A 516,391-nucleotide genomic window follows, 5' to 3' on the forward strand; every position below is an offset into this window, starting at 1 on the left:
AAGAATTAGTATTCTGCCAAACACGCTTTCAGAAATGCTAATCTGAACAAACCCCTCATTTTGCAGATGATAAAACTGAGTTCCTGGAGACAAAACTGCATGCATAAGATCCCACAGCTAATTAGTAGCTTATTGGGCTTAAAAATCTAGGGGTCATGATGTTCTCAGTTTTGGTACAAGATTCCCTGCTTGTTCTACTTGTCTATAGCAGATAACGTGGCAACACTTACTTTTTTAAAAAGCTTTCAAAAAATGGAGGTGTAATTTACAAAAATTTGACCCTTCTTAGTGTACAGTTTTACTAGTTTTGAAACCACCATCACAATCAACAGTTAATTTTTTTCTTAAAAAGTTAAACGTTTTAAGAAATGTGTGCTAGAGTGCATGAAGATAACTTTAAAAGAAACATTTTTGAGTTCAAAATCTGTTTAAATGGAGAATCCTAGGCAATCCTGACTAAAGCAGCTTATTATATAGCATTCAGATATGACCATAGGCAGAAGAATTATACTGGGAAAAAGAAATTACAAGCCAAACAGCCAAAGGTTAAGCTGTACCATGAGAGGAACATATAGCCTAAGAAGTTGCCAGGCGTGGCAGTTTCTAACCGACTGCCTGTCCATACACATCTGAAGAGAAGAAAAGGAGCGCGCAAGAGATCACCTTGAGACTTCAGTCCTGGGGAAGAAGCTCCCAAAGAACTCCGAATCCAAGGAACGGCCATTTCTTACTTGAGATATGTCTGTTTCAACTCACTCCGTGATTTTTCCTTTAGATTTCCCTTTCTCCATTCTCCCCTTCTTCTTTCCAAGTTCCATTCCTAAACGGAATCAGAGGTCCCCTCTCCCCTTTTCCCTTCTACTTCTCTGTGATACATGTTATTCAGTGGCGAGCTAAAATCATCATGTTTTAGTTAACTACCAGTCATCAGAAGTCCTTTGGGATCACTCAGTTTTGAGAATGGAACTTCTAATTTCAGTTTCATATCATAAGTACATTTATGCTACTTGATTATAGTGTCCAAGTGAATTTTATCTTTAAAATACCATGCCCAGTTTTGTTTCTGAGGCAAAATGGTCTCTGATCAAAACCAGAAAAATCTCACTTTATTTCTTTTGTTCAGATTTTCTTTGCTCTTCTTGACCATTTCCAGTGGAGGAATTGGGTGAGAGCGCACCTCACGTGGGACTGGCTGTTCCTTTTCTTTCACCCCTGAGGGCTAACGCATCCTGTTAGCCCTAACTTGGGCCTGGCCTGTTTGTTTCACAAAACAACCATCTTTTACCATGCTGGGTAGAAACAAGAGATGGATACGTCTCAGGAAGCGTGAGCATGCCTGCTGTGTAGGTAGGTCTTGCCCAACTTTAACATGAAAAGGACCTGGTAAGAACGAAAACACAAAGCCTTTGAAAAGGACAACAATCACCATGTGGAGGCCAAATGAAAGTGGGTTGTGTATACAGACTCTCCATAGGGATTACGCTGAAGAGACAGGAGGCTGCTGGGCCTCTTCCGGCAGGTCAGATGGCTGAGCACAGAAAGTGCAGCTCTAGTGCGAACTGGCAGCTCATGTGCTGCTGAGCCCTGACTCCTGTCCTCACCCTCCCCCGCTCCAGCTGTGGGCCACATGGAAACCAAAGGCTAAGTGATGTCTGAGAATGCAGTCACCAACTCTCTGTCTGCAGGAAAACATGGCTCTAGAATGGCAAGTATAACAGAGCTGTTTAAATCAGTAGGATATCAGATTGTCCAAGAAGGCACTCCACTATAAGGAGCCCTTCCTACTTGTCAGATGCTGTTAGATGGTTTACCTCCTTTAATATTTATAACAAGCCTGTGGATAAAGACCAGAGGAAATTCTCCATTTTGTGATATTGAAAACTGATGTTCAACGAGGTTAAGAAAGTTTTTTAAGCTACAAATTGATTAAGTAGCAAAGATAGGACTTGAACCCTAGTCTGGTGGACTCTAAACATGTGCTCCCAACCTTTTCATGGTCTTGTAGGCCAATGTGATAAGGAAAAAAACAACTTTTGCTCACTATTTTTTTTCTTATATCATGTGACCTCAAAAGGAAGCAGATCTTTTGCCTACCTAAGACACAGAACAACTTGTTTTTATCTTTAAGATGGTCAATGCTTTAGTTTTACTATTTAACACAGACAGTTTTCATTGTTTCCACAGACAACTCTGATGGTATATTTTACTCGTTGGATAGTAAAGATTAATCAACACACAGGTAAGAGTAAACTTGCAAAGTTTCTGTAAAAAATTCATTCCTCACCCTTTTCCTGATGGTCTGGGAGGCGTGCTCTGAATCACCATGCTGTTTTCTTCTATTATTAATAAATTCCCTTATACTGACATAACTCTAATAAAAAGTTATGGAGAAAGTATCTAATGTTGCATTAAATATACCATGTCAGATGAGGAATTATCTGTTCGTCCAATGCCATGGAGGAAACCACCAGAGAATTGGGCATTTTTTCAGTTTAGTCAACCAAGCTTTCTGGGTTCTTAATCTCACAGGTGTTATGGCCCACTGACCTATTTGTTTTGCATATTTCATGTGGGAAGCAGAATTCTAATTTTTCTGCTGTCGCTCTTTTGTAAAGGAGATATTAGCACATCCCTGAGTAATAAGTAACATAAAACTCAAGCCAACCACAGGAATATCAGGTCTCTTGCTGCCTCACATGCTTGCCAGGCAGCTGAAAGAATGTCTAAAAAAGATACTTTGCAAGGTAATAAAAGACAGAATCTCCTTCAGATATATACTTTTGGTGAGAATTTACATATGCTATTGTTTATCATATCCTATCAGCTATGGTGAAATAGACATGACAGTCACATTTGGAATGAACATAAAGCTTTGTGTATGTGCCATACATATGGAAATAAAATGAGTTTCCAGGAAGTCCTAAGTGCTTTGACTCATTTTTATTTTTTTTTCTCTCTGAGAGAACACCCATACCACATGGAAAATAAAATCACAGTTAAAAGCATTCAAACAGACTTTCTGATAAGCAAAGTTCATAATATCCGTGTTTGTGGCAAGATCTGGAGCCCATAATGACATGCAGGCCTTGAAGCATATGGGGGCCCCAGCTAAACACCCAGATTTGTTAGTGGCTACTAGGATAGTTTTTGGTACTATTGCAATTAAAAAAAATAGGAAAAGTTAGAGCAATCTACTTATTTCCAGTAGATTTTATGTGAATAAAATGAGATCATTTATATAGAAGTGTTTTTAAAACTATGACATTTTATAAAAGAGTTTATTCTATTCAACATAGATGAATCTTGGAAAGATAACTTTAAGTGAAAAAGGCAAAAGAGAAATTTAAATAGTATCATATCGTTTTTATAAAGCTCAAAAATAAGAAAAACTTGTTTAGGCTACTTATAGATGTGATAAAATTATATTAAAATTGGAAAGGAGCAACATGCACAAAATTCAGTGTAGCTCTTACTTCTGGGGAAGACCAAAAGATGAGATAGAGAGAAAACACACAGGGTCATGTTCTAGTTTGGGGGTAGGTGGTGGGTTCACGGGTATTTATTATATTATTATGGTCTAAAAGTTAAGTTATCTATATTTTACACTTACTGAAATTGTATTAAAATAAAATGAGAGCATTTATTCCAGATGGTCCTATCTAATAGGAAGAAAACTCACATCCCAGTTTTGTCTAGGAATTACTAATGATATTTTTAGCTTCAACTGTTCTTCAGATTGCTTTCTTTTCACTTTCCCTTCTTTTTCTCTTTTTCACTTGCTCTTACATCCACAAACTTGTGCTGAATACATAGACGCTCCCAAAGCAGTGTAGCATTGAGGCAAAAACTAGCAGAGCAGTAGTGGAGTCTTTGGAACCAGACTCTGCCACTTGATATATCGGCCTTGAGCAAGGCCACACAGTAGCTTATTGCTTCAGTTTCCTAATTCTTACAATGAAGAAAAAAATCAAACATTTCACAGGGCTGTCATGGCTATTCAATGAGTTAATGTTTGTCAAGTTCTACATACTATGTTGTTAAATTAGATAAACACTATGCTGGCAGTGGAGGTGTCTGAAGCTCACTCTCAAAGTTCTTCAGAAACTAAAAATTGGCCACTAAATACCATAACATTGCTTGAACAAACAAATGTTATTTTGCAAACACATTTTGAGAAAGAGTAAATGACGTGGGCTTGTTATCATCACTGGATTAGACTCACGAAAATGGAAGTATGCTGTTCTTCCATTTAGCCCCTACAACAATCCTGTGGATTCACTATTCCCCAGAGATACAACTTGAAGACCACACAGATGGAAATGGTGGCCCCATGAGATAACACTGTCAGGCTGCTCCTTAATTACCTTGATGAACTGTTGACAAAATATTAGACCAATGAAAGTTCATAGACAGAGACAAAGAGGAGCTGACACATGCAGTGATTTTCTTGTTATTCTAAGAACTGTTAGAAACTGTGACCCCTAGGACTAGATTGTAGACTCTGTAGACCCAAGAAAAACTCAGGAATACATCTAGGGTTTCAGTCAAATTAATTCCAACCAGGGGATGAGAATTACATTTGCAGGAATTAATTATTCACACATTTTTCAGAGTCTCTGGGGGGAAAATATGCATTCTCTGTTCAATTTGGTGGTAAAAATACTTTTGTGTGTGTGTGTGTTTGCTTTTTTGAGAAAACCATGCAAATATTTACTGAACCATTAACTCTCAGGATTTAATGAAAAATGTGATTTTTTGGATTAATTTGAGATATTGCAATTTAGTATGAGAGATGGTTTATGTTGTTTTATTTTCTTAAAGATATCCAAGTTATGATAAAGTTGTTAAAGCCATCTAGCTAAAAATTATGTCAACTGCAGTAACCAGAACTTACAAGAACAAATGCGCAAACATGTGGTTTGGGGTAGGAACCAGATGAAAATGTTATTGTGAATACAAAAGAAAGAAAATTAAGAAAGGGATGAAAAGAGAACCAGAAAGAAAATGGAAGGCAAATACACAGATAAATATGCTGATCTTAGCCAAAAGACTGAGAAGCAATATAGATGGTAGAGAGATAGATAAAAATATATTAAAGAGTTGATTCCATTCCAATACCTCTTTAGAAAGGAAGGCTGCTGGCCGGGCGCGGTGGCTCAAGCCTGTAATCCTAGCACTTTGGGAGGCCGAGGTGGGTGGATCACGAGGTCAAGAGATCGAGACCATTCTGGTCAACATGGTGAAATCCCGTCTCTACTAAAAATACAAAAAATTAGCTGGGCATGGTGGCGCGTGCCTGTAATCCCAGCTACTCAGGAGGCTGAGGCAGGAGAATTGCCTGAACCCAGGAGGCGGAGGTTGCGGTGAGCCGAGATTGCGCCATTGCACTCCAGCCTGGGTAACAAGAGCGAAACTCCCTCTCAAAAAAAAAAAAAAAAAAAAAAAAAAGGAAAGAAAGAAAGAAAGGCTGCTGAAGCAGAGGAGGGTGAGAAAAGATTGTCTCTTCTTTGGCTTAAGCACAGCTCTAGTCTTTCATTTACTTATCTTTCTTTTCCAGTGCTTTTCAGTTTAGGAAAAACTTAGGAAAACAAAGGAGGCTAGAATGTGACATTTCTTCGCAAACCTGAAGGGGATTTATCTGTTTTGTTTCTGTTCTGTATCACTGTTTGAAAAGGAGGGCACTAGGCTAATGTCCCCTGAATATCACACACGCATAGTTACATAGGGTCTTGCTTCTGAAGACCATGTACATCATCCAACACCATAAAAGCAATGTTGTCTTCAAATAGGCCAGTGGGTAGTTGTGGCGTTTCATCACTCACCTGAATAAAGAAGTAGAGCTTTCTTGTTTAAGCAGCCTGAAATTTCTAAAAATGTTTGACTGAGCTTTCTTTCACTTCTACCAAGCATATTTGGAGTCTTACTATTGCTTCCTTAGCAAGATACAGAGAATAACCCTCACAGAGGCTGAGCATTTGCAGTGTCCTCAGCGGCTGGCCTTCTGTCTCCATTTATCACTGTGTGTTATTGCTGTACCCCAAAGATACTGCTGACAGGCTTTGATTGCAACAGAAGGCATCTTTGTGGAGTCATGAATATGGGGGCAGTCATACAGCACATTTCACACATTGCACTCTGTGAGAATGAACATGTGAGGTGCCAACTGCTGACGTTAAAATATGGCTACAGTATGAAAAGAAACTTGCTCAGAATGTAAGAGATGTCATAGGTCACCCTGTATAGGACAACACTAATAACAAAAATGAAAGACAGAAAATAAGTTTAAGAAGGAGGAAGGGAAAATAAAATCCCCGAGTATTTGAAATACCGTTTTCATTTAGGAAAGAAACTATTTGCAATCAACAAAGAAAAGACTGTTCTGCAGCTCCTTATTTGACTTCGTATTTGGGTACAGTCATCACTAAAGTGTCTGTTATTCTAAAGCCTAGTTTTGAATGTAATGTAAAAAAAGAAGCAAATGTTTCATTTGAAACATTTTACAATTGAGCATTTATATGTATTTAATCATGCAGTTACCCTACAAAGCCAAGCCAAGACTAAAAAAAGTTTTATATTACAAGTAGAAACAATGATTTTCAAAAGTCAGGGGAAGAAATAAACAGCTAGTCTCCATCGTGTGCACGACAAATAGAATCTAGTATAATGACACAGTTTTTTTCTTCCTTCTAACAGGAGTTAAAGCTAAACGTTCGCTAAGAGGACGGTTGGGTGTCACAATGCCCATTTGACCACACAGAGATTCAGACTCTCAATTTCCTCAAATGATTATGTTTGCCTTGGCTGAAATTATTTCATTATTTTTAGACACTTTTGAGACAGCTGCAACATTCCATTATTGCATTATTGACACAGAACGCAGCACCATTTTTATTTTAGAATGATAAAATATTATTTTAAACATGGTGATAACTATGGCAAATAGTTTAGCAAAACACAAAGTAGCCATCATCCACTTAGTGGATCTTAATACTTTGCTGTATTTGCTTCAGTTTTGTTTTTCTTTTAGAAAGGAAGTATTTGAAACAGAAGTACTGCCTACACATTTATCCCCTGGAGATTTTTGAGATCCCGTACCGTTCTGCCTTCTTTCTCAGAGAAAATCACCGTCCTGAATTTGGTGTTTATTATAGTTGCATATATTTTAAATATTTATTGTATAATTACACATTCATAAGTGCTCTAGAGTATAAGTTTGCTTGTTTTAAAGGTTTATATAAACTTATATGTAAATGATATTACAACAATTATCCTGCAACTTGCATTCTTTCTACTCAAAATTATGGCTTTGGTATTCAGTCATGACGATGCATGCAGCTCTTATTCATTTCTTTTAACATTTGCAGAATATCTTTTGTTTGTATAGGTGCATTTATCCTCTTTTCTGCTAATAGACATTTAGATTATTTTCTCTTTTTTTTTGGCAAGGAAAAACAGTCATTTTGTATGTGTATTCTCAGGTACAGGTGAAAACGTTTCTCTGAGGTGTATACCTAGATACATACTGGAACTGCTCATTATGGAGTATACCTGTCTTCAGAACCACCAGATATTGCCAGATTGTTCCATATCGTGGGTATACTCCCAGTGCTGTACAGTCTTGCAAAACTAGGTCTTCTCAGACTCTAATCTGAATTTTTTTTTGAGTTTTCTCTTTAAAAAAAAAAAGTTTCATTATGTAAAATTTTAAGCGTAGTGAAGTATGATGTAATGAACCTTGATGTACCACCTCTTCTACAATTTCAGTAACTACCAACTTAAAGTCAGTCTTGATTTAGGCACACAGCCAGTCTCTATATACCTACTCCGTTATCACTTTTTGATATTTTAAAGCAAATCACTAACAGCACATTATTGCCTCTGAAGCTAACTCATTTGATGTCTCTAAGATATGAGAATTATTACAAAAAATTGTAGTCATTATCATACCTAAAAAATTTTAATATTTTCACATCATTAAATACCCAGTGAGTGTTCAAATTTTCCCAATTGTACTATATATCTTTATAGTTTGTTTATCTGTGTAAGGATCCAAATTTTGATATCTTGTCTCTTTTAATCTCTATGCCCCCCTTTTTCTATTTATTTATTACTTTTACAATTCATTATTTGAAGAAACAGGTATATTTGACTTATAAAGTTTCTCATAATCTGAATTTTGCAGATTTTTTCCATCTTAATCCCCTAGTGCTGCTATTACAAAATACCCGAGACTACTACTACTGTTTATAAATTATGTGGTCTCGGGTATTTTGTAATAGCATCGCTCACAGTTCCGAAGGCTAAGAAGTCCAAGACCAAGATGCCAGCAGATTCTGTGTCTGGAAAGAGCTGTTCTTTGCTTCCAAAATGGTGCCATGAACACTATGTCCTCTGGAGGGAAAAGGGAGCCGAACAAGCTCCCTCCAAGGGTTTTTGTAAAAGCACTAATCTTATCGCAATGACAGAGCCTTCATGACTTAATCACGTCACAAAAGGTCCTACTTCTTAATACTGTTGCATTGGGATTAAGTTTCAGCATGAATTTTGGAGGCACATGCATTAAAGCCACAGTACTATTCTAGGGTTTTATTTAATAATTTACAGTAATATTTCATACATGGCAGTATGTATTATATTAACTATGTTTTCTTATTTTTGTATTTCTAATGCTCTAGCGTTAGTGGCCTCTCTGAATGAGAAGAGACTGCCCCTCCCAGGCCCAGCAGGACATAGTAAAGGACTAGCCCAGAAGCATGCCTTTCACATGTAGACTAACCAATCAGAGCTTATACTCTGAAGCACCTCTTATCATCAGGCTCTTAGGCAGGAGGCAGTATTCCTCTGCCCTAAGTACCGAGAACCAAGTCAGACAACCAAACGCCACCACTATGGTCCAGCATTTGCCAACATTCTTCAAACAACTCAACCTCAACTCGTCTGCTTTGCCTTCCCCTTGCAAAACACAATAAAGGCTCTGGACCGTGCTGTCCCCACACCCCTTCTGCTTCCTGACCAAACCTGGCGTTTCTCCATGTGGTCCTGAATGCTGTGGTACACCTTCTCCTCTTGTGCAATGTAAATATAAAAGTCTCTCAATGGCATTAGCTTCTCTACGTTGTCACTCAGTCACCTCTACAAATTAAAATCCCACGGGTACACGACACATGTACTTCTATTAGAAAGCATGTAATGTCTTTTCTTACTTTTGGTGACGTTAGCAATCCTTGCTTCCAATTATTTATTTTGCTAAGGGTTGTAAAATGGTGATATTCTAATTCTGTCATTTTTCTTCATTTATTAGCTAGAAATAATTTATAAAGGGAAATTTTCATTACTTATTTGGTTCCTTTGGGTTATAGTTTTTATTGGAAAGTCAGAAAGAATACTTGATTTTTTATCTTTACTTTAAGCCCCTAAAGTGAGTTGGCTTTCTGGTGTCCTTTCAAAGTGATGAATAAGGTTTGCTGTGGTGGTGATGGTTGTGTAGGTGCATTGTGATCTCAAGAGTCTACACATATACGCCTCAGTACCTTAATACATTTCTTTGTTGTTATTCTCACTGATGCTTAGATTAGTTTTGGTCAGTGGAGCCTCTTTAAGTTGGCTCCCAAGTCCTCTTGTCATGACCCTAGTAGTTGGGAGAGTTTCCTTGCTCTAGAAGATGACAAAATATTTCTGACAATCCTGTAAATTAGGATTCCAGATCTGGAATCAGCTCTTTCTCCAAGGAGCCTTTGTTCATTTCAGTAGGAAATGGTACTTAGAGAGTAAATTTAGTTACATTGTGGAACTAGGGATCCATACGTGTAGGTTTATGTCTGGTCTCTTTATTCTTGTCTCAGTACCTTACCATCTTAGCTTCCACAGCTTAAAGTCCACGAATTTTTAGAGTAAGTCTTTTTACCTTTTCTTCTTAAAAATTCTCTTGAATAAATTTGACCCTTTGGGAATGACATGTAAATTTAGAATTAGCTTATTAAATTTCATGGAAAAAAATTCAAAAATGTTTAAGCATGTCACTGATGTTATAAGTGAATGGTAGGATAAATGATATCTTTGTATTATCCCATCTTCCTGTTAATGAGTATGCCATATTGTTCCTTATACTTGGATAATTTTTATATCTTTTAGAAATGTTTTATAATTGATAGGAAGTTTTGGCTCATACTTTTTATGTTTAACTTAGAGTATGTGTGTCTGTTGTGGATCTTTTTAAAATATTTTATACATATATCATGTATACTTTTCCATATTCATATTATAGAAAATATGTTATATAAATATTATATATACTATATTTATAATATATAAATAATATATACTTACATTTTATATTTAATATATATATTATATAGTACATATATTTTCTGGGAATGTAAATTAAAAGTATATTATACTTTATAAAAATAAATGAGCTTCTGAGAAAAGGAAAATCTGGCAATCATCCTGAGAGTATATAAATACAAAGAATAAGAGTAAAAACTGGTCAAATCATTATTTCTCAAAGTAACAAAGCAAAAAATAAACTCCTTGATATCTGACTGTCCAGTCTGTGGGAAAACAGCAGTGGTGAGTCAACTATGTCACACTGATGATGAATAAATGAGACTGGACGGTATATGAAATGTGATTTACCTATAGTTTTCCTACCTAGAGTAGGATCTGGAAAAATGTTTCTCTACTAGAAGAAAAAGAAAGCAACATATAGTGACAAATGCTAGAGAGGCCACTGAGAGTGGTAGGTCTGCGGACAACCGGAAGGCAGGGTGTCACAACTGCTACTCAGTGACAACCACTATCATGCTGCAAGAATGTGCGCCCACTATAGTCTGGTCCTCTGAATTTTCAAAGCAAACCAGGAATTCAGCTTTTGTGAATTCTCTTGAGTTGTAAGTTTTGGTGACAAATTCGAATATTTTAAGAACATCTTTTGACTGTATAAAACATATATATAGGCTGTTAACGGTTTGAGGGCCACTTTTCTGTGATCCCTGGATTAGAGATCAGGGCTCAGAAATCAATAACTCCAAATGTGGCCTTTTAACATGCTGACCTCCTCCACCCACTGTCTCTCCTGAAACCTTTATCGGTCTAAGATTCATAATTGTTTTTTCCTCTCCCTGTAAAACCAAGAACGATGCCTGAACAGAACCTTTCACAAGGCAATGGACAAACTAATTTCTGTTTCCTGAGCCATTCACTCTCCCTAGTAATCCCCTTAACAGAATTTCTCTTCTTCCCTCAGGTAATCTGTTTTGCCAGGAAAGTATCTAAGCTTCTGAACTGCTTGGGATGATGGGCATCCCTCTGTGATTCTCCCCATGTGCACATTATATAAATATGTGTGCTTTTTCTCCTGTTAATCTCCTTTTTGTGAGCTGATTTTTCAGCAACTCCTCAGAGGGCAAAGGGAAAGTCTCTCTTGGCCCCCAGAGGGTTTTCTAAATAAGATGATAATTTTTAAATTTTAGTATTTGGATGGTTGGAGTACTTTAGTCAATAGAGACGAAAGAAGTAAAGCCTCACTTAACTTTCCCTTTGCATTTTTTTTTCTTTTTTCAATCTACAAATTCCTCTTTTCCACCACACTAGCAATTCTGAGACACTCCAGTAGGGGGCACCCATCACTCCATTTGAGGATCTCTGCCACCGCTAAAGATGGAAATGTGCTGCTTTCCTTAAGTTGTGTTGAGATAAGAAAAAGGTAGACTAGATAATCATATAAGCACAGACTCTGGAGTATGGAAAAAGTCTTGGAAAGAATTAATTCCACCCCAGGCTATGTAGGTGAGGAAGCTAAGTCCCACAGACGTTGAGTGATTTGTTCCAGGGCACATCTTAAATTAGCGGTATGGGTTGCTTTTTAGGTTTCTAATAATTTTCAAGTTTGGTGTGGCAGTGTACAGTTAGCCGAGCTAGTCACGAGATTGCATGAACATCCCAGGGAAATGCTAGTTTTTTTTTTCCCACTATGCATAGTTAGGGTTTAATTAAATTTAATTATTTATAATTATCCAAGTAGAGATTGAATATGCCATATTGTCTTTACTGTGCTTGAATAAAAATATGAAAGGCCTGTGAAGGCAGTAATTGAATAAGAACACAGAGCCTTGTATGTGTAGTAATTACACTATAGTTTCCTGCTAGTTTTTTTTTTTTAATTGCATTTTAGGTTTTGGGGTACATGTGAAGAACATGCAAGATTGTTGCATAGGTACACACATGGTTTCTAACACTACTGTTGGAGGTTTCCCTAAAGGACCATTCCCTCCTTATCATAACTCTAGGTAGAATTATCCTTTTTTAATACTATAGGCTTATTATAAAAATTGTTTATACATAGGTGGTTGTGTATGTGTACAAAACAAATATTGAAGCTTTTAAACAATCAGTATGAAAAATAGTAGAAAGTAAGCTTCTTTATTACCAAAAGTAATTAAATGCCATCTAATTTACTGGTGATTCCAGGTAAATAATAATAGTACACGTTATGATTTCTTGAGTATTAGTCCATTTTCATACTGCTATACAGAACAGCGGAGACTGGGTAATACATAAAGAAAAGAGGTTTAATTGACTCACAGTTCAGCATGACTGGAGAGTCCTCAGGAAACTTAGTATTATGGCAGAAGAAAATGAGGAAGCAAGGCAGCTTCCTCACAATGCCACAGGAAAGAGAAGTGCTGAGCAAAGCAGGAAGAGCTCCTTGTAAAACCATCAGATCTCGTGGGAACTCACTCACTATTATGAGGACAGCATGGTGGAAACTGCCCCCGTGATTCAATTACCTCCACCTGGTCTCTCTCTTGACACATGGGGATTACAGGGATTTGGGGAATTACAATTCAAGATGAGATGTGAACGGGGACGCAAAGCCTAACCATATCACCTGCTATGTGTCAAGTGATGCTAAACACTGTAAATTATATTACTTGCTCTTTTTAACATGCCTAACAGGTAGCTAGTATTCTTACTGCAGTTTTGGTGATCAATTCAAATTTATAGATGGGGAACTGAGGCTCAAGTGATTAAGTGACCTTGGGTTTGACCCGAGGCCTCTGACTTCAGAGTCTTTAACATTAATATCTATACGGTGCTGCCTACCTAAGTAGATGTTTCAGATGATATTAGCTATCTAAAATTCTGATGAAAATCACTCATCATAGTCTTTTAGAGGATTAAAGAGAGTTTACAAAACTGACTGTTCTTCATTCCACATTTCCCTTGGAAGTTCTGATGCTTGATTTCCTCAGTGCAACATCTAACTAGTGACATTGCTCAAACTTTTGGCTTCTGTTTCTATCTTAGCACGTACTTCATAAAATGTAGTTTGAAGTGAGACCCCTTACAACGAGAGTGAAAAGATCCAAGAAAGCAATGCTGTCAAAATGAATAAGTATCGTAAGGGACTTTTTGTGAGCATTAATGAGGAAATCATCTGACACTATGTCATACATTTAGATCCCAGTTAAACACATGATATGCAACAGTTGCCTATAAAATTTGAACATGCTATAGATATTGTAAAATCCCAAGTTTAATGCTTAATGAGAAGGAGCTGTTGTCTGATGTCAAACAGAGTAATATTGCATTTTTGAGAAATCATATCTTTGTCTTTCTCTATGAAAGTAAAATTAAACTGTAATTGGGTATTGGGATGAAAATTGTTTCCTGTTGTCTCAGCTAATACTTAGAAATTTAAGTAAAGGCAATTAGTTGCGGTTCACTCTCACAGGCAATAGAGCAGATTGCTAGACTGGGATTGAGCTGGGAAACTCTGACATACAGCCTTCTTTAAACCTTTGCTGGTCACTAGTATTTGTCGCCTTCCATCTTCAAGAGTATTCACCAACTTAAGTGGCTTACATATAGAAAAGATTGTGTCATAAGTTTTTTGCTCCCAGGTTTTTTCGGTTTTTATTTGTTCTAAAATAAATTGATTTGCATGCTCTAGGTAGTAGTATGTACTTTCTACTTTGCTACACACTCACTATTCCATATTATATTAATTCTAGCTGTTTTACTCACTTATTCTTCTCTTGGTCATTAAGGTATTTGATTTGCAACCCTCTTTTATGGTCTAACATGTATAAAGAAATGCAATATTGGATTTTGTTTGAGCAGAGTGATTATGATACACTGAGAGCACAAAGGAGGAGATAATTCTTCACAGATTGGGAAAAACTTCAGGAAAGGTTTCAGTAAAGAAGTAGCCCTTGAATTGTCATTGTAATCACCTGATGAATTCGTCCTGCCAGACAAAACCAGTTCACTGAGACTGTGGTATTGCAAAAAAGAAAGAGTTTAATGGACATGAAGCCAACCATGTGGAAGATAGAGTTATTACTCAAATCAGTCTCCTCAAAGGCCCAGAAGTTGAAAAATTAGTCAGAAGTTTTTCAAGAATAGTTGGATGGGCAGGTGGCTAGGGAGTGGGGAATGCTGATTGGTTGGGGGTGAAATAATAGGGGTGTGGAAAAATGATTCTCGGGCACTGAGTCAACCTCTGGTTGGGGGTCACAGGACTAGCTGATCATCAGAAATGCAAAAGTCTGAAGCAAAGTCTCAAAAGGACAATCTTAGCTTCTACAATAGTGACATTATCTACAGGAGTAATTGAGGAAGTTACAAATTTTGTGACCTCCAGAGAAACGGCTGGTTATTGTTAAACTATATCTTAGCAGCACTCAAGCTCCCTTCTAACTCTCACCTTCTGGCCTTTCGCTAGTTTTACAAAGATGGTTTAATTTTGGGAAGAGCTATTATCATCCTTGCTTTAAGGTTAAACTGTAAGTAAAATTCCTCCTAAAGAGGAATGACCAAGAACAGCTTGGAGGTTAGAAACAAGATAGAGTCAACTATGTTAGAGTTCTCTTACTGTCATAATTTTGCAAAGGCAGTTTCAATATTAAAAGAGGAATAGGTATTTCCTAGGTTTATGGGGGAGGGGAGGAGGTTCTGCTGGGTATAGAGAGCATATAACTGAAGATGAAAACTCAAAGGAGAGAAGGGGACCATCATTATGGAGGCAGGTAGGGGCTGAATTATGGAGACCATGAAATGTCAATTGAAAGGTGAGTAAGTATTTTCATTGTGCACTGTGAATAATATAACCCTAATTTCTATTCCAAATATGTGCATGATCAGACATGGACATAGCAGAATTATGGCTTGGGGGTAAGAAATGGGTTGCTTACAGTCTGATCATAGTTTCCTGAAGATCAGAACTGGAAAGGGGCATGAGAAGGAAATGATAACTTTCCTTGTTATCTTTTGGTGAGGAAAATATTCTATCTAGACTAGGATATTGGTTACATAAGTCAAAACTCATCAGATTGTAAATTTAGGATCTGTTACTATATGCAGTAATACCTCAGTGAAAAAATTAGAAAACAGAAAACATTGTTATGTAATAATGATAATAATAACGGTGCTTTAAAGTTATAAGTGAAAGTCTCTCAGGGTGATGACAGTTTGACTTTTTGTAGTATTGGGTTATGTTTGCAATTCTTCTTTGTCAGATATTTTCTCCTCTCTTCAATTCAAGCAATTATTACCAGAAAAAAAATATTCCAATGAGAAAGTAATCTATTTTCAGTTACAATTTTTTATAGATGATATTTGGCAGAAATATTAATTTTTGTATTCCAGTCTTCTATCCAGTGGGTGCTACTTAAACAACATCAACCTCAAATAATTGAAAAGTAAATGTTAAACATTCTGAGAACTCTTAAGCAGAGAAATGTACATATGAATAAGAGGAAGGCAGATATCACCGTACGATTGGTGTGAAGACATTCTTACTTTGTTGTGCCAAGCAGTTCATTTGACTGACTCTGTCATAGGCTCACTGAGAACTCAGTTTCTGTAGTTGTATAGATCTGAACTGGCAACTTAAGTGTAAAATTTAGTAATTGTGCAATATTGAACATGTTATAGAACTTCCTGAATTAGTTTCCTGTTGCTGCTGTAAAATGACAACAAACTTAGTGACTTAAAACAACACAGATTTATCATCTCTCAGTTCTGGAGATTATAAGTCTTAAAATAAGTAAGTAGGGCTGTGTCTTCTCTGGGGAAACCAGGGGAGAATTCATTACCTTGCCTTTTCTGGTTTCTAAGATTACATGCGTTCCTTGGTTTGCAGCCTCTTTTGCCATCTTGAAAGCCAGCAGTGGTTAGTTAAGTCTTTATCATGCTGCATGACTCTCATTCTCCTCTCTCACAGTCAAGTCCTCCCTATTTTCCTCTTATATGGATACGTCTGATTACATTGGGCCCACTCAGAAAATCCAGTTTAGTCTCCCCATCTCAAGGTCTTCAACTAATCACATCTGCAAAGTATGCATATTCACAGGTTCTGAGGATTTGAACACTGACATCTCGATGTGTCATTATTCAGCCTATTACAACTGTCATCAGTACAATAGGAATAATAAGACCTACCTTATGGGGTTACTACTATAAGGATTAAATGAACAGTGTCACTGCTTGGCACATGTAATACATTCTGAGTAAAGTTAGTTTTCTTTTTAATTTTCAATTGTGCCAAAATCTACACAAAACTTACCTTCTTAACCTTTATCAAGTGTACAGTTTTGTACTGTTAAGTACATTCACATTGTCGTGCATATAATCTGCAGAACTCTTTCTTTTTGTAAAACTCTATACCCATTCAACAGCTTCCCATTCCTTCTCTTCCCCCCAGCCCTGGCAACCACCATTTTACTCTATGTCTATAAATTTGACTATTCTAAGTATCTCAGCAAAGTGGAATCATACAGTATTTGTCTTTTTGTGACTGGCTTATTTCATTTAGCCTAATGACCGTAAGGTCCATACGTGTTGTAGCATGCGTCAGAATTTTCTTCCTTTTTAAGGCTAAATTATATTTTATTGTTTGTATATATCACAGTTTGCTTATCCATTAATCCATCAGTGAACAGTTGCTGCTTCTACCTTTTGGCTACCATGATAGTGCTATCATGAACACGACTGTACAAATAGCTCTTGGAGCCTCTGCTTCTAATTCTTTTGTGTGTATACCCAAAAGTGAAATCGTTGGATCATGTGGTAATATTTCTAAGTTTTTTAGAAACTGCCATTTTATCTTCCATAGTGGCTGCACCATTTTAAGTTTCTATCAACAGTGTACAAGGTTTCCAGCTTCTCCATATTGCCACCAATACTCCTTTTCTTCTTCTTTTTTAAATAGCAGGTGCCCTGATGAGTATGAGGTGATATCTCATTGTGCAAATTTAGGTTTGGATATTAATAATGATAAACGCTGCCATCCTGAAGAATGGTGGTGTAACCTCAGGCAAGTTACTTTGCTTCTCAGAACCTCGGGTTCTTACACTGAAAAAGGGGATAGTAATAATTTGCAGTACTGTAGTCAGGATTAGAAATAAGAAGCAATGTATATAAAGTACCTACACTTACTAGAAATGATAAAAATCTGTAAGAACAATGGCAAAGTTTTTAGGGTTCTCCAAAGAAACAAACCAATAGGAGAAATATGTATCTATTCCACACATATATATATAAAGAGAGAGGCAGAGAGAGAGATTATGAAGAATTGGCTCATGTGACCATGGAGGCCGAGAAGTTCCGTAATTTTGTATCTGCAAGTTGAGACCTAGGAAAGCTGGTGGTATCGTTCAAAGTCCTGAGAGCCAGAAAGCTGATAGTATGGATTCCAGTTAGAGTCTGAAAGTCTGAGAACCAGGAATGCTGAAGGCCAAAGACTCATGTTCCAGCTCCAACAGCCAAGCAGAGAGAGAGCAAGTCCAGTCTTCCTCCACGTTTTTATTCTGTTAAGCTCCTCAGCTGGTTGGGAGGGTCATCTGTTTTGCTCAGTCTTTCAATACAAATGTCAATCTCTTCCAGAAACACCTGTGCAGACATACCCAGAAATAATGTTGAATCAGATATCGGGGCATCTCATGGCCCAGTCAATTTGACACATAAAATTAACCATAACAACAACCATCAATATGATGATATTTAAGGGAAAATAAAGGAGAAACTCATCCTTGGTAGAGGGCAAAATAATTTGAGCTGACTTTATTTTGAAGATTGAATAAAAGAGATTCTACTAGCTTAATTTCACTTCTTAATTATTCTTTCCTTAAAATTTTATGAAGAAGTTCAGGATTTGCTTTCTTTCTCCTCATTCCTTTGAATCATGATACTAATTTAAATCTTCTTACTTTGTGCCAAATAGTGTATTTCTTATGTTAAACTCATTCAGTGAATCCTAGAGCAGACTAAACCTATATAATTAGTCTTACTAAAAGCCAGAAAGTTAGCTGTCAATGCCTCTATTTAACATGGCATGTGATGAGCATGTTGTAAATCCAAACCAAGTCCCCAGTGTGACATGCTGGTAATAAGTTCAGATCCACTGTGTAATTCTTCAGCATGACATTCATGATCCAACAAAAGAAAACTCACCTATGAAAGCAGATTGTTTTTGGTGTAGAGGTGTGAATGAGTAAAATATGAATATTTGTGTGTTTAAATTACAGTGTAAAAAACCTGTTTTTTACTGGGGGTCTATTTCTCTTCTGGTACAAACATATGTTTATACATGGAGACAAATTGTTTGGATTCAAATACTGGGCCTTTCACATACTGGCTGTGTCTTCTTAACCAGGTTACTTAGCACCTTTTTCTTCAATTTCCATATATGTAAAACAGGATATAAATAGCACGCCCCTAAGGATTGTCAAATATCAGGTTGAAGAATGAACTAAGTAAATTAATACATGTAAAATCCTTGAAACAATGCTTGGCACATATAAAGGCTGTATTAATACCTGTTACTATAGCTGTAGGCATTTAAAAATATAACATTATAACTTGTCACTTCACCTAGAAGGTTGTCCAGGTGTTAAATGATGGATTTAGACAAGCCAGACACCAAGTTTGTGTTCTATCATTCTGCAGCTGATTTAGGATTGAGGATGAACTGCTGTATTATCCGGATACAAGAGTTATGAGTTGTCTGACTGCATACTCAGTCTAATACCAGAGAGAAGCCAAAAGAATGAATCATTTTACTAATGAAATATTAAACTTCTGTATGTTTTACTAATATCTTGGGCAAAAGACAGTTGAGCACTAGCTGCTGAACAATGTCTGCAGCTCTATAGGGTGCACATGCAGGATTCTGGTTAAAAAACTAAAAATTCTTGCTGCAAAGCAATCTAAAACTCATGAATTTTATGTTCTAATCATATGGGCAGTGCATTGTGCTGTATAATCTATCTCTCTCAGCATAATACAGTAAGCTGGTACTTGTAGGGTTACCTGTGGCCCTTGGCATTTAGTTTATAATGGATTAGTACCACATCTAATGTTTTATGGATAAAAAGGTATCTTTCTTAAATGGTTAAAGTGGTGTACATGACATAAAACAATGCCAGATAGTAATAGAAATTGATTTTATAAATATTATTTCTTTAGTTTCTGCCTGAACACAGCTTATAAAATGTAAAACGTGTGTAGTGGTTTCAAAATCTTATCTGTGGAAAATGTACTTACCGAATAGGTGATGGATTTGGGGGAATTTAGCAGAATGTTTGCCCAAGTAGTTTGAATCCAGAATTCTAAGTGATGATGACTGGCAAGCCTTTGGAGGGTCTCTCTTCCAGCTCTGTTGTTTTAAGGACGTGAGAATGGGGTTCTGGAGAGGTTAAATTATGTAGCCAGTGTTGCATGACTTCATAGAGACAGAGCTAAATGAGAACACTGGTGTCCAGTTCTTTCCACAACATTACATTTTATTTTATTCCTTTCTAACTTTCATGGACTTGAGGAAGTCAAAGGAATCACTGCATCCACATCCCTTTTTAATTCCACATCCAGGCGATAATCCACAAATACACTTACCTGAATACGATTACAGTTTCCTACTAAACTCCAGGCCTCTCTTCCGGGCTGTTGTTCTTGCCGGCAACTCTGTCATAAGACATGATTTTTCTTAAGGGCTGAAACAGGTAACATTGAGAGTCAACTGACAGCGGTCCAAAGCCCTGAAGTCACCAGTTAACATCCATGTATATTTACATATATATTTATTTTAAAATTAGTGTTTCAGGCGCAGTGCAAGTCTGAACTTTTCCCACTGACCTCATTTCGAAGGGAGAGAAAAAGAATTGTTGCAAAAATTCAGCACAGTGGAAAAGGACTCATAACTGGCTTAAACTGCACTGGCCAGTCCGTATTACAACAGTCTATACCCACAGCCCCCTGTGGCATGGGAGAAGGTCACCATAGGACATTTATTCTGCAAAAGTTGTCACGTGTCATGTCCTGTAGTCCTGTTATTGTGACCACAGTTGATTGGTGCATGGATCTATACCTCAGGAAACCCCATTTAAGCAGACACATAAGAAATTCTTGGTTTGTCTTGAGAAGCATATCCCCTAGAGATGTTTCAGATCAAGGATAACTGATCAGACCTAATCAGCTGTGAGCTGTGGCTAAATTATGAGAATGGTTGAATTACCAGCACTGGGAACAAAGGGCTCATGCTTCAAGGACAACAGGTTATCTGAGTCACTTAAACTGTAAGATGACTAAAGCAGTAAATATTTTTTGAGCACCTACTGTGTGCTGGACACTATTCCAGATGCTTGAAACACATAATAAATGAAGCCCTCACTTCATGTAGTTTCTTCTTAATGGGGACAGAAACAGACAATAAGATACTGATACGATACATAAATAGTGCTATCACTTAGAAGGTAGTAAGTGTTCTACAAATAAAAAAAGGTAGCGTTTGGTAAGGGAGGATCAAGAGAATTCATAATGCTGATAGGCAGAGTTTGTAATTTTAAACAGAGTATGCAGAGCAGGTAATACTAAGATGTTTGAGCAAATAGTTGAAAGAAGTGATGAAGTCAGCTATACGGATAGCCAGTAGATGATGTCCCACTGTTCTAATTCACTTTTAGACTTGCTATATTGAGTTGTATGAAAGGGGGCCCATTGGGAAGTTGCCTGTGGCACCAATCTGCAAGGGGTGTTAGAACAGCACTAAAACTATAATAAGGTGTGCTCACCAGAACTTCTGTCAGAAAGAGTAACATATGTGGTTGAAAGGAATTCTTGAAAAAGGTGTTTAAGGTACAGGTGAGATCCATCTCAAGGGATATCAATGTCTCTTGGACATTGTATTCAAATAATTCCTAAACTCACTTTTAAGAAGGAAAAGTTTCTTTATCTATAGGCTTTTATTTGGGGGATGTTTCCCTTTCCTGGGTGGATTTTGCATTTTGGAGTCAGATCTGAATGTCTTTGGAAAATTGTACAGAGATTAAGCCCTGCCACTGAAGTCTGTCCTTTCTTCTTCTTCTTCTTCTTCTTTTTTTTTTTTTTTTTCTAAGTAACTCTTAGCATCTTGCCTAGTATTGGAGAACACTGGGTTGAAGGGGTGATATTGTTAGACTGCATGAGTGCAGTGGGCCTGTTGCTATCCCACCCGATTACTAGCTCTGTGAATGCATCCCTCAAACTGCTGGGCTTTGCCCTTAACAACTGTCACAACTGCCCTTGGACACTGGAGCTACTGGAGCTGCCATTCTTTTGAAATTTCCATTCTTTTCTTCTCAAGGCTACCTTTACCTTTGTCCTTCCAGGGTGGCTTGTAGCCTACATGCCCTGGGGTGGGATATAAGTCCAGTTCCTTCATCTCAAGCCTGTGATGCCCTTGAGATTAGGCCAAAATCACACTCTTACTTAGCTTCTTCCCCTTTTCCTATCCTGCTTCCCCACTCCCTTACTGGTTTTTTCTAAATCATTGCCCCTGAATTTCCACTCAGGCTTTGTGTTTGGGGTAAATCCAAACTACGACAACAGGGTGCCCACAATTCTCGGTCAAATCATGGCTACATATTTCAGCCTCAGAAGTGCTTAAAAGCATGTGACTCCTGAGATGCTGCCCATAATTATTTTCTTGTTTACCGAAACCTTTTCTGTTCCTTGAAATTGAGATTAGCCTAACTATGTAAATGACACGTCCTTCCCTAGGATAATGCTGCAAATCCCAGATTTTTTGATGGTTCACAGGGAGCCATGTGTATAGTACAGTTGACCCTTGACAATTCAGGGCTTAGGGGCACTGCCTCCCACTATGCAGCCAAAAATTCATGTATAACTTTCAACTTCCCCAAAACTTAACTATTAATATCCTACTGTTGACTGGAAGCCTTACTGATAATATAAACCATTAATGAACATATATTTTGTGTGTTATGTGTATTATACACTATATTCTTACAATAAGGTAAGCTAGAGAAAACAAAGTGTTACTAAGAAAACAATAAGGAAGAGAAAATATGTTTACTACGCATTACATGGAAATGGATCATCATAAAGGTCTTCATGTTGAGCAGGCTGGGGAGGAAGAAGATGGGGGTGGCAGAGACAAAAGAAAAGTGTCATATAAGTATACCTGCATACTTCAACACTATTCGAGAGTCAACTGTAGTTCTTTATTTGTGGCAAGATGGTTTTGTGCACCTTTTATAAACATGTAAATACATTTAACCACATAACACTGAGTGGAAGAATTATTAAATTCTTACAACAGATAAAAGCTTTAGAAACTTTTTTCCTGGAGCATTTGGTCACTAATGACAAATTTAATCAATTAAATTTCCTGAAACAGTTGAAACAACGAATATATTGGTATTGCTGAATAGATGGCATAAATTATTTTAAAAATCAGACAAATATACACAAATTAATACGGTTATATATAAATTTATTCTTGGGTTTAAAGTTACTTCTTTTTTTCTATGTTAGTTTCTATATGAGCCTGGAGTTTTAGGTATGTTAATTTTGATATTTTCCAAAGGTTTTAAGAATATAATTTTAACATATTACTAAAGTTATGGAAATATTACCAGATCAAAAAGAAAAAAAACACCTCCTTAGCCAAAAGAAGCCACAAGATCTGGATAATCGGTGGGTCTATTTCTTGTTGAGACAATGAAACTTGGATGCTCCTTCCAAGTTGATGCACACCCAGGTCATTTGGCTGACCTTCCTTTGTAGAGTTAAATTTACAAGTTTGGTCAAAAGACTTTAAGTCATAACTTTAAGATGGGTTTTCTTTATCCATGTATTCAATACATAGATCTATAGAACCACCTTAACCAGCAAAATATAGAATCTTCTTATCAATCCCAAAATTTTCTGTGTACCTTACCAGTCAACCACACTACACACACACACACAGACACACACACACACACACACACACACACACACACACACATGCACATGCACACACAACCAGAGAACCCCAGGTAACTATTGATTTGCTTTTTCTCACTGTAGATTAGTTTTGTTCTTTCTATAATTTCATATAAATGGAATATTATGTTTCTGGCATCTTTTAATTGTGTAAGGTTTTTTAGCTTCATTCACATTGTTGCATGCATTTGTAAGCTGTCCCTTTAGATGGTTGCGCAATATTTCAGTGTATAGACATGCTGCAGTTTATCTGTATATTTGGGTTATTTCTAATTATTGGCTTTATTGAAATAAAGATTCTAGAAACATTTACATACAAGTCTTTATAAAAAACATGTTTTTATTTCTTTTGAGTATCTCTTGAGTGGAACTGCTGGATTGTGTGGTAAGAGTACATTTCATTTCACGGGGAACTGCTGGTTTTGCTATTTCACTTTTACATTCCCACCAGCAATTTATAAGAATTCTAGTCCCTCCACATCATTGCCAAGCTTTTCAGTCTTTTTAATATTAGCCATCTGAGTGGGCATGAAGTGGTATCTCATGGTTTCAACTTATATTTCCCTGATAACTCATGATTTTAAACATATTTTATGTGTTTATTGACCATTCATATTTGTTTTTTGTTTGTGAAATGTCAGTTTAAATCTTCTCCCTGTTTATTTTATTTGAACTGTTTGTCTTTTTATTCCTGAATTTTAAGAGCTCTTAGTACATCCTGAATACAAGATTTTTATCAGATTATGTATTGTGAATATATCCTCTCAATTTGTGACTTGGCTATTTCATATTTTAATGGTGTCTCAGAACAGAAATATTTGTCTTGATAAAATTCAATTAACAATGTTGACTTTTATGGTTTTTGAATTTTGAATTTCAAGAAATCTTTTTCATGCCCGTGTCATAAAGATTTTTTTTTTTTAATTGCATTTTAGGTTTTGGGGTACATGTGATGAACATGCAAGATTGTTGTATAGGTACACACATGGCAGTGTGCTTTGCTGCCTTCCGTCCCCTCACCTGTATCTGTCATTTCTCCCCATGCTATCTCTTCCCACCTCCCCTTTTTCTATGCTTTTTATTTTAAAGAAATTGTATGGCTTTAATTATTTACATCTAGTTATATAATCCATTCAAGTTAATTTTTATGTCTGGTATGAGGTAAGAGTTGACGTTAATTTTTCCCCATGGAGATATTGAATTGTTCCTGTAGCATTCATTGAAAATGCTTTATCAAAAATCAATCGACCAAATATTTATGGGTTTATTTCTGAATTATCTATAGTATTTTGTTGAGCTTTACACTGCCACTATATTGTCTTGATTACAATAGAATAGTAATTTTCAAAATCAGGTATTGCTAAGTCCTCCTCCTTTGTTCTGTTTTTCAAGATTGTTTTGGTTATTCTATGTCCTTTACATTTACATGTATATATTACATAGTTGTGGTTAGCACTACCATGAATTCATCTCTCTTCCTTTGACTCAGCATCTTACTAACTTTTGTTAACTATGTGGTTTTGTTGACGACAAAAGCTTTTCCCTATTTGACAAACATTTATTGGTTGCATTTTCCAGTTAATTTTTCTAACTGCTTTGTTTTGTATTGTGGAAGCTGCTTTCTTTCCTAAATATGTATAGAAAGTATCTCATGCGCTGCAATTAACTCATCACTATCAAACTACATACAAATTTTATTTTTACCATTAAGGCCCTTTGTAAACACTGATATAATGATTAATTTTTTTATTTTATTTCAAGAAAATAACACAAACTGTACAGATATATCCATGTAATTAAAATACTTTCACTTATTTTATATAAAGAGGAAGAACACAATTTAGTTTTCTAAAAGACAGATCGTCCTCATATTTCTGGGCTATAGGTATAACCCTCTTTGAGTTTAAAAATAACATTAGAACCAAAGAATTATTTCACTCAGGAAGTTTTTATTGGTTCAGATTTACTGCAAAATAGACATTATAGTGACATGTTCAAAAAGATGAAAGAACACGTTTCATGATCTAAAGTATGTCATAGAGGGATGAAACAGAAGTTTAAGACAATAACCTCACAGACGCATGGCAGGAGTTCCAGGTCTATATTTTGGAAAGGAAATAGTGTAGAAGAGATTTTAAATACATAGTATTATGTTCACAGTAACAGTCATAGGGACTTTGGTTTTTTACCCAACTCTTCTTACTTTAGACTTGCCAGTAAGATAGGTTTCAACCGTAAGTTGCTATATATTATACAGAGTCTGTCCAAAGTTGTACCTAGCATGATGGGATAACAAATTCAATTTTTACATATAAATGGATAGCTGCATTTGCTACAAGTATAGATTTAAAAATGCCAATCATTATAAAGATGACAATGGCTAGCTAATAAGTGTGAGTCCAACTTCCAATTGACTTGCACTGAAATGCCTCTTTTAGATTTTCATGGACTCGGCTATATTCTTCAGGACATATGTAATAAAGCAGTCTTCCTGTCAGGGCCCTTTTGTGGCAAGGAACAGAAACCCACCTAAGCTAGCTTAAGAACTTAAATTTTTACAAATATATTGTGACGGTGATAGAAATCAAATATTACATTCATTATTTAACGAGGTCCAGGACCTGAAATTGTATAGCCATTAGGAATTGAGGTTTCTCTTTGTCCCTGGGGGCTTCAGGGTTGTTATCTCTGCCTGTCTCTTAATTCAGCTTGTACATAGCTCAGAGGGGCCGATCCAACCCTTGTTGCATCTTGAAAGCTTTGAGAGTTATGTTTCTGACCCTTATCTGTTGACTAGTCAGGGACTTCAGGCTCTACTTAGAGTTTTCAGCCAAGCCTCACAAGCCATAAGTTTTGGAAGCAAATGGAGCCACCGTCTTTGGGTCAGTTTTCGCATCAGGTCCAATGAGCTGTGATTAAGGAAAAGGCCTGGGGTTATCTAGTAAAGAATGTGGTCATTCAGGCCAGTAGGGCCTGTCACACAGTGTGTGTTGAATGTTGAATGAGTGAACAAATAATGAATCAATATCTTATCTGAAGAAAAAAATAAAGCAGAGGACCTTGAAGATAAAACTTGGTGATGCTATAGGATTACAGGCAACAAAAAAACAGAAGAGAGTGCATTAAATTTATCTTCAGACATTTTATACTGAATAGACACAGGCTACATTTAAAGTTGTTATGTCATTTGTTCACCACAAAATTACATGGTTTAGGAGCCCTGCTGCTTGGAGGAATGAGACTAGATCGGAAGAGCAGCAGTATGATTTCATAGGCCTAATTCTTGATATTTCCTTCTGCTTTTAGGTTTTTGCTGATCATTTTTTAAGTTTGAAAATATTTCCTGTCATATTTCATAGTAGTCATTTCTGCATGTATTGCACTGTGTTCTCAAGAAGCAGAATGTAATTGGCATGTTAGTGCAATGTTTATTTCTTGATCAATATATTTATTACCTTAATCTGAAAAATCTTTGTAAAAAAAATAGAGATTATAATCATTTGGTTTAGCTGTTTGTTGTACACTTCTTTTATTTACTTATTTTTTTATGGAGTTTTCACTCTTGTCACCCAGGCTGGAGTACAACGGCATGATATTGGCTCACTGCAACCTCTGCCTCACGGTTTTGAGAAATTCTCTGGCCTCAGTCTTTCAAGTGGCTGGAATTATAAGCGTACACCACCACGCCCGCAACATTTTTGTATTTTTAGTAGAGATTGGGTTTCACCACGTTGGCCAGGCTATTCTTGAACTCCTGACCTTGGGTGACCTGCCTGCCTCGGCCTCCCAAAGAGCTGGGATTACAGGCACGAGCCACCATGCCCAGCTGCTATACACTTCTAATCTCTGAAGATGCTTTTCTTCTGAGTTACCGCATTTGTCTTCTGGACAAGAGACATTTTGGAACCATTCTGCTTTTAAAAAAATGAACCGATTTCTTAGAATTTTTTCCCCTTTTACTGGATTTCATGTAGCTTCATAAACTTTCCTGTACATTTTCCTTATCGTGTGGAGTTATGTTTAACTGAATAGAGAAAGTGGGTCCTCATAGGCCCCTGTATCTTCTTCCCTTGGTGTGCTTCTATATTGAATTCTTTGCTTTCTGAGCAATAAACTGAACTCGTTTGGTGCTATAATGACTGAATATCATCCATCCAGAGTTTCCTTCAGAGGCTCAAAAAGTTTGTTTCCAGGGATGGTTCTGCTGAGGCCTGTATTTGAACAGCCTGCAAATGTACCAGGTTGGCTTTTACTACCTTCTACCTTGCCTTCACCTCTGCTTGCCTCCGCTTGATCTTTAGAAATGTTTTCAGAGATTTCATCCATGCTAAACCCATTAAGAAGTAGCACGGGCACACAATAGGCACACAGGGTCCACAAAGATGGATCTTCACACTTTGAGAATTCATGAGCCTAAGAACTTTTCAAAGGACTCCTCTGTTGGTAACACTATCATCCTTCATTTGAGTATGTTTGACTTAGTCTTAACCCAGATTACCAAGCATTTCTGAGATTAGCCATCAGTTCTACCCTCTCATCTTCTATCTTCTCTTCTATTGCACTTGAACTCTCTGGAGACAGGCTTGATTCTTAACAACTCAAACAAATATCATCTGACTAAACAGAGATCTGAGTTAACAACTTGGCACAGCAGTAGGTCTAGCGACACTCACAGGGAAAATGTGTCAGTGAGGCATTATTTTGTTTTTGTTTTTTGAGTAACAATGTTTTAAGATATCAGGGAAATTCTATCAAAATCTTCCTGCAGCAGCTTACAGGTCCCATTGCACGTACTCCAGTGTCTTTGTGACATTCAGAGACTCTTCTCTTTAATTACAAGCAGATGTGAAGATTGAAATATCATGCTTGATAATGTAAGTAATGTGGCAAATAATTCAGAGAATTGTAGCTCATCTTCTAAGACAGGACAAAGAGAAAATCACCCTGAGAGGAAGCCCTCTGGAAATGTTCACTGTGGACAGATTTCTTACTTAGCGTATTGTGGTGACCTTGCTCTTATGCTTTTTATTTCTCATCATTCCTTAGCAAAAAACCAGAAATAGGAAACCACTGTCAGGTTCCAGCGGGAGTGGGATGTTAAATCCACAAAGCTTAACTTAAGAGTGTTCTAACAGGTTAAAAAATAAAAGACCACAGAAACCACATGGCCCACAGAAGGGGCAGAAGCTTGTTTACAAGGTCAAGTCAAAGTGTAGTCAAGTGAATGACCTGTATCTGGGGTAGAACTGTGCCAGAAACAGCCTTGGATACTCCTGATGGTAAGACTGAGGCAGGTTGAATATTTCAGATAAAGATGTAATTAAAAAGGTCTCACTCTATGGCTTTCCAAACCATGCCTTCTGTGTACATATACATGTATATGTCAGTGAGCGTATGTGGATGATGTGGTGTGTGTGAGGATATGTGTGGATATGTATGTATATGTGAGTGGGGTCTATCCCACTGCTGGTTATAGGTGTGATTTGGGCTCTTCTATTGTTTATCACCATAATCTTTAAAAATCAATGTTTTTTTCTCATTGTTTTTTCTTCGAAGTTTGCTTCAGACTTGCAGATTCCTAACAGACCAATTTCTTCCTCTTTTATCAACTCTGTCCCTTGCTCCTCCCAAAGAGCATTCACTCATCATTCCCACTGTCACTGTTATTATGGACGGCTTACCACAAGTGAGGTGTTCTGCTGAAAGCTAGACGCCATTCCTCCATGCAATACTTAAAACATTGCTGTGTTGTGGGTTACCTCAATTCTTAAATATGAGAAACCTGAGCCTTAGAGAGGTGAAGTGGCTGGTTAAGGTCACGAGGCAAAAGCTCGAACCCAAGCAAATCTTAGTATTGAATAAAGTTGTCAATTGTTAGCCAAAAAACATTTTTAACAATTATTTAACAATTATTCTGACTAAAGATGATGAAATGAAGAACCATCAAAAGTCTATCTTCCCGTGGAGTCACAGCTACTTGGGAAGCTAAGGCCGAGGATCCCTTGAGCCAGGATTTCCAGGCCAGCCTTGTCAATATGGTAAGACTCTATCTATTGAAAACAAACAAATAAATAAATATTATCTGCCCTACTATGAAATAAAATGGATGAAATTAATTAGCTAGTTATGTACAAATTTTTAACAAAATTTAAAAGAGGTGTAAAACGGAGCTTAAAAAAATTTGTAAGACCCAGCAATCCCATTACTGGGTATATATCCAGAGGATTATAAATCATTCTACTACAAGGACACGTACACACGAATGTTCATTGCAGCACTGTTTACAATAGCACAGACCTGGAACCAACCCAAATGCCCAATGATGATAGACTGGATAGGGAAAATGTGGTACATATACACCATGGAATATTACGCAGCCATCAAAAACGATGAGTTCACGTCCTTCGCAGGGACATGGATGAACCTGGAAACCATCATTCTCAGCAAACTGACACAAGAGCAGAAAATCAAACACCGTATATTCTCACTCACAGGCGGGTATTGAACAATGAGAACACATGGACACAGGGAGGGGAGCACTACACACTGGGGTCCGTTGGGGGGAAATGGGGGAGGGAGGGGGAGTGGGGAGGTGGGAAGAGATAGCATGGGGAGAAATGACAGATACAGGTGAGGGGACGGAAGGCAGCAAACCACGCTGCCATGTGTGTACCTATGCAACAATCTTGCATGTTCTTCACATGTACCCCAAAACCTAAAATGCAATAAAAAAATAAAAATAAAAAAAATTGTGAGAAACAACTAAACAAAGGGTCATCACCAATGATGTTAACTTCAAAAAGTGACAGCTGGGAAAAGAAGCAAAAGATTCTGTCCTGGTGTGACCTTGTGCTACCGTGCCAGCCACAGCACTAAAGAGCAACGTCAGCAAAGGACAGAAAATACTAATATCCCAAATACAGAGAGAAGCAGGCAGGGCTATCATTTCCTTTTCCTGACTGGCAGGTGGTGCGGGTAGCAGCTGAGGAGAGAGAGGGGAACCAGGAACTGTAAACACCAGGGGCTGACTCTGGGGTGATGACTGGGTCCAATGCCTAAGGATGGAATAGGGAAGTCACCAGACAGACACAGGAACAGGACACACCTCCTACTGCATCCTCCTAAAAGGAGTAAATCTCAACATAGGACATTCAGCAAAGAATGACCAAGCCTGGGAAACACTGCATCTTGACCCATGTGCTTGGCTGGGGACAGGCAGGGCATTGAATGTCTGGTGGGTGCAGGGAGAGTGCTAGAAAAACCTTACCTAAGCTAGTCTGACCTTAAAAAAAAAAGAAATCAGGAATGACAGTACTGCACAGCCTTCTTCCATTTTAGTTTAAAAACTGTTTCTGATCTCCATAATGCTTTTAAGGAATTACCATGTAAATTTCCCAAAGACCTGTGTGGAAAGGTCACTCAGAGTGCTTAGCAGAAGGCTCCAAATCAGAGCTACTTGACACCTGCAGAGAAGCAATCACTTCAAAGCACACACACGAGAGTGTCTCTCCCAGAGGATCAGAATGTAATCCCCTTCTTGGGCAGAACACTCCTGCTTTTTGTGGGCAGTTTCCCAAATTTTCCAAGAGGATGGATCTCACTAAGTCCAATGGCTCTACTGTTAATCACTATAAGAGCCTTCCAAGTGTCTAATGAAAAGATGGGGTTACTGAAGACTGAATGCTTCGCACCTCATCTCCAGTAACACAACTCCTCAGTGGGGCAGGATGTGTCCAGCTTTGTATGTGGTTTCCCTAAGCACAGTCCTAATCAGCACAGCAAGTATTGAATAATGAATAGAATTGATACAATTCTATAGCCACTCTACTAATACTGATGAAAATCCTAAGCGTTCTAGAACCTCATCTAAAAGGTCTGATGTAGGAGGAACAAGGAAAAGGCACATGTCCTCACCTTCCTCAAATTAACATGCCGTGGCCTCCATTGACTAACACAAATACCTAATATTTACCAGAGAAAACAGGAAAATCTTCAGGTCCAAAATGCTCAATTAACTATGCCCCTGCAATTTCTTCTTCATAAATTTAAAGCATTCCTTTCTCGGGGTTCTGTAAGCTGCTGGTTTGCAGCACAGTGGTTAAAGCAAACTTCTTCTGTTTAAATTAACCTAGGGCATGCCAATCATGCTTATGTCAATATGTTGGGGATGGGGGAAAACTTACACATTCTCTCTTCCCCAAAAATGGAGCTTACCTTCACTTGTTTTGAATTTAGCTAGCATTTTTTTGACTTTTTGTCAACAAATGTCTTCTTTTGCCTTCTAGGGGAAGCTCATTTCCTCATTCTTCTTCCCAGGAAATCTCAACTCATAAAACCAAAAATCAAACAAACAAAAAATCAGCCACTTTTCAGAAGTTGAGGTTCTCAGAAGTGAAGAAAACCTGTCCCAGGTCATACAGGTGATTAAGCATTGAAGCAAGAACTCTCAGACACCTCTCTAGTTCTACATTGTAGCCCATTCACTCAGCATTCAAATTGTTTTCTAGAACTTGGGTGGATACGGCCAGTCTAGACAGATAATTTCTCAAAATCTGAGACTCTTTCCTTTCTTCCTTCCTTTCTTGTCTTTCTTTTCTTTTTTTCTTTCCTCCTTCCTTCCTTTCATCTTGTTTTCTAATTAGTAAAATTTTCTTGACATATTTTAACCATAATTCTTATTAATGGTGTGTTTCTTTTTCTTTGTTTTAAAAAAACTGCATATATATATATATATATATATATATACACACACACACACACACACACATATATATGTATGTATAAGAGGACATATGTAGATGTCCTCTTAGACTAGAAAGCTAAATTCAACTGTGTCTTTGCTCAGCACACCCAGTAAAGTCTGTCATGGGCGCTGACATTGTTTGGCTGCCTCCATGGAATCAGGAGTGATTAGATTACATTCTCCTCTTTACCCCAAGAAAAGTCTCTATTGTGATAGTACAGGATTTATTGCAAGGCTGGTAAACAGAACATTCAGATCTTACAGTCCAAAGTTTTAATGTAGAGACTTAAAGGGCTCTCCTAAATGTCAGAGTCAAAGAAAATTCGTGTCTTATTCTTAACAGAAAAAAAAAAAAATCTTTCCAGAAATAATCTCTGATTTCAGAGTTTCCTGATATTCGCATCTCATGTCAAGTCACGTAACATCCCACCCTTCTGCTGGCTGTGGAGAGGGAGATTATTGTGTTGCTTCAGGATTCTTGTGTTTTAGAAGTGCTAAAGAAATGTGTCATTCTCACAACGGACCAGCTTCTTTCTTGCTAAGTTTTATAAGATTTGGGCCAAAAGAAAAAGCAGTAATGTTGATAGTTTTTATGACATTAAATATAAAACAACTTTCCAAATTCAGAAAAATAGGTCATTCCCAAAGATTTGCTGACATTTGTTTCTGGTCAACAATATTCCTCAAAATTTAGCCTTGTGGGATTTACCAAGCAGATAAAACAAAATGAAACCTAACACCTCTGAGAAGATCCCACCTATTCTTTGTGGGACAGGTGTGGGTGAACTTGCTGAAGTGCTAGACTTGCCCCCAAAACAGGCTGCTGAGGGTGGCTGAGGAGTGGCAGCTTCCAACCTGTCTCTACAGGAAAATCTCCAGGCCTGGGGCGCGGGTTCAGAAGTACTTTTGCCGGGCCATATCCTGACCTTTTTATTCCCTCTGGGGCGGGGCCTGGCAATTAGTAATTTTTTAAAAGAAAGCTCTGGAGGTGATTCCATGTGTAGTCAGAATTGAAACCCATGAAGAGACTGGCCCAAGTGAATTCAGTTCTCTGTAGGAACAATTAATTAATCAAGTGCTATGAACCAGGAAACTACCTAATTCACTCAAATATCCATCTGATGTGCATAACTTTCTCACGAATTTACAGAAAGAGATATGATCAAGGTTTTCTGAACATATGTCTGAGTAAATGCATAGATTTGTCAGTACATAAAACATTAATACCAATGCTCAGTCTCACTGACTTTCAGTAGAAACTGCTGTATTGATTTGTGGTCTTTAAAGAGGCAGAAATAGATTGTAATTGGAATCAAATTGCTCTGAAAATTCCCCTGGCAAGTCCATCTCCTAAGGAACACACTTTAAGAATAAGGAACATGTTATTCTATCTTGTAGGCTTCATTCTGCCTGGTTAGGCCCACAGAGGCAAATCAGCAGCTCTGCAGACACACCCTTCTCCCATAGAGAAACTCCTTTACAGGCAAGGAAGCACGACCGTTCCCTCGGAAACCCTGGCCCATTCAGCCCTGTGGAGCCAGGGAAGAGGGGTGAGCAGAGAAAGAAAAATGAACTGTCAGGTCTGCTAGGGGTCTAGACACCAGGGCAGGGATGGGAGAGGAGTCTCTGGAAGAACACTGGGGCTTTTGCACCTACATATAATGGTTTTCAATTCTGGGTCCCTGTTAGAATTACTGGCAAAACTTTACTATAGCAATACCCATATTGCATTTGGACCAATGAAGTCAGAATCTTTATGGGCAGGGCCTGTGCCATCATATATGTCTTTAAAACTCTCAGAGATTCTAAAGGGCTGCCAGAGTTGAAAATCACTACTGACTTATCAGCCTCTTAAAGAGCAGGTAAGATAAAGTAGCTATTTATACAGCATAATTTCTTAGGTGCTGGGAAAATCCACTTTCCCTTCAGTTCCTTCCTTACCCATACCTTAATGTGTAAAAATTCTACAATTAGAGATGTATTCCTTTGGCTTAATCAAACATGGACCTTGTTCTATGTTATCAAGCACACATTTCAGAAAGAAGGATTATGTAGAGCTGATTTGAATCACTTTAATCACTTCGGGTATTTTTAAAAAGGAATAAAAGACCACAAAGTCAGAAGGAATGTTGGGGTACCAGAAAGGACAACACCAGGATAGAGGCAGGAAAGGGGAACTAGAGAGTAAATTAGCCTTCTTCTCCATTTTGTCTAGATCTTATTCCTGAAGATGACCTCTGCAGACTTCTGGATGTGGGAGACTTGTAGGCACAGACTCCTGCTTCTGAAACTGGGAAGACAAAATTCAGTGGTTACATGGGAATAGCGATAGCGCCCCATCCAGCCATTCTTTTGGTCCTTAAGCCTTTGAAGATTAGAGAGCAGTTCTAGGCTGGTACCATGGGCTGATAGATAGCTGAGCAGCAGCCATCGCAGCTAACTGAGGCTAGCAGCAAAAGAGCTAGGACAAGGAGTCAGGTCCCTGACCCAATCTACCATTCTCCACTCGAACACAATTCAGACCACCCCTCCTTTCATTGGATTTACTTTGTTCTATGGAAGCAGATGCTGTTTCATCTTTCTAGGGGCACTTATCGGATATTATGTCATTTTGTTCCCTCAATATAGATGGCTTCCAGCTTATAAAGAAATTGTGTTCCAAAAGTTCAGATGTAATGTAATTATTTGCACAAATATTATGTCTCTCCTACAGAAACATATAATACGTGATGGTTAGGTTCCTAGGTCAATTCATGAAAAACTTCCATGATAAACATTCCTAAAGGAATGGAATCACATGCAACCAAGGAAATAGGAGTTTTCAAGTCAGGAAATCTTGATTTATAAATCCAGTGCCTCTTTCTCTGCCCAGAGGATTAATCAGGCATTGTCTCCTCAAATATCTCTTCCACCCAGCAGTCCTGCTATAGCAACATTTTTGGGAAATCATATTAGGTTAAGTATTCCCCGATCAGTGCATATCTTATAAGTCATTCAACTTAAGTTTATTCTGTAGGATTTGGGGTGAAGAACGAGAGAAACTTCCCTCCAGGTTTATATTTTATAAAGGCACATATTTATAAATGAGACATATGGATAAAAGCCACATATTCACTTCATAGCAGAATTGCTTCCATCAAGGAAAAGATAAATTTTTATACTTAAAATTTGATTAAGAGTATTCAATGCATCAATCTAATCAATCCAATAGCAATTTGGCAATTTTTTATCTTGAAACTATGGTATAGAGTGCAGAGCATGCCATCTTTGAGGATGTTTGGTATTTCAGTAATAAACTCAAGTGACAGAATGGTTTCAGCCAAATTTTAGGGCCATGTGACAGATGTATTAGTGGAGAAAAAATGTTTTCCTAAAGCTGACTTTGAAAGATGGCATAGATGTTTCACTCTGCAGACTTATTTTTATGCCTTATAGTCACAAAGTTGTGATAGGCTCTACAAAAGTAATGGAGCATTGAGCCAAATAGGCAAAAGTAAGCATCCCTGTAGGACTCAAGACAGAAGAACCATGAATGCAGCCATCCATGGAGGTAGAGAACCTGCCTTTTGAGCCACATAGAGATCTTTATCAGATGAAAGGAAAGAAAAACAACAGCTGAAGCAACAAGAAAAGAAATGAAAATAAGTGGTTGAAGGTCCTCAGAGAAAATCTTCAACACTCCCAGCCTCTTGAGTGCTGGACTGTGGATTTCCTTTGAATTCAGAGAAGGCAAGAAGACAGTAATTTTTAAACTACCATTTCTTACAAAAACAGATTTCTTTCTCTAGCCACCTGCTATTGGCTGATGACACAAGAACTGTCTGAGATGTGAATCAGTACCTAAATTCCTGTGTAGGGTCCTCTATTGCCCTTTAATTCTGAGGTTCTATTCATCCATCCAGCTGTCCATTCAATGAATATGTAATGAGCATCTACTAAGTGCCAAGCAATGTTGTAGATCTAAGGATAGAGTAGTGAATAAAACAAAGTCATTTCCCTTATTTTATAGGGGAAACAGAAAATAAGCAAGAAAGTTAATTATATAAAATAATGTCAGGAATAGGGGCTCATTAGAAAAGCTCAGCAGTTAGGGAAATACCGTGTGAAGGGATGACACACAGCTATTTTAGATAAATGGCCCTGCTGAAGAGGTGATATTTGAGTGGACTCCTGAGTATAGATGGAGTCAACTTTTGAAAAATGTGCAGAAAAGATGGACCAGGTAGAGAGGTTTGCTACAACATGGGTCCCCGAGACCCAGGTCATGGTACTGATGGCCTATTAGGAACTGGGCTGCACAGCAGGAGGTGAGCAGCAGGAAGCGAAGATTCATCTCTATTTCCAGCTGTTCTCCACTGCATTATTGCCTGAGCTCTACCTCTGGTCACATCAGCTGGGCATTAGATTGTCTTAGGAGCGGGAAACCTACTGTCAACTGCACATGTGAGGGATGTAGATTGCATGCTCCTTATGAGAATCTAATGCCTGATGATCTGTCACTGTTTCCCGTCACCCCCAGATGGGACCATCTAGTTGCAGGAAAACAAGCTCAGGGCTCCAACTGAGTCTACATTTTGGTGAGCTGCATAATTATTTCATTATATATTATAAGGTAATAATAATAGAAATAAAGAGCACAATGAATATAATGTGCTAGGTTCATTCTGAAACCATTCTCTGTCCCTGGTCTGCGGAAAAATTGTCTTCCATGGTTCCTGGGGCCAGAAGTTTGGGAACTGCTGTGCTATAGCAAAGGCCTTGAGGCAGGAACAAACTTGGCACATTGGTAAAAAACAAGACACCTTTTGAGAGCAAAATGGGGTGAGATTGGTAGATAAACTCTGACAGGTAAGCACCGGGTAGAATACGTAGAGTCTGTGGATGCTGATAAGTTGGTAAGGAGTGTTAGAAAAGAAGCTATTAGAAGGTTTACAGCAAAGGATTGATGTAAAATTATTTATGTTTCATAAACAACCCTGGAAAACCCATTTCTGCTGGAAGAATAAGTATTGGATTTACCTTATGCCCGAAACAACTAACAGACCAGATAACATATATAAAACAACGACTCTCAAGACAATGGACATCACAGAGAGGATGTCTGAGATACGAAAAACAAATAAGTGAGCCAAATAATGGCCCTGCTTACCACCTGGAGAAAGTTTCCAGGTCACAGTGCAAGGACAAGGAACCCAGGCAGAGTCCAGAGATGTCATGAGCTGAAGAGACAGCTGTGAGTCTGGGGACACCAAAGTAGCAAGAGATCACAGAGCAGAGTACCAGAGAAGAGAAAGCTGCACAGAGGACTACAGATATGCGTAAAGGAATCCTCTTGAGAGTATTCATTCAGCTGAGTCCAGATTAGAACATGGCTGTATCAGTTCATTCTCACACTGTTCGAAAAAATTGCCTGAGACTAGGTAATTTATAAAGGAAATGGGTTTAATTGACTCACAGCATAGCATAGCTTTGGGGTGGGGGATCGGGCACTCAGGAAACACAATCATGGCAGGAAGTGGATGCTTTCTTCCAAAAGTGGCAGGAGACAGTGTATGAGAGTGCAGGAAAAACTACCATTTATAAAACCATCAGACCTTATGAGAATTCAGCCACTATCATGAGAACAGCATTAAGCAAACTGCCCCCATAATCTAATCACTTCCCTCCCTTGACACATGAGGATTACATGTTCCTCCCTCAACACATGGAAATTACAATTCATGATGAGATTTGGGTGGGGACACAGAGCCAAACCATATCATTCCACCCCAGTCCCTCCTAAATCTCATGTCTTGTCACCTTTCAAAACCAATTATGCCTTCTCAACAGTCCTCCGAAGTCTTAACTCATTTTAGTATCAACTCAAAAGTTCACAGTCCAAAGTCTCATCTGAAAAAGGCAAGCATCTTCCACCAATGAGCCTGTAAAATCAAAAGCAAGTTAGTTACTTCCTGGATACAATGGGAGTATAGGTATTGGGTAAATACTCCCATTCTCCATGGAAAAAACTGGCCAAGACAAAAGGGTTACTAGCCCCTTACAAGTCCAAATTCAGCAGGGCAGTAATTAAATCTTAAAGCTCCAAATGAATCTCCTTTGATTCCATGTCTCACATCCAAGTCACATTGAAGCAGGAGGTGGGCTCTCATGGTCTCTGGCAGCTCTTCCCCTGTAGATTTGCAGAGTACAGCCCCCTCCCAGCTCCTTTCATGGCTTTTCCAGGCACATGGTGCAAGCTGTTGGTGGATCTTACCATTCTGGGCTCTGGAGGTCAGTGGCCCTCTTCTCACAGCTCCACTAGGCAGTGTTCCAGTGGGTTTTCTGCATGGGGGCTTCAACCCCACATTTCCCTTCCATACTACCCTAGCAGAAGTTCTCCATGAGGGCTTTGCCTTGCAGCAGACTTCTGCCTGGACAGCCAGGTGTTTCCATACATCCTCTGAAATCTAGATGGAGGTTCTCAAACCTCAATTGCTTACCTCTGTGTACCTGAAGGCTCAACAGCAGATGGAAGCCACCAAGACTAGAGGCTTGCTCTCTCTGAAGCCACTGCCAGAGCTGTACCTTGGTCTCTTTAGCCCCAGCTGCTGGGAGGCAGGGCACCAAGTCCCAAGGCTGCACAGAGCAGGGGTGGCCCTGGGTCTGGCACAAAAAAATCACTTTTTCCTCCTAGACTTATCATAGGAAGGGCTGCCACAAAGGTCTTTGCATGCCCTGGAGGCATTTTCTCCATTGTCTCAGGCAGTTCTCTGTATTAATTAAGAAGAGACTAATACAGTAAATTGGTACTGCAGAGAGTGGGGGAACTGCTATAAAGATACTTGAAAAAGTGGAAATGACTTTGGAACAGGGTAATGGGCAGAAGTTGGAATAGTTTATAGGGCTTAGAAGAAGACAGAAAGATGTGGGAAATTTTGGAGCTTCCTAGAGCCTAGAGACTGGTTTGACTAAAGTGCAGATAGTGATGTGGCCAATGAAGTCCAGGCTGAAGTGGTCTCAGATGGAAATGTGGAACTTCTTGGGAACTGGAGCAAAGGTCACTCTTGCTATGCTTTAGCAAAGAGACTGGTGGCAATTTGTCTCTGCCCTAGAGATCTATGGAACTTTGAACTTGAGAGAGATGGCTTGGGGCATCTAGTGGAAGAATCTTTGAAGCAGCAAAGCATTCGAGAAGTGACACAGCATAAAGGATTAAAACATTTGCAGCCTGACCATGCCACAGAAAAGAAAAACCCATTTTCTGGGGAGAAATTCAAGGCTTCGGCAGAAATTTGCATATGAAACGAGGAACCAAAGAAGCTAGAGGAAAGATTGAAAAAGTTAAGTATCTATGTTCATCATGGATATTGGCCTGAAGTTTTCTTTTCTTGTTCAGTCTCTGCCGGGTTTTGGTATCAGGATGATGTTTGTCTCATAAAATGATTTGGGAAGGATTCCTTCTTTTTGGATTGTCTGAAATAGTTTCAGAAGGAATGGTACCAGCTCCTCTTTGTGTGTCTGGTAGAATTTGGCTGTGAACCCATCTGGACCTGGGCTTTTTTTGGGTGGTAGGCTCTTAATTGCTGCCTCAACTTCAGACCTTGTTATTGGTCTATTCATGGTTTCAGCTTCTTCCGGGTTTATGCTTGGGAGGATGCAGGTGTCCAGGAATTTATCCATTTCTTCCAGATTTACTAGTTTATGTGCATAGAGTTGTTTGTAATAATCTCCGATGATGGTTTGGATTTCTGTGGAATCTGTGGTGATATCCCCTTTATTGTTTTTTATTGCATCAATTTGGTTATTCTCTCTTTTCTTTTTTATTAATCTGGCTAGTGGTCTGTTTATTTTGTTGATCTTTTCAAAAAACCAGCTCCTGGATTTATTGATTTTTTGAAGAGTTTTTTGTGTCTCTATTTCCTTCAGTTCTGCTCTGATCTTAGTTATTTCCTGTCTTCTGCTAGGTTTTGACTTTTTTTTTTTTATCTTGCTCCTCTAGCTCTTTCAATTTTATGATAGGGTGTCAATTTTAGATCTCTCCTTTCTTCTCATGTGGGCATTCATTGCTATATATTTTCCTCTAGGGACTGCTTTAAATGTGTCCCAGAGATTCTGGTATGTTGCGTCTTCATTCTCGTTGGTTTCAAAGAACATCTTTATTTCTGCCTTCATTTCATTGTTTATCCAGTCAACATTCAGGAGCAAATTGTCAGGCCAATATCCATGATGAACGTAGATGCAAAAATCTTCAATAAAATACCAGCAAGCTGATTGCAACAGCGTATCAAAAAGCTCATCCACCATGATCAAGTAGGATTCATCCCAGGGATGCAAGGCTGGTTCAACATATGCAAGTCCATAAATGTAATTCACCACATAAACAGAACCAAAGACAAAAACCACATGATTAACTCAATTGATGCAGAGAAGGCCTTTGACAAAATTCAACAGCCCTTTATGCTAAAAACCCTCAATAAACTAGGTACTGACGGAACATATCTCAAAATAATAAAAGCTATTTACGACAAACCATCAGCCAATATCATACTGAATGGGCAAAAATTGGAAGCATTCCCTTTGAGAACTGGCACTAGACAAGGATGCCCTCTCTCACCACTCCTATTCAATATAGTACTGGAAGTTCTAGCCAGAGCAATCAGGCAAGAAAAAGAAATAAAGGGTATTCAAATTGGAAAGGAGGAAATCAAATTGTCTCTATTTGCAGATGACGTGATTGTATATCTGGAAGACCCCATCGTCTCAGCCCAAAATCTCCTGAAACTGATAAACAACTTCAGCAAAGTCTCAGGATACAAAATCAACGTACGAATATCACAAGCATTCCTATACACCAGCAACAGACTTAAAGAGAGCCAAATCAAGAACGAACTGCCATTCACGATTGCTACAAAGACAATAAAATACCAAGGAATACAACTAACAAGGAATGTAAAGGACCTCTTCAAGGAGAACTACAAGCCAATGCTTGATGAAATAAGAGAGGACACAAACAGATGGAGAAACATTCCATGTTCATGGTTAGGAAGGATCAACATCGTGAAAATGGCCATACTGCCCAAAGTAATTTACAAATTCAACACTATTCCCATCAAGCCACCAATGACCTTCTTCACAGAACTGGAAAAAGCAAACTTAAACTTCATATGGAACCAAAAGAGAGCCTGCATAGCCAAGTCAATTCTAAGCAAAAAGAACAAAGCAGGAGGCATCACACTACCAGACTTCAAACTATACTACAAGTCTACAGTAATCAAAACAGCATGGTACTGGTACCAAAACAGAGATATAGACCAATGGAACAGAACAGAGGCCTCAGAGGAAATACAACATATCTACAACCATCCGATCTTTGACAAACCTGACAGAAACAAGCAATGGGGAAAGGACTCCCTGTTTAATAAATGGTGTTGGGAAAACTGGCTAGCCATGTGCAGAAAGCAGAAACAGGACCCCTTCCTGACACCTTACACCAAAATTAACTGCAGATGGATTAAAGACTTAAACATCAAACCTAATACCATAAAAACCCTAGAAGAAAATCTAGGCAAAACCATTCAGGACATAGGCATAGGCAAGGACTTCATGACCAAAATGCCAAAAGCAATGGCAACAAAAGCCAAAATAGACAAATGGGACCTAATCAAACTCCACAGCTTCTGCACGGCAAAAGAAACAGTCAGTAAAGTGAATTGGCTACCAACAGAATGGGAAAAAATTTTTGCAGTCTACCCATCTGACAAAGGGCTGATATCCAGAATTTACAAAGAACTAAAACAGATCTACAAGAAAAAAACAAACAAGCCCATTCAAAAATGGGTGAAGGATATGAACAGACACTTTACAAAAGAAGATATACAGGAGGCCAACAAACATATGAAAAAATGCTCATCATCACTCGTCATTAGAGAAATACAAATCAAAACCACATTGAGATATCATCTCACACCAGTTAGAATGGCGATCATTAAAAAATCTGGAAACAACAGATGCTGGAGAGGATGTGGAGAAATAGGAACACTTTTACACTGTTGGTCGGAGTGTAAATTAATTCGACCATTGTGGAAGACAGTGTGGCTATTCCTCAATGACTGAAAAATAGAAATCCCATTTGACCCAGCAATCCCATTACTGGGTATATATCCAAAGGATTATAAATCATTCTACTATAAGGACACATGCACACGAATGTTCATTGCAGCACTGTTTACAATAGCAAAGACCTGGAACCAACCCAAATGCCCAACGATGATAGACGGGATAGGGAAAATGTGGTACATATACACCATGGAATATTACGCAGCCATCAAAAACGATGAGTTCACATCCTTTTTAGGGACATGGATGAACCTGGAAACCATCATTCTCAGCAAACTGACACAAGAGCAGAAAATCAAACACCGCATGTTCTCACTCATAGGCGGGTGTTGAACAATGAGAACACATGGACACAGGCAGGGGAGCACTACACACTGGGGTCCATTGGGGAGAAATGGGGGAGGAACAGGGGGGCGGGGAGGTTGGAAGAGATAGCATGGGAGAAATGACAGATACAGGTGAGGGGAAGGAAGGCAGCAAACCACACTGCCATGTGTGTACCTATGCAACAATCTTGCATGTTCTTCACATGTACCCCAAAACCTAAAATGCAATTTTAAAAAAATTCCTCATATATTAGGTCAAAAAAAAAAGAAAAAAGAAAAAAGAAAAAGGTAAGTAAATATGTGGAAAATATAAAAACAACCAAATTTAACTTGTACCAATGAAAACCATACTGTGTGACTAAAACATTCACTGGATGGGATTAATAGTAGAATATACATTTTAGTAGAAAAGATTAAGAAGCTTAAAAATATAGCAATAGAAACAGCCTCCCTCCCTCCCCAACCCCCAAAGAAAAAACAGAGAAAAAATGCTAAACAACAAAAACCAGAGTATAGTGATCTGTGGGATGGCATCAAACAACCAAATAATTAGAGTGACCAAAGGAGAGTTGAGAGAGTGAGACACATTTGAAGAATCGATGGAGAAAAATTGTCTAAACTGATGAAATGATTAGCCCACAGATCCAAGAAGCACCATAAACCTCAAGCACAAGAAATATAGTGTAAACTACATCAAGACACATTATGATCTAATTAATAGAGATAAAAGCAGCCAGAAGAAAATAGAGACATTACATACAGAGGAACAGACATAAAGAAGACAGCAGATTTTACATCAGAAACAATTGACACCAGAGGAAAGTGGATAGCATCTTTAAGACACTGAGTGAAAGAAAAAAAAAAACCTTAGCAACCTAGAATTCCTTAAGCAGTGAAAATATCTTTGTAAGAAAAAAAGCAGAATAAAGAATCTTTTCTAAATATAAAAGCTAAAAATAACTTGTTTTTTAATCAGCAAAGCTGCATCATAAGAAATGTTAAAGGAACTCCTTCAAGGAAACTGATACCAGATGGAAATATGAATCTTTACAAAGGAATGAAAGCAACAGAAATAACAACTATATGAGTGTATGTATAGATTTTTTTTCTGAATATTTAAATACTTTTAGAAAATAATCACCCATTTTGGTGGTGCTGAAGCCACACTGGGCTAACTTTACAATGCTGACAGTGCTTCTCCCCGAAATCTCTGTTGTCTGTGTGCTTTTCATCTCTCTTGTGTTTATCTGTTATTTAGTAGAAGTAACATAATGGAATACTGTGCTTCCCACAGTCCCATAAATTTATAGTGAAAATTGGCCTAGACTCTAACACTTTATTTCACTTGGTGAATCGAAATTATTACCATGTGGAGCTGTCAAGAACCTTAAAATCACTGTAGATGACAATAAATTTTCAGGTATGCTGCTGCATCTTTGGGACAAAGTTTATTGTTCTCATGTACAGTATTTAGCTCTCACCCAGGAGCAGGAGGTTAGACAATAGGCTTTGAGTTTACACACCAGTGTGTAAACAAATCTAAGCATTTGTGTCCCCATCTGTCCCATTGGAAGCAGTTTAGGATCAGACAGTGGTTAGAAACCTAAGGAGAGGAGACCCTCACCAGGATGACTGGAGAGCTGAGGGCTACCTTGTCTTGTGCAATGTAGTGCATTTAGATAATAGCTCATTACTGGCTATCATCCTCGGCTTTCCTTACTTTGCTTATGTTACAAGGTCTCAGCAATTTATAGAACTATCATTCCTGTTCTTCCTTCCACCTGTGATGTCTGCTTTGGAGATAAGAACCATTTGTGTAATATTATACTAATACTTAAGAATAACATGCACTATGTAGTTATAATGAAACCTAATGTTTTCAGATGACCTAATTACATCTTCAGTATGGAAAAAGTAAAAAACAAAAAGAATTCACCTAAACTTCTGGGCAATCCAGTTTCCTTTCAAATGTAAGAATGGAATTCCAAATACTTTATCTATATAACTGAAAGTCAATCTATGGTTACAGTATTTGTGAATGACCTTTTAAATATTAGAAAACTTTATGTAAAAAATTACTCATTTAAAACAAAAATAACAAGTACACTCTGTAGTGCAAAGACAATCTCTAACTTGAGACGGTTTGACTTACAACTTTTCTACTTTGCAATGGTACAAAAGTGACACACATTCAGTAGAAATCTTACTTGAGAGCCCACATAATCATTGTTTTTCACTTTCAGTATTTACTAAATTACATGAGATATTCAACACTTAGTTATGAAATAGGCTTTGTGACAGTTGATTTTGTTCAACTGCAGGCTACTGGAAGTGATCTGAGCATGTTTCAGGGAGGCTAGGCTAAACTATGATGTTTGGTAGGCTAGGAGTATTAAGCGCATTTTCAACTTCTGACATTTTTAACTATGAAGGATTTATTGGATAGCATGTAACCCCATTGTTAAGTTGGCAAGCATCTATATATAGACCTAATATATATGACTTCACTAGCCTAAAAATAGGAAGGGAAAAATGAAGAAATACTGCTGAAAGTTCCTATGCTAAATGGGAAATAGAATAGTATTAATTGAAGGTAGACTGTGATAAGTGAAATTTGTGTACTATAAATGCTAGAGTTGCCACTAAAGAATAATACACCAGGCCGGGTGAGGTCACTCATGTTTGTAATCCCAGCACTTTGGGAGGATGAGGCAGGTGGATCATCCTCCTGAGATCAGGAGTTCAAGACCAGCCTGGCCAACATGGTGAAAAACATCTGTACTAAAAATACAAAATTAGTCCGGCATGGTGGCATTCACCTGCAGTCCCTGCTACCTGGGAGGCTGAGGCAGGAGAATCATTGGAACCCAGGAGGCAGACGTTGTAGATTGCGCCACTACACTCCAGCCTGGGCAACAGAGCAAGACTCCTTCTCAAAAAAAAAAAAAAAAAAAAAAAAAGAAAAAAGAAAAAAAATCAAGTTATACTGAATAAACCAGCAATGAAGATAAACTATGATCATATAATTAATTAATTCAGAAGCATAAAGAAAAAATAGGAAAAATGTTAACAAAGAACAAGTGAGATAAATAAAAATCAAAAGTAAGATGGTAGATTCAACCCAATCATATCAATAGGTATATTTAATGAAAATTGTCTAAACACATAAGTTTGGCAGAGATTGTACAAATAAATTAAAAAGGAGATAATTATATTTTAAATATAAAGACAAAAATGGTCTATAAATTAGAAGACTGGACAAACATATTATGTAACTAATAAAAATTCAATTTGAATAGCCTTATTTATATAAGAAATAGATTTCAGAGCAAAGAATATTGTCAGAGATAAAGAGTGTCATTTCATAATGATAAAATAACTCATTCTTTAGGAGGACATAATCATTATTATGTATCAGATAACACAACCTCAAAATATATGGAGTAAAAACCAATAGAATTGCAAGATATATCCACAAATACAGTCAGAGATTTCAATACCTAGTCTGAACAATCAATAAATACAGTCAGAAATCAGTAAGAATAATACAAAAACCATTTCAGTAAGAGTAAGACAGAAATCAGTTCAGACTTGAACATTATCAACCAACCTGACCTAATTGACATTTATTGAACACTCCACTTAACAGCAGAATACACATTATTGTCAAGTGCACACTGAACATTGACTAAGACACGGTTTATTCTGGACCATAAAACATCTTTCAATAAAATCAAAGGTAAAACATTTTTAAATAATTTAAGTCATATGAAGTATATTTTTTGCCCACAGTGGAATTAAATAAAAAGTCAATAACAAAAAATATCTGGAAAATTCTCAGATATGCAAACCGTATCACACACTTCTAAATAACCTATGGCTCAAAGAAAAAAAATTAAATAGGACATTTTTTGAACTGAACAAAAATGGAAACACTACATATCAAACTTTCTGGTGCAGTCAAAGTCATATATAGAAGAAAATTTACAGCTTTCAATGTCTAAAAAAGGAAAGTTATTTAATCAATAACTTCAGCTTCCACCTTAAGAAGTTAGAAGACAAGTGTATTAGGTTCAGAGTCAGCAGAATAAAAGAAAAAAAAGTCTGAGTGGAAATCAATAAATTAGAAAAGGGAAAATTAATAGAGAAGTTAATAAAACAAAAACTGGCTCTTTGAGAGTATTGATATAATTGCTAAAACCTCTAATCAGACAGATCAGTAAAAATGAAAGGAAACACAGCCAATAATAAAATAAGAGATATTTCTTCTCTATAATCAAAAAGACAAATTCCATGAAATGAACCAATTCCTTGAAAGATGCAGACTAGCAAAGCTCAAAAAGAAATAGATAACCTGAAAATAAAATTGCAATTAAAAAAAAAAACTTCCTGCAAAGAAAAGTCCAGACCTAGATGGCTTCATTAGTAAATTACATTAAATATTAAAAAAAATTCTATACAAATTCTTCCAGAAAATTGAAGAGGAGTGAATACTTCCCAATTGATTCAATGAAGCCAGCATTATTCTGATATCAAATCAGGTAAAAAGGTTTCAAGAAAGAAAAACAGTCCAATATCCTTCATTAACATAGTTGTAAAAAATAAAAAAGTAACACATCGAATTCAGCATGTATAAAAAGTATGATACATCATGCCCAAATGTAATTTTTCTCAAGAATGCATTTTTTAACAATGGAAAAATCAATAAACATGATTTATCATTTCAACAGATAATATAAGAAACAGATAATATATGATCATATCAATAGATACAAAAAAAAAGCACTTGACAAAGTCCAACATGCATTTCTGATAAAAATTGTAGCAAACTAAGACTAGAAGGAAACTTTCTCAATCTGATAATTACTCTAAGTGTGGCCCACATATAAGCAACACTGGCATAACCCAGAAGCCTGCTAGAGATGCAGAATCTCAAACCCACCTTAAACATACTAAATTGGAATCAGAGTTTTAGCAGGATCCTCTGAGGATTTAAAGATATGTATGTATTAATCATGTTTCTCTAGAGGGACAAAGCTAATAGGAGATATATATATGAAAGGGAGTTTATTAAAGAGAATTGACTCACATGATCACAAAGTAAAGTCCCACGATAGACCGTCGGCAGGTTGAGGAGCAAGGAAGCCAGTGGTGGATCAGTCCGGGTCCCCAAACTTCAAAAGTGAGGAAGGCGACGGTGAAGACTTCAGTCTGTAGCCAAAGGCCTGACAGTCCCTGGCAAACCACTGGTGTAAGTACAAGAGTTTAAAAGCTGAAGAACTTGGAGTCTGATGTTCAAGGGAAGGAATCATCCAGCACGGGAGAAAGGTAGGACTGGAAGACTCAGCAAGTCTGCTCCACCACTTTTCCTGCCTGTTTGCCTCCAGCCATGCTGGAAGCTGATTAGATGTTTCCACCCATATTGAGGGTGGTTCTACCCCTCCCAGTCCACTAACTCAAATGTTAATCTCCTTTGGCAGCACCCTCACAGACACACCCAGGAACAATACTTTGCATCCTCAATTCAATCAAGTTGACACTCAATATTCATCATCATGAAATGCAAGACTGAGAAGCACTGCACTAAGTCTAATTTATAATCATTGCTGATTCACAATCACTTCCCTAAAGAACCCTACATAGAGAGGATATTCTGAACATTTTACTATATTCTAACTTGAACCTCCATTTTCCTAGATGTATAATGGACATATATATATATATTCTACAGGATTTTTAAAGAAGTAAATTAAACAAGACAATAAAATCTTTGGCATGGTGTCTCTTGCTATTGTTATTTTCCAGTGAATGTATGAAATAAATTGCCCTTAGTAAAATGTATTTATACTTAATAAAATGGATTATTAGACACTTATATCTATAAAGAAATCTAGTCTATCTATCTCCTCATTTCACTGATGATAAAACTAATTCCAGAAAAGTCAAGTGACCTCTCCAAGGTCACATGCCAGAAAGGTTTTCTGATTTCAAGTACAATGTGCTTTCTGCTACTGTACATGCTCTGACCTATTTAATTCAATACTAACACAAGGTAATCTGTAAAAATTAAAAGCAGGAGGTTGCAGGGGAGAGATGGATGGTGATAATTTACTTAATGGGTACAATGTATGTTATTTGGTAACAGATACCCCTAAAAAGCCTTGACTTTACTACTGTGAAATCTATGCATGTAATAAAATTGCATATGTATCACGTAAATTTATACAAATAAAAAATAAGCTTTTGCTTTAGATGTAGAAGGTAGATTCCTTTTTTCTATCATTACCAAACATAGAAACAACAAAAATTTACAATCTCTAAAAAAAAAAACTCTCCAGTACTATTTAATAACTTCCATTTTCTGCTAGAAGTTACATATCAATTAAGAATATCTTTAAACACAGCAAATGAGTACAAAACTGATTTGGAGAAAGTGGTGGGTATTGTGTATTTAATGTACAAAATGTTTGACTAGCCAAACCAGGCGATAACCATTTATTTGGTTGATAAAAACTCTACATGAATATTAAAATGTTAATGAAACAGGAAATTACCCTAACCCATATGTGGAACTCATGAAGAGAGTGGCTCATTTACTCAGCCCTTACTCAGCACTCAACCCCTTGTGGAAGGGAGAGCATGCAGATGAGCTGATGCATAGGCTGAGATGAATGCTTCTGGGCGCCAGCAGAAGCAGAACTCCATGTGGTCCCAGGGTTGTGTCTGGGGGGTGTCTGTGATCCCTGGAACCTCAGAGGGCATGTGTTACAGTGCTCTTTTAGCTTTGCTGTCTGTGGACAGCTTAAGTATTTAACAGCTCTGCATGACAGCCTCTGTATTAGAGCTCCTGTTTGGCGTCCAGGAAAAATCAGATCATGTGAACAAATTAAAGATGGTAAATGCAAAGGATTTTATTGCTGATGAAAGTGGCTCTCAGCAGGATGGGGAGCTGGAAAGGGGATGGAACGGGAGGGTGGTCTTCCTCTGGAGTTTGGCTATCCCCACTCAACTTTTCTCCAAGATCCCACCATCAAGCCATCACTCTGAAGTCAAACTGCTTCTTCTCTTTTCTCCTTTTCTTCCACTTGGTTGGTCTGCTACTCTGCCAGTGGAGCCTGGGGTTTTTATCGGTACAGGATGGGGACAGGGGTGGGGACAAGCCAAAAACAACAGTCAAGCAGGAAAACAGCTGCATGTTCTCACTTTGGGCTGTGGTTCCAGACTTCAGGGAACAGACCTCACTGGGGACCACCCTCTTCTACCTACTATTTCCCTGCCTCCTGTTCATATTATTAGATTGTCCCATTTTTATCAGTATTTGTAAATAGCATCTCACTGTTATATATTATGATTGCTTCATGAGGCTGTGTAATAGTTGCAAAATAGTTAACAAATTATTTAGAAAACTACTAAGTAAAAAAGAATAAGGAATGAGAGAGAATTGAGTGGTTGTAATTCTGAAAAGAAATTAAGTTCTGATTTTAATGTGGTATTCCTGGAGGCTGAACTCTTTTCTTTAAAATGAAAAGAAAAAAAATCTAAACCCATTCAGACTAATTTCCTGTCAATTAAACAATTGTGTCTGATTTACTGTGTGGTAGAATCAACTGATGGTTTTACAGAAATCCATGTTTGGATGGAAATCCAGATGAAAAAATTTATTTGTTAAAAACAAAAGTTATTTCTGCTTTGGTATATAGGCACACCACCTTTCCTGCTGGCATATTGAAAGGATTTGCCATTTTCTCAAAGGAATATAATCCAAATAAATGAAATGCAAATATCAATGAACTCTAGCCCTCCAAGACTGTATTTTTAAAAAGACAATAATCAGATCATTGCTCTGAAGTAAGAAAGCAAATGTCTTAACATATGAAGAAAGCTTATGTGTGAAAAAGTTGGACATTATTTATATTTTACTTCAAGTAAGTTTAAACCCAGAACAGAGATGAAAAGTAAGACTGCTACTTTGATCTAAAAGACAAAGAAATCTAGCATCTAGCAGATAGTAGAGCTGGGAAGGATTTTCATAGCATTATGACATTTTAGTAAAAATAAGATATCACATATTTCTAGTTCTTATAAGCAAATAGACAATAATTTAGCAGGTTCATATTTAATTTTTGAAAAAACAGTTATAAATTTTAATAAGTAAAGTATATCATGAAGAATGGCTCGAGATTCTTCAATTTATATTCTCAGGGGAGATCTTTCCTAAAACAATTGAACCATTAAAAGATAAGGGAAAACAGTCATGGAAAGGAGTAGTTAGAACCACAGGGATGCATGCTGTAAGAGAGGTAGGGTATACTTCAGGGACCATGGGAGTGTAGAGGACATGAAACAAGGTGAGGCTATAATGTATTCCTCAAAGACTCTCCCCTGACCCCACCCCAGTTACCTTTCCCTCTTCTGGTTCTCTCCCATTTTTAGATTTTCTTAACAAGCCAGGGACTTAAAAAAAAATGCGGACAGAGGCAAACAGGATCCACAGTGTTATTTAAGAGCCTCTTACTTGGAATATTTTCTTATGGAACCAAATCAAAGTTTTTAAAAACAAAAACAGAAAATTTTAAAAAACAAAAATGTCAAAGATTGAAATCTTCTATGAAAAAGCTCCCAAGGACTGCCTGAACCTATTTATTCTCCTTAACTTATGGGACAGTTATGCTTAATCAATATTCTTAAATAAATGGCATAATGGATACAAATATGGGTAAGATTTAATATTGGGGAAAAACAAATCTAAGGGTAAGAGATAAATATTTCTACGAAAAAAAGAAAGAACGTTCCATGGAGGCCTATGCAAATTCAATGCAAATATAAAGTTATACACAAATACTTAAGGTGTCCTATTTTATTGTCTTCATTGCATATCTCAGGAAATTTCTCTAGAAACCATCGGACAAATAACCATAAGTTGAAAAGAAATGGGTTTAGTTCAACTCAGATCCTTTTGTGAGTTTTAAGGGTATTTACAAGTTGGCTGAAATACCTTTGAGACATAGGAAGAAAAGCTTTACTCAAAAGTCATCAAATTACCATTATAAAAAGTCATGGCTTCAGGGATTATGGGTGATGACAAATTATTATGAAGAAAGAAAAGAAGAAATTTTAGATAGGATGAACAAGCCAGACGTGAGAGTGGTGGTGGTGGTATTTCCAGAAAACAAACTGTAAGTTTACTAAAATATTTTCATAATAGCTTTTTCTCTTCTAGGTAAATATTCATATCAATAATAATAGCACGAATATTTGTTATCTTATGAAGAGGTGGATTATTTATTTAACTCTGATTTTGTTATTTTGACATGTCTTGATATAAATAGTGCTTCAATTAAAAAATACTCATAAGTATGAGATGGTTACTTTAAATTTCCATTTAGTATTTTCTGAAGATAAAAAAAATATAAATATATATATTTATAATAAATATATATAAAGTAAAAGAAAAGAAAGCAAAATATTTTTTTCTGTTCATGTAGTCACAAATCACATGCATCTTATCCTTCTTGCTGTTCTTCCCAGCTATATTTAATATGGATGATTATTATTTAATGCAAGAATACCTGTTTATTTAGAGAAATCCCATTTGTTACAAAGTAAAAATGAACTGGCCCAGTCAATCATTTCCTTTTAAAAAACTAAAACTAAAACCCACTGTTAGAAAATACACACACACACACACACACACACACACACACACACACACAAAAGAGAGAGCCACAGAGTAAACATGCCTCCTATGTTATGGTACGTTCCTTTCTGAGGATGTGTCTGGGCTCACAGTGAACAACAGAGGTCACATTTATGCACACGTGTTTCTTTGTGATTATCCGACTTTTCTGATGAGTGGTGATGTTACGTGTCTTGCCCAGTCAACCATCACTCTCCCCAAACACATGATCCATAAAAAAAAATCTGAAAATTTATTTTGGCTCATGTTTATAAAAACACAGTGGATTGACAGTCCACTTCCCTTGTCCACAAACAAGCTTTTAAATTTCTTGTATACCAGTATAAAACTGTCCCTCTAGTTATTGTTGGCATATGGTGCCTGTTCACAGTTGCCACACTATACCCTCCCCTATCTCTTATCTTTGAGGAGTCCTTGCTGGGAGAAAACTTTCCCAGCAAAAGAATAAGGGCTAGGTTGTTCTTCAGCTGTGGAAGGCCAATATGACTCAACACAGAAGGTTTCTCCTCCCAGTGCCATGACACATGGCCAAGAATATGCTGCCATTGGGAACCAGCTCTCGTGTGAGCTTAGATAGGACTGGGATCAGCCCTACCTGTGATCAAATAGCTTTCTCATGTTTTGGCTGATAGGCAACTGAGGTGGGATAATAAAGCTTGTTGGTAAAAGAACTGCTTCACTGGGAATTTTAGCTGAAGGGAACTTTGGAAGAACTTCATCTAGCTTAGCCCAACAACTTGTAAGGGAAGAAACTACACTGGCTTTTCTAAGTTCTCCCTGATAAGTTAACGGTAGAACTGAAATTACAACTAATGACCAAGTCAGTGTTATAAATTGCTAATAGAGGATAAGCAAAATTTTGAGACTGAAACAACTCAAAATTTAATGAAGACCATTCCCCATATGTTATACATTCTAAATCATGTCATTGCACTCTGTATAGACAGTGCCCTTGAAGCTGAACAACCCTATCTATAGGCATATAGGGGCCAATGTTCCTGAACATTGCAATCGAGGTGAAGTTCTTGAAAGGGATTCTTAAAGAGACCTGTCCCCATCATCCTGGGGTGGGGAAGACTTCCTTTCAGCAATGTTGCTTATTTGAACAATGACCATATTACTTAATGTCTCAACTGGAGCCTTTTTACAGTGAAAGGAGGTAATATTAACCATTTGGGATAACAGGAATAATCAGGGCTGTCTCAGGCAAACCAGATGCATGTTTACCATACTTGTTAAAAGTATGTCAGCTCTTATGGCAGTCCCTCCATCCATCTGCAGCTCATTTTCCACTGTTTACAAAAGCCTTACATCTGTTTTTATTCTTTTGTTCTTCAATAAACCAAATCTATTTTTGAGGTTCTTTCCACAGAGCAATGGAGTTGACTTCATGCTGTACAAATTTAAGATTTGCTTTTGATATTTTCAGGGCTGAAGAAGACCTGTTCTCTCTAGGACTGTGTATAGAGCATAGCCCAGTAACTGAGATATATGTGGTTCTTCTAATGCCCTTTGCTTTGTTCTGTTGAGAATTTAAAAAGAAAAAGAAAAAAGAAAACCTTGCCCTTTTGAACCATTTAGCAACTTTGCTTGGCCTGATCAGGAGTACTTTCTTGAGTGGTATAGATGCAGAAAAGAAGAGAAGCTCTGCTTGCTTCAAAGTGAGTAAAGCAGCAAAGCTCTTCCAAACCTTGGCTGGCCAACCAAGGTGATCGAGTATGGATGTGCAGACTACATGCCAATGAAGTCGACTGGGCAAATATTGCTCTGGGAAAAGTGTTTCAAGATCGGGTATATGGGGAATTATATGTGAACTTGAATGAGGCTAATTTTAGAGATTTATTTTCAGACCTGGAAAAGACTTTAGAAAACATTTGTTTAACCCTTATATTTTATAAATGAGGAAACTGAAGCCCAGACAGGTGAAGAGATTTGCCAATTTTAACAGGGCCTATGCCCAAGTTTTCTGATTTCTTTTTCAGGGCCACTGAAGCACTCTGATCATGTCATACAACTCTTGGGGCACTATTCTCACAGGTAGCAATGACATGATTTAGAATGTATAACATATGGAAAGTGGTCTTCATTAAATTTTGAGTTTTTTCCATCTTAGAATTTTGATTACCCTCCACTTATCAATGTGTAACACTGACTTGGTCATAATTTCTAATTTTGGTTCTATTATTAACAATGAGGGAGAATTTGGGAAAATGATGTCACAGTTTGTTTTTTTCTCTTGCAAATTGTGGGGCTAAGCTAGATGAAGTTCTTTCAAAGGTTCCTTCAGCTAAAATTCCTAATCTGTTCTGAATTCAATGTCCTACCACATAAAGTTATTTGAATAAAAGACACAATATAAATCTGGCCAGGTGCAGTGGCTCACTCATGTAATCCCAGCACTTTAGGAGGCCAAGGCCGGCGGATCACTGAAGGTCAGGAGTTGGAGACTAGCCTGGTTGACATGGCGAAACCTGGTCTCTCCTAAAAATACAAAAATTAGCCAGGCATGGTGGCGTGCACCTGTAGTCCCAGTGACTCGGGAGGCTGAGACAGAGGAATTGCTTGAACCCTGGAGGTGGAGGTTGCAGTGAGTCGAGATTGCGCACTGCACTTCATTCTGGGTGACAGAGTCTCAAAAAAATAAACAAAAACCAAAACCATCACCACCACAACAAAAAACAGTGTAAATCCCCATGCTGTAAGAAACTAATAGAGGGAAAAATCAAAACATTCTGTTTTTTGTTTGTTTTTATGAATTCCCTACTCCCCTCCTCTAGCAATCCTCCCTCCCTTCTTTTTACTCTCCATTATCTGTTAATTACATTTCTCTTAACTCTCCATTTAAATTCTAAATTTGCTCACCATAACATTTATTCTCCTTCTAATACAAAAGCACAGCAAATAAAAGCAATTTTAATATCTAAGTAACAAAAAATAAAGAATTTAGAAAAAAACACAAAAAGAAAATATTATTTTAATCTAATCAGCCTGATTTGTCTTTCCATAGAGAGTCAAATATTTATTTTAAGAGCTATTTATGCATCATCTGACCAGGTACTTATCTCTAGGAGGTGACATATGGTCGTCAAGACATAACTTTGGCCCTTATAAAGCTCACAAACATAGGAACAAAAAGTTATTCATGACCAGTAAGAATACATTTTCTCCCAGCAAATTGAAAATCAAGTGACAAAGTCAGCAAAGTCTGAAATAGCCTTGAGACCTTGAATGTTCTGCAGAGACCAAATTCAATTGACCTGTAAGAACCAATCTACAATGAAAGACAGTGGACCCTAAACTTTATTCACACCAATAACTATCAGATTATCATTGAAAAAAGAAAACTAAAATACTTCTTATTGCTTAAATATAGTATTGAGCCAAAACCAGTAAACAATACACCACATTGTAGATCTATTCTTTGAACATGTGCCACAAGAAATAGAGGGAAATAAGCAAAAGATTTTAATGGTAGCAATTAAAAAAGAATAACAAATGTTTGTGCTTTCTTGTTATTCTTTTCTTCCTTTTCCTATAAACACACATATGCCTTATTGACAGTTCACAACAATATTTCTCACCAGGAAACTACAATCCTCCAGTAGTAGTTTCACCAAAGTGGGGTACTAAGTCTTACATGATTGTTGAGGAACAACTCCCTTAACACAGAAAGAACTTCTTTAATATTTCATCCCACATAGTTAGCTTCTCAGCACTCAGGGCTTCTAAGAGTATACAAAGAAACTCCTGTTTAGTCCCAATATAGATCAAAAGATTTGGTTTTTGGAGAATGGCAGATGGTGTTAATTGTACTTATAGAAGGTAATAATATCTCCTGCTATGATTGGTTGGCTGGTTTCAAATGCATAGATTTCTGATTTATATATTAAAAGCATAATTTTCTCCCTTTTTATTTTGCTTAGGAAAGCTAAAATATATGGTAACTTTTAAATCCTTTCACTTTTAACTGGAAAAAAAAGTGGTAGCATAAATTTGGCTGGGCAAAAAATTCTTTTCTCTAAATATACCCTAATCTCTGTGTTTTCATCAACTTAATTATTCCTTTAAAATGATGACTTCATTATCTTGTCCATCAAGCAAAACCATTGAAAAACTACTGGAAATTATTGCTAAATGGAATGAAATTCAATGATGGATTTAGAATTCTAATTAATTTCTGTGCAATGTACAAAGCTCAAGTGAACTGTGGTTGCAGGCAACAAAAGTAAAAATAAATGAACTATACTACATCAGAATCGAAAACTTATTAAAAAAAAACCACAACTATTTGTTTACATCAAATAACACAATCAACAGAGTGAAAGGTAACCTATAGAAAATGGGAGAAAATATTTGCAAATCATATATCTGATAAGGGCTTAATATCCAGAATATGCAAAGTACTTGTAACAACTCAACAACAAACAAAAAAATCAAAAAACTTGACTAAAATATAGGCAGAGGACTCGAATAGACATTTCCCCAAAGAAGATATACAAATGATCAATAAGCATATAAAGAGATGTTTCAATATCACAAATAATTAGAGAAATGAAAATCAAAACCACAGTGAAACATCTCCTCACATCCATCAGGTTGGCTACTGTAAAAACAAAGCAAAACAAAACACAAAAAATAACAACTGTTGGTAAGAATGCAGAGAAGTTGGAATCCTTGTGAACTGTTGGTGGGAATGTAAAACGGCATAGCTGCTTTGGAAAACAGTATGGTACTTTCTGATAAAAATTAAAAATAGAATTACCATATGACTCAGCAATTCCACATTTTGGTACATATCTGAAAGAATTAAAATCAGGATCTTGAAGAATTATTTTCATACATATATTTATAGCAGCATTATTCACAATAGCCCAAAGATAAAAGCAACTCTAACGCCCATTGGTGGATGAACGGAAAAACAAAATGTAGTATATACACATGGGAGAATAGTATTCAGTCTTAAAAGCAGAAATTCTGACACATGCTACAACACGGATGAACCTTGAGGATATTAGGCTAAGTGGAATAAGCCAGTCACAAAAAGATAAATACTGCATGATTCCACTTATGTGAAGTATCTAGAGTAGTCAAAATCCTAGGGAAAAAAGGCAGAATGGTGACTGCCGTGGGCTGGGTGGAGAGGGGAATTGGAAGTTGTTTAATGGGTACAGAGTTTCAGTTTTATAAAATCAAGACAGCTCAAGATTGGTTGCACAGCAACGTGAAAGTACTTACTACTATTGAACTGTACACTTAAAAATGGTAAATTTTATATTACACGTTTTATCTTAATAAAAAAAATTGAGAAGATGATGATAATAATTGAGTGGCCACTCTCAGTTACATGGTTCAGTTTCAGAATTGCCCTTAAATTTGAACAACTCCTGGGCCATTATTGCAGCTTCAGTGTGATAATGGTCTGAGAATACGTAAGCACTGGTACATATGCCACACTTAAGGAAACCAGCTAATGGCCTTCTAGAAGGTTCTCATTATAAATCCTAGAGTCTGCTCCATTTGGCTTGAACTTGGTTTATGCTCCAAGTCCTGAATTAGCAAATATTTTTCCCCTCCATAGGCATCTTGAGTATTTATTTAAACATATGGTTTTCAAAAGCAAATTAAATGTGAGATAAGTGTTTTAATTAATATACCCTAATATGCTCAACCAATGAGATGGAGTCTGACTCTTCTGCTAATTTGGGGAATCTAGGATGTGAACATTAATTACCATATAGTGAACAGATCACAGTTCACTAAAACTGATTTGTCAAATCAGTCTTTAAAACGTTTTCTGTTTGAATGGGAGAAAAATTTTGCGATCTATGAATTTGACAAAGGGCTAATATCCAGAATCTACAAAGAACTTAAACAAATTTACAAGAAAAAAACAACTCCATCAAAAAGTGAGCAAAGGCTATGAACAGACACTTCTCAAAAGAAGACATTTATGCGATCAACAAACATATGAAAAAAAAGCTCATCATCACTGTTATTAGAGAAATGCAAATCAAAACCACAATGAGATATCTTCTCATGCCAGTTAGAATAGCAATCATTAAAAAGTCTGGAAACAACAGATCTGGTGAGGATATGGAGAAATAGGAACACTTTTACACTGTTGGTGGGAGTATAAATTAGTTAAACCATTGTATAAGACAGTGTGGTGATTCCTCAAGGATCTAGAACCAGAAATACCATCTGACCTAGCAATCCCCTTACTGAGTATATACATACCCAAAGGATTATAAATCACTCTACCATAGAGACACATACACATATATGTTTATTGCAGCACTATTCACAATAGTAAAGACTTGGAACCAATCCAAATGCCCATCAATGATAGACTGGATAAAAAAAATGTGGCACATATACACCATGGACTACTATGCAGCCATAAAAAAGGATGAGTTTATGTCCTTTGCAGGTACATGGATGAAGCTGGAAGCCATCATTCTCAGCAAACTAACACAGGAGCAGAAAACCAGACACTGCACGTTCTCACTCATAAGTGGGAGTTGAACAATGAGAACACATAGACACAGAGAGGGGAACATCATAAAACAGGGCCTGTCAGGGGGTGGGGGGCAAGGGGAGGAACAGCATTAGGACAAATACCTACTGCATGTGGGGCCTAAAACCTAGGTCCTAGATGACGGGTTGACAGGTGCAACAAACCACCACGGCACATGTATACCTATTAACAAACCTGCACATTCTGCACATGTATCCCAGAATTTAAAGTAAAATTTTAAAAAAAAAAGTTTTCTGTTTGTTTGTTTAAATCTGGGGTTAAAATAGATATGACTCTCCCAGTGTGTCCCCATTTGACCCTGGTAGAGAGAGTTGACCCTGCCGCATTGGTTAGTGCTATTCTCAGGGTTGACGAGCAAACAGACCTGCTGGGAACACCTTGCACAGTGGGGACAGAGCCTCGGGTTCTGATGATAGATGCTTAAACATAATTTTGGTTCTATTTTCATTTTTCTTCCCTCATTTTTACTTTTCTGTTAAAATTATTTCTGTTTTAGAATCCCATTGAAAGTTCCAACTACGTCATGTGCTATGTGTTTGTTCATGCTCTTGTTAAAAATGTTATTTGCATCTCAACAAAGGAAAAATACAATGGGGTTTTATTGTATTTAGTTAGAATTTCCTGAGTCCCCAAGCGAATTAGAATTAGGGTTGGCAGTTCAAACAATACGTCCTGTATAAAAGTTATAGCACAATGAAGGCATCTATAGAGACTGAGCCCACATGCCACAAAGGCTACAAATCTCTGCCAGGAAGGTCAGCATGTCTGTGGGCAAAGCATCTTCAATGACCTTCCTGAAATTTCTGGTTCTTTTCCATTGAAGAAAATACTTCGCAAGGTATCGATGTGCCAGTGTCTAAAGCAATGTGTGGGTCGCTGCTGTAAGTGATTCCGTTCTGCCCTTATGGAACAAGTAATGCATTGTAACCCCTAACAGAAAACTCCAGCTGTCCCTTTACACGCCAGTCTTTTTGGCAAGTGTTCAGATTTTTTCCCCCATGAATAGTCATAATTCATACAGAAAGTCAGACACAGATTTTTTTTTTTCAACTGACTTTGTTTCTTTGGCTATCTTATCCCTAATTGCTCCATGCAAACCTACCCCTCCACTCTGGTAAAGTAGATGGAATCAGTTCCATGAACCAGTAAATACAATATTTAAAAATTCATTCTTTGAGACACGCACAACATTTATTGCCATTTTTGATTCAAGTAGAGAGGAAAATTGCATCAATCGGTCATTAGGAGCTGCAGGTGTGCTTGGAGAGGGAGAAGGCTCTTATTCAGAAACCATAGATAATCCCTCTTATAAAATTTCCCTAGTTGTAAGTTTTTTTTTCATTCTTTGGGGAAATGCTGTAAGCAGGAAATCACATATGTGTATTAAAAGTGAGGTGATAAGCCAATTTTACCAGACGGTACTTTCAAGAAATGACTGTGAATTTTAAAATTGTGTGGCTCTTTACAATTTTCTGATTTACTTGAACTCAATTTTAACCAATTCATGTGATATATGATGAACTCATTTTGTGTGCACCTCTTTATACATGCCTGTGCATACGCTTTTACAAAAATAATGTCGTTCGAATTGGCAGGAAGTCTCTGTTTCCTGTCCTGAAGTATGCTGTGAGTGAGGAGAACATCTGAGCAGGGGCTTTTTCCTTTATTTTTTCCCCTTTTTCTTTGTCTCATGAGCTGTGCTTTTTGAGTTCTTACTTAAGCATAGGAATCCACGTGAGAAGAGAGCTAAGTGAGGCTCATTCGTGAGCATTTTTTCTTCTACACAGCTGACCTGAGATGGGTCTGGTTTTGAGGAGTAAATATATTTTGGATGACTCTTGCGCACAAGGCTCTCTGCCAAGTGTTAGAAGCACAGTTCTCACCCTCAAGGAGCTTACTATCACACAGGCAGAGCAGGTTACACACGTCTCGGAGGTACACAGCCACACACAGTAGGAATTTTCAGGGACCCGCATGAATGGAGCAGGTAGAACAATCTACATGTGTCCAGGCGGGAGCTGGCAAAAGCTGGGGCGAGGGCTCAGTGGAGAAGGAGATGGAAGAAATAAGTTGGCTTCCATGGTGGACAGGGCTTGGATTGTCAAAGGATGAATGTGGAGAAAAAACCATGAGCGAAAGAGGAATTTGTGGATTTGTCCCTTGCAGGGGTTGGATGCCAGGCAGGAGAGTGTGTGTACTTTATGACATGGGCAAGAAAGAACCTGCTGAAGAATCAAAGCATGTTGTTGCCACAGATATGGACCTTATCTGATACTCTAGACTAGATATTTCTAGCTCCAGGATTCTTAAGCTTTTGCAGAAGTCTGTTTCGGATGCTGTGCTGTGTCTTGCAGATCCTCAAAGGGCAAACTCCCCCAGCTATGGGGAACGATACCAGCAGATATGATCCTCCCCAAAAGAATTAACAGTTGTTCGCTAAACGCAGTGTTTGAGGCACAGTACTAGACAGCATGGAGTAATCTGGTGTAGACTCTGTCTACCTCCTCTGGGACTTGCCTCAATTGAAGAGAGCTGCCCCTTCCCAGAGCAGTCCACGTCTAAAAACTGGTCAGTGGGGTGGTAATGGGTATAAAGGCCTCATACCCTTTTTCCCATTTAAGTCTCTGAAAGGCAGTGCTCGCTTCAGGGTCACCTGTGGCGTCTGCAGAGGTCTTGTTGTAATTGCCCTGCAGCCCAGTTTCTCTCTCTGCCCAGTCCTGCTTCCTTCCTTCCCCTTCTGCGGTGATTGACCCTGAGAGTTTTGCCGGATAAAGCTCCTGCCTACTAACCTGCATCCCAGAATCGGCTTCCCAGACAGTCCAACCTGAAACAGTATGATCTTCCTTTGCCCCATGGGTCATGGATAAAGCTTCCTTTTGGTGGTTTTTCAGCCACCATATTGCTGAGTCCGTGGCAAATTGATAGAAATACGATCCTCCCCAAAAGAATTAACAGTTGTTCATTAAACGTAGTGTTTGAGGCACAGTACCAGACAGCATGGAGCAATCTGGTGTAGACCCTGAAGCATAGAAATAACCCCACAGATGACATACAAAGGTGGAAATGAGCTGCACACACAGGGAGACTCGAGGAAGGCAAGGCTAATCTGTGGTGGAATGAATGAGTAGGGAAAAGTTCACGGAAGACCTTGTAGGAGGGGAGGGTTTGGGAAAGGCCAAGCAGAGGGACAAATGCAGAAAATTCCAGTTAGAGATATAAAATAATTGAATTTGGAAACCTGTATTTTAGGGAAATACTTGAAATCAATAACTCTGTCAGGACTAGAGCGATTATCTTGGAAAAAGGGGGCTAAGGCTGGAAGAGGTGGAGCTGTGGTATGCAGGAATATGGGAGGTTTTGAATAGTCAGTGTCCTCTAAAGTGACATCTTGCTCCAAAGCCCCCCAGCAGAGTGCGGCATCTCAGCTAGAGGCTAGTTTCCAATGGGTAGGTGCTTTAAAAAACCTACTTAGGGGTTAGGAAGGTTTTACTGGGACACTGAAGTCTCCAGAAAATGTCAGTGACTTAGAAACAAAAGGAGGTAAGCATCCCCCAAATCTCACCTCATAATAAGAAAATGATTTTTAAAAGAGCTCCTTTCAGCTTTATCCTTTCCAGATTCTGAGGAAGGAGGAACCTGCTGCATAGAGAGTTTTCTAATTTGCATAATTATGAACCTTCAGCTATTAATTAGACAAGCTGCGATTTAAACCCAGGTTGCCTGACTCCACAACAGACCTACTGAAGCAGTCCACAATGTTATCCTTTATGAGAGCTGTTACGATAATTCTGGTGAAAAGGGAGAAGGGGGAATTCAAAAATAGTTTTTGTTTCTATTCTCACCCCAAATGATTTTTTTCTTCTACTCTATGTGCTCAAATGTTTAGATTCTGTATGCTCATAGATATTCTTCTTATTCAGAATTTTAGTTTAACACAATGCCTATAGCTAAGTCTATCTTCAGGCCCCAACTGCCTCATGGCCCATGTCTCCATGCAGTTTATTAACTTCAGCTTCCACTGCATATTTCCTAGATTAGATTCTCAAGAGGAAATACATTTAGTCTAGCTTATCTTTTAGTACAAGACAATGTCACAAGTCACTGCCAGAGAATTAGATGTCCTTGGGTCTCTGCATTCATCTCAATCCAATCAGCCGCCATTACTGGGGTAGGGGAGGGTTCCAGAGAGAGAAAATGTGACTAACGAGGCATAAGAGACTGTGGGTGTGGATATTTTTTCTCATGAGCTAGGCAGGCACTGCTGTCAGGCTGAATGCAAGGGAATAAAGCCATAAGGAAATACTCTTCGATCCTAGTGACAGGACTTTTCTCCTTAAATCCTTCAAAAGAGTCTGGTGGAAAGGAGCACGAAGCCTTGCTAAGGCTCCCAGCCACCTTCCCCTTCCTTATGCCCCACCACTAGCCCTTGAAAGAAGAAATCCTGTTTAGCTAGTGCTTTGATAATTACATATTTGTTTAAATCCAAAGGCAAAAAAATTAAGTAGAAAAAAAATTTTTCAACCTTTTTTCTTGGTGACTTTTTAGTCTTGTCAGAAATGAACAAGCATCTGAACAGGATTAGACAAATTCTGGACTCGAGGTATTAGTATTGAATTAAAGCTCAACTGATACGTAGTCAACTTTGATCAAAAACATGGGTTGCTGACTCTTTACAACCTTAAGATCCTGCATAATTTACATTCATCATAAATGTCTTATGTTTTGCCACCACTGAGTCATTTTCAAATTGCTTTTTACTTAACCTAATAATTCAAACCTTGGTGTCAAGCATGATTCATAAACCATGGCTGAAAACATTTGAAGCAGTACAATCCAATCTAAAGTAAAGAAAGAGACTACTGATGCTAACAGAAACCACTTTCAGAATGCAGGTGGTGGTGTATTAAAATCATTTAAATATTAGAGAGTTAACCATGCATCTATAAGAAGAGGCCAATTGAAAGCATGTTTTATCAAAATCATAGTTTTGATTTACAGTTAAACCACTGGTTCCCAGCCAGTGTTCTGGTGACAGTTTTGCTTCTGAGGGACACCTAGCCATGTCTGGAGACATTTTTGGTTGTCACAGTGGAAGGTGAGGATGGAAAGGTGCTCCTAGCATCTAGCAGGTATAAACCAGGGATGCAGCTAAACACCCTTTAATACACAAGACAACACCCACAACAAATCATTATCCAGCCCCAAAGGTCAGCAGTGCCAGAAACCCTGTGTAAACAACAGTAGGAATTTGATGGTGCACCATAAACCGAGAATCATCAGCATTTTGGGTGACATTGGACCTAATGGGTTGGTATTTTTATAGCATACAGCTATTTTTCTTCATCAAGCTTCCACATGTGCTTCAAGTCCTGTATTAGTCTGTTCTCACACTGCTATAAAGAACTACCTGAGACTGGGTAATTTATGAAGAAAAGAGGTTTAATTGACTCACAGTTCCGCAGGCTTCACAGGAAGCATGACTGGGAGGCCTCAGGAAACTTACAATCATGGTGAAAGGCAAAGGGGAAGCAAGCACGTCTTATCATGGCAGGGCAGGAGAGGGTGTGGGGGGGAAGCACCATACTTTTAAACCATCAGGTCTTGTGAGAACTCTATCATGAGAACAGTAAGGGGGAATGCTGCCCCCATGATCCAATCACTTCCCACCAAGCCCCTCCTACAACATTCTGGATTACAATTCAATACATCTGAGTGGGGACACAGAGCTAAACCATATCAAGTCTTCACTCTTGATTCTCTATTGATGTTGTTACTTGTGGTTATATGTCTATGTTCTTGCATTGAAGGTTAATTATTTATTCCAGTTTTCTCTGTATAGCTTGTTTCAGTATTTATCAGACATGTTTGTTTAGCAACTCTTTACTGTTAGGTTGCTGGCCCTGTTTCAGCTCCAGGTGGTACTTTAAGCCCAGGTTGGCCTCACCTGTAGCAAATGTTCAGAGTGCTGCCTATCCTGAACTGGGGAGGTCCCAAAGGGATTATCCTGGCAGTGTGGGAAGGCTGGTTGGGGCTTTGTATCTGGGGACCTGTGGAACATACCTCATACAGCATGGCACTGCTGAACAGCCACTGTAATTTGGTGTTTCCTTTGGCCCATTTACAGAGCAGAGTTTCCAGGGCTGGGGATGGTAATTCTGCCTCCCCAGTTTGTCTCTGACTGACCTCAGTGATATGTCTCCCTTTAGGCACTCAAAATACTTCCATGAGTTAAAACAGAGACAGGTCTTCTGCCAGGGAACTCAAGATGGTGGGGACGCTGGTTGTCCACCTAAATCTCACTTTTCCAGTGTAGAAACTATGAGTTGGGAGGATATTTTCCAGCAGCTTGGTGCCAGACAGAATGGGAGAGGGACATCTCTTATGTGGAATCTGGTTCTCTTACTGTTCCGTTTTTTATAACTTCTCTGTGGCCCTAGGAATTGTCTCATCCTTGTATATGAGTTCTGTCATGTTTCTGGTGAAAATCTCAGCACTGTATATTTGGTTGTGTGTGTGTGTGTGTGTGTGTGTGTGTGTGTGTGTGAGAGAGAGAGAGAGAGAGAGAGAGATAAAGAGTGAAACCATCTTGCCTCTCTGCTGCCATTTTGGAACTGGAGTCTCATTCTTGAAAGGACATCCTATAATAAATCAAAAAATCATTTTAAAAATGTTGAACACCATGTGCATTTTGTCTCTGCTTTAGATATACTAACGGTATTGTGGAGATCGCTAGTAAATCATAAGATCTCATTCTCCCCTTCTTATATAGGGTTAGAGTTAGTCGTTGCTGGGCACATGGCTGTGCAGTCAGATTTGGTATGTCCTAAGCTCCTTTACATGTGACTTTCCCCAGTGGCTGTTCATCAGCTCTATTATATTGACACTATATGGAAATACAGACTCTGTTGGCAGTATTTAAGAATGGCCAGGAACATGGGCTTTCATGTGAACATTCCCAGCTTTAAAATGTTGGCAAGACATGCAAAATATTTACTGAATTTCTTGGACTGGTAATCAACAAGTTAATCAACACATTGATTGATTCAGTTCCAGGATATCTGATCATGTTAGTGGATTGGAGGCAGAGGTCGACAGTGATGGGAATGGTCGAATCTGGAGATGGTTACAGATGAAGAGAAAAAAGTAAGAAAAGTATTTAGGGGACAGGGTAGGAAGAGATTAGGTTGAACATGATTTTCTAAAATCTTTAAAAATTTGTTTCCAAGATTTTATTTTAGAGTAAAATACAGCCATGCCACTTCCTGAAATCCTTCTAGAAAACAGTTGTATCTCAAAGTATCCAATTTATGCCCCTGTCAATAATATGTAAGCATGTCTGTTTTCCTATAGAGTATTCAAAATTGTTTTTAGGAATATTTTTAATCTTTGCCTCTATAATACTCAACAGTAGTGTCCTGGTGTAGTTTTAATTTCCACTTCACTTTATTTTGAGAGAAGTTAAGCGTATTTTTATGTTTTATCAACCATTTATCATCTCCTGTTATATGTTTTAATTCTGGGTTCCATTTAGAATCCAAATTTAGAATTGGAATTTGAGCTATTAAGGGCATCCTTTTCCTGTGAGTTTGGCAAGGGCATACTGACAGATTTAGGACAGTTGGGTTTTAGCATGACCAAAGCCTCAAGCTAGCTTGGTGGTATGCAGAAAACCCAAAAACCTCTAGTTCACTTATAATAATAATTTGGCCCAGAGACTATGTCCCTTAAGGTCACTGTGTAAAGGATAACTGCGTAAATCATTCCTGTTCAGAAACTAATAATGTAATTTTAGGTATCTAAAGAGGGCTACAGACAGCGTACTGAAAATACTTTAACTTTTTGTCGAATTTCAAGTTTCTTTCTAAACAACTTTCTATGTCTTCAGATTTTTATATTGTATCTCTTACCATATCTTACCTATCAAGTATCTACAGACATAAGAAAAACTTCTATGAAAAGAAATGATAGGCCAGGTGCAGTGGCTCATGCTATAATCCCAGCACTTTGGGAGGATGAGGTAGAAGGATCTCTTGAGCCCAGGAATTTATTACTAGCCAGGGCAAGATGGTGATAACCCCTCTCTTTTAAAAAAGAAAAAAAGCAATGATAGCTCATATTAACTGCTAAAAGTCAACTTTTGTAAAACATTTTGTGGTTAAAAGGATTTTAAAATTATAAATTGTAAACTAGGGTTTAGATGAAATTTATAGATAAATATCCCTCAATAATAAAGTTTGGGAAAGTAAGCGTTTTATTTTCAACATGCTCTGCATTAAAAAGGTAATGGTGGTCCTCAAATTCCCCCTCTTCACTCTTTACTAACGAGAGAGCTAAGTATATAATTTGAAAAGTTTCCTAGATTACGTTATTGATTATCTCCTCTTCCCACTGACTTCCCTCACCAACCCTAGCCTTAAATTACTGACCTAAACTCACGTTCTTAATTATGCAAACAGGAAACTATCTGCTCCTGATTCTCCCTCCTCTACCCATCAACAAATATTAATAAATAAAAATAAGAGAGAAGTGCCAAAGGAGCAGGTACCAAGAAAAAGTTTATCTGACAAAAACACAAAACTCTAAGACAGAAATACAGGACCACGCAGGAAAAGACTTAGGATATTTGTACTAATTAACTCCAAGTCGTAATCCTACCTTGAAGACAACAGGTATTGTGTGCTCAGAAGGGGAGCCCTCACTTTACTGTAGAGGTGCTTTCCTATAAAGTGTTGGAAGATTACTTAAGTCACTGCCTTTGAAACAAGAAAGAACTTGATTACCAAGCAATAGTGTAGACAAATGATGAGCTCAGTTTTGGAGAGTGTTGTAGTCTAACACACTGGTGCCTCCCAGTGAATTGCACTCCCAGTATTCATGCCCTTTTGTTGCCCCTGAAGGGATTGACACATTCAAGCCAGGTCCCCAGGAGGAAGGACCCTGCAGCATCATGGTATGTATATAGAGTAATAATTCCCACAGACTTCCCCAACGGGGCCTATGACAATTTACTCATGTAACTGTATTCCAGGGAAAGGAGAGTACTGGAATATTTTGAGGAGTTCAGGACACAACGTCCTAATTAATACTGACACCTGGGGGCCTGAAGCATCAAGATGGTGAGCTTTTACATTAAGCCTCTTTATGCTGGAAAGGTCCATGGATACCTGTTGACTATGGACTATCCCTGTGACCTGCTTTAACCGATGAAATGTAGCAGAAACAACACTAGACCAGCTCTGTACCTACATCTTAAGAAGACTTTGCAGCTACTGCATGCTTATAAACCCTAGCCATGTAGGAAGCAGATTACTGGGCACAATAATAAGCAGGGCCACTCCTGCTTCTGCTCTTGATTTCTTGATTTCTGATTTCAGTGAGGCCAAAACATCAAATGACAATCATTGATTTGTGGTTGACTGTGCTGAAGGGATGCACCTGACCTTCATGAGTATAATCTCCAAACTAGTACTTCAGCTGCACCAATACAAGGACATTTCATGGTTTTTCACCCTGACAACTTTTAGGTGCTGTAGTATCAGTGATTCTCATGGGGATGTGCACACTGCATCCTCACTTCTATTTTAAAGGTGTGTTCTTTTGTTTGATTGAGTGATAGGTCGGATGACATGTTAGTGCATCAAACACTCTGTAAGCCCTTAAATAGTGGTGCTGGTTGAGACCTTGTCTCAGAATTCATGCCAATTCCAGCCAAGACAAATCACTGCCTTTTCCAGGGTAGGAAGAGCTCAATGCAAACAATTTGCCATCTTGATGCTTTCGGTCCCTGGGTACCAATGTCAGCTTCAACCCTGTGTACTGTAGACTGCAACATATCTCAGTCTACAGTTATCCTTTTTCAGGAATACAGTTAAATGAGCAATTGGCCTCCTTTGGAGAAGGTTAGGAGAATTACTACTTTACATAATTATTGTGATGTTGCAGATTCCTTTTTCTTAGGAGCCTGGCCTCTCCCACAGTCAGAAAGCTCTGAGCCTAAAAATGGGCTCAGTTCCCCAAACCAGGAAAGGGATCCTGACTTTATGCTGGATAGCTTCCTTCAGGCTATTTAATTGTCTCTATGCTCCTTCATTTATTTTTATCACATAGTTTCACGTCCTTGTTGTCTGTCCATTCATCTTGCTGCTAAGGAGGCTATGTCCTATTAACTTTCAGAAACCAAACCCTGGGAACTCCAAACCATGTTCACCTCCCCCACTACACCTGTCATTATGTTTTTTTTTTTTTTTTTTTTTTTTTAACCTGAGTTCCAGTTTGCTCAGCTTTCTAAAGTGGTTTCAGTGAACTGTGCTCTCTTCTGCTTCATCTCTCACACGTGTTCTTTCTGCCTGTGACCTCACCCCTTCCCTTTGTCACTATCTTCCCCTGGCTTTCTCTTGTTCATCATGTAGGTTGTGACATATCCCTGCAGAGTATTCAGTAGCATCCTGCACTATCTCTTATCACATATTTGGGGATGTATGTTAATGTGTTTAATTGACTGTTTGAACCACTATGCTGAATGCTCCAGAAACTTGTGGTTTTTGCTTACCATTTTATCCATATCATCTGGTCCCAGGTAGGCATTCATGAATATGTATTGAGTAAATAAATGAATATAGAACTGAGCACACATATTTTTTCTGATAAAAAACAGTGCTATAAATTGTGTTTATAGATAGGCTCAATGGTATCTCAGTGCCACAGCTCAGAGAGATCATTTATTAACTACATTTTTTTGGGGCTCATTTGTATATATAACCATTTTGGAAATTCACTTTAATCCTAAATACGTGATTTACATGTTGTCCTTAAGAAGATTCCCAACTGGTGAATTTAGTCCTGCCATTAATAAGGGGGAGCAATAAGGAAAGTGGTTCCTAAGAAAAAGACCTGTGGGAAGATTTGGCAAACCACAGGCATAAGGTTTTGGAGAAAAGTGTTAGAAGATCACTTAGAGGGCTAAAAAGCAGACTGGGTAGCGCCAACAGGCTAATTGTAGAGACATGTAGAAACATACAACTTGGGAGAGTTATTCTGTGACTCTGATCTATGAAAAGAGAGGAAGTTATTATGCCTTGAAGTCCCTAAACTGCTAGTTGATCATATGACCCGTGGGCCCACATTGCCTTAGAAGTATTTGCAAATGAATGTTCATACATGTTATTGCTTAACCTTCCCTTTCATGTTTCTACTCCAATAAAAGGACCTGAGGTACTGTCTCTTTTATATCTCACTTTCCCAGGCACACCGTGAAATGAAAGCTGCAAGGTTCTACACGTTGGAATGATTTCGTTGATCAGTTAATTCTTCAATGCAAATGCTTTTCACAGTCATTGTCAAATGCTTAGGATCACCAGGGATTCTGTGGTTATTTGAGATGCCAGGAAGAAATAAAGTAAACGTGGAACACACAGGGACATTTTCCCCTGCCTTTCCTTGGTTTTAGGATTTTGGCTTACGATTCTTCATTTGGGTGATAGCAATTCAACTTGGATAAGAAAGAAACAGCTTGGAGTTTTGAAAAGAGCCTGGATTTTGCAGCCAAGTAAATACCAAATTTCAGCTCTGCTGACTACTAGCTACGTGACGTCAAGCTAGTTATTAATTTCTTTGAGTCTTCATGTCCTCTTCCTAAGTAAGAAAGGGATAAGAACAGAACTTATTATGAAGTGGAAGGAAGATACTGTATGTAAAATATATAACTCATAGTAGACTATTTTAAAAATCTGCTTCTTCCACTCCACCTCATCCTTTAAGTAAAAATAAAAAACATTTATTATCTGTTAAATTGACTAATATAGCATTAGGTTTAGCACCTGAATTATCAGGTTTCAGTGTTTTATTATTATTAAAAACCCTGGCTAATTAACAATGTTTCAACCTAAATGAACTTAAGAGTCAATCCCACATATTGTAGAAATCTTTCTGGGTAGAAGGGCCCAGCTTGGAAGCAGCATATGGGAGCACAAATTGTATGCCTTAAGAGAATCAGATTTTGGAAAGCTTTCCCCGAAAAGGGATTATAAGCTTTTGAGAGATGAGAAAATAGAGTTGAATTTTGTGATTGCACTAGTTTCTTTTGAATTGTTGGTCCTGCACGGAACTTAAGCACATCTTACTCATTCCCAGTTGTGTAGTGCAGCGTTGTTGAAAAGCACATACTCCCTTTGGTCCCCAGTTATTCCACGTAGGGACTGTAGCTTGGTTCAAATTCATTGCAGTGAACAATGTTTCGAGATCTAGTCAAGCATCTTACAAATACATTTATTATTTTCCTGTGATTAAGTTGGATTGATTATCACTAGGAAACTGCAAAAAAGTGTATGTCCTACTGATGGTGGGTTAGGACCGTTGTTGTAAAATACTCAGTGATGGCATTCTCTAAACCAGAAACTAGAGCCTATCAGGGCTCAGAAAACACTTTCCCAAAGTGCTTTGACCTGAAGGAGATTGGATGGGCTTCAGAAGCAAGGTCACGCTGACTTTCCCCTGCCTCTCTGTGTGAAGTATGGTCATAAAAGAATGATCTGACCTACCTTGCCTCAAAATAGGTCATAAGACCCTCATTCCAGAGGGCTTTTGTCCTATACGTGGTGGGAAGGAATGCTAGACAGAAAAGCCAGAAGATTCTGAACAGACGAGCCTTGCTGGGACACCACCCTCTTCCCCACACTCTCCCCATCACTCCACCCTCAATTTATTGCCATTAGATTACACCCTTTTGGTTCAATCACATTTCCACATGGCTGCCCATGCCTCAACACACTTATCATAAAAATACAGTTTTTCCTGGGTCTTTGGGTCTCCATTTCTAAAGGCTCTTATATCTTAGAAAACTTTGTTAAATAATTATGTTACACTTTTCTCTTGCTAACCTGCCTTTTGTTAAGGAGTGTTGGCCATGATGCTCATAATATATGAAGAAAAGATACTATTACCTTTTCACTCCTACAAGCCTATGGTCTAGAAATGGGAAAAAATAATCTTTGTGTTTTGCATAATTTGGTAAGTGTTTAACCTTTAGGAAAATGCATTTCACATTCTAATGAGCAACAGGGAGCTAACCTCATGTAACGTAAGAACTGTGCGTGATGAGCACACACATGGGCTTATGTGCAGACGTGTTTTAGTGGTCTCCCGGAAGGCAGGTAGGTGGGCTAGCATAGACAGTTCTAAAAGCACTGGCCTAAACAATATCCAGGGTGGTCCTCATCAAGTGCGGAGATGTGTTTCAGGACTGAATTGGATCCACTCTGAACATATTTTACCAAATCAGAGTTTGACTCAGCAAATACTACTACATAAAATGGAGTTTCCTGCTGCTCAGGAGAGAGGTTGATGGGTTAATTTAGAAACCCCTATTCCCATGCATGGTGTCTGGAATTGTCAATAGACCACATCTACATGATAAATAATGTGGCAGACAGAAGGCCAGGACCTGCCCAATTTTCCAAGGTGTTGAGGATAGGTGTCTTAAGATACAGTGAGAGAAGACAGGATGTGAAAGGCTATCCTCGCTCTGAGCCTGGAGGACACCCTTCAACACCCAATCAAGCTTAATGACATTTCACAGGCGGGAGAATATTTAAGGCAATATGTACTATACTTAGAAGTGCATTTAGAAAGTACAATTTTACAAACATCATAGCTATGGAAAACATAAGACTATCTTTAACAATAGAAGTCTCTACACACCTTTTAGGCTGTTAAGATTGTTGAATATTTTTTCCTCTGGAAATGAAGTTGGCTCTCAATCAAAAGATTCTCAAAAACAACCAGAGTTTTAAAAAATCACGCCTGATTAGTTTTTCCCCATTGATCCAGAAGCTTCAAATATTAAATAAAACAAAAACCTGTTGGAATGCAAATTCTCTCTTTTCTCATACTTTGAAGCTCTCCTGTGACTTTAAGCATATACTGAGTATGCCAGCTGTTTGGGGTTTCTCTTTTTCTCCTATGAATTATAAGTTCCTAAAACCCAGAAACTTTTAAAAAAATCATTTAAAAAATAATTTCTTACAGAGACTAGCTTGTTATGACTACAGTAGAAAAGTGAAAAATAGTAAATAATATTAATTGAGGCTTGGCTCAGTGGCTCGCACCTGTAATCCCAGCACTTTGGGAGGCCGAGGCAGGGGGATCACTTGAGGCCAGGAGTTTGAGACCAGCCTGGCCAACATGATGAAACCCTGCCTCTACTAAAAATACAAAAATTAGCTGGGCGTGATGGTGCATGTCTGGAATTCCAGCTAATCAGGAAGCTGAGGCACCAGAATCTCTTGAACCTCGGAGGTGGAGGTTCCAGTGAGTGAAGATTGTACTACTATACCCCAGCCTAGGTGACAGAGTGAGACTTGGTCTCAAAAAAAAAAAAAAAAAAAATTGAGTATATTGCAGTAAAGTAAAATCACTTTTGGATGTGAAGCAGAGATTTTATCTACAGAAATCCTGTTTTAATTGAGTTCCATCAAGGTCTTAGAGTTTGGTCTCTGAATCGACCAGATAACAAAGGATTATTATGTTCGTGCATTGCAAGTTATGGGAAAGATCATAAATTATTTTGATGACTCATTTCCTCTGTCACTCCAGGACTTCTAATATGGGGAGATCTTTTCTGTTGCTTTTCTTTAAACTTGTGAGATAAATGGGGAGAAAAGTCCTGAAATTAAGCTTGTTCAGTAAGTGTTATTTAATGTTTATATAAAAAGTAAACTGTGTTACAATGATGTTAATAACCAATTGATTCCAAAGGCCATGCTTAAAGGCTTCTGCCTTTAAGCTTAGTTTTCTTAGTGCCATTTTGTAGAGTGGCTTGTGACCACAGGAGGTTATTTATTTCATCCTAAGCCACACAGGATATTTCCCATACGTATGCTCAGTATACCGTGGAGTGTAACAAAGGTCCCCTGTTCTTGAGGCAGCAATTGAAAAGAAAGTAGAAGAGAATCGTCTCTTTAATTTCTGAATGATGTCTACTATCAGATTCTCTGAAATGCAATTCAAAAACCTTAAAAGGTTGTGGCATTTCTAGATTCCTCTATGGTATTATCTAGTCACCCACAAAAAATTTTTATATGCTTGTACATTGATATAAATATAAATATAAATATAAATTGATATAGATATAAATAGCTTCATTTTGCTCTTTGCCTCTTTGACAAGGCATTTATTATATATGCCTTGTGTTTTAAGATTTTTTTCTAAGTACTTAAGACGGTCCTAAACAAAATAAGTTCTAAATCAATATATCAGAATCTTCACCTGTAAACTTCTGGAAATCTGCCTATGGAATATTGCCATGTGACTGCTAATTGTTTTGTTTTGTTGTCATTCCAGAATCATTTTGTTCTCATTCCAGAATCCTTCAGCATCTGCTTCATTTCATTGTTCTCTCATTTTTCAGTTTTACATAGAGGCCAGACAATTAACTGCAGCACTGTAATAGCAAGGATGTTAATTCTACGCAATGCTTTGAAATCTACTTCATTTGATATTGTTTATTTATGGATAAATTTTTAATTTTCTCCTGATTCTTCCCTTTGAGGAAGGGAAAGAGAGAGTGAACTAAGGACATCAAACTATGACCAACTGACCTCGTTATTCAGTGTTCCCATGAAATTTACATCTGTCATTGCTGAAATTTTGGATGTTATGTTTTTCATTCGAAAGCCTGCTTTTTATTGTTGGTGTATATTTCCTGCTTTCTTTTTTCTCAGTCCCCACACCTTGCGTCAGGACTCACCCCTAATGATGGATTTACAAAGGGTCCTGTTCACAGGGTAATAACCACGGCCTCCCACTCCCTGGCTACCGCCTGTCAGTGCTCCCACTCAAGATCTCCGGTCTCCACATGGTTCTTTTTCTCTTTCCTTTCTTGTCACTCCGTCACCCAGAGCCCTTTTCATGTATGGCAATATCTCACACAGGGACATCCTCAATTCCCAAATGACCTCAGGGAATCCTGACATTTGCCCCCGACGCTAAGACGTACTAAAAAAAAAAAAAAAAAAAAATAGAATTTCTATGCACAAGTCTCCTTGAATTTGGAAGCCAAGGAAATATTTTCTGCTATTGCTAGAAATAAACCGAAGAAAGTCCTACTTGGAAAAACTAGAGCTGTTTGAAACCTGTAGGGGAGTGCTGGATAACAAATTTCCTTTTGGGATGTAAGTCCAAGGACCAGGAACTGCCTTTGGCGTCATTGCCTGTCAGAGGCAGGTGGAACACGTAACAGATGAGGGCTGAGGTGTGAGATTTTGTAAACATGCTTGGCATATTGATACTTAGGGGTATTAGTGAGCTGGCTCTAACTTGGAATTCTTTAACTCCTGTTTCTTGCCTGTTCCTTCCTCCTCTTTCTCTCAATAGGCCTTAAATCATTAACTAAGAACATGACATGACATGAAAACCCACGATCTTTCATAGTGCTGGGCTCGGACAGTGATACCCCAAAGTGAGGACCTCAGAAGTAGCAGAGTTTTTTTTCTGGCCTTCTGCTCATCCTTTGTTTTACCCTGAGGCAAGTCATAGAAACTAGAAGCTCTCTTCCTTAAGGGAGTCACAGAAACTAGAATCTCTTTTCTGCAAAGCCAGCCATAATACCTAAAACGATGACTCTAAAAATACTACTCTAACCGGACTTGCTGCATTTCCTTCTTGGTCTATTACTATTAAATCATAGCCTTTTGCCTAATCATTTTACTACACAGCTGTCCACGCTTAATAAAACCTAAGCGTAAAAACAGATAGTTCACCCTGAGCCTTTGGGTCATCAGTGCAAAAGCTCTCAGGTCTTATAAAACTATGATCGAATAACTTTGTTAGGGCGTTTCTTCTGTTAACGTGTATCGTCAATTCATTTCAGCAGATTTACACTTTAGGGGGAAAGTTTGAACTTCCATGGGATAGTTTCTTTTAACCTGTGTGTGGTAAGTCTTCAGTGAAGTAAACAGTAATTAGGACCTTTAATTACTCTAATAATTTAATTTAAACAGTAAATTATTACTTTCATCAGTCAGAACATCACTTATTTGTTAAATTTCCCTAAAGGCAAAAATAAACTCATTCCCACACCACCAGCTACAGCTTGCTTTAGTCATGGAATTGAATAGATAGGAAATGAATGCTGAGGAGAATCCTGTACTAACTCAAAGTGGCTTCTTGAGGTACATTTGCTGAGCATGTTTAGAGATCAGCCAAGGTTCTCAAATGACAAGATGTAAAACTTGGTGAAGAAGTTTTTTTTTAATTTTGATTATCGGTAATTAAACAATAGCCTCCTGGAATTATAAACTATATTTATCATGGAGTCTTAAATACTTGATGGACATCTGTGTTTATTATTGTACTGATAAGGTTTCCTATCAATATAAGCTTTTCTTTATATGGTTCGGCTGTGTCCTCACCCAAATCTCATCTTGAATTGTAGCTCCCATAATTCCCAAGTGTTGTGGGAGGAACACAGTGGGAGATCATTGAATCATGGGGGCAGTTCCACCCATGTCCTTGTAGTAGTGATAAGTCTCAAGAGATCTGATGTTTTTATAAGGGGAAACGCCTTTCACTTTGTTCTCATTCTCTATTTGCTGGCCACCACGTAAGACATCCGTTTGCTCTTCCTGCATCTTCTGCCATAATCGTGAAGCTTTCCCAGCTACGTGGAACTGTGAGTCAATCAAACTAGTCTTTTGAGTCTATAATGGTTTGTCAAGAGAAAGTACAAGGAAAAATGGGTTACTAATAATCTAGGATTAGAGAGTGGCAATAACACGGGGAAGAGTTTTGAAAGGACTTTCAAGTGAGACCTGCCTACAATGCAGAGTAATGACCTCCATATAACCAAACATATTCTAGGCAAGATAAGTGACCATCAGGCATGGATGCTCAACAGTATTTTTCCATGCTGGCCAGGAGGCAATATTAAAAGAAATCTATTCAGTTTGTTTAACACTCTCTGATGGAATTTTAAAATTCCTTCATATTTGAACCATCTGGACAAGCCCAGTCACTCTTAAAATGCAATGTTCAGAGTTTACTGTTATATTGCAGATATGGTCTAACTAGGGCAAATAGAAAATGATTAATATATACTGTAAATATAAATGACCTTTTATTAATATACTCCAAAATTATGTTAGATTTTTTTAGTAGCCAAACCATATGGCTAATTGCTAGTACATTTATGATAAAGTAAACACTGAGGCATTTTTCTCATATGAATTCAAAGGAACCCGGCCTCCTTTATTTTGTTCTTGCATAATTGATTATTAAATGGTAAATGTAAATTTTCGTATTTATTGCTGACAAATTGTGTATTATTGATTCTAATGTCAAGATAATTTTTCATCTTGAAGTAGCTTATTGCATTAAATATCCTTCTAAGCTTTGTGTAATTTCAAACAGTGAAAGGTCATCCTCTACATCTTCCAAATTGCTGATAGAGGTTGAATAGAATTGAATTTAGTGACACTCTAATACAGTATTCCCAGAAAAAGACTTTTTATCATGCCTCTCCATGGAGCAAATTCTCTGAAAATAACCTACAATTTTTTTTTAAAGAAAACGTTTTTTCCTTTAATTTGTGAATCTCTATTCACACTTCAAAAAGAGCATAGAAAGTAGTAAAATATCATTGATGTGAGCATTCCTGTTGAGTGGTTTTTAAGTCATTTTAGGCTGAAAAATATAACAAATCAAATAGTGACCTCCTACTTGCTCGGGGTTAATCAATAACTTTTGGTTTTGCAAAAAAAAAAAATCTGCTACTATTACAGTGAATTGAAATACATTAGAAACGGCATTATCAGATGATGGTAAGGCTGCAAACCAGAGGTTACCATTTCCTGCTACCCTGGGCAATAGGAGCGCCTTTTGGTCCCTTTCAAAGCTTTTCACATCTGGCTGGTGCTGAATGAATCTACTGTCAAACCACTGCTGCTGTGGTACCTGGTTTCTTACGAATTAATTGCAAGTTCAGAACGGAGGACTTAGGGGTGTCTGGGGACGCATGGCAGAGTTCACACAGCCTCTTTTTAAACAAAGGAGGCTCTGTTTTACCTTAGGCTTGTGCTCTTAACGAGGAAGTGAGTTTGATCATGGGCCACATTAGGGACCCCTTATTTAATAGAGCTGGGGTGATTGCATCCATGTTTTTCTAAATGGCATCTTGTGCATTTGCAGTGAGGGAGGTTAGCTTTGTTCTATTTTGGCTTTTAAATATAGTTCTTATCACAGACTAGCCTGACAGAGAAGAAAATGGTAATACTGTGTTTCCAGGGAGAGGGGGGTGTGTGCGTGTTATGTGAGTGTGGTATTAATCACAAGAAGTGGGAGGAAGGCAGATGCGAATCAGAGGTAAACGACCCAGTTTCAGAGTAAGGGTGGTATCTGCATACCGTTTTTACCTTCGGGCCAGAAATTTATATTTGAAATATTTGGAGGGATAAGTCTAGCTGACCGCAGCATGCTCTGTAATCACAGCACATTGCCTAGGTCCTACCTCAGAACCTGGGTCCCAGAAATTCTAGAATTTTTAACATGATTCACATTATGTGTAAGAACCATTGTTCTTGAGTAACAATGGCTCTTTGGTCAAGTTCCTTTCTAAAATCAATTTAAAGTATCAAACTCAGAAAAGAAAGTCAATATTACTGGGTTTTGGAGCATGATTTGAGACATAGAATCATGCTCCAAAAATAAAGCGTACCATAGATGGTACTGCTTTTAAATACTATCAGCATGAATTTTGTCTGTCTGATCTATATTCATGCTTATACTGTGTATAATGTTAAAAACCGCTAAGGAAAAGGGAAGCCAAAAAATACAACCAAGTAAACACAGTTGACTCTTGGAACAATTTGGGGGCTGATGCCCAGTGCAGTTGAAAATCCCAGTATAACCTGTTACCCACCTCAGATTTAACTACTAATAGCCTTTTGTGACCAGAAGCCTTCCTTATAAAGAGCTGATTAACATATATTTCAAGTGTTATATACTATATATACTATATACCGTATTCTTACAATAAATCAGTCTAGAAAAAAGAAAATCATAAGGAAGATAAAATATAATTGCTATTCATTAAGTAGAAGTGGATCATCATAAAGGTCTTCATCCTTCTCTGTGTTGAGGAGGCTGAGGAGGAGAAGGAAGAGGAGGGATGGGTTTTGCTGTCTCAGGGGTGGCAGAGGTGGAGGAGGTAGAAGGGGAGGCAGGAGAGGCAAGTATTGAGGTAATGGTGCAACTTCTACAATGAAATACCATCTTCATTTCTCCTTATTAAGACTAATTGGTCATTTCTATACTGAAGCAGATATTTAGAATAAAACAAGAGGAAAAAATGTTTCTGGATTTTTTTTAGATTGGTCTAATTATTCAGAAAAATGAAGACATATGCATGAGCAAAGCAGAAAGGTAGCAGCAAAGCTTTTGTCACTGGGCTGCTCCATGATTCCACACAAGGCTGGAGGTGTGCCTTGGATTTTAGCCTGAATTACTCTCTTTCTTTGGCTCTACAGGCAGAAAAAGTGATTTGGCGTGTGTTCCAATTCCGTATGGGAAACCACACATTTTAATGCTGTTTGTATGTAGTCATTCCCTTGCTACTATGAAAAACAACTTTAGAAGACATAGTCCTGCATTTTATGTTTTATGAGTTTTGCTGTGGTTTGCTGTAATAATAATAATGGTGGGTCAATACCTAGCGCCCTTTTCCTGACTACTTGAGTTTTGAACCAGTTGAGAAATAGAACCGAGTCAGACAGATGGAAGCCAAAGTATTACTTTTGATACTGATAAACTGGACAATGTCACTTTAGATCTGCAGCCAAAGGGGTTCGTAATTTTATACCCTGGAATTAAATGTACACACAGTTTCTGACAGCTGGGCCTCTGCAGCTCTGCTATGGAGTGATGGGCTCCAGAGAGCCTGGCAGAGAACAAACTGGGTGGTCTGATGAGAAAACTCAGAAACTCCAAGACCCCCTTGTCCTGCCTTTCTCCTTCCCCCGAGTAGGTGAGCAGTGTTAATCCTAAATTTCTTCACATAGAATTATGATGCCTGGAGGAAAGGAGGTCCCTCAACAGCAGCAATAATCCTATTTCCATAGTGATTTCCCATTCCTATTTATTATCACAGTTTACAGAAGGAAAAGGGTATCAGCAGCTGAAAAATACTGACTTGTGAGAGGAAAACAGAAATGGTACGTTGTGGATATAAAACAGATTTACCTCTTTTCATGGCCTAAATATATCTCATTTCCATTTCACTAATTTTTTTTCCTTAAAAAATGGCAGCTTTTGTATTTTTATCTGAGGTCCTGACTATATTCCCTTTGTCGCTACAATTACTAAAAATCAATAAAGCAGATTTAAAATTTTATTTACAAAGGTTGATGTTGCAATTTTCAGTGATAATGTATCTGGAAACATTTGCTGTCTTCTTACCTAGATTGTGAAAGAGATAGATTGACTTTTTTCTAATGCATAAGAAAGGCAGCGTGCCATATTCAAGATGTTCTTTCTTCTTACATTCAGAAGCTCTATTTTCCTTTTCTTATTTGTCCCATTTGAAACATAAAGAACTTAGAACATGGAAGAATTTTTTTTTCCTTAACTGGAACTTGAAAGCTTGGTTGTCAAGAGGTCAGGTGGAACAAAGACTGGTGGGAGACTGGAATCGAGGTGGCCAGTGAGAGTCCTCTGCCACCCTAGGAAAGGTTACCGCAGGAGAGGAACAACACAGCCATTGTGGGAGAGAGACACAGAACCAAGGGGTGGATAGAAAGAGGGCCCCAGCAACCCATCGGCATTTCTAGACCTAGTACGGAATTAAGCAAGCTGCCTCCGTGACTTTCTAGTTTTGTAAACCAATAAAGGGACTTTATTACTTTAGCTGAATACAAGATATTTTCTGTCACTTGCAACCCAGAGAGTCCTAGGGAATACAAGTTTTGTCTCCTTGCATATTACGGGGGTTCAGAACATACCATCTCAAAGTATGGCACCGTGGCATGGGGAATATTTGGACTGAAGATAGGAAAGGCCTCAGATGCAAGGTCTTTCTGATCTCCTCCTGTCCTCCTGCCTTCCACCCCTCTTTCTTCTGTAAAGTGAGTCATAGAAACCAGAGTTATTCTTCTTTTAGGCACGTCGTAGAAACTAGAACTACTTTTCCCCCAAGCAAGCCATAAAATCTAGAAAGGCTACTCTCTCCCTTCTTCCTTCAAAACTTTCATTTCAGAAGAATCCTGGCTCCTACCTGGGAGGAACTAATGCACCACAGAGAGGCCAAGAGGACTCCGAACAGACAGGCCTTGCTGGATCCTCCCCTTCGTCTGTTACTGTTAGATTATACCCTTTTGTTCAATCACATTTCTACATGGTTGTACATTCTTCATTAAACCTAAGCATAAAAACAGATGTTATGCAATTAAAAAAAAAAAAAACAAAAAACATGTTTTCTCTGGGTCTCTGGGTCTCCATTTTTGAAGGCTTGTGTGTCACATAAAACTTTGATTAAATAAGTTTGTTATGCTTTTGTCTTGTTAGCCTGTGTTTTGTTATAGGCGTGTGACCCTTATAATAAGTGAGGAAAGGTGGCATTCCTTTCTACTATAATATCGAAGATGGGTCTAGAAAGTTTAACAAGACTTTGGTAAAGGTTCCAAGTTAATGAAAGCGAATTATAACACAGAGACACCAACTGGTTCTCCACCTACAGGATTGATCCTGCAGCACAGACTTTGGCCGATTTTAAGTAAGGGAAACCATTTGTGGTGTCTCTATGCCATGCCACCGGCTCTTTCCTGTCAATTAAAAACTTTGCTCCCTGCCCAGCTCTTAGTGAGGTTCTCTTTCCCTCACCATCTGGGAACTCCTCTGAACATCTCCTGTTCAAGTCTGAGAAGATTCAAAGGAAATTCTCATCCTATGTGTTCCTTCAGAGTAACAGCAAACTTCCATTTTTCATTTCCTGTCCCAAGGTGCACTTCTTCTCAGTGTAACTGAGAGATGTGAATGTCTATTCCCTCAAAGGATATCCATCTTGATACCCATAAGAAATAAGGTTTGCAATCTCCATAACCACATCGGGATAGAAGAGTCCACATCACTAGGAGAGTTACCCATCTGGTAGCAGCGTTCATTCCTTCCCCACACTTCCTATCCAATTATGAAGGGAAGAGTTAGCTCCTTTCTTGTTACAATATAATCTTGGTTGAATGTTGACAAATTTCACCTAGGAAGGTGTGAGATAAAGTAGAATAATAGGTAATATTGGTAGTAAAGGGACAGAAATAGGTGTTGAAGAATCAGAACATTGATCTTTTTTCATCATCTTGAGTCCACTTTTGAAGTCAGTGGCTTCGGGAAGATTCTTATAGATTCTCTCAATTTAAGAACATTAGAAAACATCTATTTCCAATAGTTAGGAGAAAGTGGTACATATTTCTTAAGTTGGGAAACAAATACAATACTGATTGAATGGCGACACATTTCATCCAGGAATGCTCCCTCTAGCATGAACTAAAGATCGTGACTATGTCCTAGTCTACCTTCTGGGATTTTAAACTTAGTTTTTTCTGTAACCAATTGTCCAAATCATAATAGCCACCTCCATAGGAGAAAGCAATAGTGTGTTCGTCCAGCATGTGACAAATCTCTCTGTGGAAATTCAGTCTCTAAATAAAACATGGGCTATTAAAATGCAACTTTGTCAACAGAACATGTCAGTTATTTGTATACCCAACTATGCATTCAGATCATCTGAGAAATTTTTCTAGCAATTTCTGGAGCCTTATCCCAGACCTCCTGTTTGAATTTTTGGAATGGGGCTCAGAGACTTGAATATTTAAAAAGTGTCTTGAATGATTCAGATACTACATTTTGGAACCTTTTTCTGTTACCAGCTATCTTGGTAAGAAAGAGTCTTCTCCCACACGTGGCCTGGGAGTAGAAGCTTGGAAAGCAGAAGGCCTATTTTTTCCTTTAACATCTTGTTCTACCTTTTCCTTATATGTTTGGTCTCTGAGATATTTGCCAAATCCTTCCCAATTAGGCTCTGCAGAAATAAGCTGTTATTCTTCTTTTAAGGTTTTTGTTTTTTTTTTTGAGATGGAGTCTCACTCTGTCACCCAGGCTGGAGTGCAGTTTCACAATCTCAGCTTACTGCAACTTCTGCTTCCCGAGGTCAAGTGATTCTCCTGCCTCAGCCTCTCAAGTAGCAAGGACTACAGACGCATGACACCAAGCCAAGCTAATTTTTGTATTTTTACAAATAGCAATGGGGTTTTTGTATTTTTTTTGTATTTTGTATTTTTACAAATAGCAATTTTACAAGTAGCAATGGGGTTTTACCATGTTGGCCAGGCTGATCTCAAACTCCTGATCTCAGAAAATCCACCCACCTTGGCCTCCCTAAGTGCTGAAATTATGGCGTGAGCCACCATGCCTGGCAGTCTTAAGATTTTTAATAATAGCAATACATTATTTAACAACAACAACAGCAATAAACCAGAGCATGGGGTCAGAACAAGACTGAGTAACGTTGACTGGAAGGAAGGCACTTCAACTAAGCTAGTCTAGTGAGACTAAGAAAAGTATCAGTCTCAGAGCCTGAGGTGGAAAAGAGCTTGTATATGTTTGTAAGTGACCTCAGCTGAAATATGTGATATGGACAATGAAGGATGAGAGGATATGAAGCCAGAAAGACCATTAAATTTAATAAAAAATAAAAGGTCTTAGAGATTCATGAGACAACCACACTTGGTATGAATTCAATAATACTTCTACTAACACCCGAATGGAACACCTCAGCATTTTCTAAGATTTTGGCTTCCTGCATCTTCAAAACTACACGTACATTTCCTATGATAGTGACCCAAGAACAAGGATATGCCTTTAGCTAAATGTAATATTAGTCATAAAAGACAAATATCCTTTGAATCAAAACTCACTCACGTGGAACAACATTGCTGTCAACAAGACATTGTTGAACAGAAGAGTGGTTGTCTTCTATCCAAGGTGCTAATGGATAGGAGATGCACAGTTTGTTTAATTGGGGTATTAACATACAACAACAAAATACAAACGGCACAAAGTTACTTTGAGAACTTTTGACAAGAGCCAAAAATTGCTGTGAGAAACATTCTACCACATTTTAAAAATAAAAGATGACCTTATTTTAACTTTCAAATTATATATAAGTTATATTTTTTAGGCTTTCTTAGTCCGTGGAATAATAAAAATTGGGTTATAGGGTTAAGGTAGAAACTCAGATGAATTAGTAGTTAAAAATAGGAAACTCTGTAGCATACCCATTATCAGCAAATGTGTTTGGATGTGTGTGAATGTCTGTGTGTACCCAAGCGTGTAAGTGTAAGTTTATGTCATACAGACAATCTTATCTTTCTGGGAATGTTGTTTTTCTTTCTTTTTTTTTTTTTTTTAGACGGAGTCTCACTCTGTCACCCAAGCTGGAATGCAGTGGCACGATCTTGGCTCACTGCAACCTCTGCCTCTTGGGTTCAAGCGATTCTTGTGTCTCAGCCTCCTGAGTAGCTGGGACTACAGGCGCCTGCCACCATGCCAGGCTAATTTTTGTATTTTTAATAGAGACAGGGTTTCACCATGTTGGCCAGGCTGGTCTTGAACTCCTGACCCCAGGTGATCAGCCCACCTTGACCTCCCAAAGTGCTAGGATTGCAGGTTTGAGCCACCACACCTGGCCTGGGAATGCTGTTTTTCTAATTTAGATCACTACATAATTTCTTGGGGGCTAGCTAGGTAACCAAATAATATTGCAGAAATACTGAGGGTAGGTTGGTGGTTGCTATTATGGTCTTTTGATCATAATGTGGTTGCTTTGTAAGGTATAAGGTATTAGCCTGGCTATGATGAACTATATTTCCTAGAATTTATTTTTCTGTACATTTCCTGTCAGGGAAGACCACATGAGAAATTTAATGAGATTTGGAGACCAAAAGTGAATCAGCGGCCATTTCAGAGCTCACACACCTGAGACTGCAATTGCTCCTTCTTTCCCAGATCCTCCCTCAGAGAATCAGCTTCTCTTATTCCTGGGCCAGTGTCTCCGTTTGGCTCCATGACAAATGCTCCCCAGCACATGTAGGACACCCACACCATAAAGTTCAGAGACAATGAGAAGTGACACGGGCTCCGGTGTGCTTTCATGTACTCTAGCACGTGCTTACACTTCCATCTTGTTCTTGTTCACCCCCATTTTACAACCACCTTCCCTTCCTTACTACCTGCCCCGTGGATTTCAGGCTCCAGCCTTAGATAAAAAGACAAATTTTACTGACTCTGACTAGGCAGCTCCCACCACTGTGTAAGGTTAGATCACTCTAAAAGTATAAATATATATCTATAATTGTAGATAACCTAGCTATGTGTGTCTGTATCTATCTACTATCTACCTCTATCATGGTGGTTCTGCCTCTCTGATTTAACCCTGACTGATATCATAACTACAGGGGTTCCATAACTTCCCAGGTCAAGCTCTATGAAGCCAGACTTGTCTTAACACACAGAGACACACATAAAAGATACACACACACACACACACACACACACACACACACAAACACATCAATTTTTTTGACAAGGCCTTTAGTTGAGATAAAGAGCCTGAGAACAGAACCTGTTTCATGCATTCCTTTACTGTATTGAACAGGAAATGGAAAAGCTGTACTTCACTGTGCTAATTTTCATGTACCTAACTCATATCAAAAATCATATGTCGAGAAGTATCTATTAAACTTAACAATTCTTTGACCCAATCAGATAACTTCTGTGAATCTCTCCTACAAGAAAAGAAAAATGGCACTCCTCCACACACATATGTACTCTCAAGTTAGTAAAAAGGGACTGACTGCTTGAGTCAGCTGTGGTACATTCATGCTAGAGCTTATTATGAAATTGCTATAAAGAATGATGGAAAAGCAATGCATATGTTATGTTCCTATCCCTGTGAAGAACAATAGGGGGAATCCTACATTTTTATATGTATTTATAAATAGCATAGGAAAACGTTAAGCGAGGCATCACACTAAACCAAAAATATTGTCTAATGGAATGGAGTGGATTTGGCAGGAAAGGAAGATATTACCATTTTTTAATACAACACCTATGCATTGTTTGAATCATTACAAAAAGCCTGCAATATTTTTGTGGTTTTCTCCATTCTCCCCAAAATCTAACAAACTAATTTCAGATAACAATAATTTTTGCTATGGTTAAAAAAAAAGAAAAAGAATGAAAGAAAAGAAAAGAAAGAAATTATATGTGACTATCCCCCTGCTCCTTGCACCTGGTGAGTTGGCTGGGTGTGCTGTGTCTGTTAGGAAGACGACCCTAGACTCCCACCTGGACTCCTGACAAGGACCCCTGACTAGATCACCCACTATCTTCTCTAGCTATCAGGCTTGAATTTCCCCAGTTCCCAGTTCAAAGCCAGCCTCTCAGTATCAACCAAACCAAAGTCCAGAAACGGGTTATAGTTCTAGGAACTCAGCCCATGTGTAAAAATATTATTCTAGGTCATTCCTCATTCCTTTTGTACATACACTTTTCAGACAGCCTCGGAACTATCTCTTTTATTATTCAAGACAATTATCTTTATCTCATTTTAACAGTAACCTATTATCAATCAATCAACAAATTTCTTTTGGAAGTCTAGTCAAATACCTATAGGAAAAACTAGTATGATTTAGATAGCTATATAACACATTACATGTACACATGCATATATTTTTCTATATTTATTTGCAATCAGGTTTGCCTTAAAATTCGTCAGGCTTTATCGACTTGAGTAAGTAACTAATTTGGAATTGTACAGTCTTATGTGGTTTTAGAGGGTTTCTTTGGACCAAAGAAAAAAGTACCAGAAGTCACAACTAGGGAGTTATGAGGGAAGTTTCAGGCTCTCAGGGAATGTAACTTCCAAGATATACAGGAAGACATTCTTCTTTATGATCCCATAATACAAGTCACAGAATTTTCTTTATTGCTACTTCAGAAGGGAAATATGTAAAGAAAACACTGGGTTTTTAGGGATTCTATTAATTAAACATAAAATGATTATTACATAAATAATTTCAAGAATTGTATTTAGCTACCAACAGAAACCCACAAAACAAGGGTAACAATGAGTTTGAAGGAAGAGTCTAGATTTCGCAGGACGGTTTCCCGATGTCAGTGGGAACCCAGGCTCCGTCTCTGTTTACTCAGCCATCCTTTTCTGTTTCCCTTTCCTCATGATTACAAGATGGTTCCATTCCCAACCATTCCATTCAATCCCCTCAGGGCTCCCAATCCAACCCCCACTAGACACCAAGACTCTGTTCCAGGCAGGAAACAGGGAGAAGAACAGAGACAGACTTGCTGAGTCAGCCACAGAGAAAGAGCTCGAATCTCATCGGCTAGTGTGTCATACGCTCGTTTCTAGCAACAAAGGAGCCGGAAAAAGTAATTGTGCCACGTACAGCATCCCACTCCACCCCGGAAAATGCAAAGTTCTAACAGTTAAAAACTAAGGAGAAAATAAACATTAGGTTTGCGATTCATAGTCTCTCTTACAGTAAGCAATCCCTGATGAAGCTCTGGTTTGTTTCTTAAAAGTCAGACTGCTCTCTTGTCAGAATTTACTCAAGAAAATAAATAAGCAAACGAAGATATAATTTCACTCATTTTAATATTATTTCTTACGGTAAAATCTGGTTGGGTGGTAAAATGATCTGGCTCCCTACTGGATCTGTGACCTTATCTCCCACCCACGTTCCTCATTCTGTACCTCTCTGCTGCTCTTCAACAATGCAAAGCATGTTACCCTGTTCATTGTTCTCCCTCCGCCTGGGGAGCCCTACCCAGATATTCCCACAGCTCGCTTCCTCTCTTTACATCTCTGCTAAAATATTCCTCCTTTCAGAAGCCTACATCACCTTACATAAAACAGTAGCTTCCCTTATATTCCTCATTTTCACTTTTATTACTCACTACCACTTAATATAATTTTTTTTTATCTTTTAGTTTCGATCTCACTCCTTCTGTCTTGCTACTTAAGAATTGAAGCCTACAACGATGACTGGCACAAAATAGGGATGAAATATTTGTTTTATGAGTGAATGAAACTTTCCCTGTTTACAGTGATTTTTTATGTCTCTCAAGAATATTTTGTAGCTTTTCCATAAAGTTCTTGCAGTTTGTTAGGTCTGTTCCTAGTTTTTACTGCTAGTTGCAAATGTTATATATTTTTTTACCTCTCACATTTTCTAATCGGTTTTTGCTGGTCTGTAAGAATCCTATTAATTTTAAAATATATTTAACAACTGGGCTGACCTTTTAAATTAGTTTTAATATATTTTAATTAGTTTAATACAGTGACTTTTTAAATTAATATTAACACAATGTATTAAACTAATTAAAAAGGTCAGCCCAATTGTTAAATATATCCTTAAAATTCTCTTGTATTTTAAAAAAAAATCCTTTAAATTCTCTTGTATTATAACAATAAGTAAGTAGTCTGGAAAAATGGTAATTTTTATTTTAATCCTTAAACTTCTTTCTTTTCTGATCTTTTTTTGTTGTTATTATTTTATGCAGTGAGGCCGTTACTACAAGGTGAATAGGTCAGCGATGGCTGGCATTGCTGCCTAATTCCCTATTCTTCATTCTATAAATGAGGAGGAGGAAGCTCAGAAGTTTAGATGATGTAATGACACAGCGCAGCTGACTGGTGGCTGACTCTGCATCAGACTCCATGAAGTTTTGCTGCTTCACACAATCTACAGCACAGCACTTTATATAATAAAAAAGATTTGGGACCTGGAACTAGCAGACTTGTGCACCATCATTTTGCAATGACCTTGTGCACATTTATTTAGCATTTGAGACTGTTTCCTCCCATGTAAAATGAGAATATTGATAGATACTACATAGAGCTTAACAGATGAGTTGGCTTCATATAAAATACTAAGAAGAGGTCTCAGCAAAGTAGTTACTGAATAAATATTAGTTAAATTAACATAAGATAACATTAACTTAAACCTACCTACATTTTATAATTTGTGAATTTGTGGTTTTCTAGTCATGTCATGTATTTTGTTATCCTCAGGAGTCCTACAACCAATTCCCTGTAGATGCTGATGGACAACTGTATAAGGTTTAGTGACCTAAATACCACTTCACTCCTGGTTAGAAGTAGAATCAGAACTATAATCCGGTTCTCCTGAAATTGGTCTAATTCTTTCTCCTTCTTCCATAATATCTCAGTTCTGCAAAAGTTAAGGTAAAAGCTAATGAGGCCAATGATATGAAACTAATCCCAGAATTTATACTTACTCTGCGATACTAGGCTAGTCGAGTATCTTATAAACTATAAAGTTTATAACTTTGTACATGTACCACAGATTAAAAGGAGAATCAGGCACTCAGCTATAAATGGATCAGTTCCATTACTCTTAAAATCTTAAAAGACTGGTTATTGTTGTTACCTCTGTATAAGAAAAATATGCAATATTCAACCATTCTCCTACCTAGCAAGAGTGTTAAAGAAGTGATTGATAACTAATATTTATGGTAGATTCCACCATATTTCAGCAGAAGAAAGATGACTAGGAGGGAGAAAATTCTATCAGTGAATTGGGGAAATGTAAAAGAGTCCCAGAAAACAAAGCAAAATAATACTTAGTTTGGTGCTGTTAGGGATTGTTCTGTTTATCCTATAATTAACCAATTGTTGTCATTCATTTGAGATCCCAGATCCTGAAATATTTAACCAGAATCTTGGCTCCTCCTCACGGGTGCTTTCTTTTCCCAGAAACCACGTAAGGAAATATTTTAGATCAAACCTAAAAGCAACCTTCAACAAAACACATGACACTTGAATAATTTTAGAATTTCATTAGATTTCAGAAAATGTAGGGCCTCATGTTAACAGTGTCTGTTCTCTTAATGAATATGTATCAAATGGCAATTTTTTTTGTTATAAAACAAGTTAATTTGCCAATTAGGGCATTTTGTGGTGACCCATTAAAAGGAAACTGATCAATAAAGGGTAAATGATGAAGAACCTGAAGAGAAGAATATCTGAAAGATTAAAAAAAAAAAAAAGAAAGAGAAGAAAACAAAAACAAAATATAGGGGGTGGGAGCAAAACAAATTGAACACTAAAAGGTTGTTTGTTTTTTTAATTAACTAAACATAAGGAAAACAGGGCCAGGCATTGTTGTTCATGCTTGTAATCTCAGCACTTTGGGAGGGTGAAGCAGAAGGATGGCTTGAGCCCAGAAATTTGGTACCAGCCTGGGCAGCATAGTGATATTCTGTCTCTAGACATTTTTACTTTTTCCTTTCCTCTCCTCTCCTCTCCTCTCTTCTTCTCTCCTCTCCTCTCTTCTCCATTTCTTTCTTTTTCTGAGTTGGAGTCTCACCTTGTTGCCCTAGCTAGAATATAGAGGTGCGATCTTGGCTCACTGCAACCTTTGCGTCCTGGGTTCAAGTGACTCTCCTGCCTCAGCCTCCTAAGTAGCTGGAATTACAGTCATCTGCCACCACACCCAGCTAATTTTGTGTGTGTGTGTGTGCGTTTTTAGTAGAGACAGGGTTTCACCATGTTGGCCAGGTTGGTCTTGAACTCCTGACCTCACATTTTTTCTTTTTTAATTAGCTGGGCATGGTGGTACACACCTGTATTCCCAGCTTGGCAGGAGACTGAAGTGGGCGGATCACTTGAGCCCAGGAGTTGAGACTGCAATGAGCAGTGATCACACCGCAGCACTCCAGCCTGGATAGCAGAATAAAACACTGAGAAAGAAAGGAATTAGGAAAGAGAAAGAAAGAGAGAAAGAATGAGAGAAAAGAAAAGAAAAGGAAAGAAAGAAAGAGAAAAAGAAAGAAAGAAAGAAAGAAAAGAAAAAGAAAAAGAAAAAGAAAAAAAGGAAAGAAAGAGAAAGGAAAAGAAAAAAAAAGAGAAAACAGTGGATTAAGAAGTGAGACTTAATTTCTTCTGTGATACTGACCAATTCAAGAGGTTTCTGGGTTTGGGAAATTGTGCACCAGGGGGCTGGCCCGAGTGGAGGATTTTAGGGGGAAGCTGGGTGGAAGCGTGTGCTAGAAGGGCTAAATGTAGGGATGCCTTGAGGAGGAAGGGGACTGTGGACCTTATGAGAAAGAAAAAGTAGCCAGATACCAGAGCTAAGATGAAAAAAATTACACTCAGTATACTTATTACATAGCCAAAAGACTAGAATACACGTTTTGAAAGAGGTTGTAGGACTGCAAGGTAAATATCTCCATCTCCAGAAAGGGAGACAGTTTCTAAGGTTCAGACTCTTCCTACCAGTGGCCTCTACCAGTAGGAACCAGAGTTCATTGGCATATGGAGTCTCTCTAGGAGATGCCAGCCCCTCCTTCAAACTCAGATAGAGAAACTTTTAACCGTCCAGCCCGGCTCTCTGTCTCCAGAGACACCCTATTTTATACTCACATGCACCAAACCTGATGAGCCAAGACAGAATCTCCGAGCCCAGATGCTATCCCTAACTGGCAATGGACATTGGAGGAAGAGAGATGAGAAGGAACTCCCAGAGAAACAAGAGTAATTTTATTAATTAGTTGTGAATCGTGGCTATAACGGAAGGTAAGCCCAGAATGTCCAGAGACGAAGAAACTAACCCAGTTTGGGTTTTTGGGAGATGGGAACCAAACAGAGAGAATTTTTATGAGAAGGTAAGTTTTTAACTGGCTCCAGAGATTCAATTAGGAAAGCTGTGTTCTTTCTTCCCCTGGAGCAGAACTGGGGTAAGAAAGAAGCTATTCCAACTAGAAACTGAATAATATTTGTAAAATGCTTTTGAAGACATTTCAATGATTCTGGACGGCGGAGGAGAAAAGCTTCAATCCAATGCTAAGGGGCTTTAGTTACCTTTCTAACAAGTCTGGAATGAATATTGAAGCCACTGATAGGTTTCACTAAGTAAAGTGATGAGATTTGGGTTTTACAGCTATGAACTGGGTATGGCGTAGAGTTGAGTCAAAGTATTAACTTGCTTCCTCGGCCTTCTAAAAGTCATTGCCCGGGGGCCATTTCCCTCCCCAGTGGTTTCAACTAAAATAGTATGGAAGATAATTTGGAGAAGCCTAGCTCAACTCTCTTTTTGTCTTGGGGAAGTTACTTAATTTCTTTGCTTCCATTTTCTTCCTGCAAATTAGGAATGGATGTAATATCATTTTATAGAGTTGCTGTGGCTATTAAATGAGATAATGAATGAAAATCATGTATCATTGTCTGGTACCTAATGAGAGGCCAGTAAACACTTATTAGGAAGAGATGATGCCAGACATCTGGAATTTCTCCTAGAACCCACACCTCTGTAGCATCATGCAATTGCTATTCATGGTGCTTATAGTATTTCACTACAAGAAGGGGCAAAACATCACGCATAGACTGGACGCATCTTCCTTCCATGCTCATCCAAACTTGCAAATAGCCTTAGCCTTGGTTGTGCTGTGAGTGTGAGTCTATGTGAGAAACATGCACACGTTTAAGGAACACACAAAGGAAAACACTAGTCTACACTTGGGCTCCCCTCCTCTCTTTCCGAACTTCCACTAAGACATCTGGGGAACAAAGAAGCATCTATCATCAAATATCGTTTACTCAGCATTTAGCTCCATGCCTTTCTTACACATAGTGTTTGGTAAATGTTAGTTAAGGAATCAATCAGCAAGGTATCATTAACATCTACTCTGTGGGAGTTCTAATAGATTAAAAACATCATCATTGTTAAACAAGTTTTTGAGTATATTTGGAGAGAGAGAACACACACATACAAACGCCTGCTGAACCAGTCTGGAGATTGAGAGAAAGACAAGTGAATTCATCAGGAAAGGCCTGAGGAGGCTGATGATTATTACGTGTCTGAAAAACAATTTATAGAAGTCTTTCTCAAAGTGAGGCCTGTGGACCATCTGCATCAGAATTACCTGGGGTGTTTGTTTAAAAAAAGCACACGGCCAAGCCCCAGTTCTACTGCACTGAGTTTCACCCTAGGGGATTTTGATGCTCAATCAAGTTGCAGAGCCACTGGTATAAAATTTTCTGTTTTTTTAGAGGAGAGATTCTTTTCATTGAAATCATAATTATCTACCTTTACCTTTCATTCTCCCACCTCAGTTCTGATCCAGATGCTGAGACTGAGTGAAGATAAAAGCTCCCTTTTCCACACAAGCCTCCCTTCTTTTCATACCCTGGGATTTATTAAAGTGAGCCCATTAGGACAGTAACAGGATCACTCCTTGATTTAACTTTTGCAAATCACCTGGTGAGTTGGCTTAATATTCAACCCAGCCTATAGCCCAGTGAAATGGAATCAGAATCTACAGACGGGAGCCTTGAATCTGCATTTTTCATAGTCACATCAAGTAAAATCTTATGATCAGTCAGGTTTTGAAAATAATGGCTTTCAAACATTGTGAGTTTACTGGTTGATGCGAACCAGTATGAAAAAAAGCCACGGCAGGGTATTTCAAATCAAACTTTGATCATTACTTTTCTGCTTCAGTCATGGAAACATTATATTGGACACTTGGTTGATACTTGATTTTATTCCTTCTTGCACTCTAAGATGAAAACTATGATAGTATTTAAACTGTTTTTGTTAAGATCACATATTTTAAAATACTTAAAAATGAAACATTAACCCACTCGGCTAAAAATATAAATATAAAAATATAAGGAAGAAAAACACAGTCAGTATTATTTACATATTAGAAAAAACAGTTGGTCTCCTCTAGCATATACTAATAATTTAAAACTGGAGTTGATTTCTCCTACTTAACTTCAAGAAGTGTTTATGTATTTTTTTATTAGGGAGAGAGAAAATGTGTAAGTTCAATCTGTTTTTTCCTTAACCTAAGAGTTTCATAAAGGGAGACCATAAATAATTTGCATGTTAAAGGGTCTATAAAATGTGCTAGTAATTCCTAATTTTGTTGCCTTATGTTTAGAAAGTACCATTCATATTTTTTCTATTCTTTGGGTTTTTATGGAGGTTTTAATTTTTTTTGGTGGCCTCAGTATTCATGAATATTCCCCGCGTTCCTGAAAATAAGATATATATTCTCTACTACAGGTGTACAGAGTTTTATATAAGATACATCTTATAAATTACATTTATTAGTTCTTCTACATTCTTACTAAATTTATGTCTGTTTGATCTGTCTTGTTTTGAGAGTGATATGTTAACGTTTTCTCTTTTTCGTGGTTCCCACCTATTTCTTCATGCATTTCCTATAGTTTCTGCTTTATCAAAAATGTTGATGTTTTTGAGTATACAAATACTAATTACATATTTATTATAAATTATAGCTTCTGATATTATAAACTATCTTTTAAAAATTCTTTTAAAACATTTTGGGTTGAATCCTGTCTTGTCAAATATAAAAATATCCTGCTTTCTGTTTCTTTGTATCTGTCTGGTGTATATCTTTGTATCCTTGTGTTTTTAACTTTCTAAAATCTTTTGGGTTTGGTTTTGTTTTGCTTTGTTAGAAAATCTGAAAATGTTTTTCTTTTGACAGGTATATGAAGCTCATTTATTTTACTGATAACACTATGTAGGCTGTTCTCTCTCACTCTTTCTCCTTCTTTCTTTCAGTTTAGTTTTGATATTTAGAAAGATTTTTATTTTTATAGTAACATTTATATCTAATACAATACCTCAAATAATACTCGTAATTCCTCTTTCATTAGATGTTGTCTACCGGTTTCCTTTCATTAAAAAAAAGTATTTTAGAGAGCTTGTTTTGTCGCCTTCTCCCTGCTTCTTAATACAGATTCAATTCTATGTAAAATTCTTTTATTCTGGACAATATTTATAAGGCTCTTAGCAAAATGTTTCTATCTTTATATACTCTGTCTCTTTTGTGTATTTTTACTGAAGGTTCACTGTCAGAATATCTAATATATAGCCACTACATAATTAACTGCCTTCACTGTATCTATCACTTAGCATGAGTTCTCCAAGCAAATATATTCAGTGTTTACCACAGTTCTCATGCTAGGACCACTCCAATTTTTGGTTATTCGCAGTATTTCTCTAATATATTCCTCAGGAAGGGTTCACAGGGACAATACTCCTTGAACTATTTTATCTTCATGTGGGTTGCTCCAGTATTTTTTATCTGAAGGTCAGTTTGGCTCTTCATTGAATCCTGGGCTTATAACTTTTTCTTGAAGTCAGAGCTAACAGGATTATTTTGCTGTTGAGTTTTTAGATGAGTGAGAAAGAAATCAAAGAAGATGCTAAAATTTTTTGTTTGAGCAATTAGATGAAAGGAGTTATTCCCTAAAATTAGAAAAATGTATCGGGTGACTGATAGGGTAGCAGGTTTGGGTGAAGAAAATTAAGAATGGGGTTTGTGTGCTTGTGTTTGTGTGTGTGTGTTTTCTCTTTTGGTGCACAGGCAGTCTCACTGTTTCCCAGGCTGGTCTTGAACTCCTGCCTCAAGTGATCCTCCCACCTCAGCCTCCCAAAACGTTGAGATGACAGGTGTGAGCCGCCACACCAGACCAAGAATGGGTTTTGACAGGTTCATCTGGCATGCCTTTAATTTAATATATTATCATTTTTAGCTGATACATAATAACTATCCATATTTATGGAGTACAGTGTGATATTCCAATACATGTATACAATGTGTAATTATCAAATCAAAGTAATTAGAATATTCATTATCTTAACTATTTCTTGTTTCTTTATGTTGAGGACATTCAAAATCCATTCTTCTGGCTATTTGATAATACACAATAAATTGTTGGCATGCCTTTTAAACATTCCAATGGTGAAACTGGGTAAATAGTCGAATGTGTGAATCAGAAATACAATGAAGAGGTTGGAATAGAGATGGACATTTGAGAGTTGTAAAAAGTATTTAAAGCATGAAACAGACTAAGATACACTTACTAAGTAAGTGTATCTTAGTACACTTACTAAGATACACTTACTAAGATACACTTACTAAGCACCCAACAAAGAAGACAGCAAAGGAGTGTCTGGTATGTTAGGAGAATGGTGGTGTCCCAGAGGCCAAGTGAAGAAGATGCTTCAAGAAAGAGATAATTGGCCAGGTGTGGTGGCTCATACCTGTAATTCCAGTATTTTGGGAAGCTGAGGTGGGCGGATCGCCTGAGGTCAGAAGTTTGAGACCAGCCTGGCTAACTTGGGGAAACCTTGTCTCTACTAAAAATACAAAAAAATTAGCCAGGCGTGGTGGTGCATGCCTGTAATCCCAGCTACTTGGGGGACTCAGGCACAAGAATTGCTTGACCCTAGGAGGCGGAGGTTACAGTGAGCTGAGATGGCACCACTGCACTCCAGCCTGGGTAACAGAGCACAAGACTCTGTCTCAAAGAGAAAAAGAGATAATTGGTCACTATATTGCATTTATTTACATTTTTATACAAGTATTATTGGACATATTTTTTTCTATATTTTTTTCCTTATCTCCTTAATATATTTTTATTAAAAAAATCAAAATAAGATATCTGGTAATGAAAGTAAAAGGTGAACATTATCTAATTGATATTTTTAACACCCACAGCTTTAACTAATTTGTTCTAATTTTGACTTTTATTCCTTTAAATAAGCCTTTAAAAACAAAGATAATTTCTTCATGCAACAATCTTGCATGGTCTTCACATGTATCCCAAAACCTAAAATACAATTAAAAAAAAAAAGATAATTTCTTCTACAGTTTAAAATCTGTAAAAAAAAGCATTTTTTTTCTTTGTTCACACTCAGCTAAAATGAGCCACACTTAAAAGAGAAATGAGAGGTTAATCAAATATCCATAAAGATTCTCATTGTTGTACAGCAAATACTGACTTTATCCCCTATTGAAACAGAATCATGTGTTCATACCAGAGATTTGATGATCTGTGGTCACCGTGGGTGATTCAACACAAATCCTAGATTCTTATGATCCTCACAAGGCTATACAAATTTACTTTCCAACTTTGTAATCTTTTCCAGTGACTTACCCACATAATATAGGTGGGTTCTCAACAAAACAAAAACATTTTAGCCTTGGGCATGAAATGAATTTAGATAGAATCTCATTTTGAAAATGAAAGAGCAGGTAATTATTAGTTAATTTAACTCCTTTTCCTCCTTCCTCTTTATTGTGAAAGATATGATTCACGGAAAAGAATAAAAGATCTAGAAGCCTTTTTGGATCCTCCGGAATTTAGAATCAAATTTTCTATATCTTTTACTTTTCTTTAGTGAGTTGGTTAGCAAATTCTTGAAAGCTAGTTTGAGTAGATGTTATATAACTCCCAGATTCCCCTGTAGTATAGAGATACTCATTCCACTAGCGGCCAAGAATGTTGCCCCTGTTGAAAGCTCATAGCAGAATCCCTCCCAAGAAATCACCATTAGTTGAAAAAAGTTGCTTCATCCAAGTTTATGTCTCTGCCATGAACAGTCCACTTCCAATGACTGGTTAGTGTAGGTATGTAAAGGCCAGCCTACTTGTTCCATTTAGGATGTCTCGAAAAAGACATCTCAACCTCAAATCTCTCCATGGCATTGCTTGAGAAGTCTAATATTGACATTGCTTTGCAGGTTAACCTCTCCCTCTTTGCAGTTCTGGGGGGGGGGTGTGTGTGTGTGTGTCCCTCACGTGTTATACCTGATAACATTCTTCAATACACTACTACATACAAAACTCCATCTCAGAGTCTATTTCCCTGAGAGCTTGACCTCAGACAGTTAGTACAATAGCGGTCCATGGAGCCACTAAAATAGATTTTGAAACTGAATTCCCAAATAGCTGGCAGATAATGATTATAAATGGAGTAGTAATAGGCCCCAACCACTAGTGTTCAATTGTTAAAATTTTATGGTGGTGAACCAGACTGGGATCTGTGGTAAAAGGAAATGCATTGGCAGGTGCAATATCTCAGGTATATGGAAGGTTCAGGAGAAGTGATAATGAAAAGGGCACTGAATGCATGGTTTCTGCTCAGGACTGTGAGTGCATTAAAGACAGACAATTTAAAACTTATTTCCTACATAAGAAAAAGTATAAAAATCAGAGGGCCACATATAGAGACCCTTATCAGCTCAGCCAGAGGCAGAAAATACTGAAGTTAAGAATCTCTAGAAAACACTGAATTTTCAGCACCAGTGAGATTGCGATCACAAAATCTGATTGGAAAAGAATGGGGACATATAGATCAATACACTCAAAAACTTTGAATTTACAGATTCTTTTGAACCATTTGGACTGTTGAAAGGGCCCTCTCTTTCCTGAAAGAGGTCAGCACTCTTCTTGTTTGAGTGATAAAATATGTCTGTCTTGCAAGAAACACCCCTATTAAGATCTATCTCCAATGCCGCTCTTGGCCACCAGAACAGTTAATAAGATTGAGCCACAACATTACCCAGCCATAAAATTTCCAGGCTTTTATGGAAGAAATTCTCAAAGGAACTGCAGGACCTTGCTAATGTGGCCTCTTATGAGCCAGGAGTGTATGTGTGGACTGTATCCTGAGGGTTTTGGATTAAGGTACATGTAATATAAAATTAAATAGGAAAGATATGTTAATATAAGAATATGTTCCTGTGATATAGAATTGGTACTCCATTGCTAGGTGTTACTGATACACTGCTGGATTGGCTCTTGGAAGCTTGGCAAAAGCAATGGCCCATGACAAATGAAGTAGAAGTGTGAGAGCCATTATAGATAATGGAGGAGAAGGGATCAAACAGCTTAGGAAAAAGTTGAATTGCTTGAGTGAATATACTCCATGATGCCAAAAAAATAAACAACAAAAAAAACAGCTGACTATGTTCATGGAAGTGTCTGGTATATACACCATTTACTGAAGTGATAAGAAATGTAAGAAAAGCACTGGTAAGAAGTCCAATGGTGTCTTTCCTCTGTAGGTAAGGGCTGATGTACAAAATGCTACTGTAAAACCAAGCTTCCTGATAGGGATGAAAATGAAAAGATCCAGAATTAATGGAGACCAGGTAGCAGTGCTTGGTCATCAGAAACAAGGTGAGCAGGATGGTCAGAGGGGTAGCCAGGATGTGTGAATGCACCGAGTGGTATAGATGCATTTAATAGAGGACCACCTTGCTACGGGAAAGATAGATGGGCAGTGAACAAATATATGGCTTAATCCATATAATCAAAAGATATTAAGGAGGCTGAGGGAAGATGCCCAAATAAAAAAGTTAAAACCTCACTCAAATTTTGTTCAAGTCTGGCCTTCAACAGATTAGATGAGACTCACTCACATAGCAGAGGGCAATCTGCTTTTCTCAGTCTACTGATTTCCACATTAATCTCATCCCAAACACCTTCACTGACATATCCAGAATTACGTTTCATGAGATATCTGGGCACCCTATGGCCCAGCCAAGTTGACACATAAAATCAGCCATTAGAGATAGTACACCCAAAGCAATATTACATCTTTATGGCATAGCCTAGTACTATCTAAAGAGATGCAGTGCCCGTTGTTCTATAGTATCTTCATTTTATTCTCTGGTGTGGACCCTATGAAGATTAGAAGGATCTTGAAAAATGACAGTGGACACAATAATAAAGAAGTCTCAATTACTGCTCCTGTGTATTTTTGATAGAGCAGATTAACACAGTGTTAGGCATGTGATATGCGGTCATAGGTCTTGAGAACACATTTTCTTCTCTTCCTGTCATAAGATAGGACCAGAAGCTGTTCTCTTCCATTAGAGACAACAGTACACATTTATGATTTTTCTCTAGGGCTCTAGCTTTCCCATTCTTTGTCATAATATAGTCTTAAAGGATGGTGTGGATTCTCTGGACATTCTGCAAAAATAGAACTAATTTATTGTATTAATGACATCTTGCAAATCAGACCAGACACACAGGTTGTGAAAAATTTATTGATCATTATAAGACACATGTATTTGAGACATAAACTGTGCAAAGATTTGGGGGCCTGCCACATCAGTGATGTTTTTAGGATCTAGTATCTTACAGAATACCTGAATCTCCTCTTCAAAGTAAAAAACGAATTCTCTCATCTTGCTTCGTCCACCATTAAAAAGCAATCACAACACCTATTAGCTTATTTATGATCTGGTGGCAGTGTATTTCACACATGGGAGTATAGCTTCAATTCATAACTGAATGACTTAGAAGTCTTCTAGGTTTCTGTGGGACCTAGAGCAGGAAAATGTTCTACAGCAGGTCTTGGTTGTAGTACAAGCTCCCTTCCAGAGGAAAAGAAGTCTCAGAGTCCCAGAGCAAGACTTTGCCCTCAGCAGAGGAAAATTATCCACCATATTGACTGGTATGTTTTTGGGCCCTGGTAGACATGGAGTTCTGACTATGGTGTATGAAGTGACTACATAGCCATGACCCATCCTGAGCCCATCTTGAGCTGAGTTCTGTCAGATCAACCATCTCATAAGGTCAGGTAAGCCCTGCAGTAAGTGGTACATCTAAGACTGGGCACAAGCAGGGCCATAGCACATAAGCAAGCTGCAGAGCAGGTGTTTCCGGTTCTCATGTCTTTCATCAATACTGTACCTATGGCTTTCCCTCTAATCTCACCTATGGCCACATGTGGAAGAGGCTGGAGGGAGGTGATTCCCGTATTTCCTGCTGACTGAGGCGGATAAAGGGTGAAATTGGTTCACAGATGAGTTGGCTTCACAGATGTGATTGCAAGCCAGAATTGGATTTGGAAGCACTAGAACCATACTCAGGAGTCTCTCTGAAAGACAGTAATGGAATCTTTTCTGTCTGTAGTCCCCGTCTTATCAATTACAAACAGTCTGAAGGCTTTAAATACCATCTATATGCTGAGGACTCTCAAATTTATATACAACCCAGATAGCTGCTCTGAACTCCAGATTTATGTCTGTAATTGTCTACTAACTCTCTTTTATGCACGCTGTAAAAAAAAAAAACAAAACAAACAAACAAACAAAAAAACAAAACCTAATAGTTGTCTCAAACAATATGTCCAAATGAAGCTCTTATTTTTTCTTAAAAACATGCTTGGCTGGGCAGAGTGGCTCACACCTGTAACCTCAGCACGTTGGGAGGCTGAGCCAGGTGGATCATGAGATCAGGAGTTCAAGACCAGCCTCACCAACATGGAGAAACCCGTCTCTACTAAAAATACAAAAATTAGCTGGGCGTGGTGGCACATGACTGTAATACCAGCTACTCAGGAGGCTGAGGCAGGAGTATTGCTTGAACCCAGGAGCCAGATGTTGCAGTGAGCTGAGATCACGCCACTCCACTCCAGCCTGGGTGTCAGAGCAAGACTTCATCTCAGGGGAAAACAAAACAAAATAACAACAACAAAGAAAAACATGCTCTACTCCAATGCTTTCCACACTAGTAAATGGTAGTTCTATTTTTCCAGTTGCTTTATAAAAAAAATCTTGAAGTCATCTTTTATATTTCTCTTTCTTTAATATCCATCTGCAAATCTTAGTGGCTCTACATTCAAAGTATACCCAGAATGTGACCATTTTTCACCACCTTTACTGCTACCTTCCCAGTCCAAGCTAGCATCATCTCTCACTTCGATTCATTTCCAGCAATTTCGGTGTCCAAGTCTCTGAAGGTTAGTAATCAAACAGATTGAAAGAAGTAAATCAAGATGATAAATATTTTTGAGATGAACATATTTTAGATGATGGCAACAAGAATGCAGAAAAGGCAGAGGTTATGAACACAATCATGCTGTGTCTGATGTGAAGGGAGAAGTCTAAACTGAGTAGGCAAGGAGAGATCCTTTCTATGCAGAGCCTTTTAAATGTCTTGATTATGTTCACAGTCAGTACTGAAAACAGAAAACCGCTGGAATGTTGGTAGATTTCTAACTTCTCCAGGAAGGAAGGAATCAAAATATTTTACATTATAATAAAAGGGAATATATTCTATTTCTTTCAAATAAAGCTGGACTCCTCTTTTTTATCATCATCTGGCTATGGAGGAGGGATGCTGCTTTATAAAGAGAATCTCTCAGCTCAGTTTGAGACTATTTCTAGATTTATTCCTCCTTACTCTTTCAGAAAATAAGGGTAACATCAATAGATTTATCAGACTAATTAATTAATCAAGTAACATAGTGTCTAGAGGGGTGAGGAAGAAATGTCCTTTTCTACCACTGTAAAGACAAAGTGATTAGACAGTTATCAATAAAACTCTTAGAATCGGAGAGGTCAACCCTCCCAATATCCTGCCCAGATCATAGACCTTATATTCAGTTTTTTAAAAAAGAGAAATGTATTTCACAGAATGCAGTTACCAACAAGAGACTAATCTTTATTTTCTAGGAGACAAATCTGGCTTTCCACTTATGGCACACCCATCAAATCTGACAAAGCATATTTATCCTCTTTTCAAAATGATGTCTGCAACTAGTGTTTTTCCTTTTTTGCCTACTTCACAGCTCTATGATATCAATTCTCTGGGGTCTTTCTTTGCTCCATTCTAAATTTGGACGCTTTCTTACCAGCAAGAAGCATTCTAAATAACAAACATCTCTACCTTGTCTCTTTCCAAATAATAGGGAAAAAAAAGGCACTTCTGGGCTTGAATAGAAAGATAAATATTTGGACATTTACATAAGTCATGCCTTTTTAAACATTGACTAAGAATTTAAAGCTGAAGGCCATGGCATAAGACATTGGTATTTTAAACACCTACTGTTCCTTAAAAATGTTAGATATTTCTAGATCCACTTCTTTATAATCTTAATCCCCAACACAAAACTTTCACAGGAGGGTAAAAAAGAAAAGAGGCAGGTTATAAGAGAAGGCTTTTGGGAACCAGACACTCACATTGGTTTTCTATCATCTAGTATAAGTCAAAAAACTTAGAATTACCAGTGATGGAGCAATTTATCTTTCATGGCAGTGAAAATGAATTATAAATGTTAAATGTAGTATTCTTTTATCACAAAGACTTATTATCTGCCTCTGAGCTCATCTGAGAGAGCAGTGTTTCAACTTTGTTCTATTTCTATTATGTACCTAATTTTGAAAGAAACCAGAATCAGGCTTGGTCAAATTTTCTCATGGTAACTTAGATTTATAAGGGATAAATTTTGCATCTAGGATATAGAAAGACATTTATTTAGATAGCAAGAAATAAAGCATAAAATGTGTTTAATGAGTTAGTTCCCAGTCACCCTTTTTGTTGGTAGATGATAGCTATTTCTAGAAGAGTGGTTGCTTGGCTGTACTTTGGAACCAGATGAAGATCTTTTTGGCAACCCTGATGACTTGGCTGTACTCCTAGAGATGGTTGCAGGGTTGGGCTGAAAAACTAGAGGCACGCACATGTGCCATCAAAGTTGAGAACCTCTGCTCCAGAATGTATCGTGACAACCTCCTTTATCATGTTACAGCTACCCAACTGGGAAGTCATAAAGTGTTTAATGATTCCAGCCGCCGCATTTGGCTCAGTTGCCTTCAGCTGAAAAGGTACACTAGTAGACTACCTTCAGCTGAAAAAGCAAAGAGTAGATATTTTGAAAAAGCAAAGAGTAGAAGCATAAGTAGTAGATCTTATGCCATGGCCTTCAGCTTTAAATTCTCGGTCACCTAGTCTGATTTCCTGTTAGAAACAGACACAGACACCACTGGACTGCACAGTAGGGCTGTACTGAAGGCATATGCAAACATCTTCAGGGCACAGAGTCAGAAGTGACGTAAGAAAACAGATGGGTGTATGTACGTGTGTCTGTGTGAGGGTATGTATGTGCAAATATCCCAAGTGATTAATAAATTTGAGATAATGCCTGTAATGAGATCTATTTATTTGTCTTCTTTCTTACGAAATCCGGACATCTTACTTCTAAGACCTATAATTGTCCTAAAAATGGAAAGTCTCATTAGCAGCAGGATACCTACTTTGCCAGGTTCCACAGACAGCTGTTGGGGTGTGCTAACAAGTTCCTTTAGGAAGAACTATGTTTGATACCAGAATGCCACATAGACATAGTTGGTTACTTTTCTGATTACTGGTAAATATTAGCCAGCTAGTAAATTGTGATATGACACGCATGCAAAATAGTGCACAGCAGATACCTGGTGCACTATTGAAAAGGAGAGTGCTGGGAGAACATCCAAGCTTCTTTACTATTAGTACCAAAAGCCATCACGATTGTTGTACTTGGTTTTCTGCCCTTTTTTCCACTTTTTCTAAAAACGAATTCCGTTGAAGTAAAATGGAGTGGTGTCTGTCTTGTGTAACTCAAAGAGTGTTCCCCACTGACAACCTGAGTGTGTCCTCCGGGGTGGGGTAGCATCCCTGGGGATAGCTATCTCTCTGTGGCACTCAGAAAAGGTAGGTAAATCAGCCGACTGGTCCATAATCTTGCACATCCCAAAGATCTCACTACCAGGGAAGGGCCTCCCAGGTGCCACAGGGGCCATTCTGAGCACTTCTCCACCCTGTACCAGTTACCTTGGGTACCCCTTGTTTAAATCTCTATCCTGACTTTCTTTCAGGAGACAAAGGAAAATATGACAACATTTACTTCCAGGGTAAGTTGAATGGGAAGATGAGAGATATTCTGTTTGAAGATCCTTCTACCCTTCTGTTTCCTAATGAATCTTCCTTTTTCCTTTCAAATCCTTACCAAATGTGTGCTTATTGTGAGTGTGTGTGTGTGTGTGTGTGTGTCTGTGTGTGTTTGATAGATGATAAACTTGGAGTTCAGGCTGACCACTAACATTTAGAGTTGCGTGAACTTGGCTCTGTAAATTTCTGGTAGTTCAGAGGTCAATTTTCAAGCTGCTCTCAGAAATGCTGCTAGTCTACTTTTTCAGCTGAAGGTAATTGAGCCAAATGTGCTGGCTGGAATCATCAACCCCCTTGTAACTTCCCAGTTGGGTAGCTGGAACCTGAGAGAGGTTGTCACCACACATTTTGAAGCAGAGATTCTCAACCCCAGTGGCATATGCACTCTTAAAACCCTGCTCCACTTTCCTTTTTTGTCTATATCGTAATCACTGGCTCCACAAATGTCGAGCACAAATAGTGCAAAACCTCAAAATGGCACAATACCTATGTGAAATAAAGATATCGTTTCGAAATCTTTTAAAGCCACAGAACTCTGTTATTCAAGTAAAATCTTATGGGGTAGATAACTATATAAAGCAAACTGACAGGGAAATTTTCTGGTTAAAGGAAAAGGAGGATTCAAGTCCCATTTCACGGATCCCGCCCCAGTTCCCTGGCTGTTTTGCATCTCCCTCCCAGCCTCCCACCTGAGGCTCATCATAGAACCCCTAGACACAGGTGAAAGACAATTTTTCCTGAGACATATGCAGTAACTTCTTTCTGGTGGAACTTGCTTGGAGTGGGGTGTCAGGTACTAACCCAGGCCACCGAAAGCTGCCCAATGGGTGTTCTGTCAAAAATCATGCCAAACTGTGGCGTGGCCCTGAAACTTTCTGAACATTCCTCATCTTCAACATAGGTATTTGTGTGCCTTACAAATTATTTTAATGGTTGAAAACAAAGGTTGTTAAATTAGCTTGTGAACTTTAAGCACAAATTAATTAAAGGACTTCTGAAACTTTACAGCATTTTTCCTTGATTTCACTGGGGTAAAGTGGAAATAATTTAAGACTTAGAAAGGTTCGCATTCCAATCTTGGCTCTTCAATTTACCAAATATGTAACTTTAAGTCATTTCATTTTCTTGGATCCTCAGTTTCTTCATTTTCTAAAATGAAGGTACTAATACCAAATAGGCTTATCATGAAAGTTCACGGACAGCAAGAGGTCCCTAGCTAGACAATGCCTGGCACATTGCAGGCACTAGATAAATCTTCATCAAATCCAAATGCCTTTCTTTCAAAAAGAGCTACACCATTTCTCCTTGGTATAGATTTTACATCACAGCAATGCACGGTAGCAAATACATTACCAATTGTCTCACCTGAAAAATGTTGCTATATAAATGCAAATTTACTTACTCACCACAATCACACATACTCATCAGTATATGCCTCCTCACATCTTTCTTTCTTAAAAGCTATTACATCTACTTTGCTCTATACAGCAACTGCCCTTAAAATTTAATGAGTGAAATAATTCATTTCTGAAACTTTTCTTTTTTTTTTTTTTTTATAGAAAAAGCTCATTTGGTCAAAGGTGATGATAAAAGTTCACAGTGAAATGAAAACATAGACGTTATCAAATTTGGTTCTTCTTTAAAACTAAAAAAAAAAAAAAGCTGTTTGTTCCTAAATCATTATTTTTGAAAATATGTATTTATATTATAAGCTTCTATTATATATGATATTTCTGTATGTTCTATACTTTATTGACAATAGACCATCATGGCAATCTGATCAAAAACATGCAAAAACCAAAAAAAAAAAAAAAAAGACCACACTGCTATCCAGCATTTCTTTTATTTGTCCAATGACTATTTTTGAAATCTTGAAATATGTGAGATACATATTTTGCCAAATCTTTATATGTTTTGTCACTTCCAGTAAGAAATTAGATCTCACATCTGTTTCTATTTTGAGAGTACATCACTTCTTTTTTTTAACATACATGTGAAAAACAGAAAATGAAGGAACCAGAAATCTGTGCAGAGAATCTGAGTCTGTGTGGTGGGCGTGGGTATGGGAGTGAGTAGATCCTTGATCTGGTAGAACTTTAGACAACCCCAGCCACTTCTCACTGCCCCATTTTGGGCAGTTGAATTATAAGACCTCTGAGCCTTTTCCGTCTGAGAAACTCATTGACTCTTCCAAACTGGAAGAAACTTACTTAACAAGCTGCTATCATATGCCTCTAAAATAGGGTAGTCTTAATATTCTAATTGGATTAAAACCAGTGACCACTCATGGAAAGCTTACCTTATTTAGCTCCATTTGGGAGAAAAGAGAATTCCTATTTCGACCCACTTTGTTGGATAGGCTGGAATGATGAGATAAAACGTGAATTTTAGTGTAACTCATAGTTTCTGGGGAACAACTCTAAGGGTCATAATAAACCTAAAGTTGAGAAGCAGCACACTAAATGCCACAGTACATCAGCAACAACAAAAATTGCTGTATGAATCCACAAAGGTGAAGTTGATTGAGAATGCAAATCACATGTAGGAAAATAAGTACATTTCCTTGGCAGGGACTTTGGTGTAGATACATCACTGTCATTGCAGTGATGTTCAATAGAATGGTCAGTCTTCATAAGAACACAAATCTTGTCTTTATTCATTCTTTGAGGAGGTGGGGGAAGCAAGTGGGTATCAGAATTATCTTTGGCCTTAAAACAAATCTTCCTGAAGCCTGCCTCCTCTTCAGGTTAGTGGGAGATGTAGGAGTGAAGTGTGCTTTGGGTAAAAACTCCCCAGGTGATACTAAAGGTCACCTTCCTCCCACCCTACCCACCTCACTGAGGCTGTTTCACTGAATTCTGCACATGGGTATTTATACTACTGTGTAACTAGTCTCCTCTTTGGTTGCAGAACTTATTCTTCTATTTCCAATATCTGTCTTTTGGCAGGGGGGAAGCTAAATAGGATAATTCAACATGGTTTATTTTAAGTTAAATTTCTTTTTCAAAGACAAAATGATGCTAATACAAATTGATTGTTTTAATTATTGGCTTATTTATGCCTCACAGCATTAGAGAATTGCTTTATCAGTTCCAAATGCTTGGTCAGAATACTCTCACACCTGGATTTGGTCATGTGTCCATCTGATCCAACTGTGTAACTGTGGCTGGAATGAGGGAGTTTTAACCTTGTGGGTCTCCCCATTTAGAGAAAGTGAGAAGAGTTGTGGGTTGAGAAGGCACCCGCAAAACCATCAACTACTTATTAGGTTGCTTGCACAGACTCCACAGAGATTTGTAGGGCAGCCTATTATTTATTTATACTCTTCCTTCTTCCAAAATGGCATAGAAAATGATCATATGAGCAAAAAGGAGCAATTAGAATTGGCACATTTTAAATTAGATTTTTATGAAATAATGCAGTGTAAAAAGAAAGGAAATTACTCTTTCCAGCTACTAGCTAATAAGTTTGTTAATGCAATTACATGCTTAATTTATATCTGAGCTCCCCAGTACCCAAGATAACAGGGAACCAAATGGATTACAGATAGTTCTATTATCTAGAAAAGAAAGAATCAATAAAAGAAAAAGACTTTTTTTTCCCCCAGGCACTGAACTCAAAAAGGAATCCATATATTAGGTACTTATTAAAGAGATACCACATGAATTAATAGAAAATTACTTCTATTATAGTTTTGAAAATTATTCTTCAAATGGATGTTTCCATTTCATCTTTCTGTGAAAGCTGAAGGAATAACATTAAACTTTAACTCCAAAAACTTATGTGGGTAAAAGATTAATGTGGTTCTGTCTGAGAAGACCTCTGGGAACCCCTAATTTTTATATCACAACTTGCAATAGGGTTCTCACCAGACCTGAGCTAGTCAAAGTATGGGCTGAGAGGTACAGAGTATGGAGTAATTTTCTAAACAAATAGAAATGCAATATTACCTTTTCCTATTTTAAAGCAATACTCTTATTATAGAAGAAGTATGCAAACATTTAGATCATTGGGAAAAAAACCACTTTATATTGCAACAACACATTGGTCACCACAGTAAATTGCTAGTCATATATTTCTAGATTGTTCTGTATGTATTAGTGTACATATACAGACACACACATGTATCAGTACACACACACACACACACACACACACACACAATAGTCAACTTGCTTTTCCCCACCCCCAGTCAATGATCTCCATCTTTCCATTTTGCTAACTTTTTATCTCATCTAATACTAGGGCCATATTCAAATTTACCCAATTGCTCCTAAAACACTTTTGTTCAAATCAGGATCTAGTTAAAGCAAATTAATTTTATTTTGCTATTGGGTCCCTTATGTGTCTTCTAATCAAGCATGGTCTTTTTATTTTTACTTTAACTTGTCTTCAGGGGCAGTAGTCTTATAGAGTGTTTCACCTTCTAGATTTGTCTGGTTATTCAGGTAATCTTGTTGGGGGAGTAGGGATGGAAACCCAAGAAACCCTGATGCTTTATTTCTTGGGTTCTGGTCTAAGCCAGAGAGAGAGCATTCCTATTTGCATCTTCCGATTAAGGCGACTTCTGGCAGGTGGAGCTGCAGACAGCTCTAAATCCCAGATGGGTTAATGTGGGCACTGGCTGGCAGGGGAGGGGCCCATCTCAGGAGTTAGTGATTAGGAAACTGCAGTCAGAGGGAAGAGGGTAGGGAGCAGGCAGTAGGCCAAGACAAGCAGGAACTAGGTGGAGAGCTGTTTACTGGAGCATGTGTGTCTCTTCGAACACATGAATCAGTGGCTGTGATGACCAGGGTCTGGCTTTCTGTACTACCATTAAATGGGAACAATTAGCCCATTTGGGAGACAAATTCACATTATAGTAGTCCTGGGAGAGGAAGGAACTCCCCTCTTTGCCTGTGTTAATGTTTATATTTTAGAGTGGCCTTTTCAGAAGGAAATAATTCATTCAAGGGTAGTAACTTACTCATCTCCAAATCTGCAGTATTTGGCACAGCCCCTGAAACAATTAAAGGGAAGACTTTAGAAGTGTCTGACATTCTGATGTATCATCAAGAGCAGCTATTCAGTACTGTCTTAGACCCTAGTAAGAAGGAGCCCTTCTTTAAAGGGATCTGTGTTGACTTCCTTCAGTCATACCCATCCAGGGCCCCTTCCAGATTCTCTAGATCTGCGGCAGATGGATGACCACGAATACACTTGAAGAGCGTGAACTGACCTCTACACAGATCTCATCTCCTGGGGGTTCCCTTTGAGCCACAGGTCTTGCACCCCTAGGTTTAGAGTCTGGTCATGGGACTACTAGTTTGCAGAGATTACAGATAGACCTTGGACCAGAGGATTAGATTATACACATGTTAACTCATGAGACACCTTGATGTCTCATGAATTGGGATGAGATGGAGCTGAGGGTGGAAAGAGAACTGGAACATGCTGCAGGCTTGGGGGCCAGACCCTGGACCAGTTTCCCCAGCCCTATCATCTTCCAGATGGGAACTCTGAGGAGACTGAGTTCCAGATTCCAACCTGGCCTTCCAACATATTAGCAAGGTGCAGTTGTCAAGATAGGAAGCTAGGGCATTTAATTTAATTGTATTTTCTCTTGAGTTGTAAAGTTTAAGTATACAGGGTTTCCATTTGTGTTCTTGCCCTGGCCCATAATCACTAGAGGTGAGCCAACAGCTACTATGTATTGCTGAGGAAAGCACTCCTTAGAAAAAAAAGGGTTTTTTACTTTTTTGGCGTAAAGTGCTTAGAGTCAACTAATCTGCTAGAGCCCACTGTTCTGAGTGAGCAGAGCATTGCTCTGAGAAGTCAACTAAATCCAGGGTAATCTTTCACAACTTCTGTGTTCTCTGATACCATCGTTATTTAGCCATTAGTGAATGAAACGTCAGTCTGTGAAATAGTTCATAGGTTATCCAAGCTCCCACAGCTTCTCTTTCTGCTCGGGTTTTGGATATTCCACTGCTCGTTCCCACCTCCACCAGTGTAGCATCAGAGGAAATACAAGGAGAATGGCCATTAATTTCACCTATAGTCCCTTGTAATGGATAAGTATTCAAAAAAAATGTTATTTTTCTATTCTTAATATTATTGTCACTATTATGGATATATTTAAATGTGTTTGCTTTCCATTAAAGGCGGCAGTCAAAAGCGGACTAAAGGCTGATTTTAAGGAGATACAACAAATAGCTAATACAAATGAAATGAATATATAGAAAATCAGACACTAGAGAAATGCGTTTGCACAGGAGAAGGATGAAAGTGAATATTTTTAGCTTGTCAGGTATGCCATTATTGAAAGAGAAAAGAAGTATATTTTTCATAACAGCAGAGTCTTTTTAACCTGAATTACACATCTCAGCCATATCAGAGACAGTTCTAAATTTTGTAAGGAAAAAAGATCATGTGCCAGGAAAATTCAATCCTTAGTTTGAAATATATTTAGATATCATATGTGACATCAGAACAAAACGATGAGGGGAACAGAAGAAAAGTTTCCTTTGAAGTAGTCTAAGACTAAGAGAAGCCTCAATGCTTGGGTCAAATGTCCTGTCTTTCTCTCTTCCTCTTCCTAGAAGAAACTATTGCAATGGTCCTCAGAACAGTATTTTACAGGGAGGCACGTAAGTGAAAACATCCGAACCTTGGGAACCTGATCTCCACTGCCAATTCCACATTTCCAAAAGGGCATCTAAAGACATCCTTGTTTGCTCCCAGTGACTAGTAAATTGCATTTTGATTTGGTAATTGCAAACAGATTCCAGTCCCCCAGTGTTTCTACAAACAGAGCAATCTTTAATATAGTGGAACGAGGGTTACAGTCACAAATTTCCAAAGAAGGTTACATTAGATTCTCAGCTGATTTTCTGCTGTTCTACTGTCAATGTTAGATCTGAATTGTTTTTTTCTTTAACTTATGATGAGCAATGTTTATTACCGATTCAATGTTGATTTTGTTTATTGGGAAATTGCTCTAAGATGACAAGAAGAGACCAAACAAATGCTTACATCATCTCATTTAACACTACAGATCATTTGCATTTTCATGCATTCTAGACCTAGAGAAAGAAAACAAGAAATGGAAGAGTTTTCTTCCTGAATAGGAAAGAAAATGGAATTATGAACTGCTTTTGAAAAACTCTACTTCTTTTAAGAAGGCAATTGTTTATCACATTTGTATCATCTCTAAAGGAGACACAGATTATTCATTAAATTAATAGGATTCTGAGCAAGATGAAGCCAATGATAAAAGGGAAGAGAACCCTCTGCACACCATAAAAACAATAAACTACTGAAAACATGCAACTAAATGGATGAATCTCACAGCCGTTGTATTGTTCAAAGAAGCTAGACATAAAAACCAACATATTGAATTATTCATTACATGAGATTCAAGCACAGGCATAACTAATCTATGGTGTTGAAGTCAGAATAGTGGTTATCTCAGGAGATCAGGGTGAACCATGCCTTGGTAAGGGCATGAAGGGAGCTTACTGAGTATGGAAATGTCTACAGCTTAATCTGGGTGGTGGTTGCCAGGTCTACAGATAAGTTAAAAAATGATCAAACTGTAATTCTAAGATTAGCAAATTTTACGTACTTCAGTATGTTTTCATGTATAAAATTTTGAATTTCATATATAAATGTCTCTAATAAAAATGAAGAGGGCAGAAGAGGTAGCTTTAATTAATTAGTCTCTTCCCTTCCTTTGTTTTTAACTTCTCTTTTTTTCCTTCATCTCTTTTCCTCTCACCTTTTTTCTTCATTTCTCGAATAAAAGATAGTGGAAGACTGAAAAATCATTTGAGTTGGTCATAGAACAAACTGGATTCAAACCTTAATTAATTTCCTTAAGGGAGCAAGTATAAAGAAATAATAAAATTAGCTAACATTTTTCATCACTTTAAAATTTGCAAAGCCTTCCCACATTTGTTATCTCGCTTGATTATGACAACATTATAAAATACATATTCATGCCCCCATTTTATAGATTAAAAGGAAAACTAAGCTAAGAAAATTTAAGTGATGTGACAAAGTCACATAGTCAAATAAATGGTAGAGCCCTTATTTAAACCCAAGTGTATGGTTCTAATTTAGGAGATCCATGAACAGTTAGGAAAAACAATTTTTATCTTTATTTTTATAGCTTCTAACTAACCATTTCTTTCTATCAGAAATGTATGCAACAAACCCCAGTAGCACTCATAATACCTGTGACTTTGTCACTAATAGAAATAAGATATGTTCATAGCATCTTACAGTTGAAAAAGATAACTTTTTAAAAATTGAGGTGAAGCCTCATTCCGTCGCCCAGGCTGGAGTGCAGTGGCATAGTCTTGGCTCACTGCAACCCCCGCCTCCCGGGTTCAAGCGATTCTCTTGCCTCGGCCTCCTGAGTAGCTGGGGTTACAGGTGCATGCCACCATGCCCGGCTTATTATTATTATTATTATTATTATTATTATTATTTGAGACGGAGTCTCACTCTGCCACCCAGGCTGGAGTGCATTGGCGCGATCTCGGCTCACTGCAACCTCCGCCTCCCGGGTTCAGGGAATTCTCCTGCCTCAGCCTCCCAAGTAGCTGAGACTATAGGCATGCACCACCACACCTGGCTGATTTTTGTATTTTTAGTAGAGACAGGGTTTCACCGTGTTAGCCAGGATGGTCTCGATCTCCTGACCCTTGTGATCTGCCTGCCTCACCCTCCCAGAGTGCTGGGATTATAGGCTTGAGCCACTGTGCCCTGCCTAAAAAAAAAATCTTAACCATCATTCTTACATATCACTACTTTAACATTACTGCTGTCTTGTGTATGCTTGAAGCCTTCCTTCCCATAGATGCTCAAGGGAACTATCTGGGCACTTGGCGCTTTGTAGTGCAGTCAACACAATGAATTTGAAGGTTCTCACTCTGGTAACCCACATATCTATGTTAACTTTCAGCACTTCATACCTCTACTTGTTGGTGATCAATACTTTGAAGGTAGTCAATTAAAAATCACCTCTTACCTAATGTTCTCACTCTAGCCTTCACACTGTATTAGAATATATTATTTAACCTTACTTAAAATCTATTTAAATACATTTAAAATATATTGCCTAGTTATGTAATGCATTAATAAAAGAATACATAATTTGTTATCACACAATATTTTTATATGTTCTAGCTATATTATATTATAATTTTTTGTAGTAGTATGAATTTATTTTATGCATTAAAAACATTCTTCTGAGACAGTATGCATAGATTTTATTAGATTGCTGAAAGGGATCATGATATAAAAAGTTAAGAACCTCTGTTTAAGACCTCTGCTTTTTTTTGTTTTTAAACAACATTAACATCTCAGTATTTTTAAGAATAACAACAAGAACAAATTTAGGAAATCTCTGCTTGAAAGAGAAGTAAAAATTCCTGATCCATATCACCGATTTTCTTGAGCTATTGAACTATTGCCAAAAACCAGGCAAAATATTTTGCTCATTTTATTTCTTCTAGGCCTCTACAGTATAAGGACCAATCCAGGCCAAGCATATACCCTATTGCAACTTCCTGCCTCAGTAGTTGGAGGTGCAACTGTTAAGCGTGTCTGAGTTTAATGTTTCTAAGTGTCTAATGTTGGTTGAGGTAACCAACCAAATAAAAGTGGTATGTTCTGCTTTCATTAGGTCTAGATCCTTTGAAAGCTTAATAGTGAGTTGGTTCTGACTGCCCACAAATGACAGGGCAGTAATGTATCAGCCTGGGACCGTAAACAGTGTGCACAAAGGGTTTTGGCATCTCTATCCATGGGGGTACCATCAACGTGTCAGTGCCATATTGACATATTGCAGAATCGTGTGATTTGGTAGTTTGCCATTCAGGATAATTCTTAATTATTAATGAAACAACAAAAATATATTACCTGTGTCTTTAAATGTAAGAAATGCAAAGCCCTATTCTTTTTAAAAATAAAGCAAATACTATTGCCCTAATTATGTGCATGGTGGAAATGAAAACAAAAGCAGTTAAGCTTCTTGTAAAAAAATGTGTCTAAAAATGAAGGTGATAGAACTTGCAGCAGGTGCCAAAATGCCTAACTCCACATTCCTTTTTTTTAGGTTCTTGAGTTAAAAAGCTACTACAAGTATTGAACACTTGCAAATGATTAACATACATTGAAACTGAAATACTGCCATAAAAATAAAATACAACTGCAAAGTGTATTGCCAAATCCAGCACTTAATTATTTCCTTATTTTTTATGCTAATTAAATATGGTGGTAAAAGTGTGGAGTTTGAGGGCTTACTAAATCCTAGCTTGGTCATTTCCTAGTTTTGTGTTTCTGAACAAGTTTCCTAATCTCTCTGGGTCTCAGTTTTCCTACACAGCTGTAGGAAAGGATGGGTTCATGTCCTTTGCAGGGACATGGATGAAGCTGGAAACTATCATTCTCAGCAAACTAACAGGAACAGAAAACCAAACACCACATGTTCTCACTCGTAAGTGGGAGTTGAACAAGGAGAACACATGGACACAGGGAGGGGAACATTACACACTGGATCCTGTCAGGGGCAGGGGGATAGGGGAGCGACAGCATTAGGAGAAATGCCTAATGTAGATGATGGGTTGATGGGTGCAGCAAACCACCATGGCATGTGTACACCTATGTAACAAGCCTGCACGTTCTGCACATGTATCCCAGAACTTAAAGTATAATTTTAAAAAGTTTTCTCATTATAAATTAAGAATATTAGTAACTCGCTCTTAGAACATTGGGCACAGTGAGAACTCATTGTTGGCTATTGTAAACCATTCAAACCTTTAGAAAAGAGGTGCAGATAAACATGATAGTTTAATTTTGGTTCCACATATAAACTAAAACTTTGTGTGGGGTCCTTTACTTATTTGTTTATTTGCAATTCATTTCTAAATGGGGGGTCAGATGATTAACTACCTTATTAACACACTGGATAAAATATTTGATTTATATAAAGGAAGGCATTAAAAAAAAAATCTTTGAAACCTGATCATTTCACATGGTATTTCCCACTATTCAAAATAAATCCTAGAGTGACAAATAACAAAAATATATGAACCAGTCTGTGTATTCATAAGAAATCATTTGGCCATCTTGGTCTTTACAAATATAATCTCCTTACTCATTGCTTCTGTCTTCTTCACCCACTAAAATGCTCTATAAAGACCAATCATAGATTTTCAGTGACATACAACAGTAAATGTCTACTGCTCACATATCTGCAGCTAAGCATTACTGTAATCAACACAGGGTTTGCTCACCTATCTCGGTGTTGGCTAACTAATGGCTGATCTGACATGGCTGTGCTTACATTGACTGGGATGTCTACATTATACTTCCCATGAATCTTATCATCCAGGTTAGCTTAGACATGTTGTCATGGTGATGGCAGAGGGCAAAAGCACAAGCAGAAATGCACAAACACCTTTTCAGGCTTGGTTGGTCATATCTTCTACATCCTATTGGCGAAAGCAAGCCAAATCACAAGCTAAGACTCAAGAAGCAGAGAAATATACTCCTGAGGGCAAGAGCTGCAAAGTCACATGGTAATGGGGACATGGACCCCAGGGAAGGGTGAAGAACTGAAGCGGTTAATCCTAATGGTCTACCACACCCATGTTCATGTAGGTCATTGCCACAAAGTTTATCAGGCTAATATAATTCACAACTTGGATCAGTAACTTTCATGCATTATAATATAATAATGTAGACATGCCCTGCCCTTTAAATGCCACTTGGTTGGACTACCTTTTATCTTTCTTGCATTTGGCAATTTATCTCAAAAGTTATCTTATGCAAATTAGCTTCCATTTCTCCTTTTCTAGAATAACTATAACTTTATTATCAAGCAAATAATATAATGTATATATATTCTCTACATTCTAGTGTGCCTCTTGACTGCAACTGAAACATTTAAATTTTGTGCAAGTCAAATTTAAGTATACTTAAAACCCAAATTTACAACGGTTATCTGACAGTCAAATATATCTCCTGTAGGTTTGCAGAATTATCATGGAAAAGAGTCATGGTTGATGGTTTATACTAGTCTTTCCTAGTCACAATAGCCCCATATATTTATATTCTTCCATAAATACCTCAAATCTGCCTAGAACCTGGTTCATAGCAGACTTCTGTTATATCATCATGAGGCTTATACAAGGATGACCTCATAAGCAATATTTCCACTCATAAATAATATATGAATATATATCCATCTCCTGATGGCATATTGCCATCCAGCAACTTTTTTTTTAATTATTGTACTTTAAGTTCTGAGATACATGTGCAGAATGTGCAGGTTTGTTACATAGTTACACATGTGCCATGGTGGTTTGCTGCACCCATCAACCCATTATCTACATTAGTATTTCTCCTAATGCTATCCCTACCCTTGCCCTGACCCACTGACAGGCCCTGGTGTGTGATGTTTCCCTCCCTGTGTCCATGTGTTCTTATTGTTCAACTCCCACTTATGAGTGAGAACACAGCCAGCACATTTTACTATTTCTCTCTACACAGGTTTTCAATAGCAAGTCATGAATTTCCTTATTCTGTAAACTTTAGATCATGGTAGTTTATACTTGGAATTTGTTATTTTTTTCAGTGACTTTTAAATGAAGATGCTCACAGCAAAATCCTTAAGGATGCATTTGATAACTTCTTTGAATTTTATTCTGATATTGTATTAATTATTAGGATGGTTTTGAGATTGGTCTTTCCCCCTCCAGATAAATTTTTTCCTCTCCTCTTCTTGGGACATTAGAGACCATTTAGGTCTGTTATTCCCAACATTTCATACTTTATTAAAATGTCATCTCTCAATAAAACTATGTTTATCTCCCTCCAAGACATGTTTTGTAGAGGAAGGATGTTGATAATAAAAACCAGGTTTTCCTGAAATATTAAATGTGTATGTTCACATTGTAGACCTGTAGTTAAAAAAAAAAAAAGGAGCATCATCTTCGAGCTTAAAATGATATAAGTTAATGACAAGAAATACAATATGACATTTGACAACCTTTGTTCTTTTTTGTCTTCATCTCTTCTACTTTACTCTCACTGTTTTCTTTAATGAGTACTTAGTATTTTATGTATTAGTGCCAACAGAAAATATATCTAAGGATTTTATTTTTCTCTTCCTTGTTAATCTATTTGTTTTGTTTGTTTCCTCATATGGGTCGCCAATTCCTCCACTCCTCCACTGTAACATACACTCTTTAATTTTTTATTTCTATGGTTTTTGGAAGACTTCCTCTGGCTTCTTACAATTTTTTTTTCAGGCTGGCATGGGAAGCAGCTATATTGGTTTACATAAATTTAGGTCTTATTCTTTCTGTTCCAGAGAAACTTAATTCCAAATTTTACTCCAGGCTGAAAAAGACAAAAATAAAAGCAAAAAGAACGCTGTTTTATGAATTTCTAATTTATATGTATGGTATTAACTTTATTTCTCTCATATTTAGTTTTGTTGTTAAAAAATCTGCCTGCTATATGAAATTCCTTGACAAAATGTGAGTTTGAAAGACAACTAGGATCAGTTACAGACAGAGTGACATCTTTTGCCTTAACATGAAATACCTCAGAAACTCAAAAGGAAGGATGGACGGTTAAGAGGGGAGCTGATGACAGGCGTGTGACCAGCTACTTGCATTTTTTAGAGTCTGAGGGACTACTGATTCCCCTAATAAATAATAAGGAAATGTATTACATTTGAAAATGAGCTATATAGCACCAGTGATGGATTGTGTGGTGACAATCACACTATCAAAACTGGGATGGGAATATGAATTAATATAAGCTTTCTTATCAAACTTCTAAAAATTTATCTGATATATATTATTTGTCTCTCTAGGCTGTCCTAATGATTCCAGATTTGTGTGTCCAGCCTCATTATTTTTTAAAATAATAAATAACTTTTAAGTTTAAAAAATGGAAATATGTATTTATTGTAGCTATTGGGGATAATCAAAAATATGTTACAAGTGAAATAATAATACACAAATTAGCATAATTTTAATAACTAGAGATAATTACAATTTGTATTTTGTTTATTTTAGTCTCTTACTTATCTCTATATGATCCATGAGCACCCAAGCTCAAGATAACCAACACTGAACCTACTCTATGTTGAATGCCTCTTAAATACCATGCACAGTGTCAGAAAAACCACGTTCATGCCCTACTGGCTCTTACAGTCTAATGGAAGAATAGTAAGCAAATCTGTAAGGAAATCTATTTGTAAGTGTCATCTTTCCTCACAAACTTACTCATCCTTATTTCTGGGAGACACCTGACAACCGTTCTTTCTCATACCCCCCATCCAGCAAGTCCCCAAGCTCAGCAGATGTGATCTCCTTTACGTCTCCCATAGCTGATCCCTCTCCTTATTCTCTCTATTTTAGTTCAAACCTCCCTGGCTCTTGCCTAAATTATAACATTACTTTTCTAAATATGTTTTATACCTTCAGAGTATGCTTCCTGAAACAAAAATCTAGTCTTATTACTTCTCTCTTCTAGATGAAGTTTTTTTGGTATGTTTTGAATGTTTTGTTAGTTAAAAAAACTACATCTTTAGCACTTCTTAAATATTTGATTATAAGACATGGATAAGACAGAAACAATATTGCTGCTAAATGCATGAGAATGTAGAGAATTTTTTAAACTTTGGTAGCTTCATCTTTTCTGGTATTCTTGGCCTACGATATTCTTCTTATGTGTAACTTATCTGAGAAAAATGCGAAGAAAGAGATAAGATAATGGGGAAATGAAGTGTATAGTTTAAGATTACAAAGAATCAGATCAAAATATAAGACTTGGGACTTCCCATAAGTAGAATAATTGTGTGGTTTTTAAACTACAAAAATAATTTATGCTATGGAAAAACAGACAAGATAATCACAATTTTTATAAAATGAAGACTTAAAACCATGTATAGTAAACATTCTTGAATGGAATATTTTTCCTTACCTAAAATTTGTTGTACTTTTTCATATGCACTAGAGTCTGTTAAAGATGCTTACATATTCCCATGTACATGATTACAAAGCTTTGCAAACCTCGAAGAAAAAGAATATGAGTCCTTTCCCAACTCAAATGAGGGGACACACCGGAGTCAGACACACATGGGTTCAACTCCTGACTCTACCACTTACTAGCTTTAAGACAGACCAAGTTGCTTATTCCTGCGAGGGTCAAGGTCTTCAGATGGAAAATGAGGATGGTCACCTCTACCTTTCAGGAATGCAACAAGGCTGAGAAATGCTACCCGCCATGTGCTCAGCACTTTTCTCAATATATGATACATATTATGATTACTAGAATCATTGAAAACTCGGGAATCAAGGCAAAGTAATCCCACACCTACACCAAAGCAATCATGTGGTTTGGCCTAAATTATGTTGTTATAGCTAAAGAAAGAAATGTTATCAGAGAATCCTAGGCAGAAATTACCATGTTCTGAAGTACTTTAAATTAATTATTAAAGTCCCCACATAGTATATATTCTTTAGAGAGGAAATGTAATCTTCAGCATTTATCCTGTTAAATGCTACGACTTTTCTACTTTGTATTGTTAGTGGAAGTAGGTTGCTGAGAGAAGCCCTAAAGAAAAGCATACAGTGTCTATTTCACGGGAGAACAGAACACTGTGTTTGAAAAACTGTTCTGCTGAAGTGTTGAAAGCATGAACTTCAGTGATTCATGTTTGGTGAGGTAGCATAGACCACTTAGAGTTGTTTTGCAACCTGTGTCTTGGTAGAACTAGTACTAACTTCATTCAAAGTGCCAAAGAAAAAAATAAATTCTAACGACAAAAAATCAGAGAGAGCGAGAGAAAACAAAACAAAACACAACAATACAAAACAAAAAAACCGTCTTTTCCAAAAAACATTTAATAAACAGACCAGTATTTGTGAGGAAGCCACCAACTCAAGGCTCATCCAGAAAATGTGTGTCAGAACACCAGGTGTTTACTTTCCAAAACATGCTGTCCTTGGATTTTTTTATTCTTTTAATAAATATCACGGAGCAGCCAGCCTGCAATCCAGGGGAAAGACAACATATGCATGGAACCATCAATTTTGCTTCAAACTGGCTGGATGAGAAGGTTGACTTGACACGTTCTTTTAGGATAACTTCCCAAGACTCTCTTACCCTTTACTTGCTTAGGAAGTGATTTCTGTCTGGAAATAAAGCCCAATTTAGTCATGGCCTGTGCACAGCTCCAGTCCATGGGGGCATGTGCCTGGCCAAAACTAACAGTGTTGCTCCATATGCATGTAACTTCCAGGGGCTTCAGTTACTCAATTCAGGATTGAAATTTGGGAGCACACTGGGAAATACAGAACTAAATAACTTGACACCCTATTTTTCTGAAGTTTAACTTTTTAGGGTTACTTGGAACATATATATACATGACAAACTGCAAAACTTTCATCACAGGAAATAATTTTTGCCTTTCATTTCATTTTGCTTCTTTCACTAGCATCTAAAGAATTATTAGCCAACATATTGAGACTTTTCCCAATTATATTTAGCATTTTGCTGTGGCTATTGTACAAGTGATTCTTCTCCATGGTCTATCATGTACCAGTCATTAACAAAAATGTTAATCAGAATAATATTTGATTCGTAATGCTGACTTTCACAACGAAGCATTCCTCTAGCAATAATATATATTCATCAATCAGCCCCTTCTTAGTACATTTGCTCAGTTATGAATCCATCAAGCGCTCCATGATTTTAAATTATATTTCCCCAAATTGCCCAATTTTCCAATGGGATATTATGAGTTATTTTTATAAAATACCTTAATGAAATCCAGACACACTAGGCTTATAGCATTTCTGGATATCATAGATGTGTAATCCTATCTGTGAAAAAAGTGAGTTAGTCCAATATGACTTATTTCTAGTAAGCTCAGTCCAGGTCCTGGTAACCCCTGATTTTTCTTCTAGCTGCTCAAGACCTATTCACTTTTATTATCGAAAATAAATAAATAAATAAATAAATAATAAAAACAAAAAAACAAACAGCTTTATTGAGACAGCTCACCCTTTTAAAATGAACAGTTCCACAGTTTTTAGTATATTTACGTAATTATTCAACCATAACTGCAATCTATTTTTAAAATATCTTTATCATCCTCAAAAGAAATCTGATACCCAATAGCAGTTACTCACCATCCTTTCCCACCCAATTTCATTTCCCTTCCCTGTAGCCCCAGGTAACCATGAATCTACTTTCTGTGTAGATTTGCTTATTCTTGGTAATTCCTTTGAATAACATTATATGATATGTGTTCTCTTGTGAATGGCTTCTTTCATTTACTATAATGTTTTTGAGATTCATCCACATTATGGAGCCTGTATCAGTACTTCATTTTCGTGGTGAAATAATATTCCATTGCATAGATACATCTAATTTTATTCATCCACGTAACAGATGAGGGGCCTTTGGTTTGTTTCCACTGCTGCTGTGAACATTTGTGTACAATTTTTTGTGTAAACATGAGTTTTCATTCCCCTAGGGAAGACACTTAAGAGTTTAATTACTGTGCCACACTACGTTTGACATTTTGAGGCACTGCCAAACTGTATTCCAAAGTGGTTGACATTTCTACCATTTACATTTCTACCAAGATTATATGAGAATTTCAATTTCTTGACATCCTTAACAACACTCGCTATTGCCTGTAGCTTATTATAGCCACTCTAGTGGGTGTGAAGTGGTATCATGTGGTTTCAATCAGCATTTTCCTAATGATTAAGGATGGTCAGTATCTTTTCATGTGCTCATTAGCTGTTTACTTACCTTATTTGGAAAAATCTTTATTCAAATCCTCTGTACATTCAAAAATTTGGTTATTTATATTTCTACCCTTGACTTGTAAGAGTCTTTTTAATATTATAACTAGAAGTCTCTTAACAGAGTGATGATTTGTAAACATTTTCCCTCAGTCTGCTGGTTGTCTCTTCTTTTCTTTTCTTTCTTTTTTTCTTCCTTCCTTCCTTCCTTCCTCCCTCCATCTCCCCCTCCCTCCTTTCTTCCTTCCTTCCTTCTGCTTTAGGTTCTGGGGTACTTGTTCAGATCATGCAGGATTGTTGCAGAGGTACACACATGGCAAGGTGGTTTGCTGCCTCCATCCCCCCATCACCCACATCTGCTATTTCTCCCTGTTATCCCTTCCCACCCTTTCCACCCCCCACTGTCCCTACCCTAGCTGCCCACAACTATCTGCAATGTGTGATGCTCCCCTCCCTGTGTCCATGTGTTCTAATTGTTCAATACCTGCCTATGAGTGATAACATGTGGTGTTTGGTTTTCTGTTCTTGTGTCAGTTTGCTAAGAATGATGTTCTCCAGATCATCTATGTCCCTACGAAGGACACGAACTCATCATTTTTTTTGTGGCTGCGTAGTATTCCATGGTATATCTGTGCCACATTTTCTTTATCCAGTCTATCGTTGATGGACATTTGGGTTGGTTCCAGGTCTTTGCTATTGTAAACAGTGCCACAATGAACATACGTGTGCATGTGTCTTTATGATAGAATGATTCTTTGGTTATATACCCAGTAATGGGATTGCTGGGTCAAATGGAATTTCTATTTCTAGGTCGTTGAGGAATCGCCACACTGTCTTCCACAATGGTTGCAACTAATTTGAACTCCCACCAACAGTGTAAAAGTGTTCCTGTTTCTCCACGTCCTCTCCAGCATCTGTTGTCTCCAGATTTTTTAATGATCGCCACTCTAACTAGTGTGAGATGGTATCTCAATGTGGTTTTGATTTGCATTTCTCTAATGACCAGTGATGATGAGCATTTTTTCATGTGTTTGTTGGCCTCATAGATGTCTTCTTTTGTAAAGTGTCTGTGCATATCCTTCACCCACTTTTGAATGTTTTTTTTTTTCTTATTAATCTGTTTTAGTTCTTTGTGGATTCTGGATATTAGCTCTTTGTCAGATGGGTAGATTGTGAAAATTTTTTCCCTTTCTGTTGGTTGCCAGTTCGCTCTAATGCTTGTTTCCTTTGTTGTACAGAAGCTCTGGAGTTTAATTAGATCCCATTTGTCTATTTTGGCTTTTGTTGCCATTGCTTTTGGTGTTTTAGCCATGAAGTCTTTGCCTATATCTATGTCCTGAATGGTTTTGCCTAGGTTTTCTTTTAGAGTTTTTATGGTGTTATGTGTTATGCTTAGATCTTTAATCCATCTGGAGTTAATTTTAGTGTAGGGTGTAGGAAGGGGTCTAGTTTCTGCTTTCTGCACATTGTTAGCCAGTTTTCCCAACACCAATTATTAAACAGGGACTCTTTCCCCATTGCTTGTTTTTGTCAGGTTTGTCAAAGATCAGATGATTGTAGATGTGTGGTGTTGCTTTTGAGGCCTCTGTTCTGTTCCATTGGTCTATGTGTCTGTTTTGGTACCAGTACCATGCTGTTTTGATTACTGTGGCATTGTAGCATAGTTTGAAGTCAGGCAGCATGATGCCTCCAGCTTTGTTCTTTTTGCTTAGGATAGTTTTGGCTATGCAGGCTCTCTTTTGGTTCCATATGAAGTTTGAAGTGGTTTTTCCAGTTCTGTGAAGAAGGTCATTGCTAGCTTGATGGGGATAGCATTGAATCTATAAATTACTTTGGGCAGTATGGCCATTTTCATGATGTTGATTCTTCCCAACCATAAGCATGGAATGTTTTTCCATCGGTTGTGCCCTCTCTTATTTCATTGAGCAGTGGTTTGTAGTTCTCCTTGAAGAGGTCCTTTATATCCTTTGTTAGTTGTATTCCTAGGTATTTTATTCTCTTTGTAGCAATTGTGAATGGGAGTTCACTTTTAATTTGGCTCTCTGTCTGTTATTGGTGTATGGAAATGCTTGTAATTTCTGCACATTGATTTTGTATCCTGAGACTTTGCTGAAGTTGCTTATCAGTTTCAGGAGATTTGGGGCTTGGGCTGTCTTTTCAACTTACTGGTAATGTTCTTTGGAGCACAAAAGTTTTTAACATTGATGAAGTCCATTTATCAATCTTTCCAATTTTAAAATGTTTAACTGACAAAAATTATATAAATTCCAGATATACAATGAGATGATCTAATATACATATACACTGTGTAATAATTACCATAGTCAAATTAATCACCACTTATAGTTACCATTTTGTGTGTGTGTGTGTGTGTGTGTGTGTGTGTGTGCGTGCGCACGCGCGCATGTGTGTGGTAAAGATAATTAAAATGTGTTCTCATCAAATTTCAAGTAAAATGCAGAATTAATTAACTATAGTCACTATGCTATATATTAGATTTCCTGTATACTGTTGGTGGAAATGTAAATTGGTACAGCAATTATAGAAAACATAACTTTTTGAGCTTCCTCAAAAAATTAATAATGAAACTATTGTATAATCCAGTGATCCCACTGCTAGGTATGTAGTCAAAGGAAATCCAATCAGTATGCCAAAATATATCTGCATTCCTATGTTCACTGCAGCATTATTCACAATAGCCAAGATTTGGAACAACCCAAGTGTCCATCAAAAAGTGAAAGGATAAAGAATAAGGGGTATATATAAGCAATGGAATATTATACAGCTATAAAGTAGGAAATCCTATCATTTTGACAACATGGATGAAACTGGAGAATGTTTTGCTAAGTAAAAGAAGCCAGATGCAGAAAGACAAATATTGTATTGTCTTACTTATATGTGGCATTTTAAAAAGACGAACTTATAGAAGCAGAAAACAGAGTGGTAGTTGCCATGGCTGCAGGGTGGGGGAAACGGGGAAATATTGGTCAGAGAGTACGAGCTTTCAATTATGACACAAGTAAGTTCTGGGGATCCAATGCACAGCATGGTTACTATAGTTAATAATACTTTATTGTTAATAGGCTAAAAATAAAAATGTGATTTAAAATCAAGAAAATATAATACTCTTTCTTAAAAATCTCAAAGTACTTTGTGGAATACATTGTTCTCCTTTTGTAAAGAAGCAGAATTATACACGGACCCCTCATTTCTCAGCAGCCTTCTCTATTCCAAGATTCCAAAATTGCTGCTGCTCTCCTTTTAAAGTGTTTTTTTGTACTTGTGGTTGATTTCATTCTAGCCATTAGGTAGAGTCCTTTAGAGATATTAGGGGCCCTCTTAGATTTGTACTGTTATATTAGGGGCCCTCTTAGATTTGCTTTGCTGTATTGGGTTTATTTCTCTTTCTCTATATTCATCTCACCATTTTCCATCCCAAGATCACTGTCCTTGATGGAAGAGAGAATGAAAATAGCATGTGGATTTCAGCCTTTTGTGTCCTCCAAAATGGCACAATTGTCCTTAGGTGCCCATTGACCAACTTTTTATTTGCTTTTATAGTTTCAAAAATAGCCTAAAGACTTTTTTCAGACACCAACATTTTCATAACAGACTTCCTGACATAATTCTAATGAGTCTATGACATTCATTTGCATGTATCCTTAAGAAGAAACTATATGTGAAATGCTTTGAACGGTGCCTGGCACATCATCAGGTGTGGTATTAGTCACTGTCATCCTTAGTTGCCGTCATGGTTGTCATTAAATGTTCTTTTTTCTCTTTTTGGAACTGGCTCCTTTAAAATATGAAAACCTTTGCACGACTTGAAAGCCTACTTTTTAAAAAACAACAATAACAACAACAAAAACAAACTCCTAATAACTAAAGAACCTCTTGACTCTAACCATCATCACTAATGCATCACTGTAAATTGCTTGCCTATATTCCCATAAGAAAAGCAGATTTCCAATAAAGTCTTTAAAAGAGAAATACTATATTTTCAGCCAACAGGAGGAACAAATTAAAAATTGGCTCCCATTCCTAAAGCTTTAAGTGAATGCACCCCGTTGCTCTCAAAAGATTTTATATAAGATATTTAGACTGGAAAGTTGATCTCACAGGTGTGCACACTGGGTCCACTCATGCTTTGACAAAAGGACTGGTGGGGAGGGTAGTAAGGCAGGGGTGGTCCTGCAAAACTGTTGGGTTTCAGTGCCAAGTCACAACTGTGGGGTCATAGTAAACAAATACAAACTCAAAGCTACAAAGCCATGAATAGAAGATTCTGTGCCCAAAATGATCCATTCTTTGTGTTTCCTCCCTGGCTTTCTTTTTTAGTTCTCACCATTTGTTGAAGCTGCTCTAATATATGTTCAAATATATAATCTCAAAATTTCTGGTTTTAGCAATATTAATTGGTCATTTTTACCAGGTTTATTAATTTCTGTTTTGTATGATTTAATCACGATGATGATATCAATAACAACAATAATTATATATACATGAATTAACATAACCTTCCATATGAAGCCCTTTTTGACCCAGATAAAACCAAGCACTTACTCCTTTCTACACTCCCTGTAACTGTGCATGAGTCTATTCTGGCTACACGACACTTCACTGTTTATTTATGGCACCCACCTCCTGCTACCAGGTGTTAGTTCCTTGTAATGGCAACTGTACTCTGGGGAGATCATGGCAAATCTCAACAAACATTCGTAGAATGACTCCATGTTTAAACAAATGATTTACTCGAGAGTTTATTATTTTTGTATCTTTTGTTGTCTCTAGTTGATTATCCATTCTTCTGTGGATGGGCTTTGGGTTCTTTACAAATGTTTTTAATTATTAACAATCCTTTATATAATTTTTAGACATATATATTCTTATGCAGGTTTGTACCTAGTAGTAAAATTGTTGGTTAAAGTTTGGGTTTTAAAGTACTTGTATTACTTTATACGTCAATCAACAGAACATGTAAGTTTCCATTGTTATTTTTGTATTAAAATGCTTTACTTTAACTTGATTTTTAGATGCTCTTTATACAACTTGTATACCCTTGTTTGTTATATTTAAGTTCTTCTCAGTTATATTGCTAGAAATTATCTCTTCCAGTCTGTAACTTGTTCCTTCACTTTTTGAATATTCAAAACATAAATTATTTTTACGTTCGAGCCTTTTTCTTTAATAATGGTTGTGTGTCTTTATCAAGAAAGTTTTTCACTCTCCAGAATAATAGAAATATGTTCTATATTGTCTTCAAAAAAATTTAAATTGTTGCTGTTTACATTAAGGTTCACATAAATCTTGGAGTTAGTTTATAAAGTTCAATGAAAAATCCTGTTGACACTTTTTTGTTGTTATAATTCTATTGAATTTATAAATGACTTCAGAAGAAAATGGTATCTTTAGAATATTGTCTTCTTAACATTCATTGAGATATTTGATATACTAAAAAAGCATTTTATAGCTTTTTCAGTTAAAGTCATATACATCTTCTGTTAGATGTATTCCTAAACAGTGTCTGGTACTAATGTTACATTAGATTTCTCTTGATTAGAGTTGGCCGATGCTATATATTCTTTGCTATATTTTAACTGTAGCCTTTCAATGTTCTTACCTTAGGTATATATCTCCTAGACAGCACAGAACTAGATTTTTCTAAGCCAATATGATTATATCGATATTGTAACCAGGGAGTTTGATCTATTTAAATCTATTTTGTGTATCTATTTGCTGTTAGTTCTAGCATCTAATTTTGTATCATAATTTGTCTTATTTTCCCTATCATTTTCTTTCCCCCTAATTTATCTGTCGTCCTTTGAATTGTTACTTTGTTTCTATTTTTCCTCCTCTATTAGTTTTTAAGTGATACACATCTAGTATTTGCTAAAATTATCACACTTTTAACTTAAAGTCTAAAGTTAATCATTTCTACCTTCCTCTCATACAATGCAAAGGCCTTAGAACACAAGAGTCCCATTTCATCTTACATTTCACTGTTGTTCATGTTTGTATTCATTCATACTCGTGTTTTTTAAAATAAAAAATTGTCATTGTTTTATATGCTATTTTTTAGGACTTACCAATGTGTTTAATAATTTCTTTATCTGTCCTTCTTGAACCTGAGTCCTTTCAAGGTTCAATTTTTTGTGTGTGTGAAGTTCATCATTTAGAAGTTCCTACAGCGAGAGTTCATGATAGTCTAGTCTGAGTTTTGATTGGTCTGAAAATGGCCTATTTTGTTCTTTAGGAAAAAATATCTAAGTTGACAGTAATTTTATCTCAGCAATTTAAAGACGTTATTTCACTATCTTCTGATTTCTGTTATGATTGAAAAGTTAGCCATCAATATAATTGTCATTCCTTTACAGATAACTCATCTGTTCTGCCTGAATGTTTTCAAAATTTTTCCCTTGGTTTGATTGCAATTTCACATCAGTGTGTGTAGCTACGAAATTTTAAATTTATTCTTCTTGGGATTTGTTAACATCTCTGAATCTTTGGACTGAAGTTTCATTTTGCCTGGTCTTTTACCTATATTAGGAGGCTAGATCAGAAATAATGACCCCTCTGGTCATTCTGAGTTGCTTGAACTGGGTATATTCAAGGAGTAGACTTCCTTTAAGGTTTGCTCACAATCTGGAGATCTTGTCTCTTTAATTAAAGAATTGTCAGCTGGACTTCCCAGGACTGTAACACTGACTTTTAAGAAAATGTGTGTCCTGCTTGATGTCTGAAGGAGCTTGTGTGGGCACTCAGCTTCCTCTCATTTTCATTGGTACAGATCTCTCAGTTACTGGAAAGTTTGCTTTATAATTTGTGGTTTGAGGTTGTAGCTGTTTCTTTCTCATAATGAAAATGGAGATCTTTTCCCTTTTATTTTTGACTAATTTGTTATTTACCATTGGGTTCATAAGAGATTGCGTTATGACCCATAGCGCTCTTCCTCTCTGGAGCCGAATCTGCCCACATACATCCCCTTCTTTTTGACACTGTTGCTGTCATCTTCTCACTTCTAAAAAATCCTACACCTTTTGAAATAATTTCAGCATTAGGCTCAGAATTTTTCTCCGCAATGAGTTTTCCTCCTCCTATCTATGGGAGTTAGTAACTTTAAATTAAAAACAAGAAAATCCCATAGTGCCTTCTTCCCCATAATATGTGTGTCATCACATTATATTTCAATGTCTGAGCTCTGGACCAGTTACAGAAAAAGAATTTGTGATTATAGAACTGTCCAATGAGTGACCTGGTTGCTTAGATTTCTAAGTTGAATTCCTTTACAATATGGATCTATAATCAATAGAGTTTCCAAGTAGTAACAGATTTGAATGAATGTGTAATTTCATACATTTCTTCATGACCAATGGAACATACGGCAAGATGGCAGGTCTAGGTGAGCCATCTGTATCGACAGAAATAAACATAATTCCCTCGGCCATACCTATAACTTTTATTTTATTAGCATTGTGTTTCTACCCAAATGAGCCAATCAACCACAGACTCAGTTTCCTATTTCATAAGTAATGTGTTCTAATATTCAGTCTATTTACATTTCCATCTACCTTAATAGGTATAATACTTCCAGTAACAAAATATGTATAATACATTTCCAGTTTCTTTTAAAAAGCAATGTAAATCTATTTGTTTTCTAACACATACAGATTTTTCTCTCTCTTATTTCTTAAACTAGGATGTAGGTAAGAAAACCAACAAAATACAGAAAAGGGGCATAAATATTTTGTGCCCTCTCTCTTTTCTAAAATTGTGGCAAATTTATGTTTTCTAACTTTCTTTTAGATTATATCCAGCTATAATAACTGTCTTTAAGTCAAAATCTAGAAGAGTTATTCATTTTTAAATTAAAACAATTTTCTTTCCAACAGGAAAACAAAGACGAACAATTCTTGCCAAATTTTTAACAAGATTTCCAGGTGTAAAGAGTAGTTTGTGTAGGATCACCATGGTCAAAAGTCTCTGAAATCTTCCATGGCATTATCTATTATTAGAAGTGGAATTTTCTTTTCATTCCAGCCATTATCTGGGCAGTATGTTATTTGAGTATACTGAATATGCAATTAGTTGTGTTTTAATGTCTGTTTTGAAAGACGCAAATTTGTTTTAAAGCAATTAATATATTAGGAAACCATTTGAGCATAACATGGATTTTGTGTTTGTTTATATGTGATTTTGTCCACAAGAAGCAGTAAGTGAACACAGAAAGTTGCACCTAGATCAACAACAAGATGAATAAAAATACACAAAACATGCACTCACACACACTTCAGTTGTCACACATCTACCAGCTACCTCAGTTCACTGGGTGTATTATGAGCTACATTAATCCTCGAGTGGTGGTAAAACTTTTCATTCTATTTCAGATAACCCTCCTTCCACTGCTTCACAGTAACTCACAGGCTGCAACCTTCTCAATGCCCAATTCCACAAGCAAACCACAGGTCTTTCCAAAGTGAAGTGTGCCATATTTAGTGAAGTGTTTCTGTGTTTCTTAATCATTTAATGTGTGTAAACCTATGCTACCAGTTTTATAAGGTTCTTATTGTTTTCTCTCTCTCTCTTTTTTTTTTGAGTTAAAAAGGTAAAATAACTTTTTTTTTAAAGGAAAAAGAGAAAAAGAAAGCAAGAGAGAAAGAAAGGAAAAAAAGGAAAAAAAAATGAAGGAGAGGAAGAAAGAGGAAGAGGAAGAGGGAGAGAGAATGGAGTGTTGCTTTATTGCCCAGGCTAGAATGCAGTCTAAAAATGTGTATTGAAAACCTCTTTTACGTCAATAATTGTGCTTAATAATGGAGACAGGAAAAAAAAATGAGGGAAGAAAATAACAAACAAGCAGACAACCAATATTTCATTTAAACCTATGAGTAGGTGTGATGTGGTACTCATAAGAATGCATATTTTGTGTATTTAAAGTGGAGAGTTCTATAAATGTTTATTAAGTTTACTTGTTCTGGATCTTAGTTCAAGTCCTGGATATCCTTGTTAATTTTCTGTCTTGTTGATCTGTCTAATATTGATGTTGAAATCTCCCACTATTATTGTGTGGGAGTCTAAGTCTCTTTATAAGTCTTATGTAACTGGGTGTTCCTGTATTGGGCGCGTATATATTTAGGATCATTAGCTCTTCTTGTTGCATTGATCCTTTTATCATTACGCAATGTCCTTCTTTGCCTCTTTTGATCTTTGTTGCTTTAAAGTCTATTTTATCAGAGGCAAGAATTGCAACTCCTGCTTTTTATTTATTTATTTTTGCTCTCTGGTTGGTTGGTAAATCTTTCTCCATCCCTTTGTTTTGAGTCTTGTGTATCCTTGCATGTGAGATGAGTCTGGATGCAGCCTACCAATGGGTTTTGGCTGTGTCTTTTGATTGGGGGATTTAATTGATTTAAATGTAGGATTAACAATAATATATGTGAGTTTAATCGTGCCATTTGATATTAGCTGGCTGTTTTGCCCATTAATTGATGTAAATTTTTCATTATGTTGATACTCTTTACTTATTGGTATATTTTTGGAAAGGCTGATACTGGTTGTTCCTTTCTATGTGTAGTGCTTCTTTCAGAAGCTCTTGTAAAGCCGGCCTGGTAGTGATGAAATCTCTGAGTACTTGCTTGTTCGCAAAAGATTTTATTTTTCCTTCACTTGTGAAGCTTAGTTTGGCTGGATAGGAAATTCTGGGTTGAAAGTTATTTTCTTTAAGGATGTTGAATATTGGCCCCCAGTCTCTTCTGGCTTGCAGGGTTTCTGCTGAGAGATCTGCTGTGAGTATGATAGGCTTCCCTTTATGGGTAACCTGACCTTTCTCTCTGACTGCCCTTAGTATTTTCTCCTTCATTTTAACCCTGGTGAATCTGACAATTATATGCCTTGAGGTTGGTCTTCTTGAGGAATATCTTTGTGGTGTTCTCTGTATTACCTGGAGTTGAATATTGTCCTGCCTTGCCAGGTTGGGAAAGTTTTCCTGAAAAATATCCTGAAGAGTATTTCCCAGCTTGGATTGATTCTCTTTGTCACATTCAAGTACACCTATCAAACGTAGATTAGGTCTTTTCACATAGTCCCATATTTCTTGGAGACTTTGCTCATTCCTTTTTATCCTTTTTTTTTTTTTTTTCTAATCTTGTCTTCTCATTTTATTTCATTAAATTGGTCTTTGGCCTCTGATATCCTTTCTTCTGCTTGATCAATTCAGCTGTTAAAACTTGTGCATACTTCATGAAGTTCTCATGTCGTATTTTTCAGCTCCATCAATTCACTTATATTCCTCTCTAAATTGTCTGTTCTCGTTAGCATTTCGTCAAACTTTTTTCAAAGTTCTTAGTTTCTTTGCATTGGGTTAGAACAAGTTCTTTTAACTCACAGAAGTTTCTTATCAACCACCTTTTGAAGCCTACTTCTGTTAATGGGACACACTCGTTCTCCATCAGGCCTTGTTCCGTTGCTGATGAGGAACTGTGATCCCCAGTAGAGGGAGAGGCATCCTGATTTGGGGTATTCTCAGCCTTTTTAGGCTGGTTTCTTCCCTTCGTTATAAATTTATCCATCTGTGGTCTTTATAATTACCGACTTTCTAATTAGGTTTCTGAGTGGACGTCCAACTTGTTGATTCCCAGTGCCGGAACATGAGCTGGGTGTCCACCATCATGCCCAACTAATTTTTTGTATTTCAGTATATACAGGGTTTCACCATGGGCAGGATGGTCTCTATCTCCTGACCTTGTGATCCACCCACTTTGGCCTTTCAAAGTGCTGGGATTACAGGCGTGAGCCACTGTGCCCAGTCCCCCTGATGATATTACAACCAATATATTGGTATGGAGGTAGTCAAGATATACAGTAATTTCATCACCACAGGGATTCCTTCTATTGTTATTTTATAGCCACTCTCACTTCCCTCTTGATTCCCTTCCCTGACTTTAAACCCTGGCAACTACTAATCTGTTCTCCACTTCTATAGTCTTGTCATCTCAAGAATGTCATATAAATGAAATCTATAGTATGTAATATTTTGAGTATTGGCTATACTCATTCAGTGTAATTCTCTGGAGATTCATTAGAGTTGTTGCAGTTATCAATGGTTTGTTTCTTTTTTATTGCTGAGTAATATTCCATGGTATGGATATACCACAGTTTGTGGTACACAAATAACCACTCAGTGTTGGGGAAATACTTGAGTTGTTCCCAGTTTTGGACTATGTCAAGTAAGGCTGCTTTAAATATCCATGTACAAGTTTTTCTGTGAAAATAAGTCTTGATTTCTCTGGATAAATGCCCAGGGGTAAAGTTGCTGGGCCTTATGGAAGTTGAATAGTTAATTAATTAAGAAATTGCTAAAGCATTTTCTAGAGTGGTTGTACCATTTTACATTCCTATCGGCAATGTAAGAGTCACACAGTTTCTTCACATCCATGCCAGCATTCGGTGTTGTCATTATTTTTTATTTTAGTCATTCTGATAAGTGTATAAATATCTCATTGGGATTTTAATTTAATGACTAATGTTGTTAAACATCTTTTATGTACATATATGGCATCTGCATATTCTCTGCAGTAAAATGTCTCTTCATGTCTTTGATTCAGTTTCTAGTTGGGTTGGATTCTGTGCTTTTTTACTGTTAAGTTTTCAGAGTTCTTTATATATTCTACATACTAGTCTCTTGTCACATATGTGGTTTGCAAACATTTTTTCTCAGCTTGTCATTTCATCTTCTTAACAGGATCTTCCACAAATGAAAAGTTTTTCATTTTGATGAGATCCAATTCATTAATTTTTTCTTTTATGGCTCATGTTTTCATGTCCGTTGCATGATATTGCACAGCATGATGGCTTTTAGGTACATCCATGTCACATTATAGCAAAACTGACTGTACTCGGGAAAAACTGAATTAAGAACTCTTGGGACAGCAAGCTTATCATCTTTATATAAGACGTCACTGACTCAATAAAAATATGAAAATACAATTAAATTCTGGAATTATGTTTAAAACAAATTTGAAAAATGGACACTTTTGGTTTTGTACTGCACTTTCACTCAGATTTGAAATTATCTGCTTAGTTTGACGGTATTGACAAAACTCAAGGGAAATGATCCCCACAGGTTGAAATATGAAGATTCATTCTGTTCACAGAAGCACACTGTATTCAGCCACTAGTCCTAATAATTAGTAGGAAAATATCTGTCAATGAATATAAGTACTCTTGTTAAAAGATCTTTTTATCTCACTTACTTTCAATTAGGCAGGACCTCTATTACAACAAAAAGCTGAATGTTTTCCAGCCAGCCCCTCAGGAAATATACCATTTTGGCTCCAAGAACCATTATGAAAATTTGACCTTTTTACCTTTTCCTGACCAGGGCTTTCCCAGATGCAAATTTAATGGTTTAAACGTTGACTACTATCAACCTCATAAAGCATGAAACCTCGTCTGGTCAAAGCAGTCATCGTAATTTAACTAGGGAGGCTGCCACTGTGCAGTGGGCTCCAGCCGTGTGCCTGCCAAGGAAGCCATCAAATCAGTCCAGCTCTTTCTTCAGCCTTTCAGGGGTACTGAGAATTGACCTTGAGTTAGGTCTCTTCCACAGAGAGGAAGGAGAGGGAGGAAAATAAATTATTACATGAAACAAAGACTATATTATTTGGTACATATGTTATGGTTTACCCCATTTCATCCTCTGAGCAAGAGATTGTCTGCCTTCAACTTTTCCAGGCTTTTAAAATCCCCCTTTATAGTCCGTGCAGTCAACTTAATGAGGACCATTTGAGGCACATAGTGAAATGATGTCATCTGGTCTCTTTCTCCTCCCTTTCCCTGTCTAACTGCAGGATTTGATCCACACTGAATGGAACAAAAACTATGTACACAGTCTCAGAACTATTAAAGTGAGAGCCCTAACTCGCTTCAGAGCACCAAGTACTTATACATTTTACCAAATACTTCCTGCCACTTCTAATATCCAGACTATCCTTCTGGATTTACCCAGAATTTATTGAGCACTAATGTGCCAGGCATTATAATAGGCATTTTCATTTTATGTGTGCACCCACAACAACCTGCAATGCAAGCTTACACAGTTCCGGAAGATAAGCAGTAGACTTGCCTTATTATATTACACCCAGTGGAGTGCTGGAGCCAGTGAGTGCCAGCTTGTGAGAGCCATTGTCAAATTTTTAAGAATTTTGTGAGCGCTTGTTCAACACAGCCATTATTAAAAATGACCTTCCAAAAGTTTACAATTAAATATATTCAAAGCAAAAGTAACAAATACTCAAATTTCATTTCTTCCCAATTATTTTACTACATTTTACTAGTTTCTATGCCCTGAAGGTTATTTACAACTATTATATCTATGCAGCAGAAATACTATATAACGGTGATCATCTCTTCCCAATTTTACTTTCACGGATGTTACATTGGTGGAAAGAAATCAACACTGGTATTTATGGAATGGAAGTCAATAATTGCTATAAATCAAGGATTTTGCTTTCCAGAGTGTTAGTTGCTTATAATTTATTAACACATCAGTGGCTAAACTTTTCCATCATTTGTACTACAAATGATACCATAGTGACTTCAAGTTTTATGAGTAACTATGAATCAAAATAAATTAATTACATGACAAAAAGCCTCTCTGTGTCATGAACTCTGGTAGAAATTAGAAACATCTTTAAGTTAAATGCACTCTTTCATTGTTGTAGAAGGAAATGTACTCAACTTAGGAACTTGAGTTATGTGCTATACAAATCCACACCTAACTGAACAAGGTGGATGGGGCCTCAAAGACAATGTTTCCATGAGGAAATGAAGAATGTCATGAAAAATAACACATCCTAAGGAAAGAAAATGTGATTCACATAAGTATGGTTCAAGGGTAAGGGTGTGAGAGAGGAGGACTTTTGTGAGCACAGCTGGGTGTCTACTGTTCTCTACTTCGCTTTCTTTCACTTTAGGTTTGTGGCAGAATCCTGCATAATGAAACCTCTGAAAAGAAAGGCCAAGAGCAGAAGCAAATATGCAGTTTTTCTAAAGTTACTATATGATGTTGAAAGCATCAGCTTTGAGGCCCATATAATGGTATACCATGACTAAGGCAAGAAAATTTTCCTTTACTTCAGCAGGACCTTGAACTGGGAGATGAATCCAACATAAGATGGAAAGCAGGAGAGATCATAATAGCCAGACTAGTTTGACTAGCCTATATCTGGAGCTGTTTTAGAAGTCCCAGAGGACATACTGCATCGTGGAGGATCAGATGGGATGAGGAAGGTTCAACATCACTATAACAGATATATGGGCAAAGACAAAAATTGAGAAAGCAATGGTACAATGAGGTACCAGGAGACCAGCATTTCCTAGTATATAAGGGAGTAAATTGAAGAGTCCAGCTAGTGGCTAGGAGGAATGTTTACATGACCAAATATGAATTTCTTGAACTAATTGGGAGAAATTTAAGAAGGTTGAGTCTCCACAGTTTTTTAGATGAGAGCCAAGCCAGGAAATACTACCACATTACGGTTTTCCAGATCTAGTTTACCCACAGGTTAAATTGGCAGGACTGGAACAAAACTGATTTCTCATCAGTGGTTCCAACGGATTACCTATGTTCTAGAATGGGAAGGCTTAAAGACAGAATAACATAAATTCTAAATGTTTTTTCTGTTTCATTCAGCAAAAATTGTGGATAGGAATAATGCCTAGTATGAACTCAGATGCTTTTCCAGTAAGAAGAATCTGGTATATTTTCTCTTGACACTCATCTTAAAATGATGAGTGAATTAAACAAACGGAAGCAAACTACAGACCCTCTGGTTTTGAGGAAATGTTATAAACTGGTTTGAGTTTTAGTCCCAGCTCTGCCACTCTCTCACACAGTGACCTTCTTCAAGTCACAAAACTCCTGTACCATCTGCAATGTGAAGATTATAACATTCTAGGATCTTAAGTGTGCCACTCCAAAGAAAATTGTGCCTACAAAGAAATGTGTTTCCAATTACTCAAGTAGCTAAATTGTCAATCATCAGATAATTTTCCTTGGGAGAAATTTTCATAGGCATCTTTGGAAAACATCTGGCCTAGAGGACAGTGCCAATGACTGTTTTATGGTTTAATGTACCAAACCTCCTTTTCTATTTGTTTCAACTGGCACACTACAAAAACCTTTCTAATAATTATCCAAGTTATTTTCATAAAGAGATTTTGTGCCTTTCAGACTGCATAATTATATTTTATGTGTGCATAAGTGGGTGAGATAGAGATGATAGATGGATTGATGGATAGACAAATACACAGATAGATACATAGATCACAGCTCAGGTTTGAATTCTGTAAGTGTGTTCCCCCACTGAGTAATTTAGAGTAAGTCAAGCATAGACTGAACATAATCGACATCTTTTAAAGATGCTGTGTCCACTAAGCTTGTTCTAAAATAAGTAAATAGTTCTGAGGCATGCTTGGCTGTTTTTTATTTTATTATTTAACATAAAAGAGAGAACTTAACATGGAAATAATTTTCAGATTAGTTACCTGCAACTGATGAACCAGGATTAAAAAAAAAAAAAAGCCCTGGGGAAGCTATTGCCAGTAATGATGGCATTTTTCACACATTCCTTGAAAGTGGAACAAATAAGGAGTCTGGTGCTTTCCAAACAGGAAAAAAAAAAAAAAAAACAACTGACACAAAAGCAAAAATTGAATAGAAGTATCTAAATGCTTCTCACTCTCTGACAAGATCGTTCGGTGTGGCTCATGGAATGAGACTATCAGCTAAGTCTCACCAAAAGAAAATCCCATTCTTTATTTATATCCTTAACAGGAAGCTAAATGAGAGGAAGAGAATGTAGTCGAATGCATGAGAAAAGAGCATTTTTATCCCTAGAAAAGGAGCAATTTTTAGTCTTTATTTTGGTTAAAGATTGGCTATCAAATCTAACTCAGCTATGCTAAAAGAAACATTGCATTTGACATAGGGTGCCAAGTGATCTAATTTATGTGACATTCACAGTAGCCAACCATGTTTGCTAAGAGGAAACCAAGCTGCATAGAGCCCTGAGGGCAATTAGAGAGGTAAAGGGGACACTGTTTACAGGCCTCAAAGTCCTGATTATAGATCATTATTATTCATGTTGAGTAACAGACAGAGTAAACACGGGTCCCGGAGGAGTTCAGAATCCTAAATTCTAGATGCGTATCTGCTTGTTGGCTGAGTCTCCCTCAGAAGCCACCTAACAACTCAGAGTTGGAGTAGATAAAAATTATGATCCTTTATAGTTCTACTTTCTAGAGTATTTTTTTAACAAGGAATCATGAATATCTTTTGTAAATAAATCATTTTTAAGTCTCTCATTGAATGAATAACATTCATACACATTGGCACACAATTGTTCTGAGGGCAACTAAAATTAGAGTGATGACCCCACATTCTGTTTTAGGAGTCTTTCAACTGCTAAAATAAATGACTGATGGGCAATGAATACAGGGATCATTTTGTTGGAGAGAAGAAATACTATTCCACAGTTCTATCGGGGAATAACCCTCGTCTCTTAATGCCCTAAGCCCAGTCTTGATTTGAAAATGTACTCAGAATGCAGAACACGAAATTTCAGGAGATTACGAGGAAGTGAGAAAATAGAAGTGAAAAATGGATAGTTATACTGGATTACTTTACAATGAGCTATAAATTATTTAGAACTAATCTGTCCAATTAGGTAGGTAGTTGTCACCTGGGTATTAAGTACTTGGTTAGTATGAGTTGAGATGAACTATAAGTGCAAAGTACACATTGATTTTGAAGACTTTGTATAAAAAAATCTATGTAAAATATTTTGGTAACTTGATTACATGTTGAAAGGATTATATTTTGGATAAAATATGTTACTAACATTAATTTTACTTTTTTTTTTTAACTTTTTAAAAATGTGCCTTTTCGAAAACTTGAGATCACTTCTGTGGCTCACATTTTATTTTTACCTGCTGTGTTGATGTGGACATTTTGTTGACATTACATGGACCCTGAAAAATTTCTGTTCCCTATTGTATAGCCAAGAAACAAGACTGAGATTGAAAGGTAAGGCTGGAAGTAAAGGGAAGATGGAAGCAGATTGGGAGGAAAAAAACTAATCGCTGTGACTAGAGCTATATGGGTTCATGCCAAAATACTTACTTGTATTTGCATCTATTTGTTTCTTGGATTGCATTGTATGTGAAGGAAATATCAGTCTTGTTATTTATTGTTTTTGTTATCCAAGCATCTTCTCTCCCTTATTAGGTTTACTTTTTTTTTTAACTAGAGACACTGTGATTCATAGAAATATGAAATATGAATATACCTTCAGCTCTTCTTCCTCCATAATTCTAGAGCAGAAAAACATGAGAGAGTCACAGGGGCCACCACCACAAGAGGCCTTTAGTAACTGATACATGCTAATGACAGTAGTTGACATTGTGGGTTACTAAGCAATCTCTATCCTTTCTCCCTTTCAAAAATACCCCAATTTTGACCAAGTATCCATTCGATTGGATTTTTTACTTTTTATTATTGATTGTATAAATCTATTCGTAGAAAACAAAATCTGAATGACCAATAAATGTAAGATGCTTAATATCAGGAGTAGTCAGGGTTATTTAAATTAAACCAAAGAAAATGAAATGCATTCCAAATTGATCAAATTGTAATTATTTTTTATTTTCAAATTTAAATCATGTTATTAAAATTATTTTAAAGAATTTGGAGCTGTAGATGCTCTCATAAGCTGTTGGTAGAAGCATACATTGGTAGGTACAACTGAGCAGGAAATTTAACAATATTTAGTATAGTTGATACTATACGTTTCAACCTAGCAATTTTTCTGAATATTTATCCTAGACACCTGGAGAAGAATGTTCATAGCAGCAGTGTTTGCAATAGCCTAATCAATTTAATAATGTGGTATATTATACAATGCAATATCACATAGCATTAAAATGAACGAAGTGGAGTCTCATGTATTAATGTTTAAAAATCTTCACAACATGGGCCAGGCGCGGTGGCTCACGCCTGTAATCCCAGCACTTTGGGAGGCCAAAGTGGGTGGATCACAAGGTCAAGAGATCAAGACTATCCTGGTCAACATGGTGAAACCCCGTCTCCACTAAAAATACAAAAAATTAGCTGGGCGTGGTGGTGCGTGCCTGTAATCCCAGCTACTCAGGAGGCTGAGGCAGGAGAATTGCCTGAACCCAGGAGGTGGAGGTTGCGGTGAGCCGAGATCGTGCCATTGCACTCCAGCCTGGGTAACAAGAGCGAAACTCCGTCTCAAAAAAAAAAAAAAAAAACCTTCACAACATAATATTGATTGAAGAGAACAGAGCATGGCATTTAAGTGTGATACCATTTATGTGAAGTCTAAAGATACGCAAGAAAATACATTATTTACAGACATTTTTAATATACACGATGAACAAAATTTACAATATCTATTACCTTTGGAAAGGGCAGGAACCAGGGAAGGATACACAGAACCTTCAATATACATATAACATTTTATTTCCTTTAAAATGTGGGCAGGGTAAAATGTGACAAAATGGGCTAAATGAAGACAAGCTAAACCTAAACCACTGTTAGCAGAATCAAAAGTATTCACTAATTTCTCATCATGTATACTTTGTGTTCTGATTACTCAACAAATAATTTTTTTTTTTTTTTTTGAGACAGAGTTTCCTTCTTGTGGCCCGGCTAAAGTGCTGCGAGGGCGTGATCTCGGCTCACTGCAACTTCTACCTCCCAGGTTCAAGCAATTCTCCTGCCTCAGCTTCCTGGATTACAGGCGCCTGCCACCCTGCCTGGCTAATTTTTGTGTTTTTAGTAGAGACAGGGTTTCACCATGTTGGCCAGGCTGATCTCGAACTCCTGACCTCAGGTGATCCCCCTGCCTCAGCCTCCCAAAGTGCTGGGATGAGTCACTGTATCCACCCACAATTCATTTTTAAATACCTATTCTGTACAGTACTAGGGATATAAAGGAGAACATGTTGGTGAGAGATTCACAGACAGCACTGGGGGCATAAGGCATAGATGTTTGATCTGGCCTGGGACAGTAGGCAGAAAGGAGCTTACAGAAGCCTTCCTAGTGAAGCAGGCTCCTTGGTTGAGCTTTCAGTAATGAGAGATGAGTAAGGAAGGCAAAGTGCATAGAAGTTAGCCTAGAAACTTACAGAAAAGAGCAAGAAAAGAGAAATCCCAGCATGAGCAGAGACCCAGAGATGGAAATGGCAAGAATACTGGGCAGAAACCACACGACTTTGGTATTGCTATGACCTGAAATGTGAATTGAGAGATAGGGCTGGAAATGGAGGTAAGAGGGAGGATAATGAGGGACAAAGCTACAGGTTGCTAAGATGTGCGTCATAGGACCCAGTGGGACATATAAAGATTTTTACCTTTAGTCAGTAGGCACTGAAAGGGCAGTGACATATCTCATCAGGGATGGTACCTGGGCCTGATGAAACTTACATTTCATTGTGACAGGACAAGGTAGAAAGGGGGAGAAAACAAGGCAGCCAAGTGAGCTTAGAAGCAATGCAGCTTTGAATGACAACCTGAGGCTAGATCAGTAGCTACATGGGTAGATTGAAGATAATGAGCTCAAGAGATATTTTAGATGAATCAAAAGAATTTGGTGATAATTGGATATGGGGGGATAACAGCAAAGTGGGAAGAGTCAAAGATGACTCCCGAATTTCTCCCAATAAACTCCTTTCTTCCAGAAATGGCACTTCAGGAAGCCAAATTTAGTCATGCATTCTACCAATTTAGCCTCAGAATCAAGTGTGATAGCCTCCTCATCACATCTGCCACCTTAGACTAAGACCATGCTACACCCTTGGAATCTGTTATTTCTTCCTCAGTCCTTCTTAAACCATCAGGGTTATGTAAAACCATATGTTCATGATAATCCTTCTGTGCCACAGACTAGTAATGGGCTTTATGGACTACTCTAAACATCTATCTGATGTAGTGTAAGAGGAAGGAAATCCAAGATACAGATGAGAAGAAGACGATTAAATATAAAAATCATAGAAGTTTAGCGGAGAGGAAGTGTTGTTCAGCAAACTCTCCTTGAGAGTCTAGCCTTAAAACTAGAAACTAAAGAGCAACAAATCATTTTAGAAGGGGAATAATAAAATCCTAACAAACAAGAAGCTATCACATAAATAAGATGCATGTATTACCAACATATTTGTTTGTTTGATTCCTTATAAAAGAAAGGGTAGAAATATCAAACTTGGAAAATATTTACATGAAATATTCAAATCAATTGTGAACACTTGGTGATTTGCTTCTTTTGGAGATTTTTAGTTTATTTATGTAAGGTTTGATCAGCCTCTGAGAGTTGTGAGTTGTTAAAGGTTTTACCTTTAGAATTTGTGCTTCATAAAACCCTCCAAACCACATTCTACCAGGGACATAATATTATACAGAGCAGTCCTTTGTTGATTTTTTTCCAACCATCATATACCTTGAGCCAAGAACCACACACTAGGAAAAGCGTAACTCCCCAAAGCATTGCCAGACTATTATTTTTTTAATGTTCCACATAATATGAAAGAGAAAAGTGTCTTCATTGTGACCAGATGCATCTATGAACCTTCAGAATGGGCAAACATCAAGCGAATTCTAGCAGGACTAGAAGGAACCTGAAAGCCCACCTATTTTAATTTACCTGTCACTTTGCTTTCCCACCTCTCCCATAGCAATGGAAGTAAAGATTGCTTCCTCTGGCTAGAAACTTGAAATACGACCTGTTTTGCCAGGAATGGAAAAAGCTGTGAGAATGTGAACCCACCTGTCAGAGAGAGGGGTGTGCTTTAAAATGGGAAGGTTTTATAAGCTAAGCTGGTGAGAGAAACCCTAATCAAAATCAACAGGTGAATCTCCAAGAGGTGAAAGGACAAGGAAGGACAAGAGGATTGGGTACTCACAGTTCTACCCCCGTGAGGCAGCTGCTTACTCATCTAGGAAAAAGCCCTGCAACCAAAATATGTATGGTAACTGCTCTGTGTTCAAATCACCCACAACACTTTTCACTACCCAGTGTCACCCAATAAAATCAGGTGCTCTGAAGTTGTATTTTTGCTTTGCCGCCTGTTTGCCTACTCCTGTTTTAGGGGAACCCACTTAAAATAACAGGGATGATAATGGAACATTTAGAGAGAAGTTTTCTAGCCTGTCTCTGGCTGGACTATTTTTATTGAGCTCCAGTGCTAGAATATCTTTGTGTGTTTTTTAACAACGGAGCTGCCTCTCACCACAACACCTGTGCAAACACTGGTGTTGTGATTGATTCTACCCACAAGGAGTGAGGACTAGAGAGGCTTACCAATGGAGGAGAGCAGTTTGTTCCTGGAGCCCTGATGGAGTGCTACCCTGCTATACTGCAACTCTGAGCTCACTGAGAATGGCATTGTGAAGGTGTCTGAACAGAGCCCCTGGACACAGGGTCAGAGATCTCTGCACATAGCAAGCAGTGAGTGGAGAACTGAGACTGGCCTGGAACCTCATATCTCTTATCAAATGAAACACACCAAAGAATAGGAACTTAAAAACTCTGTGAACCCATCCCCACAACTGCTGCCTCATCTGTGCAGATGACACTTTGTTCCTGTCTTTAAAAGTTAGATACAGATTTGAGAAAGGGTAGATGAGAGATAAACATTGTATTTATAAGAAAACTGTGTCTCCCACACGTACTGCAACTAGGAAGCCCTAAGAATCCACCACACAGGCTTAGTCAATATTGTGAATGGCTGAGGCTTCACCTCTGTTACCCATTTGCCAACTGCCCCGACTTTTCCTGGGCACTTATGCAGTAAGTGTCTCAGTAGCCCAGAGCTCCCTGCCAGCACCCTACAGGGTCACAATTTATATTTATAGATTGTATCACTGGAGAGGCCAGAAAATGCGCTCTGTGCCTGACTTTTCCTTGTTGGCGCCTTCTTGGCAAATCTTGTTCATCATTTTTCTTGTCTCTTAGGTCACTGTTCTCTAGCCAAGTGGACAAGTTGATCAGGACTCAGTTCCCAGTCAACAAAAGCTTAAAATAGAAGTCATCTTTGGAGACACTTGCATTGGAAAACTTGTATGTGTTATGTGGGGAGGTGAGGGTAAGGGGTAGAGCACTTACACTCTATCCAAATAAGCCTCTTCTTCATGGATGTATTCAGAGTATCCTCAACTGATAGAATTAAAAGATGTTAAATTTGATTTGAAGCAAGAACTAGAATGGGGAGACAGCTTACAGCATTCACCCTGTTCTCTTCACCTTCACCTTCACAGAATGACCCCTTGTCCATGCAGTCAATGCCATCAGCCAATCCACTCACCTTGCTGCTGTCATCTCCGCAACTCCCAGGCCCCACACCTCCCAGAGACTTCCTTCACAGAAAACACCGTCCCCAGTTCTCCCCTCCACTCCAAAGCCTGCTGTCATCCTGGACAGCTTCCACATTATATGAATGGAAAATCCATCCATCCACCTGCATAGTTTCTCACTTCCTCAAGCCAACAATGATCACCACAGCCACCAGCTCCCATGGACACATCATAGGTGCCATGATCACCCAGGGTTGGTCTATCTAGAAATTTCTGAGCACAGTCTGAGCCCCCATGGTCTCACCTCTTCCATTCCAATGTACCTTCACTTCGGCAAAGATCTTCAAAACCCCCTCTTCTGCCTTCTAATAGCCCGTAACCTTCCTCTTGTCTTCATTTCCTTTTCTACCCTCAGAGACCCCACAGTATCACTTCAACAAGAATTCTCAGGTCCTCTACCACCCTGTTCTTTATTTCGGGTTAATTTCATTATTGGCCTTTTAGTTTCTACATGCATAGTATTAAGTATTACACATTAACACACAAACACACACAGGTTCAGACTGAGCCCATGAGAAATTTATTTGAAAGCACAGAAGCCCGTAGTCCTTCTCCATACATGGTCCTGGTCATCTTTCTCTGCTATTTCTTCTAGTATCTATTCCAAATCATAACCACATTTTCTAAGCCCACTTGGCTGTCATCTCTCTGCTACTCAGGTAATTTGTCTCATCTCTTTCCATCATTTTCAAAACTGGGACTTTCCTCTCTCTCTCCTGTAATTTCATTCTTTCCATCTCTACTCTGTTCCTCCCTCCATTACACACTCATATTCTCCATTATCCTGTATATTTCCAAGGATGCTCCCCAAACTCTATGCCTACCTCCGGTTACTTCCCCATCTCTCTCCCACCCTTGACAGCCAAATTCTTCAAAAGGATAGCCTAATAGACTGACTTACCTCAGCTACTCCACAAACCACTAACCACTGCCTTCTCCAGATAATGATACCACCAAAAGAAAGTAAATTAAACTTCCAAATTAAGAAATTATTTCTTCTTTCTCACCTTGCAGGATTTGATGGTGTCAGCCTTTCCTTCTTCTCAAAACCCTTCTACCCACTGTTGCCTTTGGCCTCCTCCTTCCACTGTTCTTTACCTGTTCCCCCTTCCACTGTCCAACTCCTAAATGATAGTTTTTCTGAGGGAATAGCAAGGATTCACATTCCCTCACTTTCTAGCCCTGCAAACGTGGATGAGTTTCTTTAATCACTCAAGCTCTGGATTTTCTTTGCTGTAAATGGGATGAATAATAATACCTACCTCCAAGGGCCCTTGTGCCGACAAAATGAATGAGCCTGTGCAATGTGCTTAGAATCATTCCTGGCACATAGTAAGCCCTCAATAAACAGAGTTGTGGCTGCCATTGTTATGTACTTGGCCCTCTTCCAACCCCACAGCTCACATGGGTGGGCGCATACCCATTACTCCCACAAGTATTTGTGTCTAATGACGCCCTTCAAAAGCACTACGGAAAACACTAAGCCTGTCTTACTTCTTTCTAAAAACATACTCCTCCTCTGCTAGTAGGAGTCTTAATAAAGACAACGGTATCATTTATTTTTTCTTTCAACAAATGTTTATTAGGTGTCTAATTCTTACCAGGTACTATTCTCGGTGCTAAGGATACAGAGATGAAGAATCAGGCCAAGTCCTTGCCCTTATAGGCAATAAACAAGTGAAGACATAAATGTTCTCGCAGAGAGTGATGAGAGCTATGAAGAAAACACCACAGGATAAGGACAGTGACTGAGCAGAGGTCGAGGTCACTATTTTAGAAAGGGCGGTCAAGGATATTCTGGAAGAGATGACATTTGATCAGAGAGATGCTCATGGCAAGACACCAATAGATAATTAAATTCTAATATTCCTGTCTTTTTAACTTTTCTGTGTCAGGCCTCTCTCTCTTGCTTGTTTCAGGTTCTCATTGCCTCTTATATCAGTTATTGCCAGATTTTTCTAACTAATCTTTCTGTCTCTAGTCTTGGGCTTTTATATTTTTTTTGTGGCAGAGTGGTCTGTTTTAAATGCACATTTCAAATCCAGCTGAAAAGCGACTTTTCTATCTTTCTTTAGGGAGGCAAGCCAGGACCTCCATGAACCTTTTGCAACCACCCTGGCCTCTGTTGACTTTTCCAGCCTTTTGCAATCACCCCTATTCATGCCCCGCACCGTCTCAACTACTTGCCTTCCCCAAACACTCATTGACGTAATTTCCTTCCTTGTCTCAGTACATGATATTCCTTCTGTCTACAGTGCCCTTTCCACCCAGAAAGTATTTGTTACCTACTAACATTTTCATTTCAGCAAAAGCTGAATTTTGTAAAGCCTGTTCTTCCTCATACACTGTTAGCAGAACTACCCTCTCTTTATGTGCCACTACTGTTTATGTATCTGCTTCACTCTTCTCAGCTTTGAGATCCTCAGGGGCAAAAATCATGTCTGAGTCCAGTATCTCTACTGTAGTGCCTTGAACATAGTTCATATGCAATGCAGCAGGGGTCCAAACCCAGGTCTGACTTCAGAGTCCACTTCATTCCCATAAACCTCTAGAATCAGAACCTAACCCACAGTAAAACCAAGGTTAATAATTTCACAACCAAGCCTGGATGCAGGATCCCCAACATTTCCTTCTACAGCTTGTCTCCAGCACCCACCTTGCATGACTGTCATTCCAATCCTGCCACATGGGAATCCATCTGTCACACCCTACTAAGTGCCACAGCTTTCTCTTGCCCCATGAGGGCCTAAGCTCCACTGCTGTGAGCATGATCCTCTCAGTGGCTGTACTGCCTCACCTAGGATCAGTTAAGGATCAGAAAGACCTGAGATACTGACTCTCATTCCAGAGGTACCTGCTTGAGTGCTTACTATTTGAAAGGCACTATGCTCAGATCTGCAGGCATTGCCCAAGGAAATCAGGTATAGTTTTTGCCCTTCAGGGACATACAGTTAGTGGGGAAGGTAGAGTCGTACACACAAGTAGGATACCAGACAGAAAGTGAACAGTAGTTTAGTAAGAATTTAGTGGGTTTTTCTTGGGTTGCCAGGAAGGAACTCTGACGGTTTATCTGTCAGAGTTAAATCTATGGTTTATCCGCACAGCGAGATCAGTTTAATTCCCTGGCTCAGTGATGGGAAAGTCTCAAGGGTATCTGCTGCCCCTTCTCATGGGGCTCTTCATGCCAGATCACTCTCCCCCATGCAGCCACCTTTATGGATCTAAGTACAAGAACATTGGGAGAACCCAGACCCGTTCACCCTTGTTACTGTCACAGCTTGGGGAAGATGTGAGCAACTGTGAAATACTGCTCCTCCACTGTAAATGGCCTGGGGTTTCCCCTCTCCCATCCATCATCCCCAGCTCTGAACAGAGTGAGTGGGAAGGTCTAGGTCTGTGCCCTACCAATGTTGCCCTAAGTTATTAATCTAAGAATGGATCTAACAGCAGAGTGCCTTATTCAGACATTCTGAGAGGCTTGGAATTTGTTTGACTTGGTTTTCATTGCTGCTTCCTCTCCCAGTGGCTCTGGTATTAATTGCAGTCTGGGAAGAGGAAAATTTGAGCATCTCTGCTGTGTGATAGAGCAATGGTCCCTCACCTGTGGGGTCCCCAAAGTCTCCCATCTAGGAATGCGTCCCATCTGCTATAATGGCAACTGGAGTTAGGGCCCTTTCCTCTCAGTAACTGAGGCAGCTGGCATTTTGTCACTCCTGTTATGGTCTTTGGTTTGTAATCCCAGTAGATATATACCCACTAGCTTTCGGGTCAAGTCCATGAAGGTCTGAATATGTAACCCCTTGCTCCAAGTTATTTCAAAACCTAAGGAAGCATAGTGGACACAGATGCTTATTTAAGTGGATGACTCTAAAAGTACAGAAGTACAATTATTTGGAGGTTACCTGCAGAAATTTCCATTTCTCTGTAATTTCAGTTGAGGAAAGGCAGCTTAAGACATGGCTTTCTGGTTGAACAAAGCAAGCCTACTCTACCAAACGACTTTTCATATTTTTTCCCCGATTTTTAAAAATTCAGGTGGCAATCTGAAAGATTTCAAAGTAGTCCAGGCTTCTCCCGCAATGTCTGAGTTTGCACAATGGAAGTAATGGTTTTTTCTTTAGGTGTTATATACCACTATGTTCCACAATGTGTTACATGGAAAATTCCCCTGGGATCAGTAGTCAGACAACTTTGGGAAATCCTGGGTTAAAGTTAAATAAGTTTCCTAACAGCAGGACTAATCAAAGCCTTTAATAAGCTAAGATACATGATGAATTCCTAAGGTGTCAAAATGGAAATCAGCATTTCCCAAACATATTGGACCACAGAACCCCCTTTTCAAGGTGCATCTGATAGGAACAGTGCTCCATAAAACATACTTTGGGAAATGCTCAGCTAAACACATCTCAAGTGTTTACTTTTCTTTTTCCTTTTTATTTTATTTTTTCACCAAGTACCCACTATAGCAGCAAGCGTCTACTTTTCTTATGTAGCTCAACCTTGAAGAAAAATTCATATTGTCTTCCTTTTAAATTTTCAGTACTTAATCAGTACTTTTGCTGACAATGCACAACCTAGTTAACGTGGTTTCTTCCTGAAGACTATAAATCCGTATCCCTGAGTGCTGAGAATAGCAGCATTCCCATATCTGTCTCTTACCTATTGTGGCCTTTAAGAACACTAACCATTTTCTCACCCAGCTCTCTTTGAAAATATCACACCATTAGACAGTTAACAGTGCTGTCTAGTTTTATTAGCCTGAGACACGATTTTTGACACATTTCAGTCGAATCCTCAGTCAGATGTCGATAATAGCTAACACTTATTGAGCATTTGTTTATTTCCTTATTAAATGGTCACAGCAACCCTCTGAAATAGGCGGTATTATTGTTCCCATTTTATGGGTAAACAAACAGAGAGATGTTAAGTAACATGCTGAAGGTCACACAGGTAGAAAGTGGTTGAGCTTGGATTTGAGTCTTGTTCCAGAAACTGTACCGTTGTCCACTATGCTGTAGTGTCATACGGAGTGAAAAATCTAACAAGGTATGCAGGCATAACCTAAAAGTAGATAGCTGATGGCATAGTCTCAGTTATCTGAACCTTTGCCATATTGGTGTCAATAGATAGTCTCTAATATACTGGCACCAAGAGTTTTCTCAGCATGAACTTGCTTCTTATAAGCAGCCTTGAGAAAGTTAGCAATTATAACTTGGCAGAGATCATAAGCAGTGCCTTTTGAAAGATATCATAGGTGAGTGCCCATGTGGTGTGTTTTTTAGGACATCTTCTGCCCCACAAAACTTTCCCTGAGAGGTATTTGAAATACCACTGCTGTGTTAGCCATTTTTTATCTAGATTAAGGCATTGTATATTGTTAAAATGAAAAGCACTTGGAAGGTGTGACACATTTTTATTATCATTATTATTTTTAGCTATCATGTATTGTTCTTTTTAGCTGCAATAGCTAATGCATAATAGCTACAATCTCATTGAGTGCCTACCATATTCCAGAAATTGTACCAAATTCTCTACATACATTATCTCTTTTCTTCTTTCAACAATTCTGTTCAATAGGTTTTATTATCTATGACTGACAGAGAGGCTAAGGCTCAAGGGAGTTTAAGTAACTTGCCCAAATTTCCACAATTTTCAAGGAGACAATGATGATTTGAGAATGAGCTCTTTCCAAATTTCCATTATTTTTATGTTTATCAATATTAATATTTCAGAACAAATTCATGTGTTAGGTTTCTTCCAAACTAACCAGTTAGCTGAATATTTTGTGAAAGAAGTGAACAGAAAGATATCCTGACTAACACAAATTCTTAAGAGGGCATGCATAGCATGTTGAAGAAGACCAGCTCCATTTTGGCAGAAAGAGTATGTGAAAACCAGTAGATACAGAATGTGAAATAGTATGCAGCATTTGGAGACTCAGGACTAGATTTTCACAGAGTAACAAAATTAGATCTTAAAATAGAGAGCTGTGTATAAAAAACAAGAATGTTAAGCACTATAGCGTTTGAGTAAAATTTTAAATCATGCACACTAAAATACTACTTGTATTTATGGACACAGGCAAATTCAAGCATGTGCATCAGTGGTTGACTACGCAAGAAGGAGCATGGATATGGAGGATAAGGCAGAAGAAGAGAGAGAAGAGGGAAGGACCATGGGAGGAAGGTTGGGAGGAGGAAGGGGAAAAAAGGAAGAAATATCATAATGTAATATACCCTGAATTGGGTAGTATGATTCTTTCAACTTTCTAAGCCTGAGATGCAAAAATTTAAGAGGAAAGAAGGGAGAGACTGGGGAGGAAATCCACCTGTGTCCTGCTGCCAGTGGGTGCTTGAAGTGCTGATAGCTAAAAGTTACCAAGACAATGATGAACACCCAAGGAAACGGAGATGGAAGAATTGATCTGACAAGTTAGCAAAGAGATGCTGCATGGTAAGACAGAAATGCATGAAATCTGAAGTTCACACCTTTGCAATATTCCAGCAAGAAAGTGAGGCACTTCAAATTTAGAATTTAGTGCAATATCTTTAGGACTCTATCAAGGCACCATGTGACTTCTGCATTTAGCTCAGCAAAGAGCTGTCAGAAAACACAAGCTTCCTGACATGATGCTCACAGATTCACAACATGGCACTTTATAAAGAGCCATCTATCTCATGTCTTCCTGTCAGTTGGTTTTCTGGCCATATAAACCAAGAAGCTCAAAACTCAGAAAAGTCTCACGAGCAAAAAGAAAAGAAAAAGGAAAAGAAAATGCTTTGTTATCCAGAGGAGCTCAGCCAGGGAGAAGACTACAGAAAAGGTGAGGGGGCAGATCTTGAGGCCAGCCCATACATCAGTCTCCACACCCTCCAGTCACTGTAGGACACAGGTACAACGAGTCGCTTGCTGAAAGCAGAAAGAGTGGTGAGAGAGTCAGCTCATAGTCTTCCCAGTCTCCATCTGCCAGGATGGAGCTGAGTAAAGCAGGGTGACCTGAAGCTTATTAAGATACTAGAGGAGGCCAAGTTCAACCACATGTTCTCATCCAATACCCTGAACTGACTAGTCCCATGTTTAGAGTTTGGCAGAACTCAGAGCATGCTGTGCCAAGCTTTCTTCTCTTTAATTGCTAAACCCATGTTTATTTGAAGGTAGAATTAATCCATGTATTTCTGATTACCCATTAGAACTCATCAAAATGAGGCCCTGCAAAAAGCCTGTTTGATGTTCAAAAAAATAATCTGAAGCCATCACTCTTGTGAACAGGAAGTTGGGCTTTGCCAAAAATAAACCACTCCAAATTTTGAAAGACTTCACTTTGGTCTGATACTTTATAAACCTCTTCTCTGTAGACTTGGCCCAAACTTCATCTCTCCATGTGTCTTTTTTTCATCCACAGTCCATGCTGTTTGTTATTTGGGGTGTGATGGTGATTTCTGTCATCTGGGATGAGAACACTGCTAAAAATTATACTGTGTAACTAGTAGCAAAAAATAACATGTTATTTCTTTCATATGCCAAGTCATGGTTTCCACTTTCAAGACAGATAAATTTTACTTTAATTCCTTTTACTTTTCTTGCTGAATATTATTTTTTATCATGTTTAAAAGACATTAACTAGTCAACTGACAATATAAATATTATAGTGTTGAACTTGTGACATATGTTTTAAATTAAAAATCAATCTAATAACTTCAACTTAACTTTCAACTCATACATACATATACATTACATATGCATATTTATTTTTGGACTTTCATGGTGGTGTCTTTTTTGTCGTTTTTCTTTCAAACAAAAAATTAAGTACATGATCTCAACCACTGACATCTTACCTCAAAATTATCCAATTCAGTCCTTACCTTTGTAAGGCATGACTATAAAGTAATGAAACACAAGCCACATCTGAAAATTGTTCTCACCTGCAACATCTTACAAATATTCTGTACATAAAATGTACAGAGGCTGGGCGTGGTGGCTCACACCTGTAATCTCAGCACTTTGGGAGGCCAAGATGGGTGGATCATGAGGTCAGGAGATTGAGACCAGCCTGGCTAACACGGCGAAACCCAGTCTTTACTAAAAACACAAAAGATTAGCTGGGTGTCATGGTGGGCACCTGTAGTCCAAGATACTCAGGAGGCTGAGGCAGAAGAATCACTTGAACCTGGTAGGCAAAGGTTGCAATGAGCAGAGATCATGCCATTGCACTCCAGCCTCAATGACAGAGCAAGGCTCCATCTCAAAAAAAAAAAAAAAAAAAAAAAAAAATTGTACAGAATGGATTCAGCACATTTATACAGTAGGTTTGGAAATATGGATTTGTAAATACTTATTGCTAGGCTTACAATATCCAAAAATACCATGTAAACATATTTTCTTTCCTCATTAAGAAATTTGCATCAAAATCTCTTGAGTATAGTATTCCATTTGTTTCATCAGTGAATATGGCCAAGGTAATGGTTTTATTTAATGTAAAGAATGTGAGGGCAGAAAAAAGATAGTGCAGGTGTATTCATTTTCTTCCCTTACAGAATAAATGTTTCTCTTAGCTTAATCGTCTACCATGGCAGAGAAATGACTTAATTCCTTCTCACATCTGGATGTCTTTATCTTGATGAAAACTGCAATTAATACTGCAACCCGAACTCCCATTTTCACAGGGACCGAGTGCTCTTAGTTGCTTCCTGGTGGTGCCACTTAAAGTCCCTGGTGAAAGAGGAAGCATGAACTCAGAGGAAGCGTAAAGAACATTCCCAGTCAGTGTCGCTCTAGTGCCCTGGGGCCCCTTGTGTCCCTCCCTGTCATGACAATGCAGCTCTGGCCTGGAGAGGATAACAAGGTTAGGCAGGTTTTTTCTTCTGGGGGCCTCCTCTCTCACCAGGGAAACACGACTCTCCAGTCTCTTGGAAACACTTGCAGGTGTGTAAGGTGAAAAGTCCGGGAGGTGAGCAGGACTAGAAAGCCCCCGAGATCAAGGCATACAGAAAATGGGAATGAAAGGGCAAGGAGTGCCAGTTCACAGGCTTGTAATCGAAACAAAAATCTTCTCCAGGTTGAGACTTTGACAGCTCTGGCACTTTGTTCACTTTGATCCTGCTGGGTGAGCTGTGGTGGGCACTGACATGTATCAGGTCCCGGATGCTGAGACAAAAACCGAAGGGTATACAACCTTCTGGGCCTTTATCTTTGTCAGTTAAAAGGCAGAAAACTATCTGAGGAAGCTGTTAGCTTTTTTTGAAGTAAAAATATAACCTTTTATTCAGTTATGAAAGTAACATACTCCTGATAGAAAATTCTGTAAATACAGAAGAAAATAAAAATAACCCAGAGATAAACATTGTTACTATTCTGAAGTATTTTCTTCCATCATGTCTTTCCCGTGCATTTATTGGACCACATTGGAATCATGCTGCATGTAGTTTGGGGCCCTGCTTTTTAAATTTACTACAATGTAGGCATTTTCCCCAGATCACTAAGCAGTCTTCAAAATACAATTTGGGATAGAATAGTCATCTTCTTTAATGGAACAAGGTTGAAATATTTTGAGTTGGATAAGATCATAGGCCTTTTCTAATAAGTACATGTGTATTTCATTTTTTCATTAGAATCTTCTGAGTTAGGGTGGTGGGAGAAGCATTAATTCAGCAGGTTCATTGAGGAGTAGGAAAATTGATTTGTAGTTTTCTGGAAATTAGAGCTTTGAGCTCACCACATGTGGAACTCCACTCTCCAGCCATTGTATCCAAGGGCAAGAAACAGTAATGCCAAAACCTGCCACTTCTTCTTCCCTAACATTTCTGAATTTCTGCTTTATTTTCAGGATGTTAGGGAATGATGGGACATACTGAGAAAAAATGAAGCAATAAATAGAAGGGCAAGCAGAGATCTCAAAACAAATGAGTGTGCACTACTCTGATAGAGAAAATGACAAACTTTGATTAAAATGCTGATTAAATATGCAATGTAGGAGTGTGGAGGAAGATGACCAAGTAGAAGCCTCTACTGATCATCACCCCCACCTCCAATTGCACCTTGGATACAATTTCATCAGCTAAAATTGCATCCAAGTGCAGAGTTGAAGAAATATGAGTTGAAATTTCATTCCCATTATTTGCTGGAATATCAAATCTTAGCAAATAACTACACACAATAAAGCACCATCATAAGAACCAAAAGTCAAATGAACAATCACAGTGCCTGGCTTTGGCTTTATATCACTGAAAGAGACACGGAAAAGATAGTCTTGAATGATAAACACCACCCCTTTCCACTTCTTGGCAGCAGAGCTAAGTCTGGAAGAAGAATCTGTACACTTAGGGAAAGGAGATCACAGTGAATGGAGAACATGGCATTGAACTCAGTGCTGCCCTGTCACAATGGAGAGAAAAGGCGTGCCAGGCTCAGCCAGGGTGCACCCACCGAGGGAGCATTTTGACCAGCCCTAGCCAGTGGGCAACTTCCCATCTCAACAGTCAGAACTTGAGTTTCTCAGCAAGCCTCCTCACTGCGGGCTAAAGGCCTCTGGGGTACTAAGTAAACTTGAAAGGCAGCCTAGGGCACAAGGACTGTAAGCCGTATGCAAGTCCTAGTGCTGTGCTGGACTTAGAGCCAGTGAACTAGAGGAGTACGTGACCTAGGAAGACACCTACCTTCAAATTACTGTGCAAAGGTATAGTAAGCCAAACGGCATGGTACTGGCATAAAAACAGATATAGACCGATGGAACAAAATAGGGAACCCAGAAACAAATCCACACACTTACAGTGAACTCATTTTTGATAAAGCTACCAAGAGCATACATTGGGGAAAAGACAGTCTCTTTAATAAACTGTGCTAGGTAAACTGGATATCCACATGCTGAAGAATGGAACTAGACCTCTATCTCTTGCCATATACAAAATCCAATCAAAATGGATCAAAGACTCAAATTGAAGACCTCAAACTCTGAAACTACTATAAGAAAACATGGGGGAAACTCTCCAGAACACTGGTCTGGGCAAAATGTCTTGAGTAACACCCCAGAAGCACAGGCAACCAATGCAAAAATGGACAAATCAGATCATATCAAATTAAAAGCTTCCAAACAGCAAAAGAAACAATCAAAAAAATGAAGAGACAGCCCGCCAAATGGGAGAAAGTATTTGCAAACTACCCATATAATAAAGGATTAATAACCAGAATATATAAGGAGCTTAAACAACTCTATAGGAAAAAAAATCTAATAATCCAAATAAAACATAGGCAAAAGATCCAAATAGACATTTCTCAAAAGAAGACATACAAATTGCAAACAGGCATATGAGACGGTGCTCAATATCACTGATCATCAGAGAAATGCAAATCAAAACTACACCGAGATAATCTCTCACCCCAGTTAAAATGGCTTTTATTCAATAGACAAGCAATAATAAATGCTGGGGAGGATGTGGAGAAAAGGGAACCCTTGTATACTCTTGGTGGGAATGTAAATTTGTACAACCACTATAGAAAACAGTTTGAATTTTCCTCAAAGAATGAAAAATAGAGCTCCCATATGATCTGGCAGTCTCTCAGCTGGATATATACCTGAAAGAAAGGAAGTGAGTATGTAGAAGAGACATCCACATTCCCATGTTCGTTGTCCTGGTAGTCACAAGTCAAGATTTGGAAGTAACCTAAGTGTCCAACAGATGAATGGTTAAAGAAAATGTGATACTTATACACAATGAGGTATTATAAGAAAAGAATGAAATCCTGTCATTTGCAAAAACACAGAACAGGAGGTCATTATGTTACATGAAATAGGCCACACACAGAAAGACAGACATCGCATGTTCTCACTTACTTGTGGAAGCTAAGAAACAACGGAACTCCTGGAGATAGAAAGTAGAAGGATGGTTGCTACAGGAGAGTGGTTGGGGGATGAAGGGGAAATGAAGGATTAATGGGTACAAAAAGTAGTCAGAAAGAAGGAATTAGACCTAGTATTTGATAGCACAACAGAGTGACTACAGTCAATAATAATTTAATTTTATATTTAAGAATAACTAAAAGAATAATGGTAACACAATGGATAAATGCTTGAGGGGATGGATGCACCGTTTATCATGATGTGATTATTAAGTATTTGCATGCCTGTATTAAAGTCTCTCATGTACCCCCATAAATATATACATTTACTACATACCCACGGAAATTTTAAAAACAAACAAAAAAAATATGTGCACAACAGAAAGTTCAATCAATGGGTTTCTGTACTGGAAATACAAAGGTGACCAAAAAAAGAACATAAGACATCTTGTAGGAGATAAAGAAAAGAGAAAAAACAAAGACTACATTGATCAAATTAAACCCAATGTATGCATACATGGCTGCTAAACTGTATGTTAAAAAAAGAATCCAGGGAATAATTAACATAACCTTAAGGATATTTACTTTTTGGGAGGTAGGAGCTTATATGAGGGAGAGTCCCAAAAAAGGCTTTTCCATGCTGGCAATTTTTGATTTCTTGATCTGAGTGGCTTCGTTGTATGGTAATTAACCTTTGAAAGTCATATGTTCGTGCACTTTTCTGTATGATGAGTTCAAAAGTAAGACAAAAAGTGTCTAATCAATTGCTCGAGACTCTAGCAAGAGTGTGGAATTTGTCTTTGACCTGGAGGAGAATAATTACTCAATAGGGAAATACACAGAGGAGAAACCGCCTTTTCTTTAAATGGGAAAAAATGAAAAGATAACTCATATGTGGAAATAGGGCTTGGAAAGGACAGAAAGATGCTGCTAGTTTGCAGCTACTTAGATAAAAGGGTTATACAAAGTTCCTAAGAGTGGGTAAATTAAGTTCCCAGCAAAAGTCTTTAAGAAACTGGTAAAATGAGAAAGGAGCAGGATAATGAAGTAGGCACTACTGGCTATACACGTGTTATGTGTGTGTGTGAGAGAGGGAGAGAGTACACATGTGTGTATGTATGTGTATATGTGTGTGAATGCACATATGTGGTGTGTGTGTATATATATACACATATGACTGAATATATTAAAAGCCAGTGGCTATCACCATTGCTCAATGCAATTCATTAATTTCAGAGGACCAAAAAGCAGGAAATCTAGAATGCAGTTCTACTAAACTTATTAATATTTTCTAAGTAATTTGATTTTTAAAATAAAAGAATAGTATGGGTGTAGTGGTTAAGCCTGGCATTTGAAGCCAGAATACTGGGATCAAATTTCACTTTTCCACTTATTAATAATTTGACTTCTGGGCAAGTTTCTTAATCTACTTGTGACTTTGTTTTCTCACTACAAAATGGGGATTACAGTCACTGCCTCACAGAATTGTCATGAGGATTAAATGAAATAATAAATGTTATTTGCTTAACGCAATGCCCATAAACATTGGCTATTATCATTCTTGTTATCAGTCATTTTTATGGGTATCAGCTCTAAAATGAAAGCATTTGACTAAGCAATTATGAGGGGCCCCTTCCTACTGAAAAATGATGGAATTTCATTCCCATGGCTGTGACTTTGATGTGTTACACTGTCAGAGAGCCAAGAGTAATCAGCTAAAATTGCATCTAAGTGCAGAGTTGAAGAGATATGAATTGAAAATCATTCCCATTGTTCTGAGTACACAATAACATATCCACCAAGAAGAACTAGATACAGTGAAGGCTGACCTCCCTCTCCTGCCAATATCTCCAACAAATTGACTTAACTGATCTTTCAAAATAATCCCTCAGATAATGGTATGCTTGATGTACCTTTCATCAAAGTGTCTGGCAAATTCTTTACAAATGTATTATTCAAGAGAAAGAAAATATATACATTTTAATCTGCTTTAGTTTAATAAGAAGTGCTGTCTTTAATATTGGCTTTGCTTGTATTTGCTGATGACCAGCTGTAACCCCAATGTATTGAGAATGTCCCAGGACTTTTCAGCCATTGACTGCCCATCCCATGCTCTAATCATTGCCATGTTACTCTTTAAGGATGTGTCAAAGATGAAGCAGGAAATGTTTTCCTGTTCCCCATACTCAGAAAATACTGTTGAATTTTTTGTGACAATTAGGTGTATCCTTTGTCTTATAGCCAAGCAGCTTTCCATCTCTCTTTTAGGGTAGCAGAAGAAAGAAAGTGTTTTATCTTTATCCTTAGTCACCATGATGTTGCATACTTCAACCCATCTCCTCCAGCCTGCCACATTCAGAAAGCCCCTTTCCATGTCTTGGTCTACAATGCCTTAGTCTACATCCCAAACGGGATCGGTGAAGTCCATCAACTGGTTTTGGGCTTGTGCCCAGTAAACTATGTGTAATGCAAAGCTATTTTTAGAATCTTATTGTGTATATCTGAATTTTCAAAGGTTAAAAAAATTGTTAAATATTGTGAGTGTTGTTTAAATTCCTTTTGTTATCCTCATAGGAAATGAGAAAGAAAAATTGTAGTAGTAATAAGTAAATATATTTTTATGAATGTTGCTTCTTTTTGTGGAAAAATAAAAAAATTTGTTAAGTGAGACAAGATTTTTTTAAACCTGTAATAGATATTTTTTAATGAAAATCATTTCTACTGTTACTACTTTTTCAGATAACTTTAATTTGAATCTTGACCATGATCTAAAACCAAAAATACCACAATTTTATAAACAGGTTCATGAAATGTGATAAATTTTATGAAAATAATGGCTTCAATGAAAATATTTATAGAGTATAATCCAGGGAGGCAGAACTGATATATTATAGGTGCTGGATAGAGATCTTGAAGGGCAGAGGTTGATAAATCTTTTGCCCTTCTTCTGGTTGGTAAGTGGACAGAGGTTGGTAAATCTTCATAAAGTTTCAAAAGATTCATCTTATTGAAATTTACAGGGTGAAATGGGATAGTCCTGACAAAGGACAAGTGGCAAAAAAGAGCAATGAAAGCCCTGAAATAAAATCACCAAGAGAGGGGAATAACGTCTAACCATGTATCCAGTAGGGAGGTCGAGATAAGATGGAATTTCCACATTTCTGAAGTACTGAACCCCAGAACATGTTCCACCACCCAAGAGGGAGCCAGCTTGTATGCTGAGAATGTGGTCGTATAATGAAATAAAAAGAGTAATTGCTGCCGTGGGCTAGTATCATCTCCTTGAATTACTGCAGCCAAGAAAGGAATTTACACTAGCCTCTGCAGCAACCACTGAAACAGAAAACTCGGCCCCAGTGTCAGCACTTGGGGTGTAACAGGAAGCACTCATGTTCTCCAGTATTAAAAGTGGTCATAGCAGTGAAAGCAGGACAATTCCCTGACCATCTGGATTTGAGGTGAGATCTACTTTAGTAGCTCCATCTGAGACAACCACTTTAAAGATGATTGCAGAGCTCTCCAGCCTCATGGGTTCACGGACCTAGCTGAGGTTGGATCCAGCTCCAAGGCAGGGGTTACCCTTTAAAAGACATGAGTTAGCATCCTGAAGGATTCTTGGGCATACCGGGGCGAGGTAAGAGAGGAGGCGAACTTTCTCATACAGGAGACCTCCACAAAACCTATTAACGTCCCTGACAGTGAACAGAAACAACCACATTACATAATATTCAAGGCACACCTAAAGTAAAAAACTATTTGTAAATTCGCAATATTTTTTGGTACTACATTAGGAGTCATATTGATTAAGATAATTTTGCTGAAACCAGTTTCTTTTCAACTCCCTACTCTCAAACCAACATAAACGGTATCCATTCTAAGTAAAAATATGAATACACACTCTCATTTGAAGTGAAAATTTAATAATAAAATCTTTCAGATTAAAATGCTGATCAACAAGCAAGATCACATAAACATTTTAAGTTTATTTATACTGCAGGATAAACATATGTCTAGTGCAAAGAAGAGTTTTTGACTAAAACTAAATTTAGTAAATCTATATTACAGTTTTCTTATAATGTTGCATCAAAAATAATAATGTGAAAGGGAACTGTAACCAAACTTTAATCAATCACTGTTATATTTCTTTACTATGTTCTTATATGTCCTAGTACCATTAACGTTCCTCTATTCCATTATACCCCATTTTGCATTTGATTTTTTATGAGAATAAATATAGCTACCTATTAGAATTGCATTTTATTCTACATTTTACTTGAATCCTGGAATGCACTGTTTTCAAAACTCCAATTACGATTTCTTTGAAATGAAGATTATCTCCTGATCTGATTCATGAATTTATTTCTCTTAAGCTTAACCTCATTTTCTATTTTCAAATAAAATATTCCTCCTTCATATATTTTAAGAAAGCTAGAGACTACCCCCGTTATTGTCAGACATACATAAATTTTTACACCAAACTCTAAGGAGTGATGATTCATGAGTTGGTAATGAAAGTTGTACAGAAGAGCAGCCAGCCCACGATGAGTTTGTGTAGCGAATTTAAAGGCAGAAAATGGGGAAGAAGGGCTCATTCAGTTCCAGTCCATCAAGTTCATAATAAGCAATTAAATATCTGTAATTAAATCTCCATTTACGCAGCCAACCAGAATGGCACGTTCAAATCCAGTCTTCAGGGTAAGTAATAAGCCTTATAAAAACTATATTCATTAATTCTGATAATAAAGAATGTAACAAAAACAATAAAAAATAAATGTGTGTTTAAGAGATCTGGTGGCATTTAAGGTCTAGACAGGCTTAACTGAACTCTGAAATTAATACGCACCTGCAGAAATAAAATAAACAACACTAAAAATTAATATGCATTTATTTCAGTACTGGATGAGGGTAGCAATTAATGTGGGCAAGAAAGGGGTTTAAGAATGAAACACCTGTGGGTATTAAATGGTAACATGCCTCTTTAAAACGATTTCTGTTACTAGGAACAATATTCAAGACATGTGGAAGAGGGAGATTTATAATATCATAAAAATGTGATTGCTGAACTTTAGTAGCATTTGTAGGTCCCAGTAATACCCTTATTCTATATAAGACAAAATGGATTATATGGCTTTTCATAAAAATAATAAACACAAATAAAAACAGTTTCTAATTCGAGTGAAAGTGCTGCTAATAAATGAATGTAAGAGTTACTGTATTAGGGGTTATTGGGCACTCTTGTTTCAAAAATCTGAATTAGAAACACAAGGTTTAGCAGAAGTGAAAATATCACCCATTTTTCAGTAGCTTACATCGTATCTGGAGACTCAAGACCTACAAGACAACAAATTCAGGGCAATTTTAAAGATGTGCGCATACTTCCACTTGCAAGATACTTTCCTTCCATTATTTCACTAGTCCTGTAATTCTCATAAATATTGGAAGAGAGGAGAGTCATTATTGTCACCTGCCTTTTTAAATTGGTAAAGCTGAGGCAGTGCAAGCTTTTGAGCTTGAAAACCTTCAGTTATTCCATAAAATAATATAATTAAAGAATTAATAAAATCAGGTGCTGAGGTAAGCAGTTATGTACAATATCTTAGTTACAGATTAAAACAATCCTATGAGATAGAAATATAAACATATTCCCATTTTAGAAGTTAGGAAAATACAGCTTATCAACAACTTGCTTCAGGACACCCAGCCAATAAGTGATGCAACCTGGACACAGAATTGCGCCCTCTTTCTGTCTGACTCAGAGACCATGATCTTAATCATTACAGTAGCCCACCCTCCACCATTTATTCTGATCTACGAATTTTGGCAGGTGACTTAACCCCCCTAAGTTTCAGTTTCCCTATGGATAACATGCAACTAACAACACCTATCTCTGCCACTATTATGTGGATTAAACAGCATGACTTTTGCCCCAGTAAATACTCCATAAAAGATGTTTCTTTCTCTCCCACTTTCTCTTGGGAGATTTTCTAAAGGTTATGCAGCTGTAGATCCAGTGCCAAGACCCATGTCTTCTGCTTCTATGCTTTTGGCTTGCCATAAGTCTCTTCCACAATATACCAGTGCTGTGCAGTAATCTCAATAGACAGTTTCCTCTGCTCATAACACTTATTGCAATTTCATTACTTATATGCCCAAATCGATGTTATGTAATACAGAAAAACAAGAAGCTGGTGTTCCTTAACATTCCCTAGGCACTCATTTGAAAAGCTACCTTCTCTGTAAGCTGTGGAACACCCAATGATTTTTTTTTTTTTGAGGGGGATAAGGGTGAGGTGAACTAACTGAGATAAAATGATATGTTCTACAAACAAAGGAAGTCCTGGAGATTATTGATAATGTACTCAGAGTCTGGAACTATACTATGTATGTATATCATTATAACCATAAGACAACCAGCTGGCAAACTATTGTTTCTAGAGAGGCAGTAGATTTCAGTTGACTTGTTTCATTCACTGGGGTTCCATTTTCCTTTGGATAGTTCCTGCTATGCTACCCGAAGTGTTGTGGCATTTTCTGTGATCTGAAACAAATTGTTTAAGAAAGTGTAATTTACATGCTGAGCCTGTACAAGGACTCAAACATAGTCAAATTCTCCATCAGGTAGTAACTTACTAACCAGCCCCACTGGCTAACATATATTAAGATGCAGTGAGCTATGTTTGAAATGCATGAGTTGTGTCTTGGTGTTTGAAGACCAGATAATACAGGATTGTAATAATTAGTTGTAAGAATAATCACTTGTAATCACAATAATCACTGGCAATAATGTTAATAACAATAATATTGCATGGTGACAATGCTTCCAGCTCCAACAATAACTGAAAACCATCCTCCTCTGCTGAGGAACAATAGAAACCAGAGGTGAGAACTTGCAGTGAATCTTTGAATTATTCATGACATCATACATGTCACTCTCATCTGTATGTTTAAAAAAAAATGCCACTAGAGTGTAATAGCACATTAGAGATGCAAATTACCAAAAGGCAGACTTTATTCTGGTTTAGTGATGATTTTTCTAATTCAGTCCACATAGCATCTTTAGTGAAGTGCCTGTTTTTATTCTTTGCTGTTGCTAGGATTCATTTTGCTTGGCCAGGTCAACATTTTGGACATCTTTATTTAGCTTAACTCTTATTTATCCATTTTTATCAGCTCCTAACGCACAGCAACATTGATTAAACCAATTTCATAATTCCTCTGAGATGTAGTTAGAGTAAGTTTGCCTCATTTGTATATTTAAAATATGCAAATTTAATAATACACGCACAAATGAGAGAAAACAGACTATAAAAGTACATGAGAGAGAGAAAGAGGGAGGAATAAAGCAAATGTAGTTAAAATGTTAACATTGGGGAATTTTGTGCTGTTCTTGCAACTTTTCAGTAGGTATTAAATTGTGTCACAATAAATAATTAAAAGAAAGAATTACCTTGCAGCTCAGCCTGCCATTCTACTACATGAGCATCGGCCACAGAATAAGAGAAGATGGGACATGAGATCTTCAGTTAGCCACAGTTAACATGTCCCTTATAATGTGAGCATTATGTCATGCTGATTATGACTTCACTGTTTCAAAATATGTATTTCTGGTGTAAAACTGTATTTTAAAAACCTTGGCCAGGCACGGTGGCTCATGTCTGTAATCCCAGCACTTTGGGAGGCCAAAGTGTGTGGATCACTTGAGGTCAAGAGTTTCAGGCCAGGCTGGCCAACATGGTGAAACCCATCTCTACTAAAAATACAAAAATTAGCTGGGTGTGGTGGCAGGCGCCTGTAATCCCAGCCACTAGGGAGGCTGAGGCAGGAAAATCTCCTGAACCAGAAGGTGAAAGTGATCTCACACCATTGTACTCCAGCCTGGGAGACAAAGTGAGAATCTGTCTCAAAAAAAACAAAAAACAAAAAAACAAAAACAAAAACAAAAACAAAAAACCTTGCATATGTATCTTTATTATATGCTTTACATTATATATTTATAACATACAAATTGTTAAACATAGTTATAAAACCCTGTACACTTTAGTTCAATGGTGATTTAAGGTTTTTAATGGTGATTTTGGTTGTATGTGATTTTTGCCTTACATGCTAACATTAGATCTTAACCCTAAGTAAGATATGACTCCAGTGAACTCTCACTTATAGGATGAAAAAATAACTTACATGAATTAGTGAGTTAACATTATTGTCTTGATGGCTAGTCTATGCCTATAAAATCAAGAGCATGAAAAAAAATCTGTCCAAATCAGCATTTCTTCCCTTTCTCCTTTCTGTGTTCTGTGCCCCTTTTGAGCACCCTGCCATCAGAGTGGTTAAAGTGCCCTGATGTCCCTGGCCACCAAATGAAAACACCCAATAAACTTAATGTGCTATATGTCTCAGGATGTTTTATTTGGGGGAGAGGAGATGCTATAGGAAAAAAGTAACAAAAGGAAATCTCTGACAAATCTGAATCATTAACAGGGAAGAAGTTCTGAGCAGGGAGCATTCTGGAGTTCTATGATTATTAATTATGCTAACATATGTATTCCATTTATTTCTTGCCCACTTTAACCCCTGCCACCACTGATGTCAAGTTACATTTATTATAATGTGCCAAGCCTACTACATGTACACTATGCATATTTTAACACAGGTAAATATGGCCAGGGAAATTTTTACATTGTATGTCAGAATATGCATCTTTTGGAGATTTGATTCTTGTTATAGCTATTGTTTAGACTTTGAAATAAATGCAAAATGTGGTCAAAAGAGCCTAGGACTAAGTGTTGAAAGAAGTAATACAAATTGATTGTTACTCACGTTGCAAAATCTTTCTATGCTTCACTTTCATAAAAGACACAAAGACCATGCAGTGTCTTAATAATTACTTATGCATAATAATGCCTTATGATAATGTTAATAAAAATTTGCCCTACCTAGCTTGTAGTGAGGACCAGAAGAGATGATGTTTATGAAAGTGATTTATAATCTCTAATTACAAAGTAAACACAAACAAGAGATTAACTGTGATGGCTAATTTAACGTGTCAAATTGACTAGAACATTCAGTGCCTAGATAATTGATCTTACATTATTCTGGTTGTGTTTGTGGGATGCTTCTGTATAAAACTAACATTTGAACTGGTAGACTAAGTAAAGTAGATTGCCCTACTCAATATGGGTGGGCTTCACCCAAACCTTTGAAGGCCTATGTAGGACAAAAGGCCAAGTAAAGGTGAATTTGTATGCTCTCCCTGCCTAACTGTCTTTGAGCAAAGATACGGATCTTCTACTGCCTTCAATCTCTAATTCAGACTGGAACTTGCACACCAGTTGTCCGGGTTCTCAGGCCTCTGAACTCAGACTGAAACTATGCCATTGACTCTCTGGGTCTCCAGCTTGCTAGCTACTACTATCTTGTCTCCATAATCACATCAGTCAATTCTTTAAAATAAATAAATAAATCAATATCCTATTGGTCTTATCTCTGAAGAATCTTGATTAATACACTAAGTATGAAAAATATTTATTTCTTACACCTGTTAGTTGGATAGTTTAAAAGAATAACTAGTGGGCTGTTGTGTCAATCAACCAGTTTCATGACAACATCTGTGCCCAGTGATAATCCTGAAAATTCCACACCCCTCTCCTCTACCACATCCTAAAATCACTAAAAGGACTGAAGATTCCAAGGTGGTATAGGACAATCCCAGCCAGAGAAATGCTGAATTTATTTCTAGGATAACCCATTTCCACACAGCTTGTCCTCCTGACCCCTGGACTGCTTCACAGTCTCACAAAAGAAAAGGAAATGAGATTTCATAGTTTTAAAAATGAGAAATTACAAAGCACCATACTAAGCACAAATTGTCATTATGGATCTATTTTATCTCGCTGTGACAATGTCTTATAGATTTCATATTCCTCCGGAAAAGGTTTCTTTTTGTTCCTGGTCATTACCACACTCTCGATGCTTGTCTTTGCAATAACATAGCTATAATAATCGTACACCATCCACTACTTTCGGAGGCTTTTGTTTTCTTTAAACCTTACCTAAATTAAGTATTTAAGATATGAAATGCCCTCAGTACAAAGTTAAATAAGGAGAAACCATCTGAGACACAGTCCTCATCAATGATAATGAAACACTGTCACAATTTTATTCACTTGTAGGATTCTTATTTCTGTAATGCTTCATGTCAGATACAATGGATTAGATTCTCATTAGAAGGGAATAAAAAGGTCTAGGTTAGTCTGCCCTCTAGTGTAGCTCACTGGTTCCTAAAATAAACTGGTGAAACGTGTCCTGGAAGTTGATTGTGCAATTCTGTCAGAATGGCAAGTTGCCATCATTGCTAACACCAGATTTTCGCATCTCCCTCCTCTTTGGGAGCTGCAGACTTTTCTAGCATCTAATGCTAGATATATGACCTAATGAAAAGAAATTTATATGAAACATACCCTCCCAAACCTATGCTTGGTTGAAGTCGGTGTTACATGGAAATCCTTGACTATGGTTTTTATCATTTGTTCCCATTTCAGGAGAACACGGATACAAATCAATAAAAGAACATCTTTTTGAGTCAGAAATAAGAGCTTTGGGAAGGACTTCTGAAATAGAGTGATTTCGTCTAAGAACTGTTACTGGCATGGGCTAATCTCTTTGAGACCGTCTGGTCTAGTCACATAGTAAAGCACCTTGCTCTTGGCTGGTCCTTTAGATGGTGAGTTTGCTGCGGTGTGGATCTGATGTTGGACTCCAGGAGCCAGGCGAGCAAGGAAGAAATAGCTTTGCCTTCCCTGTTTCACATCTTCCCTCGAATTCTGCTTTAGAGTTAAAAACTACACGCCTTGGGGGATAGTTTTTGATAACTCTGCAGTTTTTCAACTTCATAAACACCTTTTGTGTTTTACAAGAAAGTCTAATTTTTGCAATTGATGTGCTTATATAGGTCTGAAAGCATTCCTGTTAGAGATCAGTTCCAAAGCCACTTCAAACAAATAAATACAATGTAAAATTGTATTCTTAAAAATTTTTTCAAGGCCCCGTGATATGTTTACCTGGAAAACTAAAATGTCTCGCTTGATCTCAGTCTGTTCTATACTTCCCTGCTCTTTTCCATACCCCCTTGGTCCATGTCCCAAAGCAATTTGGCTAAGTGGTGATAGATAGTTTTTGTTTCTAGGCACCAATTTCAGAAAATATCAGGTCCTGAACTTTACAGATAAAAAAATTTTTTAAATACCCTTTTTCAACTACAGGCTATATACAAATTATATTTATATGCAAATTATATGCATTTGTGAAAATACATACATTATAAGTCTGCAAAACGTAAAAATGTCCTTCTATTTAAATTTCTTTTGTTAAAGCCAGCAGTTCAGTAGGGCTCACTGTGTTGACCCATGGAGCACACCAGCCCCCAAAAGCACCATGCACAGACTTACCTGATTGATTGCTGGCATAAGGTGTTCTCATCACAGATTTACCTGATTGATTGTTGGCATAAGGCCTTCCTTAAACCACCAAGTTGCATTTCTTCACAGTTGAAGCATAAATACAACTTTGATCTATTTTCTAATTGTCCTTTCCTGACAGCAATATAACCACAACACATACACAGGCTTTTAGGCTGTAACAATACTCATTAAGCTGAGTGAAAAGGAATTTAAAAAGAGAGGCAATATGAAGCAGCAGGCAGCACTAGGAGTCAACAGACCTAGATCCTAACTGTGGGCCTGTTTCCAGCTAAGCTGTTAACTTGAGCAAGTCACTTTACTATTCTGGAGACATCTTTTCCTCATCTGTCATCAGGGTGGGCTAGACCTAGATTAAACCAGAGGTATCTGAACTTTCATCTGCAGATTTCCTGTCCTAACCATATGGCCTTTATGGCCACATCTGTGTTTCAGTGTGTTTGAGACTCAAAATATAACAGATCTCAGACAGATTTGCCAATACAGGGACAGTGTTACCCAAATACCATGTTCTCACTGACTCTAGTTCCCAGTCTAATCCACAGCTGTGGCATGTTTGTCATTTACTGCACTGATTTTCCAGCTCTTTTTCTTTCTTGCTCAAGTCTCTGAAAGACATTATGAGCTTAATCATTGTCATAAAGAGAAAATGAAAGATTGTAGGCTTTCTGATTAGCATTTAGAGTATTTTTTCATATGATTTCAAGAGCACATAAAACTCACTTGTTTCCTATCAGCATTTCCCCTTGCCCCTTCAGTTTGCTGAGATGTGATTTTCAAGTCAGTTTTGGAAATCTGAAACCTGTTAGAGATTGCAGATACCAAGATCTGCATGACCGCTATAGTTTTGGCAAGGTCTGCTCTTTAAAGACAACAAAGGCAGTAAATAGAAATCTTGCTTTCCTCTGACTCTATTCTTTTTCAAAAGAAAAAAATGTCTTTGTGAATGCATAGCGTTTAACAAGATTTCTAGACCTTCTTGCTTTAGACCATTTTTGTTCTTAGTTTTTATTCAACATAGCATTTGGGCTTTTCATCTTGAGAACCGTAAACTTATTTCTGTTATCAGCTTCAACTAAGAGCACAGCCTTGTCTGTATTCCTTTAATGTCTGTGATTCTCTTTAATAAAACTAATCATCTAAGTGCCAATGGTTGGCAGCAATAAAAATATGTTTCTGCCAATATGAACAACTATTTGACTAATTTGAACCCTAACCCTGGCCAAATCCCTTAATCTTCATGTCATTTAAGTCAGCTTGTAAAGAGGCAACCAAAAAAAAAAAAAAAAAGAAGAAGAAAAAAAAGAGGTATAGCTAAATAAGCATGTAGATGAAAAGAAGGAGACATCTGACTTACGGCTTGGGGAAATAGAGGCATTTGAGGCCTTCAAGATTGGGTATAATTGTAATGGAGAGAAATGGGAGAGACAGAAGTGGGGCAGGAAGGTTAAAAGCAAATGTGTAGAGATGAGAAGGAGAAAGACATGTTGAGGAATAGCCAGAGGTTCAGTTTCCTTACAGACTTACTGTATGGTAACATTACATACTGAGAGATGGAGTTGGAAAGGTGGTTTGTAGTTTAGATTGGAGAGGATGAAAGAAAGGTCTTTACTTCCCCAGAGAACAATGGAGAATCAGTGAAAGATTGAAGTAAAGAAGTAACTCCAAAACATCCAGAGCAATAGGCAGATGTGTTTAAGGAAGATTAAAAGGGGAAGAAAGGGTAACATCCAGCCAGGTAGAAAAAGCATGGCAATGGGCTAAGGGAAAGATAATGAGGCAGAGGGAATGAAAATGCAAACATAGAAAGAAATACGGACCAGAGCCACTCCTAGGATGCAAGGGGTCACAGGCAATTTTTTTTGTAAGGCTCTTCTCTATGTAAACTATCTGATCTTTAAAAATGTTTTACAAAATGTATAGACCTAAGTGAAATGTAGCTGTGTACTGAAGAGGTACATATACATTAGTTAATTGTCTAGTCAGTGCATACAGAGATTGTAGTGTTCAGGAGCCATTTCTTCCTTTTCTTTATTGTCATAGGCACTGTTTCTCCCTGATTTCTCACCTCCCTCTATAATAAAAAAGGAGCAAACTGTTAAAACAAAGCCAGGGCTCTTCAGAATCTATTTATATTGAAACAATATTGCTCTTCTTGCCACTGGTTTCCTAGCACCATTTACTTAATGCTGTGAGATCATTATTCAAGATGCTTTACCATCCATCGTGTTTCCTGAGAGTAAAGGATTCCAATGATTATCTCAAATATTGTTACTATTCTTTGTTAATGGTTCAAATTTCAATCAGTTTGTGGGAAAATGTTAGCAATAAGTCATATCCTGATCATTTTAAAGTACCATTTGGATTTTATGCTGTAAAGGTAGAATTCGTCCTTCAACCGTATTTTTCTCTTGAATTCTTTATAATAATTTTATTCTTGGAATGTGATTTCTTTCCAACTTTTTTTTCCCCATAAACAGCAATAGAAAGGATAGGTAAGAAGCCCATGGGCAGATCGAGAATAGTTGTTCCATTCTGCAAGAAATATACATCCCTCATCTACATCGGTTTAAGAGTCTCAGGAGAAGACGATGTCTCCACATTGATCAGAAGCAAGAAAGGATATCAGTCAGGAAGGCTTGTTGGCACTGTAAAGAAGTAATCTTGAAAGGCTTCAAATGTGTTAGGTGCAGCCATCCCAGAAGATCTCTGACATGGAGCACCAAGCTGTGGATGGATGGAGGGACCACCCTGAGTGCCAGCAGTGGGAGACATATAGGGTGAAGGGGGCTACCACCATTCCCACTGCAGCACCATGATCGGAACAGGGATAGGTGAAACCCAATGCATGGCTCACACACATTGTTGGTGACAGACCAGAGGCCAGAATTCATCTTGTGTATTATTTGGGTAGGAATAACTCAAAATCAGTTCATCAGCATCATTCTTGTAGCCAAGCTTGTATGATCTCATGAAAGAAATATCGCACTAACTGGCAGGAGTGATATCTTCCTTAAGGTGACTTCAAAGTCAGAAGTCCCAAAGTTCCTTAGGGCATTGTGTTGATTCCTGGAAAATGAAAGTCAGAGAATGCACTGGGGGATGAAATAGCGACTTGGTATCACAGGGGCCCTCTACTGGGCTTGGGACACCTCCTGGAGTAGCACTAACAGTTGCAGACCACTCCAGAAACCAAAAGGATATGTAGAGAAAGTTGAGGAAGCCACTCAAAGCAGGAGGCTCTGCTGTGTGGGACCCAGAGCAGGAGCTCCACTTGCCCAGATGTAAGGGAAAAACTTTGAGGGACATAAGGAATGAGTAATAAGCTCTGAGATTGCACACAAAGTGGAGAGAGACATTGAAGAGGGCATGAAAGTTGTGAGGCGGAATACTGGATGATCTGCAATGCCATTGGCCATTGATATAGACCATTTGTACCTCTGAGACCTTTCAACAAAATGAAAGAAAATAAATATGACCATGCTAAATTACTTGGCCTCTCTGTGTCTCCATTTTTATCTGCAAAATGGAAGGAATAAGGTTTTTCATGTCTACTAAGAGCACTGAGTTAATATTTGTAAATCACTTAGAACAGTCCTTGCACAAACTAAGTACTATGTACGTGACTGATAAATACATATTTTACTTTTTCTGAACCTTCCTTCCCATATATACAACATAAACGAGGGTGCTAAAGAATCTCACAGTTTACCAGAATATTAAAGCCTCAACGTACAGCTACCTTATCCTTCTAGAAGCTTCCCTTCTTTCTTCTTTTGAGAAGGGGAACAATTGGAAATGGAATTTTGTCCTGCTTTAAATATTGGTCTTCAGGTACATTTTGATCACCTCCCATTAATGTTGTAGCTGAGAGCCAAGCTCAAATGTTTGCTATCCCTTGCTTTCAAAGGCCTCTACTATTACAGCACAAATCAAGAGATTTGGTGCACCACTTGTATCTGTAGTAGAAAATGATGAGCTAAGATTTTTCTTTTTCTTCCTCTACCATAGCATCAATTCTATTTTACCTTAAAGAGTACACATACTTCAGTGTCTGTCTGTCCTTGTTAGACTGTAAGTTCCTTGTTGTCTGGGGCTATGTTGTTTTCATCTCTCTATTCCTCCGCGGTGGATAGCAGTGTTTACACAAAGTACCTATTCACTGGCTCTTTGCTGAGCAAACTGATTCAGGAAAAACACACACATGACACGTGTGTACAAACACTTTCAAGTCGATGAATAACTGGATCCCTTGCGAAAAAACAGAAACAGTCTGCTTGAGGGTATATGGCTGGGCCCTTCAGCTGTGACAGTGTCTGAATCACCTGTTTTGTCTGAAGACTAAACTTTTAACCTCAGCCCCACATCTCAGCCCAATGCAATGATGTAAATGAAGCCATGTGGTCGAGCAGTTCTAACAAATAGCACTGCTATTTCTTCTGCTGCCTTAAACACTTAAGTTTCATAGGACTGCAGAGTTAGAATGATTTGAAATATGTTTCCAAAGGCTTGCCTCTGCCTTCTTTGGAAATAAGTCATATCCAGCTGCAGTTCCTGCCACATCATAGTATATAAATGAAACACATTTAACTTTGTTTTCTATTAACATCAAAAATCTGAGTTCTGAATTCTGACCAAGCACTAAGAATATCAGAGTTAAAGCAGAAAAGACCTCAGAAATCAGCCCATAGAGTTTCTTATTTTTCCTGATAAAGATCCATTGATAAAGAGGCACAGTGACTGGCATACTTATCTACATAGCTCAGCAAATTACATTGTAAGAAATGTGCAGATGACAAAAAAATGAATATTTAGTTTGTATCTTATACACAGAATTTTCATCTGGGGATAAAATTGTTAACTTTTTGTCAGTTTCTGACATCCCATTCCCCCTTGGTTTTCCTCCAACTTCTTGGCCTCATTTTCTGAGTTTCCATCCTCCCTCCTGGTTTCCTATAAACGCTGATGTTAAGGGCATGTCTATTCTTTTCTATTCTTGCTTTGCCTCCGTCTCTTCTGTTGAGCCCATCTACCCCACTGGCTTCACTAACAATTGTACTTCAATGGCTTCCAAACATCTAATTTCAACCCGGAACTGCCCCCTGAGCCATAGACGCTTTTGCCTTGAAAAAACAACTCTACTTTACTGTCTTCAAATACATCACATTCACGATACAGTGAAAAATCTTAAACACATAGCATTGTGAATTCTCACAATTTGACCCTGGCTTCCCCTAGGTTCATACTTCATCCCTTTTCCCTTTACATCTACCCAATCATTTATTTTATTTTTATTTATTTATTTATTTATTTATTTATTTATTTTGAGATGGAGTCTCACTCTATTGTCTAGGCTGGAGTGTGGTGGTACAATCTTGACTCACAGCAACCTCTACTTCCAGGCTTCAAGCAATTCTTCTGCCTCAGCCTCCCTAGCAGCTGGGACTACAGGCATGTGCCACCACACCCAGCTGATTTTTTTTATTATTAGTAGAGATGGGTTTTCACCATGGTAGCCAGGATGTTCTCGATCTCCTGACCTTGTGATCCACCCGCCTCAGCCTCCAAAAGTGCTGGGATTACAGGCATGAGCCATCATGCCCAGCCTATCCAATCATTCATAACAAACTGCCTGCATGTCCTTAAACACAGGGCATCCTTACATTTCCTATTTCTTTGTATTTGGTACACCTTCTGCCTGGAAGCTTCTTGTTCCTCCTTTGCCTGGTGAAATAGCATTCTTCTTTCCAAGCACAGCTCAAAAGTCATCTGCTCCAAGCTGTCTCCATGCCGTCCACATCTCTGTTGGTACTGCTCTCATGTCTCATATGTTATTGTTGATCACTTGGTTAAGGTGGTGTTAGACAGCTGTCTTCACTGTAATGTTCCTATTTCTCCTTTTATATCTAAGAACTATGAAGAGTGGGACCCTTTGAGACTATATAAACAGCCTATTGGTTGTAAAACTTTAACCTACCGCTTTTACTGTCTGCTGATGATTTTATTATATCATCATTCCTTCTATACTTTAATGACATTCTCTTTGCTCCTACTGATTTTTCATTGACTTATTTACAACTGTGCAGATTAATTGATTCTTATTTTATTCAGTGAGTTATAATTCATTTTATTATTATTAATCTTGATGCTAAAATTATCCCTGATGTGCTCAGTGGGAGCCCCTTCAAATTGGCCCCTTTTTCCTTTTGACATTCCCCCATTATTTATTGAGCACTTCTTTAGCTTTTGCACAAAAAGATATTCTAGATTTATACTGTACTTTCTCTTGCATAGTATCAGATTCACCATTTCGCCAAGATTTTTAAAATTTCAGCTTTGCTGAGTCATAATTCACATACAATAAAATTTACCAGTTTTAATTGTACAGTCCAATGAGTACGCAGTTTTGTAACCATGGCCCAAGTCAAGTCATATTCATTGCTTTTCCTATACCTCTTTGCTGTTAATCCTCCATACCCCTTGGCTCCTGGCAAAACTGATCTGCTTTCTGTCACTATAGTTCTGCCATTTATAGAATTTTATGTAAATAGCATCATACAGTACCCAATTTCTTTGTCTGGCTCTTTCATTCAGCATAATGCTTGTGAGATTTATCCATGTTGTTGCATATATCAGTAGCCTGTTGCTTTTTTTTTTCCTTGCTAAATAGTAGCCTGTTACGTGGGTGTATCTTAATTGGTTCAAGGTTATTATGAGTAAAAATGCTATGCAGATTCACATACAAGTCTTTACATGGACATAGGTTTTTACTTCTCTTGGTAAGATACATATGGCAAGTGATGGTTTAACTTTCTAATAACTATCCTAATTTCATCCACACAGACTGCCATTCTGAATTCCTACCAGTGACATATGAGAATTCCAGTTGCTTCATACCCTAGCCAACAATGGGTATTGTCCATCTTTTTTTTTTTTTTTTTTTTTTTTTTGAGACGGAGTTTTGCTCTTGTTACCCAGGCTGGAGTGCAATGGCGCGATCTCGGCTCACCGCAACCTCCGCCTCCTGGGTTCAGGCAATTCTCCTGCCTCAGCCTCCTGAGTAGCTGGGATTACAGGCACGTGCCACCATGCCCAGCTAATTTTTTTGTATTTTTAGTAGAGACGGGGTTTCACCATGTTGACCAGGATGGTCTCGATCTCTCGACCTCGTGATCCACCCGCCTCGGCCTCCCAAAGTGCTGGGATTACAGGCTTGAGCCACTGCGCCCGGCCTGGGTATTGTCCATCTTTTTAAGTTTAGCTCTTTAGTGCATGAGTTAGGATATTTTACTGTCATTTTAATTTGCATTTTTCAAATGATTAATGATAGTGAGCATCCTTTGCTATGTTGACTTTTACATTTGTATATGGTTTTTGGATAAGTATGTGTCTAAATTTTTGCCCATTTTTTAGTTGAGTTGTTTCTATGCTTGTTATTGAGATTAAGTATTCTGTATATATTCTGGGTACAAATCCTTTATCAGACAAGTGCTTTGAAAACATTGTCTTCCAGTCTGTGGCTTAGCCACCATTTTCAAAACCATAACTTGTGAAGGGCAAAAATTTTGATTTTGATAAAGTTTAAATTATTTATTTATTTAGAGACAGAGTTTTGCTCTTGTTGCCCAGGCTGGAGTACAATGGTGTGATCTCAGCTCACTGCAACTTCCACCTCCTGAGTTCAAATGATTTTCCTGCCTCAGCCTCCCTAGTAGCTGGAATTACAGGTGCCTGCTACTACAGCCAGCTAATTTTTTATATTTTTAGTAGAGACGGGGTTTCACCATGTTGGTCAGGTTGGTCTCGAACTCCTGACTTCATGTGATCCACCTGCCTCGTCTTCCCAAAATGCCGAGATTACAAGTGTGAGCCACTGTGCCTGGCCCATTTTATTTTATAGTTCACAATTTTGTGTCCTAAGAAATCTGTCTCACAAGTCTTTGTGTTATTTTAGTGGTTAAGTTTACAGTATACATCTTTAACATACCACAGTCTACCTCCCAATAATATTATAACAAGTTATATATACTATGAGAACCTTCCAGCAGTGTACTTCCATTTCCTCTCTCTTTTCTTTTGTGCTATTATTGGCATATATTTCAACTCTACATGTTATAAGCCCAGCAATACATTCTTATTATTTTTGCTTTAGTGAGTATCATTTGATGAGATTAAAAATGAGAGCAAACTATTTTTATACATACATACATGGTTACCATCTCTGCAGGTTTTTACTCCTTTGTGGAGATCAAATCTTTCATCTGGTATAATTTTCACCAGAAAAAAAAAATTCCTTTAACATTTCCCATAGAGCCAGACTGCTGGTTATGAATTCTTTCCTATTTGGTTGATCTGAAAAAAAAACAAAAAAACAAAAAAACAAAAAAACAAAAAAACAAAAAAAAAACCACCACCTTTATTTTGCCTTATTTTTGAAAGACATTTTTTCCAGGATAGAATTCTAGGTTGGAAATATTGTATTTTAGCTCGTTATAAATGTTGTTCCATTGTCCTCTTTCCTGTCTGTTTTCCTGCAAGAAGTGTTGTAACTCTTCTAAACAATACAGTATTCTGCTTATTAGATTCGGTCAAGTGGTAGGGTAGCAGAGAAGAAAAGCTCAGACATGATGATGAATCCATATCTGAAGTATCTATATTAATAAACATAGGGATGATGGAAAATTGGTTTATAAGTCTGAGGAGAGTAGAGTGACTGACACATACAATAACTTTTTTTTCTGCTGCAGTCTGAAGTCTCAAAAATTCTCTTCCTAAGGACAGGTCTTCTCACTGAGTAAGTGTAACTGACAATGTATATGATAAGAATGAACTGCTGGGTGCTGTTGCTCAGGTCTGTAATCCTAGCACTTTGGGAGGCCAAGGTGGGTGGATGGCTTTAGTCCAGGAGTTTGAGACCAGCCTGGGCAACATATCAAAACCTCATCTCTACAAAAAAAAAATTAGCCAGGTGTGGTGGTGTGTACCTATAGTCTCAGCTACTTGGGAAACAGGCAGGAGGATTATTTGAACCTGGGAGGTCAAGGCTGGAGTGAGCCAAGATTGCACCACTGCACTCTGGCTGGGGTGACAAAGTGAGACCCCGTCTCAAAAAAAAAAAAAAAAAAAAAAGAATAAACTAACATGGTCCCAAAGAAAATAAACCATCTTCATGTTTCTAATAGATACTGGAGACATATCAAAGAAAGGAAGGAGAAAGGTTAAAATTGGGGCTATAGAAAAGTAAACCTGATCACATCTATTTATGAGGAGTATTTATGTACAATGGTCTCAGGGCATGCCTAGGTGACAGAGTAAGTTCTTTAAAAATTCAAATGTTTTCAACCATCAACTTTTAAAATGATCGCTTATCCTTCTGCTTAACTTTTAATATCTTATTTTAATACCTGCAGTGGGGAGGCAGCACCTTGGGGCGGGAAGGGGACCCCCAGCTGGGGGGCCTAAATGTTAATATCTCATATTTAATACTAATATTAAAACAATGTGAAAAAAAATCCTATTTTTATATGAACTGTTTGGTGAATATAAAGATCCTTCTTTCGCAATTTAAGATATTACCATTTCTCAATGTTTAAAGCAATGGTTCTCAAATTTCCATATACATAAAAATCTTCTGGAGAATTTGTTTAGAATGCAGATTCTCCGACTGTCTCTAAACATTCTGATTCATTAAGAGAGAGTGAAACTTTTTTTTTTTTTTTTTTTTTTTTTGAGACGGAATTTCGCTCTTGTTACCCAGGTTGGAGTGCAATGGCGCGATCTCGGCTCACCGCAACCTCCGCCTCCTGGGTTCAGGCAATTCTCCTGCCTCAGCCTCCTGAGTAGCTGGGATTACAGGCATGCGCCACCATGCCCAGCTAATTTTTTTGGATTTTTTAGTAGAGACGGGGTTTCACCATGTTGACTAGGATGGTCTCGATCTCTTGACCTTGTGATCCACCCGCCTCGGCCTCCCAAAGTGCTAGGATTACAGGCTTGAGCCACCGCGCCCGGCCAAGAGAGTGAAACTTAATAGAAAGTGCCAACGAGCATCTCTTGAGAATTTTTATACAGGTGATGTGCAGAGCATGCTTTGAGAAACACTGTTGGATTTGAACTGACTCGAGGAAATGTAGATTCAAGGGATATAAACTGGTTTGCATCTTTCCTTTAAAAGGAAGCTTACTTCTTTCCTCTAAAAATAAGTTGAAGGCCGAATTTTCGGAAAATATTCTAGTTTAGATTTATATTTTAACCAGAGTAGGCTTTCAGATGATTGGACAAAGTGTCAGACTCTTCACATTCATTATCATTGAGGTAGGTATTACTGCCTCTCTGTTTTGTTTTGTTTTGTTTTGTTTTTCTTTTTGAGACGGAGTTTCACTCTTGTTACCCAGGCTGGAGTGCAATGGCACGATCTCGGCTCACCGCAACCTCCGCCTCCTGGGTTCAGGCAATTCTCCTGCCTCAGCCTCCCGAGTAGCTGGGATTACAGGCACGCGCCACCATGCCCAGCTAATTTTTTGTATTTTTAGTAGAGATGGGGTTTCACCATGTTGACCAGTATGGTCTCGATCTCTTGACCTTGTGATCCACCCGCATTGGCCTCCCAAAGTGCTGGGATTACAGGCGTGAGCCACCACTCCTGGCTCCTCTGTTTTTTATTTTTTATTTTTTTAGACAGGGTCTCACTCTGTCACCCAGGCTGGAATGCAATGGTACAATCGGAGCTCACTGCAACTTCCACCTCAAAGGCTTAAGCAATCCTCCCATCTCATCCTCTAGAGTAGCTATAACTACAGGCGTATGCCACCATACCCACTGTATTAGTCCATTTTTACACTGCTGATAAAGCCATACCTGAGACTGGGCAATTTTCAAAAGAAAGAGGTTTAATGGACTCACAGTTCCATGTGGCTGGGGAGACCTCACAATCATGGCAGAAGGCAAAAGGCATGTCTCACAGAGCAGCAGACAAGAGAAGAGAATGAGAACCAAGCAAAAGGGGCACCAAGTCCTTAAGCTGCACACAGCCCAGGGATTCTGGGCCCAGCCCACAAAACCACTTTATGCTCCTAGGCCTTCAGACCTGTGATGGGAAGGGCTGCTGTGAACACCTCTGACATACCCTGCAGACATTTTCCCCATTGTCCTGGGGATTAACATTGGGCTCCTCGTTACTTCCACAAATTTCTGCAGCCAGCTCAATTTTTTCCTCAGAAAATAGGGTTTTCTTTTCTATCACATTGTCGGGCTGCAAATTTTCTGAACTTTTATGCTGTCCTTCCCTTATAAAACTGAATGCCTTTAACAGCATCCAAGTCATGTTTTGAATGCTTTGCTACTTCGAAATTTCTTCTGCCAGATACCCTAAATCAGGCGTCCCCAAACTTTTTACACAGGGGGCCAGTTCACTGTCCCTCAGACCGTTGGAGGGCTGCCACATACCGTGTCCTCTCACTGACCACCAATGAAAGAGGTGCCCCTTCCTGAAGTGAGGCAGGGGGCTGGATAAATGGCCTCAGGGGGTTGCATGCGGCCCATGGGCCGTAGTTTGGGGGTGCCTGCCCTAAATCATCTCTCTCAAGTTCAAAGTTCCACAAATCTCTAGGGCAGAAGCAAAATGCTGCCAGTCTCTTTGCTAAGACATAACAAGCGTCACATTTGCTCCAGTTCCCAACAAGTTCCTCATCTCCATCTGAGACCATTTCAGCCTGGATTTCATTGCCCATGTCTTTAACAGCATTTTGGCCAAAGCCATACAACAAGTCTCTAGGGAGTTCCGAAATTTCCCACATTTTCCTGTCATCTTCTGAGCCCTCCCAACTGTTCCAACCTCTATCTGTTACTCAGTTCCAAAATCGCTTCCACATTTTCGGGTATCTTTTCAGCAGCGCCTCACTCTGCTGGTACCAATTTACAGTACAGTCCCTTTTCATGCTGCTGATAAAGACATACCCAAGACTGGGAAGACAAAGAGGTTTAATGGACTTAACAGTTCCACATGGCTGGGGAGGCCTCATAATCATGACACAAGACAACGAGGAACAAGTCCCATCTTATGTGGATGGTGGCAGGCAAAGAGAGAGAGCCTGTGCAGGGGAACTCCTATTTATAAAACCATCAGATCTCATGACACTTATCCACTATCACAAGAACAGCATAAGAAAGACCTGCCCCCATGATTAAGTTACTTCACACTGGGTACCTCCCAAGACATATGGGAATTATGGGAGTTACAATTCCAGATGAGGTTTGGGTGGGGACAGAGCCAAATCATATCACTCCTCAAATCTTTACACAATAGAGTTATATTTTTCACACATTAATTTCATTGTCTAGTAGCCTTTCACATGGTTACGTAGGGACCTAGGCTCCTTCCTCCAGAATCTTGGAGACAGTTGCATTCCACTGGTATATGGAGACAAGACTAGGGAAAGATATGTTTTCACATTTCACTGTGAAGAAACTAGAGACTAGGCTCCACCTATGCCTGGTATTAAGGGAAATCTAGATCCTAGGTGGACAGCAGCCTCCCAACACCCACTTGTACTCTATGGAAGGGGAACACAAATCTTTGTTGATGACCTAATTAGCCCTGTTACCTATTTGAAAGATATTCCAAAATATTGTGGCATGATTTAGAGGGATGCTTATACAATCAGAACCTCCTTATGTGGCAGCACAGGCATTTTGTGCAAAACCTGCCCATGGACCTTGCATTAATATTATTTAATCAACATGTATAATGCTTACATGGCAGTGCCTATGAGTTGAATTTCCTACACAAAACATATTCAAGTTAAGTGTCTTGTATGACCTCAAACTGCCAATTGAAGTTCTTGGTCATGGTGTATAAGCCAACAGAAGGTGTTTGTTAATGACTGGCCTCCAGTTGCTTAATTCAGAACTGTGGCCAGTAGGCTGAGCAGATGGCTGAGGGGGTTTGAGTTACATGGGCCATGAAGACAGTTGTCAGTGTGGTAGCAGGAGCTCTACAGAAAGTATCTTGATTCCTTCTAATTCTGCAAAAAACAATGAGGCAGAGGGCCTGAGGCTGATTGTCAGATTTAGGCCAAAGAACATCAAATTATGACATAAGGAGGACCAAGAGTCCTTGAGTTTTAGTCTCCAGGGCTGCAGTGACTTAACAGCAAAGTTGATTTTCCAAAATGTCAGAGTTATATATTTCTGTTTAGATGCCAAATAGACACAGCTATAGGCTTGCTTAGCTACACCATCGGGATCTACAATATTCCCTAATGTCTCTTCAAACACAGCCCTCTCTTTACATTGGGTCTTACTTTTTAAAAATTGCCTAGTTTATAGGAAAAGACTACCAAAAGGAGCTCATCCTACTTTGGTTCCTTCATATTCTCTTAGAATATTACAGGAGGTAGAAGAAAGGCCACACATCCCAGTTTTCCTACAACAGTCCTGGTTAATGCCTGTGGACCAGTATAAGAGTTAATAACACTCCCTTTTAATCTCAATATATCCCAGTTTGCTCAGTAAACTATTATCAGTTGTGAATCCATGACTAGAACTTAGTTTCTCTCACTCATGGCATAGTGCTCCTTCCACAATATAAAGTTATTTTTAATCATAACCAAACATCAACATTAAGGGAAGTAGGTGTGGGGTGGGTACAACACTCCCTTCTTCCTTCTGGGTTACTAGACATTTATAAAGGTGAATTAGAGTAGAATGGAGAATGATTCTGCCTTTCCAAGAATTGGGATAAAGTAAGCAAATCTGGAAGGCTGTCCCTTCTTTAACCTCAGGGTAAGTTCCAATATTCATCTTAAGTTTGAAAATAATGTCAATTCAATTTACAACTAAATTGAAAGAAAATCCAGACCCAGACTCATGAATCCACTGCTGCTATTCAACCTAGGCTGTTGTTTGCAGAGCTACATAACTGCTAGCCTCACACCACATCATTTATTAAGAAGGTCTGGGCATGGTGGCTCATGCCTGTAATTCTAACACTTTGGGAGGCTGAGCCAGACAGATCACAAGGTCAGGAGTTTGAGATCAGTATGACCAACATGGTGAAACGCTGTCTCTACTAAAAATACAAAAATTAGTCAGGCGTGGTGGTGCACACCTGTAATCCTAGCTACTCAGGAGGCTGAGATAGGAGAATTACTTGAACCTGGGAGTCAGAGGTTGTAGTGAGCTCAGATTGCGCCACTGCACTCCAGCCTGGGCGACAGATTGGAAAAACAAAACAAACAAAGAAGGAGGTCCATTAGTGACACAGTGTCCTTAGTGTTCCCCTTAACATTTTATCAGGCTAGAACATGGCATAGTTTTTCTCCAGTCTGTCACAGCAGATAATTTAATGTTAGGTTATTTGCTGCCATATGCCAGAAGGAACACAGCTAATGATTTGAGAGCCAAGATCACAACCAGACTATAGAGATCCAGAAGCTGAATCCAGGCAGGAATGGGGTAAATAAAAAAAATGCGCTCTATCTTTCCACATGTTTTCCTGCCATTTCTTTATACTTGTCACTGGTTAAATGTCACAGTGCTCAATTTCTATGTTCATCTGTGTACCTGTCAGGAGAAAGTAGCTCCCCCCAAGAAGCAGAGAGGGAAACTGTCTTTTTTTTTATTGCATTTTAGGTTTTGGGGTACATGTGATGAACATGCAAGATTGTTGCATAGGTACACACATGGCAGTGTGCTTTGCTGCCTTCCGTCCCCTCACCTGTATCTGTCATTTCTCCCCATGCTATCTCTTCCCACCTCCCCACTCCCCCACCCCTCCCCCATTTCCCCCCAACGGACCCCAGTGTGTAGTGCTCCCCTCCCTGTGTCCATGTGTTCTCATTGTTCAACACCCGCCTATGAGTGAGAATATATGGTGTTTGATTTTCTGCTCTTGTGTCAGTTTGCTGAGAATGATGGTTTCCAGGTTCATCCATGTCCCTACAAAGGACGTCGAGTGGCAATAAAATGCCCCGTCACTATTCCTAGCCAGGATAGGCCTCTGTCTGAAGGAAATGGCAGCTCTTGGGCTTTTTATGAAAAGTACTTTTGTTCCAGGAGTTTTTCAAGGACAAAAATGTATCTTCACACTTTTGTCATTATATTTATGAACTGTAAATCCTCATTTTATGGAAACACTCCAGGATTTCAAACTCCTAAATCAACCTGGTAAATCTCCAGCCTCAGGGGTTCAATTTAAGGAGAACCTCTTCAAAAATACTGACATTTTATAGTAAACTTCAGGAGAAAAACAAACAATAAGTGTTTTCGACAGACATCTTTTTTTTTTTTTTTTTTTTTTTTTTTTTGGTAACCCTAAAGGCTTGTCATGGGAGATAGCTAACACATAAGAAGAATAAAGACGGCTGCTGAGAATGCATTTTCTGAGCCGCAGGTCAACATGACTTAAGCAATAACAGTGAGCTGGTCTCTCAGGAAATTTGGTCTGGGGCTCTGAACAAGTCACCATTGCTTCCTTAAAGGAATATTTCACTTTTATATCAGGATATGATGATGCTAGATGCACAAGTAAACTTTTCAATGCGATAAAAATGACTCTAAAAAATCTATTTGCAATTGCAAAGCACTTTATAAATATTGTAGGCTTGAGGTGTTGCCGTCACTCTTACAAAATTCCCCATTACTGGCTGGACATAGTCCTGCCATAGTGGTTGGTATCTCCGTGAACTGTCTGCTAACTTCTACTGCTGACGGCATTTCAATACACCCAGTCTCACCAATGTTTAGCCAGCTGGTAGCCCACATCAGCCATCCAAATATTTCATTGTTGGATGAAATAGTTCCCTAGGCAACCACAGGTCCTAAGCATGTGAATTTTATGAAGGCTTATTCCACAAACCAGAACAAAACAGAAGACAAGGCAGTTTGTCCTGAGATGCTGAGTGAGACACATTGTAAATAATTTCTACCCATTCATAGAAAATATATTTTTTAAAAAATTGTTTTCATAAAATTTTGAATCACAGAGGTGCGTAGAAATGCTTAGGGTCCTGAAAGGCAATAGAAACTGTGTGTTTTTTCTGCTAATGAGAAATTTTTGAAGTGCTTAACAGAAATGGAAGAGTCTTTTAATCCTCTCAATAGAAGGGACACCGAAGCTATATAGTGAAAAATGTAGTATTTTTCTCTCCAATGTATGATGGTGGCTGTACCAAGAAATAATGTTCTATTTCTGAAGGTCTATAGCAAGCTTATTTAATGTCATTATTACCAGGGTGCCCTATTCATTCCTATGTGCCATTTTTGCACTCTTGAATGAAAGACTTTCCTTTCATATGCCACTGTGGAAACACATCGTTTCCCGCAGCTTGCACTTCTCCAGGTTGTCATAACTGCTTTCAAGAATGTCTTCATCTGCAACTAGTGATCCAGTGCTGGGAAAAAAAATTCCAGGGCTGACCTTGGGTCCACTTAGTGAGAGAGTTTTAATGTGTTCAATGGTGTCACCAACACATAGAGTCACCCACTTTTCTTAATTCTTTTGGAAAGGGAGTAAAGAAGGTAATCGGGAAACTCTGCTCAGACTCAGCAAATTCAGAATCAGAAATTGCACAGACTACATAGAAATGAAACACAGTATTGGTGTCAGTTAGAAGAGGAACATTCATAGCAAGATTGCTCAAACAATAAAATTGGGTGAGGTGTGGCTACATAGAGAAACTCAAGCCAAAATTCTGCTATTAGAAGCTTTGTTTATCTTTGCCTCTATCGACTTGTGAAATGGCTGGGCACTCCCAACAAGGTTAACCATGACCCATGACCAACCAGGGTGATGTCTCAGATTTGTGATGGTATATCAGTGAGGATTTATATTCTATATTCTACTCTTCTGTGACTTTTCTTAGAGACAAAGTCTTACTGTGTTGCTCATGCTGGTCTTGAACTCCTGGCCTCAAGAGATCTTCCTGTGTCAGCATCTTGAGTAGCTGAGATTCAAGCACAAACCACAAACCACTGCAACCCTGCTTGTTAAGCTTTATGAGTTCTTTGTGTATTTTGAATAACAGTCCTTTATAAGATGTGTCTTTTATAAATATTTTTCTTCCAGTGTGTGGCCTGTCTTCTCAACCACTTGACATCGTTTTTCACAGCTAAATTTTTAATTTTATGAAGTCTACCTTATTAATTATTTCTTTCATGAATCATGGCTTTTATGTTGTATATAAAATGTTATTGCCATACTCAAGGTCATTAGGATTTTTCCTATGCTACCTTCTAGAAATTTTAGTCTTGCATTTTACATTAAGGTCTATGAAACATTTTGAGTTACTTTTTGTGAAGGGTATAAGCTAAGCATAGATTTTTTTTTTTTTTGTATATGGATATCCAGTTGTTCCAGCATCCATTTGTTGAAAAAAATTATCTTTGTTCCATTGTATTGCCTTTGCTCCTTTGTCAAAGATTAGTTAACTATACTTAAGAGGGACTATTTCTGGACCCTTTATTCTCTTCCATTGGTTTATTTGTCTATTCTTTGCTCAATCTCATATCATCTTGATTATCATAGATTTATAGTAAGTCTTGAAGTCAGTATCAGTTCACTAACTTTGCTCTTCTTCCCTCTTGAGTTAGCTATTGTGAATCTTTTGCCTGTTCTTACAAACTTTAGAATTAGTTACTCAATATCCACAAAATAATTTTCTGGAATGTTGACTGAGATTTTATTGAATCTATAGGTCAAATTGAGAAGAATTGGCATATTGACAATATGTTTTTCTATCCATGAACATGGAGTATCACTCTATTTATTTAGTTCTTCTTTGATAGCTTTCATTAGAGTTTTGTAGTTCTCTTCATACAGATCTTGCACATATTTTGTTAGATTATCTGTAAGTATTTGATTTTGGGTGTGCTAATATAAATGGTAATGTGTTATTTATTTTAATTTCCACTTGTTCATTTATGGCATATGGGAAAACAATTGATTTTTACACATTATTTTTTATACTACAATCTTGTTATAATTGCTTATCAGTTCCAGAAGTTTATTTTGTTTAGTTTGTCTATTCTTTCAGATTTTATACATAGACAATCATATTATCTGTGAATAAATGAAGTTTTATTTATTTCTTCCCAATCTGTATTTCTTCTTTTTTCTGATAGTTTGAAGTCAGGTAACATGATGCCTCCAGCTTTATTGTTTTTGCTTAGGATTTCCTTGGATATCCGGGCTTTTTGTTGCATATAAATTTTAAAATAGTTTTTTTTAGTTCTGTAAGAATGTCATTGGTAGTTTGACAGGAATAGCATTGAATCTGTAAATTACTTTAGGCAGTATGGCTATTTTAATGATAATGGTTCTTCCTATCCATGAACATGGAATGTTTTTCCATTTGTTTGTGATGAAAACAAACAGTGTTTGAGCAGTGTTTTGTAATTCTTATTGTAGAGATCTTTCACCTCCCTGGTTAGCTGTATTCCTAGGTATTTCATTCTTTTTGTGGCAATTGGGAATGAGACTGCAGACCTGATTTGACTCTCAGCATGGCTGTTGTAGTTGTATATCTATGTTAGTAATTTTTATACATTGACTTTGTATCCTGAAACTTTGAGGAGGTTGTTTATCAGTTGAAGGAGCTTTCGGGCTGAGACTAGGGTGTTTTCTAGATGTGGAATCATGTCATTTGTAAACAGGGATAGTTTGGCTTCCTCTCTTCCTATTTGGATGCCTTTTATTTCTTTCTTTCTTTTGCCTGATTGTTTTGGTCAGGACTTTCAATACTATGTTGAGTAAGAGTGGTGTAAAAGAACATTCTTGTCTTGTGCTGCTTTTCAAGGGGACTGCTTCCAACTTTTCCCCATTTAGTATGATGTTGCTTGTAGGAAGAGATGAGAAAGAACCAAAGCAAGAACTACAGCAACTCACATGGCCAGAGTGTCTTAGGTCCTTCAAATGATCACATTAGTTCTCCAACAAGGGAACTTAACCAGGCTGAGTTGGCTGAAATGACAGAAATATAGTTCACAATATGGATAGAAATGAAGATCATTGAGATTCAGGGGAATGGCAAAACCCAATCCAATGAAACTAAGAATCATTATAAATGATTCAAGAGGTGACAGATGAAATAGTTAGTACAAAAAAGAAGCTAACTGATATGATAGAACTGAAAACACATTATAAGAATTTCACAATACAATTGCAAGTATTAAAAGCAGAACAGACCAAGCTAAGGAAAGAATCTCAGAACCTGAAGACTGTCTTTCTCAAATAAGACACACAAAAATAATGATAATAATAAAAAGAATGAAAAGGAATGAACAAAACCTCAGAGAAATATTTCTAAAGAAAAATCTTTAACCAATAATTTTATATGCAGCCAAACTGAGATTCCTAAGCCAAGGAAAAATACCTTTTTTAGATAAGCAATTGCTCAGTGAGTTTGTTACCACATGATTTCCCTTACAAGGGATCTTGAAATAAGCACTAAATATGGAAAGGAAAGACTATTACCAGCTAATACAAAAATACACTTAAGTACACAGACCAATGACTATATTTTTACTTTTGGAGGTTTTGGTAGATGTGGTCTTCCAAGGATGTGGTCCTTTTATCCTAGGTTGTCAAGTTTGTGTGGGGAGAGTTGTTCATAATAATCCTTTATCATCCCTTTAATGTGCATGGAATCTCTAGTGATGCTACCTTATTCATTTCTTACATTAGTAATTTATATCTTCCTTGTTATTTTCTTAGTTAGCCTTATTAGAGTTTTATCAATTTTATTGATTTTCTCAATCATTTAGTTTTATTGATTTTTCTCTATTTTATTGATTTTACTGTTGACTAGAACTTGATTTTCTTCTAATATGTGCATCCACTGCTATACATTTCCATTGAAGCAGTGCTTTTGCTATATCTCACAAATTTTGATAAGCTGTACTTTTGCCTCAAAGTATTTTTAAATGTTTCTTGAGATTTCTTTTTGATCTATGTGTTACTCAGAAGAATAGTGTTTAATGTCCATGTATTTGAAAGTTGTCTGCTTATCTTTCTGTTATTGAATTCTAGTTTAATTCCATTGTGATCTGAGAACAGATATTCTATAATTTCTGTTCTTTTAAATGTATGAAGGTGTATCTTATGGCCCAGAATGTGGTCTTTTAGTGAATGTTCCCTGTGAGCTTGAATGTATAATCTGTTGTTTTTGGATAAAGTAGACTATAGATGCTAATTACATCCATTTGACTGATGGTGTTGTTGAGGTTAACTATATCTTTAAGTTTTTTCCACCTGCTAAATCTATGCATTTCTAATAAAAGGATGTTAAAGTCTCCAACTATAACAGTATTAGTGTTACATAAAAGTAATTTTCGGTTTTGCCATTGAAAGTAACTGCAAAAAACACAATTATTTTTGCCCAATGCAATAGTTTAATCTATTTCTTCTTGAGATTCAATCAGTTTTTGCCTCACATATTTTGATGCTCTGCTGCTAGGCAGATATACATTACAAATTGTTATGGTTCCTTAGAATATTCACTCTTTTAACATAGGTAATACCCCCTCCTTATTTCTGCGTATTTCCTTGCTCTGGAGTCTGCTCTGAAATTAATATAGCTATTACTGATTTCCTTTAATTAGTGTTGTCATGGTGTAACTTTCTACATTGCTTCACTTTTTATCTATCTATGTCTTTATGTTTAAAGTAGATTTCTTACAGATAACTGTGGAGGCTAAAGCAACTCCATCTTGATGTTAATCCACCCTGTTGACTTCTGACTAACTTAGGTCTGGAAAAGCCTCTGAGATTTTTATTTTATCTACTATTTCTTGTATAAGAGCATGCATTTATCAAAATTTCTACTCTTAGATCAAGATAACCTTAACCATAAATCAAGTCAATCTGCCCTTAGGCAGATTCATATAGCATTCTTAACTTTCCTAAACCATTATTCTACACATTCCTTTTCTATGGTACATAAGCCTTAGGTCTAGAGGGTAATGGTGCAGGGATCCAACATCTTGTCTAGCTGACACCCAAGACACAGACATGGCTTCTGTTTATAATCCCTATTAAATATTTCTTTCTGAGAAACTGGATGTGAAAGCCTCTCTCTTTGGCTTCTTGGCTTCCTCAGACTTTGGAGATGGTTTGTATAGGCCTGCCCACTGCAAAACATTCAATATGTAGTTGGATCTTTGTTTTATGATGCACTATGACAATCTGTCTTTTAGTTGATATATTTAAACCATTGATGTTTAAAGTGATTATTAATACAGATGGATTAATATTGACTATATTTATTATGGTTTTCTATTTGTTTCCTTTGTTCCCAATTTTGTCTTCCACATTTTCTGCATTTCATGATTTTGAGCATTTCATATTATTCCATTTTCTTTTCTTTCTTAGCACACGAATTACACTTTTTTTACTTTATTTTACTTGTTGTCCTAGAGTGTGCCATATAAATTAAAATTAACAACTAGTCCAAGTCCACTAAACACCACTGTACCACTTCATAGGTAATACAAGTACCTTATAGCAACAAAATACTTCTAATCTCTCTCTTCCATTTTTGGTATTATTGTTGTAATTCATTTCACTTATGCATAAATATACATAGATAAATGTGTGTATATATAAGCATACATAATTGATACATTGTTGCTATTATTATTTGAACAAACTGTTATCTGTTAGATCAATTCAAAATTAAAAATAAATGGTTTTATTTTACCTTCACTCATTCTTTTTTTCTTTATGTAGGTATGAATTTCTGACCTATATCATTTTCTTCTCTCTCTAAAGAACTCCTTTCAACATTTCTTGCAAAGTAGGTCTACTGGAAGTAAATTACTTCTATTTTTGTTTGTCTGGGATGCATTTATCTTTTAATCTTTTCATTGATACACATTTGTGCATATTCATGGGTACATGTGATGTTTTGTTACATGCACAGGCTGTGTAGTGATCACATCAGGGTATTTGGGGTATCTGTCACCTCAAGTAGTTACCATTTCTTTGTGTTAGGATCATTTCAAGTCCTCTCTTCTAGCTATTTTGAAGTATATTACACATTGTTGTTGGCTATAGTCATTTCTTATATCTAACAGTATGTTAATACCTATTAGCACACCTGTCCACCTCCCTCCCTGCCAGACGCATACACACACACACACACACACACACACACACACACACACACATATTACCAGTCTCTGGTATCTATCACTCTATGTCTCCAAAAAATCAAGTTTTTAAGTTTTCATATATGAGGGAGAACGTGTGGTATGTGCCCTTCTGTGCCTGGCTTATTTCACTTACCATTGCAACCTTTAGTTCTATCCATGTTGCAGCAAATTATATGATTTTCATTCTTTTTATGGCAATATAATAGTCCATCATGTATATATACCACATTTTGTTTATTCATTCACCCATTGAAAGACACTTATTGATTCCGTATTTTTACTATTGTGAACAGTGCTATAGTAAACATGGAGGCGCAGTTATCTCTCTGATACAGTGATTTTCTTTTCTTTGAATAAATATCCAATACTCGGATTGCTGGATTTTATGGTCGTTCTATTTTTAGCTTTTTGAGAAATTTCCATACTATTTTTTATAATGGCTAAACTAATTTACATTTCCACTGGCTGTATAAGAATTCTCTTTTCCTTGAATCCTTGTCAGCTGTTATTGTCTTTTCAATAATAGCCTTTTTTTTTTTTGAAGTTCATTTATTTTACCTTAGGTGTATACTATATCTGGCATTACTCCCCATGTTATCCCTCCCTACCCTCACCTCCCTCCCCACCCCCTGCTGTCTCTCCCCTACTGCCCCCAGTGTGTGATGTTCCTCTCCCTGAGTCCACGTGTTCTTGTTGTTCAACACCCACACATAAGTGAGAACATATGGTGTTTGGCTTTCTGTTCTTGTGTCAGTTTGCCGAGAATGATGGCTTCCAGATTCATTCAAATCACTGCAAAGGACATGAACTCGTCGTTTTTTATGGCTGCGTAGTATTCCCTGGTGTATATGTACCACATTTTCTTTGCCCAGTCTATCATTGATGGGCATTTGGATTGGTTCCAGGTCTTTGCTATTATACACATGGCTGCAATGAACATATGTGTGCATGTGTCTTTATAGTAGAATGATTTATAGTTCTTTGAGTATATACCCAGTAATGGGATTGCTGGGTCAAATGGAATTTCTATTTCTAGATCCTTGAGAAATCACCACACTGTCTTCCACAGTGGTTGAAGTAATTTATACTCCTATCAACTGTGTAAGAGTGTTCCTATTTCTCCACATTCTCTTCAGCATCTGTTGTCTTCAGATTTTTTAATGATTGCCATTCTAACGGATGTGAGATGATATCTCAGTGTGGTTTTGATTTGCACTTCTCTAATGACCAGTGATGATGAGCATTTTTTAATATGTTCGTTGGCCTCATATAAGTCTTCTTTTGAAAAGTGTCTGTTCGTATCCTTTGCCCACTTTTGAATGGGGTTGTTTATTTTTTTCTTGTATATCTGTTTTAGTTCTTTGTAGATTCTGGATATTAGCCCTTTTTCAGATGGGTAAATTGCAAAAATTTTTCCCATTCTGTTGGTTGCCAATTCACTCTAATGATGGTTTCTTTTGCTGTACAGAAGTTCTGGAGTTTAATTAGATCCCAATTGTCTATCTTGGCTTTTATTGCCATTGCTTTTGGTGTTTTAGTCATGAAGTTCTTGCCTATGCCCATGTCCTGGATGGTTTTGCCTACATTTTCTTCTAGTGTTTTCATGGTGTTAGGTTTTATGTTTAAATCTTTAATCCATCTGGAGTTAATTTTAGTGTAAGGTGACAGGTAGGGGTCCAGTTTCTGCTTTCTGCACATTTTTACCCAGTTTTCCCAACACCATTTATTAAACATGGAGTCCTTTCCCCATTGCTTGTTTTTGCCAGGTTTCTCAAAGATCAGATGTTTGTAGATGTGTGAGGATGCAAGACTGGTTCAACATATGCAAATCCATAAATGTAATCAATCACAAAAATGCAACCAAAGACAAAAATCACATGGTTATCTCAATAGATGCAGAGAAGGTCTTCAATAAAATTCAACAGCCCTTCATGTTAAAATCTCTCAATAAACTAGGTGTTGACGGAACTTGTCATAAAAGGATAAAAGCTATATATGACAAAACTACAGCCAATATCATACTGAACGAGCAAAAGCTGGAAGAATTCCCTTTGAAATCAGGCACTAGACAAGGATACCCTCTCTCACTGGTCCCATTCAACATAGTATTGGAAGTTCTAGCCAGAGCAATTAGGCAAGAGAAAGAAATAAAGGTATTCAATTAGGAAACGAGGAAGTCAAACTGTCTCTATTTACAGATAACATAATTGTATATCTAGAAGACCCCATCATCTCAGCCCAAAATCTTCTCAAACTGGTAAGTAACTTCAGCAAAGTCTCAGGATAAAAAAATCAATGTGCAGCTGGGCGCGGTGGCTCACGCCTGTAATCCCAGCACTTTCAGAGGCCAAGGCGGGTGGATCACGAGGTCAAGAAATCGAGACCATCCTGGTCAACATGGTGAAACCACGTCTCTACTAAAATTACAAAAATTAGCTGGGCATGGTGGTGCATGCCTGTAGTCCCAACTACTCAGGAGGCTGAGGCAGGAGAATTGCTTGAACCCAGGAGGCAGAGGTTGTGGTAGGCTGAGATTGTGCCATTGCACTCCAGCCTGGGTAACAAGAGCAAAACTCTGTCTCAAAAAAAAAAAAGAAAAGAAAAAAAATCAATGTGCAGAAATCATAAGCATTCCTATATACCAGTAACAGACAAACAGAGTCAAATCAAGAGCGAACTCCCATTCACAATTGCTACAAAGAGAATAAAATACCTAGGAATGCAACTAACAAAGGATGTAAAGGAACTACAAACCACTGCTCAACAAAATAAGAGAGGACACAAACAGATGGAGAAACATTCCATGGTCATGGTTAGGAAGAATCAATATCGTGAAAGTGGCCATACTTCCCAAAGTAATCTATAGATTCAACACTGTCCCCGTCAAGCTATGAACAACCTTCTTCATAGCCAAGACAATCCTAGGCAAAAAGAACAAAGCCAGAGGCATCACACTGTCAGACTTCAAACTATACTACAAGGCTACAGTAATCAAAACAGCATGGAACTGATACCAAAACAGAGACATAGACCAATAGAACAAAACAGAGATCCCAGAAGAAACACCACACATTTTTGTTTTTTACAGATTTATGGGGTACATGAGAAATTTTGTTACATGCATATAATGTATAATAATCAGTTGAGGGTATTTAGTGTGTCTTCACCCCAGTACAATACAATTTTGTTAAGTATAGTCACCCTACTTTGCTATCAAACATTGAATTTATTCCTTCTATCTTACTGTGTATTTGTACCTATAACCCAGTCCTCTTCATTCTTCTTCCTTACCCCCACTTGCCTTTCCCAGTCTCAGTTGTCTATCTTTCCACTCTCCACCTCCATGTGATCAAATATTTTGGCTGCCAAGAATAAGTGAGAATAGCAATAGTTGCACATTTGTGCCTGGATTACTTCACTTTGGATATTGACCTCCAGTTTCATTCATGTTGCAGCAAATGACATAATTTCACTCATTTTTATGGTCACATGGTATTCCATTTTATGTATATATATTATATATATAAAATATATATATTATATATATATACATTTTCTTTATTCATCCATTGATGAATACATACGTTGAGTCTATATTTTAGCTATTGTGAATAGCGCTGAAATACATATGCAAGTGCAAGTATCCCTTTGATACACAGATTTCCTTTCCTTTGGATAAATACCCAGTAGTGGAATTACTGGAATAAATGGTAATTGTATTTTTAGTTTTTAAAGAAATCTTTATAATATTTTTCATAGTGACTGTACTAGTTTACATTCCCATCAACAGTGTATAAGAGTATCCTTTTGTTTGCACCCTCACCAATACCTACACATTTCTGTGGTTTTAAAAATAGCCATTCTAATTGGGGTAAGATGATATCTCATTGTGGTTTTGATTTGCATTTCTTTTATTATTAAAGATGTTTAGCATTTTTTTTCGTGTACCTAATAGACATTTTTACATTTTCTTTAGAGAAATGTCTATTCTTGTTATTTGACTACATTTTAATGGTATGACTGTGGTTTTTTCTTTTCCTGTTGAGTTGTTTGAATTCCCTGTATGTTCTCTCCCATTCAACAGCCTGTCTCTCCATTCTCTTGTTTCCTTTGCTATGCAGAAAGTTTTTAGTTTATCTCTTAGAGAAACAGAACAATAAGATACATATATAAAGAGGAGTTTATTAAGCACTAACTTACACAATCATAATCACAAGGTCCCGCAATAGGCTGTTTACAAGCTGTGGAGCAAGGAGAGCCAGTCTGAGTCCCAAAACTGAAGAACTTGAGTTTGATGTTCTAGGGTAGGAAGCATCCAGCACGAAAGAAATATGCAGGCTGGCAGGCTAGGCCCATCTCTCTCCTTTTCATGTTTTTCTGTATATTCTCTGGAAGCTGATTAGATTGTGCTTACCAGATTAAAGGTGGATCTGCCTTTCCTAGTCCACTGAATCAAATGTTAATCTTTTTTGGCAACACCCACACGGACACACCCAAGATCAATACTTTGCATCCTTCAATCCAATCAGGTTGACACTCAGTATTAACCATCACAAGTCCACCCCTTGTCAACTTGAACCCATACACATCTCCTGAAATCATACATAATCTTCAAATAAAGACAATAATGAGGTCATCATTATGCCTAACAATTATGTTAGGCATAATGATCACCTCAACAACTGGAAACGCACCAATCCCCAACCCAAATGCTATTACATAAAGTTAACAATACTTAATGCTGATATAATAAAGGAAAAGGAAATAAAATGAAGGTATTTCTTAGTACATGTGTATATATGCACAAACATGACTTTAACAAAAGAAGGAGAAAATATTCATTTCTGTCTTCACAGGACAGTCATAGCTTTCACATTTCTGCAGCTGGTCACGTGGTCGTAGCCAGTATTGATGACTACCTTCTTCTACTCATTCTGTATTCCCTTTGCCTTCAGCAAGTACCTCAGCAGGTTGTGCTTTTTTTTTCCTGGTGGAGTGACCCAAACCTTCATTCTTGAAGGGTCTAAGTCATTTGCAGTCCTGCCTGGATTAGGCTGTTGTAGTCTCCCATTGACCTTAATCTCATTAATACTAAGAGGTGCCCTAAGCCATACATAGTCTTCCTTGCCTCCATTGTGGAGTAGTAGACTGATTTCATCTTGACAGTCCAGGTCAATCACCCCAGCCAACACTGTAGCTTCCTACTTAGCCTGTTGACTTAAAGGCAGAAGGAGCCCAAATTGTCCAGGTGGCTATCTTAACTTCCATTTTAATGAAATTGTTTTGTGTCTCCTTGTGGTAGCATCCTCCCTCTGGAATTAAGACCTCTAGGCCAGTAGAACATAATGTCGCAGGAACAGAAAGCAAACATTTTGCCAGTGGATCACTAGGGGTAATGGTGAGTGGTGCCACTTTCACTTCCACCCCTTGATTCCTGGACCTGTGAATCCTGGCTGTCGGAGAAACAGTACCATATATTGGACACTGATTCAGAGCATACATGGCCTTCTGGAGAACTCTGCTCCAGCCCTGCAAATTACATAATTACAATGCTAACTGTCACCTAGTTAGCATTGTAATTATGATTTCAAAAGACCATTCCACTGTTCTATTAATCCAGGTGCTTCACGATGATGGGGAACAGGGTAAGACCAGTGCATTCCATAAGCATAAGTCCACCACTGCACTTCTTTAGCCACAAAGTGACTTGGTCAAAGTGCCTTCGTCAAAAGCAATGCTGTGCAGAATACCATTATGGTGAATAAGGCATTCCATGAGTCCATGGATGGTAGTCTTGACAAAAGCATTGCATGTAGGATAGGCAAACCCTTATCCAGAGTAAGTGTAAGTGTCTATTCTAGTGAGGACAAACCTCAGCCCTTTCATAATGGAAGAGGTCCAATGTAAGTCAATCTGTCACCAGATAGCTGGCCGATCACCCTGAGGAATGGTGCCATATTGAGGGCTCAGTGTTGGTCTTTGATGCTGACAAATTGAGCACTCATCAGTGGCCATAGCTGGGTCAGCCTTGATGAATGGAAGTCCATGTTGCTGAGCCCATGTATAACCTCTATCCCTGCCACATGGCCACTTTGTTCATGGGCCCATTGGATGATGACTGGGTGGCTGGGGAAAGAGGCTGAGTGGTGTCCACAGAACAGGTCATCCTATCCACTTGATTATTAAATCCTCCTCTGCTGAGGTCACCCATTGGTGAGCACTCACATGAAGTACAAATATTTTCACAGCTTTTGGCCACTCAGAGAGGTACATTTGCATACTACTTCCCCAAATTTCTTTGTCACCAGTTTTCTAATCATGCTTCTTCTAGATCCCTGACCATCCAGCCAAAGCATTGGCTACAGTCCATAAATCAGTATATAGTTGCACATCTGGCCATTTCTCCTTTCATGCAAAGTGCACCAGCAGGTGCACTGCTTGAAGTTCTGTACACTGGGAAGATGTCCCTTCACTGTTGTCCTTTAGGGATGTCCTAGAAAGGGGTGTAGTGCTGCAGCGGTCCACTTTCAGGAGGTACTTGTATATTCTGTAGAAGCATCTGTGAACCAGGTCCTAGTCTTCTCTTTCTCTGTCAACTGACCATAGGGAACTCCCCTCAAGGCCATCAGTGCAGGCTGGGGGAGAGAAGGCAGTGTGGCAGGAGTGGAGATCATGGATATTTGTGCCACTTCCTCATGTAACTTACTTGTGCCTTCAGGATCTGCTTGAGCCCAATCATGTATATACCACTTTCATCTGATGATGGAATGCTGCTGTGCATGACCCATTTTATGGCTCGATAAGTCAGAAAGTACCCAGTTCATAATAAGGAGTTTAGGTCACATGGTGACTTGATGAACCATAGTCAAATGTTCAGTTTCCATCAAAGCCCAGTAACAGGCCAAAAGCTGTCTCTGAAAAGAAGAGTAGTTACCTGCAGAAGACAGTAGGGCCTTGCTCCAAAATCCAAAGGCCTTCACTGTGATTCACCTATGGGAGCCTTTCAAAGGTTCCAAACAGCATCCCTATCTGCCACTGACACCTCAAGCACCATTAGATCTGCTGGGCCATATGGCTCAAGTGGCAGAGCAGCTTGCACAGCAGCCTGGACCTGTTTCAGAGCCTTCTCCTATTCTAGACCCCACTCAAAACCAGCAGCCTTTTGGATCACTCAATAAATGGGCTAGAGTAACACATCTAAATGAGGAATGTGTTACCTCCAAAATCCAAATAAATAGGCCTACTAGGCATTGTGTCTCTTTCTTGGTTGTAGGAGGGGCCAAATGCAGCAACTTATCCTTTACCTTTGAAGAAATATCTCGACAGGCCCCATATCATTGGACCCCTAAAAATTTTACTGAGATAGAAGTTCCCCGAATTTTAGTCAGATTTATTTCCCATTGTCTGGCACACAAATGTTTCACCAATAAGTCCAGTGTGTTTGCTACTTCTTTCTCACTGGATCCAATCAGCATAATGTCATCAATGTAATGGACCAGTGTGATATCTTGAGGAAGGAAAAAGTGATCAAGGTCTCTCAGAATATGATTACACGAAGCCAGAGAGTTCATATACCCCTGAGGTGGGACAGTAAAGGTATATTGCTGGCCTTGCTAGCTGAAGGCAAATTGCCTCTGGTTGGCCTTATTGACAGGAATGGAGAAAAAGGCATTTGCCAAGTCAATGGCTGCATACCAGGTACCAGGAAATGTGTTAATTTGCTTAAGCAATGAAATCACAACTGGTACTGCAGCTGCAATTGGAGTCATCACTTAGTTAAGCTTATAATAATCCACTGTCATTCTCCAAGGTCCATCTGTCTTCTACACAGGCCAAATGGGAGAGTTGAATGGGGGTGTGGTGGGAATCACCACCCCTGCATCTTTCAAGTCCTTGATGGTGGCACTAATCTCCACAATCCCTCCAGAAGTGCAATATTTGTTTTGATTTACTATTTTTCTAGGTATAGGCAGCTCTAATGGCCTCCATTTGGCTTTTCCCACCATAGCAGCCCTCACCCTACAAGTCAGGGAGCCAATGTGAGAGTTCAGCCAGCTGCTAAGTCTGTCTATGCCAATTACGCATTCTGGCACTGGGAAAATGACCACAGGATGAGTCTGGGGACCCACTGGACCCACTGGACCCACTGTAAGTCAGACCTGAGCTAAAACTCCATTAATTACCTGACCTCCATAAGCCCCTACTTTAACTGGAGGATCATGATGACATTTTTGGTCCCCTAGAATCAATGTCAGCTCAGAGCCACTGTCCAGTAGTCCCTGAAATGTCTGATCACTTCCCTTGCCCTAATGCACAGTTATTCTGGTAAAAAAAAAAAGGAGATTTCCTTGGGGAAGAATGGGAGACAGACTCACTGCATAAATTGTCGGTAATGTAGTGGGGTCCTTCCTCAAGGGGACCCAGACTCCTCTTCATTCAAGGGGTTCTGGGTCTATAAACTGACTCAAGTCTGGAAATCGACTGAAGGGTTGTGATTCTATGTTTTTATAATTCAGATTTGACTTTTGTCTATGTGACCTAGAAGTTTTATGTTTGTATAATTTAAGAGGAATGCAGTAGGCTTCCTATAAATTTCACTTCTAGGAATACCATGATTAATTAGCTAATGTCAGAGCTCTACACAAGTCAGACTATTCTGATTGTTGCTTTGCCTCTGCTGTCCATTATGGTAGCTATGCTTACCTTGTCTTTGATGGTTACGTGCTGCCACTTGGGCCCTGCCACCTTGGGATCCAATTATTCCTGTTGTATTTAAATTTTGTAGTTGAGTGACTGTGGTTTCCACTCTTAAATCTAACATACAGAGAAGAACAATTACAGGGCTCTTCAAAGATGCAGATGCTGCCCTCACAAATCTATTTTGCAAGGAATTGGTCAAGGGTATATCTTCTGGACCCTCCAAGCTGGGATGAGTAGATCTAAAGTGACTGATCCACTCCACCATCCCAATCTCCCTAAGCCTTTGGATCACCTCCTTTACATTAAACCAAGGGAGATCAGGCATTTCCATCTTGCTCACAGTGGGCCATTGCCGAATCCACATTTTAGCTAACCAAGCAAATAAACTATTAGAACCTTTTTTAACTCTCCAAGCTGCAACATTAAATGGAGAGTCTCTACTTAGTGGGCTAAAATCAATAATTTCAGCCTGATCCAACTCCATGTTCCTTCCACCGTTATCCCATACCCTAATATCCATTCCCATGCCTGTTCTCCAGATTGCTATTTATATAAACTAGAAAACTCAAACAGTTCTTTTCAAGTATAGCACACCTCCTCATGGGTCTCAACCATACCTCTAGGGTCCCACCAGGACTTTAGTCTAGTTTTAGGTCTAGAAGCAAACAGAGGTGTTGTGGGTTGCTTCTGAGGAGAATCAACATTATTTTGCCTGGCAACTACCTCAGGGGAGGCCATAACTGTTGCCTCAGAACCACTCCTGTTACCAAAATTAGTGAACACAATCTAATCAGATTCCAATGAATATAAAGTAGGGAGAAAAATGTAAACAGAAGAGAGATGGGCCTGGCCTCCCAGCCTGCATCTTTCTCCCATGCTGGATGCTTCCTACTCTCTAGCATCAGACTCCAAGTTCTTCAGTTTTGGGACTCAGACTGGTTCTCCTTGCTCCTCAGCTTGCAGACAGCCTATTATGGGACCTTGTAATCGTGTAAGTTAATACTTAATAAACTCCCTTTTATATATATATATGTGTGTGTGTGCATATATATATATATATATATATATATATATATATATATATATACATATCTTATTAGTTCTATTCCTCCAAGAGAACCTAGACTAATATAGTTTAATATAGTCCCAATTGTCTATTTTTGGCTTTTACTTTGTTGCCTTTACTTTTGTGATCATAGCCACAAAATTTTTGTGTAGATCAATGTATTGAAGTATTTTCCCAATGTTTTCTTCTAGTAGCTTTATAGTTTTGTGTCTTATATTTAAGTTTGTAATCCATCTTGAATTTATCTTTGTATATGGGAAGAGGTAGGAAGAGGTATGTAGTTTCATTCTTCTCCATATGCATATGCAGTTTTCTCAGTGTTGTTTATTGAAGAGGATATCTTTTCCCCTATATGTTCTTGGTACTTTAAAAAAAAAAAACAAAAAACAAAGAACAGTTGTGCTAATAAATACATAGCTCTATTTCTGAGATCTCTATTCTGTTACATTGGCCTGAGTCTTTTTATATTATAGTAATACCATGCTGTTCCAGTTACAACAGACTTGTAACATATTTTGAGGACAGATAGTGGACACTACTAGCTATGCTCTTTTTGCTTAGGATTGATTTGGTTATTCAGGCTCTTTTTTTGTGTGCTCCATATTAAATTTAGAATTGTTTTACTTATTTCTGTTAAAAATCACATTGGTATTTTGATAAGGTTGTGTTGAGTCCATGGATTGCTTTGGGTAGTATGGTCATTCATCATTTTAATAATATTTATTTTTCTGCTCCATGACTGTGGCATATCTTTCAATTTTTGGGTATCCACATTAATTTGTTTCATAATTGTTTTGTAGTTCTCCTTACGTAGATTTTTTTACCTTTTTATATAAATTGACTTCTAGGTATTTGATATTTTTGTAACTATTATAAGTGGGATTGCTTTTTTATTTCTTTTTTAGAGTGTTCACTGTTGGTGTATATAAATGCACTGATTTTTGTATGTTTGTATATCCTGCAACTCTATGGAATTTGTTCTTCAGCTCTGAGTTTTTGGTGTAGCCATTTGTTTTTCTAGACATAAGATTATATCATCTACACAGAAAGACAGTTTGATCTCCTCTTTTCCAATATGGATGCCTTATTTCTTTCACTTGTCTGATTGCTCTGACTAGGACTTCCAGTTCTATGATGAACAGAAGTGGTGAAGGTGGGTAACCTGGTCTGGTTCCAGTTTTTGGATCAAAGGCCTTCAGCTTTTCCCAGTTAGTATAATATTAGGTGTGGTTTTTCATAAGTCACCTTTATTATGTCGAGATATGTTTCTTCTTTATCTCATTCACTGACAATTTTTATCATAAAGACACGTTGAATTTTATCAAATGTTTATTCTGCATCTATTAAGGTGATCATATGGCTTTTGTCTATAATTCTGTTATGTGATGTATCATATTTATTGATTTGCATATGTTAAACTATCCTTACCTTCCTGGGATAAATCCCACTTGATTATGACATCTTATCTTTTTAATGTACTGTTGGATTTGGTTTGCTAGTATTTCATTGAGGACTTTTGCATCTTTGTACATCAGGGATATTGGCCTGCAATTTTATTTTTTGTTGTTGTTGTGTTATTTTCTGGTTTGAGTATCAGAGTAATGCTGGGCTTGTAAAATTAGTTAGGAAACATTCCCTCTTCTTCAAATTTTTGGAAGACTTTGAGGAAAATTGGTGTTCATGCTTCTTTATAAGTTTGGTAGATTTGGCAGTGAACCATCTTTCTGTTCCTGAGCATTTCTTTGTTGGGATTTTTTTTTTTAATTACGAAATCAATCTCTTTACTCATTATTGTTCTGGGATTTTAAAATTTCTTCCTGTTTCAATCTTAGTAAGTTATACATGTCCAAAAACTTATACATTTCCTCTAGGTTTCCCAGTTTGTTAGCCAAAAGTATTTCATAATAGTCTGATGATCTTTTGTATTTGTGGGGTGTCAGTTATATCTCCTTTTTGGTTTCTAATTTTATTTGGGTTTTCCCTCTATTGTTGTTTAGACTACCCAGTTTATTGATTTTTATATTTTCAAAATATCAATTTTTTAAAAAAAATCCTTCAATGTTGTTGTTTTGGTGTCTATTTCATTTGGGTCTCCTCTGATTTTTATTATTTCTTTCTTTCCATTAATGTCAGCTTTGGTTTGTTTTTGCTTTTCTACTTCCTTGACATGATTGTTAGATTGCTTACTTGAAATCTTTCTTTTTTTGATACAGGCATTAATTGCCATAAACTCCTCTATTAGCACTGCATTTGCTGTATCTCATAGGTTTTGGTATGTTGTGCTGTTATTTGTTTTAAGAAATTTTTTAATATCCTCCCTAATTGCTTCCTTGACTCATTCAGGGACCTGTTGTTTAATTTCCATGTATTTGCATAGTTTCCAAAACTCTTCATTTTTAAATTGATTTCTGGTTTTATTCAATTGTGGTCTGAGAAAATACTTGATATGATTTTGATTTTTTTTTTTTTACTATCAGTTGCCTTTTCATTTCCTTTTTTTTTTTTTTTTTTTTTGCATTTTAGGTTTTGGGGTACATGTGAAGAACATGCAAGATTGTTGCATAGGTACACACATGGCAGTGTGATTTACTGCCTTCCTTCCCCTCAGCTATATCCACTGATTTTTTTAAAATTTGTTGACACTTGTGTTGTATATTAACATATGGCCTATCCTGGAGAATGTTCCATGTGCTGATGAGAAGAATGTGTATTCTGTAGCTATTGGATCAAATATTCTGTAAATGTCTGTTAAGTCCAACTCATTTAATGTGCAGTTTAAATCCAGTATTTCTTTGTTAATTTTCTGTCAAGATGATCTGTCTAATGCTGAGAGTGGAGTGTTGCAGTCTCCAACATTTATTGTATTGGAGCCTATCTCCCTTAGATGTGATAATATTTCCTTTATATAGCTGGGTGCTCCAGTGTTGGGTACATATATGTTTAGAATATTATATCTTCTTGCTGAACTAATCCCCTTATCATTATATAAATGACTTTTTTCTTTTTACTGTTTTTCACATAAAATCTATTTTATATAATAAAATATAGCTATACCTGCTCACTTTGGGTTTTCATTTGCATGAAATATCTTTTCTCATCCTTGTACTTTCAGTCTATATGTACCTTTACAAATGAGATTAGTTTATTGTTGGCAGTATACAGTTGGACCATATTTTTTTTAATCCATTCAGGCAGTCTATGTCTTTTAAATGGAAAATAATTCACTTATATTCAAGGTTATTATTAATATGTGAAAGCTTGTTTGTGTCATTTTGTTAATTGACTTCTGAGTGTTTTGTATGTCTTTCGTTCCTTTCTTTCTTGTTTATAATATGGTTTGGTGGTTTCCTGTAGTGGTAACATTTGAATCCTTTATTTTACTCATTTGTGTGTTTGTTCGACCAGTTTTCATGATTGTATATATTTACGTTTCACTTCCCGGTCTAGCACTTTCATAAGCATTTCTTGTAGTCCTTGTGTAGTGGAGAAAGATTCCCTCAGCTTTTGCTTGTCTGAGAAATATTTTATTTTTCCTTAATTTATAAAGGATAATTTTATTGGGTATAGTATCTTTGGCTGTTTCTTTCTTTTTTTTTTTTAATTTCAGCACTTTGAATATTTCATCCCATTCTCTACTGGCCTCCACAGTGTCTGCTGAGAAATTCATCATTAGTCTAAAGGGGGTTCCCTCATAAATGACTAGACACTTTTCTCTTGCTGTTTTAGAATTCTTTGTCTTTGACTTGACACTCTGACCATAACTTGCCATGGAGGAAACCCCCTGAGTAGTATCTATTTGGGGATCTCCAAACTTCCTGTATCTGGATGTATGAATCTCCAGGCTTGGGAAATTTTCAGCTATTATTTTATTAAACAAGTTTTCTATTCCTTTGATCTTTTCTTTACCTTTTAGAACCTGAAATCTTCAAAACTTTGGTTGCTTTATGGTATCCTATATGCTATATAGGATTTCTTAATTCTTTTTTATTATTTGTTAATCATTATTGTCTGGTTGTGTTATTTCAAAATACCTTTCTGCAAGTTCTGAAATTCTTCTGCTTGCTCTAGTCTATTGCTGAAGCTCTTGAATATGGTATTTCATTTAATAAATTCTTTAGTTCCAGGATTTCTGCTTGGGTTTTTTAAAAACAATATTTATTCATTTGTTAAATTTCTGATTCATATCCTGAATTGTTTTTCTGATTTCACTGCATTGTTTATCTTTTAACTCAATGAGGTTTTATATCATTATTTTGAATTTTATTTCGATATTTCATAAATTTCTTTTTCACTGGAATGTGTTTTTGGAAAATTCTTATGTTCCTTTGGAGGTGTCATGTTTTTCATACAGAGGGCTGGGAACAGTGGGGTTGCTGCCAGTGGCTTCCAGTCCACTCCACCACTGGTAGCAGCAGTCAGCAGCAGCTGTGAGCAGGGGAGCCTGTCCTCCAGGAATATGCAATGTATGACCACCCTGGTGCTGGAGGTGTTGGGGTCACTATCAGTGGCTTATGCTTTGGTCCCCATGGCAGCAGCCAGCAGTGTGGCAGCTGCAGATGGGAGATATCAACGTGGTTCCAGTGATGTGGCCATTCAGGAGCTGTTCTGCCTTCAGGTAGGATATAATCTGGTGGGAGCTGAGCTCTCAAAATGGGGCTTTGCTGAAGCTGCTTAGATCTCAGGGGCTGTGTGGGATCCATCATGAGCTCTATCTCCAGAGTAGTATCTTCACACAGTCTCCAGGCAGCTCCCTATGTTAGTATCAGGGCCCACAAGAGTCAAAATGTTCTCTTGAGGATCAAATTGCAGAAGTCTGTAGTGGAAATGTGGACTGCCAGGGAGTAGGGGAAGAGGGGTCTCTCACTTTCCCTTTCTCCACAATGGGGAGCTTCTCCTGGCTCCTAGCCAAGCAGGTTGCCAAACTCACTTCCCTCTCATTCCTTGCTTTAGGTATTCCCTTTCATTTCTCTATTTAATTCTATAGTCTTCTCAGATTATTTATTGAAAGTATAATTATCTTTTTACAATTTTTTTTCCCTTTGTGGAAGAGATGAGTGCCAGATGCCTTTAGTTAGACATCTTGAAGCCCCTCCTCTCTTTCACAACTGAAGAATGATTTTGCAGAGTACAGAATTTATGTTGGTGTGTTTTTTCTCTCAACACTAAATATTTTACTCTACTCACTTCAGATAAAATTCTTATCTTTGCTCCTCTATAGGTAAGATGATTTTTGTCTTCTGGCCTCTTTTAAGATGTTATATTAATCTTTGATTTTCTGAAGTTTTTATATGGTCTGATGACATGAATTTTTTAAAATTTATCCTTATTGTTAACTCAATGTTACCTGAGTTTCCTATCTGTGGTTTGGTGTCCGATATTAATTTGGAAGAAATTAGCTGTCTTATTATTTCAATTATTTTATTTATTTTAATTTAATTTAATTTATTTATTTATTTTTGCCTTTCTGATATTCTCCTTGCATGTCTGATATGTCTTTTGTAGTTCCACAATACTTTGATATCTTGTTCTTTTTTTGGTAGAGGGAAGGGGGTTAATTTTATTTTTTCTGTGCTTTTCATTTTTGGAAGTTTTGATTGTTACATCCTCAAGCTCAGAGACACTTTCCTCAGCTACATCCAGTCCATTCATGTTGCCCCCCAAAGACATTCTTCATTTTGTTACAGTGTTTTTGATTGCTAATGCTTGTATTTGATTCTTTTTTAGAATGTCCACCTCTGATTACATTATCCATCTATTTCTTTCTTTTATTTTTTGCATGTTGTCTACTTTTCCTGTTAAAGCCCTTAGCATATTCATTATAGTTTGCTTAAATTCCTCATCTAATAATTTCAACATGCCTGCCACGTCAGAATCTGGTTCTTATTTAGTCTCTTCAAACGGTTTTTTGTCTTTTAGTGTGCCTTGCAACTTTTTATTGGAAGGTAAATCTGATATACAGGGTAAAAGGAACTGCAGTAGATGGGCCTTTGGTAATGTGGTGGTAAGGTGCTGGGGGAGAAGTATTCTATAGTTCTATAATTAAGTCTCAGTCTTTCCGTGAGCCTGTGCCCCTAGACTGTACACCTCACCAGTGCTTCTTAGTTTTTCTCTCAGGTGTAACAAGTTGTCTAGATGGGCTAGAGTTGGCTCTTTTTCTTCCCCCAGGTAGATTAGTCTCTGATAAAATTCTAACAGGTTAGGCTCTGGTTGAAGTTTTTTCTGAGGATAAACTTTGTTGAAAAAAATAGAATGCTTTGGCATATTTTTAAATGGTTCCTTTCCCCTGCCCTTGCCAGAGCATGAGGCGATTTTTCCTGAATATTCACCATGAGAACCGAGTAGAACTTCTGGAGGTAAAACTCACAACAGTGTGCCACCCACCCTGTCTGACTGATTCCCCCCCAGAGTTTTTAACTTTCAAACTTGTCCACATTGAGCCTTTAGCAACTTATTAGTTACTGTTCAGGTTTTCCTACTTGGGCACTGCTTTCTTCAGAGGTTTCTGCTCATGGGTTTCTCCTTCAGTAAGTTGCTATTCTCTGTATCTACCTGTGTGTCTCTCAGTTACGGGGCAGTGGTTTGCCTGTGACCTCAATTCACTGGCACATCCAAGAGGCCTTCTTAACTTTTCATGTTCAACTTTAACAAGTTGTTCTACTTATTAGAAGGGTGTAAGACTTATAGGTTTCTTATACGTGCCAGACCAGAAACCAGAAGTTTTTTTAATGTGTTTTTCATTTGCATTCGCTAAAGGGTAATAAGTTGAACATCTTTTTATATGCTAAAGACTGTTTAGGACACATTAACTTTTAGTGATAACTAACATTTCTAGCTAAAAAATAACTGCATTCTTTAAAACCTTTCACCCAAAGAAACTAGGCTGCTCAGAAATATTCATGTGTCTGCTGGAAAAATGGCCAATGCCATTTACTTTGTTATGGAGAGTTTGGAGGGTGTGAATGGTACCTTCTCCACCAAGCACAAGGATGTTTGTTAAAGGAAATTAATCTGTTGAATACGTGTCTTGGAGCTTAATAATAGAACTCTAAAGAAGATGAAACATCACTTTCTTATTTCATGGAAGTAATAGAGACATCAAAAGGAAGACCAATATGAGGAAAGCTATGGGAATATAATTTTAAATCTCTAAAATATGCTATAAAGCATAGACTTGTGAGCCCCATAATGGTATAGCTTATTATTACTACATGTATTGGCACATTACAAGCGAAACAAAAACTCTAACTGCTACAGATCTTAAAATCTAAAAATTAGTATATAAGGGAGATGTTTGCCCTATCACACTTCAGCATTACACATTGTTTTCACTGTACATAAAGCCAGTACGCCAAATGTCATATCTAATTGTTGGTTGCATTTATGTAAGGGCTAAACTTTTACTTCAAGCTTAGTTGAATGTAGTATCTTAGTAATTAAATGTTCCTGATTCTAATCACCTATTGTTCATTTTCCCTGTATTTCTCAGGTAAATCACATCTTAGTGACTTTTCAAGTATGTGAAGTTGTTCTCTTATTCTTAGAAGTGATTTAAGTATTTTTTTGTTTTATATAAACAACATGGAATTCATTTAGGCTTTTTTATGGATGAATACTCACTGGCTTGAACTTTAACAACCCTAGAGAGATTCAATCCTTCTATAGAGCTCGGGAATTTCAGGCCGATTTACATACTAAAGCCAAGCTAACTCCAAACATACTGCCAGGGTTTGAATTTGGCCCCTCCAAAATTTATGTTGAAACTTAATCCCCATTGTGGTGGTATTAAGAGGTAAGGACTTTTGGAAAGTCATTAAGTCCTCCTTCATGAATAAATTCATGCCTTATAAAGGACTGAAGGAAACTAGCTTAAGACCATTTTCACCCTTCCATCCCTTCTGCCATATGAAGACACAGCATTTGTCCCCTGCAAAGCATGCAGCAACAGGATGCCAACTTAAAGCAAGAGCAGCTCTCAACCCCAGTCTTCCACCTCCTTGATCTTGAACTTTTCAGCCTCCAGAACTGTGACAAATAAGTTCTCTTGTTTAAAAAATTTCCCAGTCTTGGGTATTTTGCTATTGCAGCACAAATGGATTGAGACACATACGTAATGCAGGGTCAAATAAGAAGCAGGTGTGACAAGAGGTGCAAGGAATTGCAATTTCCCTAACAAGTGTTTTAGGGCTCTGGTAGGGCAACTCGTTATGTATCTCTAATAGTCATTCTTTTCCCCTTACACATATTAGATAATATATTGGATTCATTTGGTCACCCTAACAGTTTATTGTTCATTTGTGACTAAGTAACATGTTTGCTCCTCGTTTCTACTTCAGTTCTATTTTTGTTTTGTTTTTGAAGATTTTGAAGCTAACACAAGTTTATAAACATGAGCAGTAGATTTTAGGAAAAAAACAAATATGGGCCGGGCGCGGTGGCTCAAGCCTGTAATCCCAGCACTTTGGGAGGCCGAGGCGGGTGGATCACGAGGTCAAGAGATCGAGACCATCCTGGTCCACATGGTGAAACCCCGTCTCTACTAAAAATACAAAAAAATTAGCTGGGCATGGTGGCGCGTGCCTGTAATCCTAGCTAATCAGGAGGCTGAGGCAGGAGAATTGCCTGAACCCAGGAGGCGGAGGTTGCAGTGAGCCGAGATCGCACCATTGCACTCCAGCCTCAGTAACAAGAGCGAAACTCTGTCTCAAAAAAAAAAAAAAAAAAAAAAAAAAAAAAAAAAAAAAAAAAAAAATGTAAGAATAATGTAAAATGTTGCAATGCTTTTAAGTAAGAAAACTTGTAGAATTCTAATATTCTAGGAGAGTATGGGTAGAAGAATTAACATAGCAACTAAGACTGATTGGAGTGGAAAAAATGCTAGCTGTTACCTTAATATCTATTCTTGCCTACTCTGCTTTTTCCTTACACATAGTTTGTTTTAATGTCTTCCTTGAAGATAAACCTGGAAAATGAGACATAAGCAGAAGGTACTGAGTGTCATTTCTGATCAAGCATTTTTGCCATCTTAGTTTTCCATCCTGCTGCCTGGGAAGTGAAAATTATTGCAGGATCTCCAGCAGCCATCTTGTATTCACGAGGAAAAAGCAAAGAGAATCTTAGAGATCTTGGCCAAGACATCTTAGAGGTGCTGAAACGGCCAGCAAATGCCTACCTGAACATCTTATAATTTGAGAAAAATACACTTGTGTGCAATAAAGCCATTCTTGTTTGAATATTCTGTTATTGACAGCTGAACCTAATCCCTACTGATACTGTTGATAATGGAATGGATTCTGAAAGACAACAAATCCTGTAGGCTAAGCTTGAAGTAAAAGTTTAGCTCTTACAAAAATGCAACCAACAATAATTTATACTTAGCTCCAGTGCAGAAGAGTATTTCTGACTAATACATTAAAGGTATAACAGAGGTTATACCTTTGTTATATAATGACATGCACAAATTTAGAAATAGGAATAAGGATAAAGTTAGGATTGAAAAACACACAGTGGGAAAATCATGAAAAATCTTTGAAGAATGAGCTGATTAGGCGATTTTACTAACCGGAGCAGACTAACCTGGTCATAGATTGCATGTGTAACTTCTATTCCAGGAGTCGAACTAAAATTGTTCATAGAGTGAGCAATATAAACCAAAATGAAATTAGAATGTTAGGTTATTCATAATGTTTGTGAAATAGTCTTCACTGATCTTTGTGACTTACAAAAGAGGATTTTATTTATATTTTTCAAAGGGACACCTCAAAGATGATTTGTTAGACTTCTATGGTAACTGGTAACTATTGGGAAATTATCTTTGCAATGTTCAAGATCTTTGCAACTTATCTTAAGATGTCTTCCTGGTTTTTATCTAGTGAATTTGATGTGCAAGAACTAAGTAATTCTGCTCAAAAATGAACTACAAAAAAGTTATGTCAAAATTTTTACTCAATTGTCTGAGTATAGCAGGAAAAGAGAAAGAATATAGATCTGAATTATGTAGACACGTTTCAATTTTCTAGGCAAATATTTTACTTACTAGACAATTTTCTTGATAGCCTTTGGAAATTTTCACTACAAGATGAAAATAAGTTAAACCATATAATTAGTTTCAAAAAACAAAACAAAACAAAAAAACGCTAACTCCCATAGCCACACAAGAGGCAAAGATAATTTTCTCCTGGATAACATTTTCAATTGACTCCTTGTTTTTTGATATAATTTTTAAAAAAGGTAAATCTAAACAGGGAACTTTCCCTTTAATTACTAGTTTCACTTGTATAGAACTAGAAAATTTAGGTTAAATCCTTAGCAATTAATTCTATTAGCAAGACACTATATGTGTAATGAAATGCAGTTGCTGCAACAAACTTTGCTTTTTTTGTCTTATTAATTGAGCAATTAAGAAATAAGAAGAGGGAAAATTGTGGTTATAAATAATTATTCCTACTAGTAATAGCTATCCTATATTGCACACATACTATGCTGCAGACGTTATGTTAGAACTATACGTTGTTTTAAAAAACCTTATTTCAACATTTTTAAAAGGTAGATACTCATCTTTATTTGACTATTGGGACATGCAGTGGAGGCTCAGAGAGGCTTTGTATTTTTCCAGAGTCACATAGTTAGTGGAAGTGTCACAGGGAGAGCCTGTGTCTGGGCTGTCTGACTGCAAACCTATGAAATACTTCTAAAACTTTGTTGGAATGTACGCTATAATGGAAAGTACGTATACATTTTTCACAATTGGACATGATCCCTTAAATAAATGAAAAGAAGACATATGGCAGAGTGGATATACTTCTTTAAACTTTAGGGGATGACTAAAAATTATTTCATATTTTGAAGCCATTTTCAATGAACCAGGAGCTTTCTGAACTTAAGAAAAAACACAGCATGCCCCATCATGCATGAGTGACAATGTCTACTTGGCAGACAATGTAGAATATTAGATATGCACATTTTTTTTATTTCTCAGGAAGTTTAATCTTAAATAAACTAGCTTTTCTCTCCGTCTTTTCTTTTCTTCCTGCGTTTCTTAGTTTAATCACCGAAAACTTAGTCCCTTAGAAGCCATCTTACAATATAGCAAGATCATGAGACCAAGGTTTCATCTCATTCCATGGTAGTTCTGACATCCAATCTTTGAATGAAATAAGATCAATTCCTAATTTTTTATTTCTTTGGTTAATATAAATTATTTTTGCTATAAACATTGGCACATTATTTTGTTTACTCTTATAACCCATGAGTATAAGATCACAATTAGATCACATTAAACAGTATAGTGAATGCAAGTTGCTCAGTACAGATTTGGAATTAGAGTTTTAGTCATGGTTCTGTAGTAAAGCAGTGCCTTAACTTTAGAAAAGTCACTTAATATCTCTGACCCTCGGTTTTGTTATCTATAAAGTGAAGCCATTGAACTGTATGACTTCTACTCCCTCCAGCAATAACATTCTATTCTCTCTCTGAAATCTCACTTCAACAAATTTTCAAATGTCAGTGTGGGATAGAAAAACATTTCATCACAGTTTTCTCAACTGGGGCAGCCTGTCACCTTTCCTTCTAATGACACCTCTCAACACAAGCCCTATCTTTACATCCAACAATGCCCACTTTCCAATTCTTTTAGACAACCATTGCCCAACCATCTGTGCATAAGATCAGCTTTGAGGCAAAACTCGTGGCTTGGTGGTCTGGGCAGCAATATAACCAGATAGAGGTGACACAATTACAGTGAGTGTGAGTAAACATGAATTTTGATGAACAGAACTACAGGGCAGTATTTAGAGTCCAAGCAAATTTTCTGATATTACTAAAGTCAGTCTCCAGAAAGGTATACAGAAAATAACCAGCACAGTTGCTGAGATTTTCTTAGATAAGAAAGAAAGGTTAAGGATGCAAAAGTAGGTGTCTTCATGCTTTAGGAGTAAGTTTAGGTACCTCCCAGGGCTCAGAGAAGCACTGGATCAATGAATTTACTTGGAAAATAGAATCCAACTCACATAATAAAATAGATTTTAATAAAGGGATAATTTACAGAGGGGTGGGTAGCGCTAAGGAACACAAAAAGATGTTGGATTCCCCTTGAAACTAGCAACTGGAAATTGAAAAAAAGATACTTGAATCCTCTAGGAACTATCAATAGGAAACCATAACTATGCATAGGCTTGAAGGGACAGGAGAGGCATTAACATTGCTGAAGCCCAATGAGACAGAGAGCCATGGTAGGGAGTCCATCTGAAAGGACCTCTAGTGGTGAAGGAGTACACCCAATGCCAGAAAACCCATTCCAAAGCAGGCAGCATTTAGGAAAAAATGCTCCACTCTCTCACAACACCGTCTTTTATCTGGCTGCTGCTTATCATTGACCAAGGTCATTCATCAAGAAGCCCAGGTCATAGTGTGCTTAGGGGTCAGTGTCCTGTGGTCCAAAGTAGGGCAGGGAACAGTTGAGAATGAATCTGATTTAGGAAGGTGGTCGGTATGCAGAAAACGACAAGCACAGGTACTAAGATTATCCAAACAACTTTTAGTATAATTGGACTATTTTTCATTCCTATTGGAGAGTTGAGTCTAAAGAAATGATAATACGATTTAGCAGATAGTTCATTTTTCCCTGGTGATTTTTTTAGGCATACAATTTTCTTCTGATTCATTTTCATTTTTATTGGCACTTAGCTATGAATAAGAATTTGCTTTGTTTTCCTCTAATTCATGTTTTGTCTTGATAGATACTTCTCCGCATTAGGTCCTTGTTAACTAGGGTCTGGTACTGGCAGCCATTAGCTAAATTAGATACTTTGCTTTATGTCAGAAGCTTTGTTAAATCTTAAAATGCAAAACAATGCAAACTGCCTTCTGTCCTCACATTTGAGAAGTCCTAAAAGTTAACAATTCTGATTTTACGGTTTAAGCAAAAATCAACATAGCCTAGTAGAATATCTACTTAACATTTAGGGTGGACACTATTTCTGGGTTTCTATTTGTTGTCTTTGAAACATTTGTTATTCCTTGAGTGGAATGTAATTAAAACATAGACACCCTGGTGTCATTTGGGAGATGTTATTTCCCAGTGATCCACTACGTAGGCCATATTGCTTTTCTTAAGCATGATATTTTGGATTATTCTAAAACATGATATTGAAGTGTGAACAGCCTAAGAATAAAACTGAGTCCAGTATGTTCCAAGCTTGGGCAGTTTATAAACCCGGTGGAGCTTGCTGTTAACGTGTAGCTTGGCAAACCCATTCATGGAATGAGCTGTGAGTTGGGCTGTTTTCTATCTCTTTGTAGCCTTTACGATTTTGGGATCAGACCAGAGCTGTCAGCTTCGGTTTAGTGAAACAGAATCCATCTCCCTCTTTTATGCCTTCAGCTTCTTACAAGGAAATTAGCTATAATTTAAACTATATATATTTACATATACATATTTAGAATTGTTAAATGAAAAGAAATTTTCAGAGTATAGCAACATGTTAAAATCACCCTTGGATTATATACTAGACCAACTTGGTTTTATATTTTGCCATTTTTTTTCCTCCTTTACTCTCTGATCATGCAAATTTACTTCCAGAAATGTATTTTCACATTCTAGATAATAAATCCAGTGACAAAGACAACTTAAAAGGATAGGAAAATGTGTAATTTGTGAGCCAGTTTTGATTCTATCACTAGAGCTAAATAGCTCTAAACATAGTAGCACACAAAGACATAGAAACATAAACGAACTTACAAACATCTGAAAATGTGTGCTCTAAAATTGCAGAGGAAACATTCATAATAAATACAAGACTCCTATGTTCACCATGCAGTAGGCAAGAGATGGAAGAGTTAAAAAACATGGGATAAAAGCTATAGGAGACACATTTACAAGTAGGTCTGAGGATGAAGTCTGGGGAGTCAGAAGTGCTTGGTAGAGGTGGTGCTTTTGGGATGGACTTTAAAGGACAAATCAGTTTATTCAGTAAACAGGAAAGAAAAGGCATTTCAGAAAGAGTGAGTACCATCTTCAGGAAATAGCTCTGCTGCCTAGAAGGTGGTCTGTATAGAGAGGGAACCCCTAAAGCATCATAACTTAGACTGTAAATGTCTTTGAGACTATTTTTAGCAGCAACGAGAATACCAAAATTAAGGGGTTAAGAAAGTAGAGAGGGAGTAAGAGACTATTTTTATAAGTATGTACCTTCCAGTGTTTCACCTTGCCATATCATATAGTATCAAAAGGACTAGAAACAACCCAATCCAGTTCACAAGGAACTGAATTCTACCAACAACCATGTAAATAAGCTTGAAAGCAGTTATTTCCCAAGTAGAGGCTTGAGATGATTATAACTATGTCTGAGACCCTTATACAGCCTGTGAGAGAAACAGAGGACTCGGCTAAGCCCCACCTGAATTCCTGGCCTACAGAAACAGAGATAATAAACGCTACTGTTTCAAGCCATTACATTTTGGGGTAATTTGTTACACACCAATAAATAACTCTAATGCACACTTCTGGTTCCTACCTAATATCCTCACAGTACACCTTGCAGTCCAGCTGTTGCTATGGCAACCAGCTGCTCACAGGTATAATATGACAGCCCCTCTTTTTAACTGTACATACTGTTAACTGCTCGCTTTGTGTGCTGAACTTTCTGACACCGCTGGTCTGGGGCTCCTGTGGGAACTTGCTCAGCATTACACATGTGCAAACTCAGAACCATGAGAGGGGTTATCACCCAATGGGGCAACTCTTAACCAGTGATGGGTAGGAACCAGGGGAAACATTTTTCCTCTTTGGTCTCACATATGAACAGTTCTGAAATCTAGGTTGCATACATCAAGCACCAGTTACTGACAGCAGTAATTAACTCAGGTATGTATTCTTCATTGGCTTTCCCTCCTACTTGTTAACCTCCTTTCAGAGAAGTCATTTTGCAAAATAAACTACCACTCAACCCTTTGCTTCACACTATTTTTAGTTAGGGGTAGGAACCCAACCCATTTTGTCTCCTTTCAGCAAAATGTTAACAGGTCAAGGAGTGGTTAAGGTATGGATGGTCCTCTGTTTCTTATATATTGAAGAACAAAATTTCTAGCAAATTCTAGTAAACACATATGCTTTCTTTGGCTTTATAGTGCAATATATATGCCTCTTATCTCCTATTCACAGCATTTCTCACCCTACAGGCACAAAACCTGTTCAGCCCAACATTTTCTCTCACAGACATTGCCGCAAGAGCATATTCACATGATCACAACTCAAATACACTGTGCACTTGGATGAAAATTCAGTGGCCCAACTTGAAATGTTTGCAGAGCATCAGTTTATCATATACAGTATAACAGCTGAGAACCCCTAGCAAATATATTTGTTCAAGTTACTTCCATGTTACAGGTTTAATTCCCAGTTAATCTTTTTGTTATTTTTATAAAAATATAAATAAAAAAAATATGTCTGATGACTCCTGGGATCAGCTATCTGGACAACTGCATCTAGACTCCAAAATGTGTAGGCTGTTTCAGTTTCTCAAACAATACTGGTTTCTGTAGAGCTTGTGTAATACCTGACAGCTCTCTGTAGCAAGAAGGCCAAATCCCATGGTCTTTGCCCTGAATCAAGATAAAAATTTTTACAAAAGGTGTGTGTGTGTGTGTCTGTCCGTCTGTCTGTCTTTGTGTCTATGGCTGTGTGTGAGTGAGAAAGACAAAGCATTGTACAACTAACCTTTCAAGAATTTCTATAGGTCTGTTTATTAAAAAGAAAAATATAACGCTCTCTCAGCATTTTCTAAATTAGAAAGAAAAAAATCACTGGCAAAATTTTCAATAATGATAAAAGAGACCACCAAATAAAATGTATTTTTTTCTTGGATTAGATAGTGTTCTCTCTTTTCCTTTCTGATTTCATGCTGAGATAAATCTTCTCATTCTCTCTCTCAACTCTGCTCGTTTTTTTAATCCCAAAATCCAAGCTGATTGGCTCTCAACTCTACTTGATATTTATCCTAAAACTAAGGAGGGATGAAAGTAGAAGGAAGAATTGAGATTTTCCAAACTAGCCTTAATAGGCTATTCAAATGGCTTCTGAGCCTCTGGGGGCAACTTGGGGCCTTCTAAAGAATTTAAATATAAATAAGCAATTTTCACATAGCAACAAGCTTGCTGTGGAAACTAAATGAATCACATAACAGCCTGTGGTCATGTATTAATTTGTTCTTTTCTTATCTTTCTTTCTTTGTATTTTGTCTAAAAGAGAAGTCAGCAAACTCTCTTTTAAAGGGTCATATACCAAATATGGCTTGTGAACCATAGAGCCTCTGTCACAATGGCTCATTTCTGTTCTTTAAGCATGAAACAGCCATAGACAATACATAAAGGAATGAATGTATCTGTGTTCCAATAATACTTTATTTATAAAAAAACAAGGCTAGTCTGCCAGCTGTATCTTTCCAACTCCTGTTTAGAACAAGAAACTTAAAGAGCTATGGAATGAAGTTACCACCTCCATGTTTCTATGACATTTTATCCCAATGACTCAGCCACTATATTTGGGTATATTATAATGTATGGAAAGGGGAGAGATATCTTTGTGGTGCATGTGGAAGTTCATAACTTTGAAAAATGTCCAGAATAGGAAACACAATTGAAAATAACACAGGTCTGTCTGTTCTGATGGATCAGCCAAGTTTAGCTTCACAGTGTTCCTACTATACTTGGGAAATCCAAAAAAAAAAAAAAGAAAGAAAGAAAAATGCTGCTGTGTGCAATGGATAGCTATGTCAAACATAGAAATAAATAAAAATGCAAATGGATCATTATCTTATGCATAAAATGGTTAAATTAAGCTATTTCTAAGATAAGTATCTCTTTGACCAAAATAGATACGTCCCAGTTTGATAACAATCAGTATGCTGTCTCACATTCCATAATATATGACACCACTCTGTGTGTTTGACATGACATTAATAGACTGAGGCAACATTAATTCTTTGCTCTCTGCCTCATCTAAGGTTTTGTAGAAGGTCTTTACAAGTTATGTGAACTTCTGAAATCATAAGTGAAAAGTGCTATACAAATTTTTCTTAAGAGTGTTATATAAATTTTTCTCAGAAGAATATTCATCACTACCCACAGTTGTCACAGAACTCCAAGATCCGAAAGTAAGAAAAATCACATCAATAATGAATAAATGAAAAAAATGAAACTGATCAGTAAAGCTGAATTTTAGTCCAACTTATACAGTATGCTTAAGAGAGCAGCAGAGGTAAAAAAAAATTCAAGTTTAAAATATACTCTTCATTGAAACACCAAATACCACCATTACTTGATTCCTTCGTGTTTACTATTATATTTTTCTTTCAACTCCTTTTTAAAAATACCTTTTGTTTTAAAAACATTCTTTAATCATGAAACTTGTTTGTGATAGTACTTTGTGGGGAAAAAAAAGGAAGAAGAACAAGCAGGAGGAGGAAGACAGGGAGTAGGAGGAGAATGAGGAGGATAAGGATGAGGATGAGGAGGGAGAGAAGAAGGAGAAAGAAGAAAAAGAAGGAGGAAGAGGAGGAGAAGGAAGAGGCAGGAGGAGGCAGAAGGGGGAGGAAAAGGAAGAAGAAAAAATAATAATAGGAACTTTAGCACTAAGATACAGGGAGCTCAAAGTAGGGTTGCCAGATATAGCAAATAAAAATATAGAACACCCATCTAAAATTACATTTTGTATGAAATATACTTATACTAAGAAATTATTCATTGTTTATCTGAAAATTTAATTAGATATCCTGTATTTTATCTGACAATGTTAGCTTCAAGGAATATCACTATTAATCTTACAATGAAAATGAGCTAAACTCTATTTAAATCCATAACACTTTTTGAACTCTGATATCAGAGAACTGAGCTTGTAAACAAATAACTGGCTCAAAATTTTAGAAAAACAGGAGTGCTAGGAGATATGAGCACTCTCTTACCTAGATCAAAAGTAACTGAACATCAGTCAGATTCTGGCTGACATAACTGGTGAATTCATGAAGGCCAACGCAAGACTGGGAGAACAGCAAGAAACTACTAAGAGACACAGAAATTTAAGGAGTTCATACCCTCCTGACCCTCTTTCCCTACAAATCCCACCAGCTGCTCATAGAAACAAGAAGTCTTAATTGTGAGGCAAACCTGGGGAAAAATAGCAGCCATATGACAGAAACAGGAAACTTCACCAGAGTTTTTTGTCTGTCTCCTCTATTGAACAAAAGTCTTAATCTATTTACTCTATATGGGTGGGGGAAAGGAGAAAGAATGGGTAGGGAGGAGCAAAAATCACTCTTGTCCTTAGGGGACAGGTAAAAACTCTTGGTAGCTGGGAGAAGAAAAATAAAAGAGAAAAAACCTAATCCTGTATTAGGGGGAGAAATACACACTGGGCCAAAAATTACAGCCAGGGAAGGAGAAGAAGTATTAAGAAAGCCCGACTCCTATGATTCTATGTAATCCTGAAATATATAACAATAGAGAATGTTCTATTCCACTGTCCCCCAAGAAAATAAGTTTAAACAACAAGAATACTTTGGGGAGAAGGACATCAAAGGAGCAAGACTGTGCAAATTAGATCCTGTGTGAGGCAAAGTAGAGAGGAAAGACTTAGGGTGCAGGACCAAACAGACATTGCGCTGGATAATGAATCACCACCTTAAACACAAGACATCGCTAAGAAATTTGAATTCTCTAGAGCATTGAGGGTAACCACAGCAATAGCAAATATCAAACTTAGCTCCACGCTTAACTAAACCAACTCAAATTCCCATGTTAAAGACCCAACAGAAAGAAAGATATGCCCGTTTTTAGCCATAGAAATTATGTCAGTCTCCTCTGTCCTATATAAGATACCCAGCTTTCAAAAAGTATTAAGAGGTATAACACTAGGAAAGAACACACAAAGCAAAGCAACCATCAGAACCAGACCTTCCTATAACACAGCTGTATGAACTATCTGAAAGAAATTTTCAAAATAGTGATGATTAATATGTTAAATGCGCTAAAGAAAAAAGTGAGATGCATGTAAGATCAGATAAGTAATTTAATCAGAGAGATAAGAAAGAATCTAATGAAAATGTTCAATAAGGAAAGCACAGGAACAGAGCAAAAAAAATGATTTTGACAGACTCATCAGGAAACTAAACTCTACCAGTGAAAGCATCAGTCAACTTAAAAATAAAGCCACAGAAATTACTGAGATTGCAAGACAAAGGGAAACAAAAGGGAGAAAAAGAAAACAACGAGAATATTCAAGAGCTGTGGAACAAAGATATTTGTAATATACACGCAATTGGAATCCCAAAAAGGGGAAGAAAGAAAAGGTCAGAAGAAATATTTGAAGAAAAACATCCAAGAATTATCCCAAAATTGATGGCAAACACCAAACACAAGTACATGATGGTCATAGAAAACCCAGCAAGATAACATACCACTTTATTTGCTATATTCAAACTGCTGAAAATAAAAGACAAACATAAAATTTTGAAAGCAAACCAAAGAAAAGAAACATTCGCATACAGGGAAGTATTACAGCAGATTTCTCATCAGAAATCATGTAAACCAGAAGACAATGGAAAGACACCTTTAGAGTGCTGGAGGAGGAAGGGAGAGGCTGGGGCGGGGGTGAACTATCCACCCAGAATTCTATCACCTTTGAAAATAACTTTCAAAACTGAAGGAGAAATAAAGACTCTCCCAAACAAATATAAGCTGATGGAATTCATTACCTGCAGATCTGCTCTGTAAGAAATATTAAAGGAAATATTCTTCAGATAGTAGACATATATCAGACTAAAACTCATATATACAAAAAGAAAAAACACCACACATTGGGAGAAAATAGCTGCATGACAACTGACTCATATCCAGAATATATGAGAACTTTCAAAACTCAATAATAACAAAACAAGCAACCTAATTTTAAAAACTGGATGTATTTCCGAGCAGAAGTTTCATGAAAAAAGGTATCTAGATGGCAAATAAGCATATGACAGGATATTCAACATCATTAGTCATTAGGGAAATATAAATTCCAATCATAATGAACTAGCAATACACAGAATGGCTAAGGTTAGGGAAAGCTAGGTGAAAGGCATACAGAGACTCTTTGACTGTCTTTGCAAATGTTCTGTAAATAAAATGATTGCAAAAGAAAAATTTACAAAAAAGGCATGATGAGATCATTTTCCATTGTTGAGACCTCAGTAGCAAAAGACCATGCTTACTAGTGGGAAGGGCATTAGGACAAAGAGAGAAAGAACAATGTTCAAGATACGCTTTGGCCAGACTCCTCTGGCCCTGACGAGAGGACAATTTAGATCTTGCTAAATGTCCCTCAAGGACTCAGAGATATCCTAGTGACTGGCTGATAGCACAAGTATGTTCAGGACAACGATAAACCTGCAAACTTTGGCAGCCTCATCTTACTTCCCATGTATGATCAAGTCTGGTGTGACGCAGATTTTCTTAGTTTGCTTTCTGTAATGTCTCCCATATAAGCTGTTGAAGTATGAGAGAACAGAGAAGGAAAAAAGTTTCTCAGACAGTGAACTTTGTGGTAAATTTAAGTATTTCACTGTTGTTCAGTTCTAGTTTATGATAGTGCCCAATAATGAAACATATTTAAGTTTAAAAGTGGTCTATTTGGTGGTGTTTGTGCCTGTCTTAATGACTACTTCCACTTGTAGTTATGGACAATTTTTCCTGTCATTTTAGACAATTCTAAAACCCCACCAGGAAGAAGTTGATTTGGGGCTTCATGTTGACCTGGCTTCACTGATTGGACCTTGGTGAGCTTACCTCCCAAACATTATTATTCTTCAGTCTTAAGAGTCTTTTAAACAAAAATTAAACATGTTACAGAATGATTTTGGATTTGGACTTTAGTGTTTAAAATCCTCTACACGTGTGCTCCCTATAATCACATAACACCCTGTGAATTTCTCAGTAAACATTGGCTGAAGTAGCCTCTAAATTCAGTTCATGATTCTACCATTTAAATTCAAATTAACCAAAAATAATACTAATAATTTTCCCTTCTCGTCTCCACACACAATCATCTTTTAAGGAGTCAAAAACAACCTTTATTCTGGCTGATGAACCAGACATCAAAGTCACATTTCTGTATATGACTCAGAGACTGATGTTTAGAAGTTCTAGCAATGCTTCAAATAATACTTCTCCACATGAAATAAGTATGTAGACAGTTACTCTTTGCTTTTTCATACTAGTTAGGCTTCCTCCTTCCATGGAGGGAAAAGTTGGCTGTGTTTCACTTTTGTTTTTAGTTCAGTTACTCTAACTCTGAAAATGAAAATTATAGCTTGAAAACTAGACTTTTCCTTTCATCACTCCTATTGCTGGGCACTCAAGGAACACCAGGACAAAATCTCCCATAAAGCTCTCAGAGGTATTTATTCCTTGTTCTTCCTATTCTATTGGCTTAAAATGAATGTTTCAATGCTCTACCCGCACCCTAATTTTGATTACAACCACTTTCCAAGAGCTTTGCTGCTCCAGACATGAAGAGCCTCCATCCTCTGCTTCTGACCACAGACTCCTGAGTCCATGCCTTACCAACAGCCTGGAAAAACATGTCACACATCAACCCAGTTCTCTTCTTTGACTCCCAAATCCCCTTTCTCATGAGAAGCATATCTTCAGAGGGAGAGTTTACTTTTGGGTGTTTCTTTTCGGTTAGGAAGATATTTTCACTGGAATGAAGAAAAAGGAGCAGCCAACTTTAAAGGCAGGGCCATAACTACTTATATTACTGTGGTGTTTGTCTATTCCCTGTCTCTCCTTTCAGACTATGAGAGTTTCTGGGGGAGGGAATATGTCATGGTGTCACCATATATAACCCAGAATAAGTGTTCCATACATTTTAAAATTAATGAGTTAGAATATTTGTTTAATCTTTGCACTAACAACAAAGTAAAACAAATAAATAAAAACTCAACCAATCAATCAACAAATGAAAAACCAAACATAAACGAATTGTTATTTGGGGCCTACACTGAGAATTAGTAGTAATGCTCCTTTTGGTTCTTTGAGAAAGATTTCATTTGGATATATGAGATATATTATCTATACACAAGGATCTAAAATCCAGCAACTAGAAAAGTAGCAAGAAAACTAAGACTGAAGAAGTTGTAGCTACTTTTTATTAGCAAGATAATTTTTAACAGGCTACATACATCACAACAGCTGGTTTGGCCAATTCTCTTTTTTTCAGTCTGGACTTTGGGCATAATGAGCTTTGCTTTAGCTTTGAAAAAAGGCAAGATGAACAGTCTTTGAAAAGTTATAGACCTCTTAAATTTACACTTCCTGGTTTTTGAAAAAGAGAAATGAACTCACAGACCATAACTATGATAGGAGGCAGGCTGAATCACAATTTCGTTTTATGTTTGGGGAGTAGGAAAAATGAACCTGAAAGTTGAAGATCTCCATCTTATAAGTGAGTATCATTGCCTCTACCTAGAAAGCTACTATTGACCTACCAGAAACCTGTGGACAAGTTAATACTTCTGTGTTGTGTGCAGCTCTTTAAACAATCTGCCTATCCTCCCATTTTCGCTTAGCTTCTTTAATGGACAGTCTGAGAATAATACCAGGAACTCCACAGCTGCTTCTGTATGAGGCAAGGGTTTTCCATCTGTACTGTAGTATTTGGCCCTTAAATAACTTTTTACACCCCACAGCGCATGTCTATACAGCAAGGAAGGAAAGGGAATTGGAACTACATGAGGCCACATGAGAAATGGAATTGTTTCTTTTGGCTTAAGGGTCTAGGCAATCTAAGGAGCTTCTCCCTGGGACATACCATGTAGTTCTTTGACTTCAAGTGATTTTAATGCTGAAACAGCCAAAGTCAAGGTGAGTGTTCTTAACATATTGACACCAATGGCCCAGCCAAGGAGCTGGCAACAGGCCTTTGAGGGAAGAGTTAGGACACGCTGTTTACCTTACCCCACAAAGACATTGGATCGGGGTGGGGCACATATAATGTAGCAGTTAGCAGTTTTGAGGTCAGACAGACTTTGGTTTAAATATTAGCAGGAGGCTGAGGCAGGAGAATTGCCTGAGCCCAGGAGGCGGAGGTTGCGGTGAGCCGAGATAGCGCCATTGCACTCCAGCCTGGGTAACAAGAGCGAAACTCCGTCTCAAAAAAAATAAAAAATAAAAAATAAATAAATAAATATTAGCTCTACTATTATCCTACTGGCATAGAAGCTTCTCTGAGTCCCAGGTTTCTGACTTGGAAAATGGAAACCCTAAGATTACTAGGATCAAGGGGAGGGGATTAAATACAAGCAAATAAGCCAAAAACAAAGTTAGCACATTGTAAGTGCTCAAGGGATAGTAGCTACTTTTTACAATTCTCTCCTGCCTTCTCTCTCTGTGTTCCTCCTCTGTTTCTCTTCCTTCCTCTTTCCTTTCCCTTTACATGTCTCCCCAGCCTCTGCCTTATGCTCGTCAGTGACATCTAGAAAGACGTCAGTGACAGTCCCTACACAGGAAGCCCCTCTGCCTAGGGGCCCCACTGGCTCTGATTCAAGACTCTGTCAGCTTTGTTACCGCAGTATGTCTTTCGTCAACTTGTAAACACCACCCATGTACTTTTGCCTGTTCGAAGGGCCCTTCTTTAGAGTGTTAATTGAAGTTTGCCTTCTGCCTGTAATATTTTCTTAAACAACTTGGGGTGAACTGTACGACCCCCAAGATCATCCAAATAAAAGGATGCTGAAAATTAGAAAATCTTGTTTTTGGTGGTTGTTGAATTTTTATTTTTATTTTTTTACTTTTTATTTAGAAATAATTTAACACAGAGAAAAGTTCTAAGAATTAATAATAATGTACTGAATACCTGTATATTCTTAGCCCAGATGCACTTTATTATAACATTGTAAATTTGCTTTATTATTATACTGTCTCTCTCTCCCCCTCTGTGTGTGTGTGTGTGTGTGTGTGTGTGTGTGTGTGTGTGTGTATACAGTTGACCTTTGAACAACCTGGAGGTTAGGGGCACAGAGCCCCACACAGCCAAAAATCCACATAAAATGTTTGACTCCCCCAAAACTTAACTACTAATAACGTACAGTTGATCAAAAGCCTTAAAATCAATTAATACATTGTATATTGTATGCTGTATCCTTACGATAAAGTAAGCTAAAGAGAAAACATTATGTGATTAAGAAAATCATACAGAAGAGAAAATATATTTATTATAATTAAATGAAAGCAGATCTTCATAAAGGTCTTTATCCTCATTATCTCCAGACTAAATAGACTGAGGAGGAGGAGAGATTCCTCTTGCTGTTTCAGGGGTGCCGGAGAAAGAAGAAATTTGTATATTAGGGACCTGCATAGTTCAAACCCATGTTGTTTAAGGGTCAACGCTATATGTAAGGGAACAGCCAAGAAGGCCAAATAGAAACAGCTCCACTTTGTGACTCTCACTGAGAATGAAAATGGAGAGTGAATGCTACATCTTCAATTAAGGTACCAAGGTTCTCTCATTGAGACTGACTAGGCAGTTGGTGCAACCCACAAAGAGCGAAGAAAAGCAGGGTGAAGCGAGGGCCCAGCTGGGAGCTGCACGGGGCAAAGGGAGCTCCCTCTCCCAGCCAAGGGAGGTGGTGAGGGATTGTGCAACCGTCTCCCTGAAAGACATGCTTTTCCCACAGATCCTTGCAACCCACGGATCAGAAGGTCCCCTCATGAGCCCATGCAACCAGGGCCTTGGATCCAAAGCATAGAGCTCTGCAGACTCCTGGCGGCTTCTCCGGCAGCTGCTGCTTGAGCAGCCGCCAAGCTGCAGGAGTTTTTGCATACTCTAGCTCCAGGAGCTAGGAGAGGCAGGAGATCCATCCACTCCCATGGCAAGGGGGCTGAAGCTCGGGAGCCAAGCAGCCTGGCTCAGCTGGCCCCACTCCCACAGAAACCCACAAGCGAAAACTCACTGGCTTGGAATCCCCACCAGCCAGGGCAGCAGGCTGGAGACTGCCTAAGAAATCGGAGTTCTGAGGGGACAGGGGTGGCCGCCGTCACTGTAGCTCTAGTTGGCTGTTTTCCCCTGCCACTGGTGCCAGTGAGACTGGGCGGTTTAGACTGGGAGCAATTCCCCACAGCACAGTGGCTGCGACAGTTTCAAGGCCAGACTGCTTCTTTAAGCTGGACCCTGATCCATTCCTCCTCACTGGGGCAGGCCCCCTGCAGAAATGTCAGCATCCCTAGTCAGGGGGTTATGGACAGAACTCTGATATCCCTGAGACAAGCCTCTAGTGGGAGGGGTGGCTACAGTATTGTAGATCAGGGGTCTTAGTCTTTTCTGCCTGCCAGCTCTGGACTGTCAGGGCAGCCCGGACAAGGGGAATTTACCCCAGCACAGCACACCTACTCTGCCAAGGGTTAGCCAGACTGCTTATTAAGTGGATTCCTAATCACGGTCCTCCTGATTGGGTGAGACCTCCCAACGAGGGGTCTCCAGACACCTCATATAGGAGTGTTCCAGCCGGCATCAGGTTGGTGCCTCTCTGGGACAGAACTCCCAGAGGAAGGAGCAGGCTGCCATCTTTGCTGTTCTTCAGCCTCCACTGGTGATAGCTCCAGGGGCAAGAGAGACCCAGGAATAGGATCTGGAGTGGACCCCCAGCAAACCACAGCAGCCCTATGGTAGAGGGGCATGACTACTAAAAGAAAAACAGAAAGCAACAACATCAATGAAAAAAGACCCCACAAAAACCCCTTCCAAATGTTGGCAGCCTCAAAGATCAAAGGTAAATAAACCCATGAAGATAAGAAAGAATCAATTAAGAAAAAAATACGAAAACTCAAAAGCCAGAGTTCCTCTTCTCCTCCAAATGATCGCAACACATCTGCAGCAAGGGAAGAAAACTAGACTGAGGCTGAGATGGATGAATTCACAGAAGTAGGCTTCAGAAGATGGGTAATAATAAACTTCGCTGAGCTAAAGAAGTATGTTCTAACTCATTGCAAAGACTCTAAGAGCCATGAGAAAACATTACAGAAGCTGTTAACTGGAATAACCAGTTTAGAGCGGAACACAAATAACCTTGATGGAGCTGAAAAACACAACACGAGAACTTCAAATCCAAAAACAAGTATCAATAGCAGAATAGACCAAGCAGAAGAAAGGATATTAGAGTTTGAAGGCGATCTTGCTGAAATAGATAGGCAGACAAGATTAGAGAAAAAAGAATGAAAAGGACCAAAGAAAACCTCTAACAATTATGGGATTATTTAAAAAAGACTGGACCTACAACTAATTAGGGTACCTGAAAGAGACAGGGAGAACAGAACCAGGCTGGAAAACACACGTCAGGGTATCATTCAGGAGAACGTCCCCAACTTAGCAAGACTGGCTGAGATTCCAATTCAGGAAATTCAGAGAACCCCAGTAAGCTACTCCATGAGAAGATCAACCCCAAACACATAATCATCAGATTCTGCAAGGTCGAAATGAAAGCAAAAATGTTAAGGACAGCAAGAGAGAAAGATCAGGTCACCTACAAATGGAAGCCCATCAGACTAACAGTGACCTTGTCAGTGGAAACTCTACAAGCCAGAAGAGATTGAGGGCTAATATTCAACATTCTTAAAGGAAAGAATTTCCAGCCCAGAATTGCATATCTAGCCAAACTTAGTTTCATAAGCAAAAAAAAAATTAAATCCTCTTCAGACAATCAAACGCTCAGGGAATTTGTCACCACCAGTCTTACCTTGCAAGAGCTTCTGAAGGAAGCACTAAATATGGAATGGAAAAACCATTAACAGCCACTGCAAAAGCACACTGAAGTACACAGACCAGGGATACTATGCAGCAACCACATAAACAAGTCTGCAAAATAACCTGCTAGCCTCATGATGACAGGATTAAATTCACGCATAACTATACTAACCTTAAATGTAAGTGGGCTAAATGCCTCAATTGAAAGATACAGAATAGCAAGCTGGTAAAAGAGTCAAGACCCCTCAGTATGCTGTCTTCTAAAGAGCCATCTCACATGCAAAGACACACATGTGTTCAAAATAAAAGGAAGGAGAAAAGTTTACCAAGCAAATGGAAAACAGAAAAAAGCAGGGGTTGCAGTCCTAGTTTCTGACAAAACAGACCTTAAATCAACAAAGATCAAAAGAGACCAAGAAGGGCATTACATAATAGTAAAGTGATCAATGCAGCAAGAATAGCTAACTATCCTAAATATATATGCACCCAATACAGTGGCACCCAGATTTATAAAGCAAGTTCTTAGAGACTTAAAGAGAGACTTAGACTCCCACACAAAGACTTTAACACCCCATTGTCAATATTAGATAGATGATCGAGGCAGAATGTTATTACGGATATTCAGGACTTGAACTCAGCTCTCTACCCCCAAACAACTGAATATACATTTTTCTTGGCACCACATGCCACTACTCTAAAATTGATCATATAATTGGAAGTAAATTATTCCTCAGCAAAAAAAAGAACTGAAATTATAACAAATATTCTCTCAGACCACAGCACAATCAAATTAAAATTCAAGATTCAGAAACTCACTCAAAACCACACAACCACATGGAAACTGAACAACCTGCTTCTAAATGACTCCCGGGAAAATGATGAAATTAAGGCAGAAATCAAGAAGTTCTTGGAAATCAATGAGAACAAAGAAACAACATACCAGGATCTCTGGGACACAGCTAAAACATAATTAAGAGGGAAATTTATAGCACTAAATTTCCACATCAAAAAGCTAGAAAGATCTCAAATCAACACCCCAACATCACAACTAAAAGAACTAGAGGACCAAGACCAAACAAACCCCAAAGCTAATAGAAGACCAAAAATAACCAACCTTAGAGCAGAACTAAAGGACACAGAGGCACAAAAAAAACTCTTAAAAAAAAAAACAGTGAATACAAGAGCTAGTTTTTGAAAAAAATTAATAAAACAGATAGATGGCTAGCTAGATTAATAAAGAAAAGAGAGAAGAATCAAATAGACACAATAAAAAATAATAAAAGGGATATCACTACTGTCCCCACAGAAATACAAACAACCATCAGAGAATACTGTCAACATCTATAGGCAAGTAAACTAAAAAGTCTAGAAGAAATAGATAAATTCCTGGACACATACACCCTCCTAAGACTGAACCAGGAAAAACTTGAATCCCTTAATAGACCAATAGTAAGTTCTGAAAGTGAGGCAGTGATAAATAGCCTACCAACCAAAAAAAAAAAAAAAAAAAAAAAAAAAGCCCAAGACCAGATGGATTTATAGCTGAATTCAAACAGTAGTACAAAGAGGAGCTGATATCCTTTCTTCTGAAACTATTTCAAACATTTAAAAAAGAGGGACTTCTCCCTAACTCATTTTATGAGGCCAGCATCATCCTGATACCAAAACCTGGCAGAGATACAACAACAACAAAACTTCAGGCCAATATCCTTGATGAACATCACTGCAAAAATTCTCAATAAAATACTAGCAAACCGAATAGAGCAGCACATCAAAAAGCTTACCCAACACAATCAAGTTGGCTTCATCCCCAGGATGCAAGCGTGGTTCAACATATGCAAATCAATAAACATAATTCATGATTTAAAGACAAAAAGCACATGATTATCTCAATAGACACAGAAAAGGCCCTCAATAAAATTCAACATCATTTCATGTTATAAACTCTTAATAAACTAGGTATTGAAGGAACATACCTCAAAATAATAAGAGCCATTTATGACAAACCCACAGCCAATATACTGAATGGACAAGAGATTGAAGCATTCCTCTTGAAAGCTGGCACAAGACAAGGATGTGCTCTCTCACCACTCCTATCCAACATACTATTGGGAGTCTGAATCAGAACAGTCAGGCAAGAGAAACAGATAAACAGGCAAGAGAAAGAAACAAAGGGTATTGAAATAGAAAGAGAAGAAGTCAAATTGTCTTTGCTTGCAGATGTCATGATCCTGTATAAAGAAAAATCCAGGTCTCAGCCCAAAAGCTTTTAAAGCTGGTAAACAACTTCAGCAAAGTCTCAGAATACAAAATCAATGTGCAAAGTCACAGATATTCCTATACACCAAAAACAGACAAGCAGAAAGCCAAGTCATGAATGAACTCCCCCATTCACTATTGGTACAAAGAGAATAAAATACCTAGGAATACAACTAACAAGGATGTGAAGGACCTCTTCAAGAACTACAAACCACTGCTCAAGGAAACCAGAGAGGACACAAACAAATGAAAAATATTTCATGCTCATGAATAGGAAGAATCAATGTCATGAAAATGACCATACTGCCCAAAGTAATTTATAAATTTAATGCTATTCATGTTAAACTATCATTGACATTGGCATTCTTCTTAAAATTAGAAAAAAACTATTTAAAAAATTATATGAAACTAAAAAGAGCACATAAAGCCAAGACAATCCTAAGCAAAAAGAACAAAGCTGGAGGCATCATGCTACCAGACTATACCACAAGGCTACAGTATCCAAAACAGCATGGTACTGTTACAAACACAAATATATAGACCAATGGAACAGAACAGAGTCCTCAGAAATAATGTGACACATCTACAACCATCTAGGTCTTTGACAAACCTGACAGAAACAAGCAATAGGGAAAGGATTCCTATTTGATAAATGGTGTTAGAAATGACTAGCCATATGCAGAAAATTGAAACTGGACCCCTTCCTTACACCTTAGACAAAAATTAATTCAAGATGGATTAAAGACTTAAATGTAAAACCCCAAACTGTAAAAACCCTAGAAGAAAATCTAGGCACGAACAAAGATTTCATGACAAAAATCACCAAAAGCAATTGCAACAAAAGCAAAAATTGATATATGGAATCTAATTAAACTAAAGAGCTTCTGCACAGCCAAAGAAATTATCATCAGAGTGAACAAGCAACCTATAGAGTGGGAAACAAATTTTGCAATCTATTCATCTGACAATGGTCTAATATCCAGAATCTACAAGGAACTTAAACAAATTTACAAGAAAAAAACAAGCCTATCAAAAGGTGGGCAAAGAACATGAACAGATACTTCGCAAAAGAAGACATTTATGTGGCCAGCAAAGCTCCACATCACTGATTATTAGAAAAATGCAAATCAAAGCTGGGTGCAGTGGCTCACACCTGTAATCCCAGCACTTTGGGAGACCGAGGTGGATCACAAGGTCAGGAGATCAAGACCATCCTGACTAACACAGTGAAACCCCATCTCTAATAAAAATACAAAAAATCAGCTAGGCATGGTGGCTAGCTCCTGTAGTCCCAGCTACTTGGGAGGCTGAGGCAGAAGAATCACTTGAACCTGAGAGGCAGAGGTTGTGATGAGCCAAGCTTGCACCACTGCACTCCAGCCTGGGTGAGAAGAGCTAGACTCAATCTTAAAAAAAGAAAAAAAAAAAGAAAAAAAGAAAAATGCAAATCACAACCAAAATGAGACACCATTTCAGGCCAGTCTGAATTGCGATTATTAAGAAGTCAAGAAACAACACATGCTGGCGAGGTTGTGGAGAAATGCTTTTACACTATTGGTGGGAATGTAAATTACTTCAACCATTGTGGAAGACAGTGTGGCAATTCCTCAAAGATCTAGAACAAGAAATACCATTTGACCTGGCAATCCCATTACTGGTATATACCCGAAGGAACAGAAGTCATTCTATTACAAAGATACATGCACGGGTATGTTCACCTGCAGCACTATTCACAATAGCAAAGACATGGAATCAACCCAAATGCCCACAGTTGGTAGACTGCATAAAGAAAATGTGGTTCATATACACCATGGAATACTATGCAGTCATAAAAAGAAATAAGATTATGTGCTTTGCAGGAACATGGATGGAGCTGGAAGGCATTAACCTCAGCATACTAAGGCGAGAACAGAAAACTGAACACCTCATGTTCCTCCTTACAAGTGGGAGCTGAACAATGAGAACACATGGACACAGGGAAGAAAACAACACATACTGGGGCCTGCTGTGAGGTGGGGTTGGGGAAAGAGAACATTAGGAAAAATAGTTAATGCATGCTGGTCTTAATACCTAGGTAATGGGTTGATAGGTGTGGCAAACCACCATGGCACACATTTGCCTATGTAACAAACCTGCACATCCTGCACATGTACCTTGGAACTTAAAAAAAAAACTGTGTATACACACACACACACACACACACACACACACACAAAGACCTTTGAAAGTGAAGCTCACCTTTTGTGAACTTGCTGAGACTATTTAGGAATGGCATCCTTTAGCACATTCATTTAAAAGTTTAAGACTTTAGAGAACACTTATCTGATATTCATATACACACACACACATACACATGCACACATACATTGTGTGTATTCATGTGTGCATTTATATACATTTACACATATGCACATCTATAAAAATAGATGCAATATTTTTTCTACATCATTTGAATGTAAGTTGCATCCATCATAATGAGTCTTTACCTTTAAATACTTCAATGTATTTTTTAAGAATAAGGGTACATTCTTACATGAACTGTACAGCTATAAACTGCACTGTAATTGTATATTATTGATACTATCCTTTAATCTAATTTTCTGTCCTTTTCCAATTTTCTAAATTGACCCAGTAATGTTTTTGTAGCATTTTTTCTTCTACTACAGCATCTAGTCTAGCATTTCATACTACCATATGTCCTTTGTCTAATGTCTTTAATGTCTTTTTTTTTTTTTTTGAGACAGAGACTTGCTCTGTCATCCCTGTTGGAGTGCAGTGGTGCAATTTTGGCTCACTGCAACCTCCACCTACCTGGTTCAAGCAATTCCACTGCCTCAGTTTAGTGTCCTTTAATCTGGAAGATTTCCCTAGCCAAAAAGATGTGATTTTTATTAAAGGATATTAAAGAATAATGCATTCTTTTTCCCACCACTGGCCTCATCAACTTAGACTGTATGCTGAAGAATAATGTCACCTCGACCTCTCTCCAAACCACAATTTAACCAATCGTTTCAAACTGTATTTGACATGTGATTTCAATTCTAGATTATATTTCCCTAAGTGTAATTTATATGAAAAGTGAAAGAAAGAAACAAAACCCAAAACTTCTCAGTTTTTGCTTTGTATTCCAGAGATAGAGCAGTGTTGCATATTGCAGAGAATCTGAGTTTACTGAGACTCTTTAGAAATGGTATCTTTAGTATATTCATTTAAAAGTTTAAGGTTTTGGAGAACACTTATCTGATATTCAGTATCCTTCAAAAGGTCTTTGTAGGAAATTTTTTAAAGAGCAGTGTTCACTTTACTTTCCAGCTTGGAAAAAATATCAGAGGCACATATATTAAAGAATTGCTTGGTAAATGACAAAGAAAAATCGATAAAGAAATCAAAGCTGTTAAAAATCAGTAGCATTGTTTTTGTTTTCTAGATATTAACAAGACAGTCTAAATAACTTAGGAATAGCTGCTGTGTCAAGTCTTTGGCTGGGGTCTTCCGATGAACAATATTTAGCATCTGTTCTCTCCTCTAATATCCAGCTCTCTTTTGCCCTTCTCTTTTCACTCCCTAGAATGTGCAAAAAAACATTTGAACACAAGCTGCACAGTAAGACCTTGAAGCTGCAGCCTGGATACCCTTTCATGATACAACCAGAAGAATCACATCCACACCTCTCGTGATCATCCTGGAATTCATGTTCTCTGAGTGGACAACTCTCGATGAAGACTTGCCTAATTGTTCTACATAGCTGCTAGGACCAGATGCTGTGAGAAAGAGCTAATGGCTTATAAATGTGAGTGCTAACTTAACCAAGACAGCAAAACACAGAACACTTTTTCAGTTCCACCCAGATTGTAAACACTGATTTAGAGTTTTCCACCCAATGCAATATTTTGCCATGACCTCAGTTATTTGGCTGCTCTCAGCACATGCGCGCGCGCGCACACACACACACACACACACACACACACACAGACACACACACACACACACACACACACACACACCCCAGCAAGGAAGATGCTGTTTCTGATGTGTGGTATCTAGCTGGGTGAGTATATTCTTACTGTGGACTGTGGGTAATAATAGCTAGCACTTAACAAATACTAACCTTTGCCAGCCACTATGTCAAGGGCTGTTTGCATGTGTTAACTTTCTCAATGCTCACAAAAAACGTATAAGATGTGTGAAATCATTATCCCTATTCTAAAGATGAGGAAACTGAAAGAAACTGAGTAACACCCGAACTCATGCACTGATTAAGTTTAACATCTTCACTATTTTCCAATGGAAAGCACTATGGACTGAATGTTTGTGACCCCCAAAATGCTATGTTGAAGCCCTAATCCCCAGTGTTATGTTATTTGAAGGAGGGGCCTTTGGGAGGTAATTGGGTTTAGAGGACATCATGGAGGTGCGACACCTTTGATGAGACTGGTGCCCTTAAATAGCATGAAAAGACCAGAGTGTCTTCTTTCTCTCTCTGTCTCTCTGTCTCTCTCTGTCTCTGTCTCTCTCTCTCTCTCTCTCTCTCTGTCTCTCTCTCTGTCTCTCTCTCCCCATCTCTCCCCACTGTATGGGATGATACAACAAAAAGCAGCCATCTAGAGAGAAGCCAGGAGAGGTCCCCCACCAAGAACTCAACTATGTTGTCACCTCACTCTTGGACTTTAACCCTCCATAAAGGTGAGAAACAAATGTTTGTAGTTTAGGCCTCCCAGCCTATGATATTCTGCTACAGCAGCCCAAGCTGACCAAGACAGAAGGCAAACATCAAACACTGCCAGCCTATCCAGTCTTAGATATAGAGCCCTGAAAGAATGCCTATGGGCTCAAAGACAGCAAGCTCTGGGTAACAGTCTTGATAAAAATTAACAATAATCTCCCCCTGCATATAATTCTTCTTGCTATTTTAAGTCCTGGATGTGACCAAAGCAAAGATTAAAGTATACTAGGCACGGGTGAGAATCACATTTGACAGAAGGAATGTTGAAGGCCACAGGGGCAAAGTGACATATCTGTAAGCATTTGCTATGTTTTATTCAGAATTTTTTCTTTGAATGGACCCCATAGCAAATAGAATCATCATTGCTGAATCTTTAGTTCTCTCTTCTTTTCCCTTTGAACTGATGGCCACTGAATTCTTAGCTAAACTTTCAGTGTCCCTAAAGAATGTTTCTAAATGAACTAAAAGAAGAAGAAATATGACTGGAGAAGCAGAAAGATAAAAAGAACAAAAAGACTTAGAATAGAGACTTTTATTGTCCTTAAATTAATTTCTTAATTATGAAGTCAGTGGCTTTTGTAATGCCATATGGCTTTTCTTTTACGTATTTGAGGTTTTTAATCTGTGGGATTAAAGGTTTTCTAACTGGAAGCACAGCTGTTGTTCACTAACACCTACAAGCATGAGCACTGAGCTAAGAACTAACTGGAGTCCAGATGGAGACCTCAAACTTATAGCCTATATATGCCCAAGGACATACTGTTTTTGGAGGCAAGGGTGGGGGTCACAGATTTTTTTCCCCAAAACCTGAGCCATTATTCTAATGTCAGAGATTTTATATAAAAACTTTGATTTTTATCTTCTCACTTAAAAACCTAGACTATGACAACACTAGAGCAACATTATCCCATAGTGACCATCAAGTTGGCCCGAGCAGTGGCTGTGCTCATGTAAACATTTTCATTGTATCATTAGAAGCTCCAGCACTGCTGTTGAGCTGGGTGTGGGAGGCAGGAAAGGGAGGGAAAAGAGTGAAAGAGCAATCAGATCTGTGAAGTAATTGACCTGGACAGCAGATTTTGGGAGTGAATGAGCTTACAAGAGGAGCAAATAGAAGCAGCAAATCAGAGAGCATTTCAAACAAAACTTTAGGACTGTTCTTACTTATGAATGACAAACATGAAAGATACATGAGACAAATACTGAATATGTGGAGAGCACAATTTTTTTTCTTTTTTATACAAATTGCAATCAAGTCCTATTTTCTCATACAAATGAGACTAAAAATAATGCCATGGAAGATTAGGTATGAGTGTATTCATCTGTTCTCACACTGCTGTGAAGAAATATCTGAGACTGGGTAATTTATAAAGGAAAGAGGTTTAATTGACTCACAGTTCCACAGGGCTGGGGAGGCCTCAGGAAACTTACTATCATGGTGGAAGCTGAAGCAAACATGTCCTTCTTTGCATGGCAGCAGCAGGGAAAAGAAATGAGTGCCCCATGAAGTGGGAAGCCCCTTACAAAACCATCAGATTTCATGAGAACTCACTCACTGTCATAAGAACAGGATGGAAGAAACCCCCATGATGAAATTATCTTCACCTAGTCACTCCCACAACACATGAGGATTATGGGAACTACAATTCAAGATGAGATTTGGGTGGGGACACAGCCAAACCATGTCAATGAGTAAATAAATTGATAGCTGGAGCCCTTAAACAGAATCTTGCACATAGTAAATATTCAATAATGCTGACTGTAATAATTATTGTATTCTAACATGAAGACAACCAAAAATAAACAAATTGGTTATTTCACCATGTAGTTTTAGATCAATACCTATCAGGATGGCCTGTGTGTTTAGATATTTTGTCAATTTGCATTTAGAAGCTTGCAAGTTTTTAGCTTAATAATGCAATATTCTTTGAATGTTTGGCAGCATAAAAGTACCCTGTGCTATTTACACATACCATTTATGCTATTGAACTTGTAATCTTTCTCCAGTCCACTAATTCTCCCCACACACTATCCAAAAAACATCAGAAAAACATAATAATCTGGTGAGAAACTTTTCTTCACATGATAGAAAGCATCTCTTGTAACTGTGTTGTGCTGTATAAACGGTGGTTCTCTTCAGTAAATAGCACCTATTAACTAGAAACTATGTTTACATGCTTTGGTAAACAATGGATTGTTCTGAGGACCTGATTCAGTAAATAATATGGTCCACGGGATTTCAGTACAAAACCAAAACAGCAAACAAAGAAGGAAATCTTTATAAGTTTTATTTAACTTTCAAGGAATGGGAATTAAAAGTTCTTTCACAGTATGCTTGATCAAGTTTCAGAAAATAGAAATACATTTTTATATCATATTTAAGGAAAGTAAAACTACTTGGCATGGTATAGTGTTTTAAAAACAGATTTAAACTAAGTAAGAGGAAAATTGAGTTAGAGATTCCAGATAGACATCTAACCACATATTTAATTTATATTAGGGATTAAAAAAATAAGATTATTTATCCAATAGTAATGACATTTATTTTTTAGTTAGAACTCATTTTGATTGCATCATTAATTCATAAACAATAAAATAAAACTGTATATTTAGATATAAACATTTTAGAGTTTCTAAAACCAGTATCTTTTTTTAAAAAAAGCTGAGATGAAATCTGGAAGATATCATTTTGAAGCAAGTTAAGACTTCAGCTTTGTATCCTTATGCATTACTGATTTTCAGAGTTGGAGACAGTCTTGAATGTTTAAGCAATCTCTGATAAAAATGGACAGCCTTGAATGACAACTAAGTGTTAAATTCTCAAATTTATATTCTCTTCTTTTCAAAGCCAATTATGACAAGGAAATGTAAAAAAATAACGGAAAGTGTATGAGCATAAGCACCCATACCTGTGTACATTTAAAAGCTCAAAAACTGTGTTTATGGGGAAGATAGTTAGCATGTATATCCTTCTGGGGTTTATTAATGAAAACCCAGGACACATCAAAAAGATCTCTTCTCAAATAATTTTCCTAATTGTTTAACGTTGATAAAGACCTGTTGTAATCTGGATATGTATTTGTTGTTGCTGTGAAAAGTTGTTATATTTACTTCTATACATTATTTCAAAGAGAAAAGAAGAAACCTATAATCTGCTGAAAGAATACTATCAGGATATGATTGCTAAATGACCCCCTCGGCATTTTCCACTTCGTAACACATCATTACATTGAGCAGCATTTTAGGTAATTGTCAGATACATGTAAAGCCTCTCCGAATCTCCTTGCAGAATTAACAGTAAAACACTACCTGTGGTCAATCTGTTTCACCCTCCAACATAATCATGGGTAGCTTGCCCCGGGGCCACAAGGGCAGCTTCTGGACCACAGGCACACTGGTAAGTGTATTGAACTATGACCCCAGAAGGACACTGATTTGGGGAAAGCTTTTCATGCTGTTTAAGGTTCTCCATGGAAAGTGCTAGATTTTATGTCCATGGGGATGAAAAGATGAGGGAGGAAGAGTAGCAGTTCCTGGACTTAAAGGAGAAATAAAACACTCTGTGTGCTGACCTTTTTGTGGAGAGAAATGTCAGCCTTTCTCCATTTTGAAAAGCTACCAGAAAAGGCATACGCAGTTCCCCATATTATACACAGTGCTTTCTTTCTTTCTGCAGCCTTCACTAAGGCATCATTCAGGAGGAAAGCCAGCTGCTTCAGGTCAAATGTTTCTACTTAGACTCTGCCATGACTAGGGATGTATAAAGTACACATATACCATGGTTAGAAAAGAGGAAGGAACTTCCTTCACTTAAGTACACATCCAAGAAAGGTCTTTCTGCACATTTGCGACAACTAGCGGTTTCGGGGGAGAGAGCAAAGCATTGAGAAGTTTCCACCAAATCCTGCACAGCCACAATAGGTGAAACCTAAACAATCTGGTCACTAGGTCTAATGACCTCAATATACAGCACACGGTAACACATTTCTGCCTTTTATAACCAAGACGAGGAAGTAGGTGAGGGAGTTAAGGAGGGAGAGAAATTCAGTGCACGCCCACGGCATTTCTGGCATTTCCATGATGTTTCTTGCACATGCCCTATCAGACTGATCACTTCCATGAAAGCAATATTCTACTCATATATGAGTATATAAAAATGCATTGCTCTATTTTTAATTCAATGGTCACGGCTAAACAATTTGCAATTATCTAATAGCATGCTGTCTTGGCTTAATGCGTTACTCTAACTAAATTGGAACTCAGCCCTCCTTTTATTAACTCATCTTTCATAGTGACCCAAACAAATTCAATAGCAATTTATCCTAGGGACCTTTCAAGTGTTTAGAACATATTTGCAAACTTTTTGCAAAGTCTGAGAACATTCTGCAATGCAAACCACATCTCTTCAGGCTGAGAACCTTAAAATCACTTCACAATAATACAAGTGCTAAACAGAGGCACCTGACCTTTTAAAGGAGCCAACTCTGCCAGATTCCCAATTAAAATAGTACATGACCCTATGAAAGAATAAAGAACTCTCTCTGGTAAGATATAATATCCTGCAGACTCAGAGTTCCTTAAAAGGCATTGGTGATACTTGTGCTTTCCATGGCAAATAAAGAAAAGTTTGTTTCCATGAGATTAAATTAGCTGCCTTCAATATATGCCTGCATCTGGCTATATTTAGGAAATAGGGAAAAAACCTATTTTGTTCCAATACAACTGGGATACTCTTCTACGTATTTTAAGGTTTAGGTCATCAAAAACATTGTTACCATATAGTGAAAGGACCAAAAAATGTCTGAGGTCACAATAATTGTCTTTTCACATTTGAATGAGTAGAAAAGATTACATTTCCCATTTTTTATCTCAAGGCCTTGAACTTAGGCCAATTGGTAAAAGTTACAGGGGAACAGATCTGATGTGAAAGTAAAAAATAATAATAATAATAATAATAGCTAAGGCTATTAAGACCCTTTGTGTGCATGTGTTCAACTGAAATACACTTGGGGTTGAGAGAGTGTAGATAGAGTATACAGTCATTGAACATTTATAGAGAACCTGTTATGGGCCTATTATTGTGTGGACAAAGTATCTGTGAGCCCCTTTGTGCTGAAGGAGTCTTTCAGAAAATACACACTGGAAATTTCAGTGAACGTTTTCTCTAAGATTTCTGTGGAAATCCCCAAATATCAGTAGATGATTTAATAAACTATTCATTTTAAACCACCTTAACACCCATCAAAGAGGATCAATAATCTCAGTCTAATTAGAATAGAAACCTACATACATTTAATGTACATGTATGTATGTGTGTGTGTCTGTCTCTTTCTCTCCCTCCCATCTAACTTGTAAATTAATCAACCACATTATTACAAATATATAATGTTTAGTAAAATTTCCAAGTAATATTTACTTAAAGTTGTTTCTGCATTACTGTTTTTATTAAATAATATTTGCTCTGCTACAATTTAGTCATTATTCCTTTCATTGAGACAAATAACTCAAATTTTCAAGTAGCCCTAAAGATAATTTTTAAAAGCAGATTAAAAATTAGAATAATTAAAAAAAAACATTTTTCAGATCTCCATTTTTGTTACTATTTTTTACTTGAAACTTACCCATATTCAAAAGCCTATTTCCATCTTTAAAAGTTGTTCCTAGGCCGGGCACGGTGGCTCAAGCCTGTAATCCCAGCACTTTGGGAGGCCGAGGCGGGTGGATCACGAGGTCGAGAGATCGAGACCATCCTGGTCAACATGGTGAAACCCCGTCTCTACTAAAAATAAAAAAATATTAGCTGGGCATGGTGGCACGTGCCTGTAATTCCAGCTACTCAGGAGGCTGAGGCAGGAGAATTGTCTGAACCCAGGAGGCGGAGGTTGCGGTGAGCCGAGATCGCGCTATTGCACTCCAGCCTGGGTAACAAGAGTGAAACTCCGTCTCAAAAAAAAAAAAAAAAAGTTGTTCCTAGACTTGGATAATATATTGAGGCTTCACATTATGGAAAACCGGTTTTTCAATCAATATCTTCTTATTGAATATTTTTATGAAATAAGAAAACTGCAAAACTAGAACTTTTTATAGACTAATTTATCATCTTGTACTGTGACCTGTGAGAATCTGTACTTTTTTTTTTTTTTTTTTTTTAAATGGAGTCTTGCTCTGTTGCCTAAGTTGAAATGTAGTGGCATGATCTCCACTCACTGCTCAGCCTCCCAGGTTCAAGTGATTCTCCTGCCTCAGCATCCCAACTAGCTGGGATTATAGGCGCCTGCCACCATGCACAACTAATTTTTGTATTAGTAGAGACAGGGTTTCACCATGTTGGCCAAGCTGGTCTCAAACTCCTGACCTCAAGTGATCCACCTGCCTCAGCCTCCCAAAGTACTGGGATTATAGGCGTGAGCCACCGCACCTCGCTGAGAACTTGTACTTTTAGGTTTACTTCTCAAATCTTAGATCAGCCCCATACAATGAGAAGTAGGCACTGCAATTTTAAAACCTCTAGATAATGACAATGGTTAATGCTCTAGTGGTTTGTCCTTGGAAAAGACAAAATTCAAGAATAATGTGAGTAATGTAACTTCTTTTCTCAGGTATATCACTGATGACAAAATATATGGCATGAAATGCCTTCTAAGCTCAGTTTTCCCATGTGTGAACTATTAAGTACTACACAAGAGTGTCACAGAAAAGTGGATTCAATAGCATTTGGCAATAAATAAATATTTTATAGACTCCTGATTTAGATGTTTATGAAGGGAACTGTTTTTAACTGCTTATTTTACTTATTACAAAATTGAAAGACTATTGAAACTAAAGATTTATAACAAATTGAAATGATAAAGATGAGTAATAAAACCAATATAAATTATTCTGACATCAAGAAGCAAAGAATAATGAAAAAAAATAAATTTATACCAAAAACAGTAATTCATTCAGAAAAAGAGGGAAATTTTAAGTCGAATGAGCAGGTTATTTGTTTGATAATCTAATTAGAGAAGAGAAAGGAATAGTATAAACATATTGGAAAAATGTTTGTTTTTTGCTGATTTGATCCCAAATTCTGACATCAATGAATTTTATATAAAATTCCTAATATGCTGCTACAATGAGGACATTATAGAAAACAGATTAATGTGTATTATCAACTGTGAGCATGTTTAAGATTAGTCCCTGTACAAGAAGTCTTATAAGCTATGATAGAATTTCGAAAGAGGTTTCCCCAAGTTGGATGACAATCTATGCCAGTTCTTATGTTCAGAAGTATTGCTGAGGGAGTCTTCCAGGGTTTTTCTAGTTTTGGGTTTTACATTTAAGTCTTTAATCCATCTTGAGCTAATTTTTGTATATGGTATAAGGAAGGGGTCCTGTTTCATTCTTCTGCATATGACTAGCCAATTATCCCAGCACTATTTATTTAATAGGGAATGCTTTTCCATTGCTTGTTTTGGTCAGCTTTGTCAAAGTTCAGAAGATTGTAGGTGTGTGGCCTTATTTCTAGGTTCTCTCTTCTGTTCCATTGGTCTATGTGTCTATTTTTGCACCAGCACCATGCTGTTTTGGTCACTGTAGCCCTATAGTACAGTTTAAAGTCGGGTAAGAATACCTCTAGCTTTGTTCTTTTTGCTTAGAATTGCCTGAGCTATTCAGCCTCTTTTTTGATTCCATATGAATTTTAAAAGAACAATGTCATTGGTAGTTTAATAGGAATAGCATTGCATCTGTAAATTTCATTGGGTAGCATGACCATTTTAATAAGAGCTCTTCCTATCCTTGAATATGGTATGTTTTTCCATTTGTTTGTGTCATCTCTGATTTCTTTAAGCAGTGTTTTATAAATTCTCATGGTAGACATTTTTAACCTCCCTGGTTAGCTATATTTCTTGGTATTTTATTCTTTTTGTGGTCATTATTAATGGATTGTATTCCTGATTTGACTCTTAGCTTGATTGTTGATGTACAGCAATGCTAGTGATTTTTTTTACATTGATTCTGTACCCTGAATCTTGGCTGAAGTTATTTATCAGACCAAGGAGCTTTCGGCCTAACACTGTGGAAATTTCTAGATATAGAATCATGTTTTCTACAAACAGGGATAGTTTGACTTCTTCTCTTCCTATTTGAATGCCTTTATTTCTTTCTCTTGCCTGATTGCTCTGGCAAGAACTTCCAATACTATACTGAACAGGAGTACTGAGAGAGGGCATTCTTGTCTTGTGCCAGTTTACAAGGGAAATGCTTTCAGCTTTTCCCCATTCAATATGATGTTGGCAGTGGGTTTGTCATAGGTGGTTCTTACTGTTTTGAGGTATGTTCCTTTGATACCTAATTTATTGAGAGTTTTTAACATGGAGGGGTGTTGAATTTATCAAAAGCCTTTGTTTGCATTTATTAAGATAATTACGTGTTTTCAGTCTTTAGTTCTATTTATGTGATGAATCACATTTATTGATTTGCATCTGTTGAATCAGCCTCGCATCCTGGGGATGAAGCCTACTTGGTCATGATAGATTAGCTTTTTGATGTGCTGCTGGATTCAGCTTGCAAATATTTTGTTAAGAATTTTTATATCAATGTCCATTAAGGATAGGGACCTGAAGTTTGTTTTGTTTTTATTGTGTCTCTGCCAGATTTTGCATCAGGAGGATGCTGGCCTCATAGAATGCATTGGAGAAGAGTCTCTCCTCCTCATTTTCTTGGAATAGTTTCAGTAGGAATGGTACCAACTCTTTCAACATCTAGTGGAATTTGGCTGTGAATCCATCTGGTCTTGGGCATTTTTTGGTTAGTAGGCTGTTTATTACTGATTCAATTTCAGAGCTCATTATTGGTCTGCTCAGGGAATCCGTTTCTTCCTTGTTCAGTCTTGGAGAGGATGTATGTGTTGAGAAATTTATCTATCTCTTCTATGTCTTCTAGTTTGTTTGCATAGAGGTGTTCCTAGTAGTTTCTGATGGTTATTTTTATGTCTTTGGGATCAGTGGTAACATCCCCTTTGGCATTCATAATTGTGTTTATTTGAATCTTCTCTCTTTTCTTCTGTATTACTCCAGGTAGTGTCCTATGTTATTAATATTTTTCAAAAAACCAACTCCTGGATGTGTTGATCTGTTCATTTTTCATGTGTCTCTTGATTTCCTTCAGTTGAACTCTGATTTGGGTTATGTCTTATCTTCTGTGAGCTTTGGGGTTGGTTTGCTTTTGCTTCTTGAATTCTTTCAGGTGTGATGCTAGATTAATTTGAAATCTTTCTAACTTTTTAATGTGGGTATTTAGAGCTATAAATTTCCCTCTTAACACTACCTTACCTGTGTCTCAGATATTCTGATATGCTGTTATTTTTGTTCTCATTCTTTTTAAAGAATTTCTTAATTTCTGCCTTAATTTTATTACTTTTCCAAAAGTCATTCAGGAGCATATTGTTTAATTTCAATGTAACCGTATGGTTTTGAGGAATTTTTTGAGTCTTGACTTCTATTTTCATTGTGCTGTGGTCCAAGAATGTTTTTGGTATAATTTAGGTTCATTTCCATTTGCTGAGGAGCATTTTATGTCTGATGGTGTGGTTTGAGTATGTGTCGTGTGGCAATTAGAAAAATGTATATTCTGTAGTTGTTGGGGGAAACATTCTGTAGAGGTCTACGAGATCCATTTGTTCTAATGTTGATTTCAGATCTGAATATCTGTTAATTCTCTGCCTTGATGATCTGTGTAATAGTGTCAGTTGAGTATTTAAGTCTCCCACTATTATTGTGTGAGAGTCTAAGTCTCTTTCTAGGTCTCCAAGAACTTGTTTTATGAATCGAGATGCTTCTGTGTTGGATGCATATATATTTAGGAGAGTTAGGTCTTGCTGAATTCAATTATTTACCATGTGTAATACCCTTCTTTGTTTTTTCTGATCTTTGTTGGTTTGAAGTCTGTTTTCTCTAAAATCAGGGTTGCAACTCCTGCTTTTTTCTGATTTCCATTTGCTCAGTAGATTTTCCTCCATCCCTTTATTTTAAGCCTATGAGTATAATTTACGGATATCATTGCATATGAGATAGAACCCTTCAGGAGAGCATACCATTTGGTCTTCCTTTTTTATCCAGCTTCTCTGTACCTGTTAAATGGGGCATTTAGCTCCTTTACATTCAAGGTACATTGATATGTGTGGATTTGACCCTGTCATTGTGTTGTTAGCTGGTTATTATGCCAGCCTGTTTGTATCATTGCTTTATAGTGTCACTGGCCTCTGTACTTAAGTGTGTTTTTGTAGTGGCTGGTAACAGTCTTTCCTTTCTATATTTAGTGCTTATTTCAAGATCTCTTATAAAGTGGGTTTGGTGGTAATGAACTGTCTCAGCATTTGCTTACCTGAAAAGGGTCTTATTTCTCCTTTGCTTAGGAAGCTTAGTTTGGCTGGATATTAAATTCTTGGTTAAAGATTTTTTTCTTTAGGAATGTTGAGTATAGACCCCAATCTCCTCTGCCTTGTAGGCTTTCTGCTGAGTAGCCTGCTGTTAGCTTGATGGTGTTCCATTTGTAGGTAACCTGCCCTTTCTCTCTCGCTGCCTTTAACATTCTTTCTTTCATTTCAGCCTTGGAGAATCTGATGATTATGTGTCTTAGAGATGATTTTCTTGTGTAGAATCTTGCAGGGATTCTTTGTATTTCCTGAATTTGACTGTTGACCTCTCTAGCAAGGTTGCAGAAGTTTTCATAGATGATATCCTGAAACATATTTTTAAAATTGCTTGTTTTCTTTCTGTCCCTCTCAGGGATGCCAATGTTTCATAGATTTAGCCTTTTTTACATAATCCCATATTTATTGGACGTTCTGTTTAGTTTTTTCTATTTTTTTTCTTTACTTTTGCCTGACTGTCTTATTTCAGAGAGCCAGTCTTCGAGTTCCAAGATTCTTTCCTTGATTTGTTCTATTCTGCTGTTAACACTTACCATTGCATTGTGAAATTCTTGTAGTGTTTTTTAGCTCTGTCAGATCAGTTAGTTCTTTTTTTTTAATACTTGCTATTTCATCTATCAGCTCTTGTATCATTTTATTGTCATTCTTAGTTTCCTTGGATTGAATTTTGCTATTCTCCTGAATCTTGATGATCTTCATTCCTATTCATAGTCTAAATTATGTTTCTGTCATGTCAGCCAACTCAGCCTGGTTAAGAACCCTTGTTGGAGAACTAATACCATCACTTTGATGACATAAGATACTCTGGCTATTTGAGTTGCCAGAGTTCTTGTGTTGGTTCTTTCTCATCTCTGTATTTGAGTGTTCCTTTAATTGTAGTGTAGATTGAATACTGTCAATATAGTTCTTTTCTGGATGGTTTCATAGAGCTGAGACTTTGTGCAGGGTCTTTATTGGTAGCTGACTTGTCATAGGTTTCACAGGGGAGCATATTAGTATTTCTAGTATTAAAGCTTTGGAAAGTGAATTAGTTAGTGGCACTTGGGCACAGAGGTCGGATGGTAGGCTTTTTTGCTCAGTCTTGTAGCTCCCCTACATTTCCTCACAGTTGCAGCTATGCTCCCTCTCAATGCACTGAAAGTGTGGGCTCCTCTCCCACTTGAGTGCTGGCTATAGATCATGGCTTTGCATTCTCAGGCTGCCAACCACAGCTCGGGGTGATCTCAGGGTTTATATTTCCTCCCTAACTTGGAGGCAAAATAGAAAGGGACCTTAGTAGTGGTTTGGAGGGTGTTTTGCTTGTCTTCTGGTTTTTTGCTTGTCACCCCAGAGAAATGCAGGTCACCAGTCTTTCAATGCAATCAGCCCAAGATGTGGGATCTATGTTGTGGGCCCAAGCCAGGGGTTCCCTGCCTGGCAACAAGCAGAAAGAGTAGGTGGTACTCATGAGAAATGGAGTTGCCTCCTCTCATTGGGTTGACTGCTGCTTGTGAGAGGTGTGGATAAAGTACTTAGGGTCTTTGCTTCTTTGTAACTCCAAGGGCAGCACAGGTAGTACCACAGCAGAGGTAGCGGCAGAGAGGCTTTTGGCTGCCCTTTGCACTCCACCTTTGAGAAACGTAGAGCTCCTCATACAGGGAGTGTTCAGTCAATGGAGCTGGGGGGCTGCACTGCTGGCATGAACTTGGAGTTCCACTTGTTTGGGAGCAGGGGGTTGAGTGCTCACCAGGAGGAGAGTTTGGTCTCTCTTTATGGCAACTGTGGCATGCTGCAAGTTCAAGTGTAGCCCTCAGACTCTTTGTTTCTTCCCCAGACCTAGGGCAGCAGGGATAGGGCTGTTGCTGTAGCAGTGGCAGAGGGACTGTTGTATGCCTCTGGGGGCCTCTCCCCAGGGACACTCTGGGCCACTACCAATGGGTATACTCAGCCATGGATGGAGTGACTATTCTGCATTCAGGAGCTGGGAGCCTTACCTCACGAAGCGTGGGGATGAGGGTTCCCAGGGGAGAGGGGCTAGACGCCTCTCCATATGGTGGCTATGGTGTGCTGGAGGTACCAGTGTAATGACTTGGCCCTTTGTTTCTTCCCCAGCCTCAGGGCTGTTAGGTCAGTACCACTGCAACTGTAGTGGTGAAGGGGTTGTGCGTTGACTCTGAAATTTCCTCCTTGGAGGTATGCTGGACTGCCTCTGACTGCAGTGATCAGGCAGGGGCAAGGTGGTTGTCCTGGAGTCCCAGGTCAGTGGCCCTGCCCAGTAAGAAGTAAGAACCAGGATCTGCATGGAGAACAATGTGGACAGCTTTTTGTGAGGTAGTTGCTCTCTGCTGGAGGTCCGGACCAGCCCCGAGTCCTCACAGACTCTCCAGAGTCTAGAGACAACAAGGGTGAGGGTTGCAAGACAGCAAAGATGGCAACCCACGCCTCTTACTTGGAGCCCTGTCCCAGGGAGTTTCCTTTCTGAGCTTCTACTGGCTTGATAAGCCCAGTGTGAGTTGGCTGGAGACTCAGGCCTGAAGGATCCACCCAGTGAGAAGATACAGGATTGGGGACCCATGTAACAAACAGTATGGCCACTTATCTATAGGGCTGCTGCAGTATTCTGGGGGTCAGCTCCAGTCCCTAGTAACCTTGGACTTTCTAGTACCTGAAGGTATCAATAGTGAAGCCTGCAAGCAAAGATGGTGGACTGGTCCTCCCTTGGAGAGCTCCACCCCAGGGAGGTTTGAATCTGTTGCTGGCCCAAACACATCTTCAGGAGGTGGCTGGAGATGCCAGTCGGGAGATCCTGCCCAGTGTTGGGGGAACAGGACTGGGGACCCATTTAAAAAAGCAGTCTGGTCACTTTTTCATAAAGCAGCTGTACTGTGCTGGGAGCCTGCCCCAGCTCCTGGTAACCTCGGATTCTTCAAAGCCTGAAGGCAAGAATGGCTAAGGCTATGAAACAGCAAAGATGGCAGCTTGCCCCTCCCTTTGGGGGCTCCATCCCAGGAAGGTTAGAAAGAGCTGTCTCCTGGAAAACACCAGTAGGAATGACTGGTGATCCCAGTTGGGATATTTCACCCAGTGAATAGAAATGGGATTCAGCGTCCTCATGAAAAACCAGTCTGACTGCTTCTCCTTAGAGCTGCTGGACTGTGTCGGGGAACAGCTCCAGTCCCTAGTCATCTTAGACTCCCTAGAAGCCAAAAGCAACAATGGCTAAGGCTGCAAAATAACACAGATGGCAGCCCACCCTATCCACTAGGAGTTCCATCTCAGGGAGGTATAGCGCTGCTGCAAGAGACTGGCTGGACTCCCAAGCCAGTGAGTTAGTCCTGCAAGGTATCTAAGTCTCCTGGGGCTCCACAGGTGCCTGAGTGGCTGCTCTGCTGAGACTCCATGTAGCTCTGTGTGCCAGACTGAAGGCCCTGGTGGAGTGGGTTCACAAGGGGATCTCTTGATTCAAGGTCTGCAAAGACCCATGGGAGAAACAGGTCACCAAGGTCACTCACTCACTCACTGCTTCCCTAGGTAGGGGAGGTTCCCCTGGCTCTGCGTCACTCCCAGGTGGGAGCTTGTCCTGGTTTGCTTTTCTCCATCCTCCCTGGGTTGAGTTTTTTCCTTGATGAGTCCCAATGTGTGTACCTGAATGTTTCAGTTGAAGATGTTGTATTTACTTGTCCCTTCCGTTTCTCTCCATAACAGTGGTGCACACTAGCTGCTTCTAGTCTCACTTTGGATTTCTGATTTCCAGAACTATAAATTTGTGTTGTTTTAATCTACCAAGTGTAGCAATGTATTACAGCAACAATAGGAAACTAATACATTACTACTGATGTGGATTAATTGTATTACTGCTTCTTGGTTTATCATTTTCTTGTTTATAGAGTAGAAGCTTATTTTAGCCCTTTTCAGACCCATGTACTATTGACCCCCAGAACCACAAGATGAGAAATTTGTGTTGTTTTAGGCCACCAAGTTTGTGGTAATTTGTTATAGCAGCAGTAGGAAACTAATATATCTAGTAAGAGATGACAGTGGCTTAGATTAGGGTGGAGGTAGTCATATGGAGAGAAGCAATCAGATTATTCAAGAGATCCTTATACAGTAAAACTCATCAGAATTGCTTCTAATTGTATAATGGGGATTGAGAAAAAAAAAAATGGAGGGCATTCAGAAAAGCTTGGCTGTCTCCAAGATTTCTAGCATGAACAAGCAGGTGGATGTTGGTCTCGTTCCCTGAAATAAGAAGTGCAGGGGGAGGATTAAGTTTGACAGGGGAAGTCCACGAGCTCAGGTATAGTCTTGTGATATCTTTACTATGAGGCCAAGTAGATATGTCTACGATGGATCTGGAAATTTAAAAAATAAAAACAAAAAACTTCTTGTCAGGAAATGTGAATCTGCAATACAGGTTTAAATGAAGCCACACAAGCAAATGAGACTGACTAGGGTATGTGTGTAAAATGAGGTGCAGGTCCATAAAGAGCCATGAGAAACTCAAACATTGAAAGCTAAGTAGAGAAGGTAATGCTGAGACAGGAAACAGAGCACATAGCCTGAGGGGGAGAGAAAGCCAAAGGAACTAGCAACCATCCCTTGGAAATGGCAACTTAGGCCTTACAGCCCTGGGCAAGAGCAGCTGTGATAAAGTAGTGAAAACAGAGGATGTTGTTGATTGAATGAGCAGGAGGTAAGGAAATGATAAAGTGAAGGTACTGTCTCAAGAAGACCAAAGCTGTGCTTTGAAGTAAATAACAAGAATAGTGTGTGAGAGAAGCCAGGAAAACTAGACCAGGTGAGAACAGTGACTACTCAGAACACAGGGGGAAAGGATGAATGAAAATGATTTTGAATACCGCAATTCCATTCTACATTGCCCAGTATAAGTTAAATCTGGGCTGTGTCATTATGCCTAGCACATCTAAGAGTGTGCTGATAACTTACTGATTTATCTGAAGGTAATACTGTAGTTAATAATCTGTCTGCCAATCTGTCTGCCAGCTTACTGAATTATTAACTAGGATTCTGGGATTTGTTTTATGTACCTATCTGCTTTCTGCACCTAGGAGTGTAGAAAACATGATCTCTAGGACTCTCTTGTGCCAGAGGAGAAACAGCCTCAGAGCTCACATAGAAACTCATGCTAACACTTTGAAAAATTCTGTTTTGGTTTATATTCAATTAAATAGAAAGTACCATAAAACCCCCAAACTGTTTCTCACTTATAAAAAAAAAGCCTACTACTGGCAGAAAAGCTCTAGACTTCATTTTTTTCCTACACAATAGCGTGATGTTTCTGCTTTATTTCCCCGTCAACATGTGATTAAATATAACAGGTACCCCTGAAAATTGCAACATTCATTTGACTGGAACTGCCAAGGGTTTGCTGATTTGTGTAGTTGGGAAAGGCATTTAGAAGAGCTGGCATTCTGCCACCAATTCTATGGTTTGGAAGCACCCTTAAAATTAATCCTCACTCTGCTTTCATTCAATATTCAGCACTGCCAAAATATTGTTCATCTGCTGGAGCTAAGTACTCAGTGAAAGCCAGGAGTAAAATTGCAACCTGGAGAAATAATGAAAGAATTGAAGCAAGATACACATCTGCCTGGATTGTGTTTCTTGCTTTCCTCAGCTGGCCTGCCCAGTTCATGATTGGCTCATCATTTACAACTGTTGATTATGGGGATTCCGTGAGATGGCCATGGGGTCAAGCAGCATGGTGCCATCTGTGTCCCTGTCCTTTCCACATATCATATCTGAAACTGGCAAAAATGAAAGGGATTAGGGACTTCTGTCAGAATTTAGTCACCACCAAGTTCAGGATTATGTCCTTGTATATATGAACATTGCTACTCCCCAAATCATACTCTCAGAGATCAGTGTTTCACTGCAAAGTTTAAATTCCTACCTATCTAAAATCTTGATTTTCAAAATTCAAGAATTATTTCCCAGTACAATCACATAGAACTCTGGCACCACCATTTAGTATAGTAATGGAACACATTTAGAGCTAAGACAAGGAGGATAAAAGAAATGGAGACACAACCTAAATATTTAAGAGGTAACAGAACTGGAGAGGGAAGGTAAACTAAATACTGGTTTTTAAATATTAGAAGAGTTGTTACATATTAACCTCATTCTGGATGGACCCAAAGACAAAAACTTACACTAATACTATAGATCATTTGAAATTATTCAATCAGGGGAGAAATATAAAGAAGAATGAAAAAATGTGAACAAAACTTAAGGCACTTATAGGACATTATTAAGCAGACCAATATATGCATTATGAGATGTGAAAAAGAAGATCAACTACAATAACACCAAGAAGAACAAGAACAGAGAGCAGCAGCAGCACCAGAAAGCTTATGCAAAGAAATAAAGGCTGAAAACTTCTGAAACACAGGGAAGGAAATGGACATCCAAATCAAGGAAGCCCAAAGGATTCCAAATAAAATGAACCCAAAGAAGTTCATATCAAGTCATATTATAATCAAATTGTCCAAAGACAAAGAGAATTTTGAAAGCAGGAAGTGAAAAGCGACTTGTTACATACCAGACAATACTCATAAGACTAGCAGTAAGTTTCTTACCAGAAATTTTTCAGGACAAAACAGAGTAGAATGAGATATCCAAAGTGTTAAAAGAGCTGCTGATCTGAAATACTATAGGTATCCTTCATACATGAAGTAGAAGTAAATGCTTTTCCAGACAAACAAAAATGAAGGGAATCCCACACAACTAGTACTACCTTATAAGAAATGCTAAAGGGAACTATTAGTCTTGAAACCAAAGGATGTTAAACAGTGACATAACAGCATAAGAAAGTATACGATGCATTGATAAAGGTAAATATATAGACAAATACAAAATACTTTATTACTGTAATGATGGTGGGTAAATCACTTTTAATTATAGTATAGTAAATTAAAAGAGAGAAGTATTAAAAATAACTATAACTTTAAATATCTTAATGGATACACTATATAAATAGCACATTAATAACACAAGGCATGCAGAAAAGAGTAGAAGTGTGGCTTTCTTCTAGGTGATTGAACTAAAGTTTTATCAGCTTAAAAAAAACTATTATATTTATGTGAGCTCCATGGTAACCACAAAGAAAATACCTATTGGCCAGGCATGGTGGCTTACACCTGCAATCTCAGCACCTCAGAGATAAAATTAGTCAGGCACAGTAAGTAGCACGTGCCTGTAGGCCTATTCTACTACTCAGGGAGCTAAGGAAGGAGGATTGCTTGAGCCCAGGAGTTCAAGGCTGCAGTGAACACTGACTGGGCGACTGCATTCCAGCCTGGGTGACAGAGTGAGACCCTGTCTCAAAAGCAAAATAAAATAAAAATAAATAAAATACCTACAGAAGCTACATAAAAGAAAAAAAAGAAATCAAATACATTAATAACAAAATACTTCATGAAACACAAAGGGAAACACAAGAAAGGAAAAGAGGACTGAAAAAAAGACAAACAGAAAACAATTAACAATAGTAAATTGTTTCCTATCAATAATTACTTTTAATATAAATGGATTAAACTCCCCTATCAAAAGCCATAGAACAGCTAAATGTACTTTTTAAAAATCTACCTATATGCTGTCTACAAGAGGCTAATTTTAGATTTAAGGACACACATAAGAAAGTGAAGGGGTAGAATAGATATTCCATGCAATTGATGATCAAAAGAGTGCAGGGGTGGTGATACTTCTATCAAACAAAATAGATTTTAAGTCAAAACTGTCACAAGAGAAAAAGAGGATATTATATAATGATAAAAGGTTGAATTCACCAGGAATATAAAATGATGCACACAACATTAGAACTCCTAAATATATAAAGCAAACATTGATAGTACTGAAGGTAGAAATAGAAAAAAATACATAATAATAGTAAGAGACCTCAATACCCTACTTTCAATAATATACAGAACATCCAGACATAAGATCAATAAGAAAACAATACTTTTAAAAAAACCCTATAGACCAAATGAACCTGACAGAGATATACAGAACATAGTTTACTAACAGCAGCAGAATATACATTATTCTAAAAGGCACATGGACCCTTTTCCAGGACAGATCATATATTACATCGCAAGACAAGTCTTAAAAATTTTAAAAAGATTGAAATTATACCAAATATCTTTTCCAACCACAAGAGAAAACCAAATACCTCACTCATAAGTGGGTATTGAACAATGAGAACAAATGGACACGGGAAGGGGAACATCACACAGCAGGGCCTGTTGGAGAATGGGGGACTAGGGGAGGGATAGAAGGGGTAGAAGGGAGTAAGGGAATAGGGGAGGATAGCATTAGGAGAAATACCTAATGTAGATGATGGAGTGATGGATGCAGCAAACCATAACCATGGCATGTGTATAGCTGTGTAACAAACCTGCACATTCTGCACATGTATCCCAGAACTTAAAGTATAATAAAAAACAAAAAATAAAAATAAAAGTAGATTAAGAACTTGAATAGACATTTCTCCAAAGACATACAAATGGCCAACAGGTATATGAAAAGATGCTCAACGTCACTAATCATTAGGTGAATGCAAGCCAAAACCACAGTGAGATTTTGTTAAGATGACTACAAAAACTCAAGACATGTTGGTGAGGCCGTAGAGAAATTGGAAAATTGTATAGTGTTATTGGGAGTGCAAAATATTACAGCCACTACGAAAAACAGTATAGAGTTTCCCCAAAAAATTAAAAATTGAACTACCATACAATCCAGCATTCCCACTTCTGGGTATTTTTAGAAAAGAATTGAAATCAAAATCTTCAAGAAATATTAGTACTCTTACATTCATTGCAGTACTATACACAATAGGCAAGATAGGGAAACAATCTAAATTTCTATCAACGAATGATAATAAAATGTGGGCTTTCTGCAAGCAGGTGTGCGGGCAAGTGGTTGTGTTTGTGGCATGTGGTGAGGGTTTCGGCAGCAACAGAACCAAAGACAAAAAACCACATGATCATCTCAATAGATGCAGAGAAGGCCTTCAACAAAATTCAACAGCCCTTTATACTAAAAACTCTCAATAAACTAGGTATCGATGGAATGTATCTCAAAATAATAAAAGCTATTTATGACAAACCAACAGCCAATATCATACTGCATGGGCAAAAACTGGAAGCATTCCCTTTGAAACTGGCACAAGACAAAGATGCCCTCTCTCATCACTCCTATTCAACATAGTATTGGAAGTTCTGGCTAGAGCAATCAGGCAAGAAAAAAAAAAAAGCACATGCAATCAGGAAAAGAGGAAATAAAATTGTCTCTATTTGTAGACAACATGATTGTATATTTAAAAGACCCCATTGTCTCAGCCCAAAATCTCCTTAAGCTGATAGGCAACTTCAACAAAGTCTCAGGATACAAAATCAATGTGCAGAAATCCCAGGCATTCCTATACACCAATAACAGACAGAGAGCCAAACCATGAGCAAACTTCCATTCACAATTGCTGCAAAGAGAATAAAATACCTAGGAATATAACTAACAAGGGATGTGAAGGACCTCTTCAAGGAAAACTACAAACAACTGCTCAAGAAAATAAGAGAGGACACAAACAGATGGAAAACATTCCATGCTCATGGTTAGGAAGAATCAATATCATGAAGATGGCTATACTGCCCAAAGTAATTTATAGATTCAATACTATCCCCATCAAGCTACCACTAACCTTCTTCACAGACCTGGAAAAAACCACCTTAAACTTCATATGGAACCAAAGAGAGCCCACATAGCCAAGACAATTTTAAGCAAAAAAAATAACCAAACAAACAAAAACAAAGCTGGAGCCATCATGCTACCTGACTTCAAACTATACTACAAGCCTACAGTAATTAAAACAGCATGATACTGGTACCAAAATAGAGATATAGGCCAAAGGAACAGAACAGAGGCCTTGGAAGTAATGCCACACATCTGCAACCATCTGATCTTTGACAAACCTGACAAAAACAAGCAATGGGGGAAGGATTCACGGTTTAATAAATGATGTTGGGAAAACTGGCTAGCCATATACAGAAAGCTAAAACTGGACCCATTCCTTACACCTTATACAAAAATTAACTCCAGATGGATTAAAGATTTAAACATAAGACCTAACACCATAAAAACCCTAGAAGAAAACCTAGGCAATACCATTCAGGACATAGGCATAGGCAGGGACTTCATGACTAAAACACCAAAAGCAGTGGCAACAAAAGCCAAAATAGACAAATGGGATCTAATTAAACTTAAGAGCTTCTGCACAGAAAAAGAAACTATCATTAGAATGGACTGGCAACCAACAGAATGGGAAAAAGATTTTGCAATCTACCCATCTGACAAAGGGCTAATAGCCAGAATCTACAAACAACTTACACAAATTTAGAAGAAAAAAAACAACCCCCTAAAAAGTGTTCAAAGGATATGAACAGACACTTTTCAAAAGAAGACATTGATGCAGCCCACAAACATATGAAAAAAAGCTCATCATCACTGGTCATTAAAGAAATGCAAATCAAAACCACACTGAGATATCATCTCACGCCAGTTAGAATGGTGATCGTTAAAAACATCAGGAGAACAACAGATGCTGGAGAGGATGTGGAGAAATAGGAATGATTTTACACTATTGGTGGGACTGTAAATTAGTTCAACCATTGTGGAAGACAGTGTGGTGATTCCTCAAGGATCTAGAAATAGAAATACCATTTGACCCAGCAATCCCATTACTGGGTAAATACCCAAGGATTATATTTTTCTATTATAAAGACACATGCACACATATGTTTATGTGGCACTGTTTACAATAGCAAAGACTTGGAACCAACCCAAATGCCCATCAAGGACAGACTGGATAAAGAAAATGTGGCAGATATACACCATAGAATACTATGCAGCTATATAAAAGGATGAGTTCATGTCCTTTGCAGGGACATAGTTGAAGCCAAAACCATCATTCTCAGCAAACTGACACAAGAACAGAAAACCAAACACTACATGTTCTCACTCATAAGTGGGTGTTTAACAATGAGAACATATGGACACAGGGAGGGGAACACCACACACCAGGGCCTGTTGTGGGGTTGGGGGAGCTAGGGAAGGGATAGCAGGGGGTCGGGGGATTGGGAAAGGATGACTTAGGAGAAATACTTAATGTAGATTATGGGGGGATGGATGCAGCAAACCACCATGCCATGTGTATACCTATGTAACAATCCTGCAAGATCTGCACGTGTGCCCCAGAACTTAAAGTGTATTTAAAAAAAAAAAAAGAAAAGAAAATGTGGCATATAAATAAAATGAAATATTAGCCTTAAAAAAGAAGAAAATAGTTCAATATGCAACAACATGGATCAACCATGGGAACATTATACTAAATAAAATAAGCCAGTTATGGCAGGACAAATGCTGTATAATTCTACCTACATGCAGCATATAAAATAGACTTTTAGAAGGAGAGAGTAGAGACTGGGGGTTATGGGAAATGGTGAGCTGCTTACCAATGGATATACAGTTTATGGTCTTAAAATAAGTAAGTTCTAGAAACCTGCTGTACAACATTGTATCCATACTGTATGGTATACTTAAAAAATCTGTTAAGGGTTAGTTTCATATTAAATGTTCTTACCACAGTAAAATACAAATTTTTTTAAAAAATGGAGTTGGGCAATCATCCCTAAAGATGCTTCCAACTGTAACACTGAACAACTCCAGGGGTGAGAGTGTATTCAGTGTACCACTACCAGTCAGGAGAGACCCCTGGAGGCATATGTACTGGATAGGAGAGAGAGAAAAAAGCTGAACAGAATTGGATACATTAGACCTAGAATTGATGGAAAAAGCATTCTCCCTTGTGTTGTCTAGCCAAATGGGCTGAAACTAAAACAGTTATTTGAAAATGCCTAAGCCCCCTAAATACTGTGAGCAGTCTTAGGTTGGAGCTTTTCTTTCAAGAGCAATTGAATTATATTTCATATCCTTTCGCTAATACTCAGATATCTTCTTATCAGACATTCCGAAGAACATGGACAATTTTTTTTTTTTTTTTTTTTTTTTTTTTTTTTTGAGACAGAGCAGGCTGGAGTGCAATGGAGTGATCCCGGCTTACTATAACTTCTGCCTCCAAGGTTCAAGCAATTTTTCTACCTCAGCCTCCTAAGTAGCTGGGATTACAAGCACATGCCACCACACCTGGATAATTTCTGGGGGGGATTTTTAGTAGAGATGGGGTTTCACCATGTTGGTCTGGTTGATCTCGAACTCCTGACCTCGTGATTTCCCTGTGTGAAAGCATTCCTATTTCTCCCAAAGTGCTGGGATTACAGGTGTGAGCCACTGCATCGAGTTAATAGTGATTTTTCTAAAAGCCCTTTTACTCCAGAAAAGTACCTCAAAACAAAAAAAAAAAAAAATCTTAAAACCAAAAGGTATGTAATTATTTATGTTTGCTTAAAATAATGTACTCCTATTGTAAATGAATATACAGCATTGAGCTAAACAACATAAAATAGAAATAGAAATTTGTCTTGTTAAAAAAATTATATGTTTTTAACCTCAGTGATCTAGTCATAGTCAACAGAAGTTTCTTAATATATACATGTTCTTAATTAATTGAGTACATTATCTCTACCTCTTGTTATAACTCTTAGCACTGCAGAAGACCTGCAGTTTTAAAATATCAAAAAGAATTTAATATATAAAGACAGCAACAATTATATTTCACATTTGCTGACGTTACACTAAGAGTAAATACACACTGCACAACCTCTGTAGAATCTGGTCAAGAAATAGGGTGTTACAGAGATGAAGCTTTGCAATAATTGAAAGAGAGGCTACTGGAAAGAGATTTTGAAAGAGAGCATAATCTGATGCTCTGAGTGTCAAACTCTTAAAAGAACAGACAGAAAACTATATGAAAGGGGTCAGGTGCAACATCACCTGGAGACGGAAATATTTAAGCATAAATATACCTTTATAGCTTCAAGACTCTATGAAAGATGATATTCAAATACAATATAAAGCAATTGGATTCGTTTCGCCAACACAGATCCTTGAGCCCTTTTCCTGGAAGTCAGAGGTGAAAAAATGACACACCTTCCAGTTCACTGATTGACTAAAAGATACCTCTCCCTCCAGCTCTACACTGCTGGCCAGATGCCCAAAGAGCAGTAATGAATAACTGGGCCAATGAAACATAAGATGGTTTATTTTAATGTTTGATTATTGAGAGATTCCAAAGTGATATTTCTTTTCAAACAAAGATTTAAAAGGAAATCAAATAGCATTAAAAAAAACATTTTTGGTACATGATTCTTCTCTATATTACCTTTCACCCGTTCCTGCTCTTGCCCCCATTTCTCCAACCTCCTCAAATACACACCCAGAATCGAAACCACTGGCGCCTTTGCACAGAAGGGGAAATGTGTATGCTGCACAGATGTATTGCTGCCTTTGGGATTTGAATCACCCAAACAATCTGAGTTAATTACATCAGCTGATGTAACCTAATTCCTTTAAAAGGGATGTCTGGCTGTGAAGAATTTTGAATGGAGATTTAAAGCTTTCCTTAGCCCTCTGGAGAGGGTTTGAAATTAGGAGGATATTTTTACCTTAGGAAAGCAGTCTATCTTTGCAAATTCAACATTTCCATGCCCTTTACTCACTCATACTTTATTGTCTTAAAAAGTTGGACCTCTTACAGAACCTCCTAATAGCATAGGTACGAAACTTTTTCACTAGAAAGAGAAGGGAAGATAATACCTAGCCAGTAAGGCAGCAGTAAATCACGTTGTATAAACAAAACCCACAAAAATAAGCATTATCCTAAAACCTGAACATATCTTTACATCAGGTAAAGTCAGTTGTGTAAAGCCATTTTGTTTCTTTGTTTCTTTCCCCTAGTGATTTTCTCACAAAGAGTAAGTGATCTCAGAAGTTCCCTGAGCTCTTTTCTGCTGGTGGTGCCCCTTGAATCTTTATTCTGCTGCACAGATGGTGGGGGTGACTGTTTTGAAAACAATTTCTTGCATGGCCACCCCTCTGAAACCACCAAAAGCAAAATCCATCCCACACTTCTGTATTTACACATTGAGAAAAATCTCCAAAGTTACAAGGATTTATAATATTAGCAGCATGTTTTAGTACGGTGGAGTCAGGCCATCCTAAACACTGCCTAAAACATTTTAGCCACGACCAGACTGGAAAATTGTAGCAATGGCCTGGATGCTGAACAAATAAAACAACATCATTAAAATACAGTAATTCCATTATTCTGTCCACTAAAACAAATGCATTTTTATGGTACTCGAAATGAAATCCTGCCATGTTGGCAGAAGAATTGGTGAAAGTGAACATGAGCATAAACACATATCTAGTAAAGATAACTATGGGAACCATTTTTTTAAAAAAATTCTGATTGTAGGATAGGGTTATCATAAAAACATCTCAGGAAATTCCATTAAAGCTCACAGTGGATTCTTAACTTATGTGCTTGTAATAAAAAAGTGAGCTAAGAGGAAGAATGTCAGATTTAACTTAGCATTCCATGTCTGTAATATTCCAATGCTACTGAAAATTTAAAGAGACTCTTTCCCTAAAAACCATTCTAATGGGAGAGTGGGCAAAGAGAATAGGTGGATAGCGTAACTGAAAATCACAATACGTTCAGGAAAAAAATTCACTAATACAAGAAACACAGCATCTGACAGTACCTAGTAGGCATGAAACAGTATGTCAAGGAAGAGGAAAGAAATTGCCCTGACCAAAACAACTGCAAAATAGCAAAAGGCTATCAGGCATCTTAGTGGCCCCTCATTGGGTTAAGATATCCATGCATTTATATTAAAAGTGCTGGGAATATGGTGTTTTTTAGAACTTCAGGTCATACTCATGAGTCAGTCACTCCCTTATGTGAACAATACAAAGGTAAGGTCATTTGGAAATCCTAAATTATGCTTTGGTGATGTCAGTTTTAGTACTGTGGATAAATATAATACCTTGCCATCACAGTCATTCAAATGAAATAGGTATCTCAGGGTCTGTCTTACCTGTTTTATAACTCGTGGAAGTTATGGATATGTTATTATGGTTTTGGTTGTAAGTGACAAACTGCAACTCAAACTAAGCTTAAGCCAAAAAAGTGAGTTTACCAGCTCATGTAATTGAAATATCAAGAGATACAGCTGTATTTAGGCAAAACGATATGCAGAGAGCTTCTCCCTCTGGGCAAGATGACCATTGACAGATGAAGTCTCAAAACATTCTAATCCAACAGTAGCTTCCTCTGCTTACCTGCATAAAGTGAGGGAGGCGTATTTTGACATTAGCTTTTCCTATTTAGCATAGTTTTCTGTGCCTTACTACACAAAAGCAAGAAAGGTACAACTCTCCAAAAAAGAAGTGCTGGCAGATGAGAACAAGTCCTCTATGATAGGTCTTAATGAGCTATATTTGAAGTTCTGGGAATATTTCTTCAGAAGAGGTCCCCAAAACAATGCCCCTAACACACACACACACACACACACACACACACACACACACACACACCCCCAGACCCAGACTGGGAAACCATTTTTTATAACTAAGTAAGCCAAAGTGGACTGTGACTCAACAAGTGACTCCTCTTTTTTCCTACTCAACCTCCAAATTTCAGTTTGCAAGAAGGGAGGGGAAAGAGCAACCCTGCCACCATCCCTATGGTCCCACAATAAGTTTTGTGTTTTCAGGGGAAAGACCAATCTAAAATTCAATCACAATAAGAGTCATGGTTAGCTATTGGTAATTAAAAAGTAAAAGTAACATACTTAGAAGTCAACTAGCAAAGTTGGAATTCAACCCCGACAAAACTGAAGGGCAGAGTCTACACTCATTCTAAATGTCAGCAGAAACTTTAGGGATGATGAGATCCCAACAGCACTGCTCCACATTCTCAGGTTTTTGTTTGTTTGTTTTGTTTTTGTGAGGCCGAATTTTTCCATGCCTTTTCTTAGCATGAGATAACTACTAGAAGCCTCAGCAAAACCTACTCACCCAAAGAAAGCCATTTTTCACCAGTGACATGAACACAACAGGTTTCAGCCAATTCAAACAAAAATTCAGATTTGGCATGTTTATTTTGAAGCTCAGAGTGATAATAAGTGTGTGTCAGAGGTTGTAATTATGGGCACAGTGACCAGGATAGGACTTAGTGTTACAGTAAATTTAAGTAAAGAATTGAAGAAAGAGAAGGAGGGAGCTCCTTGTTGCTTAACTCACAATTACTACACACCACTTAACATATGTCTTGCACAAGTTGGTACTCAACAATATTTTTGAATACATGAACAAGTAAATAGATGGAGATAGATTATTTGTAAAGGTCTTATTAATCACAACAGAATCATAATAAGCATTTCCTATAGAACAAAATCATCTACCTGTGATTTTTCACTTACTTTTTTGATAGCTCAATAGAGCCATAAAGTGAAGAAAGCAATAATTCTCTGGCCACCAGAGCTGCTGTTAGAGTGTCACCTGTTATTTCCATTGTCTCAAAGAGTGTTTTAAAAAGGATCCTAAATGCTTCATTAAGAGCACTTGTTCACTGTCGTGGGAGGCTGTGATATAACAGGGCACTCAGGTGTATAAGACCATTCTTGCATTGCTATAAAGAAATACCTGAGACTGGGGTCCTTTATAAAGAAAAGAGGTTTAATTGGATCATGGTTCTGCAGGCTGTACAGGAAGCATAGTGTTGGTATCTGCTTCTGGAAAGGCTTCATGGTCGAAGACAAAGCAAGAGCAGACAACTTCACTGGGTGAAAACAGGGGCAAGAGAGAGAATGTAGGGGGAAGTGGCACACACTTTTGAATGATCAGATCTTATGAGAACTCACTACACAAGGGCAGCACCAAGAGGCTGGTGCTAAGCCATTCATGAGAAATTCACCTCCATTAGCCAATGATCTCCCTCCAGGACCCACCTCCAATACTAGGTATTACAATTTAACATGAGATTTAGGCAGAAACAAATATATAAACGATATCATTCTGCCCCTGGCCCCTCCCAAATCTCATGTTCTTTTCACATTTTAAAATAGTCAGCTCTTCTCAATGTCCCCGCAAAAGGGATTATTTATTGTAATTCATACTAGCATTAACTCGAAAGTCCCAAGTACAAAATGCAAAGTCTCATCGAGAGATGAGTTCCTTCTACCTATGAACCTGCAAAATCAAAACAAGTTATTTACTTCCAGGATACAATAGAGGTAGCAGCATTGGGTAAACATTCCCATTCCAAAAGGGAGAAATTGGCCAAAAGAAAAGGGCCACAGGACCCATGCAAATTCAAAACCCATCAAGACAGTCATTAAGTTGTAAATCTCCAAAATAATCTCCTTTGACTCCACATCCCGCATCAGGACACACTGCTACAAGGGGTGGAATCCCAAAGTCTTGGGCAGCTTCATCCTGGAAGTTCTACAAGGTTCAGCCCCAAGGCTGCTCTGACAGGTTGTTGACTTGCTATGACTTTCCCAGGCCCAGGGTGGATTTACCATTCTCAGGTCTGGAGGGTAGTAGCCACCTTCTCACAGCTCCACTAGGCAGTGCCTCAGAGAAGACTCTGTGTGGAGGTTCCAACTCCGCATTTCCCCTTGGCATTGCCCTAGTAGAGGTTCTCTGTGAGGACTCTGTCCCTGAAATAGGCTTCTGCCTGGACACCAGGCTTTTCCATACACTCTCTGTAATCTAGGCAGTGGCTGCCAAGCCTCAACTCTTGCACTCTGCACTGCAGGCTTAATACCACATGGAAACTGCCAAGGCTTGTGGCTTATACCCTCCAGTGCTGCAGCTGGAACTGTACCAAGAGGAAGAGAAGAGGAAGCTAAGAGGCCCCTTTGAGCTGGGAATGGAGCCAGAGTGGCCAGGATGTGAGGAGCAGCAGTGTCTTGAGGCCAAGCAGGGTAGCAAGTCCCTGGACCTGACCCACTAAACCATTTTTCCCTGCAAGGCATCTAGGCCTTTCATGGAAAGGATTGCTTTGAAGATCTCTGAAATGTCTTTGAAGTCTTTTTTCCATTATCTTGGATATTAGTATTTGGGTCCCTTTTAGTTATGCAAATACCTAGCAAGTAGTTCCTTCACGGTCTATTTGAATTCCTATCCCAAAAAAGCTTTTTCGTCTTTTGCTACATGGCTAGGCTGCAAAATTTCCAAACTTAACACTTTATTTCCTGTTTAAATGTTACTCCAACTTTAAAGTCATTCCTTAGCTCCTGCATCTGAGGATGAGCTGTTAGAAGCAGCTAGTCCACATTTTGAACACTTTGCTGCTTAGAAATGTCTTTTTGCCAGATCCCCTAAATCATCACTGTGAAGTTCAAACTTCCACAGATCCCTAGGGCAGGGGCACAATGCAGCCAAGTTCTTTGCTAAGGTATGACCTTTGCTCCAGTTCCCAATGAGTGCCTCACTTCCATCTGAGACCTCAGCAGCCTATACACTACCATCCATATCACTATTTGCATTTTGGCTAATCATTTAACCAGTTTCTAAGAAAAATCAAAGCTTTCTTTCATTTTCTTATCTTCTCCTGGGCCCTCCAAACTCTTCCAATCTCTACCTGTTACCCACTTCCAAAGTCACTTCCACATTTTTAGATATGTTTATAGCAACACCCGACTCCTGGTATCAATTTTCTGTATTAGGCCATTCTTCCATTGCTATAAAGAAATATCTGAGACTGGGTAATTTATAAAGAAAAGAGATTAAATTGGTTCATAGTACTGAAGGCTTTACAGGAAGCATAGCCCTAGCATCTGCTTCTGGAAAGACCTCAGGAAGCTTTTACTCATAGTGGAAGGTGAAGCAGGAGCAGGTACTTCATATGATAAAAACAGGAGCAATAAAGAGAGTGCAGGTGGAGGTCCACACATTTTTTAAATGACCAGATCTTGTGAGAACTCATTATCATGAGTATATAAGAAGAGGAAGCTAAAGCATTCATGAGAAATCCACTCCCAATGATCCAATTATCTCCCACCAGGTTCCACCTGTAATACTGGGGATTACAATTCAACATGATATTTAGGTGGTGACAAATATGCAAACTGTATTAGAGAGCATGGTTCAATATTAGTGCTTTTATTCCTTTTGAGATTCCTATAACTATATTCTGTAATGACTTGAGTTGGAGTCAGTCCTGAGGGGTTTCTAAAGAGGACAAGGGAAGGAAGGATGAGACTGGTTCTGTTGACTCAACACATAAAATAGACTCAGTCTAATAAAGTATTTTCTAATAGGGTGAAATAAATATCTCCAATGAGTTTTAGAAGGTCTTTTAATATTGATAAGCTTTTTCCTCAATGGTTTCACCAAGTCCTCAGGCTCATGGCTTTTAAAAACAGCCTGGGTTTCCCAAGAGAAACTAATGCATGTATCACTGGCATTCTTGGTCTCATTTGCTAGTTCCCTGGCAATATACTCAGCACGCCCTCTTTCTTTTTTGGACTGTCTGAAATGGCAAAATATATAAATATATTTTTAAAGACTGCTATGACTACCTTTGTAACAGCAACAGTCATCAGGGAATTCTCTTTCATTTCTTATAATTAAATTGGTTGTGATTTTTTTTAATACACTTACATCAAGCTAACATGCCAAAGCCAATTCAACGAAGTTAAATTTTCCTAAAAGACTGAGGATGAAAAGTCAGCAACCCGCAACCAGGACAAAAGTGGTTGGTTAAATATTGGCCATGTTGTTTTCCAGAGGTTTACCAGCAGATATTAAGTCATTCCTGAACTAGGAGTGGACATGAATCATATAGGTCCTAAATATCAACTTACAAGGCAACACCATTCTTCCCGTTTTTTAACATAAGTGATAGGGTAAAAGATTATAAAGGACTGCTTTTTCTTTAAAATTTCTACAGTCTAATAATAAATTGTCCTTACCACATTTTATTTCCCACTTTTCTATTCCAAACTCCTGAAGAACTAAATGAAAAGTAAATGTGAAAGAGCAGGGTATGATCTCCTAAGTCAGTTATTAGCCTAAGAATTAGTTTTTGGAGAACACCACCCTCCCCTTCTTCCTTAGTCCTGAGATTCAGATTCTCATTAGCAAAGTGTAGTCCGTAGATAATACTGACACTCATCTAATTATATTAAAGCATGTTGAGATCTGGCAGAGAAATACACAATTTTAAAATCAAAATATTCAAAACTACAGAAACTTTTAAGTCTCAGCATACTAAAAATTGCTATTCATTAGAATAAGGTCTAGAATGAAGTTATTTTTACTGTATCCCCATTTCTGGATGATTTTATATATACTCCAAAAGCACAATTGATGACCACAAAAAAGAACACATTAAATAGTATATTAATTAAATACTTACAATGAGTCTTCTTAGGAACACCATTAGATAAATTTGTTGACCTGAGCCTATTTGTTTTATGTACTTGAAGGCAATGAATTGTGTTTCCTTGTTCTATAAATTGTTTCTTTTTATCAACTCATGTATCTCTCTAAAATAAATGAAGAGTTTAGGGTTTAACACCAATACTCACCTTTTCTTTCTCCATTTAAGTAGTCAGGAATATATTATTCAATTTTATATTGAGAAGTCAAAAGGCCTGAACAACATTAAAAAATACCACTACAATTTGCATAAAGTTATCTTCACTTCACAAAACAGATGAGGCAAACATTTTAAAACCTTCCAGAATATTGGATTATGTATTGCCTTCTTACTTGGTTTTCTAATTATGATTTTAATATACTTATGCGGAAATTAAACTCTGCTCTTTACCAAAGGAAACAGGAAGGGGTTGATGTGGGAGCAAATGTCTCAGAGACAGTTCGCCAGAGCTGTGTCAGCACTCTTCAAGTGAGTCTACCTGAATTATTTTCGTTCGGCCTTTAATTGCCCTTGCGATCTTGGCCAGGGCATTTTTTTATTCTTTAAAATGTGGAGGTTCATCTAAATGCTATCCAAAGTTGCTTTCAGCTTCCATGGAAGCTAAATTTTTTCACATTATTCTTTAATAAGTGGATACAAAAGAATGAGCAGAATTGAACAAGCCAGGTTTCTCATTCTACCCTGTCCTGAACATGCCAAGCTTCTGAATCACTGCCATATGCATGGCTCCTTCTAAGGAAAAATTTCTATTTAGGCATCTCCAGGGCCAGTCTCATAGAAGCCAACATGACTGAATCTAACACGGCCATTTGGCCCATAAGCAGGAAAAAGCCATGTCCTTTTGCACCTCAATGAGGATGACCAATAAGATTATCTGAATGCCTGGAAATTTTGAATTAGAAAAAAAATAAGTCAATTACTCATAGGATTTGGAGATCTACAGTCATTACAGCAGAGAAGCTGGAGAGGCTATGGTGGATTATATGCAAACTCAGGAAATTTAGATTTTATTCAAAGATTAGGGAGACTTATCACTAGTACCACATTAATTAGACTTCTTGTAAGTTACTAAAAAGAAGGTTTGGAATTCTTTGAGACAGACATTATTCAGATTATTTCAGAAAGGCCCCTTTGTTTTTTCCTCAGGATAATATTAAAAAATAAATGAGTTATTAGTCACAAGGATTGTGATTAGTCACAGGCCCCTGTGGTGAGATTTCCCTCCATAACTGCTTCAGAAATTCAAATACAGCCTGGAGACATCCCTGTCTTGAGGGGCGTTGGGGGCTGAGGCTGGACCTGTCATGGGTTCTCTTATGTGGAATGATTTGTCTCCTTCCACTTCCACAAGGACCAAGAGAAATGATTTCAATTATAACTTTTCTTCTCTTGAGACATGAAGAGGTTACCCTTCTCATTCTATAGCAGGGCAAATATAAAATAGCAATGTAAAAATTCTAATAATGAAATATAAAATCTGTCTTTACTTTCATTTCCTGGGGTAATCTGAGTGATTTTCTGATCAGAACCTTAAAATGAAAAAAGACCAGTTAAAAAAACTCTCAAATCATTTACTTACAGGTACTTTAATGAGGGGATATCAGAGAACTGCAGAATTAGATGGTCATTAAAGAAGAGAGCTAATTGGGACCTCTGTCTGCAAACTTACACCCCACATAATGAATAATTGTTTCTGTTTGGAAAACTCTCTGATGAGCTGATCCAAGTGAACATAAAAGCTCCCCAAATCATGGTTATTGGAAGTAGTCTGGAAGGTCATTGACTCTCTAATTTCTTTTGTCTAGTCTTTCTCCTGCCTAATTCCAAAATATTGGTTAAATTGACCTCAGAGGGGTCACACTGACCTATTGCAACTCGAGGGATTTTTTCACAATGCCAATGTCCTCTCAGTCAAGAATCCAAGGGTCTTATGCAGCTTCCAGAAGTATCCTTTATTAGTAATGACTTCCCTTCATTTACTCTTTGATTCACTCAGTCAACCTTCAATCTTGAAGTGCTTACAATATTCCAAACATTGCTTAGGCCCAGGGAACACAAGACAGTAACAAAAGCTTTGCTATGACAGCTCTTATATTCAATATGAGGAGAGAAAAAAAAATTAAATAAGAAATGAGAATATGCAGAGGATAACTTACTCATGAGGCCTGGGTGTCTTCTTCAGATTATGAGGCTTATCTCAAAAGAGGTTGAGATCTGAAATGACGAGAAATATAATCAAGAAAGTTTTAAAATATATCCTTTTCTTTTTGCAGACCTGTGCCATGGTGACTATTTCTAGAGCACCACCTGAGAACTCTAGAACAGGTAAGGCAAGCAGCAGGTCTGCTCATCCCCAGTAGATACAACTCCGCACCAAGAATACCCCTGGTTGCTGTAGGTCCCAGAGGACTAGGAAAGTGGAGGTGATGACTCCCAGATGGCTGTTCATTCTACGCCCCGAAAGCCAGACTCTAGGCTTCCGAAGAAGAGAGAGCAAAATAGCACCTTCATCCACTGGGGATAGGTGGGACACCTCTCCAGTTTCCATTTAGTGCCAAACCACCCTGGAAAAAGTAAGGTACCCAGAGGATGAATCAACCCTTCATTTTGGAGGGTAATCATTCACAATCCCCCATACTAAGAAGCCTATCTTGTTATTCCACAACTAAAGTTAATTTCAAAGACTTTTCCCCACAGTGCACCTAATATAAAGCAGATGTGGGAACCACCTCAGTACCAGGAGAAGCCCATTCTCCTATCTTTCCCAATCTCTGTCTGTTGCAAATAAGCCCAGTTTAAACCAGCAATCATGCATGTTTCCAATCAGCACTCCAGCCTTCTCCTTGGCTTGCACAAGGGAAGGAAATGTTTTCTTCAAAAACCAGTGCCAGGAGAGGGAGCAGCTTATTCTCACGATAGTGAACATGCTCACCAGCCAGTGCAGTGAGAAAAATCAGTGCAGGAGCAGCCAGGGAAAGATAGGAGAGGCCTGATGCCAGCAGAAACAATGGGAAAGACAGAGGAGTATTGGGAAACACATCTATAAAGTTTAAGAACATGAAGCTTGTCTTCCTAAAAGCCCACCCTAGTGTGGATTCATAACGAAGTGTGGTTCATGTTGAGAATGCTTTGTCTGCCTTATTTCACATATGCCTGATCAGAAACGGAACAGACGGAAGTGATATCCTGAGCCCCATGGAGAGAGTAGGGGCTGGCTTTTGTGATATGTAATTGGGAGGACATTAAACTACGGTAGACTAAAACCAAAAAAATCCTTAATGTGTTATATGACAACTCTTACTCCTCAGCAGTAAGAAAATTTTAAAATTTTGCGACGCCATGAAAAATAAGAAAACATCATGATTACCCAAATAGGTACCCATGAACAAAACCTATTTAGAAGAAAAGGCAAATACAAACATAAGAGGTTGTCACTTTTCCTTCTAGCCTCACACGGACCTTTCTGGATCCACCCCCTCCAGTGCTTTTTCCCCATTCTTAGAAAATGTATCAATTCAGATGCGAAAAACTGGGTTTTTCGAGGCGTCTGAACATTTTGTGAAAGAAATAAGCTATCTGGGAACATAGTTGTTGACATTGGCTTTTGTTTGAGGTTTTACGTATCCATGCAGAGAAAGATTACGTATGAGAATGTTAGAGGCAGTTATGTTGTCTGCAGTCTTTATCAAAAGTAATTAGTAATAAGCCAGTCTTCCATTTATAAGTCTTTTCTTTGAAGAGACCACCAGTTCAGCTGTGTGTTCTTGTCTCTTTCTCTCAGCAGTTCTCAAAGCAAAGCAAAGCAGCGGCATCTGTAGTAACAATCAAACCACCAAAAGCCTGGTGGTTAATTCAATAATACTCTTGAGTACACAAATAGCTGATGATGTTTAATTGACTGAACAGATAGTGAGTAGCTGACAGTTCTGGGAATTACACTGGATATTTATTTTAATCTGTTTAATTTAAAATTGGAACAACATTTTATTGTACAGTAAGTTTATATAAATTTTTTAATGGTTGGTTAAGTTACATGCTTGCTTTTAGATGGCAATTTTAAAACATTTATCACATGTAGCTTTTAAAGATATTTTCAATTTTCCCAAAGCATTGCAGAAATGAGTTTAATGGAATAAACACAAAAAATCAACAGACCATCACACTATGTTTAGAAGAGCCTTCTCAGCAATAAGCAACCTTCATTCAAGCCTTGTCCCTGCCACCTTCTATCTCTGTGAGCTTGGGCAAATTATTCTCTAAGCCTCACTATAACTACTTATTAAATAAGATCAAAATAATCCCAAACTCATAGGGTTATTGTGAGCATTAATAAAACAAAGCAGGTAGAGCAATTGATAGAATGCCTGGTCCGTGGGCAGTATTTAGTTACTATTACTCACTCTCTTCTGCACCTTGGTCTCAGCTAGTTCAGTTTTTACACCTTTACCCTGACGTGCTTACAGACCTCAGCTCTGGAGCCACACTGCTCATCAGAAATCGGATAGCACAGGAATTATTAGAGAGCACATGGCTCTTTTTGTTTACTGAAGTTCAAAATACAGAACTGTAATTATCAACAGGGAAGCACTCCTGCAAAAGCCATTAATTAAAGAACATGTTTCAGAACACATTTCATTTGTATTCCATGCAAAGAGATGCCCAGCATAGACTCATAAGATACTAGCCCAGCAATGCATCTTAGACTAGTTGATACCCAACACCCAACTGCTCTCCACCAGCCCACTCTCCATCACCTTACTTTATAAAGGGGGGGGGGGGGGAAACACAGTGAGTTGTTGTGGTCTCCCAGCTATGCATCCAAATTTAGAATCAATCCAAAACCAAATCTGGAGTTTCCCAGTACATGATTAAATTTTGAGAGTTTTCCTGAATATAGAATTCTTGCAAACAAACTTGCTCATTGGCATTACTAGATAAATGTGACCTAGAGGCCACATGGCCCCCATGCTACTGATTTGTCCCACAATCAAAGCTCACTGACTACACTGGTGTCTTGAGTTTCTTCATCAGAGAAATGGCAATCAATTCTGGTCAGGGATTGGATCCCAACTTGATGCATGAGGCAGGCTCACAGGTACACCCTCCAGTGATGAGGTCTAGAGAAAATAATTCAGAGACATCCTGTTTCCTCTGTCCGCATTATGACAGAAATGCCCTTGGACAAGTGAACCAGGTTTCTTTCATTCAAATTCCACCCAGAAATCTATAGAAACGTCTCTTCTTGGTTGCTCAGGACAGCCACTTGCGACTACTCTGGGTGAAAGGGAAAATACTTAAAAAGATTCTACTGGCTATAGTGGAAATCTCCAAAGTGACTTACAGTAACTTAAAATTTAAAAACTCCTTCAGTGAAACTTTGCCAAATAACTTTTAAAACTCTAAGAAAGAGAATCTTTCCAGATCAGGGACTGCAATGCTGAGATCCCCGTTGCTACTGGTGATTTCCGCACAGTAACATGTTCAGAAGTCTGACATCATGGGATGCAAGGGTCCTCCAGGCTTCTTACAGCCACAGCCCTGCCTGAGCTTTTCAGACTTTAGGAGAGGGATTCCTTCTGTTCACCTCCTGAATTGGCAAGTACTAACAGTTCATCCACTTAGAGCTTCAGCTCCAACAGAGCTAACCGGAAATTTTCTCCACAGAAGCCTCATTCCCTCTCATCTCAGAAGCTTCTCTAAGAACAAAGACTAATTGAGAAGATGGGATTCTCGTCTCTGCACTGAGAACATGCTCTTTAATTCCTTCTTTACAGCATTTCCACTATCCGTGCTACTGACATTTAACAGGATGGACTCTGGACCTCTCTCCTATCTCTCCAAAACGGGACTGGCAATCTTTCTTCAAGAAACTACCTTGAAGCCACATCAACATGTGTATCTAAATTAGCGAAATTTGGCATACAAATTTGGAAACAGATTGTGATTGAGATTGCAAATGAGGGCAGTCTTGCTTGCCTTTATTCCATGAGAAAATGCCCCACAGATAAAAGAGGTGAATCCACTTTTCCCTTCGGTGTGATTAGATAATTTAAAACACACACACACACACACACACACACACACACACACACACACGTATTTTTGGAATAGCTTGACCCTAAAACACAAGCCAACCTCTTCATCTGGTGCTCATCTGCTTGAAAATCAGAAAGAAAACTGGCTCTATCTTGGTTTCCAACAGAGAATCTTTCTTAAAGCTTTCCAAGAATTATTCTGTCTCTATGTGACTTTTCACTTACTCACTGCCTTTGGAATCTAATCCCCCCTTTAACATATGACTTTACTGTAGTCACTTCTTGACTGGTGTTTGAGAAATCATGGTGGTCTGTCTCCCAACATATCGTCCTGAAGCAAAAGATTAAAATAGCCAAATAAGGAAAGCTACCACTTTATCTTCTTCAGACTCTCCCTGTGAACTCCTGAAGAGTCTGGGTTATGGACCACCCTAAGGAAGGTTTGGAAATATGGATAAAAGATGATGAAAGTGATATTTTAAAGTGACATAATGTCTTCGCCATGTAAGAATGGTACCAAGTCCATTCAGCCCTTTTGGTTTTATAACATTTCATAAGAGTTGCTAATTCCTTACCTTTAAAACATGCATCAGTGTCATTTCTAAATAGCCCTTTAAAAAGTCAGGGTTTAGATGGTTCCAAAATATACTAACACTACTTCTCAGCTACTGTACAGAATTGGGATACTGAAGTGACCCACCATCTCTGAGATTTGCTTTACCTGCCTCCCTCCAAAAACACTACAGATGGAACCTGAGTTAGAGCTGAGAGTCAACTGAGGGAGTTAGCAGAATGGAGATTATAATGAAGCTGGACTAGACACATGTGAGGGAGCCCTAACTGGATCCCAGTGGAGACAACTAAAATGTTAAAACTTTTTTTTAAAGGACACATGTGAGGGAGCCCTAACTGGATCCCAGTGGAGACAACTAAAATGTAAAAACTTTTTTTAAAGGAAGAGATAGCAAATGTTGGTGTGGTAAACCTCAACGCAGACAAGGTAATGAGTTCAAAAGCTGGCCCTACTGAGACAACATAGAATTGTCCTCATAGAAGACAAGACATCCCTGACAGATGAGGCTAAAACTATAACGGGAAAAAAAAAACTGTCACAGAATAAAACCCAGAAGCCCAAGTGGAAAAAATTCTGGAAATAAAAATCTCCAATTTGAGAGAAGGAGAGAATTTTAACCAATAGAAATAATTAGGATGAAACAATGGAGAAAAAGAAAACACACACACACACACACACACACACACACACACACACACACACACAAATATTGCTTGCAATTTTCTAAGCATCTTCAACCCAGAAAAAAATGTGGTTGGTGCATCTGGCATCCTTGCCATCTGCATGTTTCTTGGAGCATGACACAAAGCTTGGAGGCTAAGAGAGGCGGGCAGAGCCTTCTGTCAAACACACAGGAATGTTCTGGCCAAATGGTCCAGGGAGGGTTGAGAGCAATGTTGTAAACTTCCTTTTTTTGATTCTTGTCTTTGAACCAAAATAATACAGAGAATGCATATTATTTAACACTGGAAATCACTGAGAAAGAAGAGAAGCTAGTGCCCAAACCAGAACTACCCATTACAGGCCATAGCAGCGTCTGTCATTAAACAGCAGCTCTATCAACCAAGCCATTTCAGCATGGAAAAGCAGTGTCTGGAATACTGCATCACACACCAAACATCAGCCTTTGCCAGTCTATATGCAGGAATGGGCAAAATCACAGCATCTATGAGTGAATGACAGTTATTACCTATACACTAGGACTGCAACTAATTTTGTTCTTCAATACCCAAGGCTACTGTAATCAAAACAGCATGCTACTGGTACCAAAAGAGAGATATAGACCAGAGAAACAGAACAGAGGCCTCAGAAATAATGCCATATAACTACACCCATCTGATCTTTGACAAATTTGACAAAACAAGGAATGGAGAAAGGATTCCCTATTTAATAAATGATGTTGGGAAAACTGGCTAGCCATATGCAGAAAGCTGAAATTGGACCCCTTCCTTACAGCTGATACAAAAATTAACTCTAGATGTATTAAAAATTTAAACTTGAGGCCTAATGACATAAAAACTCTAGAAGAAAACCTAGGCAAAACCATTCAGGACATAGGCATGGACAAGGACTTCATGACTAAAACACCAAAAGCAATGGCAACAAAAGCCAAAATTGACAAATGAGATCTAATTAAACTTAAGAGCTTCTGTAAAGTGAAAGAAACTATCAATAGAGTGAACCGGCAACCAACAGAATGGGAAAAATTTTTGCAATCTACCCATCTGACAAAGGGCTAATATCCAGAATCTATGGAGAACTTACACAAATTTACAAGAAAAAAAAACAGACAACCCCATCATAAAGTATTCAAAGGATATGAACAGACAGTTTTTGAAAGAAGACAGTGATGCAGCCAACAAACATATGAAAGAAAGCTCATCATCACTGGTTATTAGAGAAATGCAAATCAAAACCACATTGAGATACTACCTCACACTAGTTAGAATGGCGATCATTAAAAAATCAGGAGACAACAGATGCTGGAGAGGATGTGGAGAAATAGGAATGCTTTTACACTGTTGGTGGGAGTGTAAATTAATCCAACCATTGTGGAAGACAGTGTGGCAATTCCTCAAGGATCTAGAAATAGAAATAGCATTTGACCCAGCAATCCCATTACTGGGTATATATCCAAATGGTTATAAATCATTTTGTTATAAAGTTACATGCCCATGTATGTTTGTTACTGCACTGTTCACAATAGCAGACTTGGAACCAACCCAAATGCCCATCAATGATAGACTAGATAAAGAAAATGTGGCACATATACACCATGAAATACGATGCAGCCATAAAAAAGACGAGTTCATGTCCTTTGCAGGGACATGGATGAAACTGGAAACCATCATTCTCAGCAAACTGACACAAGAACAGAAAACCAGACACTGCATGTTCTCACACATAAGTGGGTGTTGAACAATAAGAACACATGGACACAGGGAGGGGAACATTACACACTGGGGCCTCAGGGGTGGGGGAGTAGGGGAGTAATAGCAGGGTTTGGGGGATTGGGGAGGGACAGCATTAAGAGAAATACCTAATGTAGATAACAGGGTGATGGATGCAGCAAACCACCACCATGGCACGTGTATGCCTATGTAACAAACCTGCATGAACTGCACATGTACCCCAGAAATTAAAGTATAATTTTAAAAATCCAAAAAATCCTCAATAAGCTAAATATTAATATAAACTTGACTGCAGTTGAAGGTTTTCAAAGACTGCCATTGTGAAGCTGAAACAAATTCCAAATTTGTAGGCAGGATTTTCCTTCAAATAATGTCTGTTTCTGCAAAGTCAGTTCATAGAGCAGATAACCTAAGAATAAGGAGGTCATATCACACAACAATCACCCTGTTTTCTCCAGAGCATGAGAGGCTCCAGTAACAAACCTCAAAATCTCAGTAGCTTAACAAAACAAAGATGCTTTTCTCTCTCAAGTAAAATCTAATGTGATGGGATGAATTTTTCCTGCTCTTGCTCCTTCATGTGGTAATTCCGGGATGCAGGTTTCCTCCACCTTTCCTTAAGCAGGGCATGAGAGAAAGAGGAATAACACTAATTTTAGCTTGTACTCATAGCCCAAACTGGTCAAATGGTCTGAACTTAACTGCAGAGAAGTGAGGATATTTAGAAAAGCACAGGAAATATTTAGCTCATATTAACTGTCTTTGCTGCATTCACATTTCTACACTTAATTTCTGATGCTGGGTAAGTAATACAGTTTGGCTGTGTCCCCACCCAAATCTCATCTTGAATTAGCCCCTACAGTTTCCATGTCATGGGAAGGATCCAGTGGGAGGTAACTGAATCATGGGGGTGAGACTTTCCCATGCTGTTCTCGTGATAGTGAATAAGTCTCATGAGATCTAATGGTTCTATAAAAGGGGGCTTCCCTGCACAAGGGGGGCCTCCCGGCACAAAGTTTCTCTCTCTCTCTCTCTCCCTCTCTCTCTCTCTCTCTTTCTCTCATCTGCCACCATATAAGAAGTCTCTTTGCTCTTCCTTTGCTCTTCTTTAGTCTTCCACCACGATTGTGAGTCCTCTCCAGCCATGTGGAACTGTGAGTCCTTTAAATCTCTTTTTCTTTATAAATTACGCAGTCTCAGGTATGTCTTTATCAGCAGCATGAAAACGGACTAATACAGTAAGTTGGTACCAAAAGTGAAGTGCTGCTGTAAAGATACCCAAAAATGTGGAAACAACTTTGGAACTGGGTAACAGGCAGAGGCTGGAACATGTTTGAGGGTTCAGAAGAAGACAGGAAAATGTGGAAAAGTTTGAAACTTCTTAAAGACTTATTGAATGGCTTTGACCAAAATGCTGATAATAAATGATATGGACAATGAATTCCAGACTGAGGTGGTCTCAGATGGAGATGAGAAACTTGTTGAGAACTGAAGTAAAAGTGACTCTTGCTATGTTTTAGCAAAGAGGCTGGTGGTAATTTGCCCCTACCCTAGAGATTTGTAAAATTTTGAACTTGAGAGAGATGATTTAGGGTATCTGGCAGAAGAAATTTCTAAGCAGCAAAGCATGCAAGACATGACGTGGGTGCTGTTAAAAACACTCAGTTTTAAAAGAGAAATACAGCATAAAAGTTTGAGAAATTTACAACTTGATGGCTGCCCCTCCCATCACAGGCCCAGAGGACTAGGAAGAAAGAATGGTTTTGTGGGCTAGGCCCAGGTCCCCCCTGCTGTGTGCAGCCTAGGGAATTGGTTTTGAGCCACTCTAGCCACGGCTAAAAGGGGCCAAGCTACAACTCAGGCCATGGCTTCGGAGGGTGCAAACCCCAAGCCTTGGCAGCTTCCATGTGGGATCGAGCCTGTAGGTGCATAGAAGTCAAGAATTGAGGTTTGGGAACCTCCACCTAGATTTTAGAGGATGCATGGATATGCCTGGATGCCCAGGCAGAAGTTTGCTGCAGGGAAGGACCCACAGGGAGAACCTCTGCTAATGTAGTGCAGAAGGGAAATGTGGGGATGAAGTCCCCACGCAGAGTCTCCACTGGGGCATTGCCTAGTGGAGCTGTGAGAAGAGAGCCACCATCCTCCAGACCCCACAATGGTAGATCCACCAACAGCTTGCACTATGTGTCTGGAAAACCCACAGGCACTCAATGCCAGCTCATGAAAGCAGCCAGGAGGAATGCTGTACATTTTTGTACATTTGTCCTGCAAAGCCATATGGGTTGGAGCTGTCTAAGACCATGGGAACATATCTCTTGCATCACCATGACCTGGATGTGAGACACAGAGTCAAAGGAGATAATTATGGAACTTTAAGATTTGACTGCTTCATTAGATTTCAGACTTGGATAGGGAATGTAGCCTCTTTATTTTGCCCAATTTCTCCCATTTGGAATGGCTGTATTTACCAAACGCCTGTGCCCCCATTGTATGTAAGAAGTAACTAACTTCCTTTTGATTATACAAGCTCATAGGCTAAAGGGACTTTCCTTGTCTCAGATGAGACTTTGGACTGTGGACTTTTGGGTTAATGCTGAAATGAGTTAAGACTTTGGGGGACGATTGGGAAGGCATGATTGCTTTTGAAATGTGAGAACATGAGATTTGGGAGAGGCCGGGGTGGGATGATATGGTTTGGCTGTGTCCCCACACAAATCTCATCTAGAATTGTAGCTTCTACAGTTCTCATGTGTTGTGGGAGGGACCCGATGGGAGGTAATTGAATCACAGGGGCAGGTCTTTCCCATGCTGTTCTCATGATAGTGAATAAGTCTCACAGGATCTGATGGTTTTATAAAGGAGAGTTTCCCTGCACAAGTTTGCTTCCTCTCTTTCTTGCCCACCATCATGTAAGAAGACCCTTTGCTCTCCCTTCATCTTCCACCGTGATTGTGAGGCCTCTCCAGCAATGCCAAACTGTGAGCCTTTTAAACCTCTTTTTCTTTATTAATTACCCAGTCTCAGGTGTGTCTTTATTAGCTGCATGAAAACAGACCAATACAGGGAGATTAGGTTTGATGGAGCTTCAAGGAAGATGCAAGGGCTGATTCTGTATGCAAGTGATGTAGGTCACTTCTTTGAGATGAGATGGGCTTGGGGGGCAGGGTAGAGAGCCAGGACAAAAGTGCTCTCTCCCTTGTCCTATGTCTAAAATTTCTACACAATTCTATCACTTGGGTTAGGGTATTTAAGGCTACTTATAACATATGAAGATTATCTAAGAGGAATATACTTTGAGCTAGATTGTTCAACCAATAAGGACCCTTGAAGAGGTAAGTGAGAAGATGAAATTTCTTCCTGGGTGAAGGGTCATGGGCTCACCTCCTGAGATCAAGGCTCATTACAAGGGCAGGATTACCCAAGGGCAAGGACGGCTGACCTCAGGAGGAAGAACTTTACTATTTGCAGACTAATGGTGGCCCTTCTCCATGCTCCCGCTTATGACATCAGCCATTAATACCTTATCTGGAGCTGGTTTGAGTTGTTCTCACTTTGCTGGCCTCTAAAGAAGTAGAAAAATTAAATGAGTAAATTAGACTGGGAAGCAGCACTTTACAGTGGTAAGTATATGAGGTGTCACTCAAACATACCTGGGTCCATATCACTAGTTCTACTTATTATTAGTGATATGTGTTGGGAAATTTGTTTAATATATATGAGACTAATGTATAAAATGGAAATGATGTCCTCTAACATTACTTTGAGGCTGTTAAAAGGATAAAACAATGTCAAGTATCTGACTAGAAGGTATTCAATGCATGTAAGATTTCTGCTGGACAGAAGGAGATGGAAAAGTTGGGCTTCATTCGGGATAAGAATTTTCAGTGGAAGAATGTTGGAGCAACGTTAAACAACTGGGGAACTGATCACAGTGGGTAGAGACTGCAAGAAAAGAGAAAGGAGGGAAAACCACGACAAACTTAGCTAAATTCACAATTTTGCCCAGACCAGCCTTACATTTCTAATTCTCATCCTCATTCATTGTGCTCTCTCATTTGGTGAGACTCAGAAATGATGATAAATTCGCCTATGGAAAGACTCTGAAGTTTCCTAAAACACTTAAACAAGCTTTTGTCTCTTTATTCATGCACATGTGACCTTTAATGTCCCACATAGAGTGATGACCCTGAAGACACCTTTGTTTTTCAATCAGAAGGGAAATGAAGAAGGCACTTTGACCACCAAAATGAGACTGGCTCAAGAGAAAAGAATTTATTTTCCAGGCTTAAAAATACCATTTTCCTTGTAGTGTCTTAAATTATACAAAAATAGAAAAGCACTCTTAACTAAGCAAACAGTATGTTGGTTTAATTTTCAAATCAAAGTTTTATTAAATATTGCAGAAAATATCTCCAGAGCCTTTTAAAAAGAATTTTAGATATAGGTATTTTATTCTATGATGCTACTTTTGCTGAACACTATATATATTAGATAATTGTTGAAGGAATTATTCCATTTTGAAGTAAATTCTTCATCATATAATACACTTTCTTCCAAAAGAAAAAGAAAAAAAAAAAACAGTTAATGAAAAAAAAAGCTGCTCACAATGTAAAAAAAAAAAAAAAAAAAATACAGGGTTTCTGAAGTAGCCTCATTTAGACATGCTGGATTTTATCTACAATTAAATCACAATAGCCTTTTTACTAGAGCTGAAATTTTTTTCATTGATTAGTTCAAAAGCTAATCTATGATTGCCTTTCTTATAAGAAATTTCCCTGCTGCTGAACACACATACAGGTTTATGTAGAAGGCAAACAAAAAGAATTGTTTTCTAAAATACAGATTGAAAGTAACCACCAAGTAGACTCTCCATTTGAAAAGTTTATCATAATGAAAGTAGTCTTGCATATGTCTCTAACTAGTCACAGCATCCTGAAGCAATCTAAGTCCCTCAAGTACTGCTTAAAGGACAAGGTACAATCTCTGAGGTGCTTCTTGAAAACAACAATAAAAGCAAAAAAAAAAAAATTTTTTTTTAACTGTTTCCTCCTATATATTAGATAATTAAGGAAAGATAAATAATTTTATAAGAGGCTTTCCCTTCCTTTACTCTGCAGGTCTCCTTGCTGCTGCCATGTGAAGGACATGTTTGCTTCTCCTTCCATCATGATTTTAAGTTTCCTGAGGCCCTGCTGATTTGTGAGTCAATTAAACCTATTTTCTTCATAAATTACCCATTCTCGGGTATGTCTTTATTAGCAGTGTGAGAACGGACTAAAACACAGGGGTACTCAAATCCAGTAGATCTATTGATTAGAAGTGGACTCAAGATAAAATTTAATAATTTAGCTACATCATTAACCAGCTACGTAACACTGGAAAAGTTACCTAACTTTTTTGATCCTTATATTTCTTATCAGTGAAGCAAAAATAATAATACCTCCTTCATAGACTGTTAAAGTGTGATAATGTGAAATTTTCCACCACCAGTTTGGGCATATAGTAGCTATTTAGCTAGCCTTTGTTGCGTATTAACCTATTCTGTCATTTTTATTGAAACCGATCTTTCAGGTATGCTCTTTAACCACTGTCATCTGGGTTCTTTTACTCACAAAATCTACATAAATAAAAATGAAGTTATCATTTTATGTGGCAAGCACTGGGTAGACAGTATGTCTGGGATGATCTGCCTTAAATTATAAACTAGGCAGTGTTGAGGAAATTCCCTTTGGAAGTCCTGGGGATGGAAGCTTAGAGGAATGACTTCATGTTTTACAGAACAGCTGAAACTGGGTGATATGGTTTGGCTGTGTCCCCACACAAATCTCATCTTAAACTGTAGTTTCCATAACCCCCATGTGACATGGGAATGACCTGGCGAGAGGTAATTAAATAATGGGGATTGTTACCTCCATGGTGTTCTCATGATAGTGAGTAAATTCTCAGGAGATCTGATGGTTTTATAAGGGGCTTTCACTGCCTTCACTCTGCACGTCTCCTTGCTGCTGCCATGTGAAAAAGGATGTGTTTGCTTCTCTTTCCATCATGATTTTAAGTTTCCTGAGGCTCTGCCGAGCAGTGAGTCAATTAAACCTCTTTCCTTTATAAATTATCCAGTCTTGGGTATGTCTTTATTAGCAATGTGAGAACAGACTGATACACAGGGGTACTTAAATCCAGTAGATCTATTGATCAGAAGGCATTTTATAACTCTATGGTTTCAAATATGAACTCCAATCAAAGTCACAAGGGTAGTCTCTCAGAATCTGTAATCAAGAGGTTCTCACATGGGCAACTGTATATTTAATGATGGTTATTAGTTTTCCTGAGCAATGTGGCTAGAGGCAAACATACTATTTGTAGGTGTCTTAGATCTTATGTGTAAATGACTGTTGCTTATCTATTTCAAATAGGAACCCTTACACATCCTAACCAAACATCACTCCAAAGAACTAATCAACTTTGAGATTTAGATTATCCCAAATAAGGACCCCTGTTAGGATCACAGGAGGTGGTAATATGAAAGAATGAACCTTCATCCCTAGTCTTTACAGGACCATACTACAGTTACTCAATAAGCATTGTTGGTTTCTCTTGGGAGCCCAGTATGAGGGCACTAAACACACCATATAATCAGAGTCCCAGACTGTTGCTGTCCATAATTGAAGGCTTTTGACCTAGGCATCAGAGAAATTTAATTCTGTGCCATCCAAGGAGCAGCAACTTAAAACTACTTGTATTTGTTTGGCTTCTCTGATGTTGACTAGAGGAGTTGTTGATTGGTTGGTTGTTGGTAATTGGTTGGTTTTTTTTTTTTCTTTGCTTGTTTTGGTTTGGGGTTTTTTTTAGTTCTGGGAACAGAAGGTTAAATATATCCCATATAATATCATAATTCAAAACTCACCCCAGTAAGAGGGTACCTTGAGCCTGTCATTACTGTTGATTGTCTGCCCTTCCTAGTCCTAGATCTTGGAAATTCTCCCTGATAATACCAACTGTCCATTTTCTTCTTCACTGGATTTTCTTTGGAAAAATCAAAACAATTTTTTTATTGCATTTTAGGTTTTGGGGTACATGTGAAGAACATGCAAGATTGTTGCATAGGTACACACGTGGCAGTGTGATTTGCTGCCTTCCTCCCCCTCACCTATAACTGGCATTTCTCCCCATGCCATGTCCCCCACCAACTCCCCACACCCCGCTGTCTCTCCCCTGTTTCCCTCCAACAGACCCCAGTGTGTAGTGCTCCCCTCCCTGTGTCCATGTGTTCTCACTGTTCAACACCCACCTATGAGTGAGAACATGTGGTGTTTGATTTTCTGTTCCTGTGTCAGTTTGCTGAGAATGATTTCTTCCAGTTTCATCCATGTCCCTACAAAGGACACGAACTCATCATTTTTGATGGCTGCATAATATTCCATGGTGTATATGTGCCACATTTTCCCTGTCCAGTCTATCATCGATGGGCATTTGGGTTGGTTCCAGGTCTTTGCTATTGTAAACAGTGCTGCAATAAACATTTGTGTGCATGTGTCCTTATAGTAGAACAATTTATAATCCTTTGGATATATACCCAGTAATGGGATTGCTCGGTCAAATGGAATTTCTATTTCTAGGTCCTTGAGGAATCACCACACTGTCTTCCACAATGGTTGAACTAATTTACACTCCCACCAATGGTGTAAAAGTGTTCCTATTTCTCCACATCCTCTCCAGCATCTGTTGTCTCCAGATTTTTTAATGATCGCCATTCTAACTGGCGTGAGATGGTATCTCAATGTAGTTTTGAAAATCAAACCATTTATATGGAAAAAAGCAACAAGCCTCAATGAACAAAATGGTGGACTAGAAATGCCTATCTAATAATAGTTGCTCTACTGTAATTTTTACAGTGGGTTTCTCTCACTAGCTTATAGCTTTTGAAAATGGTTGTTCAAGTCAGTACGCCCTGAATCTTTCTGTCTAGTGTGAGAGGCAAGACACATTCATAAATAACCATAACATAATAAAGCCTTACACTTTATAATAAATTGGAGGAAACAAGTATTTCATGACCTCTTTGGACTTCACAAATAGAGAACTATGGTATTATTCTCAATCTATCGATAAAGAAATGGAGACTCCAAGATGTTAAGGAACTTTGCCACGGTCAGTCAACTAAGAAATGGGAAGATAATTAGATCTTCCACTCCTAGTCCTGTGCCTACCAGAGCACCATGCAGGCTGTCTAGCAATCCATCCTTAGGAAAACAAACTGACACAGGAAAATGAAAATGAGAGAAATGACTTTCAGCTTAAGAAAGTGAAAAAAAAGGCCCTGCTTACTCAGTTTCATAAATAAATATCTAAGGTCCTCCCCCGGACTCTCTAAGTCTATGGGGCAGGCTGGCTTTCAGTAATAATGGTGTGATAGTTATTTGTTGAGAACTAATAATTACCAGACATGTTGAAAGTAAAATAAACACACACTCCCTCAGGATAACCCTATGAAGTAGAGATCATCACACCCATTTTACAAATGATGAAACTGAGGTAGAGACAAATGAAACATTTTGCATGAAGTTATACAACTGCAAGTGACTGGCCTCAGGCGTCATCACTACAATTCCCACTAGCTACACTAACCACCACGTAACACCCCTAGTACACACGGTAGACTGCACAGGCACTTGACCGAAGCACAGGAACAAGGCCTGCTCACACTAAGGGGTATGAAGCTTCATACAGAATGCCATGACTTATACACACATGCATCGTTCATTTTTTTGCAGAGAAGTACTCTAAAAATCATTGTCCATTTCTACCTTATAGGATTAAGAGGAGTAGTATATATAATTTGGGGTTAGGAAAATGTGTAGAAGCCATGCCAGGCAGAAGAAGGGCCATGCTGTTCTTCAGCAGTGACCCAGGGCCGGTTGAAAAGCAGAACCACTTCCTACTGGCTTCTCACCACATCGCCTTCCTCTCTTCCCCTCTGGGCAACTCATGTGCACTTTAGAGGGTTCTTCCCAACCTATGTCTCAAAACTCTAAAAACTGGCAGAATGTGGAGTACAAGGAAGGAGATTTGGGCTAGAAGAATCTCAAGCACTCAGTTTCTAAGTAATGTTATGACATCACGTTCCCTATTTCAAATAGGACACATTTCTATCTCTAGGGTCTCCTTGGTACAATTTGATAAATTGCTCTGCTGGCCCCAGATAGTCCTATGATTCATTTTCACATGTAAGCCTTAATGCCATGATCTCAATACTGCTAGCCCTTATGTTTTGCCAAATGGTACAGGCCTGTACATTTGTGGTTGAACTCAGCCTTCTGTTTATTTTCATTGTTGACACTATTTAAATAGTTACATTAGCATTCAAATTTAGAAGGAAAGCAAATTAACCTTATCTTTATGGTTAAGGACTACCATTGTGCCCTTGTTTCAGATATATCTGGGAATGAGGAGAGTGATTATTTTCTAGTCTTCCTCCAGAAAGTTGATACTGTCATTGAGAGCCTGGCTAATAGTAACTGTTAGTGTGGAAAGCCAGGCTTTGCGCTGGGCCAGCTTTTGGTCAGCCTTCTGTTCCACAGAAGAGACCCCAGTCTGGTGGGCAGGCAGCTTGTGTGGCCATGGATGATGTGTTGAGAAATGGGAGCTTTCAAAGCATGGCTTTCCCAAAAGAGATGAAAAGAGATTAAATGCTGTGTAGGCTTGTAAGGTATATAGCTACAAACTAAGTTTCATTTACAGTTATACAAAGTACTCAGGGCACTTCCATAGACAATAGATAACAAAATCCCAGACTATATCCATCACCTCTTTTGGATACAAAGCCCCTTAAAAAGAATGCTTGAGGACTTGCTGCCAGTAAAGAGAGGTTCTGCATGCTTGCTCTCTTTCCAAACTTACAGGTAGGTTTTGGGAAATTACATTGATTGAAGAAGTCTTTGCCCACAATGAAAAGTAACCTGAAGTCACTCCACTGAACTGAAAGACCAGGAGTTAACTCTGTAGAGAAGTGGCCGGCACTCAAGAGATTTGGGGATGAGAGAGAAAAGAGAAAGGAGGCAGAACAGAAGGACCTACGTAGTAGGATTATTTGGAAGATTTGATAAGCTGATAAATGAAGAATGCTTAAAATACTACAAGGAAGGGATACTTAATACATGTTACCTATTATTACTATTATAATTATTTCACAACAATCCATGTAACCAATGAAGAAACTGAGACTTTAAGAAGGGAAACAGGGCCGGGTGCGGTGGCTCAAGCCTGTAATCCCAGCACTTTGGGAGGCCGAGACGGGTGGATCACGAGGTCAAGAGATCAAGACCATCCTGGTCAACATGGTGAAACCCCGTCTATAATAAAACTACAAAAAATTAGCTGGGCATAGTGGCGCGTGCCTGTAATCCCAGCTACTCAGGAGGCTGAGGCAGGAGAATTGCCTGAACCCAGGAGGCGGAGGTTGCGGTGAGCCGAGATCGCGCCATTGCACTCCAGCCTGGGTAACAAGAGCAAAACTCTGTCTCAAAAAAAAAAAAAAAAGTTTATAATGCATTTTAATATAGCTGCTTCTTTTTTTCTTTCTCTCTGTCTTTTTTTTTTTAGAGCCATGATCCCAAGTGGAAAGAACTACTAGACTCAAAGTGATCCTTCCACTTCAGCCTCCAGAGTAGTAGTCTCACATTTGTTGACAGTGTTTTTGCACGGGTTATTTTCAGTAACCTATTCTCATATTTCTTTCTTGGAGAGACCATTAATTTTCCAGAATATCCTAGAATACAGGCACACACTACTTCATCTAGCTCTTGAATGGAGGCTTTAAAAAATAAATAAATAAGAGATAAAAGCAAAATACCAAAACGAGATGTGATTTCGGGGAATTTCCTTGCTAATCAGTATCCAAAATCCAGAACAGCTCTGGTTTCAGGGGCAAAGACTGATTTTTCTCAGAATGTGAACAAATGTGCCACACCAATTCAATGAGGAAGTCTGGGGGCCTCTGACTTCCTTTGGAGGATCCTGAGGAAATGTCATCAAATAATGCAAAGGTTGCCTTTGGCAGAATACTAACATTCCTTTTACATCACAAAAGCCCACCTGATCCCAATCCAACCAGCAAGCCATTTCAACCCTAGGAAAACCAGAGAACAAAAGGATTTGAAAGAACTGATGTCTACATGGCTTTTCCTAGAAAATCTGCAGATTAAATGCTTTCAACTAATTGAAAACCAGCCTGTTCCCAGGCTTGATCTCCTTGGCTAGATTTTCCAAATCATCCTGTGATGTATCCTTCTTCAGATTAGGAATTTGCTTTAGTTTTCTACAGCCTTAGCTTTGATTGAAAAAAAAATAAGGCTAGAACAGGGGATAAATTAGATTCTTTTTGTTGTTTTCATGAGAATATCTTTCTCTTTTTTCTAGGAGTATGATCTCTAGGACCCTTGGCACATTCTCATTTTTCCAGTTAAAGGAACATCAACTCATAGTTTCATTAAAAAAAAAAAAAAAAAGCTACTACAGGCACTGAAAATGGCCACAGTAAGGAAATTACACAGCCTAAAGACCATCTTTAGATGTAGGAGGTTTTCTATGAGAGAACTGCATTTACTGGTGATTTATAAACAAGGCAAAAGGGTGCTAATCTGGAAACTCTGTTCTGCCACCAATCATTGTTCATGTCTATTCAGTCCACTGCATTGCCAGTCTTGTGTAGGTAGAAACTGTCCCACGATGTCAAAGACCTGTCAGTGGCACCAAGTTAAAATCAAGACTCATCCAAGTAGCAGCTGACTCCCTTTTTACTGCTTATGTACGGTTCATTTCCTTCTCTGGCCCAAAGTGCCAAAGTCAATTTTCCCAGCTCATCTCCTCAGATCACAAGCTCTCCTTTGTCTCCTTTCTGGCTCCACTGAGCTCAGGCAGAGAAATCAATTCTCAGATTACTCCAACGATAAAATCTTTTTTCTGCTGGCAATTCTAGTGAAGTCTCACATTTGTTGTCAGTGTTTTTGCACATGTTGTTTTCAGTAACCTATTCCCATATTTCTTTCTTGAAGAGACCATTCATTTCCCTGTGCTTTTTTTCTCTTCTCCAAACCCCCCTCCACCTTTGAAATATATAAAATATAATTTAAACAAGGGAATTTAATAAAAGAAATTTGATTATTAGGTGATGGTATAATTTAAAAGCTGATAAAAGAAAAACTTCAGACAAAATACATTTACAGAGTTCATTTAAGCAAAGAACAATTCGTGAGTCAGGCCACCCCAGAACCAGGAGAGGTTCTGAGAGGTCGTCTCTGAAACATGGGCAGTGAGTATTTAGAGGCAGAAAAAGGTTGAAGAAAGCAAAAGCAAGGAACAACAACAACAAACAGTTTTGTCATTTCAAAGTAACTTTTCTTGTAAAGGTTATAGCAGAGGGAACTGGGGAACTCCCTTGTCATATTGGCTAAAACTGGCTGGTTTGGGAATTTGGCTATTCTCTCCCTTTGTTTCTCCCTCTCTCTCCCCTGATTTCTGAGAAGACCAGACAAACAATTCCATTTCAGTTTAGTGACATGGAACTCTTTAGTATGAGTGACTCCATTTGGTTTGGTCTACTGGGACATAGTACAGAAGCACAGTCCAAATCAACGGCCTCCTATAAATGTTTTTTAAGAAAACCAAATCGGAATCAGTGAGGCACTGAGAGATTAGCAACACAAAAAACCACTACCACCCAAGGGTGGACACTGGGTTATCAGAGCCCCAGAGCCAGTAAAACTGAAGCCACAGCAGCTAGTCCAACAGGATATGGAGTCATGGAGGAGATAGAACCACTCCCGAGAATATCAGAGTAAGAGCAAAATATCCTGGCTCCTCTCTCCCACCCTCCAATCTCCCATCAGCCTCTTCCTAGCTGAACTCAGCTGGAAGCCTGAAAAATGCAGTCTACAAGGGTCAGTTTTTCCATCATTCACAAAGAGGAGCAAGCAACACATGTGAGAGCAAGAGGCTGGAGACTGATTGTCCCTGTCCCATCAGCTCCACCTACCTAGACATAAAGGACATAACTCAAAGCTCTGTTCAAACATGATCACTTGGAACATTTAACTAAAGTCAAAATTTAACCTTAGAATTAGACCAGACTCCTTCTGATTTAACATTCCATGATTATTCATTTCTATGACATAAACAAGTAGCCCTTGATCATGCAGCTGATGCAAGGACACCTTTCATTTGGCATATTTACTGTCCTGTGCTGAGCAAATATTCCACGAAAAAATATTTTTTGAGAATCTCCTAACCACAGTAATAGGTACTGTGGGAAACAGAGAAGATGACAAGAGAGATGAGATAGTCCAACCAAATAAATGACTAACGCTGGGTAGTGGTTCACAAGGTATCAAAAAGCAGTCAATGAGGAAAGCCAAATGAGCAGAACATACCATCCGAGGGCAAGCCTGTTAAAGAAGTTTTGGGAGAAGTGGGATTTTTTGCAGGTTGTGGATGATGCGCTGGATTTGGTTTGGCAGGGAAAAGCAGTTCAGAAAGAAGTGTCAGCAGAAGGAAGTGTGGTCCTCATGTTGAATTATGTGTGTATTTCTGCCTCCAAATTTGGAGGCACACATAATTCAACATCAGGACCAAACTACCATAAAGGGGAACAGGTTAATTTCTCGGAGGGGAATACTTTTTGAGATTCTTCTCTCTCTCTCTCTTTTTCTCTCTGGTCAAATGATTTTGACATGATAATCCTGATGCCCTTTCAGTTGAAGTATTATCTGGTAGCATTTTGTTTATTAAATCAAGCATCCCATAAGACTTTTCAGTAAAATAGGGGCAGGTAGTATAAGGCTGCAGTGGTTCTGGCTGTCCTTAATTTGGAAGCATTTAGTAATTTTTTAGATTTCCCGTTCTGATACTCGAATGTCACTGATTGACATCACATTTTAGAAAATTTTGCCCACAAATTCATCTGCTTTTACTTTATCTTATTTACCCCTTTTTAAAAAAGTCAACAGGCTTCCAGATATTAACATCTCCACAATACTTAAGGTGGTGCTAGGCTCTCGTCCAGTGGCAAGTACCTGGCTATATTATGATGATTTAAGTTCAACGTGACTAGAAGAACATGGCTATATTTGCATCCTAGAGAAAACAGCCCTACATTGTGGTGAATATTTTGTGTCACTTTATCCCTGTTAGCCAATACATAGTCATTTAAGAATATTTATTAAGCAGATTAAATCAATGTGAAATATTGCCAAATCCAGTAGACACTATCCCATATGTATTTTATGTGGCAATTCTGCAACATTTTCCCCTGTTGATCTTTCTTCTCTAAAGACGCTTCCCTCTTGGCTTCTGACACCATAGCCAAAGGAGTTCTCCTGTGCTCTCCAGCCATTTGTTCTCATCATTCTTCAAGGACTCTTCTTTCTCTACTTATATCTTAAATGCTACTCCCCAGGGATCTGGTCTTAGGGCTACTCTCATCTTATACTACACACCTCTCAAGGGAACCCACTCTTTCCACCCATGACTTCAGCAACCCCTGCACACAATTATGACCCCCACATTCATAGCTCAAGCCACAACTTTTCTCCTGAGATCCTTGCCAGCTAGGCAACTGGTTTTGGGGTATCTCAAGGTAAGTAGTAATTGAATGTCACAAGTAAGCTTTGTCATCATATGAATTAATTATCATTTCTTGCCTGGCTTTCCTGTTTCTTGTTTCTTGTTTCCCTCTCTCCAACCTTAACCTCCTAATCTTTGTGAAATTCAATCGTTACTTTATTCCTCTGAAATATTATGCTTTGAAACTTATGTAGCCAGCCCCAAACTCCCCACCTCAACATTGCTTGGGTCTAGAGTAAGTGTAGAAATGGAGGCACACATACTATATACCTAAATATTTGAAATCTATAAATCCTGCTAACAAACCATTAAATATGCTTTTTTATCTTGATTAATAAACTTTCATAACATGACATGCTTGGTTTAAATTTAGCCTTCTCAGGCTCTGCAGTGTTTCCTGCCAGCATCTGGCTGCACATAATGAGCCATCACTAACCCAGAGTCCTCATCCTTTATCTTCTCATCCCTGGCTCCACCCAGCATGTCATGTGCCTCATGTCCATATGTCGATATCCCGGCCTGCAATCTCACCCTCTTCCCACATTGCCCACAAACAGCTCTCCCTTCCTCTCCCCTCAGGCCTAGCGAGTGTACACAAGTGTCCTCAGGAGGACAGGAAAGAGGCTGTGCAGAGATAGAATTCCAGGATCCCAGACATCCTGACCATGACCCAAAGGAAGGATAACATGCTGTGGGTGAGTATATCCTCTGAGCCTTGCAGACTTCTCCTTCCATATTTGAATTGTCTGTTTCCTTATCTATCCTTCCCATTACACTGTGAGCTATTTAAAGGGACTGTGTCTTTCTTCTTTTTAATACTAGATCTTTTCTTTGGTGGTCTTCAAACTAGATTACACATATCTCTGGGGAAACACAAAAACTGTCCAGGGAAAATGCAAGCACCTATATAATAATTTCACAGGAATCAATTTTCAGCTTTTCAATTTTCATCTGTATCTTTTTCCTAAAATTGATCTGCCTGATAATTCACCAGCGTTTTTCTCTTCCATGTGCCCTTCAACAGATGCCTTTCTCTCTTTTTACCGCATAGAAATAGGCCGGGCGCGGTGGCTCGCACCTATAATCCCAGCACTTTGGGAGGCCAAGGTGGGTGGATCACGAGGTCAAGAGATTGAGACCATCCTGGTCAACAAGGTGAAACCCCGTCTCTACTAAAAAAAATACAAAAATTAGCTGGGCATGGTGGTGCGCACCTGTAGTCCCTGCTACTCGGGAGGCTGAGGCAGGGGAATTGCTTGAACCCAGGAGGCAGAGGTTGCGGTGAGCCAAGATTGTGCCATTGCACTACAGCCTGGGTAACAAGAGCGAAACTCCGTCTCAAAAAAAAAAAAAAAGAAAAAAGAAAAGAAAAAGAAATATACCTTCTTCCATCCTAAACCTTACTATTATATATCTTCCCAAGGAAAAGATTGTATATTACTCTAGGAAGTCAAGCACTGTTTGTCAATTTCCATAGTGAAAATATGAAATTTAAAGCTGCCATCATGCTATGGAATAAATTGTTTTCCCCAAAAATTCACCTTCAAAAGCCCTAACCTCCAGTGGCATTTGGAGATGGGGCTGTTGGGAAGTAATTAAGTTTAAATCAGATCATGAAGGTAAGGCCTTCATGATGGCGTTACTGCCCTTCTAAGAAGAGATACCATAGAGCTTGCTTCCACTCTCTGCCATAGGACAGTCCTCTGTGAGGACATAGCAAGAAGGCAGCTGTCTGCAAGTCATGAAGAGAGCTCTCACCAGGAACCAAATCAGTTCCTGCTCTGGAATTTCCCAGCCTCTGGAACTGTGATAAATAAACATCTGTTGTTTAAGCCACGGATCTGTGGTGTTTTGTTACTGTAGCCCAAGGAGACTGAGACACTATGCTGGCTGATTTCAAGCTACCAGTGTGATGTCACTTAACTGAGAGCTGGGAAGACAGAGCATAATTAACTCTTGCAAATTCACACACAACAGGTCATATTAAAACAAACATAAATATCAACATTTTTAATAGTAATCTCAACTTTTAATAGTCATCTCAAGTACTCCATAACACAATGCAGATTCTTTGGAACCCCAGCAGTACCACTGGTGAGCACGCATCTTAATCAACTTATTTAAGCTTTCTGGATTTCCTCAATAATACATTCTGCTTAATAGTATATATGTTGCAATTATTTTGTAACATATATAACCTTTTATACATAATATAAAAGGTTAAGAAGTAAAAATGCTTAGCACAATACCTGGCACAGGGAATCAGTAATCGTCAATAGCCTTTCCCTTGCATTTTCTCCCCTTTAAATGGCTGCCTGTGAAGCTGGACTCAGCTAATTATGAAAGAAAACGTCTACTGCTTCTTCCCCTTCTTCCCTCCCTGTCCTTCCTTCAGTTCCTGCCCCACTGTCCAACCCTGAGCATTAGGATCACAGACTCTTTCTGCAGGTAAGACTACCTGAAATATCCTATCCATGGTACTGCCTAAAGAGCTCAGGCTTTACATATTTCTGTCTCTCTCCTCCTAGCCAAAAGTCCAAAATTCTCTTAATATTTTTTTCAGTATAACCATTTGGTTAAAAGACACTGTGAAAAATAAGATTATTCATTGTTACTTCTTAAGGTGGATAGGCATGGGTGGAAACACACAAGGGAAACTAGACATGCACATGCACAATTTTTTGACTGACCTTGGTAGTCTTGCTGCATGAGAGGAAAGTACAAGAGTAAATATTGGACTTCCCTTAAGTAAAGAAATACGCTGGCCAGGTGCGGTGGTTTATGCCTGTAATCCAAGCACTTTGGGAGGCCGAGGCGGGAGGATCATGAGGTCAAGAGATCAAGACCATCCTGGCCAATATGGTGAAACCTTGTCTCTACTAAAAATACAAAAATTAGCTGGGCATGGTGGCGTGTACCTGTAGTCCTAGCTACTCAGGAGGCTGAGGCAGGAGAATCACTTGAACCCAGGAGGTGGAGGTTGCAGTAAGCTGGGATCACACCACTGCACTCCAGCCCGGTGACAGAGCAAGACTCCGTCTCAAGAAAAAAAAAAAAAAAAAAGAAGCTGATCATGGCAAAATGTTATACTACAACATTGTTGTATTGATTTGCTTTTGAGCCACAGGTTGGCAAAATTAAAAAGCTATGTGTAAAAAGAACTGATAAAAGACTTTGAAATGGGATCATACACTCCATAAATCATTTAAAAAATAAGGTATTTTGGTATCCTGAAGTTATAACCGTTTATCTAAAAGGTGACACTTAGCCCTCCCAAAATGGACAAAAACATTCCCTCCAGAACACTGTAACTGGAAAAAGACAAACACCAGCCTCACTGCTTATTAGCCATAAAACTTAGGCAAGCTACTTAATATCTCTAAAGCCTTAATTTCCTATTATAAATAATAATATGTAGAAGAAATATAATAGTACTTACAAAAAAAGTTAATGTTTAGTAGGTGTCAGGCACTATTCTAAGGACTTCATATGCATTAAATAACTTATCCTCCTGAGAATTCAGTGAGGCAGGTGACTATTACTAACCCCGTTTTGTAGATGGAGAAACAGACACCCAGAACTTAAGCAACTTTATCAGGATCACACCAGTGTTAAGAAAGCCAAGATTTTAACACAACCCTTATATCTCCAGAAACAAATTTATTATTAAGCTATATTGCCCCTCCTAAGCCTATTAAGGTATTTAAAAAGATAAAATGAGAAAATCCATAGGAAGTATTTAGCAACATAACCCTATTCTCCAGGGTCTCCACTCTGTGCTCCCAGGGACATCATTCATGCTGTGTTCTCAGGAGTGAAACACGCACAGAAAGGGCATGCAGAATGGTGCTGTGCAAAGCAGTTACCCAGCTGCTCTCCCAGAGGTGATACTGAATAATGATGATTTAATCCAATTACATATGTCTGTCATTGTGTTTGCTGAAATGTCATCCTTCCACAATAGGACATGTTATATGTATAAATCACCCAGAAGAACTTTTAAGGACATATGCAACTGGAGTAGGAAAGGTGAACTCCAGAATAGTTAATAAGGGACACCAAAGTGCCAGATACTGTGTCATCCTGAGGTGGTCAAATAGTATCCTGCCTCAGGGCAACACAGTGAGTTCAGAGGAGCTCTGGAGGATATTTTACATTACAATCGTGATTCTCTCCATCTACAGAATGCCACATGAGCTACTAATTGGAGGAAGTTAACAGTTTCAACATTGGATCACATTACGTTCTTTCAGATGATATTAAATCTTTGTGAAGCTGGGTGTTCCACAAATACTGTGATAAAAAAGAAAGTGGTGACTGGCGCAGTGGCTCCTGCCTGTAATCCCAGCACTTTGGGAGGCCAAGGCAGGTGGATCACCTGAGGCTAAAAGTTTAAGACCAGCCTGGCTAACAGGGTGAAACCCCATCTCTACTAAAAGCACAAAAATTAGCCAGGCTTGGTGGCAGCCACCTGTAACCCCAGCTACTTGGGAGGCTGAGGCAAGAGAATAGCTTGAACCCAGGAGGTGGAGGTTGCAGTGAGCCGAGATCGTGCCATTGCACTCCAGCCTGGGCAACAAGAGCAAAACTCCATCTCAATAAAAAAAAAAAAAAAAAAAAAAAAAAAAGCAAAAGCAGGTGGTTCTAGAAAATCAATGGAAAACAGGAAAGGTGAGTAACAATGTCCAATCTGATTTTGTTTGAGAAATTTGTCAGTGCCCAATAGGCACATACTTCACATTGATAAGAAACTGTGGTTAAGAATGAAAGGTGTATATATATGTGTGTATATATATATATATATATATATATATATATATATATATAAATTTTTTTTTTTTTTTGGGGACGGAGTTTCGCTCTTGTTGCCCAGGCTGGAGTGCAATGGTGCAATCTCGGCTCACCGCAACCTCCGCCTCCTGAGTTCAGGCAATTCTCCTGCCTCAGCCTCCTGAGTAGCTGGGATTACAGGCACGTGCCACCATGCCCAGCTAATTTTTTTTTTTGTATTTTTAGTAGAGACGGGGTTTCACCATGTTGACCAGGATGGTCTCGATCTCTCGACCTTGTGATCCACCTGTCTCGGCCTCCCAAAGTGCTGGGATTACGGGCTTGAGCCATCGTGCCCGGCCGGTATATTTTTAATTTCAATGCACGTATATTATCAGGCAGTAACAGGACTAGGATAAAATCATAAAATCCCTAAGTTGTTCAAACAAAGCCTTCTGACTCTGAAGCCAACACTCTTTAATGACTATACCATAGGCCAAATACCTGATACTTTTGTCCAGGTAGACTTTTAGACAAAAGAAGATTACTTCCTCATGAACTGAATCTGACCCCAATGTATATCAGCATAGATTTTCCTATCATCTTGTCAAAGGACATATTAGCTCAGGCTCTCAAAGCCATTTGTTGAAATAACCACTTTGTGGAAATCACAGGCTCTAAAGCTCCTGAAAACTGTGTATGTGCTCTAGATGAAAGTCACCTTGTATCCAAGTGAACAAAGAAAATTAAAGACTTTCTGAATTGGTGGCTTGAGTTCATCAACTCTATCAACTTGCTTAACAAACATTACCAAGTACACAGGCTACTGTCTGAAGGAGTCTCTATGGAAATCCCAGATAAAATAGCAGAATTTGGTAAACTGTTCCAAAAGCAACATGACCCATCCATTTTTGACATGTCTGTAAAATCTTAAATACAGTCAAACTATTACAAGCTAACACAGAATAGGAGCTAAAGCTATAAATAATCTCTAGAAAACTTACAGCTGAAGCAGTGGCCAGCAACCTGTGGGGCACATGATTTTGAACTGGGCTTCTGCCAATCTTAGGAGGCTGTAGATAGATAGACCTAGATTCAAGGTCCTTTAGTGGTCTTTAAACAAAACAAGTCCTTGTTACTCTCTCTGTCTGAGCCCCTGCAGGCATAGGTTCCTTCAGAGGAAGCAAACATAGTTATAACCCTGAAGAGCAGACCGTCAATAAAATTAACATCACTCATATATTTCCACCTCCATCATCCTGGCTGACATCAGCTTCTATCTCAACCCAACATGCTGCAGTCCTTCTTGGAAAAACTTCCAAAAAAATACATACATATTTTTTCTTCTTGGAAAAAATATATATTTGTTCTCAGAAAAAATATATATTTCTCTCTATATATATGTACACATATATACATACACACACACACATATGTGCAAATATGGCAAATCATTCTCCAAATGAACTGAAAAGCTTTCAGAGAGAGAGAGAGAGAGAGAGACAGAGAGAGAGAGATTGGTTTTAATGTGTTGGCACTTAGAATTGTGGAAGCATGGTGAGTCCAAAATCTGATGGACAGCCCAAAACTCTAGAGACTTAGGAAACAGTTGCAATTTGAGTCCAAAGGCAGTCAACTATAGAAGCAGGAAGGACTGATGTTGCAGATGAAGTACAAAGATAGTCTTTCAGGGAAATGTCCTCGTTCTTTGAAAGCGGTAGAGGAGGTCAGCCTTTTGTTTTACTTAGGCTTTCAGCTCATTGGATGAGGCCCATCCACACCATGAACAGCAATCTGCTTTACTCAAAGCCCACAGATTGAAATGTAAATCTCATCCAAAAATACTCTTGAAACATCCAGAATAATGGTTGACAAGATATCTGGGCACTGAGGCCCAGATAAGTTGACACATAAAATCAACCATCACAGCTACTATAGACTAGAAGAGATAAGAGCAAATTAGTAACTTTTTATAGATTCAGAACTCCAGGGAAGAGCCTATGAAGAAGTTCTGAGAACCAGAACCATGCATAGCCTCTGCCTAAGACAATGCTCTCTGGCAAATCCACTAGTTGTAGGTGAGAACATGAGGGAGATTGTTAACGATGTCATGAGGCAGGCTGCCGACTTTAAACAAATTCAGGAGAAAAATGCACAGCAGAAAGCATCAGCACATCACACGCCTCCTCTGCTCTACTTCCAAGTCCTCCTGATCCTCTCCACCTCTTATTCCAGCTGCTGCTATGGCAACTAAGGCAACACAGTCTTGGGCCAGATTCAACAAGGACAACTGGACAGAGCCTCTGCTTGCGCCTGCATGGCATACATCTTCCTCCTATCTGGAATTTCACTGGCATCCCAGGGTGGGCTACTCAAAAAAACATACTTGGAACTCACATGCTGAGTAATGATGATTTAATCAGATTATAAATGTCTGTCATTGTGTTTGCCGAAATATCATCCCTCCACACAGGGAATATTACACGTATAAATCACCCAGAAGAACTTTTAAGGACATATGCAACTGGAGTAGGAAAGGTGAACTCCAGAATACCATAAGGAATGAGACAAAAATTATGCCCTTGGATCCAGCCTTCATCAGTGGAGAATGTGCTCCCACATTTCAAAAGTGTCCCTAGAAGGGACAGTCACCTGTAGCAGTGGCCAAATTTTTTTCCTGCGTTATTTCACTTCCTTCCCTGCACTCCTGCTCCCTTGGACTGTGTTCCCAGGTAAACTACCTGCCCTGCTACTCTTAATTTCGAGCTCTGTTCTTATATCCAAATCAGAGAGTGAAAAACATCTTTTCTTTCCATTTGCAAGGAAGGATTTAATTTAAGCATTATAGTCTACAGCTTAGGAAATAATAGGTTGAACATTGTTTTATGGCACAAAAGTGTATTTGAACAAAGAGTACATGGGAAGGGACTCGAATATAAACACTTTTCAAAATCCATTGTTCGTAATCACACCACTGCACTCCAGCCTGGCTGGCAGAGTGAGACTCTCAGAAAAAAATCTACTGTTTCTGAACTACATTGAATGAACTACATTGGCCTCTTCTCACTCTTTATCTGGCCAAATTGCTCCCTTGATTTAAGAGATTTCCAGGAACTCACAAATACTCCTGATTAATTGGTTGCTGCAAGCCATATTAGAACGTATACTCTTTATTTCCACAAATCCTCACCAAAGGCCATAATTATAACTATTTATTAAAGATCCAAAAAAGCAGATTTTAAAATACGTTTTAAAGATTAGGAAAGTAGATAACAAATAGCCTAAAATATGAAAACTATTGATAGAGTCAGAGATGGCCAAGTTGACATTCATTCATTCATTCGCTCCCTCCTTCATTCAGTATTGCACCAAGTACAATGCAAGCAGAGAGGGGAACACCTGGGACCTTCCCAGGAACCTTGGAAATAGCTAGAGGATTTCCAAGTTTAGCAGGATTCTTGTGGAGCTGCCAATCACAAAAGACTATTCTCTGACCACAGGGAGATGGTAGGTGACCCAGCCTGACCATTTTCCCAGCCAAAGAATCACTTCAGAGGCAGGCATGTGACAAGCTGACCAATCAGAGCATCTGCTCAGGGTTTTTCAGTTTGAAGGGGTCTTGACTTTTGTGTCATAGAGTTACAAGGCCTTCTTCCTTGCCATTGAAGAAAATTTGTTGGCAATAGGAGAAAATGAACATGAACAAAGACAAGCAGGAATAAGAAAGAAACAGGGAGTTTAAAAAAAAAAATGTTTAAATACCTGCACCTTCTAATCCTGAAGCCTGCTGCTCCAATTCTTTCCAGTTGTGAGTTCAAAAATTCATGTTATACTATGTTAAAATTGGTTTTCTTTTAGTTCCAATTAAAAGGAAATTTGCACTATCCTACAGAAAAGATTAATTACTGTGAGTAACATTTTTTCTCTACTTCTATGAGGGGAAGTGTTTTCCAAATACTCCCGGCTGCCCTTTGTCTTGGTTCACTTCATCTCACAAGACATAGACTAACTCATCTTATCTGTAAATTTGAGAAGAATAAACAGAGCATGCTCAGTTCAGCCACTTTCTTTTGTTCGACTGAGGGCAAGCTTCCTGCAGTGGAGGGAATTTCCCAGCCTCTCTGCTGTAAGTTTCACCTGTCAGGGCCAGCCTGGTCCAGGCCTGCCTGACTCCATTGGGAGATAGAGGATGGTTAATCTCATTAATTCTGGGATTCAGTAATAGTAGACTTACTTTCCTACCAAGAGAACCATATCTTCCAATCTACCCTTTGAAATAATAACAATAACAATAATAGCTAATACATACTGCTTATGACATGCCAGGGATTTTTTTTCTCCTCTTGGAACTTCAAGTGCTTTACATATAAATGTATTTAATCCTTACAGTGATCAGTTGTAGATGTACTCTTGTTACTCTCTTTTACATTTAAGGACATGAGACACAGAGAGTGTAAGTCATTTTCTCTAAGATGACACAGCCAGGAAGCAGCATGCCTGGGATTCAAATGCAGTCCGTGGGGTCCTACAGCCCAGGCTCTAACCACTATTTCATCTGTCACATGACTGAAGAAGTTACACTTGTTATACTTAATGAGTATAAGTATATACTCATTTCGTTTGCCTTTCTCCTTTATCTTAAATCTCGATTTGTTCAAAGGATACTTTTTATAGAGTCCTCCTAAAATTCCCAACACCCATCTAATCAAAGGCTCAGGATAATTCCTCCGTTTAAGCTATACCTGAAGAAAACATTAAACTAGCTAATACTATAATTCAGCAAACACTAATCAGCTTCTATTTAATCTATATTATATTTATAGTATGGTAGACCTATACTAGCCAGGAAAATTCAACTTCACAGGCCACAGATTTCTTTTCTTGATCAACAAAAAAAAGTCAACTGTGCAGTTTTCCTTAGTGGGCTTTAAAAGTTTCACTGCTGATTTTTACGGTGCCTGTCATAAAGTTTTGAAGACTTTAACATATACAGTGTGATGTTACTTACACATGAACCAGTTAGCTGAGCTTCAATCTGAAGCAGTCAATTGCCGTAACAGAGGCTGGACAGCTTAGGGATGGTCAGCTGTGAATATAGAGAAAGGCCACCACCAGCCTGTCCAGTCTCCCTCAGGGCAAAATGGGCAGTTTCTTTAGTCCCCAAATGAATCTGTAACTTGTAAAGAAGTCTTAAGTCCCTGAAAGCACAAATATGAAGTGGTCAGGGCAGATCTCCTTCCCTCAGGCTGGAAAGACACATAACTCATTAGATAGGCTGGTCTTCCCTTAGAGACTTGACTGAATGCCTGTTGAAGAGAACTGCCTTATCTTGTGATCTTTTCCTAAGGCCAGAATCTGAAACATCACAGAGTGCCAGCTGAAGGAACAGCTGATAAATTCTCTAACTCAAAGCTGTGTTCAAATGGAATTCCTACAAATCTATGACTCTCCTCTCCCCACTAGTGATGGCTTTATGCTTCATTTAATAACAAACACCAGAGGAGGTACGTAACAATTCTCAAAGTGTAGTTAGTTGGGCCCTTCATCATTACCTATCTGCAAGACTGTGAGGCAAAAGCAGAGTTACAATATTCCTAAGAAATTTCTTTGAACTAAGTGTGTGGCAGGGAGAATTACAATTTCCCCCAGATGTGTCCACACCTGATCTCCAGAACCTGTGACTAGGTGAGATAGAATGGCACAGGAGGACTGAAGGCTGCAGCTGGAACTAAGGTTGTTAATTCAATGACCTTGAGGTAGGGAGATTACTGGGTCCTTATAACTGGAACCAGAGATACGGCAGTGTGAGGACTCAGCCTGTTGTTGCCAACTTTGAAGATGGAGGAACAGGGCCATGAACCGAGGAGCAAAGGCAGCATCTAGAAGCTGAAAAAGGCATAGAAGCAGATTTCCCCTAGAGTCTCCAGAAGGAACAGAGCCCTGCTATGATTTTAGTCATGTGAGACCAGTTTTAGACTTCTGACCTCAAGAACTGTAAAGTAATAAGTTTACGTTGCTCTAAGCCACAACGTGTGTGATAATTTGTTGCTGCAGCAATATAATACTAATATACAGGGTAAAAAGAAATTAGGAAACATAAAATGCTGGTTCTTCTCCACCCACCCCCAACAGCCACACTCTAAGTTTTCTGTACTGTTATGTGCAGGAGTGGAGGTGGCTGACCACAGGGACTGCATACCCAGGCTCCCTTGCCTTCTGGCTTCTGGGATATCTGACAGTGAGTAGAGGAAGTGACAGGATATTTCTTCCCTGAGTCTCTTTCAACTTTGATGCTGTGATCCTTGCAGGGACTGTACCCCCAACTAAGACTGTATTTCCAGCTGGACACCCCTTGTCCACAATGAAGCCAGCAGGCTTTAGTCACACTGCCTCCTTTTTGTGACCCTCAGACTTGGAATTGGTGTTGACTTCATATGAAGCGAGATTCAAGTAGCCAAATATTTTATGTTAGTTTCTCTAAGTCTGTGTATATCTCTGTGGCAGGTGGGGTGGGGGTGGGGGTCCTCTATGTGAAATTCTCTATAAAATTCTCTTCAGTTAAATCCTTTTTTCAGGACACTGTCAGAACCCTGATGTATATGTGTGTGGTAATATATTTCCCCTAGTCTATTGACTTATTTCCTTAGAGGCTCTGTTAATATTATTCTTGACTTTCTAACAAGACTGCAGGTGACTCAAAGCCCAGACCATCTATTTCTTTGTGATTCCCCATAGCCTCAGCGCAGGAGTAGAAATGCCCTTGTATTTAATAAATGTTGGATTAATTTATAATGTGGTTAAAAGTCAAGTAAAATATTGAAATGATAAAATGGAAAAACTTTAGAAACTAGGTTATTTTCTATCCAAGAATGCAAGACATTCAGAGGCAGAGCCAAACACAGTCAACCCCTCATATTCACGGGTTCCACATCTGTGGACACAACCAATCATAAATAGAAAACATTTGGGAAGAAATTGTGTCTGTACTGAACAGGTATGGACATTTTTTCTGGTCACTATTCCCTAAAGGATAAAATATAACAACTATTTACATAGCATTTATGTTGTATTAGGTATTATAAGTAATCCAGAAACGACTTAATGCATATGAGAGGATGTGGATAGGTTATATGCAAACACTACACCATTTTATATCACATACTTAAGCATCTGTGGATTTTGGTATCCAAGGAAGGTCCTGGAACCAATGCCCCATGGATACTGATGGACAGCTGTATATATAAATGGAGTAAGTATGTGCAGAATTGAGCACCACAAAATGAATGTGTCATAGAAGTAATGTGAGAAACAGAAGGTATGAGCCACAACCATTTCTTCTTTAACAGTGTTTATGGCAGGAAGAAGTATAAATAAGACTGCAGATAACTCAATAGTGAAAAGGTCATTCACTTGCACAGACCCTTTCAGGGCCCTGGGAGAAATCTAGAAATTTGTTCATATAGTCAAACATGTTTCATTCACAAAAGTAAGTAAGACATGTTAATGGCAATCAGTAAAGACCATTGTCTTAACTCAGAGTAGTCCACTATAGAGTGTCAGAGCCCAATCAGGAGAAAGGGGGTATCCCAGAGGAGAAGTGGCCTAGGAACGGTGTCACAGTACACGTAGGGTAGAAGGACATCCATGTGGGAGTGGGACCAGGCACAGAGAACCAGAGGCTGGGAGAGATGAAGAGGTGTCCACACAGGAGGACTGCCAACTGTGAGGGATTGGAGCCCCAGCAGGGTGAGAAGGGTGACATGGAGAGTGGGAGCAGCAGCAGCAGTGGGAGATAGATTGCACACAGAAATATCAATTACTTCCTGGATTAATCAGAACCAGTAGGAGAAGCATGCACACGTGCACATGCACACACACACACACACACACACACACACACACACACAAACATATGTATATGTATATATGCATATCAGGTGGAAGGGATGCACCAGAGAGATATATTTGTTACAAGAAACTGGCTCATTTGATTGTAGTATACTGACAGGTCGTCCCACCTGCTGTACAGACAAAACAGGTTCACTAAGAACATGGTATTGTAGTAAAGAAACAGCTTAGTTAACACAAGGCTGGCCACATGGGAAAGTTAGAGTTATCACTCAAATCAGGCTCCCTGAAGGCTCAGAGGTTTAGGTTTTTCAAGGATAGTTTGGTGGACAGGGGGACTAGGAAATGGGTGCTACTGATTGGTTGCAGATGCAGTCACAGGGTGTGGAAAATGGTCCTCATGCACTGACTCTGCCTCTGAGTAGGGGGCCACTAGCATGTGCCCTGGTGGGGTCAGTCAATTATCAGAATGCAAAAGATTGAAAAACATCTCAAAAGACCAATCTTAGGTTCTACAATAGTGATATTATTTATGTGAACAATTGGAGTCACAAATCTTGTAACCTCTGGAACAATGGCTGGTAATTGTTTAACTGTGCCTACATCTTAGCAGAATTAAGGTACCTCTCATAATCCTAACCTTGTGTATTTTCATTAGTTTACAAAGGCAGTTTAGTTTTGGAAAGAGCTCTTATCTTCCTTGCTTTAAACTATAAACCAAATTCCTCCCATGGTTAGCCTGGCCCACTCCCAGGAATGAGTGAAGACAGCCAGCCTGTGAGGCTAGAAGCAAGATAAAGCCAGCTATGCTAGATTTCTCTCACTGTCATAATGTTTGCAAAGGTGGTTTCATGATTATGGAGGTTAAGTCCCACTGTCTACCAATTGCAAACTGGGGACCCACGGAAGCCAGCGATGCAATTCAGTCTGAGTCTGAAGACCTGAGGACCAGAGGAGCTAATGGTATAAACCTTTAGCTGCAGACCACAAGCTGGAGAGCATGAGGTAAGGTGTTCCTGCTCAAGCAGTGAGGCACGAAATTAAGAGGTGAACTACTCCTTCCTCTGCCTTTTGCTATCTTCAGGTCCTCAAGGATTGAGTGAGGCTGAGGGCATTCTACTTAATTGAGTCCACTGATTCAAATGTTAAACTCATTTGGAAACAATCCTATAGACACACCACAAGCAAAATTTAATCCAGGCACCCTGTGGTGTTGTCAAATTGGCATACAAAATAAACTATCACACCTTGCAAAGAAGTAATTATATTACAGAAAATATAAGCCAGTTTTGTTACTGTCAGGAACTCAAACAGAAATGTTCAGGGAGGGTATCTTTGCTTATCATAGCTGTGATAGATTATGTATTCCTTAAATAGCCACACTTCTATATAAACTGCCATTCCCATTAAGAAGTAAGGTCTATTTCTCCTCTTCTTGATCCTGGGAAGGACTCTGAACATGTCAACTAAGAAAATACTCTGGAAATGTGGGAAGTGCTGCTGTGACTTCTGAGGATAGGTCACAGAAGGCAGAATGCCTTCTGCTTGGCTTTCTTTCTTTTTCTGGGACGTTAGTACTTGAAACCCAGCCACTGTGTTATGGGGAACCAAAGCCACATGAAGAGGTTGTTTGAATTGCCTGGCCAACAACTCCAGCCAAAAGTCTCAGCTAACTGAAAGCATCAACCAACAGACATATGAATGTGTGAGTCTTCAGAAGACTGCAGGTCCAAGACTTGCAGACATTCCAGCCAATGCTGAATGGTGTAGAGATAAGCCATCCCCACTGAACCCTGCCCCAGTTGCAGATTCATGAGCAACATAAATGTTATTTTAAATCACTGTTATGCAGCCATACATAATAACTATAACAATACTAAAAAGTAGAAACAGCCCAAATAGTCATCAGCAACAAAATGGATAAACAAATGATGGTATATCTATGCAATGGAATAATAGACACCAATAAAAAGATATGAATTATTAATACATGCAATAACATGGATAAACCTCAGAATTATTCTGCTGAGGGAGAGTCCAGACATATAAGAACATGTATACTTCATTTACAAGAAGTTCTAAAACAGGCAAAAATAATATATGGTGAAACAAATCAAAATGCTGGTTGACCTTTCTAGGGGAATGTCTTGGGGTTGACTGGTAAGAAAACACAGAAGATATTTGTAGAGTGTTGGAAACATTTTATATCTTGACAGAGATAGAGGTTACACCACACAGTTCTCAAAACTCACATAACTATACACATAATTTCTGTGCATTTAACTATATGTAAACTGTACTTTAACTTTGAAATGTTTATGTGACATCACCAATGACAATTCATAAAGGCAGAAAGAAACTTTTCTAAACTGTAAATGGTAAATTATTTTTGAAAAAAAATTTCAATTAACCATGATAGAACCTGAGACATCTTTCTGTTCTCTCTGTACAAAATTGTTATCACATGAACATGCAGTTGAATGTGCATAGTCAAAAAGGGAGATTAAAAGGTTCTTATAGAGGTGGGTCAGGCAGTTAATTAATATACATGTGGTATTTTCTGGAGTTTGTGATGTTTGTGGTATTAACTTTTAAAGTTTGTGTATGTTGTGATTTTGCATTGTAAATATTCATTTTTAATCTAATTTTGAATTAGCAATTTTAAATTATTTTTCTTAAAGAGGATCCCCCAAATGATATAAGTTTTAGGCCCACAAATCAGAATCCATTTCTGCTTCTGTTTAACATACATATTCTCAACATCATCATAGCTTTGATCATATAATTGATTGAGGCATCTATTTTCCACCACAAAGAAGTCTGCTTTTACAAAATATCAGACTCAGAACATAAAGTAGCAGCCAATTGCAGAAAATAAAACCTTAATTGAAGACCAGATTTATTTTCTCATTCATTTGTTCTCAAAGCAGAATATTTAATCCACCATTCCCTTTTCCTTGCCCTTTATTGCTCTTCTTTCTTTTTCTCTTTTTCCTCTCTACTTTCTCTTTCATTTTCTTGATTCGCTTACCTGCCCTCTCCTGTCTTCATTGCTCCCTCACTTTTTCATCATCTTGGTCTCTACCTCCACTAAGTAATCACATGAGAGACCAAGAGACCTGGCATAGAAAATGGTCTTAAGGAATTGAAATGGTTTCGAGTTTGCATCAAATATGCAAAATCACTTTGCCAAAGTAAAAGGTTCAGAAGATGGAAGGCAGGCAGGCAGGCAGGCAGGCAGGCAGGAAGGAAGGAAGGAAAGAAGGAAGGAAAGAAGGAAGGAAGGAAATTCTAACTCTTAATAATAACTGAAACTTGAAAGAAAGGCAAAAAGAAGATGGAAGAAAGAGAGAAAAAAGAAAGAAGCCAAGTGAGGAGAGAAAGAAAGGAGAGAGGAAGGGAAGGTAGAAGAACAAAAGAAAAAGAAAGAAAGAAAGACAAAGAAAGAATGAAGTAGAGAGAGAGAAAGAAAGAAAAAAGGAGAAAGAGAAAGAAGGAAGGGAGGAAGGGAAGTTAGAAGGAAAAAAGAAAGAAAGAAAGAAAGAAAAAGAAAGAAAGAAAGAAAGAAAGAAAGAAAGAAAGAAAGAAAGAAAGAAAGAGAAAAGAAAAATTCCTGTAAGTTTGACTGACTTAAAAGAAAGAGAAAGGAAGGAAGGGAGGGATGGAAGAAATTGAGGGAGGGAGAAAGAGAGAGAGAAGGAGGAAGGAGGGAAGGGAAGGGATGGGTCAAGAAGAAGGGAAGGGAAAAGAAGGGAAAAGAAAGGAAGGGGAAAGGGCAGGAGGAAGAAGGAGGAAGGGAAAGGGATGAGGCAGGGAAAGGAGAAGGGAAAGGAAGGAGGAAGGGGTGGGAAGGGAGAGGAGGGGAGGGGAGGAAGGGACAGGACGGGAAGGGATGGGAAGGAAAGGGAAGGGAGGGGAGGGAAGGGGAGGAAAGGGGAGGAGAGGGGAGGGGAGGGGAGGGGAGGAAAGGAGAGGGAGTGGAAGAGAGGGGAAGGGAGGGAAGGGGAGAGAAGGGGAGGGAAGGCTAAACTGAATTCGTTTGAAGGGTCAGTAATAAATCTGACCACAAAATCAATCTGAAATTCTGAACTCCTGCCCTATTTCTGTTTATTGCATGAGATCCCCTCTCAAAAGAAAAATTAAGCCTTTCCTGGAAAGGCCTATATTCTTGCATTAATTTGGGGCAGTCCCCAGCTGTCTGATTAACCTTAGGACACAGCAATAGTTAATACTAAATCCCTTCTCTTGTTTCTGTCTTTAAAAAAAAATAGCTTAACACCCTCAGTAGTAAAACTTCACATGCTACAGAAATAAAAATAAAGAGGGATTATGCTTTCTTCATTGCCTGCAGAATGCCAGGGGAGGTTTTATTTAAAAGCAATGAATGTAAATGTGAGAATTATCAAAGAAATCTTTACTGCTTTAAAATTTTTTCTTTTTTTAAGTATTTTCTAGTTTCTCTGAAACCTTTCCATTTTCTTTTTTGCACAAAAGGCAATGTTTTGGTTAGCTGAATTTAACTATATAAATGTACCCCATGCAATAATAGAAAAGAACACTCACAGTTTGCTGTGTGTTTTATTAAACTAATTAAAGAATTTATGGAAAGAAGAAATCAAGTTAACTACCATAGGAAAGAAAAAGGAAAACAAACTCTTTTGTGCCTGAGCCAGCCTGCACGGTTTCACAGGTGCCCCACGAGTGTGATGTCATTTTCATTGGAGTAACCTCTCTCCCACAAAGACAAATGAAAGAACTCCTTTTAAAATAACCCTTGCACCTCACACAGGTGGTCACATCTAAAATAAACCTCCAGACTGCACCTCAGAAACAGTTTTCCAAGAAATGTTCTTTTAGAGCTGCCCAAAGGGCAAAAAAAAGTGATTCAAAATGTGCTGATGGCTCTTTTGAAGAAAACTGAAGGATATGGTTTTCTGCTCTGATTATAGTGAAAGGCATGTTCCTCTAATAGAGGTTTTATAACTATGGATTGTAAATAAACCTTTTCTTTACTTCCTTAAAATTGATTTTCAGTGGGTTCTGAATTCAAAAACTGGCTCATGTCCAGAAGCTGGGCAAGGAATTATGACATTTGGGGCGACTGCCCTCAGCCCCCTGATTGATTGGTCATCGTTAGTTTCATTTGATAGTACAGATTCTGTAAAGTCCTTGTTGGCTGCTTATCTATTTAGCCCCTACGGATCTCATGTTCTATTAACCATCTCTAAAACTCTCTGTGGCACAGGCTCCTATAGCAGCCCCTCCAAGCTGGCCAACTTATTGTATGATATTTGGGTCCAAAGGAATATATATTACCAACATGCCTGTATTGTTTTGAGGTCCTACCACACCAGGTATGTTCTGGCTGGATGTTTAACTTGCTTTGGACCTCTACTAATTTCATAACTAAGTGTTGGGCTTTCTCTGCCTTTCTCCTATGGGAGACGAATTGTTGCTTTATATGTTACCAAGGAGACCCTCTGGCTTTCAGGCTTAGCTTTTAATTGTCGATTAAATGTTCTCAGCTTTTTGTTATGTTTTCTCTAGAGTACCAGTTGAGCTTAGCAATGGTCATCCAATTCCGTATTTGTCCTTATAGTTACTATTTTCCCATAATTTTCAAGTACTAGAAACATCATCCAAACTACTGCATTTCTTTCCACTGATAGATTTTCCCAATTCTCTACCACAGAAAGTTCTAACGATTGTACCACTTGCTATTTTATGCCAGAAACTATCTACGCTCCACCTACCATCAGTTTTGACGTCTCCAGACCAGCTGAGAGTAAATGATACAGTTCCAAAATCTCATTCCCAACTTTGTTTTCTTTGACCACTCAGGTACCATTTGTTGCAGATTGAGTTTCCAAGGAAGCCAAGGCTGAGACAGATATTAGCACACAGGAGGTTTATTAAGAAAGGGGAGGCTGGCACAGAAGCTCATGCCTGTAATCCCAGCACTTTGGGAGGACAAGGAGGGACAGATCACAAGGTCAGGAGTTCAAGACCAGCCTGGCCAGCAGGTGAAACTCCATCTCCACTAAAAATACAAAAATTAGCTGAGCACGGTGGCACATGCCTGTAGTCCCAGCTACTCAGGAGGCTGAGGCAGGAGAATCACTTGAACCCAGGAGGTGGAGGTTGCAGTGAGCAGAGATCACACTACTGCACTCCAGCCTGGGTGACAGAGCAAGACTCCATCTCAAAAAAAATAAATAAAGAAAGAAGAAGAAAAGAAAAGAAAGAAATGCAATGAAACAGAATTAGCCAGAGAGATAAGTCAAGATGTGATGCATTCTCAATGGTATGCCTTAACTGACCATGTGGGGAGTTCTAAAGACTGAATGACCATTCAGAGTACCCCATGTTGGTCTATCAGTCATTTGTTTTGAGCTGCAAAATAGGTGTAAAGCTGGTTGAGGAGGCCCCAGTCTTCTTAAGGGACTGACAGCTGAGGGCTATCTGCTGGTGATACTCCCAGCAATTGAAATAAGTTCTTTAATCCTGAAGAGTGATATGGGTAGCACATCACAATCCTCCTCCCAGTGATTTAAAACTTTTATCACTATATAATGACCCCATAACTTACATAATGCATTTTTTTTCTTGGAGACAATTTTATCTTCTACAATATAACTAAACCAACTTTCTGTTGGTTTGCATTTTATTATTTATATTATTATATTTACCATTTTCTGTTGTTTCACTTAAAAATTTTCTGGTCCTTATGTTTTAGATATGATCTTACAAACAGCATATTGTTGGATTTTTACAAATTCATTCTTGATAATCTATACCCTTTTCTAGAGAGGTCACCTTACAACTATTATTATTGATATATTCAGAATTATTACTATTTAGGGATTTTTTTTGTTCTAACATTTCTGCATTCATTTTTCTTCTCTTTCTTGGTTTCTTACCTTACTTTCTTACCTTTTTTATAAATTACAATTCTTTCTATTGGTCAAAGCACATATACCCTCTTACATTCATTTAGTTGATAGCTTTACATATTTTAATATACATATATAACGCAATATAAATGGGGTAAGTTATTTACTTTTCTTTCCTGTTAAATAATACAAGGAATTTAGTATATTTCAAACCTAATCCTTTCTCCTGGTTTACATGATTTATTTTCTTTAGCATTTTAGCTTGTTTTTTATTAACTCCATAAATTAAATCTTAAAACTACTGCTTTATACAATCAATGTAGGTTGTCTTTCATGTTTTTAAGACCATATTTTTAAGATCTGTCTTAGGTATTACACAGTTTTGCTAAACTTTTTCTAGATAAATATGTTATTTTATATTTCTTAAATCTGTAAATTCATATCTTTCATTAATTTTTGAAAAATCATCAGGTACATTTATTTGCAAATTTTCTCTTAATCATTTTTCTGTTTTCTTTCTGGTATGCCAATTAAATATATGGTAGACCATCTCTTTCTAACCTCTTTCATATTTTTTTCATGTCTCCTAATACCTCTTTCATATTTTTTTTCAGATTTATCTTCCAAACTACTAATTCCCTATTTAGCTGTATCTAATATGTCTATTGAATGTTTAGTTTCAATAATTTTTTTTTCAAATCTGTAAGGTAATTTTTTGATAATTTAGTATTCTCTGCTAATATTTTAAATTTCATATTTATTTAAACAAGTAAACTTATACAACTGAATCTTAGCCAGTATCTGTAGTATTTTTATGTCTGATTCTACAATTTGTTGTTTCTAGCTTTTGTTGGTTTATTTCTTAAGATGTTTTGTAATTTTTTTAATTGTGAATTTAATTCTTTGGACCTTTATCTGTGAGAATTCTTTAAAAGTTTTTTTTTTTTTTTTTTTTTCAGAGTGCATCTTCCAAGCTTGGGAGGGGAGAAGAAACATATTTCCAATTAAACCCTACTTTAAATTTTCAGCTTGAAGCTTTTTTTAGCTACTTGGGAAAAGCATAAATTCTTTCTCAAACCATACATAAGCGTGGTCTTGTGGTTGGAAATTCTCAAGGGTAGACATTTTCCCCCTCTATTCAGAACCAAGGCTAAGAAGGCACATTTCCTTGCTATGGTTTTCAGTGGAGTGGGATTTGTTTTAAATTCAACCTCTGAAGGAATTCTCATTCAGTGGTCTCAGTTTTGTGCATGGGTCTTGTATTTATTATCCCACCTTAGATCAGCCCTGGGTTAGAATAAATGTTCCCAAAAACCCAAACTCCATCCCACCCAAGACTTGCATTTGTCCGAGATGATTTACTGACCTCTCTGAATGCACGCTTCCTTGCCCATTTCATAGCTGAGGATTTTACTTTCTTGCCAGGTATGTAATTATAAAGCTTCTCAAAAAAAATTTTTAACCAGAATTTTTTCTTTTGTTTTTACTAGGACCAGGTTTCTGCTATTTAGTCTGCTATATTGTCAGAAACTAAAGTCCTACTTTACCCTTAAACCCATTCCAATCTGAGTTCTAGCCTTATCTCTTAATTAAAATGTTCTTGGTTTGTACATTCTTTTATATGTTGAAACTATCACCTCACTTAGCTCAGCTATAATGCTCCACCCCTTCCCTCTTCCCCTTTTTAAATTCCCTCCCTTTGTAACAGTTTATTCTCAGTATCTTTTGGTGTCATCTTTTCCTCTTTCTTACCTCTAAATGGGTCCTCAGAGTCTATCTTAGGCCACTTTTTCTATTTTCTTTTCTTCCTCCTCTTAGATGATTCCATTAATTCTCATGACATTAAACAGCAGTCATATGCTCACCACTCTAATTTATTTCTGTAGCCCCAACCTCTACTCCAGGTTCCAGATTCATCCATCCAGTTACCACAATGACATCTCACTGGATGTCTAGAGGTTTCTCAGACTTAAAATAGAATTCTTGGTTTTTCTCCCTAGACATGGGTCTTCTTCACTTACTCCATTTGACAGTAAAAAGGAGTTCTATCTATGCAGTTGCCAAACCAAAGTCCTAGGAGTCATCTGTCACTCCTAAATCCAAATCATCAAGACCTAACTTTCCTGTCATAAAAACCTTATTGCATTATGTAAAACTCTTATACTCCCCACTTCTCTTCCTTATCACTACCACTACCTAGTTCCCCAGTTCAAACCATAATTGTCTGTAGTTTGGACACCTACAAAGTCTTGCCTCTCTCTCCATCAAGGTTTTTGTACTTTCTATTTCTTCTGCCTAGAAAACTGGACATAATTAATTCCATTTCATTTTTCTTTAGATCTCAGCTTAAATGTTACTTCTTCAGAGAAGTCATCTTTGATTACTCACTCTATCCTTGCATTCTGTTTTCTTCCCATGTTATTTACAATTTTATTTATTTTTTTTGATTCATTGGATTTTTTGTAATTGTTCACTCCCAGCATCCTCAAAAGTAAGCCCTCTCAGGGCAGGAAGTTTTGTATTCCCAGTATCTGTCTTGTATTTGTCAGTCTTGTTCACTTTGTATTCCCAGTATCTAGTATATTATCAGGTACAAAAGAAGCATTCAATAATATATTTGTTTACAAAATGTCTTTAAAAATGAGTCTGTAGTATGATGATAGAATATCATTTCAGTCAAGTTTGTCCCCTGTAGTGGGTAGGAGATATTTCTAGGTCTCTAAATTCACACTATAATGATAGCTTCCATTCTTAGGGATTACAGGTAATTCTATTTCAGATGCCTCTTTTAAATACAAACTAGGCACTTACATTAGTATTATATAGTCTCTAAGAATGCTGAATGTTTGGTCAAAATCCATGTCAGATAATAATAAAATGGAAAGCTGTACCAGGCCAGTGGCAACCAAGTCATTGAGTATATTCAGCACCTAACGCTAAAATTCATGGTTAGAAAATGAAAGAACAAATGAATGATCTCTTAGGATCTCTGACACATTTCATGTACATACAACCTTCACTTCAAATCTAAATTTTGCAAGTTTGTGCTGTATGAATTGAATGGCTGAGAGAGCTCTGAGAGACCAATAATGTGTTAATCTACTGCTCTTGTTAATTCTCTAAATGATAAACTTTTGAGACATAGTGCTATAGATGGAATTGTGTCCCCCAGAAATTTATCTTTTGAAGCCCTAACCTTCCATGTGATGGTATTTGGAGATGTGGCCTTTGGGAGGTAGAGTTAAATCAGTACATGAGGGTAGCCCTCTACGATGAGATTAATGGCATTGTAAGAGAAAGAAAGAGAGATAGCTTGCTCTCTACCATGTGAGAACACAAGAAGGTAGCCATCTGCAAGCCAGGAAGCAGGCCCTTACCAGGAAGCAAATCAGTTGGAACCTTGATCTTGGACTTCCAGGCTCAAAAACTGTGAGAAATATGTTGTTGTCACTCCATGTATGGTATTTTTTAAAGGCACCTCAGAAGACTAATATACCTAGTTTATCATATAGGCTGTTAAAATCATAGTTCTTTTTAAATCTTCCATTACAGGAAGAAGATATTGCAAGGCTATTGTCAATGTGCTCAGCAGCAAGCAAGTAACAGCTATGGGAACTCTCAAAATCAGAGCAACATTGATTACTCTGCATGTGCAAAACAAATATAATAACTATTCAAATCTAATGACTAGAATGAAATTTCTCACATGGAATGAAAAACGTTTGGTCCATGTCAATTCTATAAAGTGACAGGCTGAAATACCAATGAGTCTATCTTCTGAAATCCAACCAGTCAAAAAAGCAAATCCTGAAATAGTAAACAACTATAATTAGGTAGAAAATCACTCCATAATAGGACACTATAAACAATGAAAGGAGATTGTGTAATTTGGAAGAAAATGTCATTCAATTATATATAAGGGAAGTAAATTGTGTTTGGATTTAGAGAGCCAGTTATTTGCAAGGACATAATCCTAACAATTTATTAGGATAATTACGGCATAATTTATCTGGCTTGAAGGTTACAGATTTTTAAATAAAGTTAGTTAGTATGAGACATTTCAATTGCTTAACTTGGTTATGATCCCTTCTCTGCCCTCCCACTTATCTGCCGTGTACACCTGGCAATTAACTTTCCTATACTAAGTTGTCGCATCTTAAAATGAAAGAGCAGACATTTACGTCATATTTTACTTATTGACTTTTATGGTGCCATGTACCAGGATTTGAAGCACACTACAAATATTAATTTCTTTAATCTTTGTAACAATTCCTCAAGCTGGAAAACATTTTTATCTCCTCTTTAAAGATGAAGAAATTGGGGCAAAGAGCAGTTTGGTTATCTCGCCCAAGTACACAAAACTAGTAAGGTGTACAGCAGGGTTTCCTTCCCAGGGTGTCTGGCTCTCAGGTTGAGACTTAGTCACCTCACTATGCATAGCGGACAGAATACTGTTATCATCTTAGCAAACACAGGACAGGACTGCAATTGCAAATGACTAATTAAAGAAATAAGGATGAAAAACGTGGAATTTCAACACACCTTTCAGGAGGAGGACATATTGTGGGGCCTCATGATAGCGCCTCAGCCTCCTGAGGAACCAAAACATCACTGTCTTCAGGGTGTCGTCTGTGTCCCCTGTGACCACAGCTAGTGCCCACAGTGCAGTCAGCCACACTTGTCCCACTCCCTCCAACACTTTCCCTCAAGTCCTCTCCTGCTGAAGGAAGGGTAGCAACACTGGTTTATGGGAACGATCCAAAACTGAACCCCAGTTTTCTCATTCAGAACCCACAGACATTGGCAAGAAACAAAAAGTGGCAAAATAATTTATTGTATATTTATTTTTGTTTTTCCTTCTTTTGCTCCATAAATGTAGCCAGACAATTTGTACCATATAATTTGAGGGATTTTTTTTTTTTTTTTTTTTTTTGCATGGCAGAAAGAAGAACTGCCTTTTTTAAGTAGAAAGAAATTGGAAGAGATAACACCAAGCATTATTAAAGGGCAGGCAAGAGAGAGAGACATACCAGGGGAATGGTATGGGAAGGAGAGAGAGGACTGTGGCTCCTGGAGGTGAATGGTACTCATGCTGTGCTCCATGGCATGACCTCAGCCAGGCTGGCTGCTTCCTGGGATAAGGGAGCAAGAATTTTGTCATTGGGTTGCCAGCTTTGGCAAGGATTCCTGAGCCCCACGTGCCATCTGGAAAAAAAGAGCTTCTCAACCTCACGGGGCCACCAAGCCCCAGAGTATAAAGCCATCAGGGATATTATGACAGGGAGATGAAAGGTACTTCCTCATCTTCTGGGAAACTGAAGAGATGAGACAATGGAAATGTATGATGCTGAGAGGGAGAAGGGACTCCAATAATGATGAAGGTGGAATTTCCTGTCTATCCCTCATGACAGTGGTCCCCAGCGTTTTTGACATGAGGGACAGGTTTTATGGAAAACAATCTTTCCACAGATGTGGGAGTGGGGTGGGAGGGATTCTAGTGCATTACGTTTATTGTGCATTTTACTTCTATTATTACATATTCACCATAATGTAGAATCGGTGGGAGCCCTAAGCTTGGTTTCCTGCAACTAGATGGTCCCATCTGGGGGTGATGGGGGACAGTGGCAGATCACCAGGCATTAGATTCCCATGAGGAGCATGCAACCTAGATCTCTCACACGCACAGTCCATAATAGGGTTCACACTCCTATAAGAACCTAATGCTGCCGCTGATCCGACAGGAGGCGGGGCTCAGCTTCACTTACCCGCTGCTCACCTCCTGCTGTGTGGCCTCGTTCCTAACAGGCCACAGACTGGTACAGGTCTCTGGCTCAGGGGTCGGGGACCCCTGCCCTATGATATAGCTTCAGGGTTGAAATCCAATTAATTTAAAGGCAATAAAGTGGTATTTCTTGCACATCTGAGTGTATGGATTAAGATGCATATCTGTTACAAAGACACTGTGAACGTTCAAAAGAAGGATTCATACTTTCTATCTGAAAGAGGGGGATGCTGATATTTCAGTTAGGTCTTGAAGTCTAGGGGGTAACCTATGGCAAAGACAAAGGAAGATGTTCTAGCTAGAAGAACAAACAGAAACAAAGGTAGAGGGGAAGAAAATATGCCAACTCCTTAGGAAATGAGAAGTAGTCTCGATTATCTGGAAAAGTAGGGCTACAAAAATATAGGATCATTGGGAAACGTGAACTCTGAATAAATGTTTGATTATATTAAAGAATTGATGTTTTGAGTTTACAGATTGTACTGTATTTACATGTAACAATTTTAGACAATATCTAGAAGTTTCATAAAGAAATGTTTACAACACAATGGTGGGAAGTTTGGAAACTGGGAGGAACCAATGGAAGTATAGATGAAACAAGATAGACCATGCTCTGATTGTAGCTGAAGCAAGATGGTGGATTGCAAGGATAACATGACAAAATCAGGACAAGGCAGCTGCTTCTCACCCTCCTCTCCTGAGGGTGAGAAGGGTAGCAACACTAGTTTATGGGAAATACCCAAAGCTGAGCCCCACTTTCTTGTATAGAACTCACAGACATTGGCAAGAAACAAAGAGTGGCAACACATAATCAGTTCCAAAGAGGCCCAACCTCTTGGTTTTTAATGCCAAGTCGCAGGCCTTTTGACCCTTGGAACTGTAAGCACCTATTTCTGAAATTAACTCAGCAGTCTCCCAGGAGGTAGACAGAAGACAGTTCCAAGGAGGAAACATTTATCTCTCAAGAAGATGAAAAGAGTTTAGCTATTCTTTCTCCTACTTTACTATATAAATTTGTGTGAAATTCTGTCCAGACTTTGCAGTCATTTTTGTGCTGCCTTATGTACATAAATCTGCTAGTGCTTACCCAACAATAAATTGTGCTCTCACTTTATTCTGTATTGGTACAGAGGGGTCTTTTATTGCCAGGATTGTCTTATTTCTCCAAAAGAATACATGAGAGTTTATTAATAATATTCTCTCTACATTTGTACATATTTGAAATTGTCTATAGTAAAACATGTTTAAATATGATCTTTGATCATTTCAGATGTTCCAGCAAGGTAAGAATCAAGAAATTGCCATCAACTTTGGCCACTAGGAGGGTAATAGTGATCTTGGAGGAAAGAAGAGAACGGGAGAATGAAAGCTTTACTGAAAAGGAGTCAAAGGGAGGAGGGAAAGAGAAAGCAATGAGTACAGGTGGTTCCTTTTCAAGACATTTGGTAGAGAGAGAGAAGGGAGAAGGTGAAGTAAATGGAAGGATTCTTTCAGAGTAAGACAAATCTATTTGTGAGCATTAGCAGAGAAAAATGAGCCTGAAAAAGGGAGATTAAAGCTATAATCTAGAGGAAGGATAATTGATGGACGACATCCCAGAAGAGCTGTGAGAAGATGAGAGCCAGGACTTTTCTCCAGCCTATTTTCCAAAAGTAATCAAAGCAGGCTTTTGATTTTGGTTTTGTCCAGTGTAGAAATAATATGACAAATATAATCCATAGACAATGTACAAAATTTAGAAAATACAGGTAAGTAACATTTTTTAAGCATGGGTAATTCCATTTTGGTATAGGTCTCCCCAGGCCATCTGCTGTCTGCTTATGTATATGTTCACACGTACACAAACGAACACACTAATGCAATCATTTTATGTGGACAACTCTGTAGTCTAATTTTTCTCATTTAATGAAACATGAAGGTCTTCCTGTATCAATAAGCACAATAATCTTCTAAAAACAAACTCTAGATGTTATCACCTCCCCTGCTAAATAAAATAATTTCACTGGCCAAATACTGCATTTGGAAATAAAAAATCCAATCTTCATAATCTGATCCACAGCCTTGAGTGATCTGACTTCAGCCTCACCTGACATCACTTTATGTCTTAATCATTTTGTTCCAAACACTCTTTCTTGCAGTTCCTCAAACCCACAAACTTTCTTGATTCTCTGTTCCCCTGCCCAGATTGTTCTTTTTGAGACTCTTGCATGGCTAAATCCTTCTGATCCTTTGGGTCTCTTTTCTCTGTATAGTCAAATGGGAGTCAAGTTCCCCATATGGTGACCATGGATTCTGACTTTTCTGGCATAGTCCTGGTTTTCACCTGTTGTTCCAACATAATACTTAATAATGCCTCCTTTCACTCTCGAGAGTGCCCCACTTTGGATAATGAATCATAGAGAGTGCCCCAGTTTGGAAAATGAATCACAGAGTTACTCCATTCATAATCCTGGATCGCTCCCTTCACAGCAGTCATTGCAATTTATAATTATGAAATTGTCTCATTTATTTATTTGCTGTGTGTCATTCACTAGCCCATAATCTCAGTGACAGTGGGACACACAGATCTAGTCCTTGAGCTTTGACCTTTGCTAAACGTTGGTAAACGAAGGTGGAGCATTAACTGGGACAGCCTTGGTAAAATAGACTCAGGACAGTTGGGGACAAGGTGCAGGGGACAGAAGCTGGGCTGAAGTGACCTGAAGAAAGTGAAAATGTGTAGGAATTCCACTGTAGGAGGAGCAATTTATTTTTATAGTCACTATTAAAATTTACTTATCTGTATTTTCTAAATTTTGTTCATTGAATATGGACAATGAATTTTGCTCTTTGAATTGTGACTATGTGATTCTTATAGTCTCAATTTATAGTCACTAAATTGGGTAATAAAAATATTGTTTACCTAACTTAAAAAAAGAAACATGGCTGGGTGTGGTGGCTCAAGCCTGTAATCCCAGCACTTTGGGAGGCCGAGGCGGGTGGATCACGAGGTCAAGAGATCGAGACCATCCTGGTCAACATGGTGAAACCCTGTCTCTACTAAAAAATCCAAAAAAATTAGCTGCGCATGGTGGCGCGTGCCTGTAATCCCAGCTACTCAGGAGGCTGAGGCAGGAGAATTGCCTGAACCCAAGAGGTGGAGGTTGCGGTAAGCCGAGATCGCGCCATTGCACTCCAGCCTGGGTAACAAGAGCGAAACTCCGTCTCAAAAAAAAAAAAAAGAAAGAAACATGGTCAGGCACGGTGGCTTACCAGCCAGGGAAACATAATAAAACCCCATCTCCACTAAAAAAACTACAAAAATTGGCTGGATACAGTCCCAGCTACTCGGCACTCTAAGGTGGGAGGATTGCTTGAGCCTCGGGGGCAGAAGTTGCAGTGATCCAAGATTGTGCCACTGCCCTCCAGCCTGGGCAACAGAGTAGCAACTCTGTCTAAAAAAAGAAAAAGAAAAAGAAAAGAAACATGAAAGATTATAGGTAGTAATCAGATTCTATCCAAATATGGAAACTATCCAAAGTTCACTGTTACACTAAGATAATGACAAATCTCAACCAGCTGTCTAGTCCACTAACAGCAAGGCAGACCAGATAGGACACCATTCTCCTGACTGGAGACCCTCCCCTACTTGGCCTGGAATCCTGAATTCTGAGACACACTCCCCACTTACACAAAAGCCCACCTGCAGTCAGCTAAAAATTCATCTTAGATATGAGCCCAGAGAGCCCCAACCAATCAGCAACACCCACAGGCCTAGTTTTCCTAACAAGGAAGAGAAATGGTGGTCTTCTGGCTTTGGAAGATCTGTTGGTCATTTCCTCTTCTCAAATCTCCTCCCCAGGGACTAGGCTCTGAGTGCTGGGTCAGGCACCCTATCTACAGCAGAACTTCCTCACTCAAAATTCAACCTTTGGCCTCTGGTCTTTATTAATTTTCTTTTGCAATAATATTCTTTAAGAGAAAATGAAATGTAGTTCTCATCTTGCATTTTATTCCTTTCTCAGCCTCCTTAAAGGTAGGGTTTTCGTTTTTTCAGTAATCCCAGCACTTTGGGAGGCCAAGGTGGGTGGATCCTTGCTTGAGCTCAGGAGTTTGAGACCAGCCTGGGCAATGTGGCAAAACCTCACCTCTACAAAAAAAATTAAAAAATTAGCCAGGCATGGTGGCACAATGCCTGTGGTCCCAGCTACTCAGGAGGCTGAGGCAGAAGGACCACTTGAGCATCAGAGGTCAAGGCTGCAGTAAGCCATAATTGCATACACTACACTCCAGCCTGGGCAACAGAGCAAGACCCTGTCTCAAAAAGAAAATAAAAGAAAGGAAGAAATCATTAATAAGTTTGAACACTAAAAATGTTTCATTTCAGAAAATGGCTCAATTAATTAACTAATAATAAATATGGTGTGAAATCTAACAGGTTTTTGAAAGATTAAGTACTTTTATTAGCATCCATGTTTTAATTTAGCGTAGCTTATTTATTTATTTGGTTGGTTTTGGGTTTAGTTTTGATTACCTGCAACTAACTACAGAAGCTCCACATAAGATTTAAAACCAAAATGAGTCCTGTGAGATTTTCCCTGCTTTTGTCTGTAACAATAGGAAATATCAGAGTAGTCACCACAACTTATTTTTCTTTGCTTTTATTCTGGGCAAACATTCTACAAATTCACATGCATGAACTACAAACCAAGGAAGTGTTCATTTCCCCTTAAAAATCTAACTTCTGTTAATTCAAATGGAAAGTATTGGTACATCTGAACTAACAAAATGCCCTAAATACACTACAGATCTAAAAATATTGAAAAGATATTTCTATATTATACACAAATTTTTATTTTCTTATAATCCACCCTCCATGAAATTATGAACACTTTTCTGATTTCAGTGCTGTCAATATTTAGTAATATTTTACGATTTAGTATAGTTTAGTTTAAGAGCTTTCTTTTTTTGAATAATCACTTGTAAGCTAGACTTTTAGAAGAAAAATTTAAAAGACACTTCAAATAAAGTCCAGTTCAAAAGGAATCTTGAACTAAAAGGCTTAGTGAATCAAAAGGCATTAACTGAGTAGGTGACATATCTCTAGTACAATGTTAAGTGGAAAGACACAAAGGACAAGCAGGACAAGTATCTGACAGATTGCATGCCCTCTCTTGCCATCTCTGCTGCCACAGCCTGCATCTAAGCCTTCATTTCCTTGTCTCCACAAGCCTGAAATAGCCTGGCCCTTCTACCTCTGAGCCCCTACTGTCACTTCCTATCCACTCCCCACGTGACAATCTGCACATACTGCCAAATCCATCTATTTGAAATGTTCTTTTTAAAACATTTAACACATAGCCCAAACTCCTTCTGCCTTATGCAGACAGAAGAACACAAGATTTAGAATTATACAAAGGCCCACGCCCTGGTTCAAACATTTATCATCTGCATGACTTGACTAAGTTGCTTGATGTCATGTATAAAATCGGTATAATCATCAAATCTCACCAGGGTGAGAAAAAAAATAAATAAATATGAGAAGACATGAGCAAGCAAATGCTTTCTGCAAGTTTCTCTTCCCTAAGTTCACCAGCTTTTGAATATCTTTTATAATCTGACCCCATCTTGCTTCAAATTTATTGTTCTCCAATTTTCATCATTCTTTGCCATATTACTTTTCCTACACACAACCTCTGTAGGTGCCCTTAGTTTTCCCACCTCCATAACTTGATTCATGACTTCAAGAGAAAACAAATCAAAATAGAACATTTATTATTTATATACTAATACTGTGTTAAGCTGATATATAATCTCATATTTTAAAAATAACATTATTTTATCCCCACTTTACAGATGAGGAAACTGAGGTTTCAAAAGGTCGAGAAACTTGTTCATGGTCTCACAGTAAATGGGAGAACAGAAATTCAAACCCTGTGTGAGATTACAATCCTAACTGCTAACTTCAAATGCATTAGCATCCATCATCTGAGATGATACTAGTAATTTTCCCATTTACACATAAGGAATCTTAAGGAGTGATAGATTATTTTTAAAAGTAACGAGTGATAGATTAAACTCTAGGTCAGGCGTCCCCAAACTTTTTACACAGGGGGCCAGTTCACTGTCCCTCAGACCGCTGGAGGGCCGCCACATACTGTGCTCCTCTCACTGACCACCAATGAAAGAGGTGACCCTTCCTGAAGTGCGGCGGGGGCCGGATAAATGGCCTCAGGGGGCCGCATGCAGCCTGCGGGGCCAGGACGTAGTTTGGGGACGCCTGCTCTAGGTCATCTCACTTTAAATGACAGATTGATTGTCCATTCACTTCTGGGGGAAAGAAGAAGAGATGATGATCGTTTATAGATGAAACAGATACTCTTGAAGATAAAGAACAAAATGAGGGTCTTACTCTACCAAAGGTCAAGTATAAAATATAATAAAAAGCTATGGTAATTTGTATGATGTGGTATTGGTACAGAGATGGAAAATGGGCCAATAGATCAGAATGGCATACAGAAAATGGAACCATGCATATAGAGAAATGTAGTATCTGATTGATATATACCCAAATCACTGGGGAAAAGTGATGCTACAACAAATGGTGTCAAGGAAAAAATAAACTTAGATCTCAACTTCATACTACGTTTAGTGTGGATACATTTCAAGTGGATTAAAAATCTAAACATAGGCCGGGCGCGGTGGCTCAAGCCTGTAATCCCAGCACTTTGGGAGGCCGAGGCGGGTGGATCACGAGGTCGAGAGATCGAGACCATCCTGGTCAACATGGTGAAACCCCGTCTCTACTAAAAGTGCAAAAAATTAGCTGGGCATGGTGGCGCGTGCCTGTAATCCCAGCTACTCAGGAGGCTGAGGCAGGAGAATTGCCTGAGCCCAGGAGGCGGAGGTTGCGGTGAGCCGAGATCGCGCCATTGCACTCCAGCCTGGGTAACAAGAGTGAAACTCCGTCTCAAAAAAAAAAAAAAAAAAAAATCTAAACATAGAAAACAAACTGGTAAAACTATTTGGAAGGAAATATAGAATATCCAGAGTTGAAAATAATACAACAAATATACTCCAAGTAGATTAAAAATCTAAACATAAAAAAAATCATAAAACTGTTTGGAAGGAAATATAGAATATCCAGAGTTGAAAATTTCTTCAACAATGCCAAAAAGCACAGCCATTTAGGAAAAAAGGTGATAAATTTGTTCCATCAGCACCCATGCCTGCAAAATTACTCACTTAAAATACAATATCAAATACAATTTTTTGCCTATCATAAAATCATATAAGCAAGCATTATTATATTGGTTTAATGGGGAATTAATAAATCATTTGACTTAACCATTATAAAATTGTTATATTTGATCCTTTTAAGTCCATCACACTTTGTGATAGGTACTTTAGAAGCCTATCAATATTTCCTCGGAAATGAACAAAGATATATGAGGGAGTTTCAAAAAGTTCATGGAAAATTTGAATTAAAAGATAAAAATAAGAAATAGAAACACTATTTCTCAATATAGTCCATCAAGTTCAAGACACTTTTGTAAGCAATGATACCAGCCATTTAGTCCACTCCTAAAGAACTGAGGGTCCTGCGAATTTAACTATGTCTATGCAGTCTTTTTACATCATTAACTGAAGGAAAATGGAGCCATTTAAAAACTTACGATTCAGAAATAAAGGCAGAAGGAGCCAAATCAAGACTGTAAGATGGATAGATTCCTAATGATGCCCCATCAAATCTCTTGCAAAATCACCCATGTTTGATGAGAGGAATGAGCAGGAGCATTGTCATGGTGAAGAAGGACTTTCTGGTGAGGCTTTCCTGCGGATTTTCTGCTAAAGCTTTGGCTAAGTTTCTCAAAACACCCACAGAGTAAGCAGATGTTTTTATTTTGGGGTTCTTCAGAAAGTAAACAAGCGAAATGCCTTGAGTATCCAAAAAAACTGTTGCCATGATCTTTGCTCTTGACTGGTCCAATTTTGCTTTCACTGGACCACTTCCACCTCTCGGTGGTTATTGCTTTGATTGTGTTTTGTCTTCAGAATTATCCTGGTAAAGCCACGTTTTACCTCCTGTTACAATCCTTCAAAAAAAATGCTTTAGCATCTTTATCCCTTTTGTTTAAAATTTTCATGGAAAGCTCTGCTTTTTTCTGCAGTGGATCTGGGTGTGGTGAGTTTAGTATCCACTGAGTGGAACGTTTGCTCAACTTTAATTTTTCAGTCAGAATTACGTAACCTGAACCAATTGATATGACTATGGTGTTGGGCTATTGTTTCTGCTGTTAGTCGTTGGTCATCTTCAATTAGGACACAAACAAGATTGATTTTTTTCTTGCAAATTGATGTAGATGGTCTACCGCTGTGAACTTCATTCTCAACATTGTCTCATCCTTTCTTTTTTTTAACTTTTAAGTTTAGGAGTACATGTGCAGGTTTGTTATACAGGTGAACTGGTGTCATGGAGGTTTGTTGTACAGATTATTTTGTCACCCAGGTATTAAGCCTAGTACCCATTAGCTATTGTTCCTGAACCTCTTCCCCCTCCCACCCTCCACTCTCCAACAGATCCCATTGCCTGTTGTCTCTTCCATGTGTCCACGTGCTCTCATCATTTGGCTCTCACCTACAAGTAAGAACATGCAGTATTTGGTTTCTTATTCCTGCATAGTGTGCTAAGGATAATGGCCTCCAGCTCCATTCATGGTCCCCTCTTAAAACTATCCATTTATAAACAGCTGATTTCTTTAGGATATTGTCCCCATAAACTTTCTGTAGAGCAAGGAAGATTTCATCATTCTTCCACCCAAGATTCACCATAAATTTGATGTTTGTTCTTCCTTTAATTTTAGTAGAACTTATATGGCTCTGATGGGGGCTGTTATCAAACTGATATTTTATCCTTCTTAGTGCCTCAAACTAGATCCTGTTCAGACATGTTATAACAAGTTAGTATGCATTTATTTTATTGCAAAAAAATAAAATCCATCAATACGTTTTTCATAATATGCATTTTCCATAAACTTTTTTAAGAACCTTCATAGAATAAGACAGATAGTAAGGTAATTATTTGACCCCTTATGACCTGGTACTTTTCTCTTTCTCCGGTGATATGAACATGTGAAAGAATATTTATTTTCAAAGAATACCGATATCCTTTCATGAAAACCTTCTGGTCTCAGAGAAGGAGCTAGCAGCCAAAGAACCAGCTCAATATCAAACTTAAGCCTGGGAAAGTAAGTGGTCCTCATGCATCTCTACGGCCTATAATGGCTCTCCTTGAATTCACACTTTCTGGTTCTTTTTTACCCTGATTTAGAAGTGCCTTTTTTTTCCCCCCATATCCATACTAGACAAGATCCACTTCCCCTCGCTGGCTCCTGCTTCCAGTCGCCACTAAACAGCCACAGTGGCTTACTACAAACTCCTCTCCTATGCCATGTTAGTTTATAAAATATTATATTCTTAATAAAATAGATATTTCTCAATAGGAAAAGATAGATATAAATAACGGAATGAGCTATCAAGTTTTAGTAGTCCTTACAGTCAACCTGGAGTCCTCCTCTGCAACTCATAAGAAGTGTTAATCTCATTCCCACTGCACTCCAGGACATCTTACTAATATTGTTAAATGCTGATTTGAAAACACCTAACCAAAACATTAAAGAAATATTCTGAAGCCTCTAGGATCAAGAGAATCTAGCCTGGATTTAATGGTTCTCCATAACACTACCTGTGTCCACCTAATCACTTTATTGCTTTCTTCTTCATAACCTGCCATCTCAAGTTCCACATTTAGCACAGCGCTTTACCTGCTATCTAACACACGCTATCCTTCTGTCTCTTCCAAATGCCACTTGTATGTATTATGATCTTTACTTCCTTAGTACCTATGGTCAATTTCTACTATGTCCCTGACATTGTTGCCTCCATCATTGGTGAAAGCTGGCTGGTCATGTTTGCCATGTCTATCACAAACCAAAATGCCTAACATAAGATGTATTTAAGTCAACTCAGAGCAGACAATTCTAAAGGAGGAGGAGGAGGAAGGAGAGAAGAAAGAGGAAGAGGAGAAAACAAGGCAGCCCAGATACAACTCACTTTCCCCCACTAGCAAATCTGATCTGTCTTCCTCTCCTGAGTCAGAAGACTGCATGGCAGCTCAACAAACAAAGGGAAAAATGAGTCAGAATGGAAGGAACCCCAGCTCAGTAGAATGGCTGAAGCATAAGTGAAGAAAAATTAAAAGAGCTCTTTGAGGGGACTTAAACAAGTTCAAATACAGCACAAAGGAACATTTTCTGAATATAAAGAAAATCATCCTGTAATTTCCACTGTAATAACCAGTGGATGTACTGAAGGAGAAGTTACTTTTGAGATGCATATTAGTGGTCTGGAAGAGCATATGGAACATATATTTTAAAGCATGGTACAGAAATACAAGAAGATGGATGTTGGAAAGAAAAAGAGGTGACAAAGTAAAATCCTGGAAATCTGCACTCTTTTCCTAATTTCTTATGGTGCTTTTTAAAGATTTTTTTTCATCTCTTTAAAAATAAAAGCACATAAGACAAAACTTTTTTCCAAATCCATCTTTCACTACATTCCACCGATTTTTCTATAAAGCGTTTTCCTTTTCATTGCTTTATATAGAGTTTATAATTTTGATTTAAAAATTCATATGAGGGCTGTCAGGGAGTATGCTTCTTATTTTCCAAACAGGTATCTTTTTTACCCTGCTTAGTTATTCATTTTAATTTCATTTGGTTATGAAGAAAACTATAGCGTGTAAAATACTGACATTTTTGAAATCTGTAGGCAGGTACAAAATCAATCTTTATAAATATTCAAATATTACAACTTTGAAACTATATAGTATATTTGAGGGTTGCAAGGGTCTTTCTATATATCTGCTTAATCCAGTTTATAAGCTGTACTTTAAAATTTCAAATATAAAGTTTTGGGTTTGTTTTCCTTAAAGACAAGGTCTCACTCTGTCACCCAGGCTGGCGTATAGTGGCATGATCGTAGCTCACTGTAGCATCAACTTCTGGGCTCAAGCAATCCTTCCACCTCATCTCCCTGAGTAGCTAGGATTGCAGGTGTGTGCCACAACACCCAGCTAGTTTTTAAATGTTTTCTGTTTAGATAAAGTGGAGTGTCTCCCTGTGTGTACCAGGCTGGTCTCAAATGCCTGGCTTCAAGTGATCCCCTCACCTTAGCCTCACAAAGAGCTGGGATTACAGGCATGAGCCACCATACCCAACCTAAAATTTCTTTATGTCCTCATTTATTTTTCATTTTTATTTATGTCCTTATACAAATTTGTGCGGTTTAATTTATCTGACTATATGTCAATGCTTAATTGTTAGCAAATAGGATTCAACAATGTATCAAAAGATTAATACACTGTGTGACCAAGAAATACTTATTATCAACATACTCTATATGTCAACATATTCAGGAATTTTATCTACATAATCTATGATAGCTACAAAATAAAAAATATTACACCAATAAATACTGAAAAATGTTTTCGATAAAATGCAACAAATATTAGTGATAAAAATTATCAGTAGAATAAAATTAATAGAATCAAGACAATTTACTAAAAACAAAAAACAGTATATTCCGAATGATGAACCATTACAATAATTTTAATTAAAACTGATAATTCCTATTATTATTTAGCATTGTTTCAGAAGTTCTAATAAATACAAAAAAAATAAGCAGCTGGGATAAACAGAACAGAAGAGATAAAAATGTCTCTTTTGTTGATATAACTAAATGACTAGAAAATCTAAGGTATTCATGAAAAAAAACCTAGTAGCATTAGTAAGACAATTTGGTACATCACAGAATACAAGATAAATGCCAAAAAAAAAAAAAAGAAAAAAAAGAAACAGTTATTTTCTTCATTTTATCTACAATCACCTTAAGGAAGGAGAGAGTTTAAAAATTTTTTTGAACTAGAAATAGTACTAAAAAATATTTAGGAATAAATTTAACAAGAAAAGCAAAAGATCTATGTGAAGAAAATTATAAAAATATATTAAAGGACATAAAATTTGAACACAGGAAAAGATACACCATGTTCACATTCATTAATGGGATGACAGCATATTAAAAAGATTAATTTTCTCAAAATTAATAAATAAAAAAATGTCATTCTAATTGAATTTCCAATGGAGGTCATTTGTCATTTTATGTTGGTAGACAGGGAATACAAGGCATAGTTGGATAAAATAATCTTAATGCTTACAAAGAGGATAAAACCCTGAGCACAGCCAATACATTTAAATTGCTTCTTAAAGCAACAGTATTGATTAGTAGCAAGCCATTTTGAAAAGAAAAGTTCAAGATTTTTTAAAATGTCAAACGTTGGGGGAGGAATGCCTTCTATGAAGGACGACATAAATCCTGGTTTCCACTTCTTACCTACTCCCACCTATTCCTGCCCCTCTCTCTGCCTTCTCCAGCTCAGTTAAAGATGCTACCACCCACCCACACATAACCCAAATGCAATCAAAACCCATGACTTCCTTTCAATCCTCAATTCCACCGCTACTGTCTAAACCATTCTTCTCATCTGCAGCCTGGCCTCTTGCCAAAATCTCTGGCATGCCTTGTAGCTTTCACGCTTTTCCCTCTCCTGGCCTTTCTCTCTGCCAGAAGAAAAAAAGTGGTATTTCCAAAACCTCAAGTGGTTTTCCACAGTACTTAGATCAAAATCTGAACTCTCCATTTTTCCTGCCAAGTCTAGTTCCAACACCACCACTAAACTCATTTTATACCACCCTCTCCTCTCACCCTGTGTCCAGCAACAATGTCCTTCTTTCAGCTCTTTAAGCATACCACACTTGCCCCAGCTGTAGGAACTTCACATTTGCTGGGTTCCTTGCCTGCCACGCTGCCCCGCTGATTGGTGCACGGCTGGTGCCTTAAGAATTTAAGACATCCCGGCCGGGCGCGGTGGCTCACGCCTGTAATCCCCAGCATTTTGGGAGGCCGAGGCTGGTGGATCACAAGGTCAAGAGATCGAGACCATCCTGGTCAACATGGTGAAATCTCGTCTCTACTAAAAATACAAAAAATTAGCTGGGCATGGTGGCGCGTGCCTGTAATCCCAGCTACTCAGGAGGCTGAGGCAGGAGAATTGCCTGAACCCAGGAGACGGAGGTTGTGGTGAGCCGAGATCGCGCCATTGCACTCCAGCCTGGGTAACAAGAGCGAAACTCCGTCTCAAAAACAAAAACAAACAAACAAACAAACAAACAAAAGGATTTAAGACATCCCTTGACCACCTTTCCAATCACCCTGTTTTAATTATCTGCATAGCACTAACTATGGTTGGATCTTTCTGTTGTGTATTTATTCGTTTGCTCAGTGTTTATTTCCACATGAAAATGTAAGCTCCAAAAATAAGCAAGTTGTCTGTCTGCTCCTGTCAACACGAGGCACAGTGCCTGACACAGAATAAGCACTCAATACATATTTGTCAAATCAAAGAATTAATGCTTGACCAAAGTTTTATTTCTGAGAGTTTTCCTAAGATAATGTTGAACCTCCAGAAATAGGTTTGTTTCAAAAGGTCTTTGAAGGAATGTGCTGTGACTATCATATAAACAGGGCTTTATTATTTCAAAGAGAGGCAATTTTATAGCCTAATTTAAGCAACAGTTTTTAAATTTGGATGAAAATACAAAAGTCTTGTATCATATATCTGAAGTAATCATGATCAAATATAGATTGACTGTCTCCATCTCCCAAATGTCAAAAGACTGATTAGCAATATCTAACATCTAGGAGACCTTGACATATATGCTCAGTGGGCTATAATGATTCATATAAATTAGCTGCCACATATTATAAAGGAGACATTAATTTCCCACCACCTATTTCTAAAATGAATTACTAAATCCCAAACTCATCCTCGGTGAGGTGATCAGTCACCCGCAAAGCTTAGTGTCAATGAAAAGGCCTCATCTGAAATTAACGTATGTCCCAAACTTGGGGCAAATAAGAGGAAAGCAACATGATGAACTAGATGCATGGTGTAGCACACTCTGAGTGGTTATTCTAGAATGCTTACCTCCACTGAGATGGTCACGTGGTGAGGCTCCTCGTCTTTCCCCTGACATGTAAGTACCAGGAAATGAGTAGGGATTTCTTTTTCTTTGTGTTTTGTTTTGTTCTGTTTTTTTGAGACAAAGTTTCACTTTGTCTCCCAGGCTTAAGTGCAGTGGCATAATCTCAACTCACTGCCACCTCCACCTCTCAAGTTCAAGCAATCTCCTGCTGCAGCCTCCTGAGTAGCTGGGATTACAGGCATGCACCACCATGCTCATCTAATTTTTATATTTTTTAGTAGAGATGGGGTTTCACTATGTTGCCCAGGCTGGTCTTGAACTCCTGGCCTCAAGTTATCTGCCCAACTCGGCCTCCCAAAGTTCTGGGATTACAGGTATGAGCCACCATGCACAACCAGAATTTCTAATTCACATAGGATTTCTCCAATCCTAAAGATTTCCTGAAGCCTTTTGAAGGCTACCTGACCTTAGTCCCTTACAAGGTATGGTTATCCTCCAGGTTTGGTTTTTCAACATAAGCACATCTGGTTGTTACCCCTGAACTAGGTTACAACTGACTGACAGAGCCAAGGCAACCTTTGCATGACTGCAAAGGAATGTTGAGGCCAGGGTGGCTGTATGCATCCTGGTTATGTTGAATCCCTAACCTGCAGTGTGACTGCATTTGGAGATGGTGTCTTTAAAGAGGTAATGAAGGTCAAATGAGGTAGTAAAAGTGGGGCCTTAATCCAATAGGATTAGTGTCCTTATAAGAGGAGAAAGAGACAGCAGAGATCTCTTCTCTTTCTCTCTCTCTCTATCTCTGTCTCTCTCTGTGTCTCTCTCTGTCTCTCTCTGTCTCTCTCTCTCTGTCTCTCTCTCTCTCTCTCTCTCTCTCTCTCTCTCTCTCTCTGTCTCTCTCTGTTTCTCTGTCTCTCTCAGCACACATCCAGAGAAAAGTCCATGTTAGGGAAAAAGGTAGCCCTCTGCAAGTTAAGGAGAGGCCTCATTGGAACTCAACCCTGCTAATACCTTAATCTTGAACTTCCATTCTCCAGAACTGTAAGAGAAGAGATTGCTACTGTTTAAACCACCCAGTCTGTTATATGGTTACCACAGCCCTAGCACACTAATACAGTTTTCTTCAACCACTCTGGTCTGAAACTCCAATACCTACTCCATCACCCCCCAACAAATCCCTCTTCTCCCAGTTCCTTACCTTGCATCACATCCAAGGCACATTTAACTTTATCAGGACTGCCACTGCTAGAGGGTATAATCTAGCTGCTGGCAGGAAGGCAAAGTAGTTTAAATGGAGATCTTTTTAATGCAGTCCTGAAAATGAAACCTGAATGACAAAATGTACTCAATAGCTACACAAAGCTGTTTCCCTACAATAGCATCTGCTTTCGAGTAATGCTAGTTCCTCTAATACATAACTTCAAATCAAAGTTATAGAATAATTGTCTAGTGCCTTTCCTAGACTAAAAACAAAACCTTTTCCAATTAGCTGCTAACAATATGCCAAGAAACATTTTCCTCTCTTTAGCCATCAGTGAGAGCTGTTCAAGGTCTTCTAATAGGAAGTGTGGATATGAGGGGTGGGAGATCAAGATTTTTTTCTAATAAACCAAACTGGAAGAAATAAAGAAGCTAAAACAATGGGAGACATTAGCTATGGAAAAACAATGAAAGTAGAGAACCACATGTGAAAATAAAGAGCATGTTCTTTCCTTCAATTTAATTTTTAAAATTGCCTTTGAGGATAACGTAAAACATTAATCAGTAACCCTGGAGAACAAGAAAGCATGTTCAACTTTGATATTTCCATCTCTATCATGTAACTCAATGATTAACAAAAAAAACAGAACATATTTGCTCTTTGGGGATATCAGAAAAAAAGACAATGACAGCTCCCCATGCTTGGCATCCCCAGGACCAAGACATTGATATACAAGAGAAAACCATTCTCCCAAGGGCCACTGGGATCACAGTCTCTTTCCTCCCTCTAAGGCCCAGGAGATGAAGAGCCCAGCTCCCCACAGCCTACTGTGCTTCAGGATTCAGAGTCAGAGTCATCTAGATGTTTGAGGTCTGGCTTTGCGCCTCTGCCTGCCTGGAATGAGTTGGCTCCTCCAATGGGTCAGAGGATGCTGGAATCTCAGTGCTCATACCCTACTTACTGATGAGAAAACTGAGCCTAAGGGGTGAATTCACATGATCTCTACAGGTTAGACTGTCCACTTAGTGACAACAGCAAAAAGGGGGCCTGGGCCTGTATTCCAGGTCACCACTCTCCTCCAAGTACCTCGGACCACCTCAAACACTAAATGATGTAAGTTAGCCCCTCTCCAGAAAGAGAGACTGAAAGCCATCAGCAAATCTATTAGAAACTAATTCTTTTGTTCTTCATGTTCTTCATGAATTCAATTTTTTTTTTCAAGATGGAATCTCGCTCTGTTGCCCAGGCTGCAGTGCAGTGGCATTATCTTGGCTCACTGCAAACTCTGCCTCCCAGGTTCAAGCGATTCTCCTGCCTCAGCCTCCTGAGTAGCTGGGATTACAGGCACCCACCACCATGACCAGCTAATGTTTGCATTTTTAGTAGAGATGAGGTTTCACCATGTTAGCCAGGCTGGTCTGGAGCTCCTGACCTCAAGTGATTCGCCCGCCTTGGCCTCCCAAAGTGCTGGGATTATAGATGTGAGCCACCTAGCACAGCACAATTTTTATTTTCAAAAGGAAAATCCTCAGCATTGACATGGGAAGCCAAATAATATATACATGACTACAAGATCTGACTGAAAACTTTCTGCAAAAGCCAAATACCCTCTTATATCTTCTTATGTCTTCCATCTGGCTGATCCATAATCTACCTGATTACTCTCATCTAATTTGAAAGTTGAGAGGAAACTAATAGCATCGACAGACAAAAAGCGAAGTCATCCAGTTTAAAAAAACTAAAACCCAGCTGAGCTGCTCAGATTCTCTAAGAGATAATCATTTGCTCTGAACTTCTATCAACCTATGAAATAAATAATCATTCTCTAAATGATCACCCAATAGTATTTGGGTGCTTTCTAACTAAAATCCAGCCATTAGTATTCACAATTAAAGTTTATGGAAGCCTCACTTTCCAATGCAGCCTGTAAATTATTTAGCAATAGTGTGTGGCCTGCTTCTGTTTTACAAGCCATTAGTGGCAGCCCTTGTCTGCTTCCTGAGGTTCAGTGATGAAGCTCAAGTGACTCTAGAGGCCCTCAAAGCACAATACGAACCTGATCTGATACGTGGCTTTGAGGTCTGCCTGGCATTTATAGCTAGAACATTTTTAACAACGAGATATTACTTGACTTTAGATAGATTTTTAGGTTAGACTAACTGTACATCTTTCATTGTTAAATAAGAAATTGTCAAATAAGTCATGGAAAACTGTATAATATACTTTTAAAAAAGCATTAATATGGAAGTCAGGATACTCGTATCCTATATTACCTCTACCCCTTCTTCCTATTTGTATGATCTATGTCAAGTCATGTTACTTTTCTGGGTCTCAAACTCTTCATGCATTCAATAAGAGAGCTAAACCAGGTGGCCACAGGCTTCACTGACCTAGGAATTTTCTACTCGCTTCTCATAATTTGACATGTTCCCTTTGTTCGAGTGCTCCAGGTGCACTCTTTGTAACTTTCCTTCTCCACGTTGTTTGTAGAACTGTAAATGACAGGATACGCCATAAACAATAGAAGATTTTCACATTAGTAAAGATGATTTTGCTCATTTTCAGGAAATTTTTATTTTTGAAGATGTGCTGAGTCCTTTTTACAGATTGATCTTTGAAATTCAGAAGGCAAAGGCTATATTTAAAGTGGTCTGTTTTTATTCATTTGACTCCTCCTCAATTCCCTTCTAGATTCAGCTTCCCTTTATTGTTCTATTCTTGGGAAAACAATGTCCATCCTTCAGGTTGACTGTATTTGTGAAGAAAGCAACATGCACTAATTACGTCAGTCTTCTGAACAGTTTATAAAAGAGCTCACAATAGCTTCAAAGGAATGAGCAGTATTTATTGAAAGCACCTTACAGAGCTCAGCCCTGTGGACAACATGAAGGGGGATGTCACAAACATGATCGTTGTTTGGTTATGGCCAAAGCGCCTGCATTCTAAAGTGAGAGGCAAGTAACATGTGAAACCCACGTAAACAACAGTGTCTGGCACAATGTTTACCAGAGAAAGTGTTCAACCAGTGCCTATTATGCTTCCTGATCTACACAATTTTTAGGAAAAATAGTAATGCCATATTTTGGGTACAATTAGTAACACTCTAATTATGACTAGAATGGTTTCCTCAGTTTGTGTACTACTCTTTAAATATATCACTTAAATGAAAAGAGAGAGACAGAGAGAGAGAAAGAGAGAGAAGAAAGAAGGAAAGACCAGAGGAAGAATACAGATAGGATAAAAACTGGAAATCATGATATACAAAGATTAGTTGAAGAAACTGGAGCTATCAAACCTAAAAAAGGGTCTTGGAAATAGAATACTGATAATTATATTCAAATATTTGAAGGGCTGATTGCTATGCTTTAAAAAATGAAGGAGATATGTTTCAATTATGTATAAGAAGGCAAAACTAAATGCAGTGTTAAAACATAAATTAAGGTCGTATCAGGGAACAGTGCAGTGGTGAGAAAGGGATAAGTCCACATACTGCTATTGGCTTTCCACAATAGCCCAATAAGCTATATTACCTTGCCAGAGGCAAAAAAAAAAAAAAAAAGTGTTTCGCCTATTGGAAATATGATGTTATTACATTAAATGAATTATACAAATCGTGAAATATGTATCACAAATGTATTTGTTCTATGATCATGAGCAAATAATAAAGATAACAATTTAAAACAATAAAAACCTAAGGGCTCCATTGCATAGATCATATTTGATCTGTCACCCCTCCCTTCCACACACTCTGACCTGACCTTAATTACCCTAAGTCTCTGGGAGAGAAGTTATGAATGAGCCACCATTAAAGGAGTGTTAAAGTAGAAAATGGAAATCTTATCAATCATGATTATGCATCTATTAGAGATGCTCTGTGAGTCTCTAATCTAGGATTTTATCATTGCAAGCGCTACATTGCTATAGATTATAAGAGAAGAAGTCAACAGAGTGAAGTTAAGGAAGTTTTCATCAACTGGAACTTTGTGAATGTAAAAAGACTTAGAAAAGAAGAGATAAAATGACTACATAAATCTAAAGAAGCAACATTGCAACATGAGCAGCAATAAGAATAAACATCGCCGGGCGCGGTGGCTCAAGTCTGTAATCCCAGCACTTTGGGAGGCCGAGGGGGGTGGATCACGAGGTCAAGAGATTGAGACCATCCTGGTCAACACAGTGAAACCCCGTCTCTACTAAAAATACAAAAAATTAGCTGGGCATGGTGGCACGTGCCTGTAATCCCAGCTACTCAGGAGGCTGAGGCAGGAGAATTGCCTGAACCCGGGAGGCGGAGGTTACGGTGAGCCAAGATCGCGCCATTGCACTCCAGCCTGGGTAACAAGAGCAAAACTCCGTCTCAGAAAAAAAAAAAAAAAGAATAAACATCAAGCTTGCCATAACCTGGTGGGGGCAAGTCAGCAAATCTGACCTGACCAGCTGTAGCAGGGCAGTTGTCAAGGGGGCTGGGAGGTGAGGTGGTGCCAGGTTAGAAAAAAGAAGCAAACAAGTATGGTAAAAATTTAGTTCAGGAAAGGATTAATATAAATATATAACAACACCAAGACCTCTATTAATAAATAGACAAAACGTGTGAACAGTTGAACTCACATGAGAAAAATACAAATAAGAAAGAAACATATGGAAATACATTCAGCTTTACAACTTAAAATTAAGAAATAGAACTGCAAATGAAAACCAGAACACAACCATTAAATTAACCAAAATTTTGCAGAAGAAACCCAGTCAAGGCAAGTTTCAGGAGAACTGAGAGTATTTACATATGGTTTATAGTATTGAAAATTTGTATAAGCCTTTTGAAGGGGGATTTAGTAATACACTCATGCAAAACCACTATATATATGTGTGTGTGTATTATATATTTAATATATATTGTGTGTTTATATACATAGTATGTATATAGGGTGTGTGTGTGTGTGTATATATATATATACATATATAGTATATGTGTGTGTGTGTAGTTGTGCATCCGTTGTGTTAACTTTCATGTGAGCAGAGAAAACTAGAATCTGTTTAAAAAATAGGGCTGATTCATTTTGGGGACTCATCACCAGCATGGTTTATAGGTAGTCCCTTCACCCCAGCTGCAGAGCCATGCCACAGCTCTGGGGGCTTCACACACCTAGGCTAGAACTAGAGGTGTCTACCATCACACTTTAAGATTTCTTTGTTAACTATTTAATAATGCCATGTATTTATATAAGGGTAGATTGTTTGAAACATATGTTTATATTTCATATTCAAATAAAATCTTATTGGTATTGGTAACATACATATATTGATATATATTACAATAATTATATCAATATAATTATATTTATAATAAATTGATATAATTCGTATAGTATGTATACATACACAGAGGTAGATAGATAGATGATAGAGATAGAGAGAAAGAGAGAGAGAGAATGATCATAACCGTTAGCCCATTAATCCTATCACTTTGAATTTCTCTAAAAAAAAATTGAAAATAGAAAAGCCATTTGTACAACATTCATAGCCATATTACATTAAGAAAAAAACTGGAAATAATCCAATCATTCCCCTGATATTGAACATTTAATTATATACATAATCAATGAAACATTATGTGACCATAACAAGCAAAATAGGGAAATTGGGAAGTAACATGAAACTGTTTATGAACTATTAAGTAAAATGTAGAAAACAAAAGTGTGTGCACACTTATTTTCACATGTATGGCCATGTAAAAATACCTCATGAATGGATAGACTGGAACATAAGTACTAAGAAAGGAAAGAAAATCTTATTAGAATATTGGTTAAGTGTGATTTCTTTTCCTTGTTCTTTTTCAATGTCACCTTCACATTTTAACAGTGTTTTAATAAAGACTTTTTTGTTAAGGAATTAAGAAATTTTAATGTTTTTTCATGGCAATAATGATAAAAACAGGAGCTACTGAAGAATTAAGAGCCTAAGGTTATAAAATCTAAATAGGAGGCTGATAACATATTCCAGGCTGAAAGTGACATGGAGTTAGATCAGGTTGCAGAGTGAGAATAAAGAACAAAAGATAATAATGGAGGTATTTTGGGGGAAAAATGCAATAACAGGAGTTGTTCGATACTGGCAGAAAAATTGAGCAAACTCATCTTTCTACGTTTGATGAATAATGAGTAGCCTGGATACTAGAGGTTTATTTATTTATTAACAAACATTTATTGAGCACCTACCATGTATCAAGCTCATAGTTCTAGGCACTGAACCTTAAAGATAGATTCATATTCTCATAGAGTTTACAATAATCTATTTCTGTGAAAGAAGAAAGACATTAAAAGATTAGATAGATGATTGATAGATTTTTAAATATCATATGATGTTAATGATTAAAATAGGATGATTTGTCTGAGAGTGACTTGATGTCTGCTGTATACTGGGTAATTAAGGAAATATTTTGGGGTGGGGGCTATATCATTTGACACAATCTGAATGTCAAGAAGGGGCTAGCTATGAAATAAATACATGGGGCGGGAAGGAGGGGAGAGCAGAGAAATAGTGTCCATTACAGAGAAAATTTGGTACACAGGTCTAGATTTAGGTCTGGTGCTTTTGAGACGTCAAAAAAAAAAAAAAAGAAAAGAAAAGAAAATCAGAGTAGATAAAGCACAGGGTCCAAGAAGAGAGGCATAGATTGACAGAGGATATAACTTATGCAAGGTTAAGGAATTTGAATTTTAAGCTAAATGGGGGTGGAAAGCAGAAAAGATACATAATTTGATGTACTTTTTTTTATAATTTCAGTTTTTATTTTAGATTCAGGGGGTATGTGTTTAGATTTGTTACATGGGTATTTTGCATGCCACTGAGGTTTGGAGCATGAATAATCTCGTCACCCATGTAGTGAACGTAGCACCCAATAGGTAGATTTTCAGCACTTGTCTCCTCCCCGTCCCTCGCTTCTAATAGTCTCCAGTGTCCACTGTTCCCATCTTCTTGTCCATGTGCACCCAATGCTTAGCTCCCACTTCCCACTTCTAAGTGAGAACATGCAGTATTTGGTTTTCTGTTCCTGCATTAATTTTCTTAGGATAATGGCCTCCAGCTGCATCTACAATGTACATTTTAAAAAAAAATGACTAGTGCTGTGTAAAGAATAGATTGCATGCACAAGAGGGGAAACAGAGATCCCAGTGAGAAAGTTGTAGTATCGGCCCAGGAGAGAAGTAAGGGCGCATACCCTTGTCCTGAACAGTGGTTATGATAGTGAAAATAGAGATAAGTAAACCAGAGAGAATCTGTACTAAATATGGAGTTTACAGAGTTTCTGACAGATTGAGTAGCAGGCCTCTGGAGGGATATGAGTCCTGGAGAGAAGGGGAAGTGAAAAAAGGAAGATTCAAGGATCAATTTGATGGAAAGGTGCAATGAAGGAAACGCTGCCACAGTTGATGCCATAAGTCAGCACTGGTTGCAGCAGGTATAGGACAGATGAGCTTAGGAAGACCTTGTTATTCAGTGGATCTACTCAAATTGGTCATTCCAGAGTATTTTCTTACTGAGAAAAAGAAAAACACTATTTTCCATCAGAAAGAAGTTTGGGTCATGAGTTAATTACAGAGACCTTGAATTGTAACCAGACTACAGCTTCTGGGAAGAATATAACCTGGTTTATGTAATGTTTGAAGCAACAAGGTCTATAAATCCATGAGCCTTTTACACATGACCTCATTGATCCCCACAAAACTCAATCAAGTTTCTGATATCCATATTGACAAGCCATAGAAAATAAGTCTTCTTGTGTTTGTTTTTTCTTTATTCTCATGGGAAATGCTTGGGCCAAATGAAAAAACTTAAAGACCACCATGACACTAGTTTCCTCATATTTCCATGTTTAAAAGGACATTGAGATTTCACAGTGGCCTGAAATTCTCAGTAAATTTCATTGGAGCTGCTCCATGCTTCATTTGGGAAACTCAGTTCCCTGCACAATAAACTTTTAAGTGTTTATAGAAAACAGCGCTTAAATAAAACATCAAGATTAAAATAACCTATCTTGCCTCCCACTTTACATAACATTTGGAAAGTCATTCTGGATTCCTACCCTAAAACTTGTTTTTTTAAAAAAAACTGTTCTAAAACATCAGGGGTAAAGGACACTTAGCAAAGCTGCTCTATAAATTGATTTTATATTGGGACATGCAACTTAATGATCAAGACAACTCACAGAGTATTTTCAAGAGTTTTATTTCACCTTTAAGATTTTAACCAGGCAAATGGCTGAATCAAGAGATTCAAAAAAAAAAAAAAAAAAAAAAAAAAAGAGAGAGAGAGAGAGAGAGAGATTTCACCACAAATGCTATTGGTTCAAACCCAACCCAATTCAACTGGAAAGCAATTACCATTTGCTGATCTTTGTGAAGTGTATTGGTGGGCTAAATTCAATTTTTAGCAAGGAAAATAAACATCTACAATGTTTCAGAGCCTAAAGTGGGGGAAGCAAGGATTAATTTAGCTATTTCATGTCAGGATTGATACATATTACAAATGCAAGGTTGCAGGATTGACTGAGAATTTTCACCAATGATACACAAGAGCACCAAAAAAAATCAAGGAAAACTACATGCATTTAGTATATAAGTATATCTGTGTATGTGTGTGTATACATATATATGTATGTATATATGGATATATGCATATTTCTTTTGAAATATTATAGATCTTAATATTGAGAAACCTCAAAGATTAACAACATATAGTTTTGTAGCTCCTTACTGCTCCCAGAGAACACATCTCTAGACAGTCAAAATCCCATGGTCAAAGTACACCTCTTGCATATAATTTCTCCCCAAAAAGTACTATGATATAAATGAAAATTTGAAACAAGATCATGAGATCCTTCACAGAAATGTTTGCATGTGCCTCTGGCTTTTTCTACATTTTATTTTCATTTCTATTAAGAGTTGTGTGTCTCTTGTGCATATCCTCACACCACAAGTTAACTGCCTTTTCTACTTTCATTGAAGTTTAATTCCTCCCCTGTTGAATAATTCTTGTGCTGGCTGAAGCAATGGCTGGAGTCATTTCATGCAATGCTTTTGTGATACTAGTCTAACAAAATTAATAAACTTCACGGACCTTCAGAGTCATAATACTCAGCCAAGCCCAGAAGTTACATCTGCAAGGGCCCCTGTAATGTACCATTTTGCTAAGTTGGTATCTTAGCTCAGGCACATTGCGTTGGAAGAATGGTCTAGCCAGTGAGTGAGATCGGCTGATTGCTCAATCTTTTCTCTACGCTGCAGCTTTTTATTTTCTTTGGTAGCAAAAGTTTAATTTTGCTTCAATTTATGGTACAAAAATCTATTATAGTAATGTTTGAAAATCTACAGGTTCTGGAAGTCTTAGGAATCCATTCCCAGGAAATGTCAAAGATCTGCTGATGCAAGTGCATTCTACTCCCCCAGCGACTGGCTGGAAGTTGGCTAAGAAGGTGATGGTGGCAGCAGGCAGAATGCTTCTATTTCCAAATGTGGGTGATTGGAAGAATGAATATGCTATTACTGAGAAGAGAGAATGTATGAAAGGGAAATGAAAACTTCAGTTTAAACATCTTGATTTTAAGTTATGTTGTGACAAATAAAATATATGCCACAGGAAAATGGATCTTGAGAGAAAGACAAAGAAATGAACTTTAATTGTGGACATCTTCAGCATAAAGGTAAAGGCTGAAGTCAGATAGAAGGTATAGAAAATGGCTCTTCCAAAAGTTCACCAGATCATGCAAACCCAGACCTTCACTGATCCTCATGCGGAGCAAGGGCTGGAGGTCACAGACTCAGTTACCATTCAAGATGTCAATTTTCTATTTACTCCTTTTCTGTGTATTACACATTTTTCTTTTCCTGAGGACACTTGAACTGTATCTTCACACACTAAAGTGACTAAATGGAACAAACAACCCTTTAGTTCACTATTTCAGCCATGTGTAAGCTAAGTCTGGCGTAGGCCCCTCTGTGAGAGTGCCACAGTCAACGTCCCCATTCAGGGAATCACTACTTTAGCTGCCATTACAGGGACCATAATTTTGCTCCAGAGTTTTGCAGAGTTTGATTTAACTGCCAAAATACACAAACCAGTTTCTGAAAGCAAAATGTTAATTCATTCAGTCATGTCTTATTTCCTTTTCTTTACTGGAAGGTTTTTCATTACAAATTCAATTTCTTTAATAGATACAGGGCTATTTAAATTTTCTATTCTGTTTTCTTTTATTAAGAGTGGGAGTACAATGACACCAACTTGAAGAAAAGCTTATATTTTTATAATATCTAAAAATAAAGGAGAAGAGGCTTTCCTTACAAGAAATCTTTTGTTTAAATCTTCCATTTCTGATGAAAACTAAGCCACCATGAATGTGAAGTCCAAAAATGTTGGTCTTTCCTTTTAATACAACACAGATGGATGCTGGGCCCCTGTGAGACCATGCAGGGGAGCAGCGTTTCATTTGGAAAGGTCACATCAGAATTAAGTTGGTTTCAGGAAAATTAAACCAAATGAAAACTTTGTGTCCATACACTTGCTCTTCCAAAACCAATTTTAAGCTCTTCCATAAAGACAGAATCAGGCCTAGAATCAGTGCAGTGTTACCTACCACAGGCTCTGCTGACGATAATCTGGATATATGCACCAATTCACTGCCTGGAAAACTTCCCCACTTGTCACCGTTAGTTCTTTCACTAGACACTCTGTGCCTCACTTGCTAGGAAGTTCTCTGTGAAGGCAAATGAAATAAATTAATGAATTAAATTGCTATTATGCCTTTCCTACTTGCTGATTCTCAAAAAAAGGTGTAAAGTTTAAAAGTTTTAATAATTAATAAAAGCTCTTGGTCTGCATCTAATTTAGTGTAAAACAGATCAGGTGTGAACAATCCTTCTTAGCTATGTAAGTTGGGAGCAATAACTTATGCCTTAGAAAAAAAAAAAAAAAAAAAAAAACATAGTAGGCTGGGCGTGGTGGCTCACACCTGTAATCCCAGCACTTTGGGAGTCTGAGGTGGACAGATCAACTGAAGTGGAGTTTGAGACCAGCCTGACCAACAAGGTGAAACTCCATCTAAAAGTATAAAAAAATTAGCTGGGCGTGGTGGCGCATGCCTGTAATCCCAGCTACTCAGGAGGCTGAGGCAGGAGAATCGCTTGAATGCAGAAGGTGGAGGTTACAGTGAGTTGACATCTTGCAACTGCACTCCAGCCTGGTCAACAAAAGAGAAACTCCAACTCAAAAGAAAAAAAAAAAAAAAACCTATAGCGGATGTGACCCATGGTAAACCAACCCCATAATGTAGCCGTCACACAAAGGATTTAGAGACAATGAATTTTGCCATTGAAGTGTTTTGATGTGAAGCCATGACATTTAAAGAATTTCTTCAAGAATTTATCCTGTAGGAGATTAGACACTTAGCATTTTTCATTTTTATAGGCAAATAGGAATATTTTCTATCATTCATCCTAAAATTACCTTTTTAATTTAATTGTTAAGAATTTGTATAAATGTATTCATATTCAGCTTGTCTGGACTCATTCTGTAATGTCATCAACTGTTATAATAGAAGGTAAAAGACTTGAAGTCAGACATGGATCTTCCACTTAGTAACTATGGATTTTTGTTCAGTCACTCCATGACTCTAAGCCTCAGCTTTCTTATCTGTAAAATAGTCGAAATATGACCTACACTTCATAGGAATGATGTGGGGCATTGGGAGGGGTGGTATCTGGGAGTATCAACATCAAAAGACTTTGGAAACTGTAAAACTTTCCACAAGCGGAGCTCTCTGTGCGTACCACAGCTCTAATATTCTCTTCCTGGATTTCCTTTATGAGACCAGGTACTCTAAAAGACCTGTTCTAAAAGAAGATAATGCCTTTTCTTTTTTTCAACTTTTATTTCAGATTCAGGGAGTATATGTACAGGTTTGTCAACTGGGCATATTATACAATGCTAATGTTTGGGGTACAAATAATTCCACCACCAGGTACTCAGCATAGTACCCAATAGTTTTTCAACCCTTCCCCCCACACCATAATCTCCAGTTTCTATAGTTGCCATCTTTATGTCTGTGCATCCCCAACATTTAGCTCCCACTTCCAAGTGAGAACATGAAGTATTCGGTTTTCTGTTTCTGCATTAATTTGTTTAGGATAATGTCCTCCAACTGCATCCATATTGCAGAAAAGAACATGATTTTATGCTTTTTATGACTGCACAGTATTCCATGGTGTATATGCATTACATTTTCTTTATCCAGTTCACCACTGATGGGCACCCAGATCGATTCCATGTCTTTGCTATTGTGAATAGTGCTGCAATGAACATGCAGTACTACTGCATTTGTCTTTTTGGTAGAATGGCTTATTTTCTTTTGGGTTTATACTCAGTAATGGGATTGCTGGGTTGAGTCATAGTTCCAAGTTCTTTGAGAAATCTCAAAACTTCTTTCCACAGTGGTTGAATTAATTTACATTCCCACCAACAGTATATAAGCATTCCCTTTTCTCTGTAGCCTTGCCAGCATCTGTTGTTTCCTGACTTTTTTTTTTTTTTTTTTTTTTCACACAGAATCTCACTCTGTGGCCCAGGCTGGAGTGCAGTGGCACGATCTCAGCTCACTGCAGCCACCACCTCCAGGGTTTAAGCAATTCTCCTGCCTCAGCCTCCTGAGTAGCTGGGATAACAGGCATGTGCCACCACCCTGGCTAATTTTGGTATTTTTAGTAGAGGCAGGGTTTCACCATGTTGGCCAAGCTGGTCTTGAACTCCTGACCTCAAATAATCCACCCATCTCAGCCTCCCAACCATCATATCTTGTGAGACTTATTCACTACTATGAGAACAGTATGGGGGAGACTACCCCCATGATTCAATTATTTCCCATTGGATTTCTCCCACAACATGAGGGAATTATGGAGCTACAATTCAAGATGAAATTTGGATGGGGACACAGCCAAACCATACCACCCAGCTGATGTCTGCATTTTCTTGTAGAGAAGGGGTTTTGCCATGTTGGCCAGGCTGGTCTCAACCTCTTGACCTCAGAAGATCCACCCATCTTGGCCTCCCAAAGTGCTGGGATTAAAAGCATGAACCACCAGGCCTGGCCTGTTTTCTGACTTTTAAATAATAGTCATTCTGACTGGTGTGAGATTATTTATCATTGTGGCTTTGATTTGCAATTCTCTGATGATTCATGATGTGGAGTATTTTTTCATATATTTGTTGGCTGCTTGTATGTCTTCTTTTTGAGAAGTGTCTGTTCATAACTCTTTTTTTTAATTTTTTTAATTGCATTTTATGTTTTGGGGTACATGTGAAGAACATGCAAGATTGTTGCATAGGTACGCACATGGCAGTGTGGTTTGCTGCCTTCCTCCCCTTCACCTGTATCTGACATTTCTCCCCATGCTATCTCTCCCCACCTCCCCATCCCCGTCCCTCCCCCATTTCTACCCAACAGACCCCAGTGTGTAGTGCTCCCCTCCCTGTGTCCATGTGTTCTCATTGTTCAACACCCGCCTATGAGTGAGAATATGCAGTGTTTGATTTTCTGCTCTTGTGTCAGTTTGCTGGGAATGATGGTTTCCAGTTTCGTCCATGTCCCTACAAAGGACACGAACTCATCGTTTTTGATAGCTGCATAATATTCCATGGTGTATATGTACCACATTTTCCCTGTCCAGTCTATCATCGATGGGCATTTGGGTTGGTTCCAGGTCTTTGCTATTGTAAACAGTGCTGCTATGAACATTCGCGTGCATATGTCCTTATAGTAGAATGATTTATAATCCTTTGGATATATACCCAGTAATGGGTGGGATTGCTGGGTCAAATAGAATTTCTATTTATAGGTCCTTAAGGAATCACCACACTGTCTTCCACAATGGATGAACTAATTTACACTCACACCAACAGTGTAAAAGTGTTAATATTTCTCCACATCCTCTCCAGCATCTGTTGTCTCCAGATTTTTTAATGATTGCCATTCGAACTGGCATGAGATGGTATCTCAATGTAGTTTTGATATGCATTTCTCTAATGACCAGTGATGATGAGCATTTTTTCATATGTTTGTTGGCCTCCTGTATGTTTAATGGGATTGTTTTTGCTTGTTCAATTGTTTAAGCTACTTATACACTCTGGATATTAGACATCTGTTGGATGCACAGTTTGTGAATACTTTCTCCCATTCCATAGGTTGTCTGTTTACACTGTTGATAGTTTGTTTTGCTGTGCAGAGGCTCTTTTACTTAATTACCTCCCACTTTGTCAGTTTTCTTCTTGCAATTGCTTTTTAGGACTTAGTCATAAATTTATTCCCAAATCCAATGTCCAGAATGGTGTTTCTTAGATTTTCTTCTAGAATACTTATGGATTGAGATCTTACATTTAAATCTTTAATTCATCTTGAGTTAATTTTTGTATATGATGAAAGGTAGTGGTCCTGTTTCATTCTTTTACACATGGCTAAGTAGCTATCCAGTACCATTTATTAAATAAGAAGTCCTTTGTCCATTATCAAAGATCAGATAACTAAAAGTATGCAGCTTTATTTCTCAGTTCTCTATTATGTTCCATTGGTCTGTGTCTGTTTTTGTACCACTACCATGCTGTTTTAATTACTGCCACCTTATAGCATAGTTTCACATTGAGTAATGTGATGCCTCGGGCTTTGTTCTTTTTGCTTAGCATTGCTTTGGCTATTTGGGCTCTTCTTTGGTTTTGTATGAATTTTAGATTAGTTTTTTCTGATTCTGTGAAAAATGACATTGGTAGTTTTATAGGAATAGCACTGAATCTGTAGATTTATTTGGCAGTATGGCCATTTTAACAATATTGATTATTCCAATCCATGAGCATAGAATGTTTTTCCATTTGTTTGTATCATCTATTATTTCTTTTGGCAGTGTTTTGTAGTTATCCTTGCAGAGATCTTTGACCTCCCTGGTTAGCTCTATTCCTAGGCATTTTGTTTTGTGGCTATTTTAAATGGGATTGCATTCTTCATTTGATTCTCAGCTTGAATGATATTGGTGTATAGAAATTCTTCTAATTTTTGTATATTGATTTTGTATCCTGACACTTTACTAAAGCCATTTATCAGATCCAGGAGCACTTTGGGGGAAATCTTTAAAGTCTTCTGGGTATAGAGTCATATTGTCCATGAAGACAGATAGTTTGGCTTCTTCTTTTCCTATTTGCATGACTTTTCTTTATTTCTCTTATCTGATTTATTTGGATAGCACTTTCAATACTATGTTGAATAGGAGTGGTGAGAGTGGGCATTCTTGTCTTGTTCCAGTTCTCAAGGAGAATGATTCCAATTTTTCCTGTTCAGTATGATACTGGCTCTGGGTCTGTCATAGATGGCTTTTATTATTTTAAGTTATGTTCCTTTGATTCCCAGTTTCTTGAGGGTTTTTATCATGAAGGGATATTGGATTTTGTCAAAAGTTTTTTTCACAGCCATTGAGATGATCATATAGTTTTTTAGTTTAATTCTGTTTATGTAGTGAATCACATTTATTTATTTGCCTGTGTTGAATGAACCTTACATCCCAGGAATGAAGGCTACTTGATCATGGTGAATTAACTTTTTGATGTGCTGTTGGATTTGATTTGCTAGTATTTTGTGGAGGATCTTTATGTCTATGTTCATCAGGGATTTTGGCCTATAGTTTTCTTTTTTTGTTGGTGCACTTTTGTCAGGTTTGGATATCAGAGTGATACTGGCTTCATAGAATGCATTAGGGAGGAGTCCCTTCTCCTAGATTTTTGGGAATAGTTTCAGTAGGAATGGTACCAGCTCGTCTTTGAACATCTGGAAGAATTGAGCTGTGATTCCATCTGGTCCAGAGTTGGTTTTTGTTGTTGTTGTTGCTGTTGGTGGTGGTGGTGGTGGTGGTGGTAGGTGTTTTATTATGGATTCGATTTCAGAACTCAATATTGCTGTTCAGGGTTTCAATTTCTACCTGATTCAATACTGGGAGATTGTGTGTTTTCAGAAATTTATCTATTTCCTCTAGATTTTCTAGTTTTTGTACACAGAGCTGTTCATAATAGTCTCTGAGGATCTTTTGTATTTCTGTGGAATTGGTTGTAATGTCACCTTTGTCATTTCTGATTGTGCTTATTTGAATCATCTCTCTTCTTTCTTTGTTAATCTAGCTAGTATTCTATTGATCCTGTTTATGCTTTGCAAGAATCATCTTTGGCATTCACTGATGCTTTGTATTAATTTTTAGGTCTCAATTTTGTTTAGCTATGCTCTGATTTTAGTTATTTCTTTTCTTCTGCTAGTTTTGGGGTGAGTTTGTTCTTATTTTTCCAGTTATTCTAGGTGTGATATTAGATTACCACTGAGATCTTTCTAACTTTTTGAGGTAGACATTTAAGTGCTATGAACTTTCCTCTTAACACTGCCTTTGCTGCATCCCAGAGATTTTGTTATGATATGTCTCTGCTTTCATTTGTTTCAAAGAATTTTTTATATCTGCCTTAATTAAATTGTTTACCCAAAAGTTATTCAGGAGCAATTTGTTTAATTTCCATTTAGTGTGGTTTTGAGAGATCCTCTTGGTATTGATTTCTATTTTTATTCCACTATGGTCTGAGAGGATGGTGGCATGATTTCAGGTTTTTGTTTTTTTTTTCAAGTATATTTAGGCTTGCTTTATGGCCAACCATGTGGTTGATCTGAGAGCATATTCCAAGTACACATGAGAAAAATGTATATTCTGTGTTTGATGGTGGACAACCAAAATACTAGCAAACCAAACTGAGCAGCACATCAACATCTACATTATGAGATGTCTGTTATGTCCAATTGATCAAGTATCAACTTAGCTTTCTGCCTCAATAATGTGTCTAATGCTGTCAGTGGGGTGTTAAAGTCTCCCACTATAATTGTGTGGCTATGTCTTTTTGTAATTCTAAAAGTGCTTCTTTTATGAATCTGGTTGCTCTAACTTTGGATGCGTATGTATTTAGGATAGTTAAGTCTTCATGTTGAGTTGAACCCTTTATTATTATGTAATGCCCTTGTTTGTCCTTTTTTTACTATTACTGGTTTAAAGTCTGTTTTACCTGATATAAAAATAATGTCCTTGCTCTCTTTTGTTTTTCATTTGTGTGGTAGGTCTTTCTTCAGCCCTTGACGTTGAGCCTTTGGGCATCATTACATGTGAGATGAGTCTCTTGAAGATAGCAGAGGGATGGGTCCTGCTTTTTTAATTCAACTTGCCACTCTGCCTTTTAAGTAGGTTATTTAGACCATTTACATTCAAGGTTAATATTGATATGCACGATTTTGATCCTATCATGAAGTTATTAGCTGATTGCTTTGTAGTTGCTATTGTGTGGTTGCTTTATTGGGTCTGTGAACTATGTACTTAAGTGTCTTTTTTGTGGGAGAAGGTATTTTTGTCTCAGGAATGCCAATAGTTTGTATGTTTGGTCACTTTACAAAATCCCATATTTCTCAAAGTCTTACATCATTTTCTAAAATTATTTTTTCTTTAATTTTGTCTGACTTAGTTCAAAAGACCAGCTTTCCAGTTCTGAAGTTTTTTTTGTTGTTTGTTTGTTTGTTTGTTTGTTTTTCTTTGCTTGGTCTAGTCTATCAATAAAACTTCCAACTGTATTTTGAAATTTCTTAAGTGAGTGTTTTAATTCCAGAAGCGCTGATTGATTTCTTGTTAAGATGTTTCTCTCTTCCTTCAGAAGTTTCTAAACTTCCTTTAGAAGTTTCTTTCCGCTGATTTTCAACCTTATCTTGGATCTCATTAAGCTCCCTTCCAATTCATGATTTGAATTCTTTATCTGTTATTTCTGAGTTTCCATTTTGGTTAGGGACCATTGCTGGAGAGCTAGCGCAATCCTTAGGTGGTGCCACTACAATCATATTTTTCATAGTGCTAGAATTCTTGCACTGCTTCTTCTCATCTGCAGATACCTGCCCTTATAATTTTCATAATATTTTCATGCAGGTAAGACTTTTCCTTTTTCTTTCTCTATATTTTTTTCCGTTTCCCTCCCCCTCTGTAGGGAGTATACAGAATGCTGTGTAGGATCTTTTGGCTTTGCTTCTATAGCTCTATGCACTTCTTTCACCAGGTTTTATATTGAGCTGTGCAGTCTGATCTACAAGCCAGTAGACAGTGCATATAGGTAAGAGTAGGCTATGGAGCTGAGTATATAATTGATCCTTGTTTACCAGCAGAAGCCCTTTGTTGTCTCAGGCAATGGACTGATCCATGGAGTAGACAGTGATCTGAGCTCCCCGCTCAGCCCTGGGAAATGGAGACCATCACGGCTAGGCCAAGACTGGACAAGTCCACCTACGGGTCCCCAAAGGGCAGACACAAGCACCAGCACCAAAGGAAAATCCATTGCCAGCCACCTAGCTTCTAGATCCGTGCCTAGGAATGGAGCTGGGAAAGTCCTCTGGCCTCAAGGTCTCTACATGGGGATCAGAGCAGTCAAAACTCCTAAAATCCAGGGCAGTGGGTACACCAAGTGCTTAGAGATCTACCTGGCCATGCAACAAAGAGGGACCCTCTGCAGCAACATCTCTTCACAAGGAGGAGTGAAGTGACCCGGACTGCTGAACCAGGCAAGCAGGTGCTCTGAATGCCTGGAGATCTGCCTGGGCATGTAGCAGAGAAGGCCCCCATCCCCACACCAGGATCTCTGCACAAGAAGGGTGAGACAGCTCAGGCTGTTGACTGAGATGAGCAGGTACTTCAAATGTCTGGAGATCTGCCTGAGTGGAGCAGAGAGGGCCTTCCTGTACCAGAACCTTTGCACAGGAAGCGTGGGGTGGGTCAAGCCTCTGATCCAGGTGAGTGGATGCTCTGGAGATCTGCCTGGGTGTTGAACAGAGAGTGCCTAACTGTACTAGGGTCTATGTGCATAAAGGGTGGGGCAGCTCATGCTGCTGGTCCAGGCAAATGAGAATTCCAAATGCCTAGATTTCTGTCTGGTCGTGGAGTAGGGAGGGTCCCACTGCACCTCTAGCTCAAGGGAGTGGCCTGGGGCAATCAGCAAGGGCACATGCAGACAGGTTCCAGGTTTTCCAGCCAGCCCTGCCTGCAAATCTCATCACCCAGGAGAAAAATGCAGCCAAAGCAGCTCTCCTCCCATCCCTGGCCCGTGATAGGGGAGAGCACAATCCCACAGCCTACTACTGAGGTCCTTTTCACAGTTCTGGCTATGAAGGTCCCTCTGCCCCAGCAGAGAAGGCACTCCAGTCTCTGGCCCAATACTAAAATGCCAGAACAGCCATGCTGCTGGGTCACCAAAGAATGGCTGACTTTGTATACACCCAAATTCAAAATGGCATCCTGCTCTTAGTCCCAGATCTGGGGGAAATGTCAGCAACTTTTCCCAGCATCTTTCCCTCACAGCCTCTCCAAGCCACTCCCCATGTTAGATCCAGAGCTTTGGAGAAACACATTCTCTCCCCTCCACCTGGGTTGCTCAGGTCCCCAGTAGAAAGGTGAGTCACAGAGGGAAGCTGACTGCCTCTCTCACATTTGGGGCTTCAGTCACTTTTATCAGCCAGATGCCATCACCAGGGCTCTTTGCCATTATTCCCAAAGACGTGGGTATCCTTCACAATTCTGCTGGATTTCCATTTTCCTTCTTGAATTAAAGCTCACAGAATTGATCTTTATGCACTATCTTGCTATTTTAAGTGGCTGAAGCACATTAAAAGCCTCTAATCCACCTTTTTTGTCAGCTTGGTCAAAGCTTTCAGAATCTCAGCTCACTTTCTTATTTATAGCTTCAGTTTTTTATTAATAATGTAACACTGGATAACATTATATAGGGTTTACTATGTGCCAGACATGACTCTAAGCACTTTATAGATATTAGCTTATTTAAACCTCAGGACAACTTTACAAATGTTTTACAGTTAGGCAAACTGAGGTTCATAGAGATGAGTAACTTACTCCAGGACACAAGGGAGGGGTAGAGCCACATGTGCCAGATGTACACACAGATGACTTGGCTTCCCGTAGCCTCATGTTGGACAAACTTAAAGGAATGAATCATGTTCCATTCACCAAGTGCCATTTCTTGGATTATAATACTCTATGTCCTAGCCAGTAATTCACATCTATGAAACCTCATTAAGGACATAATTTAAAATATGGAAACATTTTTATAGCCAAAGATGCTTACTACAATGTTAATAATAATAATGGATACTGTATAAAAAATGAATATTCAATAAGAAGGGAATTATTTTAAAAAAAATAAGCATCATTGAAAAAATTTCAATCATCAGTTATACTTTCATTTAAAATTATGTTTAAAGTAATATGTGAGAACATATAAATAATACTGCTGTAACGTCAAGTGAAAAAAGCAATACACAAAGTTTGTGACTGCAATTACACAAAATGCACACAAAAAAACAAAAAGGAATGAGAAGAAACAAAACATTTATTGTCTCAATGATTTTTTAATACCTTCTAAGTTTTCTGTCTCCTTTTAAAAATAAACATATATGGTTTTTATAATAGACATGTAATAAATTTTATTTTGCAATTTTTCATTGATTTTTCTCCCTAAAATTGCTTCTCTGCTGCACTTTACACTTATCTGCTATTCGATACCCACCCTGTCAGTGTTGAGAAAGGGAAGAATAAGGTTCACTTGGTCCTCAGTTAAGTTGACACACAGTCAGGTGAAATGCCTCAACAGTCTTTATTCTAAGGAGAACATACAAGCATATGACACTTAACAATAACAAAAATCTTGGGAACCAATAAAGAGAAGGAAGGAAGCCAGCAAGAAAGGAAGGGATGAAAGAAGAGAGGAAAAGAGTGGGGTGGGAGGGAAGACTAAATAAAGCTAAAAATAATTCCTAGCAAAAAGTACAACTGTAATAGATCCAAGATGTCTCTTCAATCAGGGCCAGATAAACAGAAAGAAGTCATGACTGATAGCAAGGTAAGGAGGGCAAAGTTCAAGAATAGACAAGAAAAATCACCTGAAAGGACTTGGGTAGGAAATCCCAGAAAAGCAAGACAAGAGAGAAAAAGGATAAACCTAGTTATTGCAGGTCTGAGGGTCTGCATCAGTTCAGTGTCTAGATAGGAATTGCCTCAATTTCAAGTGGCGGAAATTTAATACAGGAATTGATTACCAAAGTGCTGAAAAGAATGGAGGACACATACGAGAAAGGTAAAGGTATCCTGAGATTAGGTGCTGTAAAAAAACCTCCTCAATCCCAAGGGCCAGAAAAGCAAAAGACAAAGGGTTGTTACACAGTGCCTTTAACTGCAGTGTCGCTGAGACTGCTAGAACAAAGTAAGAGCTAGAGCTGTTGCTGCTGCCATTTTCAGGAAGTCAGTAGCCCATCATCTCAATGCTATAGAAACTGAGAGACCGAAAAGTTTCCAGCTACTACTGCTGCCACTGCTGGAGCCAGAGCCCAAGCGCACAAGACACTGAACTTCTGAGGCTGCTGGAGCAACTGCCATGGCTGCTGCTGCTCAAAGTGCTCAAGCAGTAATCCAGGCACACAGATGATCTTGCCAGTTGAAAATCCCAATGCCAGACACAATGCTGGAAGCAGGGAAAAATGGCTCTTCCCTTTTTCCTGCCTTCTGAATTCCTGCTGTGCCTTCCTTGGCAGAACCTAACCAAAGGCCAACTGGCAAAAGAGTCTTAGAAATGTTGTGCACAAGCTTCCAGCCCTTGTAATACAGAAATGGAGACAAAACTCAACAAAAGTAATCAGCACCGGGACTAAGGTGAGACCAGCAATAGCCTCAAGCCTACATTGATGCTGATCTCAGGAGTTACCGCCCATAGTCCTCTTAAACACCTTTGCAGAAGACTGTGATTACTCTCTAAAACTCAGAAGAGTCTGCGATGGGACATAAATAGGCTCCAGTACTAACATTAGAAGGATGCAAGGATAGACGTCCTAACACATAATACACAAAAGATCTACCATTTAATACCACTTGACATTTTTTTATTATTATTTTTTTTTGGAGACAGAGTCTTGCTCTGTTGCCAGGTGCCAGGCTGGAGTGCAGTGGCATGATCTCGGCTCTCAGCAACCTCCGCCTCCCGGGTTCAGGCGATTCTCCTGCCTCATCCTCCTGAGTAGCTGGGATTATAGGTACACGCCACCATGCCCAGCTAATTTTTGTATTTTTATTAGAGACGGGGTTTCACCATGTTGGCCAGGGTGGTCCCGATCTCTTGACTTCGTGATCCACCCGCCTCAGCCTCCCAAAGTGCTGGGATTACAGGCGTGAGCCCCTGTGCCTGGCGGGCATTTTATTATTAACGAGAACTAAGTATCATTTGCAAACCTGAAGACTATGTTTGCTCAGGACTCACAGCGTTCCAGTCCCAACTCAGGCCCCAAACACAAGAGTTTCACCTACATTGCTATTTAAAACTACAGTCATGTGCATCATGTTTTGGTCAACAATGAACCACATAAATGGCGGTGGTCCTGTAAAATTATAATACCATATTTTCGGCCGGTCTCGGTGGCTCACGCCTGTAATCCCAGCACTTGGAAGGCCAAGGCAGACGGATCGCGAGGTCAAGATATGGAGACCATCCTGGACAACACGGTGAAACCCTGTCTTTACTAAAAGTACAAAAAATTAGCCGGGCATGGTGGTGCATGCCTGTAGTCCCAGCTACTCCGGAGGCTGAGGCAGGAGAATTGCTTGAAACTGGAAAACGGAAGTTGCAGTGAGCCAGGATCAGGCCACTGCACTCCAGCCTGTCAGTAGAGGAGGCTCTGTCTAAAAAAAAAAAAGAAAGAAAGAAAGAAAGAAATACCATATTTTTACTGCATCTTTTCTGTTTAGAAATGTTTAGACACACAAATGCTTACCATTGCATTACAATGGCCTACAATATCCAGTATAGCAACATGCTGTACAGGTTTGTAGCCTAGGAGCAATCAGCTATAAGATATAGCTTAGATGTGCAATAGGCTACGCCATCTAGATCTGTGAAGTACATACACTCTGTGATGTTTGCACAAGGATGAAATCTCCTAGGGGATACATTTCTCAAAATGTATCCTCATCATTAAGCAATGCATGACTGTATTGATAAAGTTAGTGTCGTTTTCTCTGGAATAAGCAAAGGTGCAGCTTACAATTTCCAGTTGATCTCATGCTTTGTTTTTCCTTCAGGTTCACAAAGTTGTTATTTGTGATGTTATCAAACAATAATGGAGCAGTTTAAGTTGGTCTCATAATTTCTAATGTTTACAATGGTGATAATCAAATTTTTTAAGCAAGGAATGCTGTCAGGGTGCTATTATGGACAGATAAACAAATGGCTTATTTTTAAAATTAGTCTTCAGGATGAGATAATGAGCTTTCCAAGCAGATAATTATTGAGTCAATTTTACAGGTGAGAAAGCTGTCATCCACACACACATACACACACACACAAACTACATAAAAATAACTATGTAAGTGAATTTTAACTCCCTAGAAACCAACTTGGCCACAACTTGGAGTCCAGTTCTGCATCCCTAGAGAATCCCTTTTTTCAAGACACCTGAAGAGGCATTTCTCCCAGCCCCTTCACAACAACCTGGTTACAGAGTTACTACACCTGGAGACAGAGACAGATTTAAGGATGTTTTCAGAGACCAGTAAAACTGGGAGTGCTCTCTGGAGATTGTGTTGCTGAAGACTTTCTGGTTGCTTTCCTTTGGGGACATACTAGAAAGCTCTTCCGGAGATATTTATGGGAAAAGAACTTCATCCCCACCATCCACCCCAAGCTAGACCTACAGCCAGCCAGCCACTGTCCTCCTGGGTCTTCACTACAGCCCAAACTCAAAAGGAAACATGAGGTAGTAAAGACCACACTAATAGGCAAGAAATCTATTCAAGCTGAGGTCCAGTCTATAGTGCCTCAACATTTTCTCACCTGTAAAACAGGATAACTGTGAGAAGTCTAATACACTGCATTTCCCAAGTTTTTCAGTGCTTCTTTATGTGTCTGTAACCCCACACACAGCCCACCCCAGTGATACACATCCACACACCAGGCCATGAGCTCATCTTGCCAGGCCAGATAGGTGTCCCTAGTATCCTGCAGAGTCTCCAGCAGATTTGTTAAATTAAGAAATGAGAGAAAGCAAAACACATTAAGTACTGGAAAGTACCTTGAGAAACACAGTTTCTTACATTTCAATAGGACTTTATAGTTTGTAAAGCATATATATGTGTATGTACGTGTGTGTGTGTGTGTGTGTGTATATATATATATATATATATATATATATATAATTTTAATTCTCAGTGAGCTCAGCTGATACTATTATTCTCATTTTATCAGATGGAAAATAAAGTTTAAAGAGATTAAGTAATTTGCCTAAGCCTCCGATAAGTAACCTGCTGTCCTTCACAAATGTAAGGTGTTTCCATTTTCTCAACGTGAACATTTTTCTTTCTTGACTTTCCCCCTCATTGTTTTCCAAAGCAGACCAAGGAAATGGAAAGGCTCCTTTGTCATAATTTGCAAGGTGCATTTTTCCCACTGCTGTCTTCCACATTACCTCCCTGCATCCAGGTCTTCTTTCTGAATGGCTGGAGTTGTTAGAGTATGTTTGGAAGAGAGTAAAGTGTGGGCCATCCCTCTGCCTTTGTAAAATGGACCTTTACACCCCTGGGTGGTGTTTACTCCAGGAAGAGTGGCTCCACCACCTCTCACAAACCTCCTACATGGTTCCTAATAAACTAAATGTAACACAGCCAAGGGAATAAAGTGTTTGAAGAAATGACAGTTTAAAGTACTGAAATATATGGCTGGTGTTTAAGGATCACAAATCAGTTAATCAATGAATGGAAGATTGTATGTGATGGCTTCCTTCTAATTGTGCTGTAGGAAGTCATCTTTGTCTTTTACCTGCAAAACAGAGCTCAGAGGGGCTGCCTTTTAAGTTCCCTTATTAGACAAAGGTATCATAAAACATAAGGGGACAAGTAGGGCAGAGAGGGAAGGAGGGATGAAGAAAGCAAGGGACAGAAGGATGAGCAACATGTTTCAATAACATGCAGCTTCATAAGCTAGCAGGGTTTATTGCCTACACACATAGAAGTGGGATGTTGAGAACACTTGCGATATGATCCCGGAAAGGAAGGCAGAGGCCACTGCTAATCAGAGGCAGGAGAGATGAGGTCATACACACACAAGATACAGTAATCTGGAGCAAAGGATGAAGAAAATCCATGACTGATCCTCGTGGAAATTTTGAGCAAAAGAGGGTCTTTGGGAAATGGCTATTGCTACCCAAATGAGCAAGAAAAGTCAAACCTATGGGTTTAATAATAATTCTAATAGACATCCTGTACTGACACCATCTTGTACAGATCACCAATACAGGAGCTGAGCAACACCTCCTATATTGCTTATCTGTTCCTATAGGAACACCATGTCAATAACATCAGCAAACTTTTATTATGTGCCAGACTTCTAAGCGCTCTGTAGATATTATCACATTTATTCCTTACAACAACAATGAGGAAGATACTATTGTCACCATTTGACAAATGAGAAAGGGAGACAAAGGATTAAGTGACTTGGCTGAGATTCTCAGCTAGCAAGTGGTCATGTCAGGACTGGATGCTGGGCAGTCTGATTCCAAAGTCCATGTTCCTAGCACTTCTCTATCTAGTCTCACTCTCTCTCCTGCTCATTATCTCATTTAATCCTCCCAATAACACAACTAAGCAGATATTATGATCCCTATTTTACAGAAGAGAAAACAGATGCTGAGAGGGGTTGATGTCTGCTCTGCATCAAAAATAAGCAATGGGGTCAGGATTCAGACAAAACCTGTCATAAACAACAGCCCATTTACTTTCTCTCCAACACATTGCCTGCCTAGGGAATAGACTGTACATCTCGTAAAAGAAATGGGTAAGGAAGGGGGAAGGAATATGGCCTCATTTTTATATGTCAGGCTTCTGAGAGCCAGGTTTGATGTGATTCTTTGGCTGAAAAAGATACCTATGTTCCCAAATCCCCACTCAGAAATTATGCATTTTCCATGTGGAAGGTCCATCAGGATTTGCAGGAGTAACCAGGACTCAAAGACAACCTAACAACCTTCCCTTCCCCCAGTTAAAAGGGCAAAGGAAGGGAAGCTAATAGTCTTCTAAACTGCTAGGGGAGAATATCTGTTCAAGAAAAGATTATGTTTTCTGTAAAGCCAAACAGAGTTGGGTTTATTTCAACAGAACAACATTCCCAGAAGTCCTCTTTTTAATATGTTGCAAAACTACTGTTCCCCAAGCTCACTTTTGGATGTTTCCTACCTCTTTTTTTATTATAACTCAACTCAGAGGAATTCAGCTAGAGAATTACAAGAGGAAAATCCAAAACTGAATAAAGATCCCTTTGGGAAGAATTTCATTAACAGCATAGGCTTATTTACCTTGAGACTTTCTCATCCCAGGAGCACTGACCCCCATAATGGTGAAAGCAAACTCAGCCTAGGCAAAACTGTAAATGAAGAAAACTGTTTCCCCACCCCCATTTCCCACCCTCGGTAAATACACAGCCTCCTTCCAAGGTCCTCCGATGTTGGGTGTCCTCATGCTTCATGAAGCTTCTACAGGCTCCACACAGGCTAGTAATTCAGATACACACATACATACGCACGCACAAGCGCACACACACACCCCACCACCACCAACGACAACAACAAAGCTGCACCAACACAGATGACTAAAGAATACATTTAATTACAGGGGATCATATGGCACACCACCTAAGTGATGGACACCTGGTTACCTCATGACCCACTTACACTAAGACCAGTCCTGCAGAGCCGCAGCTCAGAGTAGGTCAATAACTAGCTCACCCTACAGCTATCAAGAGTGTCGAATTCAACTTGCATAGAAGTGAAGCAACAAATCTAGAGTCTAAATATATGTGGCATCTGACCATGACTGTGTCCCAGCCCCATTCTCCCAACATTTTCTACTTCCCTGTTCACTCCCTCACCTATACTCTTGCCTTCGATCAGCGTTGTCTAAGGATATAATCCTTTGGACTTTGGAAAACCAAGCTCTCCTCTTTGCCTGTGATCACACCCAGAACACTGTCAGCAGTTGCCTTTACTTTCCCATCTCAAAAAAACAAAAAACAAAAAACCTGTCTTAATATCTTGTATTGCTTGTCTTTCCCTTTAGAGTGGCCCATTGGATCTTTTCTATGTGTGACCCAGTTAGTGGACAGTGAGGGATGTCCTGGAGTGATTAATGTTTCCCAGACAAGTCTGGATAGATTCACTTACATACAGTAAATCTCCCTGTCCTGCTAGTGCTAAGATGTCATCTTGGAAAGCTTAGAGTACAACAGGCACAGGAAGCCAAGGGTAAATTCATCAGGAGCAAATGCTTTATTTGACATTGAAACTCCTCGAGCATTATTCCAGAGTACCAACTTGACTGAATTGAAAGCCAAAATTGTTCTAATCAGCTCCATCTCATACAAAACCATTGGCTACAAAGAAAATATTTTTGACCTATTTATTTCAAGCAGCTGTGCCTTCATTGGAAAGGATGATTGCTTTAACTTTTGGGCTTTCGTAGAAGTAGATTGTACCCTTCTCCAATTCTTATTCTGTGTTTAATTCTTACCAAACTGTGGTAAGAGCATCAGTAAATCCTAATTAAGGTCTTTTTGTGGCAAGTCCTTATGCTAGGAACCAGTAAGATGGAAAGGTGTTTGCTTTATATAAGCAGTCAAGGAAAGAATGCAGGCAAGTGTTGATAATTCTGATCCAAAACCAGAACTTCCAGACAACTGAAGGAAGACTGGCAGACTAGCTAATGTTTAAAAATATTCAGATAAAAATGCCAATTCTGTATCTACAAAATCAAAAAAAGTAAAGCATTCATTATTCAGTTGTTTTGGGTCCATGCAGATAATAAATCCAGGCTCCACAAAACCATGTAAGTAAAATAGACCCAAATAGGTAGAAATGAAAAGCCAAATAAATCAGCCCCCACTCTACCCTCCCAACTCATACACATTCATTGCCCTATTCTTTTCCCCCATAAAACCTCTCCTCTCTTTCTCAACAGTAATACCTTAGTGTGGTTTATCTAAATAATTATACTTACAAGCTGGTTTACATTTGATCTGTCTACCCACATTAAATGAGGGGAGGAAATAATTAAACTTAAAAGCCATCTGGCTAGGCAGTCACATGAAGATGGCCTTCTGTGCCTGCCTGCATTTGCCATGAAGGCCTGATTTTTGTTTGGCAGCCCATCTGTGTAAGAAAATCCCTCCCAGACGAAGTGGAGCCTCCCATCACTACTAGAGAGTATCTCGATTGAAAGTGTGCAACAGAGGAAGTCAAAAACATAGTCATGCCAACCCCACAACCCCCAAAGTGTGAGCTCCTTCTCTAACCACACTCACTCCCAGATGATCTCATCTATATTTATGATTTTTATTAACAAACTACTTCCAAATTTGAGTCTTCAGCCAGGGACACCTCTAGGGGATTGGGGTCTGGGAAAATGGTTTTTGCCCATTGCTGTTTATATAAACAACTTGAGTCACCCAAAAATCAGCCTATTCTTGTGACTCAATTTCACACCATTCTAAAAAAGAAAGACCCTGCTGGGCAATGAAGTGATCTAGTAGGGATCACCCCACCCATAAGTACATTGCCAGTTGCAGCTCTTCCAAGCCAGTTTCAGCTTTCCCAAGCAACAGTGGGGCACTTAGAAAAGCTGGGGAACATGAGTCCAAAGCCCAGATCTTCTGAAGCACAGGGCCAAGCCAGTAGCCCACTTATCCTAGCTACAGGGATATTGTCCCTGACCTCAAACTCTGCTCTAAATTTCAAACTTGTCAGACGTCATCCATTTCGTAGCATATAACTATCTACCAGTCCAATCACTGGCACATTCATTAATATATGTTTTCCTTCCTCAATTACATATGTTTACACACACACATATATATATATATATATATATATATATATATATATATATATGTGTGTGTGTGTGTGCATATTGCATGCCTGTCTGTTTCTATCTTCTCTCCAGAAGGTTACCACTGCAAAACTCTGTGATAAACCCCTCATGTTGCCAAGACCATTATCATGACAGGAAGAAGGAGGTGACTTACCAAGTGCCATTTTATCAGCAATCCCTTCTAAAAATATAAACCTAGCTGAGCTCATTTTGCCCAAAATTGTTGCTAGAAGGAAGGAGGGAGGTTGTGAACTCAAAAGAAGCATCTAGGTTGTGAAAAGAAAATTTTTCTATATGCCCACAATAAGGACACAATTAATGCCTTCCTGAACCAAATGGGAAAATCAACCTCAATCAAAGAAGAGTATTTAAAGAAATACAAAGGTGAAAAAAGTTTTCTTTTTCCATTTTCCCCTGCTCCCTCAACCCTACTCCATTTACCAGGAATGCTACTGATAGGAATCGTCACAGCTGGGAAGCATACCACAGACCCCTGGGGGATGTCTATTGGAAGTTAAAGAGGGTCACCCCTGAGATTGTATATCAGGTTGCAATGTTTGGTCCTGTGACTGGCATTGAGCTCTTCCAGAAACCTCTGAGGACCTGGAAGCCTCTACAAAAGAAAGCAATTGCCACAATCAAAAGAACTTCATATCATGTATGCAATTAAAATCTCAACTAACAGAAAAGACCTCTAATGTTTTACTGCCATGAACAAATATTGTGACCCCTTTGCAATCTTCAGTGTTGTACTCTCCCTTCCGTCTGCTGGAAAACAGTTAGGACTACTTTTGTTTTAATATAAAAGCAATATGATCTTTTCTAAATATAGATTATCACTTTCCCTTTCTAACAGATTTTTGAGTTTTTTTGTTTGTTTGTTTTTGGTTTTTGTGAGACAGAATCTAACCCTGTCACCCAGGCTAGAGTGCTATAGCATGATCTCAGCTCACTGCAACTTCTGCCTCCCAAGTTCAAAGAATCTTCATGAACTAGCATCTCAAGTAGCTGAAATTACAGGTGTTGGCCACCACGCCCAGCTAATTTTTGTATTTTTAGTAGAGACGGGGTTTCACCATGTTGGCCAGGATGGTCTCAAACTCCTGACTTTGTGATCCACTTACCTTGGCCTCCCAAAGTGCTGGGATTACAGTCTAACGGTTTTTAAAGTTTGCCAACTTGTGATCTCAGGTCTAGCTTACATGTTCCTGTTAAAATGTCACAAAGTCACCCTACCTAAATGTCACAGGTCCCTGCTCTTCTGCTGACCACAAAGCCATTTTGGGATGTCAAGGTATTCTTGGTTGTGGTCATGTATAAAGATAGCCTGTGATTGGATGTGTGACAAACATCAGGGTGATCATTCAACCTGACTTCTTCCTGTGTGCAGATGTCCAGAAAACAACCAAAGCCATGTTCCAAAATTCTGAGTCTAGTGACTTTTTTCTGCAAAAAGTCCAGTGTTGTTTTCTTACTTAATGCCAGCTAACATGCATCAAAAATGTTGTTCATTCACCTTGTACTTCTACAGGTATGTCATAGGTAGAATTTTCCCTGAATATACCTGCAACAGGCCCACAAACTAGTGGCCAACATCTGACACATTTCCACTGATTATGCTGCACATCCACCCTATTCGTTGATTTTCATATCTACCACAGAAAGCAATTTGGCAATAGTCCCAGGTTATATCTGCCTAACAGAATTCTTCATTCCCTTACATAATTGTGACAATCAATAAATTAGAGCAACACCACTGCTCACATAACACCAGGTGATATTCCAAAAAGTGCCGACTTTTCATACCTTCAAAATCTTTCTAGCTAAAGAAAATAGACTCAGCAAATTATCACACTCTATGCAGAGTTGTGACCTCCACATTTATTTCCAAGCCAAAATATGATACCTGATTGATCCATTTTTGGAGAAACAGGAGATAATCTTGGAGTTAAATGTTTAACTAACACCTTAGCATATGGGCTCATAAACTAGCATCAATAATGTCAAACAGTAAATTAAAATAAACAGTAAAAACCTTCCCAATTCCCCTCCCAATACCCTTGAGAGAGGCATGTATAAGGTCACATTGAAGTCCTCACTTCTTAAAAGGATAAAGACATTGAGAAACTTTACTGCAGTTTATCAAGAAGTCCATGACACAAAATGAAAAAGGGTTGGCCCTTTGGAAATGAATCTCAAAGAGGCAGAATCTCAAAGAGGTAGATTCTCAGCATCATGTAGCAGAAAGATATCAAGCTCCCCACTTGTCTGGGAAGAAAATGCAGCAAACTCATGTATCATTACAGCCATCTTGCTCCCTCTTTTGTGAATCTGATCAACCAAGCCCTTTTTTTCATGAAGGTATTTTACAACTTTATCCTTATCAATGATTTTCAAAATAATACTTTAAATTCTTCCTCTAGCCTTTGGGCCTGTTAATACAGTCTCCCCAGTGCTGCCAGAAAATGACCATTCTGAAATGTAAATTGAATTATGTCACTTCCTTGTTCAGAATCCCCCATCTTCAGAGACTTCATATAAAACTCAAACACCTTAGCATACCATACAACCTTCTCCCCTGTCCTACACCATCTTTACTCCCCTACTCATACCCTATGTTCCCATGATAATGCATCATTAGCAGTACCCAGAATTCTCCATCCTCTCTCCTGTGGCCATGGCTTTCTCTGCCTACACAGTCCCTTCTACCTGAAGCATCCCTCTCTCACTGATTGCATGGGTACATCTCCTGGATAAGGTTATTCACTCCTCATAGTTGAGCTAATTCTTCTCCAGAAAGCTTTCCTTAGCCTCACCAGTCTGGGTTGCCCTCCCCTCCTCTCTGTCCTTGCAGCGTTGCTTCACACTTGTGTTACAGACCTTATCCCACCATACTATAGTTGTCCACTTATGTAAAATGAAATTGTACATCATTTCTTTAGACAAAATTATATAAAAGGAAATTTATATAAAAGTATATGAGAATATTTAAAAGTTTATAAATATAAATCCAAGACTGTAAAATCCTTTCCCTTCTCCTACAAAAGACTCTGTAAAATTCTTTCCCCTCTTCTACCACTCATGGACCTTTCTTTCTTCTTTTTCTCTGTAGCCTTTTGCAAGACCTTTGGATACCCTTAGCGTCTAGAAGTCCCTCTAAGATCATGAACCGGAAGATGCTTGCATCACCAATGCTTACATCCCGTTGGCCACACCTAACCTCTAAGAGGCCAGACATGTAATCTCTGGCTATTGGCCACATGCCAAGCTAAACTTATGGGTTGTCATATTAAAAAAGAAGGAGGAGGAGGTGAAGGAGGAGGATGAAAGAATAGATACTGGAGAATACATAGCAGTAAGCAAGAGAAATAGTGAGAAAAGGCTAATGGATGTAGAAAGCAAATACAGTTGTTTACAAAAATCGAATTCCAGAAACATTTTGAACAAAATTTCCAATCACCTAATATAGGAATAAGTGAGTGGGGAATTCATGGAGAAATGACAATCAGAAATTGACTATGCTAAATATGCCCTTATAAGAACTGGTAACTTATCTCTAAAATTTAAAACATGAGCTTTAGACATAACAGTCCCTATGTTTTTTAACCTCTTGGCTATAAATTAGTAGATACACATCTGCTCTACTTAAGAAACTTTTCTCTTGGCAAACAGAAGAAGAGCTCAGCATATACAAAGTAGTTTCCTGATGTTTAATGCAACAAAAGTAAAGATTGCAACAGAACTACACACTCTGCCAAAATCTAGTGAATTCACCAATTTCCCCAATGGCTTCTATACTTGCTCAGTTTCAGAATAACATGATCCTGAAAGAAGCAATTTATTACTTAAAAATAAACCTTGAGGGTTGCTTAGAAATATATTTTGCAAATGACCTAAACTTTAGTTTCTAAAGTTTCTGGGCATTTGAGTTTTTTTCTTGGCATTGACAGCATATTCATGTCAAAAAGCATTCTTTCTGTACTCTTTGTGCCATTGATGGACATTACTCTGAATTGGTCACAGCCATCATTCTCTAAGAACAGAGGCAGGACAACACTGAGAACTGTGTTCAACTTGTCTTTAGGATTCAAGAAAAAAGAAAGAGCAGGAGAAAATTTGCTCCAGCAGGAAGCCACTTTTAGATCTACTGGGAGATTCTGATCTACTGAATGGGGGCCTTATGCTAACTTGTTAAGGTGAAAAAAATAAATAGCTTTGACAAGATAAGAAAGGCCAGCCAATTACTAGAGAAAACAATGAACTATTAAAAAGAACAAGAAAGAGGAAGAGAGATAGAGGTAGAAGAGAGATAGAGGCAGAAGAAAGGAGAAAGACAGACAGACAAACATGCTTCTTTGTGGAAACAGTACATTTAGAAAAAGGCGGCAAAGTCTCTAAAATGGTGTGAAACATGGAGTATTATCCTGCTGTACTGGCCAGCAGAAAGTCACCATAGGAGCTTTACAGAGTCATTTACAATTCTCTTTCTAGCAATATGTAACTAAATAATCACAAAAACTTTCTGCTTTTTTTTAAAAAAAAAAAAAAAAAAAAAAAAGAAATGTTTAAATACATAGCTGATTTCACAAAAAAAGGTAAAGAAAATCTTGAGGGGCCAAACATGAAAAAGTAAACACCATAGTGATAATCCTTGGAATGATTTGCCAGTCCCAGGAATCCAAAGAGCTGAAGTTTTAATCCCTGCGTAGGAACAGGAAGGGCAGTGGAATTCAGACCTTCACGTAAAGCTGGAAGATCTATACCTTAACTGAAAAGATATTTTAGAAAAAATTTCTTACACTAGCCTGGAGAAATGAGAATCAAGCTTGTCTATTTGGGCCTGGGATCTGCGTGAGTGAAACAGTCTTTCCTGAACATGTGTAACCCTAGGCAGGCCTTGGGTTTGGGGTTCAAATGTATACTTCCGGCTTTGTCCAGAAACTGTCAGGTGAGAAATAACATATAAATAGACCCAGGGACAGTGATACCCTTGAGATGCCTAACATAAACAGACATAGAACCATTCCTGAGGGACAGACTTCCAACACAGGCCAGGTAAAAGTCTTCAAGAAAAACCCGCCTTAAGATTTCTTACAATCCAAAATTACAAAGCACTGAAGGAAACAATGGAGAATGAACCACCGAAGCGGACATAGCGAAGAGCAGTATTAAATTCCAGTAATGCTAGATCCCAGAACTATTAGAAGGAGGGAAACTGTAAAAATAACATGTTTAAAAGAATACATAAAAGAGAAATTAAGAGCAAGAAAAATATACAAAACAATATCTAAAAAGAATGAATATAACTGAAGAAAAAAATAGAACTTCTAGAAGTTAAAGGCATTGGAATTAAAAGCTCAGTTGTTGTTTCAAACCGCTAATGAATCATATCAAAGAAAGAATGTGAACCAAAATAAATATGAGGGATAATTCCAAATGTAGCATAGAGCAATAAAAGAGATAACATGAAAAAGAGGTTAAGAATCATGAAGGAAAGAAAGAAAAGGTCCAACTTAACTAATATTAAAAAGAGAATTGCTGGATTAAATGGTATTTCTGGTTCTAAATCTCTGAGGAATCACCACACTGTCTCCCACAATGGTTGAACTAATTTACATTCCCACCAACCAGTGTAAAAGCATTCCTGTTTCTCCACAACCTTGTCAGCATCTGTTGTTTCTTGACTTTTTAGTAATCACCATTCTGACTGGCATGAGATAGTATCTAAAGGAATATAAATCATTCTATTATAAAGATACACATATACATATGTTCACTGCAGCACTATTCACAATAGCGAAGACATGGAATCAACTAAAATGCCTATCAATGATAGACTGGAAAAAGAAAATATGGATATATATACCATGGAATACTATGCAGCCATAAAAAGAAACAAGATCATGTCCTTTGCAGGGACATGAATGCTGGAAGCCATTATCCTCGGCAAACTAAGGCAGGAACAGAAAACCAAACACCACATGTTCTCACTTGTAAGTGGGAGCTGAACAATGAGAACACATGGACACAATGAGGGGAACAATACACACCAGGGCCTGTCAGGGGAGGGCGGGGTGGGGGTGAGAAGAGCATCAGGAAAAATAGCTAATACATGCTGGGCTTAATACCTAGGTGATGGGTTGATAGTGCAGCAAACCACCATGGCATCTGTTTACCTATGTAACAACCCTGTACATCCTGCACATGTCCTCCGGAACTTAAAATTTTTTTTAAAAAAGAGAGATAATTAGGAGAGAGACAACATTTAAAATAGCATCTGAAAATTGTTCAGAATTTTCCAGAATTGATTGAAAACATGATTTTTAAATACAGTAGGCATAATAATTTCAAGGTATGATAAATAAATTTTCATATCTAAATTCATTTTGGTAAAACCATAGGAGACAAGAAATAGAGATCTTAAAGCAGCCAGAGAGAAAAAAATGAGTTCCCTACCAAAAAGGAAGAAAGGATGGAAGAAAAAGATAGGCTAACAGCAGGCTTTTCTAAATAATCTAAAATCCTGGAGTCATGAAATAATTTTCAAAGCACTTCATTTTGAAGTAAACCTTTAGTAGATCTGGTAATGGTAAACTTTCTGAAATGTCTGATAAAATGTCATCATATTGTATTTAACTCACAATAGCACGTCTAGGCAAAAAAAAAAATGTGGGGTTAATAGTTACTTTTTGTCAGTACTTTAAGTCTAGAAAAAAGTGAATTACACACAGAAAAATAGGTGAACATATAGGTAAATCTAAACAAATCTGAGACTCTACAAAGTACCAACAAAAATAATAACCAATATGAGTAATTGTGATTGTTAGTTTTATACGTCAGTTGGCTTGGCCACGGTACCCAAGTATTTGGTCAAACTCCACCGATGTTTCTATGACGGTTATTTTCTTTGGATGGGATTAACATTCAAACTTTGCAAATTGCCCACCATAATGTAGATAGGCTTCATCCAAACAGCTGAAGGACTTAAGAAAAACACTCACCTCCCCCAGGGCAGAACAAACTCTTCCAACAGATTGCCTTTGACTGGAACTGCGACTCTTCCCTGGGTCTCCAGCCTGCTAGCCTACCCTGTGGATTTTGGACTTTTCAGCTTCTCTCTTGGATGGTGAGGGGAGACAAGTGATATTTATTTTAAGGAATGGGCTAACATGATTTTGGAGGCTGACATATTTTACATATATATATATATATGACATATGTCTCATATTTAGAGAGAAAACGTGATATTTTTCTTAAGAAGTTGGCTCACACAGTTGTGGAGGCTGACATATATATATAGATAGAGAGAGAGAGAAAGAGAGATTTATTTTAAGGAATTGGCTCACACAATTGTGGAGGCTGACACACACACATACACATATATATATTCATATATAGGGTGAGGGTATGTACACACACATCCACACGCATGCTATTGGTTCTGTTTCTATGGAAAACCTGGACTAATAAAGCAAAAGGAAAAGCAAATGGCACTAAAACATTAGATAAAATAACATTTGTCAGTAAATATAATAAAGACAAGAAGAAAAGAAAAACATAGCAAAGGTAAGAAAAAGACAAAGCAAAATGACGGAAATATATCAAAATCCATCAGTAGTAAGTGGACTAAACTTATCCATGTAAAATGATTGCTTGATTGAATAAAAGAGCAAAATCATCCTCAATGCTCTTTAAAATAGACACATTTAAATCATGAGAACAAAAAAATGTTTAAATTAAAAGAAAAAATATATATACTGGGAAAATACAAATCAAAAGAAAACTGGAATAGCTATGTTAACATCAAAATAAATGGAGTCTAAGGCAAAAAAAATTGTTAAGGATAAAGATGGTTATGATGTTATGATGAAAGGAAGTGCATCAGGGAGCTAGAATGATTCTAAATTTACATCCAAAATGATATTGACTCAAACCATATAAAACAGCCTCCTATAGATGCCACAGCCACACACAACTAATAATGAGATTTGAAACATTATAGCATTGAGATGCTTCTAGGAGAGCAATTAGTCTTGCCACAAGAAGACTGAACAGGGATCTGTAGAATCAAAAAGTTAAAAATGAGAACCATGTAACCCCACCTATATTGACTCACAGCGAGTCACAACAAGGCAAGCAACCGTTGGTTCTGTGAAGACACAAACTTCTGTTTTCATTACAGCTCTGAGGTAAGAGTTAGAAAGTTGGAACACAAAGGCCTCCCATCACCTCAGTCTCTCACTTCCTTGCTGGCAGCAGGTTAAACACAAAGGCGGGTCCTGCATTCCTTCAGCAGCAGTCTCAAGATGGTCCCATGACACACCTACCTCTCATAGACTGCAGCCTCCAACCAGGGGGACTGTGCTTCGGTATTTCTTAACATAAACTACATGGTGACGATTGGAGAAAGTCCCAAATCCTGCACAAAGGAAGCTTCTTGGTTCCTTCCTTCATGTAAGGATGCACAACATAACTTCAGAGGTAGCACACCATGGTGGCCAAAAGCCCAGGCCTGGACATCAGGTGTCATGGGTTCAAACTCTAACTTCAGCATACAAGCTATACATGAAATGGAATGAAACTCTATATGGCTCTGTTTCTACATTTATCAAAAGTGTAATAATATATATAAAACACTCAGGACACTATTTGTCACAGAACAAACATGGAGAACTATTTATAGAAGGAATGATAATGATGATAGTTTGATGAGTCTCAGGCCCACTGAGATTCCCTTTTCCAGTTACTCAGATCTAAATGTAGTCCTTCACAAGCCAAGGCCTGAGCCCTTTGTCAATACTGTCCTCCTTTTACACACAGCTAGGGTGAGTGTTTTGTACCAAGTCAGCTTCTCCTACTCCTCTCATGGTCTCTGTGCTTCTCTACTGGGCACTGCCCTCCGTCATCGACTGAGGACAAGAAACGTCATATGCTTATCAGTGGAAGTTAGCACTGCACCCCTTCCCTAGACAACAGCTCTGCCCTGCAGAAACCACAGGAGTTCCATGTACTATGCTGCCCTTTTGCCAACAGCAGTACCAGAAACTTCACTGCCTTTATCACCACACTTAGTCCATCCAACAAGAGGAAGATGATGTTCTTCTACTTTACTCTCTTTTGCAGGAAGAACTAGAGAGAACAGGCTGTCCTCAGGACGTGCTTCTAATTTAGGTCTGCTTTCTCTGCCTCTGCTTTCTCAGCAGCGCTAAAAATGGCTCTTTGAGTCAAAGCGTGAGCACCAACTCTTGCTGATTTATTGACTGACATGAGGGAAATGTGGTCAACCTAAGAAAACAAGGCAACTGTTCTGCAGATAACTTTGAACATCAAAACCCCTTGCCACTCTGATTTATTACTCCAAGAGCAGCTTTCTAGGAGGAGTGAAAGGAATCAGCTGCCCCCTACAATACTTCAAAGCCTATGATTCTAGCTCCCATGGCACCTGCAGCTGACCAACTGAGGCAGTATGTCAAGTCGTCCCAATGCTGAGTTGCCTCCAACTTATATGCCCTCTGAGAAGGCTCTCAGTTGAGGGAGGCAAAGAGGAGTATCAAAGACCAACTCTCCTCCAAAGAGAAAAGATCATATAAACTGCTTCTATAAAATCACATTTAATTGTATTTAAAAAGAACATCCACGATATAAAGAGAAAGAAAAATCTATCCTGGTATAACTACCTTTTATCCCTTCATGGATTTGCAATAAACCTGTGAATTTTTCAGCTCCTGGTTCCTCCCTTATTTCCCATTTTTTGTTTGTTTTGTTTGTTTTCAGCACTTATGATTTAAGATATTTACATGGTGACTAGAGAGCAAACTGTACCAGAAACAAAATCAACCAAAGGCAATTGACTAACTTCCTGTAAACACTACGCATTTTGGCTGCACCATTTATACCACAGCCTATAAGTAAAAAGGCAATCTCAACCCCTCTGATATTTTTTATTTCAGTCTTCAGTAAGACATGGAACAAGAGAACCTGCTTTCATTATTCTTCTGCTTGAAGTCCCATAAACATATGCAATATCCATCTATCTTTAGGAAACGGCTACTTCTACTTCTTTATTTCTGACTTTCTTTTACATGTGCATGGCCCATGACTCCATTAACATGAGCACTGGTTTGTCTTGAATCCCTGCTTGAAGCCCTGAAAACATCTTTCCTGAAATTGCCGGGGCTTCTCAGATTTTATCATGTAGACAAACAGTGGCTTGATTTTCTTGCCCAACCTGCTGCAGTTTCCCTCTGTGGGACTGTTGTGGGGCTAAACAGATGGAAAGATGGAACATGTAGTTTCCTTGTAGAGCTTTGCTTCTCATACCCAAAAGCAAGGTTATTCATTTGCAGCCTTAGCAATCTGAAACTGAAATTCAGCGCACTTCAAATCCCAAAGCAGCAAAGCCAGGTGAAAGGGAAAAAAGAGCAGGAGCCACAATCTTGCACTTTCTCCTGGGCATGCTGTTGACATCAACAGCGTGGCCTCTGACGAGCCAGAGGGGAAAGGGCACAACACGAGGAAACAAGAAGTCCGCTCAGTGGTTCAGTCCCCATCCAGTAATGCCTTTCCAGAAAACCCACAGAACTCCAAGGATAAGCACTCCGCAAAGCAGACCAAAAGTCATACCTGCCCCACCGCCCGGCCCTCGCCACCTGGAGGTCAACAAGCCTGCAACTCTGTCACCCTTAGTTTGTCTAAGCATTTTAAATCTGATTCCGTACTCTGCATCCAGCCAGGCAGCAGGCAAGTTCCAGGAAGCTGTGGTCAAGTGTACCAACAGAAATCCCCAAGTCAAGCAATGATGCCAAACACAGCACTCCTTCTGAGCGTCATGGGGACCATCCTCCTGGAACCCACCTCTGAGCCTCCAATTGCACAAGCAGATGAAAAGGCAGTGTTGGAATGTGCTGGCATCCCCAAGGACTGGTACAGAGTGCCCCTACACAGAAAGGGCTACCAGGAACAGCAGTCCTGCTCTCTCCTCTGCCCAACGTGGTTGGGAACATGTTAGAGGCCAGCCTTGTGAATCCAGCATTCAATGAATCTGAGATTTATCAGGGCTATAATAGCCAAAATGTTCAATTAAAGCCAAAGAAGCCAGCTAATCAGCTTGAAAATAGCAAGGCACCAAATTAATTACTATTTTGATTAACATTTGCACAGTACTTTGTAGTCGATAAGGATCTTTTCACTTATAGTATCTCATTTACCCTTTGCAACACTTCTAAGATATAATAATGGTTATGCACACTTAAGGCACCAGAGCCCCAGCTAAAATGAAGCCCTAAACTCAATAATTCATAAATGTTTTTTCAATTTCACCTTTTTATTTTCTTTTTACTTTCTTAATGTGGGTTCTAGAAAATTTCAGGCCAGCCACAGTGGCTTACACCTATAATTACAACATTTTGGAAGGCCAAAGCGGGAGGATCACTTGAAGCCAGTTAGAGACCAGCCTGGGCAACAAAGCAAGATCCATAATGTGGTTCCTGCAAATGGCACACAAATCACAAACTAGAACCCTCGTCTTTGAGCTCCAAGCTCATTATTTTTCCATGTGACCACAGTTCCCTTATGCAGGATGTTGCTACATCTATATAAAAGTTCCTAGAGTATTCTACCCTATTTTACTCTCATACATCTCTGTAAGACAGGTACTGTATGACTGTGCTCATTTTATGGGTGAGAAATTTATAGATAGAAGGATTAAGGGTTTTGCCCCAAATCCTTCAACTAATTAATGGCCATAACCCTGCTTACCTGAGGTCCCAATCCAACGATCTTAGAGGATCATGATAACAACCATTGAACTATGACTCACTAACAGGAATGGGAAGTAAAATCAGGCCAGGACTGGAGTAAGGCCAAGTAGAAAGATCATTATCCATCTTTGGCACCAGTACACTAGACTTGGAGTGATGGTGTTGACATAGTGCCAGGTGATTTTTTCCAAATCTGGTGGTTCATGTGTGATATGGTTTTCGTATGTGTCCCCACCCAAATCTCATGTTGAATTGTAATCTCCAGTGCTGGAGGTGGGGCCTCGTAGGAAGTGATCAGATTATGGGGCAGATCCTTCCTAAACTGTTTAGCACTATCTTCTCAGTGCTGTTCTTTTAAGAGTGAGTGAGTTATCACAAGATCTGGTTGTTTAAAAGTGTGTAGCATCTCCTCCGTCCCTTGCCGTCTTGCGCCTGCTCTGTCCATGTAAGGCATGCCTGCTTTCCTTTTGTATTCCACCATGAGTCAAAGCTCCCTGAGGCCTCCCTAGAAGCAGATGCTGCCATGTTTTCTGTACAACCTGGGGAACTGTGAGCCAATTAAACCTCCCTTCTTTATAAATTACGCAGTCTCAGGTATTTCTTTATAGCAGTGTGAGAACAGACTAATACAATGTGCTTCAGATTAAGCTTATTGGTTTTAATGCTCTAGTGCTAGAAACTGCCACCTTGCCAGGTCTGGTCCATGGTTCGTATTTCACAACTTGCGTCTTCTAGCCTACAGACTCAATTCCCCAACGGGGCTTTGAGATTCTGCTTCCTGAGCCTGGGAGCTAGAGAGAATGACGTATTGATTAGAAAGGACAGATGTCCGAGCCCTACCTGTTTCATGTATTGCCCACACCCAAAACAGCAACTACAAAACTAAAGAACTGATGAAAAATGTAATTCGGAAACTTTCTCTCCAGTTTTTATATATATTCCAGTTTTGCATATTTAGAATCAGGCCCTCCATGATCAGGAAAGGGAAAGTGCCTTCTTGGCACCAAGGAAAGTCCAACCCCCAAGGATACTGCAAGACAGCAACCAGTTGCTCCCATCCCATATGACCCCAGCTTTGGATGGATGGAAGATGCAGGTGCAGGTTGAAAAAGGATCCTGCTCACCAGGGACTGGCTGAAAAGAAATCAACCGTGCAGCATCTCACTTTTCTCTCCAACCTGAGTTACTTCCCTTTCAACAAAACACCTGTTTCACCCCAGGCCAGATGGCAACAGCTCCAAGTCAGTGTCCTGTAGTCCAAGCGGTCTAAGCACCAGGAACTTGGGCCTTGGGAAGAAAACGCATGTCTCTTTTCACTGGGCTTTTATTATATTTCTTTTCTGCTGGATGATATTCCATCTGTTTAGTGGAAAAAGGCTGGATGGTGGAGGATGACAGGATAATATGATAAAGAGTTGAAGGGAAGCAAGAGATTAAACGAGGCAGGGAAAACTAGCTTCTATTTTAAGGCCTTTTAGACCCCAAGAGCTCTCCGTTTTGGAAACCACACCCACCTTATAGAACAACAAATGTTTTAAAATGCAGCCATGCCCAACATTAAAAGAAATTTATATATAGTGATGAAAGGAGACTTATGGGCTTTTAATTAAAGATTTATTATTTCTCATTTTGAAGGGTTTATTGTTGTTGTTTGGTCAGTTTTTTTCATGTTGCATTTTGGAGGCAATAGGATTTTTCATGACTTAATCATCATCGTAAGCCTATGAAAATCCCTGGGTATTCCACACTGTGCTCATGGTGCCTGATGGATGCCAGGCCCTGGTTGAAAGAAAGTGAGTGAGTGACACAGATGTCGTGGCAGAAGCAGGTTAGGGTCCACAGGGGCCGAGGGCAGCAGCAACAGAGAGAACTGGGTGGTAGTGGCCTGGAGGTCTGACATCAGCCACTTGTGTCACCCATAGAGAAAAAGCTCTAAAGTAGGTCACAGATTCAATGCAATTCTCCATATATCACAGCTAAGGAGTGCTAGAGCATTAGCCACTCCTGCACATATATTTTCTCCCTTTCTAAATCCCTTCTCTTTCCTCCTTTCTAAGCAGTTGGGCTGAGGCCTCCTCCCACAGAGGAAAGCCCCTGATTTGCTGGGAGACCTAAAACATGCAGGATGAGATTGCAAATCAATGTAACTGCATGATTCCTCGCCAGCCTGTGAGTAGGAAATGAGTTTGCACTTCTTTTGTATTCCCAATTTATTATGACATAAGTTCCCGTTATCCCAATTCCTGGAATGTAGGCCTAGAAAAGCTTAGCAGTTTCCAAGAATGCTCATTAATTTCTGCCTCAGCAAAAGTCACCAGCTTCCTCTACTGGAGCTCCTTTTGTCCGACACACTCTGTCCTTCCTAACCACATGCTAATGGGAGGCTTCTCTGCTGAACTCAACTGTCCACGCCTGTGCCTGCTGCCTGTCCTCCCATTCTGGCCTCAGGGAGGGGAAAATAATCCCCTTTTGTCAGTCCTGAACCATGCACCAGAGCTCCTCAGTCCCCAGACATCAGCTGGTAACTTTTAACAAGATTTTATTGATGGTTAGGAGATAATAGAAGCAAAACCGTGTAACTTAATGATTCTTGCTAGAATTTATCACTCCAAGAGTCTGCAGGCCTGCGTATGGCCTCAGAGGCCCTTCCTGGTCCAGCTCCCTATCTGGCTCCTGCCCTGTCTCCACGCTAATCCTCATGCCTCAGAGTTCACTGCCCCTAGAAAGAAAATACCAACTTCTTTGTCCTCCAAATCCAAGCTGTCTTATTTTTATCCCAAAGTAGTCTTTTCCTAGGATATTGGGTTTTGGGAGTAGCCATTCCCTTGGAGTTGCTTAACTACCCAAGCATTTGATCTGACATCAAAGACTAGGCCAGAAACTCTAGGAATCTATAAGTTTAAGAATGTATTTTTCAAAGTGTGGTTTAATTAATCTGAGATAACACCAAATGTAGGATACCAGTAATCCAGCCCAGCATGTCTTATACCAGCTTAGTCAAAATCTTGATCTTACCTCTAACATTAGACAAGAAGATCCATTCTATACATTGCCTTTGTCATAATCAAAGTCCTACTTCCAATTTCCTAGAAGCAACTGAGCAACACACATGCTATGAAACACAAACACATATATACATACATACCTCCACCCCCTGCAAAAAATAAACATATTATAATTTCAAATATATAGTGGTCTAATTCCAAATTTAAGAGGAAAACATACCAAATTTTGCAGAGGCAAAATTCTTCCAACTACTAAATAAAACATTTAACTAGTTGCTAAAGTACCTAGTTTTGTGTTATATGAAAGCATTCAAGATTTTTCCTCAAAGATGGGGGGAAGAAAAGTATTTGTCTTATATGTGTTTAAGTAAAGGAGCTAATTCAAGTGGCTTTTCCATCAAAATGTTAGGCTTCTGCAAAAATAAATTACAATCTTAAATTTACAAACATCCATGTTTGTAAACTTTGGGATGGCATTTTTCTGTCTTCCAAAGAAAAATATCTTGATGTCACCTTTCCACTGGAAACTTTATCGTTAGGAAGTAAGCCACTTAATCCAGTTCTGTTCTAGGTCTTAAGGGAAATTCTCTATTTGAACTCACTTTTCTGCACCTCTTCACTGGAGAGAATGGCAGTGTCAAGAAGACTAAGATAAGGAGTGAATCCAGAAAAGAGGGACCCAGGAGATACCTTAATCTCTAAAGGCAAAAGGAATCCTCTCAACCATGTGTGGTCCTGCTGAGACACCAGCAGAGCAGGTCCTGGGGTTATCTCAGTTATAGATTTCTGTAACTCACTATACAGTAATTGCATCTGGTACAGTATTTGGCATACATACCTCCTAGGAACATGAAGAAATGACTGATGAATGAGTTCACAATTCGGGATCCTGGCCAAATGTACTCCTTCAGAGTCTCAGCTAGTAAGTGAGGAGCATTAAAATAGGCATGGAGGAAGTAAACGTTTAACAACCAGCCCTTCATTGAGGTGGAGACTGCATTCTCACCTTAAATCAGTCTTGTATACACTACAGGAACTCACAAGCCACATGATCACTTGAAATCCAGTAGTACGGGTATCACCATCACCTTAGGTACACAATACTTGGGCAGCCATGGAAGGCTATGTTTGTCACCATATATCAACTGGCCCAGATAAAGCTCTTGACACCAGTAAAGCATTTCCAATCATTAGCATTTCCAAGCTATTTCTGTCAACTTGTACATCTGGTTACTACTCAAGGGTAAAATAAAGCAAAAAAATCAATGTCAGAAGATTTTTCTTGTTAAGCTTCCATACAAGGAAATGATTCTTTGGGTGTCTACAGTAGCATCCTGAAAAGCATGCCAATTGATCATTTTAAATAAGATCTTTTGTTGCAAGATGCTTTTATCTGCAAGAACAGTAAGTAGCTTCCAGCTCATGGAGAGTCTTTAACCAGTCCCCCTCAGTTTTCATCTTGCCACCAGATTACAAGTTTGAAATAGTGAATGGAAGAAATTATCATGCAAAAAATCCTACTTTGAAGCAGCAAAAGACCTAAGAAGATCCTCCTTTCAACCCGTCAATGTATAGGCTGTGAGTTCAGGTTGTAAATTTTCTTTACATGCTTGGGATTTTAGTTTACAGATTCTCCTTGAGTGAGAAGTTCTCTTTGTCTCTCTGTTTACCTCCCTTCCTCCTATAGAGCAGTTTTGCAGTGACCTGGACTTCCTAGACTAGAACTAAGAGACTTGGAAACAAAGCTTTAACGCTCTTAACTCTCAATGACATTGGAGATATCACACATCTAACTGGAGCATATTGGCTCAGGGCAATGTACGTTTGACCTATACGTGTCCTTCCATCTCCCATTCACTAGGCATGTAATAATTAGCATAAGGTAGTGGCTGGGTAACAGCTTCTCTTAGCGGACAAACAGCTTTAGCCCCTTAGAGTATTTTGCAAATCTCACCCATTGATATGTTTACCTTATTTGAAAACATGGCTAGATATTTCTAGTTTACCTATGATTTTACGTGTTTGGATTACACATGGGGATGGGGGTGGGGGTGGCTTTTAGTTTGCCGGGGCTGCCACAACAAGGTACCACAGGCCAGGTGACTTAAACAACAAAAATTTATTTTCGCCCAGTCCTGGAGGCTGCAAGTCTAAGATCAAGGTTGTCAGGGTTGGTTTCTTCTGCAGCATCTCTCCTGGGCTTGCAGATGGCTGTCTTCTTCCCATGGCCTTCCCTTTGTACCTGTGTGTCCAGATTTTCTCTTCTAAGGATGCTAGTAACACTGAATTAGGGCTCAACCCTATGAACTCATTTTCATTTAATTACTTCCTTAAAGACCCTCTTTCCAAATACAATCACATTTTGATGTATTAGGAACTAGGATTTCAAGATATGAATTTTGGGGTCACAATTCAGAGCATAACAGGAGACAGAAGGAAGGATTAAACTGTGAACTAAGAAGGCCTTCTCTACCAGCCTTTCTGGTAGGAGGTTTCACACCATCCCCTAACTCCGAAGGGTGGGGGCCTCTCAGTGAAGTGGCTTGCCTCTACACACAGCTCAGGTATCCTCCCGCAGTGTCACACATGTCCTTGGAGATGCAGTCACTCCTGTGATGCTGGCATAGGGCTTTGTGAGAAAATGTTGCCAACAGTTCAGGTTCTATTGCAACCAAAGTCTAATCACCTGTAATGTGGGGGGGCCATAGAGCATGGGCTGAGATGGCTACTGATGCTGTGTTCACCCATCAATACTCGGAATGAAGCACCACACTATACGTTCTCCACTTGTTAGTCATTTGAGATTGTTGCCACTAAAATCCCACATAACAAGGCCTCCTATCACAACTTGTGAGTTTTAGTCTGGTCATGTCTTAACAACACATTCTCAAAGTGGTCCAGGATCTGATCTCAGTATTTTTTAATCTGAGCTGAGGCTTCTATTTCTGAAGCAACTGACCTTGTCTAGAGCACTCTGCCTGCGTGCTAGGAATGCCATTTACATTAGCAACTATTGTTTTCATTTCTGCAAGATATGGAAATGTCAAAGTTGCATAGCAGATCATAGCTTGAGATATTCATCTGGCCATCCTTGTGCATATCCCTCAGAAGAGAGCATTCCTCCTCCACAAAAGCCAAAACAGATTTCCAAAGAAACTGCTGCCCCAAGTACGAGGTGAAGAGTCTTTGATTCCTGCTTACAAAGCCAGTTTCCCTGTCCCAGAGACTAGATAAAGCTAGGGAAGGGTGGAGGTGAGGCAGAGTTATGACCCCAAAGGGAGATAAGCATACAGGAAGGAAGAGAGCTCCTGGAGGTCAGGGGTGAGGGAACAAACTCTTCTGCCACAAGAAGGAGGAATGAAGAGCAGTAGAAGCTGATCTCCAATGAAGCCCTTCGGCAACTCTCCATCTGTGGACAGGCCACTCTTCAGGGGTCCTAGACACATGTACACCCTAGGATGAGAGAGTGAAAGGCTTAAATACTTTATGCAGGAATGGAAGATTGAGAGACAAATTTCACTCCAACAAGAAGGAAAAGAATAGGACCAGTTAGTGATTTCTCAACAGGTAGGCTACTATTAAAGTCAATCCCGCTGTTAACACTTGGATCTGTCATGACATACTACTGAAAATTTTGTTTTTGATGTCATATGCAAGGTACGTCAGGTCTGGGATTTTATTTTACCTTATCTATAATCTGATGATTAGCAAGTTACTCTTTCCTTGATGCTAAAAGACACCAAAACCCTAGGTTGGAAATAGTAGGCCTTGTTACCTGCAGCACAGCAAACAGCATGATGGCATTAGCTCCTCTTATGCTCAGGTCATACGGTGGTAACATAGAGGGCAGTAAGCTGAGTTACAGGAAGGAACACTGGTATGGACATCATTGTGACCCCAAAATTTATATGTTCCAGTCTTAACCCCCAAGTGCCTCAGAATGTGGCTGCATTTGGAAACAGGGTCTTTAGGGAGGTAATGGAGTTAAAGCAGCCATTAGGGTGGCCCTAATCCAGTGTGTCTGGTGCCTTTCTAAGAAGAGGAAATCTGGACACAAACAGGTACAGAGGGAAGACCATGTGAAGACTTGGAGAAGAGCCATCTGCAAGCCTCAGAAGATACCAACCCTGCTAATACCTTCATCTTGGACTTCTAGCCTCCAGGGCTATGAGAAAACAAATTTCTGTTGTGGAAATCACCCAGTCTCTGGTACATTATTGTGGTGGCCCTAGCAAATGAATACAAATGCTAAACGTGGAGAATCTGCTGCCTTTGTAGCAGCCTGCTCTTTGTCACAGAGGGAGACATTACCCCATCTTGTAAGGACACTGGCTGTAAACACAACCTTGAGAAACAGCTCAGGTAGAGTGTGACCAATTTACCAGCATTGTTTTATTTTTTTCAGTCATGGCCACAAATTCTGTGAGGTCGGTTAGGACAGATTTTACAACTTCCATTTTTCAAATGAAAGGAAGATGTAGAGAGTTCCATGTGTTTTGGCCTATGTCACATAATTAGGGAATGGCAGAGTTGGAATTGATCCAGTATCTTTCTGGTACATTCTCATTGCCCTAGAAAGCCTCTTCCAAATATAAAATATTAGGCTAGACTATGAACCTCAGATCCTTAATAGAATGAAAGTCATTTTAACTAGGAAATAAGGTCTCCAGTTTTCACTGATGTAATTATATTTTACTCCCTAAATATTAAATCTGTAGACCATGAATCATTCCATTTAGACCAGTCTCCACTGCCCACCTCCTCACTCTGGAGCACAGAGCACTATGAACTTAGGCTCAGCACTCAACAGTCAGACTTCCAGTCTCAGAAAGTGAAAAGAAAATGCAAATAACCGCAATTGCCTCTAAAACCCAAGTTTCACTGGTACTTTTTAATACATATAAAACGCAAGTTTTGTAGGTAACATACATGCAAGCAGTTCTCATCATTATAAGTCATGCATCTGATACACTGAAATGAGGTTTGGCAGTTATTTTGTGGTCATGAAGAAAAAAATCAGCCTCATTTAAAATAAATCATCAAAATTTCACAACCGTATACAAAAGTAAGTGAGACTTTGCTTTTCTATGTCTACTAACCACAGGAATGAGAAAGTAAGACACTCTATTAAAGCCTTAGTGCTATAACCATATAAAGTCATGAATGCACCAAAACTGTGCAAAATTCAGAGAAAATGGAAGTTTGCATCATTTGTCAACAATTGTACAATCAGCTCAAATGAGGTTTTAGGTTATTATAGTCTTTCCTAATGGGAGAAAGTCAAAGTTGAAATTACAGGGGAAATGGCCAAAGTTGCATCTAATGAATTTCTGCTACTCTGGACACGTCTTAAAAACACATAAACTATGATTGTGCTCTCCATAGCCACCAGCCAGGAGACCCAGCCATGCAGAACCAGCTCTCCTGCTCCCTGCCGCCTGTGATACCCTCCATGCTTACTGCATGTTTCCAAGATTCATGAGCACAGGAGTCACCTGGGCCAGAGCTTCCGGAGGCCTTGGAAGCACCTGGTCTGCTCCTCTGAATTACTCTAGTTCGTGTGCGCATGCCAGTCTCCTTACAAGGAGAGGATAACTTCATTGTTTGGATGTCCTGGTTCAGTCATTAGAACAAACATTTACGGAGAGTTCATTTCATGTTCAACATTGTACTTGACTTGGGGACACAATGGTGGAAAAGACAGATGTGCCTTCCCTCACAGAGTTTACAGTCTAGTGTAAGAAGTAGACATTAATCACCAATCGCACAAATAAATGTGTCATTCCCAACTTAGGTACGCACTGGGAAGGATGGGATTGTGTTGCTGGGAGCTATGAGAGAGGAGCCTGGCCACATTCAGGGAACTCAGACAAGGCCTCCCTAAGGAGGTGACATCTGCGTAAATTCTGGAGGAGAAACAGGCAAAGAGATAAGGAGAGCTCAGCACTTCTAGAGGAGGGAACACAAGTCTGAATCTGGGACCCCAGAGAGAAGGCTGATGTTGGCCAAGTAGGACAAACAGTAGGCCCTGAACTACTGGAGAGGAGGCAGCACAGCGGGGTGGGGGCTGAGGGAGAAACAGTATGAGGTTGAGGAGGGCAGCCTCCACCTCCAGCAGTGCCAGGCCTCAGGCCAGCACTGCTCCCATAAATAAATCACGGGGGCTGGGCACAGTGGTGCACACCTGTAATCCCAGCAATTTGGGAGGCCAAGGCAGGCAGATCACAAGGTCAGGCATTCAAGACTAGCCTGGCCAAGATAGTGAAACCATGTCTCTACTAAAAATGCAAACATTAGCTGGGCGTGGTGGCGTGCACCTGTAGTCCCAGCTACTTGGGAGGTTGAGGCAGGAGAATTGCTGGAACCCAGGAGGTGGAGGTTGCCGTGAGCCAAGATCACACCACTGTACTCCAGCCTGGTGACAGAGCGAGACTCTGTCTCAAAATAAATAAATAAATAATGTGGAGGGTGGGTCTGGTAAACTTAGTGCCTAGTTCCACGGAGCCCTAAACAGTTACTACAAGAGCCATGTTTATCCTGCTGCCCCTTTAAGCATTCCCTTCCAAGTTCCCAGGGCTGTGTTTCTTCTCCTCCACAGCCTTTTGCCCCTTCAGCCTCCTCTGCTGCTCAGACCTGCTCCTCCAGCCTCATTGCCTGCTTGTGCCCTCCAGTTCCTGCAGTGAGGTATCAGAGGGGAAAATGCTATTATCTGACTTCAGCCACAAACTCTAAGTGGGTGAATGGCAAATAGGTATCCATGCCAGAAATTGTGTTCTCTTTAAAGAGCTACCAACTCTAATGAATTCCCTGAAGGAGGGCTACATTTTTGAGGAGAGGAAGCTTCCACGTGTTTGAAGAACTGGGACCAGCCAATTTTTATTGACTCTGGGGAAGATGACCTCCCTCAATTTCATATTAATAAACTAGAGGCTTCAGGAAGCAAAGGGCAGGATGGGGAGAGAGGGGTCCAAAAGTTATTCCCCAGGAGTGGTCTCCTGGCGCCTCCTCCAGTGACGGAGTCCAGGTGGAGAGCAGCAGAAAGACCCCTGTGGCCCCTAATGAATGGGTCCAAAGATCCTTCCTGAAGCCAGCCACTCAGAAGTGCTAAAAAGAAAGAGGGGCCTGGTGCAGCAGCTCACACCTGTAATCCCAGCACTTTGGGAGGCCGAAGGGGGTGGATCACAAGGTCAGGAGTTCAAGACCAGCCTTGCCAATATGGTGAAACCCCATTTCTACTAAAATTACAAAAATTAGCTGGGTGTGGTGGCACACATCTGTAATCTCAGCTACTCGTGAATCTGAGGCAGCAGAATCACTTGATACCTGGAGATGGAGGTTGCAGTGAGGCGAGATCGTGCCACCACACTCCAACCTGGGCAACAGAGCAAGACTCTGTGTCAACAAAAAACAAAGAAAGAAAGAAAAGGAAACAGGAGGCTGGGCGCCTCCTGTGGCTCAAGCCTGTAATCCAAGCACTTTGGGAAGCCAAGGCAGGTGGTTCACCTGAGGTCAGGAGTTCAAGACCAGCCTGGCCAACATGGCAAAACCCATCTCCACTAAAAATACAAAAATTAGCTGAGCATGGTAGTGCATGCCTGTAATCCCAGCTACTCTGGAGGCTGAGGAAAAAATCTCTTGAACATGGGAGGTGGAGGTTGCAGTGAGCCAAGATCGCATCATTGCACTCCAGCCTGCACAACGGGAGCAAGACTCCATCTCAAAAAAGAAAAGGAAAGAAAAGAAACAGGAAACACCACCGCTTTTCAGAGTGGGTTCTCACACCTTGAAAACTTTTCCCTCTGTCCTGGTACTAAGTAACACAATGAGTATATTAAGAAAAAAAAAAAAAGGTGTGTATGTGTGCAGATGCATTCCTGAGCTGTTAAGTCCTTAGAAAATCAGTATGATTCCAAAGCATTTTATCTAATAAGTATCATGTACCAACATTATTCTTAGTAAAAATCTTATTTGATCCGCCAAAAATTCCATGCAATAGGCACTGTTATTATCTCCCATTTAAGAGGAGAAATTGAGGCACAGAAATGTTCAGGAAGTTCTCCTAGGAATAAAGTAATTTTATGGCTACATATCTAAAGAAAGATTTTTGTCTTTTGTTCTAAAAGTTCAAAGATAGGCCAGATGTGGTGGCCCACACCTGTAATCCCAGCACTCTGGGAGGCCAAAGCAGGCAATTGCCAGAGCTCAGGAGTTTGAGACCAGCCTGGGTAACATGACAAAACCCTGTGTCTACAAAAAATACAAAAAGTAGCCTGGTGTGGTGGCACGCCTGCAGTCCCAGCTACTCGGGAGACTAACGTGGGAGGATCACTTGAGCTTGGGAGGGAGAGGCCACAGTGAGCTGTGCTCACGCCACTGCACTCCAGCCTGGGTGACAGAGCAGGACCTTGTCTTAAAAAAAGATTTTTTTTTTTTAAGTTCTAAAATATATGTGATACTTTTTACATGACTGCCTATTTTGTATAAAATCACGTAGAATTCAGGAGATATATATTAATCCAAACTTATATAATATTTTGTATTTGTTTTTGTTTTGAGATGGAGTCTTTCTCTGTTGCCCAGGCTGGAGTGCAGTGGCGCAATCTCAGCTTACTGCAAACTCTGCCTCTCTAGCTCAAATGATTCTCCTGCCTCAGCCTCCCTAGTGGCTGGGATTACAGTTGCCAGCCACCATGTCTGGTTAGTTTTTGTATTTTTAGTAGAGATGGCTTTTCACCATGTTGGTCAGGCTGCTCTTAAACTCCTTACCTCAACTGATCCACCCACCTTGGCCTCCTAAAGTGCTGGGATTACAGGTGTGGGCCACCATGCCCAGCCAAACTTATATTTATTTGATGGTTTTGAAGTATTACATATTTTTTTAAATATTAACTATAATTTTTTAGAAAGAAGTGATTGGTATTAATGTTTTGAGCTTCTGAATAATACATAGACGGCCATTTAGCTCAGGGTCTGCCTGAACCTAGCAGAACTTAATATTCACAGTATTGGAGTGATGATCCAGTAGAGGCTACATTAGTTTTCTAGGGCTGCCACAGTCAAGTACCACAGACTGGTGGCTTATGTCACAGAAGTGGAGGCTAGAAATCGAAGGTCATGGGTGGCAGGACTGGTTGCTTCTAGGCCTCTCTCCTTGGCTCGCAGGTGGCCATCTCTGTTCTGTGTCTTCACACAGTCTTCCCTCTGTTCATCTACCCATCTGTGTCTAGATATTCTCTTCTTATAAGGACATCATTCACATTGGATTATGGCTTGGCCTAATGACCGCACTTTAATTTAATAGCCCCTTGAAGGACCCTATCTTCAAAGACAGTCACGTTCAACATGCATTTTAAGGGGACACAGTTCACCCCATAACAGAAACAAGGGCCTATGAATTAAGAAAAAACCACTAAGACAAACAGGAATGTGCCAAAGGAGCTAGGAAACCTGGGTTGGAGACGTGGTCCCTTTCCGAAGGGACTGAGCCCACAGGATAAGAGAGAATTCTTTGAATAGTAGCCCAACTTTGCCACTCTCCAAACGGGAAAAATGCTTCATCGCTGCAGTTAGCATGAACTCAAGAGGATAAAATTTGGCTGACACGCATGCCTCCTTCCCCTAATTGTTACCTTAGATTGTTATTTGATCCTCTTAAATTAGGTGAGAGTTTGAACAGGAATATATATGAAGTAGATTTGACGCTGGAAATTAATGAGCCCAATTGTGCCTCTCAGCCTTTTGAAGGATCTGGCTTAATTATGTGAGCAGGAGCCAATTCGAGTGATATCTCCTGAACTGTTAATACATACACCTTCAGAAAAAAATACAGCATACAAAAGTGCAGTAAAGATTAATCCTGAAGGTCAGAAATCTATGGGTTTTTTGCTTTTTAATAACTTTTAATTTTAACTTTCCATGCTCAGTTTTCCTTTTCTTAAAAATTTGCCAATTTACATTATATGAAATGTGTTTTATTTTATAATTAAGGAAACTTCTAAACAATTACCATACACTTCTAAAAGTCCCTTTTTTGGAAAAAGAAACAGTTTTTAGCTATTGTGTTTTTAATTTGTCCAGTAAGTTTTACTTTACATAATTAAATATGAATGATCCTAAACAGGGTACAAAGCAGTTTTGAAGAAGGAATCACATATTTTCATTATTACTTCAGAGGAGTGTCTATAAAGGGAATAATTTGGGAGCCACAAGCAACATGGGCTTCTTTTTATGAACGCTCCTCCTCTTGTAAATTGCAAAGAAACTTGTTAGAAAGAGGAAGCCATCCTAACAAATATAATCAGCATGAGACAGGAACCAAAACCCAAGGTCATCTTATCTAAGAAATTCAAGATTTAAAGATCTAACTTGGTAGTTGTTGACACAATGGGGGACAAAAGCTCGCTCTACATGGATATATCTGAGAAAGACTCATTATCCCAATATACGAAGAGCTCCTGAAATCAATGAAAAGATAACCCAGCAAAAAGTGAATTAATATCCTGAGGAATCATTTCCCAAAAAGAAGATACACAAATGGATCATAAACACATTCAAATATAGTTAATTAACATCATTAGTTATCAGGTAAATACAAACATAAACTACAATAATTTATCATTTCACTCCCAGTGGCATAGCTAAAATTTAAAAGGCTGATGACACCTCCTTGCCAAGGATGTGGCGTAACTAGTATTCTGAGATATTGATGGTATAAAATGTGAACAAGCTCTTGAAAAAACTGTTCTGCAGTTTCTTGTTAAACCAAATATACATCTGCCTTATGAAGATTATATATTATCATAGTTCAAATATATCAATTACAATCCTAGGTATGTACCCAGGAGAGATTAACATTTTCACCCATAAAAGACTTATACAATAATGTTTATAGCAGTTTTATTAAATAGTTCCAAACTGGAAACAACTCAAATATCCAACAACAGGAAAATGGAAATTGTGGTCTATTCAGACAGTGCAATACGACACAGAATATTAAAGAATGAACTACTGCTGCACACAACAATTTGGATGTCTTAAAAATAGTGCACAGTTCAAAAGAAGCCATTTACAGAACAGTGCATTCTGTTTGATTCCATTTATATGGAGCTCAAGAACTGCCAAAGCTAAACTTTGCAGAGAAGAAATCTGAACAGCAGCTCCTAAGGGGTGACGTTTGACTCGAAGTAGTCAAGGAAACTTTCTGGAGTGGTGGATATGTAGGTGCAGAATTCTTATCAAAATTCATTGAATTGGACAGTTAAGATCTGTTAGTTCAATGGTATGCAAGTTTTACTTCCACAAGTATTACAGATGGTTGTTATACAAACTAGTTTCCAGTATTTCATGCATACTGCACTCCACGGTGTTCATTTGTGACTTGCCTGACTTGTCCACTGACTGCTGATGTGTCCCCTGCACATGGTGACACAACCTTTCCAGGGAGGCCAAGTATACCGGTGAGCCTTTCTTATTTGTCAGACCTCACAGAACGTGGCATGTCACAAAGAGATTAAAGTCTACAAGACTCTCTTTCAGAGCCATTAGGTCTGAGTGCTCTTAGCAAGAGGAAATGTGGTAAAATGGAAAGAGCACAGGCCATGGAGGCACCCAGACTGGAACTGAAGTCCCAGCTCAGCCATTCACCAGCTTTGAACAGCTGACCAGCTTTGAGCAGGTTATTTAATGTCTCAGAGCATTTTTTACTTTATTTGTAGAACTGATTATTGTAAGGACTAGAGATCATGTTAATAATGTGTCTAGATAAAGGCCATGCACATAGTAGGCCCTCAATAATGTATAGCTAACACTGGCCAATCAGCTCCCTGACAGCAGAGGACATTGACCTTGATGGCTTAGCACATGGTATGGGCTTAATAAATATTCATAAATAAATAAACAGCCTGTGAAATTTCTATTTTTTTTAATCCTATGAGAAAACACCAAGGAGTATAACCAAGAAGCAGCAGGATAGGTAATAAATAGGAAGTATTTTTGCCAATATATTTTTCTATTCAGCATACATCCAGTGTTTTATCCAAACCTGTGCTGTCAAATATATTTCAGAATTCAGCATGTTTCTGATATTGTAAATGTAATAAGGTACATATACTATATATCAATAACCCACCTAGTAGACTGGGGCAGTCTCCACATCAAACACATTAACATTTCCATAGCAAAACTTATAAATATTCACATTAAATGGAATAAAAACAAAAATATTCTCAACACTTCAGGTTAGTTTGCCACCAAATAAATTACTTTAAAAAACTGAAAAATAGGGCTGGGCGCGGTGGCTCACACCTATAATCCTAGCACTTTGGGAGGCTGAGGCGGGTGGATCATGAGGTCAAGAAATCAAGACCATCCTGGTCAACAAGGTGAAACCCCATATCTACTAAAAATACAAAAGTTAGCTGGGCATGGTGGCGCTCACCTGTAATCCCAGCCACTCGGAAGGCTGAGGCAGAATTGCTTGAACCCAGAAGGCGGAGGTTGCGGTGAGCCAAGATCGCGCCATTGCACTCCAGCCTGGGTAACAAGAGCGAAACCCCGTCTCAAAAAAAAAAAAAAACTGAAAAATAACCATTGTTTGACATCAAAGCTGTTGGGATTGCAGAAGTTTTGGAGAATCTATACTAGCTAACATTCACGTAGCACCTACAATGCACCAGGCACTCTGGCCAAAGCAATCTGTACATATTAACTCATTTACTCTTCATAACAACCCTATGAGTTAGGTACTATTAGTATTATTTCCACTTTATAGGAAAGGGAATTGAGACACAGACAGGATAAGCAATTTGCCCAGTCACACACTTAACCCCATAGTCAGTACCTTTAATCACTCTTCTCTATTGCCTCCATCTCCCCTTTCACTGGTATCAGCAATGTTGGGCTTTGAGGAAGGATTTACCCTTACTCTTCACGCTTGCCACCGCCCCTCAAAATTAAAAGTAACTGAGAATTACCAGCACTGATCTTTTTATCCTTTCTTATGTTTCTTCTACTTGAAAAACTGAAGCTTGCTGGAAGGAGTGACTTTAAAGATCTGGCATCCTTAGATTCAAAAAAGAGTTCTCATTTTCCCAAGAATTAAACTAATTAAACTGCAAACAAGAGGCCCAGATGGGCTTGTGAAGGTGTGACAGGGGGGAGGGAAAAAAAACCCACAAACTTTTCAAACAGATTACTAAGAGAAGGCCATGTTCAGAAAATGTTTAGCCAGAAGTGTGCCTTGAAGAAGAAAAGCCAGAAGCCTACAAAGCAGAATAACACCCTTTCAACAACCACCAGGTCATTAAAACATACATTCAAATTTATGGGCAACCCAGCCACCTTATCAAAGGAAAACAATATAAAAGCTCACAGCTCTGAGGGGGAAACAGTGGACCCTACTCCAGAGGACGGGAAAGCACGTGCATCAATCACATCGCTGGCCTGGTGTTAACAACTTCTAAACAGGGAAGGTGAAAGAACATTTGTTCACCAAAAGGTCACTTTCTGAATTCAAGGGGGAAGGGTTAGGAGCACATGTTGGAAAGTTTGGCTCAGTGTGCGTGTTATTTTACCCTCGGGCCCAGTTTGCCTACGAAACAAGGTTGGTGGTGCTGAGCAATTAGTCTGGCAGCTAATCAGTGTCATTGTGCTGAAACCTTTCAGGAAACCATCCCAACTTAAAGGAACAAGGCTTCGACATGAGGTCTGCTTCTCACGGAAAATACCAACCAAACACTAAGAAAACACCCTTGGGAATACCCACTTCCCCTCAAGCAGTTCATATTTACCGAGAGTCTATAAGGTACTTAACCCTGCAATCTGTGTCTGGGAGCCCTTGTTAAAAGAAACCCAGTTTCCTCCCTACAAATGGTTTAAAATCTAATTGGGGAAATATAAAAACATAATCATGTTAGGGATGGAAAATACATATGAATGTGAGAGTTGGCAAAATGTTTTTCTTTCTCTGTTTTATACACAACTCAAATTACAATCTTCTTTCCAACCTCACTGAACTCTCAGAAAGTAATTGAATCCACTTAGGTTGAGTATTTCCAAACAGTAATGTTTGTCTAAAGCAATTTTTCTACTCCTCATATTTCCTCAACACAGAATGGAGAACAATTCATATATATGGGGCAGAGCAAACAAAAACCCAGGTCTTGCTCAACAAGTGTTTGTGGAATTAAATTGAAATCCTGCCTGATTTTGCCTAAACGAGATGGTTTTGTTCACGAATCTGATGGAATCATTCACTAACCACCAGTACCTTGTGCTTATGTATTTCAGAGAAACAATCTCCTCAACACAACATGCACTCCTTCCTGTGGGAAAGCTTTGGACTGCACGGCCAGAACTTCCTAAGTAATCCTTTCATGTTCACAAAATGCTAATCTGCTACTGTTTAAATTAATATGTTCTTAGTATCGGCCTGCTCCTAAATATAAAAGCCACTCCAAAATTATCTGTTGTCTCAGATATATGCTTTGAGGCGGAGGGTGGGAAAGCAGTGAAGCATGCAGAGACGCAAACTGGTTAAGAAATTAAACTCAAGGTGAGCAGAAGAGGAAGGGGCTGCCAGTCCCCACCCCTAACTCTGCCTGATGCCACAGAGGCAATTTCCACTTTTAGAGGGTATTCTTAACAGTTTAGGCTAACAGCAGTAAAGAAGGTCTTCTTCTCTTGCTCTGAGGTGACCCGCCCCCTTCTTAATTGTTTTACACGCAAAGCCAACCAAGTATGAATAGACTGATATAAAATACCAGCCTGTGAACTTCATATTCACACAATGTGGTAAGGCACTTATTCAGTACAAACAAGCAATTTAAAAATAGCAAATGTATATTTAGTCTTCACAAACTATAAACTATAACAAAATTCTTATCACATCTAAGCCGGAGTCAGTCGACTATGAGCTGGAGTCAGCTAACCTTTTAAGGAGGGAGTAAAAAATGGCTCAAGATCACATCCTATGTACAGTAAAAAAAGTAAGAGTAAAAGAATCTAATTCCTCTCATCTCCCTGTTTATCCTTCTCAGAGTCCTCTTTACTTGGGTTCCTCCACTTTTTTAAATTAATGACTATTTGCCATGGTTTGGATGCTGATCCCCAATGTTGGAGGTGGGGCCTGATAGAGGTGTTTGGGTCTTGAGGATGGATTCCTCATGAAGAGATTAATGCACCCCGCCCTGGGATTGGGGGCATAGAGTGAGTTCTCACTCTACTAGTATTCACAAGAGTTTCCCCAAGTACTGGTTGTTAGAAGGTGCTATGAGCCTAGCACCTTTCCAGTCTCTTGCCTCCTCTCTCATCATGTGACCTCTGCACACGTTGGTTCCCCTTTGCCTTCCACCATGAGTGTAAGCTTCCCGTGGCCCTCATTAGAAACAGATGTTCGTGCCATGCTTTCTGCACAGCCTGCAGAACCATGAGTAAAATAAACCTCTTTTCTTTAAAAATTGCCCAGGCTCAGGTATTTTTTACAGCAACACAAACAGACTAAGACACCATTATAATTCCACACATTTTTTACAGGGAGCCTATTGTATGTCTGTTGGACAATAGAGGTGCTATGTGAACAAAACAGAAGTGGCTGCTTCCTTTTGAAGCTTAGAGTCTTAGTAAGAACCAAAAAGTCTTTAAACAGAGAAGTTCATGCTCTCTGAGGCTTATTACAGCAACCAAAAATAACCGGCAGAGGCTCAAAACCCATCCCTTTAAGAAAAAGAAAGTTAAAGTGGATTATTTTTCTAATAAAAGGAAGTATCTCATTCATCTGAGTATCAAAGTGGTTTCCAATAAACAAATAGCAACGGGTCACATCAGAGGCCGTATGCCAAAAGCAGTGCTCTGGTAACAACAGCAGACAACTAAATTGTCATCTATGTGAATGGTATTAGGGTGAAATACTTAAAATATAAATTACTGTATCTGAGAAGAGCTGCTAAATTGTGGCCTTGTAACACAAAACCTTTTAGAAATGAAAGAGACCAAGACCATTCATTTAAGATCAATATATACTATTTTATACCATGTTCTAGCAAGTTTGGTTACCTAGCATCGCTTCCTAATATTTTTACAGTATGGACAATAGAGACAATGATTATAAATATACATCATTTATATTTTTATAAATATAAAGACAAGGCTGCAAACAAAGGCAACCACCTGACAGCTCTGTCCATCCTGGTCCCTCCTAGGGATTAGGGACCAGTATCGACTCCCACATCTAATGTACATGCTTCCCACAGTGCCTATGCTGCCTGTTTCCTTTACTACAGCCAGAAAGTTATGGGGAGACAGCTGTTTTCCTCATTCAACAACACAGACAAGTTGTTTCATTGTGTTAAAATGTGTAAACACCCTAGTTCCACTGCACTGGCATTTAGTGGGTGGATGCCAGTGATGAACATCCTCACACGCACAGGGAAGCCCTTGCTTTTTTTTTTTGAGACAGAGTTTTGCTCTTGTTACCAGGCTGGAGTGCAATGGCGAGGTCTTGGCTCACCGCAACCTCCGCCTCCTGGGTTCAAGCAATTCTCCTGCCTCAGCCTCCTGAGTAGCTGGGATTACAGGCACGCGCTAGCATGCCCAGCTAATTTTTTGTATCCCAGTACTTTGGGAGGCTGAGGCAGGTGGATCACGAGGTCAAGAGATCAAGACCATCCTGGTCAACATGGTGAAGCCCCTGCTTTTTTTATGATGTCTGGGTTAGATGCCTCTCTCTCCCTATAGGGATTTTTTCCAGCTTATCACTATGCTTTAATTTTAATTTTAATTAATTCAAAGCAGGCTCAGTTTATTATAGTCACAAACCAATGAAGGAAAACGCTGCTACAGAAATATTTGCCTGAATATTCAATGAATGGATTCACCATGACCTGGCATACTACTTGTCACCTAAGTTTCCTAGTAGACTCTACAAAACCCAAAGAAAGAAAGAATACAGGAGTAATGAAGAAATGAAAAGGAACAGGAAGCTAAGGGCAGAGATTAACTCTACAGTATAAGAGTAGGAGATTGAACTATTTTAAAAATAGGACAAGGACAACCATCTTCATTACAAAGAGGCTATAAACCATCCCAGCATCACAGCTGTCTCACCAGTCATTCACCAGCACTCCTTCAGTTCTACCAAAATGCCCGTCTTCCCCCTTCCCACCTTGAGGCCTTGCACATGCGATTCACTCTACATGGAATAGTCTCACTCCTTTCTCACCTCCACCAGTGGTTCTTTTTCTGGTGATTTTGTCCCCTGGGGGACATTTAATCATGTCTGGAGATATGTAAAGGTTGTCACAGCTGGAAGGGGTTGCTACTGACTAGTATCTAGTTGGCAGAGACCAAGGATTCTGCTAAACATCATATAATGCACAGGAGAATCCCCTCACAACGAAGAATTATCTGGTTCAAAAGTCAGTCCTGTGGAGGCTTGAGAAACCCTGCCCTCCCTCCTTGGCTTCAATGGCAATTACTCAGAAGCTTTCCATGACTCCTCTGGGATGGGCTCTCACCACAGCCTGGGCTTTTCTTTAGTGCATGTGTCACAAATTTAATGAAAACCCATCATTTGTTGTTGTGTCTGTTCACTGCTACACTGGGAGCCCCAGGAGGACCAAGCTCATACCTGTCTTGCTTATCTCTGTATATTCAGGGCTTAGCACAGGGTATCACATTTGTTAGATGAAAGGAAAGGCTTTAGGGATCCCCAGTGGAGCACAGCCTTCAAAACAATTCAAAAGCCACGCTCAGGACCAATCTCAACTCTTGTGCTTATACCTCATTTTTTATTAAAAATGGTCCTTCCCAGCATGACTTCACTAGATTGCCCTCCAAATGCCTTTGGCTGTTTTCAAGATCAAATTCCATCCCAAAGAACAAAGAGTTTCCACATTAAGAGCATTCAAGAGAATGGGAGGCAGGCCTGTAAACAATATATCCAGCATCAGAGAGCACAGCTTCCCAAGATGACCACTTCCAAAGAGGCAATACTCACTTGGCTGTACAAGCTTTAAGATACTTGTTTATGCTGGGCACAGTGGCTCACGCCTATAATCCCAGCTCTTTGGGAGGCTGAGATGGGTAGATCACCTAAGGTCAGGAGTTTGAGAGCAGCCTGGCCAACATGGTGAAACCCCATCTCTACCAAAAATACAAAATTAGCTGGGCATGGTCGCAGGCACCTGTAATCCCAGCTACACCGGAGACTGAGGCAAGAGAATCACTTGAACCCAGAAGGCAGAGGTTGCAGTGAGCTGAGACGGTGCCATTGCACTCCAGCCTGGGCCACAAGAGCGAAATTCAGTTTCACAAAAAAAAAAAAAAATTTGTTTAAATGTCAGCTGTATAGTTGATAGTCATAACACCATTCTTTGTACTTATTCCAAAAAAAGTGCACACAAATAGAATGCCAGGCAATTTCGTGAATGAAGAGAATAAGAAGCAAAAGGGTATGAAATAAAGAGAACAATTGAAAGGTACTGAAAACCACATGAAGTCTGGATATTGGGTACAGCAGTGTTCAAACCCCGCCTCTGCCTCTTACTAAGTGTATGGCCTTAGGCAATTTTCTTAAATTATCTGAGTATCAGTCAACTAATCTAAAATGAAAATTTAGAACACCTACCTCTTAGAATCACTGCGAGGATTAGTGAAACAATACATTTAAAGAACTAGCACAGCCGAACTCCATTCTCAAAAGAGGCTCTAGATAATAACTCCTATAAAAGAATCAACATCATTCTAACTATAAGAATGATGTAACCTAAGAAGGCAGGCTAAGAATATTCCTCCATTTGCTTAGTGAATGTTCACTGAGCACCAGGTCCTGTACTCAGGGAACATCAGTGAACAAGAGTGGGAATCTTACCACAGTGGAAGTCCTGCTTGTTGCTCGTTGATACCTATCATAGTTTAACAGTATCATAGGTCCAAGAAATCATGTATTTCACACTCATAGCATGATTTTCTTGCCTTGAAAAAAATGGCCTTAATCATATCCATATAATCAATATTTATATCATTTGGCATTCGTAGGTTGCAAGAAACAGGGCCCTACTCCAAGTAATTTGAATAAATGGCAATTCATTGCAAAGACATATGTGGCTTAGACAACTAAAGGCCTGAAAAAGCAAGCTCAGCAGGGTAGGGACAGAGCCACTCCTGAGTTCCCGCAGCTCATCAGAACAGCCACATGAATAAATGTGCTCCAGCCATCTTGTGTTGGTTTAGTTTCTTTTTTTGTAACTACCCTCTCAGGCAGCAGAGTCCCAGAAGAGAGAATCTAACAGCCTCTCTTACAGCACATATCAGCTAAGAAAGGTCAAACCAGCTTTAATGACAATCCCAGCAAGACTGCTCACAACAGAAGAAAGGTCAGTCTCCAAAAGGAAATCAAGGTCATGTTACCAAAAGAAAAACAAAATGAATGATGGTGGCTAAAATACGACAAATATCAATAATAAGAAAAAGATCTAGCTTTTAATGAGTGCCTTCTACGTATTAGGCACTATGTTAACACCATACATATATTATCTTATTGAACTGGTATCACACTCTTATTAAACAGAAAGTATAATTATCTCATTTTAAAGATTATTTAATTGAGCTTAGATATGTGGCATAACATACCCTGCACCACACAACCAGAAAATGGAAACATGATCTGATACAAAAACTGTCCTTAACCACCACTCATCTTATTCACTTTAGGCAGTAAATAACCAAGTGCTCAATACTCCAAATTTCAATATTAAAAAGAAAACACTTTAAGTGTCTATACAGTGATAAGTATATTTGGTGTTGGCCACAGTGATTGATAATCTAGTTTTAGAATGGCAGGTAGCAGCAACCACACACCTTATACATGAAACACAAAAAGCCAGAATCATCTTTTTCAAAAACAGCAGACTGGTAATTTGCTGATTATGCATGTTTTCCTCATCTTTCTGTAGCTTAGAAACTGTTAACCTTAGCAGTAAATAAGTGACTTACTGCAAATTGGATTCCAACCACTAGCACCAGCAGGTTTTCAATCAAATGTCTGTAGATTCGTCAAGTTCAATGGAAAAGTGAGCATACACCAATATCATCTATCACGTTAGTTTAATGTTTAAAATTAATTATCTGTTACCGAATTGATAGTTCAGAATCTGAAATTTCCTTCATCTACCCACAAACTTTGGATTAAACTAATAAATATTTCCATGTGATACTTTCCAAAACTTTAAATAATTTCATACATAGGTTTAATAATACTAGTAAATAACTCAATATGCAGAACTAGGGAACCAACCTCCTCTACCAAAGTGCCATTGACCCATCAAGAGAATCACCACGTGTCCTGGCAGCCAGACACCAACCTGATGCTGGGGGCAGTTCATGCAATGGCTAAGAGCTTTGGCACGAGCTTTCAGACTGCCTCAGTGGATCTCAGTCCACTACAGTGTGCCTGAGTTTTCTCATTTATAAATGGCCCTCTCCAAGAGTTGCTTTAAGGACTAAATAGACAATACTGTAAGTTGCTTGGAACCATATTGTCTTAGGATGGATTCCCTCAAAGAAAAGCCTGAGGTGGGGATTCTCATTCATGTGATTTTTTGAGGGAGTAAGGGAAGTAGAATGGGGCAAGGGAAGAAAGCTGAGTGAGATGTGGTCTCAGCTGGAGACTAGCTTCAGCCTGACCCCATGGCGAGTTCTGGAACACAGATTATATTGCAGGTTGGTCTCATCTTGAGGCAGGGGTCTGGACTATCATATTCTGTGGTCAGTTGGCCATTGGTCACTAGTTAGAGATTTAGGGGAAGAAAGAGACCAGAGGAGCCAGATGGTAATTTTATAGAGAAGAGGGTGGCTGTATTACCAATCAATCTTTAAAGCAGGTAAGGGGAGCTGAACAGGAAACCAACAGCATCTACCATACATCCCCGTGTGGTACATCGTAGGTGCTTGATCATTATGAGCTCTTTATTTATCCTCAACTTAGCAAACATTTATCAAGCCCAGGACCAGATATGAAGATGAATAATGTGTAGTTAGTGCCCTATAAATATTCACAGTCCATTTGGAAAGATAGTTGTACGTCAGACTAACAGCATAATGAGAAATAAGAGAAATTGCCTTTGCTGCCCCTCTTCTCACATCCCGTTGTCTTTGAATGCCACTCTTTTAACTAATCCAGGGGCTTATGAGTCTTTCCTTTACTAACCATCACTCCTCTAGCAACATTCAACAACCAGAACTAGAATTCTTTTTTTCTTCTCCATGCCTAGAATAGATAGATGTGTGATCATCATAATGGATTAAGCTATAAACCAAACCAGTATTTTTCAAACTGCATTAGTGAGTGAGTCATGAAATCAGTGAGGTAAGTTTTAACAACCTGTAATTTTGAAAATAGAAATTTCATAAAACAGAATAGAGAAGAAAATATCACAGTGTATCACCACAATAAGGCTAAGGGGCTAAGTATGGTTTCTGTATATACATATATCTGCATATATGTAATATAGCTTTATATTCCTGGTTCCAGGTTAAATGATCTTCTTAAAATTGATTACCATCCAAAAACTTTGAGAAACACTGAACCAAAAACTAGACCTGGCTGCATTTGCTTGCCAGTGTATCATTCCACTCACATGACACATGGTCCTAAATGGGTCACGGCACAATAACAAAACAAAAGTCAGAAGTCGGAGATTTCATGTACATTTACAGAATAAAAGGATATTTTGGTTAGTTGGGTCTTTCAGCACCCCTTACATCGATAAACCTGCTCTGTCAATAAGGCTTTTAAATGTCTTACAACGTATGGTATGCTGAGAATATAATGAATAAAAACACGCAGTCAGTCAAGCCACTTAGGGGTGTATAATTTCACAAGGTCACAAACACGAGGATATATGTAGTAAAGTGTGGTCAATGCAATAATAGAGGCATGCAAGTGCTAGAACATGAATTAAAAACCTACTCCAAGCAGGGCGCGGTGGCTCATGCCTGTAATCCCAGCACTTTGGGAGGCGGAGGTGGGTGGATCATGAGGTGAGGAGTTCAGGAGCAGCCTGGCCAACATAGTGAAACCCTGTCTCTACTAAAAATACAAAAATGTTAGCTGGGCGTGGTGGCGGGTGCCTGTAATACCAGCTACTTGGGTGGCTGAGGCAGGAGAATCACTTGAACCTCGGAAGCGGAGGTTGCAGTGAGCCGAGATCACACCACTGCAATCCAGCCTGGGTGACAGAGCCAGACTTTGTCTCATATTTAAAAAAAAAAAAAAAAAGAAAAGAAAAAAACCTACTCTACACATGGCATTGTTTTCTGGTGCATAGGGGATACCTGGCACCTGCCCTTGGAGACCTTACAATCTCATTTGGGAGATAAAAGGTATGCAAAATGATACAAATAAAGCAATGCACAAAAATTTTTTTTAAATGGGAAGCAATTAGGTTTCGAGATTTTTTTATCGTTTGTTTTAATTCAAGGAAGATGAATGAGAAGTGCAAAACCAAACTAGTTTGATTCAGGAAAACAAGCCTAGGCATGCATTAATGAACTAGGGTCAGAGAAATACAAATCAGGCACACTTACTGGTGTTTAGCTTGGCACACAGGAGACATTTGATATTTGTTGAATGAATACATGCAAATATGGAATCATTAATGAATGGTTTGCTCCTCTGACCATTCCTATTAACTAGTAAGAGTAATAGTTTACAAGGATCCACCTCATGCTAGTTTATCTAATCTCTCCAAGACAAATGAGCACAAATCTAGTGAATCTGTCCAGCGCCTAAAACCCTATCACCTGTGACCATTAGTGGGCAGTGATGTCATGATTATAATATCTAAGGAGCACAGGGAAGAATGTAACTTTGGGTGATTTGGAGGAAAACAATCTAAAATATTATAGGAAAATCTTGGATTTGGGTAATTTGTTACTTAGCGTTATGTTTCTTTTTAATTGGCTTTACTGATATATTATCTATGTACATCAAATTTCACCAATTTTAAGGCACAATTTGATGAGTTCTGACAAATGTATAGAGTTAGTCCTGTAACCATCAATGCAATCAACATATTGGGCACATTCTTCACTGCAAACAGTTCCACATGCCTCTTTTACTTAGCATTCTGCTTTAAAGCAAGCTCTGAGGTTGATCAATTTAGCCACTGATGTTAACACCAAGTAAGTGAAAGGCAAATTCTGTTACCTATGATAATGATAACTTAAGTTAATCCCTCAATAGGAGTAGCAAGACAAATTATGAAAAAACCAAGAGATGATCTCAATAACAAAGGCAGAGACCGTAAAAAGACAACTGCCTCCAGAGAAGTATTCTACCATTGAACTTATATACATCTTACTTTTATATGCATCAGTTTGATCAGAGTGCCTACATAACTATATCACCTTCCAAGGACTATATCATCTTCAGAGATGGTGAATATTTGCAGGAAGGGACACAAACTCTCTGCTCCCCAAAATAGCTTATTGAACAGATACCAACCAACCAGAAAGACCTAAGAAGAAAATGACCTGAACATTCTCAAGGCACCTAAAGAGTTACATGAAACTTGCAGCTAACTTCTTGTGCTCTATATAAGGAGTTAACATGGATCCCAGGTCCATGCAGAAGAGAATTATTATTCTGAATAACCAAGTGGTCATGAGGATGACTATATAAGCTTCAGACAGATGTTTTTTAAAAAAAGAAAGAAGAAAAGAAGCCAGATGGGAGTATTAAAGACAGGAACCAAATTAAGCCCAAGATTACCCAGAAAGATAAAAAGATGACTAGGAGAGTAACAACCAGTGCTGACCAGAGTCACAGCACAGCCGGCCAGCCCCGAGCAGACGGACACGGACATGGCTCAGACTTGGCTCACACCCAATACAAGCACGCCATCCCCATCTCCAGAGTGGCCAGGGAATGAACTGTGTGCTAAGCAACTGAATCATCGTATGCTACAATAACGTCTACAGTCCGTGCCTAGGAAGAAGGCTTTGAGTAGAAAAAGCATCTCCTATTGTTGGACAAGATGAATCCCACATACTTCTGCCCCAGGGAAAGAGACAAACCAACAATGAATAAAATACAATTTTGACGTACACATACCCAGACTGTTTCCAATCAAATTTCAAAGGAAGCAAAATATGTAAAGAAAACATCAATTCAAATTTTCACTTAAAAAAAAAAAAAAACAGATCAAAGGGTTTAAGAGGGTTCTATTTTATAGATTCAAAAATGTTAGTCCCACGTAAACATTTTCTGACCTGCATGAATCTTTCGCATGATAATCAGTGCCCTCGAGGTCATACCTCAGATGTTTAAGTGTGCATCAGCTACCGAAAACCCCCCAGCTATCGACTTGAATTGTTTCTCCTCACAGATTCCTTTATCTTGGAGCTGGGACCTAAGAACAAGCACTAATTTACCTCATCAACTAACTCGCTGTATGCACAAAAACACCACAAAATGCCACAGACCTTCCTAAACATTCATGTAACTGCCTTTGACCAGTACCCCGGTAGTGATCTAGCGAGGACCCAGCTGAAAAGGGATCCCAGGTCCCCGTGAGCTGCTCCTATGTGAATGTGCCCCTCCCTCATTCCAGCTGATCCATCGCCCTACAAAGCCCACAGGTGTCTTCAGGCCTCCTTTCTTTGATTCTGACTTAAGTCAAACCTGAAAAAGTTATGGTTAACATCTTCCTGAATGTCCATGAAAACATTAAAGTGCCCCAAAGAGGAAAAAAAAGAAGGGAGAAGAGAAGGTGAGGAGCCACTGCCACTGACTCTGAGTGGAGTGCTTTAATTAAGACCAGCTAGATGGTGCTTCACCAACAAATCAGTACCCAGAACAATAAAATCACCCACCCCAGTGATTTTTGAATCACCTGGAGATCTTGTTAAAATACATATTCTGTGCAGTGGCTCACATCTGTAATTCCAGCACTTTGGGAGGCTGAGGCAGGTGGATTACCTGAGGTCAGGAGTTTGAGACCAGCCTAGCCAACATAACGAAACCCTGTCTCTACTAAAAATACAAACACAAATTTGCCGGGCTGGGTTGTGCACACCTGTAATCCCAGCCGCTTTGGAGGCTGAGGCAGGAGTATTGCTTGAACCTGGGGGGCGGAGGCTGCAGTGAGCTGAGATGGTGCTACTATACTCCAGCCTGGGTGACAGAGTGAGATTCCATCTCAAAAATAAATAAATAAATAAATAAATAGGGGCTGTCCTAAAACCTGGAGCCTGTAGCAGAAAGTGAAACCCTAGTGATCCAGACAAAGATCATGGTTGGGACTAGCTGGCCACAGATGAAGCCTCAGACCAGAAACAAGTGGCTCAAATGGATCCAGACACATTCTTCTACAACTTTTATAACAGACCTATCCTTTCTCATCGGAACACCGTCTGGCTGTGCTACGAAGTGAAAATGAAAACAAATGACCGCTCAAGGCCCCCTTTGGTTGCAAAGATCTTTCAAGGCCAGGTCTATTCCAAGCCTCAACACCACCGAGAGATGAGATTCTTCCATTGGTTCCACAAGTGGAAGCCACATAGTGACCAGGCGTACGAGGTCACCTGGTATGTATCCTGGAGCCCCTGCCCAGTGTGTGCAAGAAATGTGGCCGAGTTCCTGGCCGAGGACGGGAAGGTCACCCTGACCATCTTTGTGGCCAACCTCTTCTACTTCTGGGACCCACATTACCGGGAGGAGTTTTGCAGACTGTGTCAGAAAAGAGACAGTCCGCATGCCATCATGAAGAGCATGGATTATGGTGAACTTCAACACTGTTGGGACATTGTACAAGCCTTGAAATAAGCTGCCTAAACATTATACATTACTGTGCATCACGCTGGGGGAAGTTCTCGGACACCTGATAGCTCCAGGCACATTCACTTACAACTTTACCAATGACCCTTGGGTCCTTGCACGGCACCAGACCTACCTGTGTTATGAGGTGGAGGACTTGCACAATGGCACCTGTGTCCCACTGGACCAGCACAGGGGCTTCATACTCAACGAGGCTTCCAACAATCCGTTTCCCTGAAGGCTGCCATGCAGAGCTGTGCCTCCTGGACCTGATTTCCTTTTGGAAGCTGAAACAGGCCCAGCACTACAGGGTCACCTGCTTCATCTCCTGGAGCCCCTGCTTCAGCTGTGCCGAGAAGGTGGCTGAATTCCTTCAAGAGAACCCATACGCAAGCCTGTGCATCTTTGCTGCCCGCATCTGTGATTATCAACAAGGATACAAAAAGGGCCTGCGCAGGCTGGACGGAGCTGAGGCCCCAATTTCCGTGATGAAATACAGTGAGTTTAGGCACTGCTGGGACAGCTTTCTGGATCACCAGGGACACCCCTTCCAGCCCTGGGATGGACTAGATAAGCACAGCCAAGCCCTGAGTGGGAGGCTGCAGGCCATTCTCCAGGGAAACTGATGGATGAGCCTCAGTCTCTAAGGAAGGCAGAGACCTGGGTTGAGCAGCAGAATAAAAGATCTTCTTCCAAGAAATGCAACCAGGCCGTTCACCACAATCTCCAGCTGATCACAGACACCAGCAAAGGAATGCGCTCCTGATCAAGTAGATTCTTTTAAAAATTAGAGTGAATTACCTTTAATCAAAAATTCATGTGCTACAGTAGTAAGATTGTGCTCAATACACTCAGAAAAGTTTCAAACCTACTAATCCAGTGACAATTTGAATTGGTTTTATATGTAGAGGAATACAATGAAATACTAAATATTTTCATATTTTAAAAATAAAATAAATAAGTATAAATAAAAAAATTAAATACATATTCTGAGTCCATAGATCAAGGTGCTGTAGTTCCAGCAAGCTCTCAGGTGATGCCAATGTTGCTGATCCATGGGCCACACTTGAGTAGCAAGTGCTTAGAAATTCAGATTTCTTGGCCCCGCCTCTTGCCAATGGAAGCTATAGAAATCAGCACTAGCTGAACAGCTCCACAGATGATTCTTATACACACTAAATATTGAGAAGCATTTAATTCACTGCATCATCTCTGTTCGACACCTGAATCTATGTTAGTGAATTTCTCTGGTGACAGCTGAAGTAGCAACGGGGTGGTAGGAGGAAGTGTGTTCCGTATCTAGAAAGCTTGGATGGTGGCTCAGGAATACCGTTAGCAGGCTAAACAGCTTTACCTGTCCGAACTACTGATTTTTGCTCTACTCCTGGGATGATTTTTACCTGGGGGTGGTAGTGGAGGTGGGAGGTATTTCATTTGGTGCTTCTAGGAAGGGGAAGAAAAGACTGGGGATGGTAGGGTGCCACACACTCATTAGGCTGAATCTTCTTTATACTTTCTGCAATTCTCCAGTTTTCTACACCAACATCTATTACTTTTATAATCAGAAAAAGAAAATTTTTTCAAAGTCTTTGAAATGGGAGCCACCATATCCTTAAGAAACTACCACAGAATACAGCACTTCGTAAAGCAAGTAATGACCCCAACATGGCTTTCCCTTGAAGTTTAGCTTTTCTCTGTACCCTCAGTTTTCTGATCCTCAGACTTTACCATTGGAATTCACCCACAGGAGCTTTTTGCCTGCTGTCTGTATCACCTGTCCTAGCCTAGTAAACAGGCAGATTTCAGTCTTAGAAATCGATCTATTTTTCTCATAAGAAAATTTTCAGACCTATCTATCATTGCATCAACCTGGTATTGTCTTTCTTTTGGTTTTTAGTTGTTTAATTGTACTAAATTACCCTATTAACTAAAATAAGTGGCCCACACCACCTGATCCCTAGAGGTAAGTACTTCTAACAATTCTGATTTTACTTTTGCTGTTGTTTACCTCTTTTTTTAAACTATCAAAAATGAGCTTATAAAAGATGAGCATTTAGCTCGCTCAATCCATCACTCCCCCAACCTCCCTATGTGTTGTAGTTATTTCCTTATTTGTCACATATGAAATTTAAATATTTTAAAACTCTATGTTTCATTCTGTCAACTTTTGACATGATCTAGTGACTTCCCAGTGTGTTTGATGATGACGATATTAGCACTCCTGCCCCCTGTTCTCTTCTAAATTCCATTATCTAAACCTTTAATTTTATAATTTATCTTCTGTACTATAACCATAATATCTGTAATGTTTGGTGCATAAATCAATTCTCAAAATTTAAAAACCAGTAACAGCATTTATGTCATTATGACTATTTAAACATTATTTACTGCAAAGTCAAGAAACGCACCGGTTTACCTGTCCTTCACAATAGTGTCACGTCATCATGCTGGGCAGCGCAAAGAAGCGCTCCTGTCATCCCGGCCAAGAGGATTCTCTTTCAACACGTGGCCTCAATTGCTCTCAATCATGTCATATTTTTGTTTGCTTTCTATTTGAACCATGGCTTTCTTATAATTTTTATATTTGGTTCAGTTTGGAGGACAGAGGGAAGGAGATGTTTAATTATCTTGTTTTTCCCTTGTAAATAGAAGAAACATATACTTTTACCATATCCTGAAATATACTCTCAACCATATGACAAAATCTACTTTTTCCATGGGACAGGTCTCCGACAGACAGTCCTGGACCCTCCTCCTCACACATGGACCAATGGCTTGCGTGCAGGGCCTCCACACAGCACTCAGCCTGGCTTTCCAATCTTCAAACCTAGCTTAGACCCATGATTTCTTCCTTGGGTCTCTCCCTCATTTGGCTACCACTGAGAAATGTCTTATTTAAAATGCGCAGCTGGGAGGTAAATTTTCTGAGCCCTTGTATGTCTGAAAATGTCTTGATTCTACCCGAATACTTGATTCATAGATTGGGTATGGAACTTTTGTATCAAAATAACTTTTCCTCAGAACGTTGAAGGCATTACTCTGCTATATTCTAACACTGAGTGTGCCTGATGAGATGCCTAATACCAGTCTGATTCTCCTTCCTTTCTTGAGAAATATTTCTTTTTAATATTTCTTTTTAAACACTTCCCTAGAATGATATCTGCATCCTGAGTGTTCTGCAATTTCTTTAACAATGTATCGCTGTGAGGGTATTTCTGACTGTCCTTTACATTACTTGGTGAGTTCTCCTAATCTTAAATTAAGCTCTGGGAAATTTTCTTCTAATATTTTGTTAATTCATTTCCCTTTCTTTCTCTGCTTTCCATTTCTGGAATTCCTATTAATCTGGGGCTTTTCAGATTTATAATATCTTATCTCATATTTTGGAGTTTTATTTTTCAACAGTCACTTATAATTTATAAAAGTAATTTCTTGTTTTGCTTATTTCCTTTTTCATGAAATCCTGCTTTTGTTTTATGGATGTAACACTTTCTCAAATACAAATACCAATATTAATAAAATAGAATTTTTTCAAGTTTTCTTCTGTTTTCTAACTTACCTCTATTTCCTCTCAGGTCAATATACATCTTTATATATTTCATATATGTTTATATTTATATGTATATAACATATATTTGCTTATCTTGGGTTTTTTTTCTTTCTTTTCTAACTTTGATATCATTTTTTCTTACTACTTTTTCTTTAGTGTTTGGTATCTAGAATATCCATCCATATTTTAAAAAGTAAGTCCGGATGTATTATTCTAGATATCTTGGTAGGAATTTATACTAGTTTTAGATAGGCCCCTCCCATGAATGGGAAGAATGACCATAAATTATGTGGTCATCAACAAGAGTATGAGCTGGGAGGATTTTAAATGTTAAGTGGGCATTCGAACTGCCAGAATGAGGACAGTAGTTTACTAGAAATCTCTGTTTTCTCAAGGTTTTCTTCAGAGCACTGCTTGCCAACCTCTTTCATACCATTAAATATATCAAAAGTAATTTTTTATAGGGGCACTTTGCTGCCAGCCAGAGACTGCTCCCGGCAGCTCTGGCAACTCCAAGCCCCTCCAGGCCTCCTGGCAGCTCCATACACAGAGGTAAGGAGGGACACACCCCTTGCACTGCATAGACCAACCCTCATCCACGGCTTCCAGATCCTGCACCCCACATCTGCCTACTTGGTCCTAAATGATCTCCCATTCCACTTTTCATCTGCCCATGAATCCTATCTCCTCCATTCTCTCTTCTCACATTTCTCTGTATTCTAACCTCCAGAAATTTGTTAAAACTCTCATACGCTGATTACTTCTGGCTCCCTTTCTCCTGGTTGTTATGAATTTTTCTAGCCTAACTACTTTACTGAGATTTCAATGGGATTAAAGATGAAGGATAGGTAAATAAACATGCTTGACCTGCCATTTTGAAATCTTGGAATGCACTATTTTCAAAGCAACCAGAATAGCCCTTCTATTCTGCTTTCCTCATGTTTTATTTAATTTTAAGAACGACATTATCTTTTAGTTAAAGATTTAAATCATGAAATTATCCTTAATTTCTCCTTAACCTTGATCTCCACATCTAGTCAGTCTTTGAACCCTATTATGCCCTGCAAAGCTTTTTGAAATCTGTTTCCTATTTAATATTGTCATTGCCCATATGGAAAATGTAGACTGATGAGAGGCTAATTAAGAACTCACTAGCTCTGATCCTCACAGACCCACCTGCACTATTGTGATGGCTCCCAACGCTCTTCCTGCCTGTAATCTCCCCAATTCAGCCCACTCACGGTCCTTTCCTATTAGTTTCCAAAAATATGGTTCTTATCATTCACCATATGTGTATCAATTACCAGGATATGAATCCCTGGAGGTGCTTATGAGCATGCCAGGAAAGGTTTTTTAAGATTCCAGCTTCTAAGCTTGGTGTGAAAGCCCCTTCAAGTGCAGGCCTCATCCTCCATTTCTGGCCATACCTCCCACTCATCCTTCTTAAATACTTTGGGTTCTAGCCAAGTTAAACTACTTTCTAGGCCTTTAATTTGTTCTGCAATTTCCTAGCCCCATGTCCTTGGTTTTCCTATTTAAAAAGCATGTTCCCCTCTTAGAGAGAAGGTGTTGTCAAAGTTGCCCCCATCTTTCAAGGACCACCTTAAATGCCCACTCATTGCTGATCCTCCCAGCTGGAATTAAGTCTTTTTCTCCTGTTGTATCTTAATACTTGGTTTACAATTACATCTCTTATAATTACATCTATATTCTGATTTATTCAATAGTCATTTGTGTACACATATTTTCTCCAATATAAACTACATGTATCTAATGTAGACTGCAAATGACTTGAGGGCAAGAGGTACGGTTGTTAATTTTATTTTCTTATAACACTCAGCACATGCCTTACAAGTAGCTGATGTTCAATAAATGTACTTGGAGTGGAGGTAGATAAACTGTCTGGTAAGGAATGACCATTGCAACAATTAATAACTTTCCATTGTTTAAATGTATTACCCTAACTTTTAAAGTTCTCCGTCTTATAGCTCCAATTTACCTTTCCACTCCTTTCCACAGAAACCTTAATTCATGCTATAACATTCTACTGACAGACTGCCAAAGTGATCCCCATACTGTATGCATCACCTCTACCTGACCCACATTTATGATTTTCATGAATCGATTCAAAGTGCTTCTCCAGCCCTTGAATCAATTGTAGCCATTCAGCCTGCAATGATCTTTCCATCTTCTGATCACGTTGGTAATGTTCATAACAACTGCAATTTCTTTTGCAATTTTTCTTATTCCTTAAATGTAATTTCTATTAAAAACCTTCCCTAGCTAAATCATGTTTCTTTTTATTTGCCCCAGAAGTTCATTCATAGGAGGACTCAGAAAATTTTTTATTTATTGATGATTTTATCATTCATCAATCAGCAGTAATAACATTCCAATGTATTCAACAATATTAACTACGTGATTTTAAAATATGCTTTAGTATTTTCAACTATAATTAACATGAACTATATCAATGAATAATAATACATGACTATATATGCTAATTATTTCAAGGATGTTAAATCTTTTAAATAGGTTAAATTATATATCATCATGCTTACGTTATATATGTGCTTTGCATATATACCAAAATTTATTCCAGACATACCCAAAATCGATTCAAATTATTACATCCATTTAATTAAAGCTTGTTGCAAAATAAATAATAGTGAATGATCTCTTTTCATTACATTTCTATAGCTTTTTCTAGGAATAATTTTAAAGCTAATCTGAATACATTTTGACAGATTTAATACAAAGGAACAAAACTTTACTGCAAAATCAAGATATGTTGCTGCATACTTTCAATGTACTCATCTTGTCATCTCAGCAAAAATAAGCCACTTATCTTTGCTTATTTTTCAGAATTTTACTTTCATCGTCCAAACATATTTGTACCTTGTGTTAATTATCTTTCTCTGACAACCTCCTGTTGCATTGCATTTTCTGTTCATTTATAGTTGGACAGCTTGCTCTGGGCTCATTCTATTTTATAGCAAACATTATTTCTGTCTTTGTCAAATCTGAAGCCTATTGTCATTCTCCCTCCTCTACTGCTTTGAACGGAGCACTGTAAGTAGACTTACACCTAATTCATGATCATGTCTTCAAGTGGCTGTCAAGGGAGAAACTATACTCATATAGTCATTTACATTATAATATTATAAAACATAATGTCATCACATACTAATTGGGTGGTATGATTAAATAGAGAACACTATTAATATCTCTGGGTTATCATCAGAGAGAGGTAGGTGGATATAATAGAATTGACCTTCAGTTATGTAGACGTTAGCAAAGTAAAGAGATAGCATAAATAGGGGGCCACTACGCCTTGATGCCGGACAGATCTAGAGTACGTCACGAAGTTCTTCTGCTAATTTGCTGTGTGATCTTGAGCAAACCACGTTACCTCTCTAAACCTTAGTTTTCTATAAAATAGAAATCTTTCAAATAGGGCCACTGATTTTTATCTCAGAGGGTTGCTGGAAGGACAGAAAGAATACATAAAGCACCTAGCATAGTACCCAGCACGGAGTGAACACAGCTCATCAATCCTGAAATGATAGGGCAGTCCAGGTGGAGAAAACTTAGAGACCATGCATTTTCTTTTTTTTTTTTTTCTTTTTTTTTTTTATTGTATTTTAGGTTTTGGGGTACATGTGATGAACATGCAAGATTGTTGCATAGGTACACACATGGCAGTGTGCTTTGCTGCCTTCCGTCCCCTCACCTGTATCTGTCATTTCTCCCCATGCTATCTCTTCCCACCTCCCCACCCCCCCGCCCCTCCCCCATTTCCCCCCAACGGACCCCAGTGTGTAGTGCTCCCCTCCCTGTGTCCATGTGTTCTCATTGTTCAACACCCACCTATGAGCGAGAATATACGGTGTTTGATTTTCTGCTCTTGTGTCAGTTTGCTGAGAATGATGGTTTCCAGGTTCATCCATGTCCCTACAAAGGACGTGAACTCATGGTTTTTGATGGCTGCATAATATTCCATGGTGTATATGTACCACATTTTCCCTATCCAGTCTATCATCGTTGGGCATTTGGGTTGGTTCCAGGTCTTTGCTATTGTAAACAGTGCTGCAATGAACATTCGTGTGCACGCGTCCTTGTAGTAGAATGATTTATAATCCTTTGGATATATACCCAGTAATGGGATTGCTGGGTCAAATGGGATTTCTATTTTTAGGTCCTTGAGGAATCGCCACACTGTCTTCCACAATGGTTGAATTAATTTACATTCCCACCAACAGTGTAAAAGTGTTCCTATTTCTCCACATCCTCTCCAGCATCTGTTGTTTCCCGATTTTTTAATGATTGCCATTCTAACTGGTGTGAGATGGCATCTCAATGTGGTTTTGATTTGCATTTCTCTGATGACCAGTGATGATGAGCATTTTTTCATATGTTTGTTGGCCTCCTGTATGTCTTCTTTTGTAAAGTATCTGTTTGAAATCTGGCACTAGACAAGGATGCCCTCTCTCACCACTCCTATTCAATATAGTACTGGAAGTTCTAGCCAGAGCAATCAGGCAAGAAAAAGAAATAAAGGGTATCCAAATTGGAAAGGAGGAAATCAAATTGTCTCTATTTGCAGATGACATGATTGTATATCTGGAAGACCCCATCATCTCAGCCCAAAATCTCCTGAAACTGATAAACAACTTCAGCAAAGTCTCAGGATACAAAATCAACGTGCAAAAATCACAAGCATTCCTATACACCAGTAATAGACTTCAAGAGAGCCAAATCAAGAACGAACCTCATTCACAATTGCTACAAAGAGAATAAAGTACCTAGGAATACAACTAACAAGGAACGTAAAGGACCTCTTCAAGGAGAACTACAAGCCATTGCTCAACGAAATAAGAGAGGATACAAACAGATGGAGAAACATTCCATGTTCATGGTTAGGAAGAATCAACATCGTGAAAATGGCCATACTGCCCAAAGTAATTTACAGATTCAACGCTATTCCCATCAAGCTACCAATGACCTTCTTCACAGAACTGGAAAAAAACACCTTAAACTTCATATGGAACCAAAAGAGAGCCCGCATAGCCAAGTCAATTCTAAGCAAAAAGAACAAAGCAGGAGGCATCACACTACCGGACTTCAAACTATACTACAAGGCTACAGTAATCAAAACAGCATGGTACTGGTACCAAAACAGAGATATAGACCAATGGAACAGAACAGAGGCCTCACAGGAAATACAACATACCCACAACCATCTGATCTTCGACAAACCCGACAAAAACAAGCAATGGGGAAAGGACTCCCTGTTTAATAAATGGTGTTGGGAAAACTGGCTAGCCATGTGCGGAAAGCAGAAACAGGACCCCTTCCTGACACCTTACACCAAAATTAACTCCCGATGGATTAAAGACTTAAACATCAGACCTAATACCATAAAAACCTTAGAAGAAAATCTAGGCAAAACCATTCAGGACATAGGTGTAGGCAAGGACTTCATGACCAAAACGCCAAAAGCAATGGCAATAAAAGCCAAAATAGACAAATGGGACCTAATCAAACTCCACAGCTTCTGCACGGCAAAAGAAACAGTCAGTAGAGTGAATCGGCAACCAACAGAATGGGAAAAAATTTTTGCAGTCTACCCATCTGACCAGGGGCTGATATCCAGAATTTACAAAGAACTAAAGCAGATCTACAAGAAAAAAACAAACAAGCCCATTCAAAAATGGGCGAAGGATATGAGACCATGCATTTTCATCTCAACTACTGCCCCAGCAAAACTGAGGGCAACCACTACTTATGGCCCCTCTGGGCAGCAGGGACCACTGCTTTCCAACAGAAATCCTCTTCTCCTTTCCTATTTTCCTTTCCACGCCGAATCAGGAGAGCTTCCATCAGCCAATTAAAAACCCAGAATTAAATCCACATGTCAGATAATGTAGCTAACTTTTTCCTTTGGAGAGATAAAAGAAGTGATAGAGACAAGGAAAAATACAGCCCTGCTGCTGCCCCAGACAATGTTCTCCAGCAAAGAAACTGACTCACAGCTGGAGAACTTCGAGAAAGAAAATTTTCCACAAAGCAACAACGATGCCACAAAATAAAAGAAAAATGAGAAAAAGCTATGACCTGTGATTCCATAACTACATCTCTGCTGCCTAACATTTCTGTGAACCTAAAGACTCATTCTACTGTCAGATCTAGTGTTTTAATCACTTCACGAAGGAACACACAGAGAGCGGAGCTTGGCCTGAATTGATGACTTCCCCGATAGCGTCACCAGAGCATAACCCAAGTCCTCAAGCCCTTCTCTGCCTCAGCCCCTCCACTGCAAAGGCACGGGCTTGTCCACATGGCCCTGGGGTGAGAAGGACAATCCACAGAGGGAACAGCCTGCGCTGTGTTGGATCCTTACATCCAGTGCACGCTGCATTTCATCAACGGCAATGCTGAAGTCATATTCACGAAGGCTGAGAAGCAGCAAAAAAAAAAAAGGCAAAAATCCTAAAACATCCTGTCTGATAAATGGAGGAGATAATAAGGAGCTCCCGGTGGGCACACAAAGACAATTAGACGGTGACAGGCAAGTTGAAAGGCTCCTGCTGGAAAAGATCAGAAGTTGGGAGTTCTCAATTTATTGAGCACTGGGTGTGTGGGAGCAAAGGGGGCACCCAAAAGAAGGGAATCCAAGCACAGCATGACAGACAACAGGGACATCAAGGATGTCCAGGGAGACCAAGGAGGGATTTCAGGGAAAAGGATGCCTGGCCCAGCAGTGACCACACGCTCAGAGTTAGGGTGCCAGGATAGGGGAGGGGAGGGGACAGGAATGAGTCCTGGCCCCAGAAGTCCCAAATGAAGCCAAAGTGAGACAAAGTCTGGAACACTACGTGGATGAGGTGACAAGAGGGGCCGCCATTGACCAAGGAAAGAATCTGAAATATTAATGTGGTCAGAGAGACAGATAACTTTTATAAGAGCATTCCAAAATGAGCAGTTGAGAGAGGCAGTTCAAGCAAGGAAGGAGATATCTGTTTATTTTCATAGGCAATTGTAGGCTTAAAAGGCAATCTGGAAGATTTTTAGCCTTAAATAGATACGTGGTATACTATTTTCTAGCAGACCACCAAATATAACCTGGTGTCTGGAATACAATTTAATAGGCAATTCCCAGAATAAATTATTTCAACGTAGCTATATATTTCCAGCCTTGTGAAAGGGTGCATGTGTATTTTCCTCTCCCAGAAGTGCCTCCAAAGTTTTACTAATTCACAGTCTCCTGCTTCTCCCCCCACTGCCCAGTGTCAGATGACATCTCTTGACAGTTCCCAACATGGATCCCGAAGTCCCAGCACTCAGGACCCCTCCTGCTGCACCCTACCCCTGCAAGTGCTGCCTTTCCACAGACAGAGTTCTCTCGGGTATGGCTCTCGTCCTGGGGGAGCTGGCGGTGCATGGCTAGTTTCCTTAGCACCTAATGGGAACCAATTCATTCCTAAGAACAAACACAAATGGATAGGAATGCCATGTGCAGTCCACACACACTTGACACACTAAACACAAAATACACCTCCCAATTTTACAGACTTCATTTAGTTCACGCTATTCTATTACCTCAATTCCATTGGAAGAAAACATATTAATAAAAAGCTTCCTACTTCAAAAACTGGCAAATTACTTTGATGCTACTTCAAACTCTGTGTTTTCAGTTCTCCCACATTTCTGTCTTGATCCCTGGATAAGAAACCAATATATCAGAGTGAATACCTTGTTTGTGTTTATCATTGTTATCTTTATGAGAAGGCATTAACCCTTGCCCTTTGAGATAATGGAATCAGTGGACCTCAGATCAAACAAACTGAACTAAGAACATCTGAGACATGGGAAGTTTGTCCCTGGGATGTTGGTATGCGGTGGCCCTATCCAGCTTTAGGAAACTAACCCCACCCCCACCCCCAAGGCATTGAGAAATAATTTTATTTGCTCTTATTCATCAGGAAAGAAAAAGTAGCAAACCCCAGAGCCAAAGACTATTCATCCCACCCTGTGATAACCCTGACCCTAGTAAAGCCAACATCTGTCTCATGTTTGAGGTGGCTGACGGCCAACTGGGGATCAAGAAAACAACAATTTCCCTGGTCAGATGTAAGCCTGGCCCAGCATGTTGACTTTATAAACCACCCTGTAAGCTCAGCAAATTTAATTGGTAGATAGGGTTGTCTTTCCTTGGCTCATTTCCCACCAATTAATATTACCGGCATGAGTACCCATATGATCAGACATACACTAACAAGACTCTGTCTAGACAGGCAGAAAAGGTTTTTTCTTTGTATTTTTTCCAGAATTAGGCATTAATGTGTGACTCGTGAATGGAACAAATGTTTGCATAAATCCATACTGGGAAAAGAAATTCTGCTCTCAAACACTGCCAGGGGAGGCACCATTGGCAGGATTAATCACATATTGGAGCTGCCATATTAGTTCATTCCCCCTGTACCACAAAGATGTAGGAGCCAACAAGAGGGAAGGCACCACAGTAAGAAATGTGAGTAGCAAGAGTATAAATCAGTACTTTTGACAGGGTGATTCCAGACAGCTTTGCTTTAACCAACATTTGACCTTACTTTATGGTGGTGAGGAGATATCGGGCATAGTTAAGTGTTAAAAATGACCCTGGCCTTCCCTTTTTCATATCCCTATAGATATGAAAAACTATAAAAGCCACTTTTAAACATTACTTTGAAACTCTTAAGTGAGGTATATAATGCAGAAATATCTGTTATCCAAAATCTAAGATTTTATCCTTTTCAAAAGAGGAATTTTTAAAAGCACCCCCTCTAAGGCAAACAAAAAATGTCAAGTTCTAAGACATAAAGAAAACTGCAAACTTTCTTTTCCCCAACTACTCAACTCACTTACAACTTGCCCCAGTCCCTTTTTAGTGTTTGATATACGAACAAATTATGAAGCTAAATCTGTAGGGAAGACTAAATTCATAAGGTTTTGGGTAAGTAACTCTAACAACCATCGCTGATGATTAACGTTATGGGTCCCTCCGTCCTCACAAGTGATCAAACCAAGTCAACACTTGCTGCATTTTCAAAACTCTGCTAAGAAATAGTGGAGGACACAGAAGTATGATATAATATGGTCTCCTCCCTCAAGGAGTTCATAATCAGATGATCCATACCAGTTTAATTTTTAAGATTACTGCTCTAAGAAACTGCAGCCCAACAGAAAACATCGTGATAGTTTCCCTGTTGGAAAAGGAGATTTTTGTCAGTTGAATGCACAGTGGCAACATTTCACTTTTGGAGAGAGGAAATTTGACCCTCTGAACATGAGGTTCTGTGAGGGCTGCAATCACTGTATCCATCTCCTCCAGGCCCCAGATAAAGACGCGTGACCCAAAGTGGGTCACACAAAGTCCTGCCTGTGGATGTCTTTGATATGGAACTAACAAGGAGGCTGCTGCTTCTCTGGTGGAAAGTTGTGGGAAAAATTGACACTGGAGCTTCCTGTGGCTGCTGTTTGCTGCTCATGGAGGGTGCCCCACTGAGAGGATAGGGCCAATGTACACAGAGAAGCAGAGAGAAGAGGGACAACACAGCACTGTAGACTCTGCTTCCAGAATCCTGAAGTTAACCATGCCCTGTCCTTCCCACAGTTTGATTATGTTTGCCACTAGGTTCCATCCTTGGCAAGCTAGTTGGATTTGGACTTCTGTCCCTTACAACCAAAACGTGTCTTGACATCAGTTGTTCTCCATCTTCAACCAACCTAACAAGAGATATGAAGTCTTAGATTTCAGCAGAAGTTACATGATAGACATGACATATTATATATGAATTTTGACTCTAAAGGGGCTCAACCATTGAACTCGCTACAAAGTATATATGTGAAATTTATTCTTGGTCTTCAAATTATCTCAGATGACTGTCTTGAATAAATTTACACCCTGAACAAAGCCGAGACTGATGCATCATTCTTAAACTATTTGTTCTACACATCTTGGACCTGCTGAAATGGTCCAAAAACTACCCACCCCACCAAGCACTGAAACTACCTATTCCTGCCTTCTAATTCCAAGCGCCCTCCATTCGCTGTCACCTGCTGCTTCTGCACCTCCACAGGCACAAATACTAGAACAGCACTGACATACCCGGGGTGATTATTCACAAACACATCCTCGCATCACCTACATCTCTGCCTTCCGCTGAAGCCTCTGTGGAATCCACTTCTCTCTCCTGACCATGTGGCCACCACAGCAGCTGAATCAGCAGCCCTTCCTTCTTCCATCCCTCCCAACTCAGAAAACCCCTAGTATCTCCATGAGGACCACATTTTGAGAACCCCTAAACAAGAGGACTCCCTACAATTCCTGCTAACACTATTATCTCTGCATAATAGCACAAGCTTTTCTTTCTCTGAGTGTTCTTTTTTGACAATGAAAAGGGCAGATTTTAGAAGTTTCTCTCTTTTCTATTCTACAGTTATAAAAAACGAAAAATAGGCAGTACATGAACCTCAACCAAGAATACTGTTTTTTCAGCTGCTTTTCCTTAACCTTGAGATTCCTGAATTGAAATGGGGGAGGGAGAATAATTAGGTATGATGTTTGAGAAATTGATTCCTAATAGTTTGTGAGGTTTAGAGTATTCGTCATTTCACCCACTATTCAAGTGTTTCTTTATGGTTTGCTCCACAAAGAAAAGGGCTCTTGGGAGTCAAATCTGTTTGAAATTATTCAGCTCAAAGATTGACACTGTGAAATTAGAGAGAAAAAGGTCAAATAACCTTATCAGTGGATTTTCAGAGTAAAGTATGGTCTGACATCACGTAGAGGTTTTCAGATGGCCACAGACACTGAAGAGACAAAAAGAATTTTCCAAAAAAGAAGAATTTTTCTTACAGTAGAAGAGATCCAAGTCCCACCCACATCATTTTTTGTTTGTTTGTTTTCTTGCCCTTGACCCTCCTCTGCTAACACTGCATCTAAATTACTGCAGACACAGTGGAATTTGGAATCTCCATTAATATTTACAAAGTTTGCCACCCAGGCTATGACCCACCCTGCTGTTTCAGAAATGATAAATTCATCTGCCTCCACTGAGACCTGAGAAATCTTATTTCACTGGGGAATAAGCATAATTTCTGCCGTACACATGATGTGATTATCATGTCTGGTTTATTAGCCGGCGGATCTCCTACGGCTATTTCACAGAAAAAAAAAATGTATTCAATAAAACTTTGAAACGACTAGAATATCATTTTCTCCAAAAGTCTGATTTCCTTAGTAGCCATTAATGTTACTAAAGTACAAGTAGGCACAAGACCAAATGGGAACAGGTAACCATTCTGGAAATGTACTATGACACATGAGGCCCCGTCTACATCAGGAATGCACTCTGAAGCAGACGGATGCAGAAATGCATTTCCTCCCAGTAGCTCTCCATTCCAACTAGGAATTTGTTTTGTCTTTCACTGAGAAAAAGAAAGGAGTTGATGACATTGGTTGTTTTAATGATTTTGTTTAAAAATAAACAAATTGGAATCCATCTTTGTCTTAAGGACCAAAGGACCTACAAGGAAGTTAGATGACATGATTTCCAAGGTCTTGTCCTTGGAAAATTCAAAATAGATCTAAAATTCAAAATAGCATACAAAATTCATGGTAGACATGAGTGCTTCCCACAAATATTTTGGTTTGTTCTTCTGGAAGCATGATAGGCTGGCATATTTGCTCTCCTTGAAGTTAGGTGTGGCCAGGTAGCCAGTTCTGACCAAAATACCTTAAAGCAAATGTGACAGTGACATGTGGAGTGAAGGTGCCAGGTAACAGAACCCCTCCACTCCTGTGGGATGGACATGCATTGCAATGTCCCTCCTTCTGTTCTTTTATATTCACTGAGATTTGGGAGTTGGTATTGCAGTGTAACCTCGGTCCTCCTAGCTGAAAAGGATGGCTTTGTAGAGAAGGTAAGACTTGATCATATTGTAAAGAGAGAAGAAAGTGATTGAGAGATTCTAAAAATGAGATCTAGTCCAGAGATTCTTAACAACATAAAACCAAATAAATGAGAATATTCAGAAGTGGGGCTCAAGCATCAGAATTTTCAAAAGCTTCTCAGGTGATTCTACAGTATATCCATATCCAATTATAAATTGCCAATTTACAATAAAATGAAAACATTAAAATAAGGGTAATTCAGGGCTGAGAACTGCTGGTTTCAATAATAGGGATGAGTGAAGAATAACAGTGAATAGATAAGACATGCATAAGACTCAAATAATTTTTCCAATTCTCATATGTTCAAAAGTCCCAGATAGAGTTTCCAGATAACCTCAACAAAGATTAAAAAAAAAAAAAGTTAAAATTTTGTACTAGCAAAAAAAATCTGACATAGAATGGTTAGTTAACAAACTACAATTGGCGTTTCTCAGTGTTGATTTTTCAAAAACATTTTCTTTTTCTTACAAAGAAAAAGGAATATTTGAAAACCCACACCAATTTTGCCCCTAAATGATTTAAATGAAATAAATGGTATGTTCATATATCCATTCATTATCCATTACACTAATAACACTGTTACAAATTATATTAATAGCTAATAGTTATTGTTTACTATGAGCAAGACATGCTAAGTAATTTGCGATAACCTTACTTAGTCCCCACAACAAACCTTGTTGGATAGTTTTTTATTATTATTATTATTATTATTATTATTATTATTTTAGTCTCACTCTGTGGCCCAGGCTAAAGTACAGTGGTGCAATCATAGCTCACTACAGCCTTGAACTCCTGGACTCAAACAATACCCACTCCTCAGTCTCTTAAGCAGCTAGGACTACAGGCACACACTGCCATCCCCAGCTAAGTTTTTTAATTTTTGTAGAGACGAGGTCTCACTATGTTGCCCAGCTGGTTTCTAACTCCTGGGCTAAAGCGATCATCCTGCCTAGGTCACCCAAAGAGCTGGGATTACAGGCGTGAGCCACCACACACAGCAATAGTTACTATTATTAACCACGTTTTGCAGAGAAAGAAACTGAGCACAGAGAGATGAAGTAAATTTACCAAGAATATGTCATATCAAAGGAGTAGATTTGGGAAGTAACCCCGGTTTTTATGAGTCCAAAACCTATTATTTTGACTATTAGATCTGACTCACAAAAATTTATTTTCACTCCATCATTTTACTAAATAAATCTAAAAGAATAAAGAAGCTGTTTTAATTTGGAACAGAAACTGTTCAATGGAAAAAACAAATCTACTTATCAAGTATGTGGGGTCTTCATGGAAAATAAACATCATGTCCAAAGTATCACTATTCTTATAAAAAGAATTTGCTGAGAAGGAAAAGAACATGTTTCGCCTCTCCTCACCCCACATAGTGACATAGCAATTTGAATTAGTTCACAGTTAGCCCAACTCAGAGTCAGCTGTTATTCACACTTAGTGTAGCAGAAATCCATTTGTAGGCAACAGTAACCAGTTCTTCAGTGCAAATTCACTTTCAAATTGAAAATATATACAGACAGGTAATATTTTGATATTTTGAATATTTGAAAATAAATATAATTGGGAAATTATTGATTCAAGTTGGGTAATCATTCTTGGGAAAAACTGTCAAATAGTGCTAATTTTAAAAGAAACTTGGCTAGCACCTATATCCAATATGTCCACAGAGTTGTGCATTTCTTGTATGATAAATAAAGCTTATGATAAATCAGAATCTTGCCAATGGTCTGCTGTGCAGAACTCCATAGAGACATCCAAACTCATGTGCCAATGAAGATCGCATACCCTTTTTCAAGGAGTAAAGAGGCATGATAGCAAACAACATAGACTTACTAGATGAGTGAGAACATTTGCAAACAAATGAATAATAGTAATAATTTACTTCAAACTCTTCACAGGTCTAGCAACAAATTTTAATTAATATGTGTATAATCCATAAAACCCAAGGGATTTATATAGTACAATCCTAAAGTAATATGACATTCAGGAAATGAAAGTCCAGACAACAAAAATAACTTTAAAAGTAACTCAAATAATTTACTTCATTTCTGAAAGACCCCTGAAATGGTCTGGCTGTGTCCCTACCCAAATCTCATCTTGAATTCCCATGTGTTATGGGAGGGACCCAGTGGGAGGTAACTTAGTCATGGGGGCAAGTCTTTCCTGTGCTGTTCTCATGATAGCGAATATGTCTCACAAGATATGATAGTTTTAAAAAGGGGAATTTCCCTAGACAAACTATCTCTTCTTGTCTGCCACCATGTGAGACATGCCTTTCACCTTCCACCATGATTGTGAAGTCCCCCAGCCATGTGGAACTATAATTCCAATAAAGCTCTTTCTTTTTGTAAATTACTCAGACTTGGGCATGTCTTTATCAGCAGCATGAAAACAGATTAATATAGTAAACTAGTACCAGTTTATTATATTAGTCTGTGGGGCTCTGCTGAAAAGATACCCAAAAATGTGAAGCGATTTTGGAACTGGGTAGCAGGCAGCAGTTACAACAGTTTGGAGGCTCAGAATAAGACAGGAAAATGTAGGAAAGTTTGGAACACCCTAGAGACTTGCTGAATGGTTTTGACCAAAATGCTGATAATGATATGGAGAATGAAATCCAGGCTGAGCTGGTCTCAGATAGAGATGAGGAACTTGTTGGAAACTGAAGTAAAGGTGACTCTTGCTATGTTTTAGCAAAGAGACTGGCAGCATTTTGCCCTTGCCCTAGAGATTTGTGGAAGTTTGAACTTGAGAGAGATGATTTAGGGTATATGGCAGAAGAAATTCCTAAGCATCAAAGTATTCAAGAGGTGGTTTGAGTGTGTTAAAGGCATTAAGTTTAATAAGGGAAATAGAGAATAAAAAAGTTAGGAAAATGTGTAGCCTGACAATGCAATAGAAAAGAAAATCCCATTTTCTGAGGATAAATTCAAGCAGGCTGCAGAAATTTGCATAAGTAACAAGAAGCTGAATGTTAATCCTCAAGACAACGGAGAAAAGGTCTCCAGGGCATGTCAGAGATCTTCATAGCAGCCCCTCCTATCACAGGCCTGGAGGCCTATGAGGAAAATGTGGTTTCATGGGCTGGGCCCAGTGACTTGGTGCCCTATGTCCCAGCCACTCTAGCCATGGCTGAAAAGGGCCAATTGTAAAACTTGGGCCATGGCTTCAGAGGGTGCAAGCCTCAAGCCTGGGCAGCTTCCATGTGATGTTGAACCTGTGAGTGCACAGAAGTCAAGAATTGGGGTTTGGGAACCTCTGCCTTGATTTCAGAAGATGTAGGGAAACACCTGGATGCCCGGGCAGAAGTTTGCTGCAGGGGCGGGGCCCTCATGGAGAACCTCTTCTAGGGCAGTGTGGAAGGTAAATGTGGGGTCAGAGCCCCCACACAGAGTCCCCACTGGGGCACTGCCTAGTGGAGCTGTGAAAAGAGGGCTACTGTTCTACAGACCACAGAATGATAGATCTACCAACAGCTTGCACCATGTACCTGGGAAAGCCACAGACACTCAATGCTAGCCCATGAAAGCAGTCAGGAGGGAGGCTGTACCTTGCAAAGGCACAGGGGTGGAGCTGTCCAAGACCATGGGAACCCACCTCTTGCGTCAGTGTGAGCTGGATGTGAGATGTGGAGTCAAAGGAGATCATTTCGGAGCTTTAAGATTTGATTGCCCTGATAGATTTCAAAATTGCATAGGGCCTGTGGCACCTTTGTTTTGGCCAATTTCTCCCATTTGGAACAGCTATATTTACCCAATGCCTGTACCCCCATTGTATCTAGAAAGTACCTGCTTTTGATTTTAGCAGGTTAGTACCTGCTTTTGATTTTACTGGCTCAAAGGTGGAAAAGACTTACCTTGCCTCAGATAAGTCTTTAAACTGTGAACTTTTGAGTTAATGCTGAAATGAGTTAAGATTTTGGGGGACTATTGGGAAGGCACAATTGGGTTTTGAAATGTGAAGACATGAGATTTGGGAAGGGCCAGAGGTGGAATGATAGGGTTTTGTTATGTCCCCAGCCAAATCTCATCTTGAATTCCCACATGTTATGGAAGGGACCTAGTGAGAGGTAATGGCATCATGATAGCAGGTCTTTCCTGTGCTGTTCTCATGATAATGAATAACTCTCATGAGATGTGATGGTTTTAAAAAGGGGAATTTCCCACACAAACTCTCTTTTCTTGTCTGCCACCGTGTGAGACATGCCTTTCACCTTCCACCATGATTGTGAGGTCTCTCCAGCCATGTGGAACCATAAGCCCAATAAACCTCTTTCATTTTGTAAATTGGCCAGTCTCAGGTACATCTCTATCAGCAGCATGAAAACAGACTAATATGACCCCAATTAAAAATAGCAACAACAAATTTTAAATCCTATTTCTCTTTCCCAATTCTTTAGGGCCCAGAAATACTTCCAGAGACTGATAATTGCTAAATTTTTCAAAAGTATCTATTGAAACATAGCCATAAAGAGTAGATTGTATTATTGATACACTCTCCTTTCTGACCTTTCCTCTCTGGGAAGAATATACTTCCCCATCCCATTAATATTGGCCTTGGCCATGTGACTTGCTTTGACCAAAACAATGAGAGCAAATGTAATGTATCCCACAACCGAGCAGACACTTTAATTGTGTTGTATAGTTTGATTTGGTCTCTTGTGCTCACTTCTATCTGCTTTCTGCCATGAGAAGACAAAGCTCCAAGAAGCCTTGAAATGAGAAACACATAGAACAAACATGAACTTGATCCAGAGTCTGAAATGAAGTCACCAGAGCTGACCACAAACCTGTGAATGAAGAAATCAATGTCTGGCTATGTAAGATGCTGAGATCTGGTGGTATTTGTTACACGGCATATCACAGCAAAAGCTGATACACAACGAGACATTTCTCCTTTCCCTCTGCTTCCCCTGTCTCCATCCCCAGCAAGCAAGAACTCTGCTTCTTTAGGAAGGGACAGGAGAGATAAATTGGAATACACAGTACAAAATCAACTGGGCTGGGAGAAGGAAAAGGTATTAGCTACATAATGATGGGAAAAGTGACATCATGCCATACTAAAGGAGGCAGCCTCTAAGACTGAGAAATAAAATCAGTGCAGCGATCAGTGAGCCCTGAAGTCAGCAAGGAGAGAAGCAGGGGCAGTGTCACCTCTGGTCCAATTGGAGGACTATAATCATCTCAAATAAAACTTAAGCCACCTTAACTGACTTACGTGCAAGGAAGAGGTGGTATTTGGGGTCTGGTATGAGAAAGTATGCTGGGGGAAACTTAAGCCAGACAGGCCTGTAAAGACTGCCCATACCTATTGTTCTACACCCTGTATTGACCTGAGAACCCTGTGGCCCATGATCGTGGCCTTAAAAATAAATGGTGACATTCTTTCTTGTATGACACTAAATATATAACTTAGAGCCTTCTCTTTAAATAAGTCAATACATTTGTCTCACCAATTGCCTTTGCACTTCCATCATGCTGTAAGACAGACCAAGGAATTGGTATTAATATAGGTTTTGTATCATGAACAGTCTCGCCCTTGACACATGCAGTTCCTTGGCAAAAAGTATTTGATTATGGTTGAAATGTCCTTAACTGAATGACCAGTTGGGATCTTCTTAGAAATGACTAGAAGCTGGGAGCTTCTCTGCCTCCAGACACATTGAGGATCACAAACCTTGCTCAGCAAAGTTGCCACCTGAAAGCCCACAGCATCATCTCAGATCATGTGCCAGGACCACTCAGTCAAGATGAGTTCTGAAAATAGACTGACCCTTTGATTATATCCAACATTAAGCCTGAATTTTCCTCAGGCTCCTGAAGGTCAATATCAATGCAGGCTCAAGGTAAGGAAGCCTTCACTGTCTCAGGAAAGTATAAACTCCTTAAGAGCCTTGTCTTTGCTACTGCTCACCATGCTAATGCCACACACACAAAAAAATCTCTAAGCAATAAAAAAGATTAAACAAACTGCTATTTTTCAAGCACCGTGTCTCCCTGCTGCTGCCTAAAGGAGGCCTGTTTAAATGCTTTTTCTTTGTTTTTTCTTGCTCCTTTCTTCTTCAAAAAACACCTATTTTTTCTGACAAATTAATAAAGCAAGTCATTTTTCACCCACTTACAAGTACCAAGATAGGAAAATCCATTGTAAAGAGCTGATGAGGCAATTATAAGGAATGAGGGATGAACGCTAACATTTCTGCCCTGCCTGCATGACTAAGATTTATAACTGTAAACCTGCAAATCTCTGGCTTATGTATGCAAATGTGGGTCCAATTAGTGATTCACCTGCAACGGCTAATTAAAAGGCCTGGGGTGATGGATTGCCGCTAAGCAGGCAGGCAAGGGCCTGGCTGTCCGGCATCATCTATTCCCACACAAAGGACAGCCCAAGGAGAGAATCTCTGAAGATTAGCTCCCTAAAGAACCATCAGACTTTTATATCTACTAATTTGGAAGAAAAAAAATAAGTCATGTGGGAAAATGTAATTATAATGCAGCTAGAAAATAAAAATAGGCAAATTAAACCAAGCATTGTTGCATCATTAAAGGAGAAAATGACCGTTCTGAGTAATTTTCCCATGGAATTCAAAACAACAACAAAAAAGAATTGGAAAAAGGTTTGGAAGAAACCACATGTGATTCTTTCCCCTCCAATTACAACAAATTTCCATAGTTCTCAACTCAGCAAAATGCCTCAACCAAAGTTTGGCAAATAGCAGAGAATAAAGTTGTTAATAAAATAAAAAATCCAAGTCCAAGCCTTCCAGACAGAGCCAGGTTGAATAGGTTCTTGTATTACTTAAACTAGGTTTGGAGACATTTATTCAATTTCTGACTTCCAGTTTCAGCTAAAACAATCTAATGAAAATTCAAATAAAAAAAATAAAAAAATAACGCCCTGCATTTCACAGCCCACAAGTAGCAGCATCTCCAGATCTCCAGTTCCCTCTGATACAAGATGCGAGAATAGAATACCTCTTCCTTTGTCAGCCCCTTGGCTCAGTCACACAGACGTAAATTACCAAACCATTGCTGTGACCACAATGCTTTACTATCTGCTGTCCCTGAAACCCACACCTCTTGATGACTGTCATGCCTCAACCCAAAGGACATCCACAGCAGTTGCTTTTTGGACCAAGAGCCAGGTCTGTGGTCACACAGACTTCACCTTCAAAGGGCTGCTAAATGCAGGGTCTTGTTGGGGTAGGAGTGTTTCTTCCAGGCAGCTCTAGCATGCATGGGATAGATAAGGGCTCTTGCAGAACATCTTCCCGCACATGGCATCCTGGAGGATCTAATGAGGTGTCACATAAAAAATACTCCTTAATTAAGTGACCTCGGAGGGGAAACAGCAGGTGGGCAACATCAGGGTGCTACTGGCAGGAAAATCAAATAGATGCTTATTAGCTTTACCTCATCAGTAAATATCACTGCCTTGGAGAATGAGAAAAATAAATAAGCCTTAGCCAAGGTAGGTTGAAACACTGGCCTTTTAGTGCACACAGCTATACCACCCAGTCTTCCATTTGCCCTGCTTTATTTACAGTCCCTTATGTTAAACTCATACACTAGTCCATTTTACCCTCATTAATTATTTGTATTTACAGTTAAAATAGACCACATCTTCCTAGATGAACTGTATCTGAGTATTTGCTGAGTTCTACTACGTGCCAGGTGTTTCTTGCGGCATTATCTTCAGAAACCTTTATGCCAATCAGGTGATTGTGACTCGCCCAACATCATTCAGTTACCAAGTAGTAGAACAGGCACTCAAGCCTCCGTTCCACGGCAGCTGCCACCCACTACTGACAGGGCCCACTTTCTCCACAGTCTTTGTGTTCTGCTGTTTAACTTGAGTGTGTTCCCTATTTTTTTTGGAATCATCTTTTTGTGGCTTTTACCCACTCATCCCTGCTCTCTTCATTCTTCTGTTTTCTAAAGTTTTCCCAATTCTCTGCACTTCTTTCCTATGCTCTTAATTCTTTACCCTCTCCCTTTTCCCTTGACACTGGCATCCCAAATGCTCACATTAACAATACATCAAGGAAAGACAGACTATCCATACCATCTACCCTTACTCCCTCATTTAAAGAAACCAACGGTGGGAAAAATTAGGCAACAAATCCAAGGGCCCACTGCCATTTGGGAGTTGGACTCTGTTAAACAAACAATTAATTGGGAAGCCATTAGGCTGAGATGGCTTCAGCACCTTGGGTTATACAAGCAGACAGAATCTCAACTCACTGAAAACAGTAAAACAAAACTTAGTCTTAACTAATCAGAAACTGTCAACTCACCTCTAACTAAGGACTTTCCACTTTAACCAATGAAATATTTTATTTGTCTGGTTTTCAAAAATACATTATGAAAGTTTTATCTTTGCACACCTTCAGGGGAACCCTGAACTGCTTACAGTCTGGTGATGCCCAATTCATGAATCACTATCAGTTCAAATAAACTTATTACAATATGAATGTGCCTAATTTTATATGTTAATAACTCAGTATAAAAATTAAATCCTGATTTCACTTTGGCGTTTTTTCAGCCTTTACAAGTTTCGTCTCATGTTCCTTAACAATAATCACACAGAAGTTCACTTTTCCTCACCGAATAGCTTTCCTGGAGCTCTGCAACCCACCTGGGCTGTCCTGTTCAGCACTTTCAACAGGTGCACCAGACTTGAGCTCCCTAAGGGCAGAGACCTTCGTTTATTGTCTCCAGCACTTGACACTGAGTTGGAGCCTATAAAAGATTGTTGGATGACTGAACGAACAAATGAAGGAAGCTGTTTCTTCCCAAGTCCCAAAACACACCTTCTCTGTTTCTACCTACATTTTCTTAAAGTTCTCCCTGTCTGAAACACTTTACCCCATTGGTTTATTCTCCTGGTTTATTCCATTCACATTTCAAAGACAAGCTCAAATCCCTTGTCTTCCATTGAGCATTTGCAAAGCACTCCAGCTTATGTGGATTTTTCTCATCACTGGTGTCCTGTAGAAATCATCCATCTAGGCCAGGCGCAGTGGCTCATGCCTATAATCCCAGCACTTTGGGAGGCCGAGGCAGTGGATCATGAGGTCAGGAGTTCGAGACCAGCCCGACCAACATGGTGAAACCCCATCTCTACTAAAAATATAAAAATTAGCTGGGCATGGTGGCACATGCCTATAATCCCAGCTACTCAGGAGACTGAGGCAGGAGAATCACTTGAACCAGGGAGGTAGAGGTTGCAGTGAGCCAAGATCGTGCCACTGCACTCCAACCTGGTGACAGAGTGAGTCTCTGTCAAGAAAGAAAGAAAGAGAGAGAGAAAGAAAGAGAGTAAGAGAGAAAGACAGAAAGACAAAGAAAGAACGAAAGAAACAAAGAAATCATTCATCAATATAATTCAATCTAAAATTGAATTATATGCAATTTGCTTCATTCTTGTTAGTCTTCCCACAAAATCTTTTGGAATAAGTACCAATTCTTATATTAAAATAATCATTAGTATTTAGCTAGAGCTTTGTAGCTCACAAAGTACTTTTTTCACACAATATTATCTCCTTTAGTCCTCTCAGCAACCCACAGGGGAGATACTGGATGCATCAGCTCTAGTTCCAGGTATGCTTCTGCCTAGTTCTGTGAGTGTCAGAGTCAAGGCTCTTCCTTCACAATGCTGCCCTGTGCCATGTGAGGATTGCCACTGATACACTTGTTAATGGACAAAAGAATTCATATATACATTCGGTAGCACTTCATATGTTTTTAACCATATGCTTTTTGAAATTAATACCCCAACACTTCCCTAATCTACATTTTTCTATCTTTCATTTAATCTTAATCCCCTAGTTCCCCTTTATCCCCATCACAACAAATCAGCTGCATGATCAGAAATCTGGGTTCCTTTCACTCAGCCTTTAGATCATAAACTCATTGCACAGTTAAAATTTTAAGGTGATTGCCGGGCGCGGTGGCTCAAGCCTGTAATCCCAGCACTTTGGGAGGCCGAGGCGGGTGGATCACGAGGTCAAGAGATCGAGACCATCCTGGTCAACATGGTGAAACCCCGTCTCTACTAAAAACACAAAAAAAATTAGCTGGGCATGGTGGCGCGTGCCTGTAATCCCAGCTACTCAGGAGGCTGAGGCAGGAGAATTGCCTGAGCCCAGGAGGCGGAGGTTGCGGTGAGCCGAGATCGCGCCATTGCACTCCAGCCTGGGTAACAAGAGCGAAACTCCGTCTCAAAAAAAAAAAAAAAAAAAAAAAAAAAAAAAAAAATTTAAGGTGATTAAGGCCATTGCCACATATTTACTGTCAAAGTAGATTTAGGATTTGGCCACAGAGGCTACCTGAAATTATCCCATTTATTATACCACAGGGGAAAAGTAAAGGTACTGGCACTTTTTCTACCCAAAAGACAAGCTAATGTGAATCAGATTGATTGGAACTTATTCCCAAGTGATCATGTTTTCTCCTTTTGAAAGAACTTGGGTCACAGAAGTTCAAAAGGAACTCAAAGGAGGTTCTTGTAAAAGAGTGTTTGAAGACCTGTTGTTTCTTGGTCTCTACTCAGAATCAATGCCCAAGAATGATCCTGAATGTAAAAAGCCCTTCACTTGGGCTAAGTGAACACTAACATTTTCATTCTGCCAGTGGATTTTGTTGCTTTGGGTAACAATTTTGCATTTCAAAATTCTTTCCCCTTGGTTTCACCAAGTATATTCTCTTACAAAAATATGTGATCTCATTGCACTTTTTATAACATGAACTTATATGCATATTGTAACATGCAGTTACCATGCTTGATCTGGGGACAAGTTAGGGGCAACCTGAGAGAACAAAAGTTATACAAGAATTAAGTTATTTTAAATGAAATCCTGAAACTATTCCATATGATACTACAGACATATATCATTGTACATTTGTCAAAACTCATAGATTGTACAACACCCAAAGTGAACCCTAATCTAAACATGGACTTTGGGTAATTATGGTGTGCCAATGTAGCTTCATCAGTTATAAGAAATGTACCACTCTGGTAGGGAATGTTAATGACAGAAACTCTGCATATGTGAGGGCAGGGATATATAGGGATATACAGGGAGAGCTCTCAATTTTGCTATGAACCTAAAACTGCTCTTAAAATGTCTTTTTCTTTAAAAAATAAAGTCTATTTTTTAAAAATCAACTTTTGCTAATATACACACATACATGCATATGTTCAATACTATTCTGTTTTTTGTTTGATAAGAGGTCAGAAATATTCAGGTACCTTGATTGCAAATTGCTTTTACTTTCACATCATGACATTTCAGTGAAAAAGAAACAATGAAAAGTGGGTTCCAATAAAGAGGCCAAGAAGCCCACTGAAAGAATTAAGTCTGATTCCCAATAACTGGAAAAACCTCAACAGAAATTCAGCCAGCTTATGGTCAGTTTTAAATTTAAATTCATCTTCAAGATTTACTAGCTAGGAGAGATGAGTTGTAGGAATCGATGCTTGCACAGCCTTTTCCAATCTTCACTCATAATCATCCCTTAGGAAAGAATGCTTTCTTTTATTTTCTGCCCTTTATCCACAACTTGTCAACAACCTCTTCCACGAAACTGGCAAGTGAAAACCTTCTGTCAATAAACAGCTCATGCACTTGTCTATAGCATCTGGGAGCTTCTTTCTCAGGTTCCCCACATGAACAAAGGACAGGGCTTTTTCTTGGGTAATTCCAATTAAATAGCTTCAGCCACTTTATTAGAAATTAGCTAGACAAGGCCAGGCATGGTGGCTGACGCCTGTAATCCCAGCACTTTGGGAAGCCGAGGCAGAAGGATCACAAAGTCAAGAGATTGAGACCATCCTGGCCAACATGGTGAAACTTTGTCTCTACTAAAAATAAAAAAAATAGCTGGACATGGTGGCACATGCCTGTAATCCCAGCCATTCAGCAAGCTGAAGCAGGAGAATCACTTGAACCCGGGAGGCAGAGGTTGCAGTGAGCCGAGATTGCACCACTGCACTCCAACCTGGCGACAAAGCGAGATTCTGTCTCAAAAGAAAAAAAGAAAAGAAAAAAAGAAACCACCTAGACAGTAATCTAGACAGAGCTGTTTCTCTGCTGTTGCATCTACTCTTCCCTCAGCACTGACTTTCTAAAGCTCCCAAAAAGTCTAATTTTTCAAGTCATTTGTCTACTTCCAACTGTCCTTGGTGGAAGATTCTAGTGATAAATCTATTATGACTGAACCAAGTTTTCCCTAGTTTATTAATTCATACAAATTAATTAATTTTTCAAACATGTGCTTCCTGAGGCCCCGTAACAACTTCTTTCAACTCCATATTGTCAAGCACTCACATGTGTGTTATCTTTGGCATAGGAGCTAGTAAGAGGGAAGACAGAAGGGCCAGAAAGCAGAGAAGGAAACCTGTTATTCTTAGAAAAAGGTCAGAAGCCATCTCTTATCTCAAATCAACAAAGACTGTGAAAGGAAAAAGAAAGATGAGTCTTGTATATAGGCCATAATCCATCACTGTAAGTCCAGTAAACCTATCATAAGAAGGTCTCAACTTGCTTCTGTTTTCTAATAACATTTCTTTGCCCATCAAAAAAGAATTAAGATTCTTATCTTGTTTTGGTGGCAAAAGTCTTGCTTTTAGGATGGAATATCATTTAGAATTTGTACTCAGAAATTGTCTTGACATTTCTCTCATCTACGTGAAGAGAAAGAGAAAGCCCAGGGGAAAAAGAAGTATTCATAGAGCAAAGAATTATCGAGTTCCTTTCATAGGAACCTTGTAACTCTTCTTTTCATTATGAGTTCTTCATTTTAGGAAGAGCTGGAGATAAAAATTGCTGGGATAATCAGAATACAGGTCTCATGCAATGCATTTCATGTGTCTTCTAATGATTTCTACTAGATCCTAATAGGTTAGGTTAGGGAAAGTGGTCCATTAGCTGCTGTGGCGTCCATCTGTCAAATCCTTTCCCACACTCCTTGGTAAATTCCTCAAATCTGCCTTGTTTTTTTTTTTTTTTTTTTTTTTTTTAGTGCTGCCTGCCTCAGCCTCCCAAAGTCCAGGGATTACAGGTATAAGCTACCACACCCAGCCTCTAGCTTTTTTTCTAGCCACATTCAACTTTAATTCAATTAACTATGTCTCCAAAACTTCCCATGCTCCGAGGAAGTGAGTAGAGATATGAATGAAATAAGATTGGCTATAAGTTAATTTTTGAATCTGAGGCATGAGTTTTTGAGGGTTTATTACACTCTTCATTAGCTGTTGAAATACTTTTATGTATATTTGAACATTTCCTTAATAAATATCTTATAACAAGAAGTCTATCTATCATCTCAGTCAAGTGCAGGATTTTAAATTATAAATTCTGAAAAAAAAAATCTTCCAAAAAATACTATAGTGTCATAGCTATTCTAAATTCTGCCCCTAGACAGTATAACAAAGCCCTTTCTTGTCTCTTACTGCAGGTAATTCAGAGACACACTCTTTCCTCACCTCCTCTCTGCCCTTCCCTTGTTATAAAACATAATCAGTCATTTTGACTGGAGTGTGGTGGATTCTTAGTTCTATGATTCTCAACACTGTATGCATCTCCTCTTCTGGTCAGGAAAGGCAACTCCTAAAGGAATGGCTTGCCAACTAACAAATTAGCTGGGGAGATCATTTGTTGGCAAATCTTCTGTAACTCCAATGTAGTAAATGCTGTTGGTGCCCTGCTCTTATCCCCTTCACCAGCCAGGACACTAGCCTCTTGCTGCAGAGAAGGTTGGCCAGGGCCGAGCTGGTAAACGTTTAACATCTGGCTGCTTGTGGGAGTGGAAGGCCTGGGATTTGTAGCTTTTGTGGATTTTCATGACCTAAGTGGTTCCATCTTGGCCGATTGCAGGCTGTCAGGGTGAAGTCACAGAATGGGCATTTGGGAAGGGATGTGCAGTCAGAACTTGTACGCTGTGATGAGCTGACTCCAGCATGCCATGGCTACATACAGCTTATAGCTGTTCCTTTCTCTGGGGAATTGCCTCCTGACTGAAGAGTGTCCCCTTTTAGGCTTCACCCATGGATACCTGTAAATAATGACCAACTGATACGGGTGTAAAAAATTCCAGCCCCCTTGCCTCAGGTGGTCAATTCTGTGGAGTGAATTATTCATCAGAACCCAGCGGCCCCCACCCACACACACACAATGAATCAGATCACATTCCTTGAGACCACATCATTGTACAGCTCTTTGTCCTTTCCTATCCTGCTTCTCTCACTTATTGGCAAGTTGTTCCCCATAAAGAATATGCCATGCCCTCAGGAAATGGCATGTGGGTGAATGCTTGCCTCAGGCTCTGCTTCAAGGAACCCCAACCTGAGATACATTCAAAACGTAACCCCAAGGGGTAAGCTTCCCCCAAATTTCCCTCCAGTACACTCCAAATAATACAAAGAGATAATTATAATCTCAGGAGATACAAAAGTACACCCCAAAGCATCCAGCTACAAACCCCACATTTTTAGTCTTTTTTCACAGCAAAACAGAAGGTCATAATAGTCTAGACTTCATTTTGAAGTCTAACTCACAGTGGTTGAATTCCTTCCTTTTTTTACTCTCCTTCCCTTCCTTCCTTCCTGATTAAACTAAAGGAGAAACTGGGATATATTAATATCATGTTTGGAGTAGGTATGTTACGACCTTCTGGTGCTGTGATCTTCACGTATTGTTTCTTATCTTCATTTTACAGATGAGAAAACTAAGATTTGGAGCACAAAGTAATTTGCTGAAGGTCAAGAAAGCAGTGAATGCTGGAACCAAGCTCCCCACCTCTCTTTCGGGCCAGAGGTCTCTCTGCTTGTCCATGTTGCCTGCCCAGGACAACCTTGGTATCAGTACAGGAGCAGAAGGATGTGCAGTCTGCAGTCACTCAGTCAAATGCCTCTGCTGATACCCCGGGGTTGAATGGCAGTTTTTTTTTTTTTAGCATGGCAGCTTTCAGACTCCAAGTGTTTCTGAGTGTGTGATAGAAACCACCACTACATCCAAAACTAGCCAAAGTAGAGACTTGTTTTGTACTTTCCAGCTATATTTCCTTGATAATAGATAGTCTGAGAATGCCCTCTGGTGCCTTCCTACTGTGTCTTCAAGCACTTTAGAGGCAGGAGGTGGCTGTGGGAAAGAATGAAGAAAAGCTAGACTCCTGGAAATGGTCTTTTTCTCACTAAAAATGTGGCGTGGGTGTACTGTCAGCAAACTGTGGCAGGATTCGACCAGGAAGTTGGATAAAAACATAATGCGTGGTTACATCGCCTCTGTTACATTTGCCTTTTTGTCTCTAACAATGAATATACTTCTTTTTATTGCACAATGACTTAAATACTTACCCAACTCATATTATATTAATACGAAGCATAGAAACAATAACAAATTGGTAGGCATAAAAATCTCTGACACAATTTTAAATAATTAGGCATATCCTTGTCTGGTGTTCTGCATAATTTGATCACCATTTCCCAAGAACATGAGCAAAAACACACCCCGGATCCTCAGAATGGGGCGCACCTTCTCAAGTACACTGCCACTTCATTTTTAATGACATGTATTTGAGAAAAAGAAAATTGACACTTCTTCCCCAAGATACACCCCTCATGAAGTTGAAAGGAGCACTAAGTAGAACAAAGGGGAAAAAAGCAATTAAAGACTTTCTAGGGCTATAACCTAGATACGTTTGTCCCTTTTAACACTTACATTGATCAGAAATGTGAAATGTAAGATTTGGGAAGGAGAGCATCTATTCCAGCCCTCCCTCACATCAGGACTGGTCATAGCAATACCTGTCATTTATTCAGTATTAACTCCGTGCCAGGTAATATAAGCATTTCACATGAAGTATTTCATTTAAATCCTCACAACCACCTCAGGAGAACACAGCTATTATTTTCTGCATTGTATAGATGAGAAACTTGAGTCATGGAGATAGTAAATGCAATGCCCAAGGTCACCCAGCCACTAGCAAAGCCAGAACTCAAGCATCAATCCATTTGGCTCCCAAGCCCATGCTTTTAGCCCTCCAGATATGTGGCATCTACAACTTTCCTAAACAACCTGCCTGTTTCCCACTCCTCAAATTCATCCAACAATGAGCAAATCATTATATTATCTAATAGCTCTCATTGCTTAAATAACTCCTATTACCCTGTGTTGTACCTTTTTGGTCCTGATCCTGTCTACCAGAGTGATGCAGCAGTTTGTTCCCTGTTCTACTTGACTTTCCTTTTTCTTTGTTGAGACAGAGTCTCACTCTGTTGCCCAGGCGGGAGTGCAAGGGATTACAGGCACCTGCCACCACGCTGGCTACTTTTTGTATTTTTAGTAGAGACAGGGTTTCACCATGTTGGCCAGGCTGGTCTCAAACTCCTGACCTCGTGATCCTCCTGCTTCAGCCTCCCAAAGTGCTGGGATTATAGGCATGAGCCACCTCGCCCAGCCTGACCTTCCTTTAAATATTTGAAGTCACATATCAGGTCACTGGTTCTATTTCCCAGCTTTCTCTTCTCTAGCTAAACGCTCCCAGGGTCTTTCAGCTGTTCCTTGTTTAAGTCGTTTTCCAGGCCTTTGACTACCCAGGTTCACTCTAGCTGGTGTAGCAGCTCTCCCCACAAAATGGAAATGCGATCTCTAGCACTGATCTGATTTCTTGATTTTTCCTCACTGAGATCATCCAAACCTCAGGTCAAGATGGCCAAAAAGGTGAGGTCCGCAGACAGCCCAGAAGCCTCCCTCCTAAGACGCACCAACTGGAATTCAGTGCCCTTCACAGAGCCCTGTCCAGCCAGCCAGGCAGCCTTCTAGCTTCACTGTCACCCTGCTCGTATACCTTCATCCTTCCCACAAGGACGTCATAAGAGACTCTATCAAACGTCTTCCTGAAATCCAGACACATTTTGTCTGTGGAATTTCCCCTCCCCACCAGTCTCCCCACTCTATCAAAAAAGGAAGCAAAGTTTGCTGGGCATATCTTGTTTTTAAGCAAACCCACATTTAGTGAATCCATATTTAAATGTACCACCAGGCTCAATGGGATGTTTGTTTCAGAAAATGAAAGTTCCTCCAAGAAACCTAATTTTAAATAGAGTAGAGAAATGACAATTTAGCTACATCTTTTCACGTGTGAAAGCACTGGAAAAAAAACATATTTTCGGGACCATCATTACCACCATGGGGCTCAGCATTTATGAAAGTATTTAAGTGACAGATGCCACTTAAATACTACATTTCAAAATGTAACTATACTTTGACTACAACTGCATTAGTCTGGATTGAAACTTTATCTGCATTGTACTTTAACCAGAGAAGTAAATCTCACCAAGGCAATTTGATATCTGGATTGAGTTCTGTATTCAGAGTACATTAAATTCACCTTCTAAAACTTTTATAGCTACCATTCTGGACAGTGAACATTAAGCTGCCATTGAAAGATTTTGACATCATAGACAAAGACCCTATTGCATAAGCATACCATACAGGCTAACACCAAAAAAAAAAAAAAAAAAAAAAAAAAAAAAAAAAAAAAGAAGGCATTTTAAAAATATATTATTTATTAAAACTAGTGTACCATTTATTTAGAATATGTCAGGATGTTCTGAGAGTTTAACAACTGTGAACTCACTTAATCCCTGTAACAACCCTTAGTGACAGTGACTTCTATTTTCTTCATTTTCACAGAAGGTAAAATGAAGGCACAGACAAGGTTAAGTGACTTGCTCAAAGACACACAGCTAGGAAGTGGCATGGAGCCTCAACAGTGAAAAGTGTTATGCTTCAAACTTGAACAAAAAAAATGCATAGAGACTTTCCATTCTGTCCCTGGGCATTCTGAAAAATGTCTTAAATACTTTTACATTTCTCCTCACTTCAAGTGGCAGTGTTATGTTTTTCTTCATAATATAATACATTTAAAAGGCAAGGGAATAAGATAAATTCTGCAATGTTAAAGGTCACATATGGCTGGCTTGAGTTTACCATTCTTAGGTCCTTGAGTTCAATTCACTGACTTCAATTACTGATCCTTTTGGTAGCGCCAATGTCCACTATTCTGCTGGGCTGGCCCTTGGTAGATACTGAATAAATCTTTATTGAATTCAATTAAATCAATGAGGCATTTCAGGCTGCACCATATAAAGATATTAACATTTACCTCAAAACACTTTGCAAGTCTTGTTAGCTTACCCTGTCTCTTACAAAAGATTTAGACTCACATTTCTACGAGTAGGATTTAGGATACTTAGCTCCATGAATTAGATTATACTTTTGAAAATTGTAAGAGTTAACAGAAACAAACCCTAGTAGAATATTCTAATGTGGCCATATTTTACAGATATTAGAAATAGTGTAATATGAAAAATTAATGTTGTCTCTTCACACTCAAAATGTGAAGTAATATAAGTGCCTTAAATTTAACTTCTTTTTGAGGATCAAAGCATTTTAAGGCTGGCAGGCCAAATGAACTGTAAAACTGAGTTCAGGATATGGCCTGAATTATGCAAGTTTTGAATTACACAGTCTTTAAGGCCACATCCTTTTCATAAGTGCCACCAGCCCCAAAACATCACCAAGGGACAATCCCAAAGAAGCACTGCTGTATGACAATTTGGTGGCTGCAGTCTTGGAGGCCAAACAGGCTCAGAAGCTTCAGGCCAAAGCAACCTCTCAAAAATCTATGCGATTACAGAGAAAAATGCTAAAACACACAACCAGAAGCTGAAAATTAAACTGAAGAGACCCAAGACCAAATTGCACCCACGCGTCCAAATGTTGGTGGTGCTAGCCCTGAAAGAGCAGGCTCCCGGGACTCAGAGAACAAGTTATCCACCTCCTCTCTCAAACGCTCTAGCCCTTCATGTGTATACCTATGTAACAATCCTGCATGACATGCACATGTACCCCAGAACTTAAAGTAAAATTTTAAAAAATAAATAAATAAAAATTACAAAATGAAATGAAAAAAAACTCTAGCCCTTATAGAATCATAGGCTGCCACATTTCACCTAGATGAGAAACGACAGCTCTCTTAAAGCCACATCATTTCAGGGTGAGAGATGCTGACAGATAAACAAATTACTAAATGACAAGGTGAGTTTAGCCTTTGTGCACTGGAAGCAACGGCTGGAAATGTTCATGACCAATTCCACAAAGACAGGCAAACATTCACTCTCAGAGACAGAGAGAGACCGAGAGAGAATGAGTAACAATCTATGGTTTCTCTTCCTCCACTGTATGCCAGTGAAATTGTCCCTGGTATTTAAGAAAGCAAGAACAGAATGAAAATCTAAGGAAAAAAAAGGAATTAAGGTAAAGACCAGGGTGACAATGAAAGTAATGGCGGTGGAAGCACTTGTGAATCTGAAGCAAGAAGTAGCTTCTTTTCTTGGATTTTATCCTTCCAGTGGCCTTCCTAATAGGGAAAAGCTAAAGCTAGTCGCTTTTGGTGCCTGTATCAACCTTGTAAGACACACTCAATTCTCTCTGTAATGCATAACTGTCAGCCTCTCTCACTCATCTGGAGTGATTTTTCCAATTAAGCAGGACAGGCATTTCACTCAAGACCCCTATTCTAACTTGGAGGCCTGGTCCTGAAGAATGAGACTTCAGTGGCTGCTGACACTTCTTTTGTCACACAAGCTTCTCTAGACAAACAATATTGACTACAAATTTGTCAGGACTTTCTACGGCCATCAATCATGCCTGCCCTTTTGCCTACTTGTGCACTCCTGTATTTCCTCTCACTCCCATGCTTAAAACAAGACAAAATTAAACTTAAAAGTGCAACCCTCGAGGTTAGAATCAGCGTAAATCCTGGAGCACCTGGAATTTGAATATTGATTTGGTACAACTAATGTACTCCTTATCTGAGAAATTAGAAGCTTTACAAGATGTATTGCCTCAGAGAAATGGGCACCAGAGTTTCATGTCACAATGCTTTGGTATTTGTCTTTTTTTTATTTGTTTTGTTTTTTATGGTGTGTGTGTGTGTGTGTGTGTGTGTGTGCGTGTGCACGTGTGTGTGTGTTTTCATTCTTACATGAGTTCTCAGAAAGTGCAGGCAAAGGTTTCACTCACAGGTCTCAAACTCCAATGCCTTCAAGGCTCATAGGGCAGAATGGGGACAGTTAAAAGCATTTGCTGCTGTAGAAATCATTATTTATTATTAAGAACTAGGGGTGCAGAATGTGATTCTTTTGGCAGCAGCTGAGGCCCCTGAATCCTGCCTGTATGAACAACTTGTAAGCTGTGGGTCTGTGATACTTTTTTCTGTTCTTCCTTCTTCAGTCTGGCTTCATCTCAAGAAAAAAAAAAAATGTACACATCTTCCCATACGTGAGAGAGGATGACTTACAGTACTCTGTGTGTGTGTGTGTGTGTGTGTGTGTGTGTGTGTGTGTGTGTGTTGCCCTGAAGCAATGCCAGCATTCAAAACTGCAACCTTACCTTTTTAATCCTTAAGTACCAGAAACAGAGTTGCTCCTGCTCAGAAAAAGGCTACAGCCATTTCCCAGAGCTCCATTAGGACTTGAATTAGGACCAGGCCACCAGCACAGTGAACTCCAAGATGGGCTGGTCCACATCTTGTGATCAAAAAGACTGATACTAGCATCAGTGTGCCCATCATTAGAGTTTCTTCTTTCGCTTCTTGAGTGAGAAGAAATGGGGATTTTCAATTAAAGTTTTAAAATATCTTCTTTCTCCAAGGTCTTATCAGCCAACTTGTCAATTGTCTTTCAGCTCAGAAGACAGAGATTCATGGAAAAGGGATCCCTTTTATTTGTCTCCTCCAGCACCTCTGCCACTTGCAGGCACAAACTGTCCTCAAATGATGAAATATCCGCTGCTTCCCAGCAACTTTGGGAGGTACATATACAATTGCAATGCTGTGTTTGCAAGTTGGTTATAATAAAAGTGAAATCCGAAATGAGTTCAGAGCCCCTCTAGTTAACACAGTCATTAAGTTACCTTTCTTCTTTTCCTTGATTTATGAAACTACTAGTTGCAAACTGATGTCGATTCAGAGCAGGAACCAGGGGTGGGCAATTGATCTCAGCATCTGACCCTTTTGGAGCAGCTGTCTGAACCACAAGGAAAAAGGATCAGGCCTGAAGCCAGTGGGAGAATCATCATAACAGACAATACAACCCATTTGTTTAATGAGGAAAGAGTTAGGCAACCTACTGAAAACCACAGGCCTCATCTACATTTTTTAAACTTATGACCATGTCTAGAAAAGTTGCTTAATTCTTCTGTGCTCCATTCTTCCAATGCTCAGAGCTCCATGAGACTCACTCGGAGCTCCCATGCGACTCGATGCCTGCCCCACCTCACCACACCTGCACAACTATCAAAAAAAACAGGAAGGAAAGCTTTCTTTAAAGAATGAAGATTCAGGCCGGGCGCGGTGGCTCAAGCCTGTAATCCCAGCACTTTGGGAGGCCGAGGCGGGTGGATCACGAGGTCAAGAGATCGAGACCAGCCTGGTCAACATGGTGAAACCCCGTCTCTACTAAAAATACAAAAAATTAGCTGGGCATGGTGGCGTGTGCCTGTAATCCCAGCTATTCAGGAGGCTGAGGCAGGAGAATTGCCTGAACCCAGGAGGCGGAGGTTGCGGTGAGCCGAGATCGTGCCATTGCACTCCAGCCTGGGTTAACAAGAGCAAAACTCCATCTCAAAAAAAAAAAAAAGAATGAAGATTCAGGCCAGGTGCAGCCGCTCGTGCCTGTAATCCCAGCATTTTGGGAGGCCTAGATGGGCAGATCACAGGGTCAGGAAACCAAGACCATCTTGGCCAACATGGTGAAACCCCGTCTCTACTAAAATACAAAAAATTAGCTGGACATGATGGCATGCACCTGTAGTCCCACCTACTCAGGAGGCTGAGGCAGAGGAATCTCTTGAACCTGGGAGGCAGAAATTGCAGTAAGCTGATATCATGCCACTACACTCCAGCCAGGCAACAGAACAAGACTCTGTCAAAAAAAAAAGAAGAAGAAGATTTTCTGCCTTCACCCCAGGTCTCATCCAGGCCTATGAAATGGGAAATCTGCCTGTTGGGGGCATTTTTACCAGGTGACTCTAAATGAGCAACCAAATTGAGCAACCAAATTTAGAAATCACTAGGCTAAAGCAGAAAGAGCAAACACACAATCCAAGAACCACTTCTCCTACTCCTTTGTCCATGACAGACATTATTCATCAACACCAACACTCTTTCCCACAGAACCCAGCCAAAGCTCAGAATCCTTCTCCAGGTAGAGCTCCAGGCAGCCACCACCAGTCAAAGAGAGCTGGCTTACCAACTGAAACCCTGCTGCCATCCCTGAGTGAGAACCAGCAGTCCACCAGCACTGTGTACTCAGTTGCACCTTTCGCCCAGCAGCTAGAACAGCTCATCGTATAATCCTTTTAGGTTTTCAAAATCTTTTCAAACACATGATCTTCTTTGAGCCTCCCAGAAACCTTGTGCAGTTCAAAGGGTATGTATTATTATACCCATTTTACAGATTGAGAAACTTAGGAGGGGAGTCACACAACTTCCTAGTCTTGCCCATGGTCAGAGAGCTGCTGAAGAGTAAGGACAGAAAATCCACCCAGATCTCCTATCTCCTAGACCAGCATTCTTCCTTCTAAAAAGCTGGGCATAGAGTATTGAGGACAACATTATCACCTGAGCCTAGCAAGAAACAGATCATACAGAAAACAGTACAGAAGAGGAAGGTGGACTGGAGAGGTTTAGAAAATTGACCAAGGTCCCAAAGCCTTAAAACCAGTGAGCAAGAACCCCAAGCAGGTCTGTCTGACTCTACACTCTGTGCTCTTCTTGTTTAGATGGTGTGTCCTCCCAGATCAGCACAGACTAGGAAAGGGCCTTTCCTGTCCTCTCTCCCAGTTCAGTCTCACACACTCTGCTCATCTGGCCTTCCTCCCAGCCACTCACCTCTCCACCACCCACCCGCCTTCTCACCCCTGTAACTTCCTTCCAAATGCAGGAGGAAACCGCCCAGCTTACTCACAGCGGCCCCAGCCAACAGAGTGCAGATAAGACAAGCACCTTGGCAGCAAGACACAAATACAAAATTGCAAACAGCTTTTGAAGTTACAGATCCGTAATCTTCTAAGCCAAATAAGAGGGGTTCACCTCTTCTCCCCCTCATCTGAATCGACACTCCAAAGGACTGAACTGAGTCCAGCCAGCTTCGGATGTGATCTCACAAGCCCGCCTGCCACACATGCATTTCTAGCCTGTCGCCTGAGCAAACCCCCACACGGCTTGTCACCACTTAACACAGGGGACGTGTTTCTACAGAAATCAAAGCAAAAGGATATGTTTTGCTGCCCTTTCATGTGCTCAAATACATCCTGACTGACCCAGTTGTGCCCTTAGTTGAAGAAACTAAACACTTTCAAGTTTAGAAGGGTAGATGCTCAGGGTTTCTGGAAGACGGGCTGGCTCACCTCTACAGCGTAATAGCCTGCAACCCCGGCCAAGTTACTTAATCTCTCTCATCTCGATTTTTCCATCTGTAAAATGGGATTCTACCAATGGCACTTTCCTTTAAGGTTCTTGTAATTATTAAAATAGTTGATTCACATAAAAACATTAGAACAGTGATACAGAGTCAACAATAAATATTTACCATCACCGTCATTTTAAAACAGAGACAAAAGATTTGAGGACATATGTACATGACCTTTGGAATTTAGATGGCATCCCAACAGGTCCCTGTTGTGTTTTAGGGTCACAGTAAACAGGTTTTGATTGCCAAACCTAAAATCAGTGTTTCTGTCATTATTATTTTCAATGGAGTGACATGTATATAATAAAAATTGCTAAAATTATTTTTAGAATTAAGTCAGCATGAGATAACAGTGTTTGGTGTGATTATATCTGATTCCTTCAAGCTTCTCTATAAGATATATTTCTCCAAATTTTCTACAAAAGAAAAAGCATGCATTACTTTATCATTGGAAAAATTAAAATAATGGTACCTAATAAGATGAAGCACATTATGCCTCGTAATGTATAAACACAGATATCTACAGGAAAATGGCAAAGAATAAATGAGTCCACTAAGATTGCATCATGGCTTCCCCTACTGGCTCAGTCGGACATTTTTTCTGGAAAGTTCTAGAGACCTAAGTCTCCACATCCAAATGAAAATGAGCCCCCAGATATTACTCAGATATTATTGGCAGCACTTTCTGCCCAGAGAGAGGCAAAACAACGCATTTTTTTGCACTTGGAGGCCGCCACCTGGATCTGTGTATGCATGAGCCTCAGCCACACGAGGCCTGTTCAGGGCTGATCTGCCAACTGCACAAAGATAGACACACACACACGTGTGCACACATGCGCACACACACACACAGCCCAAACACTGAGTTTCATTTCCAATGCTTTGTTCCTATGAAGTACTAACAGATATTGGCAGATCCTATTTCACATTTTGCTCCATGAACTCTGGACATTTCAGCTTTTTTCTCCCAATTTAAATAGTTAGAAACATCGCCCAGTCAGAATACTTTTCAACGGGTAAAATATTAATTCTTTTAAGTAAAAAAAATGCTAATGTCCTACAAGCATGCCGATCAAAGTTTAAAAACTGATGTTCAAAACCCCACTTTGAAGTACATACTCAAAGAGCAGGATCTGTAGTGAATCTAATCCGTTCTCAGGCTCTATCAGCAGAGGGACCAGTTGGGTCATGTGGCATGGGACAAAAGCCAAAGGGACTTCATACATTGGCTGCTGTTTGGTGGTAAATTCCGAGCTTCTCAGAGGCTGAGAGATGTCTGAGCCAATTCCACATTTGGAAACTTCCAATATGTTTAAAAAATGAATGTTTTAAAATACTGCTACAAAAATTATGGTATTTTTTTTACATGTACATTTAGCAAACAAGCGTTTCTGTCCCAATAGTAATTTTAGTAATGATATGCATACCATGTTTTGGAGAAAGATTCAAAAGTTCAGCTTTGAGGCCCTTCTTCAATCTGAGGCCCAAGACAAATGGCCCTCTAACCCCATCCCTGTAATGAACTTGAGTACACTTGAGCAGAGGGCGGTGTGAGGATGGCATGACTTCAAATGCTGATCTGAACTCAACTCCATCACCCTCCACCCTGGCTACAGTAGAGGAGTGGGAGACCAAAGGCCAGGATGAGGGACTTCAGATCAAGGGCTGCCAAGGACACATGAAACCCTTGAACCACATTTTCCAGAACTTGGACAGACATATGATGTCCAAAATGAGAAAACATATCCTGAAATAGCTTTCTCTGCTCTTGGAATATCAAGTTGTCAATGGCCTTGTTCTGTTCTCCAACTTCCCCCCAACCCCACACCTAGGTTTTGTAATTTTCACTCAACAAATTGGTTCTAAGACCTCCAAATTCAAAGACATCAAAGAAAGACATTGTTGCTCAAAGATGACAATATGTAATAATTGTGCTTTCAAAGCCCCTTTCAAGGTGAGAAAAAAAAAAACAGATAATGATAGTAACCTATATAAATATGTCAACAGGATGCAAATATGATTCCAGGCTTTGGGCTTACAGGGCATTGATGTGATGACTATATGGTACCAGGTCCCCTGAAGCATAGAAGCAGAAAAACAAAACAAAAGCCTCTGGGATGAAGTCTGACTAGTAATGAAAGTGAGATGAGGAGAGTGATGCAAGGGCCTTCTGTGAATGACGTCATGACAACCTCAGCATCCCTTCCTCTGTTCAGGGAACATGAAGATGCTAACCTGGCAAGTGTCAGTCTCAGGCTCCCCCATTCTCCACAATCTGGCCATGCACGTGACAAATGTCCACTGGCCTAATTAGTGCTTTGAAAATAAGTTAGAGCTTGGATTTAGGAAGCCTTTTAATTCTTGGTAAGTAAGTTTCCTGCCTACAGTCTTCATATGTGTTTAGTTATTGATCAATAGTTGGGTCTACAGCAAGCTGTATAACAGACATCCAAACATGTCTGTCCTCTTCACCCCACAGTTGTAAGAACATCTTTCCCATTGTTTCACTTTGTGTTTGGAGATTTGAAAAAAAAAAAAATTCCAAAAAGAGTATCAGAGTAAATCTCAGACATTCACCTAATTTTCTGTCTTGTTAGCAAGGCTTCAAAAAAAGGCTAGGTTGCTGAGAGATGGGCATAATCCTTGACAACTGCACAAGTAAAGAACATATGTGCTTTATAATATTCTCTTCAGCAGAGAATGTTCTGTGTTCCAGCAGTACCAACCTCAGGAGCTTCAGGAAATCTACTATAAAAACACAGGCAACCCCACTGACCACTGGTCTTCCTCTGAACAGATAAGAGATCACTCCTGTGGAATGGGTTACACCAGTAGGCTCTGGCCACATTGCCTTCCATGCACTCTACCCTTCAGCCCTGTGGTAAGCACTTTTAAAAGGGCTACAAGCAATTAATAATTGTACCAAAGGCCTCAGGGTGAATTAACAGACTACTGTTCCCTGCTAAAAAATAATGACAACAGATAGTGACTTTCAAACAAGCTAAGAAAAATAACTTTATTTTTCTAGAAATATTTTTTTTATTTTTTCCTAGTCCCAATGCACTTTGTACTTCTCTATTTATCATGCACTTTGTAACTACCTCAACACTCTGACCCTCTTACCCGCTGATGGACTTCTTGAGAACCCTGCCCTATTCTTCCTATTCATTCTCATATTCACAGAGCCTTCAGCAGAAGAGGAAATTAATAGACTCTCAATAAATGTTTGATGGGTGGAGAAATGTAGGAATAATTAATGTATACCAGAATGCAACAGGAAATAATTCCAAAATTCTTGAGATAAAAATGAAAGCTCATCAAAGTAAAAATTTCCCATGGCTAATTGTCCAGACATTAAAAGAGGACTTCATTGTTCTCCAGATGTCATCAGTGATTCATTACAAATAATTACATGAGTATTCTAAATAACAGAATGTTGAAATGTACACTTGTCATCACCGGCACTATCAAACATGTTGGTCACGCCCAAAATAGCTACAGTCCATGTGACCAGGAAGAGAGCCACATCAAGGACTCCAGAGATGATAATGTCAGTGTCCCAGGAAAGTCTGGAAGTCATCGTCTTGACCAGAAAGACTTAAGGAAGCTGAGGGCAGTTTGTTCACTTGACCCCAGAGTTGGGTTACATGCCCGCAGCACTTACTGAGGGGCAGGAAGTTGGAAGAGGACCTGGGGTCAAACCTCTGCAATGGTGTCAAGTAGGTGAAATTTGTCTTCACCTCCTCTTTCATTGCCCTCCTCGTCTCCCCACCAACTCTGATCTGTCATCCTTCGTAGTCACAATGGCAAAGACCCAACAGAGTCACTCATACTATGGTATAACTCATTATGATTGTATAAATTAGGCTCTATTACACAGAGTAAAAGCAGAATTTCCACCATCAAAACAGCAAGGGACGTATTTGAGGGATGATGGTCAGTGCCAGCTTGAAGTTGAGTAGGCAGCTACCCACTGAAGCAGCTATATATATTTTTTAATTTTTAGAAATTTAAGATTCAGGCCTTGGATCTCTTGTGACTGTGTGACTATTCATTTTGGAAAAATAAACATTTCCACCTCCTAGAGTGGTTGACAGCAAGAGGGTATCAGACTTCAGACATTGATCCGTGATTCTCTAGAGACCTCTAGTGGTTAGAAAAGAAACTCATCTTTGCTATGAACAGGAAGATGAGGAACGCTGGCCAGGGCAAAATGAAGGCCTACAATCTGATGATCGCCATTAAAGAAACATTTGGAACTTTCAGTAATGGAAGGTTTGAGTCATTTACTTTTCCAACTACTTTTTCTCTCTCTCCCTTCTCTTCTTTTTCCATGCTACAATCTCATGTGCCTTAATGCCTTGGAGGGCACTTGTCCTTACTGCCTTATTATCCATTTTCATTGCTTTATCAGGGTTGTCCGCACAAAGAAACCACCTTGCCCTTAACAGGATTCATATTTCCCTCCTACATTCCATTGGCTCCCACATCTTCTTTCACCCTTGGCATCTCTTGGTGTTGTTACTCATGCCTACATGTGCTCCCAGATACGTACAGGAATAGGCCATCGCCCTGTTTATCTTCACCCTTAATCTGCCAGGAGAGTGTTTCTTTGGGGCATTGAGATGGACTGTCCCAGGGGATTAAATCTGAAGAGGTGGATTACAGTTACTGCTGGTCTGCTGGTTCACTGTGAAGCTCCGGAAACAGAAACAGCCAAGTTTCCAATATACGTATTTAAAAGAAGAGTCAAAAAAAATTAAAAATGCCAAACTTTACAGGAAATTCAGAGACAACCCTTCACAACACATAAAAATCATCCCCACAGATCTGTGGTAGAGGCAACATAAGTGACTATGTTAACCTGAAGCCTTCATAGGCAGACTTTCAGCTGGTCTTTTTGGTTTACCTATCCCAGTTTTTCTTATACAACTACTAAAATTATATAGATATATATGTCATATATTAACATATATACTCTCCAATGTGTACAAGAAGAGCATCCCTCTAAAATTAGATTGTAGCTCTCCTGGCTTTGAAGTAATCACATCCCAGTAATAGAAAGAGGTGAAACATTTCAACAGGAATGAGGCATGGACTCCAAGAACATCATCTATCAGTCTCACCTGAGATCCTGCTTTGCCTTAAAATCTAGTCCAAGACTATGAATAGATGTCTCTGGTTCATTTTTTTCTTAAATCCCCACTTCGAATGAAGCCCTTTCTTCTTTTTTTCCAAGAGGTCTGAATTTGAGGCTCTTTTTTCCAGAGTGGGTCAGGCCAATGATAGAAGCAACAGACCCCAAAGGACCTCCTCAGTCTGGACCCACATTCTTCTCAGATACACAAGACCACAGGATTTCCCATAACCCTATCAAATTAATTATTGGTCCAAAAAATAAACAGAAACATTGTTATAAACGACTAATTAACAGGGAGTTGTGTCCTAGTAGTTTATGGCCTCAGAGAGCTTTTTAAGCAAAGAGTTAAGAGGAGGAGAAAAAAGAAGCAGGAAACCCTTCCTGTGGTTGGCTCCCTCAGTTCACCTTAACTTGGAAAGAGCAGAGCCAACTAAACGACACTTGACAATATTTCTGCAGCATTATCAAAATCCAGGACCATGATCTTGATATAAAAGCAAGCTAGTTTCTCTGACATAAGTATTTGGTTATAACAGAGTAAGGCCCATTGGGGCCGGGCGCAGTAGCTCACGCCTATAATCCCAGGACTGAGAGGCCGAGGACTGAGAGGTCGGGAGTTTGAGACCAGCCTGGCTAACATAGCAAAACCCCATCTTTACTAAAAATACAAAAATTAGGCAGGCTTGGTGGTACACATCTGTAATCCCAGCTACTCGGGAGGCTGAGGCAGGAGAATTGCTTGAACCCAGGAGGCAGAGGTTGCAGTGAGCTGAGATTGCACTATCGCACTCCAGCCTGGGTAACAGAGCGAGACTCAGTCTCAAAAAGAAAAATTGTTAATCACTAAAATATATATTGAACGCCTAATATATGATGGTTATCACACTGAGTTTGCAAAAATTTTGGTTTTATATTGCTTTCATTTTCCAAAACCATGAGAGTGTAGAAAACAAAAATTTAATGGTATTTGAAGAGCTGATACCATAATCCCTCTTAGGAAGGAAACCCTCTGTCTTTTGGCTACATGCTGTGGGAGAAAGTGAGCCCCTGAAGTTCTGAGGGTCATAAGAGCAAAACAGTAAGTTGAGGACTGTGCAGTCCTGGCAGGGCTCCACGGAGGACATGAGAGGGCTTTGGTGTTGCTCCAGGGCAAAGGAGGAGGAGAGTGACAAAGAGCTAAACAAGTGATATGGCGTGAGGATGGGAAGTGTGTACGGCTAGGTAGCCAGGGAAGAATCCACGGTGGTGAGCTGACTGACTTTTAGGAAAAAAGCTGGTCAAAAATAAGGATTGCTTTAAAAACAAGAACCAAAGAGCCAGCAAGCCTGGGATCTCTGCTGTGAAGCCTCTGACTCTTCACGCATCCGGCCAGTGCCCCTCTCAGTCTGGGGAGTGGCACCACCTACAGGGTTGTTCCCAGAGACGACGGCTTCTGACTCCCCAAACCCTTTCAGGTCCTGCCAACCCAGCCCACTCCAATTGCTCAAGTCTTTAGAAATGCATAAAAGAAACGAGTAATTTGGTAAATTAGTAAATTCATCTAATTCAGCAAATTGATCATTCGACAATGGTCAGATTGATGTTTGGGAAATTGGACAGCTTGTCCTCAAGCTGGGAGAGTGTAATCATCTGCGGGCTTTGGGCTTGCCTCTAGCTGCCATTATGCTCAGGGCAACGCTCTATAGGCACTCCTTCCATTCTCCTTCTTTCCCTCAGTAAATGCCAAAGCGCCTGAAATTCAAGAGCCAGCCCTCATTCTCTGAGAGAGGGTCAGCAGTTTAGACTCGGGCCTGGAGAGATCATCTCTGATAAAAAGCGCATATCTACAGGTCTTCTTTAATCAAAAAGTTAAAGGAAAATGACTAACCAGCTCTGCCCATAAGAAGCAATATTCAGAAATGAGAGAGGCTACTATCAACCCAAGAAGATTATTCAGAAGTAGGGCAGAGTCCAGTGGTGGGAATTCATAACACTTTGAGATTAGAAGCCTGTCCCAGGGCACAACTGCAAAGCAGAGTGCACGTGGGTCAGTGGAGGGCCCGGCCTCCAGCTCCAGCTCTCGTGCTACGTCCACCAGCTGCAGAGCGAAGAATCAAGCCCCCATACAGCTTCTTTTCTCCCCTGTAATCCTCTCATTGCGTCATTCAGCATTTTGGCCTCAGATGCTATGAAGCGGGCAGTGCTCAGACCCTCTGCCCTTCAGAGAGACCATCCCATATTCTGTTGCTGAATAGGACACCACACTGCTTCTCTGGGTGACTCTTCCAAAACAGTCCAGGACGGAGCTCCAACACAGATTCTGGGTGTGGCTCATTCACAGGCTTGGACTGCCCGGAGTAGAGCTGATCCTGCCAGGAAAAACAGGGCAGAAGGAATGCTGGTGAAGAGGAGGAAGCAGAGAACAGCATCTGCTCTTCCTACCTCATTCAGGCCCCTATTAGCATCTCTCTCCTTCACCAAGAATATAGAGAAAGGTAACAGACACTGAGGAGAGGTTTTACTGCAACAAACAGAAACACTTCAGTGCGGACCATTACAATCGTGAGAATATCCACAGAGGACATGACACCCCCTTTGGCAGCCCCTACACTGGACCCACCAACGTTCTGCACCCTTAGAGCCAGAGACACATCTGCAGAAATGTGCACCAGTAGCAGCATTCAAGTCCCATGCTGGGAAGAGGACACAGGTCAGTGTTTAACTCCCCCATCAATTCACCTGTAAGCCCTAAGGTCCTGCCTAGCACCAGGCCACAGAAAGGGCTCTCAGACTGTTTCCATTCAGGTGGGAGGCAGAGGGATGACCAGTGTACCCAATATCACTCCTGGGATCCTCCTGCTTGGGCCATCTAAGCAGTGGGAACAGCTACCTTAAGGCTAGCCTCTACAGACAGACTGGGAGCTTACAGAGAAGGAGGGCCAGCAACTCTGTTCTCAATCTTAACAAGTGGCTGGATGTGGTGGCTCATGCCTGTAATCTCAGCACTTCGGAAGGCCAAGGCCCAGACCAGCATGAGAAACATGGTAAAACCCTGTCTCTATAAAAATTTCAAAAATGACCCAGGGCTTGGCGGTGTGCCCCTGCAGTCCCAACTACTTGGGAGGCTGAAGTGGGAGGATCACCTGAGCCCAGGGGTTCGAGGCTGGGGCGAGCCGTGATCGCACAAATGCACTCCAGCCTGGTAACAGAATGAAACGGTGTTTCAAAAAAAGAAAAAGAAGAAAAGTGATGTCATCATGAAAAACAAAGGCCATCTTTGTTTCTGTGATGTGCGGGAGAGGTAGATTTGTTCAACTCAACATACATGAAACCTAAAGCAAAGGCCAGAGGACCAGTGCCTGACTAGTTCTCTCCAGCAATCCTTGAAGAGACAGCCTGTTATTCATTATTCTCCTTCTTGGCTGGAGAGTGCAGGCAGCACACAGGCTGTGGGATCGGATGCCCAGCATAGAGCTGCGGTAGCCCCACAGCCTCCTCTGCAGCTGCGTGTGTGCTTTGCAGAAACCACCAAATTCAAAACCCCAAACTGCCAAGGTTGAATCTTCCAGGAAAGGCCGATTCAGTCTGCAGTTATTCATGTTTGAAGAGTTGCTCTGAATTTGAGAGGCGGTCTGACATTCCTGACACCGGGCGGGTTGGGGTCAGCCTGACAGGGACAGCAGAAAGAGACCCATGGTCCTGTGGGAGGCCAGCACAAGCCTGCCAGAAACAGCCTGCTTGCCTGTCTCCCAGACCGCAGCTCAGGCCACTGCCTGGGCTCAGATGAGAACAAGGCAAGGAAACAGAAAGGGTTCGTATTTCACCCTCCAGCCCCTGAGCGACAAAAGCTCTCAGTCACGCAGCTTCCTCCTGGAGTTCACGGCACGGCAGGCCCCAGATGGCATGAATCACCGCTCTGTCGTCCCTGGCTAGGCCCTGGTATGGCGTGCTGTGAGCATTCACACTGTCACCCTTGTTATGGAGACACCCTCAGCACAGAGTGCTTCTGTCCCAAAGGCACATTTAATTTCAAATTAAAGTTACAAGCGCTGAAAGTGACCTCTTCTCCTGGAAACAAAACTGTGAGTTTGAGAAGGAATTTGATTTGGCTCCCATGGGGGCCTTGTCTCTCTGCACTGGATGAGACTTTTAAATGTCTTCCAACAAAAATCAGGACTTGTCTAGAGGGTTCCCTCTGTCACCACCCCCGCAATCAACATCTTTGCTGTTCATCAGCGGGTTCCCTGGGGCTCGTTCTGCAATCACTCCTGGGAGTCACACTGCAAAGTGTGTCCAAGAGAGGAGCATGACTGTGGCACAGAGTTCCAGAGCCCGGTCACCCCTCACAGAGCCTGAAAGACCAAAACCATGAGGAGGACACACAGATAGCTTGAAGGTGACCAGCTGTTCCTCCCAGGGCTGGGCGGGCAGCAGAAGACATGAAGGAGATGGAGCACAGTGCTGAAGAGAGCTCAGCTCTAACTACCCTCACCTCTCAGCCAGTGTCCAGCAGATCCAGGGCAGAGGCGCCAGGCTCCTTCCACAGGAAGGTAAATTCCTATGATGTCAGCAACCAGAGAATCAACCCATGATGGTTGATTACCTCTGATGTCCTTCACTGAGTTAAGCCCCGTGAAGAAAATGGAAGCACATGGCATGGTCTTCAAAGAAGTGGCATCTACCAGCAATGTAGCACGGCGGGGGGCAGTGGGGGAGAAGGGAGCAGGGAGTGACCAGACTCCACATCCAGCTGGCCTGGCCTGGGTTCAAATCCCATTCCACCACCTACTAGCTGGAAATTAGGGGACTCTCTCTATCATTATTCTCTCATTTGCACAATAAAGATCACAATAGGGCCAACCTTGTAAGAATTGTGGGAATAAGTCTATGCATATAAGATGCTAATGTACATAAATGTCAGCTATCCATTAGAAAACAACAAAATATTCAATATAAAGCCAAAATCAATAATATGACAGATGTGAGTCTTGGCCCACATTAGCCCACAAAGCTAGATGGGTAAGAAGAACCACTTTTTCTATTTTTTTTTTTTTAAGATGGAATTTCACTCTTTTGCCCAGGCTGGAGTAAAGTGGCACAATCTCAGCTCACTGTAACCTCCACCAGCACCGCCCCAGGTTCAAGCGATTCTCCTGCCTCAGCCTCCTGAGTAGGTGGGATTACAGGTGCCCACCACCACGCCCAGCAAATTTTTGTATTTTTAGTAGAGATGGGGTTTCTCATGTTGGGTCAGGCTGGTCTCAAACTCCTGACCTCAGGTGATCCACCTGTCTCGGCCTCCCACATTGCTAGGATTACAGGCATAAGCCACTGCACCTGGCCTTTCTATTTTCTTTAAATCAATTTGAGACCAATTCCCACACACAGAAAATGCTATCACAGTCCTGCTGGGGCTCCTGCCTCCCAGAGCTGAGCCGTACACGGCCCTAGGATGTCAGGAAGACGTCCTTCATCCATCTCACGCCACTATTCTGGTTTCTGCTGCAGTACCTGATGTCCTGGCCCACAGGATCCCTTTACAGCCAGCAGCTCTGACATGTTCTGGCCTCTCTTGGGGATCATGAGCCTTTGGCCAGGCTGGAGACCTTGTGAAAGGGTCCAACCCCCTCTACACTCTTTGTCCCATCTCTGAGATCCTTCTGCTGGCCCAGGACCCTGCCCAGATTTACCAAGCTTTATTGCCTTTGGGGGAGTCTCTCTTTTCTCTTCTTGCTTGTCCACAAAGGTACCCTCCATGGTCCCACCCCTTTCTCTCCATTCCATCCAGTACAATTGACACAGTCGCTTGACAGTAGGCAGAAAGATTTCACTTAAGCAGTTTCTCCTATCATCCTGAAGGTAAAGATTCCAAAGTCTTAAGCCACCTGCTTAAATGGAGAAACGGAACGTGCAACAGGCACAACACAAATCAATATCCCAAGATAACAGTCTGCTGCCATAGTGTGCCAGGAAATAAATGTCAAATTGTGCCTGGCTGAGCCCAGGTCACCAGCAACCAGAATTTTTTCTTTAAATATATGTAAGATATTTTATTCCTTGTGCAATGTAATTTCATTTTATTATTATACTTTAAGTTCTGGGGTACATGTGTAGAACGTGCAGGTTTGTTACATAAGTATACATGTGTCATGGTGGTTTGCTGCACCTATCACCCTGCCATCTACACTAGATATTTCTCCTAATGCTATCCCTCCCCTATACCCCCACCCCATGCTATCCCACCCCTAGCCCCTCACCACCCCCAACAGGCTCCAGTATGTGAAGAAGACATTTATGCAGCCAAAAAGCATATGAAAAAAGCTCGTCATCACTGGTCATTAGAGAAGTACAAAGCAACCAGAACTTCTAAAACATAATTGTGTTCCCTATCATCTCACCTATGCAGGCTTGGGGTACAACTATGTGGTCCCCTCAGCAGTGTGGAGGGTTGGGAGGTTTCCTGTAGGGAAACTGACTCCTTACCTGAGCTCTGACACAGGAAGAAGAGTTAGCCTGGAGAAGGGAAGGAGGCTGAACATTTCATCTAAGAGCTGGAGCAAGGACAAAAGAATGAAGGTAAGAGTCATGGAATAGAAAAAGATGCCAGAGAATTTCTGGAACCCAAGTACCAGGTAGAGGAGTGCCTTGGTGGAGTAGCCAGGAGCAGCCACCAGAAAGCAGTGTGACTTACACTAGGAAGCTTGATCAGCTACATCTGGGTCTGACTTTGGGACCAAGGAATGAGGACCCCAGGTGTTGTGGCAGGAGTTTGCAAACCCTCAGGGTGAAGAAACATATTTAAAGATAAGTAATTTTTAAAATTCTATTTATAATCAGGAAAATGTAGGTTTACTAATGAGCAGAATCTAAAAGTTTAGTAAACTGTAAGGATAAAAGAAGAAAATATTTTCGCTTATAAATAAGATGTCCCATGTTTTCTGGGGATTGAATTCACCCTCCACAGTCTCTAAGTGTATTTCTGTAGCAAATTTTGAGAAGCTCTTTACGTCAATAGCTTTTAAAATGAAATCAGGATTCCCAATTTAAAAAGAAAATATGTTTTTCATAGCTACCCAGTAACATACACATACCTGAAACAAAAATTTTGCAAACATTACTTACCTCTCATGTTGTAAGAATTATCTGGGCTGGGCATGGTGGCTCATGTCTATAATCCCAACCCTTTGGGAGGCTGATGTGGGAGGATCACCTGAAGCCCAGAGTTGGAGGCCAGCAGTGGCAACACTGGGAGACCCCAGCTCTACGAAAAATTAAAAAGTAAAAGAATTATTTGTTTTTTAGCCTATTCAATCCTAATTTATCCTACTTAATTTTTTCTTTAAAACTCTCGTCACAGAGGACTAGTCTGACTTCATAACCCAGTGATGGGTTCCTACCCACAGTAGAAATATGATGCCATCATGCATATGAAGCCACTGAGGAATATCAGCAAGGAAGGGCCTGGTTGGATTTGTTACTTTAGTAAGTTATTCTCTGGATTGTGTGGAGTTTGACTTTGAGGCAGATAAATGGAAGGGAACAGATCACACAGCGGGTTCTTTTGATTCTCAGGGTGGTCTGCAACGAGGGCTCACACTACAGCAGGAACAACAGAGATATTAACAACAGAACTAACAGTGATAAAGAGAAGGCTATGGCCACAAGGACTGAGGAGCTAGATCAGGAGGACTGGATGCTGTACTGCATATGGATCTGAAAGAGTGGGGAAAGTCCAGAAAGGCTCCCAAGTTTCTGCCTCAGCACTGATGCACCGTCAACTGAAAAGAGAGTGAGGTGCACAGGTCTAAATGGGACAGATGGGATTTCCTGGGTCACTTTGCATTTGAGATGTCTGAGGGATGGCCATGTGGAGACAGCTGGCATTTGTATATGCAAGTCCAAATCTCTAGGGGAAAATCAGAACCATATTAATACTTTGGAATCATCAGTATTTGAGTAGCAATTAATATTCTGTAAGTGGATGTGATTCCCCAGGTAGACTTCTGTAATGCCCAGCACATAAAAGATAGTTTCATCTATCTTTGTGTATGTTATCATATGTATATAGTATTTTACATGCAGAATTAATTAATTGCTGTAATATTTTACCCATCCCCCCATCGCCCTGCATCACACGTGTACATGCACGTGTGTGTGTGACACAGACACACACACACACAGAGTTTACAAGATAACAAATAAAGTTTACAAGACAACCCCAGACCTTACAGTGGAACTCAGAGTGGGCAACACAGATTGTCATCTGGCCCATTAAACCAATGTACACCTCTCCTTTGGTATGTTTGCAGCTCCACAGGGCTGGAGACACACCTGCCAGCTTATTGCTGCACCCACACATTCAATCCTGTGCTCAGCATAGTGCCTGGGACATAGCAGGCACTTAGGGAGAATTATAGAATGAATGAAGCAGTAGTCCCGCCTCCACATGTAACCATCACATCCATACATCAATCTAATTTGACGTCAGAATTTACGTGTGGCTGATAAAAGGGAGACCTTTTTATATTAGAAAAAAATGCTCAGATTGTGAATAAATATTGTAGATTGCTTGGAAATGTGTCTAATTTTTCTCAAGATATGACAGCAATTAATTCTCTATCTGAAATCTAAATATATAATGACAATAAAACAATCTTCTAAGTGAGAATACAATTACTATATTGCTAACAAATGTAAGAGTTGTGCTTGACTGAGTTAGGTGAATAATTCCCCTGTCGTAACAAAAATGAATTTTTTTATACAAATACATCACTTCACAAAGGGGTCACATTAGATAAGTTTTTAAATTATCAAAATAACTGATTAAAAAATATTTCATTTTAAGACTTAAAAATACCCATTTAAATTAACTATGTAGTAAATAATAAATATATTACATAATTTTCTTTTAAAAAATATTTCAATTTTTTATTTAAAATAAGCACATTATAAACAGCAGATACTTGAAATAATTTAGAAAATTGCTTGACATTAAAGTAAAAAAACATGCAAAACCCTCTCTTAAGTTTCTTACAAATGGCTTTTGGTTTGATGTTTCAGTTCTTCACGTACACATAGAAAGACCCTAAGCATCTTTAACGATAGAAACACAGAGACTATCCGTTCTCAATACTGTATTATGATGTCTTTAAGAATATATTTTTTTGCAAACAGGGCTTTATATCTCTGTGTGAACCTTAACCTGAACTCCCAAAGGGCAATCAGCAATTTAAAATATCCTAACCAATCAATCTCCCAGAGAAGACTGCTGTAAGCAACTTTAAAGATTGCTTTCCAAATCTGCACCAGAACATTGCTTAGCATAAAGGATATTAAATACATTTTCATTGGTAAAATAAGGAGTGCGCCAGATATGTAGTCAGATGAAAGTTGTATGCAGGCACCTCAACCTTTGCACGAACAAAGTACAAAAATCTCCACCACTTTCAGCTTCACTGTGAGACCCTAGGTCTCATCTAGCCTTCCACCACTTCGTGGTGGACTCTGTTACCTGTTAAAACTCAAAGCTTTTTCCTCCCTTTCCAAGAATATTGTTCTGTCTGCCTTAAAATGAACTTTCACACAGGGCACTAGTCCAAGTACCTAAAAGGACAAAGACCTTATCAAATGTACTGGAGCAGGCCGCATGACTGCTTACTAATAAACATCCAATTATATTCTAGAATTCTGCCTGAGACTGAGTTTTGCTGGTACGTAACGCCTGGTGACTAGGGTGTGGAGAAAGAGACATCCAGTTATCATTTCCATTTAACTGTGGGAGGCTACCAGTAATCACCAAATAAAACAGACCAATTTGGTTCACGTGAGTTTTCAAAACTTTTGCTAAGAGACCAGCAAGGAGACCCAGAAATAATCTGGCTGTGTCCCTCTTCCAAATAACTGGAAACCTAATCCTTTCTAAAGTCAGAATAGCCTCAGAAAAAGTGCATATAGGATGAAAGGTATAGAACAACTGACCTAGTCTAGCCTTCACACTGCAGAGGAAAGAACGTCAACAGAAAGAAGAAACTAGAATCGTGCAGGAAGCAAGTGATGGCCCCACGCATTGCCTCAACACAAGGCCGAGCCAAACAGCAGAGAAGGGTCAGCCTCCTTCTGTCCTGAGCAGTGGATCACCTTTGACTTCTCTGTGGTGATTGGAGAGTAGTAGAGAAACGTCCACTCAAAATCATTGTCCTGTGGGCTGCCATTTAGTTGTGTATGTTCTAATGTGCATTCTGGGTTTGAATGAATGAAACCACTAGAAGAAATACAGAAAGACCAGGATGTTTATTAAGAACAGGTCTGCAGCCGAAATTTTACCATTAAGGGCTCAGCCTTTTGGAGTTAGCATGACTCTCTCATGTACAAAGATACCACATTCATTCAGCAAACATTACTTGAGCACCCACTGTGGGCCAGGCATTGTACCAGAAATGACAGAGTAATGACAGAGATATAATCCAATGGTCACCAGTCCTGGGGAAGTAGCATGTTCTCAGGAACAAGGCTAGGACGTCTATATTATTATTATTATTATTATACTTTAAGTTCTGGAGTATATGTGCAGAGCGTGCAGGTTTGTTACATAGGTAATACATGTGCCATGTTGGTTTGCTGCATCCATCACCCCATTATCTACGTTAGTTATTTCTCCTAATGCTGTCCCTCCCCTATCCCCCTACTCCCTCCTGTCCCTCCCCTAGGTCCCCACCCCGCTGTCAGACCCCAGTGTGTGATGTTCCCCTCCCTGTGTCCATGTGTCTCATCGTTCAACATCCCCTTATAAGTGATAACATGCAGTGTTTAGTTTTCTGTTCTTGTGTCAGTTTGCTGAGAATTATGGTTTCCAGCTTTACCTATGTCCCTGCAAAGGGCATGAACTCATCCTTTTTTATGGCTGCATAGTATTCCATCATGTATATATGCCACATTTTCTTTATCCAGTCTATCATTGATGGGCATTTGGGTTGGTTCCAAGTCTTTCCTATTGTGAACAGTGCCACACTAAACATGCTTGTGCATGTGTGTTTATAATAGAATGCTTTATAATCCTTTGGACATATACCCAGTAATGGGATTGCTGGGTCAAATGCTATTTCTATTTCTATATCCTTGAGGAATCACCACACTGTCTTTCACAATGGTTGAGCATAGGATTTCTTTTATCTCCTGTTTTTCTCAATGACAGGAAGGACCCGGGACAGTTTCTGAGAAAAGATTTCTAAGGGTAGGAGTACAGAAAATGTGCCCAAAAAAGAGTAAGAAGGGGAGATGCTGAGAGAAGCTCCCTCCAGGGGCAGCCATCACTGCATCACCGCAGTACCCTAGGATCAGCCCTAACCCTAATTGAGGCAACTGCAGTTAGTAGTGAGGTGAGGAATGAAGGGCTGTTGGCAAGACTCAAATCCAACAGGGTCTGAGTAGTTCTTGTCTTGGAGAGAAAAGAAATGCCCTACTTCTTCTTTGAGCATTGATGCTCTTTAATATTTTGTCCTAAGTCCTTTCAGGGAAGAGAGGCTTCTTCCGTTCCATGTCCATCGACCACATGAGCTCAGAAACGTCTGATGTTTGTGCCCCACAACATTTGCAGTGAAACAGACGTAGATGAAAGTCAAATGCATCCTATCCCTCCTGCCAAGTTCGAAAACAGACCCAGATCGGGGCCAGATGTGTAGCTCAGGCTGTATCGTGTTTTCCCCTCCAGACCTCTGCTCCGTTGAGACACTCAGAAATGGGGGCAGGCAAATGCTGAATTGCTGAGAACTTTTTCCCGGAGATAGAGGAAAGGGTTTTCAACTCAAGGAAAAAGCCTGAATTTCCTGGTGCTGGGGATTAGGCTTGCCCTTGGCAAAGGACTTAGGACTGCTTGGAAAAAGCCAAAGGACTCGTTAGACATCAAAAAACTCAGAACAATGCTTTAATGATTTAAGTGTAAGTGAATCTTTGACACATATGGATTAAATTTCCCTTACTGGCCACATGATGCAACACTGAAGAAAAATGTTCCTGACAAGTCACATGCTCAGTTCACCAAATGAGTGCAAACACTGCAACGGATCACCCATGAGGTCCAACTGTATGCCGTCTCCCAGAACAGGGGCTTCTCAGACCCCAGTCCAGGCCTCTTCATAAGGGGACCTCAGAGTCGGCAGGAGGAACATAAAAGCAGTGACCCCTCAGACTCCTTCCCCTGGTCCTCCCCATCCTCCTACCTTCTACCTTCTCCCAGGACTGGGATCTAAGCCTCTGGCTACAATGCCAAATGCATTGAACTGAATTAACTGAGACCTCAAAATATATCAAATTTGAATTTTAAATGGCTTAGGCAAATATAATACTAGACATCTTTTTTGTTTGTTTGTTTGTTTGTTTGTTTGTTTGTGACAGGGTCTCTCTCTGTTGCCCAGGCTGGAGTGCAGTGGTATGACCTCGGCTTGCTGCAACCTCCACCTCCCAGGCTCAAGTGATTCTCCTGCCTCAGCCTCCCAGGTAGCTGGGAAACAGGCGTGTGCTACCATGTCCAGCGAATTTTTTGTATTTTTAGTAAAGACGGAGTTTCATCATGTTAGCCAGGATGGTCTCGATCTCCCGACCTCATGATCCACCCACCTCAGCTTCCCAAAGTGCTGGGATTACAGGCGTGAGCCACAGTGCCCAGCCAGTGCTAGATCATCTTTAAGCACTCAGAGCCCATAAGCAACCCACAGCTGTTGTACTTTAATTTGAAAGACTAAGTTCTTGGTTTATACACCTTTCTCTTTTTAAAAAATCTTTTTTTAATTTTTTAGAAATGGAGTCTAGCTTTGCCACCCAGGCTGGAGTGCAGTGGCATGATCATAGCTCACTGCAGCCTTGAATCCTGGGCTCAAGGAATTCCCCCACCTCAGCCTTCTGAGTAGCTGGGACTACAGGCACACATCTCCACACCTAGCTAATTTTTATATCTTTATAAACCCTTCTCAACATGTTGATGGTCAGTGAAGACAAGAGGTAATCAAAACTGGCCTCTGCGTATCTCCTCCATGACAGATACTGCTTGTTGTGACTGGCATATGCACTGCACTCCCTAAAGCATACATGTAGCAGTGGTGACCCCAGACAGTCAGGCATGCCACAGGAAGCTGGACAGATTGCCCTAAAAAAAAAACCAACTGTGCCTTGTCTTTGCCACAGTTGGATTTGCTGCTACTCAAGAAAGCCCCGATGACAACACCTTGGAAATCTGCAGGACAGCACCCAGCTCTGCATCTGCTGGGAAAGGTTTGGCAAAATAATCTCCTAACTTGGAATTCTCTTCAAGGATTTCTAATCCAGAGGCTTCAAATCTTTCCCCAGCTCCTGGGAAAGTGCTGACAACAGCAGAGGAAAGAGCAGAGCCTGCAAGGTCATATCAAGGCATGTGAACCAGACGGACTTGCAGGGCTTGGCTCTACACAGGTTTGCCTGGGCTTATAAGAAACCATGTGGCAGACATACACGGATTTTCATGGAGATAGAAAGATTCTCAAAAATCAGCTTTTTCGTGGCAGAATCAAGAATGGGAAGAGCTCACAGAAACTGAGCAAACTTGCAGAAAATACATGAGGAATTTTTTTTTTTTTTTTTTTTTTTTGAGACAGGGTCTCACTCTGTCACACAGGCTAGGGTGCAATGGCACATCATGGTCCACTGCAGCCTCGATCTCCTGGGCTCAAGCAATCCTTTCACCTCAGCCTCCGAAGTAGCTGGGACTCCAGGTATGTACCACCAGACCTGGCTAATTTTTTTAAAAAATTTTTTATAGAAATGGGGTCTCACTATGATGCCCAGGCTGGTCTCAAACTCCCATGCTCAAGCAATTCTCCCACCTCAACCTCCCAAAGTGCTGACATTATAGGCCTGAAGCACCATGCCTGGCTGATGATCTTAAAGACAATTATTTTTAGCAAGATTGTATAAGCCTTTGTCCATTTGGAAAAATTAAATAATAAGGGTCTAATAGGGTAAAAAAAATTAAAAATAAATAAGAGGCTATGAACCATATAGACTTGTTAATCCTTCTTTTGATCTACTGAGTCCTAGAGTGATCTCCCTGGTGAGAGAACTTCAACATTTTGAAAGCTGATTTGTCTAATCTCAGCCTAGGACAAAAGCTAAGACTATCTTTCTGAAAAAAGGCCAGGTACAGTGGCTCACACCTGTAATCCCAGCACTTTGAGAGGCCAAAGAGGGTGGATTACTTGAGCCCAGGAGTTCAAGACCAGCCTAGCCAACATGGCGAAACCCTGTCTCTACTAAAAATACAAAAATTAGCCAGGCGTGGTGATGTATGCCTGTAGTCCCTGTTACTCAGGAGGCTGAGGCGGGAAGATCACTTGAGCCCAGGAGGTGGAGGTTTCAGTGAGCTGAGATCACATCACTGTACTCCAGCATGAGTGACAGAATGAGACTCTGTCAGGAAGAAAAAGAAAGAGAGAAAAAGAAACAGAAAGGAAAGAAAGAAAGAAAAAGAAACGGAGGGAGGGAGGGAGAGAGGGAGGGAGGGAAGAAAGGAAGGAAGAAAGGAAGGAAGGAAGAAAGAAAGGAAGGAAGGAAGGAAGGAAGGAAAGAAGGAAGGAAAGAAGGAAGGAAGGAAGGGGAAAGCTAATACATCCTAAGGGCTACCATACACATTTAAAATCCATAACTTTGTGACATCATAATTTGTGCACACAAGAGGAGGTCTACCAGAAGTGCATGAGTACAAAAGACTCAAAGCAAGAATATTCTGGGAAAAATAAGTTTTACACTTGTGTAAATCAACAGTAATCCACAGTAGACGAAACAGTCATGACATTAGAGAGTAAATAAACTAAAGTTCCTTTTAGTAGGTATCAATAAGACTAACACATTCCAAACCTGGAGGAGTGAATGAATGCATTAATCTAAATGTAAATCTGGGCTCGGTTGTGAAATTCAGTGCATGAGGTTTATTATAGACTATTGAGGAGGAAGAACAGCTATGAAACTGTCCTATTATTCTCTGGACTTACTGTCCACGACACTTCTCCAGCCACATAAAAGCTTTGAAAATGCAATAAGAAAGAAACATCAGTCATTATTACAAATTAAATGTGTTTATTGTCTCATTTTGAGTCCAGCCTGATTTTTATTTTTACATCTTCTAGAAAAAGTCATTGTAATTATTGCTAATTCCTAGCAGCCTGACCTACGAATTTCTTACAGTTTCTGTGCACAAAGGAAGGGAAAAAGGAAAGGAGGGAGGTAGGGGAGGAAGAAGAAATAAAGAAGGACTAGCAAGACATGATGCATTTAGTGAGTTATAAATGATTGGACTGCACATAGGGTTTTATCACTGGACTGTGTGTTTGAAAATCAGAAGTAAGATGAAAAATGTATGGGAAAGCTGAGTAAAGACTTATAAAAGACAAATAAGAATGATTTATTTCAGGATATAAGTATTCTTGTGAAATGAACTGAAAGTAAATTTTAAATGGAAGAATGAGTAGGGAGATCCCAGATAGTTAATACTAATTTTTTTATTTAATTTTAGTTTCCACACTGTATTTCAAACCAGTTTTAAACTGCCCACACTATTCCCAAGCTATCTGATTTCATGTTTCACCATTTGGTGAGTGTAATCATTTCCATAAAGGAAGTAACAAATGATGGCCAAATGTAAACAGAAACTTCACCAGCTTGGGCATCGTTAGTGAGGAGTCCAGCTTCTTCCCAGGCAGCCTGCTCAGCTGTGGGTTCCAGACAGAATAAGAATCTCTCCTGAACTTACACAACCTTAAGTCAAGGATGAAAAGTGGCTAATAGGAGAGAGACAGATAAAGAAGGATTAGCTCTCACTAACTACTCAGCCAAGGTTTTTACAGGAAGCAGCAATAAGGGTTTCATGTATTTCACACTTTTCCCTAGAGCGGATTTTACCAAATTTCAGTAAAGACATGGCAATATTTCTTTCTGGGCATTAACTTAAATCTATTTTTCAATTCTTATTTTTAGACATCTAGTCCTGTGGTTGGCATTACAGAAGTGTTTCTGGAATGTGGCCATGTTGGCAATGATTTTTAGTGGATGCCAAAGAAGAAAAAGCATTCTAACTTGGAAGAAATACTTTAGATCAGAGCAGAAAATGCAAGGCAGTCTAAATGCAAACTATTTATGTTAAACAAATGCAGCCATGCTGAAACAATAGAGTCACTGCCTTAGTCAAAGAATATTGTTACATGTTTATGGTTATGGAAACTCAGATTTAAGAAATATAGAAATGATCTCTTTTGGTACTGGAAAAACTTAGGATATTTGCCTCAGATATTATGCTGTGGATTGAAACCCATTCCTAAAAAAGTTAGAAAGCTTTTTTTCTTGCCAATTTAAAACAGTTAGATGAGCAAGAATAGCTGGGGTGGGCAGGCCTTGGACATTTAGACATGTGGGCATGGTATGAGTCATGGGAATACGATAAAAGGAAGTCCAAAGACCTGGGGTCTTGTCCTAGATCTGTCATTTGCTAAATATGAACCATGAGTCAGTATTCATCTGAGCTTCTATTTCTCATTAATAAGAATGGGATGATTTTTATGCTTGCCCTCTCAGGGTCCTTAGGAAAGGAAATCCAGGCCAGGCAAGGTGCCTCACGCCTGTAATCCCAGCACTTTGGGAGCCTGAGATGGGTGAATCACCTGAGGTCAGGAGTTCAAGACCAGCCTGGCCACATCGGGAAACCTTGTCTCTACTAAAAATGTAAAAATTAGCTGGGCATGATGGCTCATGCCTGCAATTCCAGCTACTCAAGAGGCTGAGGCAGGAGAATTGCTTAAATCCAGGAGACAGAGGTTTCAGTGAGCCAAGATTGTGCCACTGCACTCCAGCCAGGGTGACAGAGTGAGACACTGTCTCAAAAAAAAAAAAAAAAAGAAAGAAAGAAAGAAAAAAAAAGGGTATCCAGTATCATATCAATGCAAAAAAGTATATTTTGGGACTAATAATAAGCCCTTATAAATCGAACCTCTTAAGAAGTAAGCATGTCATTCTGGCTTAAAGAAGCAAAACAGAGCTTCAGCTTTCCAGCAACTTTTAGTAGAACAAGTGGGAGAGATGTCAGAGAGTACTAACATTTAAGAACTAGAAAATATTAAGAATGAATTTTTAATATTTTGAGTGTTGGTCAGAGTTAACGTAAATATTATTATTTTTTTTTAAACATTGAGTGTTGGTCTGAGTTAACGTAAATCTTTTTGCTGCCCAAGGCACGGACAGTCAGTTCAGGATCTAGTTATGCCCAAAGGCACTTTGAGTCTAATGCAGCCTCACTCGACAGCACCTGATAGCTGATGTGGAGAGTCTAACAAGGCTCAATCTGGATTTTTCTCTGGCTCCATCCTCCTCAGTCTCACTTTGACAAAGCTCTTGAAAAAAGTTCAGCTTATCTGACTCCAGCAGGGTGTCGAGTTTCTTGTGTCAGAGCTCTAGAAATAGGAACTATTCTTAGCTGGGTTTACTTGGGAAATATTTAGCTGTGTTTTTTAGCTATTCTAGGAATGAGACTGACTTTGGATGGAATCAGGTTGGCGCCTCCACTAAAAGAACGTCTGTTTGTTGAGGAAGAGAGCACGGGGATTGTAACTTCAGTTTGAATGTTTTAAACTATCTTGTGGGTAAATAGAAGTTCCTGCAACCCAGTTCCTCAGCATAATTCATCCATGACTCTGTGCTTACTAACAAAAGGTAAGGCAAACTTGCAGTCAGCCTGACCCCAAACTACATGTCAATTGGTTAAATTTACTATATCATCTACTGATGAAAGACAAGACTCTTAGGTGCAACAAAAGTCACTGAACTCCTAAAACATACCCTAAACATCTCAATAAGCAGTTTACCATCACTCCTGGCACTCGATACTGGCATCAGTGCATGGCCTACTCCAGTGTCACAGATAAATAAATCCAATCAGAAAATCAGCGGGAGAGACTTTAAGAAGCAGGGACAAGCTTAGAGCTCAGTTGGCATCTGAAGGCAGGATAATATGTAGGCAAACTGCCTGATTGACAAGTTGTAAACCAGGATTACAGATGCTGTAATACAACTGAATGGCCCATAGATTCATGGAATGTCAGAATTCCAAAGGCAAGAGGAGATGGGATATTCAGTAAGAGTTAGTGATTATCCCTCCAGACCCTGAGCAAGGCTTGCATCTGAATTTCCACACCAATGTGTCTCATCACCTACCAAAGCATCTGGCACATAGTAGGTGCTCAATGTATATTTGTTAAATAAATGACAAATAAATAAGTTAATTAATTTAACAGCACTTGTTCCTGATGCCTATTTTAAGGATGACAAATACAGCATTAATAACAGACATTGCATGCTTGTTTTGTCTCACAGCATTTAAAGCCTTAGATAACACAAAACTAATTTAAATGGTTTGCCTATTTTCTCACACTTCTAATATCAAATTTTTAGTGTTCTTAAGCCCCCAAAAATGCTGAGATTGTGAAATCAGCTCCAGCAAGAAGTTATTAGAAGATAATATCACAACGGAGCTATGGGAATCTGCATGAATTTACAGGCACAAAGACTGAAGTCAAGAGTATACGTGATATGCTAGCAAAATGTATGAATATTAATATAACAAATTATAATTAATTTAATATGTGCACTCATATTTAGATGCTATTATGTCACACAGACATTTGATAATTCCTGACAACACAATTGGTATCATCTTGACATTTGTAAGAGAATGTTAAGCTTATGAAAAATTGCTAGTTGGTCAATGTTTATGTATTGTTCAAATCTTTAAATCTGTTATAAAAGCAAGATGTCCTACAGAAAAAATAAAAATTACAAGGTGATTAAAAACAGAAATTGGGTGTTTTTATATCTGCAAGTGAAATATGTATCTCTATTTCAAAATCCAGGTTTTTGCTCCACATTCACCGAAGAAAAAAGAGGGAAATTTTAGCAACTATCCAGATATTTCAAAAGGGGAAAGATGTTTTGCTTATTCCACTAGAAATTGCATACAAAACTGTAAGGGCTAGCATGTTCCATATGATCTGGGCATAGCCCATTTTCTTCGGAAAATTTGGTAGTTACATGTAATGATTAATGTTTATTCCACGGGAAACTTAATTTTAGTGTGATTCACTGCTCAGCTATGGAGAACATTTATTATAAAATGGGTTATATTTTATTATATTACTAATTGAAAATAAAAGAGTATATAAAATGAATATGTTAATCTAGAGAGACAGAAGAAAAAGCATTGCTTATTCATCAAAATATTAAATAATAAACATATATCATTCACTCTAAGTACAAATGAATCTGACTAGATAGAAAATGCCTATTCTACTCATGGTAACCATCACGTGGACTTTGACAAATTAAACATCCTCATGATGGAAGATAAGGCTGGCTTCATCCTGTTCTAAATCCAGTACCAGCTCATGGAAAAGCAATGAATCAATAGTTGTCTTTGAGTTAGGGAGAAACAGATTGTGTGTGTTAATCCATCTACTTAAAATGGAAATATTTTGAAGATTTTAAAAAGGAATTCTAGATCCCAACAAATAAATGCAGATTTGGGAGAATAACTTATAAAACAAAAATTGGGTGTGTCTACATTTTCCCTACTGATGACTGCAATCAATTAGGTAACATAATGGGCAAAACCTGTTAGTACGATAGAACTGGAAACAAATTATTTTTTCTGACAACTTTTCTATTGGAGATATTAAGGAACAACTGGTGTCTCTTGGAAGAAACTAAAGACAACACCCTCTTTGGCAATCAGTTGTGGGTCTTCTTTGGTCCGATTTTCCCTGATTTTCCATGGCAAACAGGATTTACTTGAAGATGCCTGTCTCCGATCTGCCTGGCTGTTTCCCATGGGAATCAGAGCTTCCCGTCTGGTGATGAGTTTGCTTTCTTGAAAGTGGGGATGACATCCTGAGACCTAGGAGATCCGCTGCCCAAGGGCAGTGAGCATCCTAAGGAGATGAACTAGTGAAAGAGGAAATGTTCTCCATAACCAAAAGCAAATGCAGAAAGCCAGGAGGAAAGGCAAACTCTTGGTTCCAAGGACATAGACATTGGTTCTGAGAACATCTGCAGCCTTGTGAAGCGTATATCATGGAAAACATAATCTTTTTGTCTCAGTGGGCATCTCATAAGGCCTATAAAGCAAGGCCCCAGAGAAGCTGTTTAAGAAACATTTCAGGAGCCTAATTTGTTTTCTATTTTGACATTCAAAAAAGTAATGTGGCTGTTTGGTAAAACCCTCCTGATTACAAAAGAACCATCTGGGATTAATTATGATATCTAGCCTCATTTAAAACCATCATTTTACTCTGCATTTTGAGTTTCTCTAATGTAGCTAATTAGGGCTTCTCCCATTCCTACTATAATCCCATATATATTATTACATTATGGGAGATATAGATATATTTGGAGGCTATATATATATATATATATATTCCAAAGATTTTGAATAATTGTGCCAGGATTACTACTATTAGTAGCTAGAGTTAGAAAGTTTTCTGGCATTTTTTTTTTTTTTTTTTTGAGACAGAGTTTCACTCTTGTTACCCAGGCTGGAGTGCAATGGCGCGATCTCGGCTCACCGCAACTTCTGCCTCCTGGGTTCAGGCAATTCTCCTGCCTCAGCCTCCTTAGTAGCTGGGATTACAGGCATGTGCCACCATGCCCAGCTAATTTTTTGTATTTTTAGTAGAGACAGAGTTTCACCATGTTGACCAGGATGGTCTCGATCTCTTGACCTCGTGATCCACCCGCCTCGGCCTCCCAAAGTGCTGGGATTACAGGCTTGAGGCACTGTGCCCGGCCCTTCTGGCATTTTTTTTTAACTTAAAGTCATTTTCTAAGTTTTCTTCAACAGATAACAGTAATAGCTCCAGGACAAATTACAGGCTTACATCATTGGAGCATCACATCTGGAGACCATGACTGCAGTGCACTCTTGTCTCTGCCAGCATGTGAGTTGCTTGCGTTCAAGAAACATCACTGATTCAGAATAAGCGCACCCCTGCCCCTTCAGGTCTATAGAAAACCCCCAGGGAAGCCATGAGACCATAGAGCTTACCTCCCGTCAAGGGTTAGAGACTAAGCTACATTAAATAAAGCCTTTCTCTTGCAGGCTACTGGCTAGAAGTGGTTGGCTTTATGGTGGCATCTTTCCCACTCAGCTAGATTTCAAATCATTTTTTGAAAGAACATCTTTGAAGAGGCCTCAGAGTTCTCTGAAGTCCTTCTACTGTTTTCTTTCAGTTGCTAACCAGAAACTGAATTTAGGAAGGAGATAACAGGAGTTTTGGGGAATCTCTCTTAAACCACATGGAAAGGCAAGACACTACTGAAAGAGTCAGGAAACTGTTATCCTGGTTTATTACAGAGTGTTTTCCTTTTCCCACAAATAGCTCTTGTCATCATGCTGAGAACTAACTAATGACCATGAGATTGGGGCATAGGTCTTTTGATTCCACCCTTCTTTCCTGCTGCCATTTCCCTACCCAAGTGTGAGGCAGAGCCAGGCAGAGAAGAAAGAACAACTTGACTGTGTGTGGATTTTCTGGCAAAAGTTTGGTGAAGGACAAGGTTCAACCTAATTTCTAAAATAAATTTTTCAAGTGTTATTGGTACAAACTCAGTCTGTTCCCCATTACCACAGAGATCAGGAATTAACTGTAATTTTGCTTCTATTTGATTCTCTGTAAGGACAAAACCACACTTTTAATGCCATCACATGCACATTCTAACATTACAGTAAACATTTTTCTGACGCATTTACAGATTGACAAAAAGAAAGAGAGAAAAATAAACTAAAACATTTGGCTAGGGCTTAGTTACCTCATTGAGAATCAGTAATATTTCAGAAAGTGGTACAATGTAGAAATTACTAAATTCATTCTTTAAAGACCCTCAGGTTAGAGTCTGAATTACTAGAAAAAGAAAGAAATGCAAATTGTTTATTATTTTCACATGTACGGTAAATTCAAAAAATTGTACTTCTTTCGAGAACCATATGGGACAGGCTTTCTTTTCATCAGGAGTGGTTTTGCTTGTTATGCCAAGAGCTAAAAAGATGTTTTTAATAACCAAAGCCAGTTTGTTATACAATCTGTCTGGATTTAGCTTGTAAGAGAGATGAAGATCCCTTGGGCAGAAAATAGAGGGTGATGGGGGAGTTGTCTGAGATGATAGAAAAATAGTGCCAAATACACAAAGATGATGATAAAAGATGATTCCAAAGGTAATCACCTTAACTTGTGATTGGTAGAACTCCTGCATAGTTCAAACTGTAGGAGATGACTGGGGCTCCTTTTGTCGATATGATCATGTTCTTTATGGGCAGAGTGTAAAAACAAATTGCGTGCTGACAAACATGTATCTTAAATATCTAAGTTTGGTGCAAGTGAGGCATTCACCCAACAACAGCCTCAGAGGATCTCAGAGAACATGACTGCTCTTTAAACAAGGTTTTGGACAAAAGGAAAGCCAACACCCTGTCTCAGACTAGAAAAAATGAGTTATAAGAAATGAGAATGATCCTGAAAGGGTGGCCCATGTGTGTTTCACTAAACCAGAATTTCAAAAAAAAAAAGACAGACCAAAAACAAGTAGCATAGCATGATAAGGTTTTCATGGTCCATGATGAAATAAGAAAATTAAGGAAAGAATAGCACATTTTTCACAAAATCAAACAAATTTGTATTAAGAGCTAGTCTTTTATTGTGTAGTATATCCTTCCTATAGTTCTCAAGTTAGAATATGCTATATTAGATTAGATTGAACCACAGGAAATTGCCAATATTCAACTGCTTTTGACCTACAAAAGCAGCAGTTTGCTAGTGTTCAACGTAACATTAAATAATGATAATTGGAATGGGAAATTATAATGACCTTATGTGGCAAAATATAGAGCTGTTAACCATATGTCAGTACCTAGATTTGGTTTTGAAAATTGTTTGGTCCGCAAAATCTAGAAGAATCATCATAAATACATGTTGCCACTAGAGGGCATCTTAACTGGCAGACTTCTAGATTTTGATTGCGGTAAAATGAAACACCACCCCCTTCACCCCGCCACTGCCCACCTCCCCACCAAAGAAAAAGGAAGATAGACCCAGATGCTAAACAGAATGTCATGGTTATTGTTGGAACCAGCTCTATAAGAAAGAGAGGGTATGATTTCCACATCTTGGGGCACCAGGAGCACCAGAAAGACATGAAACAGAGCCCTGAGCAAGGGTCTTTCCCATCCCCTGGCCCAGCCTGGTAGCTCAAGGGAAAAGGAATTTGCTGTGCACCCTTACTCATTTTCCTCCAATGGAAGGCACAAAAGCTGGTCGGCCACTAGAGAGAAAAGTCACTATTCTACTGGTGACTGAGTAGAAAGAGTTCCAGAAGCTCAATATGGCAGCTCCTGTCAACAATAGACATGAAGAAAAGCAATGCAGCCCTCTGGTTCTTATAAGAGAAGACTATCCAATGCCAAGATGAGGGCATTTTTATTGACCTTGCCAATTACTGCTCAGGCACACCTGACTGACCACAGTGGGCCAAAGGGATTCTCTCTGAGTGGGAATTTGGATTTGTGGGAGGTGTGCTGGAAGGCCCAGCAGAGACTAAGACTACCATTTTAGAAAGAGCACAGTGAGGCTACGTGCAGGCAGAGAGCTGAAGAGAGAAAGCAAATATGCAAAAGCCATGAGAGATCTTATGCCAAATAGAAAAAGATGGGAAGACAAGGCAGAGAAAGTAGCCCCCTTCGTTCCAGACTGTATTCAAATCCAGGTCCGGTCACTCAAGAAGACCTAGCTGGGTCTTGGGATCCAGACCTTGAGATCCATGAGACAGCCTGAGACTAATTTTTCTTTACATAAGTGAGCTGGAAGAGGTGGTGTGGAGGTGTCTTAGTTTTACAAACAAAAGATTCTTGCTAAATTGTAAGTTTGTCAGTGATCTAAAATATTTAGAGGAGAAGAAACGAGAGTATAGGTAGAACGGGCCCAAAGTTATAGCAACCTGACTCCCTTAACCAGGCTTCATGAATCTGGGAATTAAGGGATGGAAATAGGAGTAACCCTCTCACCAGTATCCCTGATGATTCACTAGCAAAGGTTTTGCTTTCATACCCACAAATTTCAGCTTGGCTGGTTTTGATTTCTTAGTTACAAAAAAGAGAAATACTTCTACCAAGAGACAAAACAATTCCATTCAACTGGAAGTTGAGACTGCCACATAGACACTTTAGGGCCCTTAAACCTGTGAATCCACAGGCAACAGAGTAATGCCAGTGGCTCCCAACTGGAAGTGGTTTTTGTCTCCCAGGGGACATTCGTGGTGCCTGGAAACATTTTTGGTCATCACAACTGGAGGAGAGGGTGCTCCTGGATATTAGGTATCTAGTGGTAGGGGTCAAGGATGCTGCTAAATGCTCTACCATGCACAGGATGGTAGAGCATTCCTTGACCTCCCTGACTTGACATCCCCTCCCTCCCTTCCAAAAGGCCTGCCCTGCAGACTTCAAATTATAGTGTAAGACCTGAAGATAGGTTCACAGAGACTATTTAATCAGCTCCTACAATTGTGTATAATGTCAAATCTCTATTCAAAAATTAATATATATAGTTCAGCCACTGTGGAAAGCAGTTTGGAGATTTCTCAAAGAACTAAGTTGAACTACCACTTGACCCAGCAGTCCCATTACTGGGTATATACTCAAAGGAAAATAAATTGTTCTACCAAAAAGATACCTGTACTTGTATATTCACTACAGCACTATCACAATAGCAAAAATGTGGAATCAACCTAGTCGTCTACCAATGGTGAACTGAATAAAGAAAATGTGGCATATATACACCATGGAATACTACACAGCCATACAAAAGAATGAAGCCATGTCCTTTGCAGCAACCTGGATGCAGCTGGATGCCATTATCCTAAAGGAATTCATGCTGGAACTGAAAACCAAATACCGCATGTTCTCATTTATAAGTGGGAGCTAAACAAGGACACAAAGATAAGAAACAATAGAAAGTGGCAACTACTGAAGGGGAGGGGAGTGAGGGTTCGAAAAGTGTCAGGTACTGTGCACTGTGCTCACTACCTGGGTGATGGGATCATTCCTACGTCAAACCCCATGACACGCAATTTACTCATGGAACAAACCTGCACATATACTTCCTGAATCTAAAATAAAAGTTTATTTTTAAAAATGCAAACATGCACACACACACACACACGCACACACACACACACACACACACACACACACATTTACACAGGATCCTTCCATGGCCCCAGAAGGGTTCCTAGCATTATGTTCTCATAACTGTATGTTTCCAGAAAAGTTTTTAAAATAAGCTGTTATGAACACAGTCAACTTTCAAAATTTGTAACTAGTTGTGATTTCCTTTCTCTTTCTTAACAGAGAATCACTTTCGTACCTAGTTTATACTTGTAATTTCATAGTCATTCTCCTAGAGAGGGCCTTCTATAGGAAGGAAAATAGTCTATGCTTTAAAATCTGCATCTGGCCCTACAGAGCTCTAGCTGCACTTGAGGTCAGTTCAGAGCTGATATCCCAGAAAACAAATCAAATAACCCTTTTGCAACTGTAGGATGAAAAAGATGCAAACTACAGAGGAATGAAGAAGGTCAGCAAGCCCTGAGTTTTGATGTCAGGCATTTAAACATGAAATGAATTCCACCAATTAAGTCTTCATTGTAGTTTGTATTAAGAAAATACCACTGTAAGAAGAAGAGGTATCCTGGACAATCAGGTTCAGTCTCAGAATATGCACATCCTCAACCAGAAGAACCAGATGCAGCTGAGGGTACAAGACTCAACAAAGAAGCTGAAGACAAATTAAGGCTAGAACATCAAAATCTTCATCAATGCATTTTTCTGAACCCTGGACCTTCCCAAAGAGCAGAGAAATTACTAACATGTAAAGAGAGTCTCAGTTCTTATTGGAATGATTCATTGATGTGGAAATGGAAAGTGCCTTGTTTGAGGAGAACATTGAGACTATTGAGTAGGTTTCTAAGTTCAATGTCACACCTAATGTGACAACAAAATTTAAGGTCAGAGATGAGTTTTGCTCAGAATGATGTCATTGCTGGCTAAAGACGAACATTTTGGGAAACACTTTATCACTTTAAAATACTTGGAAATAAAATTTAGCTCCTTAACCAAAAGCTGCAATAATAATTTCTTCTCCAGCCAAGCATTTTATTAAAAATTTCTTCACATTTCTCTGTGACAGTTTTTATACTGAAGAAAAAATACGTATCTTTCATGACCTAAAGGTATAGTTTTTTTATTATTATACTTTAAGTTCTGGGGTACATGTGCAGAACATGCAGGTCTGTTACATAGGTATACAAATGCCATGGTGGTTTGCTGTATCCATCCGCCCGTCATCTACATGTATAAATATTTTAGATATCTTTTTTTTTTACGCTGAGTCTCACCCTGTCACTCAGACTGAAGTGCAATGGTGTGATCTCGGCTCACTGCAACCTCTGTTTCTTGGGTTCAAGTGATTCTCCTGCCTCAGGCTCCCAAGTATCTGGGGCTACAGACATGCTTCACCACGCCCGGCTAATTTTTAGTATCTTTAGTAGAGGCAGGGTTTCACCATGTTGGCCAGGCTGGTCTCAAACTCCTGATCTTGTGATCTGGCCGTCTTGGCCTCGCAAAGTGCTGGGATTACAGGTGTGAGCCACCGCACCCAGCCGTCTTTTTTTTTTTTTTTTAAGATTATAAAACCATTTTTATCTCAGATCTAAAACAGGATGGATGCATGGATGGATGGATGGTTGGTTGGTTGGATGGATGGATGGATGGATGGATGGATGGAGAGAAGCGAAGGGTTGACAGATAAAGAGTTGTTATTCTAAGCCTGGCTGCAGTTTGAGCTAGGTGAGGGGAGAAGACGTCTCATGATGGAGAAAGGCTCTTTCTTTAAGAACAATACCATATCGAGCATATTGGTTGTGAAAGATTCTTAAGAGTTCAACCTACATAACAGAGTTCCAATAAAGAAGAATCAAAGCATTCTACATGATAAAGATAGAACTGGAAGCCTCTGGTTGTTGGCTGGGAAGAGAAAGTTTTTAGGTCTCTGAGACTGGGGAATGCATAAAGAATTTAGGGGAAGAAAAAGAGAGATCCTGAAGAAGGTGAAAGTTCAGGGCCAAGAGACAAGTATGGCCAGTGGGAAACTCTCTGTGACAGGGATTAGCATTAAATGTCCAAGAAAAGAGAATTGGGAATGATTTCCTGCCCTAGACCATAATTATCCTATTATTCCCCAACTTTTAGGAAAATCTGTGATACTCATGCCAACATCAGCTGCTCTCATAACAGAGAGCCAGGGGAGAAGATGAAGCCACCGGAGAGGTAACTGAGAACCACCAGAGGCAGGAAATCAGAACCAGAAGGCACAGTGAGAATGTGAGTCACCACCATGCACACCCGGTCCACCCTCCTGCCGATGTCCAGCTACCATGGGGAGTAAACTTACTTCTCACACGAAAGGGGCTCAAGCCACTTTACAGAAGAATAAATGAAAGGCTGACGCAGAAAGTCAGAGGATTTGGGAACATCTGGGTAGGCAGCATCAGAGCTACATGTGTTGCAAATATAACAACTAATTTGATCACCTACATTTGCCCTATTTTTCCTTAATAAAAATTTCAGAAGATTCAAACCGCATTTTAAATTCCAGTTCTTTGGAACTAGAGGTTTTGCTCTGGACCATTTGGTTCTTATAAAATGTTGCTGATCCAAGAGCTAATAGCATCACCTAGCAAACATTGCAAATTCTATCACACTGAAAGAAATCTGAAATAAAGGCAGGTCATCTCAACGAGTTACACAGAAATGCTGGGTCAATTCATTTCATTAATCATGACCTTGAGGTTTGAGGTTTGAGGTTTGAAGCCACAGACAGGGACACGGCTGCCTAGAAGACTGTGTCCCTTCTCTGTCTCCTCCAAGGAAGGGCAAGTGATGCTCCCTCACCTGCCTCCAAGAAGGGGATCCTGTAACACTCCGATTCCTCTGAGGACCCAGCTCCACCAATTTTCTCCCCTCTCTAGTATACATTGGTTTAACCTTTCCCTATTCCCCTGTTCCTCCAGCCAGTACAGCGGCTCCCAACTTCAGGGGCAGTCAGCCTGGTGGAGTTCAACAACATGTGGCTTGTGAGCACTGATTTCTTACGCTGTTTATATAAATTAGAGAGTATTCCAGAGCTGCTCTGTAATATCAATCGCATATTCTGCAATGCTTTTTTGAGTGAGAAAGCCCGAGTTTGCTATCTGGGAATTAGCCGTAACCCACAGCCTATCTCAGCTACCCATGGATGTTTATGTACCAGGGATCTCAAAGGAAGAGAGTGCTGTAAAGCCCAAAAATTGGGATACAGGCTAACAACATGTGGGCATTTCTATGGGAGCGTATTACACATGTGAATCGCATTACTCATAATGTTGCAGCAGGCAAAACAAACACCTCATCACTAATGCCTTACCCTACAATGCGCTCAAGTTTCTTCCATCTTATTAAAATCTTATTAAAATGGTTGCCTTAAATCCTTTCTGAAAACCTCAAAAACTGCTAGATGTAAAACTAACAAAGCAACAAATAAATTTGAGTTTGTCTAAACCCCTGTGTAAGTCTGTTTCCAATAGGAAACAGATGGCACCCTCAAATTAGGATAATTTAAGTGGGGTTTAGTTAAACAGGAACCTTTTATGAGGGTTTCAGTAGGGTACAGGAGAACCACAAGGGATAGTGTGGTGACCTGGGGCTAGTAGCAATGGAGTTATCATCCCTGAGTCCAAAGCAAAAAGGGAAGAATTTACTGAAATGCAGAAGGAGAGAATGTGGAGGAAGTTGTCTTGAAAGGAACAGTAAAATTCAGAGAAGGGATGAAACCCAGTCGAAAACATTCCCTCTGGGAGAGCACCAGGGGATAAATATCCTGAGCTCTCTCTACTTCCTCTTTCCCATGGAGTGTGATGTTCATCAGCGACTTCCTATTGGGCAAATGCAGGAAATAAACACTCCTTAGTTCTTTCCTCACTTGATCTCTCTCCAGCATTTGACATGATTGACAACTCCCTTCATCTTGAAAGCCTGTTTTTCCTTTGATTTCTGGGACATGACTCTTTTGGTTTGCTCTCTTCCTCTCTGATTTCTCCTACTCCAAATCTACAGATTTGTCTTTCTCATCCTACTCCATAAATGATAGTGTTCCCCAGGGGTCTGTTATCAACCTATCCTTTCTTCTTGGGTGATCTCATTTATTTCTTCATCACCACTACCACCTAATTTTCAACTTTCCCCATATGCCCCATTACTACATGTCTTAGTTTAGGTTTCCCCAGAAATAGATCCTGAAACAGGGATTCAGATGCAAATAGTTTGTTTTGGTAGTGATGCCTGGAAACACCATTAGGGGAATGGGAAGTGAGAAAGGGAAGAGAAAGGAGCCCATAAAGTAAACATTATTAAGCAAGATTCCACAGCAGGCAAAAAGAGCTTAGTCCTGCTGGGGACCTCCAGGGAACAACATAAAACATACTCTAGAGTTAACCCACGCAAAGGGCAAATGAGTTGCTGCGTTCATACACAATCCCTAAGAATCATGGTTGAGGGCTACTCCCAGAAAGCATTAGCTCCTTAACCCTTCCAGCCTGCCACAACCAAAGCTAGAGAAGTCCCTGAGGAAGTTGCTGGCTATGGAAAGACGTGCCAGAATGCATCAAAATGGTAAGTGCCAAAGCAATATGGGTGACATGCAGACAGCATCTGCTACATTTCTAAATTTCTGTTTCTGGTTCAGATCGCTCTATTTTACCCCAGATCCATGCAACCAACTGCCTACTCGGACCTCTTCTGTCAGACTCCAGGGCCCTCCCACTCCCACCCTCATCTGTTTTCTCACTGATCGCAGAGCCTGACACCACCATCCTCACAACCCCAAATCAGACACCTGCCATTCACTTGTGATTTGCTAATTGATTGCCAACCTCCTAACACCTCTTTTAGCTTCTACCTTCCATCCCACTGTGTTAGTTCAGGTCTTAATATTTTTTGCCTGAGCTATTGCAATAATCTCCTAATCAGCACTTCTCTTTCTATTCTATTCACACTTCCACACCACGTAATCGTCTTGCTCTAAATCCTCCAAAATCCTTTTAAGGGTCTCTCAATTACCTCAAGTCAAGATTCTAAGTCTTTAGGTGAATACAAGCATCTGGTCTCTCTTCATCTCCAGCTTCTCTTTCTTAAGTCTTCTAAACACATTCTGTATACCTACCCGCACACGTGTTCATAGTTCTCCATACATGACAGAGCCTAGACTTTGCATATGTGTTTCCTTCTGCCATGCTTCATTTTGCCTTCAACTCCAACTTGTGTCAAACATCACTTTTTTTGCCATTTTGTTCCAGATCTCCAAGGAGACAGATAGCTCTTAGGCTGTGTTTCTGCAGTGCTAACAATTCCTGAGCAATCATCACATATCTAATGGGTTTATGGTAAACATATTCATATGAATAGTGTGGGTTCTTTACATGAAGATCAGAACATTCCAGAAATGATGCAAAAAGATGAAGACCTGATGGATAAGCATATAATCATTCATAACGATGCTCAACACCAGACATAAAGACCAACGATCCTGTTTTAAGCGGTCTGTTTCTCACTCAAGGGATCTGAGTTATGACCAGACTCGGCTCTGGGAATCTACCATGATGGTGTGAGTAAGACTTTTTTACCAGATCTAGATTATATCATCAACATTGTTATTATTATGCAGATCAAAAGGTACCTCAGTGGATTGTCCAGCCACATATGTCAAAGATCAATTTACCATTAACAAAGATAATCTAATCTGATTAAAACTCCTACCCATCAGCCTTTTAAGGTTACTGGGCTGCTCCTCACCCTCTGCCACTCCAAGATCTCAGCATCTCTATGAAGACTAAACATTTTGTTTCAAAGGTAACATCTACCTCCATCTGTAGGCTACAGAGGACAGCCACCAGGGCACTTTTCAAAAGAGCGGATGCCACGTTCCCAACGTATTCCTCAGTGCTATGACAAAGGGAGTGTCCTCTGGGCCTTTACAGAAAAAAATAGTTACGGGGAGGGAGAGCAGTTCACACATGATAAATCCATTTCTACATCTCAATGATTTATTACATTTCTTTTCTTTCTCTCTCTAATACTAAGAAATGACTGATCTCTCTGCTTCATTTAATGTGTGCCACTGTTGAATCCAGGTTTTAATCAACAAACTGAGCAAACTATTAGGAACACTTCCAGCCACTCAAACCAGCACATTTAATCCAAAATCTCTGGTAAGAGAACCCATATCCAAAACATTCACCCCAGTCTAAAATTATACAGCTCATTCCCTGGGCTAGTGCCTCCAGAATCCATTACCACATATAATCTCCCAAATCTTTTGTTGCATAAGTTGGCAAAACCATTTTTGCAATTTTATTATCACAGATTTGACTTTACAATGGGTTCCCTGGTATATGCCAGAATGTGTCTCTAATTGCCTAGAGGCAATGAGGCAAACTGACACCCCCTGGCAAGACAACTATTTCTGGTGAAGTCATCACAGTGTCTTCTGTGCAAGGCAGGAATAGCTGTGTCTCACAGGGGTTGCTTCTGCTAACAAGAAAAACTTAGTGGAATTTGGGAGTTCAATATTCTTAAAAATTTAAATCTTACCGAAAGTTACTATTTCTATTCTCAATGTTTCTCTCTTTTTTTATATATATTTTTAATTTAATTTAATTTTTGAAACAAGGTCTTACTCTGTCACTCAGGCTGGAATGCAGTGGTACAATTGTAGCTTACCGCAGCCTCACATTTCTGAACTCAAGTGATCCTCCGGCTTCATCTCAGCCTCCTGAGTGGCTAGGACTGTGGCTCATGCCACCATGCCCAGCTAATTTTTATTGTTGTTGTTTGTAGAAACAGGATCTTGCAGTGTTGCCCAGGCTGATTTCGAAACTCCTGAATCACTTGGAGGAGGCGCAAGTGATCCATCTGCCTCACCCTCCCAAAATACTGGGATTACAGGCTGTGTCTGGCCCATTTTATTTTATTTTTAGAGACAATTTCTCACTCTGTCACTCACACTGGAATGCAGTGACATGATCATAGCCCACAGCAACCTCAAACTCCTGGGCTCAAGCAATGCTCCTGCTTTAGCCTCCTAAGTAGCTAGTACTATAGGTGCATACCATCACCCTTATCTATTTTATTTTCAATTGTTTTTGTATGGAGAGGGTCTCACTATGTTGTTCTATCTGGTCTTGAACTCCTGGCATCACGTGATCCTCCTGCCTTGACTTCCCAAAGTGCTGAGGTTATAGGTGTGAGCCACTACTCTTAGCCTATCAGGGTTCTTTTGTTTTGTAATCAATATTCTCATGTACATATAAGAGATCCAGCAAAGTTATGAATTTACCCTAAATGCAAGTAAGCGGTTTGCAGGATCTGAACTGTGTCTGATTTTCCACCATGCCAGAAAAGGAAAGGGATCCCTTTAGATCAGTCACAGAAACTTCCCAGTCTATAAGCCATTGGGCACAGCTAGAAAGAGCCAGCCTAACCTGCAGGGCACCGTCCATACCCAGAGTGACTATCCCAGTTTCCTCGGCACCATCCTATTATGCCTGCTGAGAATTAACAACACCTGCTTTCTCTTTCAAAACAGTCCTAGTTTGAACAATATGTTATGTTTACCCTTCACATACCTGTGACCTAGCAAACAGCCACTTATAACACCAGTGGATGCTCAAGGGAACCACAATAAAAATCTGTTTTATTACTGAATATCATTCTCTAAGGCTGACAGTTTCCACTGGTTTAAAGCCAAATGGAGTCGGATAATCAATCACAGATTCGCATTTTCTTGAGTCTATTTCCTGAAATCCTCTTGGTTCTAACAACTACATAAATCAGGACTCTTTGTTGCAGACTACAGAATCAACTCTGTATTAAAACCGAAAGAAATTTCCTATAAAGTATGGGATCTTACAGAATTCTGAGAGAGCCAGAACCAAACCTACATTCATAGCGAAGAAAATTGCAGCCAGAATAAATGCCCAACATCAGGCTGTCCCATGAGAAAACTCACTGTCATTATCATCTACTGCTTGCCACCTAGGATGGGACTAGACAGCAGACCCATTGTGACAGCTGCCCAGAAGATTCTCTTGCTCTGTGTGTGACCCTTAAACCTTGCACATTGTTCTCATCTGCATTCTAAGTTTTGTGTAGGAGTATCTTCTTAGTATAACCTAGGTGCTGTATCGAACCCCAGCTGGGAAAATGCAATGTCATCTTTATATTTAAGATCTCGGCTGGGCACGGTGGCTCAAGCCTGTAATCCCAGCACTTTGGGAGGCCGAGGCGGGTGGATCACGAGGTCAAGAGATCGAGACCATCCTGGTCAGCATGGTGAAACCCCGTCTCTACTAAAAATACAAAAAATTAGCTGGGCATGGTGGCTCGTGCCTGTAATCCCAGCTACTCAGGAGGCTGAGGCAGGAGAATTTCCTGAACCCAGGAGGCGGAGGTTGCGGTGAGCCGAGATCGCGCCATTGCACTCCAGCCTGGGTAACAAGAGCGAAACTCCGTCTCAAAAAAAAAAAAAAAAAGATCTCTTTAAGACAGAAGGCATATTAGTAGAGACGCTTTGGTGCAGATGAGGATTGAATCAATCTTCAGTATCTGCCAAGGGCTGAAAAGGATGATGAGGAATGCATATGAAAGAATGTGCATGGCAAGAATATCAGTGGTGGCTCCAGAATTCCTATTAAGGAAACATTTAAAGGACACTATCTTACTGGAAGGAAGGTCAGGGGATGTATCTCGAAGCTGTGTTTGCATAGCAAGCACATTGTTATTGCTTAGCTCTATTGTTTCTTTCAAGTGGACCTATGACAGCTCATGAAGGTCTAAATCAGACAAATGACAAAACCCTGGCACCTTGACCAGATGGAAAGGTAAAATATGGCCAAGACTGTTACTCCTACTTCACAGATGGAGCTGTGCTGCTTCTGAATAGCAAAATAAAGGACAAGCAGGTCCTTAAATAACGTGCTGTGCTACATGGACTGGAGTCCTCTATTTCATATTTCTATGAAAAAGAGTATTCGTTAAAACAAAATTGGGACATAATATCTAGAAATGCATATTACGTTACAAAATAGTTGAAATTATGAACTTCCAGGTAACCTTGGATTTATTGTTTCTATAATTATCACATTCAAACTGGCAAAGGCAAGGAGGACCAAGTGTATTTTCCCTTCTCTGTGTTGCCAATCATTCTTTTTCTTTCTTCTTTCTTTCTTGTCTTTCTTTCTTGTCTTTCTTTCTTGTCTTTCTTCCTTTCCTTCATTTTTCTTTCTTTCTCTTTCTTTCTTCTATTTCCCTACTTGAAATACTCCTTTGCTTTTGGGGTACTTTGAGGCAACTAACAGCCATATTTGTCTCTGTGGGACCCCTGAGATGCCTTTTTCATTGGCCAAGTCTACCTAAGTAGACCAGAGTATGGCTCAAAAACAATTCATTATGTATTTCCTTTTTATTTTTGTTTGTTTGTTTCTGTAATCAAGACATTTGGTGAAAATCTTTAATTCACAAGTCAAATAGCACAGAACAGAAACAATTTCGGAGCCCACTGTGGATGTGGTAGGGGGCAGCCTGTGCTGCTAAGTATATGTTTTGCTGAGCTGCTGGCTTCTCAATTCGTAGCATTCAGCCTCCTGGCTCCTCAGCAGTTCCTTCTCTTTGGTGGTGTCTCGAGCTTTCAGCTTTGGGAAGTGGGCAGGAGAGGCAATGAGATCATAGTGCCGGTCGAGATACCGTAGGTAGATGAGCATGTTCAGGGCATAGGCTAACACCAGCAGCAGGATCAGGGACATTGCCAGGCCGATCAGAATAGCAGGTGAGGAGGAGGAGGCGCAGTCTCGGGCCTTGGTAAATCGTCCCCCCTTAATGGCAAAACCTTGGATCTGCAGGAGAAAGGAAGGAGCTGAAGTGATACATTCCTTGTCTCCTAGGATCTACCTCCCAGTTGGGCTGGCAGTTTTGGCCCCCAGGTAGCCAAATTTAATATACTGTCACTATATTTGCTGAATCATTTAACCACATGATTTGACAAATGTGATTGTGCTGATGGGGATGGTGCAACTTAACCTTAAATCAGGACTGACCCAGAAATTCTGGGATGTAGAGTCATCATAACTAGGAGGCTCATGAAATTCAAGACTCTGAAATAAAACCTTGATTTCAAGACTCTGAAATAAAACCTCTTTTAATCTGATCCTTAGAAATATTCCAGTTCATGTAAAAACCGCAACTGCTGTGGTATCTCTACAATTCAAAGCACATTCAAAATTTTATATGGTTAGTATAAGTTTCACAAAGATTTTAAGTCTCCATTCCTCTGCCTTTGATTCTATTGACTGACAGGAATTAGGAAGAGTCTTTGAAGGGGGGATGTAATGATCCTCAATAAGGGAAAACATAAATAATAATCACAAAAGCTAATATTTATTGAAGGTTTTTGTGTACCATATACTGCCTTAATTTGTTTAGTATGCAAAGAGCCTATGAGTAAGTTACTATTTTATTCCTAACTTATGGATGGGGAAACCGAGGCATGGAAAAATTAAGTAACTTGCCCAGAGTCACACAACAGTAAATACTGTGATGGTATAGTTGAAACCCGAGCAGTGTGCATCAGACTCATACTCCACAGCTCCTTGTGGGTTCTGTCTCTGCCTCCTCCCTACCCTCTCTCTCTTTATTGATTTTATCACACAGACTCTGTCCCACTTCTGGACAAGGTGGATACCAGCTCCTCCTTGCACCCTACCCATTACTTTTAATGGCAAAAACTGCAATCACTTTTGCACCAATCAAATAGAAAGGAAAGCTTTCCATTGTGGGCAGACGAAATGGTATAATTACCTGGAAGGAAGAGAGGTTCAAATAGAGAACTGGCACTGATATCTAACTGGCACTGTCAAAATGAAACAGGACTACAGAGAAATAACTTTAAAATGTGGAAGACAGCCCCCTGTTTAGCTGGCTTTAAAAGTATGACCTACACAGCATTGCCTCATTCAGACACCTACTCGGTTTTCAAAGAGTACATTCAGAAAACTGAACTATCCATGAGTGCTTTACTGAAAATTCACTTTGATGGCTTAAGTGAGCACTTTAGCATTGTCCCGTGCTAAAATTATCGAGGCCACCCATCACTGCATAGACACAAGGGGACTAGCTCACCCAACTGTCTTTGCTCACCATTGAACCCAAAGCAGCTTCTGAAGGAGACTCATCTTGGCTTTGGGGATCCCTGCCCTGCCCCTCCTGTGAAGAGGCAGAGTGACCTTCTCTTTAGACTGGAGCCTGAAAAGTCGAGCTCCTCCATGACAAAAGAGGACCTCACTTGATTCTGTAACTTCAGCCCAGAATGTCCTCAGGTTGACTGCCACATGAGTCTTTTTTTTTTTTTTTTCTTGAGACGGAGTTTTGCTCTTATCGCCCAGGCTGGAGTGCAATGGCATGATTTTGGCTCCCTGCAACCTCCATCTCCCAGGTTCAAGCAATTCTCCTGCCTCAGCCTCCGACATAGCTGGGATTAAAGGTGCTCGCCATCATGCCCACCTAATTTTTTGTATTTTCAGTAGAGATGGGGTTTTTGCCATTTAACCAGGCTCGTCTTGAACTCCTGACTTCAGGTGATCCATTTGTCTTGGCCTCCCAAAGTGCTGGGATTACAGGCATGAGCGACCACACCCAGCCACTTAATTCTTAACAAGACTTGGTTGAGAACAGTACATGTGGAGAATGCCTGAAGGATATATTGCCCAACCATTTCCTGGACTAGAGGTTATACAGACACGCTGTTCCTAGCCCACAGGTGAGTTTTGTTTGACCCAGTGCTCAGAATATCCTGAAAATTTCCTGTGAGAATCAACCATTCTAGCTTCTATTGAAAAGATCCAGCAACACCAGCCCTGCATTCCTACAAAGTAAAAATCAGCTGCAGTTGAATTTGTAAAATGCTCATTGTGATGAAGGCTACCCTTTGCCACAGTCCCAGCCACTTCACCAGTTGCCCAAGGTACTTGAGTTTGCCGCACAGGCCATATCGCTCTACACTCTATTCCCACCATAAGCCAAGCCAGCAAAGCTGCACATGTGGACAGCAGCCCTTTGTGCACATACCTCAGCCACCATCACCTCCACCTCCTCTCCCCTGGACTCAGCTTGCATTCTGCCATTTCTGCACACAAAAGGGGTTTCAACAGGGCCCACCTGTCCCCCTGAAACTGCATTTGTGGTAAGAATGCTGATGAGAATGTATACATCTCACGACACCATGGATGAATGTGTTCATCCTAAGCACATTCACTGTAGTCTTAGGGACCACGTGAAATTGTAACTGAGTGTTTCACATACTAACTGCTCCAGAACATCAAAGCCAAATTACTGTGCCACATCATACTAGTGCAGACAGATGGTCTAGTGGTTTTGTGCCCTAACCTCATTGGTGACTCTAACTGACTTTTCTTCCTTTGTGTTTCCTCACCCCCATGTCTTTGCTACATTTTTTGTTTTAACTTTTTGTTACAAAATATCGAGAGAGCTGGGCGCAGGGGCTCATGCCTGCCATCCTAGCACTCTGGGAGGCCAAGGCAGGTGGATCACCTGAGGTCAGGAGTTTGAGACCAGCCTGGTCAACATGGAGAAACCCTGTCTCTACTAAAAATACAAAAACTTAGGCATGGTGGTGGGTGCCTGTAATCTCAGCTATTCAGGAGGCTGGGGCAGGAGAATCACTTGAACCTGGGAAGAGGAGGTTGCAGTGAACTGAAATTGTGCCATTGCACTCCAGCCTGGGCAACAAGAGCAAAACTCTGTCTCCAAAAAGTATATATTTATAAATGTATATATATATAACATAAAATTCACCATTAAACTGTGTTAAGTGTATACAGTGCAGTGCTATTAAGCACATCCACATTGTTGTGTGACCACAGCCACCATCTATCTCTAGAACTCTTTCACGTCTTGCAATACTGAAATCCTGCACCCATTAAACATTAACTGCACATTCCCTCCACCCTTCAGTCCCTGACCACTACTATTCTACTTTCTACCTCAGGGCTTGACCACTGTTAAGTATCTCATATAAATGAAATCATGCAACATTTGTCCTTGTGTTATTCCACTTAGCATTATGACTTCAACGTTCATTCATGCTGTAGCGTGTATCCAAATTTCCTTCCTCTTTTAAAATTTATTTGTTTATTTATTTATTTGAGACATCTGTCACCCAGGCTGGAGTGCAGTGGTACAATCTTGGCTCACTGCAGCCTCAATCTCCTGCGCTCAAGCAATCTTCCAACCTCAGCCTCCCAAGTAGCTGAGACTACAGGTGACACCACTATGCCCCAGCTAATTTTTTTTTTTAATTGTTAGCAGAGATGGGGGTGTCACTATGTTGCCTAGGCTGGTCTCAAACTCCTGGGCTCAAGAGTGATTCTCCTGCCTCAGCTTTAATCCTGCTGGGATTAAAGACATGAGCCACCATGCCGAGCCTCTAAATTTTCTTCATTTTAATGCTGAATAATATTCCATTGTACATATACCCTAGGTTTTGTTGACCCATTCATCTATTGATAGACATTTGGGTTGCTTGCACCTTGTAGTTGCTGTGAATAATGCTGCTATGAACATAAGTATAAACATCGGTGAAAGCTTTTCAAGTCCCTGCTTTCAATTATCTGGGGTATATAACCAGAAGTAGCACTGCTGGAGCCCTTCGTAATTGTATGTTTAACTTCTTGAGGTAACTCCATGCTGTTTGCCGCAGCATCGACACCATTTCACATTCCCAACAGCAATGCACAAGGGTCCCAGCTTCCCCACATCCTTGCCAACACTTGTTATTTTCTATTTGTTTGTTGTTATCATTATAGCCATCCTAATGGATGTGAAGTGATTTGTTCATATTTTAAAGTAATTTTTCATAAGTAGTATTTCTATAAGTCACTTAAGTCATTTCTAGAACAAGGTAGAGGTATAAATCAATCAATTCCCCTCGTCTAATCAGGCAAAATTATTTGTAAAATATTCCTTGCTGTCCTTATCTCCTCACTGCCATTTCTGTATATGTATATATACACGCACGCATATACACAGAGAGAGACATACACCTACTCAGGAACCCTTGGAACCAAACTGTCCAGAATTTGAGCTCTACCTCTACCATTTACCAGTCACATTCCTTAGAAAGATTGTGTGATTTTCAGAGATTCAGTTACCTCATTTGTAAAACGATCTTGCAGCATTAACGTAAGTTCTGAAGACAAAGTACATAAAATAACAACAGCAGCACCAACACACACAGGTGCTCACAGGTAGCAATTATTGTTAGTCCAAGCCTGCACACTCCTGAGTGTTTCCACATGTATTAGGCCATGTATTCTTTACATTAATAAAGATAGGTGAGAAAATGAGAGAGATTAAGTAACTTGCCCTCGTGGCTGAGGAGTAATTTGAAACTGGGTCTGCCTGACTCCAAAATGCAGGCTTCTTTCCTACCCCAAACTGCCTCTCATCAACACCACACTTCACCAAGTTCGGGAAGGATGGAAGGGAAGAATACACATATATGTGGAATGGCCATATATATCTGGAAAAGGTTGGAATGTGCCCATGAAAGATACATGCAAAGCCCTGCCTACTATTTTGGTGAGTGGTAGGAACAAGCTAAGCTTCATTCACAGGTAAACAGGATGGAGGAACTTGACAGATGTCTCTCAACCTGAGATTCTGGTGGTGAAAAGGAATCTCTTACACCCCATTCCTTTCCCCAAATACCTTCAAGATCTTTGGGATATTTTTGACTCCCTGGCTGAGTCCCTTCCTACTAACTGCCAAAGCTGTCACTCACACTGCAAATGTACATCTTATCTTCCCTGATAGGATCACTGCACCACTCCCTAAAGGAAATAAAATAATTGTCCGACAATGCCTCTCCCCAGAAGGGCCTCTCAGTCCAGGAAATGTCAGTCACTGGCTTCACCCGCAGCTTCACTAGGACTTAGATGGCTGGCATTTCTCACTGATAATTATTCGTGCTGGATAAACCTGAAAGTAAAAGCAAGCCCTGGGTAGGAGGTGGGAGCCATAAGGAGAGAAAATTCTCTATCCTATTTCATTTCTTACCTTAAAAAACAAAGGGAGAGAAAAATATTCTTTTAAAGATATCTACTTCTCCTTAAGCATCTAAATTTGTTTCAGGTGTTTTAAACAAACATTAAGTTCCTTTGGTCAAAAACGCAGGTGCATTGAGCACAGGTTTTATTACCTGGAAATCAATAAAAGTGACCTCCCACAGGCTCGACCCGTCATCCGTGTCGCCGGGCAGCAAGAGGGCATGGTCCCGCTGCAGGCTGCCCACGCGTTGGCAGCGGAAGGAGTAACCGGATGGAGCATATATGCCAGCTGGGTTAAAGACTGCTTGGATTGAATTGTTGGAAACGATCTCGACTTGGCGCAAACTAAACCAACTCTGGATGGACAACTTGTTGTAATTGGTAAGGATGAATCTGAAAATGGTTATAAAATAGCATTACTCGCAAAGCACTTTTCCCACATTTGCTGACGCAAGGTATCGTCTATGAACAGTACAATGGCGCCCTCTTTTGTCAGGCGGCAGAATGGGCTTGGGGAGAGGCTTCACTTTTGCGGCAGCCTCCTCTGGATGGATGGATGGCTGGGTAAGAGCCAATGACCCCGCCCTCAAAGGGGACAGCACACATTCCTACCAAAGAAAAAACACACAGGGTTTGGGTTTATTTGGTTTTGTTTTTCCTTTTTTTAAATAAACACTTGATTATGTTTATTATTGAAAAATTTTGAGAAAAATGGGCATCCATGAAGAATTTGCTAAACTGTGGTTTAAAATAATAGCAACAGCTCTCTTAATAGCTTCAGTGTTGTGTATGTGTATTCTATTTAATTGTCACTACAACACCATGCGATAGATAATGTCCTCGTCCTAACTTCACAGCCGAGGATTTAAGACACAAAGGGCTTGAATAAGTTCACTTGGAGAGTAAGTGTCAGAGCTGGCCTTCCAATCCAATCTTAACTATTTTGGAATGGACTGTCTCCAGCCATGAAAAAGTCATAATTTACTTGTCACTATCATTTTTACTTCAGTTTTTTTTTTTTTTTTAAATGTGACTGCATAGAAAAAAATGTCTGGAAGGATAGAGATTAGAACATTAGTGATTGCAAATGGTGTTTATAGATTATTGATGATTTTCATTTTCTTCCTTCTGTAGCTCAGTATCTTCTCATTTTTCTGTTTTCATTAGTTTTTCTTGTCTCTGTTTGGCTCCTTTGCAAGCAGACTGTGAGACAAGGGTGTGAATATAAGAAATATTTGGAGGCGTTTAGCCATTCAAAATATGTAAAATGGAGAGAAAAGAAATGACAGAGGAAGGGAAGGCAGCTAAAAGAGGCACGTTATTAAGCAAGTTTCCAACGTGGACAAGCAGGGCTTCGTGGCCGTGATGAAACCTGGGCGCCAGAGTAGAGCACATGCTGCTGAGTTACCTCACCGGAGGGGGAGGGAAGGAGCTGAGGTGTGTGTATGTTTCCTTCAGCCACTGGTTGCAGCAGGCTGCTGGGCTAGGGACTGGGGGCAATGGGCCAGAGAAAGTTTTTAGGCAAAGAGAGGCTGGGAGGTAAAAGTTCAGCAGGTAGGCTACAGTGCTCTCAAATGGAAAGGGCCACATAGGTATTAATGGGGTATTGCTACATATCTTATTATCAGACTAAATAATAATAATAAAGCTATTTTTCATTTTGGCAAAAAGTGCAATTCCAGATCAAAAATATTCTCCATTTCTAGATAAAACAGATATGTGTGTTTGGTCACCTTGTGGGATTCTATTTACTTGCAAAGTTGCTCTGAAAGATGATGGCATAGATTTTCTAAATTATGATCAGTGAAACACTAGTGTCCCATGATATGTAGACAAGTGTTTTGAGGAAGGCTTTCCAAAGTTAAACACGGGAAGCACTGAGTTAGTCAAAGTTACAAAGTACAATAGTCTTCTAGATTATGTCTTCTCAGAAACTTTAACATACAAATTTACACTGTGAATTGCCAACGAGCAGACACAGGTTATAGTCATTCCCAGTCACATTTGACCACAGAACCCCCTTTTTGTAAAATCTTATATTTTCCCAAAGCAGACGTGTCCCATAGAGCAAAGCTTAAGAAAGACTGACTAGCACAGTCCTGCTGGTTTTCCAAATAATGTTAAAGACAACTACTTATCTCCACTAACGAGTTTGTCCGTTTGTCTTATAGGAAGGGAAGCACTGGATATTTATACAAAAAAAAAAAAAAATTAATGCCTTCAAATTGTTCCCTCTACCTCAGGAGCAGTTCCTAACTGCTTGGCTAAAGCCAATGTTGGCAGATGAATTCTTCCATACCTAAACACCAAAAAACTGTAGGCCTCTGTTGATTGTCTGCTGGGGAATACAAGTAACGAGGCTTTTTCATTGTAGTTAAATGGTAAGTGTGGTTCATTATAAGAAGCTATAGAAAATAATTTCAAACCAGAGCCCCAGCCCTGAGAGCTTTATTTATATGTCATTCTTTTCTCAGAGGAAAAGGATATTACATTCTCAGGTTTGGGAATTAGCTCTAAGTCCCTAATGTAGGCGGTACGGAGGTTGGGGAAGAGGGAAGAACTATGGGTATTTTGGTAGAAACTTTTAGAAAGAAAGCATTACTGGAGGGTCCCATCATATCACAGCACCAACTTTTCAGTGTAATTAGGTTGACGTGGCATGTGATGTGTCACAGTGCTTGGGCATATAGCAAGCCCTTGCTTCACGCATGTGGAATGAATAAATTCTATAGAGCTAATCTGAAGGGCTGAAACTGCAATTATTCAAACTGGTGTCCTGCCTACCTTATAGCAAGACTTCTGGGGTTTTCAGCATCACCAAGCTTCAAAGACAACCTAAGGAAAACAAAAAACAACATAGCCTATGAAAATAAGAATGATCCTAACTTCATATCTACTCAAAATTTACCTCAAGGTAGATCACATAACACCTAAAACTATAAAATGCATAGAAGAACATTTTTTAATGATTTCCTGAAAAAAATACAAATGCATAAACAATAAAAGAAACAACTGATAAATTGCATTTTATTAAATCCAAAACTTACGCTCTTCAAAAGAAAACAAGAAGGGCAACCACAGAACAGGAGACAATACTCACAACATGTATACATAAAGAACTTTATCCAGAATACAATAAATAACTCTAACAACTTAGCAAAAAGACAGCCCAACATAAAAATCATAAAAATTGTCAGAAGACTCAAGCATGTTTTAAAGAAAGATATACAAATGGTCAATAAGTACATGAAAAGATGCTCAGGATCATTAGACATTTGGAAAACATAAAATCAAAACACAATAAAGATAACAGTATACAGGAATCAGAATGGTTAAAACATTTTTTCAAGTGACTCTTAAGCTTTTAATACCTACATTTATTCCTATTTTCCTGAGAGTAAACATAAGATTTCCCAGAGCAAAGACTGATGAATTGACTTACTCATGGGAACAACCATATTGGGTCCCCCTTCTAATCCGATTCTAACCTTCTAGGCAGCATGAGAAGAGCCAGATGTCATCCGACACATGCGGGGATTTATAATACAGATGAGGAACACCAAAATTATGAATCTGGGAGTTTACATAGGAGAGAGACAGTGGTTCCCTTCTCACCTCCTAAGAGAGGGAGAGAAACATTCGCCCTCCTAGTGTCAGTAAATTCTCCTTAGGAAGAGAAGAGGGATGATTAGTCTTTGGAGGGAAGAGTTTAATTAGCCTTTGGATGGAAGCAAATAGCTCACCATAAGGGAGACAAATGGCTGCAGGTCTCATACCCATGGTATGTAAATACGGAGGATAAGATAAGCCTCCGGAGTTTCTAAACCCTCAAATGTCTCTGTGACCTTGAGTTTCATTACCACTTGATATATGAACACTTTCCTTTCAAGAGGTAAATCTGTCACTAACTCTAACACTTATCTTTTAACCCAGTTCCCAGTAAAAAAAAATTGTTCAGAAATTCCTAAACATGCAGAAATACAAAAATGCTTTCTCTAGTCTCACTCTGATCATTCAAATTATTAGTGAGAATGTGAAGTAACTGGAACTCTCAAACAGTGCTGGAGAAAAGAAAAAATGATGCAGCCACTTTAAAAAACAGTTTGACTGTTTTCTAAAAGGTAAACATACACCTACCATATGATCCAGGCATTCTACTCCTAGTTGGAATGACATCTAAGAGAAATGAAAATACCTGCTGCCACAAAGACTCATACATAAATATTCATAGTGATTTTATCTGGAAAGTTATACAAAAAGTGAGGGAAAAACAAATTTCTATCAACAGGTGAATGGATAAGTAAGTTGTAGTACATCTATACAATGGACTACTATTCAGCAATGAAAAGGGAAATGCCATTGACACATGCAGTAACATAGATTATCAAAATCATTAAGCTAAGTGACAGTGGCTACACTGAAAAATAGTGCACACATGTGATGATATTTATATAAAATTCTAGAACATGCAAACTAATTGATATGATAGCAGATCAGTGGTTATCTGGAGATGTGGGAGTGGTTGGAAAGATGGATTACAAAGAAACACACAGAAACTTTGGGGCAGATGAAAATGTGTTTTGTTTTTTTGGTTTGGGTTTTGGTTTTTTTGAGACAGGGTCTTGTTCTGCCACCCAGGCTCAGGGGCAGTGGCACAATCTCCATTCACTGCAACCTCCACCTCCCAGGCTCAAACGATCCTCCTACCTCAGCCTCATGAGTAGCTGGGACTATAGGCATGCACCCCCACGCTGGGCTAATTTTTTAATTTTTAGTAAAGACAGGGTTTTGCCACATTGGCCTGGCTGGTCTCTAATTCCTGACCTCAAGTGATCTGCCCACCTTGATCTCCCAAAGTACTGGGATTACAGGTGTGAGCTACTGTGCTTGGCCATGAGGATCTTTTAGGTACCAGGCACTGTGCCACCAGTTGGGAATACAAAGGAGAAACACAACCTGGAACAAGAGTTGCTCATAAAGGAGTTCTTTTACTCTTTCAAGCACCCTACTCTCACACATGTAAAATGGATTCTGAATTATTCAGGCTATAATTGCCTAAATTCCAAATACACACAGATGCTGGGATTATGTTCTATTTGCAGGGCTTTCACTATTTAAAAAGACTTCCGTAGCGAATCCATCTGCCAACAATTTGCCTCTCTCTGAACATTTTGTTTCCAAGAGCTAAAACATGGTCATCTTTTTTTAATCTGTGCTTTTGACCTTACATGGTTATGTCTCTGTTTCGGTTTGTTACTTCAGCAACTTCCATTCTGCTCTTAAGATCTTAAGATTTCCTTGCCAGCTCCGCAGGACTGCCTCAATCATCCACGCAATTCACAGGGATCAGACACTAGGTCTCAGCATCTGGTTCTTGACACCTCCTTCCCAGAAGCCTCCTGTTTCTCCTCTTTGGGCAGGCTGTCCAGGATGCCTGCAAACTCACCTATGCAGGACTCCAGCAGGTGAGCGCTGCACACTCAAGGCTCACACCTGAATAGAATTCTAAGGCAGTGACCAAAAAGACAGTCAGGTCCTACCCAATTGTTAATTTGTGTCCTGCAGGACCCAAAGCTTACTGAAGAAATTAGACACCATTTCACTCTAGTTATCACTAGGATGTCAGGAAGGAAAAGAATGCTACTACTATTAATGCTTTGAATAGCACTCAACAAGATCTCAAAATGCTATGCATATATTTCCTCATGTGTTTTTCACAACCTTAAGAATAGGGCCAAGAGGAAGGAGATAAATTGTCATTTTAAAAGACATTTTAAACTCCAACTCTGTTAAACATACATGCTCCATGCATGACCTTAGCAAATTTTCCAACTTCTGTGAGCTTTGATTTCCTGGAACACCAGGAAAAGGGATGAGAGCTGCCTGTGCCTCCAAAAGTTACTGTGAGGAATAACAGGTATGGGCCTGTGAAGCCTGGCACAGTGCCTGGCCCATAGTGAGTGCTCAAGGCCTTATAGCTATACTACAGCCGTCCCCAAACTTTTTACACAGGGGGCCAGTTCACTGTCCCTCAGACCGTTGGAGGGCCACCACATACTGTGCTCCTCTCACTGAACACCAATGAAATAGGTGCCCCTTCCTGAAGTGCGGTGGGGGGGCCGGATAAATGGCCTCAGGGGGCTGCATGCAGCCCGCGGGCCGTAGTTTGGGGATGCCTGCTATAATGAATAGATGCCATCAGCTCCATTTGACAGATGATGATCCCACAGGTCCTGCCTGTAAAGTCACAAAGCTCACTGGTAGAACTGGGCCTAGAAGCCAAGTTTTCATTCTTTCTGTCTCTAGGTTCCCAGTAATCACAAGGTCTCTAAAATAAAAAATAAAAATAAAAAAAATAAAAAAAAAATTTAAAAAAAAAGCTGTAGAACTCTGATTTCCCCTCAAAAATATCCCAGGGTCAGGATAAATGGAATCAGGGAGAGCCAGTCAGCCATAGATGGGCAAGACTATCCCCAAGCAGTCAGCCTCTCTCCGTGCAACTGACCACAAATAAAGAGCCCTGTGGGGAATTAATTAGCACCCCAGGAAAAGATCCTGAGCTCTCAGCGTGCAGGAGCCTCTCTGATAGTCTTGGATAGTTGTGCTATAATAACAGTATAAACAAATCTGAGAGGACTGTAGATGCTTCCACTTATAATTCCCTAAATCCCGACTAAAAGACAGTCATTCAGAACAGCAAGATACTAAGATTTGTAATATGACTTTAAATTGTATATTAATAGAATTCATTTTTGCCCACTGCCAAGAATTTTTAAGTGAGAAGTTTAGAAATAAAGGATGTTTCTAGCCAAAGTACATAAAGTACACACATAAAGTACACACACACACACACACACACACACACACACACACACACACAGAGTTATGCTTTATATAAAGCATCCTACCCATCTAAACCAGACCAGAACAAATGCAGAAAATCTTCCAAAAGCATCTATTTTACCAACAAATGTTGAAAACAAAGTTTACAGAAAGCAAGTGGGACATGCCAGATTTCCTCTCCCTGGACCAAAATAAATAAAAGCAAAAATTTTTGCTTGGATGACTGAAAAGCAGAGAAAAGCATTGAAAATTGATTTGCCCTGCAAACATGTTATTTGTTTAATCTGCTTATCTCAAATCAAACCTAATTATTCCAATCATTTTGAAATATCCTAAAGAATTATCTGGAATTTAGCCATTGAAAAATACCCTTACACATTTTCAAACAGGCAATATTCCACTACTTCAGCACACTGACTCCCCTCTGCCCCCTGCAGAGTCAAGCATTTGTCCTGGCTAGTGTGCCACCCACTATGATGCATAGGACCCTACTGGGATATGGGATCTCTTCCCTAAGATAAAAGTAGTTTGACACCTAACATTTGGTAAGACCAAGCCTGGAATCTTTTGTAGTTTTCAGAATGAGTCTGAGAACGCTCCCTTTCCTAACTCTCATTTTCTACAAATTATTCTGACAATTAGCAAAAAAGGTTCAGAAGAAAACTGCTTAGAAAATATAACAATTTTTGAACTTCTGACTTGTTCCTTCATGTTAGACAGTAAATACTTCCTCAAAGACGTGTGTCAGGGTCCTACACAACGGAGCCTACTTTTTGTTTTTTCTGAAATGACAAAAAAAAACTGAATGCAGTTAACAAAAGGCAGTAGCACTAAGGGCTGCCCCAAACTGGGAGATCAATTTACCTAGCACTTTCTTCACTGCAATCTGAATTGTCAGGGTCCACTGTTGCCTTCTGACCAAACGCCTCGCCTGTAAGGTCCAGCCAGGTTTGATTCCTGAATTTAATCGTGATTCTTTTGGCCCAGAAGAGAATGCAAGGCATTCCATCGATGGAGACATAACTGGGCCATGATGGCTGAATGCATTCCAAGGTTCTTTTTCTAAATGCCCTTCTTTGCTCAGATTGTAGTTGAGAGCCTAATTAACCAAATAAAAAGAATGTTAGACAAGAATTCATGTCTATTGTACAAAAGGCTTCCTAGAAGTGAAAGAGCTAATTCACATCCTGTAATGGTAAATACATGTCATTATACCTTTATCAAAACCCATAAAATGTACAATACAAAGAAATAAATTTATACCAATTACTCTAGTGTAAATACAGATAAAAGAAAAGTTGGTTAATAGAGAGAAGCAACTCGAGCTTATCAGTAACCAAAGATTATTATTATAGCAACAAAAATGAAGCTGAATATTGTAATAAAAATATAAGAGAGCAAATGAAATTAAGCATTTTGGGTTTTTCTCAACCATAAGATTCCATAATAAACAGAAAACCAAATACCACATATTCTCACTTATAAGTGGGAGCTAACCATTGAGTACACATGGACATAAATATGCAAACCTTTGACACTCGACCCCTGGAGGGTGGAGGGAGTGGATAGGTTACAAAACTGCCTATTGGGTACTATGCTCACCATCAGGGTGATGGGATTCATACCCCAAAGCCCCGCATGCACTATTCCCACATAACAAATCTGCACAAGGACCCCCTGTATCCAAAATAAAAATTGACTTTTAAAAAGAAAGGATTCCAGGCCAGGCATGGTGGGATTACAGGCTGAGATCATGCCTGTAATCCCAGCACTTTGGGAGGCCAAGACGGAAGGATCACCTGAAGTCAGAAGTTCGAGACCATCCTGGCAAACATGGTGAAACCCCATCTATACTAAAAATACCAAAAATTAGCTGGGTGTAGTGGTAGGCGCCTATAATTCCAGCTACTTGGGAAGCTGAAACAAGAGAATCAGAATCACTTGAACCAGGGAGGTGGAGGTTGCAGTGAGCCGAGATTATGCCATTGCACTCCAGCCTGGTCAACACGAGTGAAATTGTTAAGGAAAGAAAGAAAGAGAGAGAGAAAGAAGAAAAGAAAAGAAAAGAAAAGAAAAGAAAAGAAAAGAAAAGAAAAGAAAAGAAAAGAAAGAAAGGAAGGAAGAAAGGAAAGAAAGAAAGGAAGGAAGAAAGGAAAGAAAGAAGGAAAGAAAGAAAGAGATTCCGTAATATATTTCCCCATCCAAATTTCAAGGAAGAATATGTTAATTATTGATAGAATTATTATTTATATTTTCAAAGAAGCACAGACAGGATTGAAATATGTTTTCAAGGCTGAGCTTGGTGGCTCATGCCTGTAATCTCGGCACTTTGAGAGGCCAAGGCGGGTGGATCACAAGGTCAGAAGTTCAAGACCAGCCTGACCAAGATGGTGAAACTCCATCTCTACTAAAAAAAAAAAAAATAGCTGGGTGTGGTGGTGCACGCCTGTAGGCCCAGCTACTTGGGAGGCTGAGGCAGGAGAATCGCTTGAACCCGGAAGGCAGAGGTTGCAGTGAGATGAGATGACGCCACTGCACTCCAGCCTGGTGACAGAGGGAGACTCCGTCTCAAAAAAAAAAGAAAAGAAATATGTTTTTAAGTTTTTAAGAGATAGATTACAATCTGGTTTCCTGACATAGCCATACCTGTGTGATTGGTATTGTTGTGAAATTCTGGACTGGTTTCATATCTCCATTATTCTGATCTGTCAAATAAATAATGATGTGGTTACCAATGCTAGATGACCTTTATATAATGGAATTGAGTGACAGTAATATGCTAAGCACTGTCACATATATCAAGCTTGAGCCCCTTTGGCTCATAATTTAGAATACACTAGTATAAAAGATTTCACATTAGTGCCTCCTGATACAGACACCATTGGTCAGGGAATTCTATCACAGGAAAAGTCCTTCCCCATCCCGCAAGGAATCATGTGGGCAACTGGAGTCTTACCATTCTTCAAAACCATTTCTTTAATTGAAGATGTTGAAGAACTGAAATTAAAAAAAAAAAAAACTTAAATATACAATTCAGATGTTACACAAAATTTTAAGAAGTATATTTCACTTTACTACATCTCAGAATAGAGGAGCAGAAACAGTCTGCCAAAATCAGTCATTTTTTTAATAGTGAATTTCCCATTTAAAAAGTAATATGTCTCTCCCCTGTTGTCTCTGCATTTAACAGAGAGAAAGTAATATATGTTCTTCAAAGAAAATATGAAAAATACAGAAAAATTTTAGAAAGAAAAATTATTTTATTTATTTATTTTATTTTATTTTATTTTATTTGAGATGGAGTCTCACTCTGTCACCCAGAGTGCAGTGGCATAATCTGGGCTCCCTGCAACCTTTGCCTCCTGGGTTCAAGCGACTCCCCTGCCTGAGCCGCCCAAGTAGCTGGGATTACAGGCATGTACCACCACACCCGACTAATTCTTGTATTTTTAGTAGAGACAGGGTTTCACCATGTTGGCCAGGCTGGTCTTGAACTCCTGACCTCAAGTGATCTGCCCACCTCGACCTCCCAAAGTGCTGAAATTACAGGCATGAGCCACCATGTCCAGCCATAAAAATTATTTTAAATCAACCCTGATTCTTATTCATATATTATGAGGGGCCTACTACGTGCCAAGCAGTGTGCTGCACGCTAAGGTTTAACCAATAACAAATATAAAGAAACAAAGTAATAAAGCATATAAAACATTTTACAGTGAAATTTTATACTATATTGTTAACATATCAAAGCCAAAACATCCAATCTTTCAAAAAAAAGACAGACCCAATTACCAAAAAGTTATACTGGAAACTTATGAGCATATAAATTATGATATATATCCGTGTGTGTGTGTGTGTATGTGTGTGTATGCATCCTCCCTATATGTATACAAACACAAACACACACACACCCCCCACATATGTACATAACTTACTTTTTATAAAATTTATAAAATAAAATTTTTGTGGACATACTGTTTTAGAGCTTGCAATTTTTTCCTTAAAACTATATCACAAATATTTTCCATGTAATTACGTATTTTTGACACATTTTAATGTCAAATGGTAGTATATCATAAAAATGTATCATAATGTATCTAACCAAATTTTCACTCTTAAGTATTTAACTTGTTTTCAATTTTATTAGCATTATAACAGTACTGCATTGAACATTACTATGGGTTGTTTGTTCACACCCAAGAGAAATTCCTTAAGATAAATTCCTTGAAATGAAATTTCTAAATTAGAAGATATACACATTTTTTATCACAGGATATTTCAGACATACACAAATATAAACAGAAAAATATAATAAGCCCCCATATACCTAGACCCATCATTCAGCTTTGGTAATTATCAGGTTATAACCAATCTTGTTTCACCTACAAGCTTACTCTCTTCTCCCCTGTGATATTAGTTTGCAGAAATTATCAAAAATTACATTGTTTCAGTATATATCCCTAAAAGGTAAAAACTTTTTAAAATAACAGCGCAATTGCATCTAGAAAATATTGATAATTATTTAACATAAAGTCAGTGTTTAAATATCCAGTTTTGTCATAAATATCCTAAAGATTTAACAGTTTGTTTACTGCATATTTTATAAGTTTTACCTATAATATATGAGAATGTAAATCAAATTCTATACTTAACAATTCCTAAGGTCTCTATATATCACTATCACATAAACTCAACATTTTTATAATTAGGGAAAGATATATATTACAGGATATGTATGCAAAACATAATCGTAACTGAAGAGTTACTAAATCTATATCACAGTAAAGTGTTTTAGAATTAATTATACGGAACCAATTACAAATTAAATGCACCATTCTCTTTGCAATATGATCCCTATTATCTAATGAGACTTTCTGAAGATGACAAATTGGTGACTATGATGTCTACTAGTTGCTATTAATAAATTTACGCATACATGTAATTTATTAATTTTCATCAACATTATTAAGGGATATAATTTATGTACAGTAAATTGCATTCATGTAATTTTTTTTTTTTTTTTTTTTTGAGACAGAGTTTTGCTCTTGTTACCCAGGCTGGAGTGCAATGGCGCGATCTCGGCTCACCGCAACCTCCGCCTCCTGGGTTCAGGCAATTCTCCTGCCTCAGCCTTCCGAGTAGCTGGGATTACAGGCGTGCGCCACCATGCCCAGCTAATTTTTGCATTTTTAGTAGAGACGGGGTTTCACCATGTTGACCAGGATGGTCTCGATCTCTTGACCTCGTGATCCACCCGCCTCGGCCTCCCAAAGTGCTGGGATTACAGGCGTGAGCCACCGCACCCGGCCTGCATTCATGTAAATTATACAATTCTACGAGTTTTGGCACAGGCACATACCCACGACACCAGCGCCACAACCATACAGAATATTTATATCACCCAAAAAAGTTTCCCTATGCATTTTTGCAGCTAAGAATTGTTCCCTCCATCCTAAACCCCAGGTAACCACAGACTTGCTTCTGCCACTTTAGGTTAGTTAGCATTTTCTACAATTGCGTATAAATGGTATCCCTCATATTCCTTAGCATTTGGCTTCTTACAGTCTTATTGTAATGACTTTGAAATTCATATATATTGTACATATGTCAGGAGTTCATTCTGTTTTAGTGTTAAGAAATATTTTATTGTATGGATAATATTTTATCTGCCTATGGCACATTTGTCAGTATTTGGGGTGATTCTGGTTTGGAGCTACTACAAATAAAGATTTAAGAACATTAATGTATAGGAGTTTGTGTGAATACATTTTTGTTTCTCTTGAACAAATACCCAGAAATAATGTCCAAGTCACATAATAGAAGTGAGTAACTTTTTTAGAAAACTGCCGATTAATTTTGGCCTTCTTGCTAACATTTGGTATCACCAATCTATTTAATTTTAACCATTCCAATGGATGTGGGTTGCTATCTGTTTGATTTCAGTAGCCATTTCCCTGGTGATTAATAATGTTGAGCATCTTTTCTTATGCCTATTGAGCATTCATATAGTTTCTTTTGTGAAGTGTGCCTAAATCTTTTGCTCATTTTAAAAATTAAATTCTTTGACCTCTATAAGTGCTCTTTATATGACACAGGATGCAAGTCCTGTGTCAGAGATACATACTGAAAATATTTTCTTGCATTCTGTCTTCCTTTTTTATTTTTTTAATGGTGATGTTCAAAGCACAAAAGTCCTAATTTTCATAAAGTCTAATGCATTCTTTTTCTCTGTTATAACCTATGTTTTCTGTTTCTAAAAGAAATATTTGCCTAACAAGGTCACCAAGATTTTCTCTTGTGTGTCTCTTAGAAGTTTTTAAATTTTAACTTTTACACTTGGGTCTGTGATCCATTTTGAGTAGATTTGTGAGCTACGGTTTTTGTAACATTTTAGAGCTAAGGATAAAGAAAATGTCCTATTAAGCTCCCAGAAGTGAAAAACAAGAATCATGCAAGGATTCAGCCAATGCATCTCTCCCACCCCTTCACAGAAGCTAATGGGAGCAGGACAAAAGGTAACAAAGAAAAAGCACAGGCTCTCATAAACAGGGAATCTCACTAAAGGAGTGGTGAAGAGAAACCTAGGACTAACCAACGTACATGAGACACAGAATCAATCCAGACTGGAGTGAGATGACAGCAAAAGGAAAGACCTACAGAGAGATGTCTAAATGAAAGGGGAATTTAAGAGACCACTGCATGTTAGAGGAAAGAACATGTGAAAAGAATTAAGACTACGCATGTTTTAAAATTGCAGCTACAAAAAGACCATTTTTAACTCAAGGGAAACAGAAAGGTAGTCACAAAAAAAAAAAGAAACAAAATTACAGTCTACTGACTGGCTTGTCTGTGAACAATACACATGGTTATATTGATGCAAACACAGATGAACTGAAACTAGTAATGTATCTTATACTGGGGGTGGAGGCATGAAGGAAAGACGGATGAGGACATTGTTGGAGACAGAAACTTTGTCAATAATAACAGGAACTTTTCATAAAATCTAACATGTATAGCCGGGCGCGGTGGCTCACGCCTGTAATCCCAGCACTTTGGGAGGCCGAGGCGGGTGAATCACGAGGTCAAGAGATCCAGACCATCCTGGTCAACATGGTGAAACCCCATCTCTAGAAAAAATACAAAAATTAGCTGGGCATGGTGGCCCGTGCCTGTAATCCCAGCTACTCAGGAGGCTGAGGCAGGAGAATTGCCTGAACCCAGGAGGCGGAAGTTGCGGTGAGCCGAGATCGCGCCATTGCACTCCAGCCTGGGTAACAAAAGCGAAACTCCGTCTCAAAAAAAAAAAAAAAAAAAAAATCTAACATGTATAAATGGAGAAATCATCTATGTATATTATTTGGATATTGTGGTGGTATGGTGAATTGTACAATGTTACCAAGTCTTTGTTTCCTTCTCCAGGACAGGATTTTGCATCCCCCTAGGCCATATGACTTGCAGTGACTCCCTGAGGGTGGAGAATTCTTCCTGCCCCATTGGGCTTAGCTACTACATGGACAGGAGACAGGAAAACACTGGGTAGAAGATGGGGGCTACCTGGCTAGGACTCCACCCTTAAGTCTGGAAACCCACTGCCCTAAATGGGAACAGGCATTCTTGTTTCTGTGCCCAAATGTTGCCTTTTGGCCCGCCATGGCCCCCTATCCTGTACCCATATAAACCCCAAACCCCAGGCTCCACAAGCAGATGAACAGGTGAACAGAAGAGCTGCAGAATGATGTGACAGAGGAAAGGTGAGAAGGAGCGTCTAAACATGAAGAAAAGTTTGGCTGGGGACAGTCACAGAGGAGAGGAGATCAGCTGCTGGAGAGCCAAACTCGAGGGGAAGATCATCTTCCCACTCCATTCCCCTTCCAGCTCCCCAACTATGCCACTGAGAACCACCTCCACCACTCAATATAACCCCCATGTTCACCATCCTTCAAGCCCTTTTTGGGCTCGAAGCTGGACGCCAAACAAGGATCATTCTTCCTGGATGCCAAACAGGGAGCCAAGTACCAAGAGGGCATTGAGCTGGTTAACACTTAAGCCATCTACAGATGGCAGAGCACTGTAGCACACCCACTGGGGCTTTGAGAGTCACAGGTACCCACCCCTAGATGCTCCTGTGGGGTCAGAGACCAAAAGCACTTGCCCTAGTTCCTGCGCCTGCCCATCTGCATGCTCCCCCTCCTGTAAAAAGTTTGAGCACACACTGCAATGGCCAAACAGATGGGCCACACCCGTTTCACATCCTGAGAGGGGGATCAGGGAACTCTCCAGTTTCAGCTATATGTCTTGATTAGGCCAACAGAATATGAGCAGAAGCAACAGTGTGGCAGTTCTGCAGAAGTTGCGGGTGTCTGCATGTGCCTGCCCTCATGGACTAAGTCTAATAGGGAAGCCCTATTAACCAAATGATATATATTATTCCAAATAAACTTAACGTATAGGAAGCAATGAGCACATACAATAGGGAGACTGGAACTAACACAAGTTAGGAATTGTGTTGCTGAGAAAGTGATCATTAAGCTGTGATTTGAAGGATGTGTAGAAAATAACTAGGAGGATGGAGAACATACCAGGTAGAGAGAACAGCAGGTGCTAAGGGAAAAACGGACCATGAAGCATTCAAGGAACTGAACTATGCCTATTGTGCTCACCATTGTAGACCCAGCACCTAGCATGGGGCCTCACTACTTAAAAGCACCAACTATTTTTTAAATGTGTTCATGCATGAATGAACTAACAAATTAATGAAAATACTCTGAAATCTAAGTGGAAAATCGGAGGACACACAGGATTTTCTTTTTGGATCAAGAATAAACCCAACTTAAGGAAGAAATGTGCAAAGCGAGAATAATGACCCCTACTCACTCTATGTTTAGAAACCGTGTATGGAGCTTAAAATACAATCATCCTTCCCACAGACAGAATCTTGAATAGCCCCAGGGAGTTGAAAGATATTTTAAACTTCAGATCCATGATTTGAAAAAACACAAAACAGCAACTGTTGTTTCCTTCATAATGAATTAATGAGCCATATTATTAGATCTGAATGATCATTGACTTATGAGATTTCTAAGATCTAAAGCTTCTAAAGCTAAATTAAGCCCATTATCTTTGTCTTAAAAACAGAACTGGGACTTTCCTAATTCTTGGTGTACATTTTACCGGTGTAATACACAAATCAGTCATTTCTGTGTGACCCAGGTACTAAGTTTTAACCACCTAAGGAATATAAGTTACTTATTATTCAAAAGTGAACCTAAAGGAAAGCACCAATTGATTCAGAAACAATGGAAGATAAAGACTGTTAACGTCTATAGTACGCATAGCTTTTATCAATTGTTGACTAAGGAGTCTTTAACCCGAGTTTTGCCAGATTCTCCTGCTTGCTGCTGTTTCCTGTGTTCACACAAACTTCCCTGATGCACTTGTCGAGATGGCATACAATGAGTCAGTGGGAGACATGACATACCTTCATTGCTTTTCAGATTTTGAATATTATTGTTTATAGAAAAAAAAAAAAACAACTCTAAATGTTCCTTATATGGTATATAAGGAAACCAAAGGGACAACAGAAATAGAAACAGAAATTTTGCTTATTATCATATGTAAAATTTTACATACTATATATCATGCATGATTGCCATCTCTTAACAGTTAAAACAATTTAACACCCTTCCTTTGAAGGCCAGGATATGTATTTCTGAGGTTCTCCATTTTTTCTTACTCTTTCTCACATAATAACGGCAGAAGACACTGTGAAATTAACATTTACTTTTAAGTATAAAAGAAATCTGAATACTAATTTAAGGAGTCATTTTCTCATAGATTCTTTGATACATACTACAAAAGTCTACTGGATGTTTTAAACAAATAACCCTTGTCTCTTAAAGCTTATATTTTTACCTGAAGCATAAACTCTGGTCAATATTTTTGTAGCTACCTGTATGATCTAGCTATCCATTTTGAATGACAAACAAATGTAGATATGAAACAGCATAAAGAAATTACAGAGCCACCCAATTTCATACTTGCACTGAACTTCACAAATGCATTACTTTAAAAGATGTGCAGTTACTCACCTTACATTCTTCCTGGCAAATATATGCTCCAAAGTTAGTGAAAATCCTATACATAAAAAAATCAGTGAAACACTAAACAAGATTTTTTTGCCCATCAAGAACAGAATCAGTTTCTCCAAAGCAAGCACATCTGTTAATTCATAAATGCAAACAGAGCAGAGGCAGTACTTTTCATGCCATGTGACGGACAGCATATTTAACCAATAACAGGGCAGCTTTCTCAGAATGTATTCCATGGGGAGAGGAGGAAGAAAGGGGTCTGATTATGCTTAGAGTGAACCCAGTATTTAGGTTTTTAATTATTCATCTCATGGAAAGATTATTAAGGAGCCAATTTTTAAAGAAAATATATTTGCCACTTAAGCTCATTTTAGAAATGTGAATCGTTTTGATACTGTCATATAATTCTTATTAGGACTATTTTATATACTTCATACTACATATATGTCATACTATTATATATTTCATACTACTACACTTCAGGAAGCTATTAATTTCTCCCCAAAATCTATGAAGTATCTATTTTCACATGTATTTTTCAGGCGAATAAATAAAAATCTCGGGAACTTCCCTAAATTTACATATATGTCCTAGTTCACAGTTTCCTGTTGCATTCATGAGCCTCCATTTGCCAAGCAGTGTGGACAGCACTGGTGAGGAGTGCTGGCTTTGGAGTCAGAAGCTGAAGTGCCTGTCCAGCTCCAGCACTTACCAGTAAGCAAGGTGACACCAGGCAGGTTATTTTCCCTCCTGAGCCTTGTGTCCTTATGTGCAGTGGGGACAGAGGTGCTTAATTGTTGTGAAGATTAAATGGGATCATGGATGAAAGGCTCTTTTTTTTTTTTTGAAACAGAGTCTCACTCTGTCAGGCTGGAGTGCAGAGGCGCAATCTCAGCTCACTGCAACCTCGGCCTCCTTTTGTTCAAGCAATTCTCTAGCCTCAACCTCCAGAGTAGCTGGGGCTACAGGCATGCATCACCACGCCCGGCTGATTTTCATAGTTTTAGTAGAGGTGGGGCTTCACCATCTTGGCCAGGCTGGTCTCAAACTCCTGACCTCAGGTGATCTGCCAGCCTCGGCCTCCCGGAGTGCTTGGATTACAGGCTTGAGCCACTGTGCCTGCAGTGAAAGGCTCTTCTTAACTTAATGCTTAGCTGAATAGAGTGCCTATTGTTATTCCTTCCCTGCTGGCCTCTCCTTTCACCTTACTCCCCTAAAAAGCCTGAAAAACAAAACAAAACAAATGACAAAATTCCCAGGAGTTGTTTTATATTTTTTGAAAATACAATTAAGCCGGGCATGATGGTTCACGCCTGTAATCCAAGAACTTTGGAGGCCAAGGCGGGCGGATCACCTGAGGTCAGGAGTTCAAAACCAGCCTGAGCAACATGGTGAAACCCCATCTTAGAAAGAAAAAAAAAATAAATAAAATTAAAATGCCACAATGAAGAAAATCCTCCAAAACGAGAAGTGTCAAGTGTTATTTGGAGCACTTAGGAACCTTGATGGCTCAAAGACAAAGTACCTATGGCAGAAAAGGGCTATTTGTAAGGGAGACTTCAAAGAGATGATGGACTCTGAAAGCTGGGGTCTTGGTGCTGAGGAGACGAGACGTTCCTATTCCTCTCACACACCACTGTCTTCCAGCATAGTTCAGCGGACCCCAACAGAAAATAAAAAGAAAAAGCTGCCCTGTTATTGATTAAATAAAGCAGAATAACTGGGGGAAGTGGGAGAACTGCAGAAATAAGGAAGAAAGTTGCTAACAAAAACTATAAAATAAAAAGAGTCGCTGCCCTTAAATGCGGCCTTTCTCTGCCCCATCTAATTCCTACTGCCTCCTCATACTGCCTTTTCTTCTCTGCGTTCTTTCATTTCACCCAGCTTCTCCTCTTCACCTCTCCGTTTCTCTTTCTGTTTTTTTCCTGATTCTGTGGAATTTCAAGTAACAGGCAAGTCTGGACAAGAGAAGTTTAGTCTTAGGTGATGCTGACAGATGAACTATAGGATAACCTGTTAAACTTGAATGTCAGAAAAACAACAAATAATTGTAATATAAGTATGTTCCATGCAGTATCTGGGACATACTGTATTTAAAACTTATTGTTTATTTAAAAACTAAGTTTAACTGGTCATCTTATATTTTTAGTTTGCTGAACCAGTCAATTCTAGTCTTGGGGAAGCTCAGCTCCTCAAATTGTAAAGTGCATACAAATCACATGAGATTCTGTTAAAATGCAAATGTTGACCCAGTAAGTCTGGGGTGGGGTGTAGGATACCACATTCCTAACCAGCTCCCAGATGATGATGGTAGTGATGCTGCTGGCCTGAGAACCGCCCTTTGAGTAGCAAGTATCTAGAACAGCATTGTTCAATAGAAATAGAATGAGAGCTGCATATATCATTTAAAGTTTTCTAGCAGTCACATTAAAAGGAAGTAAAAATGAGGTGAAACTAATTTTAACAGTATTTCAATTTAACCTATCTAAAATACTATCATTCCAAACATACTCAATTTTAAGAATTATTAGTGAAACATTTAACTAATGTTTTTCTGCCCTAAATCTGAACTCTATTATATAATTTTTAAAATTTATTTATTTATTTCTATATTTTGTAGAGGGGGGGTCATGATATGTTACACAGGCTGGTCTTGAACTCCTGGGCTCAAGCAGTTCTCCTGCTTCAGCCTCTAGAAGTGCTGGGATTACAGGCGTGAGCCACCATACTACTTATATCTCAATTTAAACAAGCCAAATTTCAAGCATTCAGTGGACACCTGTGGCTAGTGCCCACTGTATCGGACACTGCAGATACAGAACATCTGCAGCTGCCAGAGCAGGGCCTGGTACTGTCCTATGGGAGCAGTGGCAGTGCCTACTCCTCAAGTCCCTGGTCAGGAGAAAGCGAGAGCCCAAGCCAGTGATGATCCTGCATTGTGACAATAATGGTTCTGTGAACCAAGCATATTTCCGTGAGAGAGTCTTATGTGATAATCACTAAGGGACTAACAGTGTCCTTTCTCAGAAAAGTGACATTTCAGACATACAATATTTTTAATTTTAAATCAAGTATCATTGTAATATATTTTATGTCCTGAGGATCCTAAAATTTTAACATAGTATTCTTTCTGTTGTTGAAATATTCTCCCACTTGGTTAAGAATATTCAAGGCATAATAATTAGTAGCTAGTAGGTTTCACACATATATTTTAAACTAGAAGTCACACTTAAGATGTGACTTTGGAGGAGAAGAACAGTGACAAGAAATGCTAATTGTACATCTTAGAGGCTGCAAAGCACTAGGATGTCACGTGCCTGGCATTATACCTTCCTGCTCAGACTGCTGAGGAGCCTCTGTGAAGAACTATGAAGGGTCTGAGATTTTACTCACTTAGAAGTTAACTAGTTAGCCTGCCAGTTTTATGGATACTGACAGAAGACACAGACTCCTGGGTCAGAGAAAACGACTTTATTACTCACCACACAGCAAGTGGCACAAGCATCAATAGATGCTTGGTCATTTCCTCTTGCCCATGGAGTAATGTAGGTAGGTCCAGAAGCATGCTTCATTTCAGGAGAGACACCCCGCACTTAAGGAGCCCCAGATTTTTAGAGTGAGTAGTAAATGTTGGGTAGAAATAGCCCATCCCCCATATCCAGGATCCCACATCCAGCAGGCCGCCTCTGGAGGTTGGTCTGCCCAGCAACAGGACTAGCCAATCGCTTTCCCGCGTCAGCCCGCCAAAACCCGTACACGCCCCGACAGCAGCCCGCCAAAACCTAGCCACTCCCCTCTGGCCACAAGGCTCTTCCCTCTTCTTTGTTTAACCTCCACCAACCATCTCCCACTCCAGCCCGCCAAAAGCTAAGCCAACCCTTGCACGCCACAATATTCCCCCTCCGCCCATGTCCAACCGCCACCAATCACTCCACGACACCTCACCTATGCGGGCTGCCTCCCTATAAAAACCCTCTCCGGCAGCTGCTGGGTGCAGCTCTTCCCTCTCCCGCTGGAGTTGCCCGCAGATCCCAATAAACCTGGACTCGGCCCAACGGCTCCTCGGACTGAATTATTTTGGGAAGGGTCTCCGCGGGTCGCACAGTAAACATATCTGCCCTTCGCTCTGAGGGGAAACACTATCTCTGCTTTCCAATACTATAAGCAAGCCTATCCTTTGCTACAAAGGGGACATGATTTCTACCTTTCAATTGTTCTCCCTATACAAACATCCAAGAAAAGGTATTCCAGAACAAAGAGCAGTTAGGGACTAGCTCACAATACATGCAGAAAATGCAGAGGCTCATAGAAAATTTCCCCTCTACAGTCTCCACGGAAGAACAGGAAGCTGTACATTGAAGCTGCCTTCTTTACAACTGGAAACAACTTGCATTTGCTTTATTTTTTGATTTATTACATATAACTAAATGAAATGTTACCTGAATATTGAATATCAAAAATCTATCTTCCCACAATCATGTGACCATATAGAATTGTGTTCCCATGGGAACAAAAGTGGATCTAACTTAAGAATTCTAATATTTACCTTAAGAAGACTCTAACATGAGTCCAAGTCTTGATTCATTCAATGCTTTCAGACCAAAAGTTGCTTTCATGTTTAAATCAATTATAATCGTCTTTGCATCATGATTCAAAATCCAAATCCATGTACCTCCTACAAAGTCCAGCATGGCCTGGCCCCCGCTGGCGTCTCTCACCTCACTTAATACCCGCTCTTCCTCCTGAACATGTTCCAGGCACATTGGCTCGCACTCAGCTTCTCAGCACCCTCAACATGCCAAGCTCCACTGCATCCCAGTGACCTTGCACATTCTGCTCTCTCTGTGAGCCTCACCTCACACCTCTCTAGCTCTCCCTGTATTCTATTCATGAAATTTCGTCATAGCATATATCGCAATTTGCACTGACATATTTATTTTCTTGTGTACTTATTGATGCTGTTTGTTCATCACAAGGCACACTCCATCAGGGCAGATACCATGTCTATTTGACTGATATAAACCTGGAGCCCAAGGTGGTGCTAAGTTAAATACACAGAATGAATGAATGATCCTATCAAAAAATGCCACATAATTAATTCCCACTTTGTGCCATATGGTTATGACCCCAGGGCCTGAGTCTTCAAGTAACTATAACAGGAAAATCGATTAATTCAAGTTTCCATAGAATTCCAACCTTTGAAAATGGAAACAAACAAAATCCAGGTTACACCAGTTCACTAGCATCCGCCATTTCCCAAGGAGCAGGAAGCACCATATAACCCTTTATCAAGTTCAGAGCAAAATTGCTGCCATGATTTCTACCAATTTTCATCAAATCAGCTTCTGCATTAATTAGAATCAGGATGGTACATCAAATATTTAAATGTTCATGTTTCTCACTTTAGGTTTCCCTTTGACTTCTTAGAATATAGAACATGTGCCAGATTAATGGCACTTATTTGCATTCTGGGTTGCTCAAGCAAAACTAAGACAGGAGGCCTGCACCTGAAACAAATTTGTGCATTTGACAAATACTGATTGTCACTGTGCTAGATTCTTTACCAGGAATCCAAAGTCAAAAATACAGTTCTTGCCCCCAAAATGCTCCCAGCCCAGTAACTTGTAAACACCTTTGAGATATTCACCCAGTAAACCAGTGACCTTGCTTCAGGTCAGCCCCACCTCTACCCAAGGCAATGGCTGATTAAATGAAGGAGACTGAGTGACAGGTATATAATAGACAAGACACTCTGAAATGGGTTTCTTTACTTGAAGTGCAAAAGAGGCTTTATCAAAAGGATTTGCTAAATGACACATTTAGTGTGGTAATCAAGGCATGAACTATGAAGAGAGACTTGAGCCGCACAGACCTAGGTCCCAGGGAAGGTAAAGGCCTCCACTACCCTCAAAAAATGCTCTCACCATGCACTTGCGGGGTCCACCTTGACAGTCTGATCTCCACTGAGATCAAACTCAGGTTGAGAGTATTTGCTATGTGAAGCTGCCCTATCCTTGAAGTCACATTTATAACAAGAGCAAAATGAATTATTTGGATATAAATTAACCAGCACACTTAAGTTTCTTTCTTTTTTTCTTTTTCTTTTTTTTTGAGACCAAGTCTCACTCTGTTGCTCAGGCTGTTGTGCAATGGTGTGATCTCAGCTCACTGCAACCTCCAGCTCCAGGGTTCCAATGACGCTTGTGCCTTAGCCTCCTGAGTAGCTTGGGACTACAGGCATGAGCCACCATGCCTCAATACTTTTTGTAATTTTAGTAGAGATGGGGTTTCACCATATTGGCCAGGCTGATCTCAAACTCCTGACCTGAGGTGATCCGTATGCCTCAGCCTACTAAAGGGCTGATATTACAGGTGTAAGCCACTGTGCCTGGCCATGCATACTTTTTTTTTTTTATTTTTTATAAAAAGATGGGGTTTCACCACATTGGTCAGGCTGGTCTTGAACTCCCAACCTCAGGTGATCTGCCCTTCTTGGCCTCCAAAGTGCTTGGATTATAGGCGTGAGCCACCACGCCTGGCCAACATACTTATTTTCAAAGGAAGCATTATGTACAACTACTTGGTAACAACTACAAGTTATTATTTTCTAAATATAAATGTTTGTGAATTATAAATTAAAACCCATCTATGTAAATTTAAAAATCCAGGCGTACATGGGCACACTGTTCCTAGCATGGCGGAATGGCTATATCTATGAACTGGCTACAGGGTCATTCATTTCGTCTATCCTCATAATTAGTAATGACTGCTAGAACCAACAAGATCAAGAAGCAATTTTTTAAATCAATTTAGAAAAATTACTTCTGTTCTTTTGTGTAGCTATATAAACCCAGAACCCCCTCTCTTCTTCTTTTCTTTTTTCTTCCTCTATTTCCTTCCTTTTCTTTTTTTTTCCAAGTCAAAGGAAAAAATTGATTTATATTAAAATCCTTTAAGCAATAAAGTCTTAATAATATAAAATGTCCAAAATTTTGCATGCTTATTTTGGTAGGAATTTATATATATATACATTATAATCATTTACATATCATTATATTTGAATAATCTTGAAATAATCCTGATGATGGCCAGGCACAGTGGCTCACGCTTGTAATCCCAGCACTTTAGGAGGCGAAGGTGGGCAGACCACAAGATCAGGAGATGGAGACCATCCTGGCTAACATGGTGAAACTCCGTCTATACTAAAAGTACGAAAAAATCAGCCAGAGCGTGGTGGAACGCACCTGTAGTCTCAGCTACTCAGGAGGCTGCAGCAGGAAAATCGCTTGAACCCAGGAGTTTTGGGGCACATCTGCCAGGAATTCTTGTCCAGCAAGAGGTTTCCAACCTGGATAGGGGCGTGCGCGGAAGACAAAGATGACAGAACAGAAAGGCGTCTGGAGGGTTAAAAAGCATATGCTTTACCAACAAGTTTATTGTGCTCAGGGTCGACTTAAATACACTTTTTTGGGGGTTACCTGCTTAAATCAGCTAAATGCATAGTTTCGTGAGATAAGGGAAACAGAAAGTCTTAAAGTAGAAAAACAAGTTACAACATCATCAAAGGGGCACAATAGAAAGATCAGATATACAATGGAACCGAGTAGGTGGGTCTCATTATACAATGAAAAGGTCAACTAGATAATCAAACTAAGCAGGTGACTTGATATCTTAACAAGAAGTTAGTCATTACTATTTTAGGAGATTAGTAAAAGTAATCACATGTTTACTGAGAAGGAACTAAGATACAATGCATCTTATGACAGCATGATTGCCCGTAAATGCTTATCTTTTGACCTAAGTCTCTTTTCTGTTCCTACTTCCTCATAGCTCAAGTCCCCCAACTGGAGACTCTGTATCGGGGCTCAAGCCCACCGTATCATGTAGCCCAATTTATGAGGGGCTTCACACGGGAGTGTTCCCCACAGAGGTGGAAGTTGCAGTGAGTTCAGACTGACCCACTATACTCCAGCCTGGTCTACAGAGTGAGACTGTTTCCAGAAAAGAAAAAAAAAGAAGAAATAATCCTGATGACTTCATTTTACTGTGGAATGCAAGGGCTTAAAGAGCCGCCTTTGCCATTCTCCATCACCAATGATCAACTGTTTCCCCACTGAACTGACAGACAACACATATCTGGTCCAACTACCCAGTTCTGAAATCTTTCCAGGGAAGGAGATTCTAACACATTTCTCACATTGCAGTGAGAAAAATTATCTTTCTTTTCTTAGAACTCAAAGGTCCCTACTGAAATAGAAGCTTATTTCCCTTTGCTTGGTTCTCAGCCAAGCTCAAGGACACCTGGAGAATAACTTTTAATATGCATCTTAAAATTATAGCTCCCTTCCAGGAATTTTACAAAGAGCATCAATGAACAGCTTTGTCAACTCCCCCTAGATCCCACACAGAGGTTTAATTATAATGACAGGATTTTAAACATCAGCTCTGAATATTAGTAAGATCATATGGCAACACTGACGTATTTCTTTAGATCTACCTTGGAATCAATGTGAGAAGAAATAATCACTGTACCAAGCAGGAGCAAGAGTGAGAGAATAAGAAATTCCATTCATTTTGGATAACAAAAAAAAATGGTGTTTAAAAATTTAATCAGGAAAATTAAGCACTCAACATTCATCAAGAGTAGTTACACAGAGCACGTAATCATCAGTCTTACCCTCACTGCTTCTTCATGCTCACTTAAAGCTGTTATTTTAACTTGTCACATTTCCATAGCAACTGCTGCCTCCATTTTTATAGCTAAAGTACTAAGAACCATTTCCAACCACCCTAAATGATCCAGTATTAATCGTCTACATTGTTAAAACCTTTAGCTCTTCTACCAAAATGGCTAGCTCTGCCCAGGGTGGTATCAAGAATCATGATCACTCTTGACCTAAATCTCATCAACTAATCCAATGTATGAAGACCTACCTTTCTTCTTAATTAGAGAAAGTGAGGTTTCTCTGAGAGAAATCAAATCGAAATGCATTCCTACTCCAACTGAATGTTAAACCAAATAAAAAAAAAAAAACTAGCAAAAGACAAGCAGAGGCCCAAATGCCACCTATATTGACAAGCAAGGCCAGGACAGAGAATGGAGGAAAGCTTAGAGTAGGAGCAAAATGGATTGTAACTCAGCCCTCCCATCGGAAGAGAGACACAGCAGCCTACCCTAGCAGCACTGGGCTCTTGGTGGGAAAAAAAGGTCTGCCTAGGAGAAAATGGGGGAAATGCATCCTCTGTGGTTGGGTCTCAACGAGGAAAAGCTGAACATGCCCAGACTACTCTTTCTAAATGTGCTGCAGATGTCACACATCCTCACCTGGCATGGAATGAGTAAAGTGACACAGAAACCAGTTTATTAATTAAACTCCTTCTACTCGGAAGATAACAGAAGAGGGAAAATTGTTCTCCTTTCTGTTCCCACTTCTCCCACATTGCAAGAGCTACCAAATAAGATTCTTTTGTGACGGCATCTCTTGGTTTTCATATACTCTATAGTAACTCCAAAACAGCAGGTTGCAACTTATAATAAACATACTTTTAACAACAACTCTCTAGTTTTCCTGGTGTTTGTCTATTCTGTTTCCATCTATTTTGTGCCTTATTTACTTCACATTCATTAAATTTTTTTCTAATCTTAAAATAAAAATTCTACCTTATTACTAATCTAAAAACCAACAAAGAAGTTAAGCAAGTTAACTTATTTAAGTCTCCATTTTCTCTGTGTAAAATGGGGCTAATAGTGACGGTAATAGTGAGGATGTCCGCTCTTTAGCTCTCTTGTTCATGACCTAACTCCAAAATATATCCCAAAGAGTACGACATCTCTCTACCTCCAAAGTTACTGCCTACTCTCTCTCACCTGGACTACTGTGGCAGCCCCCTCCTCGAATGACCTGAGGCCTTGCCCCTGTGTCCTGGTTCTTTCATAGCAGGCACAGCAAGCATTTTAAAATGTAGATTTCATCTTGTCACTGTCTTACTTTAGCCCCTCCAGTGCTTCTCATTACAGTCAAAATAAAATCCCAATCTCTTATCCCAGCCTAACATTTGGACACATGCTGGCCCTGCCCACTTCTCTGACTTCGCCTTCCCATACTTTCCTGCCGGCCTACCAGCCTGCAGCCCTGGGGCCTTTTTTCTTTTCTTCTAACTCTTCAAGCAGATTCTCTTGGGGGGGCTCTTTTAGGGGTAGAGTCCAGTATCAAAGGATAGTCCCTTCTCCATTCTGGCTCCAAATTAAGTAATAAGTTCATCACAAAGTGAAAAATTCAAAATTTAAAGCACCAACAAACAAAAGTTAAATCCCTTTGTTTTCTTTTCTGAGAGACAGTAATCATAATCCTTGGCTCATAACACACTCTGACCACTGGTTCATGCCTTATTTGTAAGAATTTTAAAATGTATAAAAATGTAATAGGCCGGTTGTGGTGGCTCACAACTGTAATCCGAGCACTTTGGGAGGCCAAGGTATACGGATCATGAGGTCAGGAGATCCAGACCACCCTGGCTAGCACGGTGAAACCCTGTCTCTACTAAAAACACAAAAAAGTAGCCAGGCGTGGTGGCAGGCATCTGTTGTCCCAGCTACTTGGGAGGCTGAGGCAGAGGAATTGTTTGAACCCAGGAGACAAAGGTTGCAGTGAGATGAGTTCATGCCACTGCACTCCAGCCTGGCAACAGAGCAAGACTCCATCTTAAAAAAAAAAAAAAAAAAAAAAGAGTATTAATTAAGCTCATTACTGAAAGTAAGCCATAATCCAACATCCAAGTATGATCCTCACCTCCCTCCACTAATGTCACTATCATCCTGAATATAGGATACAGAAGACCTGAATAGCACTATCAACCACCTTGGGCTAGTTAACATTTATAGAATATTTCACCCAACATCAGCAGAATATACTTTCTTTTCAAATGTGCATAGAAAATTCACATATATTTGGAAATCTCAATATTTGAAAATAAGTAACATAATTCTAAATCCATGATTCAAAAAGGAAGTCAAAAGGGAAATTAATAAACATTTGGAATTGAATAAAAACTAACATAACATACCAAAACCTGAGACATGCAACTCAAGCAGTGCTTAGAGGATATGTAGAGCATTAAATATATTAGAAAAGACTGAAGGTTTCAAATCAATCACTGGAGTCAATTCTATAATGTTATGTTACCTCAGCATCAATTCTGAATATAAGTTGAGCTTTCTTATGTCAGAGCGGGGCTTACTCATACTTGACACAGTTTACATTTCTCTACCTCTTTCCAGTTCCTCAGTGTGGTTGATCCAGGTAGCCCCCTGACAATCACCTCTGGTTGACCAGCTCCCTATGGGGAAGCTAGATACAGCCCCCTTGACGTGCCCCACTGACCCCTACACCCTACAGGGACCACACAGAAATGTCACAGTGACCATCTTTCAGTCACAGCATGGCCCCAGAGAACATATGCCTGCTTGCTTTAAACCCACCAATAAAAACTCCCCATGGGAAACCTGCTTGGATAATACTCCGGACCCCAATAAAGGCTTTAATCCTACAAGTTGTCTGTCTCTATCTCTCTCTTGCCCCCCACCCACTGGTTGAGCATGTGTGTCCCAAACAGTCCTGCAAGGTGTGCTGCCCTCTTCTTTCTGAGCTCTGTAATCAAAATGCTTCTGTTATGTGATGTGTTTTGCTGTGCTGCCTCTTTTGTGTTTCATCTGCTGACACACCCAGACTTCTTTCCTGGTTAGGACTCTCCTAGAGAAAGGCTGTCTTAGTAGGAACAAACTAGACACAGGTCAACAAAGAACCACAAGGGTGTCTGTCAGTAAAACAAGTTTACTGTGAAAGGGACACCTGGTCATGGGTTAGACACTTAGGCATCAGGCCATCCATCCCTCGATAAAGAGGTGTCCCATGAAATGTACGTTTTAAGCATCCATAACAATCAGGGAGACCTATTACAGCAAGAATGCATTTTATAGCCACTCTCCAGAGAGACAATAGAAATAATTTTTTTAAAAAATTACCTAAGCTTCCACTTTAATAAGCTAAAAGAGAACAAATTTAAATCCAAAACAGAAGAAAGTAAATAATAAAGAGCAGAAATCAATGACATTGAAAACAAACAAAAACCTAATAGATTGCTTGATAGTTTATGCTGCAAAAAGAAAAAAGAAAATTAAATAAATAAAAATAACAGAGAAAATTATTGAAACAAAAAGCTGGTCCTCTGAACAGATCAATAAGATTGTCAGACTTCTAGCTGACTGTGATGGTTAATTCTATGTATCAACTTGCCTGGCCCTAGGGGGGCCCAGATTCAACATTATTTCTGGGTGTATCTGTGAAGATGTTTCTGGATAAGACTGGCATTTGAGTCAGGGGACTCAGTAAAGTAGATTGCCCTCTCCAGTACAGGCATCAACCAGTTCATTGAGGGCTTGAAACAAAAGGCAGAGGACGAAGGAATCTGCCCAGTATTCCTCCCTGACATCATCTCTTCTTCTCTGGCCCTTGGACTGAGATCTACACGGTTAGCAACCCTAGTTCTCAGGCCTTCAAACTCATACTGAATTAAACAACTGATATCTTTGGTCTCCAGCTTGCAGACAGCAGATCATAGGACTTCTTCGCCTCACAATTGCACGAGCCAAATTCTCATAATAAATCCTCTCTCTGTGTGTGTGTGTGTGTGTGTGTGTGTGTGTGTGTGTGTGTGTGCATGCATATGCATTCTATTGGTTCTGTTTTTCTTGAGAACCCTGACTAATACACTGACCAAGAAACAAGAAAGAGAGTAAGAAAGAAGTCACAAATCACCAATATTGGGAATGAAGGATGAGACATCACTATAAATCTACAGGTATTAAAAAGATAAGAGAATATTACAAACAGCATTAAGCCAAAAATTAATCAACTTAGATGAAATGGACAAATTCCTAGAAAGGCACACGCCATCAAAACTCACTCAAGAAAAAAATAACCTGAATAGCACTATATCTACTAAAGAAATTGAAGTCATAGTTTAGAACCTTCCAACACAAAATATATAATATATACACATACATACATATATATACCCAAGACAGAATAACAGCTCTATGAAACAATTTTGAAAACTTAGATGAAATGGATAAATTTCTAGAATGACTTACCATATCTGACTGAGAAAAAACGTACAGTTTTAAAAGTATTTCTTTAACTATTAAAGATTAAGCTGTGGTTAATAATCTTACCACAAAGAAAACACCAGGCCCCAGTGGTGTTACAGGATGTTTTACTAAACCTTCAAAAAACAAATCATCCCAATATATGAACACTTAGAGACAACAGAAAAGAGGAAGTATTCCCCCAACTAATTTCAAGTACAGTTTAATATTTACATCATAAACAGACACGACAAAGACCTCTTCAAATATTTATGGATCATATGTTTTCTTTTTTATAATATGCCTATTCATGTCTTTTTTTTTTTTTTTTTTTTTAAAGACAGATTCTCGCTTTGTCACCCAGGCTGGAGTGCACTGGCATGATCTCAGCTCACTGCAACCTCCACTTCCAGGTACAAGTGATTCTCCTATCTCAGCCTCCTGAGTAGCTCGGATTACAGGCACCCACCACTGTGCCCGGCTAATTTTTGTATTCTTAGTAGAGATGGGGTTTCATCATGTTAGTCGGGCTGGTATCAAACTCCTGACCTCAGGTGATCCACCCACTTGAGCCTCCCAAAGTTCTGGGATTACAGGCGTGAGCCACAGCACCTGGCCTATACTTTGCTATTTATACAGTTGACCCTTGAACAACATGGGGGCTATGGATGCTGACCCCCACACAGTAGAAAATCCGTGTATAACTTCTGACTTTCCAAAAACTTAATAGGTTACTGTTGACTGGAAGTCTTACTGATAACATAAACAGCCTATTAACACATATTTCATGTTTTGTGTATTACATATTCTTATAATAAATTAAGCCGGAGAACTGAATGTTAATAAGAAAATTATAAAGAAAAGAAAATATATTTACTACTCATTAAATGGAAATGGATCATCATAAAGGTTTTCTTCCTCACAGTCTTCACACTGAGTAGGATAAGGAGGAGGAGGAGGAGGAAGAGGAGTTTTTGCTTTCTTGGGGTTTCAGAGGCAGAAGAAAATGTGTCTATATGTGGACCTGCTCAGTTCAAACCCATATTGTTTGTGTGTAAAGTGGAGTCACGATGTTATTCAACAAGTCTCGAAAATTTATTCCTCCCATCAAACTAAACTTTTGTATCCTTTTGTAATGTTGGGGCTCAGGGGTTCAGGGAAGCCCTCAGTTCCCCTGAGAGGACATTTCTCCAGGTTCTCGGTCTACCACTCCCCCAAGAACGGGAGAGGAGACCACAGCACAATGCGCAGTAAATGCCAGACTCAAAAGTGTTAGTAGAAAGTAGTTTATTTAGGTAGAGAGAAAAAAAGGAGAAGGAGAAAGAAACAGCTCTCACAATGAGTGAGAGAATCCAGACAGATGGAATCCAGGAGAGGAAAGCAGCTTCCACACTGAATGGAAGGGAATAGAGAGAGAGATGGGGTTTAGGAGGGGAAGACAGGCTTCCACGAGAGAGTGTGGAAGGGAACTCCAGAGGGGAAATCCAGGAGAGAGAAAGACAGCTTCCACAAAGGGAATATTCGTGGAAGGGGACCTGAGCATGGAGTCCAACAAAGTGTGGAAGAAGGGGACTTTTAACCTAGGAGGAACTCCTACCTTCTCCAAGACCTCTGGCCAATGAAAGAGTTCCTTGGAATTTTGCTGGAGTGATTGACTTTTGACCCTTCCCCGTGCCCTCAAAAATTAAAACAGAGACCATTAAATCTCCCAGATGGAGAAACATGCAAGAGGAGCATGGTGCTGGGAAGTTCTTGCCCTTAAAATTATGGCCCCGTGTGGACCCGGAAAGAGAACACATTCCTTCACTTTGACCAGCATCTCCCCAAATCCCCCAAACTCCCATGCCCACCATTACTACTCACTGCTTCTATCAGTTCAAATTTTTAGATTCCACATATAAGATTCTCCTACCTCAGGCTCCTGAATTTCTCCTATCTCAGGGAGATTTTCATAAAGATTGCATTGAATCTGTAAACCATTTCGAGTGTATAGACAACCTTAATAATTATTAATTTTTCCAATCTGTGAACATGAAATGTCTTTCCATTTGCATATGTCCTCTTCAATTTCTTTCATCAATGTTTTACAGTTTTCAACACGCAGACCTTTCACCTTCTTAAACTTATTCCTAAGTATTTTACTTTTCTTTTAGTAGCTATTGTAAATTGGATTGCTTTCTTGATTTCTTTTTAAGATAGTTGCTAGTGTATAGAAACTACAGATTTTTGTATGTTGACTTTACATACTGCAGCTTTAGTTAATTCATTCATTAGTTTTTTACATATATTTTATTTATTATGCTAATTCATTCACTAATTCTAAGTAAGTTTTGACGGAGTCTTAATAGTGTTTTCTAGACACAGGATCACGTCATGTGCAAAGAAATACAATTTAATTTCTTCCTTTCCAAAATGAATGCCTTTTCTTTCTTACCTAATTGCTCTGGCTAGGACTTTAGCTCTATCTTTTTGAAAGTCCCTCCTTTACCCATTGATCTGACATCTACTTTTGTCATTTAATAATATTCTATACTCATATGAATCTCTTGCTGGGATTTATTCATTCTCTGTTCTATTCAACAATTTGTCTACTTTGTGCCAATATTGTACTCTCTTAGTTGTATTCTCTTAGTTACATAAAATTTCCCATATCTGGTAGGGCTAGTCCTTCTCCGGAAGCATTCTGGCTATTCGTGACGCTTTACTCCTCCAGCTTTGATTTCAGTTTTCATCACTGTTTAATTCTTTTCCTGAAAATACTCTTAATTCCTTTGCCCTCCCTCCATCATACTTATCTGACTAGACCTCAACCCCAGCCATTTAAATCCACCTCCTCACCTCTTCAGTTATTTCATTGAATGAATCTGAAGAAATACAAATAACTCACTGATGTCACTTCATAAACACAGATTTCAGATGGGCTCTAAGAACTGCTCAACAACCCTATTTTCTTGTCAATGCATTTTCCTACCATTCTAGATTAGGAGGCAGTATAATATAGGGGTCAAATATAAGATTCTAAAACCAGATTACCTGGGTTAAAATCTTAGTTCTACCACTTACTAAATATGTGACCTTGGGCAAGTTAAACTCACCAGAGCCTCAGTTTCTGTAGATCTATCCCTCAGTAAAATTCCTTATGAAAATAAAATGAGTTAATACATATAAACCAAAAATAGCATCTGGCATATAGTAAGTACTGTCTAATGCCTGTATTGTTATTGTTGATGATGATTTCACATCTTACCCTTTTTCTCCCACTCTTTCTCTTCACTGATGGCCTTGCTTTTTATTTCACTGAAAAACTAAGTCAGAAGAGAAGCTCCACAACCTCCTTTCATCCAATCTTCCAATTTACTTGCTGCTGTATCCATCACTCTATTACTGTACATAAACTGTTATTGTTCCTACAGTTAACTCCTCCACTTGGGCACCCTTCTAGTCCACTCAAGGACCTGCTCCTGCAATTCTCCCCTTTCTCTGCTGAATAGCCCATTTTTAATTTTCTCAATCTGATCAGCATACAAAAATGTCACATAAATTGTCATCTTAAAAATAAAACCCTCACCAGGTGTGGTGGCTTACACCTGTAATCCCAGCACTTTGG

General features: G+C 39.0%; 1 protein-coding gene, 1 long non-coding RNA gene and 1 pseudogene across 2 annotated transcripts; 1 reads left to right on the forward strand and 2 right to left on the reverse strand.

Annotated features, from left to right (window-relative positions):
• Window positions 1-13,094: 13,094 nt before the first annotated feature.
• Window positions 13,095-446,804, reverse strand: LOC141580892 (uncharacterized). The gene is made up of 4 exons (XR_012513340.1): window positions 434,200-446,804; window positions 266,496-266,553; window positions 19,897-19,994; window positions 13,095-17,895 (listed from the first exon to the last, which is right to left on the reverse strand). It is a non-coding gene; the product is annotated as an uncharacterized LOC141580892 (long non-coding RNA).
• Window positions 397,626-398,879, forward strand: LOC101040612 (DNA dC->dU-editing enzyme APOBEC-3G-like; annotated as a pseudogene).
• Window positions 446,805-472,396: 25,592 nt separating the features above from the next.
• On the reverse strand, window positions 472,397-501,783 carry LOC101040289 (V-type proton ATPase subunit S1-like protein). Its single transcript, XM_074384161.1, is given in 8 exon segments — window positions 472,397-477,483; window positions 482,862-483,102; window positions 485,494-485,544; window positions 490,417-490,573; window positions 490,576-490,651; window positions 492,199-492,257; window positions 492,509-492,549; window positions 499,641-501,783. Coding segments are annotated over 8 exon segments (1,164 nt in total). The 5' UTR covers window positions 499,877-501,783; the 3' UTR covers window positions 472,397-477,180.
• Between the last annotated feature and the right edge of the window lie 14,608 nt (window positions 501,784-516,391).

This window comes from Saimiri boliviensis, chromosome 1, assembly GCF_048565385.1.
Source record: "Saimiri boliviensis isolate mSaiBol1 chromosome 1, mSaiBol1.pri, whole genome shotgun sequence".
NCBI classification, from domain to species: domain Eukaryota; kingdom Metazoa; phylum Chordata; class Mammalia; order Primates; family Cebidae; genus Saimiri; species Saimiri boliviensis.